General features: G+C 45.3%; 2 protein-coding genes across 4 annotated transcripts; one reads left to right on the top strand and one right to left on the bottom strand.

The window, feature by feature from the left end:
• Positions 1-161,197: 161,197 nt before the first annotated feature.
• NUDCD2 (NudC domain containing 2) lies at positions 161,198-266,445 on the bottom strand. Its single transcript, XM_069199360.1, has 4 exons — positions 266,208-266,445; positions 242,831-242,879; positions 201,777-201,928; positions 161,198-161,999 (listed from the first exon to the last, which is right to left on the bottom strand). The coding sequence occupies exons 1-4, from the start codon at positions 266,394-266,396 to the stop codon at positions 161,916-161,918; spliced, it is 474 nt and encodes a 157-aa protein (XP_069055461.1). The 5' UTR covers positions 266,397-266,445; the 3' UTR covers positions 161,198-161,915.
• Positions 266,446-267,127: 682 nt separating this feature from the next.
• On the top strand, positions 267,128-529,066 carry HMMR (hyaluronan mediated motility receptor). 3 transcript variants are annotated; one of them, XM_069199357.1, is made up of 22 exons: positions 267,129-267,310; positions 283,803-283,901; positions 294,747-294,838; positions 296,683-296,760; positions 326,408-326,596; positions 327,033-327,119; positions 327,454-327,565; positions 350,860-350,925; positions 359,508-359,581; positions 359,748-359,834; positions 395,022-395,122; positions 401,032-401,118; positions 406,000-406,178; positions 427,541-427,689; positions 432,521-432,735; positions 433,151-433,267; positions 434,003-434,161; positions 434,901-435,056; positions 470,194-470,296; positions 476,397-476,573; positions 520,955-521,087; positions 527,044-529,066. In XM_069199357.1, exons 1-22 carry the CDS (start codon positions 267,265-267,267, stop codon positions 527,064-527,066), a joined length of 2,529 nt encoding a protein of 842 aa, XP_069055458.1. In that variant the 5' UTR covers positions 267,129-267,264; the 3' UTR covers positions 527,067-529,066. The 3 variants fall into 3 exon arrangements, with proteins under 3 accessions (XP_069055460.1, XP_069055459.1, XP_069055458.1); XM_069199359.1 differs by lacking the exon at positions 434,003-434,161 and having other exon boundaries at positions 267,128-267,310; XM_069199358.1 differs by lacking the exons at positions 520,955-521,087; positions 527,044-529,066 and adding an exon at positions 493,821-493,949 and having other exon boundaries at positions 267,128-267,310.
• The last annotated feature ends 38,940 nt before the right edge of the window (positions 529,067-568,006 follow it).

The following is a 568,006-nucleotide window of genomic DNA, read 5'->3' as shown; positions in this document are numbered from 1 at the left end:
ACATCCTTGAGCTATACTTAGGCTAATTCCTCAACACTGAAAAGGATGGAATTCCCCATGTTGCTTCCTCCTTCTGAGTTCCCTCTGCAAAAAGGGAATTAGTCTCTAGAAAAGCATTGAAGTCTCCAGCTATGACACAATGCGAGGGAAGTAATTCAGCCACAAGTATGTTTAGCAAGGAGATAGTTTTCAGAGATTTTATTAGAGGGACCTGGTCTAGTGTAAAGATTAATACACAAAAGCAGGGGGACCCAATTTTGGTTTGATTGAAACTGCCAAGATATCAGTTGAGTTCATGTGAATGTCCTTCACTTCTCCTACCTGGGAAATCTTTACCCACTTAAATGAGACCCCCTCCCTGCAGGTGAGGGGATGGCCTCCTTGCAGAATCAAATATACCCTTGTCGGTGCACATTCCTAATAGCCCAAGTTTCCTGGAAAAGACTAATATTACAGGAATCAATAAGGGAGCCCCAGTCAGGATCACCTGTCTTGTTCCGTAAGGTCACTATATTCCAGGAGATTAATGAGGGATGAAAAGGCCTAGGATGAATATTAACAACCCTATAAATTACTGGATCATCTGCTAGCCTTGGATTCTTGTCCTGAGTGTCAAACCCCCCCCCCCCCCCCCCCCCCCCCCCCCCCAATAGTAGACTCCTGGGAGCACCCATTCAAGTCCCTATGTGGATTTACACCCTCTTACATGGTGTAGTGTTCAAGGTGGCTGCTGATTCTTTTAGTCACTCAATGTCTGATAGATCAGAGCTTTGTGTTTTTCTTTGCGGATCTTGTATGCTTGCCAAGGGTCTCATGCTCCCTCCAACCAATAGCTGCAGAAGGGACCATTGAAATAAGGGAAGGAGGCTCGACAGCCTGTGGTGGAGACCCCAGTCTTGGGGGTAGCAGATGATTCCTTGGCTAGGGTACCCCAATCACAACTGTTTATTTGGAGGACCATATTTGATCCCTTGCGTAGTGAGTTCCGGGCCTCCAGGGATATCAGGCCTTTGACCAAGTTTGGGGTGGCTATGACTAGCTCCACAGTATCCCAGTGGCCTGACTTGCCTACATGGTGCTTGGCAAAAATAGTATCTGAGTGAATGAAAGAGCCACATTTCCTGACATGCCTTATCCAATGGGTAGCCTTATTTTTTTTAGCTACACTGTCTTCTTGAGAATGTATAGAAAATTTCAGGACTTTACACATAGATTGAACGGTCACTTTTATAGTTAATTTCTGTGGATTGCCTGGCGGGGGCATTCCATGACTCTCCTATACAGGAGCTAGAATGCAAATGATGAGTGCTATGGCTAGATACTCTGGGGGCATTTGTACTTTCCAATGGTGGTCCTATTCTGGTCAGTAGCTTATCGGGCCCCACGCCGGGGGTTCCTTCCTCCACTCTTTAGCAGTAGGCATGGTGGGTTTAAGACTCTTTTCAGGGGAAGTCTCGCCAGCCCTCTTCTTTACCTGTGGACGAAGTAGGATGAGCGCCTCGGTCAACATTTGTTTTAGGTCCTTTACCTCTTGCTTTAGATCCATAATTAAGGTGACCACTTTTATCTGAAAATTTCCACCTCTAGCCTGTCTACGTGATGTTTCCAAGTTGCAGTCCAAATAACCTTTCTCTGGATTATGGTCAAAGTCTCCTAATAAGGAATAACTATTAGAACAAGGTATGTCATGCACTGTAGTGGTTCTATTAGCGACACCCACATCTACTGTCTGCGTAGAACTTTGTCTTTCGGTCTCTAGATAAACTGCATCATCAGACCCTGCTGATGTTAACAAGTTTAGAGCAGCATCTGTGCAACTAACTGGATTGTCCCTTTTTAGGTGTTCTAGGCCTGAAAAAGTATGAAAGGGAGACACTAGTTGTCCTTTTTGTTGCTCGACTCTCCTTCCCTTTCAACGGACTCCACCTCTTCAATTAAGGTATCAATTTAATTGGTGGCACAATTGGAAAATCTCTTGGAAGTTTTGAGATGTAAGGATTTTGGATTATGTGACTCCCTTGTGCTTCCCCATTTTTTTAGTTAATGTCTTGTAACCCAATAAGTATAACCAAGAGCAAATAAAATGTCAAACCAAAAAGGCCTCTACCTTAAAAATCAAGAGGTGTGGTCTGGCCCAGCCTCTTCCTGCTACTGATGGCCACAGACTGGCTCACCCTTGGCCCGGGTGCGTCCCACGCAGCGGGATTCCCAATTATTACTTTTAATGCGCCCGTTTGATACCCATCCTAAGTCAGTTTGCACCTTGCTAAATTGGTTGTGGGCTGAACCTCAATCCAGTCATAGCAACCAAAGTCCCGTATTACACTGACCCTTACTAAATAAAATCCATTTACATTCTGCACACTAAGTCTTAAACATGTTTATGAGCACAAGTCAAAGAAATTGGTAATAACGAAATTGACCAGCATAGCTTTGCCCTTCTCTAAGAGTTAAAGGATTTTATGCTCAAACAGTTTCTTTTACCCATTTTGTTTTCGTAAACTAAGGATTTACATGATAGTGATGCACTCTAACTTAAGTTGAGGCAGGTGACCTTTGTTCTTGTGAGAACTGTCTAAGATCTTGAAAGTATGCATAGAGGAAGCTTCTCTGCTGAACTAATTGGATTCTTATTTTCTTATGAATGCAACATTGACAACGCTTCTGCTCTCTGAGCAGAAAGGCCTGCACATCTCACTAGAACAGAGTGTTGCATTATAAATGTGGTTTCATAAGTTTGGCTGATGAACAGTTGCAAATAGACTTAACACTAATTGCATGTTTACACCCTGCCCTAAATTAGTTCAACCTTTTAACTGGGGAAGTGCATAGGCGGCTCAAATGCTTCAGTGCAGATTAATAGCTGTAATATGTCTCAATCTACACTTTGTTGAATACAAATCCTTGATCTTAATACCTGCCTTACTTGCATATGGATCCCAAGTTAAGACTGGCCTTAACTTTCCAAGCTTGTGGAGGGAGTTGGAAAACCTGGAAGTTCATGCATACCACCCCTACTATCAACTTGACTTTTTTAGAACAGATTTTTGTCTGTTTAGATTAATATGTGCATTTTGATTGCCTTTTTGCAAAATAGGTGACAGTAGTATACGAAACGGTAAGCAATTTCGGTTTGTAGTGTTAGGCAGGGTACATATACAGCAACAGACTTAAACCTAACACCTCAGCATTCAGATGACATGGAGTTGGGCCATTTATAGCACACACAATAGGCTCTTTAGATCATTGGGGCTGTATCATTTCTGCTATTAAGATCAGTTCAAAATGGCTTCCACATATCTTGTCTGGGATGTAAGGGACAGTAGAGCCATATGTTTCAGCTTTCTTATGCAAAGTTGTCGGATCCTTCAACCAGTTTGCTCACTCAGGGCTTAAGTGCCCCTCCAATGTACTGCAACTCTGAGTTTACCTAGTAGTTGGGCAAGGCTAACAAATCTGAGGGATTTAGAAACCTCTAGTGTAGGTCAGAAAGCCTATGAAAGGCCTTACCCGATGTCCAAGGCAGTCCATGATCTCAACTCCTTCATAAGTTACTGCTAGTAGGCATCTATCTGGGAAAAGGACATCACCATATGGAGATCAGTATTCAACATCTTAGGTCTTCAGATTGTAGTCTGTAGGCATAGCCTATCTGACCATTCAGGCTGAAATGTAGTAGGCACTGTTTACTACCTGAAACCCCTTTTGTTTGACAGCCGTACAGCCCACATGCATCTGTAATAGCATGACCCAACATCTTCTCCCACTTAATTTTCTTATTCAAATTATTACCTTACTGAGTATTCACAAAACAGTTATACATGTGTGTAACCAATTTGTGGGGACTAGGTTTAGCTATAATCATTAACATCTGCCATTCAGCTGGCTCCTTTGGGAAGTGCTAGTAAGTCTTTCAAGGAACATCTTGGGTGTTGATAAGTTAGTACATTTAGTTAATTAGGGCAGGCATCATTTGGCTATTTAATGAATGCCAAAATGCACTTGTTAATGAACAAGTTTTGCAATGTGTAACTTCTGGTCACAAATCTAATTATGCCCATCTCACTGGTCAAAGTCTATGGTTTTTGAATGGGGGAGCAACGGGGAATATATTTCTGGAATTCCTGCTTTCACAGCCTGTCTACTCCAAGCTCATCAGGAGGATTTGACTTGTGTATTTCCTTAATTGGCTGACTAGGTGCAGGGAGATGGTTGCCCATCACTAAATGTGAGCAGCAAAGACTGCCTACTACTTAACTGAAAGAATGTTTATGAATACAGTTTGGGTGGCTCTTGGTGAGGTGGTGCCTGGGGGAGGGTATAGTTCCTTTTTTTCACTTAATACCACTCTGATCTATGTGTTAATGATGCAGTTTGATATCTGAAGAAGACTAGGGAAAACTATCAGAAGAGAGAAAGTAGCCACTACTTCATTGCATGATAATGTTGTTCTAAAAAGACATGGTGACGATGTTACAGGAAATTACTTGTCAGTTCACTGGAGAAACCAAGGAAATATTTTCTGGCACTTAATCTGGGCTTTTGCAGTCACATGCCAACTTGATGCACACAAAGCTAACCGTTACATCTGTATGTTGTTGCTCATTCTTATCCTTGGTGATAAGAAAACCACAGTATAAGTGCTCCAGATTTTTTTTTTTCTTTTGCTGCATCAACACCTCACTTTAACAGAAAATTTAAGATTTTGTGTGTGTGTGTGTGTGTGTGTGTGTGTATGTATGTGTATATATATATATATATATTTTTTTTTTATATAATGATAGATATTATAATAATTATACATATCTCCTACCCACAACTACTGGGGTAGGTAGTTAACGTTAGGACCTAGTTTCCATAGAGAAAGCATTTTTTTACTTGGTTATATCTTTAGCAAAGTTTGTCAAATCTTCCGGAAATATTCTAAAAGTGTGCCCAAGTGTCTTGTACATGGAGAGTTTCATGGTGATCTGTCAAGTGGGAGCTAAGGGTAAAAGGGGGTGGGGGGGGGCGCAAAGTGCTTTTCCTACGTTAATTCCCATAGACTTTAGAGACACCTGAAGCCCGATCTGCTGGACGGATTTACACAAAATAGATAGTTTTTAGTTTGCACAGCACTTGCTTTTATAAATGCTGTCACTCTGGGGTCGGCCAGTTCCTGGGGGCATTGTGGGCTAATGGGAGGAGCGCATGGGGCCTGCTCCTAGGACTTATAGCTCTGGAGACCGCCACCTCCCCGGGGCAATACAGTGAAGAATGTGGCGCAGCTCATTGTATAAATTTAATGAGGGCCTCCCCAACCAGGGAATACCACCTCCCCTGGACAATGTATGAAGTATGCAGGGTTGCCACGCGCCATACCACCTCCCCTGGACAATGCGTTGAAGTGTGACCCAACTGCTGGCTCCTGCTACCTCCTGAGGGTGCCCACCCTTGGGAGGTAGCTGTTGCTTTTGCTTGGCCAAGCAAAAGCAAACACGCTGCCCTCAACAAGCGGTAGATTTAAGAATGCTCCCACTTCCTGAAAGCAGAGTTTTCATGTTTACCTGCCAGCTAACACTGCAGGCAGAGAAAGGAATTAAAACATTGCCTTGCGGCCCTTATAAATATTCTTTAAATAGCCACGGGGTGGTCCATGGCAGTGATATCTAGATAGATAGATATATTCGATGGCATGTGTAGCTGCAGATACACATGCTGTGCATATCCCGCCATCTAGTGTTGGGCTCGGAGTGTTACAAGTTGTTTTTCTTCTAAGAAGTCTTTTCGAGTCACGAGATTGAGGGACTCCTCCCATTTCGGCTCCATTGCGCATGGGCGTCGACTCTTTCCGCCATCGGGTTCGGACGTGTTCCTCTGCGCTCCGTGTTTCGGTTCGGAAAGTTAGTTAGATATCGGAAAAATTTGATGGTATTGTTTGCGTTCGGTATCGGGTTTATCAGCCACAACCAGTATCCTTACACAGATCAACATTTGGTCTGTAATTTGTGTTTGTCTCCCGAACACAAAGAGGATACCTGTGAGGCCTGTCGAGCGTTTCGATCGAGGAAAATGCTGAGGGACCGAAGAGCGAGAAGACTTCAAATGGCCTCGGCGCCGTCAGGACACCAAGACTTGGAGGAAGAAAAAACCTTCTCCATTGCTGACTCGGACGAGGCCGAAAACAGAACAGACGCCGAAAACCGTGAGTAAAACAGCCCCGGCCAAAACTCACGTTAAAATCATCAGAGCCCAAGGGACGCCACCGCCGGCAGGCCATGGCTTAACCCAAAAAATCGGTGACCGTCCATCGGCACCAAAAAAGGGCACACATGTGTCGAAGTCATCCGACTCCGGTCGAGATACCGGCACAGAAAAGACTCGGCCCGAGACACCGGGTCAGAACAATCTTGACATCGAGATACCGGCACCGAGATGACTAAGCACTGAGACACCGAAACACAAAAAAGTGGCTTCGGAGCCGAAAAAGACGGTGGAAAAGGTTTTGATCTCGAAACATCTGGCTTCGGAGCCGAAAACAAGTTCCTACACCGAGGAGCAAGGGCTTTCCACACAAATGCAAAGCCATAAATTCAGACAGGAGCTAGAGGCAGGGGAGTCAGATTATACACAGAGAAGGCTCCATATCCAAAAGGAGACAGGGAAAATAAGAACTCTCCCTCCTATAAGGATGAAAAGGAAACTTCCTTTCCAAGAGAAGGATAAACCACCACAAGCAAAGGTGGCAAAACAAGTAACTCCGCCACCATCACCTCAGCGCTCACCGCAATCCTCACCAATCGCTATCCCACCTATGGTGCAGTCTCCAACACACACAAGCATGAGCCAAGATGACCCAGATGCATGGGATCTTTATGATGCGTCTGTCAGATAACAGTCCTGACTGTTACCCAGCAAGACCATCACCACCTGAAGACAGTACGGCTTACACGCAGGTGGTGTCCAGAGCAGCTGCTTTTCACAACGTGACCCTACACGCTGAACCTATCGAAGATGACTTTTTATTTAATACTCTGTCGTCCACACATAGTCAGTACCAGAGTCTTCCAATGCTACCGGGAATGTTGAAACATGCAAAGCTAATTTTTCAAGAACCCGTTAAAGGCAGGGCCATTACTCCTAAAGTGGAGAAAAAGTACAAGCCTCTACCAACAGACCCCATGTACATTACGCAGCAACTGACACCGGACTCGGTAGTAGTTGGCGCAGCACGTAAAAGGGCGAATTCACACACCTCCGGAGATGCACCACCACCCGACAAAAGTCTCAAGTTTGACGCAGCGGGGGGAAAAAAGAGTGGCAGCACAAGCAGCCAATCAATGGCGCATTGCGAATTCACAGGCTCTGCTGTCAAGATATGACGGAGCCCACTGGGATGAAATGCAACACTTTATTGGACATCTGCCCAAAGAATTCCAAAAACGTGCACAACAGGTGGTAGAAGAGGGCCAAAGTATCTCAAATAACCAGATACGTTCAGCAATGGACGCAGCAGACACAGCTGCAAGAACTGTAAATACAGCGGTGACAATTTGGAGACATGCATGGCTACGCACCTCGGGATTCAAGCCCGAAATCCAACAGGCTGTGCTTAATATGCCTTTTAATGGACAGCAGTTGTTTGGGCCGGAAGTGGACACTGCTATTGAAGTTGAAAAAAGATACAGATACGGCCAAGGCCCTGGGAGCGCTCTACTCCCCACAGAGCAGAGGCACTTTTAGGAAGACACAATTTAGAGGGGGGGGTTTCGGGTTCAAACCACAGAACCCTCAACTTCACAAACCAGGCCCACATACCAAAGCCAGTATCAGAGAGGAGGCTTTCGAGGACAATACAGAGGGGGACAGTTCCCTAAGACTAGAGGGAAGTTCCAAAGTCCAAAGACCCCTCAAAACAAACAGTGACTTCAGTGTCACAAATCCCCAACATGTAACACCAGTGGGGGGGAGACTAATAGATTTTTACCAAAATTGGGAGGAAATAACAACGGACTCGTTGGTCCTAGCCATCATCCAACATGCCTATTGCATAGAATTCCTACAATTGCCACCAAATGTGCCGCCAAAAACACACATGTCTAAACAACACATGGATCTATTACAGATAGAAGTCCAAACCTTGTTACAAAAAGATGCAATAGAACTAGTACCCAATCATCAAAAAGTGACAGGGGTTTACTCCCTGTACTTAGTCATACTCAAAAAGGACAAAACTCTAAGACCTATATTAGATCTCAGAACACTAAATCTTTACATCAAATCAGATCACTTTCACATGGTGACACATCAAGACGTAATTCCCTTGCTCAAACAACAAGACTACATGACGACATTAGATCTCAAAGATGCGTACTTCCATATACCCATACATCCTTCACACAGGAAATACTTAAGGTTTGTAATCCAAGGAGTACATTACCAGTTCAAAGTGTTACCTTTCGGAATAACAGCACCAAGGGTATTTACAAAATGCCTTGCAGTAGTAGCAGCACATATCAGAAGACAGCACATACACGTATTCCCGTATCTAGATGATTGGTTAATCAAAACCAACACCCAGAAACCGTGTCTTCACCACACAAAAAACATTATAGAAAACCTTCACAAACTAGGGTTCTCACTAAACTACCAAAAATCACACTTACAGCTGTGTCAAATACAACAATACTTAGGAGCAACAATCAACACAAAAAAAGGGATTGCCACTCCAAGTCCACAAAGGGTACAAGCATTCCAAAACGTAATACAAAGCATGCACCCAAAACAAAAGTATTCGGTTAAACTAGTGATGAAACTACTAGGTATGATGTCCTCATGCATAGCCATTGTCCCAAACGCAAGATTACACATGCAGCCCTTACAACAGTGCCTAGCAACACAATGGACACAAGCACAGGGTCAACTTCAATATCTAGTGTTGATAGACCGCCAAACACACACCTCGCTTCAATGGTGGAATCCTGTAAATTTAAACCAAGGGCGGCCTTTCCAAGACCCAGTGCCTCAATACGTAATCACAACAGATGCTTCCATGGTAGGGTGGGGAGCACATCTCAACCAACATAGCATCCGGGGACAATGGGACATTCAGCAGAAACAACTTCACATAAATCAGCTAGAACTACTAGCAGTGTTTCTAGCGTTAAAAGCATTTCAACCACTAATAACCCACAAACACATTCTTGTCAAAACGGACAACATGACAACACTGTATTACTTAAACAGGGAGGCACACACTCATCACAACTGTGTCTCTTAGCACAGAAGATTTGGCATTGGGCGATTAACAATCGCATTCGCCTAATAGTGCAATACATCCCAGGAATTCAAAACCAATTGCCCGACAATCTTAGTCGAGATCACCAACAGATCCATGAATGGGAGATTCATCCACAGATACTGCAAACCTACTTCCAAAAGTGGGGAACACCGCAAATAGACCTATTCGCAAAATACCAAAACTTCGCATGCAGGTACCCACAGCCTCACTCCAAAGGCAATGGGTTATGGATGAGTTGGTCAGGGATATTTGCATACGCTTTTCCCCCTCTCCCACTCCTTCCGTAAAGAAATTGAGTCAAAACAAACTCAAACTAATACTAATAGCACCAACTTGGGCACGACAACCTTGGTACACAACATTACTAGACCTGTCAGTAGTGCCTCATATCAAACTACCAAACAGACCAGATCTGTTAACTCAACACAAACAGCGGATCAGACACCCGAATCCAGCATCGCTCAATCTAGCGATCTGGCTCCTGAAGTCTTAGAATTCGGACACCTAGACCTTACACAAGAATGTATGGAGGTCATCAAACAGGCTAGAAAACCTACTACAAGACATTGCTACCAAAATAAATGGAAACGATTTGTTTATTACTGTCAAAATAATCAAATTCAACCATTACACGCGTCCGCAAAAGGCATTGTAAGCTACTTACTACACTTACAAAAATCTAACTTAGCTTTTTCGTCCATTAAAATGCATCTCACAGCAATTTCAGCACATCTGCAAATTACACATTCAACTTCACTATTTAGAATCCCAGTCATAAAAGCATTTATGGAGGGTCCAAAAAGGATCATTCCACCAAGAACACCACCAGTTCCTTCGTGGAACCTCAATATTGTATTAATGCGACTCATGGGTCCACCATTCGAACCCATGCACTCTTGTGAAATGCAATACTTAGCTATTAGAAAGGCTACTTTCCAAGTTATCACATCCCTCCGAAGAGTGAGTGAAATACAAGCCTTTACCATACAAGAACCCTTTATACAAATACACAAACATAAAGTGATTCTACGCACAAATCCCAAATTTTTGCCAAACGTTTTATATCACGTTCCACTTAAACCAAACTGTGGAACTCCCAGTGTTTTTTCCACAACCAGACTCTGTAGCTGAAAGAGCATTTCATACATTAGACATAAAAAGAGCTCTAATGTACTACATTGATAGAACCGAACCGTTTCGCAAGACAAAACAATTGTTTTGTAGCTTACCAAAAACCTCATACAGGAAATCCAATATCCAAACAAGGCTTTGCCAGATGTATAGTTAAATGTATTCAAACCTGTTATGTTAAAGCTGAGAGAGAACTGCCTATTACACCGAAGGCACACTCCACTAGAAAGAAAGGCGCCACAATGGCATTTCTAAGAAATATACCAATGACAGAAATCTGTAAGGCAGCCACATGGTCTACGCCTCATACATTCACTAAACATTACTGCGTGAATGTGTTAACAACACAACAAGCCACAGTAGGACAGGCAGTATTACGAACATTGTTTCAAACAACTTCAACTCCTACAGGCTAAACCACCGCTTTTGGGGAGATAACTGCTTACTAGTCTATGCACAGCATGTGTATCTGCAGCTACACATGCCATCGAACAGAAAATGTCACTTACCCAGTGTACATCTGTTCGTGGCATGAGACGCTGCAGATTCACATGCGCCCTCCCACCTCCCCGGGAGCCTGTAGCCGTTATAAGTTGATTAAAATTAAACTTGTACATTTGTAAATATAATACTTTTAGTCACATTATGTACATACATACTTACTGCATTGCATTGGCACTATTACTATATACACTACTCCTACCTCACCCTCTGCGGGGAAAACAATCCAAGATGGAGTCGACGCCCATGCGCAATGGAGCCGAAATGGGAGGAGTCCCTCGATCTCGTGACTCGAAAAGACTTCTTAGAAGAAAAACAACTTGTAACACTCCGAGCCCAACACTAGATGGCGGGATATGCACAGCATGTGAATCTGCAGCGTCTCATGCCACGAACAGATGTACACTGGGTAAGTGACATTTTCCATATATGTATGTGTGTGTGTGTATATATATATATATATATATCTATCTCTTGCGCCATGCACTGCTAATTACCCCGGATATTACAGCACTCACCTCTTTTTTTTTTTTTTTTTTTTTTTTTTATAGCATCATTTATCACACCACTAACATTTGTTGTAATATTAATAAGCTACCTGGCGGGGGCGCGAGTTATAGGTGCCTTGGGGCACTTGTTCGAGTTACTTGAAATAACTCGAACAGGTGAATTTCTATGGTTGTACATTTAAAATGTAAGCCTTCATATAACGTCCATGTAACCTTTTATAATCTTACCCACCCCCAGGGGGCCATTTAGGTCACTATTTATTATTATTATTATTATTATTATTTTTTTCTTTGCTCGCCAGTTTAGATAGTTTCAGCTGACCACAGCATGGGCCAGCAGGTCAGCCTGCTTCATCCAAAGGCTCTGTTGCAGTGTGACATTTTGCTTGATCATGTGTGCATTCCCGTAAAGTGCATTTTATTGCCAGGACTAGTGTTAAGCTATTAGCTCACCATTGTTTGTATTTCTTTCTAGTTGAGATGGATATATAGCTAGATGTACTTTTGTTTTGGGTTGCAGTAATTCACAGTGCACATATTTGCACCAACCAGGATTGCTTTTCTGCGATGAACATTACAACAGAATGTCATTCTATACCCATTCTTAGTGTGAGCCCTGCCCACCCATATGTTCTAGTCACATTAAATGCTGTGGTTGATGGTATTTTAGTGTAACCTATTTATTGCAAGAATATGGCCACGCCATTTAACTTCTCACCTGTCCCGCTCTTGATACAGTGGCTGTCTTTCTCTGCATTCTTGTTTGTCCCTTCCAGGAATATTTACATCTTTGTTTTGATATTTGTATCCTTCGACAGCTGATGTGTACTGTAATTCAAGGTTTGACATGATGGGCTATTTTGCCCCCCTTGCTCTCACCCTGCTCCCACTTCCTTCTTACCTCTTGACATGTGTTTTCTATTGTATTGAGTCTGTTTTCAGAGTCCTGCAACGTGTAGGCTATCCCAGAGGGTAATTCTCAGTTTAGATGCTGCCAATTTCTGCTTTGAGTTAAATGGGTAATCTCAACAGACTGCCCCAAACTGAAATTGAATTGGAAAAAATATTGCATTTTTATCCCATGCATTTTAGCTGTGCTGTTAAATTCAATAGGGCTTTGGTTCTTAATGTTCTGTCTGCTGTGGGCCACTACAGGATGTCGACTGTGAGCTGGTGATCACAGCCTAAGCAATTTTGAATATTTGAACTTAAAAAGAATCTATGAAAACAGAAACCAGTATGGATCACATAAGTACACAAATTATTAAATGTTATTTAATTCACAACCAAAATAATATAAAAAATTGTTGGGAAGGATCTCTTTGCGTATGATGCCCCCAAGCCACAGTGCATGTACTCTGATTTATTTCCCAGTAACACAACTAACCCCGCCCCGGAGTACGTGTACAATTGGCTATTACCTGAATGGCCCATTTAACTTCCCTTTAAGACCTTACTATAAGGCACCAGAGGTACTCTGGGCTAGTAAGTTTAAATGCCAGTATTCTACGGCAGTGCCAAGGTGAAAACATGTCTAAGTCTGCCACTGTAGTCTTGTCTGTCCGCTTTAAAACTAACCCGACATAAACCCTTTTGCCATGTCGGATCCTTCTTTATTAGTTCTTGTCTGCTTGAGCGTATGTGCGATGGGGACATGCTCTCTTGCTTGCAAGACTTGTGCTGAGTAATGAGCTTGGAGCCAGCCCATTGCTTACCATTAATGGGCTTCAGTATCTCACTGTTGCCTCTTAATTGGGTAGCTTAAGCAAGCATCTCTTCCCTTTGGTGGAGCAGGGACCAAGCATTGATTGAGTTATGTGGATGAGGTTTTTTCAGGTGCTGGCGCTGTGACTGAGGGGCTATTTATTCTTTTTCTTCTCCTGCCTCATTCACAGCGCCAACTCAACCAATTTACTGGTGCTCTTGTAGAGCACTCCAATACATTTGGGGAAAGTATTATTTATATATTTTTGTTTTTGTTACACAGGTAGACTGACTTTATCAATAACAGAATATTGAGCAGAAACTGACTCTAACCTTGTCCACTAGTTCGAATGTCTGCACCTCTGGCCAGAACGCCACATCCTTTCCCCATCCCTGGGGTTGTTGACTCTCATCCATGGGTTGCCTCTCCCTCCTCAAACTCTTGTTTCCTTCTCGCTTGTGTTCTTCTCTGGTCCCCATGTTTGTGCACTCCTCCGCTGCTTTCCAATTCCTCGCCCCCTCAATTATGTATATGTGTGTGTGTTTATCTGTGTGTGTGTGTATATCTGTGTGTATATCTGTGTGTGTGTATATATATGTGTGTGTGTATATGTATATATGTGTGTGTGTATATATATAAAGAGACGTTGATGACTCTGGTGAATTTAGATCTGGGAAACAAACCATTGGAAGTAACTGAAATAGTTAAACCCCTTGGGGCGGGCCTGACAGATAAAAGACCACCTTCCAAGTTTTACCCAGCACTACCAGCAGGGAATAAAATAGATTTATTTGCGGAGATGGTCATTCATGATCTTTATAAAAAGAATTGGAATAAGAAAGAGGAGAACTTAACCATACCAGAGAAACAGGCGTTGCACAGACTTCAGATGGAAACAATGGTTGAAATCAAACCTGCGGACAAAGGTGGAAACATTGTAATACAAAATAAACAGGATTATGTGAAAGAAGCGATGCGGCAATTGTCGGATAAAACCTGTTATGCACTTGCTACTGGGAACCCAGTAATAAAACTGAAGGAGGAGATAAATTTGTGTATCTTAAGATGGGAAGATCAAGGCCTCATTGATCAAGTAGAGGCAAAATATTTGTTAGTGGAACATCCTGTAACTCCAACAATATACTTCCTCCCTAAAATTCATAAAAATTTGCAACATCCACCAGGTAGACCTATAATATCAGCCAAAGCATCTCTATTAGAACCTATGTCAGAATACATAGATTTCTTTCTAGCACCCTTGGCAAGAAATTTGAACTCCTATTTACGTGATACAGGAGACTTACTGTTACAATTGGAAGGGATACCTTGGCAGGACACCTATAAATTAGTAACAATGGATGTAGTTTCGCTATACACGAACATTGAACATCAAATAGGAATCCAGGCATGCAAATTCTTTCTCAACCAAAGGAATATACGTTTTTATCAACACAATGAGATGCTTCTGGAAATTATTAACATTTGTCTAACAAATAATTATTTTTTGTTTAACCAACAACTGTATCTGCAAATTAAGGGCACGGCAATGGGTTTTTCTTTTTCTCCCAATTTTGCGAATCTGACGATGGGATGGTTTGAACAACGAATAGCTTGGGCAGAAGAAAACGAGATTTACCAACAAAAAGTAGTGACTTGGTTGAGGTTTATTGATGACCTTTTTCTTATCTGGGATGGTACGGAGTCAGAATTTGATGAATACTTTAAGATCTTGAACTCTAATGTAGCCAAACTTAATTTCACCTACGACATCAGTGCAACACGTGTGACATTTCTAGATACAGAAATTTATGTTAAAGAGGGGACAATTCAGACTTCATTGCACAGGAAAATAACAGCTACGAACTCCATATTACATGCTAACAGTTTTCACCCACCACGAACAAAGTGGAACATTCCCTATGGTGAATTTCTACGAATAAAGAAAATCTGCTCAGAGCCGGAAGAGTGTGAGAAGCACTTGAAATTAGCGGAGGAGAGATTCCTGGCAAGACAATATCCGAAAAAGTGTTTAGCTCTGGCACAGAAACGTGTGAAACAATCATCAAGAGAACAACTAATTCATGGAGGAAACCAAGCCATTAAACATGCCAAACAACAACAGCTGAGGTTCATAACAACATACTCACAGAGTGCTACACAAGTTCGTAAAATCTTGGAAAACCATTGGGCAATTTTACAAATGGACCCAATAGTGGGGGAAATCATGGGACAATACCCATTAATGACTTTCAGAAGAACAGCAAACTTAAGGGATAAATTATCGCACAGCCATTTCCAAACTACAAAAGCAAACTGGTTACAGAAAACTGGCTTTTGGAAGTGCAGCAGCTGTAAGGCATGTAAAATTGGGGTGAATAAGAAAGAGTACTCAACAAATACTGGCATGGAGAGAGTGATACGTAAGCACTTGAACTGTAAAAGTCGATTCACAGTATATGTGATTGAATGTCCTTGTGGGTTGAAATATGTTGGCAGTACCATATGTGAGACTAAAAAGCGAATTTTAGAACATATTCGAGCAACTATCAATATAGATAGGAGCTATGCAACAGCGAGACATATGGAACAGAAACATGATAGCAAGTGGGAACTCATGACATTCTATGTAATTGATCAGGTACTAAAATCAGAACGCGGTGGTGACAGAGAAAAGAAATTGCGTCAACTAGAATCCAGACATATACTTGATATCCGATCTCTCACCCCGCTAGGTTTAAACCAGGATGAGGAGTTATTTGTACACCTATAAGAGTTGTCATAGCTCATAAGATGTTGCCATTCATTTATTTTATGTCATTTCCACCAATTGATAAGATGCTTTCTTTCCCGTTGTCATTTGTCAGATAGACATACAATTTTAGTGCTATCAATATAAATTGACTGAAGGAATAATACCCAAACATTAATTTTCTTCCATCAGAGGTGCAGGATTTAGCGAGGGCCTTGTTTAAAAGAAACTTTGGGGATTGTGCTATTGTAGGTAACATGCAATACATGAATATGAATCCAATGTGAATATAAATTAAAAACTAATGAGGGCCCCTATATTTTGTTAACACACCTCAGAAATTGTTTTGAAGTCTCCATTAGTCGCTGAAACAAGATTTTATGACATATATTTAAAAATAATTTGATTTAATGAAATGCTATAAACTACATATACCAGAATGCAATGTGGAACTCAGTGAAAAACACCTTGGATTGTAGTCAAAACACTGTTACAATTTGGTAAATATGTATATAGAAAAACGTTTAATTTTTCTTTGTTAAAGTATATATATTTAGTGATGTTATGGAGTAACTCTTGATAAGTGGTGTAACTTGAGTATTTTTTCTGTTACTTTGGAGTACTTTATTTTAAGCGCCGAAATTAGCACACAGGAAACACCTGTGAACAAGGTCTGGTGAGACCGAAACGCGTCGGGGGATTCCTGTTTGTTTGTTTATGATCTCACTAATGTATTAAAAGTTAAGGTATTTTTGGCACAACGACAGAGTGCGGTTTTCTCTTGCTAAAACCAGAAAGAGAATCTTGTTTTTTGAAAATATGGTTGTCCTGCCTCAAACCAGCACCACCGGAGAATTAAGTGCGCCGTAACACGCAGATCAGGACATCTTTTCTTTCTCATATATATATATATATATATATGTGTATGTATATGTATATATATATATATATATATATATATATATGTTCGATGGCATGTGTAGCTGCAGATGTCCATGCTTTGCACATCCCGCCATCTAGTGTTGGGCTCGGAGTGTTACAAGTTGTTTTTCTTCGAAGAAGTCTTTTCGAGTCACGAGATCGAGGGACTCCTCCCATTTCGGCTCCATTGCGCATGGGCGTCGACTCCATCTTAGATTGTTTTCTTTCCGCCATCGGGTTCGGACGTGTTCCTTTTCGCTCCGTGCTTCGGTTCGGAAAGTTAGTGAAAAACTTGGAAAATTTGACGGTATTGTTTGCGTTCGGTATCGGGTTAGCTATAACAGATCGACACTGAATCCTGAAGAGCTCCGGCGACCCTTTGGGGTTTTCGATTCCCCGCCGGGGTCTGGTCGGCCCGACCCCGTGCGTCTTCAAGGCTAATGGAACGGACCCCATTCCGCTTCTGCCCCGAATGCCACAACAAGTATCCTTACACAGATCAGCATCTGGTCTGTAATTTGTGTTTGTCGCCAGAACACAAAGAGGATACCTGTGAGGCCTGTCGAGCATTTCGGTCCAGAAAGACTTTAAGGGACCGAAGAGCAAGAAGTTTACAGATGGCGTCGGTGCCGTCGGGACAGAAACACATGGAGGAAGAAGAGGAAGCCTTCTCCATCGAGGACTCTGACTCGGAAGAGGTCGATCCTGAACAGACGCCGAAAACCGTGAGTAAGACGTCGATACACAAGACTCATGTAAAAACCAGTAAAGCCCAAGGGACGCCACCGCCAACAGGCCATGGCTTAACCCGAAAAATAGGTGACCGGGCATCGGCACTGAAAAAGGGCATGCATGTGTCGAAGTCCTCCTACTCCGGTCGAGACACCGGGTCAGAGCAGACTCGACACTGGGTCAGAGCAATCGCGGCACCGAACCAAGTCGGCACAGAGAAATCTGTACGTCGAAGAGCAAAAAAGTGTCGTCGGAACCGAAAAAGGCAGCCGAAAAGGTTTCGATACCGAAACATCCAGCCTTGGAACCGAAATCAAGTTCCTACTCAGAGGAACAAGGCCTGTCCTCACAAATGAAAACACGTAGATTTGGACAGGAACTGTAGACAATGGAGCCAGACTACACCCAAAGAAGGCTCCACATCCAAAAGGAAACGGGGAAGATCAGCACTCTCCCTCTGATTCGAATGAAACGCAAACTTGCCTTCCAAGAGAAAGACAAGCAGCCACAGGCAAGGGTGGCTAAACCAGTAACCCCGCCACCGTCTCCACAACGCTCTCCGCAAACATCACCGGTAGCCACTCCACCAATGATGCAATCCCCCAACTCATACAGGAATGAGTCCGGATGATCCAGACGCGTGGGATCTTTATGATGCGCCAGTGTCAGATAAGTCCTGACTGTTATCCAGCTAGACCGTCACCACCAGAAGATAGTACTGCCTACGCACAGGTGGTGGCAAGGGCAGCGGCGTTTCATAATGTCAGCCTGCATGCAGAGCCAATTGAAGACGACTTTCTATTTAATACACTGTCGTCCACACACAGCCATTACCAGAGTCTCCACATGCTACCTGGAATGCTAAAACACTCCAAACAAGTGTTTGAGTAGCCTGTAAAAGGAAGGGCCATTACGCCAAGAGTGGAGAAAAAATATAAACCGCCACCAACAAACCCCGTGTACATCACACAACAGTTAACACCGGACTCAGTGGTAGTAGGGGCAGCTCGCAAGAGGGTGAACTCACACACTTCAGGAGATGCACCACCTCCAGATAAACAGTCGTAAGTTCGACGCGGCAGGGAAAAGGGTGGCGGCACAGGCGGCAAACCAGTGGCGTATTGCCAACTCACAGGCTTTGTTGGCCAGATACGATAGGACTCATTGGGACGAAATGCAACACTTTATTGAACATTTGCCCAAGGAGCTCCAAAAGAGAGCACAGCAAGTGGTGGAAGGAGGACAGAGTATCTCAAACAATCAGATACGGTCAGCAATGGATGCAGCAGACACAGCTGCTAGAACTGTAAACACAGCAGTCACAATAAGGAGACATGCATGGCTGCGTACATCAGGATTCAAGCCGGAAATACAACAAGCCGTGCTGAATATGCCATTTAACGGACAGCAGTTGTTTGGGCCGGAGGTGGACACTGCCATTGAAAAGCTTAAAAAGGACACTGAGCCATGGGCGCGCTCTACTACCCACAGAGCAGAGGCACATTTCGGAAAACAGTTTCGAGGGGGGTTTCGAGGACAAAGCACGGAACCCACAACCTCCCAAACAAGGCCCACTTATCAGAGCCAATATCAGTGGGGAAATTTTCGGGGACAATATAGAGGGGGACAATTCCAAAAAAGTAGAGGGAAGTTCCAAAGTCCCAAAACTCCACAAAGCAAGCAGTGACTTACACGTCACAAATCCCCCAACACATAACACCTGTGGGGGGGAGGCTAACCAAGTTCTACAAACAATGGGAGGAAATAACAGATACTTGGGTCCTAGCAATTATCCAGCATGGTTATTGCATAGAATTTCTCAATTTCCCTCCAAATGTCCCACCGAAAACACACAATGTCAAAACACATGGATCTTCTACAACTGGAGGTCCAAGCGTTGTTACAAAAAGAAGCAATAGAATTAGTACCAATTCATCAGAAAGGAACAGGAGTTTACTCTCTGTACTTTCTCATACCCAAAAAAGACAAAACTCTAAGACCTATATTAGATCTCAGAACGTTAAATACAAACATCAAATCAGATCACTTTCACATGGTGACATTACAGGACGTAATCCCATTGCTCAAACAACAAGACTACATGACAACACTAGACCTAAAGGATGCATACTTCCATATACCGATACATCCTTCACACAGAAAGTACCTAAGGTTTGTATTTCAAGGGGTACATTACCAATTCAAAGTGTTGCCATTTGGAATAACAACTACGCCAAGAGTTTTTACATAATGCCTGGCATTAGTAGCTGCGCATATCAGAAGGCAGCAAATACACGTGTTCCCGTACCTAGACGATTGGTTAATCAAAACCAACACGCAAGAACGGTGTTCACAACACACAAAGTATGTCATCAAAACCCTCCACAAACTAGGTTTCTCACTCAACTACACAAAGTCACACCTTCAGCCGTGTCAAACACAGCAATACTTAGGAGCGAAAATCAACACAGCAAAAGGGATTGCCACTCCAAGTCCACAAAGGGTACAAGCATTTCACAATGTAATACAGGCCATGTATCCAAAACAAAGAATACAGGTCAAGATGGTGACGAAACTACTAGGCATGATGTCCTCATGCATAGCCATTGTCCCAAACGCCAGATTGCACATGCGGCCCTTACAACAGTGCCTAGCATCACAATGGTCACAGGCACAGGGTCCACTTCTAGATCTAGTATTGATAGACCGCCAAACATACACCTCGCTTCTATGGTGGAACAATATAAATTTAAACCAAGGGCGGCCTTTCCAAGACCCAGTGCCTCAATACGTAATAACTACAGATGCTTCCATGATAGGGTGGGGAGCACACCTCAATCAACACAGCATCCAGGGACAATGGGACACTCAGCAAAGACAGTTTCACATAAATCACTTAGAACTACTGGCAGTATTTCTAGCGTTAAAAGCATTTAAACCCATAATAAGCCACAAACACATCCTTGTCAAAACAGACAACATGACAACGATGTATTATCTGAACAAACAGGGAGGAACACACTCAACACAGTTGTGTCTCCTGGCACAGAGAATATGGCATTGGGCGATTCACAACCACATTCGCCTAATAGCACAGTTTATTCCAGGGATTCAGAATCAGTTAGCAGACAATCTTTCTCGGGATCACCAACAGATCCACGAATGGGAGATTCACCCCCAAATACTAAACACTTACTTCCAGAGATGGGGAACACCACAAATAGACCTATTTGCAACAAAAGAAAATGCAAAATGCCAAAACTTTGCATCCAGATACCCACAGGATCAGTCTCAGGGCAATGCGTTATGGATGAGTTGGTCAGGGATATTTGCATACGCTTTTCCCCCTCTCCCACTCCTTCCATATCTGGTAAACAAATGGAGTCAAAACAAACTCAAACTCATACTAATAGCACCAACTTGGGCAAGACAACCTTGGTACACAACACTACTAGACCTCTCAGTAGTGCCTCATGTCAAACTACCAAACAAACCAGATCTGTTAACTCAACACAAACCGATCAGACACCCAAATCCAGCATCGCTGAATCTAGCAATTTGGCTCCTGAAATCTTAGAATTCGGACACTTAGACCTTACACAGGAATGTATGGAGGTCATAAAACAAGCTAGGAAACCAACCACTAGACATTGCTATGCAAATAAGTGGAAAAGATTTGTTTGTTATTGCCATAATAATCAAATCCAGACATTACACGCATCTGCTAAAGACATTGTAAGCTACTTACTACATTTGCAAAAGTCAAAGCTAGCTTTTTCATCCATTAAAATACATCTTACCGCAATTTCAGCTTACCTGCAAATTACGCACTCAACTTCATTATTTAGGATACCAGTCATAAAAGCGTTTATGGAAGGCCTAAAGAGAATTATACCACCAAGAACACCACCAGATCCTTCGTGGAACCTCAACATTGTCTTAACTCGACTCATGGGTCCACCTTTCGAACCTCTGCACTCATGTGAAATGCAATACTTAACATGGAAAGTTGCATTTCTGATTGCTATCACATCTCTAAGAAGAGTAAGTGAGATACAAGCATTTACCATACAAGAACCATTTATTCAGATACACAAGCATAAAGTAGTCTTAAGAACAAATCCTAAATTCTTACCAAAAGTCATATCACCGTTCCACTTGAATCAAACAGTAGAACTACCAGTGTTCTTCCCACAGCCAGATTCGGTAGCTGAAAGAGCACTACATACATTAGACATCAAAAGAGTGTTAATGTACTACATTGACAGAACAAAACAAATTCGGAAAACAAAACAATTATTTATTGCTTTCCAAAAACCTCATACAGGAAATCCAATTTCAAAACAAGGCATTGCTAGATGGATAGTTAAGTGCATTCAAACTTGTTATCTCAAAGCAAAAAGAGAACTGCCTATTACACCAAAGGCACACTCGACTAGAAAGAAAGGTGCTACCATGGCCTTTCTAGGAAATATTCCAATGACTGAAATATGTAAGGCAGCCACATGGTCTACGCCTCATACGTTTACCAAACACTACTGCGTGGATGTGTTAACGGCACAACAAGCCACAGTAGGCCAAGCAGTACTACGAACATTGTTTCAAACAACTTCAACTCCTACAGGCTGAACCACCGCTTTTGGGGAGATAACTGCTTACTAGTCTATGCAAAGCATGTGTATCTGCAGCTACACATGACATCGAACGGAAAATGTCACTTACCCAGTGTACATTTGTTCGCGGCATGAGTCGCTGCAGATTCACATGCGCCCACCCGCCTCCCCGGGAGCCTGTAGCCGTTTCGAAGTTTATCTTGAACATTTGTAAATTTTTAAATATATCACTTTAAACTACATTATGTACATACATATTCACTCCATTGCATGGGCACTATTACTATAATACACAACTCCTACCTCACCCTCTGTGGGGAAAAAATCAAAGCTGGAGTCGACGCCCATGCGCAATGGAGCCGAAATGGGAGGAGTCCCTCCATCTCGTGACTCGAAAAGACTTCTTCGAAGAAAAACAACTTGTAACACTCCGAGCCCAACACTAGATGGCGGGATGTGCAAAGCATGTGAATCTGCAGCGACTCATGCCACAAACAGATGTACACTGGGTAAGTGACATTTTCCATATCCATATATATATATATATATATATATATATATATATATATATATATATATATATATATATATGTGTGTGTATGTATATATATATATATATTCATATTCAATGGCATGTGTAGCTGCAGATACACATGCTGTCCACATCCCGCCATCTGGTGTTGGGCTCGGAGTGTTACAAGTTGTTTTTCTTCGAAGAAGTCTTTTCGAGTCACGAGACCGAGGGACTCCTCCCATTTCGACTCCATTGCGCATGGGCGTCGACTCCATCTTAGATTGTTTTTTTTCCGCCATCGGGTTCGGACGTGTTCCTTTTCGCTCCGTGTTTCGGGTCGGAAAGTTAGTTAGAATCTCGGAAAAATCGTCGGTATTGTTTGTATTCGGTATCGGGTTAGTTACAACAGATCGACACCGAATTAAGAAGAGCTCCGGTGGCCCTTCGGGGTTTTTTCGATCCCCGTCGGGGCCTGGTCGGCCCGGCCACGTGTCTCTTCAAGGCTGATGGAACGGACCCCATTCAGCTTCTGTCCAAAATGCCATAACAAGTATCCATATACAGATCAACATCTGGTCTGTAACTTGTTTGTCACCAGAACACAAGGAGGATACTTGTGAGGCCTGTCGAGCGTTTCGGTCCAGGAAGACACTCAGGGACCGAAGAGCAAGAAGACTGCAAATGGCGTCGGCGCCGACAGGACAAGGGCGTTTCGAGGAGGAGGAAGAAACATTCTCCACCCAGGATTCGGACTCTGAGGAGATCGACCCCGAGGAAACGCTGAAAACTGTGAGTAAGACGTCGAAACAAAGAACTCACGAAAAGACCGCTAAAGCCCAGGGGACGCCACCGCCAACAGGCCATGGCTTAACCCGAAAAATAGGTGACCGTTCATCGGCACCGAAAAAGGGCGAGCTGGTGTCGCAGTCATCCGACTCCGGTCGAGATACCGGCACACAGCAATCTCGGGCCCGAGATAGTGGTTCAGAGAAGATTCGGCACCGAGACAGCGGCACCGAAACGGGTCGGCACAGAGAGAGCACGATGCCGAAAGTAAAGAAGGTTTCGTCGGAGCCGAAAAAAGCAGCCGAAAAGGTTTCGGTACCGAAACATCCGGCCTCGGAACTGAAAACAAGTTCCTACACTGAGGAACAAGGACTGTCCACACAAATGAAGACACATATATTTGGACAGGAATTGGAGACAATAGAGCCAGATCACACACAAAGACGGCTCTTTATTAAAAAAGATACAGGGAAGATCAGCACTCTTCCTCCAGTCAAAATGAAACGCAAGCTTGCCTTCCAAGACAAGGACAAACAGCCACACGCAAAGGTGGCTAAACAAGTAACACCGCCACCATCCCCACATCACTCTCCGCAACCATCACCGGTAGCCACTCCACCAATGATGCAATCCCCAACTCATACAGGAATGAGTCAAGATGACCCTGACGCATGGGACCTTTATGACGCACCAGTGTCAGATAATAGTCCTGAATGCTATCCAGCTAGACCATCGCCACCAGAGGATAGTACAGGCTACGCACAGGTGTTGTCAAGAGCAGCGGCATTTCATAATGTCAGCCTTCATTCAGAGCCCATTGAAGACGACTTTCTTTTTAATACACTGTCGTCCACACCACACAGCCAATATCAGAGTCTTCCTATGCTACCCGGAATGCTAAAACACTCCAAACAAGTGTTTGAGGAGCCTGTTAAAGGGAGAGCCATTACTCCAAGAGTAGATTAAAAATATAAACCGCCACCAACAGACCCAGTGTACATTACACAACAGCTAACACCAGACTCTGTTGTAGTGGGAGCAGCGCGCAAAAGAGCCAACTCATACTTCAGGAGATGCACCACCTCCAGATAAAGAAAGTCGAAAATTTGATGCTGCAGGCAAAAGGGTGGCGGCACAGGCAGCAAACCAGTGGCGTATTGCAAATTTGCAAGCGTTGTTAGCCAGATATGATAGGGCCCATTGGGATGAGATGCAACACTTTATTGAACATTTACCCAAGGAGTTCCAAAAAAGAGCGCAGCAAGTAGTAGAAGAAGGACAGAGTATCTCCAATAATCAGATACGGTCAGCAATGGATGCTGCAGACACAGCTGCTAGAACTGTCAACACAGCAGTAACAATAAGGAGACATGCATGGCTGCGTACATCAGGATTTAAACCAGAGATACAGCAAGCTGTGCTGAATATGCCATTCAACGGACAGCAGTTGTTTGGGCCGGAGGTGGACACTGCGATCGAAAAACTTAAGAAAGACACTGACACGGCCAAAGCCATGGGCGCACTCTACTCCCCACAGAGCAGAGGCACATTTCGAAAGACACAATTTTGAGGGGGGTTTCGAGGGCAAACCACAGAAGCCACAACCTCACAAACAAAGGCCACTTACCAGAGCCGGTATCAGCGGGGAGGTTTTCGGGGACAATATAGAGGGGGACAATTTCAAAGGAATAGAGGAAAGTTCCAAAGTCCCAAAACTCCTCCAAACAAGCAGTGACTTAAAGGTCACAAATCTCCAATACATAACACCTGTGGGGGGGAGACTAACCAAGTTTTACAAACATTGGGAGGAAATAACAACAGACACTTGGGTCTTAGCAATTATCCAGCATGGTTATTGCATAGAATTTCTCAAATTCCCTCCAAACGTCCCACCGAAAACACACAATATGTCAAAACAACATATAGATCTTCTAGGACTGGAAGTTCAGGCATTGCTACAGAAAGAAGCAATAGAATTAGTACCAAAGCAACAAATAAACACAGGAGTTTACTCCCTGTACTTTCTGATACCCAAAAAAGACAAGAGTCTGAGACCTATACTAGATCTCAGAACATTAAATACCTACATCAAATCAGATCACTTTCACATGGTTACATTACAAGACGTAATCCCACTGCTCAAACAACAAGACTACATGACAACACTAGACCTAAAGGATGCATATTTCCATATACCAATACATCCTTCACACAGAAAGTACCTAAGGTTTGTATTCCAAGGGATACATTACCAATTCAAAGTGTTGCCATTCGGAATAACAACTGCACCAAGAGTTTTTACAAAATGCCTGGCAGTAGTAGCTGCACATATCAGAAGGCAGCAAATACATGTGTTCCCGTACCTAGACGATTGGTTAATCAAAACCAACACGCTAAGACGGTGTTCACAACACACAAGATATGTCATAGAAATCCTCCACAAACTAGGTTTCTCAATCAACTACACAAAGTCACACCTTCTGCCGTGTCAAACACAGCAATACTTAGGAGCGAAAATCAACACAGCAAAAGGGATTGCCACTCCAAGTCCACAAAGAGTTCACACATTTCACAATGTAATACAGACCATGTATCCAAAACAAAAGATACAAGTCAAACTGGTGATGAAACTACTAGGCATGATGTCTTTATGCATAGCCATTGTCCCAAACGCAAGGTTGCACATGCGGCCCTTACAACAGTGCCTAGCATCACAATGGTCACAAGCGCAGGGTCAGCTTCTAGATCTGGTGTTCATAGACCGCCAAACATACATCTCGCTTCAATGGTGGAACAGTATACATTTAAACCAAGGGCGGCCTTTCCAAGACCCAGTGCCACAATACGTAATAACAGATGCTTCCATGATAGGGTGGGGAGCACACCTCAATCAACACAGCATCCAAGGACAATGGGACATACAGCAAAGACCGTTTCACATAAATCACTTAGAACTGTTAGCGGTATTTCTAGCGCTCAAAGCATTTCAACCCATAATAAGCCACAAACACATTCTTGTCAAAACAGACAACATGACAACAATGTATTACCTAAACAAACAGGGAGGGACACACTCGACACAGTTGTGTCTCCTAACACAGAAAATATGGCATTGGACGATTCACAACCACATTCGCCGAATAGCACAATTTATTCCAGGAATTCAGAACCAGTAAGCAGACAATCTCTCTCGGGATCACCAACAGATCCACGAATGGGAGATTCACCCCCCAAATACTAAACACTTACTTCCAAATTTGGGGAACACCACAAATAGATCTATTTGCAACAAAGGAAAACTCAAAATGACAAAACTTCGCATCCAGGTACCCACAAGATCAGTCTCAGGGCAATGCGTTATGGATGAGCTGATCAGGGATATTTGCTTACGCTTTTCCCCCTCTCCCACTCCTTCCATATCTAGTAAACAAATTGAGTCAAAACAAACTCAAACTCATACTAATAGCACCGACATGGGCAAGACAACCTTGGTACACAACACTACTAGACCTCTCAGTAGTACCTCATGTCAAACTACCAAACAGACCAGATCTGTTAACACAACACAAACCGATCAGACGTCCAAATCCAGCATCGCTGAATCTAGCAATTTGGCTCCTGAAATCCTAGAATTCGGACACTTAGTCCTCACACAAGAATGTATGGAGGTCATAAGACAAGCTAGGAAACCTACCACTAGACACTGCTATGCAAATAAGTGGAAAAGATTTGTTTATTACTGCCATAATAATCAAATTCAACCCTTACACGCATCTGCCAAAGATATAGTAGGATACTTACTACAATTGCAAAAGTCAAAGCTAGCTTTCTCTTCAATAAAGATACATCTTACCGCAATTTCAGCTTACCTGCAAATTACGCACTCAACTTCATTATTTAGGATACCAGTCATAAAAGCATTTATGGAAGGCCTAAAGAGAATTATACCACCAAGAACACCACCAGTTCCTTCATGGAACCTCAACATTGTCTTAACACGACTCATGGGTCCACCTTTTGAGCCCATGCACTCTTGTGAAATGCAATACTTAACATGGAAAGTTGCATTTTTGATTGCCATCACATCTCTAAGAAGAGTGAGTGAAATTCAAGCATTTACCATACAAGAACCATTTATTCAAATACACAAGCATAAAGTAGTTCTACGGACAAATCCAAACTTTTTACCAAAAGTGATCTCACCGTTCCACTTGAATCAAACGGTAGAATTACCAGTGTTCTTCCCACAGCCAGATTCTGTAGCTGAAAGAGCACTGCATACATTAGACATCAAAAGAGCACTAATGTACTACATTGACAGAACAAAACTAATTTGAAAAACAAAACAACTATTTATTGCTTTCCAAAAACCTCATACAGGGAATCCAATTTCTAAACATGGCATTGCTAGATGGATAGTTAAGTGTATTCAAACCTGCTATCTTAAAGCAAAGAGAGAGCTGCCTATTACACCAAAGGCACACTCAACCAGAAAGAAAGGTGCTACCATGGCCTTTCTAGGAAATATTTCAATGAACGAAATATGTAAGGCAGCAACATGGTCTACGCCTCATACATTTACCAAACACTACTGTGTAGATGTGTTAACTGCACAACAAGCCACAGTAGGTCAAGCTGTACTACGAACATTAATTCAAACAACTTCAACTCCTACAGGCTGAACCACCGCTTTTGGGGAGATAACTGCTTACTAGTCTATGCACAGCATGTGTATCTGCAGCTACACATGCCATCGAACGGAAAATGTCACTTACCCAGTGTACATCTGTTCGTGGCATTAGTCGCTGCAGATTGACATGCGCCCACCCGCCTCCCCAGGAGCCTGTAGCCGTTTAGAAGTTGATCTTGAACATTTGTAAATATATTACTTTAAACTACATTATGTACATACATATTCACTCCATTGCATGGGCACTATTACTAGCATACACAACTCCTACCTCACCCTCTGCGGGGAAAACCATCTAAGATGGAGTCGACGCCCATGCGCAATGGAGTCGAAATGGGAGGAGTCCCTCGGTCTCGTGACTCGAAAAGACTTCTTCGAAGAAAAACAACTTGTAACACTCCGAGCCAACACCAGATGGCGGGATGTGCACAGCATGTGAATCTGCAGCGACTAATGCCACGAACAGATGTACACTGGGTAAGTGACATTTTCCATATATATATATATATATATATATATATATATATATATATATATATATGTGTGTAATTTATTTCAAGTCTATATTTGGATTGTAACTAAAAAAAAAAAAAAAAAAAAATGGTAACTAAGTCCATTGAATGCATACAATTCCTGTTCATTACTTAGTACATGCTGTGCAGTATTGTATGCAGTGCAGCATATCCTAAAGTCTTTGGCAGAGCCTGCAGATTGCAAAGATGTGCACTGTTGACTTTACCAATGTGGGATATCCAGCTGTTGCAGCCTCTGCAGAAACAGACTTCCCATTCATGAAGTGGGGATACAGGAGATCCTGGACATGAGAACACTGCTGCATGAAGGCCTTCAAGCAACCGCGACAGTGTTGGCGTATTTAATTACAGTGCGCGATTGTAAACTGTATCCATTGCATGGCTGTATATAGAGTGATAATGCTCATGTCTGGCAGATCTTGCAGTGTAAGTGGGAGGTGTACAGCTCCGTGCTGACACAGGACATTACTCTTGACAGTGATAGGATTAGCTGTACTGCTCAGGTCTTGAAGTTTTTACACTGGCCACAACACAGCTTATTGGTGACCGGGTACGTAATTCACAGGACCTACAGTGTTTGCATTGGCACACTGCTTATTGTTGGCAGTGTTTGGAGTATAAATGCTGATCAGGCATAGTGTCAGTATTGGGCACTTTGCTGGCAGAGCTAGCAGTGCACATACTGCACAGGGTAAACTGTGTTAGAATTGGGAACACTGCTGGTAGCACATGTACTCCTCAGCCCCTACAGTGTTGGCATCGGTCACACTGGTTTTAGTTGGCAGTGTTAGCATTGTACACTTTGATCATTTCCCTGCAGCAACAACATTAGTTCATATATGCAGTGGTCCCCAACCTTTTGACTCCTGAGGACCTCCACTGAATCACTACTGGAAGCCAGGGACCACCACGCAATTTGTACAATTTATATTTCAAACAAACTGTAATTTGCAAAATACACAAACAAGTGCACACCAAATAAATACTTGAATTACTAAAGATATAATTTGTTTTATGTTGAAAAAATATGCAAAAAAATTCAAAACATTTTATGGGAAGGATGGTGCTGCATCTCAGCAACCAACTTTTCAATGTTTGGTTTTATTTAGGAAAGCTGAATCCTCAGGTCGTATTCTACATTACCCAAGAAATTTCTGTTTTTATATTTTAGGTACATTAGATCGGCGAAAGCTTTTTCACATAAATATGTGGTGTGGAAAGGAAGTAAAACAATCTGGCCTCTCATCTCTCCATAGTCTCTCACATGTAATTTGTTTTATAGCACCTCCCCTACCAGTGTAGGGGTTTGGATCACTCTCAGGACGCTACAAGGTGTAGGAGTCCCATGTCCTCTATACTGGGAGGCATTTCTAGGACTGCTTGGTCTGGAGAAGCACAAGCTCAGGATTCAGAACATAACACAGTGGTTAGCATTGACTTTAATAAAATAAATTAGCAGCATAAGAATAATGAAAACCTGGGGAAAAACATAACTTTCTAATGTGCATGCAACTCTTTGGCAATTCATAGCTCACTGTGCTAGATTACTGTTATGAACAGCACAGCAACAAAAGAATCTGACAAAAGCAGTAACCCGCTGTGCACATAAAGTACTGTTCTTTCCATAATACACGTTTTTTGCAGAAGGCATATTAACCCTGTGCACTACCTTGGATGAGTCAAAACTGCTACTAGACACAATTCAATCTCTCTCCAGCAGGTACATTAATCACCGGAGTTATCTTAATGCTTTTATTTTTGCCTGAAAGCTGCTTGATGTACAAGGAACTCTGTTAAATGTATTACTTCTTTTAATACTGCTGCACAAATTAACTACAAACATTCAGGGAGAGGCCCCAGCAGGTAGAGTGGCTTCCCGCCGTCCTAGGCCTGCAGACCCTGTGGGATTGTGTTTGGAACCAATGGTTCAGAGCATAGTTTCGCATTGGCTGCTTAGTTTACATGGCTAGTATTGCATATACTGTTCGGGGCCTGCCTACAGTGTTAACATCAGGCACACTGCTAATTGATGGCAGTACAAGTGCTGTTAAAGTTGTTCGTTGGGCACATTGCTCATTGCTGCTAGTAAATATATTGCTCAGGACTTGCAGTGCTAGAATTGCTCACACTTCTTGTTAGGAACAGAAGCAGTACCTATATTGATTATTGATCAAGGCTTCCATTGATTAGTGTTATCTTTGGCCATGGTGGTCATTGTACCTCCTGCGTCTTGTAGTTTTTGTTTTTTTTGTTTTTTCTGTGAAGCGCGTGCATGGTAATACTGGTGCTGCCATGATGTACACTTGTGCATGTGCCATCCCTCTGCTGCATACCTATGTATCATTGTTCTTTTTAGGTAGAGTGTAAGTGTACGACCTCTACATTTCTGTGGGCTTCCAGTGAGTTAATGTTAGTTTTGTTGTCATTTAAAAATCCTTGCTTGCTAGTGGTCAGACATGCTACTTTGTCCCTCCTTCTGTGTAGTAGCAGGTACCTACTACTTTATATTTACGCTTTGTCCTGTTTATCCGGTCTGTAGGGGACTTTTATTTATATATATATATATATTATATAATTTTTATTTATTTTTATTTTTTTTTAAATAAACTTGGTTTCCTGTTCCTGTCCAGGGACGCTTCCCTTTTCATTGACATAGCATTCTTGCTCTGACCTTACCTGTAAACAGGGCTGTAAACCAGGATGTTATCTTGGCCACATTTGGTCTTTGTGGTCTCTCTGCACCCTCCCAGCTGCCTGGCTCCCGCCCTTTCTTGGCTTGGATTTTCTTTACCAAGTGTGCCTGCCTGTGGTCCCCATGGTGGAGGATCACTTCTAATTGCTTATAGCCAGGGCCACTGGAATTATGCGGCAGGAGAGGGACAAGTTATGCGGCAGGATTGAGTAAATTATGCAGCAAGAAAAAAACAAATTATGAGGCATATAGCAGCACATTTTGCAGTAGTATTACTTCATAATTGAATCATTTTTAGGGTTGTGTCCAAAGCGCTCTGTCCCGGTTATCTCTCTATGGGCTTGTAACCACACCCATCACTTTGGTTGGTTCGTGGGCTTGCCTTTTAAAATGTGCTTGATTTGATTAGTGAAAGGCCTGCATACTCATGCCTTTTCTGGTGTTTAGCCATTCTCGAGCACACTGGCCAACTATTGAAAACTTACGAGGCTCCATGTTTTCCGTATGGTTTCTGGACGACTTTTTCTTTGTTTCGTAGGTAGCGCGATCTCGCTGGGCAGTAGTCTTTCGCTTTGCATGACATCGATCCTGTTATGTAGATAATTGCACTTTTGCAGATATGTTTCACCGTGAGCGAACTTCTGTTTCCTTTTGTATGTTTGCTTCGTGGCCATCAGCTCACTTATGTGAAACTGTTAATCTTTTCATATTCAGTTTGTGGCAAGAAAAATTTGGTTCCTATTTTACAACGCTAATCACTCTAACTCGAGCAAACGTGAGGCCTATTGCATTGCAAATGCTTATTAAACTTGGTAACCCTTTCTGGGTATTGGTTGCACCTCTTTAGCACCAGTTTAACACCCAAATATAGCTATAAGCAACAAAGGTGACCTATCCGCTTTGCAAAGGTACTTTCACTGCATGGCAACCCCTTTTCTTGCCTTTTTAGTAACTTTTGATAGGTTTGAGGTTAAATGCGGCAGATGGAATATGTGGCCAATCTATAATTATGAGGAAATCGCATTGACTGCACCATTAAGTAATTCCAGTGGCCATGCTTTTAACCCAGGCAACCAGCTCTACCAGGGCTCTACAATTCATAGAGCCAGTATTCTGCTCCATCAGTGCACCTCAGTTCACACACTCCAAGCCCTCAGCTGTGCCAGAACCCCACACACAGTCTGCTGGGGCACCTCAGCTCTTAGTCCGTACACACTGCTGTTCCAGTACTGGGACCTTGGCGCAGCTCCATCAGTGCACATCCGTTCTAACCCGGTGAGGTCACCTCCTTTACTGTAATGGGACCCCGCTCGCATACAGTTCCATTACAGCAGATCACTTTTTATATTAATTCCCACTGCCAAGCCAGTACTGGACCTAAAAGAGCAAAAAATAGATTAGCTAGTTCACCTCAAGTCTAACATCCAATGCCACTGTTGATGGGAACCACCACAGGTCCGCCAGAATCTATCAATTCTAACATGCAGTGCATGTTTCTTCTTGGTACTAAAGCTCACTCACATGCACTTCACGTGTGGTTCAGAAGCAAAGCCACCCCTATGCTGGGACCCACTTGCAGCTTCACCAGGGCACTTGCAGGCTTACCCTCGGCACCACTGGCATGCCAGTACTAGGTTTTACACGTAGCTCCATTAACATACCTCACTTCTGACCTTGTGTGCCCGTTACTATACCAGTACTGCAGCCCACATAAGACTGTCTGTACACCTAACCTGTTGCGCCCTATTATTCAAATAGCAAGAATTTCATGGCACTCTGTTTTATTTATTCTTTCCGCTTACCTGCTGCCTTTGTTATTCCAGCACTCAGCCGGGACACAGCTCTGTCTCTACCACCAATCCTGATTTGAAGTGCCCCAATATTACTGTATTGGTGTTTGCATACAACTCTTCTAATGCACCTCCTGCGGTTCTGCAGTGCCTTCTGCTGTTTCACACACTGACTTCTGTTTAAAGAAGTGGGGTAGCCATTAAATCTATTCTTACCTGCCATATTTATTTGGGAGGGTCTGTTTCACCTATCTCACTCCGTTCTTTCCTTTACTTTGTTTATGCTCAATGATTTCTTCCCCTACCCCACACTTTTTTTTTTTCTACAGCTTTTAAAATCCACACGTTAATCGTTTCGCTATTTCAACAGTTTTTCTACTCCTCTCCACTTTTATTTCCCCTCTTTCTCTTCCTACCTATTCTTTCGAACTAAAAAAAAAAAATGGTTGTTTCCTTGTTTCGTTCCTCTTTTCTTCATCAGGTGTTCATTCTTTCACTATTTTCTCTCCCCTTCATTCTTTCTTTATCTTTTTATTCGCTTTTTCCTTTGACTCAGTATGCTTTCTTTCACTTTTTTTTTTTTTTTTATTAATTTTTACTCTTCCTTCCTTTCTCTGGTGTTTTTTTCTTATCTTTATCTATCAAGTCACATTTTACTATAAATCCCTCTTTTCCCTGTCTGTGGAAGACACAATTTACTTGACGGGACCCGAAGTGTCTAAGTGGTTTTCCCATTTTGTCTGTGGGAAATGTCAGTACATATATGCCCTAGTTCTTTCTGCTGCTTGTTTCTCTCACCATCTCTTTTTCTCTAATTTTCATTTTTCTCTCTTTACACACTTTTCATTATTATTTCCTAGTATTGTTCGCTAGCTTCCTTCCCTTTTCTCTTTTGTCTCACACGTTTTCTCCATTTCTTCTCTTAGTTGTGTTCATTTTCTTGTACTTTTCCCTTCTTTCTTTAATTTCTTTGTGACCCCTTCGTTCTTCCTTTTGTCTGTTGATTTCTTTCACTTCCCTTTTACTGCCTCATCCACTTCCTCTCCTGAGACCTAGTTATCAGTGGAGCAACAGGTGCAGTGGCACTGGGGACCAGAGACCTACGACCTCACTCAACTCTAATTACTTCTCTAGTTTCCTACCGAAATGCCAGTCAACCATTTTCCTTTCTTACTCCAGGGCCCATGACACCGTTACTACGCCACTTGTCCTGTACATCTTTACTCCCGACTTCCTCTTTCCTTTCACCCTCCAATCCGTCCCAAATATTTTCTTTTATGGTGGTTTGAGCATTACACTCTAATTCCAAACGTTTATTTCTGATAAAGGTTTATATGATTTGTAAATGTTTTAACACCTTCGCTGCCATGCCTTCCCCCCCTCAGGTGCCAGGCCTTTTTTTGGTTATTTAGGCAGTTCGCGCTTAGGCCTGCATAACTTTTTGTCCACATAAGCTAACCACGCCAAATTTGTGTCCTTTTTTCCCCAACATCCTAGGGATTATAGAGGTACCCAGAGTTTTTGTGGGTTCCCCTGAAGGAGACCAAGAAATTAGCCAAAATACAGTGAAAATTTATTTTTTGTTTTCAAAAAGGGAAAAAGGGCTGCAGAAGGCAGTTTGTGTTCCCTCCAACCACCACCTCCCCCCTGAAAATGGCATCAACAAAGGGTTTGCAGTGCTAAAATCACCATCCTCCCAGCTTTCAGGAACAGGCAGACTTGAATCAGAAAACCCAATTTTTCAACACAATTTTGCCATTTTACTGGGACATACCCCATTTTTTACAAATTTATTTTTTCTGCTTTCAGCCTCCTTCCAGTTAGTCAAAGACATGGGTGTGAAACCAATGCTGGATCCCCGAAAGCTCTACATTTCTGAAAAGTAGACAAAATTCTGAATTCAGCAAGGGGTAATTTGTGTAGATCCTACAAGGGTTTCCTACAGAAAATAACAGCTGAAATGAAAAACAAAAAAAATGAGGTGGAAAAAACTGCCATTTTTCTCTGTCTCTTACTCTAACTTTTCCCTGCGATGTCAGATTTTTGAAAGCAATATACCATTACATCTGGTGGACTCTTCTGGTTGCAGGCATATATAGGGCTTGTAGGTTCATCAAGAACCCTAGGTACCCAGAGCCATTCAATGAGCTGCACCTTGCAATGGGTTTTCTTTCTATAGCGGGTGTACAGCAATTCATTTGCTGAGATATAAAGAGTGAAAAATAGGTATCAAGAAAACCTTTGTATTTCTATAATGGGCACAAGATAAGGTGGTGAGAAGCAGTGGTTATTTGCACATCTCTGAATTCCGATGTGAATTACAGGGCATTTCTCAAATAGATGTCTTTTTTTTACACTGTCTTACATTTGGAAGGAAAAAACTTAGAGAAAGACAAGGGGCAATAACACTTGTTTTGCTATTCTGTGTTTCTCCCGATAAAAATGGTACCTCACTTGTGTGGGTAGGCTTAATGCTTGCAACAGGAAAAGCAACATGGACACATCACATTTTTACATTGCCTAGCTGTAGATTTTGGCCTGTAGCTCAGCCGGCACCTAGGGAAACCTACCAAACCTGCGCATTTTCGAAAACTAGACACATAGGGGAATCTAGGATGGGGTGAATTGTGGGGCTCTCACCAGGTTCTGTTAACCAGAATACTTTGCAATCCTCAAAATTTGGCCAAAAAACACTTTTTCCTCACATTTTGGGAACCAAGTTCTGGAATCGGAGAGGAGCCACAAATTTCCTTCCACCTAGCGTCCTAGCGTATCCCCCCCATCTCCCCCCCCCCCCCCCCCTTGTGTGGGTAGGGCTAGTGGCCGCCACAGGTAATTCTCCAAAACACAACGTGGACACATCACATTTTCCCAAAGAAAACATAGCTGTTTTTTTGCAAAGGGCCTACCTGTAGATTTTGGCTTCTAGCTCAGCCGGCACCTAGGGAAACCTACCAGACCTGTGCATTTTTGAAAACTAGAGACCTAGGGGAATCCACGATGGGGTGACTTGTGGGGTTCTCACCAGGTTCTGTTACCAGCAGAATCCTTTGAAAACCTCAATTTGGCCCCAAAACACTTTTTCCTAACATTTCGGTGACAAAGTTCTGGAATCTGAGAGGAGCCACAAATTTCCTTCAATCCAGGTATCAGCCCCCCGCAGCCCCCCCCGCCCCTACCGCCGCCCAAGTCTACCGATAAAAATGATACCTCAGTTGTGTGGGCCCAGGTGCCTGCAACAGAAAAATGCCAAAAACCTGTAGAGAGTGAGGGGATAGCACAGCGAGTTGATAAGCACATATTTTTCTTTTATACATCTTTAGGCTGACTCTGCTTTGGGGACCCACACAAGTGAGGTATCATTTTAGTGGTGAGCCTGAGGGGGAATGCTGGGGAGTAGGAAATTTGTGCCAGAGCGGTGATCCTACAAAGAAAAGTGAGGAAAATCGTTTTTTTTTTTTTTTCCTTTTCCCAGCAAATTTTGAGGTTTGCAGAGGAGTCTGGTTAAGAAAATGTGGCTTGCGTTTTCCCCCAACACCTCCCTGGACTTCTTGGGGGTGTCTAGTTTAAAAAAAAAAAAGTCTGGGTTTGGTAGGTTTCCCTAGGTGAAAGACGCACCTGGGACCAAAAACATAGGTGACCCCCCCCCCTCCAAACACAGGTAGTTTTGTGATATTACATATTGATACTTCTGTTTCGTTCCAAAGACGAAAATTGTGAAAAGAAACACTTAGGTTATGTTAAAGACATAATCTCCCCCCCCCCTCCCCCCCCTCCCAATATGGTGGCATGCTTCATCATCGGGGTTCTACCTGAGACACCTAGCGTGTCACAGAGGTGCTGCGACACCTGGTTACAGCAGAGCAGGTTTTGTCATTTTTACCACACATACTGGTTGGATTTGGCACGCGGGTGAGTGATGGTTCAGTAGATCAAATTTTATTAACAAGAGATTTCACAAAAATGAAATGCAGTGTTAATAACTGAAAGAGCAAAAAACTGAACCAATGACTCACAGCTCATGAGCTGTAAAGCCGCATCAAGGCACCAACCGCTTTACAGTCCATTCACACACCTTTCATACATGCACAAGACCATTCACGCCACCAGCCACGTGCCCAGCAGATTATAACACTCTCATGGACAGACAGCGCCACTCAAGGGCCCATCACTTACATACGCCCACATGCCTGATACAATAATCACAGTAGCTGATGGCGTGTGTGGACTGATGTTTGGCCGGCACTGCCAGCCCAGCACCACCCAGCCCACACTGCCAGCCAAGTGCCACCCGACGCACACCGCCATCACTTTTTTTTGTTTATAAACCACAAAGAAACCACTAATTTATAAAATAAGTAAAAAACTACAAAAACAAAAGCTTTAACTGAAAACATGACAAATGTGCCACTGAACATCTGAAAATATAAAACTGTCAGTTTACGCTCCCGGTATTTCCCCCAATTTGTTTTGGGGTGTGGTAACTCCTGAAACAGCTGGCAACACACAGCCCAGGCTTTGAAGGCAATCTGGGCAGTACATCCAGCTCTCCCTCCGGATACCTCTTGGAGCACACACTCTACATTTCTTAGTGGGCAAGTCTTTTTTGGGAGTGGGAGGAATGTGATCTGGAAAGTGGATATCTTTCAATCTAGCCACATCCTCCACAACTGTTACTCTAGGAACTCTCGTCTGTTCCACCACAATAAGGCTCTCAATCACGGACTCCTGAAATTTAACAAATTTCATCCTTGATTCAGGTGAACAATCCTTAAACACAATAAAAGCATTAAGTTGCCAAATGAAATAAATGCATGGCCAACTTTTTATACCACACGTAAGACTTACGAATGGCAGTGTAAGGTTCCAACCGCTGAACTACTCTATCAACACCACCCACGTGCTTATTGTAGTCCAAAATGCTCACAGGTTTGCGCACTTCGGCAACCTGACCCCAAACAGTCACAGGGGAAGTATTCTCATCATGGTTGGTAGATAGCATGTACACATTCCTCCTGTCTGAAAATTTCAGAGCTAGCAGCTCTTTATTCCGCAAGGCACTGCACTGTCCCCTCAAGTTTTTTTATTTTTTTTACAGACAAGCTCCCTTGGATAGCCTTTCCGGTTAGAACAGATTGTGCCACAAGCAACAGTGTCCACTCTAAACTACTTCTTGAACTGCACTCCAGTGTAGAAATTATCTACGTACAAATGGTGACTTTTGTTAAACAGTCGTCTACCAAGTTCCCACACAATTGTCTCGCAACTCCATAAGTGGGCGGACAACCGGGTGGGGGTCAATACTGGAATCTCTACTAGTGTAGAACCGGAAATTATACACGTATCCTGTACTACTTTCTGGCAGCATATACAATTTAATTCCATACCGTGCCCTCTTGCTAGGCATGTACTGCTTAAAAACCAAACGCCCCTTGAACAGGACCAAAGGCTTGTCCACACTTATCTCTTTGCCTGGAACATACACCTCTGAAAACTGATCTACAAAATGATTAGGCCTGTCCCTGATCTTAAAAAGACAGTCCCAATCAGGGTGATCTTGTGGCAAGGCTAAATCATTGTCTACAAAATGCAGCATATGAAGAAGCAGCAAATAGCAATTACGAGTCATAGTTGTAGGAAATATAGCCGTTGCCATCAAAGGACTAGTAGACCAATAAGGAGCCAGTGACTGCTTCCTTATCAACCCCATCAAAGTCAAACCTAAAACCTTTTTCATCTCTTCCAGATTTGTGGCAACCCACTGGGTAATTCTTGACTGAGGCCTAAGTCTGGCAGCGTTGTCCCTCAAATATTGCTCTGCATACCAATTAGTCTGCTCAACAATCTCTTCCTAAAATACATCGTCTGTAAACAAGTGAGAGAAATTGACAGGCAAAAAGTTTTCTATATTGACGCTATACCCTGGGAGACCAGTAAGGGCAGGTCTTCTAATGAGAAACTATTCAGCCCCATGCTGCTGCACTCTTGGCACATCAGTGTCCTCATCTAAAACAGGCCCTTCATCTGCACTGAGAGTGGCTTCCTCATCAGAAGAATCCTCTCTGACAAAAAACTCACTGCCAGAAAATCACTTCCTCCTCTGCCTCAGATGCAGAGTCAGTCTCATAATCATGGTTGGAAGACGACTCAAAAAGCATTCCAACAACCTGCTGAGTGGTCACTCTGTGGCGAGCCATGATCATTTCTAACAACAAATGGATTGCCATCAACAACCAGCACTGTCTAAAATAAGTTATAAAGTGTAGCTTTATCACAAAGTTATGTTCTAAAAAAACTACACCACTCACTTGCCTGAAAAAGATACTCGCCAGCAACTACTCTGCACAGACACAGCAATCACCAATGATATCCCACTAAAAAGAAAAAAGAAAATTAGACTTAAGACAACACAAATATCATTGTGCACAAATAGGACAATTTCACACACAATCCTGCATTTAGTACACCCACTACAAACATGTCATTCATGCAGGTCAACAATACTCATTTGGAGTAAATTGCTTTTACTTACCTAAAACATGCACCTATGTTTGACAACCTATGACCGCAGGACAACTGCTGCCAAAACCGAAAGGATCCACAGCAAAAGAAGCAAAAGCTTTGAACTAGAACAAAAAGAAGAAATAAACTGTTATAATCACAAATAGAAATATTTCGCCAGTTGACCAACACCCTGCCACCAAGAAATTACAAATTTTCCCTGGAGCTTAAGTGGGCCTAAAAAAATAGGCCGATCTGCCCACAAGGGGGGTAGAAAAGGCCCTCAGTAACGTGCCCCCAAGACACAAAACACACACCCAGCACAAAACGGGGGTGGGGGATTTGCAAGATCGGCCAAAAACATGCCTGATCCAACTCTCAGGGGGGCTTAAACATATAAAAAAAATATATACATATTGCCCCCGGGGCAGCGACCCTTGCCTAAGGGGCCGCTGCCCAAAAACATAATAAAAATGCAATCCCTGGTTCCTAGTGAGTTTCGCCCCCCCAAAAAAACAGCCGATCTGCCCCCAGGGGGGCCGAAAAACAGATTTGTTTTTATTGCCCCCAGGGGAGCGACCCCTGCCGAAGGGGCTGCTCCCCATAATAAACACACTAGAAATCCGTGGTGCCTAGAGGCCCGCGATCGTGGAGCATGAATCCATTGAAAACGGGCACAGGGGAAAAGAAAAACACTTTCCTTTCCCCCTGTCTGTCTCTACCCCCCTCCCCCCCCCCCAAAAAAAAGAGAAGAGAAGGTCTTACCTTTAGAAGTCCTCTCTTCTCAATGCGCTGGAAGCAAATGGCTTCCAGCGCGTTCTCTGCAACATTTGGATGTTGTGAGCTTGCTGAGGTCATCAGATTACTGGGGGGGGGGGGGGGCTGGAAGGGGGTGTGGGAGGGTGGACAATGGGGGCGTGTGTATATAGATTAGAGAGAGAAAAAAAAAATTACAGGGGAGTTGGAGATAGGAAATAACATTAAAAAAAAAAAAAAAAACAACATAAGAGTGCCTTGGGATTGCTAGAGCAAGCCCTGTACACTGGTAAGGGAAGCCCTGGACTCTTTGCATGGTATCTCATTTTTATATACCATATAAAGAGCCAGCTTCCTACAACGAGTGATATAATATGTGAGGTCATAAGCAGTTTGTGCGCGTGACGTATGTTATAATCAGGAACTAAGTGCTGAATGTGGTTTTGTACATGACCAGAATGTACCCTCTTTTTGCCTGCTGTCAGTGTGTTTTGACTGTTGACTGGCATTCTGCTAACCAGGACCCCAGTGACTGTGCTCACTCCCTCTAAATTTGGTTGTCCCTGGCTTTGTACACCCCACATTTGGCATACTGGGGACCCCATGTAAGTCCTTAGTATATGGTACCTAGGTACCCAGAGCTTTGGGGCACCATGGGTTCCCCTTGGGCTGCAGCATGTATTATGCCGCCCATGGGAGCCCATGCAAAATGTCTGCAAGCCGGCCATTGCAGCTTGCGTGAAGAGTTTCAGGTCACTGTAAGTCACCCCTATGGCAGGCCCTCCTAGCCCAGAGGGCAGGGTGCAAGTATCTGTGTGGGGGCACCCCTGCAAATTCATTTCCATTTTCCTGGACTTTGTAAGTACAGGGAAGCCATTTAATCCATGTACTGGACATAGGTCACTACCTATGTCCAGCTACATAATGGTAACTCCAAACCTGGGCATGTTTGGTATCAAACATGTCGGAATCATACCCCCAATATTGTGGCCAGTATTGGTTGCATGATTCCATGCACTCTGGGGGCTTCTTAGAGGACCCCTATCTTTGCTCCTACCAGTCTGCAGGATTTTCCTGGGCAGCCCGCACTGGTGCCATTCTTCCGAAAGGTTTCTGCCTTTCAGCTTGACCAGCTCAAGCCTAAGAAGGCACTCAAAATGATTCACTTTGGGAGTGGGAGGCAACACCCCCCTCCCATTGGAAATAGGTGTTAAATGGTTTGGGAGGGGTAGCCTCCCAAGCCACCAGTATGCTTTGAAGGGCACATTTGGTTCCCTCCTTGCATAAACTGGTTTGCACCAGTCCAGGGACACCCCCACCCCCCGGTCCCTGTTCTGGCGTGAAACTGGACAATGGAAAGGGGAGTGACCACTCCCCTGTCCACCACCCCAGGGGTGGTGCCCAGAGCTCCTCCAGGTGGCCACTTGATTCTCCCATCTTGAATCCAAGGTGGACAGAAGCCCCTGGGAGCATCTGAGTGGCCAAGTCAGTCAGGTAACGTCACGGCCCCCTCCTGATAGGTGGTCACCCTGCTAGGTAACCAGCTCTCCTTCCTGGGCTATTTAGGGTCTCCCTCTTGGGTGGGTCCTCAGATTAGATGTGCAAGATTCCAGCAGGACTCATCTACATCGTTTACTTCATGTTCTGGCCACCGGGACTGCAACTGGACCCTCCAGGAACTGACAATCTGCAACTCCAGGGACGACTCTGCTTTGCAGCATTGTTTCTCCAGCTCCTTCCAGCAACTGCAACATTTCCCTGGCTGTGCATCCTCTGAGGGCGACAAGTCTTGAGCCTGCACAAGAAGAAGGAATCTCCCTTGGAGTGAAGGAGTCACTCTCCTGCATCCGCAGGCACCAACTGCAATGACGACCGGCTGTGTGGATTCTCTCCTACAAAGCTGTGTGGATCCTGCTCACAGGTGGCGGTCTGGGGTGGTCCCCTTGGTCCTCTCTACCAGCTGTCCAACTTGGCAGATTCTAAGCCCTTGCCTGTACTTGCAGGACAGTACCCCTGTGCATCGTGACTCTTGCAGCTAGCAAGGCTTGTTGGCTGTTCTTCCTAGGGATCTCAGGCTCTGTGTAGCCCCTACCTCCCGCACTTTCCCTGCAAGGCACAGTCTTTCGCCTGCTGCTCCAGGGAAGTGACTCCTCCAGGTGTGCTGAGTGAGCCTCACTGTGACTCCTTTGCCTGCTGCCTCTGAGTTACCTGTGTGTGGGGTGGGAGGGAAGGGTGGTGGGGGGGGGGGGAGGGGCTGCATCCTTGACTTATGGCTCTCCTCACTGTTTAGGGTCACCCGGGACTCCCCTCATTCGTTTGAGTCCCCCTGGACCTTCCTGGTCCCTGGCAGCTATTTATCTGTGACGCTTGTCTTTGGTGGTTTTTCCACACCACTGAGTGACTGCAACTCTTATTCCGATGTGGGACATCAACTGCATCACACGTGGAACTCTTCTCCTGTGCTGCACAGCTGACTCCTGGTCTACACTGTCGACCTGGTCCTGCATCTCCAGAAGGGTGGGTAGTGGCTCCTGCCCCAAAAGGACACTCCAACTGGAACTGGATGGTCATCTTGTTGGGAGTGGAGGGGAGAAGGCTTTGTTTCTGTTCGCTCAAGAGCAAAGGCAGTCACCCCTGGAAGAGGGGTCAGAGGTGGGGCAATAGCTTATAGACAACCATATAAAGGGTAATGCCCACATAACCCTCAGATTCTGGGCTAGCAACACATCAATATAGCAAAGGTAATCAGGGGGATACATTAAACAATGACACCCTAATTGTCACTGGAAATACATTTATTAATAGCAAAAACTTCATTCAATTTCAAATTTTATAAAAAATATTTTTGTAATTACTGCTTCACCACAGCAAGCAGTTCTTTGACACGTATACTAAATGCCAATGTAAATAAACACACTATCTCACACAAAGATCTTTATAGGTTTCCTTGTGTCTGTCCCAAAGCTCCAAGCAAGGTGGTTGTGCCCATCGGTTCTTTGTGCATCAAATCCACCTCAGGTAGTCCGACTTAAGCCATGGTTTCTGGGCCCAATGGCTTCCTATTTCACCTGGCTACCTCTGCCCTGACAAAATTTTCCATTTTTCAGGACTCCTTTTTGAGATTTACTCGTTTAGGCCATGACCAGTTTGGACTCACAAGGACACTTTGAAGACAAAGAAAATCTCACCCAACCTATTAAAAATATACCACAAATATACCTAAACCAGTTTACCTTAAACTGTCAGTTGCCTAAAAATTTCAAGAACGGCTATGCCGAGCCACCATGTATTTATTGTTGGAAAGACCCTTTCTCAAACTCAGTGCTGTTATAGCCATTATTAAAGCAGGAGATATCGCAAGGTCATGCAATTTCCTTGCTCCCACTGCCATGCATCTCCAGTGAGTGCCTTATGCTCTTATTTCCAAGAGAACCTAGTTTCGGATCTCAGACATCAGTCTCCTAGTGTAAGCCCCATCAGTCACTAAGCTCTCCAAGATGAGTGTCCCAATTAGTCTTGGACAGTTCACAGGCTCAGAAATGCAAATACAGAAGGGCTCCCCAAAAGAGTAACTCACCGGATTCCATCTGGATCCAAAACAACAATTTTTTTACATACCGGCCACCTCTTATAAGCTTACAATCTAAAGAGACGAGAATGGAACCATTACTATAATTTGTGCACTTGAAGCAGAGAACAAGTGAACAAGTGTATGATTTCAAAAGTGTGAAGCAAATGCATTGGCAGTGTGGAGAATGGGTGGTGAGAAAGAGGGCAGGAATTGTTAAATAAAAAAAAGGGGGGGGAGGTGTGCAAGTACTCGCAACCTTGGAGGTGTTTGGGTAAAGAAACATGTAGTTGTGTTGGCGGATGGAAGGGTATGGAGTTTTGGGAGTCTGAGCTAAGTGGTTGGCCCTGATGTGTAAAGTTGGTTTAGAATGTTTAGAATGTTTATGTATATATTGTCTGAGCACAATTGTATTATGAATTTGACAGGTATGTTCTTCAATTGGCAATAAAAACATCCTTCATACTTATGCTTTAGAAAATGTATGTATATATGTTTTAATACTTTCACATTTTAGGGGTGGTGAAGATGTGTAGGAAAGGTCCTATCTATGATGTAATGTGGAATGGGAGTGTGGTGAGAATTCCAGTGGCTGGCAGTTGGATTAGCCGGCAGGTAGCTGGAGGGTGCAGCATTTTTTACTGAATAAAGAAGATTGAATTAACACCTATCTTGTCTAAATTACTAAATATTTCTATTAAAAAGCTTTTTCGAGTACCAGCTTGACCGCTGACATAGAATAGTTTTGGCTTAAATAATGTGCATGTACACGGTTTCTTCTCATGAAGGAATCCATGCTCATCTGTTTTAACTCTGTATATTTCTTTTTGTCGTCATTTAGTTGTCCAACTAACAGGTCCAAATCAACTCTTTCCTGTTTTGCTTGTTGCATTGCAGTCTCTAACACAATTATGGCAATGGCAGCTTAATTTTCATTGATTATTTGTCCAAGGGTATCTTGACTTAAAAGTCCTGACCTTTGGCTGTTTTGTGAATTCCCCTTGGCTATTTCTGCAGAAATTGTTTCTTCCTGTTCAGTCTGTCGCATCATTTAAAATGTTCATATAATTACTTAACACTGAATTCTGTCTTTCGCAGCATTGAAAGAATCTTCATAGCAGTTAAACTGTCTGAGTAATTCAGATTCAAAATGCCAAGGCTTGAGCTGTTGTAGAAGTCCCAAATAGAAAAACTCCTATGAAGAGTTTAACCACAGAAAACTTAATTGCCAATTAGACAGTTTTGTGTGTGTCGTGACAGACAACCGTCTCAACCAACTACTGCATATTTCCCTTTATCTACATTTTCAGTTACATTGTATCTATATCTGTAGTGTTGACATATTTCAAAAAGACACATTTTCAAGATGTATACTTCTTTTTGGATAGTAGGTGTCCATCATATTTGTTTTGACAGTGTCTGTACTTTCTAGGTCAAACTCGTTGAGGTACTGAATTCCTGGCAAAGACTTCAACTCTGTTTCGTGTGCATGCCAGGCCTTGGCATACTCAAACAATTCCTCTTGACTTTGAGTACAAACTAGCTGAGCTCAACCCATCACACCACTCATAGAAACCAATTTCCCTATGTGAAAACATCTTCAAACTAAAGCTGTGCACTTTTTTGGTTAGACGTTTCAGCAGATCTCTCCTCCCACTTCTCCCTAATCTCAGTCTTCTCTGATTTTTGGAATATAGGAAGTCACAAAATGCGCAACAGTAATGGAGTTGTCTGCCACAAACCTCATGACCATATTGGCATTTCACATTGTAAGACTCCCAGGATTAGTCTATCTATTTGGAGGCCTCTGTTCTTACATGTTGTATGTGTTTTTTGAAGATTTGCGAGTAACTGTCTCACTGCAGATACTAAAGAAATTTGTTTTTCACTCTTTTTGGATTTCCAAGACCTATAATTTCCAAAGAAAGGCACTTTGTGTACAATTTTCCTTTAGCAGTGTATTTCCACTGAAAGCACTTTAAAAACCTATGTTTCACAGCACAGAATTAGCTGTTTCAGGCCTTGTTCATCACTCTTTCGGGATGATGTGTTGCCTACCACTCTACGAAAGAGTACAAAGTCATCACTCTGTGTTCTAAATTCAGTACATCTTTTATCCATAACAGCATGTGAATATGAGGAGCACCTCATGCTTGGTGTTTACGCCAAAAGAAATTGGTAACTTCTCTGAGAGGTGGATTTGCTTTGATGGACAACATAGTTTAAAACGTGTGATTGAAATATGTACAGACATTAGCAGGATCCAAAGAGCAAAGTTCTCCTGGAGTCTTCAAATGTATGCCCTTAATGTTTGTGGTTTCTTCTCTCAAAAACCCAAGTAAGTCATCCCATGCATACTCTGCACAAGTGAGTGTGACAGACCAAGTAGGTGCCACTAAATTTCGCAGGATACATTTCAGTTCACCATGATGACGATACCAATACTTGTTGGTGTCCTGTTGCCATGCCATCAGATTGTATTCCAACTTGTCATCCTTTCCATGAACTTTGTCAACAAATTAATTTGCAGATAGATTTTGTAGATGAGCTCCTGTCCTTTATGTGGTTTACACCATATAATATTCTAGACAAATCCCTCTCAGATAACAGATGGAATATATATGGAATACACTGAAGAAGTGTAGGGTCCGCTGAATATAATCTGGTTGACGTACTCAGCTGCTGGTATTTGCATAGAGTGGTCATCATATCACCCACCTACTCCAGTTGGAAATGGCTGTAGAAAACAGAGAGCCTCTAAATGATTCTCCCACACTCATTGGAGCTTCGTTTCCTTATTTCATTTGAAAGAAATCAATAGCATCACCAGTAACTTATTTTGAATGGAGTAGATGGATACAATAGTGTTCATACATTTCTTCTAATTTAGTTCCATCCACTTTTTCATTCTGTTCGCTTGATGGTAACATTTTATCCTCCATGCAACGTCTATCTCCAACAACAGCTAAGTTTTTGAAATGTATATTATTTTGTTTAAGGTATTATGTAGCTTTTTTTACTATAGTAACATCCCTTTGCTCTTGCTAGATTTTTGCTTTTGGTAGTCACACCATTTAGTAGACTAAGTGGTTCATCTATATCTCTCTCACCTCGCACAGTTTCAATAATCTTTTTAAAATCTAAAGGTAAGTAGACAATGTGACCTTTAGGTCCTTTCTTTAGCTCGGTTGGTGGTGTTTAGTTCCATACGAACTATTGCTTGAAAATGGCGTGTAGATTGTATCATAATATTTAAATCTCTAAGTTCTTATGGAAGTGAAACTAATTCGAACGTGTTATTTATTACTCTAGCTGGCATTTTGTTATCCTCTAACTTATCATAGCAATACTTACATATAATTTGTCATGTTGACAAAACAAAGCCTTCCTCTACAAATATACAGCAAATTCTTGCCACTTATCTCTGTTCTCTTTCTCAGTTTGAGAACAAAACAGCATTAAGAGTGTGGCTTTTGTAGTGAGCGCGTCAACAACAGATAGTTTGGTTTTTCGGCAGAAACGGTTAGACTTTGCAATCTTGTGTGTAAAGTTACTTATACTTTTATTCTGTTCTTTTACTCCTGCACATACCAACTCCTCATTTTCCTTAGACTCCTCTTCAGGACCAGAAAAACTAAAAAGAACATCTCAAATGTCTTCCACCGCTGGTGGTGTACTTTGCAAGAGAGCTCTATTCATTTCTCCTAAACATAAGGCAGGAGTTTTCACCAAGTAGTCTCCTAACTCAATTTTGTATTTTAGAGAGCTAAACAGCCATTATTCTGAAGTAATGAAAGGTGCTTGTGCATACTTTCTTGGATAAACATGGCATTGAATGTTCTTGTAGAATAGTCAACTTCCTCAATTTGCATGGATCTAATCCTTGCAAAATTGCAGTCTTCAGTTTCACACTTTTCCTTTAACGTAGAAAAATGTTTAATATATTGATTCCTGACGAACGCTGCTATAGTTCCATTTGTATACAGGACCCTTTCTAAGGCTTCCTTAATACCACTTCAGCTATCACTTCCTCTACTTCCCTAGGAACCATCTTTTCTGTTGCAGTAATACCACCATCTTTTACCTCCTAACAATGAGCAGTTGCATCAACGTCATGTAGTAGCTTTCTTCATTTAAAAAAGGCTCTGTACTAGACATGTGCTTCTTTCATATTTTAAAATTTTACAAAAATAGTTTTATTAATAAGTCTTATTTTTTTTCATAGACAATTTTTTCTAGTGTCCTCATTCTGTTCAATATCAAGGTAGTTACTCATTCACAGCACATGCTTTAACTACACTCTGTGTTTCTTTTGCTTCAGTTCAACACTTCTCCCTATATTGCTTCATGTTTCGTAACCAATTCTGTATTACTCTAATTCAAAACATTTTGACTCCTATGTCTAAATTGTCTCCATGTCAAAATGTCAAATTCCCTGTTTTCTTGTAAGAGTTTTTACTTTTAAAGTCACTTTATCCTTGTCTTTTCTGAGTTGTTTTATAACTTTGCTTTTTATTTGTAACTTTTCCATCATTTTACAGAATTAAAGAATCTTGGTACTCTTACCAGTTACACTTTTTTTTTTTCTCCATGCATTCTCCACCTTATGTTCCTTTACCCTTTTCTATACAGATAGTACTTTTGATTCTGTGTTTTCCTCCTTTTGTCTCTTGTCCGGCATTGTAATTCTTCTTTAAACACAACTAGATCTCTGGAGTGCAAATATGGAATACTTTTACCTCTACAGAACATAGTATGAAATTAGATATTATAAGCAAGTAACTTAGTTGGTATTTCACTGTCTGTCTCGGTCTACCCATTAGTCCCACACTGTAATGCTTCTCTTATGGTCAGATTTGGAGACCTGCGAATTGTGTTGTATAAATACCCTAAGCTATGCAGGGGTGTGAGCAGCTGTCTGTTAAACTGATGGTATGATTTTTGCAGAGTGTTTCTTATATATGGGCAACAGATGCTTCGGGGGGAGTATGGGGAGGGGAGGGACATGACAGGAGGGGGGTATGAATGCATATTTGGGGGAATGCTAATGTCTGTTGGTTTGGGTATATGTTTCATACATCTTTGTTGCATCTTTGTTACACTCAGGCACACATCCACAGGGGACCTGACATCAATTATTGGTGACTTGAAGCACCAGATGGTTGCACAGACTTGATACATCGACGGGGTGGGGCTGGAGAGTGGGTGGGTTGTAGCACTAACTGGTATAGTGGAGGGGAGTGCAATCAATTTAGTGAGTGTGTATGCCCAACCCCCCATTTCCGGGGACCCTGCATAGTTTTTTCAGGGGAACGCTACGGTCCTACTGGACTTAGCCCATGGGCTGACACTGGTAGGAGGTGATTTTAAAGCAGTCCCAGACCCCATGAAGGATTACCCCCCTCTTCTTCATCCCCCTCCCCACCACCCCAGGTATCCAGATTTGGGGCTGCACGTCACCTCTCGGACTGGTTGTCATCTTTAAGGCTCTGTGGCGTGTGGATGGTTTGGCACCTGAGTAGCCGTCCATTTCTCGTACACCATATACAATACAGAATAGATCTTATCCTGATGCCTGCAACGGACTGTGGTATTCTTTCTCTCATATAAATTCTCCCCAAGGGAATATCTGCCCACGCCCCAGTTCTTCTAAATCTTGGGTCTGTTTAGATTGGGACTTTCCCTATGTGGCGGCTCAATGCCTGGCATCTACAAAAAAATCTTGCATCCAACACTTGCAGACTGAACTTCAGGCATACTTTGAATTTAACAATGGCTCAGTCTCATCTCCGGGAGTCCTCTGGGCTGCTGGTAAGACAGTGACAAGGGGTCTCGCCAAAAGTTTTATACACTGTCAGGAGCGAACACGCATGATGCAAATTACGCAACTGGAGGCCCAGGCTCTCTGGCTTGAAAAGACTCTGACAACACATCCCTCTGAAACGTCCCTTAGTCAGCTGGCATTGTTACGGGAGGAAATACGCAGTCACTCGATGAAGACAGACAAATATCTCTGGCAAGCCTTTACAGCCAAGTCTATGGCTGGGGGGGACAAGAATGAGAAATTACTTTACTGGTTGGTCTCCCACCAGCAGTTATCCTAAATTGTGCCTGAAATTGTAGGTTTAGAGGGTACCAACATGACCACGCTTCCCGAGGTCGCCGGAGCATTTGCTGGGTACTAACTGCTATTTTATACTGCGTCTCAAGATGTCAACTCCAGATACTCAGCTCAATTTCTTAAAAAGGTATCCCTTCTTTAAAAAAGTCAGAGAGATAAAGTACAGTTAGTGGACAAGCCTATTACAAGTGCCTAAATAGCAGGTGAGATCTCCTACCTAGACTCTGGGTCCTGACCGCTTTCCAGACGAATACTATGTGGAATGTCGAGCGATCTTAACACCCAGGCTGCTCGCCCTATAAAACGGAGTTGACTGCACTAGTGCCTTCCCACCTGGCTTGGACACAGCAACCATAGTGGAAATTCCTAAAACCCAGACCCCCTCCAGAGCCTGTGCGCACTACCCTGCATTGCACCCATTCATGGCGATGTTAAGACTTACTCTACAGTTTTTGCAACCTGCCTTAAGCGAGTGCTGCCCCTTCTAATCCACCCAGACCAATGTGGGTTTATGGCAATCTGAGGCATGTTTCACTGAATCTGTCTGCTTCAGGTGGCCTTGACCCACCAGCACCGACTGTCTTCGGACTTAGCACTGTTTGTAGATTTTGAGAAGGCTTTTAACTCTGTAGACTGGAGGTACTTGCAATTGGTTCTGAACCAGGCCGGCTAGGGACCTCGATTTTGTAGGTTAGTCCAAGCAGTATACCACAACCCCACGGCTGGTGTCCAGATTAATGGTACCATTTCCTGTGCCCGTTCCATTCGCCGAGGGACCTGCCAGGGCTGTCCCCTCTTCTTTTTACCCTGGCCATTGAGCCGTTGGCACAACTGGTGAGGAGCGATGGTCTCTTTAAGGGATGGAGATGGGACAATGATCACGAAGACTGCATAGCAATATATGTGGTCGATGTCCTTCTCTAACTGGAAGACTCAGTCACCTCTGGCCCACATAGTCTCCACCTTTTTTGATGTTTTGAAGAAGCCTTGGGACTCTGAATGAACCCCTCCAAGTCTATCTTGATGCCCTTGGCACCATCGCAAGACTGTGGTACCCATCCGGAGGCTCTGTTTTAAATACCTGGGCATCTGCGTGGTGCTCCTTTCTGAGTTGGCCTTGTCACCAAACCTTCAGCCATTGACATGGCGAGCATGTGCAGATCTGTCGAGATACTGGTCCCTCCTATTAAATGTGTTTGATCGTATAGCACTCTTTAAGTTGATGAACTCAAGGTTCTTGTACATCTTTCAGGGTATTTCAGTTCTACTATCTTGTCGCTGGTTCCATGTCTTGGACAGAGCCATAACATCATTCCTTTGGCGGGGTACCAGACACAGACTGGCGATACTTCATTGTTGAAGAGGCCAAAGTTACGGTGGGCTGGGACTGACTAATCTTGGCAACCCAGCTCCTCGTCCTACATGACTGGTTTAAAGGGGGGTGGAGGGCTGGACGGGGGACCGACCCAGCATATCATCCTGAACTCAAGATCCTTAGCTTCCCTCAAATACTGGACATACTGGATTTCCCCCACAATATTCATGGCCCTGGGGACCAAGATGGTTTTCACGATGTGGAGGGCAGCCCTCCGACACATTGGGTGGATTAATAGCCTGACCCAGCAGACTCCTGTCACGTAGATTCTCATAATGCTAATGAGGCTACTGGATTTGGGAGACAGGATCACATGGAGGTTAGGTCCTTGAGCAATGATGGCCCGACCTGGCCTGTATTGGCCTCATATACACAACAACCTGAAGCAGCAACCTTAGCAGTAGTAGAGGTTCACCGCCTATATATATATATATATATATATATATATATATATATATATATATATATATATATATATAGAGCTCACAACAATATACAGATTATTAGTACAGGTTGTTATGCAAATATTAAATACTAAAGCACGTGCTGCCCCAGTGCAACCACATGCGGTCACGCCAGGCATACACCCTGGGACTGTACATTTGATCATTGGTAAGGTTTCCACCAAGCGGGAGGAAATTCTGTTTTGGTAAGCTCAAAAAAATAAATGCTCCGGAAGCAGTTTTCCCATCCACTGCTGAAAACATTTCTCTTCTATAGGCTGGATGAGCCTCAACAACAAATGTAACTGGACCCCCCGGGCCGTTAGACCATTTGCCAATAAATGTGCAGTAAGGGGTGGTTGCATATTTACTGCAGTTGCTACCTTTTGTGGATTCGCCATTTTAATTGTTGCTGTATGTTCAGAGATAAGGGCACCTAGTGGGGATTGGTCCTTTTCAGGTTCAAGCTTGAACAACCTACAGCTTAAGATAGGTACTACCTATGTAGCTGAGGAGGCAATCCTCAATACCATGGACGTCTCCGTATATAGTATTGAGGTGTCCTTAGCCTTAAATAAGACAGATACTGAGGAGGATCCAAATATTAGTGCCTGACCAAACGTTGGTGGTGCCATGTTGCGTAGGTTCTCATTATGCTAATAAGGCTACTGGATTTGGGAGACAGGATCACATGGATGGTGGCTACTAAGCAGAATTCCACACCACATGACGCCTCTCGGCCTAATCCAGGTTCTCCGGCTAACTAGCAGCGCCTCATCTCTGGCCGAGATGATTGTGGCAGCCGGGCACTTGACAAGAAGACTCCTCAGGGGAATTGTGGTCGATCAGAGCCCATCCCTTTCCCTCAGTTACCAAAAAGTCTCATGCAGGCAAAGACAACAGAGGCAGAATATAGTTCAATATTGAAGTAACTACATCTTAGATAAAAGGGCATGTATTGCAATAACTAGGATGATAAAACACAGTAAAAGCAAGCTGGTGACTAGCAGAGTAAAACACAAGAATAGTCCTACCATACTGTCACTAGGAGTGAAGTATATATTTCTCTTACCTACACTATGTCTGAGCACAGCGTAATAAGCCTAATCTGTCCTTCAGGTTTTCCCCCTGGGCTACACCATCCCTCATACCTGGAGGAAGAAGCCTGTAGTCTAGAGAGACACTGTACCCATGTGGATCAGGGGTCCAGCCGTCTAGGCAAGTAGCTGCAGTGAAGCAATCCGCATACAGTCGTGGTCATCTGGCTGGGATATCCCTCTGACGTGTCTGGGACAAAGGGGTATTTTTTTATATTAAAACAATTGACCTAAGAAATGGTCCCCACATAGGAGTGTGTGTTTGCTGTGAATGTTGGAGACACAGCTTACCATGTTTGTCAGCAACCCTATCTGACTGTAACCTTGGAGAAAGCACAGAGTGAAATATATGTCCTAAGAACGTAATGCTTTTCTAGGCAAAAGTACAATGAGATGAAGAAATAAAGCAGCACCACAAATATTGCTGTTGCTAGAAAAATAAAGCAATGCTGACTAAAATGTAACAAGGTTAAAGTGCACCGCAGCAGGCCTAGTTAGCATAAAACAACGTGTCTAAAACATGGCTAAAATAGCTTTACAACACTCCCCTTTGGAGAGTTGCCTGGCTTCGTGAATCAGCAGTGCTGGAAAGCTTTGACAGATGAAATATGCTGGGCAACGCATATGTGTTCATTCCAAGACGTGCTAGCGACCTTCCAGCTTTCCCACACTCAATTTTACAAATCTCTCCAGCTCGACCATGCACTGCATACACACATAGCACACATCGACCTCCTACCAGAGTATAGCCCGCTGGAAGCCAAGCTGCTAATGGGGGCGCTGAGGAGAGGGGCAGTATCCCAAATATATAAAATGTTGATCAACAATGCTCCAGCATATCTGGATCATATCAAAAACAGATGGGAACGGTGGCTGGGTCAGCTGGAAGATTGGGCACCATGAGGGTGTCACACCAATCAAAGTTATTACTATGTCCTCCTGCCTCAGGATAATACAAACATTACCTGTGTGAGGCTTACCTTTCCCCTGCCAGATTGCACCGGGCGGAGTTCCTTCCTGAGGATGTCTGCCCTAGGTGTGAGGCCACTCCTGCAGACTTCTACCATATGACATGGATGTTACCTCACATTTAACGATACTGTTGAAGGTTCTCAATGAGCTCACCAAGACTGTGGGTTGGGGGGGGCAGTTTATCCCCCAAAGTGGTGCTGTTGGGGGTGATGGAGGATGTGGGAGGTACAAGAGCAGACCGCCTTTCTTGGGAACTGCATTGGCAGTGGCCAAGAGAGACATCTGCACTGCCGATCCTATCAAGATGGGGGATGGACTGGTGTTCATGGCAGATGAAAATGGTTTACAAGGCGCGGCCAAGAGAGACATCTGCACTGCCGATCCTATCAAGATGGGGGATGGACTGGTGTTCATGGCAGATGAAAATGGTTTACAAGGCCGCAAACATCCTAAAATATGGGGGAAATGGTTGGACCAAATGGCTTAACAGTTTGGGTCCCACTGCTGATGTTGTTCTGTGCACATATGGTCTGTATCTGGAAGCAAATTACTGTGGTTGCCTGTACACTGGCGACAATCTACTGGCCCCTGTGGCTAGATGTGCCTTACCTTTTTCGTTTTGTTTTTCAAAATTTAATGAAACATTGTTTATCAAAAATACATATTGGTGTATGGAGAAGTGATTAGGAGTTCTAGTACTTCAGTATATGTTGAGTGAGTCCATCAGTGATTCTCTGAGTATCTGACTGAATGTGCAACAGTTTGTCCCTGTGTGAGGTAGAAGCAGCATTGTTTCATTGGGGTGTGTCAGTGTCTGTATTGTTATGTGCATTGATGTGTCAGTGTATGCATTAGTGTGTGTGTGTGTGTTAGTAGGTGCATTAGTGCTTGGATGGGTGTGTCAGTGTTTACATTGGTATTGGCCTGGGTGTGTTAGTGTGTGCATCGTTCTGTGCCTGGGTGAGTCAGTGTCTGTATCTGCATCGGTGCATACCCGGTTCATTTAGTAGCTGCATTACTGTTTGGTTGGGTGTCCGTGTATACATTGCTATCTGCCTTGGTGTGCCAGTGTATGCATCAGTGTGCGCTTGGGTGTGTCAGTGTCTATATATGTGTATGCCTGAGTGAGTTAGTAGCTGCATCAATGTATGCCTGAGTGAGTTAGTAGCTGTGTTACTGTCTGGTGGGGTGTTTCAGTGTGTGCATTGATACCTGCCTGGATGTGTCATGCAGGTATAATATGTACGGATTGCTTATTTAGTGTAATTAATCATGTACATCTACTTCCATCACACAATCATTTTTAGCAGCTTGATAAAATAACTGTCATACTCTTTACCATTTGTCTTTCTTCCTTTGCTGGTCACTGTACTTTTCCTTACTGTCATCATGTACCCTCATTTTTATATTCCCTTTTACTCTTCTGTACATCCTAGACACTTTCATCAAGCTTTTTCAAACATTTTTTTCAAGTACAGCCTAATTTACATACCTTTAAAACGTGTTTGGTCTGTAACTCTTTTGTCAGTATCAGTATCTCTTCTCACTGAAAATGTCTAGCATTATAATGGTATACCACTCTCATGCAAGGGAACCATGAATATCTACCTTTTCAACTTTGCTTTCAGGGTTACTCATGGTAGAAAACAAATCACAACCTTCCCTTTACATTTCACTTTTGGTATACAACTTCTAAATAGTTTTTTTTTTTTTTTAAACCCTTCCTGAGACTCCTCTTAAGTATCCCAATGCGGGAGTGGGTTTGGGCAGATCTGCTGCAGTGCTTAACTTTCGAGATCAGACGAGATAGATCGCTTTCAGAGTGTTATGGCCGTAGGCTGAGTCTTCTATTTTTATTCCCTTTTTTTTTTTTTTTAAGTGGTATCATTTTGCAAAAACATCAGTGACCATGTTTATAAGAACCTGATTTATTGCCAGTGGCGCAATGTCAAACTGATATAAGTATTTGGCTAGGTCAAAATATTTGGTTAAGGATTGAGAGTACAAGGCAACTGTTATTTTTTTTTGCCTATTTGTTTCCTAGCTAATGATTTACCCCGCTGATTGTTGGACAGAGTCCCATTCATTGTTGTCCCTTTATTTACCTGTAAAGGCAGGCATATCCTTTTTCTAAGTCTGTGGCCTTTGATACAGACCCATGACTATTGTGGCTCATCAGTGGCAGTCTAACAGGGTCCTTAAGAAGGCAAATTTATTGTTTGGCTCTGGTCCAGCTTAGGACCAGAACAACTTTTGTTTGATAAGGCGTTGTGAGCATGTTTGCTTAGAGAAGAACACAGACGCCTTTCTTAGCCATATTTCCAGCCACTGAGCTGTGAAGCTTTTTCTTTAAACAGCACCTTTATCTCCCTAGAGGACCTCTCTATCTTGAAATAAATAACTATTTTGGTAGTTTTATTGATTTGTAAGTATTTGGATGAACTGTTTGCTGCTGTAGATAAGTCGATGTTCAGTTAGCCCTTGACCCAACAAAAGAGGGCATTCCAACAGGAGGTCGTTGTATGTGAATCAGCATTCAAAAGAAGGAATGTTTAGAGTCAGTCTTCTGATACAGTGCAAAATGTATGTTGGGTTCTGACCAGGAAGTACCTGTGCAGTCAGCTGATAGGGGATGTAGTGTAAGTTTAAGGGATGTAAACTGACGTAGTAGCATTTTTATGGGTGCTACATATTTCCGTATCCAGTCAGTTTATTTTTGTTAAAAAAAAAAAAACTTTTCATGCAGTTTTGCTTCACATACTGACATTGTGGATGGATAGCTCTGTGAAGAACTATTTGCCTAACATTTACAGCTTGAGATTCCAATGTCCGTGTCGTTTGCAAATCCTTCCTAATCATTTTCTGGCACTTCCCATGTTCAGAAATGTTATTGCTGCTCATCAGCCTGGGTCAAAACATAGAAGTATTTTTGCAGACTTATTAACGACAAAGTACTAGAGCTTTGTTGCCTATTTTATTCTGGTGAATTTTACCTTGCACACTATTACATTGTACACTATGAAATGATCTTTCTTTGCCAGAGCCTCTGACTGATCATAGGTTCTAGCTCCCTGTACAACCATTTACAGGGCTTGATATATTGTCTGAGGACCACTGATCTTCAGACTGCAAAGTGACCACCATGATGTACTCTGAGAATCGGACCACTAAGCTGTGATAAATAAAATAAAAAAATTCATGGACTCTTAAGTGTGAATGTGAAAGAGGGTTCTTACTGCACTTGCTTGGAAGCCCCATAAAGGATGTGGACCAAAGTATAGGCTTGTGCTCAAGCAAGGTATTACCTGGTTGCAGATCTTTATCAAATATAGCCATGATATTTAGTTTCTCTTTTCTGTTTGGGTGGTAGGTTACATCCTCAACCCTCTGCTCTCAATTTGCTGTTCAACTACATGTTGGTAGTGTTGAAACCTCATGCCATCGACTTCATCAACAGCATTTGTGTCCCTTTTACGACTGAGGTTAACCACAAACATTTGATTTTACTACCATTATGTGTATAAGATGCATACATATAGGGCTTTCAGACAATCCTTCTTCCATTGGTCTGTTCTTGTAAGCAAGTGGATCAGCGCACATTATCCATGGACTAACTTCAGTGTGTGACCGCATTGTCACCTTTTACACAGAGAACATCCTCCTACAAGTTAGTTCCCTTCAGTGCAGAAAAATACTCTAACAATCTGTGCTTTTGAGACCAAATCAATATATTTGTGTACAAACATTTGTTATATTCACCAGGATTCAGCAATTTCCCCAACAAAAAAGTTTTACAAATTCAAAAACCATGGCAAAACAAGGATTTTCAAAGCCACAGCCTAAATTTGTCATTGTCTGCCAGTCAACACCAGGCCTATTGAAAACCTGAAATTGTTTTTTTTCACTGTAGCAAGGCTGGTGGTTCCATTGGCTAACATGGAGTTTCACTAGCTTACCCACTGAGTTTTGACTTATATTTGGGACCACCAAAGATATTACTCCAAGATATCCAATTAATTGTTACATTAAACTCGACTCATTGCTAGGATCGGATTTAAGGTAACTTTTAATAGAAATGTGACTTTAAAAAACGTTCCCTTTTTGTTGCCCAAACCTTTGGTAGCCTTTCCTGTTTATCTGCAGCAGTTGCCACCCAAAACAACATTCTGCCTCTTGCTCTAAAGTGTGATGTGTTTCCCGGGATGGGGAACAAAGAGAATTACCAGTGTAGGTGTGACCTCCTCCAGCAGGATGATTGCTTAGTGGAGGCTACACATGTGCCAGCTTCAAAGAGACTACCAAGTCATTGAAGCAAATGGCAGTTACACCCCCACCTACCCACTCCTTTGTGTAGGCAGGCTAGCATTTCCTCCAGAGGGGGTCAACCTGCTGCAGAACCAGTTTTCTATTAGGTGCGGCTTAATATGTTTGGTACAACCCAGGGGTGCGCTCAGGGCACCTCACAGGAGAAGAAGGCTTGCACCATATTGGATTGGGGGGTATAGAGAAGTATCCTGGGATTGTTTGGTGGCCCCAGGAAGTGAGCTAAACTGGCAAGAGCTGCCTCCAGGGCAATGATGCCCCATTGGCTAGTGAGTCCTCCCCTTTAATGAACGAGAAGATGGCATAAAAGTGGCACCCCAGGCCCGCAGTGTTATAACTACTGGACTAGAATGTAGGCAGACTGACCCTTTTGCTCCTTGGACCCAGGGAGAGGCTGCATTAAAGGCAGGACTGCAGCTGCTGTGCCCTAGAGATCTGAAGAAAAAAATTGCCTGCTGTGCTCACTCGTGTGAAAGAGCTACACTTGTGCTGAAACTGGGGAAGTGACTCCAAGGGCTAGCTTCCTGTTAAGCTTCAGCATGAAAGGTTTAGGAATTCAGTACCTCTGGAGAGCCAGCTGAACAGGAATGCCTGCCCGCTGCTTTACGCCATAATGCCTGCTGGGCAACCAAGTCCTGACCCAGAGGTGTCCCAAGGCCTGTGGGACCTATAGCTGGCATCTAAGTCACCCCATCTCTTCTTTGTCCCCATCATCAGGACCACTTTTTGGGTAGCCTGCGCTGGAAGAGAAAAAGATACTGAGGACACTATGGCTGCTGAAAGTGACCGCTGTCCCCCTAGACCTGAGTGGTCCCTGTGACTGGTCCGGACCCCGGGGTGGCCTGTCCAAGCGGAGAGAAGTAGCTGCATTACCCACTCGGCTAGAAACTGCTCAACCGATAATGCTTTATTGTATTTCCTTTTTTTTTTTTTTTACTTTTTACCTTTAATCTCTGGTTTCTTTCAATGCATTTGTTATTTTGGTCTCTAATTTAAGTTTGAGTACAATTCACAATAAATTTGATACTTTGGTACTTGCAAATGCTTTCCACTTATTCCTGTAATAAAGCCTGACTGCTCTGTGCCAGAGCTACCTAGGGCTTAGCTAAGGGTTTTTTTTTATTAAAGAAACCTAACTGGACCTGATAGGGATTGTGACATTATTACATGCTGAGATCACACAACCACGCCACATGTTTCACTTTCCTACAGTAGTTTGCTAATATTTGATTCTCCACACAATTGTGTACCCCCTCGGTATGCTTCACAGACCACCAGGGGTCTGCGGCCACCAGGTTAACAGCCACTTATCTAGAGTGCTTTTTGATACGCTTTCATAGTGCTGTTATTCCTTGGATACCCTTGATGATCTTTTCTATTCGACAAGCAACATTCTATTATACAAAAGAGATGTCTGAAGTACGTTCTCAGACTAGATATATATGTGTTCGATGGCATGCGTAGCTGCAGATACACATGCTATGCATATCTCTTCAGACATCTACTGTTGGGCTCGGAGTGTTACAAGTTGTTGTTCTTCCAAGAAGTCTTTCTAGAGTCATGGGATCGAGTGACTCCTCTCGGTTACAGTGTGCATGGGCATCGACTCCATTGTTAGATTGTTTTCTTTCCGTGGTCGGGTTCGGACGGGTTTCTTCTCACTCCGAGATTTCGAATCGGAAAACCTATTTAATCGTCTGTATTGTTTTGATAGCGTTTTCCATCTAGCATCGAACCGGTAGTACAGTCAATCTTCATTTCACCCTTCAGGGCGCGTGTGCCAGACTCTGGCCTGTTCGGGCCTCCCGCGTGGAAAGCCTGATGGATCAGACTCCATTTTGATTCTGCCCTCGGTGCCACTCGAAGTTCCCATATACAGACCAACATCTGGTTTGTAATTTGCACCTTTTCCCCGACTATTGAGAAGATTGCGAAGCCTGTTGATCGTTTCGATCGAAGAAGACCTTGAGAGATCGCAGGGCCCAAAGACTAGAAATGGCGTCAAAAAGCACTGACCATCTTGACGTCATGGAGGAAGAGCAGGCGCAGACAGCAGTCTCCATCCGAGACACCGACTCCGAGCAAGAATCGGAAAACGGTAGACCCATCACTGCTGGCCAGCACGTGAGTACATCTGCCCCTACGCCCATATATAAAAAACAGCCAAAGGCCTTGGGTACACCACTGCCAGAAGGCCATGGTTTGGCCCGAAAAAAGACTATTGGTCACCGACCTTTGGGCCCAGTGCTGAAAAAGACCTCTCCTCGTCCACTTCGGAGTTGAGCAAGTAAGTAAAAACATCCACCTCCGAATCAAGAAAGCGTCTTCACTCTTCGGAGTCGAAGATTCGACGTCCTGCTTCGGAGCTGAAACAGCTGACTTCATTTTCGGGACCGAAAAAGATTCAAACTTCGGAGCCAAAAAAATCCTCATACACCGAGGAACAAGGACTTTAGAGTAAACTTAAGCAAATCTCAAAGCAGATCCAAGAATCTCACAAAGCTTCTGAAGAAGAGACTGAGATTGAGCCAATATTGGAGGTTATACATAAAGAGACTGGTCGAATTCTCACTGCACCTCCTTTAAAGACTAAAAGAAAGATGGCCTTTCAAGAGGAATTAGACTCTGCTCAACCACCAGCAAAGGTCCAGAAACGAAAGGAGAAACCAGCACCTCACCTTACTTCTCCTCCTCACTCTCCGCAGCTTTCTTTTTCACCTCACAATAGTCCACCACCATTGCCTTCTCCAACACTTTCATCATACTCACATGGAGATACAGTGGATCCTTAGGATCTCTATGATCCTGATCCCATTCCAGATAATGATTCGGACCTATACCCCTCCAAGCCTTCTCCAACAGAGGACACTACTGCCTACATTTAGGTAGTTTCTAGGGTAGCTGCTTACCATGGGCACTCCTAACCCCTGGAGGAAGATTTTTTTATTCAACACACTTTCTTCCACTCACTCTAGATACCAGTGTCTCCCAATGTTGCCTGGAATGGTCAAACATGCTGACCACATTTTTTGTGAGCCTGTCAAAGCTAGAGTCATTACCCCTAAAATTGACAAAAAATATAAACCTACCCCTGCAGACCCAGACTACATCACACATATCAGGTTCCTCCGGACTCCGTAGTAGTCAGTGCGGCTAGAAGAGCCAACAGCCAGTCATCAAGAGATGCTCCTCCTCCTGATAAAGAAAGTAGAATGTTTGATGCTGCTGGCAAGAGAGTAGCCATGCAAGCAGCTAACCAATGGTGAAATGCAAATTTGCAAGCAATTCTTGCCAGATATGATAGCACCCATTGGGATGAGATGCAAGAATTCATACAGCACCTCCCAAAAGAGCATCAAAAAAGGGCACAACAGGTTGTAGAAGAGGGACAGGCTATAAGTAGTAATCAGATAAGGTCTGCCCTCGATGATGCTGATGCATGGCTACGCTCCTCTGGCTTTAAACCAGAAATTCAACAGGCAGTACTTAACATGCCTTTTGATAAACATTTATTTGGGCCTGAAGTGGACACCACTATAGAAAAACTGAGAAAAGACTTAGATTCTGCAAAGGATGTGTGGGCATTATATACCACACCATATAGAGGCTCCTTTCGCAGGCCACAGTTTAGAGGAGGATTTAAGCCTCAAACCTCTGAAGCTTCTACCTCCCAGGCAAAGCAGGGACAACCAACACAATTTCAAAGAGGAGGATTTAGAGGGTCCTATAGAGGGCAATATTTCAGAAACAGAGGCAAGTTCCAAGCCTCAAAGCAAGCCACTACACAATCCAAGCAGGGACTTCCTTCCCACCACTCCACTCCACACATCTCCTGTGTGGGGGGGGGGGGGGGGTACAGCAATTCCACTCTCATTGGTAAAATATCACCAAGACAATTGGGTATTATCAATTATCTGCAATTGTTATTGCCTAGAATTAATCTCCACCCCTCCAAACATTCCACCACATTACCACAAATTGTCCCCAGAACACAATGTTAAGTTGCAACAAGACGTACAATCTCTACTATTAAAACAAGCAATAGAATTGGTCCCACATTCTCAACAGGGAACATGAGTATACTCACTATATTTACTCATTCCCAAAAAAGACGGCACCCTCAGGCCCATCTTGGACCGCAGACCTCTCAATCTATACATCCTGTCAGAACATTTTCACATGGTAACTCTGCAGGATATCATTCCACTACTACAAAAACAAGATTACATGACTGCTTTAGACCTCAGATATGCGTATTTTCATATATCCATCCATCCAGCTCACAGAAAATACCTCTGGTTCGTCATAGCAGGAAAGCATTACCAGTTCAAAGTTTTGCCATTTGGCATAACAGTTCCATGAGTGTTCACAAAATGACTAGCAGTAGTAGCAGCCTAATTGAGAAGACAACACAATCACGTCTTTCCATATCTAGACGATTTGTTAATAAAATCAAGCAATTTTATACAATGCCAACAACATAGTATGTGATAGAAACCCTGCATACACTAGGGTTCACTCTCAATTACCAAAAATCACACCTTCAACCAGCACAATTACAACCTTTCCTAGGTGCTATTTTGAATACTCAAAAAGCCCTAGCATATCCAGATACACAAAGGATACAAGCTTTTCAAAATCTCATCCCACACATACAGCCAAATCAACAATATACGGTAAGATTTATCATGAAAATTCTAGGGATGATGGCATCGTGCATAGTCATAGTTCCACATGCAAGACTAAACATGAGGCCCTTGCAACAGTGCCTCTCACAACCGTGGTCTCAGGTACACGGTCATCTTCAATATCTAGTGTTGATGGACCGCCAAACACATAGGTCCCTTCAATGGTGGAATCTCATCAATCTAATGAAGGGGCGGTCATTTCAAGACCCTGTGCCTCAGACCATAATCACAACAGACGCATCAATGATAGGTTGGGGAGCTCATCTCAACAATCATACCATTCAACGGGAATGGGATCCCAAACAGAAACAGCTTTACATAAACCACCTAGAATTATTAGCTGTATTTCTTGCCATAAAAGTGTTTCAACCTCTTCTCAAACAGAAGACTGTTCTAATGAAAACAGACAACATGACAACGGTGTATAACCTCAACAAACAGGGCGGGTCACATTCATCTCAACTGTCCCTACTAGCCCAAACAATATGGAAATGGGAAGTTCACAATCACATTAATCTATTAAGAGAATACATTCCAGGGATAGACAGTCAGCTGGCAGATCTCCTAAGCAGGAATCACCAACAAACTCACGAATGGGAGATTCACTCCCAAGTACTTCAAAAGTGGGGAACACCAAAAATAAATCTATTCGCAACAAGCGAAAACACAAAATGCCAAACCTTCGCATCCAGACACCCAAGGGCAATGCTCTATGGATCAATTGGTCAGGGATATTTGCTTACCCTTTCCCCCCTCTTCCACTCCTTCCCTTTCTGGTCAGAAAATTACTTCAAACATCACTCACCATGATACTCATAGCCCCAACCTGGGCACATCAGCATAGGTACACAACACTCCTAGATCTGTCTGTAGTACCTCATTCCATACTCCCAAACAGACCAGATTTGTTAACACAGAACAAAGGTCAAATCAGGCACCCAAACCCCAATGCTCTCAATCTAGCGATTTGGCTCCTGAAGTCATAGAATTTGGTTACCTAAAACTTCCATCAGAATGGATGGAAGTAATTAAACAAGCACATAAACCTACTACTAGACAATGTTACGCAAACAAATAGAAAATATTTGTCTACTACTGTCAATCTAAAAATACTGATCCACTTACAGCATCTATGCAAGATATTGTCTGCTATTAACTTCATTTGCAGAAGTCCAATTTAGCTTTCTCATCCTTCAAAATCCACCTAACTGCAATATCTGCTTATTTACAAACTATTCAACACACTTTTCTCTATTCAGAGTTCCTGTTTTTAAAGCCTTCATGAAAGGATTAAAACACATTATTCCACCCAGAACACCACCTGTTCCTTCTTGGAATTTAAATACCGTATTTACCAGACTCATGGGCCTACCTTTTGAAGCCATGCACTCTTGTCAAATTAAATTTTTGACATGGAAGGTTGCCTTCCTTGTAGCTATTACTTCTTTACAAAGAGTTAGTGAAATTCAAGCGTTCACTCTTGAGGAACCACCCACTAGCCCATTCCAAATGCTTCCAGTTTTTATTTTTATGAGAACCTGACAGCTGAAACGTGCTACCTGGCCTCTCACATCCTTTTCTGTGCTGGAGCACATATGTGCACTTTAATGTTTTAACATGGATGTACACCATATTACAATGGTAAGTTAAAAATGTCCCCTAGGCCTCGGGAAGTGTGCAAGCAAGTTTTACAATTTGTTGATGCATGTGAGAAATTGGGTTACTGGTTTAGGGGGTGTGAAACCCTGCTCAAGCAGGAACCATAATCCTTGTCAGTGTGAGGAACAAGCAAACCCCAAATTAACCTGTGCTCAACCCTCTGGTAGTTTGGCAAAGAACTGTCGGGCTTAATGTAGAGGCAATGTGTAAAGTATTTATGCAGCACTTCAAATAGTAATAAAGTGAAAAAAACTCCTACACCAGTTTAGAAAAAATGATCAAATGCAATGAATAAATCAAGACCAAAACAACAACAACAATCCAATCAGTAGAACTGGATGTATGCAATTTTGGGGATTTAAGTGAAAATAGGGCTAAAAAGCCTAAATCGACATTCGTGGCTACCTTTAGTGCGAGACTGGAAGAAAGTTACAACTTGAGGTTGTGATGGAATACAGGTCTGATCCAGGGACCAGGTTACTCCTGCTTAAGTTAGTTTCTCAGTCCAGGGCAGAGAGTTCTGTTCGGGTTGGAAGGGGCCACAAGGAGCAGAAAAGTGCCACGGATGGTTGTCAATCTAGCGCCAAGATCCTGTTGTGGCCAACAGACGGGCCTGAGCTTCACAGTGGTAGTCTCCGCAAGCAGTCAATGCTGTATCATTAAGCCATGTTGACTCTCTGTGGGCTGTGCAAACGACAAGATTGTGGCACCAACTGGCTTGTTTGCAAAGAGCCCCAAAAACTCATTTCAGCCTCTGACACCACACCAAGGGCCAGGACCTGAGAGGCATCACTTTAATTCAAGTATTCCATCCATCACCTTTTTTTTTTTTTTTTTTGGCAACGTTTGCATTTGCTGCCCTGAGTGCCCCGGGTATGCCTAGGTGTGGATCCTAGGCTCACTGTGCCACTGGAACCAAGCTATACCTGGCTGAAGCGCACTGACTAGGGTGAAACCGGTCCTAGGTTGCTTGTGTCCTGGTTCAGGGAGGACCTGGTCTGGCAGTTCGGGCTGGACTGTTTCCATGAAGAGCAGGGTTAAAACAGATCTGCATGCGACTGGGTCCAAACAGAGGTGGCATTTTTGGCAAAAAAACGATGGATTGGAGGTGCAGCCCGAGTGATTGCCAGTGGTTGAAATCAATTCAAGCATTCCATCCTGAACCTTGTTTTGCATTTGCCTCCCTAAGTGCGCCTGGTTTGCCCTGCCATTGGTCACAGGCTCACTGTGCCACTGGAACCAAGCTATACCTGGCTGCAGAGCCCTAACTAGGGTGAAACTAGTCCTAGATTGCTTGTTTCCCAGTTCAGGTAGGACATGGCCTGGCAGTTCGAGCTGGACTGAGGAGCAGGGTCAAGACTGATTTGCATATGGCTGGATCCAAACTGAGGAGGCATGGTGGGCAAAAAAAGTGATGAATTGTGATGCCGCCCCAAGTGACTGCCAGTGGCTGAGGTTAATTCGAGCATTACATCATTCCCTTCGTTGTTTTTGCATTAACAGTGGGTATGCAGATCTTTGAATGGAGGCAGGACACAGCCTCCTCAAGTGTAAGAGAGCTGTGCCCAGCTCTACCCTTCCATTCTGCCAGTGATGATCCATGCAGGCACACCTAAGACCTCTGTACTTTGTGGTTGGCTTGTCAAAGTACACAAAGTCCAGCGCTAGCTAAACCCAGTCATGTGACCCAGTGACAGGCAGCAGACACTAAATGACTAAGGCAGGAAAATACCAACTTTCTAAAAGGGGTAATTTCATAATTTTAATTTTAAATCTGCCTTTACCATAAGAGGATTTTTCATTAAAATTCCAAAGACAAAAAGCATGAACTGGCTATCTGTTCCCATTCGGACGTTACAGCTTATTAAATGTAATAACGTAACCCCAGTGTTAACCTATGGGAGAGGCAGACCTTTGCAGTAGTGAAAAACTCATAAGAATTTTTTCGCTACCAGGACAAGTAAAGCTTAAAAGCACATGTCCAATGTTTTAAATACACTGCATCCTGCCGTCTGGGCTGTCTGTAGCCCACCCTAGAGGTGGCATATGTATTAAAGAAGGTTTGGGACTGGCAAGAGGATTATTTTGCCAGGCTGAAGTGGCAGTTTTAAACTGCCATCACAGGTTGCAGTGGCAAACCTGAGACATGTTTAAAGAGCTTCTTAAGTGAGTGGCACAATCTGTGCTGGAGGCCCACTAGTAGCATTTCATTTACAGGCCCTGGGCACCATCAGTGCCATTTTACTTTGAACGTGCAAGTAATTTAGGTATATCAAAGTACTGTATATCAATTGGGTGTAAGCCAATCCTATCATGTTTTAAGCAGAGGGCACAAGCATTTTGCACTTTTTACCAGTGCTAACGAGTGCAAGTCCTAAAAGCCAAACCCAACAATGCTTCAGGGGGAACTAATGTCAGAATGCACATGCATTCTTTAGCTGTTTTCTTTATGTTGGTTATGCATATTTGCTTTAAAATCAAAGCCATTTGTTTACTTTGCCAATGCTTATATTTTATGGACTTCTGTAAAGTATCATTTTGCAGAAAATAATGTTAGGTCGTTAATAGGGTTTTTAGGTACATGGTAGATTGTGCTAGGATTAGAGGATGGATTTACGTTGAGGACTTTGGGGTAACATGAGCGTGGTGATGTATGTATTTAAATTGTGCATGTGATGTTTCTTGAGGACAATTTTAAATGAGTTCAGAATTGTGTGCTACTCTCTGGAAAGAGTTTGAGTATATTGCTCTCACTAGATATATGTAGTCCAATCTAGATTCTTTTTCTTGCATAAATGTTGGTGCAACTAGGGAGGCGGATTGATAAGTAGGTCATAGATTGCTAGTCTGAATGTAAGTAATAGATGGAAGGGTAGTTCAAGGTGGTGCTGTTTATAGCTTTGAAGAATAGGGTTAGGCATTTTTCAACAAATCCGAGCCATGTGTCTCCTAGAATAGGGCTGTAATTTGATTCGTGTTTTGGATGATTGACTAGGGTCCTGGTGACATAGTTTAGACCTTTGTCAAGTGGTGTGAAAGGTAATAGGGAAAGTCCTACTTACACATTGCTACCTGTTGGCTAATAAGTGAAAATGTGTTTTGGCAGGGAGTTCAGAAATGCTTCAATGGATTTTACTTAACATTTTGTAGAATTGTGTGTTTGCGTTGTGTTGGTTGTGAACCTTTTCATAACGAATGGCCATTTTGTAATCAAAATGTCCACCAAGATATTTATCACAGGATGTTGTGGTCAGGGCGTCGGTGAAAGGGGTGGGGAGTTGTATAGCAAAGGGGGAGAAAAGCAGGTACGGAAGTGTCAATTTTTTCAGATTTGAATTAAATTCAACCAGTGTGAGCTAATGGTCATCCTTTAATGTATAACTGAGGCCTCCTTTTCATCAGGGTTAAAGGTGGGGAATTTGGCCTACCTGCTGACGGATGTGAAGTGGAGTATGAGAATAATCAGGTGTGTATGATGGGCTGAGGCTATGAAACTGGCCATGCTCTTAAAGTGGTTTCAGCAGAGTGCAGTGTTTTTAAACTTGATTAGAAGGTATCAGCTACACAGGGGGACAGGAAGGTAGCAAGATGTGTGGTACTTTGTCCAAATATTCAATTTCTGCACACGTTTTGAGGCAGTAGTGCTTGGATGACTACTTGGCTACTCAGCAGATGATTACAAGTGGAACGCCTATGGAAAGAGCCAGGAGGTAGCCATTGCCCTGGTTATTTGAGTACTATTGTTTTCTGGAGGATCTTTCTCAGCCAGGAATATCAGATCTGAACAAAACGTCCACTGGTCTGTTTAGATAGATTTAGTAACAGTCTTTGAGGGTGCCAAGGTGTCAGCAATTTCTTATGGAAGATAAACTGTTATAGTATATTGTTTTTTTTAAAAAAAAATTATAGTGCACTTATAACCTGAGCGAGTATCCAAAGTCTTGGCAGGTGTGTAGGTTTGTGGTCCCCAGGGTGCTCATATGAAGAGCCAGGGCCTCAGCATCTTTCAGAACTCAAGAAGCAAGGAGGCCTCTCTGATGCGTTGAGGGAGGTTGTTCCATGAGTTAGGTGCGATGTAGGAGAATGAGCAACCTCCACTTTTTCTATTGCGGATGTGGAGAATGTGTGAATGAGAGGCAGAGTGTAGGAGTCTGGTGGCTTGGTAAAAGTGTATGTGGCTGTTCAGGTATTCTAGTCCTGTGTTGTGTAGGGCTTTGTATCTAGCACTGCTTCATGTATTGTGCAGCCACAGTGCTTTGGGACAGAGTTGGGGAATCTGCCCATCCTGCTGTGAGTGTCTGCTCAGAATGGTCAGAATGGCAGATGAAAGGGTGCCTGAACAGGGAGAGTGAGCAAAACAGGTGTAACAGATCCTTCTTTCCGAATCTAGAGCAATCGGAATAAACTCTGTTCTATCTCCCTGCGCTTTACTTAATTTTTTTTATAGAACTGTAACTAATGGAAAAACATACTGCAAACTCTGAGGCCACATTAACCAGAAAGGGAGGAGGGATGGGGGGGGTGGCTTGGCACAAAACTGAGAGCAAGTTCTGTGCCAAAAAGGTCCAGGAATGGAAACACAAATCTGGAGAAAACGTGTCCTTGTTTTGAGGGAAACTCTGTTTGCCCCTGCTGGGAAGATTATCCATCACTGCACCCACTTCAAAGGCAGGCAGATAGCTTCCCAAGAAATATTCCACACCTCCCTCTCTGCTCTGTTGTGTAGCATGAGCATAGCCAGAAGGTGGTAGAGAACTGTACAGGGTCAAAGGTAAGCTTACAGATCAATGAGTGATGGGAGAGGTAACTGGAATCTGGAAGTCGAAATGTAGGTTTACGGCATTGTAACGTAGCATTCTTTCAAAATAACATTATGGATAATGGAGTCCTACAGAATGTGGTTGTTCTCCCCTCAGATGGAAGGGAGATAGGTGCTGCTCCAATAAGGACCAAATGCCCTGTGTTGTGATGCGACCCAGATAAGCATCCCAGCTTAGTGAGGAGCTGTCTGTGACTATAGAAGGGCGTGCATTTGTTGCACTAACACCACAAAAGCATAAAAGTCTATTTAAAGAATACATAGTACAAAATTCAATACGGCCTTATTGTAGCATTATAAAAATAATTCTCTTCAAAGGTTTATGTACCGTAGGCTTATGCATAGGCTCAGCAATGCTGCCTGATGGTTTGAAACCACACTTAAAAATCTGTTCTGATGCATCTATGTAAGCACGCACCAGTTCAGAGAATGGCTTCTTCATGTATTCTGGCAGACTTGCCTCTTCCCATTATACACAGACGTAGGCTAAAAGGCAGATGGCATTACCTGTGTGGCAACCGAAGGCATCCAGCTTCTAGAAATCCTTGTTTGGGGCTTGTTTAGATTATAAAATAACTAATAAGCGACAGACTAAAGTGAGAGATGGGAGAAGAAAAAAACCCAATGCCACTGGGACAGGTGTACACTGTCTGCCGAACTGTCTGGATTGCTGGGCCTGAAATGATTTCCTGTGCAGCCATTATAGTTTAGGGTCTAGGACAGCCTCATTAAGTGGAAGATGGGGCTCTCAGAAACTGTAGGGGATTGCAAGACTTATGTCAGCATTGGATTTCACTTCCCGGAAAAGGCAAAACAGTTCCAAGGCCCCTGTCACCTTCCAAGCAACTATTGTAAAAGATTGCTATTCTGCCAATGCAGGACCAGAGTGGTTGGAAATATCCCATTCTAAAGAAGTATCAAGGCTATAGGTATTTTGCTAATATAAGAAAATGCTAACATCTGTATTGTAAGGAGATGATCGGTTTTTGAATCATCATCCTTGATGTAGGCTTATCCTTTATAGTCCAGACAGGTCAATCTCAACCACAAATGTCCTCAACGCAGGTGAAAGTTTCAGCCCAGGAAAAAGTTCACAAAATGGTTCACAGTTAAAATGTACCCCACCTTCTCCTTTGCCACACACTTTTCCCCATGGACTCCTTTGCTGGTGCTAGGCTCTGCTCAGTGGGTGGCATCATTATCGATATCTGTTCAGATGAATGGTTTGAAAGAAGGGAGATATCACCCTTGTCAGTTTTGACTTTGCTTTCCGTCCCTTTCAGAGAAAAATGAGCTCCCACGTTGTCACTCTTATCAACAATGGTGCCCTTTGCCATACTGCTAGAAAGGAAAATAAGCCCCCACACCCCTTTTTTTTTTAATAAAGGGGTTACGACCATCATAATGTGATTCAGTGGCCTTCTCAGACCTCTTGCCCATAGTACCACTCCACCTGCTTCTCTTGCTATTGCTTTTCATGGCAGGTTCTCTTCTCTGCCGTTTGTTAACAACAGGGGCTACCATCTTACCAAATTCCCCTCTTTGACATCTCAGGGAGGCCCAAACTAAGGTGCATCCTGCGCTTCAATTTTCCTTTCCCTTGGGCCATAGCTGTGAGGTCCAGAGCACCACTGACACAGCAAGTGTACTCTGGACCCTAATGCAAGGAGGGATAGTAAAACACCCATTGTTAGAAAGTGTGTTTTTAGTTGGCAGAGGTATAAACTCTTGTCCAAGTAGGGACCACAATCCTAGTTTGGGTAACTCACAACCCAATCCAAATTATCTTGTGCTCACTCTCTGGTAGCTTGGCACAGAGCAGGCAGGCTTAATTTACGAAACAATGTATTTGTGCAATAACTCCTAAAGTAACACAGTGAAAACACCACAAAAAGTACTCCACACCAGTTTAGGAAAATAGATAATATTTATCTAAATAAAATAGGACCAAAATGACAAAAAATGACACAAATCCAATGTGCACGTGACAAGATATTGCTTTTTAAAGGTTTAAATGAGTCTCAATCCTTAAGAATCAGTGGTTGTATCCTTTTAACACACGATTCCTGGGATGGGTCAAAAACAACTATGCACGGGGACGCAGAGGAGGAGATGCATTGGAAAAATAAGGCGCTGGGTTGGATTTTCCAATGCAGCACAAACAATGGGTTGTTTGTTTCCACGCTGCAAGGGAATGCTTTGATTTCCAGGAGCGCAGCTATGATTTCTCACTACGATGTGGGGATATTTTGATGACCAGGGACGATGGGTTGAAAATCCTTGACACACTGATAAGAAAGAGACAATGCTGTGTCGATCCGGTAGGCAATGCAGTAATTTATTTCAGCCGCGAGGCAGGCAATGGTTGATTTCTTCAAGCGTTGACGATTTTCTGATGTAATGGGATTTTCTTCCCTTTGGCAAAGTCTTTGTGGCCCTGACACATGAGAACAGGAGGCAAGCTTAATCCAAGCTCTTGGAGAGCACTTGTGGGTAAGGCAAAGTCCTTCTAACAGTCAAGGGCCATTAGGCAGAAGGGCAACAAGTAGGGAAGCAGTCCTTCCAGCTAAGCAGTTCAGATGAGTCCTTTGTGCCGCCAGGCAGTCCCTCTAACAGAGGCCAGTTGTAGATCCAGAAGTGTCTGATTTGGTGGGGACACAGACCAAGTACATATACCCAAAAACGCCTTTGAAGTGGGGGAAACTTCAAAGAGTGTTTTTGAAGTTCAAAAATTCTTCTTTCAACCCAGTCCTGTCTTCCAGGATCCCTGTGGGGGATGGGGGTTATCAGTCCTTTGTGTGAGGGAAGGCCACTGGCCTTTGAAGTGTAAGAGAGCCCCTCCACCCTTCCTGCCCTGGGAGACCCATTCAGTATGCAGATGTGACTGAGTGTCTTGCTGACCCCGTATCATAGTCATACTGGCACCTGTCTCTCAGAGCCTCAGCACCTTGCCCATTGATGGTGACCCATTGCCTAGACTTGGTAGTACTTGACCGCACATGGTTCTTGGGAACCATCTCCCGGTCACCCATGAACACTAGGGTAACCCCATTAAACTCTCCCCCAACTCCATTCCCCCCCCCCCCCCCATTAACTTGGACAAACTAATCCCCCGCACTATGCTAGTCACCCCTGGGTTCTTACCTCTAGTGGGAGAGTGTGCTCTTTTTGGACACTTGGGGCTCACTTTGTAGTGCCCATACTCGCCACACTTGTGGCACTTGGACGTTTTGGGTTGCTAACTTTTGTCAGGGTAGTTTGGTTTCTGATGGCCAGAGAGGGAATGTGAACCAGCCCCTTTCCCTTGTGAGTTGTGATGGGGGGGGGGCCTTTAAAGAGCTCCTTTCCTCTGGTGGATAAGCCTGGCTGCTCTGCACCAAGCTACAAGAGGGTGAGCACAGGTTATCATCAGCGTGGATCTTACTTTCCCTGGCTAGAGTAGTGGGTTCTCACTGCCTTAGGTACCTATCCTGGCCAACCAGAAACTCAATTTCTAAGAGTCGCTTAATGGTCACTTGTAAAAATGTTTACACTGGGCACAGTCTACTTACTTATTACTAAAATAACTATTTTAAAAGCATTTTTTCGGTCTTAAACACCATTTCATTTTGTGGCAGCCTACCTTATATTTTGTTATAAGGTTTATAAAGCCCATAGCTGCCCCAACAATACTACTACTATTATTACTCTGTGTAATACTATTTTAAAATAATGATTTACATATTGATGATACTTTCTGTCACAAGATGGCATCTTGTAGCACTATAAATACACAAGTTACTATTCCTCACAGTGCTAACAAGGATTCAGTTCTGTCTTCAGTCACCTAAACAGAAATCTACATTACTAAACTGAGGTTTCATAATGTAAAAGAGTACATTGCCCACTGACTAGTTTAACTCACATTTATTTCTCACACTCACTGACCAAGTCCCATGACACTCGGGATTAAAGCTCCAGGACTTTTCTTATGCACTTTGAGGATCTGGGTGTACTATATGATAGGGCTAAGAAGCCTCGTCATTGAGTACCCTTGCAAACACCCCTTTGGGAAAGATCAGACTTGCTTACTTGACCTCTAGCTCAACCCTGGATAGCTGTAAATGTGTGCAATGAGCTTCAGTGAAATAACTTAGTGTAAATCATTTAACAGCACCACATAGCAGAATAAGAACATCACACACCAATAAAGAGGCATAAAAACAGTTTATAACAATAGAGCTTATTTTTAGGAATTTTTAGAGTCCTTGATCCTCAAAATCGGTTGGATGGTTCCAGAGTTAGATTTTAGAATTTTGAGTACTTTTAAATGCAGCTGCAAACAAGCATTGGTAAATGCAAAGTTTGAAAACTTGGAAAGTTTGAAAAAGTTAGTTGGAGTAATCTGACCTGGCTTGGGTGACGAAATCTGACCGGGATGGGGTAGAGGGGGACAGAAACGATACTCTGCACACTTACCTGGCCACCAGAATGATTTTAAAGCACGTTTCAAACTTTAACATCCGACTTCCATAGGAAACCATGCAGTGGTCCTTATGCTAAGCGATACAGGCAAAGATGTTAACAAGGACACTACGATTGTGGTGTGGTCGACTGTGGTGTCTCTGTGGTAGTTCCTCAGTCCATGGGTGATGTTGGGCGAACCAGGTCACATGGATCGTCGTCCCTCGAAGTCCTCTTTGTTGCAGTGGTTGCACAGTTGTGGCGGTGCCACTGGCAATGATATATCACAGTTGGAGGCAAAACCTATGGTTTGGGCTTGTGCCCTTGTAGTCCAACGAATCCAGTCTCTGACAGCTCTCCTGGGACCAACAGGCTTGGGTACAGACTTTGGTTATGTCGGGTTCTTGGTGCCCCCAGCGACTGGTAGCAGGGAAAAGTCCATGGAGAATACCACTTTGTTGACTTGGGCTCCTTCCACTCTTGTGTCCCTGTAACGTGCTCCAGAGGACCAGGCACCTAATCCTTGGAGTCACTGGTGTTGAAGCTGAGAAATCAAGTTTTCGCAATAACAGAAGCCACAGGCAGCATCCCATTCACTAGTTCAAAAGTGCAGCAGGTGCAGCCCTCTCAGCGGTGCAGCCTCTCTTTGTGCAATCAAAGGCAAGCAGGACAAGCCACCTTCGGTCCTCTCCTTCTCCAAATGTGACCTGGGGGTAATGGTGCTGGGGTGCCCATTATATCCCAGAAACCTGCCTGAGGGGACCACACAGTCACTAGCCAATGAGTTACTGTGTCCCCTCCTAACAAGTGACAAATTCCTGTTGTGTGGCACCTGGCTAACCCAGCGTGTGTCTTCCTTGCCCCATCCAAGATGGCACAACCCTTCCTTGGCCGTGAGGAACAAGGTAGCCCATCCTAGGGGTAAAGCTACCAGTGGGCTACATGTCCATGGGAAAACCAGTTCTATCACTGGTTTCCCCCTCTTTTCCCTGTCTCCTCGATGTCTGCAGGATCAAAGGGCATTCTGCTCGGGCATGTTGTGGTCAGCATCCCTTCAAAGGTGACTTTGCCTTTGAAGCTTGCCTTTTGGTCCAAGACCTTTTGCAGCCTTCCTGGTGAAGGAGGTCACGCCTCGTTCCTGGGCTAATGGTTTTGTTCCCTGGCCTCGGAGTTGTTTACACTTTGTCTTAGGTGGTCAGAAACACATCTAATTGTGTATGTGCCTGTGCAAGACCACTGTACTAGCTGAAGTGCATGGTAGCAACGTTTTAAAAGTTGCTTAAAATTAATAGGGGCATTAAATCTGATCCAACCATCAGATCATGTTTAATTTTCCCCTTAATTCTATACCTTACCTTACTTTGCTTGTTTGAGTGGTCTGATTCAGAAGTCTGAAGAGTTTAAGTGTAAACCATTTAACCCTGTGGCAGCCAATGGAGCTCCTAACCTTCCCCAGTAAAACGACAATTTGGAAGTGAGGCTGGAAGGACGTGTTAAAACATATATCTATCTTAAGAGTATATTGCTCCCTGCCATAGGACTTGGTAGGCCTGGGTGGTGGGGGCATCCCACAGTTTGAATACCTTTGCCATATAGCGATCCTGTGGGTCTTAGAGGGACATCATCTTTATGGTACCTTCTGCTAGGCTTGAAGTCTGAAGTCCACTGAGGAGATTTTTGATCTAGTAGTCATTAAAAGCTGGGAAATTTGTCGGTGAGATACACAAAGGCCACTCTGGACTGTCAGTGAATGACGATGAAGTGCTCTGCTCTGGTTGACCTCTAATATAAACTGGTGTAACAAAAAATGTTTGGTTGGATGATTGAATTGATCTCGGCCACTGGAAATTACTCTGGATGCATCCCAGTCCATAGTGTGTTTTTTTATTTGTTTCTTTTTTTTTATTTTTTTTACCCACAATGTCTCCTCAGATTAGACTCTGCCACATGCAAATCAGCATTGACCCTGCTTGAATAGGAATAGTCTACCCTGAACTACCAAGCCAAGTTGTAGGAAGCTGGCTCTCTATATAGTGCACTAAAATTAATACACTGTTCAGAGTCCAGTGGATTCCCAATTGGTATTGCAGAGGCAAAATTAGATAGGACTAATGCTGTATTTGTGGTAGTATGGGCGAGCAGGTAGGTTTGTCAATGGGTAGTGCTAGGCATTTGTTGTACTCAGAGGCAATAAATGGGACACACAATCAAAGAATTTCGGAATCAGACAAGTAGATTTTTAAGCATAAATGCTTTGCAGTTTCAAAATTAGACAGTAACATTTTCAGAGTTCTCTCAATGTTACCTTATGGAGGCAAAACAATGATCAGCACACACAGGGTTAACAACAGAACTTAAAAAGCCAACCTCAGGAAGTTAAGGTACGTACTGGGCACAGATCAGAACTACACCAACAGGTCACACCAGGTGGCACTGGGGCGGCCGGGTGCAGTAAGGTGTCGGTACCCAGTGGTTTCCTATGGGAGTTTGGGCCTCGAGAAGACAGGCTGCAGGTCGAAGACTTGTTGGCCAGGAAGGTAGGTGCACTGTTGGTCCTTGTCTCCAGGGGCGATGGATGCAGGGTTGTCCTTTGCCCTCCAGGAGTACTTGTGGTCAGGGGGTCCTGCGTGTTGTGGCTGCAGGCGTCGTTGGTGAGTCAGGCAGTTGGTCAACCAAGGTGAACTCAAGCTCAGGGCAACCAGGAAATGTAGTTGCCATTGGTGGCCCTCCTCAGTTGGGGGTTTTCTTGGCACCAGGCTGTGGGAGAGGGGGTCTGTGTTCGGGGGTTTCAGGCGGCTCCGATGAGTCCAGGAGAGGTAACACTCGGGTGGACTCAGGCTTAGGAGAGCTAGGGAGCCCTGATGTCACCATTGGTGGACTTCTCACCAGATCAAGGTCACCAGGCTGCAGAGTCCTTGTAGGATTCTTTGTTGCTGAGCACGTCCGCTGCTCATGGGAGTCTGAGTCTTCCTGTGTTTCTTAAAGCTGCAACTGCAGGACAAATCTTTTTGTGCATAGTCAGTTGGGGGCAGCAGGCAGACCGAAAGGGTTGGTACTAGATCAGCTGCTTCTTCTGATGTGGAGACTCTTCTTTGTCCTTTTACGTAGGTAGTCAGGATCTGTGTTCTAGGGTTCAGGGGCGCCACCTAAATACTCAATTTAGGAGTGTTACAGGGAGTGGGCATAACCCTAACCCTAGTGGCCTAATTCCCTCCAAACAAGATGGAGGAATTTGAAAAGTAGTGTTCACTTCAGCTCGTCCACCTCAGAGGTGGGACTGGCATGAAGTGGGCACACCTCCTAATCTGCCTAATTTTCCCGCCTGTGCTGCCACCAAAAGTGGGGTCATGACAGGGGGGGTTGGTCATTTCCACCATTTTGAGAGACCTGGGTTGCATTTCAAAGGCGACAAGGCCTTTGAAGCTCCCCGCCCTGAAATGTCCATCCTGCTTTGGACAAGGTGTTATCACCTCTGCCCAGAGCGGGCCTTTGTTCTGGACCTCCGAGAGCATTGGCTGTCACCTCAGGGGGGCAGAACTCAGTCTAGGGTGGCTGCAGTGGTTTGGACCAGTCATTGAACACACCAGTAGCTGGGTAGGTTTTCAGAGAGCCCCGCTAAGGTGCCCTTTGCGTACATTTTTTTAATAGATCAACCACTGGGGTCATTGAGGGTTTATTATTCGGAGATGTTTGATACCAAACTTCCCATGATTCACAGAAGCCATTATGTAGCTGAGGAACTCGCAATGACCACTGTCCAGCACATGCATTAAAAATGGCTTCCCTGTGCACTCACTATGGCTCGAGATATAGTAGGGAAATGTCTGCTTATGCATATATGCCCTCTCATGTACCTGGATGTACCCTGCCTTAGGGGAGACTTGCACCTGCAGTGTTAGGGGACCTGGCATACAGGGGTGTGTGACAGGTCATGTTTTCAACGTAGCCAGCACCAACACATGCAGTCTCCAATGGCAGCAGTGTGTGGATTTGGTTAGGGGGTTTCTGAGGGTGGCATTATTGGTGCTGCAGCCCTCAAAGACTTTCCTTAGTACCCCAGGTACTAGGTACCAGGGGTACCATTTACTATGGACTTACAGTGGTAGCTAAAGAGTTTGCCAACTGTGCAAACAGCTGTGCATTTGTGGGAAAAGATCTGGCATTTGGACTTGGTTAGCAGGGACCCAGTGCACTAGCAGTCAAAATCGCACCAGAAACCAGGCAAAAAGTGGGAGTGTGACCATGTCAAAAGAGGCACTTTCCTACACAAGTCCTCTCTGAACTGAAGCACAAGCGAACCAAACCAGTTTCAGCCTTGGGGCCCTTCAGTGTGGTGCTGCATGGTTTCAATGGCAAAGTGAGCACAGATCCCACACCTGGGCATACCCATCGCACTTAGAATGTTGCAGTGAAGTAAACCAAAAAAGTGATGGGTGGGATGCTTGAATCCTGCCACTGGCAATTATCCAGTCCACATCTCAGTCCATTGGAGGAATCGCAGCTATTTGGTGACAGTTAGTGGCACGTAAGGGCTATTGCTGGGGAAAGCTTTTTGAGCTAGTGTGAACCTCGATGGACAATTCATTAGATAAGAAATATGTGAGAAGATGTATCCATTAGAAACCAAATCCTTTGTGTATTAACTGCCCAGCTACACTCCAGCAAGATAGTGGAAACTTTCAGGACCACAAATCATACGTAATAAATGCACTCGCCTATAAGAGACAGTCTTTGATTTGTAAAGAAAGATGTTGTTTAAGTTTCTAAGTATTTGTGGTTTTTCCTAATTGAAAATACATGATACTCATCGTGAGTGAAACAGACCACAGCACACAGTATAACCAACAGTATGATATAAGTATTAAGATCCGTAATGCATGAGTTCCATTGGACAGAAGAAGAAGACGACACGTCAGTGTTCACATCTTTTCTTGAAAGACTCTTTATTCGTAAGTGCAGTTACATTCAGTGAAAGAGAACATCACTCCAAACACAGCCAACACGTGTTTCCCACACACTGGTGACTTTTTCAAGGCTAATGTCCGAAGTAATAAAGCGGTGTCAATACATCAATCAAAAAATAAAGTATATTCTTCGTATCTGTAGTCAGGCTGTTCGGTGTGAGTAAGCCTTAGTGGGAAAAAATCCAAGCGGATGAAAGGTAACCGGAAGCGGGGGACCCTGATAAGTCCAATAACGTAATTCGTCAACGGCCAAGTGCAGTAGATCTGAGTTGTACTGGATTCTAGCAAAGAGCAAATTTTCACCCTTACTACCCCATCAATACAGTCCATGATACTCATCGTGTTTCCAAAGTAAAGCATGAAAATACCCCTCTTTCAGACCAAGATGGCTGCTCCTCTGAATTTTATAATTTTGGGAGATAATCATATACATTTTAAGATTGGGTAGGAGTACAGATGCCTGCAAAAGTGAAAATTTAAATTTTCAACTTAACATTTTAATATAAAACATCACTGCTCAAATGATCCTATTGACATCTTTCGCAACTGGAATTGGTAGTTGTGGGTCTGTGATACGGTGTGAAACATGGGGATTTGAAAAACACTTCCAGGTATTGTTTGAACACAATACCTTCTGTGGCAAGCATCTAGCTGTGCTAGAAAAGGTCTCCACAGCCAGCAACCTTGTTGCATATGACAAATAACATGACCGTGCATAGCACCAGCATTTAAACAGTTGCGTATGAAGTACCTCATAAAATGAGTTGCCTGTATTTGGAGGAGTGATTCCAAGACGCAGGTTTATGTAAAATGGTCTTATTTTGTAAAACAAGGCAATAAGCTGCATAAAGTGCTTGTATACTGGCTTTCTTTGCAACCACTAATAGTTGACGCTCCTGGATGTTCTAAGGTAGACCATGTGCGCGTATGTTCCTGCCATTATCAGAGGGAGGTGGCAGACACTGTACATTTTTTGCCACCCAATGTTTTATTTGCACAAACATAAGTGCAGGAGCCCTAAAAATTTTAGGAGTGTGATTACTGGTGCAGTTGAATGACTGCATAGAGAAGACCAGAGTGGCACTACAAAGTAACCCTGAACAAGATAGATATTTGCATAGCCAATCATTTGGATGCAACCATATTCATGTGCACAAGTTGAGATGAGATTGATTTCCCAGACAATAGAAGTGTATTGCTGACATTCCTAAGAAGCAAGGGAGGGACCTAGACACTAAAGTGGAGAAATAGGAGACAGGTCAGGTGTCCCTGTAGAAATGTGTTAAGGTACTTTTGCTGCAAGTAGCTGCTCATTAGTATTCCTGAGCACTGTTATCTTGTAGATGGTGGGAGTGAAGTGTGGAACTGCATTCTATTTTGTTCATTGTGAAGGTTCATCTAGAGGTGGCCAGCCTTTTGTTTTTCTTCCTGATCACTTTCACTGCGGCTATTGATAGCCAGGTGCAGAATGCTCACATTTCTTTGTACCTCTGTTGTGAGTGCTCCAATCTTGAGAGAACCCTGGTGTGAGGAACAATCACTCTGCTAAAAGGACAGGTCTGGCATTCAGCCTCGAAAGGACATGAGAAGATAACTGACCCAATCTGGCTCTGAAAGTGCACAGAGAAAATACACATCCCGGGGAGTTGACATCAGAGAAGTGTGTGAAGTGGTAAATTACGTAAATCTTTTATGTGGCTCTGGCATCATCATAGGGAACCCCTTGAAAAGCAAAGAGTAGGTCATCACATGTTGCCTTATTGGGGTGCTTCCTCAATCCTCTTATCTCTTTGCAGTGAAGTGCAGCAGATTGTGCCATGGTCCGCTGTATATTCATGCCCTGCCACTGTGCAGTTCTCTGCAGCATCAAGGATTTCCAATGTACTGAAAATGAAATCACTCGTCAAGTAATTAGCAGGGCCAGATCTATAAAGCAATTAGATGCACCAGCTGACCGTCAACACTTCTAGAGGCCCAACTGGCCATGCAGTCAAGATCCTGTTGGCTTGTAGAATGCGTGAGGGTTGCACAGACTTCTATTCAGTGCGTGCAGGTGATCGAACAGTCCCAGAACATGTGCATTATGTCTGCTGCAGGAACACAGCATTTCGGGCACTCTGGCAAATGCAGTAGGATATAGTCTGTGTATCTTGGCCTGTGTTAGATATGCTCAGTGTAGCATATTATGCTGTGTATTGGAATCGTACATTGTGGGACACCTTCTGTTGGTATGCAGGTACTCTGATCCATTTTTTAGCTGCTAGAAAATGGCTAATGTCATGTTTCCATGTTTGCTGGAGGGATGCCAGGGGGTTCTCTGTTCGATGGCTTTAATAAGCCAGGAGAGAAGTCCCTCCCAAGCAACCATTGTGTAAAGTACCTGTGTCTGGGTAAGGACCGGGCTCTGAAGCAATGATGCCCTACAGCTGCTCCAATGTAGCAGTGAAACGCCTGTACATCAAAAACTGACCTCCCGGGATTCTGGTCTGTTCGGTCAATAAGTCGTAATCCATAAGGACTGCCAGCAAGAAATAAGTCGTCGAGGGTTCCTGCTCCTAAGGATCCCAGAGTTCTGTGCCCTCATGGCCAACACCTGATCTGAAGGTGCGTATGGGGAGCTCCTGTGCATTTTGTGGTATATCATAGGAGGCCTGTAGCACTCTGCGATGTCTCTCATATGCAACCCGAAGCAGGCCATTGGAGTTTAATAATATTTAACATACTGCTACCAATGCCAATTTTGTAAGATTGTGAACATATATTCCCAGTCTAGGGTGTTGAAAGCTTTTTCGGAGTCTAAAAGCAGACAGACGGAGTAGGGCCAGTGAAGTGTAGCTTGCTCAAGTAGTGTGTGCAGTCAGACATTGAGAGTTGTAGATCTGCCTGATATAAATCCATTTTGGTTGGGTGGACTAAATAAACGCATGTGTTCCAGCAACTGTGTTGCCATATTTTACTGAATATTTTATAGTCTCTATTTACCATGCACAGAGGTCGGTAGGAGATAACCTCTAAGAGGTCACATACCAGCTTTCTGCATGGGTGAGATAGGCGGCTGGAGGAGAGGGCAGTGGAGTATAATTTGGTTAGTTTAGGGTACAGCAGGGTCTTACATAATTCAAGAGGTAGACTACAGGAAACTGGGTGTCTTTGTAGATGCCCCATCCCACCAATTCTTACCCCCTTTTAGAACTACTAGATGTTGACTTACGACTCTGACAGTGCACTGAGACCTGCTAGTCAGACTTCAGTGCCAGTGCTCCCATCTTAAAAACAAAGTATGTCTAATTGTTTACAAATGGCACAGGACTTTAGCACCCCTGTAAGTCACTAATAAATGGTACCCCTGGTACATAGAGCATGGATCCTGAAAAAGGTCTCTAAGGGCTACAGCATAACTTGTGCCTCCCTAAGGAACCCACACACAAATTGCACTCAGCCTGCCTGCCCGCCCAGACTGCATGTCAGGGTGCAGCCACGAGTGAAAATAGGACATGGCACACTCAGTGTCCCGTGCCAAAGGCACTGGGCGCATTATATTTAAGTCATCCCTACATTAGGCCTTACGAGCCCTAAGGCAGGGTGCAGTATAATACATGTGAGGACATATCTGCATGAGCAGATATGCCTCTGTGGTGTCTTGTTCTACTCCTGGACATTGCAAGTAATGGGCCAGCCATTTTAAAGCATATACTGGACACTGGTCAGCACAAGTGACCCAGCTACATGATGACTGCATGGAAAATAGCGGTGTTTGGTATCAAACACCTTGTCTTAATAAATCCATACTGATGCCAGTATTGGATTTATTATGACATTCACCCAGAGGGCACCTTAGAGGTGCCCCCTGAAAAACTACCAACTACTGGTGTGCTAACTGACTGTTTTTTACCTAGCCTGCAACAAGAGACATGTTACTGAACCCCTGGAGGTGAGAGAGCCTCTGCTCTCTGAGGTCAGAAGCAATGCCTGCTCTGGCAGGAGGTGTTAATCATCTCTGTCAACAAAATGGCTAGAAGATCTGCATACCAAGACCTGGGAATTCAAAGGATCCACCTTTGGTATGCAACCCTCAGCCTCCTCCAGGCCAGTGAACGGCGTCCCCCTGACTTGAGGCCCATCTGGCACCAGGACAGGCAGCAAATTAGATAGTTAGGAGGCATGTTTCACTTTCAGGCTGGACACACCCCTAGAGGGGGCAGCCTTAAATAAACACAAGTTAGGAATTCCTCCATCTTGTGTGTGGTGGAATTAGGATTCTGGGACAGGGTGATTGATGTCCATTCCCCACAGGAAGTAGTTTTGTAGGAGGTGTAGTGACCCGGTAAGTAGCCCATTGGCTACTACCCTTAACTCCCATAAATTTAGTATTTTGGGAAACCCCCCTGACACCAGGAGAGCAGATCAAGTCTGAGAACAAGACCATGTCAAGACTCTACTTCGGGAAACAGAGGAAGATTAAGGGCCAAGGAGAGTGAGAACAGGAGACCTGCACCAAATGTCACAGAAACCACACCAAACTGCTTGTGCTTTGACAATAGCTGGACCAACTTCTCCAAGAGCTGGACACCCTCCCCTAAACCCTTGGAAGTCTGCCCAGTACCTCAACAACCAGGAAAGAACTCCCTTGGAGCAGAGGAGCTGCTTCCCTGCATCTGCAGGCTCAGTTTGCAAAGTCCAGTGCTCTGCCCCATTTGCAATCGGGCCCAGCGAGGGACCAACAAGCCAGAAGAAGACTGTTCAGAGCTCTGAAGCTCAACAGAGGCCACTTCACCAAAAGTCCCAAGACTCTGACCCTTCCCGGAGGCTCCCTATACCTGATGCTGGACTCCTTGCAGCAACGAAGGCTTGTTGCCCCTGCTTGCCCTGTGCCCCCCAACATCCCTGAATGGGGTCTGATACTAATGGACTGACAGTGCTGTGCAATTATTTCCCTAGTCATTGTTTGTATGGTTATTAACACCCTAAGTGTGGGTGCCCATACCATGTTGTCCATACCACCTCTGTAGTGTGGAGAATGTATACTGTGTGTCACGTCCCTGTACTCCCAATCTTCCCTTCCCTGAGGTGCAGAAAGCCTGCTAGCCCTCGAGTGTGAACATTAAAAAACAAAAAACAGAATGGGGTGGATGCAGGCTCGTCCTGACTTTAGGCCACATTCCCCACCTCTTGTACCCAAAGCAAATTTCTTCCTCTGCCCCTTGGAGATATATTGTGGTATTCTGCCCTACCTGGAAGGAGAGGAGTGGTGAAAGCTCACTAGGCATCAGGTATAGCTTTAAAAAGAAATGTGGTGGGGACCTGTCTGTCCTGGCATTTGGTGGTGCGCAGACAGTCTTTCTGCATCCCCTGGGGGTCAAATTCAGGCACTTACCACCAGTGTGCCCTCCCCTGGGACATGGATAGAAAGCTGACTAGGCACTAGGGTTTGAAGTGTAAAAAAAAAAAAAACTAAAGAAAATAGTGAGACCTGGTCTGTCCTGCCCTCCCTGGTGGGAGACTAGGGAATTTACCCTTAACCTGCCCTCTAGGGGAAGGGTGGGAGTAGCAAGCACATTAGAGACCAAGGATAAGTATCCTAGAATCAACAGTCTTTCTTACACACTGGAGTGAGCAGATTGGGGATTTAGCCCAGATCTCCCCTGAAGTGGGAGCAGAGAGAACAAAACACTAGATGTGAGATGCCATGTTACAGAAAGTGCCTCTGCGGCACAACAGATTTCTTGGTAAGGAAGCAAAGTGATATCAATGCAAGCAAAACAACCATGGGAATCCGGTTGAATATCTAGTTTTCAGAATGTCTAGGGTTTGGTAGGTTTCTTTTGGTGTCGGCCAAGTGTGGGCCCTAACACTGCAGCTATCCAAATCACCAAAATGATTGAATTTCAAAGGAAACATCATGATGTATCCATATTTATGTTTTGGCCTCTTTCTAGTTGCATTCAATAAGCAAACACCCAAATGTGGGTTACAGTGTTTTCACTAGAGGTGTGTGGAAATACAGAACAGTAGGAAATTCATTATTCTTAATAGAATTTCTCTTCATTTTTGACTTCCACATGAAAGCCCATCCACAGGAAAGAACACATTTTGCAAAATGCTTTCTGAATTGCCCGATATCATGAGTAACCCTAAACCAAGACTTTTACAAATAACCACGATTCAAAACTCAGAAACCTGGGTACATTTAGAAAATGTGTAGCTTTCCTTCCCACCCATTTTTCGTTAATTCGTTTTTGCTATGTGGATAGTCAGCACAAAATGAAAATCCTTTATAAGCTGCTGCTCAGTTGATGGTCTGGACTCTCATATTTTTGGGCTATCTAAAAAATATTATATATCCCTATAACCAGAAGATTCTGATGGATGTAACGGTATATCTCTTTCGTACATCGGCAATTTGGGAAAAAATGCAGATTAACATGGTTTACAATTTCTATTTTTCCTACTTACTTTCATTAGTTTTTTTAGTTAAAGGATCAGTTTTTTTTTTTTGGGGGGGGGGAGGCATGTGTTAGCTACACAAACTTTGCCTCCCTGAAAACAGGATGTGTGGACTTTTGAGAAATGTATGGCTTTCTTGGTTTCCGTACGGGTTTCACTTCTCTTCCGGCCGCAAACTTCATTGCCTTTACGTAGGAACTCCAAAAATAGGAAATACTGATTAATAGTAGGAAACTTGTGAAAACTGTGGTAAAAATGCCTTTTGTTTATAACTCTGCTTGTTCTTGAAAGTTGGGCGAATGGCGATCTTAGCACAGCAACCTTTTTGATAATGCTTTACAGGAGAAAAAACTTACTTTCTCACACAGCATATTTTCTTAATGTTCTAAAACAAAAAAACAAAACAAATTGGGTGTTTTTATTCGGTTTCCCTTGGAAATCTAATCAGTCTGAACACCTTCAGAATACCAAAACGTGAGGGGAAAGACATAAATTTGGCCTGGGTATTTTTATGTGGGGAAAAAAGTTATGAAGACTTAAGAATAATCGGGCCTAAATATGACATAGAAGGAGCTTAGCAGTACTGGTAGAGTGGGATCTTCGGCACTCAAGGGGTTAAAAGATGTACTTTTAAGTGCTAAATCAAAGGCAAGGCAAACTGTGGAAATTCTTGCTAGAATACTCATGATATATTTGAATTCATGTATTAAAAACTAGATGGCTATATAAATATATTATATTTTTTGCCATCTGAGATAGCTAAAGCTTTCCTTGATTCCGTTAGTAATATACTGCCTAGTTATATTGCAATCTTAAAATACTTTTAAAAAAAATAATAATAATAATAACATTTGAGTGGCTGCTGATGAACATAAGTGCAGGTGTAGTAGTTTCACTCACGACTTGACTTCTAATCCTGGCTTCATATGAGACAGGTCATGCTAGCCATGCTCTACAGGGAGTGCAGAATTATTAGGCAAGTTGTATTTTTGAGGATTAATTTTATTATTGAACAACAACCATGTTCTCAATGAACCCAAAAAACTCATTAATATCAAAGCTGAATATTTTTGGAAGTAGTTTTTAGTTTGTTTTTAGTTTTAGCTATGTTAGGGGGATATCTGTGTGTGCAGGTGACTATTACTGTGCATAATTATTAGGCAACTTAACAAAAAAAAATATATACCCATTTCAATTATTTATTATTACCAGTGAAACCAATATAACATCTCAACATTCACAAATATACATTTCTGACATTCAAAAACAAAACAAAAACAAATCAATGACCAATATAGCCACCTTTCTTTGCAAGGACACTCAAAAGCCTGCCATCCATGGATTCTGTCAGTGTTTTGATCTGTTCACCATCAACATTGCGTGCAGCAGCAACCACAGCCTCCCAGACACTGTTCAGAGAGGTGTACTGTTTTCCCTCCTTGTAAATCTCACATTTGATGATGGACCACAGGTTCTCAATGGGGTTCAGATCAGGTGAACAAAGAGGCCATGTCATTAGATTTCCTTCTTTTATACCCTTTCTTGCCAGCCACGCTGTGGAGTACTTGGACGCGTGTGATGGAGCATTGTCCTGCATGAAAACCATGTTTTTCTTGAAGGATGCAGACTTCTTCCTGTACCACTGCTTGAAGAAGGTGTCTTCCAGGAACTGGCAGTAGGACTGGGAGTTGAGCTTGACTCCATCCTCAACCCGAAAAGGCCCCACAAGCTCATCTTTGATGATACCAGCCCAAACCAGTACTCCACCTCCACCTTGCTGGCGTCTGAGTCGGACTGGAGCTCTCTGCCCTTTACCAATCCAGCCACGGGCCCATCCATCTGGCCCATCAAGACTCACTCTCATTTCATCAGTCCATAAAACCTTAGAAAAATCAGTCTTGAGATATTTCTTGGCCCAGTCTTGACGTTTCAGCTTGTGTGTCTTGTTCAGTGGTGGTCGTCTTTCAGCCTTTCTTACCTTGGCCATGTCTCTGAGTATTGCACACCTTGTGCTTTTGGGCACTCCAGTGATGTTGCAGCTCTGAAATATGGCCAAACTGGTGGCAAGTGGCATCGTGGCAGCTGCACGCTTGACTTTTCTCAGTTCATGGGCAGTTATTTTGCGCCTTGGTTTTTCCACATGCTTCTTGCGACCCTGTTGACTATTTTGAATGAAACGCTTGATTGTTCGATGATCACGCTTCAGAAGCTTTGCAATTTTAAGAGTGCTGCATCCCTCTGCAAGATATCTCACTATTTTTTACTTTTCTGAGCCTGTCAAGTCCTTCTTTTGACCCATTTTGCCAAAGGAAAGGAAGTTGCCTAATAATTATGCACACCTGATATAGGGTGTTGATGTCATTAGACCACACCCCTTCTCATTACAGAGATGCACATCCCCTAATATGCTTAATTGGTAGTAGGCTTTCGAGCCTATACAGCTTGGAGTAAGACAACATGCATAAAGAGGATGATGTGGTCAAAATACTAATTTGCCTAATAATTCTGCACTCCCTGTATGATCTAAGAAGTTCCCAAGGAGTTCCCAAGGAGTTGCAAGAAGCAACTCATAGGAATGGGAATTCTGAAGCATCAGCCATGCTATATGGGGTCTGTGGACTCCAACCCCTAGGCTTCGCAGAGTGCTATCCCAATGATTCAACAGACTCCATAAATACATGAGTCTCTTTAGACCTACTATGAGGTATGATAGCACAGTCTGTTGATGAGGATGATGTTAAGGAATAAGTGATTCTGTGCAAGCAGTTCATTTATGTTACAGAACAGAGCTGATGGGGCAGGTGAATGTGTCAAGGACAAGTTAAGGAAGGTGATAAATGGGATAAAGGTTCTGGCCCAAGCCCTTCATGACCCTAACAGGCCCAACACTGACGTCACCCTGAATCTTTCTGCCCTTTACCTAGGTACTCTCAAAGCAGATTGTGAGAGATAGGGGACAAGGCGACATTGGTTTGCCACCCAAGTAAACAGGAGAGCAAGGTCCAAGCATGACACAACTGTCCCAAAAGCCCAAATTGCAACTATTAAATGGCAATTAGTGGTATGCGAAATTTGCTTCTGCGTAATTGCTCGGTGTAACTGCTCAAACATTTGGTAAAATTATGTGAAATTAATATCCTTCCTCATGTATTTTTGATGCATAAAATATGTCCTTGACACATTTCGAGCTCGGAAAATATTACAAAAAGGCACCACAAATAGCAGCTGCATGCTTTGATATTCCAGGGTATTTTCTGTAAACTTTTACAGCAAGTGGCACATAATTATGTAAAATAATTTTAGGAATTTTGCATAACAAACGTAGTGCGAAAATACCAAAATTACGCAGGCATAATTTAAAATTAACTAAGGCCTAGTTACAATGCAGATATACAGTAACAGAATTTAAACCGAAATCAAAAAGCATAAGCAAAGGTCTGACATTTTGACTGCCGGGCTTTTGGCTTTGCCAGTGCTTATTTTTCTTATTAATGTATTTTTGTCTGAAGACGCGTATAAAGAGTGGCCCTATTGCAATCTTGGGGAGCAACCAGACTCTCACTTAAGTTAAAACAAGCATTATCTATAGCCTAATTTTTGTTTTAATTTTCACATTGTGTAAAAGCACATAGTGCGCCAGTAGTCCCTAACACTGAAGGGGAGTACTTATTGGGCAGATGCACACATTGTGCAAGTGCAGATTGCCACCACTCACAATGGAGGAATCCAGTGTCTTAAGTTGGCTGACCTTGTGTCCCATGCTGTATGCTGTTTTGGGCGGAAGGAAAATGTGACTGATGCTACGGAAGACCAATGGATGAAGGGACAGGCTGAAAGTCCCTAGATGTAAGTATGTGTGTATAAGATGTATATACATTTTTATTAAAAACAGTAAGTCTTGGCTAATGCCAGACCTAAATCAATTACAGTATGGGCAAACTCTTTTCACTTGAGCAACAAGAAGGCAACTCTCACAAGTAAACTCTGACCCATTGGTCACCAGTCCAGGGTGGCTGCGGTACAGACAGTAGTAAAAAGATCGTAGAGGCAGGATAGTGAGGGTCACATGAACAGAAGGAAGAAAATAGTCTAAAGTTTACTGCCATAGTTCAGAGGAGCAGGCTAGAGCACAGGAAGGCTTGTGGTACAAAGAGGCATTTGTCTTCCAAGGAAGCAGAAAGGCAAAGCCTTCCTTGTGTTGAAAATGCTGTTACAATAAAAATACAGGGAGTGCAGAATTATTAGGCAAGTTGTATTTTTGAGGATTAATTTTATTATTGAACAACAACCATGTTCTCAATGAACCCAAAAAACTCATTAATATCAAAGCTGAATATTTTTGGAAGTAGTTTTTAGTTTGTTTTTAGTTTTAGCTACGTTAGGGGGATATCTGTGTGTGCAGGTGACTATTACTGTGCATAATTATTAGGCAACTTAACAAAAAGCAAATATATACCCATTTCAATTATTTATTATTACCAGTGAAACCAATATAACATCTCAACATTCACAAATATACATTTCTGACATTCAAAAACAAAACAAAAACAAATCAGTGACCAATATAGCCACCTTTCTTTGCAAGGACACTCAAAAGCCTGCCATCCATGGATTCTGTCAGTGTTTTGATCTGTTCACCATCAACATTGCGTGCAGCAGCAACCACAGCCTCCCAGACACTGTTCAGAGAGGTGTACTGTTTTCCCTCCTTGTAAATCTCACATTTGATGATGGACCACAGGTTCTCAATGGGGTTCAGATCAGGTGAACAAGGAGGCCATGTCATTAGATTTCCTTCTTTTATACCCTTTCTTGCCAGCCACGCTGTGGAGTACTTGGACGCGTGTGACGGAGCATTGTCCTGCATGAAAATCATGTTTTTCTTGAAGGATGCAGACTTCTTCCAGTACCACTGCTTGAAGAAGGTGTCTTCCAGGAACTGGCAGTAGGACTGGGAGTTGAGCTTGACTCCATCCTCAACCCGAAAAGGCCCCACAAGCTCATCTTTGATGATACCAGCCCAAACCAGTACTCCACCTCCACCTTGCTGGCGTCTGAGTCGGACTGGAGCTCTCTGCCCTTTACCAATCCAGCCACGGGCCCATCCATCTGGCCCATCAAGACTCACTCTCATTTCATCAGTCCATAAAACCTTAGAAAAATCAGTCTTGAGATATTTCTTGGCCCAGTCTTGACGTTTCAGCTTGTGTGTCTTGTTCAGTGGTGGTCGTCTTTCAGCCTTTCTTACCTTGGCCATGTCTCTGAGTATTGCACACCTTGTGCTTTTGGGCACTCCAGTGATGTTGCAGCTCTGAAATATGGCCAAACTGGTGGCAAGTTGCATCGTGGCAGCTGCACGCTTGACTTTTCTCAGTTCATGGGCAGTTATTTTGCGCCTTGGTTTTTCCACACGCTTCTTGCGACCCTGTTGACTATTTTGAATGAAACGCTTGATTGTTCGATGATCACGCTTCAGAAGCTTTGCAATTTTAAGAGTGCTGCATCCCTCTGCAAGATATCTCACTATTTTTGACTTTTCTGAGCCTGTCAAGTCCTTCTTTTGACCCATTTTGCCAAAGGAAAGGAAGTTGCCTAATATTTATGCACACCTGATATAGGGTGTTGATGTCATTAGACCACACCCCTTCTCATTACAGAGATGCACATCACCTAATATGCTTAATTGGTAGTAGGCTTTCGAGCCTATACAGCTTGGAGTAAGACAACATGCATAAAGAGGATGATGTGGTCAAAATACTCATTTGCCTAATAATTCTGCACTCCCTGTATTCTTTATAGGAGTCTGCTTCGACTTAGAGGGATGACAGTGGTAAAAATAGTTACAATTCTGTGTTGTAAAGAGTAGTTTCATATGTGTTGGCTGCACGTTGACTTATGTCTTTCAACAAGTCCATTTCAGAACGGCATGCTACTAGACACTGTTTTCACCAAAAATGCTCCTGTCCAGAGAACAGCAGAACAACATGATTTTCCATCATATTCAAAGAAATTCTAACCCTGCAGCCCACTCTGCTCTTTAAGACATTTAGGGCCCGATGTAGCAAAGGTTTTTCCCCATTCTATGTCTATGGGAAAAAGTGTTCGTACATATGGCCCTTAGTTTCCAAAATGTAATTTTCTCATCCAAGATTATTAGTGTCAGAAAATTGAATTTAACCTGCTCTCAATCTATTCTAGGGGTGAGTAATTTAACCAGTGTTGGTTCAAAAGTAGTTGGCAAACAATTGGATGTTTAACATCACAAATGGTAGAAGGTTGTGTTTAAAACCAGAAAGAGAAACCTTGCCTTTCGAACTAGTAATTATGAAATAAGAAAAAGACGCTTCCAGAACAAGTAATTAAAGCACTAAACGGTATGGCCATTCAATGGACATCAACGGTGTGGACTCTGGTGTGGTTCATTAACTTCTCAAGTGTTTTGTGACTCCTTGAATGTTTGGTTGGAAGTCTGTGACGCAGTACCCCTGTGCCACCTAGCTCCCAATTTCGTCATTCTGTCTAACCCTGGTATACTTCCTTGCTTTGGGAAATTGTGTGTTCCATGCGAGATGCTTTGTGCATGTTATTGTGTTCTACAGCAGCATGCTTGATTCTGAGAAAAGGGGTGTTCACATGGTACCCACACCACTAAAGGCAATGGGGGGGGGGGAGAGAGATGCTGTAGGATCTGAGTTTTCAGGACACAGACTTTTTGGTTTTTGCTTAGGGTTGATGCCACGAGAAAACAGACATTAGTTCACACCTCATATCTCAGAAACCATTTATCCTGTGTGTGTGAATGAGGGAATAATGTATGCTTCCTTGGAAGCCTGTGCTTGCAGTCTCAAGATGGTGGGTTTCCTACCCAGAACAGTTGTTGACTTTTCAGTGTGCCTCTTTTCTCTCTACACCTGAATGTCCAATGCTGCCCTCACTGCCAAGGTCCTCAAAGCTTATGTAGTGAGTTTCTAGTAGGTCCACAAAGAAGGAAGTTTGTGTGTACCTAGAATTCACTGAGCAAGTTCTAGCAGGCTGTATTAAAACTCCAACTACCCAATGTCTCTTGCTTATATAAAATGCGAAAGCAAAGGACTGCATGCTAACTCATTCAAACCTGGACAAAGGATGTGGTGAAAAAGCAGAGGAATATAAAGGATAAGATGTAATTTCTTTTGTGAGCTCCAATAAGGCTGTAATTGAGGTTTTGAGGTTCATCTGTTTCTCCCTTTAGTTCTGACCCAGGTAAAAAATAATTTTGAAGCCTGTTATCAAAAACTTAAATGATAATCCTCAGAAAAGAGACATCAGCGGAGGGTGTAATGAAAGAAATTAAGTTCTGTGTGGTGCTTATTAGGGTAGGGGATCGTTGCCTTAAAATCCGAGAAGGCGAGCGCAGAGTCCAAACACCATGATCATTTTGAGCAGTGTACGAGGAGCTTGCTTACACATCTGGCAAGCAAATTTCAATTTCTTGGATTAAAAGTGTAGGGCTCCCAGAAGTTGATAACAAAGCACCTACTGGGTGAACCTGGAATTAACCCCTTCGCTGCCAGGCCTTTTCCCCCTCTGGTGCCAAGCCTTTTTTTGGCTATTTGGGGCAGTTTGCGCTTAGGTCCTCATAACATTTTGTCCACATAAGCTACCCACACCAAATTTGTGTCCTTTTTTTCCAACGTCCTAGGGATTCTAGAGGTACCCAGACTTTGTGGGTTCCCCTGAAGGAGACTAAGAAATTAACCAAAATACAGCGAACCTTTCGTTTTTTTAAATAAAAAAAATGGGAAAAAAGGGCTGCAGAAGAAGGCTTGTGTGTTTTTCTCTGAAAATGGCATCAACAAAGGGTTTGTGTTCTAAAATCACCATCTTCCCAGCTTTCAGGAACAGGCAGACTTGAATCAGAAAAAAAGTTTTTTCAACACAATTTTGGCATTTCACTGGGACATACCCCATTTTACTATTTTTTGTGCCTCCTTCCAGTTAGTGACAGAAATGGGTGTGAAACCAATGCTGGATCTCAGAAAGCTAAACATTTCTGAAAAGTAGACCCAATTCTGAATTCAGCAAGGGGTAATTTGTGTAGATCCTACAAGTGTTTCCTACAGAATATAACAGCTGAAATAAAAGAATATTGAAATTGAGGTGAAAAAATACAGCAATTATTCTCCATGTTTTACTCTAACTTTTCCTGCAATGTCAGATTTTTTAAAAGCAATATACCGTTAAGCTTGCTAGACTCTCTCGGTTGCGGGGATATATAGGGCTTGTAGGTTCATCAGGAACCCTAGGTACCCAGAGCCAATAAATGTGCTGCACCTTGCAATGGGTTTTCATTCTATACCAGGTATACAGCAGTTCATTTGCTGAAATATGAAAAATAGGTATCAAGAAAACCTTTGTATTTCCAAAATGGGCACAAGATAAGGTGATGAGAAGCAGTGGTTATTTGCACAGCTCTGAATTCCAGGGTGCCCATACTAGCATTGAATTACCGGGCATTTCTCAAATAGACTTCTTTTATACACATTGTCTTACATTTGGAAGGAAAAAATTTAGAGAAAGACAAGGGGCAATAACACTTGTTTTGCTATTCTGTGTTTCCCCAAGTCTCCCGTTAAAATGGTACCCCACTTGCGTGGGTAGGCCTGATGCTCGCAACAGGAAATGCAACATGGACACATCACATTTTTACATTGAAATCTGACATTTGCAAAGTGCCTAGCTGTAGATTTTGGCCTCTAGCTCAGCCGTCACCTACCAAACCTGTGTATTTTTGAAAACTAGACACCGAGGGGAATCCAATATGGGGTGACTTGTGGGGCACTGACCAGGTTCTGTTAATCTGAATCCTTGGCAAACCTCAAAATGTGGCAAAAAAACACTTTTCCCTCTCATTTCGGTGACAGAAAGTTATGGAATCTGAGAGGAGCCACAAATTTCCTTCCACCCAGCATTCTCCCAGGTCTCCCGATAAAAATGGTACCTCACTTGTGTGGGTAGGCCTAGTGCCTCCAACAGGCAGTGCCCCAAAACACTATCTGGACACATCAAAATGATCAAATACAAAACTACCTGTTTTTGCGGAGGTGGGGGAGGGCACTTACCAGACATTTCTGAAAACTAGACACCCGAGGGAGTCTAGGGAGGTGTGACTTGCGTGGAACCCCCAATGTTTTCTTACCCAGAATCCTCAGCAAACCTCAAATTTAGCTAAAAAATCTCATTTTTCCCACATTTCACTTGTGTAGGTGGGCCAAGTGCCTGTGACAGGGAAGAGCCAAAAACATGAAATTGAGGGGGAACCAATGCGGGTCCAAAAGGGCAGTTTGGAAAAAAAATATATATATTTTAGGCTGACAAGTGCAGCAGAATTTGTATCAGTATAGATGAGACAATCTTGGGTGGTAGGAATTTTGTGGATTTCTGCAGATTCGGAAGGTTCCATCACAAAAATGTGTGATTTCCAGCAAAGTTGGAGGTTTGCAGGACAGTGTGGGTAAGAAAATGGTGCTGGGTGCATGTGAAGCACACCACCCTGGAATCAACCAGATGTTTAGTTTTCAGATGTGTCTAGGTCTTGTGGATTTTTCTACATGGCAGCGTCCCAAAGTCAAAAAAGTGCAGCCCTCACCATTCCAAGTGGGACGATTTTGAGAGTTACCAAGCTCTCATGAAAGGCCTTTCCTTTCCTTTCATGTCTCTGATGGCCCCCTCCTCCCGAGCAGAAGAGAAATGCTTTTGCATTTCTCTTCTGCATCGTGCTGGATGTGACCTCTGATGAGGTCAGCACGCAATCGTTGGCTGACGTCATCAGACGTTACTGGGGGGGTCAGGGGTGGAAGGGGAAGCAATTCTCCTTCCAGCCCTGACCTGGGGGTTGGCCCTCGGGGGGAACGCTAGCGCTTCCCCCAAGGGCTGGTAAACGGACGTAATGGTTACGTCCATGGCACCTGAGAGGCGCAGCCATGGACGTAATCATTACGTCCATGGCCTTCAAGGGGTTAAAGATGGTAGCACAGCCATTGCTATAACAGGAGTTACGGGGGCTCAGGGTTAGGAATTTGCGAAGAACCAAATGTTGGTGCAACTTAACATTGGCAGACATAATCCAAAATAACAGTAGTGGCAACAAAATCTAATCTTCAAACGTTGTGGCAAAAGTACAACTGCTTTCTGATTTGATTCTTGCAACTCTACTAAGAAGACAAAACCTACAAGCCTATAAAACCAGTTACTCCCTATGGTGTTGAGGCCTTGCTTTGATAGATTAGGTATGAATCATGAAGGGAGCATTTACAAATTTACAACTTCACTCAAAGTGAATGTGGCCTGGGTTTTCCAGACTCTGATATGTTGGGAAGGGCTGAAGGCGAGGAGATGAGCCAGTGCAAAATCTCATTTATTTATGTTTGCTTTCTTCTTTCCAAGATCTGTCATTGCCTTTCTTCACTTACAGGACTGAAGAGTGGGCTTCAAGATATTCAGTTTCATGTGGTGGATCTTCGCCTTTGATAGTGAGGCTGTTTTAGTTTGTCTGTGTGGCTCTACTCCCAGCCTCATTAAAAGGGAGGTTTGAAAGATTGGGAGAGGTCATTATTTCCCTGGCTGCTTGCTTGTTCACAAACGGGATTTGTGCTGCAACCCATTGGTTCATTGATTTTAAAGCAAAGCGTCCCCATTTATTAATAGGAAAGCACATAACTCTCACTACACAATCTTGTTTAAAGCTAGTAAAAGACAACAAATCTTCTGACATCCAGATACCTAGCCAAACACAATACTGCGTCAACTCGAACCAGTCACCCATACCAACTTCACACCATCTCCCTAAATCACACTATCTTCCCTGCCTTATCTATAACCTCACTCTACACCTCAGTGAACAGGTGCAAAAACTCCCCAAATCTTCTCTCATCTACATGCTGCATAGCTGCTGATCTGCTGTCAAGTGAAACCTTTAGATTTCAGGTACAATCAAGAACTTCAATCTTGACATCATGGGTCTCACTGAGTCCCGGCTCAACTGTACCTCAAGTAATATTCTGCCCTTCCTACTTCCCCTCTGCAAAAGAAGACAGACAAGGTTGGGGGTTTAGAGGTCAGCCACAGAAACTCACTAAGATGCAGACTTCTTATTAATCCTTTCAACTCCTTTGAGTGTGTGTCTCTGGAGCTCTCACCTGCTGCCCACCTCAGGCAGAACGTGATTTATCACCCCCCAGAGAAACCAATACTTTCATCGAAGAATGCATGAAATTCAGCTCGGACAACATCATCTTTGTTGGTGATTATGACAACATGCCAGTAACCTCCACACTTCAAGGGCTGCATTCTGGATCTTATCATTTTCAGAATGCCCTATCTAATGACCGATGACCCAGACCTGTAGACTGGCCTGACCACTTACAAATTCCCTTCACATTGTTCTTAGCTTACACTAAAATCTGCAGTTAACCATAGAAGGAGAAATTCTGATTCTGGGACACTAATAACCTCAACATTGAGCCTTTGCTAACTTGGCTCTTCCAAACCTGGCCTTGATTTTGCCTCAAATAGATATTAGCGAGCTCACACGCAGATTCAACAGCTGCATGGAATTCTAGATTAAGGAAACAGAAGACCCAAACCCTCTCTTGGTACTCAAAAGACCTCTATGAAGGAGGCATCTCAGAAAGCTTGAGAAAGAATGAAGACAAGCTCTCTCCCCTCTGTCTGACTACACTACTATCTGGGTGCAAAAACTACAAAGACAACATATTTAGAGCCAAGTCATCACATATCCGATCCCTCATGCCACAAATTGACCTAAACTTCAATTTGAGGTAATCAAACAGGCTAACAACTTGCCCTTAATACCTCTAAGGCCTTATGCAACAACATGGTGGAGTTTTTTGACAAGAAAGTCAAAGGCATTAATATTACCTATTGGAAACTACGGACAGTAAAATTGAGGAAAATCTACCTTGAAAGGCACTGCAGAAATGGTCCTTGTTCTCCCTAACTTTAGAGGCAAATCTACTGTTGACCATATCCAAGGTGAAACCATCTATGCAACACCAGTAATGGCTTAATCAGTAAATTCTTTCCCAGAGAGCTACTCCCCATGTTGACCACCTTGGTCAACTCGTCTTCTTATAAAAACAATACCAATGACTTCACTTCTGCCATGTCCACCTTCCCATTCCTACGTAGTGTAATTGAAAACTGTGCAGCTTCTCAAATGTCACTTCACATCCATGCAAACAACCTCTTTGACACTCTCCAACAAGATGTTGGTCAATACCACAGCAAAGACTACAGTTCTGCAGATTGTGGATGACGCCCTCCGCATCCTTGACTCTGGACACTCTTTTCTTCTGGTTCTCCTTGACGTCTCTGCTGCTCTTGACATGTACAACCACCAGGTTCTGATAAACACACCTAAGCATCTTATAGGATTTGAATATGCAGTTTCTTCCCTAATGAACTGCTCTAGAAGTGGGGACTATTTCGAAGTCAGTTAGCCTGCAGCAAGGGGTACCCGAAAGCTCAATCTTCTCTGCAACCCTTTTCATTCTCTATCTCAAACCCCTCTTTGTGATCCTAAGGAACTCTGGGATATACTCTGAAGATACCCAAATCTACCTAAAGGTCACATTTCCTGATTACATCACCCTCCTATCCAACACCTTGACTAGAATTCAGTCATGGATGTCAACTAAACCTTGCGAAAACAGAATTTTTTCTTGTATCTACAAAAGAAGCTTATCCTTCTATACAAGACTTGGTGGGTTGTCCCTCTATTGTTTAGAATGCCATGTCGCTGTGATTCACCCTTGACAGCCATCTCAACCTCAATAGTCATATCACAGCCATGGCCAGGAGTGCCCAGTTTCAGTTATGGCTGCTATGGGAAATCGGGCAACTTATCGCAGAACAGGGCCTAAAATCAGTTTGTTCTCTCCTGTCTTGACTATGGGATCGCATTTCTGTCAAGCATCCCCAAAGTTCACCTAGACCAGCTCAGAGGATTTCTACATGATGCTGTCCCCTTTGTGACTGGTCACACAAAATCTGACCACATCACTCCTGTCCTGCTAACCTCCAGTGGCCTAAGGTGAGTGCCCAATTTAAAACAACCTGCAGCACTCACAAAGCACTGCATTTTTCCTTGCACACATACCTGGAAACTGAAACTTTTTGGTCTCCAAATGGCGGTCAAGAACTGCTCAATCCCTTCTCCTTGAGCCTCCCACTTTAAATCAAAAGCCAGACATTCCCCAGAAGGAGCAAAAAAAATGTGGAACTCTCTCCTACCGACCCATCAATTGACCGATTGCCATGCTACCTTCAAAAAATAACTCAAAGCTCTTTTTTTTCAGAAGACACTAAGGTTAAATCCCTTGTGCTACGCCTGCTAGAAAATGCATGCTTCAATTTGATGTTGCATTTCAAAGTTACCTATGCAGCAATTGTAGGGGAACTTTACCTACACCTAGTTTATCTCCCACTTACTCTCGATCTCTGGCTTTTCATTCCTCTTAGGTTGCATATCTAAAATTTATTCTCAATGTGACTGGTTTCTTTTGAAAAATGATCTGATGCCCCCGCGTCAGGTACACATTATATAAAATCAAAACAAACAAAAAATGTAACAAGTAGCTGGAGCTCAATGCAGGATCTACTGTGCTTTCTCTTCTCCTGCAGGATGTATTTTTCAAACCTTTAAGTAGGTCATCCTATGAACATCCCCGCTTCAGCTTGTTTACTCAGAGCCCACAAAAACTTCCTACATACCTGGCACCAACTACTTTCCCTTAGGCATGAAATGATTTTCAAGCCTCTTGTGTGTTGCTATAAACATGATTCTTAAACAGATTAGCCAAGTGCTTTACTGGTTGTCTAAAAACTGCAGCTTTGATGATTGTGTAGTGTAGCCATTTTTAATATAGCTTCATGCACGTTAGTTTAAAATATTAGGCCTCTGTGCACTTTGCCCTAGATACATTTTATTCAGCCTCGCACTGTTATTTTACAATAACCAGTTTTACAGTCTTGTTTTAATTTCCTTCTATCACACTGTTTAGCTTAGTTCAGCACTGTGTTCTCAAACAATGCATTCTTGCTCACCCTGTGCTTCAGTCAAGGCTACAGTCTGGTACATTGCCAGTAAACGTGGTAGAAGTTTAGTCTCTAGTGTTCGTAGAAAATACACATCCTTACGTAGGGACATTTTCTTAGAACATCTGAGTGTTAGTTATAAAAACACTTTCTAGTCCTAGTACAGGTCAGAGGGAGATTCCGACCTGGAACCTACAACTAGATGCTGACTGCCCCGTTGCAGACGCTGATGCAGATCACAGGCCTTTGCTCAGGTATGAGGGTTGATGTCCTCCTGGGGGAACCTGAAAGGCAGGCTTAGAGCTTTACATGCTGTGCTCAGATTATAATTTAGAGAGAACCTAATCTAGTTGCACTATGATAGCCTTATTCTTGTGCTTCACTCTCATCGTTACTATTTTAATCCTACTGTGTTGTGTAGTTCTGGTTATTGCAGCTCACACTTTGCTATCTAAAATGCAGTTGTTTTATTAAACCAATCTTTAAAACTTAAACTGCCTTTGTCATGTATATATGAGGCCGCACAGTGTATGAGAGAACCGGTTGTGACCTGGGTGACTATGTCTTCCCTGGGAAGTACTAAGATGTCATGCGCTCGGCTGCCCAATTGTCTCTTCCCTTTGGGAGAGATGAGGCACTGCTAGTTAGCCGGAGCAAAACCTGGATTTAGAGTGACAAGGGTCCTTCACCGTGGGTCAGACTTAGTCCCCCACACTGTGAACGATCTTGCCGCTCAAAATCCAGTAATCTCATTAGGATAATGAGAGCCTACGCGACAATTGAGTTAGGTTAGGATAACCATAATGTTTATACATGCTAATGTGGTTGTACTTCTCAATAAAAAAATATTGGAAATCAAATCCTTGACCTTATCAGTAATATCAGTCTGATTTAATGTGTAGCTGTATATTCTTCCTTATAAAAACAGGTTTGACACAATGAACAAGACCCTTTACAACCCTTGAATTCTAGCTGCAGTGATACCACTAAGGAAGCAGATGTCCAGTTTAATTATCTAGGATTACACTATGCGAGCCATATAGTCGCTCTGTCTTTTTGGTTTTGGTATCTTCACAATTATTTGAAGCTAATGCTGGGTCGCCCGGGGTGGTAGGATGCTAGGGGGAGGTCCACTGTAGACTAAAATCCTGATACTGGGCAAAAAAACGTTGGATTGGGTTGCAGCTGTGAGTAAGTGCCAGTAGATACAATTAATTCAGGCATCCCACCTATCCCTATTGTGTTTACTTCATAAAAAGCAGTTTACTTCACAAAAAGCAGTGTCTAGGATATTGTCTGGTGAACATTGCTGCTAGATGTAAGTTGGAGATTTAGGGTTGGGGAGATGTGGTATTCTGAGCATAGAATGTGCAACATCATAATGCTCATGATGTAACCAGGGAAACCAGGCAGCAGTTGAAGAGAGTGATCTGAGAAAAGAAGAAGCATTTGTGAAGGCTGGGGTGTACTTGAAACTTTACTTAAATAAACCGGAAGATATTTCCACATCTCATCACCTCCCTACATCTTTTCAGGAGACAGGAGTGAATGATAACAATTATGTGAACATCAATGAAAGGCAGCATCAGGGTGCTGGTCTCTAAAGGAATCTTGGGCATATACATGTCAACCATACAACTCCAGAGTGAGGCCACCTGCATACATCCTGCTGCTTAATGGACAGAGATACTAAATGAATTGTGTGGCAAACCGCGGCAGAGGCCTAAAGGTTGAAGACAGGTGTTAGAAATGGGGTCTTTGGTTGGCAGTCAGGATAGCCCCTGTCCAAGCAAGGACCCTCACTCTAGTCAGGGTAAAAGAGAATCACCCTCAGCTAACCCCCGCTCACCTCCTTGGTAGCTTGGCACGAGCAGTAGGCTTTACTTCAGAGTGCTAGGTGTACAGTATTTGTACCAACACACACAGTAACTTAATAAAAACACTACAAAATTACACAGCACAGGTTTAGAAAAATAGAAAATATTGATCTAAACAAAACAAGACCGAAATGCCAAAAATCCACAATATAAAAGTCAAGTTATCAATTAAAACGCAAAAAGTCTTTGTGTACTTTTAAACACACACTAACAGTGTGAAAATGTACCTTGGGCGTGTCAAAAATAACCCCGCACGGGCGAGTGTGCATCAAAAAGGGCTTGCAATGCGTTTCTCCTTTCGTCGGGGCGTGTCGGTTCTTCTCGCCGCAGGAGAGTGATGCATCGATCTGGTCAATACTCTTTGGTCCAGGCAGGCCTTGCGTTATTTTTACATGCCCAGCAGGACTTGCGTGGGAAATCCAGCCGCATGATGATCCGAAAACCACGCAGCACGGGTTGCAATCTCACCAGCCTCCGTCAGCGATGCTGCACGTTGTTTTTCCAGCTCCGTGTATCGATTTTTCAGTTACGTTGCAGACAAGTGTCGATTTTTCAGCCGCAGATCAGAGTTGCGTCGATCTTTTCCCCGCACGACGTTCTGTGCATGGATTTCTTCCTCTTAGGCTGCCAGCTTCTCCTTTCAGGGTCCCAGGAGCTGGATGGGCACCACTTGGCAGAGTAGGAGTCTCTCCAGAGACTCCAAGTGCTGGCAGAGAGAAGGCTTTGCTGTCCCTGAGACTTCAACAACAGGAGGCAAGCTCTAAATCAAGCCCTTGGAGATCTTCACTAGAAGGAAGGCAGCACAAAGTCTAGTCTTTGTCCTCTAGCACAGGCAGAAGCAGCAACTGCGGGATAGCTCCACAAAGCACAGTGACAGGCAGGACAGCTCTTCTTCCTCGGCTCTTCAGCTCTTCTCCAGGCAGAGGTTCCTGTTGGTTTCCAGAAGTGTTCTAAAGTCTGTGGTTTTGGGTGGCCTTCTTATACCCATTTTGCCCTTTGAAGTAGGCCTATTTCAAAGGAAAGTCTCTTGATCGTGAAATCCTACCTTGCCCAGGCCAGGCCCCAGACACACACCAGGGTGTTGGAGACTGCATTGTGTGAGGGCAGGCACAGCCCTTTCATGTTTAAGTGATCACTCCTCCCTCCCTCCTAGTACAGGTGGCTCATCAGGAAATGCAGACTACACCCCAGCTCCCCATGTGTCACTGTCTATTGTAAGGTGCAAACAGCCCAACTGTCAAACTGACCCAGACAGGGAATCCACAAACAGTCACAGAAATTGTATAAGAAAAAAAATGCTCACTTTCTAAAAGTGGCATTTTCAAACACACAATCTTAAAATCAACTTTACTAAAAGATGTATTTTTAAAGTGTGAGCTCAGAGACACCAAACTCCATATGTCCATCCGCTCCCAAAGGGAATCTACACTTTAATCAGATTTAAAGGTAGCCCCTATGTTAACCTATGAGAGGGACAGGCGTTTCAACATTGAAAAACGAATTTAGCAATATTTTACTGTCAGGGCATATAAAACACATTACTATATGTTTTACCTTAACCATACACTGCACCCTGCCCTTGGGGCTACCTACCTTAGGGTGCCTTACATGTAAGAAAAGGGAAGGTTTAAGCCTGGCAAGTTGGTACACTTGCCAAGTCGGATTTACAGATAAAACTGCACACACACACTGCAGTTGCAGGTCTGAGACATGATTACAGAGCTACTTATGTGAGTGGCACAACTAGTGCTGCAGGCCCATTAGTAGCATTTGTTTTACAAGCCCTGGCACCTCCAGTGCACTTTATTAGGGACTTACTAGTAAAACAAATATGCCAATCATGGATAAACCAGTCAACCATACAATTTACACAGAGAGCATATGCACTTTAGCACTGGTTAGCAGTGGTAAAGTGCTCAGAGTTCAAAAGCCAATGGAAACAGGTCAGAAAAAATAGGCAGGAGGCATAAAGATTGGGGATGACCCTGCAAAAGGGCAAAATCCAACAACATGGAATAGGTATAACCAGTCTGACAATCAGGCAGTCTGTGCACCACAAAATTGCAGGAAGGGATCCAATAACCTCTGAAATAGTGGAGCCTGGCCTCGCAATCTATAGATGGTGCGTTCATGGAATTCAAGTCAGAACATTCCCTTTAGCTTGGATGGGCAGTATTGATGAACAAAAGTGTCTCACACTGCAAACCCTGCTGTTGGATAGCACCATGACTAGCTATGTTTGCCAATATGCTTGGATGCTATCCCAGTCAGACGAATAGTGAAGAATGACAGCTTGGCTGAGGGGGTGAAATGGGCAGTCACCAGTGGCACACAGCACATACAAAACCCCATTCCAGTAATCAGATAACTGGATCAGGACCACAGCACAAGAAGCAGGTCACATCTAGAAGATGTACACTTCCAATACAGGTCATCCACACAAAGGTGTACTACGTATTGTTTGGAAGCATACCAATGCCAATTATGTAGTATCTTGAAGTAAGTTTATTTCCAGCCTCCCTCACCTCTTTTTCATCAAAGGCAAGCAGTGATGTCCAGTCTTGGTCAGTATATTCTGAATTTAGTTAGGTTTACCAACTGTCTCTAGTCTTCCAGACTACTGCAGCAGAGTATATTTTATTTTTAACATATATCTTTATTAGTTTGTGTTCAATACGAAGTGATACAAATTGGTACAATCGGGAGCAGCGAGAGAAATAAGATGGCTATTGTATACACCACATGCTTTGTCGAAGCTGGTGGTGGGACAATTGTTATGGTGGGAAGACTTGTAGAAGAAGTTATGTTGGTCGGAATTATGTCAGATAGTGAATTGCTTCAGTCCCTGATAGTAAGTGACTCATGAACTGGGACTCAGGGAATTAAAGTAACACAGGATATGAAATGGCTACAGATCTCCCAGGATGTCTGAAAGACTGGTAGTGTATAGTGCCAGAAGTGCGAGCAACATTTTAAGGGTGATTATGAATCACCAGCACAGCCTATTAAATTAAAATAAGCATTGGCAAAGCCAATAGGTCTCACCTATATAAGAGCTTTTGGCTTTGGCAATGTGTTTTTGCCTTGTACATCAATGTGGCTGCTGTTCAGCATAGCTAAAAGTCAGTGGCATGGAGTGTTCTAGAGCTGAGTGGGGGAGTAGAGTGTTGTAGAGTGTCATAGTTGAGGGGAGGAGAGTAGAGTTCAATGGTTCAGTGGCAGAGAGTGGTGTGGGGTGGATTAGGGTGGAGTGGGTTGAGGTGGACTGAGGTAGTCAGGTGGATGGGAGTGGGGTGGATTGGAGCAGAGTGTGGTGGGGTGAATTGAAATGGGGTGATAGGACTAGGATGGGGTGGATTGGGGTGGTTTTGAGTGGGGTGGATTAGCCTGGAGTGGGGAGGATTGGAGTGGGCTGGAATGAGGTGGATTGGATTTATTTGATTGGAGTGGGGTGGACTTGAATGGGGCCTTGGACTAGAGTTGAGTGGATGGACTAGATTGGGTAGAGTGGGGTGGACTGGACTAGCGTGGAGTGGACTGAAATGAAATGAAGTGAGGTGGGTTGACTGGATTGAATTGGGGTGGGGTGGGGTGGGGTGTTCTAGAGTGGATTGGTAAGTAGGTAAAAGTTTATGGATTAATTTAAATCATTTCAATAAAAAAAAACACAGCAATAAATAGAATTCATTAAAACAATAAAAAATCTAGGGCCATATGTACCAACACATTTTCCCATAGACATAGAATGGGTAAAACCCTTTGATAAATCTGGCCCCTAGGCATATAGTGGCAAGAGAGTCTCATTGCTCTCATCTATCAATGTCCCAGCTAAAAAATGAAAACCTATTTTATGTAGTGATGAAGGAGAAGCATAATGTGTAAGGAAAGTGCATTATGCAGGAAGAAATTATATGCAAATAATACCTGAAATACAGTCATGTGGGTCAGGAGTTCAGGACCACTGCAGACGATGGTGCAAGAGGTACTTTACCCCTGTCCTGGCTGAAAACAGGAGATCACAGCTGTGGGGGTTGTGCTGATTGTCTCCCTGTAGATATATTTTAGTGCAGGAGATCACTCCGGTGTCCTCAGAGTTTAAGCATTCTGTTATTGCTTGCCTGCAAGAACGCAACCCCACCTGGATCCAGAATTTCCTGCGCCAGCAATGCCGCAGATTTAAGGTAGAACTATAGATGTAAGAAAACATGGGTTGCGTCTTCTTTTGAGTGGCCTCATGACCTACAAGCGATTTCTCCTGCTACCCTTAGACAGGGTGCTACATATGCACTGGTGGGAAGAACTCCACGGCGAGATTTAAGAATGGTTCCCTTGGTCCTGCTGCTGAAGGCTTCACCCAAATATGGTTGTGGTTTTTGTTGTGTGTGACTATTTAGTACCATCCATGCTCTAATGATAAAATTAGTCCCAACATTTTGCCGGTTGTCTTTCTAAGGGTGAGTGTTGCCGACCATAGCTGAGCCAGTCCGAACTATTCAATGGAGTCTTTGAGGGATTTTCCAGTTTCTGAGTGGGGTTATAGCATTCCAGCCAGATGTAATTTAAGGTATTCCTTCAACAAACTGGAACCTGTAGCACATGATGACAAATGCTGTACTTCTGGCTATTGTTTGTTTGAGACCAAAATCTAGCCTAATCTGGGCTTCTCAGGTGTATCTTGGTAGTTGGAATATTTACCTATAAATTTTGGTAACCGTGTTGTCCAGAGTGGTTGAAACCCTCCCTGAAAGGGATTGCTTCCGTATGCCAAGGTTTGGACTACCTTTGCCCTAGCTCTTTCCAGAACTATAAGATAGTCCATTGAGGTTCCTGAAGGGAACCCTGGGCCCTGTGGCCAGGGCAAGCCTTTTTTCTTCATTTCCTCCCTGTGTCATTTAAAATTGCCTTTGTTGTCAAATGTGAGGCCGAGGTATTTATAGTCTGTGACTGTGAGGTGGAATTGAGTGAGTCGGAATGGAATGGAGTGGAGTTGGTTGGATTGAGTGGGATAGATTGGATTGGGGTGGGATTGGATTGGAATGGGGTAGATTGCAGTGGAATGTTTTTTGTTGGTTTTTTTTGGGAGTGGGGTGGGGTGGGGTGGATTAGATTGGAGTGGACTGGATTTGAGTAGGGTGGATTAGATTGGAATGGCGTGGACTGGAGTGGGTTGAATTGGATTTGACTGGATTGGATTGTGTGGGATGGATCGGATTGTGTGGGTTGGATTAAGGTGCTTTGGATTGGGGTGGATTGGACAGGAGTGGGGTGGATTAAGGTGGATTGGAGTGGGGTTGGATTAAGGTGGATTGGGGCGGACTGGAGTTGGGTGGTGGGTATTGGATTGGGCTAGAATGGGGTGGACTGAAGCAGAGTGGGGAGGATTGGATTAGAGTGGGGTGGATTGGAGCAGAGTATGGTGGTTCTGAGTAGGGTGGAGTGGGGTAGATTGAAATCGGGTGGACTGGAAGGATTAGATTTGAGTGGGTTGGATTGGTGTGCAGTAAGGTGGATTGGAGTAAGGTGGAATGCTTTGAGGTGGGGTGGATTGGATTGGTGTGGGGTGAGATGGATTGGGTGAGTTAGATTGGAGTAGGGTGGACTGGAGTTGGGTGGAGAGGAATGGAGTGAAGTGGATTGGATTGAGTGGAGAGGATTGGATGGGGTGAATTAGATTGAGGTGGGGTGGACTGGACTGTATTTGAGTGGCATGAATTGGTTTGGGGTGGGTTAGATCTGTGTGGAGTGTGGTGGATTGGAGTGGGGTAGATTAAGGTGGTGTGGGATGGACTGGAGTGGGGTGGATTAGAGTGAACTGGTTTGGACTGGACTAGGGTGGATTGGAGTGGGATGACAGGGATGGGTTAGATGGAAGTGGGCTGGGGAGAGTTGAATTAGAATGTGGTGGTTTGGAGTAGACTGGATTGGATTGGACTGGACTGTAGTGGGGTGGGTTGGACTGGAGTGGATTGAATTTTGGTGAACTTGAGTGGGGTAGATTGGATTGGGGTGAGGTGGGGTGCATTGTGGTGGATTGGAGTAGGATAAATTGGGATGGAGTGGGGTGGATTGGATTGGGATGAAGTGAGGTGAGGTGGACTCGATTGGAGTGCGGAGGTCTGGAGCAAGGCCGACTGGAGTAGAGAAGATTGTTTTGAATGGGGCAGATTGATTGTGATTGGAGTGGGGCAGGTTCTTTTGGATTGGGGTGGGACAGATTGCTTTGGTTTGCAGTGGGTCAGATTAGAGTGGGTGCAGATCATTATGGTTTGGTGTAGGGCAGATAATTTTGGATTGAAAGGAGGTAGACTGTTTTAGACTGGAATGGGGCTGATTCTTTCGGATTGGAGTGGGGCAGATTGATTTAGTTTGTACTGTGGCAGATTGGAGTGAGGCAGATGGTTTTGGAATGGAGTAAAGCAGGTTGTTTTGGATTGGTTGAGGCAGATTGGAATTTGGGTGGATTGGGGCGGATTGAATTAGAGTGGGGGAGTTGGAGTGGGGCGGATTGTTTTAGAATGGAGAAGATTTTTTTGTTTTTTACTGGACAGATTTTTTAGATTGTAGTGGGTCTGATTGTTTTTGGATTGTACTGCAGCAGACTGGTGTGGGGCATTGTTTTGGATTGAAGTGGGCAGATTGTTTTGGACTCAAGTGGGATAGATTGTTTTGGGTTGGTGTGGCATAATGGAGTGGGGTACATTGTTTTGGATTTGAGTGGGACAGATTGGTTTGGGTTAGAGTGGGGCGCAGTGCATTCCATTGGAGTCAGGCAAATTGTTTTGGATTGGAGTGGGGCAGATTGTTTTGGATTGGAGTGGGGCAGATTGTTTTGGATTGGAGTGGGGCAGATTGTTTTGGATTGGAGTGGGGCAGATTGTTTTGGATTGGAGTGGGGCAGATTGTTTTGGATTGGAGTGGGGCAGATTGTTTTGCATTGGAGTGGAGCGGGGCAGATTGTTTTGCATTGGAGTGGAGCGGGGCAGATTGTTTTGCATTGGAGTGGGGCAGATTGTTTTGCATTGGAGTGGGACAGATTGTTTTGCATTGGAGTGGGGCAGATTGTTTTGCATTGGAGTGGGGCAGATTGTTTTGCATTGGAGTGGGGCAGATTGTTTTGCATTGGAGTGGGGCAGATTGTTTTGCATTGGAGTGGGGCAGATTGTTTTGCATTGGAGTGGGGCAGATTGTTTTGCATTGGAGTGGGGCAGATTGTTTCGGATTGGAGTTGATTGGAGTGGGGCAGATTGTTTCGGATTGGAGTGGGGCAGATTGTTTCGGATTGGAGTGGGGCAGATTGTTTCGGGTTGGAGTGGGGCAGATTGTTTCGGGTTGGAGTGGGGCAGATTGTTTCGGGTTGGAGTGGGGCAGATTGTTTCGGGTTGGAGTGGGGCAGACTGTTTCGGGTTGGAGTGGGGCAGACTGTTTCGGGTTGGAGTGGGGCAGACTGTTTCGGGTTGGAGTGGGGCAGACTGTTTCGGGTTGGAGTGGGGCAGACTGTTTCGGGTTGGAGTGGGGCAGACTGCTTCGGGTTGGAGTGGGGCAGACTGCTTCGGGTTGGAGTGGGGCAGACTGCTTCGGGTTGGAGTGGGGCAGACTGCTTCGGGTTGGAGTGGGGCAGACTGCTTCGGGTTGGAGTGGGGCAGACTGCTTCGGGTTGGAGTGGGGCAGACTGCTTCGGGTTGGAATGGGGCAGACTGCTTTGGGTTGGAGTGGGGCAGGTTGTTTTCGATTGTGGAGGGACAGATTGAAATTAGGCATATTGTTTTGATTTGGAGTGGGGCAGATTGGGGTGAGGTGGACTGGACTGGAGTAGAGGAATTGGAGTAGGGCAGATTGTTTTGTATTGGACTGGGCAGATTGTTTTGTATTGGACTGGGGCAGATTTTTTGTATTGGATTAGGGCAGATTGTTTTGTATTGGACTGGGCAGATTGTTTTGTATTGGACTGGGCAGATTGTTTTGTATTGGACTGGGCAGATTGTTTTGTATTGGACTGGGGCAGATTGTTTTGTATTGGACTTGGGCAGATTTTTTGTATTGGATTAGGGCAGATTGTTTTGTATTGGATTAGAGCAGATTGTTTTGTATTGGATTAGGGCAGATTGTTTTAGATTAAAGGGGCAGATTGGGAATGGTGGGTTGAGAGTATTGGAGAGTGGTGCATTTGACTGGAGTGGGGCTGATTGGAGTGGGGCGGACTGCTTTGGGTTGGAGTGGGGCGGACTGCTTTGGGTTGGAGTGGGGCGGACTGCTTTGGGTTGGAGTGGGGCGGACTGCTTTGGGTTGGAGTGGGGTGGACTGCTTTGGGGTGGGACATATTGCTTTGGGTTGGGGTGGGACATATTGCTTTGGGTTGGGGTGGGACATATTGCTTTGGGTTGGGGTGGGACATATTGCCTTAGTTTGCAGTGGGTCAGATTAGAGTGAAGCAGAATGTTTTGGATTGAAGTGGGGCAGATTGGAGTGGGTGCTGATTATTATGGTTTGGTGTAGGGCAGATCGTTTGGATTGGAGCAGATAGTTTTGGATTGGAAGGAGGCAGACTTGTTTGGATTACAGAGAGGCAGACTGTTTTGGATTGGAGTGGGGCAGATTGGAGTGGGAACATTGATTTGGACTGGAGTGAGCAGACTGTTTTAGACTGGAATAGGGCTGATTCTTTTGGATTGGAGTGGGGCAAATTGTTTTAGTTTGTACTGCGACAGGTTGGAGTGAGGCAGATGGTTTTGGAATGGAGTAAGGCAGGTTGTTTTGGATTGGTTGAGGCAGGTTGGAATTTGGGTGCATTAGAGTTGGAGTGGGGAAGGTTATTTTTAGATTAGAGGGGAGAAGATGTTTTGGGTTTTTACTGGACAGATTTTTTGGATTGTAGTGGGTCTGATTGTTTTTGGATTGTACTGCAGCAGACTGGTGTGGGGCACTGTTTTGGATTGAAGTGGGCAGATTGTTTTGGACTCAAGTGGGACAGATTACTTTGGGTTGGAGTGGAGCAGATTGGAGTAAGGTGAATCGGAGTGTAGTGGACTGAAGTGGGGTGGATCATGATGAGTAGGGTGGATTGGAGTGGGGTCGATTGGATTGGAATGGGGCGCTGGAGTGCGGCAGATTGATTCAGATTGAAGTGAGAAGATTGTTTTGGGTTGTGTGGGGCATAATGGAGTAGGGTACATTGTTTTGGATTAGAGTGGGACAGATTGGTTTGGATTTGAGTGGGACACAGTGCATTCCATTGGAGTGGGGCAGATTGTTTTGGACCGGAGTGGGGCAGATTGTTTTGGACCGGAGTGGGGCAGATTGTTTTGGACCGGAGTGGGGCAGATTGTTTTGGACCGGAGTGGGGCAGATTGTTTTGGACCGGAGTGGAGCAGATTGTTTTGGACCTGGACCGGAGTGGGGCAGATTGTTTTGGACCTGGACCGGAGTGGGGCAGATTGTTTTGGACCTGGACCGGAGTGGGGCAGATTGTTTTGGACCTGGACCGGAGTGGGGCAGATTGTTTTGGACCTGGACCGGAGTGGGGCAGATTGTTTTGGACCTGGACCGGAGTGGGGCAGATTGTTTTGGACCTGGACCGGAGTGGGGCAGATTGTTTTGGACCTGGACCGGAGTGGGGCAGATTGTTTTGGACCTGGACCGGAGTGGGGCAGATTGTTTTGGACCTGGACCGGAGTGGGGCAGACTGTTTTGGACCTGGACCGGAGTGGGGCAGACTGTTTTGGACCTGGATTGGAGTGGGGCAGACTGTTTTGGATTGGGATTGGAGTGGGGCAGACTGTTTTGGATTGGGATTGGAGTGGGGCAGACTGTTTTGGATTGGGATTGGAGTGGGGCAGACTGTTTTGGATTGGGATTGGAGTGGGGCAGACTGTTTGGGATTGGGATTGGGGCAGACTGTTTGGGATTGGAGTGGGGCAGACTGTTTGGGATTGGAGTGGGGCAGACTGTTTGGGATTGGAGTGGGGCAGACTGTTTGGGATTGGAGTGGGGCAGACTGTTTGGGATTAGAGTGGGGCAGACTGTTTGGGATTAGAGTGGGGCAGACTGTTTGGGATTAGAGTGGGGCAGACTGTTTTGGATTGTGGAGGGACAGATTGAAATTGGGCATATTGTTTTGGATTGGAGTGGGGCAGACTACTATGGGTTGAAGTGGGACAGATTGTTTTGGAGTGGAGTGGGAAAAATTGATTTGGAGTGGGGCAGACTGTTTTGGATTGTGGAGGGACAGATTGAAATTGGGCATATTGTTTTGATTTGGAGTGGGGCAGACTGCTTTGGGTTGGAGTGGGGCAGAATGCTTTGGGTTGAAGTGGGGCAGACTGCTTTGGGTTGGAGTGGGGTTGGAGTGGGGCTAATTGAACTGGAGTGGGGTGGATTGGGGCGTACTGTACGATTGTGTTAAAGTATTATTTCAAAAATTACACAAAAGAAAGTAACCATGTTACTTTGCAATATTTAAAACAAGATTATAGTCATCTTTTGAGTACATGGGCCCACGAGGAAAAACAAAATGAGTGCAAAGTGAAAAAAAAAGACTTGGCAAAATAAAAAAAAAGATAAGCATAGAAAATAAAACTTTTCAGTCTTGTTTGTCCTACTGGGCTCTTTTGTGCTGTGTGCTTTCGGTTTGCAAGGCACTGGAAGTTATAAGAAGAAAGTAGTACCTCAATCACGTCGGGAGTAGGAGACGGCACTGATTAAGTTGAATCAATAAGTGCTTGGTCCCTGCTCCACTGACGAGTACTGAAATGATGATATTGACCCACAGTGACTAACTACGAGGCTGTAAAGAAGATTGCCACGCATGCCAACAAATGGTAAGCCACAGGTGGGCTCCAAGCACTTTTCTAACTACAACAGCATTTCACTAGCGAAATGCATGCACTAGCGCATACTATCGCAGGCTCGACCCTAAAAAGGGACAAGAGAACTGGGAAATAGGAGCAAACAACAAACTGTAACTCAGGCTAGGTTCGGGGTGTTGCTTTATAATGAAATATGGGGTCGGGCAAGTGGGTCAACTCCGGCTAGAGAACTGGTAAATCCGTGAAGTGGGAGGGGAGAGAGGGGTGTTTTTCGATGAGATATTCTTTGACAGCAGAGGGTCGGATTAGATAAAGCTGGTGAAGGACGCTGGGATCAGGGAGAGGGAGACACAGTTGTGACTCATATTGAGGGCAAGGCCCAAATCGTTTAGAGTGTTTCCCTCTGGCTTTTCTTTAATGTGGTCTACAGGCAATCCCAGGATTCTACAATCAGGCGGGTACGCAGACTTTACTCTCCTGTCTGTGAACGGCTGTAGTTTCCACCGGGCCCATTTCATGTGCATTTTTTCATTAACTTGTTACTACAGGGGACTCCCACTTGCTTGTGAACTTGTTCTGCGATCAGAAGGCAAAGGCAGAGGAAACTGGATGTCGCTCTTCTGAATTTTGCCGGGAGAAAAGACCCAGCCCCCTATTTCTCACTTCACCTGAAGGGTTACCCCGGTGCATGTGGAGAGTGTTCAGAATATATTGGGGCACAGTACATGGAAAGAGATGGGCAAGTCCAGAACATGTGTTGAAGTTCCGCACTTTCAGAGGTACAGCAGGAACAAGAGTAAGTTGCGTCTGGGAATATTCTGTGGAGCCTGGCAGAGGGCGATGTACACCCAATGCAAACAAAAAAAATAATTAGATTCATTTGAATCTACAGTTTCGAGAGACTGTGCTGGGGTATACTAATGCTCTAATCCACTGTTTCTCGTGCATAACTCTCCCAAATTCAGTCTCCCAAGTGTCCCACCGCACAGGCATTGATGTGATGGTGGAAGTGAGTGAATCTGTGACTTGTGAAGCAAGGTAATACTAGGTCTGCTGGTGCCAATTGTGTGTTTGGGTTGGCTGGTGTACTGGAGGTTCTGCCTCCATTATCCCCCACCTAGTGCATAGAGCACACATTATGATTCCGTAAGTTAACAAGCATTTGCAATGCAATGGTTCTCGCGTTTGCTCAAGTTAAAGCTATTAGCGGTGTAAACTCCTAACTGGACTTTTCTTGCCACATAAACTGAAAATGAAAAGTAAAACAGTTTCTCAAAAGCGAGCCGACGGCCGCCATGAGTACAATGCAGACATACAAAAGGAAACAGAAGTTCGCTTGCAGTGAAACGTATTGGCAAAAGTGCAATTATCCATGTAACAGGGTCGATGTCATGCAAAGCACTCGATTACTGCCCAGTGAGATCGTGCTGCGTAGGAAATAAAAAGAAAAAGTAGTCCAGAAGCGGTGAGAAAAACACAGAGCCTTGTATGTTTTCAGTAGTTAGCCGGTGTACTCGAGGCGGGCTAAACACAGGATAAGGCATGAAGTATGAATGCATTTCACTAATTAAATCAAACGAATTTTAAAAGGCAAGCCCACGAACCAACCAAACTGATGGGCATGATATGGGTGTGGTTAAAAGCCCACAGAGAGATTTCACCAGGTACATAGCACTTTGCACGCCAGACCCTAAAAACTGTCCTCAGTGTAATGGTCTTGTAGAGTCTGAAAGGAAAGGAGGGAGCCAAGGCTCTCTGACTCCCAGTGAATGAGCTGTGGCCAATCAAGGAGGACGTGGCCTATGGAGAGGCCTAGAAAAGGGATGGTAGGAGCATATAGGGATGGATTTTTGGAATCCAGCGGAGACGCTCCAGGCCCTGTAATGCCACCTGAAGTAATTTGGAGGGGGAGCGGATGGGTCCGGGTTCTGGGTGGACTAATTGTATACATCTGATATGAAGTGCGTCATGCTCGCCTCAAGTCATGGCTCATAGCCACTCCTGAGATCCATCTGGCCAGCTACTGTAGTTGGCCTGCCAGATAGTAGGCTTCAAAGTTGGGGACTCCTAGCCCCCCCTGGTCAACTTGGAGACTTATGGTGGCAACTGCTTCTTTTGGATGGCTGAAGGCCCATAGCAATTCCCCCAGTAGTGCATCAAGTTTCCTAAAGAGGCCACGGGTCAGGAAGATGGGGAAGTTAACAAAATAGTAACGCAGTCTAGGGAGCATCACTATCTTAGTGACAGTTACGCGCCCCTTCACCAAGAGGGGCAGCATCTGCCAGAAAGCCACCTGACCCTTGAGGGAGGAGATACACCACCCCAGGTCCCCCTTTCGCAGATCTCTATCAGCATGATGTATATTAATACCCAGGTAATGGATCAGATAGGAGATGCACAGCTCCACGTTCCCCTTCCATAGATCTGCATCATCATGGTATATATTTTAATACCCAGGTAATGATCATGGCACCTTCCCATTACAATGATGCATCTCCTAGGAGGCCGGCCAAGGAGGGGCTCCCTTGCAAAAGGGGACAGATTATATTTTTCTCTACTGACTAGAAGCTCGACCTAAACATTTCAGTATTTTGGCAATCTCTTTGAGGCCTGTGTGGGTACCTCTCAGGTAAAGGAAAACATCCTGTACATTTAGCAAGATTGAGTTGAGTTCATCTGGGAGTGGGAAACCCCATGCCTATTCCACTGTATGCAGGTGGATTGCCGCTGTCTCCACTGCTAGAGCGAAAAGGCGCGGTGACTGCTAGCAGCCCTGTCGCGTGCCTCTGCCAACTGCAAAGGGGTCAGATATGTAGTTCTCCAATTTAACCAAGGGGTAGAGGGTCTTGTGTATAGGAGCTTCATTGGACGTAGGATTTTAGGGTGGACCTGATAGAGATGGAGGACTTCCAAGAGGTAATTCCAGTTAAATGTATCAAAGGCCTTCTTAAGATCTAGCAAGGCACCTGCATTGGGATAGAGCTGAAGAGCAAGATCCATCAGTTTGTAGAGCAGTTGGATGTTATTTAAAGTGCTCCAACCATGAACAAATTCATTTTGGTCAGAGTGAATTAAGAGCTGAGTCCATATAGTCAGTTGGCCATGACTTTACTAAAGCTCTTGTAGTCAATATTAGGTGTGGCTATTGGTCTGCGAGATGTGAGATCCAGCGATTCCTTCCACGGCCTTCCATGGTTTCAGGATGGGGCCCAAGGAAGCTTCTCTGACTGTTCGAGGCAGCACATTTTCTTGGTGGGCCGCATTGAATAGCTGTGCAGTTTGGGAGATAATGTGTTGGAATAGGCCTTGTAGAACTCTATAGAAAGGCCGTTCAGACCCAGTGTCTTGCCTGAGGCTAGCTCTTTTATAGCTGGCTTTCTTTCCTGAAATGTTATGTAGTGGTTCAACTCTAGGGAGGGTTATGCTATCCAAAAAGTCATGGACTACCTGCGGGGAATGACTCAGGGAGGCAGTGTAAAGACATTTGTAGAAGGGGGAAATAGTGTGGCAGAGCGTGACAGGGTTGCTGTATCCCGCCACAGACCACCACAATAACCCGGATTTCTGGATAACGGCGTCTCATGAACAAGCCGGAAGACGCAACACGGACGAGGATGAGAGAAAAACCCCCGCAGCGGAAAACACAAGAGAAGAGGAGACAGATGAACGGGAAACAACTTTGGAGGAGTTGGACACTACGACTCCAAGAAACGAAGCCGGAGACGTACCACCACAGGCCTGTCAAGACGTCAGGGAGGAGAGAGAATCGGAACCGCACGTCCGAATAAGATCGACTGGAGAACCCAGCCATGTCCTTGGAGGGACATGGCTTATTCAGATGAGTGCTCTCTTCCCCAGTACTCAGCGGCTTTGGTGGAAGTGGGGAGGCGGGAGAAGGAACGACAGGAGGGGGGGGGTCATGAGATACAATGGGGGAGTAGCGGAAAAGGGGGAAGATCAAAAACACAGTGGCGAGGACGGGCACAATAAAGGATCGGTTTGCACTGAGGTGTTAGGACTGTTTTTTTTTTTTATTTTATTTATTTTTTATCCAGTCCTCTCCCTACTAACACAGGACATAACTTTCCTTTTCAACACCTTCCTATTCCCCTTTGACACCCTCCTCCGACCAACCTTCCCTTCTCCCTAATGTATAACTAAAAGATCCCCTGATCAATATATAGGGAAAGTTGCGGAAGACATTGTGACGCGAAGGGTTAATTAGCTTGAGCAGTGCAGATGAGTGTGATGCCTCCTGAAAACCCCCCCAAACAATGTGGAAAAGTTCATGATATTATTTTCTAGCTTGTTTGTGTAGAAGACTCCGTCTCGACCTTGAGAATGAGGGTACAGGGAGAAGATGGAATGAAAACAAAGGCTGGAGAAGGGTGGAGCAGCAAAGTACTGATAACATAGCTATGAGATAGAATCCAAGCTTCGAGTTATTTAAGCACTGAAGTGTGGGTGAGGGATTTGAAGCTCGCAGATGGAGTTGTGAAAGCTGCCATGGCCCAGCGCTGCCTCCCTGTTTTGCTGACCGTGATGCTTGAGGGAGAGAGAGATCCAAGCAGGCGGTAGAGGGCTTCCCAGCATTTCGTGGACTAAGTTAAGTTCCACACAGGGATGAAAGGCCTTTGTTTCTCTGCTCTATTATTATGATTGATTATTTATGCTTGCACTGTGTTTATAACCTGAAGTATTCAGCTCGTTTATATTTTGCTTTCTAAACATCGTAGTGTGAGCCTGTTGCAGTAACTGAAACGTGCATTTTGGTGTGCAGTAAATCAAAGCTTATCTGAAGTATTCAACTCATTTATATTTTGCTTCCTGAACATCGTAGTGTGATGCATTTTGGTATACAGTTAATCAAAACTTATAGCTGTCAATGGACTTTTTTCTTATATATATGCATAGATGCTCTTTGTAGTGTACTTATATATAAATAGATGCTTTTCATTGCTATTCTTATTCTACTATTATTAATGTGCTAAATGCCTACATTTACCTGAAATTCTAGTAAAGCTAAATTGTATTTATAATTGGCGTGTGGTCCTTCATTGAGCGTCCTTATTGACTTATACCGAACAGGTGTCAACCAGCCACCTGGATAAGACATCCCCACTATAAAAACAAACCACTTACCTTTCTTTCCCACAATTTTCTTTTCCCTCCACGCGACCACAAACCACTGGGTTATCTGTTAAAGTCTCCTCCTAGAAACCAGGGAATGTGTGCCAAGGGCACTAACTCAGCGGATAACTGGCCCAAGGACATGGGTTGGCATGTGTGCAGAGCATATATGTTCCCAGGACCAGCTGAACCCCGTCAAGTCACCCATGAGAAACACAAACCTGCCCTCCAAGTCTATGAATGACTCCTGGGCCACAATGGGGACCCCCCACTCTGATCCAAATAGCAGCTTCTCTGGAAAAAGAGAAATTTGTGCAGAAGATCTGTCCCCTCCAGTGTTTCTGGAGAAGGAGGCCCTTTTGATAGTCAATATGGGATTATTGAAGGTAACCAATATCAACACTGTATCGCTAAAGTAGTGAGTGTATTTTATAGCGTTTGATGGGGCTATGCACGCTGTGGATATTCCACCTCACAAAGTTGTATGTGGGTTGGCTGGGCACAGGGCATCTGAAGATATACATGTTATGTCAGGTTCATCCTGATTGCCTTCCAGGGGCCACCTCTCTCAAGCAAATGACAGAGAAGGTGAGGGGGGGTGAAAACGAAGGCAAAGGGGGGAAAGGATTCACGGTATCAGATCCTCCCAGCTTACACAACCTAAATTAGCCAGTTAAGTCCTAGACTAGGTCATCAGTGGTCTACTCTGTCACAAGTGAGGGAGAGTCATCTCGGTCCTAGGGGAGGGATGAGGTCTACCCCTGTTCTGGAGAGCGGGGTCAGAGTCTCCTTTGGCTGTGATAGTTTTTGCTTGTCTCATGAGCTAACCAACTAGAGCTATTTGTAGGTTGTGAGGTGGAGCTGCGAACCTCTGTACAATCCAGGTTGTTTGTAGGTCAGTGAAAAAGAAGATTTTACTTTTGAGAATCTTTTTCAGGCAGGGAAAAGCAAAGAGTATTGTATGCCCAGTTCTTGGAGTTTTTGATTGGTTCCCATGTAGGATGCTTGTTGCTGCTCTGTCGCCAGAATGTATTCTGGGAATAACATTATATGATAGTTCTCATGTGTCAGGTGTTTTTTCTGGTGGGCAGCACGGAGAAGGGTGTCTCAGTCCTGGAAGTGGAGGACTGGCACTACCATAGGCCTCGGGGTAGGGGGGAGTGGCTTGACACCTCACGTGGACACTGTGGCCGCTTTTGATGGAGTAGAAAGATGACTCTATAAATCCTACATTGTCTGTGTCCTCTGTCCCCTCTGGCATACCTACCATGTGGACGTTATTGGGATGCAACAGGACGTCAGCCTTTTCTTGCCTGTCTTTCAGGTAGCAAATTTAGTTCACAAGGACGAATGTTGGTGGGAGTCCGAGACTTGGGGCTGTATTTTTGTAATGTCTTATCTGCGTCAGAAACTCCATAAGACATTTTCTGGTGATCATTCCAAAGAAGGTTGATGTCCAGGGAGGTTGCGTCGATTTTGGATTCTAGCGATGTTCCTAAGGTTGTGATGGCAAGCAGTATTTGGTCAAGTTTGTTAGTCTGCTGCTGTTGTGGCCTCAGATTTGAGATAAGTGGTGCCTCCCGGAGGCTGGCGGTCCATTCTTCTATGACATGTGGGCCCCATGTTGTGAAGTTCCATCAATGAGCGGGTGAAGCCCCTGGGCAATACGGATGTTGGGGAGTGTGTGGTTTCTAGGCGTAGAAGCAGAACTTTAGTCACTCAGGCTGGGCAGTAGCTGGGAGGTGCCTGAAATTCCCGCTGGGAGAGTGGGACCCACTTGCCCCTGATGTGTTGCTGGTGGGGTAGCACTATCAGTCCCAAGACTCTAGAGGCCTCCTGACATGGAGGAGGGGCCCTAAGAACACAGCTTAGCTCCCCAGCCGGTTAGGCAGTAGAGACAGCAATTCAGGAGCCACACTGCCCCAAAGACTGTCCTCAGGGATCCATGCACGGTGCATCTGTTCCTGGCTTCTAAGCTTGGGATGGCAATTGATGGCTGGCATTCCGAACCCCTGCCAAGAAAGAGGATGCGCAGCAAGCTTAGGCTCCTGCGGAAGACTGGTGTGGTCGTGCAGTGTCCTTCAGGGCCTACCCATGCACTCACCATGCTTCGTTAGTGAGGGTTGATTGTTACCCAGGCCTGCCCCGCCATCTCCCTCCTCCCAGGAGCCCTCCATACAGTTAAGACCATGGCCTGGTGGATGCTGAATGCTGTGGGCCCTTGGGCACTACAAGCTCCATTAATGGATGTGCACACACTATATAGATGTCAGCAGTGGCCCCAAACGACAACTCACTCCTTCACTTATATCCTCAGGGCATGCTGGCCCTCAGAGTGATTGTAATAAACAAAAAATCGTAGAGGCCAGGTGACGCTCTACATCCTTCTAACTTTTAGTGAACTGCTATTGGTCGCAGACTGACTGTCCATAATGGGCAACGTGATCTCAGTGTCTGACTGGGAGCAGGATTTGAGCAATCATATCTTTGACTCTGGACACCTTCTTTACTTCTGCTCTCCAGATTTGGTGCACCACGTACATTCCCAGCTGGGTAAGCGGACAGTCCGTTGCTGTTGGGAGTTGCTGACCAGTGGCTAACAGGATGAGCCAGGGTGCCGCTGCTGGGGTCCTTGCTGCTGGTAAGTCTGGAACAAAAGATCCCTCTCTGTTGGTGTCACCGTCTTCCTTGAGCCTCTCATCAAACTCCCTCCATGGGCCGTTGTTTTTTTAACCATGACACATTTTCACACCACTCTGGCCCTGTTGTACGGTGACCATAAAGTCACAGATTTTTACAACTCGCCAAGTCTCTGCTTCAAAGGGGGTATGGAACTTCAACTCTGGGTTCCGGTCTTGCATGATGGCATTGTCCTCTATTTGGATGATCTGCTAGATAGCCGCAGATCCCTCACCTTTGAATTTCCCCAGGCATCAGTCTGGTTCCAGAATGGCATAGTCGGTGCCGGAAGTGACGTTGGGCCACCAATATATGTGCCACCTCAGCGTTCTGACGTCAGTTCTTTTCTTTACCCATCAGTAAGCACTAATCTGGGAAGTGCTACCCCTCTTCTTCTCTTCAGTATATCAAGGATGTCTTTGAGGGAGACACAGTTTAAGCCGTGTGTCACTGCGTCACGTTAGTTACAGATTCCCATTTGGGCAGATTATGGTATCTCAGTCGAGACCACGACTCCAAGTCGTGATCGGACTGCCGGTCCACAGCACCAAAGGTTTTGAGGGAGCAGACCCTGAAGCTGCTAGAGGCCCAGCAGGCAATACCAAGACATGTGACTCCTTGGAGGTCTTGGTCCCGATTGAAGGGAAGGTCGTGGGACCGCTCCAGGAGCCTCAAGTCCACTTTATCCCACTCCAAGCCTTAGGCACACTCTCGGAAGAGGCACAAGAAGCATAAGAATTCAAAACGTGCTTCGACTTCTCCTCATTCGTCGACCGACTTACAAGTAAGGAACATTGGTGTTCTCTGCACGGTTCTGCAGATTTGTCGCCTGGGTTGACTTTGCACCTCCCTGCGTTTCCAGGAGCCGGAGTGACCCCTTCTCAGGTAAAGAAGTTTTATGAGGCCATGCACCGCATATTGGAGCGTGTCGATCAATCCGGGGCACCTTTGGGCCCGCAGGGTTAGAAGGGGCCCCATAAAGTTCCATTTTAGCGGATTCAGCTTTGGCTCTGATGGGTCTATGTGGATCTGAACTCTGATCCGGACCAGCTCTAGTCATGCCACCGTAACCTTCCCCGATGCCCGTCCTGACACTGATACTCCCAGAGCCACCAACGTCTTTCTCATTCCAGATGACTAGGAGTCGTAATGACATTGATTGACACAGATTCCAGCGCCAATAGGACTCTTGGATCCTAGGTTGCCGTCTCAGCCCTATTCTGAAGGGCTAGACATGGGGGAAGAATGGGCGGGGTCATTGGGCCCTTTAGAATAACAGTTGGAAGGACACGATTCCATGGACTGGTGCGAGGAACTTGGAGATGCCCATGGACTGGATGATTCTCCAGATCCTTTCTTGCTTTCGCCCCCTCTACGGAGGCAGGATCATCTTATGAAATGGTGGTGAAGAGGGCAGCGGCGGTCCTCAACCTCAAACTACCCTCAGTAGCATTCAAGACTAACTTCTTGACGGAAGTGCTTCAACCTGGAGCTTCCACTTCTAAACCCCTCTTCCTCTTTAACAAAGCACTTACAGATGTCCTGCTGGGTACCTGATCCAAGCACAGCACAGGAGTTCCTGTAAACAGGACAATTGCCCGCCACCATCACCCTGCCCCTGGGGACCCATGTTTCCTCACCCAACACACCACTCCAGAAAGCTTGGTGTTCCAGGCTTCCACTTCCCATGGCACGTTCCCTGCTGCGCCTCTGAACAGTTCATTCAAAAGATTGGATACCTTAGGCAAGAAAATGATTTCATCCACCAGTCTGGCATTGCGGTCGGTGAACACCACATGCCTTTTGGACTGCTACTCCCACACGCTGTGGGACACGTTTGCACAAGTGCTATTATAACAATGTTTCAGCCTCTATCCTGACTTTTGGTGCAAATTACTTTGAGGCTGTTGGGCCTCTTGGCCTCCTGCATCCAGCTGGTGACACATGCCAAATGGCATATGCGGGCTCGGCAATGGATCTTGGAAGGGAACTGCAAAAGACCTGCAGTGGTGGCTAACAAACCACGATTGGGTCAGAAGCAGACTCCTCTCCCTTCCTCAACCAGAATTCAGTGTTAACAGATGCATCACTCATGAGAAGAAGAAGCCATCTGGGAGAGGTGGAGATCAGAGGACTCTGGTCCTCGCAGAATCCGGACTCCACATCAACTTCCTGGAGCTCTGACTGATCCGGCTAGCATTAAAAGCATTTCTTCCTTCCAGCAGGTGTTCGTCGACAACACCACCTCCATGTGGTACTGCAACAAGCAGGGCGGGATGGGGTTGTGGCCCCTTTGTCAAGAGGTTCTGCATCTCTGGACGTGGCTGGAACAGCAGGGCATAACCCTGGTGTTTCTGCACCTGGCAGGTTCTCTGAACACAAGGGTGGCCAAACTCAACAGTTGATGCCTAGCGTATCACAAGTGGCATCTCCTCCAGGAGATGGTGCAAGGTCTGTTCCAGTAGTGGGAAGAGCATTGGTTACATCTGTTTGCCTTCAAAGAGAACGCACAATGTCAGCAGTTTTGCATGTTGGAGTTTCCAAGGCGGCTATTGCTAAGATGCTCTTCATCTTAAGTAGAACTCAGGCATCCTGTACACCTTTCTACCCATACCACTCCTGCTCAGAGTTTTCAAGGAGATCAAGAACGACCGGGCCCAAGTCTTTCATGTGGCTCTGGACTGGGGATGTAGAGTCTGGTATTCTGAGCTTCTGAACATGAGCATTGAGCCTCCAGTCAGGCTGCCCCTTTGGGAGGATCTTCTGTCGCAGCAGCTGGTCAGGGTCCTCCACATGAACCTGTCAACACTCTGCCTTATGTGGAGATTGAGTGGCAACAATTGACAGCCTTAGACCTTCCTCCGGAAGTCTGTAATATTCTGGCAGCCAGGCATCCCTCCACCAAGACGGTGGTGATGGCAAAATGTTTTAAATTATTGTAAAGAAAAGCCTATCGACCCTCTTTTTTTTTTTTTTTTTCTCTCTCTCTCTCTCTTTCTTTCTCTTATTCTTCTTTTCCTTCTTACCTTTCCCCAGCAGGGCTCTACTCTGGGTACCCTTAATGGCTATCTTTCTGCTCTTTTTGCCTTCCTGTGGCTAACTGACCAACCCTGTCTCTTTAAGTCCCCTATTGTAAATACATTTCTTAAAGGACTTGTACATATGTTTCCCCCTTTACCATTCATTATGCCTCAGTGTGACCTCAATTTGGTTCTCCCCTGCCTAATGTGTGCTCCTTTTGAGTCGCTACATTATTGTCCGCTGCGCCTGCTTACCATTAAGACAGTCTTTCTAGTGGCTATAACATCTGTCGGAGGGTGAGTGAGCTGCAGGCTTTGCCATCCTAGCCTCCGTTCCTGTCTGTTTTTCCATACAAACTGGTGCTTCACACTAGGGCCTCTTTCCTCCTGAATGTGGTAACTTCATTCCATGTGGGCCAGTCAGTCACCCTGCCCACTTTTTATGCTCCTCCACATCCCTCTAAAGAAGAGTAGCAACTCCACCGACTGGACTAAAAAATAGCGTTGTTGTTCCATTTTGGCCACACAAGATTTTCGGATTGACGACCAACTCTTCACGGAGTATGATGGAACAAAGAAAGATTGGGCAGTACAGAAGTGAACCATTTCATGCTGGGTCATTCTCTGGATAAAGAGTTGCTATGCTTTCGCTAAAAAGCAGCCTCCTGAGGGCTTGAGAGCCCATTTCCCCAGAGGAAAAGCTGCAACCACTGCATTAGCACGTGGGTCCCAGTCCTTGACATCTGCCAGGTAGCAAAGTGGGTATCCCTGCACGTGTTTACCAAACACTACTGCCTGGACAGTCGGGTCCACAGGGATGGGCATTTCACCTGTTCGGTCCTGCAAGACTTTCCAGTTGAGGAAATTTGTCCGCAGCCCTCCACCGGGGAGGGTACTGCTTGGGTATCTATTCAAAGGTGAGGAATCTGCGGCTAGATGTCTGTTAGATGAACAAGTTACTTACCTTCTGTAATAAATTATTAGGTTAAGACAATATGTAGCCAGAGAGTCCTTACCGACCCAACCATAACTCCCTGCTCTGCAGACAGATTTCTAGGGTTAGGGAAGGATCCCTTTCAGGGCCTTAGTTTGGACTCACCAATGTCAGTGCACTTCATGGATCTGCACTCCTGGCGTGGAAAGTTGTGAAAGTAACTGACATCTGTGCGCTGAGGTGGCGCATATATATAGGTGACTGCAACTTCACTTCCGGCGCGTACAATGCTGCATGGAACATAACGAAGCCACCTACCGGCATGCATCGGTACTACTCTCAAAAAGTCTTCTGGGTCCAGTCTGACACCTGGGGAAATTCAAAGGTGAAAAATCTGAGGCAACATATTGTCTCTACCAGATAATTTGTTACAGAAGGTAAGTAACTTGTTTGTTGGGGTTATTGCTCTTCTTTCAAGACTGGCTCTCCTTTTCTTTTGCATGGTCTGTATGTTTAAGATGGTAGGCTGCTACTCCGGACCTGCTGGAATGCTGTCTCTTGAGGGTCTTTGTAGGCTTCTTCTCTGGATCTGCTGGGATGCTGTCTCTTGTGTGTGTTTCAAATGGGAGATCAGCTGGGGCACAGTTGGTGGTGCAGTGTGGGGTCTGTCAGTAGGCTCTCAGGAATTGATACAGACAGCACTTGCCATCTTCACCCTGGTCAACACCTATCCTTAAGGCACAGTTTAGAACCTCCCTGTTTGCTTGAGCCCACTGGAGGGTTCCCTTTTTGGTGACAAATAGCGAGATGACAGATACTCTTGGAATGCATGTCCCTGAAATGGAGGACCATTGTCTGACTTTATTTCCTCGGGAAGGCCAATCAGGGAGAATATGTTTCCAAAACGGGCTTCACTTTTGAAAATATGGTTGACTGTATTAGTTCCACTACTGGGAATTTAGTGTGGGAGTCTGAGAAGCACCGAGATGTCCATCAAGGAAGCTCCCAAAATCCATATGTATTTTCACCCAAGGTTTTAGACTGGGTTCCTCTGATACCACAGGGGCTGTGGGTGAATTCCCGCTGATGATGGCAACTTCCCACCCTCTCATCCACTTGAGTGTCCATCGCTGGGAACCACACCTTGTTGCGTAGTCTTGCGTTTGTCTTTACCATGCCTTGGTTTGCCAGATCAAACAGTCTCGCCCACAGACTCTGGCATCACTATCTCGCCATCTCTGGTTCCTTTTTGTTTGCACTGTGTGTGTCAGCGACCAGGATCCGTCAAGGAAATGTTTCCACTGTCTCTGGGGTGGGGACTCCTTTGCTCTAGAGATGCTTTAGTCTCGCTCAGTCGCTTCTTGGATCTCTTGGATGCTGAGGGCCTTGGGGCATGCTTCATGCACGGTCATTTGCACACAATCCTTTGCTCCTTCATCGGGCTCCGTCTGCAGTTTGCCTTCAGTAGGTGGAGTGTGTCTTGACAGGTAATCTGCTGAGGTGTTAGCCCCTGGGCAGTAGATGACCTTGAAATAATATGGCTGCAACTGCACGGCTCACCTCTCAATCCTCTGAGGCACAAGTCAGGCAGACCCAGTGAAGAGCGGGTTTAGCGGCTTGTTATCGGTGATCACCCAGAACTGCAGACCACAAAGATACTGGTGGAAGTGAGGGAATGCCCACTGGATAGCCAGCACCTCTCGCTCAATCTGAGCATACCTGATCTCTTTCAGTGAGTGCCCTGCTTACGTATGCCATAGGAACGCATGATACTTCCGTCTTCACTTGCAGGAGCACTGCTCCTAGCCCTCCAGGGCTAGCATCGACCACCAGCTCCTTTCTTCGCTGTGGGTTGAAATATGCCATGGTTGCGTCATCATGGATGGCTCCTTGATGACGCAACCATGACACCAGGAAGCGCTGAGAGTGCCCTTCTTCTTGCACAGAGCATCGCACCAACTTCAGTCCAGCGTGGGATGCGGCTGAGGACAATGCAGATGTTGGAAGGGAAGGAGCCGAAGCTGGGTTAGGGTCGCGAGGAGGGGACTCTTCCCACAGTGGATGCCGACGGCTGGGGTAAACAACAGTTCTCATCCAGCCTAGAACATGTTGTAGGAATTTGGCTCTGTATATACTATCTCAAAGTGAGAGACATTGTGCACAGAGTCCAAGGGTTCCCCTAAGAGGTTGATAGTGGCACAATTAGATAATACTAATGCTGTATTTTGTGGTAGTGTGGTCAAGCAGTAGGCTTATCAGAGGGTAGTGTTAAGCATTTGTTGTACACACGCAGGCAATAAATGAGGAACACACACTCAAAGACTTCACTCCAGGCCAATAGTTTTTATATAGAAAAATATATTTTCTTAATTTATTTTAGAACCACAGGATTCAAGATTTGAAGTAAATACATAAAATGCAAGGTACTCCACTCAGGTAAGTAAGAAACTTTGAATTAAAGTAGTAGTACACACAGTATATGTTAAAATGGCAATAAGCTATTTTAAAAGTGGACACTGTGCAAAAATCAATAGTTCCTAGGGAGATAAGTATGGTTAAGTTTCTGAGGTAAGTAAAGCACTTACAAGTTCAGTCTCCTGGTCATAGGTAGCCCACTGTTGGGGGTTCAAGGCAACCCCAAAGTCACTGCGCCAGCAACACAGGGCCAGTTGGGTGCAGAGGTCAAAGGAGGCCCCAAACCACATAGGTGCCTATGGTGAACAGGGGTGCTCCGGTTACAGTCTGCTGGCAGGTAAGTACCCATGCCCTCGGGGAGCAGACCAAGGGGGTTTTGTAGAGCACTGAAGGGGGACACAAACAGGCACACAAAACACACCTGCAGCGGCACAGATGCAGCCGGGTACAGTGTGCAAAGTTGGCATCGGGTTTACTATAGAAAGCAATGGAGGTACCCGGGGATCACTTAGGCGATGCAGGCAAGGCACAGGGGGGCTTCTCGGGTCAGCCACCGACTGGGCTAGGCAGAGGGCCGCCTGATGGTCACTCCTGCACTGAAGTTTGGTTCCTCTTGGTCCCGGGGGCTGCGGGTGCAGTGCTGGGTCCCTGCATCGGGTTCCTTGTTGCCAGGCAGTCGTGGTCAGGGGGAGCCTCTGGATGAGCAGGGTGCGTCGGGTGCAGCGTGTGAAGTCTCACGCTTCCGGCAGGAAGAGTGAGTTCTTTAAAAGTTGCTTCCTTAGTTGCAAAGATGTTGCTGTTGGTGAACAGTGCCGCTGTTCTCAGGAGTTTCTTGGTCCTTTGGGTTCAGGGCAGTCCTCTGAGTCCTCAGAGGTCGCTGGTCCCTGTCGGATGCGTCACTGTACAGGTTCTTTGAGTCTGGAGACAGGCTGGTAGGGCTGGGACAAAGTCAGTTGTCGTCTCTGTCGTCTGCAGGGCTTTCAGGTCAGCAGTCCTTCTTTGTGTAGGTTGCAGGAATCTCATTTCCTGGGTTCTGGGTTGCCCCTAAATACTAAATTTAGGGTTGTGTTTAGGTCAGGAGGGCAGTAGCCAATGGCTACAGTCCTGGAGGGTGGCTACACCCTCTTTGTGCCTCCTCCCTGAGGGGAGGGGGGCACATCCCTAATCCTATTGGGGGAATCCTCCAAGCTCAAGAAGGAGGATTTCTAAAGGCAGGGGGTCAACTCAGCTCAGGACACCTTAGGGGCTGTCCTGACTGGTGGGTGACTCCTCCTTGTTTTTCTCACTATCCTCTCCTGCCTTGCCGCCAAAAGTGGGGGCAGTGGTCGAAGGGGCGGGCATCTCCACTAGCTGGAATGCCCTGGGGTTCTGAAACAAAAGGCACGAGCCTTTGAGGCTCACCGCCAGGTGTTACAGTTCCTGCAGGGGGAGGTGAGAAGCAACTCCACCCAGTACAGGATTTGTTCCTGTCCACAGAGTGAAAAAGGCACTCTCCCCACGTGGCCAGAAATTCATCTGGTTGTCGCAGGCTGGCAGAAACTGGTCAGCCTAGCACGAGGAGTCGGACTGGTATTCAGGGGGCATCTCTAAGATGCCCTCTGGGTGCATTTTACAATAAATCCCACACTGGCATCAGTGTGCATTTATTGTGCTGAGAAGTTTGATACCAAACTTCACGGTTTTCAGTGTAGCAATTATGGAACTGTGGAGTTCGTGTTTGACAAACTCCCAGACCATATACTCTTTATGGCTACACTGCACTTACAATGTCTAAGGTTTTGCGTAGACAATGTAGGGGCATAGTGCTCATGCACATATGCCCTCCCCTGTGGTATAGTGCACCCAGCCTTAGGGCTGTAAGCCCTGGTAGAGGGATGACTTACCTATGCCACAGGCAGTGTGAGGTGGGCATGGCACTCTGAGGGGAGTGCCATGTCAACTTAGTCATTTTCTCCCCACCAGCACACACAAGCTGTGAGGCAGTGTGCATGTGCTGAGTGAGGGGTCCCAGGGTGGCATAAGACATGCTGCAGCCCTTATAGACCTTCCCTGGCATCAGGGCCCTTGGTACCAGGGGTACCATTTACAAGGGACTTATCTGTGTGCCAGGGCTGTGCCAATTGTGGGAACAAAGGTACAGTTTAGGGAAAGAACACTGGTGCTGAGGCCTGGTTAGCAGGGTCCCAGCATGCTTTCTATCATAACTGGCATCAACAAAAGGCAAAAAGTCAGGGGGGTAACCATGCCAAGGAAGGCATTTCCTTACACATGTCGTCAGCCATGTTGCGCACCACCTGGTGCGATGTCAGAAACCAGCAGGACAGTGGGTCTCACTCTACACGTGATGGGCAGCTGCCATCCTCGCCACCAGTGTCCAGTCCATAGCCTGGTGGACGCAAGATGTTGCAGGTGCTTAGGCGCTGCAAGTGCAATGAATGGAAGTGCACACACTATATAGATGTCAACAGTTGCTGCAAGCGAGCACTCTATCTCCTTTATCTATATCCTTGGGCCGCACCCGGCCCTTTGAGTGACTGCAGTAAAGAAAGTATTGTAGAGGCCAGGTGGCACTCTACATTTACTAATTGCTGCTCTGGTGAGAGTGGAGGGAAGTGAGTTAGGTGGCCCTCCGTCCCCGGAGCTATGGCAGCAGAACCTCATATGGCAGGGTCAAAAGGGAGTGGGCAGCAGCAGGTCCTGGTGCCTCTGAATTGATGTTTTCAATAATGAGCTCCTGTGACCGGATTTCTGACGAGTTGCGGGCGCGGCAGCCTCATGTTGTTGTGTGGCTGTGCTGAGGCCCACTGGGTTGTTCCAGAAATCACTGAGGTATGAGAGGGGTAGAGCGGTTACTCTCGGAAGTGTCAGTGCAGGCCATGCTCCTTATGCTGGGCCCACACACCCACTGCTTTCCTGGCCAAGGGTAAGGAAGAGCAAGAAACCACTGCCATCTGATCCCCCTACAGGTGCTGGAACGGGAGGTCAGGCAGAGCTGGTCCGGAGCAAGCCACCCAGCTAGTAGGTTCTTTTTATGCCAGAATCCCTTCACTGCATTCGTCTCTCAGGGTGTATGGCTGGCTTCAGGAGAGATCCGATGAAGATAAGGGATGGACAGGCCCAAGAAAGCAGAAGAAATGTTGATTTGACATGCTACAGGTGTTAGCTTCACAAATGTGTGACCGCCATGTTGGGCCCATCCTGAAGCAGAGTGTATTGATTGGACTAGCATATTATGCAGGCCTGATTGTGCCAGGGCTGATTTTACCTTTCAGACATTGTGCTTGTTGTCTTTATTTCCAGCACTGAGAAGGAGGTCGAACATTTTCAAAGTGTCATTATGTACTAGGTCATCTAATCGGTTATTCTGCAAGAGATCCACTTTTGCTTGTAGACTGTTTGCCGCCCCTATCAAAAGACAAATGATATTACAGATTGGCGCTCCACTATGTATGAATTTATGCATTCCATGACACTTGTGAATTAGAGGCCAGGAAACCAATGTTACTTCAATCGTAGTAAGTAGGGGATCATATATTAATCCCTAGTAGGTTACAAAGGTAAGATATTTTACTTCTGGCCCGTAATGGAAGATTGTTACAGAATTTGGCAAAGATCCTTGCAAAGAAGTAGACAAGGCCTGGTCTACCTGCCAGGACAAGTTGCTTGACATCATTGGTCCTTTGGCTCGTATTTTTGATATGACGGAAACAGCTAAATTAGATAATTCACCTATTAACCTGGCAGACCTCTCTTTATGGATTCAGAGAACTTTCTTTTGCTCAGTAAATGCAAATTCCACCATTATCCGTGATCAAAAGAAAAGGTCTTCTATTAAAATTAGATCCTACGCAGGCAAATTTTGCTACCTTAGACCCAGGTATCAAGGAGGAAGGACTTTAATTTGGAGACTCCTTTTTAAAAGAACTTAGCAGATATGTGAAAGCCTTCACCTCTCTTGACACAGCTCAACAATCTATCGAAAAAGATTTCTCCCAATGGGTTTTTGCAAGGGTCGGTAGAGGCAGGAGTATTTTTACTGGCCATAACTATTGCAACCAAAGATCCAGAGGCTCCTTCAATTTGAACTACTATTCCAACTTCCAGGAATACAAACCTCAGTTCTACCAGGAGTTAGAGGTTTCCGAAGTCGTCGAAACTAGAATTTCCAGTCCAACACACAATCTGGTAAGTCCATCTTTTGGCCTCCTCCTGTGGGGGGCTGTCTTCAATATTATCTCACAAAATGGCAAAACATAATGTAATTTCAATTCAGCGTTATGTTATGTAACTTTACGCAGTGCCTTCACAAACTGTTTCCTCCTCCACCAAAATTTTCATCTGAAATGTCAAACCTAATTTCACTTGTAATACAGCCATTACTTCGGAAGCATCATTTAACTATGGCATAGTCCTGAAAACTGTGTGTTTTAGCAGAGCAAATTGCACCACACATACCTACAACCACTGTGCATCCTGATAGGTGACCATCCTTTACCCATTTGTTCTTGAGCATATGGCTTTGATGTTCTATCATGATGGCGTCATTTCTAGTATGTTCAGTTTCTTTTCTATTGAATGGTTGATGTAAACATAGAAATAGAAAAAGGTCTACCATTCGACATGATCATGGTGATGTGACTTTGGCACAGAGGTGTTGTGTATACACATTATTGTATTCTTGTTCCACAGCCTTAGAAACCCAAGAGATGGGTATTTAAACAGCCAGTGAATTAAAATATATATCGAAAGCGTGGTTTACGTATTTGGGAACAATGGCAATTGTGCGTTTCACCCTAAAAAAGTGTATTATAAATTTGTATTGCTGAGGTTGTGTTTTTAAGCATAGACAGGGCTCAGTAGAGAATATGTATTGTCCAAACATGTCCACCATGTTTGTATTCAGTCATCACACTGTTTCTAATCATACATCACAGTTCCCAGTGTATGAATTATCTGCCTATGACACGCTTTGGTTTCCATGTTTCTCTTTTCCGCAGAGAGCTTTGCGGCAACAGCTATGTTTGACTCATGGCACTCGCGCACCAGGCAGACTACTCTGACATCCCCCTAGTGTTCATGGGATGTTTGCGTTTCCTTAACTCAGACAAACATTAAAAAAATGTCAATATTTATTCCGTTTCCTGTTTTTTGAGTTTTTGGGAATACGATGCTGCTCCTTTCAGGAAGGACACTTTTCAGTGCAGAAATCGGATCACAGCACGGTCTCTGCTGGCTTTCGTCCAGAAGTAAATTGCAATATCGTTGGTCTTGAAAGTAATTACTACAAGAAATGGATACACAATTTTTCCGTACATTCAAATTCAACATTCCCTTGTGAAATGGTGTAGCATTTACACCATTGTTTTTCAGCATGTTATTATTTGTGCACATTTTTTTAATAAGCGTTCAAGTTCCCAAATATTTGTAACTGGGTATTTAGACATTTCCACAGAATTTACCATGAGATTTTCAAGGAAGTAAAAAACAGGACTCCATTATGTCCTGAACAAGACTGAATGCTAGTTCCCTGTGGATATGGCCTTAGACTTGTGGGCGTAAATCTGTGGCAGTGGGTATGTGTCTAAGCTTTCAGGCCCTATATGATTATAATACCTTCATATGCCTCATCCCAATTATTTTCATGGAGAAAACTGGAAGTTCTCTCAAGCCCGGGCTTACATCCTCCAACAAAAAAAAGTAACAGAATGGGGATCTGTGGCCACCAGATAAAGGGAGCCGTGGGTACCAGAAGTTTGGGCACCACTACTATAAGGTGAACACTGACACCTGTTACAATTTATAACTCCTTATAGTGTGCCCCCCACTTGGAAAAATATATGGTTATTATGACAATGCTGGTAGAATCAACTGGACGGGCAGTCCATTAAAGGGTGAAACTTGTGTTGGCTATCATATTACAGACGGTGCCTGAAGATAACCATAAAGATTTAAAAAAAGACTTCTTCTAACCTGGAACATCCCAGGAATTGGCATTGGCAAGAAATGACACTCTATACTACAGTATCTCAAGCACTGTAGCTTTCTTGCAAGAAACCCATCTAGCTAAATGGGAAGATCTCAGACTGCAAAATAACCAGAGGGGGCAGATTCTTTAGTACAAGCTACTGGGGTTGTACCAGGGGAGCACTCATTTGGATCTGGCAGGCAGTGCCTTTTCAAAACATTGCTATTGAGGTGACCCCCCAAAGGGGGGGTATGTCTTAGTGGACGGAATGCTAGATGGCAGATCTGTGTTTTTAGTGAGTGTATATCTACCGAACGTAGTGCAAGCTCAAATTCTGGCAAATATAACCTTGTCTGACTATACCGTTCCACCTGCACTGTAGGGTTTTAACTGACAATATATTGGGCAGATTGTACCCCCACTCCTCCGCAATGCGCATAGCAACATATCTGTTAGATCAACCCACACAGTGGTCCCTGATCGACAGTTGGTGGGCCCTGCATCTAGTTAATGTCTCTTGGGCTGCGGGAGGACCATGTGCTCCTCCCCCCCCCACCCCCATTGATAATTCCAATGCCCCTGGGACCTGGCCCACCCAGGGGCTTCAGGGAAACAAGCATGGGAGCCCACGCTTGCTTTTTTTTTTTTTTATTTTTTTTTTTTTAATTTCAGCAGATTGCTTTTTTGCTCTGGGGGGTCGCCTCTTGTACCCCAGCACCAGAGCTAAGGGGTCAGGGTGTCCCTACTCTGGCCCCTTTTCTTATTTTTACATTTTTGTCTGGGACTCGGGTGAAGCAGAGTCCCAAGATGGCTGCCAACACTTCCTTGTTGAAGTATTGGCAACCAATCAGATCTCAGCACGAGCTGAGGAGGGTTTGCGGAACCTTTGCGTCCCTATATAGATATATATATATATATATATATATATATATATATATATATATAAAAATTGAATTTTCTTTCATTTCTCAAAAACTACTGTACAGATTTACACCAAATAACAAAAAGGCGCTTTCTGGACCAAGAGATACCTTGCTGCCAAATTTGGTGTAATTCCATCCAGTGGTTCAGGTGCTATCACTATGGAAAATTGAATGGGGAAAACGTGTTTTGAGATCCCTCTTTCTCAGCCCCGGCTTGACGGCTCACCCCAAAACTTTCCAGACAGCAGCTGAAATATGCATTGTATTTTCTTGGAAAAGTTTGTGAAGATTAATAAAAAAGCACCAAAGTTATTAGCAAAACAAAAAACACTTTTTCGATAGAAACTAGGTCCTAACTACAGCTCCTCAGTGGCGACTGCCACTAGCTAATATATATATATATATATATAGATATACACATATCAAAACAAATTTCTTCCAGGGTTAGAGTGACGCATAAATTATGCAAAAAAGAAGAGAGAACTCTGGGTAGTTCCCAAGTTTAGGTGGAAAGCAGCTCTAGTAAGGACCACCCTGCAACACCAGCGAGACACTAGATTTGCTCACCTCAAATGTCTGTTTATTTAGCATTGGATCAGCACAGTGCTATCCACGCCGAGCTAGATAGTGACAACTTTTTTTGCCATTTGTACAGCAAAGTCTTTAAGCATAGGTTTGACACAGTGTCAACCTTGCCGAGCTGTAAAATGACAAAAGCCATTTACCACTCCAGGCACAGTATTACAGCTTTGGACTGGTAAAATACCGTCCAAGCCAACCTGGAACGAGTAAAAGCAACCCCTGACACGTGTTTCGCTCTCATTGGAGCTCATCGAGAGGTTTAGCTTTGTCCAGACACAAGGGAGCACCCAGTATAAGTCAAAACAAATCCTTTCGAGGGTTAGAGTGACGCATAAATTATGCAAAAAAGAAGAGAGAACTCTGGGTAGTTCCCAAGTTTAGGTGGAGAGTAGCTCTAGTAAGGAGCACCCTGCAACACCAGCGACACTCTAGATTTGCTCACCTCAAATGCCTGTTTATCTAGCAAAGGTTTTAAGCATTGGATCAGCACAGTGCTATCCACGCCAAGCTAGATAGTGACTATGGTGGTCATTACTACCCTGGCGGTCGGTGTTAAAACGGCGGTAAAACTGCCTACAGGCTGGCGGTAAAAAAAATGGAATTACGACTGTGGCGGAAACCGCCAACATAGACAGCCACTTTAACACTCCGACCGCCAAGGCGGTACAAACAAACACCGCTGCGGTAATCGGCAACAGACAGGCGGAGGACAATGTACCGCCCACAGAATTACAACAGGCCAATCTGCCACCTTTTCCGGGGCGGATTCACTGCGAACAAAAACACAGCGGAAACAGGACTTGGAAGGGGAACCGCTTACTTCTACACATGCCACGAGGAACCAGGACGCCATGGAACCAGAACTTCAGATTCTTCCAGCCTTTATCTTCCTGCTCCTCTACCAGGAGCACGAACACCGGCGGCGAAGACCACAGTGAGTACTGCACCTATGACACACGGGAGGGGGGAGGGAAAAAACAGTGACACGCAACACTTCCACCCTCACCCACGACAACACACACACTAATACATCATGATACATTACAGTTACACCCCCCAACCCCCCTGGAAGAATGCAAGGACAAAAGGAAATGAGTCAATAAATTTTAATATATTAAAATACAGTAATCAACAATATATACATTTATAAAGACATTCACACTATAAACAAATATATACACCAAGAATACAAGTCCAAGGTATTTCACTATCATAGTCCGTGGACCACTGGGCCCAAAAGGCATGGGTGAGGCCCACACTCAATACCCGAACAAGACGGAAAGAACACTGCTGGGGCATCAGATAGAAATAAAACAGGCACCTCAGGGGGAATGGAAGGGGGGGCACCTCAGCCGGATGAGTGCACGACGCCAGATCCACAAGGGGGCTCCATGCCCACTGTTCAATCCTGGGGAGTGCAAAGCCAGTCTCTCAAGTCTCTCCAGTGGGTGGTTTGCCCACTGTTCAATCCTGGGGAGTGCAAAGCCACAGTCTCTCAAGTCTCTCCAGTGGGTGGTTTGCCCTCTGTTCAATCCTTGTGAGTGAAAAGCCACAGTCTCTCAAGTCTCTCCAGTGGGTGGTTTGCCCACTGTTCAATCCTGGGGAGTACAAAGCCACAGTCTCTCAAGTTTCTCCAGTGGGTGGGTTGCCCACTGCTGCATCCTGGGGAGTGCAAAGCCACAGTCTCTCGAGTGGATAACATTCTCCACTGGTTTCTGGAGGGGGATTTGTGCCCAGAGTGCTTCATCCTGCCAAGGACTGAGGTAGTGGATGTCTTTCTCCACTGGTTCTGAAGGGGGCTTTGTGCCCAGAGTGCTTCATCCTGCCAAGAACTGAGGTTGTGGATGCCTTTCTCCACTGGTTCTGGAGGGAGCTTTGTGCCCAGAGTGCTTCATCCTGCCAAGGACAGAGGTAGTGGATGTATTTCTCCACTGGTTCTGGAGGGGGCTTTGTGCCCAGGGTGCTTCATCCTGCCAAGGACAGAGGTAGTGGATGTCAATCTCCACTGGATCTGGAGGGGGCTTTGTACCCAGAGTGCTTCATCCTGCCAAGGACAGAGGTAGTGGATGTCAAGCTCCACTGGTTCTGGAGGGGGCTTTGTGCCCAGAGTGCTTCATCCTGTCAAGGACTGAGGTAGTGGATGTCAATCTCCACTGGTTCTGGAGAGAGCTCTGTGCCCAGAGTGCTTCATCCTGCCCGTGGCGGCCTCAGTACCGTTGGAATAATTGGCGCTCATTGGCCTGCGGTGCTGCTGGCGGCGGTGTCCTGGGCAGCGGTTCTGCTGGCGGCAGAGTCCTGGGCAGCGGTTCTGCTGGCGACAGTGTCCTGGTCAGCGGGGCTGGTGGTGACGGTGTCCTGGTCAGCGGGGCTGGTGGCGGCGGTGTCCTGGGCAGCGGGCGTTGGTGTCCCGGGCAGCGGGGCTGGTGGCGGCGGTGTCCTGGGCAGCGGGGCTGGTGGCAGTCTTGTCCGCCGTGCAGATATTCCCAGACTTGCCGGTTTTACTGTGCCCCTTCCCCACCTTGGATGGTGGCACAGCTGTCTCCACACTCCCAACTGTACCCCTGGGAGCGGCTTTGGTGGCTGATTTTTTTCCCCTCTCCCGCCGGGCACAGGCCAACTTTTTGTGCTGCACAGGTGGGGGACTGCCCGTGCTCTGGCTCCTTGCCACACTGGCTGCCCTGCTGCCTGGCTCACTCCAGAAGCCGGTTACTACTGGCACCACTGGTCCCGCCGATGTTGTAGCTGAGGTGCTGGGTTGGGACCTGGAGAGTCGGGTCCTAGGAGACTGAAGGGGTGGGGGAGGTGAGGGAAAGAGGTCAAGGTTGGACAGGAAAAGTTTCTTAGGAAAACTGGGACGGGTAGCTGGAGGGGGTTTGGGAGTGGAGGGAGAGGTAGTGGTTGTAGGAGGTGTACGTTTGGTGTACGCTTGGTGTCTTTGGGTGAAGGTGCATGGGCTGGAGGCTGTCGTGCCTGGGGTGAAGGAGATGCCCACCCTCCTGGGTAAGCGGGCACGGGACACACGCAGAGGGGCTGCTGGGAGGGCAGTGCTGGTAGGGGAGGTGGCGGCTGTAGATGCAGGGGGCACAGATGGGCCTGCCACCGCAAGGGAGCTCCCATCAGAGGAGGAGTCTGTATCGCTGGTGTCAGCTCCTGTCCCTGCCGTGGAGCTCCCCTTACCCTCCGTCCCACTGGTGAAGTCAGACTCCGTAGTGTCGCCCTTCAGGGCCATGTGGGATGCAGCTCCCTCCTGCTCCGGTGCCTCTGCTCCTCCGACTGATGATGCTAATGCACACAAGAACAGGGAGACCACAAAAAGGGGGGGGGACAGAAGAGAGACGTTGAGTGCATGCAATACCTCTACCGTTGGCGGACACTACAGACACAGAAGCCCCCTGCACTACGCCGCACACTTGGAGTTCCCTATTCAATCCCAGGGACATGGGTTACAAGGCTATGCCCGATTGCTGCACACATGGATGTCACAGAGCCTGACTAGGTGTAGTTGGCACTGTACACGGGTGGGGTGCCACAGGGCCTGCTTTCGGGGAACCCACAGCCCACCTCCCCCACCCAGACGCCTACATTGCGCGCTGAATCAGCAGAATGAGTGTACTCACCCCCTTGTGGCTGCTGTGATGCCCTCAAGTGCCCATCCAACTCCGGGTACGCCACCGCCAGGATCCTGAACATCAGTGGGGGTCATGGTGCGACGGGCACCCCTCCCACGGTGGGAGGCCATCCCCAACTGGGCCTCCGCCGTCTTCTTGCTCCAGCTGCGAATGTCCTCCCATCTTTTCTGGCAGTGGGTGCTCCGTCTGTGGTAGACCCCCAGGGTCCGGACTTCCTTGGCGATGGCACGCCAAATGTCCTCCTTCTGGTGGGCGCTGACCTACAGGAATAGTACAGGGGAAAAGTAGAAGTTATTACCGTCCGCACCATCACAGTCATTGGCCCGCATCCCAACCCTTGCCATGACGCACATGCACTCACCGTCGTTTCATGCACGCCTCATTCTCATCACCCCCCTATCTTTCAACCACACCACTCTACACAGGCATTGCCCATACAGCATGCTCACAGTGTACTTACCTGTTTGTCTGGAGGACCGTAGAGTAGCACGTACTGGGGGAGGACCCCATCCACGAGTTTCTCCAACTCCTCTGTGCTGAAGGCAGGGGCCCTTTCCCCAGACACACGAGCCATTGTATCTTCCAGACTGAGGTCACAGCAGCACTTGCAGTGTAAGTCCTCTCCTGTCGAAGATCAGGTATCAAGTGATTGAACAGAGAGAAAATGGCGGTCATGTCCTTGGCGGTGCGTACCGTCACCGCCGGCGTGCATCGTCATTGGCTCCTGGGACCCACAGGGTCCAATGTTAACCAATGCAGCATTGCGCCGCGGTCTTCGACCGCCTACCGCGACGGTGTACAACGCCAGCGCAGTTACCTCATATCCCCTTGTTCCACTTTACAGGTCAGGCAGCCGCCTTTTCATGGGCCCACATGGCATTATTTTGGACTGAATCACACATATCTAGGCCTTGCCTAAACACTCATACAGGCATATGTCGATTTGCTAATATTTTCAGAGTAAGCTGTGTTTACGTATCTCAGAGTTGGTTGGCTCTCTGCTCGCTGTACTCCTCCAAAGGCACTGTCCGCTGGGGCATGTGAGGAGATGGCGGCATCCTCCAGTGTACAGACCGCTGGTGGACCTGTCGACAATGGAGGAGCGACATGTGATCATCACCTACAGACTTGATTGTGCCACAGTCCAGGAACTGTGTGCCCAGTTGGAGCCAGACCTGATGTCAGCTATCCGCCATCCCACAGGAATCCCCCTCAAGTGCAGGTGCTGTCAGTACTCCATTTCCTAGCAAGTGGGCCATTTCAAACTACAGTGGCCATAGCATCAGGGATGTCCCAGCCTATGTTTTCCAACGTGTTGTCCAGAGTGTTGTCTGCCCTGCTGAAACACATGCGGAGCTACATCGTTTTCCCTCAGGTGGAGGATTTGCCTACAGTGAAAGCTGATTTCTGTGCCCTGGGACATATCCCCAACATCATAGGTGCAATTGATGGGACACATGTGGCCTTGGTCCCCCCCGCAGGAGTGAACAGGTGTACAGAAACCGTAAGAGTTACCATTCAATGAATGTGCAGATGGTGTGTTTGGCAGACCAGTACATCTCCCATGTGAATGCAAAATTCCCTGGCTCAGTGCATGACGCTTACATTCTGAGGAATAGCAGCATCCCTTATGTGATGGGGCAACTCCAGAGGCACCGTGTGTGGCTATTAGGTGAGGACATGGACCCAATACAGTGTGAATAGTTGTCTGGGTCTGGGGATGTCCCTATGAGTTAGTGTGTGTCTAACAGTTGTCCCTCAACATTTGCAGGTGACTCTGGTTAACCCAACCTGTCATGGCTACTGACCCAAGTGAGGAATCCCAGGACAAGGGCAGAGGAACGCTACAATGAGGCCCATGGGCGAACTAGGAGGATTATAGAGCGGACCTTCGGCCTCCTGAAGGCCAGGTTCTGGTGCCTCCATATGACAGGTGGTTCCCTATTCTACTCACCAAAGAAGGTATGCCAGATCACCGTGGCCTGCTGTATGATTCACAACTTGGCTTTGCGACGACAGGTGCCTTTTCTGCAGGAGGATGGTCCAGATGGAGGTGTTGTGGCAGCTGTGGACCCTGTGGACAGTGAAGACGAGGAAGCAGAAGAAGACATAGACAACAGAAACACGGTGATCCTGCAATACTTCCAGTGAGACACAGGTAAGAAGACAACACTGCCTGCTACATCTGATTTAATTCTACTACCTCTCATCTGTCTGTCATTTTCACCCAGTGTATGGTTACTGAGTTCTCACTTTCCCTTACGATTTCACAGATGTGGGTCCCACTGTGTGACATCTGCTTTGGTTCCGCATGGACTAGAGCTGTGTGACATAGGTTTGTTGACATTACATTTGATATAGCATTTTGCCACTGTAATTGCTAATACACAATTTCGAAATCACAGACAGACTCCTGATTGTTTTGTGATTTAAGGGTGTTTGTTTAAGTGCTCAATATTGGAGGGTGTTGTAAAATGGTCAGGGGTGATGGTGGAGGAATGTCCATGGCAGAGTCCAGTCTATCAGTCTCACAGGTGCATTGCCCAAAGGGGCATAGGAAGTGGAGCTGGGGCAGTTTAAGGATGGACAGGGTGACAAAGTGGGACAGAAGGATGACATTCAGGGCGGTCTCATTTTTTGGCAGGGGTCTTGGCATTGTTCTCTGTCTTTGTCCTAGATCTCAGGGACCGCCTGGTGGGGTGGTTCTCCATCTGCAGGGGGTGGGGTGCTGGTGTGGTGGTCCTGTGGCGGTGCCGGCGGAGGTGGTGGGCAGTTCATCGTCCAGGCTAGTGTCAGGGGCCCCTTGTTGTGCCACAGTGTCCCTCCTGGTGTTCACAAGTTCCTTCAGCACCCCTATAATGGTGCCCAGGGTGGAATGGATGGATTTGAGTTCCTCCCTTAACCCCAAATACTGTTCCTCCTGCAGCCGCTGGGTCTCCTGAAACCTGGCCAGTACCGTTGCCATAGTCTCCTGGGAATGGTGGTAGGCTCCCATGATGTTGGCGAGGGCCTCGTGGAGAGTGGGTTCCCTGGGCCTGTTCTCCCCCTGTTGCACAGCAGCCCTCCCAGTTCCCCTGTGTTCCTGTGCCTCTGTACCCTGAACTGTGTGCCCACTGCCACTGCCCCTAGGGCCCTGTTGTTGTTGGGGTGGTGGGTTAGCCTGGGTTCCATGTAGTGGTGGACACACTGCTGCTTAACGTGTCCTGGGGACAGAGGTATGGGCCCGCTGGGTGGGTGCTGTGCTGGTGTTTCCAGAGTGGGGAAGCTCTGTAGTGGCCTGTGCCAGTGTGAGGGGAACCAACTGTCCCGAGGTCCCAGATGGGCTGGGCTGGTCATCTTCATCCAGTTGGACAGAGCTGCTGTCATCACTGTGGGCCTCTTCTGTGGGTGGAGTGGACATATCTGGACCCTCCGGTCCGGTCACGTTGGGTAGGGGTCCTGCAGGGGTGTAAAGGCATGATTATTGCATCTGTGTGTGCCATGGTGTGCAATGGGTGGGTGGCCATGTACCCCAGTGCTTGCATTCCTGTGTAGGACCTTGTGTGATGATGTTTTAGGGGGGTGTATGGGTATGTGCAGTGGCCATGCTTTGGTGATGGGTGTCCATGCTTTGTTGTTGCATGCAGGGCTTGGGTTTGGGATGTGTGGTTTGTGATATTGGGACATCTGTGAGGAGTTGGAGTGATGGGGGTGAGGGCGAGGGTGGGGGTATGTGATGGCATGCAGGTAGTGGGGGTGAAAGTAGTGAAGGGTGACTTACCAGGGTCCACTCCTCCAGCTACTCTTGCGAGGCCCACAGGATGCAGTATAGCCAAGACCTGCTCCTCCCATGTTGTTAGTTGTGGGGGAGGAGGTGGGGGTCCGCCGACAGTCCTCAGAACCGCGTTGTGGTGTCTTGAGACCACGGAACGCACCTTCCCCATAGGTCGTTCCACCTCTTCCGGATGTCATCCCTAGTTCTTGGGTGCTGTCCCACTGCGTTGACCCTGTCCACGATTCTTTGCCATAGCTCCATCTTCCTAGCTATGGTGGTGTGCTGCACCTGTGATCCGAATAGCTGTGGCTCTACCCGGATGATTTCCTCCACCATGACCCTGAGCTTCCTCCTCAGAGAACTCGGGGTGTCTTTGTGGGGCCGTGGGATGGTGTGGGTGAAGTCTGGGGTGGTGTGTGTTGTGATATGTGGGGTGATATTTAGAGGTGTGTTGTGTGAGGTGCTTGGATGTTGTGTGCGTGATGGTGTTGAGTGCCTGTGAATGCTAGTGTTGTTGATAGTGGTACCTCTCTCTGGCCTTCAGTCGCAATTTTGGTCGTAAGGGTTTGTGGGTGATGTGGGTATGTGTTTTATATTGTATTGGATGTGTGGGAGTGGTGTGTGTATGTGTATCAGGTGTGTGTATTTGGAATTGTCCAATGTGGTAGTGTTTTGTAAATGTGTGTGTATTTTGAGCGCGGCGGTGTGTACCGCCAATGGTTTACCGCGGTTGAAAGACAGCCGCGTGGATTTGTGGGTCGTGATAGTGTGGGCGTATTCCTGTTGGCGTGACGGTGGAGGTTTTGTTATCGCCAGTTATCACTGACCTTTGGTGTGGCAGACTTGTGTGGGTGTCTGGATATTGGCGGATTCCGGGCTGTGGGTCATACAATAATTACTGTGGTGGAATTCCACGGCCGCGGCAGTGTGTTGGCGGTCTTCTGCACGGCGGAAAGCGGCTTTTACCGCCAATGTTGTAATGACCCCCAAAGTCTTTTGCCATTTGTACAGCAAAGTCTTTAAGCATAGGTTTGACAGTGTCAACCTTGCCGAGCTGTAAAATGACAAAAGCCATTTACCACTCCAGGCACAGTATTACAGCTTTGGACTGGTAAAATACCGTCCAAGCCAACCTTGAATGAGTAAAAGCAACCTCTGACACGTGTTTTGCTCTCATTGGAGCTCATCAGAGAGGTTTAGCTTTGTCCAGACACAAGGGAGCACCCAATATAAGTCATAGCAAATCCCTTCCAGGGTTAGAGTGACGCATAAATTATGCAAAAAAGAAGAGAGAACTCTGGGTAGTTCCCAAGTTTAGGTGGAGAGCAGCTCTAGTAAGGAGCACCCTGCAACACCAGCGACACTCTAGATTTGCTCACCTCAAATGTCTGTTTATCTAGCAAAGTTTTTAAGCATTGGATCAGCACTCTCCAGGGCCGACTTTGCAGAACCCTGGATATGTGGTTTATTTTCTTATTTGTGTTTTTAACAATGTCATCCAATCAGCCTTGAAAAAGTCCTATAACAGGACGAAACACGTGTCACCTGAATCCTGTCAACTTTTGCCAAAATATCTACAAATTGACTTTTCACAGGAGCCGCTGTGCTGGGTGTGGACCATGTACCCAGAAGGACGTCTGTTAGGGCCTCATTGAAGGGCAACATCGGCTCTGATGTTGTCACCCCCGGTTGAAGCACCTCTGTCAGGAGATTCGGCTTGACTGGCACCGTAGGCAAGTCTAGGTCCAAGACCTCAGATGCCCTACACACCACCATACCATAAGAAGCTCCCTCCTCCGTAGCCACATTAGGAGGAAAGACCATACAAGTATCTGGAGATGTGTCCAGTCCACTGGCCTCCCCTAGATCATCATACCATTCCTGTTCTAGGTCATATTCCAAAGGGTCCTCAGACCCCACCCATTCCTCCCCTGTGTCTGGCTGTTCTGAATAATGCTCAGACAATGATCTGGGCCGAATCAGCACTGTCGAAGTCTGAGTCGGCAGCGTGCGATGTCTTTCTATAAGTATAATAACTTACCTCCAGAAGGAGTATTGCCTTTAAGATATTTTCGGCCTTGTGTCACCCAAATAAACTACCTTTATTTTTGGTAACACTGAGTATCGTCTTTACTTGTGTATACGTACTGTATAACTATAAGTGATATTGCAGGAGCTTTGCATGTCTCCTAGTTTAGGCTAAGCTGCTCTGCTATAGCAACCTCTATCAGCCTAAGCTGCTAGAACACTACTACATTTCACTAATATGAGATAACTGTACCTGGTGTAAGTACCCAAGGTACCCACTATAAACCAGGCGTGCCTCCTACAGTGTCCTACTGCCATGCCTCCTTTTTGCCATCAGAGAGGTTCCTCAGAAGGGCGTGGGCTACAGCTCCTTTGAACTTCTGTTTGGACACCCTGTTAGGGGTCCACTTGCTCTTGTAAGGGAGGGCTGTGAGCAACCTCTCAAGCCCCCTAAAAAATAAATTGTACATTATGTGCTTGGCCTCAGATCCGGGATGGCTGAGTACATGAAAAAGGCCACTAAAAACCTTCAGGCTAGCCAAGAACTGCAGAAGCAGTGGCGTGATCAGAAGGCTGTCCTAACTGTTTACTGGCCAGGGCAGAAACTGTGGGTCCTGGAGCCTGAGGCTCCCAGGGCACTCCAAGACAAGTGGAGTGGCCCCCACACCATGGTGGAGAAGGGTGAGGTCACCTACTTGCTGGACCTTGGCACTCCTAGAAGCCACCTCAGGGTGCTTCATGTGAACCGCATTAAGACCTGCTATGACAGGGCTACCGTGACCCTGCTCATGGCCACTGATGAGGGACAGGAAGAAGAGAGTGAACCTGTCTCTGACCTCTTCTCCACCACTGTAGATGACAGCTCAGTGGATGGGGTTATCTTAGCAGACTGTCTTTCTGAGTCTTGGAAAGAGCACTGCAGGAACCTCCTAGGGCAGTTCTCAGAACTGTTTTCGCTGACACCTGGTCAGACAACATGGTGTGAAAACACTATTGATAACAGGGGCTTTCAGCCTATTAAAAATAACATTTACAGGCAACCTTAGGATGTCAGAGACTGCATCAAAGCAGAGGTGCAAAAGATGCTAGACCTAGGAGTCATTAAGCACTAAGTGGTGCTGGTTCCAAAACTTCACTCTCAAAATGGGAAAAGAGAGATGAGGTTCTGTGTTAATTACAGAGGGTTCAACACTGTCACAAAAACTGATGCTCATCCTATCGCCAGGGCAGATGAGCACATAGATACACTGGCATCTGCCAAGTATCTTCGCACATTTGATCTGACTGCAGGCTATTGACAGATCAAGTTATCAGCATTTTAAACTATTGTAGGGCATTATCACTTCACAGTGATGCCCTTTGGTTTGAAAAATTTACCTGACACTTTTTGGTTTGGAAGCCTATAGTTCAGCTCATCTAGATGATATACCTGTATTTAGCTCCACCTGGAATGACCACCTGGTCCACCTTTGGAATGTTTTTGATGCCCTGCAAAAAGCAGGCCTCACTATCAAGGCCTCTAAGTGCCAGATAAGCCAGAAGATGGTTGTGTATCCAGGCCACCTGCTAGGTGGAGGACTCATTCAACTGCTGAAGGGGAAGATCCAAACTATTTTTAATTAGACTCCCCGCAAACCCAGGTGAGAGCCTTCCAAGGCCTTACTGGGTACTACAGGAGGTTAGGTTCATTAAGAACTATGGCTCAATTGCAGCCCCTCTTAATGACCTCACCTCTAAAAGAATGCCTACATTTTTTTTATTGACAGCTAGCTGTCAAGAAGCTTTTGAGAACTCAAACAGGGCATGTGCTCTGCACCAGTGTTAAAAAGAGCTGACTACTCCAAGAAGTTCATAGTTCAGGCAGATGCTTCAGAGGTAGGGGCAGTTCTTTCACAACTTAACACCGAGGGCCAGGACCAATCAGTTGCTTTCTTAAGCAGAAGGTTGACCCCCAGTGAGAGGCGTTGGTCAGCTATAGAAAGGGAGGCCTTTGGTGTGGTCTGGGCCTTGAAGAAGCTGAGGCCATACCTGTCTGGCACTCACTCCATTGTTCAAACAGACCACAAGCCCCTTCTATGACTCAAACAGATGAAAGGAGAAAATCCAAAATTGTCGATGTGTTCCATATCCCTAGATGGAATATAAACCTGGGAGTAATCACTCCAATGCAGATGGACTCTCCAGATATTTCCACTTAGACAACGAAGACTCATCTGGGCAAGGTTAGCCTTTTTGTCCTTCATTTGGGGGGTTGTGTGGAAAGTACCCTCTTTCTTGGCATGGTTACCCCCATTTTTCTTACTATTGTATGCGTGTTTGACTGTGGTCACTGGGATTCTGCTAACCAGGACCCCAGTGATTATGCTCTTTCCCTCCCAACTTGTTAACTTGTACCATTTTTAACCCCCACATTTGGCTTACTGGTACCCCCATGTAAGTCCCAAGTATATAGTGCATAGGTACCCAGGGCATTGGGGCACCAGGGGATCCCTAGGGACTGCAGCATATATTATGCCACCCATATGGAGCCCATGCAAACTGTTCTGGAGGCCTGCCATCGCAGCCTGCGTGAAAAGTTGCATGCACCCTTTCACTACCAGGTCACTGCAAGTCACCCCTATGGTAGATCCTCCTACCCAGAGGGCAGAGTGCAAGCATCTGTGTGAGGGCACCCCTGCTCTAGCAATGGTGCCCCCACGAACTCCAGCTCCATTTTCCTGGACCTTGTGAGTATGGGGACGCCATTTTATGCGTGTACTGGACAAAGGTCACTACCTATGTCCAGCTACATTATGGTAACTCCGAACCTAGGCATGTTTGTTATCAAACATGTCAGAATCATACCGCAATACTGTTGCAAGTATTAGAAGTATGATTCCATGCACTCAGGGGGGGCTCCTTAGAGGACCACCCAAATATTGTAACCAACAGTCTTAAAGGGTTTTCTGGGCAGCCCAAGCTGCTGCCTCCCCTCGACCAGGTTTCTGCCCTCCTGCTGCTTGATCTGATCAAGCACACAAAGGCAGAACAAAGGATTTCCTTCGGGAGAGTGCAGTAACACCCTCTCCCTTTGGAAATAGGTGTGACTGGCTTGGGAAGGTTAGCCTCCCCAATCCACTGGTATGCTTTGAAGGGCAATGTGCCGTCCATGCATAAACCAGTCCACACCAGTTCAAGAACCCCCAGTCCCTGCTCTGGCATGATACTGGACAATGGAAAGGGGAGTAACCACTCCCCTGTCCATCACTACCTCGGAGGTAGTGCTCAGAGCTCCTCCAGAGGGTCCCTGGGTTCTGCTACCTTGTTTCCAAGGTTGGAAGGGAACTCTGGGAGCATCTGAGTGGGCTGGCGAGGCAGGTGACGTCAGAGCCCCCCCCCCCCCCCCTGATAGGTGCTTACCTGGCTAGGTGACCAATCCCCCTTTCAGGGCTTTTTCAGGTCTCTCTCTTGGGTGGGTCCTCCGGTTCGGCTTGCAAGATTTCAGCAACCTTCACTTCGATGTCTGGCCACTGGAACCACAACAGGATCCTCCAGGACCCAACAAACGCTGCTACAACGAAGAAGACTTCTGCAACTTTGTTTCTATGTCTCCTGCCAGCTTTGCAACATTTATCGACCATGCTTCTTCAGAAGGCTGCTACTCTTCAACCTGCACATGAAGAAGAAGAAGAAGAAATCACTTCCCTACAATCGCAGGCACCTACAACAAGCGACAATCGGCTGCATGGATCTCCCCTCATCTTGAGCTGCATGGATTCTGCATCATGGGTGGTGGTCTGGAGTAGTCCTCTTGGTCCTCTCTGCCAGCTGTCTAACTTCGGTGGAGTTAGCCTTTGCCTTTCCACACAGGACAAGTACCCCTGTGCACTGGGTCCCTTTCAGCTGCCAAGGCTTGTTGGCATCTCCTTCAAGGGATCTTCAGGATGTGTAGCTCCAGTCCTCAGCAATCCATCATGCGAAGCACAGCCTCCTGCGTGCTTCTCCTGCGGCGTGGGATCCTCTTTTGTAGTGCTGCGTGGGCTTCTTCTGTGACTCCTGTGTCTCTGTCCTGTGAGACTCCTGTGGGTGCTGCCTCTGCTCCTGTGGACTCTCTGTGACGCTGAGGGTTCCCTGTGACTCCCCCTCTTGGGTTGAGTCCTCCCTGGCCTTGCTGGTCCCCGGGAACACCTCTTTTCCACTAACTGCAAGTTTGCCTTTGCCAAGGCTTGTTGGTGAATTCCTGCACCGACACCCATCTGCAATCTTCCTCCCAGCATGGGACATCATCTGCATCTATCAGGAACTCTTCTCCAGCTCCAGGGCTGCAGTGATGACCTGTTCTTTGTCACCGTCTACCAACTCTTGCAACTACAGCTGGGTGGGGAGTAGCTGCTACTCCTCCTGCTCTCCACTGTGACTCTTGGACTTGGTTCCCTCTCTCCACAGGTCTTTTTTCTTCAGGAATCCACCTCTGGTTTCTTGCATTCTTGTCTGGGTGTCTTCTTTTTTTTATTTTCCTCCATTTGGGTGGTTTGGGGAAAATCCAGTGTTTTACTGCTGTATTCCTGGTCGCTGGGGAGTACTTTGTTACTTACCATTGTGGTTTTCTAGTACTCTCAGCTCCCCTCTACACATTTTGCTTTCCTAAGTATGGGAGTACCTTGTTCACAATCTGTTTTTTTATTTAGTATATGGTTTGTGCTCCCCCTAGGGTCACTATTGGATTTTGCTATTTGCAATGTTTTCTAACCTTTTCCATGCCCGTTTCTGATTACTATTGTATACATTTAGTGTATTACTCACCTCCAGGGTGGGTTACCTTTCAAGTATTTGGTGGTGATTTGTTCCAACAATAAAGTACTTTTATTTTGTAAAACAGTTTTCTTTCATGTGTGTAAGTGCTGTGTGACTACAGTGGTATTGCATGAGCTTTGCATGTCTCCTAGATAAGCCTTGGATGCTCATCCCCAGCTACCTCTAGAGAGCCTGGCTTCTAGACACTGCCTACACTTCACTAAGATGGGGATACCTGGACCTGGTATAAAGTGTAAGTACCTTGGGTACCCACCACACACCAGGCCAGCTTCCTAGACATGGTATCAGCAGTCTCTTGTCATCTGCAAGGACCCGCGCCACTCAGTGGGTCTCCCGAGCGTCGGAGCACACCACCTCTTGTCCTTCAAGGTGCGAGTCCACCATCCGCCACCTGTCCGCACTCCCCCGTGCCCGACTGGCTCGTAGCCCAATCTGCCTCCTCACTGTCGCTCCAGCTGCCTTCACTGCCTCGCCATTAGGCTGTGCAGCACCAGGGGGCAGGGCGGAGCACCAGGGTGGCGGCCCACCATTAGGCCATAGCTCCTTGTGGCCGCTGTTGCTCTGTTGCGTCTTCACTGCGATCCGGGCAACACACCGAGCCACAGTGCTCACCCGTGTGTTCTCTACTGTGTAGGACACATCGAATTAATGATATTGGGGAGGATTGCTGGCATTAATTGCTGGCCTGGGTCCAGAGTCACGGAGTCAGGCTTCCGCCATGTTAGACATTTGACCACGCCCCTGATTCATTTTAAGGTTGGTGATACATGTATGGGTTGCTGCTCTGAAGACTCAGGATGTGCCACGTGCAATGGTGTCTACAGAGTTGCCTTCCTACTCAAGACGACTTACTAGGGATTTATTGTGGTTAGTTTGCTGAGGGGGGGATGTGGTGAATTTGGCTGCAGATACCTGTCTGTGCATTGCCAGATATTGGAGTAGTGGGTGCAGTGGTGGGTGTAGAAGTCTGAAAGTGGTAGGGCACAAGATAAAACCATAACTTTTTTGGAGCAAGCGGAAAAGAAATAAAGGAGGGTTCTCCACCAGAGAACTTTTGTTTTAAAAATGGGGTTACTGGTGGATTTCCCTGCTCAATTTGTTTAATAAAAAATTTAAGTACAATGGGTTTTACACATATTTCTAAAGGTTTGCCAAAGAAGCCTAAACTTAACATTAAAAAAATGTAATCTTCTTTTTCAGCGGCAGAATACTTTCCCCAAACATGTACATGCACGGATTTTCCTTAGCACTAGAGGTTTAACTTGTTATCCCTCCCTATTTGGATATTAAAATAAATTGGCACACAGGGAAGCTTGCGCAGGATCAGGCACAAGGAAAAGCTTGCCCAGGATCACAGAAAGCAGTCAAGTGTCAAAACAGGGAATGGAAAGCAGGGTTCTGTGTCAGGACTGGAGGCTTCTAATTATGCTATCTCTTTCTTTACTGTCAACACAGCAGCCAATAAAAACTTAAACTACATTTCCCAGGAGACCAAAGCCTCAATATCACCCCCAATCAGGGTCCACCCTCCCATACATATGCCATAATCCTCCAAAGTCTGTCCTCTTTCTTTGCTGCGGCAGCACAGAGCTAAGTACTTTCACTAACGATCTGTTTATATATGCAAATAGACTCGTTATGTTCAGCGCGGCCTCGTGCCTTCATGCGCTTTAATTAGGTTCCATTTTGTCTATTTGATTTCATTTGAGCAACGATTCCTTGATTATTTCATTGTGCAGTGTCAGCGTGCTCGCGCGCTCTCGTAATATATTTGGCTCCGCCGGTGAGGAGGCCTGAAGGTCTTGCGGCCTTTCCTTTAATTTGCTTCACTCGCCGGACTCGCGCAGACGCTTCTTTGTACGAGTGCGTTTTTTCTAGCAAGTGAAGACAGTTCTTCCCCTCTCAGAGGCTTCTGATTAAGCACCCAACATTTTAACGAGCATGCCTTCAGGTTTACGCCCGGAGAGGCTGTAATAATACGAAAAAGCAAGGCTTGAGGGAAAAGTTTTTGTTACTGGTGCCTGCCTCCCTCTTGATTTTACCGGCTGACATTATCATTAGTAAGGCACTTGGATTTTTCCCACCCAAATTTGATATCTGGGCTTCTGGGACCTCTAATATATATTTGTGCACAGAGAAACATGGCCCAATACATGGGTGATGACCAATATGGGGAATATGATGCTGGTCACTATGACCAACACGTGGAAGAGCGCCTTATGGAGGCTTTAGACTTCCACATTGCAGGACTCAGTAAATAAAGCTTTAGTCAAAGCATTACGTCCTTATGCACAACCTATATCCAATTTTGGCGTTAGGTGCTTTGGCGCAGGCTCTGGGAACCCCACCCTAATAGAGGTCAATGTTAATGAGCCTGGCCGGTCATCTAAAGACCTCCTAAATCAGACCGTTAACACGGTCCTAAGTGATCATGAATTTGGGGCTTTTCAAAAACCGCTCAACTCCATCCGTCCAAACTAGTCAGCATTCTAACTCTGATTCAGACCAGTCGCCTGTACAAGATAAACCCCAGGGTAAGCGTAAATGTAAGGCTCAACACGCTGAAGATTCCGCGATGCCTCTACCCGGAAAGAATTTGCAATTTGACCCAGACGCTATTGTGCACCCTAGATCCACTGAATGGGTTCCATGTCAGGAGGTGGCAAATTATGTGCAGTCTAGACTGCGAAAGAGTTTTGAGAAAGACATCCGGACACCCTTCGCTCTGAGTGCCCTCGTCCAGCACTACCTGGCAAAGTTGCGGAGGCTCCGGAACTTGATCAGCATATGGTAACTTTCCTAAAAAAGTACGCTAAAGAGCCCAAGAAGGGTATTGGCAGAGCCTGGAGCGGTTGCCAGGATTAGTTATTAGATATTTCTGGATCCCTCACTAAGATTTTGTAGATAGATTTGTCAAAGATTTGGCCAAGTATGTGGCCACCTTCTCGGCCCTGGACAAAACCCAAACTTCTATTAAAAAAGTATTCAATAGTGGCCTTTTTCGCAGGGCCAGATGTTTTGGAGGACAAACTTCAGGCCGTTTCAGCCCCCAGGCTTCCAGACCATACTACAGAGGAAGTGGTTCCTCAGTTTTTCAATCCAACGCCAACTTCTATCCGGCGAGAGGACAAGGATACAGAGGTTGCAGCCCCAGAGGACCTAACAGAGGAGGACAATATAACCAAAAGCCCGCTCAATCACGTAACACTTATTCTTGCTGGGGAAGTAATTCTGGGGGGCAGAGTGAGTCTGTTTGTACACAATTGGTCTCACATCACACACAATGTTTAGGTATTAGAAACAATACAGGGATATCATCTGGAATTTTGTTCAAATCCCAAACAGTACTCCATTTTCCTTCCTCTCCTTTTTTCCCAACGAGAGAGTTCTTTTATAGATCAGGAGGTCGAAGCTTTACTTCAGAAAGCGGCGATTGTACCTTCCATTCCCCATCCCAGGGGGTTCATCAGCACAATCTATTTGGTCCAGAAGAAGGGAGGGTGTTCCTGATTAGTACTCCATCGTCGCCACTTCAACTCATGGATTATGCGCCGAGTTGTGCAATGGCTCAGAGAAAAAGGTGTTTGTCTTATAATTTACCTCAACGATATTTTTAAAATGGTGCAGGAGAAAAGTCTAGTTCTTCTTCATCTTTCATGGACAGTTCAAGTGCTCCAGAATCTGGAGTTTATCGTTAACGTGGAAAAATCCCAGTTGATTCCAGCCCAACAGATTTCTTGGGGTTCAATATAGACTCAATTTCAGCTCAGTTGAAACTTTCCTTAACCAAGAGATTGGCCATCAAGAAGGAGTTGAGGAGAGCGTCGTCTGCTCCTTCGATTTCCTTGAGGGTTCTTGCCCAATTGGTGGGCCTCCTTGCTTCATCTATTCAGGCCGTATTTCTGGGCCCTCTCCATTATCGAGCCCTTCAGAGAATGAATATTTACATCTTCACAGGGGCCTTTCCTTTTTGGAGCAGGTAATTTTGTCCCAAGAAGCCCAGACAGAAATACAATGGTGGTTGGCTCATTTGGATGCCTGGAACAGCAGAGCAATTTTTGCCTCTGTTCTGGAGATTGTCATAGTCAGATGCCAGCAGATGGGCCTGGGGAGGCAGATGTGGACAGATGGAGACAAGGGTACAGTGGTCCCTGGAGGAACTTCAAATGCACATCAACTGTCTAGAACTTCTAGCAGGCTCTTTTGCTGTGAGGACATTGTCGCCAGTCAAAGCACAATGTTGTATCCTCTTGAAAATGGACAACATTTCCGTTGTCAGGTACATAAGCAAGCTGGGGGGGAACCTGATCCAAATTCTGAAGGACTTTTGGCACTTTTGTCGAGCTCATCAGATATCTGTCATAGCGGAGTATATTCCAAGCAAAGTGAACGTGATAGCAGATTGGAACTCCTCATATCTTCAAGATGTCAGCGATTAGAGGTTACATCCCAGAGTTTTTCAATTTCTCAATCTTCTGTGGGGTCCCTTGTCAATAGATCTGTTTGCGTCCCATCTGAATGCGCATCTTCTGTGCTTTTACAGTTGGAGACCAGATACGCAAGCTCTAAGTTCGGATTCCTTCCTTTAGTCCTGGACGGAGGAATTGGCTTATGCGTTTCCCCCTTTTTCGATGATTCACCGAGTTCTCTCCGAGGTCCTTTGACAGAAGGCAGAGATGTCTTAGTGACTCATTGCTGGAAAGCGCAATCCTGGTTCCCAATGGTGTTGGTCCTTTGTTGCGCAGCTCCAGTGCGGATTCAGAGATCGGAGGATCTCTTGTTGGATCCGGTGGGCCTTCCACATCCTCTAATTCTGGAAGGGAAGTTATCACTCATGGCATGGAGAATTTCGGGAGATCGGAACAAGTCTCTCAGATTTCGGAGAGCACTAAGGCCCATATTTCTACTTTTTTAGCACTGTATTTGCGTCATGTTTTGACGCAAAATTTGTGCAAACAAAATACAATTGCACTTTATAAGTTTGCGTTGACATTGCGTCCAAAAACGACGCAAATGCGGCACTAAAAAAAGTATAAATATGGGCCTAAATTCTTTCTTGCCCAATCCTTGGCTCCTAGCACGCATAAAAGGTATGCTTCCGCTTGAAAGCGATGGTTGGATTGGTGCAGTCAAAGGGACGTGGATGCCGTGGGGGCATCTGTGCAAATGGTTGCGGATTTTTGGTCACACTTGGCTACTCAAGGTTTAGCATATAGAACAGTTAATAATTTCAGGTCAGTCATTTCAGCTAAACATCCTAGAATTTATGGTAAAACGGTTGGTGAGCATCCACTGATATGTAAACTTCTACCAGTCATTAGATTGGTGCGTCCCCTCCAATCTAAATATTCGGTTTTGTGGGACGTTAATATAATTTAGAAATTTCTGATAGCATGGCCAGCTAATGAAGGTTTATCCAGTAAACAACTGTCAGCAAAACTAGCTATGTTACTCTGTCTTATATTATGCAGGAGAGTGTCAGACGTTAAAGCACTGGACATTGCAGGTAGAGTATTTACTCCTACTGGAGTCTCTTTTAGAATCACCAAACGTACAAAATCAAATTCTACATGTATTTCTTATCCAAGTTTTAGAGATAATTCTAAATTATGCGTAGTTAACTGTCTAAAAGTATATGAGGATGTCACTTGTGAATTTTGTAGGAATCCGACTGGACAGTTATTGCTTTCTCTGCAGAAACCTTTTGGGCCTGTGTCCTCAGCGACTTTGGCCAGATGGGTTAGATGGTTACTTCAAGAAGCAGGAATTAAAATTTCGGTCTTTGGGGCCCATTCTGTTAGAGGGGTTATGGCTTCGAAGGCATTTAATTCAGGATTCAGATTAGAAGATATTATTGACTGCTGACTAGTCTTCAGATTCCACCTTTAAGCTTTTCTATCATAAACCTATTGTGGATGTTACTTCTGGGATTGTGGATCAAGTTTAAACTAGCATAATCAGAAGCCTCCAGCCCTGACATAGAATCAAAAATGTTCTAGCTTACGCGACATGAATTTTCAGTTCTATTAAGGACACAGAGGTGAGGATTATCCTACCCGTGATATGATTAATTAAAAAAAATATATATATATGATATGATGTATTAAAGTGTAAAAATATCCCTCCCGACATGTTATAAAATAGTAAGATGTTTTTCCTCAATCTGAGGTATTATGGTGTTATTTTTCTGTTTACAGAGGAGAAGGCTACCTGAATGGATTCCAGGGAGTGGTTCCTGGTGTTCTTGGATGTTTTCTGCACCGGTTGTGCTGTTCCCTCGGTCTGAAGAGGACATGGTTTGAGTTTGATGTAGTTGGAGTTTGAGTCTCTAGATGAGCAAAGAAAGAGGACGGACTTTGGAGGTTTATGGCATATGTATGGGAGGGTAGACCCTGATTAGGGGTGATATTGAGGATGTGGTCTCATGGGAAATGTAGTTTAAGTTTTTATTGGCTGCTATGTTGACAGTTAAGAGAGAGATACATAATCCTCGCCTCTGTGTCCTTAATAGAATTGAAAATTCTTGTAGTGTAAGCTAGAAATTTTTTGATTCCTGCCACAAGCAAGGATATGTGCCACCCTCCTACAGCTGCAATGCTAACATCTTTCTAGTTGAATTTGCTCAAATTTCCACCAGTCTCCCCCTCGTAAATCCAAGATTTGTCTTCAAACTTGTCTAACCTAGGACTTTTCTTTTTATAACTCCGTTGCTCACATTACTCTGTGCTAATTTTTCTTCACCGACTTTCTTCCTAAACATGTTTACTTCTATTTAAGGTGGTGCGAACTACACAAATCTTTAACGTAATTAACATTTAAAACTCGCTTATTGCCTCACTTTCTTTTCAACTACTTTGTTTACCTACTTCTCCTTTGTTATTTCTTACCTTTCTTATTAGTAGCTAGCCACCTGCACCAAGGCTGTACATAAACCTTGCAGAAACGGTTTAATTTACTAATTTGGGATTAAAAACCAGTGCACAGTTTAAACCTGAAGCGCCCAGGATTAACTTCCCAAGCATGGCCTCAGTGTGTGGAGTGTAGTGCCGAAAGCTGTTGCTTTATCGGGCTGATGAGCTCCTCAGCTTAGCAGTTTTTGATTGATGACAGCCTGGCGAGATGGCTGAGCAGACGCTTCAAAGAACAAGTGGAGTGTATATGTAGTAGGTAGCACTTTTTAACTGGATGTCATAAAAGCTATTGTTAAAATAATTTGAGGGAAACTAAGGGGTGCATAGCCCTTTCACCCAGAACAGTGAGCCGCTGCTGAGTGGGTGCGAGTAGTTGTGTTTTTCTGACCTGCAGGCTTAGTCTGTTGAGTCTAGCTAAAGTATTGTGGAAAATGCGGCATAACTTCCAATTCATATGGTTATCAATGGAGAATCCTGAAAGAAAACCACAGATCTTCCTGATCCAACAGGTCTGAGGATTAGGTCTCTTCTGCTCTGGTATAAACCTTCTCAGAGAAGTGGAGCCCTAATGGTGAGCTCAGAAGCAAGAGAGTCCCAAGGGGAGGAACCATCTAGGACCCTGCAGGATTCAGATTTGAAAGAAAAAAATCTTTAATTTATAACTTTCATGCTTACACAGTTAGAACAGAAAGCTGTGGAGCTGCTGAGCGTGTGTTCCTCCAAAGGGACCTCAGCTTCCAGGTGCTTTTCCCTTGAAGCATTACAGCTGTAGAAGACAAACTGATAGTCAGGCATATGGAGGAAAATGGTAGGTTCTTTCACTGTCCCCCGATGTTACTTATACTACTTTCTTACAGCCAGTACAAATAGCCTTTACCTGGGTGGAGGAAGATCCCTGGGCAGGGACAGTAAAAGCAAGGAAGCTCTGTGCCATGCCAATTTTCTGCTTTTTTGCTTCTGGACTTGATGAAATTCAGAGTTTCTTGTAGGTTAGAATCATGCTTGCTCTAAATATACTCAAAACTATTCTAAAGGGACCATGCACCAGTGATAGAACAGACTGCAAGCTGGTACTGGATGACTGTTCTGCAAACAAGAGAGGTAAATAGTTTCCATGTCAGCTACTGCTAACAGTTGTGCTGTTTAGCCTAGTATGAGCATACAAGGGCACTGTTGTTGATGCAGATTTTGAGCCATCCACCAGGCAGCACTTTTGGACTTGGCACTCTCTGCAATGTCATCCCCAAAATAATTGCCCTCATCCTCCAGTTTTCTGGACGGGTTTTTGTTGGCCTTGGGACTCGCCGCACTTTACCACTGCTAACTAGTGCGAAAGTGCTTTCTACTTTATACATGGTAAAATTGGCTTACAATTGGCTTACATCCAATTGGCACATGTAATTTACTTGTAAGTCCCAAGTAAAGTGGTACTATATGTGCCCAGGGTCAGTAAATGAAATGCTTGTAGTGGGCCTGCAACACTTATGACACCCACTAAAGTAGCCTTCCAAACACCTCTCAGGCCTGCCACTACAACAAAAGTGGGCATTTTTAAACTGCTATTTCGACCTGTCAAAATAAATCTTTTCCAGGTCTAAACGCTTCCTTTTTAATACATATGTCACCCATATGCTAGGCCCTAAACAGCCCATATGGCATGGCCTGTTGTATTTAAAAAGGTGGACATGTACTTTTAAGTTTTACATGTCCTGGTAGTGAAAAACTCCTAAATTTGTATTCACTACTTCAATCCCTGCCTCTCACATTTGTTTTTCCCTAGAGCAAGGCCTATCTCCCCTACAGGATAACATTTGGTTACATTATTACATTTAATAATTGGTAATGTTCATTTTGGAGCAGTTAGGAAAGTCGTATTTGGTGTCTGGGGAATTATCAGTTTAAACCCTCTTTAATGGTAAAGTTGGGTTTTAAGGCATAATTCTGAAAATCCCATTTTCAGAAAGTTGCCATTTTCTTGTCCTAACCACTTTATGCCTGATAGCTGTTACCTACCACACTTGCACTTCGAAGTCACTGGCCCAGCCCACTCACAAAGGGCTTGACATTAGCCTAGTGTATCCCCAAACAGACTGTGGGACCAAGGCAGGGAGGCAGAACATTCAAGACGCCTCTGTAAGGGGAAACTCCAGAAGCTTCTCTAACTTAAAAGTCTGCACCAGGTTTAAAAAGGGAATCCTCAGACCCACTCTTCAGGTCACTTTTGGACCTGTGGAAGACTCTGCAGATGGACTGCCATGCAGCAAGCAGAGCTACCCTGCTACAAGAGGAAGAACGACTGGACTTGCTCCTTGAACCAAGGAACACTAAAATGACTCCAAGGTCTACTTGGCTGGCCCCTTGTTCTGAGCTACATGGACACAACATGCTCCAACACCCTTGAACCCTGCACCTGGGCTCTACCTTCTGTGACTCCTAAACCCCAAATGGTGTCCCCAGCCCTGGACATGCTACCAGAGTGTTAAGCCCAGGTTAATTTAGTGATTTTATGGGGCATATTTATACTCTGGTTGCGCCGAATTTGCGTCGTTTTTTTCGACGCAAATTCGACGCAAAACTAACGCCATATTTATACTTTGGCGCTAGACGCGTCTAGCGCCAAAGTTCCCGGAATGTGCGTCATTTTTTAGCGTGAACCCCTTCCTTGCGTTAATGATATGCAAGGGAGGCGTTCCCGTCTTAAAAAATGACTCCCAGGCCTTTACGTGGTATTTATACTCCCGGGCAAAAATGACGCCCGGGAGTGGGCGTGGCCAAAAACGGCGCATTTGCGCCGCTTTTTAACGCCTGGGTCAGGGATGGCGTTAAGGGACAAGTGGGCTCAAAATGAGCCCAGAGTGCCCTCCCCTGCCCCCAGGGACCCCCCCTGCCACCCTTGCCCACCCCAGGAGGACACCCAAGGACGGAGGGACCCATCCCATGGACATTAAGGTAAGTTCAGGTAAGTATTTTTTTTTTTTTTTTTTTGTGGCATAGGGGGGCCTGATTTGTGCCCCCCTACATGCCACTATGCCCAATGACCATGCCCAGGGGACAGAAGTCCCCTGGGCATGGCCATTGGGCAAGGGGGCATGACTCCTATCTTTACAATGATAGGAGTCATGTTGATGGGGGATGGGCGTCGAAAATAAATGGCGCAAGTCGGGTTACGATGATTTTTTCGACGTAACCTGACTTGCCCCATTTTAAGACGCCCATGCGCCATTTTCCCCCTACGCCGGCGCTGCCTGGTGTACGTGGTTTTTCTCGCGCACACCAGGCAGCGCCGGTCTGCTTGCGCCGGCTAACGCCATTCAATAAATACGGCGCCCGCATGGCGCTTCAGAATGGCGTTAGCCGGCGCTAAACTTTTTGACGCAAAACTGCGTTAGCGCAGTTTTGCGTCAAAAAGTATAAATACGGGCCTATGTGTTTCACCCTTACAAGGAGTGTGGCGGTTGCTTGAGATGGATTTGATCCCCTTAACCAACAAAGCAATTTCACACAGTTGCACTCCCACTCCCCACACTGAGAATGTGAGGCCCAGGACATGCAGCAGGAGTCACAAATATCAAACAAGTGATATAGAAGATTCCGATTGATTAAAATCAGAATCATGCTTATTTTTATGAACATTTTTGCACTAAAATGAAATTTCTGCACCTTGTAAAACTGTATTTTCCTGTGCTTGGCTAAAATAGGCCTCAACTCTATTTTTATTTCTGTGACAGGCATAATGTGTATTTTTATTTCTCCTTTCATCACATGCAGCAAAACGTGCACTGTTATAATGCTTTGTGTTGATGTGCAGTTCTCGAGGCACCATCGGTAACCTTATTGCTACTTTCAAAGCTCTTCCTCTGCGTATTTCTGTAGGCCTACTAATTTATGAGACTCGTTATTTTGAGTGTAACTTGATTTATACCGACATCCGATGGCTTTAGGTCAAAACGGGTTGTTCTCATTTTCGATTAGGGGATGGTTTTAGATAATGCGGTATCACATTTTGTATTCTGATTTGTCAATTCATGAAATGTGTGATCATGATATGCTAACACTGCGATTTTCACTGTATTTTCTGGGAGGTGAGCCATGTCTGGTTTTCTGCAACGTTAGAGTGCGGACCTGTCTCTCTGTCTTCCCTTGCTTAGGACTTGGAAATATTTTACTCTGAGACTTGACTTAAAGTGATTCTTTTTGCTGCATTTGTTTAAGCTATGCTAATTTGCTATATTGATTTACCGTGCATTTGACAATCTTTTGCCTTCTGTTATGCATTTAAATATTTTAATGACTCTTCATGGTTTGGAAGTTAAAGAAGGCTTCAAGTATTTCCTTGCTTCAAGATTTATTTAATTGACTATGCTGATTTATTTGCTGCCAATCTGCTTACTGTAGACATACATTGCCTCATTCAACTTGAGTTTAACACTGTGGGTGCAATAAGGTAGCCTTAAGACAAGGCACAGAGTAGCTGGGGAAACAATCCACTATAATGTTGCAGCAACCACTCAAACAGAGGCTTTTTGAGTGGGGAATGGTGAATTTGAATAGGGTGCATAACATCTTCTACCTGTCTGTATCTAGCAAACTCACTTTCATTTGGGTCCCTGTCCATTGTGATGGTGTGTACAGCGGCTGCCCAAAGAAGGGTGGTGTTAAAGTTTTTCAGATTCATTTTGGATGCAGTGCGCCTATTGTGAAATTAAGATGCAGCTTTTGATTTACCCCCCCAAATAAGTAAGGTAAAATGATTCTGATGCGCATTGAAGCACAGCTCAGTTCTCCTAATCAAGTGTTCAGTTCTCCTCTGTAGATCAGCTCAGGTTTATTCGGTCATGAGCCACACAATGTGTCCATCACACGTTACAAATTACCTTTCTTAATGATGCTGTATGGATCCATGTTTGACTATGAGTTATTCCTGGTCTATGATATTGGGTATCTCAATTGAACTAACCTATTCATTCCGTGGATCAGGTTCCTCTTGTGGGTCCACCACCCCACTAAAACCAAAGACGCAAGTGTGCTTTCCTCTTTACATCAGCGCATCTATCTATTTTATTGGCTCGCCATTTGTCTCGACTGATTTTAGCTGTGGGTGCTCATGGATAATAAACAAAATTTTATCTCACCCCAGTGACCTTGGAATTAATGGTTCAAAAATCGGCCTCTCCCAGTTTTAGTGAGACCACATAGTCGAGTCCCAGGGGCAAGAGAACCCCCCCCCCACCCCCCACGGCCTGATTTTCACATCATTCCACAGTGAAATTGCCTGTACTTCGACAGCAGTCACAAAGTAGTAACTTAACTATCTGTACCTCGTGTTTGTCACCACTTATTGACCCGTATGGAGGAGTGCATCCTACTTCTATCCTGCATCCTTATTGAAACGGACTTTTGAAAGACTGTTTGGATGAAATATGTGTAGATAAGCACAACCACGTGCAAGCCAAAGTGGTAAAAGACACAATAAAAAAAAATAAAGTAACTTTATATGAACAGCTGCACTGGGCACATACAACCTATGAACATTTGATATAATTTAAAACAATTCTTATAGTTTCACAAACAGCTTTCTGAAACTTAGACGCCAAAGCTTTTTATTAACAAGGTCTGATCTATGAACAGTGCTCATTCTGGACTATTCTTAGTGAAACGGCAAAGTGTCATCTCTTAATTACAATTTGTGATGGTTAGACCTCATGTGTGCCAAAAGCAATACGATCTCACAAAACCTTCTTAGTGTTTAATACCTTAAACACCAAGGAAGTCAGGAGCTTAAGCATTCGAAACAAAGGAGCATTCTAGGGTTAAAATCTTCTCCGGCAATTATAAAGTTAAGTCTCCTTAACTTGGGCATGGGACTAATTCTATGTAAGCTGAAAGCCTTGTGTGTCTCGTCACTACCTTGCACAAACGGCATCAGGTCTACTTTTTATTGTGCATTTTAGTATATGTATTGACCACAGACGTATCTGGTGCTGAAGCTATTACACAGGTTCTATGCAGAACAAATACACTCTCGCATCAACAGGCTTGTGTTTAACCTGTAGAAACAGAACTCTTATTCTAAACTCAAATGCACCACACAAGCAATTGTACCGGCCGTAGGCCAGAAGCCAGATCCTGGGTATTTCCTATGGTGCAGGAAGCAGAACCACTGCCCAGTGTCCTCAAGCATGTGCAATACTAAGTCTATTTATAGGGAGGGGCATTGCGTGGGAATGGGAGCTCTGTCTCTACAAGACAGTTTAAAAGAATGCAAGGTCTTTAACATGATGGCACATCCCTGTCTAGATCACAACCCAGTAAATTTTGAAAACGTAAAACAAAATTGGTGATATTTCTTAAAGTTCCTTTAATGATACATTTTATTTTTGTCACCTGACTAAAATTCAAGCTCAGGCACAGCACCATCCTCTGCAGATCCAAAATCGAAATTACATTGCATTTTAAAACAGCGCGTAATTGCTATTGGTGAAACATCTCAATGTACATGTCTGGTTCTATTACCGGTAGCCTGGATATAAAGCTTAGACTAGATGGTATACTGAACACCATATGTAGACTTTAGATATAGGAAGTGTGGTGGGTGCTTGGAAGAGTGTTGAGGCAGAACAGTCGAGTAAAGAAATGAGTCTGGATGGAAAATTTAATCTTCCTTTGATGTTAGAAGAACAGGAGCGCAACTGTCCAGAAAAATTCAAGGTCCTGCGGACAGTATGGGAATTAAGCCAGCTCCGTGGATTGGGGGGAGGGAGGGGAGGAAGGAAGGAGCTGAAGCTGATGATCATTGACAACCTCCGCATACTTTTCTTCCAGATCCGAATGAGGGGGTGCACACTTTCAACATTTCAAAACAAACTTGGTTTAGAGCCGTAGAGTTATAAAAACGCATCCGAAAAGTATTTTAATGTTTATCTTCACAGATTAAACGCTAGCATCCTGGAATCACTTCAAGCACTGATGGAAAAACAATGAGATGATCAACCATAGTTTGTAATAAAGTCGAATCTGTTTCCTTTGTTTGGCAGTGAATAGTTCGAGGCTCTCGGTCTATTTTTCTAGGCCAGAAAAGTCAGGTCCCCCTTGGCCGTAATTTCCTGAAATATCGGCACCACTGAAGTCAAAGCCTGGCGTCTAAAACCGAGAAACAAAAAGAGACAGAAAATCTGTTAAGTCAACTAATCACAACAAAAACTGGAAAAGGCAATATGTCTTGCTTCAGGGACAGATTGTCTTTCCAATCGTGTTAAGCCTTTTCTGTACAGCATGCTCGCTTTTGTTTTTGTATACTGATTTGTATCTTTAAATAATATTTTAAAATGTAGCACAAAAGCTTTTTATGTGAAGCACGGGTGAGGGGAGCAACATGAAGTGCATGGGTGCAGGGGTTAAGCAACATGGCGGGGTGATAAAAGAAACAGAGAGTGAGGAGGAGAATCAACTGGCGAGAACAGAAAGCATGGTTGAAAGAAATCAACACAGGACAGGGTGGGGAGGAGAAGTAACAGGCAAGAGAGAAGGGTATAAGGAAGCAACACGGTGGGAGAGCAGTGGGGTGAAGCACGTGGGTGAGAACGAAGCCGTGTTGCGGGGGCTGTATATAAGTGCGCGCGTCATGGAGAGGACAGGAAGAAGTACAGCAGTAACTGACAGTAACCCAAAGTGCAGGGGGAGAGACGTATGATGGAGATAACTGCAACACACATGCACTCTCATGGAGCACTTAACCCAAAAGAAAAATGAAGTGTTTGAAAAGCACGCAGAGGAAGCATACACGCCAGCCAAACATAGGAGATTCAAAACAGGCAATGCTCCACTACAGGGACTACACTAGATTGAGAAGCTGTGACATGAATAAGAAGCAGATAAATGAGAGCGACACCAATAGCAAGCATTGGGCGGGCTCCAAGCCCTGTACATTCTTGGTAAGCCCATTATATGCCTTGCAACAGACAACACATGCACTGTCTAGTAAGCTCGGCCACATTTTTTTGCAGCAATAGGAGCTTCAGCAATCGGATGGAATACGTACAACCAAATCAGAGGGAGTTGCTTTATTTGATGAACATGCTACAGAGAAATATGGGGAGTTATTGGGGAGAGGCTTTTTCCCTCTTACTACTCGGAGGGATCAATTCCAGTGGATAAGTGGGTCTTTATGTAAGGCACAATGATACTACAGCACTCCTGCCAAGGGCAGATTATCTCAGGACACACTCACTAGCTCATACTACTGGGGTATAGACCCTAAAATTCAGTTATCGGCTTTCATGGTTTTTCACACCATGGATTACTATTGTGTGGATGGGTTTTCAGACCCGGTCACAGAATCTGAGGTTGATTACATTGTCTCATTTGCGACTGCATTAGAGTTTGATGATAGGATCAAACAGTTCATTTGGTAAACTACAGATGCAAAATTGTATTTAGCTAGTGTGTTTTCTCTGATAAACTTCATTTGCTAGCACAACATTTTAACTGCCGACTAGGCACAATACTATTTATTGGTCGCCCCTGGGCGTTCATTACATTTATTACTTTTTGCTGTTATGAAAATATGTTGTTGAATTTCCTTTTTTTGTGTTCAGAAAATATAGATGTGTTGGCAGGCTTTTTAAAAAAAAACAAATGCAACAAAACACTGGAACTCTGTCAGAAGTTTCTACTAAGCAATATTTTGCTGTGTATATTCAGCACTTTAAAAGCAAATGTCATCTTGTCTCTTTCCTTTGAACTGCAGCTTGACTGTGCTAAAGCAGCCTATTCAGCTAATAAGCCCTTTTTAAATCATTATCAATATTAGCAATACACCTGCATGCAACTATATTAATAAGCCTTTGTTTTTCTTCTACAGGATTGGAATTTGTATATTTCATACTGTGAACTGCAAGTAACAACGGCATCACATGTAATAAATTTACTCAGTTATAAGGAAAAAGGTGTGCTTTATTAATAGTACATTTGTGCTTTTACTTAACAACGCTATGATCCATAATCTGTTGCTTTTATCTGATTTGTGATTTTAGAGGACACAGCTTCTTCGGACAGTGACAACTGGAAACGTCTGAAATAGGTTGTCCAGCACCAAGGAAAAGAAAGCCCTGAGACGTTTTGCTTTGGCATGCATCAGGGTTACTCGCACACAACTAGTCAAAATAACTTCCAAGTGGGATAGACCACAAAAAGGTTGTTTATGATCTTAGTGGTAGAAAAGATGCTTGTGACCGTGTACAATTATCGGCCGTGTACCCTTTTCGTTACTCTTCTTCCTAATCATGGAACCCTGTGTCAGCACACATTTACTTTGCATGCAAGCCAGGTGTTTTCATGTGGATCTTGCAACAATAACATAACACAAAGTGCAAACATGAACAATTTACTCTTGGCCTTCATACAAAATCAAGAAGTGCTGGAGAATCAGGGTCCAATCCACGCTGTTTCACAGAAAAACTATGGAATAGACAAGGGAATGCATATCACCAGGGAAAGGCTACCTCTTAAATTGTACTGTACCAGCTGGCTAAACTCTCACCTGACAGGTCTTGACACCAAGGGACATGATAGCCAAAGTTGGAAATGAGAAGAGGCCAAGGTATAAATTCACTTCAGTCTTTTATAGCCACTTTCTCAAATGGTGCACATATTTTTGCTAGTATGTAAACATGGTGCATTCCAATTTCCTATGCCTCAACGGTCCCTTTGCCTGCAAAATACATGTGTTATACTAACTTTCAAAGCATGCTAAAGGCAGTCAATTATTGATCCTTTAAAAAAAGGTTAACAATAGGCAGAAATTCTTGTGTTCAAAACAATCGCGTCCAACACTTGAAGCCAAAGGCCTGCATGCCAATATTTCAGTTATTCTCCAAAGCTCTGCTTAAGGTGTATCTCTGGCTGCTCCCTCCACAAACAGGAACGCCCTGTAGCTGACAAGGTTTGTTGTCTGTAAAATGTTTATGTTTTAATATAGTGAAGCATAAGAGGCACCATAAACTCTTCTTGAAACTTTGTGCCTAGCTTTACGAATAAGCCATGTTTAGAAAAGCTTTTGAATACACACAAAACTAAAAATCATTGACTCTCAATACTTGTGTTATTTTTGGCTCTCGATCTGCCATTTACTGAGTTGAAAACTCTTTAAGGTAGCACGAGGTTAAGTGGGAAAAACAATGAAGAGTTGTGCATACAGGCATGAAGGTGCTAACAAACATATCTAGTAATTTCAATGGGCCTTAAAGGTTCCCGATTCCATTTAGATACAAGGCCTGATTTTCCTCTGCAATTATGAGGGTACTCCGCCCTCCAGATTTAGAGCGCCAGTCCTGCTGTCATAGCAATTTCTTTCAAAGTACTAAATGTTTGGTGTACAGCTTGGCAGGTTGCAGGTTCTTCTCCAGGAAGTGTCTTGATGAAGTAGAGTGTCTACCTCAGAAGTGTCTGAGTTGGTAGGGTCAGAGACATTGCTTAAATACCCAAATGTGCCTTTGAAGTGGGGGAGACTTCAGTTCCATCCTGTCCGCCAGGGACCCAGTAGGAGGTGTGGCAGTCCTTTGTGTGAGAGCAGGCTACTGTCCTTTGACATGTCAGGCCCTCCACCCTCCCAGCCCAGGAAGACCCATTCAATATGCAGATGTATGCAAGTGTGACTGAGCATCCTGTGTTTGGGGTTGTCTGAGTAAATGCACAAGGGAGCTGTCAACTAAACCTATCCAGACGTGGATTGGAAGGCACAGAAGGATTTAAGTGTAGAAAAATGCACACTTTCTAAAAGTAGCATTTCTAAAATAGTAATATAAAATAAGACTTCACGGTTAAGCAGGATTTTGTATCACCATTCTGGCCATACTGAATATGACCTGGCTACTCCTTTCCGATCAGGATCTACCACTCAAACAGTAAATGAGGGTAGCCTTAATGCTATCCTATGAAAGGTGCAGGCCTCCCAGCAGTGTAAAATAAAATTTAGGAGTTTTACACTACCAGAACATATAGAACACACATGTTCATGTCCTGCCCTTTATCTACATAGCCCCCTGCCCTATGGGCTACTTAGGGCCTACCTTAGGGGTGATTTGTATTTAGAAAAAGGGGAGTTTAAGGCTTGGCAATTACTTTTAAATGCCAAGTCGAGGTGGCAGTGAAACTGCACAAACAGGCACTGCAGAGGCAGACCTGAAGCATGGTTAAGGGACTACTAATGTGGGTGGCACAATCAGTGCTGCAGCCAACTAATAGCATTTAAATTACAGGCACTGGGCACATGTACTGCACTTGACTAGGGACTTACGAGTAAATTAAATAAGCCAATTTGGTATGAGCCAATGTCACCATATTTTAAGGAGAGAGCATATGCACTTTAGCACTGATTAGCAATGGTAAAGTGTGCAGAGTCCTAAAGCCAGCAAAAATGAGGTCAGAAAAAGAGAAGGAGGAAGGCAAAAAGTTAGGGGGTGACCCTGCCGAAAGGCCATTTTCAACAGCCGCCATGCAGCATGAAGGGAAGAGACAAAGGAAAGTATTTTGCTCACGCTGAAGTATATCAGCAATCGTGCAATAATCCATGTAACAGGGTCAGTCTGCAAGGCGTGACAAAAACAGCCTCAAGGCGGGACAAACAAGTCATCAAGTGATTTTTGTAAGGCAAGCCCAGGAACGAATGAAAGTGATAGGCATGAGATGGGCATGGTTAAAAGCCCACAATACTTACAACAGGTCAAAGCACTTGTGCGCTCAACCTAAAAATGATCGCTTTATGTGAAAGCAATCACAGACATGGTGGCGTGTGATTGAGCCACAGGAATGTTGTTACAGCCCTTGTACAAAGTCAGCCATTTTCAGACCCGTCAACTCACACAGCCACCATATGTTGCACAATACTGGCTCTCTTCACATGGTCTCCTGGTGAAGGACCAATAACACACAGAGTACACACAGTGAGCTGGAAACCTATGCAGATAGCAGGTTTCCAGCTAATTGTGTTCAGGCTCAACACAGCTGACATCTGTCAGGCAGTGTAAAACCTCCCATAGACATAGACAGTAGCCTTTATAATTTGTTTTTAGCAAGAGTGGGAAGGTGATCTTGGGGTAAAGGCCCCATAGCGTCTTTTGGTGGCCGTACCCATTCCATGTTTGGCAAGCTGGTGGTGGGCTCAAACCTCCGCCCCCATCCTTTCAAAGCCCCGCCCCTTCCTCAGACCATACAACTAATTTCAAAGCGGACAAGTCTGGATGGTGCCTATGTATTAAAAAAAAAAAAAAAACAGACACACTCTGCAGTCTTTTATTTCTTCCACTCTAATTCTATTTTGATTATTCTTTTACTAGATAACAGAATCTGATGTGGTGTGTTAAGTTCCACAGCAGAGTTGTACTGCTTCGAGGGAGTTACTGGTTTCTTTTTCCCCTCATTTTTCTGTCTTTTTCCCAGGAACAAAAAATACTGTATTCTGACACCTGACTGTCTCCTAACTAATTAGTGCCTGTCCCCATGGACCTACCTAATCACTCCAAAGCCTGAGTTTTTTTTTTTTTTGAAGGAGAGCCACTCGAAAAGACGCCATAAATTGGTTTCAAATAAAAAAAATAAAAAATAAAAAAAAACGAGAAAAATTTGGATGCTGTACGCAGCGGCCGTTTTTGATGACGATTTCTGATAAAAAAAATTACAAATAGACTGCATCAGTTCGGAGCATGCTCTGTAGCGCTGCCCAGCTCTCGGGCTCCTGGGGGGGTCGGCTTATCCTCCAACTAATACAAAAAAGATGACTGGAAGATCTGATTGGAACTTTGTTCTCTGCTGTAGCAGCTGTGATCTTCCTGAATGTTTGTGTGATTCCAGTGCTAGCTCAGGCACACATAACATAAACAAGATACACGGGGAAACGCACCCTTATACATACACCAAGCAAAGATACAAACATGCAGGGAAAAGATACACGCAAGTACATGAGAAGCAAAGACACACAGGGAAAAAGACACACAAGTGAAGTAAAGACACATGCACGTGCACGTAAAGCAATGCTACAAACACGCATAGGACACACACAAACACACATGCGCCCGAACCAGGAAACACATGCAAGGGAAAACAGACAAGCAGATGCAAAGCAAAGACTCACACGGGGAAACAGACATGCATGAAGCAAAGCTACACACTCTGGACACACACAACCACACACTGTGTAAAGCAAATGAGACACACAAGCAGAAACAGAGACGTTGAAATGGGGACACACGCTCGCAGCCACTTACAGGGCGCTGAAGTCCATGACTGGAAGAATTAGGGGCCTTTTGTATCTGGGCAGGCCAAATGCACACCTAGGATTTCAACAACACCCTTTGACAGAAGGACCTGCACACAACTGTAGTGCCCTCCAGCACCCCACACAGAGCCCAGTCGCTGCCCTGCCCCCTCCATGCACATGCCTTGACCTCTAATGTATGCTTCGGGGAAGCAGAAACACTCGCTGTATTACGATAACAGAAATGGGTGACAGTGGCGTTTATTGAGGTCTGCACGAGGCTGGGCTCTACATAATTCATCCCAAACATGTAACCTGCAAAGAACAGACGGGTTTATCAGCAGACACAAAGATTTGGTGGCACTGGCATGCCTGGGAAACAGAAGTTCACTCGCACAACGTATTGGCAAAAGTGCAATTATCCATGTAACAGGGTCATGCAAAGCGTTCCCATGCTACCTAGCATTTAAAAAGTTGACAAACAAGCCAAAAAGGGACAGACAGAAAGAGAAGTTATTGATGCAGGGAGGACAGGAAGGACAACACATAGAGAGCAAGGGCGGGTTCAAGGGACCCCTTAAAGAGGCAATGCCAATTATGGACTTGTGGGGCCCAGAGCTGCCCTCGCAGTGTTTTCTATACCTTTTAGTGCCTGTGTCTGTTTTTTTAGTGTATTTAGTTTGTGTAAAAAAATTGTAAGTTGCATTTTCGCTGTATTTAAATGCAGGCTTGTGGGATCATACTCCTACAAACATCACGCTTTCAGTCACTAATCAGCAGGGCACACCCTTGAAGCAGCTCCGATCTGAGCACGGCAGCTGGTCTTTTACAGATATATCAGTGGCAACAAGGACATTAAAGCTCTCCATTCCGAGCCGAATGTGAGAGCTAAGATAAACGAGGGGGGCTGGAAAAGCCTCCCTCTACTGTTGGTTTTATGTTTGCAGAGGGAGCTGGCGGGGAGGAAGGACTGAACACGCACCCACACAGCAAGACCAACAGGCAAGTACTAAAGAAAAAAGTCCCCAACAAAAGAGATAAACAGGACATAGCGTAATTATACAGTAGTTGGTGCTGTTCCCAAAGAGAAAAAGGCAGGACAAAGAAGCAGAACTGACCACTAGCAAGCAAGGATTTTTTTTAAAGACACCGGAACCAATAAATAAAATCGATTGAACCCACAGAATAAGTATACTTAAAAGTATACAACACGTCGAACACTACGCTCGACCTAACAATGAAGAGTTGATCTCTAAAATAGACATTCTGTATACTGCAGGGAAAAGCTCTAGGAACAACAGTTTCGGGGCCTGAGGAGAGAGTGGCTGTCAAACACTAGGCATTACGGTTTCTGTACATACTCAGATGGGTGCTTTGACGGGGAGTGTTCATTCTAAGCTGATCCCCTGAATCCATATCATTGCGAGCAGAGTTTCTAGTACTGGGACCTTATGTGTCAGCAAAAATGAATTCTAGATGCTATAGGACTAATTTGCTTCCACTGAACAAATTGCATTAACACACCTGATAGCACTGATTTGTAGGTGAAAAGTTCAGGAGTATAAACACTGTGAGGACATAATGTGAATCTGTATCCACCGGCGAAGCGCAACAATACTTTCTGCACGTCTCAGCCATATCCTGCATACTCAAAGCCATTTTCAACATCTGCCGAATCCTGCACATGGTTGGAAAATACCACAAGCATAATAGTCAATGCACATATAGCTTCTGCAACACCTGCAAATTCTTGTCCATCGATGCACGACTGACGACACAGGGTCACATATATGTGCCTCCCCTGTGTGCTGAAGTCAGTTTCGTTTTTTTGCCTTTCTGGGACCTCAGACTCTGAGCGTGAACAATCACTGGCGCCGAACCTTTTTAGATGGTAAAAATAGGTCACTCCACAGAACGGGGAGGTGGGAGGGCACTGAGGAATCTACGGGAGTATCCACCAGAAAGGGAGCTAGTGAAGGTAACTTGTTTTTCTGATAGATACTTCTAACTGCAGAATCCTCATCTTAGAATAGATACCAAAGCAGAAACTCTCCAAGGTGAAGGGTCTGTGGAGGGAATAGAGACCAAAATGTCTTGTGGAACTATGCAGCCAACTGGACTTGGTTGTCAAGGCAGAAGTGCTTTGTGAACCTATGCACCGACACCCACATTGGTGCCTGGCAGGCTTCATAGATGGGCACCCCACTCCACAACCCAGTGGTAGCAGCCTTGGACCTAGTGGAATGGCCTGCAAGACCTTCTAGGCGCTACTTTGTAGCCATATCAAGTCTAGAAGCAGAGGGCTAGCCACATTGATATGATCCTCTTCTGCACATTTTCCCTTTCTTGCTCCAAAGAGCCCCACAGGAAAATGGTCACTGGTATGATCATTGTCAAAGCCTAAAGCCCTTTTGGGATCTAACCAATGGAGCCTCTCTTCCTTTTTTGAGGCATGAGGGGCAACAAAGAACGCTGGTAAAGTGATGGACTGCCAACACTGCAGGAACAAAGGCTGCACTAGTCCTCAGCACCAATGTGTCTGGAAAAATTATGGTGTATGGTGGTTGCACTGACAGGTTCTGCAGTTCACTTGTGCAACAAGTTTAAGTAATAACAATGAGTTTAACAATCACAGAAAGGGAAGATAAATAATAATATTTTGTAGTGACCACAGCAAGGCCTTGCTGGGCTAAGGATAAAACAAAAAGAATATGCAACAGCTTTGCCTGTAAGGGGTTGGTGTCCTGAGCACAACACCAGGTTAAGAACTTGTGCCATCACAGATTTGACACCTCAGTTAGCAGACCGAGATGCAGTAGTTGACTGCTGCCAATCTCCATGCATGGAAGCGTAAGGTGGCAGACCTGAAGCAGTCAACTGCTGCAGCTCAATCTCCATGCATGGAGGCATAAATTGGGCAGATTTAGATGGAGGAGTTTGCCCATCAACTGGGGCAAAGGTCCTCCTGAGGTGCTACTCTGATCAGTGAACAGATCTTCTAGCTCTGGAGCTTTGGTTACCACACTCTCTGGCCACCAGTATGACCTGAGATTGGTCGTTATTGATATTCAAAACTATGGGCAGGAGAGGTAGAGTCAGGAAGGCAAACAGGAGTCCCTTGTCCCATTCCAGCCAGAATGCATCTCCTAACATATGTTCTAGTGAAAACTTCAATGCACAAAATTGCAGACTCTGCACATTCATGTCCATGGCAAAATATCTAGCCAGGGTTCCCTCTACTGGTGGAAGACAACCAAAGCCACTATGGCTTCAGACACCACTTGTGATATGTCAGACAACGTCTGCTTAGTTTGTTCACTCTGGTATTCAGGGACCCTGCCAGTTGGATGTTGATCAGATAGGTACTCTGACATTCCAGCTACCTCCAGAGAGGCAAAGCCTCCAGGCACATGACCCATGACCCCACTCGGCCCTGCATGTTTCAGTACTGCATGGTGGTGGTATTGTATGTGAGAAATTGTACCAGACTCTTTGGGTGACAAGAAGGCTCTCAATGCCAGAAGAATGGCCCGTAGCTCCAGGCTGCTGTGAAACCAGTCCTCCACTGGAGACCACAGTCCTCGGATTTTCCATCTCTTCCAAGTGACCCCACCCAACCCAGTAGTGATGAGAATGTCACCACTGTCAGACATGGGTGGGGAAAAGAGAGTGGCCTGCTGCAACACAAGGTGTGATTGCACAGCCAACACTGCAGATCTAGAGCTGTGTCCGTCAGGAACTAGATGGTGTTGGAAAGATGGCCTTGATGCTGGACCCACTGGGATTTGAGGTTCCACCGTTGGGCTCACATAGGTGAGCCACCTGCTGTGAATGACAAAACCTGCCGTGGTTGACAAAGAGGATACACAAATATAGGAAAGCAAGAAGGTCCTGGAACAAGGATCGAGCTCGATACATCAGCATCATAGCCCAAATGACAAGGGCTCAACACTGTGGAGGAAAAGCTCTGCTCACCACTGTGTCAAGGATCACCTGAACAAATGGAAATCTCTGGCAGGAGGTTGGCTCATTTATGGCAAAACCAACAATGTTAAAAAAATTCCGGAGGTGGTCCACAACTGACTGTGACTAGCCGCCTTCAGCACCAGTCATAGAGCTAAGGGAATACAGGAAATTCAGCCCTCCGAAAATTGGCAGTGACCAAAGCCATCACTTTTGTGAACAACCATAGGGTGCTGGTGAAGTCGAAGGGAAGCACAGTAAGGTGAAAACATTCCTGTCGCACCACCCACCTTGAATTGCAGGTAATGACAGTGGGAATACAGGACAGGTATATGAAAATATGTGTCCTTCAAGTCCAAGGACACCATCCAGTCTCCCTGGCTCAAAGCACGTATAATTGGAGCCAGTGTCAGCATTTTAATGTGTCCTTTCACAAGAAGGTGTTCTGGGGCGGGAAGTCCAGGATAGTCCTGAGACCACCATCCTTTTTCTGGATAAGGGAATAAAAGAGTAACAACTCTCATCTTTCTCAGAGTCCGGTCACTCTCAAAGCACCCTTGATGAACAAGCATAACTTGTAATGAATTAGGGTGTTAGTTGAGGGAGGTGAGACCCTACCTCAAATAACCACAATCTTTGCCCAGGTGAACCACTAAAGACACTAAATTAACATGAGTTCAAACCTCCAGAAGCTATAGCAAAGAGGCCATGTGTAAAGTATTTATGCAGAACTTAAACAGTAATAACGGCACAACACAAGAAAAATCCCACACCAGTTTAGGAAAAAAATAGTACATTTTAATAAATTCACAAAAAAACGACCAAAATCCAGCAAGTAGAACAAGACTTTTAAGATTCAAAATAGCACCAAAAAGATTTAAGCTGCATCATCTGGTTGGCTTGATCAGGGAAAGGGTAGGTTTAATGTTGACTGCAATGAAGTGTATTGAGTACAAGGACCCAGTTTGTTTTGGTGGAGAGTTTTACCAGCAGACTTAGGGCTGAATTATATCTTAGCAGGGAGGAACTCCGTCAAAACGGAGTTCTCGCCCCAACAAGCCTGGTCAGTCTGCCTGATAGGAATTTGGACGGACCACAGTTTGATGGCAGAGGAGACTATTTTGTCTCCATTGTGGTCAAACTCAGTTCAGCTGTATGTCCGCTCATCTACTCAACAGCAGTTCTTGTCAATGCATGAAACGTCTACTGGGTCAGCAGACATTTCATCATTTGACAGACGGCAGGGCGATAGAGTAATTTGAGGGGTCAAAATTCACTCCAGCAGAGGCCAGCAGTAGAGTCGAGGACATGGTTTACTTGGAACTGATCTACTTAAAACTTGCTCTGTCCCTGCAGCCCAAAGAGTAGGTCAGCCTTATGACCTTTGGACTCAAGTCTTTGCACTGGGTACGAGAATGAGTGTAGGATGAATCTTCAAGGCTCTTAGATCACAGACAAAAGGTCCAGTCCTCTTCTGTTCTTCCCCAGGTCCAGATCCAAGAAGAGTACTGAGGAGGCCACATCTATGCCCAGTGCCAGCTTGTGGGCAGGGGAAACACATGGCCACTCTCTAACGAATTTGGGTAAAAAAGTTCCCATAGGTTACCGCACACACTTTTGCAGCACATTCTGTGTGTTTTACTGTAATCAATATACTAGTGATTCTCTCTGCTCAAACACAGAGCAACTTTCTTTCACTGTGCAGGGCTCCAGTGCCCACCCTAGAGGTGTGGCTAGGGAAATAGGTAACCCCTCCTCTGTGGTCACTCAAAACCAATTCTGGAGGTAGCGCCTCTCCCACTGGGGACGATAGCGGACTGTCCAAGTGGACAATAGAAAAGGACAGGCCTAGGTATTGTGCACAGCCCAGATGTCCATCCTTCCAGAGATGCAGAACACCTCTCCACCCCAAGGCTTTTGTCTCAGTTTTGGGAGGAAATTCACACCTCATCAGAGAAGCCATTCAGCTTTTTGGTGACAGTTAGTACTGCATGCAAACAGGCTTCTAGAGACTTTAGGCAGGCAACAAGCAACTTTTCCAAAAGTACTTATTCAAAAATAGGCATTAGACATTGGATTTTATGAATTGATTTGGCTTGTAACAAATATTTAAAAAATTTCAACTATGAACACTAGCTGTTCCCGAGTGGAGACAGTCAATATTAAACTTAATACTATATCCCAATTCGTTTTTGTGGAACAGCTACCCCTTCTACAGTGAAATGACTGAGGGCTTTTTCACTGCAAGGACATGTTTAACAATAAACCTTTACATGCCCCACTTGGGCATTTAAGATCAACTTAGGAGTGACTAAAAGGAGGGCTTAGGTTGGTCAAAATGGGTTATGTTGACAGTATGAATTTGCAGTTTAAACATGCACAGCCATGATGCTACTGGCAAGCATGCAGACATGTTTACTTTGCCACTAGAGAGGATGGCACAATGAGTGCTACAGTCCACTTGTGACATTTCACATATAGGCCGTGGGTACACTGTGGTACCATATACCAGAGAAGTATACACAAGTTAAATATGCCAATCAGGGGTGATGCAATTTCATGTTGAAAGTTGGACCACAGGCAGGCACTTCACCTATGTTTGTCAGGGGTTCACCGCACAGAGTTCTACAGCCAGCAAAAACAGTAGATGCAGAAATCTGAGGTACACCAACCAAAAGATGGTCTTTTACAACACCCATGTAGCTGGATGGATAGATGCTCGGCTGAAATTTATGGTGTGAAAGTAATGTTTGGTGAGGAGGGGAGAAAAAGCAGGCTGTAGCCTGTTAAACAATTTGAAAGACCCATCTGTCAAATATGATGTATCTTCATCCTGGGCGAAGTAATGAAACTTACATACACTCTCCCTGCAGCACATGGGTTGAGCATGTGCTGCTGAGGGCAAAACAAAAGTGATTTGTAGGCCAATGTAGCAGGAGAAGAGAAGATGGAAAACTGGGGCCCCCATTACTGGCCTACACGTTGCCTGTTGGATTTGTGTATGCAGCCCTAAAAGGATTGGAGTGTCTGCTGCTTCACTGTCTGGCAAGGCTGTTTCTGCCTATAAACCAGCCCTTTGGAATAGCCCCAAAATTTCCAGAACGGTTGTGAAAATTGTTTATCAGGTGTTAACAGCCTTAATGAATATGCTGAAGCTCTGTTCTTAAAGCATTCCAAAGTGGAGTTTACCTTCTTGACGAAAAAAAGGCATGTCCATTAGTGAAATTTGTAAATCAGCTGACAACCTAGTGTACCTCATCCAAGTGTGTCTATGAAGGACAGCACTGGTACCAACTGCTCTGTCAATGCAATCTGGGGTATCTAGATTAATGTGGATAATATATTTGTCTGTGTCTTACCCATCATAAATTGTGTGAGCCCGAGACATCCTAAGATCCTCTACGACTGCTGGCAAGATTTTGCTGACCAAGCGCCAAAGGGACAAGAGTGTATCGACCTAACAGACAGACTGCAATGTCAAAATGGAAAAGTAAAACAGATGTTTGCCAAAAGCAAAGGATTATCTGTCAGAATGGTTGGTCAAAAATGGGTTACAATACATCTAACTGGCTGAGGCCTGAAGAATAAGACTCTCTGCACTGGGGTGCGTTGTGAGTAAATCTGGTTCACCAGGTGCCAGATTATGACCTATGGCTCCCTGAATGTTCACAGGCAGGCATGAACATGGTTTCAAAAATGTAGCATTCAGAGGGCATCATTAACTGGGAACAAGCGCTCATACAATGCCATTCCAGGGTGCAGGATCTCTGTCAAAACATTTTTCTTAGTCTCAACAGAGGCCAGTTATAGTTCTAGTACTTGGCCTGTCGTCCAACTCACCACTGTATACAAGGCATTTTGTTCCATTGGTGGCCCATGTGGCGAGTCAAGCGGTGTCTTAAGGAAGGTTATCAAGCTCACTGGTGTTTGGTAAATATAGGTATATAGGACATCATCAGAGAAAGGAGGGAGCAAGGCATTCTCTTCTCCATCATAATCATCAATACCCTGAAGGGAACCCTACTCTGACACAGGGTAAGAATCAGATCCATAAAGAGAATGAAGCCTCTTGTGAAGTGGTACAGGCACACCGATAGAGTCATGGTGCATAACAATAGCTTATGTTTTGTAATCTCATAGCACAACTTTGGTCATTCTCGAGGAATGGACATTTTACAACTACCCCTGGTAAAACTCTATACAGGAGCTGCTTGGGAACAACCCATTGCAATAAGACTATACAACCAGTATTGGTGTAAGCTTTAAGACGTTCACTCAGGAGCAGCAGGTAACAATCTACAGGAATTAGTATTATGCATCCAAACATGGTAGATGGTATATAGACTTAACCTGCCGCAATTAAGGAGCAACCTGTAAAAGGTACTGATTTGAATTGCATCAACAGTGAAACCTGCTAAGTACTCTAAGGAAGAAAGGGGTGCAACCCCTAAAGAGTACCTTGGAGTGAAGGGAAAAAGAGGTGTTGGTTAGAAAAAAACTGTGAGGAGCAAAATAGTTTCAACTGAATGACTAGAAGGAGCAGGGAATTAGGAGGAAGTGGGTTGGATTATACAAACAGTGACTACGGATTCACATGAGCTGGTTGGTGCAACTCACAGGAGGGAGTGGTACAAGCGATGAGGTGAAGGAGAGGTTCTAATAAACTGTGTGGAAGGTCAGAGGGAAAAGAGGTGTTTTTGAGAGGAGAAGGAGGATCAACAGACAAGCTACGGGGGGCAAATAGAGCAGTTGTTATAACCCATATCCAGCGATTCCCAAACTGTGTGTCGCAACCCACTGGTGGTTCAGGAAAGAGCAATAAAGGAGCCTTTACACTTTGTATTTACCTTGCCACATTTGCTGTGCTTCAAAGACCAAGGTCAAATGTCATGCTGTGTCTTCTGACAATCGAAAACTTACAGGTACACTATTCTTTGGTGAAGACTCCTCAGTACCAAGTAGGAGGGGAGAATCAGTAATCTGAGGTGTTTGCTTGTTAGAAGCGAGAGCTTGCGGGGCCCACTGGGCATTGCAGCGTCAGCCCGACAAGGAGCAGGCCTGATGATGAAGCATGCCACAGAAAGGTGACTGAGGGCTCTTGCTCCCAACAAGCCAATGCCTCATGTGAAGGTTTCTCTTTGCCTACTTGGTATTGTTTGAGGAGTCTTTCTCATGGAACAGTGTACTCACATATTTTTTGTTGTTTAGTCTTGGGAGACTGTACGCTGGACCCCTAGAATCTCCCAGTCCTCCCTTTTCTCTTCCTGATTGACAGTGGAGCGGCTCAGCTGTGGGACTTTTTTCAAGGACACCCTATGGAGCCCTCTCTTTTGACTCCGTCCATCCTGTCTGACCTTCAGAGTCTAAGTTATGATGCCATACAGCAGTCTCATGGAAGACTGGGACAAGCTATCCTCTCTGAAAAAATAACTCATCAAGATAGTACTTCACAGCTCAATAATGACAGAATATTTAAGAGCCAATATAGCCCCAATGTACTCCTTGTGACCAACATCCCATGTATTTTTCTTAATGATATAGCGTTCAGGAAGGACTGGGCTCACATCGCATGGAAATGCACAAGAGACGGACTCCTGCTAATTATTATTAGATCCAAAAGTCTAGCCGAGGCCATTACCATTCACATTAACACAGGAAAAAGTACATTGTAAACAACAGTACAGTTATTTTTATTTAAAACACGCCTTTCCGAAATTAATGCAAAGATGAATTAAATCAAAGAGTAGATCACCCAACAGAAGATTTTCAAGTTGCAAAAAGACATCTACACTAAGAATGACTACCTAGATGAGGCCAAGTCTAGATCATCAGATCAGTCCGTGGGCTCCAGGAAGAAACAAAGGAATTGCAGTAGCAGCTCAGCATCGTATGGATGGAGCAGTGAGGATGACTGAAGAAACAATCTGGGCCAACACTACATATGCACCTTTTTCCTTTCCAACAACCACCCATTGCATCAACCCGATCCCCAATGCCATACAATTCTTTTTTTTTTTTTTTAGCAATAGGTCGGTGGAAGAAGAAGTGGCAGAAACAAAGGGTACAATGGTGGAAAGAGGAACCCCAAGTGGTGCCAAGGAGCTGCAGCAGATTACTACTGAAGACAAACCGATATTTAATCTGTCCACTAAACCCCTCACAATCATTAAACAACAAGCCCTTAACAAGGGTTTGGGCTTTGTACCTACTCAGAGGGAGGAACCTTTTAGGCTAACTGTGAACTGTCTCAGTTTTTCAGGAAGATTCGATTACGATCTTTCTTTCAAGATAAACCTTCACCTGAGGCTACAGAAGACTCTGGACTGAGGAATTCACCCACCTTTACTCCTCTCTTCAATATACCATGCAAAATACTGGCTTTTGAAAAGGCTGTCCTGAATGATATAAGTAAGATTTAACCAACACAACCATTTTTCAACCTCTCCAACTTGGACGATGATTGAAGAGGATGAACGGTCTGGCTGGATTACCCAGAAGAAGGCGGACTTCCTATACAAACAGCAAGCACGGATTAAATATTTCTACTGCCTTCCCAAGATTCACAAGGAGATAAACCCTTCACCTGGCAATCGATTGTCCAAGTTGTGTGATCATTTCCTACAACCTATTGTGCAACGGACTTCCACCTTCTTGAAGGATACAAAAGACATTGTGAGCCTTGATCAGTCGTCTTGATGTAGAAGCCCTGCACACCAACGTACCACAAGATGTTACCCTGGCAGTTGTAGGTGACATGCTGCAGGCAGAAGTTTGGGATTCACCAACTCCAGTGCACTTCATTATAGAGTGTGTCACACGAGCCCTGAAGGAGAATTTTTTCAATTTGAAGATCAAGTATATTCTGGATCAAAGCAATCCTTTTTTTTCCAGAGTATCAAAGTATGACGTTGGTATATCAGCGATATCCTTATTATCTTGAAAGGTAACACCGGTGATATCCCAGACTTCATAGCATGGATCAATGGACTTGACCAGTATCTGAAGTTTAGCACCTCATTCTTAGACAAAGCAATCTAATTTTTGGATTTATCAATCTCCATACATGAAGGGAGATTACAGAATACTACTTTTAACATGAAGACTGATCTAATCAGTTTACTTCTTTTTGAGAGCCACCACCCCACGGCTCTGAGGACCAATCTACCTTATGCTCAGGTTTTACAACTCAGACATAATTGCAGTGAACTGCATACATTTGATATACAGGCGAGGGATCTTACACGGAAATTGATGAATCACCATTACCCACTGCATATTATCAACATGGCATGTAAAAAAAAAGCACAAAACAACCACAGGGAAGCTTTGCTGGCAACTTACCTTCAAACCTGAACAGTCTAGACTGACTTGTGTAACCACATTTACACCCTTATCCAAGACAAGCAGAGACTTGGAATCTTCATAAACATAACAACTGTAAAACCAAGAACTGTATATACCAGATCACTGGCCTGGGATACATAGGCATGATCACCAGACAAATTGAGACCCGGATCAATGAGCATCAGATACCAAAGGGATGCTACAAAACAGAGCTCGCATTTCATAGATTTACCACTACTCCAGACAACCTTCGATTGGTTGTCCTTGAAACCATTACAGATTCACATAATACTGCCAAAAAAATCTTTGAGAAGGAATAGAGGTGGGTCTACAAGTTACAGACCCACATCACAGGGCTGAATGATGATATACTCTAGACAGAATTTTTCAACTGGTAGGGTGCTTGTCCATATCTGCTGTCCCTCCAAGAGCTTTAATCTTCCTTTTTTGCTGTACTGGCTCTTAGTTTGTTATCTTGCAACCACATGGCATTCACTACTTCTCAGATTGTATTTGAGGAGAGATAGTGTGACCAATGTTCCCTTTAAGGTGGGCGCGCACAGTGTCTTTTCCCACCATGCACACACGTTTAACAAGCGCACACTTTTCACTGCTTGCCTTTGCAGCAGCACAGGACAAGCAGCATCCAGAGAAGAAATCCCCCTGAATAAGGTTTTGCTTTTTCAGGAGTTACAGCAGTTCACAGAGTATAATTAGCTTTGTCTGGCTGGAGGGCACTGGGCTGCATTCAGGGCAATAAGTCATGCTTATCAGCAGGCTGGCTAACTGGGGTGATCGCTTGCTAGATAAAATGTTTATTTTGTCACTGAGGGCATTGTGTTCTCTTCAGTGCGTAATTTGTAAATAAAAAAAAACTTGCTGGTGCCCAAAGCCCTCTTCTTAAACAGGTGGCTGCTGCAATTAAAATTGCAAACATGGAATACTAAGGCAGCATAATACTGAAGCCATCTAGGGCCTCTTCAATCCATTTCAAGCCAGTCTCTGGCCCTTCAGCTCACTCTTGCAGCTTTCGGTTTTCTCCCATGGTGACACTTTTTTGTTTTTCTCTTCCTCCATCTTACCCATATGTGTCTTTTACTCGCAGTAAATACTCAAGTAAGAAAAATAAGCATCAGCCCTCAAAAATAAGTGAATAAGTAAAACGTTTCTCTTGAAATCAGTGCCATATTCTTGATGGGAATGCATTTGAAAGTGCAGACATCAGGATGGGGGCCAGCTGTCCCTGAGGCTGACGAATTGAGACATTTACTTTTAGTATTCATTAGGCAGCTCTTCTGCTGTGCAAATTGTGTTTTTGCAATTTAACCTAATAGTATGTGGGTTGGTTTACAAATTCAGATACTGGTCGCAAACAGTTGATGTATAATTTGTGACCAATGTTGGCAACTAATACAATATTACATCTGGCCTTCAACCTTTTAATCCTTTAAGTGAACAATGGCACAGTCATTTTACTTTGCAACAGATTATTTCTCAGTATTATGTATCTTATTTGAATTTCGAGTCCACAATAGCACATTAAAAAACATAATGTATTATTGGCTTAGATGCCCTTAATCTTATGTATTGGCGCTTGCTTAGTGCAGTGCTAACACAAACGTGTGATAAAACCCCTTTCAGCACCGGAAACAACAAGCTGTGATGCCATTCGCCATGATGTCACTTGTATACTGCCCCACTTGGTTAGTCTCCCCACTTTTTTTTTTTTTTTTCACTTTTGCTATCCCAATCTGAAAAAGTCGCCATAAGGAGAAGGGGATGATGTAGCTCCATTCTTACAATCTCACTCATGCTTTATTTCCCTGGTTGTGTTTTAACCCTTCTGCTTGTAATAACTTGTGCACCCTCAAGGCTTGGACCGTACAATTTAAAGACTATAAACAAAGGGCAATAAACATAAGGATCTTACAGTCTGGGATGGAAAGATGCTTTTGGCTATTATATTTTTTGATATTTTCTTAGAGAAGGTTGCGCTTCTATAACTACAGTGCTTTCTGAACTGGGTTATTTGTTTTTATATACTATCCTTCTAATTGACTGATTTGGATAATCAGAATGCCTAGCCGGATAACATGCGGCAAAACTGGAGACCACAAGAAGGATAAGTGCCAAATGCTGTCCTCTGTACTGCAAGTCACGGATTAGGTAGCTGGTTATTGTGCGGAATACCCAGGGTTATTGATGGGCTAAAGTCACTGTCCACATTAACGATCCTGGGACTAAGCAAACTACACCTTAATTTTGTCTGTTTGTTGAGCCCCCACTGTGACTTCAGTTTGTAAGATGCACTGTATTCAGGGCAACTAAAATTATGCAATTGTATGGACGCAGCATTTTTGTATAGTTATAGATTTGCCACATAGCTAAAAATCTGCAACCAAAATACATTGTTTATAGCTCAAACATTTCAAATATTACTAAAACCCTCCGCCACATGAAGAAGCACAGTGGAAGGCTGTTCTTGTCACCTTTCTGTTGCTTGCTGTGAGTGCATGTGCTAGCGCCTGCGTCTTGCTTGGGAGGCTCTGTTGTGTACAGTAAAGGGCTTGGAGCCTGCCTGTTACTTACTATTTGCTGGCTTGCGTGGCACTCTTCTCTACAATCTTGTAATTCGTCACTGGAAGCCAAGCATCATTTTCGTTCCTCTGGGTGGAGCAGGTACCAAGCACTGATTGATTCAACTTAATCTGTGCCCCTCCGCTGCTCCTGATGTGAATGAGATACTATTTTCTTCTTTTTAACTTCTAATGCCCTGCATTTTTTGCTTTAGTGGTAAAACAAAGCTATGGAGAGGCAAATGCCAATGATCTTGGTAGTTATGCACTGCGCTCGCGTGAATGGTCAATTTCTTGGCGCACATATTCTTGGCTGCAGCACACAGAGACCTTACACTGCCATACACAGTGGAAAAAAATTAGAGGAAACATTGATTGTGACTCTTGGGTTGTCTCTTATCTTATGATTCCCTTGGGGTTGCTTAAATATATAGCTCCGTACCCCTGAACAAGGAACCTTCTTTAGAAATTTTGTTTCCCATGCAGCGGGCATTTATCTATTTGAATGTCTCTATGCATATGGCTGTGTGCATATTTTTTTTTCCTCTGTGGATAGATTTAATCCCGTTTTTTTCCACTGCAATGGTGATGCATCATGCCCACTGTTGTTACAACTGTTAATGTTTTACATAGCCCCTTGATTACTATGCAATCCGAGGATCGGCATGGCTCTCTAAACATAATTGACAACACCAACTTTTTACATTGTCACAGAACCAATCGGTTTAACATTAGATGCGAGGACTGGCATGTCTCTTTAAATAAAATTGCCAATATTAGCCTCCTAAGACGCCGCCTCCTGAACCAGGTCTCAAGATCTCAGCCTCCCATACAAACAAGTAAGTAGGATTTCATAGCACCTGTATGAAAGGCGGCTTTCGTGGACCATTTTATTTGCATACAAGCAGCAGCCCTGGGCGGGAGTTTTTCATTTTCTAAGGGGGTCATCAAGAAGGGTTACGTTCAGTCTCTCCTCATAACTGTGCAGTAACTTGGGTCACGCACGTTTTTGCAGGATAACCCTTCATGACAAGTATCGCCGGGTAGGAGCATTTTTTTTTCTATATACAACGCCTAATAATAGTGTGGTGCTAATTATCAATGCGTACAGGCATTTCCCGCTGTTGCAGTAGTTCCAGATGGGAACATGTGCCACATGAACCTTAAGAGCATGTACCCTGTCTTCAGCCATCTCCATTCCATTTGGAGTCCCGACTTTGTCTTATAATGATGTCTTGGCTCTATTTATTCTTTTATGATAATTTTTACATAAATTCTCTGCTAATACCGCATTGCCAGATTTGCAGGAGCTGTTTGGTCCATGATTTCCCAAGACGCCCTTTCCCCACTCTAGGAGGGTAAGACATCTGCACTGTGTGTTTGGCATCATTCAACTTGCAACATCATACACCTGGCATTGTTTCATAGATATGAAGGCATGGGTTTGGCATTTTTTTCACAACAATTCAATTCACCAAGTGTGTGCATGTGGACACCTCCTTTGAAAGTACATGGGTCAGTCCATTGTAATTTAATATTCTGTTACTACTTTATGTTTTGCTTTCCAGGTCACCTGACAAGGGGATACAGGCAATAGTGAAAGTAACATTAACTCGTAGGAAAACTTCACCATGAGAGCGATATTACTGTCTTTTAGTGAGGATTAGGTTTCTTAAATTTTTTGTTTTGGTCCCGATGAAACACCATTTGATCCATTTAGACTAACTAGGTGTGAAACATGTTGATTGTTGCTCTGTAGTGTTGCAAATTCAATACACAGACTCACATCTGGAGGAGGTCGGAGCATTATCTCTTGTGACTTCCCCACCCTGTTTTTAATCTTGACATGGGTACCAACGTTCACTGTAAAACTACAATATAAGACCTATAGCCAATTCTAACCTCACACCCCTACCAGTCTTTCACTAAAATACACACTGAGGCACATGTTGATCTTCCAGTTTATTCTTTGGCACCCGTCAAAAAGATCTTCAGCAAAGAGCCCCCTTGCTGGGCCCATAGGGCACTGCAGTGCCAGCCCGATGAGGAACCGGCCAGATGATGAAGTATTCCAGCTAAAGGTGGGTGAGGGCCCTTGCTCCTAACAAGCTAACGCCTCAGGTGACTGCTTCACCTCTCCTACTTAGTAATGAGGAGTCTTCACAACGAACAGTGTACTCATATAGTTTTCACTGTTTAGTCTAAGACTACTGTACACTTGACTGCTAGTCTCTCCCAGTACCCATCTTCTTTTGTTGATGTCTCTCCTGACAAAGTGCTGCTCATTCTTTTAACACAATAATTGGTGTTTACTTTTTTTTACTGACTGCAAAGTGACAGAAGTTTTGAAAGTGAACTGTTAAAGGAAAGGCTGTAGGATGTAGTTTTTTGTAACACAACAAAATGTAAATACTTGCCATAAAATTTACACATCTTTCAGGGTATGTCAGCAATTAGGGCAGCAAAAATAAGGCAATTTGTGTAACTCTGAAGTGTGATGGAAACAAAGATTTTAATAGGATCAAAACAAATCAAGATTCTTGGGGCTGCACAGATGATAAATACTCACTGAATTCCGATTTGTGCACATTGTCATTTGTATGCAGAAAATTAGGTTACTGGCGGAGAGGGGTGAAACCTTGCTCAAGCAGCAACCGTAGCTCTCGTCAGGGTGAAACACAAGCACAAAAGCAGCCAGGCTTAACTTAAAGGCAGTATGGAAAGTATTTATGCAGCACACAAATAGTAAAAGTGAAAACACAACACAAAAAATCCTACACCAATTTAGAAAATTAAAAACTGGAATTAGAGACACACCTCAGCACCTTCAGACCAGTGGTGCTGTAACAATTTTCAGAGTGGGAATTGCTGACTTCAATGTAGAGTTTGGTCTCTAACTAATTCTACCTTAAAACTCTCCTTAATGGTAAAGTTAGATTTTAAGTCACATATCTGAAAGGCAACTTTTAGAAAGTTGAAATTTTCTTGTTCTAACCGTTTGCTGCCTGCCTGTATCCTGGGTCACATGACTAGGTGTAGCTGTCAGTTAGTCTTTGTGTATTACTCCCAGACAGTGAGACAAAGGGGGAATAGATGTTGGCAAAATGGGACATCTCTGACTTGATGAGGAGGAGAAGCTGTCATCTACCATACTTACACATCACAAAGGCTCTGCTTCAGCATACTCACAAAGGGTTTTGCACTAGCCTTTTGTGCCCGAGACAAGCTGGGGCTAGGGCAGGGAGGCAGTAAATTTCAGACACCTCTGTAGTGGGAGGACTCTAGAAGCTTCTACTACGTCAAGGTCGGCACCAGGTATAAATAATGGACCCCCAGACTCAACTCTTCAGATCACTTCTGGACCTGTGGACTCTGTACAGTCTGCAGTACTGCCCAAAATCCGCTTTGCTGACCAAGGCCTGCTTTGCTGCTCAAGGCCTTCTGTTGCTGCACCAGGGAGTTTCTTCCGCTGTGAGCTGCCCTGCTGAACCCATCCTGCCTCTGTGGACCAAAACTCTAGGAAATCTCTAAAGATCAATTGGCTGGCCCCTGTTAAAAGCACAGTGACATAACAGGTTTCTTTGACGTTGATGTAACTCCTCATATCTCAGTGCAGCTCACCACTGGTAATGGCCCAGAACAACGCATCTCGTCTTCAGCAACTATGCATCCCAGCGCAAGGCCTGCAAGCCCTAGGGACATCTAAGACAACGCAGCTCAACGCTGGCTTCAGCCCAGCGTGATGCACCTCATCCTTAGCACAGAGACATCACAGTTTAAGTCTTCACAAGCTCCCAGCAGTGGCTTCCTAGGTGATGACGCAGGGCCTCGCATCACAAGCTCCCATTGACAGCTTAATCGATTCTGCTGCTGTGCGACACATCACAGCTCCTTGTCGATGACTCCTTGACACCATCCCTCAGAGTTCAATGCAAGTACTCTGCATCTCTACTCCCAGGCCACAAGGTACCTTGCCAGCGCACTGAACTCAGTCCTATATCCAGCCTGTGCTCCATCTCAGTCGATCTGAACTTGTGATTTGGCCCTGGTCCACTGCGATCAGATAACCATGTGTAGGAAAATGCCTCTCATGGCATGGTTATCCCCTAAAGTTTTGCCTTTTGTTGATGCTATTTATGATTGAAAGTATGCTGGGACCCTGCTAACCAGGCCCCAGCACCAGTGTTCTTTCCCTAAACTGTACCTTTGTTTCCACAATTGGCACAGCCCTGGCACACAGATAAGTTCCTTGTAAATGGTACCCCTGGTAACAGGGCCCTGTGACCAGGGAACGTCTCTAAGGGCTGCAGCATGTATTATGCTACCCTGGGGACCCCTCACTAAGCACATGCACACTGCTTCACAGCTTGTGTGTGCTGGTGTGGAGAAAATGACTAAGTTGACATGGCACTCTCCTCAGAGTGCTATGCCCTTAAAGCACTGCCTGTGCCTTACAGCCCTAAGGCAGGGTGCACTATACCACAGGTGAGGGCATAGTTGCATGAGCACTATGCCTCTACAGTGTCTAAGCCAAATCTTAGACATTGTAATTGCAGGGCAGCCATAAAGAGTACATGGTCTGGGAGTTTGTCAAACACGAACTTCACAGTTCCATAATGGCTACACAACTTCTCAGCACAATAAATGCACACTGATGCCAGTGTGGGATTTATTGAAAAATGCACACATATAGCATCTTAGAGATGCCCCTGTATACCAGTCCAATTCCTAGTGTTAGGCTGAACAGTTCCTGCCAGCCTGCCACATCCAGACGGGTTTCTGGCCACATGGGGCGAGTGCCTTTGTCACTCTGTGGCCAGGAACAAATCCTGCACTGGGTGGAGGTGCTTCTCACCTCCCCCTGCAGGAACTGTAACACCTGGCGGTGAGCCTCAAAGGCTCAAGGCTGGTGTTACAGCGCCCCAGGGCACTCCAGCTAGTGGAGATGTCGCCCCCCCAGACACAACCCCCACTTTTGGCAGCAAGTCCAGAGGAGATAATGAGAAAAAGCAAGGAGGAGTCACCCACCAGTCAGGACAGCCCCTAAGGTGTCCTAAGCTGAGGTGAACCCGGCCTTAAGAAACCCTCCATCTGGTTTTGGAGGATTCCCCCAATAGGAATAGGGATGTGGCCCCCTCCCCTCAGGGAGGAGGCACAAGGGGGGTATAGCCATTGGCTACTGCCCCCAGACCTGAGCACAGGAAATCAGATTCCTGCAACCTGAAAAAAGAAGGACTGCTGACCTGAAAGCCCCGCCGAGATGACGGAGACAACATCTGACTTGGCCCCAGCCCTACCAGCCTGTCTCCAGACTCAGAGAACCTACACAGTGACGCATCCAGCGTGACTAGCGATCTTTGAAGACTCAGAGGACTGACCTGCACCTAAAGGACCAAGAACCTCCAGAGGACAGCGGCTCTGTCCAAAAACAGCAAAAAGAAACCAACTTTAAAGAGACTCTTGCCTCACTCCGGAAGTGTGAGTCTTCACACTCTGCACCCGACGCCCCCGACTCGAGTTCAGGAGAACCAACACCGCAGAGAGGACACCCAGACAACTCCAACGACGTGGACACCCCGAGTCGACCTCCCTGCACCCCCACAGCGATGCCTGCAGAGAGGATCCAAAGGCTCCCCCTGACTGCGACTGCCTGGTAACAAAGGAACCAGACTCCTGGACCAAGCACTGCACCCGCAACCCCCAGCACTGCGCCTGACTGGAACCAACTACCAGTGCAGGAGTGACCAGCAGGCGGTCCTCATCCTAGCCCAGTTGGTGGCTGGCCCGAGAAGCCCCCCTGTGCCCTGCCTGCCTTGCCAAAGTGACCCCAGGATCCCTCCGCTGCTTTCAACGCAAAACCTGACACCTACTTTGCACACTGCACCCGGCCGCCCCTGTGCCACTGAGGGTGTATTTTGTGTGCCTGTGTGTGTCCCCCCCAGTGCTCTACAAACCCCACCGGTCTGCTCCCCGAGGACACAGGTACTTACCTGCTAGCAGACTGAAACCAGAGCACCCCTGTTCTCCATAGGCGCCTATGCTATTTGGGCCCTCCTTTGACCTCTGCACCTGGCCAGCCCTGTGTTGCTGGTGCTGAGGGTTTGGGGTTGCCTTGAACCCTCAATGGTGGGCTGCATATGCCCAGGAGACTGAACTTGTAAGTGCTTTACTTAACTGAGAAACTAACCAATATTTACCTCCCCCAGGCACTGTCCACTTTTAAAATAGCCGATAGCCATTTTTTCCAAAACTGATTATACTACTGTTTTAATTCAAAGTTCCATACTTACCTGTGTGAAGTACCTTACAATGTATGTACTTACCTAAATTTGAATCTTGTGGTTCTAAAATAAATTAAGAAAAGAAAATTTTTCTATATAAAAACCTACTGGCCTGGAGTTAAGTCTTTGAGTGTGTGTTCTCATTTATTGCCTGTGTGTGTACAACAAATGCTTAACACTACCCTCTGACAAGCCTACTGCTCGACCACACTACCACAAAATAGAGCATTTGTATTATCTTTTATTGACACTATCAACCTGTAAGGCGAACCCTTGGACTCTGTGTACACTGTCTCTCACTTTGAGATAGCATATACAGAGCCAATTTCCTACACCATGATTCATGTTTAAGTTTTCAGTGCTTGATTTCTTCAAAACCTTTAAAATTGCAATCTCCAACTCTAATCAATGGATTCGTTTTGGTATCAAATAATCAATTATATTTTACTCAATTTTTCAGTATCGGTGTGGATTTTTTATTGTGTTGCTTTTTTATTTTATTACTGTATGTGTGACACATACTTTAAGCATTGCCTTCTAGTTAAGCCTGATTGCTTTTGTGCCAAGCTATCAGACAGTTTGGGATGTTGCTTGTGTTTCACCCTAACAATTACTGTGGTTACTGCTTGGGTAGGATAACCCAATTTCTCACACTACTGCTGAGCCAACATACGTCACCTGGCATGGTAGGCCAGCAGGATCCAGAAGACTAGTAGGCCTACAAACCTCACACCCATCCTCAGAGACCCAGGAATAAGGCTGGAACAGGATCATAACCTGAATATCCTGGACTCATTTGGGAGTGAATGCTCAAACGTGCACTGTATTCACGATGGCTCCAATAAAAGAGACCATCAAGTTTGGCTTTGAAACGTTGATAATGAACCCCAATGATGTAAGGAGGTTCACAGTCCTGTGGAGATGGTCTACAACTGAGGGTGGTGAGCTCGCCTTCAACAGCCACTCGAGGTAGGAGAAGAATGGTACTCCTACATCCATGGTAATGCTGCAAAACTGCCATCACCTCTGTGAACACCCGAAGGGTATTGGTGAGACCGAAAAAGAGCACAGCATACTTAAAATGCTTGTGGCCAACCTTGAACTGCTGGTAGCGCCTGTGAGTCTGCAGGAAAGAAAACTGGAATAGATGTCCTGCAGGTCCAACGTCACCATCCAGTCTCCTGGATCCAGGACTGATTGAACATGGCCTAATGTGAGCATTTCAATTCATCCTTTAACAGGAAGCAGTTGAGAGGTCAAAGGTCTAAAATAGGGCAAAAGCCTCTGCCCTTTGTTAGCACTGGGAATTAAGGGGAGTGACACTCAGTTCCGATGTTCGAGACCGGGACCACCCCATGGCTCCTTTCTCCACAGAATTGATAAATGGTCCATCAAATGCCTCTCTGATGTATGTGGAAATGGTGGCAGGACAGAAAGAAATGGCATAGCATACCATGGCCCACGTAGACTATGTACAGGGCCCACCTGTCGGATGTTATTGCTTGCCACCCATGGAGAAAATTAGTGATGGTGCCTCCCATGGGGTGGTTGTGCACTAAGGACAAACTAAAGCGGCTTGGAGAATACTGCCAGAAGTAGTGAGGATTGGGAATGATCCTGTTGGCCTGGATACTGTCTGCTAGATTCTCAATACTAACACCAAAAGGAGTGGAGTCCTGTTAAGGGACCTTGACATTGCCTAAAGGCAAAGCCCATAGTGATACCTCAAAAAGAAGTAAAGTTGTTCAGGATACTGCCTTGCTGGTGTGGAAATACCATGGGAACCCACAGTAGGTCTACTCTCCTTAAAGCACTCAAGGGCAGAGTCAGATTTATTTTTTGCCAATAAGGCGACACCCATCAAAAGGCATATCCATTAGTTAAACATGAACATCACCCGAGAAGCCTGTGAATCTCACCCATGTATGACACCAGAGCACTATGCTAGTGCCACTTGCTTTGCCAAACAGTCTATTGTGATCAGACCCAACTGGATGATGTAATTGGACACATCCTGGCCATCCCGAATGGTCACTGCCAAATCAACCCGCAATTCATCTCGGACTCCCGGCAAGATCACCGCCACCAAGTTTCATAATATATTGGGGTACCATCCCAGTAATCAGCTGGCACTGAGTGACCTGTGGCCCAGGCTAGCGGAATAAAGCATCCTGTTCCCAAATGTCAACTCTCTGTGCACGGGCTAGTGTCCATCCAGGTTCTCAGGAGTAAGTTGCTGTTTTCAGAAGGCAGGGTCACCCAGAGCAGGCTATGATGATGTGCCACTTGTCTGTTTACAAGTAGCCCAGAGCAGGGTTTGGCCCAAGAGCCCATAAAGGGTGTAGGTCAGCACCTCAGTGAATTTCAGGAGAGGCTTGACCAGGTTGCAAAGCCAAAGCTTACCTGAGGACTTTAGATTTTACCTCAATAGAAGGCAATTTTAGATAGAAACCTTTGGCCAACAGACAAATGACTATGGGGAAAGAAGCAGACTGTTGTAGAAGGACCAAGGGAAGAGACTAGCCCACTGTTAGAGGAAGTGTCCAGCCACTGGGTTCCTGTAGGCCCATATAAAAATTGTCATCATCATACTCTGGCTAGAATTCGCCCCATCATCAAAATTATCACCCAAAGCTGGTTGGTCTTGGTCAGATTCTGATCCGAATAGTTGTTGGAGCACTGGAGGCTGGCTCCTTGGCAAAGGCAAGGTCCTATGGTCACATCAGTCAGAATTTATGGGTATGTAGAAACTGATGGCAACATGGTTGGAACCAACATGGAACGTGCTGCTGGGTGTGGAACTGTGTTAGAAATGTTTTTTTCTAGCTGGCAGTGATTTGCACCAAGTCCAAGTAGCGACCCTCACTCTAGTCATGGTAAGGGAGCTATACAACTAATATAACCCCTACTTACCCCCTTGGTAGTTTGGCTTGAGCAGTCAGGCTTACCTCAGAGGCAATGTGTAAAGTATTTGCACCCACACAGTAATAGTGAAAACACCACAAAAGTACTCCACTCCAGTTTAGAACAATAGCCAATATTTATCTGAGTAAAAGAAGACCAAAACAACACAAATCTAACATACACAAGTAAGATATCACTTTTAAAAGAATAAATGTAATTGTAGTTCCTTGAAATCGATGAATCGCTTGACTGAGGTAATGTACCTTAGATAAGTCAAAAAACAAAGATGATGCAGGCTGCAAGGGAGCTGATGTGTCAAAGGAGCTGGAGATGCGTCGGTTCCTTAGTGTTGCAGGGGAGGTGATGCGTACCTTCCTTACTGCCACAGGGAGGTAGTGCGTTGTTTGCGGCACAACGCTTTGGTTCCTTACTGTGGTGTTGATGGAGAAAATGGCGCCCAGGGATGATGTGTCGCTGATGCGTTGGAAATCAAGCCGTGATGCATCGATCTCACAGCGATGAAGCAGCTGGGGTCTGAGTTGAAAACTGCAGTCGATGCATCAAGTGGGAACCACACTTGTGTGGGCAGCGGCAACGCATCAGTTTGAAATGACACTGAGTCGATGCATGAATTTCCGTCTTGTAGCACCAAAAACCTCCTTCAAGGGCCCAGATCTGGATCTGGCAACACTTCACATGACAAGGCTCTCAGCAGAAGAGCCAAGGTGCTGGCTGATGAAGTCTTTGATGTCCCTGAAACAACTTAACAGGAGGCAAGCTCAACTCAAGTCTTTGGAGAACCTTGGAAAGCAGGATGTAGAAAGCAAAGTGCAGTTTGTTCACTCCAGGACAGAAGCAGCAGGTAAGCACAACAAAGCAACAGGCAGCGTGGCAGTCCCTCCTACAGCATTCAGCTCTTCTCCCTGGCAGAATGTTCTCAGTCCAGAGGTGTTCCAACTATGTGGTGTCAGAGGTTCAGTACTTATACCCATTTCTGTCTTTGAAGTAGGCAAGCCCCAAAGATAAGTCTTTGTAGTGCACAAGACCCTGCCTAACCCTGGCCACAGACACACTCCAGGGGGTTGTAGACTGCTTTGTGTAAGGACATGCACAGCCCTATTCAGGTGCAAGTGTCAGCTCCTCTCACCACTCTAGCTCAGGAAGACCCAACAGCCTGGTGATGGGCCATCAGGATATGCAGGGCACACCTTAGCTCCCTTTGTGTGACTGTCTAGAGTGAATGCACAAAAAGCTCAACTGTCATCCTGAGCCAGACGTGTATTCCACAGACAGGCAGAGGCACAGAACGGTTAAGCAAGAAAATGCCCAATTTCTAAAACTGAAATTTTCAAACTTACAATTCAAAAACCAACTTTACCAAAAGATGCATTTTTAAATTGAGAGTTTAGAGACCCCAAACTCCATATCTCTATCTGTTCCTGATGGGAAATTACATTTAAGATATTTCAAGGCCATCCTTATGTTATCCTATCCTTTGGGAGAGATAGGCCTTGCAACAGTGAAAAACGAGTTTAGCAGTATTTCACTATCAGGATGTGTAAAACACACCAGTAGTCCTACCTTTTAAATATACTGCACCCTACCCATGGGGCTGCCTTGGATCTATTTTGGGTGTGACTTACATGTACTAACAGGGAAGGGTTAGGTCGACATGGAAGTTTAAACCTGCACAAGGAGGCATTGTAATGGCAGGCATGAGACATGTTAGCAGGGCTACTCATGTGGGCGGCACACTCAGTGCTGCAGGCCCATAAGTAGCATTTGATTTACAGGCCATGGACACACCTGGTGTGCTAAACTAGGGACTTACTACTCAAATCAAATATGCCAATCATGGATAAACCAATCACCAATACATTTTAGACAGCAAGCATACGCACTTTAGCACTGGTTAGCAGTGGTAAAGTGCCCAGAGTCCTAAAGCCAACAAAAACAGGTCAGAAAAAATAGGTGGAAGAAGGCAAAAGTTTAGGGATAACCCTGCAAAAAGGGCCAGGTCCAACAAGCTGGATCCTTATTCTGAGCTGAGCCTGCGGCAGATTCGGAAGGTACAGTGCATCTTGCTTGCAAAAAGTGAACTTGCCAACATTACTCAATGAAGACAACTCGTTTAAAAAAAAAAGCTTTTTATTTATTTTGAAAGCAAGTCACATATCCCATATGGGATACATATTCATGCACGGTATAACATTACATCTTGTTCCACCTTAGAGCGCACTTTCAATAATATCGCGCTTCAGAGCTAAAACCCCCACCTGCCCTTCTTTCCAGATGGCAATAGGACTATACTGTATCTTTACACTGTGCTCAGTGATTGCCCCTTTTGCGTGCCTGTTATTGTTAATGTAGTGTCCAAGGTGGAGCCGGACAGGGCTCCAAAGTGATGCCTCTGTAGTCAGCCCACACCTGCCAGTACCATGTTTTTAGGGACCTCCACATCCTTGGTAAATTGGTCTGTCCAGGGACATACAGTGGTCCATATTTTTACCCCATTTATTAGTCGGAGGGGCTGAGAACGATTTCAATTCTTGGGCAATATTTCCCTTGGCTATTGCTAGTCCCAGCCACAACAATGTTTTATGGTATCTATTACCCTCAATGCCGTCAGTAATATGCAATAGGATCCATTTGGGGTCTTGTGGGACTGGCCACCCCTGCACCTCCCCCAGTGTGTCTAGAATGTGTGACCAATAAGCAGTACAGAACACTGCCAGAAGGTGTGTAGTAAGTCTCCCTCTGTTTGCTCGCATCTCAGGCATCAGGCCAATGGGATCAGGCCCATTCTGTGAAGCTTGGTCCGTGTGTAGTAGATTCTGTGTAATAGTTTGAATTGTACCAACCGAAATTGTGAGACAATTGATGTCTTGCACGGGCCTGCCTACACTTTGAGCAATCTTTATCATGCAATGGCCCCCAAGTCTGCCTCCCGCACCCGAACCCCCGTCGCCGTGTTACGAGTAGGCATGGAATATATATCAGACAATTTGTGCTCTTTTACAAAGCATTTTGACTTTTAGATGGGAATCTTCTGGAATGTCCCCATCAGAAGGCAGGTACTGCTGTAGGGCATGGCGCAGCTGGAGATATCTAAAGAATTGTGAATGGTGGAGAATGTATTCATATTGAAAGTCCGCAAAGGATTTTAGGAGCCCTTCTTGTAGAACGTCTCCGAGTGTCAATATTCCAATGGTGTCCCAAGCCACGAACCATCTCAGGGCCGTGACTTGGGGTAGTTTAGTCCCATGCCATAAAGGAGTCTCCAGTTTAAGTCTGGAGGCCCATCCCGTATCTCTCAGCATGTCCATCCACACTCTAAGCACTCTACTAGTGTCTGAGGGTAACTTACTTGGGATGGCACCTTCACAGAGCAAGTGAAGCCAGTTAGTACATCGCAGGACCCATCCTTCTAACGGGTAGGTGGGGGTCATCAAAGCCAGCAAACCACCAGTCGTTCAAGAGGTGAGACATCCTGTAATAAGACTGTATGTTCGATGTGGCAAGACCCCCAGAGAACACAGGTCAGTAACATTTGTCCAAGGATACCTGCGGGGCTCCTCCATCCCGGAGCAATGTCCGTAACAAGGCGTTGACCCTTGCAATGAAAAGTTGTCTAACAGGATAAGGGCAGTTCTGGAGTTGATAAAGGAGTTTTGGGAGCGTCACTATTTTAAAAATGACCATTTGACCCATCAGGGAGAGTGGCATGGAGGACCAAAATTTCACGCCCTTCCTTAGTGTCTGGACTGTATAGTTCAGATTGCGCTCATACGCAGTATCCTTGCTTGGTGTGATGAAAACTCGCAGGTATTTAAACCCATCTGGCAGTACTCTTATCTCAGGAGCCCAGGGCGTTGAGTGAGGCCAGCCATCCACTGGGTAAATAGCAGATTTGGTCTTATTCATAGTAGGAGGAGGAGGCAGGAGTAAGTCTAAAAAAAAGAATCGGTAATATCTGGAGGGCTTGCGGGCCCGTCGATTCTAGGTCATCCATGAACATTAGGACATCGTCCGCATTTAAGGAGATCTTTTCAGCCACCCTCTCAAATCACTGAAGGCCACGTAACAACACATGCTCTCTCACCCACGCGGCTAATGGCTCAATCACAAGCACGAACAGGATTGGGGATAAAGGACATCCCCAGCAGGTTCCCCACTTGACCTGAAACCAAGTGGAAATTGACCCCCCTGATCTGCACCTGTGCTTTTAAGTGGTTACATAGAAGCCAGATGTAGCAGTGGTGTGGAATTTAATAAAATATCTAATCATCCATGGGAAAGGCTGTGTCCTAAACCTAATGGTCCTGTAAAAAAAAAAAAAAAGTCAACTTGTCCATTTGGTGCAATCAGTGCAGCGACAAATTATTGCAGCATTTTCATTGTATAATAGCTCTGATGATAGCCTCTCTGATTATGCCAGGGCTCATATAATAGTACAGTTTGAATGCTAGCAATTTCATTTTGCCACCTTTCCACAGATCACATATTGCGGCCGGAAGTAGCAGTGGGAAATGGTTCCAGGGATGGAACGCACATATGAATCTGTCAAACCTACAAACTTGCATGTTTAAGGGATTTTCACCAGCTCTTCTTTGGTCATACTGAGAAAAGTTAGAAATTTACTCCTGACAAAGGCAGAAGTAACACTTCTCCCAGGGTTAGGAATGAAAATGTTTGGAGGAAAGTGAACTTGTAAATGCTTAACAGATATTTGCATGAGCAAATATACGCATGCATAGTCGTTCGTGCTAAAATGCAGTTCACAAATATTTTCTAGGAGTATGATTTCCTGGTCTACTTCTGTAAATGATTGTGAACTCACAGAAGTCATATATCTGCACTAATGCAAGGATATACACCACAGGTGCACTTTTGTGACTTTCTTTAGGATTTGTGCCCCTAACCAGGTCTGATGTTAACCAACACCTTTTGTTTTTATTACAATTCTATATCTCTGTCTATCGCTGGCTTCACTGTGAGTGACAGCATTCTGCTCTATCACAAGGAGCATATCTGTACACAAAGTAGTTGTGCCAGGGACTTCTGAGAAATGTGTGCTTATTGAGACCAAAAAAATATTTATTTTCTTTTTGCCAATGTTTGTAATAAAGCTGCAGGCCCGGCAGCTACCATAACAAAAATGTTTCACAAAAACCATGTCTAAACAAGACACACATTGACAAAACCAAAAAGCTGACCACTAATGTCGGACCTATTGGATTTGCCAACGTTTGTTTATTTTCATGTTTCCCATAATCTTGTTAAATATGATCACACTGATTTTCCATTATGTTTTTTTGAGCATGCATCAGCACATTTTACTAAAGGATGCTTCAAAGAAACTTTTTCCTGGTAGCATATTTGTGAACATTTAGGCCCTCATTATGATCTCGACGATAAAGAGCAGGGAAAAGGGCTTAACATTGACAGAGGCTCCAAATGGAGCCGCCACCAATGTTGGTGTGCGACAGGGCACTGCACGGGGCAGTGCATGGGCCCCCAGGGGGGCCCCGGAGCACCCCTTCCGCCAGGCTTCCCTAGCGGGAGAACCCACCAGGGAAAGGCTGGAAGAAAAGGGATCATTATCCGGAGGGCAACGCTGCTTGCAGCGCTGCCCTGTCGGATAATGATATCCGCCATTGTCAGGCTGCCTGTTGGCGGTAGCCTGGCAGTGGTGGAAGGCCGCCTGTGGCGGTCCCCACAGCCTTCATTATTTGGCGGCTGAGTCCGCCATGCCGGTGGCGGTCAGTACCGCCGCCACCGGCATGGCAGGCTCAGCCGCCAGTGTTCATAATGAGGGTCTTAATTTTGAAAGCTAAGAATCAAACTTGTTTTCCAGCTTCTTCAAATTTTTACATCTGATCAGACAGCATTCTGGGGGCATAATACGTAGTTTCATATTGTTAAGCTTCACAAACATCTGTACACATTTTGATAATGGAACCAATCTCATTAGTGCAGTCAGAGCTTACAACATTTCCTTAAAGCGCTCACCCTAATAATAAAGGTTTTGCATTAATTAACTATAAATACAGGTTCGAACAGCATTAACATATGGACACAAGTATTTCTCTAACTGCAGACAATGCCCTTGTCTGATACATTATGTGGTACTGTAAACTGACAGCCAAAGAGTTTGTGCAGCAGGGGGTTGAGCCTACTTGTCCTGAGGACATAATTAACATGAAAACTTGTAGTCCTTGACCCCAAACAATATGTATTGGGTGTTGGGCTATAGGGATTAAAATGTGGGCCAAACCAGCAGTGGTGGAACAGGACAAATAGGTGGTCCCATCCTACTGAACTGAACGCTTTTTGAAAGTCTACAAATAGGATTGCCCGATGGCCCGGTCGGTATTTGCAGATCTCCAGGGTGATATACACCCTTCGTCTGTTATGTCTGGTGGCTCTGTGGGCCATGAAGCCTTGTTCTGGGTAGACAAAATGGTGAATCACTTTCACCAGCCTTTCCGACAACAATTTAGCTTATAACTTCACCTCCATATTTAACAGGGAAATTTGTCAGAACTCCTCACAGCGGGTACCTGAAGACCGGGTTTTGGTATGACGACTATCTCTGCCGTTCGTTGGTCTTGGGGTAGTTCCCCGCGCCTTAAGGCCTTGTTGAGCATGTTCAGCACAAAGGGGCCGGAAGTGGGCCAAACTAAACACCAAAATTTGTCCGGTAATCCATTGCACCCAGGTCTTTTGCCCATGTGGAACCTACCCAGGGCTCCCCTCAGCTATGTCTGCCTCTGCGGAATCGGGCATTTTGGGTGGCAAATGGGATATCAGCACATCAGCAATGAACTGCTTCAGACCTTCAGAGTGGCCTCCCAGCTCGGATGCATAGAGCTTGCCAAGTAGATCACAAACTCATCTACGATCTAACCACTGCCAGGGTGTGCAGAACCAATGTTTTGTTTTGCTTGACTTGTCATCCCATTGGTATATGCGACTCCTGGTAGCCATCCACGCCTCTATCGCTTACTGGGTGAGCTGTTGTTTAAGGACAAGTTGCATGTGGAGGGAATCTCGCAGGAACTCGTCCTGCTGTAATGTAATGTATTGCTTTTCCAGTGTAAGCACCCGTGTTTTGAGGTCTTTGACCTTTTGACAACGACAGGCTTGCTGTCCCTTGAAATAGCTAATGATGAATCCGCGTAGGGTGGCCTTGTGAAACTTCCACAAGACTCCGGGAGAGTCCACAGATCCCAAGTTCAGTTCGGAGAACCTCTGACTCATTTCTATATATGTCTCCCTGAACTCCTACTCTTTTAAGAACCACTTGTTTAGCTGCCATCCGGTCGCTGTATGCGGGGGACCACACTCCCTCTCCAGGAGTAGAGGTGAATGGCCAGAAAGGCCCCTTGACAACAGGCATAGGCTTTGTACCCAATGGCTCTGGTGTTGGGGAGTCATGAAGCAAACCAATCTAGGAATGGATCGGTGGGGCCCCGAGTAGCATTTTTATTCCTGTTATTCTTGAGGGTGATGTGCCCTCAAAACATCTATCACCATAATAATATGCAAGAATTCAGAGAGAAGGGTGGGGCTGCCTCCCTGTATCCGGCCAAAGCAATCAATTTTCGGAGCAACAGGCAGAGTAGCAGTCCCTCCTACAGCATCATGCTCTTCTTCCTGGCAGAACGTCCTCAGTCCAGAAGTGTTCCAACTATGTGGTGTCAGAGGTCCAGTACTTATACCCATTTCTGTCTTTGAAGTAGGCAGACATCAAAGAGAAGTCTTTGTAGTGCATAAGACCCTGCCTTTCCCTGCACTGGCCCCAGCCACACTCCAGGGGGTTGGAGACAGCTTTGTGTAAGAACAGGCACAGCCCTATTCAGGTGCAAGTGTCAGATCCTCCCACCACTCTAATGCAGGAAGACTCATCAGCCTGGTGATGGGCCACAGGGATATGCAGGGCACACCTTAGCTTCCTTTGTGTGACTGACTGGAGTGAATGCACAAACAGCCCAACTGTCTTCCTGACCCAGACATATATTCCACAGACAGGCAGGGGCACAAACTGGTTAAGCAAGAAAATGCCCACTTTTTAAAGTGGCATTTTCAAACTTACAATTCAAAAACCAACTTCACCAAAATATATATTTTAAAATTGTGAATTCAGAGACCCCAAGCTCCATATCTCTATCTGCTCCCAGTAGGAAACTGCCCTTAAAATATATTTCAAGGCAATCCCCAAGTTACCCTATCCTATGGGATAGATAGGCCTTGCAATAGTGAAAAACAAGTTTAGCAGTATTACTCTATCAAGACATTTAAAACACACCAGTAAATGTCCAACCTTTCAAATACACTGTACCCTGCCTATGGGGCTGCCTTGGGTCTACTTTAGGAGTGACTTACATGTAGTAAAAGGGATGGTTTGGGCCTGGCAAGTGGGTGCCCTTGCCAGGTTGATATTGCAGTTTAAACCTGCACACACAGGCACTGCAATGGCAGGCCTGAGATCTGTTTGCAGGGCTACTCATGTGGGTGACACTAAGGTGCTGCAGACCCACTAATAGCATTTGATTTACAGGCCCTGGGCACACCTGGTGTGCTAAACTAGGGACTTACAAGTAAATCAAATATGCCAATCATGGATAAAATATTCACCAATACACCATTTTAGACAGAGATAATATGCACTTTGGCACTGGTTAGCAGCAGAAAAATGCCCAAAGTCCTAAAGCCAACAAAAACAGGTCAGAAGAAATAGGAGGAAGAAGGCAAAAGTTTAGGGATAATCCTGCAAAAAGGACTAGGTCCAACAAGCTGGAGGGGGGGTGAAGAGAGAGGAGGGGGTTGGGGCAATCACTGGGAGTGTGTTGCTGCCTTGGCTGTCCACACTGGCAATCTCACCTCCTAGGTTGGGCTGCCCTGCTCATGTGGTACGTTTCCTCTCGGCTCTGAGGAGGGCAGCGGTCTTTGTCCCAGTGGAGGACACTGGTCAGGCAGGATCTATTTATGCCGTGGACGGGGTTCCGACTGCACGGCTAAAGGGCAGCGGTCCACGGCCTCAGGCTGTGTGCCAGGCCGCGCCGCTTCTCCCTGTTTCAGCGCTCTGGCAGCTCTCCAACAGGGCAATCCACATTTCATTTGGCGTGGTCCCCAGGGCTTAAAATGTGCACCGCCTGTGAGCTCTACCCGGCCACTCAGCCCTGGGAAGCAGGCGGTTTGTGACGGTTTTTGGCACGGCTTGGCAGAGCTCACACAGAGCGTGTTCGCAATGTTGGACTTCCTAGCTATGCCCCCAGACAACCAGATCATCAAGAACTAAGCAAAATCGAAAGAAATTCCGTGTGGCCACTCTAAAGCACATCAGAGATTTCTGTGTCTACTTAGAAATTTTATTTTCTTTCACCCCATTAACCGGAAAAAGTGTCCAAATATTTTACACAAAAACAAATTATACTATAAGCAAATACGAACTATCTAAAACTGGACTATTTACCTAGCAACCAGTTATCGCCTTGCCCAAAGTTGACACTATAATGCTCTACAGAGTAGAGGTTTGGGAAGCTAGAAATATTACCGATTGTATACCTCAAAGGCATATATATATATATATATACACACACACATACACACATACATACATATATATATATACATTCATATATACATCAAAAACGAAGTTGTCCTCATGTGAAAGCGCACTCCCAACAGTTTATATAAACGGGAAGAAAAAGCAAAGCCAGCAACTCACAGTGAATTCTTTAAGCAGTTTCATTATTCCAGGCCTTAAGTTATAAAATCATCTCTGGACACGTGTTTCTAGGTCAATCCTTTCTTCAGCAGAGAAAAATATAAAAGTGTTTCACCCTCATAGGTGCAGCCAGTGCTGGAAGTGTTCCAGGCATTTCTTTCTTACTGAAAAGACTGAATGAAAATGAAAAAATTGCAGGACCACCACAACCAGCATGCACTGCTCACTTGAGAGGCCCACTGGGGCGGACTAGTATTTAAAGAGACTAATCAGGTGCCTGTAATTAGACAAGCTGAAGCCATGCCGGTCTTTTCAGTAAGAAAGAGATGCCTGGAACACCTCCAGCACTGGCTGCACCTGTAATTAGACAAGCTGAAGCCATGCCGGTCTTTTCAGTAAGAAAGAGATGCCTGGAACACCTCCAGCACTGGCTGCACCTACGAGGGTGAAACACTTTTATATTTTTCTCTGCTGAAGAAAGGATTGACCTTGAAACACGTGTCCAGAGATGATTTTATAACTTAAGGCCTGGAATAATGAAACTGCTTAAAGAATTCACTGTGAGTTGCTGGCTTTGCTTTTTCTTCCCGTTTATATTAACCTGTTGGGAGTGTGCTTTCACATGAGGACAACTTCGTTTTTTTATATATATATATATATATATATATATATATATATATATATATATATATATATATATATATACACATATACACACACACACACACACACATTAGATAAAGGTTCAGTTACTCAAACCCATCGGAGTGCTTGAGGCAGACTTTGCATTGTACTGTCAGTCGTGCTTAGACTGGGGTTTGAGGCGGAGGCGGCGCCGTTGTTTCGGTGCATAAAGGTTGCACTGACCTCTCTCTGGAACCTCTCCAGTGTGAGTTTTTTCTGCATCTGATCCTGAACCCAGGCATCGGCTGCATATTCGTTTTCCAACAACGATGGCCAACAATTTCCTGCATCTCGGTTTGATTTCATTAGAACAATGTGGATCAGCTTTCGGTCCTCTGTTAAAGAAAGGAGAAGGCACAATCAGATACGTTCCTCTGTCCAGTGCTCAGCACAAAATATCCTGTAAAAAGCACTAGTTTTGCAAAAAGCAGACACAATCAGCCTTTGCAACCCAAACACTTTACCTCTGCAAGAAACTGCCTGGTTCTGGGATATGAAAAAAAGTACAAATGGTTTGCATATACTTTAATGTATTTTTCAATGAATTCGGCAAAAAGCCACGTTTCGTGACAAATAATTTGTATCCAGTGCAGGAAACTGCATGATACAGTGGTTCGACGTCTTAATACAATTTCTAGCAGCAACAAAACTCCTTTCTAATTTTAACGTACTTTGAAATTTCTGAACCTTTTATATAAATGCTCTGATTTTTGTTGGCATTGGCAAACACTGACCACGCAGGTTCACGCACAAGCTGCGTAGGAAATGAGGGGGATCCACTTACATCCCGAATCACACAACTACTGTTGAGGGATCCAGCTGCCCCATGTGAAATAAGTACTCTGGTGCAACTTTCCACCATCTGACATATTCAGCAGCCTTCTTGTTTTAACTCCCAGCTGGGCCCAGAACAAACTCCAGATTTAAAGAGCCATCAGCCCTCCTTTTGTTGCAGTACCTTCATGGCTGCGAGCTGTCTGGGATTAACACCTTGATGCCAACGCAACATAGGTAAACAAAGGCTCACAGCTTGTCATCACTTCACAAGTACTCAAAAGAAACTATGAGTTAGCGAGGCATGAGTTCTTCTTTGTTCAACCCCTATATGTAAGGGGTATACATGCACAATAAGAATAACATTTATCTACATGAGCAGTTACAGAAATAATCATTTAAGTAGCACTTACTATTTTTATTTATTTATTTCCTTTATAGAGCTCCACATCCCATTGTTGGGTGTCAGTCTGGTTTACATCACACACACAAATTATACAGACAATGAATCATACAATTATGTATGTCAATGTACATGAAATGTTACAGAAAACAATGTGGAATATAAGGTGTAGGAATCAAATATTGTCCATAATGGTGGGAACTATATGTTAAGAGTGCATTGTAGGGAGAAACACAAAGTTAGGATTTAAAACGCAACACAGTGGTCTGGGTTGAGTGTACTAATAATATTTTATTACTGCCCTTTTAGCAACCTTACAATAATACAGACTGAGGAAAAACAATAAGATTCTAAACCCATGCTTTGCAGTTTGAATGCAGATCCTTAATGTCGCTTCATAGCTCACTGTGCTATGAGAACGATTGCAAGTTATGAAACTAACAAAGGATCTCTATGTCAAAAGTAGTAACCTACTTACAGATCTACATAAAATACAAGTGTGTGATTTGCATGTTCCAGTTTGCTTTGCATCAGGCACATAAACTCTCTATGCTACTTTACGATGCAAAACTTAACTAGACAAAACATAGCAAGTGCATTATCCACCACAGTTATCTTACTATTATTTTTCCCATGAAAATCGCTGGGCACATAAAGAGATCTGCAGCAGGTGCCTCAACCCCATAAGCCATTTTAAAGTGCAGCCTGTTTATGGCCAATTAAGTAAGCCAGAACAGATTTACTGTCCCGTTTGTCCTTGTTGCCATCTTCTTTGCAGCAGAGTTTGTAAAAAAATAAATGTATGCGTTCCCTGTCAGAATCCAATTTTCATGACTCGTCCCCTGAACACCCCATCCTTTTCCCGGTGCTACACTTTGACCCCTGGAGTAATTTGTTTTCCTATTTGTATAGGAAAGGTTTTTAACAAAAAAAATATATAGCAGTTTGGAGTCCATTTGTTCTCTTTAAAGGTTTTAAGAGAATGCACAAATGCCGGCCATCTGAGGAAGAATGAATATAAACATACATTTATAAGCTAAAAACAGTTAACTCTCAAACAGGTTCAGCAATTACACATACATTTGTTCCGTTTATGATTGTTCCGAATAATGTAGTCGATGGTAATGACCCTCCAGGGCAGCTAATTAATACCAAGCAATAAAGGTAGCTAATGAATTGACAATGGAAAGGAAACGTTCTTTATATTCACTTCCCCTCCCTCTTTAGTCCTCTATCAAAAGTTTTTACCTCGAAGAAAGCACATTTTCTAATGTGATGGTAAAGGAAAGTCCTAATTGCCTTAAAGACTTGGAGTGGAGTATTATACTTCTTATTTTTCCATTAAATAGCAGACAATTTACCCAGAAAACCTCAGAAGAGAACTGGAAACAGTGTTTCTTGTGTCAACCAATAACATTTCTGCAGTGTCTGTAACGTTTCCTATTAATATAGGCCGAACCACTCTTCTTGATGAGGATAGTCAGGAAAATGATGAGAACACGGAACGAAGGAAGTTATCATGTAAAAGACAATGAGACTTCAGTTTGAGAGAAACTGATCAATTTCAGGGCAGCTGAGGAACGGGTGGAATCACTAGAGAACAAAAATGAATTCTGAATCAAACTATAGATCAGAATTGGACCACATATTGGGGGGGGGGGTATAATCATATTTTCAATAATATCTAGAAAGGAGACAGAGGTGAGATAAAACATGCTTCTGCATCTTTAAGATTATCAAGATTTTCTTTCACAATCAGCTAGGAAAAGCCACCTTTTATGGCAAGACTGGACGTTCATATTTTGCGTGTTTAAAGCATAGCAACTACTGCTATCCACAGATTCGCAACTGGCTGGAAATAAAATGTTCCAAAAGCACTGTGACCTCATCAGTCTGCCACTCTGAGATTATCCATTAAACATGATCGGCCAAAATGATTTAGAAGACGCAGCTCTTTTGGAGGAGTGAACACCAAAACCCTTAATGTTTACATCTGCTTCTTGGTTGAATTCACTTGACCTTTCAAGCTTAAGTAGGGTGAGAATACAGGGGACCAGTGTTTCCTAAATGAGATAAGAAGTTGGGAAAGGAGAATGTTTGAGGAAACCTCAACACATTCTTTTAAACACAGAACTACGTATATTTTGGGAAGTTTGGAGTTCAGGAATTCCTAATGAAGGCGATAGATCCTGATAAAGTCCTGGGGGATGCCAGGCTCAGTCGAAATCCTCTAAACCGTTAATTCTACAGTCCCTGTAAGAATTAGGTTGGGATACAATTTAAGGAAGTTCATTTGAAGATCTGATAAGAGGGCAGAGTTATCTAGAAGGCCTTATGATAATTCCAGATATACAGGAAAAATGTATGTAGGATTTCCAAAAAGGTGTTGCCGCGCACACTAGTGCGTTCTGTCACCCAATGGAATCCACACACATTAAGATCATGAAAAATTGAGGGAACACATTATAGGGACACTTGCGCATTTCCTGTAGGAAGGCATCTGCACATGTTGCTGACGGATCTGATCTCCAACTCAAAACAAGTATTTAACTTGATACAGACAAAAGAAACAAGTATGTTTAAAAAAGATTCTGCCACTGGCTAGTTCACCCCACCGTCCGTCCATTTGCGGAAAGACCTCTGATGCACTTCGAAAGACGGTTGGTCAAGAAAGACAGCGACTGACATCTGGTCTCTGAACTATACACCCTTCTCAACAAAGCAAATCTTCCCCCACCTTCCCCGGGGCAAGTACGATGGGAGAAAGAGATAGGTCTACCCCTCTTTAACAAGGAATGGGAGGACATCTACCGCAGGGATCGGCACACAGCACACAATACACCTAGTGTGGAGACAGCCTTAAGATCGTCTCTTACTGGTATTTAACCCTGTCCAGACTTGAAGCCTGGACACCAGGGCACTCAACTGCATGTTGGAGGGGGTGCAGAGCGACTCGGACACTACTCCACCTACTACAGAATTGCCCCAAGCTCAAGCGCTTCTGGGATCAGGTGCTAGATGATATTGATAAGAAATTTTGGAACCAGCATCCCAAGTTCCCAGTCTGTAAAATATTAGGGCTCCCCAACCCTCCGATGTTCTTCCTCCACTCTCGACGAGACAAACAAATGGCACTGGCCATTGGCACTGTGCACCAAACGATACTTGCACCTTGGGGGTCCGACAAATCCCCACACTACACAAGCTGGATGCACAAATTGTGGTACATTCTTGGCATGGAGAAACCATCACTTATGTTAGACCAGAGACAGGATGATTATCCTTTGGATTAAGCCCCTATCTTAAGCAGACTATCCACGGAGTTTAACGAGTTGAAATGCCCCACATAACTCAAATTTCTTTGCTTGCTTCCCACCAATGGTGCCCTATCAGTCCCTATTCACCAGCAGCCTGACTAACTCTCCATACATGACCTAGACTAACCACTTATAAGACTGACCATATTGCTGACTAACCTTACACACTTGCTGTGGGTACCTCGGGTAGTCAGTTTCTGAGGATTATGTTGTTCTCAGTGTTATTTTATATTACCTGTTTTTTCTATATATGTCTGCTGCTGACCATCTGATAAAGACTTCTAGTTGCAGATTCCTTACCTTAGAATTTTTCCCCCAGGCGTCAGACTGGATCCGGAGATTTTTTTCTACGAGCAATACCCTTGCACATCGGTGGGTGGCATCGGTCGACTCTACGGGCGTCGTTGGTGTCATAGTCGCTGTGATGACGAAGTAGTACATAGACGCAGCCTCAGCGGAGTAACATCAGTGCTTTTCTTTCTACGCCACGCGCTAATCCGGAGAGAGCTACCCTGGGTCAATTTTTGACCAACTTTGACTTATTTGTCGAGTTTTTGTGATTTTTGGTGCATCGAGGATTTTCCCCAAAGACCGGCTTCAAACTGTGGGAGGACTGTCACCACATGATGTCGGTGATGGGTCCGCATCGGGTCTGTTTGTGGTGCCTGGAACGCAACCACGACCTGAAGTCGTGCTCCGAGTGCGGGCCATGCACCCAAAGGCCTTGAGGGAGTGGTCTCTCAAGCTTATGGCGGCACGGTGGTCGACTCTGCATAGGTCCTGGTCTCGCTCGAGGGGAAGGTCTCGAGACTGATCGCAGGGCTACCATCAATCGCTTTCTTGAAAGTCTTCGGGTCAAGGTAAGACGAAGAAGAAGAAACCCCGTCATCCTTTGACTTTGCCCCATCGCTCGGCTGATGCGGTGCAGGAGCAGCGTTGACGTTCAAGGTCTTCGTCTTCTGGGAATGCTTGTGGGTCTGCTCCGAGCCACCCCTTCAGGCCCAATCAGTTCAGTTAGGGGGCCTTCAGGTTCCGGGCCGGTGGCTCTGGCTCCACCCACCGAATTGCCCTCCGGATCCGCTCTTGGATGCGCACAGATGCCGGTCGTACCATCAAGACCTTCCCTGGCACTGATTCGATTGTTGATGCTCCCGACATCTGTAGTGTCCCCCATCAACGTCGACCCGATCCTGATCCCCAACGACTTGGAGTCGGACCGGCGTTGGCTGACGCTGCCTCCTTCTTCGATGGGGCCTAATAATCCCAGGTTGGATTCTGACCCTTATTCTTATGGGTTTGAATTTGGGCAAGGATTGAAAGGATTGAACGTGTACCTGGATCATTATGAATACCAGGATGACCCTAACTTGGACTGGGCACAGGATTTGGGCGAGGCCAGTGGTCTGGATATCTCAACAGATGCTGGCATGCTGTCTCCTCCTACCATAGTTACGGCAGAGGAAGCAACTTATTCCATGTTGGTCAGTAGGGCAGCTGAAGTCTTCGGCCTTGAGCTGCCTACTGTTCAAGTCAGGTCTAATCTGACAGAGGTGCTTCAACCAGGGGCTTCCACATCTGAGCCTCTTCTTCCATTCAATGAAGCCCTCACTGATGTCCTTATGGGCACTTGGTCCAGACCCAACACAGGGGATCCTGTGAACAGGACAATCGCACGTGACCATCAGCCCTCCCTGAACGACCCTAAATTCCTGTCCCAACACCCCACGCCTGAGAGCCATGTTATCTAGGCATCTTCATCCTCGGGCGCATTCCCTTCCGCACCTCTGGAAAGGGAATCAAAAAAGGCTGGAACAATTTGGGAAGAAGAAGTTTTCTTCCTCCAGTCTCGCGCTGTGGTCAGTGAACACTGCATGGCTTTTGGGCTGTTATACTCACTCTCTGTGGGATATGGTTGCATAAGTTCTGCCGCAGGTACTGGAGGAGGCCCGTGCTGTCGTCTCCCAAGCTGTCACCGATGGGAGAGACGTGGCAAAGTTCACTATCAGATGTGGGTTGGACATGACCGACTCTCTGGGTAGATCGGCAGTGGCTTTGAGGCGCCATGCCTGGTTATGTACATCTGGATTCTCAGGGGATGTCCCCCGTCTCTTTTTAGACAAGGCAGACTCGGCACATGAGAGGTTCAAGGACTCCGGGGCTACTGCTCGGTCCCTCGGCCTTTCCAAAGCCCCTGGTCCTCAACAGTCCGCCTTTCGCCCCTTTCATGGCCATGGAGGGGGCTCCATCGCATCCCTTTCCCAGCAACCGTGCCACCCATGCTATTCAGCCACTGTGTGGCTGGGGACACGGAATCCCTCGTGGTCATGGGACAGGGAACCAGAGGTATGCCCAGTCCACCCCTGCTGCAGCCTCCCAACCCTCCTAGTCCGTCCCCTCACTCTGGTGCAGTTGGTGGCAGGATTCGCCATCACCTGCCCCACTGGGAATCCATCACTAAGGAGGGGTAGATTTTGCAGATCGTTCGAAGGGGCTACTACTTCCCCTTCGAATCTGCCCCACCAGCCATGCCTTCATCATTTAGCCGTATACCGGAAGATCATTTGGCACTTCTCCGCCAGGAAGTCGCGGCTTTCTTGGCCAAGGGAGCCATAGAGAGGGTCCCTGCGCCAGAAGTAGGTCGTGGTTGTTATTCCCCCTACTTTCTGGTGCCCAAAAAAGACAAGGGCTTACGTCATATCCTAGACCTTTGGGCCCTCAAACTCTTCCTCAAAAAGGAGAAATTCAAAATGCTCACCCTGGCTCAGGTCCCGTCTGCCTTGGACCCAGAAGACTGGATGGTAGCATTGGACTTGCAGGACACTTATTTCCAAATCCAATCCTGCCTGCCCAAAGATGGTACCTACGATTCGTGGTAGGTCACAAGTACTTTCAATTTACATGGCTCTCCTTCGGCCTTACCAGCGTCCCTCGGGCGTTCACAAAAGTGATGGCGATGGTTGCAGCTCACCTGCGCAGGATGGGGGTTTCAGTCTTCCCCTACCTCAATGACTGGCTGTTGAAGGTGGACTCGCCCCAGAACGTCATCTCCCCCCTGCAGACTACGGCAAACTTCCTGCACACGCTGGGGTTCACTATGAACGTCCAAAGTCACACCCGACACCCTCTCCGATGCTCCCTTTCACCTTGACCCTCGGGTAGGTCGCTTCCCCACCGCTGCAGCTCCGCCTGCCCAGGCCCCTGCCAGGTAGTTTTTGCCTTCTTGCCTTTCCTTGTCGGTCCTTCCTTTGTCTCCCTGTTTGTATTTGTTTTGTCTCTCTGTTGGTATCGTTTCTCTGTCTGTCTGTCTCTGTCTGCATATGGCTTTCTGTTTGTATTTGGCTCTTTTTTTGGCTCTTTGTCTGTATTTGGTTCTCTGTTCCTTCCTAGCGCTTCCCGCCGCCCGCTTCCCGTGTTTCCCGCCGCTGCCACCCTTGCGGCCCCGCCCCCCCTGCTCCCATTTGCTCTCCTTCCCGCCCGCCTCCCAGCTGACCCCTCCTCCCTCCCACCCTTCTTATGGCGGCTGCGCGCAGCAGGCTCGCCGCTGGCGCGCCAAAGGCAAGCCCGTCTGCACCTGGACCGCGCCCAGTGCCAGAACCCCTGGCCCCCACCGCACTCATAGCACCCGACTAAGATACGATGCCACCTCCCTCTATGCCCTCAACACCGGACGAACATCCTCCTGCTACCAAGCCAGCCCTAAACAAACACATGGACCCTTCACCTGCCAAGCCTGCAAATACACATTCCACTGTCCCTCGCAACAACAACCACCTCAAGTGCATCCTCCTCAACACACGCTCCGTCCACAAGCACGCCATCAAACTATGGGACCTACTGGACACAACAGCACCAGACGTCGCCTTCATCACAGAAACCTGGATGAACGCCTCTTCGGCTCCAGACATCGCCATAGCCATCCCCAACGGCTACAGGATCGCCCGGAAGGACCGCGTCAACCAAACAGGAGGAGGAATCGCCATCATCTACAGGAACACCCTCAACATCACGACCACACCGAAGACACCCCCCTCGCCGCCGAACACATACACTTCCAGATCCACACCGACCCCAAAACCACCCTCAGAGGAACACTTGTCTACAGACCCCCAGGCCCACGCGCCCAATTCAGCGAAACCATCACTGACTTCATCAGCCCGCACTCCCTAGCCTCACCTGACTACATCCTCCTCAGGGACCTGAACTTCCACCTGGAGAAAAACAACGACAACAACACCACCATCCTGCTCGACAACCTCGCCAACCTCGGACTCAAGCAACTGGTGAGCACCCCCACCCACACCGCTGGTCACACGCTCGACCACATCTCCTTCAGCCACTCCTCAGAACTACACTGGACCGACCACAGATGCGTCCACTTCACCTTCAAACGAGAGACTCACCACCATCGCACACAACAAATCCCCCGCAGACGCTGGAGCAAAATCTCCACAGAGCAGCTCCGCTCTACACTGAACCAAAACCCACCAGCCATCGTCACCGACGCCAACAACGCAGCCCACAGCCTCACACAGTGGATCACCAACTGTGCCGAAAACCTCACACCACTCAAAAACCACCCAAGCGGATCCAGCATCAGGAAACCCCCATGGTTCACGGACGCCCTCAAAGAATCCAAGATATCCTTCCGTACCCTCGAAAAAACCTGGCGCAGGGAACGCACCACAGAAAACATGACAGCCCTCAAGATTGCCATCCGTAAACACCACCAGCTGATCCGCTCCACCAAAAGGACATCATTCAAAGACCGACTAGACAACAACACCCACAACAGCAAAGAACTCTTCAACATCGTCAAAGAGCTCTCCAAACCCAGCGCCAGCTCCAACGTCATCACACCATCACAAGAACTCTGCTACTCCCTCGCTACATTCTTCCACAGAAAGATCGTAGACCTACACAACAGCTTCGGACCCCAGACCCCGCCGCACCACCAAACCTACAGCCCCCACCACTACTCTCAACGCCTGGACCCCCATCAGCTCAGAAGAGACGAGAAGCATCATGAACACCATCCACTCCGGCTCCCCCTCGGACCCTTGTCCCCATCACATCTTCAACAAAGCTGACTCCGTCATCGCCCCCCATCTCCGGTACATCATCAACAGATCGTTCTCTTCAGCCCCCTTCCCCGAGAGCTGGAAACACGCAGAAGTCAAGGCCCTCCTGAAAAAACCCACGGCTGACCCCAATGACCTGAAGAACTTCCGCCCCATCTCTTTTCTCCCCTTCCCGGCCAAGGTCATCGAGAAGACCGTCAACAAGCAGCTGAACGCTTTTCTTGAAGCTAATAACTCGCTCGACCATTCCCAATCTGGTTTTCGGGCCAACTACCCTCATCGCAGTCACCGACGACATCAGAACCCTGATGGACAACGGAGAAACATCTGCCCTCATCCTCCTAGACCTCTCGGCTGCCTTCGACACCGTGTGCCATGGCACCCTAACATCCTAGGACAGGCCCTTGACTGGATCATCTCATTCCTCTCCGGCAGAACACAGAGAGTCCACCTCCCTCCATTCCGCTCAGAACCCACCAAGAGCATCTGCGGCGCACCCCAAGGTTCCTCGCTCAGCCCAACCCTCTTCAATATCTACATGAGCCCGCTCGCCGCCATCGCACGCAAACACAACATCATCTCCTACGCCGATGACACCCAGCTGTTACTCTCCCTCACCAAAGACCCAACCACCGCCAAAACCAACCTACAGGAAGGAATGCAAGACGTCGCAGAATGGATGAAGCTCAGCCGCCTAAAACTGAACTCAGACAAGACGGAGGTCCTCATCCTCGGACAATCCCCTTCCGCCTGGGACGACTCCTGGTGGCCCACAGCTCTGGGCACCGCACCAACCCCCTCGGATCACGCACGCAACCTCGTATTCATCCTGGACCCCCTCCTCACAATGACCAAGCAAGTCAAAGCCATCTCGTCATCATGCTTCAACACCCTACGCATGCTCCGAAAAATCTTCCGATGGATCCCCGCCGAAACCAGAAAGACAGTTACCCACGCCCTCGTCACAAGCCGTCTGGACTACGGAAACACCCTTTATGCAGGTACCAACGCAAAGCTTCAGAAACGTCTTCAACGCATACAGAATGCCTCCGCACGCCTCATCCTCGACATCCCTCGTTACAGCGACATATCCACCCACCTGAAACACCTACACTGGCTCCCCGTCAACAAGAGGATCACCTTCAGGCTCCTCGCCCACGCACACAAAGCACTCCACAACATGGGCCCCGAATACCTCAACAGCCGCCTCTCATTCTACACGCCCACTCGTCAGCTCCGCTCAGCTAGCCTCGCCATCATACCACGAATCCGCAGAACCACAGCCGGAGGAACATCGTTCACCTACCTGCCAGCCAAAGCATGGAACTCCCTCCCTGCTCACCTAAGAACTACCCAGGACCATCTCACCTTCAGGAAGCGCCTCAAGACTTGGCTCTTCGAGCAGCAGTAACCCCCCCCCATCTCCAGCGCCTTGAGACCCTTGCGGGTGAGTAGCACGCTCTATAAATGCATTGATTGATTGATTGATTGAGCTGTTCTGGACACAGTTCAGTTTCAGGCCTTTCCTCTCTTTCCTCTCGAAAAACGAATCTAGGATATTCAGGGTATGATTCTGATCTTTCAGCCTCTATTTTGGGTTTTGGTGAGACTGACTCTGAGGCTGCTGGGCATCATGGCTCTGCAGGGGGACTTGAAGTTCCAGTGGGCGCAACATCAGGGAAGCCTCTCCGACATGGTCCAGATCTCAGAGAGAACTGCGAAAGACCTGCAGTGGTGGCTTTCGAATCAACATTGGGTCCACAGCAGATCCCTTACCCTTCCCGAACCAGATCTATCCATAGTGGCGGAGGCATCACTTCTGGGATGGGGCAGCCACATGGGAGAGGCGGAGATCAGAGGCCCCTGATCTGCGGCGGAGTCTGGGCTCCATATCAAACTTCTGGAGCTCCGGCCAATCAGGTTTGCATTGAAAACATTTCTTCCCTCTCTCAAAGGAAAAGTAGTGCAAGTGTTCACGGACAACACTACCGCCATGTGGTACCGCAACAAACAGGGCAGAGTAGGGTCGTGAATCCTTTGTCAGGAGGTGCTACACCTCTGGACATGGCTGGCACACCAGGACATCACTCTGCCGGTTCAACATCTGGCAGGCTCCCTGAACGCCAGAGCAGACAAACTCAGCCATTGATGCATAGCCAATCACGAATGGTGCCTCCATCCGGAGGTGGCGCAAGGTCTCTATCAGCAGTGGGGAGAGCCTTGGTTAGATCTGTTCACCTCCGCAGAGAACGTAAAACGTCAGCTGTTTTGCACACTGAAGTTTCCAAGGCGGCACTAGCTCGGAGATGCTATTCGTCTCGAGTGAAACTCCGGCCTCCTTTACGCCTATTCCACTTCTGTCCAGAGTTGTCAAGAAGATCAAGAACGGCCGGGCCCAAGTAATCTTCGTGGCTCCGGACAGGGCATAGAGAGTATGGTATCCAGAGCTATTGAGCATGGCCACAGATCCTTCGGCAAGATCTTCTGTTGCAGCAGCAGGGGATGGTTCTCAACACGAACCTGCCTTCATGCGTGGAGATTGAGTGGCGGCAGCTGACAACTTTTAATGTTCCACTCAAAGTCTGATGTAATCTTGGCAGCCAGGCATCACCCCAGCAAAATGGTATACGCCTGTTATTGGCATACATTTGTGGCATGGTGTACCAACAAATCTGTTGATCCCTCTCTCCTCCTCTCTGAGGTTCTTTTGTTCATTCTTTCTTTGGCCCAGCAGGGCTCTGCTTTGGGCACTCTTAAGGGCTATTTATCGGCTATCAGCATTGCTTAGGTTGCCTGATCAGCCTTCACTCTATAAGTCTCCTATTGTTAGTAGATTCCTTAAGGGACCCACCCATTTGTTTCCTCTCACTCCGTTTATCATGCATCAGTGGGACCTCAATCTTGTCCTTACTTAATGTGTACTCCCTTTGAGCTGATGCACAATTGTCCCTCATGGCTCCTTACTTTCAAAACTGTTTTTCTTGTTGCCATCACATCTGCTCACAGAGTGAGTGAGCTTCAGGCTCTATCGTCTAAGCCCCCATTTTTGTCTATGCACCCTGACAAAGTGGTGTTACGCACTAAGGCTTTCTTCCTTCCTTCCCAACGTCATTACACCTTTTCATGTAGGCCAGTCCAACACTTTGCCTACTTTTTACGTACCTCCACATCCTTCTCATGGGGAGGAGACACTCCACCACCTGGTTCCAAAAAGAGCAATGGCGTTCTATCTCCATCGTACTAAAGATTTCTGGTGGGGGGAGGAAATCAACTGTTTGTTGGATATGTAGGTGCGAAGAAAGTGAAGGCGGAGCAAAAACGTACCATCTCACGATTGGTACTTCTTTGCATCAAAATCTGCTACGCTTTGGCAAAAAAGCAATCCCCTGAGGGCTTGCATGCTTATTCCACCATAGCAACTGCTGCTTCCACGGTGTTAGCACGCGGAGTTTCTGTCCTGGTTATCTCCTAGGCAGCTACGTGGGCATCCTTGCACACGTTTACTAAACATTACTATTTGGACAGTCTGGTCCGTAGGGACAGCTACTTTGGTCGCTCAGTCCTGAAGGACTTACTAGTATGATCTTGGTTCGCAGCCCACCTCCGAGGATGGCCTTGCTTGGGTATCTATTTGAAGGTAAGGAATCTGCAACTAGAAGTTTCTATTGATGTACAAGTTACTTACCTTCGGTAATGACATATCTGGTAGAGACATATTCTAGCTGCAGATTCCTTACCAACCCACCCATCCTCTCCACTTGAGAACTGATTTCTAAAGACAGGGCTTCCCCCTTCAGGGCCTTAGTTCTGGCGCACCAATTTCAGTGTTCTTCGCAGCTCTTGGCGTGGAAAGTCGTGAAAACAAACTGACGTCACTGCGCTGAGGCAGCATCTATGTACTACTCCCGGCGTCATCGTGGCAACTACGATGCCAACGACTCCCGCAGAGTCGACTGACGCCACCTACTGATGCACAAGGGTATAGCTCAAAGAAAAAAATCTCTGGATCCAGTCTGACGTCTGGGGGAAAATTCTAAGGTAAGGAATCTGCAACTAGAATGTGTCTCAACCAGATATGTTGTTACCGAAGATAAGTAACTTGCACTTCACGTCCTTTACATTAGCCAAGTATGCTCCCTTCTTTTACAACATGCGCAGGCAGCCCTTAGGGTTGCAGGCCTTCAGCTGTGTATTCTTCTGCATACCACCAATAAAAATAATTGATGTATAAAAGAGATCCTGGAAAATATGAAGTGTCTGTACTGATTTAGCTGAAAGTAGCTGCCATCCAAAATAGTCCTGGAATTCTAGTCACTACCATGTTGTGAATCCCAGAAATAGTATCTACCCTGACTGAAATGTTATATGAGAGACAAAAAATCCCAAAAACATTTCAGTAAGAGGAAAAGCCACCTGCAAGCAGTTCTGTATGCTTTATGCATTTTTGTCTCCATGTGACCATAAACCCCCAAATCCAAAAAAGCAGAAGAGCGTGCTACCCATCCTTTCAAATTTGCATCTGATTCAACTAGATATGAGAAATAACTAAACATTGCTCTGCAGTTCCACCCTTCTAGGGAACCTAACTAACACTGAATTTATTGTCTTCTATGCAGGCAGATCTAAAGGTATAATGTCAAAGTAGGATACCCCTTTTCTGAGAGGCTGGGCTTTTAATTTCTGAATGGTTCTGCATATGTAAGGGACCGGTAAATAGTGCCTGAATTGCAAGGCTTGGAAGGCTGTTACCTGGCTTTCAGCCACAGGGAGGTGTGGGATTTGTGCAGGAGGCCTTGCAGTTCATGTCTTATCAGTGTAATTTTCAGTTGAGGTAGCTGAAATGTACATACTGTGGAATAAATGATAACTCCTAGTATTCTATTTGAGAAGATAAAATGAGGTAGGAGTTTTTTTGTTATTCCAATGCCCAGATTGTGTAGAAAAAATACAAAAAAACTTTACTTTTCAACAACAGATCTGTTTTGAGCTATGAACACAATGTCATCTCAATAAATAGGGACGTGAATGTCTCGGTGCATCAGATACGTTGAGAAAGGCTTTAGACATTTTGTGTAAGACAATGGATTTGAAGATAGCCCACAATGAAAGTAGGTGAATTGGTAAATTTGCTTTCTGCGAAAGAATTATAAGAATGTGTGATCTGTGTGTATAATAAACACCAGCAAAATATATTTTTAGTCCAAAATAATCATCCAGTCCCCAACTTGGACAGCGTTTTAGAGATGGAGATTGGTCATCATTTTGAAATTGCTGTATAGCAGAAATATGCTTAGGATATGAAGGTTTATAAAGGATCTCAACTGATTGTTATTCTTTGCAATAATAAAAATAGATCAAGTATCCATTCAAGTGCAAAGTGATATGTTCAATGTCCCCTCTGAAAGAATTTCTTGGACATCCACATCTACAAACAGGAATCTGATATACATCTATTTGAAAACTCAAAACCCACTGAAGAATCCGTGTCAGAAGGAAAATCTGTGATAGGCTTTTCTATGATAGGCAATAGGAATGCATCCATCTGTTTGTGCGGTTAGCAGAGGGAAAATATCCACCATTGGTTTTGGCTGCTCTAGGTTACTTTCTGCCATATTGATAATGGAACATTTCCTTTGTATTGATAAAGTTAGTGTTGGATCTGGATAGTTAACAAGATGAGCTTGGGAAGCATTTGGAAACAAGACTGGTATAAATAAATTGTCTTGTAGGGTGACATTTGTTCCTGGGTAACCTGAAAAAAACTAATGGCAAACACTGCACCCACAAATTAATGTGGTTACATATTGTGAAATTTCTATAATTAACTAATGCACAAATAAAATGCCTGGCACTGCTGAACCTGGCTCAGACGAAGCAAGCTCTCAGTTGTTTTTGTATTGAATCTTAATAAAAACTACTACTTCATACCAGGGGAATCTTAACATCTGCATTACACATAAAGCTTACAGCTCTTTGTACAAAAATAGACAGCTCTAGGGGATCTACTTGACACCCAAAAATCCTTAGTTTTTGTCGGTCAATTCAAATAGTTTAGTCATGGGTCCCTTGCATCCAGGAGTTTATATATGCATGAAGTCCAGCCTTTGAAGATACCCTTTTTAGTCTTTTCCACACTTCAAGAAGAGAGTCATGTATTTACAATCAACTGATGATCATTTAGTGAGTTGCCACAAAATGGTTTGGAACAGAAGGGCAGTGGCTTTCAGCTTTACACCTATTCCAGCTCAATTTATCTAGCAGAGAATGTCAAAATGTTGTGATACATTCACCACTATGGCCCATTCCAAAAAATATTGATGCTGAAATAATAAGGGGCCAAACAGAGGTCCATTTCCATCTACAATACTGAAGACATAGCATCAGTGTCTTTTTCTTCATCAAATTATTGCAGTACCTTTATTCGTTTTCTTTTAGGAGGTCTGAACAAACACGTCTGTTTTTAAATGAAAGGCCTTGTTTATAAGTTCCGGAGTCATCATTTTGCTACCCTTAAGGTAAGAACTTAGAAGTAGTGGCTGAGAACCACTGTCACTGAGCACATCTGAACCAATGGTTATCAGTCAGAGTCCTAAATCACTTTTGGGTACTCACAATAGGAGAGAAATTGTCATTTTTAAAAAACATTTGGGTATTTTTTTAGAGGTAGTTTTAATTTTCCTGATGCTTTCCAAGAAATTGCAGTTTTTTTGTAGCATTAATGTCTCTTGAAAGGATATATCACTGCTACTACCATCAAGCAAGGTCTTACAGCATGGATGTGTCTAAGCACATTTTTTGCCTTTACTTACACCTCTAAGAAAGCATGGAAATAGAGGCAGCTTTTTGCACTGAAGTAGCCAATGAAATATCAATAAAAGAATACAACTGGTTTTGAAAAATGTATTCGCCACGCTTAAGTGACAACTTTATGAGGTATTAGGCATGAACTTTTTTTGAGACAGTTTAGGTTGGTGAGTACCGAAGCACTGACAAAGCATTGATAGGTGTTGCAAATTCATAGGAAGAACTCCCTAAGTGTTTTGGCAAGATCAGATGTTGAGGACCTCCATCATAATTTGGCCCACTTACATTGTTGCTTGTGACTCTACGTGATCAGCGTAATTTATAAGCAACTGGCAAAGCACCAAAATCATCAACCCAGAGTTCAATAAAGACATAGCCAGCTAACTGAGAAGAGGAAATTACATGATAATGTATTGCCTCATCAGGTGCTAAAGACTTTGCAAATGTAACCCTGTAACCAGCTGGAAAGTTACAATATTACTGAAAGCACCACAAAGCTATATCAATGGCAAAACGATAACAATAGAAAAACAATAACCAAACCAATTCAAAGAGGATTTGGTAATGCTGACATTTCTCTTTGAATTAACACTTAAGGCTGAGAAATTAATTTTTTTTAACTGGCCACTCTGTTCTGGCTGGCAGCAGGTAGCACAGGAAATGTAGGAAGTTGGCTCTGTATATATTATCTCAAAGTGAGAGATAGTGTGCACAGAGTCCAAGGGTTCCTCTTAAGAGTTTGATAGAGGCAATAATAGATAATACTAATGCTCTATTTGTGGTAGTGTGGTCGAGCAGTAGACTTATCAGAGGGTACTGTTAAGCATTAGTTGTATACACACAGGGAATACAATGGAACACACACTCAAAGAATTAACTCCAGGCCAATAGGTTTTTATATAGAAACATATTCCTTTCTTGAATTTATTTTAGAACCACAAGATTCAGAATTCAAGTAAGTACATAAATTGTAAGGTACGTGGCATAGGTAAGTATAGAACTTTGAATGAAAACAGTAAGGTACACAGTTTTGGCAATAAGCTATTTTAAAAGTGGGCACTGCAAAAAAAAATCAACAGTTGCTGGGGGAGGTAAGTACAAGTTAGTTTAGCAGGTAAGTAAAGCACTTACAAGATCTGTCTCAGGGACATAGACAGCCCACCGTTGGGGGTTCAAGTCAACCCCAAACACCCAGCACCAGCAACACAGGGCCGGTGAGGTGCAGAGGTCAAAGTGGGGGCCCAAATAACATAGGCGCCTATGGAGACTGGGGGTGCTCTGGTTCCAGTCTGCCAGCAGGTAAGTACCTGCGTCCTCGAGGAGCAGACCAGGGGGTTTGGTAGAGCACTGGAGGGGGGGGGGTCCCAAACGGGCACACAAAACATACCCTCAGTGGCACAGGGGCGGCTGGGTGCAGTGTGCAAAGTAGGTGTTGGGTTTTGAACAGAAATCAATGGAGGGACCAGGGGGTCACTCTGGTGATACAAGCAGGGCACAGGGGGGCTTCTCAGGCAGCCACCGACTGGGCAAAGATGAGGGTCACCTGCTGGTCACTCCTGCACTAGTAGTTGGTTCCCCTCAGGCCTGGGGGCTGCGGGTGCAGTGCTTCTTCCAGGCGTTGGGTTCTTTGTAACCGGGCAGTCGAGGTCAGGGGGAGCCTCTGGATTCTCTCTGCAGGCATCGCCGTGGGGGTGCAGGAAGGTCGTCTTAGGGTGTCCATGCTGCAGTGTTACTTTCTCTCAACACAAGCCGGGGGCGTCAGGTGCAGAGTGTTGGGGACTCACTCTTCCGGAGTAAGGCTGGAGTCCCTTTAAAGATGGTTTCTTCTTTGTTGTTTAGCCAGAGCCTCTGCCCACGGGAGTTTCTTGGTCCTTCGGGTTGCATGGCAGTCCTCTGAGTCAGCAGAGGTTGCAAGTCCAGCGGGATGTGTCACTTTTGCAGGTTGTTTGAGTCTGGAGACAGGCCAGTAAGGCTGGGGCCAAGTCAGTTGTCGTCTCAGTCTCTGTGGGACTTTCAGGTCAGCAGACCTTCTTTAGGTCATCAGGAAATCTGTTTTCCTGGGTTCAGGGTCGCCTCTAAATATTCAATTTAGGGGAGTGTTTAGGGCTGGAGGGCAGTAATCAATGGCTACTGTCCCTGAGGGTGTCTACACCCTCCTTGTGCCTCCTACCTTTGGGGAGGGGGGGCACATCCCTATTCCAATTGAGGGAAATCCTCCAAAGCAAGATGGAAGATTTGCTAAGGAAGTGGTCACCTCAGCTCAGGACACCCTAGGGGCTGTTCTGGCTGGAGGGTGACTCCTCCTTGTTTTTCTCACTATCTCCTTCAGACTTGCCACCAAAAGTGGGGGCTGTGTCCACTAGCTGGAGTGCCCTGGGGTGCTGCAACACCAGGCTTGAGCCTTTGAGGCTCACCGCCAGGTGTTACAGTTCCTGCAGGGGGAGGTGTGAAGCACTTCCACCTAGGACAGGCTTTGTTCCTGTTCACAGAGTGCACAAAAGCACTCACCCCATGTGGCCAGAAACCCGTCTGGATGTGGCAGGCTGGCAGAAACTGGTCAACCTAGCACTAGGAGTTGGACTGGTATTCAGGGGGCATCTCTAAGATGCCCTCTGTGTGCATTTCTCAATAAATTCCAAACTGTCATCAGTGTGGATTTATTGTGCTGAGAAGTTTGATACCAAACTTCCCAGTATTCAGTGTAGCCATTATGGAACTGTGGAGTTCGTGTTGGACAAACTCCCAGACTCTTTATGGCTACCGTGCACTTACAATGTCTAAGAATTGGCTTACTCATGCAGCTATGCCCTCACCTGTGGTATAGTGCACACTGCCTTAGGGCTGTAAGGACTGCTAGAGGGGTGACTTACCTATGCCACAGACAGTGGGTTGTGGGCATGGCACTCTGAGAGGAGTGCCACGTTGACTTAGTCTAATTCTCCCCACCAGCACACACAAGCTATGAGGCAGTGTGCATGTGCTGAGTGAGGGGGTCCCCAGGGTGGCATTATACATGCTGTAGCCCTTTGGAGACCTTCTCTGGCCACAGGGCCCTTGGTACCAGGGGTACCATTTACAAAGGACTTATCTGTGTGCCAGGGCTGTGTCAACTGTGGAGACAAAGGTACAGTTTTAGGGAAAGAACACTGGTGCTGGGACCTGGTTAGCAGGGACCCAGCACATTTCCAATCATAACTAGCATCACCAAAAGGCAAAACGTTAGGGGGTAACCATGCCAACAGTGGCATTTTCCTACAGGAAACAAGTCTTGTTACTTTCCCATCACCAAGACAAGAAATACACCTAGCACCTCAACGTTGCCATCAACCACCAGGAGGTAGGAATGGTGGTGTTGGCATATGCCAAGACTAGTGACATGGACAATTGGAAGGGTATGAAATATTCAAAGTCTTATGTCCCTCCACTCCCACACTATCACACACACACACACACACACACACAGAATGAAATTCTACATTGTACAGTCAGATCTTGGCCTGCACCTTGCACAACTACAAATTTAATGGAAATGGGAAATATGCATCACTTGAAGAAAATAATACACACCTGATAATCACCTCGATTACATGCACATAAATACGACCCACACCCTGGGCACTGCCCTCCTCCCCTTGTGCTACAAAAAAACTTAGCAGATGCAGACACCAGCTACCTAGGGGTATATATACATCTGTGTGTGTTGGAGTGAGACATGCAACGTGTTATGATGTGTGTGCTGTGTAGTGTTAGATGTTCCATTTATTTTTAAACCTCATTGATCATTTTCATATTTCACGCTTATATTTTTTGAATGAGATCTATGGGTGTCAGAAATCTGTGAAGTTATATGACCATTTTAGAAATTTACTACTTTACTGTTTTACAATGTGATTTAAATAGGTATCAGTAAGCTCTAACGTTTTTTGTTACCAAGTGATTTGTATAGGTTCTTCCAGTATCTAAAGCTATAGGACAATGTTTCTTTTAATATTAGGTGTAAGTTTTTGTATTGACGTTGTTCCGTGTCCCACTAATTTCTATGTGATTTTCTAGCAATACATCTGTGAGTAACTATGTGTGGTGTGCAACTTGCTCCACAGCTTGGAATGAGTAGTTTTGAACCTATTTGGCTGCAATACTAATGCAGGTGAGTTTTCACGTTAGAAAATAATACCTAATTGAAACATGTTTCATATGACACAGCAGCAGTCAGCTAGCATTGACAGCTATTCACATTTGTAGAATAATAGTGCATATTTATTTTATCTGAGCGAGCCTTTATTTCTCTACATGCTAGTGTGTTTTTCTATTTCAGAAAAAAAGTGAAGCCTCTCTGGTGTCTGTACATGCATAAAATTTCACATTAGTGTTTTGTTGAGGAGGCGTTGATCAGTATGTTCCGTTAGTTTGTAACTTTCCAAGATTGCCTGCCTATGTCTGTCAATGTCATTCATTAGTCGAACAAGCTGTTTTATTACTGTGTTACATAAAATGTCAACTTGGTTCCATAATTAATTATGCCAAAACTAAGCAATTAAATGCATTAGGAAGTGTCTCTAAAGGTATCCTGTGTACCATACAATTGATTGGTTTATATGTTTGCAACATTCCTAGTCTAACCCTGCTACATCACGTCATGTACCAACAAATGGGTGTTGCTTCCGAATCCTGAAACATTATAAAAGCTGCTTTATTTTTTTGAGCCTTCTTTGGGAGCAGACTAAGTCAGTCTATCCATTTGATTTATACTTTGATTTTTTTCACTTGCTTATAGAGCACAATCTCAGTCTGTTTACTGATTTGTATTTAGGATTTCCTTGGGTTTTCTTCAGAGAAAGACTAAATGCCAGCCCTCTTCCAGAACAGTACTTGGATGATTTTGTTTATAATAATTTCTAATTGACCAATAACTTTTTGCTTTCTGTAATGATCATATTTTGAATAAAACCTTGCAGCTTTACCCTGGAATCTTGTCTTGTGCATGTTTATTAGCCTTAGACTAAGTACATTCAGACAAGGCCATCTTGTGCATCGTCCCTCTTTGTTACTAGAGCACTGACACTAGTGGAGTAGATGTCGATGTAAGTTGGGTGAATAGCATCTGGCTTATTTATGCATAGGTTTGTTTTGTATTTGCATGTTCTTCCCTAGCCTTTTCTGTTAATACTTCAGAAGTCCTACTACACATACTCATACATGCTTTTGGAAACTGTGAATGTGACCAGCTTAGCGGACAGTGGCATGGCAGAACCAAACTTTTGTCTAAAGAGTGATAAAGAATATGCTCCTTTAAGGGTTTGAGAACATTGATTAGCCTCTGCTCATCTTCTTCCAGTGTCTTTTCACAGATGCCTTTGGCATGAGTCTCTGAAACATTGCTTGTGTTCACGATAACCGTTGAGTTTTTTTGTTTAAACTCTCAAAAGCCCTTAGGACAGCTGAGCTTGGTTCTTCAAGCCTTCCAAGGTGCATATCTCGGAGGTCTACATTTGCTTATTTTGACTCTATTTCGGTCAGTTGTTGTCTCATCCCTTTCCTCTGTCATAGCAGGAATGCAGTCACTTGCCCTGCAACCACATTTTCTGTAGAAAAAAGGGGAGCCACTTATGAAATGGGAAGGGGGGAGATCTCAGATCTTCAAATGAGCAGTATCTCCAGTCTCTCCCAGGCCCAAACAGGCTTCATGTAGTCTTATGGGTTTGAAGTCTGCCTATGGTAGCATTTTGGGATGCAACCTTAGTTTTAAGTTGGGACATTTCGTTTTTTGGGGGGGCTAAATAAGCCCCCGCCCCCAAAAAAAAATCGCAAGTTCTGCCTTCACACCAGATTTCTGACAATCTCTGACAATCTGTTGAAGGTAAAAAGAACTTTGTATAGTGTAAATGCAAAAACATATATTAAGCAGGCATGCTATGTGCCTAACGAGTAATCAAAAATCACATAAGACGTATGCTTGGGAAAATGTATTAACACAATAAACAGTAAAACTCTGTGGTCATGGCTAAAAAGCTCTCCAGTTGGCTTGAAACTGCCCTCAAGATCTGGGGTAACACAATTTTATTTGAAACTGAACATCTGTCCTACCATACACTCAAATTTGCCTTATTAGAAATTGGAGAAAATATTTGGATTAAAAAGGAAGAGGTCAGATAGCATCCAGGGTGTGCATGTAAAAACACCAAGGTTTACAATATGACTCGTACTCTTTTTCTGTCTCGAGTTATTACATCTTCAAGAGAAATTTCTTGATCCTATATATTAAAATATCCGGATGAACCATATGACTATGCACTTCATCTATACTTGAACCTATTCTCTATAAATATTTGTTATTATTTAAATAATTTTTTTGCATCCTTTATTACCCAGTAAGGCAAAATTTATTGACATTCTGCTACATGTGATGAAATGGACATAAACTGGAATCCATTTAGGCTGCTAGTATTATAGCTTCAATGTGAAGGTATTGTTTTAGGCCTTCTCCTTTGTCCATATCATTTAAATCAGTAAGAGACAACCAAAAGGAAATAGCGGGAGACGGAAAAATTATTAAGTCATATTACTTGAATTGTCATTAATATTATTTAGTAAATATGACTTACTTATTTTTCCATACACATTTTCTTTTTTTTTTTTTTCTTTTTTTTCTTTTGAGAGTTTAGGATGTATTTTTAAAACTTACAAAAATGTTTTTATTATTGGTGAAAATGTTTGATATTGTGTTGACCTGTGAAATTTAAATGGGTGATCTTGTAGTGAAATAGGTTTCTAGGAAGCTATTATGAAATAAATAAATACATGAAATATTGTTTTTAACAGTACACAACTGTTCATATGGTACTTTACAGATAACAGGAGTAGACTAAATTTACAGGGCTAATATCCCCACTATATTATTTCTATAGGATATGTGATTTGCACTCAGATTAAATCTCAAGCCTCCTGGAGGAGGTATTGCAATCTGCAATTTCACCTGAAATCTTATAATTGTCATTTTGATTATCTGATTTAGCTGTAGGTATATGAAAGTACCTTCGATTTTTTTAAAACAAAGCATTAGCTGAGGAATAAATTCTTTATTTTGCTTTATGAACTCTCACAAAATACGGCATTTTACTCTGTGAGCATTTGTCAAACACCATATGAAGGGGGCTTGACTTTGTCAACCTTCTGACAAATGCAATAGCAAGAGGTTTTACATTGTGAACACTCTGTCAAATGTAACAGAACAGGTGTTTTACTTTTTCAGTGCCTTCATAAACCCATAGGAAGTAGCTTTATATTTTAAATATTTGAAAACTACAAAGGGAACAGGTTTAATATTCTGAACTCTGACAAATGCAAAAGCAAAGAGTTTAGTACAGAGGTACCTTTTTAGGTCTAGCCGCAATAAATACTTGGTGTTTTGAATAAAAGACTTAGGCCGTCATTACAACCCTGGCAGTCGGTGATAAAGCGGCAGTAAAATAATGGAACTATGACCACGGCGGAAACCGCTCACACAGACAGCCACTTTAACACACTGACCGCCACGGCAGTAGCAGCAAGCACCTGCCAACAGCCAGGCGGAAGACAATGTACCGCCCACACTATTATGACACACCTATCCGCCACCTTTTCCAGGGCATTACTGACAACATCAAAAGCACGGCAGAAACACTGCACAGAAGGGAAACAACTCACCTCTGGACACTCAGGGAAGAACCAAGCCGCCATGGAGCCTGAGATGCAGGTGTTCCCCATGCTGGTCTACCTCCTTCTTCACCATGAATACCAATGCCGGTGAAGACGACCACGTCAGTACTTCCGCCTAGCACAAAAGGGAGGGGGGAAGAAAAAGAGAGTGACACACACACACACACTCACCACGCAACACCCCCACTCACAACACCATACACACAAACAGATGCAATAACATTACATATCGATCCGTACCCCACAGGAATAATGCAAGGACAAAAGGAATTGATTAAATTGAGTGTAATAAGATAAAATACTAGAAATACGTCCTTCAAATTCAAAACAGTATATACATATATACAAATGGAGAGACACTGCCCAGTCCACAATGTCCGTGGGCCACAGGGTCACATCACATAGGCCGAGGCCCCACTTGACTCCTGCATCAACATAGAGAGAACACTGCAGGGGCATCAGGATGAAAATACATAGGCCCCTCTGGGGGAATGGGGAACGGGGGGGCACCTCAGCCGGAAGATGGCACAACACCACTGGTCCTGGAGGGGGCTACATGCTCATCACACTGTCCTGGGGAGTGGAAAGCCACAGTCTCTCAAGTGGGTGGTTTGCCCACTGTTTGGTCCTGGGGAGTGCAAAGCCACAGTCTCTCAAGTGGGTGGTTTGCCCACTGCTTGGTCCTGGGGAGTGCAAGGCAACAGTCTCTCAAGTGGGTGGAATGCCCACTGGTTCTGGAGGGGGCCTTGTGCCCAGTGTGCTTCATTCTGTCAAGAATGGGGTGAGTGGATGCCTTCTTTCACTGGTTCCGGAGGAGGCCTTGTGCCATGTGTGCTTCATCCTGGCAAGGAGGGGGTGAGTGGATGCCTTCTTCCATTGGTTCTGGAGGGGGCCTTGCGCCCAGTGTGCTTCTTCCTGGCACGAAGGGGGTGAGTGGATACCTTCTTCCACTGGTTCTGGAGGGGGCCTTGTGCCCAGTGTGCTTCATCCTGGCAAGGAGGGGGTGAGTGGATGGCTTCTTCCACTGGTTCTGGAAGGGGGCCTTGTGCCCTGTGTGCTTCATCCTGGTAAGGAGGGGGTGAGTGGATGCTTTCTTCCACTGGTTCTGGAGGGGGCTTTGTGCTCTGTGATGCAGATCTTGGGGAGTGCAAGGTAACAGTCTCTCACCTGAGTGTCAGACCCAAAGGATTTGCAGGGGTCAGGACGCATTACAGTCCATGGAGGCAGAACTACACACTGCCCGCCGGCGTCAATGGCTGCTCAGTGGTGGCAGTGGCGGTGCTGGTGTTGAGGATGCCAGTGGTGGGGGGAGGCTCCAGCTCTTCCATTGCAGCCTCGGACGGCTTCCCACTAAGGCTGCTGCTGCTGGTGGCAGTGCTGGAGGCGGTGTTGGGGATGCCAGTGCTGGGAGGAGGCTCCAGCCCTTCCCCTGCAGCCTCAAATGGCTGTCAACTGGGGCTGCTGCTGCTGGTGGCGGTGCTGGTGTTGGGGATGCCAGTGGTGGGAGGAGGCTCCAGCCTATCCCCTGCAGCCTCGGACGGCTGCCCACTGGGGCTGCTGCTGCAGGTGGCAGTGCTGGTGTCGGGGATGCCAGTGGTGGGAGGAGGCTCCAGCCCTTCCCCTGCAGCCTCAGACGGCTGCCCACTGGGGCTGCTGGTGCTGGTGTCGGGGATGCCAGTGGTGAGGTGAGGCTCCAGCCCTTCCCCTGCAGCCCTGGACAGCTGCCCACTGGGGCTGCAGCTGCTGGTGGCGGTGCTGGTGTCAGGGATGCCAGTGGTGGGGGGAGGCTCCAGCCCTTCCCCTGCAGCTGCACATGCTGAACCGCCATGGTTGGTGGTGGGGGCTCAGAATCAGTCCCAGCACCAGGCCTCCTGTCCTTCCTGTCTGCAGGTGAAGGCCCTTTGCCCTTTCCCTTGGCAGCTGGTGGTGCCTCTTTGCCCTTCCCCTTGGCAGCTGGTGCAGGCACAGTACCAGTGCTGATGGGTAGTTCCCTGGAGCCTCTCACACATGCAGTAGCTGCCGACACTACTGTGGCCGTGGACTGTGTGGCTGAGGTGCTAGCCTGGGTTCTGACCACCCTGGCCCGACATGAAGGATGGTGGATGGTGTTTGTGTGAGTGCCTGTGGGATGATGTGTGGTGCTTGTGTTTACATGAGCCAGTCCTGTGTGTTGTCTTGTGTGCATGCTGGTCTGAATGTGTGCTTGGGATAGGTTGGGGGTTGAGGGGAATGGGACTGGGTGGAGGAAGTTGGAGGGGGGAGGCTAGAGACAGGGACAATGGCTGCCATCAGGGAGGAGGCCAGAGCCTGGATTGATCTCTGTTGGGCCGCCATGCCAGATTGAATGCCCTCCAGAAAGGCATTTGTTTTTTGCAAATGACCTGCCAGCCCCTGAATGGCCTTCACTATGGTTCACTGCCCAACAGAGATGGATCGCAGGAGGTCAATAGCCTCCTCACTCAGGGCAGCAGGGCTAACTGAGGCAGGGCCTGAGGTGCCTGGGGCGAAGGAGATGCCCACCCTCCTGGGTGAGTGGGCACGGGAATCTCGCTGAGGGGCAGCTAGGATGGTGGTGCTGGTACGGGGGTGGCGGCTGTACCTGTAGTTGGGGTGGGCACAGAGGTGTCCACCACCAGCAGGGAGCTTCCATTGGAGGAGGTATCACTGTCCAAAATGTCCCCTCCTGTCTCTGCCGTGGTGCTCCCCTCGCCCTCCGTCCCACTGGTGCCCTCACCGTCGGTTAATTCGGCGTCCTGGGCCTTGTGGGATGCAGCTCCCTCTGTCGCTGGTGCCTCTGCTCCTCTGCCAAATGATGCTAATGCACATAAGGACAGGGTGACAAAACAAAAAGGGGAGTGGGGACAGAGGATACACTTGGTCAATGGCAGCAACAACACCACCGATGGCGTACACGACACACACACACACAGGGAACAGGCCTACGCACTGGGCAATGCACTACCAGTCAACAATGCTAGTCACTGGGCCATGGACAGGAATACCTACCGCCAATTGCAGCATACCAGAGACCCAATGAGACCTGCCCAGTAGTGGATGCCTACTAGCTTGGTTGGGGGTGGTGTTCATCAGCCCCTGCCCAACATGGAACCTACCCTGCAATGTCCGCCCTGGCCTAGGGGCACCCACAGGCCCACATCCCCCACCTGAAGACCACTCCACCACGCACAAGCAGTATAATGTGAAACTGTACTCCCCCCTTGTGGCTGCTGTGATGTCCTCAAGCACCCATTCAGCTCCGGACAGGCCACCGCCAGTATGCAGAACATCAGGGGGGGTCAGGGTTCGACGGCACCCGCTCCTCATTGGGAGGCCAGTCCCAGCTGAGCCGCCGCCATCTTCCATGCCCAGTGTCTCAGGTCCTCCCACCGTTTGCAACAGTGGGTGCTCTGCCTGCCGTAGACCCCCCCCAGGGTCAGCACGTCCTTGGCGATGGCACGGCATTAGCCCTTTTTCTGATGGGTGCTGACCTGCAGAGAAATAAACATAGAAAAAAGTTATCAGCCATACCGTCCGGCCTCTTACACTCATGGCCCAACATATCCCTCACATCCCCTTACGCACAGACAGTGCCCACCATACATGTAGCATGCTGCCCAGAACCCTTCCACCAACCCCCCCACACAAGACCCTCACACACAGCATTCCATGCATTCATGCCCCTTGCATCGTGCTCACAGTGTCCTCACCTGTTGGTCTGGAGGCCCATACAGCATTCGGTACAGGGGTAGGACCCCATCCACCAGTCTCCCCAGCTCCGCAGCAGTGAAGGCAGGGGCCCTTTCCCCAGTGACACGAGCCATGATCGGTTCCAGACACAGGTCACAGCAGCAGTTGCAGTGTAGGTCCTCTCCTGTTGAAGGTCAGGTAGCAAGTGAGTGAACAGATAGAAAATAGCAGTCACATCCGCGGCGGTGCGTACCATCACCGCCGGCGTACATCACCATTGGCCCTCTGTAGCCCATAGGGCCCACAGACAACCAATGAGGAGTTGCACGGCGGTACTCGACCGCCTCCCGCAGCGGCGCACAGTGGCATTACCTCATTTCCACATGTCCATCCACACAGTACAGGCGGACGCCATTTTAGGGAGGGGGCAGGCCATGGCACCTAACTGCGTCACAGTACACATAGGCAACATTTGGGCCTGTCCAACAACATACTGTTTCAGTCACAACATGCAATGCAGTGTATATTTTAGAAATGTGGAATACTGACAAGACGCTCATCGTTTTGCCCCCTAGATTGCAACCACTGCAGATGCATAGGAGATGGAGACATCCCCCGTGTACAGGCCCCGGTGGACTTGGCAACCATCGAGGATGGGCACAATATCCTCACCTACAGACTTGGCAGGGCCACAATCCAGGAGCTGTGTGCCCAATTGGAGCCAGACCGGATATCTGCTGTCACCCCACTGGAATCCCCCCTCTTGTGCAGGTGCTATCTGTGCTCCATTACTTGGCAACTGGTTCTTTTTAAGTGACATTGGGCTTGGCAGCAGGAATGTCACAGCCAGTGTTCTCTATAGTGCTGACCAGAGTGTTGTCTGCCCTGATTAAACACACGCGCAGCTACATTGTTTTCCCCCAGGTGGAGGATTTGGCCACAGTGAAAGCTGACTTCTATGCAATGGGACATATCCCCAACATTATTGGGGCTATTGATGGTACACATATTGCCTTTGCCCCCCCCCTCTCCCCCCAAGAGACATGAACAGGTGTTCAGAAATCGAAAGAGCTTTCATTCGATGAATGTTCAGATAGTGTGCCTGGCGGACCAGTACATCTACCATGTCAATGCAAAGTATCCTGGCTCTGTGCATGATGCCTTTATCCTGAGAAATAACAGCATCCCATATGTGATGTCTCAACTCCAGAGGCACCGGTGTGGCTAATAGGTGAGCCCATGGCTCCTACCCAGTATATGTAGGTGTATGGTGTTGGCCCCAAGGATTAGTGTTTGGCTAACAGGTATCCCTCGATATTTGCATATATTGCATGAAGAGCAATCATACGACAGTACTTCCATTGACACACAGGTAAAACACTGTAACTTCACCTTCCATTGTCAGTTTTGTATGGGATTTTGTCACTGGCAGGCTGATATTCCCACTACTATGGCCACTTACTGTACCCGTTGGCATGTCTATTTACAGATATCTGTACCCCACTCTAGCTCCTGGTGTGTTGACTGCAGCCTACTGCAGGTCATACCTATGTATACATTACTGTACATTTGAATTGCAATGTTTACAGGTTGTTAAACTAATACATGTTCAATCAATTGACAGACTCCATACTTGTATTTATTTACAAGGGTGTTTATTTATGTGCTAATAAGTGGATGGGGTATTGCTATGGGCTGGGGTGGAGGAGAGTCCAGGGTAAAGTTCCAGTCTATTTGCATCACAGGTGCACCGTCCAAGGGGGCATAGGAAGTGGAGCAATGGCAGTTCAAGGTGGACAGGGTGAAAGTGCGACACAAGGGTGACATTCAGGAGAGTCTTAGTTCCTGGCAGGGGCCTTGGCAATAGTCTCTGGCTTCTGCCTGGATCACAGGGACCGTTTGCGGGGTGGTTCTCCTTCTGCAGGGGGAGGGGTGATTGATGGCCTGTTGTTCCTGTGGCAGGGCCTCCTGTCCACTAGCGTATGCGGAGGTGGAAGGCTGTTCATCGGTTTGGCTAGTGTCAGGGGCCCTTTGGTGTGCCACTGCTTCCCTCATGGTGTTGGCTGTGTCTGCCAGCACCCCTGCAATGGTGACCAGGGTGGTGTGGATGTCCCTCAGGTCCTCCCTGATCCCCAGGTACTGTCCCTCCTGCAGCCGCTGTGTCTCCTGCAACTTGGCCAGTATCTGGCCCATCGTCTCCTGGGAATGGTGATATGCTCCCAGGATGTTTGCGAGTGCCTCGTGGAGAGGCAGTTCCCTGGGCCTGTCCTCCCCCTGTTGCACAGCAGTCCTCCCAGCTACCCTGTTGTCCTGTGCCTCTGTCCCCTGAACCGTATGCCCACTGCCACTAACCCCAGGACCATGATCGTCCTGTGTTTGTGGGGTTGCCTGGGGTCCCTGTAGTGGTGGACACACAGCTGATTGACGTGTCCTGGGGACAGTGATATGGGCCCGCTGTGTGAGTGCTGTGCTGGTGTTTCCTGATGGGGGAGGCTATGTGGTGGTATGGGGCTGTGCCTGGGTAACCGACTGTCTGGAGGTCCCTGATGGGCCAGGTTGGTCATTTTGATCCAGGCGTGCAGAGCTGCTGTCATCACTGTGGGCCTCTTTTTTTGAGGGGATGGGGGGACTGGATGTTGCTGGCACCTCTTCTCCGGTGACATTGGCTGGGGGACCTGTGGGGATGTAAACGCAGTGTTATTGTTTCTGCGTATGACATCTTGTGCATGGGTGTGTTGCCCTGTATGGCTGTTATTGCCCTGGCAGCTTAGACTTGTGTCTGTGGTGGTTTGTTGGGCTAGATGATTGTCTTAAGTATGCATGCTTTGGTGATGGGTGTCTTGCAGGTCTGTGATGGGTGTTGGTATTACATGCAGGGCTTGGTTGTGGGAGGGGTGGGTTGTGATGGTAGGGTGTTTGGTGGTGGAGTGATGGGAGTGAGGGTGAGGTTGAGGGTGGGGTATGTGATGGCATGCAGGTAGGGGGGTGATAGTAATAGGGAATTGACTTACCAGAGACCAGTCCTCCTGCTATTCCTACCAGGCTCTCAGGATGCAGTATTGCCAAGAATTGCTCCTCCCATGCTGTTAGCTGTGGGGGAGGGAGTGGGGGTCCACCGCCAGTCCTCTGTACTGCTATTTGGTGTCTTGCTACCACAGAATGCACCTTCACCTCTTCCTGATGTCATCCCTTGTTCTTGAGTGCTGTCCCATGGCATTGACCCTGTCCACAATCCTCCACCATAGCTCCATCTTCTTGGCAATGGATGTCTGCTGCACCTGTGATCCGCATAGCTGTGGCTCTACCCGGATGATTTCCGTCGCCAAGACCCTCAGCTCCTCCTCTGAGAATCTGGGGTGTCTTTGTGGTGCCATGGGTGTAGTGTGAGTGGTGTGTGTGAGGGTGTGTGGGGTGATGTGTTGGGGTGTGTGCTGTAAGGTGCGTGGATGGTGAATGGGTGATGGTGTTCTGCGGCTCTGGTTCTGTGGGTGCTCTTGGTGTGTTTCTCTCTCAGTTGTCAATTTTCTTGAGTCATAAAGAGTTGTGGGTAATGTGTGTGTGTGTGTTTTACAGGGGTGTGGGTGTGGTGTGTGTAGGCTGAATTGTCCAATGTGGTGTTGTTTTGTTTGTGTGTGTATATTGAGCGGGGCCATATGTACTGCCAATGCTTTACTGCGGTTTAATGTCCACTGCGGTGATTTGTGGGTCATGATGCTGCGGTCGTAGTTCTGTTGCCGTAACGGTGTGGGTTTTGCTACCGCCAGTTTATCACTGACCTTTGGTCTGGCGGACTTGTGTGTGGGTGTCTGTATAGTGACAGATTGCTATGTGCGTGTCATAATATGGGTAGCGGTAAACTGCCGCGGCGGCGGTGTGTTGGCAGCAGTCGGCATGGCGGTAAGCGGGACTTACCGACAATTTCATAATGAGGGCCTTAATATTCATGTCGATGTTTACTTTGAATCTGTTACAAAACAAAAAATGGAGAAAAAAAATTGTGATTGACTTGTATGCTTAACCTTTTGATTATGAAAATATTAGTCACCTTTGGTAAGCACCTTTGGTGGCGGATACTCAGTCTGCAGGTACCACACCCCTTAAACATCCCTAGAGCCAGATTAGATCTGAAAATTTTTCATGCTGATAGAGGACATTGCCTCTGCATTGGTGGTGGAAACAACACCACAATCACGTCACTGGAGCATAAACCGCCCCGCCTTGCACCCTGATGTCAGTTTTCCATCCACTGGTCCACAAAGTGGCAACAGGATGAGAGCAACATCAATTTGAGAAGTTGGCGTATGGCACTACAACTCGGAAACTTAACCATGGCTAACACCATAATCCATAAAGGGGTGATGGGCAGGAAATATGAGGAATCTGCAGGTAGCCAGAGTATATGCCAGAAAAACGGTTACCAAAAGGTAATTCATTTTTTCTTCTGATGGATACTTCTACCTGCAGATTCCTCACCTCTTGAATACATTCCTAAGCAGTACCCGGCCTTGTGGAGAGTCTGAAGGAATGGTCAAACAAGGAAATCCCAGAGGACAGAGTGCAAAATTGGCATCCATCTTCACCTCTGCAACCAACCATTAATGCTTATCCAAGGTGTAAAAAAACGCCCATGCTGCCACCCTACAAATCTATTTAGTGATCCAAATTTCTCTTCTGGACCGCCCTGCCTTTCAGGCTATGTAACCTAAGAAGAGATGGTTGCTGGACAGAATGCCCTTGGTAAGTTCTATGTAGTAGATAACTCCTCTCTTGAGGTCCAGCATACGAAACCTCTCCTCCCCCTGAAAGGAATGTTGAAGAGATAAAAAGAAGAAAGTGTAATAGATTGTCACAGATGGAAAGAGGGTTACCCTTTAGAAAGGTAGCAGTTCTGATTCAAGGAACCAACTTGTTAGGCGAAAAAATATGTGATTTGAGGATGGAGGCTCAGTGCTTGTAACTCACTGATGCACCTCCACTGACGTAACTGCTACCAGAAAAAAATAAATTAACGTCAAGAATCTCACCTGGTTACTGTGAAGGGGCTCAAAAAAGTGAATCTATCATAAATGTAAAACCCAATTCAGATATTATTGCAGCATGACAAATGGGGTAGTTGGAAATGAGTGGAGATTTGAAAAGGGAAGGTTGGTCTGGAAGGTAGAGAAATGATAACAAGGATGCTAAGTATTCCTTAACAATGCCCATGAGTAAAAAAAAAAAAAAAAAAAAAACAAGAGACTTCTGAAAACCAGGACCTCAAGGGATCAATGTGGTTATTCACGCACCCCGTATTAAATTTATAACACACCTTCCAGAATACACATTCTTGGTGGAAATGTGACGTGCTGACAGAATGATATCCACCACCTCTAAGTTGAAAAAATCATAAGGTATCACTCCCCAATCTCCAGGCATGAAGGGGGAGCCTCAGCAGGTTGGGGTGCAGAACCTGCCCCTCTGGCTCAGAAAGGTTGTCTGTCTTGTGATTTTAAATTGTGAACTCTAACTGCAATAGGAGGGGATATAGTACACAGGTCTCTATAGGTCTGGCGTAATATTTACTTGGTGTGCTCGGAGGGACACTGTATGATCATGTCAATGTATACTTTGGGTCTCCCTACAATGTTTTTTACGTCGCTCCTGACAAAGACCACACGGTCACATTTATATTCTTGTTAAAGCCTGTAGGCTTATTTATTGACTTTTAAATGTAGTGACAAAGGAAGAAGTTCTCTTATTTTATATTGTGAACGACCTGACAAAGCCTGTACGCTTAATCTTTTTGCTTATGAAAGGATTTATGTTTTCCAGTAGATCCTACAAAGAACTTCCAGCTGTGAACAGCCTTATGGGCACCATAGGGAGGGGCTATACAATGTATAACTCTAAGACACTTTATCAGACAGATCTCTAGAGCATGTGGTGCTAGAGAGGTCTTGTTTTCATTGATTTATTAAACATCATTGTGACTTCTTTAATGTTTAATTGACTCCTTTAGCTTTAAGTCGTTAGTTTGGGTTTATTTTCTTGAACTACACTGTTGTTATTCAATTACTGATAAAACAAAGTGAAAGTAACGTGGAACTTCCCCTATAAACTTTGGGAATGTCTTGCTTCAGTTGCATGTTTGATGACCAATAATCTTTTGAAGTTGAATGCAGATAAAAATAGAGATGCTTATTCTAAGGATCATCCTTACCCCTGCTTCATCTGGTAGTCACTGGTTCTTGGCCCTTCCACATCCCCAGCTATTATGACCACATCGCTGATCCTATCTTCTGCCTGCATGTTAACAAGAATGCTGGTACATTTCACTCCCTTTAGTAAAGTTTTTCTTATTTCTGTGTTGAAGGGCAATGTTGGTGGTTCAAGTAGCTATCTCATTTGGATTGCTGGAATGTAGTTTTGAATGGCTTACCTAAATGTCTTATCTATCACCTTGATCTTGGGCAATTGCTATGTTTATTACCTAAGTTACATCAGCACTCTTCTGAGAAATCCTATCTCGACTTCCTCATTAAGTTACCACTGAATAAACATATACTGTTTGAGACACTTTACATGGTGCACAAGGTGCTTGCTGGGACTTGTCCTGTGTATCTCTGTTCTCCGCTTCAATCTTATGTAGCCTCTTCTCCTGTGCTTCATTCTGCTTCTCACATACGTTTGGTTTTGTTCTTGTTCTATTGTACAAGAGCAGGCAGGCACTCTTTCTTGGCTCCTGTTCCTTTTCCCAGCACCCTAGAGGTAAAAAACTAACTGCGTATTTGAGTGCAAGGTGAGCAGTATTCCTTTTAGAGCATGCAGTGAAGTATATTAAAGCCAAACCTCCTTGCAATAATCAATGCTTGTTTCAACTGTTGGTTGCCGTAGCTCTGCGAGTCAGAGCTGGGTTTAGCAGTAAGCAATTACATAACCAACTAAATGCAATATAAATAAACTTTGGGCCAATAGTATCAGGCCGAGGGGTGCAGCAGTTCATGATTCCAAGAGATTGTATGTGAAAGCAAGCCTTGAGACACTGCCACTCTTCAACCATCTTGACTCTTGTCCCTCAATCATCGTACATCGATGGAGGTAGGTCTGCTCAATATGGTACTCTCTGTTTTGGTGAGGTCTGCAGTCACAAACACATCAAGAGGTTTGCACTTTGAGACACTTAACTCTCAATAAATATGCATTATCATTTTGCAATTCAATTTGGCACCATCCAATTTATTTGGTTCAAATTCATACTGTAGTTTAATGTAACTCCAATTATATTTTAACTTTCTCTAAGGGGTATACAGGCAATAGTGGTATACAGAATATGCTTTCTAGAAAGCATGTTAAGGCCGATTTGCAAATTTCTTGTGGTTTCTGCCAAATAAATAGTATCTGCCTGGATTCCGGTTACCTGCAAGTATTTTTAACCAATTAATTTTTCATGGAAACAAAATATGTCACCCACTTGTGCATATTTTTCTTAAGTTAAAAATATATGTCTCTGCTTCACGGTCGAGTGCATTACTATGACAGTGAGTAGATAATACAAGTTACCACACTGAAGGCCTGACAAAATTTTGAGAACATTTTGAAACCTGTGATGCGACTAATACCCATCTAACAACATATCCTTTTTTTTTTTTTTTTAAAGAGCGTTTAATGATGTTCCCAAATACCGGTTTATTTAGTCTCATCTACGTTGATCTCATTTTAAACACAAAACAAAGGAGCTTGCTGTTAAGATAGGTATGAGATTTCAAATATGTTTGCAAAGAGATGTTTCTCTTTTGAAAAAGTGTTTCAGGATCTTGCACACAAGCCGAGATATCCTATTTTCTGAATATCAATTAAAATCTTAGAATGAAGAATCCTGCTTCCACTCATTCCCCTCTAAGTGAAGCGAATCATTAATCAAACTTGTTAGCCTAGTCACACTTTTCATAAACGGCAAAAAAAAAAAGTTGCCTGCTTGTATGAAGTAAATAAAGAAACATCTAGAGTAAACGCATGAAGGTTAACAACAAATTCTTCTTGTAGACATTGGAATGCTAAAACATATACTGAAAGGATTATATTATGAACACCTCCTTAGTCTTATCAAACTCTCAGGGTCCAGCTTTATCTAACTACAGTCTGTACTTGTCACTTATTGGACTGCAGTTCTTAACGTGTGGTCCATGGACACATGGGGGTCCACGGCATCTATTCTGGGCATCCATAGACCAATATGACCTCTAACCCTTATTTTCTATCAATTACCACAGGCTTTTTGAGATAAATAACTGTAAAAAAAAGAAGGCTCCTTGTACAATGATAATAGCTGCATTAAGTAACAGTAGTACTTGACGTCTACTGTATTGTTTTGGTTAGCATTCAAACATGTTCTGACCTGAACATGCAATCATCTTCTGATTAAAAACAATTCTGATTGTTTTATGATTTTCTAGATAATCATGAGCATCTGCACATTTTGAGGTCCAGTGTTCTAAGTGCTCAGTGATCTAAGTATGTATCCACTAGTACGCTGCCCAAAAGGCCCTTCCAGACTATACAGTCTCCCATCAACTGTTTTAGATGGGAGACATTTGCAGACTCCAAGCACCTACACTTCTTGTACTGGAAAAGGGCATGTCTACTACTAGAAATGGGGTTCCTGGTTGGCAGCCAGTTTGCACTCTGTTCAAGCAGGAACCCTCACTCTAGTCAGGGTAGAGAGATACACACCTAGGATAACCCATGCTCACCCCCTTGGTAGCTTGGCACAAGCAGTCTGGCTTCTCTAAGAAGCAATGTGTAAAGTAGTTGTACCAACACACAGTAACACAGTGAAAAAACCCCAAAAGGACTCCACACCAGTTTAGAAAAATAGCCAATATTTATCTAAATCAAACAAGAGCAAAGCAATAAACATTCAACATACACAAGCAAAGATATGAATTTTTAAAGTAAAATAAGTCTTAATCCATTGAAATCAATGGATGTGTTGTTTTAGCACAAAGTACCTGGAATGCATCAAAACTTAAAGCCGTACGGGCGAGCATGTGTCGGAAAAGCAAGTAATATGTCGATTCCTTACTCACAAGTGAGGCCGTGCGTTGATTCTTTCTCTGCTGTGCAAGCGATGCTTCGATTCTTTTCTTGCAGGGAAGAGATGTGTTGATTCCCGGACAAGCAGCCATAGGTCGGTGTGGTGTTGTTGCAGGTTTTGACACCCAGGGACGATGTGTCTGAATCTGAACGTGGGGCAGTGATGAATCCATGCTGAGCTGGTGATGCCTCAATTTTACATGGCGATACGTCGATTTTGCCACTACAGTGCAGGCACTGCATCGATCTTTCTGCAACTTGTCTCCGGTGTGTGGTTTTCCTCTTTGGGTTCACCAGCTTCTCCTTTCAAGGGCTGTTAGACCTGATTAACTTTTTGCCTGCCTCCCTCCCTCCTTTTTTTTTAAAACACTGTTTTGCTGGTTTTAGGACACTGCGCACTTTACCACTGCTAACCAGTGCTAAAGTGAATATGCTCTCTCTCTTAAAACATGGGGACATTAGCTCATACCCAATTGGCTTATTTAATCTACTTGTAAGTCCCCAGTCAAGTGCACTACATGTGCCCAGGGCCCGGAGATTAGATGTTATTAGTGGGTCTGCAGCACTGATTGTGCCATCCACATAAGTAGCCCCTTAACCATGCCCCAGGGTTGCCACTGCAAGACCTGTGTGTGCAGTTTCACTGCCACATCGACTTGCCATTTAAAAGTACTTGCCAAGCATTAAACTCCCCCTTTTCTACATCCAAGTCACCCCTAAGGTAGGCCCTTGGTAACATAGGGTGCTATGTAGGTAAAAGGCAGGACATATACCTGTGTATTTTATATGTCCTGGTAGTGTAGAACTCCTAAATTCGTTTTACACTGCTGTGAGGCCTGCTCCTTTGATAGGCTAACATTAGGGCTACCCTCATATACTGTGTGAATGGTAGATTCTGATCTGAAAGGAGTAACAGGGTCATATTTAGTACTGCTGGTAATGGTAATGCTAATACAAAATCCTGCTGGCTGGTGAAGTTGGATTTAATATTACTATTTGAGAAATGCCACTTTTAGAAAATGAGCATTTCTCTGCACTTAAACCATTCTGTGCCTTACAATCCACATCTGGCTCCCTTGTGCATTTCACTCGGACAACCCCAAAAACAAGATGCTCAGTCACACCTGCACACATCTGCATACTGAGTGGGTCTTCCCGGGCCGGGAGGGTGGAGGGTGTGACACTTACATGTCAAAGGACAGTGGCCTGCCCTCACACAATGGACTGCCAAACCCCTTAGAGGGGCCCTGGCAGACAGGATGGAACAGAAAGGGGACCTTGTGCACTTCTAAGCTACTCTTTGAAGTCTCCCTGACCCTACCAACTCAGACACTTCTTGACAAGATACCTCCTGGGAAAGAATCTCTGAACCAGAACCTGCAACCTGCTAAGAGAAGCTGCCTGGCTTCCCAAGGACTCACCTGGCTGCTTTCTGTAAAGGACTACTGCCTTGCTGTTGCCCTGCTGCCTTGCTGCCCTCTGGCTCTGCTGAGAAGTGCTCTCCAAGTAACTGGATTGAGCTTGCCTCCTGTTCCCTGAAGTCTCAGGGCCAAAAAGACTTCATCTCTGCAAAGAACTCCTTGTGCGGTGAAAATCGATGCACAGCCTGCCAGAATTGATGCACATACTGCCCTGCAGTGAGAATCACTGCATTGCCAAACCGGAACAATGCAGCCCGGCTCCCCAAGTGGAGATCGACGCAGCGCCAGCATTGCGACCGGAACTTCGACCCACTGGATCGATGCATCACTGAGCCGGAACGACACAGCCCGACGTCCTGCAACATGAATCGACACGGAGCCTGCTGTGAGACAGAAATTTCCCTGCCTCGCCCACCAGATCGACGCAGCTCTAGTGACTTCATCCTGTGCGCCCAAGATGTCTCCTCATCGTCCCTGGGGTGTCCAAATACCCCACAACCCAAAGAGGATCCAAGCCTGCACGCAGGAAATTTACGCAAAGCCCTTGCTGCGTGGAAAAGCACTGACGCATCGTCTGTGTTTGTGCCTGGAGAAACCGATGCATACCTCCCCGTTTTCCATGCATCTCCTCCTCTGCGGTCCTGAGCGGATAATTTAGGCGCAAACCAGGTACTTTGTGCTCACAAGACACACATTGCTTTTTAAGAACTAAAGACTCTATTTATCATTACCAAAGTGATATTTCAACTTCTGTTTATCGTTTTGACCTTATTCTACTCAGATAAATATTCTCTATTTTTATAAACTGGTGTTGTGTATTTTTGTGGTGTTTATACTGTGTTATGGCATGATTTATTGCACAAATACTTTACACATTGCCTTCTAAGTTAAGCTTGACTGCTCAATGCCAAGCTACCAGAGGGTGGGCACAGGATAATCTGGATTGTGTGTGATTTACCCTGACTAGAGTGAGGGTCCTTGCTTGGACAGGCTGTAGCCTCACTGCCAAACAAAGACCCCATTTCTAACAAGGACCCAGTGACTGGATGTGGCATCACTTTACAGGGTAGGGGTCTCAGCAAAAGAGCCCAGGTGCTGGTAAATTGTCTTTTATGGCTCTGAGACTTCAGAACAGGGGCCAAGCTCAACCCAAGCCCTTGGAGAATCTTCACAAGCAGGATACACAGTGAAGTCCAGTCTTTGTCCTCTTTAAGGAAGACCAGCAACTGCAGGCCAACCCAGCAAAGCACACACTGCAAAGGGGGCAGTACTCCTCCTCCAGCTCATCTGCTTGGCAGAGGTTCCTCTTCATCCATAAGTATTCTAAAAGTCTGGGGTTTTGAGTCCACTATTATACTAATTTCTGCCTTTGAAGTAGGCATACTTCAAAGGAAAGTCTCTGTTGTACTCAAGATCCTATCTTGCCCAGGCCTGGCCCCAGACACACACCAGGGGGTTGGAGACTGCATTGTGTAAGGACAGGCACAGCCCTTTCAGGTAAAAGGGTCAGCTCCTTCCTCCCCACTGTAGCCCAGGAGACTCATCAGGATATGCAGGACACTCCTCAGCCCTCTTTGTGTCCCTGTCTAGAGGGAATTCACAAACGGCCCAACTATCAGTGTGAACCACACGTGGATTCCACAGGCAGGCAGAGGCACAGAATGGTTAAGCAAGAAAATGCCCACTTCTTAAAAGCAGCATTTTCAAACAGACAATTTAAACATCAACTCTACCAAAAGATGTATTTTTAAATTGTGCATTCAGAGACCCCATTTCTCTATCTCCTCCCAATGGGAAACTGCACTTAAAAGATATTTAAAGGCAGTCCCCTTGTTAACCTATGGGAGAGATACGCCTTGCAATAGTGAAAAACGAATTTGGCAGTATTTTACTAACAGGACATGTAAAACACACCAGTACATGCCCTGCCTTTTAAATACACTGCGCCCTGCCCATGGGGCTACTTGGGCCTACCTTAAGGGTGACTTACATGTAGTAAAAGGAGAGGTTTGGGCCCAGCAAGTGGGTACACTTGCCAGGTCGAATTGGCCGTGTAAAACTACACACAGAGACACTGCAGTGGCAGGTCTGAGACATGTTTGCAGGACTACTCATGTGGGTGAATCAATGCTGCAGAACCACTAGAAGCATTTGATTTACAGGCCCTGGGCACCACCAGTGCACTTTACTAGGAACTTACTAGTAAATCAGATATGCCAATCAGGGATAACCAATCAAATTCACAATTTACACAGGAAGCACTTGTAGTTTAGAACTGGCCAGCAGTGGTAAAGTGCCCAGAATACCAAAAACCAGCAAACACAAAGTCCAGCACACAGTCAAGAATACAGGAAGCATAAGCAAAAAGACAGGGGAAACCGCACCAAGGATGTCATGATTAACAATTACACTTTGCAGCAGGCCTGAAGTATGTCTGCAGGCAGAGTACCACTTCATAGTAGGCAGCATGTACTCTTCCATAGTAGCACCTAGTCTTCTAGCTTCAATGCAATAACTCTTTGTCCCTTTTTGACACCTAGACCCTGTATGGTCTCCAGTTTTGAACGTACCAAGCTTGATCACTCCCAGGCCAATGCAGATCGATTTACTGCTTCTGTTCCACCACTCCTTCTTAGAGCTCTGATTTTACATGAATACCTATTGGTTTGCGAATATGACCTTGTACCGATATGACTCTTATACTGGTAGGTAGTTGATCTAAAATTTAAACATGCAATGCAGAGGAAAGCATATGTGCTGGGTTCATATAGTTTATACTGATTTGTGTACTTCTAAGTATTGTTGAAGTACAAATCATAGAAATGGCTTGGGTGTCCTGGCTTTCAGTTGTGATTCAGTGAAGAACGCTGAGGTTTAAAAGGTTTTAAGCATCACTGCTCTAGGATCCCACTGTTAATGGTCCATCCACTACTTTTCAATTAAACAGCACAAAGAAGAAACAATTTGCAAAATAAAAATATCTTACCCAGAGTCCAAGTGCCTTCATCTGCTACTGTACAACCAAAGAGCTTTCCCTGAAAGGCAACATTATAAAGATAAATTTGATGTAGTTACGCAAGTCCTTTATTTACTTCCCAGAATGCCACAGAAGTTGTCAAAATATAATGAAACTATGAAGGTCACTGCAGGAGATAACATGAACACCTATTTACAAAAAGAGTTTGAAGGAGCTTAACTGAGATGCAGTCGTTTTTCAACAAGCAGTATCACTGTAAGATCTGTGTGCACATTTTCAAAGTAAAGGGTAAAGAAACAATAAACATCTTAACAGAAAACAAGGTTTAATGGCAAGATATAAACTCAGTTCCTTTCTGAAACCAAATCTCCCTATTTTTGTAACTCAAGCTTCCTATCCCCTTATTTAGGCACAATAATCTCCCACGTTAACACAAATTTGAAGAGACTGAAAAGAGTTACAATCCTGTGCATAACAAAATGTTAGCTGTGAACTGAAGGAGACAATGTAGCATGACTACATAAATTATATTATTGAAGACAAACGTGTAGGAAAACATGGAACCAATATGTTTGAAATATATACATTTCTGCTACTGTCTGCTGCTGATGTTGTCAATACAGTGGATTAACAGAGCATATAAATGCCCATGTTTATTTTAACTTTCCTTATCAAAATAAAATTCTTCAGTTGTCTTATTTAGACTCTGGGAACCCCTACATTCTTAACAACCCAACGTGACATCTTAATAACAACCACAGATGGATGGGTCAGGGACAGTGCTAAACTTAAATTTCATGAGGCAATGTGTCCTGAGACAAGGCACCACAATTCAGTCACCTTACTAAGCCCAAACTCAACAAGCGAGTTCTATAGTGAATGAAAATGAGATTACAAACATTCAAAAAGTACAGTACAGAAATTATAAAGAACAGATGCACAAATCCTATGTATGCTATCAGTCATAATGCATTACAGAATAGTAAGCAAAAACATAAATTATTATAAGTCTCAATGAGCAGCAATTCAGTAGGCAATCAGAAAGCATCCCTGACCGTTTCAGGACGTTTCAGAAAAGTTCTGACTCACCCCTAAAATCAAGGACTTATATAGGAAATCTTCTCATTGAATACATTTAGAGCTACAGATTTATCATAATGTGAGCAAAATAGTTACAATGTCAGCAAATCAGAGCAAATTTGTACTAAACGGCATGCTGCCTTACAAGGTAAGCACTATCACACTATCACAATGAATATTGATCCAGACCTTATATGTGAATGCCATCTGGACATGGTGTAATGATATTTGTGTTTTGACCACTGACTCCATGTTGCACTTAACCGATCAGCACACTGTCACACTGGTGACCACCAGCTTCATTTTCCCTACTGACTTTATGTTAGCGTTAGCCGCTGCCACGTGAGGTGTAGATGTTAGAAGTGCAGAAGCTTCAAATATTTTTCCGTGCCCATGTTAAGCAATGTGCTTTTTGCTCATGTTTTCACTCTGCGTGTTCCTTCTCACCAAGGGCTTATAAAGATAAGAGTGTACTAGGATGATGTTTATGGTAAGTCAGGGAACGGTTTTGTTTAGAGAGAGCACCTTGGGAACCTGGCCACTTCCAGCACGTTCCTTTCAAAACTGACCTGAAGTAGCTAGCATTTTTTACAACAACTTGCAGAGCAGTAGGGGTTTTCTAGAAATCTCCTTTCTAGCTTGTTTAAGGTATATAAGAGACAAAAGAATGATGGTGCAGTGATTCCATGACCTCTGGCAGAGTCGGGATGCTGATGCCCGTCATCCTTCTCGTGAGGGTAGATCTCTCTTTCACTTCACAGTTGATCTGGGGTCAACGACTAAGTGCTGACGGGAGAAAGATGAAGCAATTGTGCCTCATGGTGATCAATTGCATTGTGTGTGTGTGTGTGTGTGTGTGTGTGTGAGTGTATATATCTGTATCTTTGCACATATATTTGCTGTTTATAGATTGAAGATTCTTTGTACGTGTTTTCATTTCATTATTGTGCACATTTTAAACGTGCACTTTCGGTTGTACTGACCTTCCTTTACGAGCCTTGCAGAGTGATTTAATAAATGTATTCTATAGACTACAAGGTGCATTCCAGAGATTCTTTTCAGTGTGTGTATATTTCAGCTCAGTCAGCAGTGAAGCAAAACACGGCAGGACAAACTAGTTACAAAACAACAGTGAACTATTGTGAATGATGGCAATACAGTGAGAGGTGGAAAATACCTTGGGTGATTTGTAAAATTAATGATTTTGTGTTGGAAAATGTCTTCTCGAATAGCAAGAACGACGTCAGTGGAAATAAACAAACAGTTCTACTTGACTGTGTGCTGCAGGAATAATAAACAGTGAATATGCAGAGGGAGACATCCATTTTAAACAAGATGGTGTTGAGGCTTAGTTGCCATAATCCTTGAAAAAGGCACTTTGACCTAATAATAAATATATTTCAAAAGCAATTACAAATAAGTAAAAACATGTAAAATTAAGTGTAAATCCACCATTTGCTCATTGTTGTTAATGCACAGCATTTATAAATGCATAAAAACTCTAAAATGTGAGATGTACGATTCTGGCTCTCTATATAGTGCACTAAAATGAAGCACGCTGCGCAGAGGGTCCAGTGGATCCCCTATTGGTAATGCAGAGGCAAAAGTAGATAATACTAATGCTCTATTTGTGGCAGTGTGGGCGAGCAGTTAGGCTTATCAAGGAGTCATGTTAAGCATTTCTTGTACTCACAGAGGCAATAAATGACACACTCAATGAATAAATCCGAGACCAATTTAGAAATTAACATTTGCTTTTATATATATGCTTAGAACCAAAGAACTTTGTATAAGGTAAGCAGTTTTTAAAAGATAAATACGTTGTAGTTCCAACAATCAACACTTGGTGCAATTTTTAGTTCAGCAATGTTAGCCTATGAGAGGAAAACAAAAATGCAGTTTTGAAGGTAAGTGCATTCCTTACAAATCCAGTGTCCGGGATTTTAAGCCAACACCAGACAATGTTCAAATCAGTAGTGCACCCACAGCGGCATGGGGTGCCGTATGCAAAGGTGCGCTGCTCACGGGTGAGTAAAGCAGTGTCAGATTTGATCTCCTGGGGTTCAGGTAAGCACAAAGAGGGCCACAAGGCAGCACCAAGCTTACACTTTCAGCGCACCGGGGTGGCTAGCGCAGAGTGCCTACACAGTGGCGGACATCCAATGCACGTTAATGAAGAGGATCAGTTTTGGAAAAAGGCTGCAGGTTTCAGGTTTCGGCCAGGAGGCTGGATGAGGTAAACTCACAGCTGCCCACGAATGTTCTGATGCCATGGGGCTGACCACCTTCAGGGTGACTACACCTTTCTTGTGACCACTTCCGCTGGGAAGTGGGCATAACCCTAATTACTTCCAAACAAGACAGAGGAATTTAAAAAGTAGTGTCCACTTTAGCTCGTCCACCTTAGGGGTAGGACTGGCATGAAGAGGGCACTTCTCCTAATTTAACTAGTTTTCCCAACTGTGCTGCCACCTAAACTGGGGTCAAGACAGGGGGGTTGGTCACCTCCACCATCTGGGGAGATCTGGGTTGCATTACAAAGGTGGCAAGGCCTTTGAAGCTCCCCACCCTGGAATGTCCATCGTGCCTCGGAGAAGAGGTAACACCTCTGCCCAGGGCAGGCTTTTGTCTGTGGGCCTCAAGAGCACTGGCTCTCACCATGGGGGTCCGGAAAAACATGTCTGTGGTGGCTGTACTGGTCAGGACCTGTCAGTCAACAAACTACTAGCTGGTAGGTTTTCAGGGGGCACCTCTAAGGTGCCCTCTGTGTGCATGTATTATTAAATCCATCACTGGAATCAGTGTGGGTTTATTATTCTGAGATGCTTGAAAACCAAACATCTCAGGTTTCAGAGAAGCCATCATGTAGCTGGGGAACTCACAGTGACCAGTGTCCAGCACATACATTTAAAGAAAATGGCTTCCCTGTACACTTACTATGTCTAGGAATCGACAAAGAGAGTAGGGGCATATTTGATCATGCATATATACCCTCAAATGTAATATAATGCACCTTGCCTTAGGGCTGCAAGGCCTGCTATAGCGGTGGCTTACATACATTGCATGCAGCGTTAGGGAACATGGCATACATGGGAGCTGCTTGTCACGCAGCCTGCAATGGCAGTCTGCATAAGGTTTGTACTGGGTCCCTCAGAGTGTCACAAGTTCTGATGCAGCTCTGAGGTGCCCTCTTCGGTATTCATGCCCTAGGTACCAGTGGTACCATTTACTAGGGGCTTATAGGGGGCTGAAGGACCTGGTCACTTGGGGATCAAGTGACCAGGTGTATTGTTTTAGAGAGGGGGTACAGCAACCTGAAGCCAGCTCCCTACATGAGTGCAGTGAGAAAATATAGAAAATTTGAGCCTGGGACAAATTTGTCCTCAATTTGGATCCTGCTCTTATAAACACCGGCCTTATAGGGGACTCTCTGGAGATACCATTAAACTGAAGCACCAGCTTTTGAATTTCTAGAGGTTAGTAGTTCAGTATGAGATTAGGAATGCCCTAGCACACTGTACGTAACCCTATATCCAACTAGAGGTCTAGTACCATGCTGATCTTTTCTCCGTGCCTCAGAACAGTCTGTAGTTCCACCTCTCGAAACTATCCTATTGACTTAAAGTGGGCATGTTAAATCCAAATGCTACAAGCACATCATGTGCCAGCTACTCAAATTGGCCTACCAAAACTACTCAGACTATTATGCCAAAGTGTATGCAGCACTCTTAATCACAACAGAAGTGGAAAAACAGCCTCCCTGGAGGCCATTGTTGTCAGAATATCTGAGTACTGGGCACCAATGTACTTTTAAGGTGGGTATAGCCTTCATTTTTTTACATAACCAACAAAGAGCGTATGGATTATATATATATATATATATATATATATATATATATATATATATATAATATCCTTATTGTACAAAGAGAGAATCTAGGTATATGTCTTACTGCACCTAGTGGAGCCAATGGTGTTGGTTCTATAAAATGGGTCAATCTACATTAAGAGTCAAGCAGTAGTACTGCAGATTGTGGTACTGTACAGCCCCCGAATCTCATTGTAAATGCTTAGACAATTTTAAAGTTTGATAATGGCATATTTTATCATGTGGGCTGCTATTTAGCCATATATCATCTAAGAGTCCAGAGAAACGTTATATTTGCCCACCGTTCCTTAACCATATTCCAAACCTTAACCTCTTCTATAAAACATTTTGTGAAGCAGATGATGAAACAGGTCACTGCCCCACAGTGTAGAATATTCAATGTGTCCCGAATGAAGTTGAATTTAAAAAGTTGTTTTTAAAGGTGGCCCATCATCTGAGTGCTTATTCATCTTTAGTATTGTTTTCTCCACAACAGATACTGTACCTTTGACCCCACAGTAGTAGTCACAATTAAAGTACACTCCACTGTCGCCATGTATAAAAGTCACATCTTTAGTCTTAGACCTTGGAGACTGCTCTGATTTCCCACACACAGTTAATCTATGCTTTGCTAGCAAGGTGGCCAGATCTGCAAATCTGCAGATGCAGGAGATGGTAGAATAAGTCTGAACAATGTCAAATGTGCGTTTACTTGCAACATAACTTGTCATCCTATACCATTCCCCACATTCATAGACGCTCTCCTCGCAGAAGCTCTGGATATGTATAAATAGCTTACACTGAGGAAGGAAGATGGTATTTTAAAGACTAAGGGCCTGATTTAGATCTCGGCGGAAGAGTTATTCGGTCACAACGGTGACGGATGTTCCGTCCGCCGAAATCTAAATACCATAGAAAACAATGGTATTTAGATTTTGGCTGACAGGATACCCGTTATGACAGAGTAACCCCTCTGCTGAGATATAAATCAGGCCCTAATTGGAGAGACATCATTCAAAAGCTCTATCACATTGTCTAAATCACTGGTGGGAGCCTCTTCCTTTTGTTTGCAAAGGTAAGGGGGTTTAGGAACATGTACTTATTACCAGGTGATCAATGATACCAGTAAAAATCGGGTACTTTGTGCCCTTGATCAATATCTTAAGTCAATCAAGTATTCTTTGCAGTCATCATCAGAAAATTTAAAAAGTCTGAATTGTTTCAATTAGGGCAACGAATGGAAGACTGCATTCTGCTTTGTGTATGGTTGGTGTGAGTATCAGGAGATACCAGTTGGCACATCCCATTGCTTTTTGTGTAGCATAGTGATCCTACTGTTTACTTACTAAAGCCAACAGCATGTCTTGTCAGTGCTTTTATGAAACATCATTACAAAAACACATAGCATCACCAGAGTTTGAGAGGCTGCAGAGCCTCTTGCAGGGCAACACTAGTTAGGGACTATGATGAGTTCTGCACCATCCTCATTCAGTGAGGTAGCCGTAATCTAGCCCCAGGGAGATATAGTTCTCCTCTGCACCCATGCCACTGGGGGAGTGTTTCAATGGCTGCAGCTGATCGTCTTATTTCCGGACCTGTCTGAAACATTAGTCTAGCTTAAAGTTCCCCAAGTATCAATTTTTTAATGAGCACATGGACCATGAACTTAAACTACGGCTGGAAAAAGGCCAAAGTTTTGAGTCCAATGAGTACCTTTCTTCGCATGAGTGCCCACAACGCAGGAAAACCAGCGCAACAACAACCATGAGTCCACAGATTAAAAACATTGAACGATCTCAACAAATTTACTGCTAAACTGTTGTCACTCAGAACTATAGGCCACATGTATCAAGCGTTTTAACATTCGCAAACAGTGCGAATCGCAAAATTCAACCGTTTCCGAATGTAAAAATGCCTTTCACAATGTATGAAAGGTATTCGCTGTGCAATTTTAAGGAATCGCTAAAATAGCAATTCCTTAAAATTGCGACCTCATTTAGAGAATCGCAAATTGAGATTCTGTAAATAGGAAATCGCAAATAGAGAATTTCTATTTGCACTTTCCAAAGCACATGCATCAAGCATTTCCTAAACGCGAAATGGGCATTTAGGAAATGCAATTACCACCAAATCCAATTTAGTGGTAAGCATGTGCAAATTTTAAAAATGCATTATAAAACATGTCCGTAAACATTTTTGGGGGGGTGCATCAGAGGTGGCCCTAGGCCCCCAGCACCCTGGGATTTGCATTTCCTAATTTGCGAATTCCCAACTGGAATTCGCAAATTGGGAAATGCAAACCCATTCTCACCTATAGACGGCCCATATGGTTGAATGGGGTTGCATTCTCTATTTGCGATTCGGTAATAGCATTTGCAAATTTTAAGAAATCACTATTACCGAATCGCAAAATTCATACATACTATTTTGCATTTCTTACAATTCGCTATTTAAAAAATCCAAATCGGTTCTTTGATACATCTGCCCCTATGTTCTGTTACACGGGCGACTGGACCTGTGGTAGCTCCTCTTAACTAAAGACTGAGGCTCAAAAGAGTGGCCTTTGAACTGAATCAACCTTTTTGAGTTGATTGGGAGCCCTGTTTTTTCTGAAGGGTGCCTGGGATGAAGATAGCTTTTTGACTAAAAGCTCAGTTGTATGGTCTCAAACCCACTACATTATACAGTTTATACCCATATTCAAATGAACACATTTGGCTAGATTGTATCTAAGGGGATACTTTTTATCTTTCTGCTTGGCACGTTTTAGAAAAATCACGGGAGTAAAATGCCTCAAACAGGTCGTCAAGATTGCAGACACAAATTTCTATTGTGAGCAATGGCTCAAATAGTGGCCCATATACTGGAAATTGCTTTGTGGCACTTCTATGCTGTAAATATGTTTTTGTTCATTCATCTGCTCTAGAACCTTCATGCTGGTCCATTTTTACTGAGAGGCCAATCACCTGCCACCTCCTGCCATAAGGCCTAACTTTTCCATCCAACTAGTTTAAATTGCTCAAAGGTAATGCATGTATGCAACTGGAATACAATTGTATTGGTAGCTCTGAGACATAAGTGGTAAACCGTACTCACTTCAGATAATGTCCAGTATTAACCCACTCTGTCAAGGCTCCAGTAAATGTCCTCTCACCAACATAGATAACCTGATGCCCATGAGAAAATCTAAAAGTCTTTATGCTTGCTAGGTCTGAATCACTAGGATAAGGCACGTCACAAACCCTATAAATGGTTCCCTATTTATGAAACATTTGTGGAAACCTGTCCTGAATAATGAACTGTAGAAGCCTATTCAACAAAAAAGATTTACAATGGTGATTCAAAGCATTATATTTGTCTATTACACTGCAGTTTGGGTTCAGGCACAACCAGAGACTAACTCAAACAAATAAATAACTTTGCAGGGGTTTTTATATCTTTCATCACATCTTCCCATATTAACACAGTCAACAGGGGCATATCCCCGGCAGAAGGTGATGATAGTTACAAAACAATGTATCCAATTAAATTTATCTACAAACATCAAGCTATATTTGGACATGATATTGCAAAATTAGCAAATGTAGCAAAAGCAGCAGAATGACACATAGGCACTTAACTTATGATTTCTGTTATTTCTCAAGCCTTGCAATTTCAGCTTCACAGGTCATCCATCCTGTGAATGTTTTGAAAGCTCCTTTTATTAAGTATCACAGAAACAGGTTCAAAAGAACATGTTGTCTACATTCCCTCCTCTGACACTAAATAATGCCACTATTCCATTTCTATTGCCACCAATTCCTTTGTCACCTGTTCTATGGTGGGTTCAGCATAATTTGCCCTTGGTGTCTGGCAGATCACACTCATCTCCACATATTGTCCAATTGTCTGTTTTGGTTCAAACATTCACTGGGTGATAGAGGCAATACACTGTGACACAACACTTATTATTATATTCAGGAGAACGAGGATACGAGGCGCTTCTAATATCCATGTTCCCCATTCTCCTAACCACCCAGCCAAGAAATCACAAAGACCCCCGTATTTAAGGTTTTTAGCCTTTCTTCCAACATCATGAATCTCTTTTATTGCATGGTCAATGTTTGTATTGTTCTCAGAGATGAATGTACAACATGTCCCTTTTATAATTTTACAAACTCTACCTTCCCTTACCAATAAAATGTCTAATGCCATTCGGTTTTAAATAGCAATGCTTCTAATAGCTACCATGTTGTCTGTTTTATTTCGCAAAGCAGATGCAGTTTTCTTTCAAAAGCTCTCCAATTAAGATGACCAAACCATTTATTCGGATATTATTTTGGGCCACTCCAAAAAGGGGAACTATTATTCCTATATCACCCAAGAATTTATTCAACCATTCCACTTTTGTCTTTGGTCTCATCCAAGTGGTTGGTTGATGATATACACTGAATATTCTGGGCATGACAAACAATAAGCAGTAGCAACCAGACCATGCTTGTGACAGGTAGAAATAAGCCTTCGGTCCATAAACAAAGAAGAACCCCTTGTATCCCATCACTACTGTTTGTGGAGAACCTTCCTGAGGGTATTATGTCAATATATTCATGACAGGTACTACTGCCTAATTCTTAAACCTGTGTCTTTTGTCACAAAAAGTGGATAGCTCCAATACTATTCCTTTCAGCTGGAAACCCTCCAATATATATTTGCCCCACACCTTAATGCTTTTGTTTTAAAGAAGGCACTGTTTTCTACTGTTGTGGGAGCATTGGTGACATGTACAATCCCTATTCTTCTATCCCCATCATAAAGAGCAATTAGCTGTAGTTCCTTTGTTCAATACCCTGCAGTGGTGCAAATGATTTTATCTGATACATTCCCAGATTTCAATTATTCAATGAAAATGGAATAAAACTGTATTATTCAACAATTCATACAGGGAAACACAACTCGCACCATTAGTTAGCCGAACTGCCCAGATGTCATCCCTTCCTTGGAACTAGTTGGTAGATGTATGCAAACATAACACAGTGATATGTTATTCACTGATACATACTTTCCCAATAACTGTATGTAGTAATTTTCCATATATATCTATATAAATAAATGTTTAATTCAGCGCTCCACGTTTTCCTTCAGCCTTGAGAGCTCTGATATGTTCCCTGAAGACTATCAGTAGCATAGTCACAATACCTAGTTCACTTTCTTTGGAGAGCTTATATTGTGGTACCCATGGCAAGTTGGCTTCTAAGTGCAAGGTTATTTTAATGGGAGCAGTCGATGAGCTGGCCTACATCGCTGAGATGCGGGCCCAGGCATGCACAGGAACACAGCATTGCAGATCAGGAGGTAAGTAAGCAGAAAAAGGGGGCCTGTAATGTTTGTAAGAATATTCCCTTGCTTTTGCTTTCCAAGACCCCATTAGGGATGCAATGTAATATACATAAAAGTTACTTAACAAGTCACTTAACAAATTAACAAAGCAAGTGTAAATGAAAAGGAACTCATTTTGCTCTGTCAAGGGACCGCTCATTATTTGAAGAGCTCTCCTGTTATACCGACTGCATTTACTGTTGTTCCTTAAAGAGGGAAATTAGGCACTTTTGATGCCTTTATTGTAGAAATTGTTGCTCCTTTATCTATTAGAAATGGTATGGGCTTATCCATTACCACCCTAGTAACATAGGTGCCCTTCTGATCAAGCTGTATTGCTTATTGCTGGAACTCATAAGCAGTCATTACTCTCTCCTGTAGACCTAGAAAGCTTGAGATTGAGAGTATGGGGGGGGTAATCGCCATCTGTCATCTTAATCAAAAGTCTTTGTTGCTCTGGTGGTTGCTGTATGGGGTGCCGAGCTGGGAAGGTAGCAGCACCTGCTTGCGGGGGAAACAACATTTACAACGCACTTATTACCATGCAGTACATTTACCAGGCATCCATTACCAAGCAATGCCTGTACCATGCATGCATTTAACACAAAATAGTGGGTGTATGCCAGATAAGTATGTATTTATGTAAGTATGTATATATAAGGGTGTTTTCAGTTGGAGGTAACGGTATTTCGATGGCAGGGGTATTTGTAGGGTGGGTAAGGGTATTTGGGTGGCAGCGGTATTCTTTGTAGGGTTTAGGGATGGGTGAATTGAGAAGTTAGGGGGGGGGGGTCGATAAGGGTGACAAGAGTGTATATATCTCCACACACACACACACGTATATGGGTTTCACTTACCTGGCATATGCTCACTATTTTGTGCTAGAGGCATATGCAAGGTAAAGAACATATGTGGGTGACCAAAGTGATAAATCGGTCAAAAAAGGCTATCCAGGCATTCTTCATCGCATTGTCTGACATTCTTATTTCATAAGGGGGAAAAAGTTGTAATAATATATTTATACTAGATTAGCATCCTGTCATTCCTGTACAATTTGCATCTCAATTTTGGGGTACTGTAAGTAGACTAAAGATCACACAAAAATCAGATTGTTAAAAATCAAACTTCAAAAACAATAATGTTGTTTTACATTACAAAGAGCAAGAGACTTAGCTGCAACTCTTGACCACAGTGGAATATGTTTACAATAATCTCACTCCCAGTGATAGATCAGTTTTAACAGTGCACTACTCCCATTCTCCATTAAGACATGTTAGTCAAGGATACACCAATTCTATTTCTAGTGGGTTCAACTGCAACAAAACATAGATGTGTATTATAACGGAAGGCGAATCCTCAAGGCAGATAGATAAACCACGGAAGGCTTATTTAGTCATGTGTTCACAACAGGAGGCTCACAAAGCGTACTTCAAGAGGCTGCCGCTGTGCCTACCTTCAAGCCATCCATTGTTCTTGCAGCATTCCAAGCCATCCATCCAGACAAGTTATAACGCCCCTTCGCAATTTGTGTTCTTTCTCATAGTTTTCAACAATTAAACATATTGGAGGAAGCTGGCTCTCTATATACTATATCAAAACGAGAGATGGTGTGCACAGAGTCCAGGGGCTTCCCAGAGGCTTAACAAAGGCTAAAGTAGATAATACTAATGCTCTCTTTTGTAGTAGTGTGGTCGAGCAGTTAGGCTTATCAGAGAATAGTGCAATGCATTTGTTGTACACACACAGACTATAGAAGAAGCACACACTCAATGACTTAACTCCAGACCAATATTTTTTATATAGCAAAAATATATTTTCTTCATTTATATTTAGAACCCCAATATTCAAGTTGCAGGAAAGTACTTCAGTAGATTCCTATTTCACACATGTATCAACATTACTTTGTTTGAAAATCGATAAGTCATACAGTTTTTTAAATATTGGCAATAATCTGTTTTAAAAATGGACAGTGCCATTTTCAGAAATAGTTCCTGGGAGGAAGAAATGTTAGATCGTTTAACAGGTAAGTACAACACTTTTAGTTCCAGTCTCTGGGGGTTAGGAAGTCCACAGGTTGGGGTTTAAGTTAGCCCCAAAAACCCACCACCAGCCACATGGAGCCGGCTCGGTGCAGAGGTCAAAGTGTAGGCAAAATTAACATGGACTCTTATGGAGACTGTGGGCACTCAGTTTCAGATCTGCAGGCAGGTAAGTACCTGCGACTTCGTGGGGGTTAGAAGAGCACTGGGGGGGGGGGCACAAGTAGGCACCAAACATACACCCTCAGCTGCACTGGGGCGGCCGGGTGCAGGGTACAAACAAGATGTCGGGTCTCCAATGATTCTCTAAGAGGGGAGGCAGGGGGTTACTCAGAGGCTGCAGGCAAGGTCCAGAGGGTCTTATTGGGCAAACTACAGGCTGGACAGGGAGATGGGCTGCCTGCTGAACGTTGCTGCACCAGGTGTCGGTTTCTCCAAGGCCTGGGGCTGTGGGTGCAGTAGGTCTTTAGGCATCGGATACCTTCATCATGAGCTTTCGCGGTCCCAAGGGTCCTTGGGATTCCCTCTTCAGGTGTCGTTGTGGAGGGGTGAGGAGGTCAACCCAGGGTGGGCCCTTCCTCAGAACTGCCTGGGGATCCTCTCTAGCTGGTTGGGACGCCTGGACACGGGCTGTGGGCATCAGGTGCAGGGTGGTTAGGACTCATGCTTTAGGAGTGAGGTGGGAGTCCTTAGTTGTTGGTTTCTTCTTGGACAGGGACGCTGACCACAGGAGTTCTTGGTCCTTTTGGGTTCAGGGCAGTCCTCTGGAGCTTGGCAGAGGTTGCTTGTCCCGCTGGATGCATCGATGTTCTTTTACAGGTTCTTTGAAGCAGGAGACAGGCCAGTAGGGCTGTGGCCAAATCAGTAATCTTCCTTCTTCTCTGCTGATGGTTTCAGCTAAGCAGCAGTCATTCTTCTTCTTGTTAGGTCGCCAAGAATCTGGTGAGCTGGGTTCAGGGAGGCCCTTAAATCCTAAATTTAGGAGTGTTTTAGGGGTCAGAAGACAGCAGCCAATGGCTACTGTTCCTGAGGGTGGCTACACCATCCTTGTGCCCGCTTGCTTTGGGGAGGGGGGCACAAACCTAATCCTATTGGTCCCTGTCTTCCAAACCAAGAAGGAGGATTCTACAGGGAGGTGGGGTCACCTCAGCTCTGGACCCCTTAGGGGTCATCCTGGCTGGGGTGGTCACTCCTACCTGTTTTCCCTATTTTTTCTGCTGGACTTGCTGCCAAAAGTGGGGCTTTGTCCAGTGGGCGGGCAACTCCACTAGCTGGAGTGCCCTGTGGTACAGTAATCCAAGAATTGAGCCTTTGAGGCTCATCACCAGGTGTTACAGTTCCTATAAGAGGGGTGGGGGTGAAGCACCTCCACCCAGGACATGCTTTGTATCTGACCACAGAGTGCACAAAGGCTCTCACCCCATGTGGTCAGAAACTTGTCTGAAAGTGGCAGGCTGGCACAGACCGGTCATTCCCACACTAGCAGTTTGGCTAACAAACAAGGGACATCTCTATGATGCCCTCTGTGTGCATTTTTCAATAAATTCCATACTGGCATCAGTGTGGGTTTATTCTGCTGAGAAGTTTGATATCAAACTTCCCAGTATTCAGTGAAGCCATTATGGAGCTGTGGAGTTCGTAATTACAAACTCCCAGACCATATAATCAATATGGCTACACTACACTTACAATTTCTAACAATGGACTTAGACACTGTAGGGGCATATTGCTCATGCGGCTATGCCCGCACCTGTAGTATAGTGCACCCTGCCTTAGGGCTGTAAGGCATGCTAGAGGGCGGACTTACTTATGTCACAGGCAGTGGTTTGTGGGCATGGCACCCTGAGAGGGGTGCCATGTTGACTTTGCCTTTTTTCTCCCCACCAACACACACAAGGTGCAAGGACAGTATACATTTGCTTGGTGAGGGATCCCCTAGGGTGGCATAATACATGCTGCAGCCCCTGGAGACCTTACTTGGTCACAGGGCCCTTGGTACCATGGGTACCTTTGACAAAGGACTTAACTGGGTGCCACGGGGTGCCAATTGTGAAAACAAAGGTACAGATTATAGGAACGAACACTGGTGCTGGGGCCTGGTTAGCAGGGTCCCAAGCACACTTTGGGGGGTAACCATGCCAACACTGGCACTTTCCTACACAGACACATATATGTATGTGTATGTATATATATATATATATATATATATACACACACACACACACAAACATGTATATACATATATGTATACTAGGTAGTTATAGTTAGGACCATGTTTCCATAGAAAAAGCAGTTTTGACTTGCCTTTATCTTTGGCACTGTTTAACGAATATTCACAAACTTTTCCCCCAAAAAACTGTGCTGGTGATTTTTGTTTCACATTGGAAGTTTTGGGGTGATGCATCAAGTGGGGGCCGAGAAAAAGTGGGGGGTCAAGAACCATGTGTTTCTCAGGGCAAAAAAAGCACCTTTTTAAAAAAAAACATTTTTTACTGCAAATTTGTGACGAAGTACAAATTCTTGGCAAAAATGTGGCTCCAGCCCTTGTTTTTATGAAGCCCCCAGGGGCATTTTGAAATAAAGGAGGGGAGTGCACTGGTGCCCCGGGGACCGCCACCTCCCCTGGGCTTTGATCAAATACTATGTGGGGGGGCCATGCAGCCCTCCGCAGCTCCAGGGACTGCCACCTCCCCGGGGCTACAATAAAAGAGTGAAGGGGGTCCATTTCAGATCCTCAGCCCCGGAGACCATTACTTCCTGGTGCTATTTTACATTGGAGGGGGGCCTTCCCCCTCGAGGAGCCATAGATGGCCCTGGGGACCACCCCCCACAGGTCCGGCTCCTGCTATGTCCCGGGGTACCTACCCCCAGAACATAGCTGTTTGCTCTGACTTGGAGGGAGCTTTGATAGCTCCTGTCACATCAGAGCAAACACTTCACTTTCTGCAAATGAGAGCTGTCAAACAGTTCTCACATGCAGAAAGCGAAGTTTTTCATATGTTTCCCTGCACACAAATATGAGTGCAGGGAAACAGATGAAAGCATTGCTCCTACAAGCAGGGAGCTGCTATCTAATATAGCTCCCTGCTTGCAGGAGCAATGCTGGTTCCCCCAGGAAGCTGGCTAGGACCGCAGGGGCCTTAAGGCTCCACCCGCAGCCCTGACACTCTCTCTCTTCCATCCCATAATGGGTTGGAAAAAAAAAAAAAAAAAAAAAAAAAAAAAAGAAAGAGAGAGAGAGAGAGAGAAAAAGAGAGAGATTGTTATTGCAATGCTCACTTCATGCAATAACTTCAAAGCATCAAACTAGCAAGATGTTTGGCGCTAATATTATACTTACCAGAGAAGGGTCCCTTCTGGTCTAATGGTAAAGCTCTTACACTGTCAGTAGGTTGAAGGTTCAAATCCTAGTATCTCATGACAGTGTATCTGTTTATTTTCTAGTGTTTTGAATGTTAACCATCCCTAGTGATGGAACACTGAAGTATTTTTCCCTGAAAATCTGTAGAATGAATGTCAGAGGTAAGTCTGGACAGAAAGGTGTCACCTCTGGCCTAGTGGTTAAGGTCTCAGACATGCACACTAAAGGTTAAGGGTTCTGGTCTAGGTGACTCTCTGGTCATTTCTTGCTTTAGTTTCTTTTCAATTATAAATATTTACGTTACATAATGAAAGGTGATTTCAATCTTTTTAATTGAAAATAACATTTTTATTTTCAATTTGTCTTGAAATATCTCATTCTAAGTGTATCATTTATCAAAGCCTAAAGGGCTCTCTCTCACTTTCTTTCTCTCTCTCTCACAGGGCTGGGTGGTGAGGGGGGGTTGGCCGGGGGCCGCGCAGCCAATTAACGTATGGAATTAAAATTACTTTACGTTAAAAAAAAAAAAAAAATGAAATTCACTGGAAAAAACAAAAGTCACAGGGATGTTATAGTTAGGCTCACATTTTAAAAGTACAAAACAATAGACATTCACCAGTTTTCTTTTTGTTTCTTAGAGTTATCTCACATAACTATAACTTGTGCCCTAAAATAACTGTAACTGGTGCCTTCGCCATGCACTGCTAATTACCCCACAAATTACGGCACTCATGGCACCTTAATATCAATGTAATATTTGGAATACGTTTTTTGACGAAAAAACTGTGCATGTCGGGGGCGTGAGTTATAACTACCTTAGGGCACTAGTTACATTTACTTGAGATAACTAACTACAACAGATGAATTTCTATGGTTTTGTATGTTTAAAATGTGAGCCTAACTATAACGTCCCGGTAACCTTTTTTTTTTTTTTTCTTCAGTGAATATACATACACACACACACACACACACATATATACATACATACACACACACACACAAAATAAAGCAATAATTACAAAAGATTATTGCAAGAATTAACATTATACTTGACTGGAGCTTCACTATAATTTTTATTGGGCTTCATAACTGGCACACCCATACACAAGTCACATATTTCTGAACTAGAAACAGATGGCTCAGTATTCCTCTCATACCCATTTCCTGCTTTGGAACCATCTTCAATCGGAACTTCAGATTGACATATCTAAACACATTATCTCTTGCCACACCTTACATCTCTTCTCTTAAACTGTTCTGAATATCACGTATACATCCCTCAATAAGTGTCCCCCAATATGAAGACGCCTTCGACAAAGCATTAGGTTTTATCCTTCAGATGAATAGTGTAGCCTCAACACTTAGAACCAGCAAATCCCTCCATTCATAGCCAACTGAAATAATTATTTCAGAACCCAAAGACTTTAAACTGGACTTCTTGAAATGAAGAAGCACTCAAATTCAGCTGTGTTTAATCCCACACATATAAAACAAACTCCTTTCCAGTTGTACTCAAATACTCTAGTATTGTAGGCTATTACCTCCACTTTCCTGGAAAATCTAATTCAGACATTGTAGTATCACTTCAGATATTACTTTACCCACCAATCCAATTTCTGGCCATTTTGAAGAATAAGCAACAATTACAGTACCAAAAGCTTCTCATATCAAGTTGTGTCAGGATTGCTCCTAAACTACCATTACTGTTATCCACTCCAATAATTAACTATTTTCCTACTACAAATAGCTTGAAGCATGGTTAATTGACTATTTCCTCCATGAGTAATTTGAATGACTCTGTTTGAAAAATCCCCACCAAACAAGCTTGCCACGTTTCTTCAGCAAGGCTCGAAAAGGTCCTAATTGTTTTCTCGTAGTTCACATACTTAGCACAGAATTCTGTTACACCTAAACAGGCTACTATTTGTCTTGTCCATTCTCAAACAGGTTCTCGAAAAAGACACAATGACAGTCCTCTAAGTTAATTAATAATTACTTATTAGGTGCCCTAGATGTTCCATTGCAGAAGGCAGAAATTTACACTTGCTCAGTATCAAAGACAAGCCTTTTCCATTAACGTCTGCAGCACAATATGCAAAATATTGTCACGTTTGCTTAGACACACAAGAACTGACATATCACCCTCGAAGTTTATATCTCCATGAATCCCTTCCAGTGTTTCTTTCATTACGCATTGACAGGCTGAGGCTGAACTAGGAAGTCCAAGCAGAGGAAACTGAGGCAACAACAAGGATAGATCCCATTTCATGTAGACTTGGTAAAGAATAACAGTTCATCTGTTTAGCCTCATTTAAACTGTGGAAGTCAATGCATATTCTCACATTCCCTATTTTTTCATACAGACATAACCACTGGAGACACCAATGTTTTCGATTCCACCAGTTCTATCATTTTCTTCTTGTAATTTTTCTAGTAAGTCTGTAAATTTCTTCCTCTACGCAAGAGGCACATTCTTTTCACAATGCCATAAAAGAACAAAATTCTCCTCTATATTATACAGTGTTTAAACCCCTTGAATTTACTGAGTTCTTCTTTGAAAGTCATGTCATACTTACCCTTTATACCTTGCATAGACTCCCTTGGCGTTAGTTGAACTTCCAAGGACATGCACAGGGAGATCTTCCCCATCTTATTCACTATGTAAACTGAAGGAACTACTTTAGGATCCAGTTTAACCCCCATTTCTTTCTCGTGTTGTTACCCTAATAAAAAAGTGAATCTGCTGCACTACATAACTTTTCCCCCAAGTGCATCTTCTTCGGAAGTCTAAGTCTGTCCCAAAATAATGTAACAGTTCAATTTTATGCCTTGTATATCCTTCTGGATATATAAGTTTGGAGAAAGCAGTTTTCTGTTAACCCCATAACCTCTCAACTACACATTTTTGCTACATAGTATACCAGGCCCAAGAATCCGCAAATATTGTTACTTACTTACCACTCAAACAAAGGTAAACTCATTCTCTTATTATGTGTCTCCAACACTTGTGGTGACATTATGATCTTGTCCCCAACATTCCCCTACTTTGTCCTTTGTGATTAAGTTCACTTTATAGTTCAGACAAAGGGCACTACAATGTCTCTTCTTCTTTGTACATGGAACATATTTTATCAGCTTCTGGACCCCCTATATATTCCCCTATAAGAAACTGACTGCCACATCTAGAACAATAGTGTGTGCCTCTTCTAATCTCCTCCTTGCTCCCCCAAGGCTTCTTTGGCTTTTCACGTGTTTCTTAGTTATTGTGTTTATTTCCCTTCTAGTTGCCTCTAATATCCTGCATAATCCACTCTGATTAATCATTGCACTTAGGCTCATAGCTGTTCAAAATCACAAGTCATAACTAGCGACCTTAAAGCAAAAACATAATACAATAGTTCCAACACTTCCTTGCTTTCTTGAATAAAATGTATACATCTCCATGCCGATATTGATTTTCTTCCATTGCATACTTCCATTTGCATAGATGCATAATGAAAAACACTTAAATTACCAAGTTTCTTCAGACTGTCAAGTTACTAAATTCCTTCAACATAAATCACTCAAGTACTGTTTTAAAAAGTGAAAATAGATTTCATTGTACAATGCCCATTTATAGTTTCTCTCTCTGTAGGCTAAAAACACTACTTTCCAAATGTTCCAATCCACAAGTGGCTCTCCTAGAGCAGGTAAAAGCAATGGAGGTGTTACTAGACTGAACATAGTAATACTTTAAAACAAAATAATAGCACAAAGTAGTCACCGTAGGCTAACATAGTGACAAATCCAATCCAGAAATAATTAAAGAACACACAAACATCAATGTGTACACTGGAAGTGGCCTGAATGGATATAACACAAATATGTATTTTTCCTTTTGAAATGGGAATGTACCACAGTACTTGATGTGTGGTCATGATTAAACTGTGCCACCCACCTTGACTCTAATGTAGTGCTTGGCATGTTGATATTGTGGACTATATCAGCAAAGTTACCACAAAAAGGAATAGGTTGGTCTTCTAAAATACCTCATTGAAACAATCTAGAAAATGAATTTCCCCAAAGCACCACTGATATTGACAGCTACAACCAAGCTTATGCACTACAAATCTTGCTGATCATACTTATAAATCAATCTGCGCTTGACAGCTTTGCCAGCCATAGAGTATACAATCTCTGCTTTTAAAATATCAGTACAGAAGTGTGGCACAAGATGATGTTGCGTGCTTTCTTCAGGGTTGTAGTCAGCCTTGTAGCTTTCCTGAAAGGCATGGTGATTCACCCTCGGCTTTACGGTTCGAATCACCACCACAAGTGCACTGCTTACGCCTCCAACTGCCACAAAGGCCCTGTTACAGTTAATTTAGCGATTTTAAAGAAATCAAAAACAAAAAAAGAAAGAAAAAAAAGAAAACTAACACGCAAAGCTTTGGAGTACAATTGCACCTTCCAGCACTTCTCAGCCAGTGCTCAGGATTACTGTACTGAGGCTCTGGAGACTCCTGTGTTCCTCACATCATTGTCAGTGTTACAACAGAAAAAGGATCCACAAGTAAACCATGGAACTTTTATTTAGTAATGTGTTGACAACAGCAGCCTGATATAGAGTACCCAAGATACTTTCACCTTGCTTTCCTGCAAGCCACTCCCCAAAAGGTTCCAAAATTGCACTTTGCACTCTACTCTTCACACCATACCTCTTATATCATCTATTATTCTATCAGCATTCCACACCATCCATCCACACAAGTTGCAACGAAAAGGGGTCGCAGGGAAAACACAAAATATATGTTAACAAAGCAAATAGACTTGCAGAAGGTTTCCTGACCAGCACAGGAAGCTCATTTTCGTATGTGAACTGTAATAGATCCCAGAAAATTCCAGGAAAGACCGAGCAACAGGGTGTTGGTACATCAGTTCACAAAGCAATATAAAATACAACTCTTGGTTAGCTACTCCTAAAACTGTTCCAGAATGAAGTTTGAATAATATTTCTGTTTTCAACATCAATGGAGAAAAAGAGGAAGAGAGGCGTAATTTAATTGAATCTCACTACACACAAAACATTTTGTACTTTGTAGTGTACTGGCAGGGCTACGATACTGAAAATATGTGGGAACCATCTGCAACATCCCATGCTCCTCCTCATCTTGTGTAAAGTTTAAATGTAAGCCTACTTCACAAAAGAGATGTACTCTGACAATATGTGAGACAACAGTGGAGTAGACAATCTAACACAGGGAATCTCTGATCTAGCAGTATACAGTAATTGACACAGTTTGATCTTGTACATGTAAAGGGATATGTGTAACTATTACCAATTCTTCCTCATTCTATAGGTGAAGAAGAAAGCTGAAGTTATCTAACTTATTTCATTATTCTGAATAAAAAACAAATATTGTTATTCAAATGTTGTACCAGCAAAACTCTACCAAGATATATGCTATTTACATGTGGTATTGTGCACTTATTTTGTCACGCTGCACTATTACACTCTACCTATCATTGGGCGTCCAGGAAATATTGTTTAGATTCCAGCAGAACACGTTTTCGTGTTTATTTTGTTGACAGGACAAGTATGGTTCCCTCTGGCTGTCAGTTTACCCTGCTACAGTAAGGATCTGTGATGGATTATCTGCCACTAAAGGCAAGATATGAAACCATGTGTATAAATTGTTCAGATGATTCACTACTTTGCTTTTACTATGAGTGTTAGCACCCAAAGGAAATGTGGTGAGCTACGAGCCCGGTTTGCATTATTGATAGAGGTTCCAGTATAAAAACGTGTATATGTTCGTAAAATGTAACAATTTGAACTCATAATGCTCCCAGAATGCTTCCTAATCATATGCAACTACAAAGCCTTAAAGCAAGATAGGTGATTGTTTGCTTTCAAGCTAACATGTGCACAAGACATTGCAACTTGTAAAAAAAATTGTTTTGCTAAATGTAACTTTAAATACGATTTCACTGTAACATCATTCATTAAAACATGTTTGATGTAGTTCAATACTAAAAGGATTAATAAGGAAGAAGGAGTGTAAAATGATTATAGCCAACATGACAATTATGGGTCCAATTCTTAAAAGAAAAAATGCAGAAACGTGGGCCCCCAGCTCCATGTTCTTCCACGGGTTTTGATTTAGGACTTTTAGGAATTCATAAGAGAAGCAGCACGGGAAGCAGTCATACTTCTTACAAACTTTTTGTGAATTCAGTTTTCACATTAGCAAATTTAAATGGGTGTATTTTCTCTTGTGAAAATAAGCAGAGTGATTGAAAATTCACTTTCCCTATACTCCCTTTTTCCCCACCCTGGAAACGTTTTACTTATGTCCTTGTCAGAAGTTAATTTGTAGCTCTTTTCAGTGCGAGAAGAGTTGAAGAATACTCTTAAATGTGTCAGTTTGTGGGGGAGCAAAGAATTGCAGGGTATTCCCACCCTGAAACTATTTGCTTCGGTCCCACTTTCAAGCTCTTTATGTAAACTTGTGAACAAATGGCAAAATTTCAAACCCTGACGTGCACTAATATTATCAGAAAAGCTATTATCAGAACTATAATCTAGTAAAGACACTGCTATAATCTATCAACTTAATGTATGTTTTTAAAAGCGAAAAGAGCAAGTTTTACAGCACAAGTACATTTCTGAAACAACAGCTGCCTTTGCCAACAGAATTCACCATTCTCACTGATACAAACCCAAACGTCAGATATAAAAGCCCAATCAAACCAAAACCTCAAATTTATCTAAACACAAATAAAGAACATGCATTTGTCCACATTATCACAAGCCGATTTCAGGTCCAAAGAAAGATTTGAACAGTAAACTCATCTTTACCCTTGACTACTTGGCATCTAAAACCTCGATTAAAAGGTGACCAATTTTGACAAAAGTCAATCTGAGCTGTAAATAATGCGTTAGACTTCAGCGTCTAACCGGTTACCTAAACTAAAATCATCTAGAAACAAACATAACCGGTCACACCTAACCCAGAAAATGTTACATTTCTTACAAGGAAATGCGTAACTTTCTTTATAAAATGTGGGCTTTGTTGACCCTTATTGGCGTCTGTGCGAGCATTTTTAAACTGTACATGTACCAATATGGGCGGCATATCAGCATGCGATTCACCTTATTTGAATATACTCCAGCAGTGTTTTTTTGCGTTACTTCTAAACCGTGCTATTCTAATGGTCAGGAATGTATTGAGATGGAGATCTCTCTTAACCAAAGGTAAAAGGAAGACTTTGTTTCCACGTGCTCTCAGAAAATAAAGTTTAGTTCTACTAGAACCACCCAAAAAGTCCCAATTACCGAATGCCAAATTTTCATCAAAGGAACGTAGGCACTCGCAAATGCACGTTAATATGCCACAATTAGAATAACCCTTATTCTCTAGATCAAGACATCGCACTTTCCATACAAAAGAGTTTATTGTAAAAAAAACAAAATGTTTCGTGAATTGGGCCCTCTGTGAACCTTTGACAGCTTTTAACAGGATCTGATGCCCTCTTTCCTTTGACCAATGGTCAATTCTGGAAGCAGGAGTCACCTGAAGTGAAATGCTTCCTATAGAAGCCAGCTGCACGTGTTACGAAAGCCTCGTCATAGGGATAGTTAAACTGCTAATATAAAAGTAGATGTCCAGTATCAGGAAGGGATGAATGTCCTCTGTGCACCTTAAGTATGTCCTTCCCTCTCACAGTCAGAGAGAGTCGCCTGCTGTCTATTTGACACTGGATGTCCTTAGCAGTGGTACCGCCTGGCACTGTCACCTCGATGAACACCTCCTCCATAGTCTGGTACCAAAACCCCCATGGGGTGTAGCAGGGAACCACACCACTGCGCTCATCGAAATGCACCGACATAGCTAAATCTGATCGTGCCTCTGCTGCTCATAACGTACCCAGAGCTAATGTTTTCACTGACATAGAAAGCGGACATTAATTGGAAGCGATAAATACACCGGCACCTTACTGACTAAGGCACACGTGAATGTTTTAAAACAAATCGCAAATTACAAGAGTGAGCCCGTTTTGCTTATAATATATATTACCAAATGTTTGACAAATTAAATACATCTTTACCTTGTTTAATTAACGGGGCTTCTGAGTCTTAATTCTTCTGTTTCATAAACGCAGAACAGTTCTCGCACATCATGTTGCCGTCATTGTTATTATTTTGTGTACTTATAAATTAAACATTCTATCTTAAAGATGGCCGGCAGAATTACTTCTACGCACAATGAGGAGCTAGCGCTGAGGTTTCCTGTGCCTCATTAAAGCAGAAAATCTACAATGTTAGAGCTTAAAAATTCACATTTCACTCAAAAATGTTTTTCATTGTGGCTTTTCCCAAGTGTAGATTTTTAAAGATGCGTATCAACGTAATGAATTTGTTATGTGTTCTCTTCCTGTTCGAGCAGGCATCATCACCTGCACTTTAGTCTGCTTTCTGTTGCCAAACCTGAAAAGGCATTTACCTCTGGCCGTTAGGGGCCGATCTCCTTGTTCAAGTCCCAGAAAACTACCCGATAGGCTCTAAGGTTGTACTTCCGGGTTTATGCACGTTTTTATTGGTTGACTTGCTAGCCAATGATAGTATTTGCTATTTTAGCGTTGATTTTGAGTTGGATATAGTTTTGGAGAGCGTTGGATTTTTGGCGTTCTAATCGCTAGTTTGTTATCTGTGTTTGGAGAAAACTGTCTTTTTTTCCAGAGATTTTCCGAAGCGGACATGTCGTTCCCTAAGGCTCCTATCAAGCGTTTTAACGAACACGTCGGTGAGTAACATTGTAAAGTCTGTTTTCTGGTAGGAATTGAATGGAAGGGAAGGCAGCGTACTTTTATTTAGTGAACTTGGAGGATGTGAAGCAATTTTATTTTGCTTTTCGTCCATTGTTTATTTCAACTAAATAAAATCTCTTTGCCAGTCAACGATAAAGATAAGGGCATACGACAGCTCGCTTTTATGGTGCTGTAGGTTCACGGTTAAAAATTACGTATCCCTCAATTATCCAGAAGTCAGTAATGTTTTATTTAGCATACATGGTTGTAGGCTGAATCTAGCGCAGTGTATTGTTTGGAGCATGTTACGTTTCTACAGTTGTTATTTTGGCACACATTCCATATAATGTGTCAGTAATGTTTTATTCAGCATGCATGGCTGTAGGCTGAATCTAGCGTATTGTTTTGATCCTGTTAAGTTTCCACAATTGTTATTTTGGTAGACGTTCAATATAGCCATTCAGTACATTAATACTGTGGTGTGTAGGCAGTTAAATAAAGCATAACAACTTTGTGTGCACTTTTTTCGACTCCGTCTGAGTCCAACTAGGATTAATGGCAGTGTTCTAAACGTGATTACACTTGAGCCAATGCCTGTTTTAGGATTGTAGGTGAAAACGTAGTATACGTGATAGCACAGTAAAATTTTATCCCGCGCAATGCTCTGACGAACCTTAGTCTCAAACTGAGGCTAAAATTATAAATTCGGCAAAAAAACAATTACAAGTGAAGCAGATTTTGCCAAAAATGAATGCCAGAGAAGAGTAATTTTGCAAATCATGATGCTTTATTAACAAACACGTAAAGCTACAATCTCTAATCTGCTCAATTAATCTTAAATTAGTAGTGACTCGAATAAAGCATGTATGAATATAATCTAGGCAATTCAGTAAAACGGGTATATGCTATTTAAATTCACATGGCAAGTGAGTTAAGATTCTGTTCTCTTAAAATAAACTTTCTAACGTTAAGATTATGGACTAGTCAGAAAGTTTCAATGCAGCTGCTGTCAGCAAATATAGCATTGAAGTAAAACCAAATGAAGGTTACAGTGAAGAAACGAACTTGCTCTAGAAAGTAAAGTGATGAGCGGACATAAAAGGAGCATTGGGTCTCCAGAGAGGACGACTGCCTGCAAGGGTGGACAGGAACATGTGAATCTTACTCAGTTCACACATTTTAAAAATGAAAATACCATCCAGGAGATGCATATTGAAGGTTCCCAGCGAATAAGAACCAATCAAGGCAATGCCTCAGCTGTACTTGGTGTCAGCTTCCTTCTCACTGATAATATGCTAGCTTATTCCATCAATGCACCCTTCACAATCTCATAAAGGAGTATTCCCCTCCTTTCCGATCCCATGCATGTGCTGTGATTCGTAGTCCAAACTAATAGCTATACTATGACCTTCAAACTGTAAGCTAACTAAAAATATTTTTAATAAGAACACAGGTAGTCTGGTGCCCGAAATAGAAAGAAAAGTATGTCCAGCAAGCAGAAATGCAACATTAACTTCAAAATGGATTTAGGCATCTAGGCACACCTGCGTCAGTTTTGGGATACACATATTCTACTATAATAGGTTAAATCAAAAACATAATTTCACATGTATGTGTGCACACACTTAAATAAAGGTTATGCATGTTACAGGTTAATATATATAATTAGATGAAAATAAATGATAGTGACAGTCAATTCCAGAGCAGTCATCATATTCCTTCATGACATTTCAGAATGTTTGCTTACTGCCTCTGTTTATGTCTAGGTTCCTCCTACGCCTACAACTCTTGATTGACCAAACACGTTAGGCCTTCAAATTCTGTTTCTTTTTCTCTTGCTTTTCAGTCCCCTGCCACCATCGTATTTCTCTCCACGTTTATGTATTTTTTTTGTGTGCCTTTTTTCTGCTTTCATCAGTTTGAACCCCTTTAATATTGAGAACAAAGAAATTGCACAAGCTCCAATAAGCAATACAGGGCTTAATGTAGACCCAAAAAGTCCACTATGAGGCCCGCTAAGCCAGCTCGCTGTAACAGAAAAGACTTTTCCAGTTGTTTTCCAATTGCCTGTCTCTTGCAACTCCTTCAGGGTTTTTTATTTTTTAGATGTACTTGCAATATTCTTCATACTTGTGGAAAGTTTCCATTAAGGAGATGAAAACCTTCGATTAGGTACTCCTTGTTATTTGCAGTTCTAACTACTGACTGTTCACTTTGCTCACTAGTTTCTGTCTCTTTGTTTATGGTTTCTGCAATGTGTTTTTCAGACACAGAAACTCTTTACTGCTCATTGGCGACCCTTTGTTTCTTGCTGCCCCCCCTTCCGGTTACACTGCTTGTCTTCTCTCCATGCTCAGTTTGCTCTTACAGGTTCTTCAGTTTGGGTCACTGTGGTTTCTTGTTCCTCATTCACCACTAGCCTCACTATTGTCTTGTGTTCACTTTGAGACAATTGTGTGTGTACTATTCTTCATTCTCTGAGCTCTCTGCTTGTGCTGAATTTGGCTCTTGCAACTCAGTAGTGGCTGTCAATACTTCTCCAGCTTGAGTCATTCTGAGTGTATGTGAGTTCAGTTTAAAAGGCATTCACGTTTAAAATCTACTTGTGACCAGAATGACCTGGTTAGAACCATGCTGTAAAGTGTCCTCGCACGATTCTTGCATGTGTATCTTCACCAAGACCCAGTGGCCCGGACCGATATCATGGCACTGCTCTTACTGTGGTGGGTTGTTGGCTCAACCAGATAAGACCGAAAGCTGCACATGAGCAAGGCCTTTGTAGTAGTCAGGAATCTGTAACGCAGGGCATCTCAGGCACAGCTGGAAGTCTTATGGCTCGTCACATGAACATGTCCACTGGCCTGGAATACTTTGCAGACTCACTAACACTAGTTGAAGGGTACCAGGCCACCTTAGAGACTTGGGGCCAGGTGTATCATTTTATGCCATAACGATTACCTAATTGCGATTTATTGCGAATCGCAATTAAGTAATCTCTGTTGAAATGTAGGGAACTCCAGGAGTTTCATAGAGCGATTCGCAAGGGTTTGCAAATGGACCTACCTCATCAATATTCATGAGGTAGGTGGCAATTTGCGAGCCATTGCGAATGCCTACAATCACAGGGATGGTGGCCTGCTGGGCTCAGCAGACCACCATGTCTGTGATTGCTTTTTAATCAAGACATTTTTTTTTTTTTTTTTAATGCAGCCCGTTTTCCATTAAAGAAAAACGTGATGCGTTTAAAAATGAAAAGTTTAGGACCACTGCCTGCTGTTAAAAAAAACAAAACAAAAAAAAACGTTTTTGCATGCATTCACAAAGAAGAAGGGGTCCTTTGGGGGCCCCTTCCCCTTTGCGAAAAGGTTATCATCTACTTGAAGTAGGGGGTAACCTCAATTTACAGTCGCAAAACAATCATACATACCTCTGCGATTTGGTATTTGGAAGGGACGCCCTTGACACCTCTTCCTAATACCAAATTGGTATGTAGTCGCAAATTGGGCTTGTTACATACCAAAATGCTTTTTTGAGATCACAAACAGCTCTTTAGGCTGTTTGCAAACACAAATATGTTAGTTACATCTGGCCCTTGGATGCACACACCTTAGGAATTTCAGTGACCCATTTTATCTGCTGTACAATGCCTGACGTGTCAGTAACAATTGTGGAACGGCAGTCTTCCGGTAAAGCTGCCCACAAGTTTTAGCTGGTCATTCTTGACGTGGCTGCCACAATCTGATTCAAGAGAAACTGGGATCCCAGGGCTAGGAATCCATTATCTCCTCAATAATTCATCCACATTACAACTATGATTCCTCTTATTTGGGTATACCTCCACCCATCGAGAAAAGATACATACCACCACCAAAATCTAACTTGAGCCCATTACAAATAGGCATTTCAACAAAGTAGTGCTGCATGTGATTAAAGGGAGCACCTGATAGCCATATGAGACTGAGGTTCTCCTTGTATTTAGCTGTTGCCACTTGACACACCCGTGAGAACTCTGCTGCAGCTACACAGAATTTGTGGTTAAAACAATATGCCCAAACGTGATGAACCATAGCTTGTCAGTAGTATGGGGAATAACCAAGACCAGAGGCGTCAAAGCCTCTGCTGCCTTTAACATGCAACCATGGCTTTCCCCAGACCTGGGGAATGTTGCACTACAAGGTTAGTCACATCCCTAAGGGGGGCCGACTGATGTGCTCAATGAAGGAAAGGTTCCACCTTCTTGTTTATGGTGGAACTTAGAACTTTGGGATAGGGTTATGCCCAGTCCCCACAGGAAGTGTTATTACTTAGGTGGTCTCTTGACACCAGGATCTCAGATTTACCTGTTTACAAAAAGGACAAATAAGAACCGAAGACACAAGAAATGTTGACTAGCTGTGGACGTGGTGAAAATCCTGCCTGATCCTGTTTGAGGATTGCAAAGACCCTGACCTTTCCTGCAGCCGTGCATGCACCCAGATCCTTGGCAGACTCCCAGCACTTCACATTTGCCCCCACACACACACAGTCAGAATCTCCCTTGGCATAGAGAAGCAACTTCCCTACACCAACTGTGACTGACCAGTTGTCAGTTTTGCTGACCGTTTGGTCCACCATGGGTGTATCTCGCCTGGCAGAGGATCCTGCCTGTCTGGGAGTGCAGCTGTTGGAAATGGCTTTCTTTTGCAGGGTTATCCCCAAACTTTTTGCTGCCTTCCTCCTGTTTTTTTGTGATCTATTTTTGCTGGTTTATTGTCTCTGCACACTTTACCACTGCTGATCAGTGCTAAAGTGCAAGTGCCCCATGTGTAAATTTTATTGGTCATTGGGTTAGCCATGATTGCCAAAACTGATTTACTAGTAAGTCCCTAGTACAGTGCACTAGAGGTACCCAGGGCCTCTAAATCAAATGCTACAAGTGGGCCTGCAGCACTAGTTGTGCCATACACAAGAGTAGCCCTGTGAACATGTCTCAGACCTGCCACTACAGTGTCTGTGTGTTCAGTTTTAAACTGCCAATTCGACCTGGCAAGTATGCCCACTTTACTACATGTAAGGCACGCCTAAAACAGACCCAAGGGCAGGGTACAGTGTATGTTAAAGGTGGGACAGGTACTGATGAGTTTTACATGTCCTTACAGTGAAATTCGGCCAGTTCGGGCTTCGCTGTTGCAAGGCCTATCTCTCTCAAAGGGTAACATGGGGAAAGCCTTTATTTATCCTTAAAGTATAGTTTCCCTTTGAGAGCAGATGAAGATTTTGAGTTTGGGGTCTCTGAACTCACAATTTAAAAATACATCTTTTGGTAAAGTAGGTATTTAAATTGTTTGAAAATTGCACTTTTAGAAAGTGGGCATTTTCTTGCTTAAACCATTCAGAGCCTCTGCCTGCTAGTGTATTCCACGTCTGGGTCAGGCTGACAGTTAGGCTGTTGTGAATTCCCTCAAGACAGTGCCACAAAGGGAGCTGGGGTGTAGCCTACATAGCCTGATAGGCCATCTGAGCTAGTGTGGAGGGAGGAGTGCCTACCCTCACACAATGCAGTCTCCGACTCCCCTGGAGTGTCTGAGGCCAGGCCTCTGCATGGCAGGATCTTGTGAACAACAGACTTTCCTTTGAAGTATGCCTACTTCAAAGGCAGAAAGGGGTATAAGTAGTGGACCCAAAACCCCAGACTTTTAGAATCCTTTTCTAGATCAAGAGGAACCCCTGGGAAGGAAAAGAGCTGGAGGAGGAGTACTGCCCCTATGCTGGGTTTCTTTGCCGGGTTGGCTTGCAGTTGCTGCGTCTGCCTTAAAAGAATGCAAAGGGTGAACTTTACTGTGTATCCTGCTTGAGAGAGTTCTCCAAGGGCTTGCAGTAGAGCTTGTCTCCTGTTGGAGGTCTCGGGGACTCCAAAGACTTCAGTTTAATCTGCCAACAGCACTGGGAATTGTGTCTTCTGTGCTATTAAAAAAGAAAAACCACTGCAATGCCCCTGGCCTGCATAGTGACCTTCCGGCTCCGCATGGTGTTGCACTGCACCGTTTTGAACGCCAACCCTGGTCTTACCAACGCCGTCACCGAGCCGCTGCTTGCACCTTGACCTGTAGGCCCTGCACTCTGGCATTGCCTTGTTCACACTGCAACCTGGGCATCCCAGGCAAGGCTGCTCCTGCTGACTCCAGCACCACTGCCTGCAGTGTGGCCTGTGGACACTGCCGTGAGGTACACAAAGCACCATCCTCTCCTGCACCACAGCCCCAGTCCATCGATGCCAGCACCATTGACTCCAGTGTCGTCTGCGGACGTCCCTCGTGCAGCGTCCACGGGTCGGAGTGTGTCCTGTGCTGCCAACTTGGGTCTACCGACGAAAGTGCTTCAGGAACAATGACGCCGCTGCTTGCACCGTGACTGTTGGGCACGTCACATTGCATTGTCCCTCTTCGCACCGCAGCCCCGACTCCATCCCCGCCAGTGCTCCTCATTTCATCAACCTGGAGTTCGAGCTGCAACACTGTTGACTTCAAGGGCCCAACGACCTCCGGCAGTGACGTTGCTTTCAGGATCTCACCCCGAGGATCATGCCTCCCTACAAATCCAAGGTACTGTTTGTGGGTCTTCCGACACTGTAGCTGGCCCACGACGCCGCAGCTGGTCTGAACTGTTGGTTTTGTTGAGTATGATGCAGTGATAGCCCTAGTTAGAGCTATCAACTTTAAGGAACTGTATTTTTAAAGTTCTTGCAAAATTCATATCTTTATTACTGTCTATTGGATTTTTCTCCTTTTGGTCGTGTTTTATATAGATAAATATTGGCTATTTGTCTAAAACCAGCGTGGTGTCCTTTTTGTAGTGTTTTCACTTGTTACTGTGTGTTATGGTTATGTGCAAATGCTTTACACATTGCTTCTGAGATTAGCCTGACTGCTCGTGCCCAGCTACCAAGGGGGTGAGCAGGGGTTATCTGAGCGGGTATCTACCTTATCCTGACTAGAGTGAGGGTTTCTACATGGACAGTGTGCAAAACGACTGCCAACTAGAGACCACATTTCTAACATCAGCCCTATCGACCTAGACAGTCTTTGAGGCGCTGAGCCTTCATGCACCAGTACCTGGAGTACCCCAGCCAGTTGCAAGCACGAAGGCTTGTTTGTGTTCAGCCGGAACACCACTACTGCAAAAACTCACCTGCACATCGAGGGACTTCAACAGGGGCCAGCTCCATTCCAGTAGTCGTTCTACTGGGTATCTTTCCCATCGCCTGCAGGTACCCCAAGAGCCTTTGAGAGCCTCTAATTAGCTGACCTGCCGGACAAAACACTTACACATCTGAGTCCCTCAGCTATCTGCATAGTGTACCCCTACATTGGTACATTGCTTAGTCTGCCTCCTACAGTAGCTGTCCTGCAGGAAGAGGTCATTACACCTCTGGAGTAGGCATTGTTTTCTGACCTAGGAAAGCGCTGGCTCTCACATGGGGTCAGAAACTTGTCTGTGGTGACTGACTTAAGACCAGTCAGCCAGCGCACTAAGACTAGTGGGTTTCAAAGGGCATCCCTAATGTGCCCTCTGGGTGCATGCCATAATAATTACAGTACTGACAACAGTATGCACTTAAGACAATGTGTTTCATACCAAACACCATAGGTTTCAGTAAAGCCATCATGTAGCTGCGGAACTCGTAATGACCAGTGCCCAGTACATATACTTAGATGGCTTCCCAGTTTGCTTGTACCATTTAGTAATTGATCTAGCCCTCACATATAATATAATGCTCCCTGTCATTGGCCTTATAGCCTCTTCTGGTGGGGTGACTTACATATATTAGATGCAGTGACTTGGGCATGGTACACAGTGTGTGCTATATTAAGTTTTCACACTTGGTTTGGACCTTGTCACGCAGTCTGCATGTAGTTTGTATAGTGGTCCCTTATAGTGGCATAATAAATCCTTTCTAAATACCTTCCAAAATTTTATAAATCTGTCAACCTGTGTATAGATTGCTCTGAGCTTTCCCTCAGTTTTGGGAATTGACTTGTAAATGTGAAAATATCACCTTAACTTCGACACACTCACACTCCTCTGCACCATTCTTAAGGAGCATTTCCTAGCTTCTGATTCACCCTTATTTGTCTCTTTTGAACGTTCCCATACCCTCCCTTTTTTTTTTTTTTTTTTTTTATTTCCTTTCTTTTCCTTCTGAGTTAATTTACCCCTCAACTCCTGTTGATTACTCCACAGTTAAATATTACCAACTAGTTAACTTAATTGTAGATTTGGCCGAGGGGTGTGCATGTTATGTGCATCTTTCGCCATAAACATCCCAAAATTCTTTTTCGTGGTCCTTTCAGAAAGGTCAATCACAAATTCTTTAGCTATCCTCCGAGAGCCTAATGTGTCGTGCAGCTTCCTTCCAAAGAAACAGTTTCTCTTCTTTGTACCTATTTATAAATACTATCTCAATGGTTCTTTTAATTATAGCTGCCAATTCTATCCTCCCCTTAACACATCCAGTGGTTTTTTTTAGGGGTGTCGATCTCTGATCGGGACTCAGGGCTGACAATCTCTATAGTGTATCAGCTCACAACAGGAGTTGCTCCTGTTGAGGGCCTTGCATCCATCTCATCAAAGGCATCAATTCCAGCCACAAAAGTGTATGTAGTAATAGGGGCAACAGCAGCATTATATGGGTACACTGTTGGGGGTGCTGTCATAGGAATCTGTGGTATTATATGATGAGCCACAGCCTCTGCCTGCTTTTCTGCATCTCGCTGTGCTTTCATCCGATTCTTAGTTGTCCTTTTGGCTATATTCTAATATTTTTTCCTTCCACTTGTGCTGCCCGCTCCCATGCTTTCAATACTTCACATTCGGCTGGTCCACATGGGAGGCTTCATTTCATACAATGCTGGCCTCAGAATGTCAGTTATTCTCAGGCTAACTGTAGCATTGAGAGGATAATGCAGGAACCCTTTGTTTGCAGTGATCTTATTCCATTATTTGAGCCAAATACATATGTGTAACCCGATATTGGTTGTAATGTAATGGGTAGGTATTTCCTCAGAAGACTCCTCACCTTCATTGATGGGGATGCTCACATCACTAAACCCTTTAATTTCTTGAAAACCTCTTTTCTCTGAAAGTAACAGTACAATTTAAAAGAATGAACAATGCGAACTTCCAGTTTTGGTGCAACACCACAAAACTGTCCACTCACAGTGCGGCACTCTCTGAGGCAACAACCAATACCGGCATGGTACGTCATGATGCAACTTGCAGCTGTTAATCAACAGCGGTTCAACTTCGCTTTAGCAATTTTAGAAAAACAAAACCACTCTTGTTTGTGTACTTTGAGATTTCTATAGAGGAACAATCACTCTAGGGGAATACCGCTCTACTGGTGATACCACACACAGTGAAATCTTGACCAGCGTTAAATCACGCTAACTAGTGTGGTCTGTTCCTCTATGCAGATTAACAAAACCCTTGTATTAGAAGTTTAAAAATCTGTGTCTCGGTGTGCAGCCGATGGTGCTTTGTAGTCTGACCTACTGAGATGGGCAAATTCTATCAGTAAAAACCATCCCCTGCAACCAGATTTTGGTAGGCCGGGAAAAGGATGTTGCTATGGTAACTATGCACAGACTTGGGTCTGCACTTGTCTTATTCCGGTGGCCCTTGTTCACAAAGTGAGGTTAAAATCCTATGTTCAGCAATAAATCAATTAGTGAAGCAGAGTTTGCCCCTACAGAGACCGAAGAGCAAGTTGGCAAACCATGAAGGTTTATTAAATAGCCAATCTCCTATTCAAGTCAATTAAGCATAAATCATTCACAGGAATAGAGCATGTATAAATATAATCCGGGCTATTCAATTCAGTAAAGAGTAAGTATACGCTATGAAAGACCACATGTACACAGTAAGTTAAGATTCCATTCCCATAACGGAAGTTCCTTAATGCTAAGATTGTGGGAAATTTGCAAAGTTTTGAAGCAGCTGATGTAAGCAAATGTAGCATCAAAAGCGCATCCAAATGAAGATTCCAGTTAAGAAAAGGAGACATGTCCTTGCTCTAGGAAGTAAGTTTATGGGCAGAAATACAAGGAGCACTGGTTCTTGAGCAAGGGTGGACGGAGATAAGTACTTTAACTCTCGTCTTACAATTAAACATGACAATGTCGTCCAAATACCCCATCCTTTTGCTTCCATCTTTGTGGCCATCACGATATCACACAGAGGTATTCACCTCCTCTGTCTCCTATCCCATGCAGATGCTTAGAATAAACATCCAAATTAGTACCTATACTAGGACCACCAAACTGTAAGCTAAGAGAGCACAGTAGCTCAGGTGCCTGAAACAGAGAGAAAATTATGCGCAGCAGCAGAAGTACAATTTTTAGCTTAAAAAAGCAGTTAGGGATATTCTACTGTAGGTTAATCAAAAACATAATTTCTATAGTTTCACTTAATATAAACTAATTTGTGAAATAGTGTTTTCCAATGGAATACCACTTTCACCACCCCAGCATCAGGGCTGCTGGGTGGCATATACAATTTTCCAACGAAATACACTAGACGCGCACATTTTAAAAACAATAGGTTTAGCAATGTTTGCTCACTTAAGGTAGCACATAGAATTACTATATTTGCTACTGACGAGAATATAAATGTTTAGTTTGTTAGCAATTGATTCTAAATTTAACCTGACATTTCATAATAGTATAAATAATCAAAACAAACACCGCCATTAGCCGCATTGGCCATTATACATTTTCTCAAAAAGTTAAAACCTTTGTACACAGTAGCAGAGCTCTATATACTGCCTCCTGCCCCTACATGTGTGCAGCAAGGAAGCCTATATAAAGTGGAAGCAAGCATGCTTGTCAAAGTCCCTGCTACCAAAAATCAAAAGTGCCTTAATTTTAATATTTAAGTCTGTAAGGGTTAGGCCTGTCAACCTTTCCAAGGCTTGCTGAAGGCATAAGGTACTGTGATAGAGCAGCTTCTGTCCTTGGGCCTCGAGGACCCCTATGGTGTGCTTAGAGGAAGTGTATAGTTTCTTCAGAACTATCCTGCTGTCAGCTAAACTCATAGGCACTCTAATTCAGTTTTTTGAACCAGAAGCCTATCTCTGCTTTTAGACTGGTTTTTAATAAATAATGTATGTGTTTTAAATAGTTTTGTAATTTAGTGATATTTGCTCATATACCACTAACTCTGCATTTTCCAGGATGCTTCAAGAGTAAAGACTGCTTTTCTCGCATTTCGTGAGCCATATTATAAAAGGTTACCTTGGGCAGACAAATGATTAAAATGTGCTTACACCCCCTTCTTGATCGAATCAAGATGCCTGCACAACAAAAGAGTGTGAAGGGAACTGGCAAAAAAAACAATAAAGATAGCTATTGTTGGAGTGTGACTTTTTATCATCAATGTTAACATGGAGAGCTTGCAATGCAATGTCTAATGAAACCGCATAAATGTAATACTAATGCACACGTTTGAAATGTGCCCACGGGGTGTGGCCAGCAATGTATACGATGACTAATGAAAGTGACTAATAATGAATTAATGATGTACTCATGTATGATTTTGTATTAGCACTAAGAGTTATGTATTAAGGTTTTTCTAAATTACTCACTAGGCCTTAGTTAGCAAGGGTCTGGGCCTAGCTGCCTGGTCTCATATTAACTGTGTTTTTCTAACGTTCAATGTGCTGCTTTCCTGAAGGACGACACTGTACTTTTCCAGAAGCTAGAGATGTGTGTGTAACCGTGGTAAAATCTTTCTCGTGGTATCAGACTTGCTCAAGGAGACGTTCTTGCTGAATGCAACAGTGTAATTTGCAACAGGTGCAAGGTCGCCTAAACTAGGAGAAGACAATGGAACTACTGACTGGAGTGACAAGTGTAACTTTTCTTACCTGACATTCTACCCGTTGAAGACGTCAATCAGAGGAGCCAATAAACTACATGAGAACTGTCTTAGGTGAACATTCTAGTAAGGTGTGTGACGGATTATTGGACAGAGATAATGATGCACCAAATATTGCCCAATAGGAAATTAGAGACTCGTTCCACAACTTTTATATAGCAACGTGACACAAGGAGAAATCAGCCATTCTTACTCAGCCATTACGGAGCCATTCTTACGCTGCCATTGCTCTGCCATCCCTTGCCCTTCTGAAAGACTTTGTCTTTTACTTAAACCATCCTCACCTTACCCCTTTTGCCTGATTGCACTTCTCCTTATGAGGGAAGAGCCTTTGCCATACCTTGCTGAGTCTTACCTGTTCTATCCTGATGGTGATGGCGAATCGACTGACTTCCTGAGGACGAAGACTGATCCTGAATGCTGCCCCATTTGGATGGTTAACTATCTAATGAATTGTAGTTGTCTGTTTGCCTTTTCTTTCTAGGTACCAACTGCTCTTTTGACAGAGGCCATAGTCAGATGTTTTTCAAATTCATGTTGCTAAATTCTTTTGCATGAAGCCCAACATGCTGATGCTAATTAGAGGTTAGTTAAGGAGTTCACTAATATCGGGTGCAAATAGAAAAATGACTGAATTCTTGCTTTGGTGAATCAACTTTAGCAGAGTATCATTAGTACATTATTAATGTTGACGTCGTGCCTTGTTCTATTGTTCATGATCTATGCTTTGGTAAAGTCTTATTCAAGTTGCCATATCGTAGTTTTGTTGATTTGCTTACTGATATTGAGACTAATAAATATGCTAGTAGATTGTAACTAATAGGGAATAAATATCCTAACTCTTACTAGACTTGTGTGGTTATTCATGGCCAAAAGGTCATGGTGTGTTTGGTTCTTATTAAAGGCTATAGATTAGTTTAATTGATTCAATATTGTGAATATTGATTAGGTTATTGATCTATTGATTGACATGCTAGATAGCGCGTTCTGGGAAGTCACCAAATGTGGTCAAAAGATCCATTGGCCTAAAACGAGTCCCCTTGTAAGTTAAATTAACAAGGTTTGGATGCGTTATCACTATCTTTATTGTGACCAGATGTAAATGCGAGTCACATGCAGACATTAACTAACTTGTTCGACAACACAGCAGACAAAATCTTCCACCCGAGAACGGAGACTAGTCCCCAAGGTTGCCAAATGTTTGATTTAACTGCAAAGCAACAACTGGTGGTGTTGTCATTTTTTTTCTTCTTTAAACCAAAAAGAAAAAACAGAAAATACGTGTACTACTTATTTAACTACCAATAAGCAACACACTGGCTATTTGATAAATTAATATTTTGCATTCTTCGCAGTGGTGAGAATACATTTTAGCATGTAAATGCAGTACCTTTAGAACGAAACGGATGCTCTAATATTCACAAAAATAAACATTAACACACAGTAAGCAAAGCAAAAATTAAAGACACGCACATTAGAACAAAATAAACCTAACGGCACGTATGAAGCCACTGAGAGAACACACACACAAAGCCATTCAAAACAGGACCACACATCTACAAACACAGTTCCAAGTGTGCAAAACTGTTCAACTGTACAAAAAAAAAAAAAAAAAAAGTCCCTCAACAGTATGTAATGAGGAACCAGACATCAGCTGCTCCTGCAGGACGGACAGCAGATGAGGGCAACATTCGCTCGCCGGGACAGTTATATTGTGTGTGCTCTGCCTGAGTCACCAATGAGCTCGTCCAGCAATTTGGGGCCAGTGCTTCAGGCACAACTGACCCCCCTCCAACTCCAGCCCATCGAGGGCTGGAATGTGCTTACATCCTCCTCCCTGAGCCGCACTGTTATCTGGAGGCCAGACTGCAGTGGCGTGAACTGACGTTAGAAGCCTGACAGTTGGGTTAGACAAGTGTGAAAATACCAAGCGCTGTTTCCAAAAATGTGATTCTCCCTTGATGTAAAAATGCATGGGTAGATGACCAGATTTACATATAAATAAATGCAGGGTAACCTTGAAACACAATTCATGTGTTTTCGAGTTTAACTTAAAGTGTGGGCAACTTTCTAAAAGTGGTCCCCTTTCGGATGTGCGCGCAGATGTGGCTTTTTCTAGTGCAAAAAACCCTCAGCAAAACATACGTTTGAATTTACAGGTCACTCTCCACGTTTTACTCTTTGTATTCAATAAAAGCCCAAAATTAAACGCAACAAGATTTCATTTCAACAGAACTAGTGTGTTTGTTTTTCTCCGCCTTCGACAAACTTCAACCTAGGCAATCGGATTCAGCTACATGGTCCAGGTCTCGGACTCTTATTTGTCCTACGCTGTTTACTTTCCAGGTCTGCTGTATTGTTTCTTTTTAGTTTAAATCCTTTTTTTACCCAGCCACGGAACAGCAAACATTGGCCATGTACTTTTAAAGTTCTTAAAATTTGAACGTAAGAAAGACCCTGCTCGATTTTCATTGCACTCCTATAATACATAAATCAGACCCAGTGTGCATTTTATGTGGAATACTTAGCTCAAAGCGTGTGTCTCCTCATGTAAATAACTGGTACCAGCACCAGATCCGAAGTCTCACGACAACGGAACAAAAGTTATTTCTGACATTTTTAGTACTGACTTCATCGATTTGCAAGCATAAAAGGCTCGGCAAGTAGGATTAGAAACTGATCTGAGAATTTTTCACATGCAGCATTAACGATCTCATACTTCTTACTGCGCAAAATGCTTTCCCAAACGAAATACTTACCAAAAGTAACGTGCTATCCGAAACTTACAAAGTGAATCTAAGGCAGACAACTCGAGCCTCGCGGTCCTAAAGTTAACTCAATCTAAATCAAACAAGGGGTGGCATTTAACTTTAGAAACCAAACCTAGCAGCAAGCACAGAGTGTATCAGAAATTCAATGCATGTTAGCATGTTTCGAAAGACTACAGGAGGACTAAGTCAACAGTGCTGTGGATGCTGGACTTTGCGTTCTCAGCGGAGAAGCAAGGACGTGTACACCGGCAGCTAGGGAAGGCAGGTGAAGGGAAGGGAGCGCCGGGGCGAACAGCCACAAAAAGGGAATCCAGCATCAGTTTGCCAGTGTTAAGCAACACAATCCATTTTTCAGATGTGTGCTGCCTATGTTAAGAGCCTAAAAGCATGGAAAATTACAAGATGGCACTGCCTTGTAGGGTTTGCTAGATTTAACACCCCATGGGACTTGCAAAGCCAATAATGCCCACTACAGTTTGCCGGTGGTAGATATGCAGGACAATATCTGGGCCTTTGCAGCGGCTGCCATCTAGTGTTTGGCACGCTGTTGGGAAGTATTGGCAGGGTACATACAGGGTAATGGGGGACATCCAGGGAAGGAATTAACATTTGGTGGGTGGCAAACATTGAATGGAAAAGAAGCATACATGGGAGAGTAAGGTGAGCGAAGGTAGGGAGAGCAGTGCAGAGTATGGGGGTGTAATTGGAAGCTAAAGTAGCACATGGGGAAGTTAAAAGCAAGAGCACTTGTGTGGTGTGCTGATAGACCAAGAAATAGTTCACTGAATGTGAGCAGTGGAAGGTTGCAAGTTTGAAGGTATGCTACAGAGGAGGGACAATCCCAAGAGACAAAGAAATAGTTCACGGAATGTGAGCAGTGAAAGGTTGCAATCACAAGAGGAAGGCAAGCCATTGATCAAGAAGCAATGAATGGCTCCAAGACCACAGTAAAAGGGAGGGGGGGCTTTTTTATTTTTTATGATAGTCTGTAGAATGCTTGTCTACAGACAGCTAAAACCTGTTTAATCGGCAAGGTATAAGGCAGGGAACTGAGGTTGACAAGCCATCTATTCATGACCAAGGACTGAATGTATTGTAGCATATAAAGTGTCTGTAGCAAGACCGAATTTTTTTTTTTTTTTTTTTGTATTACTTTTAAAATCAAACTTCAGCTGTGTCCTGCTGTTAGGTAATCTAAATGTGTGTAATCATCATACACTAGAATTTAATATTGCACTGCTGGCATCTCAAACTGTGCTCGAAGCACAAGTCCTGTGGCTGGGGTTCTTTTCCCCCCTGCTGTAATGCCACTACTTCAGTACTATCACCTTCATCCCTGGTAAGATTAGACCTCCTGCTACATGCATAGTTGTCAAGAAGATGGGGGAAGAGTGTTGTAGAGTAGTGTGTAAGAAGCCGAAGGGCTGTGGTTGCTCCGACCTCCACAAGTTCTAAATTGGAAGCACAAACTCTTTCTGTCTTGCTTATTTTTTCCAGATGTTTACAGGAAAATGCTTCGGTTTGGTCTTGACGCATGAACAGTGCCTCTGAATGTTTATTCAGATGAGTTACACCTAAAAAAAAAAAATATGTAAAAGCCTAGTCATTTGACTTGACATTGGTTTTGAGTGACAAGATATGTTTTAGCCCTATAAACATACTTTATTTTTAAAGTTGTTGTTACCACCACCTAGGTAAACATATGGTTAAGTTCATGTCTATCCTCTGCGGTCCCTGTGTGAAAAAACGTTTTCTCATGTGCTTCTTAAACAGATTTTTTTTTTTTTTTTTTTTCCTCTGCCAGGTTGTGCCCCAGCTCCTGGTTCATATGATGTCAAGGACCGTGATGGTATTAAAGGAGCTACGTCCTTTCCAAAATCTCAAAGATTCCAGAAATCAAAGGGTAAGCATCAGGGCAGCTTCTTTAATTAAAAAAAAAAAAAAAAAAAAAAACCTCCTACATCAATCTCTATTTAGTCATACCTGTTTTACAATTTTCATAGAAAGAACCACACATTATCTTTGCAAGGAATCCAGGATACTCTTTTGCCCAACTAATTGTAACAGTCTTTACAGTAAACAGGGGGACTATTAAACCAAATTACTGGATGTCTGGCACTCCATCCTGACCCTCCGACTTTTCCATGTGTGTTCAGTTTTTGTACAAGCTGAATTTTCTGTTGTGGCCATATAGTATCATGAAATTAGTTTGAACTGAGTTCATAAAATTGCCGTCCAAGAAATTTGCATATTGAATAAAGTTTTGGTTATATTTGTTTTAGTTGGTCAGATGGGTTTGAATGTTGTAGGGCGTAGCGGTGGCGTTCTGGAGGCTGTTGGAGGTGGGTCCTGGGAATGCTTAGTTTGTGTTTGTGATATGCATGAATGACCAAAATGGTTCTCCTATTATGTCGTGTTGCAATGTCTAAATGTGGAATGGTGTGAAGAGGTGTGTGTGTGATAGGGTTTTACATTAATTTATTGTTGTATCTGGTTTAGTAGTTCACTGTGGGTGAGGTGTGAGCTTCCGCATGTGCAAGACCTAATTACTCATGACAGTTGCTCTATACCCTCTAACATAGAATACATGCATTATGTTCGTTACGTAGTCATAAGTGGTAGTGTGACCATTTTGCTTTCTATTTGATTAAGAAACTGGCTGGTGTAAACTGATTTCAGGCATGTAGTGTAAGCTCAGTTGGAATCACCAATACACAACATACAGTGGCATGCACTGGACATAGGCAAGGTAGACGATTCAAGTCCATTCAAGATTGGTCAGGGCATGTGCTATTGGGATGCCCAAGCTTATCACATCTGTAGAAATTGTAGATTGGATCGAAAAGACTAAGAGGAGCAGTCTAACATTGTTCACCCCCTTCCATGGATAAACTTCAAAGTAGCTGCTGAGCCACGTTGTGGTCTCATGTACACTGGTGGTTGAGGTGCTTGGAGAAGCACTTTGCACCTCTTTTGTGATGATATTAATTTCTGCGCTGTCCCTATCACCCTGGAATGTGTCCGTTCTTTTAACCTAAATGAGGATTTAGCTTTGGGGGCATCTTCATTACCCTTTTCTTGGAAAAGTAGTTTTGGTTATTTTGATATAGATAAAGATTTAAGGAATTCAGCAGCTAATTATCAACCTGTAGCCCTTACGGATGCTTTAGGGAAACTATTCATGGTGATTTTATTGCACCGTTTTCAAGATTGGGTATAGGAGAGCCATTTTGTCCATGGACTTTTAGCCTTTTTGGTGAGATACACTTGAGAGCACTATGTGTCAACAGAAAATCAATGCTGCTTTTATTGATTTGTCTAACGCTCGGTGTATTATGGGAGGAGCTGGCAGCCTTGGGTTTACAAAATGTTGTGCCGAATTTACTCGTTGAATTGCACACTGACACCTGCAAACAATTAATTAATATTTCTGAGTTTGAGAATGGCCTCAAACATTGGTGAGTACAAGCCCCCTGCCCGTTTTCACTAGTTAGATGCGACTTTCCAAAGTCAATTGTTTTTATCTGCATTTGAGCAAGAAGAGAGTAAAACAAAGATAGTTCCTTCTGTCATTAAGTTTACCATGTCTGTGCTTACACTTGTAAGGATTGTGGATAACTTAATACTGACTTTTGTCTTTGAGAGAAACAATGTTGAAGCTTTATCTAGAATCATGTACAGATATTTCCTAATGTAAGAGGTTGTCTCTAGTGACTCCGATCATAGCTTTTCTAGTGCTCTTTAAGCTATACACGTCCTAAAGTAGCTAATGATCCTGCAGTCACTTTAGGGTATGGTTAGAAGTGCAATACTGACAGTTTCGAGGCTAGTGATGTACCAGCCTACCCCTCCCCATCCATAGTGGCTTGGACTAATTTGAAAAGAACACTTCTCCATTTCCATTGAATACAACATATTTATGTTAAAGGTTCATGGTCCGAAGTTATAGTAGGCACTTGTGTGTGAGAGATTTAGAATATGCAACAGTCAGGTTTAGGATTGTGGTCTCAATTTGGAGCTGGGTCAGAGTTGCTTGTTTTTTAGCCTATGCTGAATCCCTCATCAGCCGGCCTCAATGGCCTTCCCCAATCCCCATAGTGCAAATGCAACTGAGTCCTTCTTTTCCTTTAGAAAGTGTTGTACAAATGAGAATCATTCCTTGTCACAGGGACCTATAATTGGTAAGATTTAGTTTCCATTTTTCGAGTTTGGAGTTTTGTTTGGGTCTAATTCTGCATGATTGGCAATAAGGTCGTGGTCAGATAATCAGGGTTACAGATGTACTAACTAGACGTTGGTGGAGGTTAGGTGAGTCTAAGTAGTCAGTCCTGGTCCAGATGGGTAGGATGTGCAACTCTAGTTCTCCTGTGAATGTTTTAGCTTCCAGGGTTCTGGCAGTGAGTTAACATGAATAACATCTAGAAAGGCACTTCTCTCGCTATTATGGCAGTTTGGCGTGGTCATTTATCACTGTGCATATGGAACCCTCTTTGATATAAGTACCCTGAATGTGGAGTTTGCCAAATATATACATTACACACATGGTCCAATGTTGATGTTATGTCTTAAAGTTAAAATTCTTGTGCAGTAGGGTTGTATGACCAAGTCCACTAAATCTTGTCCCAGAACTATATCTGGCTTGTGGCCAAGGAAGGTAGGTGAGTATTCTCAACCTATTCTCCCCCCCCACACCCCCCTTTCCCCTGGGTTATGGTAATGCGTCAGTCTGAGGGTCACTACTTGTAGTGGCTTATGTATTTGTAGGCACATGTTGTCTTCTGTGGAAATCCCAATAGAGTCCTGCATGTTGAGCATGGAGAGCCCAAGCTATCAATGGTCTCTGCTGTCCTATGTTGGGTTAATTACATTTATATTTTCTCATATCGGTGATGGTGAACTGAAGTGGAGCATTGGGTTGTGTGATGTCAGTCTAAAGTAACAAGAAGCATACCAGACGGATGGTGTGGGTTGTGATCTGGTGCTATATCCTATGATGCCAGTCAGGGAGAGTGAAAGGGCCAGCTGCAACGATGGGGCTGGGTGAAATAGTCTGGTGCTAGTTATAGCTAGTAAGTGCATGCAACTTTTTTTTAACCTGGAACCTTGTTGGGCAGTTCCTAGCCTGTCTCTATATATATATATATATATATATATATATATATATATATATATATATATATATATATATATATATATATATATACACAAGGCAATTCACTTCTATGCATTAGTGTCACTCGTATGCGTAGCTTCTCGGAGTGTATATGTTTCTTTAACCCAGTAAAGTGGCAAGGGGATTGTCTCCGGCCGGTCTATGACAACGTCCACAGCCATGGGCCCCATATCGTTTCATATTTCCGGGGACATCCCCTCGATTCATATACTAGTTTCTCTTGATTTGCACACCGATCCATTCCTGTTCTCCATTTTAGTAGGGATGGACCAGAGGGCGAGGTCCACGCCGCGGAAACATCTCGTTTTGCCACTAGCAGGGCCGTTCCAATGAAAGCGCGGTTGGTCCGCGATCTCACTACCCCTTCCATGACCCCCAAGAGCACCATACTGGCAGAGAGCTGCAGCTCTGTCCCCAATGTCTTGTTTAAGTCATTTAGTACCTTTCCCCAGTATATCTGCAAGGTCGGACGTGACCAGACCATATGGAAGAAATCTGTGTGGTCCCTGCTACATCGAGGGCAACAGCTATTTGGCCACAGTCCAGCTCGGTGGAGTCTGGCAGGTGTTGGGTATGCTTTGTGTAAGTAGTAGAACTGTACAGTTCGTAGTTTTGCTGATATGGCTAGGGTTCTTGAGGCCTCTAATGCTTCCGACCATTTTGTGTCATCTAGGGCGCCTACCCATGCCTTCCCACCCTATCCTTGTCGGATCCGTGTCCTCTGGTGTGTTGTTAACTAGCATTTTGTAAATCTGTGAAACCCCTTTTCCTCGCAGGTTCCCCATTAGTAGTTTAGCTTCGAGGGGGGCTGGATTCCGGCAGTAGATTTTTGGAAAGATGTGGCATGCCTAAGTTGGAGATATCTGAAGAACTGTGTTCGGGATAGTTGGAACTCTGTCTGTAGTTCCTGGAAGGATTTTAGTGCCTCCCCTTTCCACACATCACCTACCAGTGAAATCCCCAGTAAGTCCCATTCCACAAATCCCTCCAATTCGGGTGTATCGTAGTGCTGCCCGCCATGCCAGGAGAACTGCCCTAGTAATCTCGCCCATGCTATGGGGTAGAGGCGTGCCATACAGCGGGTCAAGGATATGTGGGAAACCCAGAGTGCCCAATTCCACTTGGTATGCCGGATCTGACCACCCTCCATTAAACCAATCATGAATTACCAGTAACTGTGTCGCCAGATAGTATAGGTATGGATCCTTTCCTACAGTACTTTGCCACCACTTGCTGTGTGGCTCACCTTCACCCCCCCCCCCCCCCCCCCCCAACCCCCACCCCAAAAGGAATTGTGTTGTGGTTGCTTCTAAGGTCTGGAACCACAAATGAGGGATTGGAAAGGGGAAGTTCTCGAAAGCGTATAATAATCTGGGTAAAATCATCATCTTATACAGGGCAACACGACCCATTATATTCAACGGCAGTGTCTGCCATCTTTGCAGGTCTGCCTTAATCCATGTCAGTAACGAGTCCACGTTCTTCGTCCAGGTCAGCTCCGGCAGAAGGGTCACCCAGACACTTAGATATTTAAAACTCAGTCTGCGGAGGGGGTATCGTGTCCTGCCAGTCGAAGCAGTCCCGGGTATTTGTCAAGGGAACCAGCACTGACTTGGTGGGGTTCATTTTCCGTCCTGATGCCTTTGCTAACGTCTAAGGATTTGGAGGGTATGTGGGCCCGATACGTTTGGTGTGCCCATGTAGAGTAGCACGTTATCCGCGTATAGGGCGATTCTATCTTCTTTAGCATGCCTCCATTTCCAGTCGCAGTACTCCGGATCTGTCCAGAACATCTGGGCCAGGGGCTCTATAACTATGGCGAAAAGGAGGGGGGGGGGGGATAGTGGACAACCCTGTCTTGTTCCCCTTCTAACTTCAAAGAGTGATGACCTGGTCCTGTTGACCTGAACCCGGGCCGAGGGATCTGCATAGAGCGCTGGGACCAGGCAGCAAAACCTCAGTCCAAAGCCCGCCCCTCGAAGTACCAAGAAGAGGAAGTTCCAGTCCACTGAGTCGAAGGCCTTCTCGAAGTCAATAAAGAGTAGTGCTAAATCCCAGGGCAGCCTATGTCTCATCCAGGGCCACGTGAAGGTGACAGATACAATGACGGGTGCTTTGGGTTGTCATGAATATGCATTGATCTGAATGGATCGGTTGCGGTAAGACTCTTAAGGTGAGTTGCGAGAATGTTGGCAAGGATTTTGACCTCGCAGTTGATCAGCAAGGTCGGCCTGTAGTCCACACAGCGCAGTGATGGGGGGTTGGGATTTGGGGATCATCACTATGGTGGCTTCATCTAAACCTTCCGGAAAACACTCTTGTTCCACTTCTATGAAAAGGGCCATCGAATGGGGTACCAGTTCTTTCCTATGTTTCTTGTAGTATTCTGATGGGAAATTGTCGGGCCCGGGGTCTTCCCACGCCTCAGCCCCGCGATAGCGCCATTTATCTCTTCCTCACTCTGGTTAGTCCAAGATCTGTACCTCTGAAGGGGGCAGGGAGATGCCATCTAATAGCCTACGCGCATGGACCGGATCCACTGATTCCGAGGCCCTATATAGCGCCTTGTAGTAGCGGGCAAAGGTCTCAGCTATGTCTTGGTGTCTCTCGACCTTACCATGGTCTCCATCCCAAATTTTGGAGATGATGCCAGAGGCTCTGTGGTGGGAGACGGGCCAGTGGAGTAATTTCCCTGTTTTGTCCCCCACACATATTCTCGCTGTACTCGCTCGTCAGAGGGCTTTTGCTGCTTCTAGGGATAAATCTATGATGTCCTTGCGTATTAGGGATAGCTGCCTTGCCCCTCTCTCACTGGGTTCTTTCTCCTGTACATGTTCAAACTCTGCTGCCTGTTTCTCCAGTGATTCAATATCATGGTTTTTTGGCGCTCTATTTCTCTTACTAGGCCCTTGGCCAACCCTCTCAGTACAGCATTACCTGTGGCCCATAAGGTGCCAGGAGAGGACACTGATCCATCATTAAGGCTGAAATAGTTAAGTTGTGCCTGTTGCAGTTGCCCTACAAACCCTTCGTCTTGCAAATACCACTGGTTTAGCCTCCACATGGGGGCGATTTGCCTGCCGGGTATGGCCTATAACGTAGCGGTGCATGGTCAGATATGCCTCTTGCTAGAATCTCAATGTTAAGGCGCTGCAGTCTGTGCCAGGCAGCAGTATCAGATCAATTTGAGATTGTGAACCATGTGCCGCCGAGGTGCGGGTGAATTGCCTATGTCTCGGGTGCCATAGCCGCCATGCATCGCAGAGCCCCGTCGCCGTCAACCAGTTTGCAAGGCCTGTTGCCATATCGCGTATGTGAGTGGTTATTGGGCCCTCTACGTCTGGGGTCGGGTCTGGGACTGCGTTGAAGTCACCTCCCAGCATAGTGAGCCCCGGAGGTAGTCCCAGGAGAAGCTGAGTCAGCTCCTTGTTGGTTCCCCATTGTAGCGTTGGGGGAACATACACACTGACTATGTTGATCGTCACCCCTTCCACTCTACCAGTAATGGCCCCAAACCTGGTTCTGATTACCTTTCCATATCTGCACCACCTTCAAAGGAAAAGAGCGGTGTAGGAGAATTGCAACACCTCTTGAGCTTCGCGTGAACCCCGCATGATCGACCCTGTCAAAACCTTTACGTGCCAGGAAGGGGCATTGTTCCCTGGCAAGGTACGTTTCTTGCAGCAGGAGCACTTCGGGTCGATATCTATGTATGAAGGTAAACACTGAGGTACGTTTTGATTTTATCTAAAAGTACATTTGCATTCCATGCGATGGCCTGTACTGGGTTCACCGACATCTGTGTAAGTAACTGTCTTGGCCCTGCCCTTTGTGTGCATTTGTTCTGGGTTTGAGGTGTCTCCCTTCCTATTTCCCATGTGTAGATTTGAGAGCTTTAGTGTGACATTTAGGACTGTCTGTCTTGTACTTTAATAAAACCTAAAACCAACAAGCATGTCAACTTGATGTTGAACAGTATTGCACCTCCTACTATAGAACTTAACATTCCTACCCCCCAACTCCCCCCCCACCCCCCCCCCCCCCCCCAAGAAGCATCTGTCGCCCTTACCCATGAACATCCCGCCCTTTAACCTGGCGAGATGGTAACAGTAACTGTACCTAATTGAGCAGTGGTGGACCTCTCCATATCGACGGATCACTGAAGTAAAAGCACTTAATAATGGTTAGTTGTCTATAACATTAATACTTCAACGTAGCCTAAATCCCTCCCCCCCTGGAGGTCTCTCTCTGGGTAACAAGTTACATTGCTGGGCTGCATGATAGATCTGTGGTCCCTGATGAATCAGCCCCAGCCCGGGACGGGCTCCGCTGCTCCGACTCTCTCTCTCGTCCTCTTCAAGTCTCTGTGGTGGCCGGTGGTCCTACGATTTATCAGATGCGGTCAATAGTGGGGAGTTTGAACAGGAGCCACGGCCTCCCCTACATCTCCTCGCCCGTGTGCGGTGTCCCTTAGTAGTTAGTCGGTTCGGCTCGTTGTTCGCTTTGTTCCTGTTCTGTGACCAACCAGATTGCTCATCAGTTGGTCTGAGTAGTAGTTCCTCCGTCAGCCATGTCCATGCCGCAGTCGGTTGCTCAAAGAAGTAGGTTTTGTTCCCAGGGACCACTCGCAGTTTCGCGGGGAATAGTAGACGATATTGAATATCCATTGCTCTCAGTTTTTGTTTGACTTCAAGAAATGAGCGCCGCAGTTGTTGTACATATCGTGTGTAGTCGGGAAAGAGGATGACTTTAGCCCCATTGCACAGGAGGTCTCCTCTAGCGCGGGCCTCTTGTAGGATCATGTCTCTGCCTTTAAAGTTAAAAAGGCAGAGTATCACTGGTCTCAGCGGAGACCCTGGCGGAGGCTTCATCTCTAGAGCTCTGTGGGCTCGCTCGAAATCCAGGAGCGGAACCACTCCTCCAAGAACGTGGCAAGAGACGTCGCAGCCGTGGCTTCCGGAAGCCCAAACACCCTGAGATTGTTGTGTCTTGATCTATTCACATCGTCTTCAGCCCTTCGGTATACTTGCGTCTTGAGGGTCCTCATCTCGTCTTCCACCGTGGAAATCCTGGTTTCTGCCTCCGTAATACGAGCCGTGGCATTGCGAAGGTCCTGTCTGACTAGGGACACCTCCTTCCTGACCTCTCCCACCTTAGCCTCCACCGTAGCTTGGGACGCATGAATGGCTCGAAGAATCATCTCTAGATCTCCAGACGCCGCCGGCTGATCTTCTTTGCCCCCCAGAGTGCGGCCCTATGTTCGGGGCCCAGCTGCATTCGTAGTGAATTGTTCTATGCGCGTTTGGGCTGTCCATTGTCGCGCTGCCCTGTCTTTGCCCATGGTCTTACTGTGCCTCTTTGTCGGGCCTGGATCCGAGTCCAGCCAGGGTCCTTCTTCGGGCGCGGCGTAGGTCTCCAGTTGTCTATCACCTCCGCATCAGTCTATGCCGGGTCCTCGCCCCTTCCGCCTGTTAGCCTCTAGCAGTTCATCGTCTGGGCACGGGGCGAAATCTGTCAGTGCCTGGTCACTGCTCAATGTGTCTTCGAGGGTCACCGACCCCTCCCTCCTTCAATCACTTGCCAGAAGGCGCCCAAGTGTCCTTTCAATGCAGCGCAGATTCTGGGTCCCACCGCGGCCCCGGCTCGGGAAGTGCGGGACCGCAAGGGGGTTGGGGGTGAAGAGGAAGGAGAAGCAGAGTGGGGTGGGGGGGGTCAGCGCCCCACAATATATCTCATCCCTTGGCCCCGCCAGGCGTCGGGCTTTCTCTCCCCCTTCGCTCCCACGGGGGGAGAAGAGGGCGGAGGAAGGGCCTGCCACCGAGGAAAGGGCCCCCCTCCCACGAGAGTCATGTTAGCCCCTCCGCCACATCCCCGAACTCAAGGGGCCCCAGTTCCGGTACCTCCGCCTGAGGCCTCTCCAACGGCGAGTCGCTCCCTCCTCCACGCATGCCGCCTCCAGACGCTCCTGTGTTTCAAGTTCGTGGCTGCGACCAGGGCCGACCCTCCTATCGGGCCTTTCCTGCCCTGTTGCCCGTCTATGCCGCCATCTTCAGCGGGGGCCCAGGCCTCCCTCAGTCCGGGATCTGGCCTGGTTTTCATCTGATGGGGAAGGGAGTGGGGGGGAAGAGGAGGATGGGCAGTAGGCGACTCCCCTCTTGGTCCCTTGAGCCGCCCTTGCGAAATCGGCACCACCTCAGGCTGACGTTCCGGGGATCCTCTGCCTCACCTCGTGGCAGTTTACGGGCCGCGACTCTCTCTGGCTCTGTCCGGCTCTTCTGCTGGGTCTGGGCTCCCGCCTTCACCGTACTTCGAGGAAAGGGAGAACTGCGGGATCTTCCCGGAAAGAGGATGTCGTCCACGAGGGGGGGATTACGGGTGAATTAGAGGCGGATGACGGAGGGGTCCGGAGCACTATAAAGGTGCGTCCGCCATCTTGATGCCTTTGCCACGCACCCCCAGCCTGTCTATTTTTTACTCTGGAGAGTGATGGAAGGGGTTTATGTGCATTGCAAGGGTCATTCTCCTGCTGATGGCTGTGCCCATGGTGGGAGAGCTCAGACTAGAGGGGCTGGCCTTTGACCTTTTAAGTCATTCTGACAGATTAACATTCTGCCATGCCTGCAAATAGGAAGTTAGTAGGTAAGCATTATGGTGACTCCTAATCAGCCCCAAGAAGGTGTCTTAATTGGTTCTTGAGAGGTTTTTTTTTTTGTTTGGCTCACAGCTTTGTGCTTTCATGACTTTGACTTTGATTTGTAGCCTTGGCTCCATTTTTGTGCATTATGGGCTTCCATCTCCTCTCTTCTTGATCCATTTGGGTGCTCAGTGTTCTGCTCTCGGATTGTTGGTTTGGAGCAATGTTAAACCTTCTGTGCTGCGTCCATGTGGTACCTTCTAAGAATAAATCTAGTGCTTCTAGTTTGTGATAGTCTAGTGTGCGGCCTTGAAATGGAGTTGGATAATAGCAGGAAGGTCTACGGATGATTGAGTCCATTGAACTAAATCTGTTCTCGTTCTCTACTAGCTCCCCAGATACTCATCTGCTAATTAGAGCCTAATGCACCACAATCCTGTTGCCAGCAAGAGAGGCAATGTGTAATTACTCATCTCCTCCCTGTGGATTATCAGTAGATGATAAGCATGCTATCATCTCAATGTTCTCCATATTCTATAATTTTTGAAACCCTGAAAAGTGTTGTCACCATGTTTATTGTCAAAGGCATTTCACTTGCTTTTTCTGTAACTTCCAATTGCATTGCTGTCACATTATCCAATTGGAGGGGAATATGTTTCTGGCTTGGTGTACGAGGCTCTAGGTCTAAGCATTGCTTCATGTGTGCCATTGTTTATAAACTCCTAGTTGGTTCTTTATGAGTAACAGACCTCTTTAATTTGGTCCTGTAACAGGTGAATGCATTTCCAATGGGAAATGACGTTGGAGGTTACTGCAAGGTTTCTTATTTAGAATTATGCTATCTCCACTTTTAGTGAACCCTGTTAATGTTTTTCATTTATTGGGTCTCGGATTCTCATTTTAATCTATGCTAATTGTTGTAAATTTGTTATCTCTTACAGATGATGGGACTGGCAGCACACAAAGTCTGGATCATGAAAGGGACATGTCCTCACCGACGCGTTCTAGAAAACCATCTTCTCTAGGCTCAACAGTAAGGCAATTTTCCTACAGCACGTTCGACAAGGGGCCTGTTTGCCTATTGTGTTGTGCCTTTGTTAGCCAGGTCTTGTACATTATGTGACTTCTGCATGTGATTGACACAAGATTCATTCTAGTGTTTTTGTTTTTGTTTTCTTTCTGTAAAAACGGAGGTGGATGCAGTACCTCATGATTTGTGTTGATACTGGTGCTTCTCAGGATGTAAATTGACTACTGTGGAAATTTGAGAAGGCCTACTTCGCTTTCCAAACCCCCTCGCCATTGATGTGAAGGCTGTGCTTTCTCAAGGGTGAGAAGTTACAGATTGTGTGAATATTTAGGAACTGGTCATTTTTGTAAGTGATTTATCCTAAGTGGGTAGTATGGGCAGTGTTGCTATGTATGTGTAAGCAAGTCCCTAGTAGCTCAAACCTATTAGAAGTGGTAAAGTTGGTGCTACATTGTATCGCAGCATTTTATGTAGCACTTACTACCCTTGAATGGGGCACTGAAGCGCTTGACAATATGTGCAGCAGGCTGCAATTTGTAGGATGTACGTTTGGAAGGATGTTGACTTTGTTCCTAGGTGGGAAGTCTTTTCATGTTATGCGTGGTGACTACTGAGGTGCTGTTATTGGGCTACTGAATGCAGTGCACAGCAGTGTGGTGGATGAAGTGTGAGACAAACATTAAAATGTGTGCTTTTCAGTATGCTGGTAGCGTTGAACAGCTGTGCAGGTCCCTTTATGGTGTATGGTGTCATATGATCTGCTTAGCTTATTACTTCCCTGTGTGATCCTCCTATGATATTTTATATATAGTTGTGGGCTTGAGCTGGCATAGTTGGAGGAGGAGAGATGGGGAGAGATCTGTCGGGGAGGGTGTTTTTATCATCTCAGTTGTGCCTTTGTGAGATTGTTTTTATATATTTTTTTGGACCTGAAGTGGTGGACTATAGTGAAGTCCTCCAGGTTATCCAGCAATATGTGACAGATTACTTCAGGTATCCAATGCCTGATCATTCGGTGATGTTGTGGATTTTTTGGTTGCACTGTGCTGGTGGTGGACAACCCTCACATGTTTGATATGAATTTAAGAGGTATAAGTTTCAATTAGCTGCTGACCACTGAGTATTATTGTCTTATTTCGGGCCATAACTATCACATATGCAGGTATACAATTATATAATGCCACAGAGAATTATAGGTCAGCCCTTAACCTATCTGCATAGGAAAAGCAGTTTGCTGGTTAAGTTTCCAATTTGTGTGTTTTAAGTGAGGATTACACTTGAGTAGCCATGATCACCTCTGGAATAGGGGACTCTTCAGAGATGGAGAATCAAGAAGGGACAGCGTTTTCTCCACCCTCTTGTATGGGTAACCTCCAGAGCTGACATTGGGATAAGCTCAGCCAGCACAAACCTTTCTAAAATGCCTCTCTGCCAAACTGAGCCAGAGGCTATGATAGCTGCCATGGAACTGGAACCCCACCCCAAGTCAGGAGCAGGGATTTGGACTGCGTGTAGGAAGGCTTTTATAATCTACCAGTTGTGTAATGTTTACAATGGTACAAATTAATTGATGCAGGTCTAATGGTTTCTGTTGTGGCACAATCTTACTTGCCTGTTTGTTCTGTGATATGAATTAAACTTGATCATATATTTTTTTTAATTCTTTGAAACGTAAAACTTGGCCTATGACCACCTATTGTGAAGGTGCTAATTTTATCTTGCAGTTCTGCACATAGCCTTTTAAAAAAAAAAAAAAAAAATCTAAATTAGCAGTATGGTGATAATTTTAATTTTTTATTTTTTGGGGCCTGCATATTTTAACTTTTGCGGTTACATTTTTTTTCCAGCCAAACTTGAGTCGTAAGTCTGAGAAGGATTCAGATTTTGTTCGAGAGCTGAAGAAACAAAAGTCATTGGAGAAGGAGGTATGCTTGGGTCCATCTATAATAAGTTTTTTTTTTGTGCAGAAAATGTGATCTGATGTAGGTCTTGTCCTGGTTGCCAGGAGGACATTGGTTCAAAGCTATGTTTTCCTAGTTGATTCAAATTTTATACATTTTAGTTACAACCTTTTTATTTTTATTTTGTCAACCCTTTCTCACTGCACCAAATGAAGCCGTGTTTATTTTGTTTGAGTTAATTTTGCCCCCTCATTGTGGCATGCTGCGTTGTTTGACTAATTGAACAATCTTTCTCCTAGAGAAGTGGTTCTTACATTTTTTACTTTTGTGGAACACCCCAACTTGAGCAAATCTGTCTGAGGCTAATCTTTTAATTTTAACCTCCAATTTTAAAGTCGAAGTGAAGATTTTATACTTATATAACCTTTGACCTGTACCAGCTATAGGCTCAATTCAGTGGCTTTATTTTATATTTAGCAAAAATGCAATCTAATTGTCAAGACAGGCTTCTCAAATATATTGGAAATGTAACTTTAAGAATATTACTTCTACCCTACCTGAAGCTGACGATTTTGCACTAGCAGTTTAGCAAAAACCCAGCCTTTGTTGACCAGACTGAGGTGTGAAAACTGCGTCCAGAGGAGAGCTAATGCCCTTGTAGTGGGAAGATGTTATCTTTCCTTAGCAGGTAGAACTACGGGGATGGGCAAGGAAATTAATTTATTTCCAAGGGGCCTTTTCTGTCACAAATAAATGTTAGGTGATCACTAGTAAGCCTCAACTTTTGTCCTTTGTTCTGAAGCTAACACCAAACCCAGTTGGGGAAAGCTAATCCCAGAATCAATTGAGTGACCACAGAGAAGGGGACTGCTCTTTAACCTGGGCTTATCGGAGTGGGCACACAGGTTGTGCACAAGTGGAAAAAAGCCTCACCATTTGGATTTTAAGTTTAGTGGCACCTTGGCATTGTTTTCAATGGGACAAATATAGGAATTACTGAAAAGCATGTAGGGTTGCCCCCGAAAAGCATTGCCCTATTGGTTAGGGAGTGCCCAGGAGCCACCACCATTGACTAGCTCTTGCCCCATGTAAATGTGGCATACTCTGGAACCCTCCTCCGAACACTTACTAGAGCTGTGGAAGAACAGGCTTCTGGAGAGTGCCCTTAGACCCTCTCAAGGTGTCAGGCAAAGGCCGGCGTCCTGCTTTAGAGTAGGTCCAGTTGCTGCTGGTCAGCTGGGTCCTTCTAGGAAAAGGCAGCTTGTTGTGTCCCTATTGCCAAACAGGATGTCTGCCTTATGTCTCTTGAGGACCACCTCTTTTTTTTCTTGGTAAAAGATGGAGCAAGTTGTCTTTGCCTTCTCCGCTCAGGTCAGACAGCTGGTCTGGGCCCATAGTATTATATGTAAACTCAAAGATAGAATGGTTATGACAATAGCAGGGTCTTTCAGCAACCAGACAGTTGATACACTAGTATTGTCTTGGCATCCTGGTTGCTCCCTTTCCAGGTACAAGCAACTCTCCAAAAATTTGTTGAAGCATAGCCTCCAGGTAAGCGTCCTTCACTGAAATGCCTGGGGCTTCATTAGGAATGACTGTTCTTACAACAACAAAAACTTTTCAGGGGTGCATCTTAGGTTAATACCTCGCCTCCACCAAAGAAACTATTTAAATGTCCTTAATGATGAACTGGTGGTATAGGTGATAGTAAGGGGGGGATGTGGGATTACAGAAAAAGGTAGGGCAAATGCAAGGGAAAACACAAGCTGCACCTAGGCAGGCTGCTTCTGTGGTCTGTCCAGCCCTCCCTGCACACTGTAGGGCAACCTAGCGTAGCCCCCCTGCCCGCACACCCCCAGCAAGCGCCAATAACTATGCCTTGAAATGTCCTCTTAATAATTATGCCCCGTTGCTCCTTGTTGCACCTTCTCACCTCCTGTAGTGGGTGCACAGGACATCCAGTCTGAAGCAAATTGATCAAGATATTACTATTAAAGAGACCTGGAGCTCAAGCTCCGCACCACAGGAATATGAGTGTGAAGAAAGTAACAATCAAGTTTTAAAAAGAAAAAAAAAATGCTCTTCTTTAAGGTTTTGGGGAGGGAGACTTTGCAAAACAAACTGCAGACAGGCTTTGTGCAGGGGAGGAGACAAGTGAAGCAGACTGCTGGCTTCGCTGTTGAAACGAGAGTGGGCACAGGCAATCATTAATGGATAATGAGATAAGCTGGGAGTAGTGGCTAACACTCTGGAGCACATCAATGAAGTGTTCTTTGAATTTTATAAGGCTATGCATGCAGCTGAAGACCACTGATGGAATGGTAGAATATCCTTTATTGAAAAGGCTAATGCTTCAAAGGCTCTCTTGGTCAGGTGAAGGAAACCATAAAAGACCCCAATGCCTCAAACGCCCCGGGTAGACATTTTCCAGCGGGGTTGTGTTTGTCATATGCAGCCTTGCTGAGAGATAGACTTAAGTTATAAGGAGGCACTTGAATGAGAACTACCCAATATAATGAGAGGGTTGGTAATGATAGAACCACTAAAAGTTTGGGAAATACAAGAACTTGTCAATCTGATAGGCCCCTGTCCACATTGAGGAATGCTAATAAGATCCTTGAGGAGAAACTAAAGTGATGAGAGAGCTGGTCCGTACGAGATCAAAATGGTTTTTACGAGGGAGAAGCTTATTAAATATATCACTGGCAAATGTGATGAGAGAAATAGAACAAAGCAAGATGGATATGGCCTTCCTATTATTGGAACTATTTATTTGCTGACATTGTGTTTCATTTGGGCATATGAGACACATCCGGGTAGGAAGCTGGCTCTCTCTATAGTGTAATAAGATGAAATGCACTGGCAGAGAGTCCAGTAGATCCCAAATTGGTATTGCAGAGGCAAAAGTCGATTTGACTAATTTTCTATTTTGTGGTAGTGTGGGCGAGCAGTTAGGCTTATTAGAGGGTAGTGCCTAACATTTTTTTTGTACTCTGAGGCAATAAATGAGACGCACTCTAATAAATCCAAGACCAATTTAGGGGAAAAAAAAATCTTTTTATATAGGTTTCAAACTCCAGAACTTCTTAATCTGGTAAGTAGATTTGAAAGCATAAATACTTTACTGTTTCAAAAATCAACACTTAGGTTAACATTGCTGAACTGAAGAATTGCACTATGGCGGGGGGGGGAATAAGAATGCAGTTTTACAGGTAAGTACACAATTTACAAATTCACTCTTCGGGGTTTTAGGTCAACACCAGGCAAAGTTCAAATCTGTACCAAGATTACACCCACAGCAGCACAGCGTCAACCGGGTGCAGAGGTCAAATTTGGAGTCGGGTGCCTAATATTCTCCAATGGAGACTGTGAATGAACAATGGTGAGCTGCTCATAGGGATGCGGTGTCGGGGTTGATCTCCTGGGGTTGATTTAAGCACTGGGGGGAGACACCACAAGGCACCACCAAACTTGCACCCTGAGTGGCACATTGACGATCAGGTGCAGGGTGCCAACACAGCATCATGTGACCAGTGTTAACCAATAGGGGAAGATCAGTTTTGGAAAAAAGCAGCAGGCACATGGACAGCTGAGGGTGTTCTCTGCTTAGCCTCCTGGCCAGAAAGTTCAGAAACTAGGGGATGTAGGGATGCTGAAGGTCCAGCTCCCCGAGTCCCGAGTGCAGGGGTGTCATCAGGAACAGGTTACCGGGCAGGTCACATGCATGGGGAGACTTCGGTTTGAGGCTGCAGGTAGGCCTGCAGGTTGAGTAGGAGAATGGCAGGTTCCACCTATGGTGGACTTGGGCTCAGAATCACTTGGGAACCTTTGCAGAACCAGTGGGCCACTTGGAGTCGAGCTGTGGGCGTCGGGTGCAGAGGTGGATGTGGAGGCGGGTTCACGGTTCCTCAGGGCAGAGTTCTTTTTCTTTTAAAGTAGATTTCTTCTTGAACAGGTCTGCTGTACTGAGGAGATCTTGATCTTTGTCAAAAACAGGCAGTCCTCACAAAGCTTTGGAGGTTGCTGGGGTGCAGGATGGTTCGTCTTTTGGTGCATGATCGTTGAGGGCTGCAGACCGGTCGGTAGGGCTGGGGCCACGTCAGTAGATGTCTGTAGGCCTCTCTGCTGGTTCGACTCTGTAGTGCCCTGCTTTTCTTACGTCATCAGGAATCTGAGTTCTGGGGTGCCACCTGAATACTGAATTTAGGGGCGTTCCAGGTGGTAGCTAATGGGCTAGTCACCTTTAGGGTGACTACACTGTTTTTATGATCACTCCCATTGGGAAGTGGGCATAACCCCAGCCCTAGTGCCCTACATTCCTTCCAAAAAAGGTGGGGGAATTTAAATGGTAGTGTCCACTTCAGCTCGTCCACTGTGTGTGTGGGGGTCTGGATAGGCTTGGGTTGCATTAGAAATCTGCTAGGCCTTTGAAGCTCCCCCCTAACTGGAATGTCCATCCTGCCCGGACAAGGTGTTCGCACCTCTGCCTATACAAAAAATATATAGTGGAGCACTCAGTCTCTCTAAATCACTCATATGGTAGTCAATAAAGCCATCAAGACAGGGGAATTAGATCAAAGTGTAACCAATTAAGAGAACATGGACAATTGAAGAGAGAATCAATAGGGTGTTGATAATGTATGTCATTAGCAATTTTTTTTTTATTCTAAATTATCTATACATACAGCATGCAATGTTTGAATATCCTATCCATGATATCATAAAAACACATTAAAAAAAAAAAAACTAAATATGATGCTGCAAAATGATTGCCCATTAATGTAAAGATCCACTTGATACTTTAATCCCAAAAGTTCATTCTCTGTGAATCTTCAAACATTCAACGTAATCCTCCATCCATGTAGTATGATGACCAAGAGTCCATTTGGCAGTTGAGCCCTGTTCTTCAATCTTTGAGTCTTCCACCACTCAAAAAGAATTTCAGTCCATACAAGATATTTTGCAGCATCGTATTTGGGTATTTTTTTGTGTTAGATATTATGGATAGGATATTTAAACACATTGCTTGCTGTATGTATAGATAATTTATTATTAAAATTGTTGATGACACATTATCAACACCCTATTGATTCTTTCTTCAATTGTCCATGTTCTCTTAATTGGCTACACTTTGATCTAATTCCCCTTTCTTGATGGCTTTGACTACTATATGAGTGATTTATAGAGACGGAGTGCTCCATTATATTTATTTGTTTTGGTTCTTAACTTTTTTTAATTCCCTTTTTTTTTTTTTTTTTCGTCTTCTTCTTCCAGGTTACATATGGTGGCAACAGATGTGTTCGTGTTAGAGCACTATGTATTGATATTTTGAATACTTTTAGCTATGTGCGGCTAATTCAAATCACTGTTGCCTTTTTGTTCACCTCTGCCTATAACAGGCCTTTGTTCTGGGCCCTCAAGAGCATTAGCTTTCACCTCCAGGGGCCAGAACTCTAAGGTGGCTGCTCTGGTTTTGGCCAGTCAGTGTACACAGAGTTGCTAGGTTTTCAAGGGGCATCTCTGTGGTTCCCTCCGAGTGTATGTATTAATAAATCCATCACTGGATTCAATTAGAGTTTATTAAAACAAAATGTTTGGTACCAAACAACATATCTTCAGTGAAGCCATCATGTATGGAGAATTTGAAATTACCAGTGGCCAGCACGTACCTAAAATGACTTCCCTGTTGACTTACTATGCCTGCAAATAGACAGACATAGTGGGGGCATATGATGGTAATATAATGTACCCTCCCTTTAGGCTGGAAGACCTGCTAGAGGGGCGACTTAAATATATTATTTGTGGCCTGTGTGCCATATTTTGTTTTCACTTTAGTTCTCCACCAAGACACACAGCCTATGAAAAGCCTTAATGAGCGGATCCCTGAAGGTAGAACCATTCGTGCTGCACCTCTTGGAAGCCTTCCTTTAGTGCCCTAGGCACCAGAGATAACATTTACAAGGGACTTATGATGGTTGCTAAAGGTTTGCCAATTGGGAAAAATGACTGTGCAGTTTTGGGGGAAAGATCTGTCACTGGGGACCTGTTTAGCTGGGCCCAGTGCACTTTCAGTTTAAATTGCACCAGAAACGAGGCAAAGAGGAGAGGGGGTGACCATGTCAAAAGAGGCACTTGCCTTCAATCAGTAAATCTTGTTGACCGTACTGAAAGTCCTTTAGAAACCGAAGAGCAAGTAAGATGGAAAAAAAGTATGTAATTTCTTGGATCAACATTGCACAAGTTATGTTAGTTTATTCTCTGAATGAACTAGTGGAGCTAAGGTTAGTGGACATAGTTGTAAGTAGACACGAGCGGGAGAAATGGGCGATTCATTGGCTGTGGGAGACTGGGGGTGGGGGGGGGGGGAGGCGGGATTCGGTATTTAATCTTTAGTCTGCTAGAATAACTTTGTTGTGTGGACTAAGAATCTGCTCTGATTACAAAGTCCTGGTGCCCAGTCATTGTTTATGGGAGTTAGGCAGGGGAATCTTCCTGTATTGCCATCTCTGCAAATTTGCACGAGTCCTTCAGTTGTTAAAAGTATGCCATTCCTCTGAAGTGAGACTATAATGTGGATGTGCATAATAGTCTTTAAATCTAGGATGTGTGCAGTGTGCATGTGATATCTCAGTTGTGCTAGTTGAAAGGACTGCCAGTCTGATTCTGAGTGGTGAAGGTAGTCGCCTGCATTCTGTTGAAGCATGCAATTTAGACGTCCGTCATAAAATACTTTATTCGTTAATAAAAAAACATAAGATATCTAAAAAATACAATAGCAGGTTTTTGGGTCTTCCCATATGATGTGCTGGGCTATTGTACTGAATAATATCCAATATCAATTGATCTTAAGACTTAGACAATAAAAGATAAACAGAAATTAAAAGAAGCCCTCCTGATTAGGACACAGAAAACCCTATTACAATTCTAAGGCACAAACCCATTATTTGAAGCTACATTCAAGATGATCCGAACCTTCACATTAGGGATCCCTGTGGCCTTAGTACCCTTTTCAGCAATGCAGCCTGTCGAGTGTGCAAAAAATGGACAGGACCCTCACGTTGGAAACGCATAATATCAGTAGACTAGTGTAAAGAAATGGCTCCCTGTTGCAGTTACCCCCCACTTTTTGCCTGATACTGATGCTGACTTGACTGAGAAGAGTGCTGGGACCCTGCTAACCAGGCCCCAGCACCAGTGTTCCTTCACCTAAAATGTACCATTGTATCCACAATTGGCACACCCTGGCATTCAGATAAGTCCCTTGTAACTGGTACTTCTAGTACCAAGGGCCCTGATGCCAAGGAAGGTCTCTAAGGGCTGCAGCATGTCTTATGCCACCCTGGAGACCTCTCACCCAGCACAGACACACTGCTTGCCAGCTTGTGTGTGCTAGTGAGGACAAAACGAGTAAGTCGACATGGCACTCCCCTCAGGGTGCCATGCCAGCCTCTCACTGCCTATGCAGTATAGGTAAGACACCCCTCTAGCAGGCCTTACAGCCCTAAGGCAGGGTGCACTATACCATAGGTGAGGGTACCAGTGCATGAGCATGGTACCCCTACAGTGTCTAAACAAAACCTTAGACATTGTAAGTGCAGGGTAGCCATAAGAGTATATGGTCTGGGAGTTTGTCAAACCCGAACTCCACAGCACCATAATGGCTACACTGAAAACTGGGAAGTTTGGTATCAAACTTCTCAGCACAATAAATGCACACTGATGCCAGTGTACATTTTATTGTAAAATACACCCCAGAGGGCACCTTAGAGGTGCCCCCTGAAACTTAACCGACTATCTGTGTAGGCTGACTAGTTTTAGCAGCCTGCCACAAACCGAGACATGTTGCTGGCCCCATGGGGAGAGTGCCTTTGTCACTCTGAGGCCAGTAACAAAGCCTGCACTGGGTGGAGATGCTAACACCTCCCCCAGGCAGGAATTGTCACACCTGGCGGTGAGCCTCAAAGGCTCACCTCCTTTGTGCCAACCCAGCAGGACACTCCAGCTAGTGGAGTTGCCCGCCCCCTCCGGCCAGGCCCCACTTTTGGCGGCAAGGCCGGAGAAAATAATGAGAAAAACAAGGAGGAGTCACTGGCCAGTCAGGACAGCCCCTAAGGTGTCCTGAGCTGAAGTGACTCTAACTTTTAGAAATCCTCCATCTTGCAGATGGAGGATTCCCCCAATAGGGTTAGGATTGTGACCCCCTCCCCTTGGGAGGAGGCACAAAGAGGGTGTACCCACCCTCAGGGCTAGTAGCCATTGGCTACTAACCCCCCAGACCTAAACACGCCCTTAAATTTAGTATTTAAGGGCTACCCTGAACCCTAGAAAATTAGATTCCTGCAACTACAAGAAGAAGGACTGCCCAGCTGAAAACCCCTGCAGCGGAAGACCAGAAGACGACAACTGCCTTGGCCCCAGAAACTCACCGGCCTGTCTCCTGCCTTCCAAAGATCCTGCTCCAGCGACGCCTTCCGAAGGGACCAGCGACCTCGACATCCTCTGAGGACTGCCCCTGCTTCGAAAAGACAAGAAACTCCCGAGGACAGCGGACCTGCTCCAAGAAACGCTGCAACTTTGTTTCCAGCAGCTTTAAAGAACCCTGCAAGCTCCCCGCAAGAAGCGTGAGACTTGCAACACTGCACCCGGCGACCCCGACTCGGCTGGTGGCGATCCAACACCTCAGGAGGGACCCCAGGACTACTCTAAGACTGTGAGTACAAAAACCTGTCCCCCCTGAGCCCCCACAGCGCCGCCTGCAGAGGGAATCCCGAGGCTTCCCCTGACCGCGACTCTTTGAACCTAAAGTCCCGACGCCTGGGAGAGACCCTGCACCCGCAGCCCCCAGGACCTGAAGGACCGGACTTTCACTGGAGAAGTGACCCCCAGGAGTCCCTCTCCCTTGCCCAAGTGGAGGTTTCCCCGAGGAATCCCCCCCTTGCCTGCCTGCAGCGCTGAAGAGATCCCGAGATCTCTCATAGACTAACATTGCGAACCCGACGCTTGTTTCTACACTGCACCCGGCCGCCCCCGCGCCGCTGAGGGTGAAATTTCTGTGTGGATTTGTGTCCCCCCCCCCCCCCCCGGTGCCCTACAAAACCCCCCTGGTCTGCCCTCCGAAGACGCGGGTACTTACCTGCAAGCAGACCGGAACCGGAGCACCCCCTTCTCTCCATTCTAGCCTATGCGTTTTGGGCACCACTTTGAACTCTGCACCTGACCGGCCCTGAGCTGCTGGTGTGGTGACTTTGGGGTTGCTCTGAACCCCCAACGGTGGGCTACCTTGGACCAAGAACTAAGCCCTGTAAGTGTCTTACTTACCTGGTTAACCTAACAAATACTTACCTCCCCTAGGAACTGTGAAAATTGCACTAAGTGTCCACTTTTAAAACCGCTATTTGTGAATAACTTGAAAAGTATACATGCAATTTTGATGATTTGAAGTTCCTAAAGTACTTACCTGCAATACCTTTCGAATGAGATATTACATGTAGAATTTGAACCTGTGGTTCTTAAAATAAACTAAGAAAAGATATTTTTCTATAACAAAACCTATTGGCTGGATTTGTCTCTGAGTGTGTGTACCTCATTTATTGTCTATGTGTATGTACAACAAATGCTTAACACTACTCCTTGGATAAGCCTATTGCTCGACCACACTACCACAAAATAGAGCATTAGTATTATCTATTTTTACCACTATTTTACCTCTAAGGGGAACCCTTGGACTCTGTGCATGCTATTCCTTACTTTGAAATAGCACATACAGAGCCAACTTCCTACAACTAGGCCGTAACGTTAAGTACTAAACAGTCTTTCTTTACCTATGGTGAACTGGATAGACTGGGGGGACGACCAGGGTGGCAAAGATTCTCAGAAACTAAATTCGGCTGCTATGACAGCTCTCAAGTAACGAAAAGTTAAATATCAGACTATCTGCAGGATTGAACTCCTAGGGCATTAAATTCGCCTTTCAGTAGTTCCCTTCTCTGGTTTCCCAGAGTTGGACATATTCAAACCACATGGACTAAGGTCTCCCATGTCTGATGGCATAGTCTTCGTATATTTGGTTGCAACCCAGCCTCTATTTTCCATTTTGGTAGGAAGTCCAGAGTTGGTATATCTCCTAACCTCAACCGTAAGAGGCTCTGTTTAGTGTTTCGGGCTAGTGGGGCGGACAGGATCCGTGATTCCTTGTCCAATGCATGAGTTTAGGACTAGCCATCCATGTGCTTGTTTAGATAGTTTCCATATCTTCTAGTCGGCTTAGAATCCTAGATGATTTGTTAACTGCTTTTCTGAAAGCGGGTGCCCGCCAGCCGGGCTATGCCTTTTTCCCCCCCAATGCTCCTTAAAGATATTATTTCCCCTCTTGAGATTGATTTCCTGCCAGACTAATTTTGCTAAAGTCCCTTTAGCGGCTAGATGTAGTTTATAACCTCTCTTGACAAACGCTGCCGGCCTTGCCCATGATTGCTTTATTAGCTAAAATTCCAATCTGACTTGGGCTGGGGAAGACTCTCTCAGTAGTTGAAAAACTTGCTCATATGATTTCACTAATACCTTATCAAGTATGGCCACCTCCGTCCCTCTGATTATTTCTGTCCCATATGCAAGAGTCGGAAGTAATTTCGCTCTCATAACCATGGTCATCGGCTTTAATGGCCGCCCAAGGATGGACTTTGCCAAATTTCCAAAGGCCTTAATTAAGACTTGTGCCTTCTGCTTAATTACTTCTCTGTGGTCAGCAAATGTGCCTTTAGAGTCTATCCTAATCCCTAGGTATGTGTATGCTACTACTTCTTCAATAAGCTGTCCATTCAAATACCATTTGTGGTGTGATGTAGGTTTACGGTTCAGGGGGATTATTTTAGATTTCCCATAATTTATCTGTCATTAGCCAACGCATATCCTCCTAGATGTTTCACAGGCCTACTCTGGAATTACTGAGCAGCAGCAGGTCATCAGCAAAAAGTAGATTGGATATTTGACGCCCTCTCCCCCGGGTTGGTAGGTGAGCTGGCTGTTTATCCAAGGCTGGAGATAAATCTGCTATATAGAAGTTAAAAAGAAGCGGCGCTGGAAGAGTCAACAGTGGGTTTTGATGGGCCTGGATAAGTATGTGCCGTCTCACACTTTGATTTTTACCCAGGTGTTGGAATAGAGCATTATAATGGCATTCAGTGGATTCCCCAGCAACCCCCACTGTTGTAATTGTATTCATAGTTTGTCTTGGGGAACATAATCAAATGCAGCCTTAAAATCCACAAAGCACATCTAAAGGGGTGTCCTAGTGGCCTTTGCTCTATTTATTACCAGACTTCATGCCAACGTGCCCTGTTTTATCGTAAAACCGGTTTGATTAATGGGGAGCCTTCCTTTGTCCAAGGCCCATCGTTCCAAATGCTGCAAAATTCCTGTGGAGAAGTATTTTTACGCCTGCATCCAAACAGGCGATTAGACAATAGTTGGAAGGTAAGGAATCCTTCCCTCCGTTGTTAATGGGGTGGATTATTGAGCCCTTCCTACTGTCTGAGGCAGAGCCTGTTGCTATAATGTTATTGAACATTATAGTGAAGAAAGCTGCTTATGTTGGAGTAAATTGTTTAATAAATAGGGCCTGTGGTAGGCCATTAGGGCCAGGTGTGCAATCTGTTTTTTTTTTTTTTTTTTTTTTTTTTGTTGGCTATTATCTTAATTATTTCAAGTGAACTAAAAGTAATAGGCTCCTGGCGCTCAGACCTATCCAGTTGTCTCCTATTGGGCTGAGTCTATATCTGTTGAGGATGTTTCCAAATATCCCACCCAGGCCTCCTCTGTGACATTCGTGTTTGCAGCTCTGGGGCCTTTCTCAATATTAATCGAGCTCCAGAACCTCCTAGAGTTTGCCAATGTTGATGCATAATGTAATTTTGCCCATATTCCCTGCTTTGATCTTTTTGAAAAGCCAAATATCCTTCTTTAGTAGGGTCCTTTCTTTCCGTAGTGTTCTGAGAAATTATCCATTAGTCGGATGATTCTGCAATTGTCTCGGAAGCCTATTCACCCCTGATTTCCTCTGTCGTATTGCCCGTGGCATGAGTATGCTATTTCTGTACCACAGATGTGCCCCCCTAAATGTGCCTCTCACTGTAGACTGCTTAATAAGGCTTATAGTGAAGGATTCCCACGTAGCAACTGCCTTTGATGGTTCACTGGTCATGGCTTCCAGTTTCCCATCCCCTTCCTCTGCTTGAGCTGCAACCGAATGTGAGCTCCATCTTAGTCATTTTAGATTTTCAGAACGAAGCTCCCCTTTGAGGAGGTTAGTTTCTTCCTAGATAGGCACTTGGGTCTGGATTGCAATTATTTGATAATTATGATCACTTTCTGGGTGATTTAGTATTCTGAAATCCCTCACAAATTTAAATAGGGGGGTATTTACCAAGTTATAATCTAGATATGAAACCACCTTTTCAGTGGCTCTTGTCCAGACCGTGGGTGAGTCTGACAGCAACAGCCCGTTTAATGCAAAGAAACCTGCTAGCTCACAGCTCTTAATTAGCTTATTGCCAATTTTATCTTTCTTTCTTTGGTGTGGTAGGTTTTGAATGGGCAGTGGAACCAGCAGTTGTACATGATCCCCGCTTGGGATGTGGAATAGACTGAGATTAAAGTAGGCATAACTACATTGGTGGTGTGTGTGTGTGTGTTTTTTTTTTTTTTTTTTTTTTTTCCAATGTGGACTAGATGTTTTAGCAGTTTGATAGCTTCCAGCTTTTTATTTTCGGGATTAATGTACACGTTGATCAGGACCAAATGATCATGATTATTTTTTGCCCAGCCGTCCAAGCAAACTCACTGGAAGGGCTGATCTCTCATCTGACCTCTGGACGGTTTCGCCCCAAGCTTGGAATTGATATAGATTGACAAACCTCCTTTTGCCCTTCTAAACGTGTGGGTTCACTGCAGGCTTACTAACTTTCCTCTAATTGGTTATGAGGAATTTAATAAGTGCCCATGTCTCCTGCAGCATTACAATATCAAAGGTGCCCCGGAATTTGATAACTTCTGCATCTTCCAGCTTCAACTGAAGGCCCCCTATATTCCATGAACATATACTTAAAGATCCTTGCGTCATGGGAGACTTTCGGACTGTCATTCAGGCTTTTGGGGGTAAAGTGGGGGCCAGTGCTGTTGGAAGCCTAGACCGTTTGTCTTGGGAGTGGCCTTCTCTCAAGGGATGTCTGGATGTTATCCTTCTTTGGCCCTCTTCTTCCCTTACTTCTGTTATTAATTCTGGTTGGGCTGCTGCTCCTTGTCCTGTCTGGTCTTGGCCAGATTCTTGAACATGGGACTTCCCATTTACTCCTTGTAGAACAGACCAGATGATTACTTCTTTCGCTAACTGCCTACCACAGTGGGTGTGGATATCTTCCCCCTAGGTGGGGGCATACCTCAATTCCCCAATCTTTCAGGATACTTCTTTTTTCATGATTTGCGTTGGTAGTTTTGGAGATGCAAATATCATGATGATTGGATCAGTTTGCTGGCTACCCTGCGCTTGGATACATTTTATAGCGGTAATGTTGTCAGGGGTCCATAACAGCTGCAAAACTCGATCCAACCTGCCCTGATTTGACCTATCTGTCAGACTCGACTGAGCTATTTCGATGTCCGCTCTATCTGGCTTCAAATGACAGTTCCATGCTGTGGCTTCTATCGCCCCTACAAGAGTTGTCCACTCTGCTTGCCCGCCTGGGGGGGGGGGAGGGTATCTTATCAGTCCTGGAGTAGCCTGTCTCCCAACCCTGACCTTTCCTTTGCCGAAGGTGGGGAGAGGGGAGAAGGGCCTCCCATGATCTAATGTCCAGGGCTGTAATACCTTTGGGGGAGGGCTTGTTGACTCCACGTCCTCCTCCTGAACTTTGCTGGAAGGTGTTTGTGTTGTCTCTAGAAGCCACCTGAGTGTTCTTTCTGCCCTTCCCTGCTTGCTTCTGCTCTCTTTTCGTCAGTTTGTGGCAGGGGTGCCTTTCCAAGTCCCTAAGTGCAATCATTTGTGACGGGTGTTCCAGAGCATTAACTTGGGCCTCCAAAACTGTTTCTCTGGTTGCGTTGTCCTCTGAGTTACTTAACCTCGTAGCTCGAGGTCTTCGTAGGCTATACTGTTTCTTCTCCGAAGGTGCTAGAGGTTTGGGGGATGTGGGCAGACTTGATGGCAAAGAGATTTCTACACACGTGCCTGCTTCTTTACCCAGACTACGAATCTCCTTCAAAATGTCTTCGAAGATCACTGGCAATTGTACCATGCGATCTACAACCTCCTTGCAGATAGTAAAGTCATTGTTTTGTTTGTATCCTTGTTATTAGTGATTTCAATTCTTGCGACAAATACTGCCAGGGTGTTCAACAGGTCTACCTGAATGTCCATTTTGAGACTGGAACTGCAGAGCGGTTACTGTTGTCTCCATAGAATTCAAAATTGCCGCCCATATATCTTTTACAGGAGCCAGGGTGGCAGCAAGGTCATTAGTCACTTCTTTGGGCTACCCTGGGGGCTTGATTAATCTGAGTGGGTAGCCATACCTCCCCACCTTCCTCCAATGCACTTGGGGATAGACCCTCCTGAACACCATTTTTTTTTTTTTTTGACTAATTGCAGGAAAATAGTAGTATTTAGATCTAGAGCTCCTTAACGGAGTCTGACACTCCTCTTTCCCCGTGCCCCCCGAGGCGTTGCCCTCGTCACAGAGTTGGTTAATTGGACTAGCCTGACCAGTAGAGGCAGGGTGCTGGTTGGTCCCACGCCGGACAATATAAAACTGGGCCCTGCTCACTTGCGGTGGGCAAATACTCTCCTGGTGTAGGGAGGCAATCTTTGGGATCTGTGGTGTCTTTGCGATCTGTGAAGTCCTTAGCCATGAAACTGGCCCTTAAAGTTCTATCCTCCAGGATACTAATAGTGGGAGGGAGTGGTGGAGGCGGAGGATAATTTCCTTCGTCCTCGAGGTCCTTTCTCTGATCGGGGGCCTGATTCTGATCCGAAGTCCTGCTTATTGCCCCAAAGTAATGTGATCTTTTACGAGGCTTGGCTAGATCTGGGCGGGGGCTTGAATATTTATCCTCCTTGCCTGTGTGGGCCCTCTCCCTAGCCCCTCCCCCCCCCACCAACCTGAAGGCTATTGGTCACTTTGACTGGCTTAGCTTTTGCATTTGTTTGCCGCTGCAATCATAGCCCTGGACTAACAGGGGCTCAATAGGTAGGGGAGAAAAACTCTGGGGACTCTGATCAAGGTCCCTTGACGGTCTTATCAGCTGTCTCTGCTATCCAGTCCAGGTCTTCTTTTTGATTGAATTTTGGCAGACAGTGCTTCCTGCTTCCTCTTGCTTGTAAACGTGGTCCTGCCTGGTATTGTGCTTGATCTCATCTCTGCTTATCAACCATATAGGCATAATTGTGTACCTGAGTTGCTGAATGAGTGGCTTAGGTGTCTTGCGGAACTAAGCTTAGACGGTAGTTCAGTCTCTTGCTTGCTCTCCTTTGGTTGAGCTTTTTTATTGGGCTGCGATCAGCCAAAGTGAGGAATATAGGTATGTGAGTAGGGGGCGAGCGGGTCTCTCTGAGCCAACCCCACAAGCCGCACCCAACCTGGCTGGGGGATGGGGGCACACTCAGCAATGGGCCTCTAAGCCCACTGTGCTCGGCACACGCTCACGGCCCTTTAACTTGTGCTCCTGGGCCACTGTGAATCTGACTTCATTCAGGGAGTTCTGCCAGGGCAATCAAGCTGTTACCAGTTGTCCGCGCTGATGCCCACTTTGATGTTGCCCTGCCCTCCTCCTCCTTCCAGGGGCTTCCAGAGGCTCCTCCTTGGGGCTACTTGCCAGGCCGCTGCTAACTTCTCTTCACCGCTGGACCACCCCCAGCCAGAGGCCGCCGCATCTCTTGGTCAACCGCATGACTGGTCAAGCAAGGGTTGCTTGATGGTGACCAGGGAGGCCACTGCATGCTCTGCAACTCCCCTACACAGGAGGGATGGCTGGGACTGGCACCAGCCAGAGCACGGCACACAAGCAGGCGGCAGGCAAGCCAAGCAGACTGGCGGATGGGCTTGCGGGTGGACCCGAATCGAAGGGGTAGGTTGCAAACTGAAATGTCGGACTGTAGTCCCTTCAGCCTGCAGCGTCTCACTCGCTCCTGTGCCGTAACAGGGCTCCCTGGTATCAGAGCACTGCACCCGCTCGCACTGCTCTGGTCGAGTGGGCGGAGCAAACTGACGTTTGCCGTTTCCATCCAGCATTAGTCGTTGTAGGAAGTTGGCTCTGTATGCACTATTTCAAAGTAAGGAATAGTATGCACAGAGTCCAAGGGTTCCCCTTAGAGGTAAGATAGTGGCAAAAAGAGATAATACTAATGCTCTATTTTGTGGTAGTGTGGTGGAGCAGTAGGCTTATCAAAGGAGTAGTGTTAAGCATTTGTTGTACATACACACAGGCAATAAATGAGGAACACACACTCAGACAATTCCAAGCCAATAGGTTTTTGTTACAGAAAAATATATTTTCTTAGTTTATTTTAAGAACCACAGGTTCAAATTCTACATGTAATATCTCATTTGAAAGGTATTGCAGGTAAGTACTCTAGGAACTTGGAATAATCACAATAGCATATATACTTTTTACACAAAACACATTTAGCTGTTTTAAAAGTGGGCACTTAGTGCAATTTTCACAGTTCCTGGGGGAGGTAAAGTAATGTTAGTTCTTGCAGGTAAGTAAACCACCTACGGGGTTCAGATTGGGGTCCAAAGTAGCCCACCGTTGGGGGTTCAGAGCAACCCCAAAGTCACCACACCAGCAGCTCAGGCCCGGTCAGGTGCAGAGTTCAAAGTGGTGCCCAAAACACATAGGCTTCAATGGAGAAGGGTGTGCCCCGGTTCTAGTCTGCCAGCAGGTAAGTACCCGCGTCTTCGGAGGGCAGACCAGGGGGGTTTTGTAGGGCACCGGGGGGGGACACAAGTCCACACAAAAAGTACACCCTCAGCAGCGCGGGGGCGGCCGGGTGCAGTGTGCCAACAAGTGTCGGGTTTCCAATAGATTTCAATGGGAGACCAAGGGGTCTCTTCAGCGGTGCAGGCAGGCAAGGGGGGGGCTCCTCGGGGTAGCCACCACCTGGGCAAGGGAGAGGGCCTCCTCAGGGTCACTCCTGCACTGGAGTTCCGATCCTTCAGGTCCTGGGGGCTGCGGGTGCAGAGTCTTTTCCAGGCGTCGGGATTTCAGAGTCAGGCAGTCGCAGTCAGGGGGAGCCTCGGGATTCCCTCTGCAGGCGTCGCTGTGGGGGTTCAGGGGGGACAACTTTGGTTACTCAGTCTCTGAGTCGCCGGAGAGTCCTCCCTGAAGTGTTGTTTCTCCACAAGTCGAGTCGGGGTCGCCGGGTGCAGTGTTGCAAGTCTCACGCTTCTTGCGGGGATTGCAGGGGTCTTTAAATCTGCTCCTCTGGATACAAAGTTGCAGTCTTTGTTGAACAGGGCTGCTGTTCTCTGGAGTTTCTTGGTCTTTTGGAAGCAGGGCAGTCCTCTGAGGATTCAGAGGTCGCTGGTCCTGGGGAAAGCGTTGCTGGAGCAGTTTTCTTCTGAAGGAGGGAGACAGGCCGGTAGGGCTGGGGCCAAATCAGTTGGTGTCTTCTTCTTCTCTGCAGGGTTTTTCAGTTCAGCAGTCCTCTTCTTCTTTAAGTTGCAGGAATCTAAATTCTTAGGTTCTGGGGAGCCCCTAAATACTGAATTTAGGGGTGTTTAGGTCTGGGAGGGCAGTAGCCAATGGCTACTGTCCTTTAGGGTGGCTACACCCTCTTTGTGCCTCCTCCCTGAGGGGAGGGGGGGCACATCCCTATTCCTATTGGGGGAATCCTCCATCTGCGAGATGGAGGATTTCTAAAAGTCAGAGTCCCCTCCGCTCAGGACACCTTAGGGGCTGTCCTGACTGGCCAGTGACTCCTCCTTGTTTTTCTCATTATCTTTCCTGGACTTGCCACCAAAAGTGGGGGCTGGGTCCAGGGGGCGGGCATCTCCACTAGCTGGAGTGCCCTGGGGCATTGTAACACGAATCTTGAGCCTTTGAAGCTCACTGCTAGGTGTTACAGCTCCTGCAGGGGGGAGGTGTGAGGCAACTCCACCCAGAGCAGGCTTTGTTTCTGTCCTCAGAGAGCACAAAGGCTCTCACCGCATGGGGTCAGAAACTCGTCTCTCAGCAGCAGGCTGGCAGAGACCAGTCAGTCCTGCACTGAACAATTGGGTAAAATACAGGGGGCATCTCTAAGATGCCCTCTGTGTGCATTTTTTAATAAATCCAACACTGGCATCAGTGTGGGTTTATTATTCTGAGAAGTTTGGTACCAAACTTCCCAGTATTCAGTGTAGCCATTATGGAGCTGTGGAGTTCGGTTTTGACAGACTCCCAGACCATATTCTCTTATGGCTACCCTGCACTTACAATGTCTAAGGTTTTGCTTACACTGTAGGGGCATATGCCCTCACCTGTGGTATAGTGCACCCTGCCTTAGGGCTCTAAGGCCTACTAGTGGGGTGACTTACCTATGCCACAGGCAGTGTGAGGTTGGCATGGCACCCTGAGGGGAGTGCCATGTCGACTTAGTCATTTTATCCCCACTAGCACACACAAGCTGGCAAGCAGTGTGTCTGTGCTGAGTGAGGGGTCCCCAGGGTGGCATAAGATATGCTGCAGCCCTTAGAGACCTTCCCTGGCATCAGGGCCCTTGGTACCAGGGGTACCAGTTACAAGGGACTTACCTGGATGCCAGGGTGTGCCAATTGTGGTAACAATGATACATTTTAGGTGAAAGAACACTGGTGCTGGGGCCTGGTTAGCAGGGTCCCAGCACACTTCTCAGTCAAGTCAGTATCAGGCAAAATGTGGGGGGGTAACTGCAACAGGGAGCCATTTCTTTACAGTCGTCTTACGAAAACATTTGACATTTGAGTCTGAAAATAATTTCCAAGGCAACCAAAGTTTAGATAATGTTTGGGGAGGAAGCATGACCAGATATAGTTCAGATGGGTCATGAAGTTCATTTTAAGTACTTATGCTCTCTGTCTGAGATTAAGACCAGGGCATCGAGAGGTGTGTGTTTTTTTTTTTTTTTATTTTTTTTTATTATTTTATCTCTTCAATGAGAGAACTGCAAAACGTGATACACGACAACCTACAGCCAGTCAGGCCACTCACTAAGTATTTAAGGTGGTGCCATCGCTTGGGGAGACTCCATTCCAATGTACATCTTTGTCACTGGGTTTAGAGGGAGGGCCTTGCATCTATCCCAATTAGTTCGATAATTGGACACAGTCAAAGTCTGAGATTCATTTGAGGAGGTTACTGTCCTCTGTGGATTTAAGAGCATGCCTAATGTGTTAGTATGGAGAAGAGCTTTGTGTTCTCCTCGTGTGTATATATACACCTGATAACTGAGGGTCATCCCTTATTGCTGCTGCTAGGGTTTCTAGTGCCACTATAAAGAGTAGGGGAGAATTTTTGAGTGGCTCCTGAGGATGTCAATTGTCTGACAGGAAGTGGTTGCTTAATACTACTACTAGTACCACTGCTGCAGGGTTCGTGTGTAATCGAGAAAGTCCTCTCCTAGATTTATCCTCAGGCCTGATAAACTTTGTCAGCATTCATGGATAAATTTCTCCCTTCTCTTTCTCAGGGAAACTGTGAGGGTTTCAGCTTACCTGGCCAGGATGTATTAGTAGTGGTGTGAGCTTGCAAGTTTTTTTGCCAAGTTTTAAACCTGTTTTCATGGAAATGGGCCATTAAAGACCCTTTGGAATGTGAAAAGTTTGGTTTTGGTTTTAGTTTAAGGGAGATGCATGCAGCGCTAAACTGCATGAGGTCTTGTTCCAGAGTCGATTTATACAAAGTTAATGAAGGAGAGGAGCTACTTTCTCCTTGTCGGTTTAGTAGAATTCAGTGGGGTAGACATTAAGGCCAGGGGCTTTACTAGTGGACTTTGCTTGCTATTTTGTCTGTCATAATTTCTGCTTCAATTTTTTTCACATAGATATGGCGCTAGCTTTGAGATTAAGGCGTGTCGTCAGTACAGAAATCAATAGTAATCCATTAAGGTCGTCAAGATATCTATGGGATGTCTCAGTAATGTGCCTTGAGGATTGTGATCGACTGGGATAGCAAGATGCGCTTCTTTTTGTGGGGGCTGAAGAGTGAGGGGATCGTGCTTCTCAAAGATAGTGATTTTGTCGCAGATGAAACGGCTTGTGATGTTTTGAGGGAATTGAGGTCCTATTTGCCATTAAATATGAGCCTTAGCATTTTTAATGTGCAGTGTCTTGTCTGTATCAACAGGAGGATCAATATATCATATTACAAAATGAGACAGCAAGAGGCTTTCAGTCATTCTTAGCAAGCTTCCTGTTAAAGGATTATTGAATGATGGCCGATATACTTCAGCGTGGGCAAACTACTTTTTTTCCTTTCTCTGAGCTCTCTGAATGCTGTTAGGGACATGGCAGCCAAAGCATGAATTACATTGGCGGTTTTAGATTGCTTCTCACATTATTTACACTGTTAACTAATAAGTCATTTCATTTTTGCTTTTGGCTTTCATTCGCGTGATCTGTAGGTTACCAGATAACCTTCTCAGATAATGCATGGTAAACATTTATGTATTTATTAGAAATGGTGCTTTCAGGCACATCGGAAAGCATTTTCTTTCCAGCTCCTGAGGTTTGTTGAGAGCACTGTTGCCAGTCATTCCCAGCCAAGCTGTAGGCGGATGGTCCCTGTGTCCAGTGTGGGAAATGAGGTGTCTGTGGAGTCAGAAGTAGGGGGTTAGGGAGCGTGGACAAAACAAAGGGTCACCAGGACACATAGCAGAGACCTCGAGTGACTTCATAGTCTAGATTCGAGGCGGAAATACACAGCAATTCTCTCTGCACAAAGTGCATGAAATGTAGAAATGTAAAAATGTCAAAATAACTCTGCCAATTAATGTTCTTTCTGATCTGCCTAGTACACGTTCTTTCAGCAGGCACATTAACCCTCTGCACTACCTTATGATGACTCCAAGCTTCCACTAGACAAAAGTACGTTCTCTTTCCAGAAAGAGCATTAATCCTCAGTTATTTTGACATTTTTACATGAAATGCACTCTAAACAGAAAAATGTCGTGTGTGTGTGTGTGTGTGTGTGTGTGGTGGGGGGGGCAGCTGTAACCGTGAGCAGGATGGGCCGGATGTGGATGGACATGGAATACATAGGCCTGATGTAGCTTAACATTATGTTGCCCCAGTATTTAGTGCTTTAACATTTATATGCAGCAGCTGTGTTTCTGCATAGCGCTGTAAAACTATCTTTTGCTTTGAAGATGTTTTGTTTTGTTTTTGGGCCTCCTGGAATGAATCATGTTTGAATGCAATATTTCAACTTTACTGAACTCCTTAATAAATACTTTAGAAATTTGTGCACTGCGGCCACTTCCAAACCCTGTGCAGGCAGCCTACCCCAGCTCATGAGCTCTAGCTGCAGTCTGTGATGAAAACTCGGGTAAGGTGCTGAGGTCCTGGCTTTGCCGTGTTTTTACTATGATGCGCTAGTATTCAAGAGGGTATTCCAACTGTAATATCATAAGGTTGGAAGACAGCCCTCGGAGTAGTATTCGTCAAGTTGTCCAGCTCCCTAGTTCAAAACGTGATTCACTTATTTAGTTTGTTTCTGCTGTGCATTCTGGGACTTGTAGTTTTATTTTTATAACCTGATACAAGCTGCAAATACATACCAGACACCTGACTAAATAAACTACACTTTTTTTTGAGTCTGTGAAACTTGAACTGTGTGTATTTATAAAACTAACTTCGAGGAGAGCTCACTATTGATCATGCTCTACAATGGTCAATAATTTATCACTGATATTTCAGTTCAAGACTGAGGATCATTAATATCATGTAAGATGGTTCTCCTAAAGCGTGTGAAAAACCATGGGCGTTTTGTTCCTTTTCTGTAAGGAAATGCTTTTCTTGGCATGGATACCACCTAACTTTTTGCCTTTTGTTGATGCCAGTTATGATTGAAAGTGTACTGGGAGCCTGCTAACCAGGCCCCAGCACCAGTGTTCTTTCCCTAAACTGTACCTTTGTTCCCACAATTGGCACAGCCCTGGGACACAGATAAGTCCCTTGTAAATGGTACCCCTGATACTAATGGCCCTGTGGCCAGGGAAGTTCTCTAATGGCTGCAGTATGTATTATGCTACCCTGGGGACCCCTCACTCAGCACCTGCACACTGCCTCCCAGCTTGTGTGTGCTGGTGGGGAGAAAATTACTAAGTCGATGTAGGAAGTTGGCTCTGTATGTGCTATTTCAAAGTAAGGAATAGCATGCACAGAGTCCAAGGGTTCCCCTTAGAGGTAAAATAGTGGTAAAAATAGATAATACTAATGCTCTATTTTGTGGTAGTGTGGTCGAGCAGTAGGCTTATCCAAGGAGTAGTGTTAAGCATTTGTTGTACATACACATAGACAATAAATGAGGTACACACACTCCAAGACAAATCCAGCCAATAGGTTTTGTTATAGAAAAATATCTTTTCTTAGTTTATTTTAAGAACCACAGGTTCAAATTCTACATGTAATATCTCATTCGAAAGGTATTGCAGGTAAGTACTTTAGGAACTTCAAATCATCAAAATTGCATGTATACTTTTCAAGTTATTGACAAATAGCTACTTTAAAAGTGGACACTTAGTGCAATTTTCACAGTTCCTGGGGGAGGTAAGTTTTTGTTAGTTTTACCAGGTAAGTAAGACACTTACAGGGTTCAGTTCTTGGTCCAAGGTAGCCCACCGTTGGGGGTTCAGAGCAACCCCAAAGTCACCACACCAGCAGCTCAGGGCCGGTCAGGTGCAGAGTTCAAAGGGGTGCCCAAAACGCATAGGCTAGACTGGAGAGAAGGGGGTGCCCCGGTTCCGGTCTGCTTGCAGGTAAGAACCCGCGTCTTCGGAGGGCAGACCAGAGGGGTTTTGTAGGGCACCGGGGGGGACACAAGCCCACACAGAAATTTCACCCTCAGCAGCGCGGGGGGCGGCCGGGTGCAGTGTAGAAACAGGCGTCGGGTTCGCAATGTTAGTCTATGAGAGATCTCTGGATCTCTTCAGCGCTGCAGGCAGGCAAGGGGGGGATTCCTCGGGGAAACCTCCACTTGGGCAAGGGAGAGGGACTCCTGGGGGTCACTTCTCCAGTGAAAGTCCGGTCCTTCAGGTCCTGGGGGCTGCGGGTGCAGGGTCTCTCCCAGGCGTCGGGACTTTGGATTCAAAGAGTCGCGGTCAGGGGAAGCCTCGGGATTCCCTCTGCAGGCGGCGCTGTGGGGGCTCAGGGGGGACAGGTTTTGGTACTCACAGTATCAGAGTAGTCCTGGGGTCCCTCCTGAGGTGTTGGATCGCCACCAGCCGAGTCGGGGTCGCCGGGTGCAGTGTTGCAAGTCTCACGCCTTTTGCGGGGAGCTTGCAGGGTTCTTTAAAGCTGCTGGAAACAAAGTTGCAGCTTTTCTTGGAGCAGGTCCGCTGTCCTCGGGAGTTTCTTGTCTTTTCGAAGCAGGGGCAGTCCTCAGAGGATGTCGAGGTCGCTGGTCCCTTTGGAAGGCGTCGCTGGAGCAGGATCTTTGGAAGGCAGGAGACAGGCCGGTGAGTTTCTGGAGCCAAGGCAGTTGTCGTCTTCTGGTCTTCCTCTGCAGGGGTTTTCAGCTAGGCAGTCCTTCTTCTTGTAGTTGCAGGAATCTAATTTTCTAGGGTTCAGGGTAGCCCTTAAATACTAAATTTAAGGGCGTGTTTAGGTCTGGGGGGTTAGTAGCCAATGGCTACTAGCCCTGAGGGTGGGTACACCCTCTTTGTGCCTCCTCCCAAGGGGAGGGGGTCACAATCCTAACCCTATTGGGGGAATCCTCCATCTGCAAGATGGAGGATTTCTAAAAGTCAGAGTCACCTCAGCTCAGGACACCTTAGGGGCTGTCCTGACTGGTCAGTGACTCCTCCTTGTTGCTTTCTTTGTTCCCTCCAGCCTTGCCGCCAAAAGTGGGGGCCGTGGCCGGAGGGGGCGGGCAACTCCACTAAGCTGGAGTGCCCTGCTGGGCTGTGACAAAGGGGTGAGCCTTTGAGGCTCACCGCCAGGTGTTACAGCTCCTGCCTGGGGGAGGTGTTAGCATCTCCACCCAGTGCAGGCTTTGTTACTGGCCTCAGAGTGACAAAGGCACTCTCCCCATGGGGCCAGCAACATGTCTCTAGTGTGGCAGGCTGCTGGAACTAGTCAGCCTACACAGACAGTCGGTTAAGTTTCAGGGGGCACCTCTAAGGTGCCCTCTGTGGTGTATTTTACAATAAAATGTACACTGGCATCAGTGGGCATTTATTGTGCTGAGAAGTTTGATACCAAACGTCCCAGTTTTCAGTGTAGCCATTATGGTGCTGTGGAGTTCGTGTTTGACAGACTCCCAGACCATATACTCTTATGGCTACCCTGCACTTACAATGTCTAAGGTTTTGTTTAGACACTGTAGGGGTACCATGCTCATGCACTGGTACCCTCACCTATGGTATAGTGCACCCTGCCTTAGGGCTGTAAGGCCTGCTAGAGGGGTGTCTTACCTATACTGCATAGGCAGTGAGAGGCTGGCATGGCACCCTGAGGGGAGTGCCATGTCGACTTACTCGTTTTGTCCTCACTAGCACACACAAGCTGGCAAGCAGTGTGTCTGTGCTGAGTGAGGGGTCTCCAGGGTGGCATAAGACATGCTGCAGCCCTTAGAGACCTTCCTTGGCATCAGGGCCCTTGGTACTAGAAGTACCAGTTACAAGGGACTTATCTGGATGCCAGGGTCTGCCAATTGTGGATACAAAAGTACAGGTTAGGGAAAGAACACTGGTGCTGGGGCCTGGTTAGCAGGCCTCAGCACACTTTCAATTGTAAACATAGCATCAGCAAAGGCAAAAAGTCAGGGGGCAACCATGCCAAGGAGGCATTTCCTTACAGTCGACATGGCACTCCCCTCAGAGTGCCATGCCCTTAACCCACTGCCTGTGGCATAGGTAAGTCACTCCTCTAGCAGGCCTTGCAGCCCTAAGGCAGGGTGCACTTTACTACAGGTGAGGGAATAGTTGCATGAGCACTATGCCTCGACAGTGTCTATGCAAAAGCTTAGACATGGTAAGTGCAGGGTAGTCATAAAGAGTACATAGTCTGGGAGTCTGTCAATTATGAACTCCACAGTTCCATAATGGCTACACTGAAATCTGGGCAGTTTGGTATCAAACTTCTCAGCACAATAAATGCACGCTGCTGCCAGTGTGGAATTTATTGTAAAATGCACCCAGAGGCCATCTTAAAGATGCCCCCTGAATATCGGTCTGACTCCTAGTGCTAGGCTGACCAGTTTATGCCAGCCTGCTACAACCAGACAAGTTTCTGGCCACATGGGGTGAGTGCCTTTGTCACCTTGTCCAGGAACAAAGCCTGCACTGGGTGGAAGTGCTTCTCACCTCCTCCTGCAGGAACTGTAACACCTGGCGGTGAACCTCACAGGCTCCTGCATGTTAAAGCACCCTAGGACATCCCAGCTAGTGGAGATGCCTGCCCCTCCGGACACAGCCCCCACTTTTGGCAGCAAGTCCGGAGGTGATGATGAGAAAAACAAGGAGTCGGCTTCCATTCAGGACAGCCCCTAAGGTGTCCTAAGCTGGGGTAACCCCTGCCTTTAGAAATTCTCCATTTTGAGTTTGGAGGATTCCCCCAATAGAGTTAGGGATGTCCCTGTTCCTCCCCCCCCCCCCCCAATGGAAGAGGCACAAAGAGAGTGTAGCCACCCTCAAGGACAGTAGCCATTGGCTACTGCCCCCCCCGACCTAAGCACACCCATAAATTGAGTATTTAGGGGCCACCCTGAAGCAAGGTAATCAGATTCCTGCAACTTGCAGAAAGGACTGCTGATGTGAATGCCCCGCAGAGACGACTGAGACACCAACTGACTTGGCCCCAGCCCTACTGGCCTGTCTCCAGACTCAGAGAACCTGTACCGCGACGCATCCGACTGGACCAGTGACCTCTGAGGACTCGGGACTGCCCTGCACCTAAAGGACCAAGAACTGGACACTGGTCAGTGCGGGTTCCCCTACATGATGGCTTTACTGAAAATAGGAACGTTTGGTATCAAACATCTCCTGTTGATAAACCCTCACTGATTCCAGTAATGGATTAAAAAATATATGCACCCAGAGTGCACCTTGGAGGTGCCCACGTGAAAAATCTACCAGTATATGTGTGCTGGCTGACTAGTTCTAATTGGCCTGCCACTACCAGGTATGTTTCTGATCCCAAGGGGTGGGAGCCTTTGCTGTTGGGCTGTCAGAAACAAAGCCTTCTCTGGCAGGGGTTTTAGCACATCCTTCCCAACAGGATGATCTGCGAACTTGCATCCCAAGGCAGGGAGCTTCAAAGAAGCCCACCACCCTTGATCTGTAGGTCTGGTTTCCCTCAAAGGAGAGGATGCTGACCTGCCCCTCAAAACCACCCCGCCCCTTCCTTCGCATCCTCAGAGTTCTTTTGGCACCTAGGCAGGTGGGAAAATTACTAGTAAGATGCATGTCCACCTGTACGGTCAGTCTCTCAGCTGGGCTGCCTGATGTGGACAAAACCTTTGAAAGTCTGCCATCTTGGTGATGGCAGAACTAGAAACTGAGACAGTTATGCCCTCTTGCCACAGGAAATGGTCATACAGGGGTGTAGTGACCTCAAGGGTAGGTAGCCCTTTGGCTACTAACCTACACTCCCCAAAACACTCCTAAATTCAGTATTTAGGAGATGCCATGGCATCTGGAAATCCTATCTCTGCTGACTTGTGGAACAGTGCAGAGACTCAAAAGGCAAGAACTGAAGATCGGTGACTTGACTCTGCTCCACCCCTGCCAACCTGTCTGTCAATGGCACCACCCCAGCACCAGGAGCTCCCTGCTTGCCTGCATCTTTGCAGGCACTCCAACCCTGAAGAGGATTCCGGACCACCAAAATATGATGCCGGACAGTGCCACAGCAAGTAGCCATCTAGCTAGAGTTGAAGTGGGCCAACCGTGCCAGTGTGGTCTCAGTCACTCCAGAGACAGTCCATTGTGGGTTTTCCCCACTGCGACTTTCACTCCAACGCATGCAGCCTCTTTGTGCAGGCCCCCCCGTCACCGTGACCACCTTTGACTTCAATCAGGCAGTCCACTGCAACTCTGCACACGGTCCCTGAGCCCTGCAGGCTTGTGAGATTTGATCCCACTTGTTGGTTAAGCCGGACTAGTCCCCCAGCCCATTTCTGTGGGCACCCTCCACAACTACTACCACTGGTGACAAACCTGATTATCAAAGAACCCTTTGCACCCAGACGCCCCAGATCGAGGAGAAGAGGTCTACCGATGTCCCTATATCCCCGAGCATCGCAAGAACTGAGCGCACTTGGTGGTTCACCCTGACTGCCTCCCCAGTCCTAACCTGCAGCCTCTTTTCAACCAGACCAATCCCCATTGACTAACAATGGTACCAAACGCCATTCTACACCCCTGCACCTGGCTGCCCCTTTACTTGCCTTAAGTCCAGGAGATTGGTGCCGTAAGTCATTGTACTATACCAGTTTGCCTTTTTTTTTTTTTTTTTTTTTTCTTTTTCTTTCTTAAGATAATATTGCAGCTTTCAAGAATTTCCTAATCTGTAAAGGTTTTTCTAGGAAAACGTACTTATGTGACTGTACTGATTCTGGTGCCAAAACATACATAAATATACTTTAAAAAAAATATATATTTTTTTTTATAATTTGTGTGGATCTCCTTGAATTGTCACTTATTCATTGCATTTGCAGATGTCTAGCATTCCTCTCTGATAAGCCTAAAGCTGCTATCCATACTACCACTCCACCTAAAAGAGCACCCGCGGATTGTTAAATCCAGCTCTGTCCACTAGTAAGGAAACCTCTGCAGGGGCGTGGAATTCCTATAGCCCGACTGCCAGGACTTATTGTTTGGGGTCAAGGACAACAAGTTTATTTTGTCCTTGTGAGAAGTAAACCCAAACCCCTGCTACACATACTCTTTGCCAATTTACAGTACCACATTAAAGAGCAGGTAAAGGAATTGTCTGCAGTTGAGAGAATGTGTTCATATCTTAATGCTAGTTGAAATTGTATTTAAGGTTCGCTAATGGAAAGCCTTTATTTGGGTAAGCGTTATAAATATTGTAAGCTCGGACTGCAATGGTTCCAGTAAAAAATAAAATTAAAAAAAAAGTGGACGCACGTTTGCAAAGATTAAATTTGAGGCTACCTATAATGCTCCCAGAATGCTCGCTGATTAAATGCAAATTTTTGCTGGAACAGGATTTGATGATTTCTCCCTTTCAAAAAAAAATTTTTCACAACAGTGCAACTAGGGGAAAACGTTTTGCTAAAGTACTGTGAAATTTAGGTAACATTTCTTTGAAGAATCCTTTATTACAATGTTTATGCATGCAAAAAAGTCTTTATGAAAAGTCTCTGTAACCAGCTTCAACAATATTATGGAAAATTATGAATATAGACCAGCATTAGCAAAGGCAACAGGTCTAATATTGGTCAGTCTTTTGGCTTTGTCAATGCATGTCTGTTTTGACATGGCTTTTGTAAAACTTTATTATTGTAGATTTATAAAGCAACCTGTCCCATGGACAAGTAGATATTTTCTTAAATTCCACACCCCTGCCCCTTGACTGTTAGCACGGTATACCTCATTTTGGTATACCATATAAGGAGCCAGTTTCCTACAGTAGTTAGCTGCAAGATACGGGTGAATGGTGTGAGGCTGAAGAGATTAAAATAGAATTACAAAATCTGATGAGGGGCTAATTGAGGATTTGGGAACGTGGTATTAACCTACAAACCTGCTGTTCCCACCACAGAAGCGCATGCCATGAATGCAGAGAAGTATATATGACTTTTAAATGTGTAGAGACTAATATCTAATGTTGGTCTTCATAATGAATTAAGCATTGCAGGACTGCACAGATATTGATAGTGCTGATTGCTTTGAGAACGTTTCAACCTGGCACAAGGCTTTAACCCTTAATTTTTCTTTATTGTGATTGTAAATAAAAACTTGAATACGCTTTTAAAAAACTGAATTGTCATTTTGGTGTTTTACTCATAAAAGTATTCTCTTTTTTTTTTAAATTGGTTGTACAGTTTCACTGCTTTATTTATTTTTTTGTCTGACTTTTCCTACTGTGTGTGCACTGCTTACGTGGTTTACATGTTGCCTTTGGTTTAAACCGCTTTGTGTTGCATTCAGGAGTGAGCACATGTTTATTTTAATTTGTGTGATAATTAGCAAGCGGTGGCCTTATCCTTTGAGGTGCTTAATTGTCCACCTCTAACACTTTTCTACTTTGGGGAAATTTATGCCTTTAAGAAAAAAAAAATGCCCTGATTTATTTTTGGGCGGCTGAGGGGGGAGGCTGGGTAGTAGTGGATTGTAATCCTTTCATGGATAATATCAGCCTTAGCTGAATAACAGGGTGTAAATGCTCTGCTGGAATGTGTGTGTTTATGTATGTGTACACTTACACACTTACACACTTTGTATTATGAACCTCTAACTCCTTGCCATGTCTTTCAGATCCGGGCATTGGTTAAAGAGCGTGGTGAACAGGACAAGCAGCTCCATGACCTAGGGGAGGAATTTAAGAAGACTGAAGCTAAGCTGACTGCAACAGTTCGAGAAAAATCAGCTCTGGCAGCTAGCATAGTATCATTGGAAAGACAGCTCGCCGACTTGCAGAAGGCTAATGAGTTAATGAAAGCCAAAGTAAGATTTGTTCTAGATTGACCAGTTTTACTGCACTGTTGGGACTTCGCAATCTGTAAGATCTTACCAAATCCTACTTTATCTTGCCTTGTGGTTTAATTTGTAATTTAAAAAAGAGCTAATAGTCTACTCTTGAGTTAGTGTGACTTTACATTAGCAATTTGTTGTGCTCCTTGTGGACGGGTGCACTGATGCAAAAATTGGGCTGCGGCACCTGTGGTACATTTATACTTTCCCAGACTCGCACCTTGTAAAGTACCATGTAAAGCTTACATTTTCTTGCAGTAATGTTATCAGTAACATTACACACTTGCTCACCAGCCTAATATAATTTGTCATTTAACTGCTGCATTAGTAGTATTTTTCCTTTTGACTTCTAGTCCTTTCGTGCCATCCTATGACTTTTTTTTTTTTTTTTTTTTAAACTTCTGTTTAGTTTTCGGATGACAGCACAAAGAAGAAGATTAACGCCCTTTGTGTGGAATTGATGGAAGCCAAGAATAAGCTGGAGCTTAAGGATAAGGCAAGAAACTTAAACGTCTTGGGTTTTAATCTTTTTACCCTGGTACTTTAACACCTCCAACCCACGCAATGGTACTCATCCACTCCCTTTGCATGGCAGGTAATTCAGTTGAGGATGTTGGTAGGTAAAGTTAATCTTACAAGCAGGATCACTACCCTTCAGGATCTGTAGTTCATTTGAGAGCTGGAACTCATTAGCCCTATTTGTTAGTCTTAGATCATTCAGTTGGTTTACGTTCAATGTTGGCTGAGATTGTTGAAGGTTTGTTGATGTTATTGTGCTCTTCGTACAATCCTACGTCTTTTGGCTTGATAAAGTTTCCTATTTGCTTTAGGAGCTCAGTTCTCAGCAGATAAACTTTGAAGAGCAGATCAAAGTGCTGCACATTGATTTGGAGGCCTCTAAAACTACTTCAAGTGCCTTACAAGAAAAGAACAAGTATCTAGGTAAGCTAATGTGTTTATTGTTTAAGAAATGGACATAGGTTTGTAAAGAGAGGTCTCTGCACTGTTTGGTTCTGGCTATATCACTGCCGATTAACTAGTTTGTGTTACATTTTGTGTATTTTATTTACATATGTTTTCAACTGCCCAACATGCCCTTTGATGGCTCTCACATGTTCAGCGACAAGGCAGTGCAGTGTCGGAGCTCTTTAAGGATAGAGTTGCGGTTTGATCTTTGGGCTTGTCTGCTGCACCCAGCAAACACTTTTCCTTTTGCTCCTTGTATGGCTCCTGGGTAAAGAGGAGGTGTCGTTTTTGGGGGGGGGGAGGGGTGCAAATTCAGTATCCAGTCAGTTTTGGTTAGTTTGGGCAACCAGTTCTAGCAGAGAGCTAGATAGAAGGACCAACAAGGTCCAAAGGAACAGTTAGCTTCACAAGAAAAGTCATCTAAAGACAAATTCCAGCATTAATGGCCACTTGCCATTGACTTCCATGGAATAGTCCTGATGCAAGGAATACAGGATGCTGAAGATGGTGTGCCTGTTGACCTGGGGTCTTCCTCAGGGTAGTCCTTAGTCCCACGTGAGGCAGTGTTGGCGATTGGGGTCAGTGGCTCTCATATTCGTCTTTGGTCCAGCAAAAGTCCATTCCAGCAAAAGTCTAGTCATCACTGGATTACTGGCTGCTGGGCACAACATAAAAGCTGTTCCTTTCTTTTGACAGTAACTCTCCTTCCGGGCAACAAAACTGCGCTCTGATTCTCCTGGGTCCAACAGACTCAAGTGCATCTTTTCCGAGTCTCTGTTTCCCACGGTGCGCTGCGACGAACCGCGGTGGTCTGGGTTAGCAACTTGCCCAGGCAGGCTTCCTTAGCTTTTGTGGTCCTGTAATATGAGCACAAAATTCAGGCAATGGACTCTTGCAGTCTTCTTGATGAGCAGGACATCATGGGTACATTTCGATCTTTGCTACCCCAAGGAGCAGCATGCGCAGCCTTTCTTTGACAGGTTCAAGGTCTGCAGGGCAGTCGTCTGGGCCTGTTCTCCAAGCCAGGTGAGATCTGACCTCTGGGGAGCAAGTATGCCTCTTTTTTTTTTTTTTTATACCTTTTAAGTGCCCTTGGAGGGAGTTGGTTACTAGCCAATCTACTTCTTGGGTCCTTCCCTCTCAATGACAACTTGCTGTGAAGTGTAACATCTACCTATCCCAGAGTGCTCTGTTCAGCCCACTCCCTAGATGTCTGAATCCTTGGTGTGGAATCGTTTACATGCCTTCCTATGCGGACAGAAGGCTGATTTATGGGCAGCATCTGCAAATGGGCACTGGGCGAATTGGGAGTGTGGCAATATTCTAATAGTTGCTTGACGGGCATTGTGTAATTTAATGTAACAAATTTTGATGCCTTGAACTCCTAACTTTAGTAGTCCCATTCAGAAGTTAACACAGTTAGCGTGTAACTACTCGCCAATAGGCAGAACCATTGGAATTATGAGGCATAAAAGGACCAAATTATCCGGCAGGGTTGACTAAATTATGCTTTGTGAAAAGACAAATTATGCAACATGGTTTCTGATAGTATTTCTTCATTATTTTGTCATTTTTACACTACACAACATGGTCTGGACATAGGTTGTGCCTCATTAGTTCCAGCTTAACCCCAGGCATAGCATTAACCAACAGAAAGCTGAAGAGTTAACCTTTCCAAAGTGCCTTTCACTGGGCAGCAACATATTGCAGAGTTTTTAGTAACTTTTGAACCTTTTGAGCTGGAAACAATAATTTTGTTAAAATCTATCTGCAGATAATGGATTATGTGGCAAATGCATCAGATGCATAAATATGCTATAAATGTTGTGACCGCACAATCACAGAATTCCAGTGGCCCTGCCAATGGGGCTACTAGGTATCGGATGCTTCCACTCTAGGGTGGGGAGCTCATCTGGGGAACCTGGTTGTAGGAAGTTGGCTCTGTATGTGTTATTTCAAAGTAAGGAATAGCATGCACAGAGTCCAAGGGTTCCCCTTAGAGGTAAGATAATGGCAAAAAGAGATAATACTAATGCTCTATTTTTGTGGTAGTGTGGTCGAGCAGTAGGCTTATCCAAGGAGTAGTGTTAAGCATTTGTTGTACATACACACAGGCAATAAATGAGGAACACACACTCGGAGACCATTCCAAGCCAATAGGTTTTTGTATAGAAAAATATATTTTCTTAGTTTATTTTAAGAACCACAGGTTCAAATTCTACATGTAATATCTCATTTGAAAGGTATTGCAGGTAAGTACTTTAGGAACTTTGAATAATCACAATAGCATACATACTTTTTACATAAAACACATATAGATATTTTCAAAGTGGACACAGTGCAATTTTCACAGTTCCTGGGGGAGGTAAAGTAATGTTAGTTCTTGCAGGTAAGTAAACCACCTACGGGGTTCAAATTAGGGTCCAAGGTAGCCCACCGTTGGGGGTTCAGAGCAACCCCAAAGTCACCACACCAGCAGCTCCGGGCCGGTCAGGTGCAGAGGTCAGAGGTGCCCAAAACACATAGGCTTCAATGGAGAAGGGGGTGCCCCGGTTCCAGTCTGCCAGCAGGTAAGTACCTGCGTCTTCGGAGGGCAGACCAGGGGGGTTTTGTAGGGCACCGGGGGGGACACAGGTCAGCACAAAAAGTACACCCTCAGCAGCGCGGGGGCGGCCGGGTGCAGTGTGCAAACACGCGTCGGGTTTCCAATAGGTTTCAATGAGAGACCAAGGGGTCTCTTCAGCGTTGCAGGCAGGCAAGGGGGGGGCTCCTTGGGGCAAGGGAGAGGGCCTCCTGGGGGTCACTCCTGCACTGGAGTTCCGATCCTTCAGGTCCTGGGGGCTGCGGGTGCAGGGTCTTTTCCAGGTGTCGGGAATTCAGAGTCAGGCAGTCGCGGTCAGGGGGAGCCTCGGGATTCCCTCTGCAGGCGTCGCTGTGGGGGCGCAGGGGGGACAACTTTGGTTACTCAGTCTTGGAGTCTCCGGGGGGTCCTCCCTGTATCGTTGTTTCTTCACCAGTCGAGTCGGGGTCGCCGGGTGCAGTGTTGCAAGTCTCACGCTTCTTGCAGGGATTGCAGGGGTCTTTAAATCTGCTCCTCTGGAAACAAAGTTGCGTTCTTTGTTGAACAGGGCCGCCGTTCTCTGGAGTTTCTTGGTCTTTTGGAAGTAGGGCAGTCATCTGAGGATTCAGAGGTCGCTGGTCCTGGGGAAAGCGTCGCTGGAGCAGTTTTCTTCCGAAGGAGGGAGACAGGCCGGTAGGCCTGGGGCCAAAGCAGTTGGTGTCTTCTTCTCTGCAGGGTTTTTCAGCTCAGCAGTCCTCTTCAAGTTGCAGGAATCTAAATTCTTAGGTTCAGGGGAGCCCTTAAATACTAAATGTAAGGGCGTGTTTAGGTCTGGGGGGTTAGTAGCCAATGGCTACTAGCCCCGAGGGTGGGTACACCCTCTTTGTGCCTCCTCCCAAGGGGAGGGGGTGTCATTCCTATCCCTATTGGGGGAATCCTCCATCTGCAAGATGGAGGATTTCTAAAAGTCAGTCACCTCAGCTCAGGACACCTTAGGGGCTGTCCTGACTGGCCAGTGACTCCTCCTTGTTGTTCTCATTATTTCCTCCGGCCTTGCCGCCAAAAGTGGGGCCGTGACCGGAGGGGTCGGGCAACTCCACTAGCTGGAGTGCCCTGTGGTGCTGGAACAAAGGGGGTGAGCCTTTGAGGCTCACAGCCAGGTGTTACAGCTCCTGCCTGGGGGAGGTGTTAGCATCTCCACCCAGTACAGGATTTGTTACTGGCCACAGAGTGACAAATGCACTCTCCCCATGTGGCCAGCAACATGTCTCGAGTGTGGCAGGCTGCTAAAACCAGTCAGCCTACACAGGTAGTTGGTTAAGGTTTCAGGGGGCACCTCTAAGGTGCCCTCTGGGGTGTTTTTTTACAATAAAATGTACACTGGCATCAGTGTGCATTTATTGTGCTGAGAAGTTTGATACCAAACTTCCCAGTTTTCAGTGTAGCCATTATGGTGCTGTGGAGTTCGTGTTTGACAGACTCCCAGACCATATACTCTTATGGCTACCCTGCACTTACAATGTCTAAGGTTTTGCTTAGACACTGTAGGGGCACAGTGCTCATGCACTGGTGCCCTCACCTATGGTATAGTGCACCCTGCCTTAGGGCTGTAAGGCCTTCTAGAGGGGTGACTTATCTATACTGCATAGGCAGTGTGAGGTTGGCATGGCACCCTGAGGGGAGTGCCATATCGACTTACTAGTTTTTGTCCTCACCAGTGCACATAAGCTGGCAAGCAGTGTGTCTGTGCTGAGTGAGGGGTCCCCAGGGTGGCATAAGATATGCTGCAGCCCTTAGAGACCTTCCCTGGCATCAGGGCCCTTGGTACCAGGGGTACCAGTTACAAGGGACTTACCTGGATGCCAGGGTATGCCAAATGTGTGAACAAAAGTACAGGTTAGGGAAAGAACACGGGTGCTGGGGCCTGGTTAGCAGGCCTCAGCACACTTTCAATTCAAAACATAGCATCAGCAAAGGCAAAAAGTCAGGGGGTAACCATGCCAAGGAGGCATTTCCTTACACTGGAGATCAAGGGTTATTGGTCTCCAGCGGAACAGATGTTGCACATCAATCTGCTGGAGTTGCGGGCAATAAGTTTGGTGCTCAAGGCCTTCCTCCCTTCCCTTCGTGGTCAGTCGGGTCAGGTCCTGACGGACAACACTACCGCGATGTGGTACATAAACAAGCAGGGAGGAGTAGGGTCGTACCTTCTCTGCAGAGAGGCTCTGCGACTCTGGTCCTGGGTTCAGGACCATCAGATTTGCTTAATAGCAAATCATTTGGCCGGAGCTCTGAATGTACGTGTGGACAGTCTCAGTCGTCACTACTCAGTAGATCACGAGTGGTGTCTCCATCCAGACCTGGTCCTCTACATCTTCGGGATGTGGGGTACGCCTCAGGTGGATCTATTCGCCACTCTGAAGAACGCGCACTGTCCGTTGTTCTGAGGCCTCCAGTATCCGTTGCAAGGAGCATTGGGGGACGCGTTTCAGATGTCCTGGAGCGGCCAGTTACTTTACGTGACTTCCACCCCCCCCCCCCCCCCCCCCCCCAATACCCTTGATTCCTCGGGTTCTGAGGAAGCTTCGTCAAGACCAGGCCCAAGTCATCTTGGTGGCACCGGATTGGCTGAGAAGGGTGTGGTCCACCGATCTACTTCAACTCTCTCAGTGCCCTCCTCTCCGTCTCCCACTCAGGGCAGACCTCCTCTCACAGTCTCTGGGGCAGGTTCTACACCCTCCAATCTCCATGCATGAAGGTGAAGGCTCTGGAGGTGAACGGGGCAACCTGAGTTCATTTTCTCTCCCACCGGATGTAGTGGATGTTATTCTGTCGTCCAGGCGACACTCCATTAAATCCATTTATGCCAGTAGGTGGGCAAAATTTGAGGTTTGGTGCGGAGAAAATCAGAAAGATCCCTTAAAGGCCCACCTTTCAGATGTTCTTTTGTTTGCTCTTGATTTAGCAAAGAAAGGATGTGCGGTAGCTACAGTTAAAGGCTATTTGGCAGCTCTGTCTGCTTTTCTTTGCCTTCCGGACCAGCCTTCTTTAATCAAATCTCCGATTGTAAATAGGTTAATTAAGGGATTAGTTAATGTTTCCTCCCACGCCCTTTCACATGCCTTAGTGGGACCTGAATCTGGTATTGACATTTCTGGTGGGTTTGCCTTTCGAGCCTTTGCATTCATGCCCGTTAAGATACTTAGTTCTAAAGACTGTTTTCTTGAATGCAATTACATCTGCTAGAAGGGTTGGGGAGCTTCAAGCCCTTTCTGTTAAACCCCCATTTACCATGTTTTTCCCTGATAAAGTGGTGCTGAAAACCAGGGCAGCTTTTCTGCCAAAAGTTGTCACTCCTTTTCATATGGGACAGACTATTACCCTTCCCTCGTTCTACCCTCCTCCCCACCCCTCTAAGGATGAAGAGAGACTCCATTGATTGGACCCTAAGAGGGCTCTTAGTTTCTACTTGGAGAGAACAAAAGAATTTAGTCTTGATCAGCTGTTCGTAGGGTATGTTGGACAGCGGAAGGGCAGAGCGGTCCAGAAACGAACAATCTCCAGGTGGGTCATCCTGTGTATAAAAGTTTGTTACTCTCTGGCGAAGAAAGTTCCCCCTGAGGGTATCCGGGCCCATTCCGCTAGGACTAAGTCGGCAACTTCGGCCCTAGCAAGAGGAGTTCCATTAGTGGACATTTGTAAGGCGGCAACTTGGATGTCCCTCCGTTCCTTTGCAAAACATTACTGTTTGGATTCTGAGGTGAAGAGGGACAGCCATTTTGCACGCTCAGTATTGCAGGATTTCTTGGTGTAATCAGGCGGGCACCCACCACTGAATGCGATACGGCTTTGGGACTCTATTCATAAGGTGAGGAATCCACAGGTAGTTGTATCCATCAGAAGAACAAGTAACTTACCTTAGGTAACGCTTTTTCTGGTGGATACACTAGCTACCTGTGGATTCCTCACGCCTCCCCGTTGCCTTCCTGATTGCACAGATATCTTGCAAAAGTTTTTATGTTTGTTTGTGTGTGTGTATATATGTATTTATGGGTGTAATCTATTACTTATATTTCATGTGAATATATGCAATTATGGGAAGTATTCTTGTGTATATGTATTTTTCTTTACGTTTTTTATGGGTCGGTTCTCACCTGCTCGCCTCAAAGGCATGAAAAAAATGAGGTGAAACTGACGTCCGCACGCTGACGAGGACCTCTTATTGGCATGGTGACGTCGGACGGAGTCACGTGGAGCCGTGCCATTATGACGTCCTCGTCGACATGGACAGCTAGGAATGAAAATGTCACTTACCCAGTGTACATCTGTTCGTGGCATCAGTCGCTGTAGATTCGCATGTTTTGCAATAGCTCGCCATCTGGTGTTGGGCCGGAGTGTTACAAGTTGTTTTTCTTCGAAGAAGTCTTTCGAGTCACGGGACCGAGTGACTCCTCCTTTTGTCTCCATTGCGCATGGGCGTCGACTCCATCTTCGATTGTTTTTCCCCGCAGAGGGTGAGGTAGGAGTTGAATTGTAGTAATAGTGCCCATGCAATGGAGTGACTAAGTATGTACCTATTTAAGGTTGAGATGATACATATACAAATAGTTGAAGGTAACTTCCAAACTGCTACAGGCTCCCGGGGAGGCGGGTGGGCACATGCGAATCTACAGCGACTGATGCCACGAACAGATGTACACTGGGTAAGTGACATTTTCAGTTCGATGGCATCTGTCGCTGTAGATACGCATGTTTTGCATAGACTAGTAAGCAGTTATCTCCCCAAAAGCGGTGGCTCAGCCTGTAGGAGTGGAAGTAGTTTGAAATAATGTTCTTAATACGGCTTGACCTACTGTGGCTTGTTGTGCGGATAACACATCTACACAGTAGTGCTTGGTGAATGTGTGAGGCGTAGACCATGTGGCTGCCTTACATATTTCTTGCATTGGGATGTTTCCTAGAAAGGCCATGGTAGCACCCTTCTTTCTGGTTGAGTGTGCCCTTGGTGTAATGGGCAGCTGTCGTTTAGCTTTAAGGTAGCAGATTTGGATGCATTGAACTATCCATCTGGCTATACCTTGTTTTGATATTGGGTTTCCTGCATGAGGTTTTTGAAATGTAATAAATAGTTGTTTAGTCTTTCTGATGTTCTTTGTTCTGTCAATGTAATACATTAATGCTCTTTTGACATCTAATGTATGTAGTGCCCTTTCAGCTACGGTATCTGGCTGTGGAAAGAACACTGGAAGTTCCACTGTTTGATTTAGATGGAACAGTGAAATAACCTTTGGCAAAAATTTAGGCTTAGTCCTTAGGACGACCTTATTCTTGTGTAGTTGTATAAAAGGTTCTTGTATTGTAAACGCCTGAATCTCCCTTACTCTTCTTAGGGAAGTAATGGCGATGAGAAATGCAACCTTCCAGGTTAGGAACTGTATTTCGCAGGAGTGCATGGGTTCAAAAGGTGGACCCATAAGTCTAGTTAGGACAACATTTAGGTTCCATGAAGGAACAGGTGGTGTTCTTTGTGGTATAATTCTCCTAAGGCCCTCCATGAATGCTTTAATGACTGGTATCTTATATAGGGAAGTTGAATAGGTAGTCTGCAGGTATGCAGATATTGCTGCAAGGTGTATTTTAATGGAAGAGAAAGCCAGGTTAGATTTTTGTAAGTGAAGCAAGTAGCCCACTACATGTTCTGGAGTTGTGTGTAAAGGTTGTATTTGATTAATATGGCAGTAGCAAACAAACCCCTTCCATTTACTTGCATAGCAGTGCCTGGTGGATGGCCTTCTGGCTTGCTTTATGACTTCCATACATTCTTGGGTAAGTTGTAAGTGCCCGAATTCTAGGATCTCAGGAGCCAGATTGCTAGATTCAGCGATGCTGGATCTGGGTGTCTGATCTTTTGGTTGTGTTGTGTCAACAGATCTGGCCTGTTGGGCAATTTGATGTAGGGTACTACTGATAGGTCTAGCAGCGTTGTGTACCAGGGTTGCCTTGCCCAAGTTGGTGCTATCAATATGAGTTTGAGTTTGTTTTGACTGAGTTTGTTTACCAGGTAAGGAAGGAAAGGGAGAGGAGGAAAAGCGTAAGCAAATATCCCTGACCAGTTCATCCATAGGGCATTGCCTAGGGACTGTTTGTGTGGGTATCTGGATGCGAAGTTTTGGCATTTTGCGTTCTCCTTCGTCGCAAACAAGTCTATTTGAGGTGTTCCCCAGAGTTTGAAATAGGTGTTCAGAATTTGGGGGTGAATTTCCCATTCGTGGACCTGTTGGTGATCTCGAGAGAGGTTGTCTGCGAGTTGATTTTGGATCCCTGGTATAAATTGTGCTATTAGGCGAATTTGGTTGTGAATTGCCCAACGCCAAATTTTTTGTGCTAGCAGGCTTAACTGCGTGGAGTGTGTCCCCCCTTGCTTGTTTAGATAATACATTGTCGTCATGTTGTCTGTCTTGACGAGAATGTATTTGTGAACTATTATTGGTTGGAAAGCTTTTAGTGCTTGAAAAACTGCTAGTAGTTCTAGGTGATTTATATGCAGTTTTGTTTGATGTACGTTCCATTGTCCTTGTATGCTGTGTTGATCGAGGTGTGCTCCCCACCCTGTCATGGAAGCATCTGTTGTTATTACGTATTGTGGCACTGGGTCTTGGAAAGGCCGCCCCTTGTTTAAATTTGTTGTTCCACCACAGAAGCGAGAGGTAAGTTTGGCGGTCTATTAACACCAGATCTAGAAGATGACCCTGTGCTTGAGAGCACTGTGATGCTAGGCACTGTTGTAAGGGCCTCATGTGCAGTCTTGCGTTTGGGACAATGGCTATGCATGAAGACATCATGCCTAGGAGTTGTAATATCTTTGCTTGTATCTTTTGTGTTGGATACATGCGTTGTATGATGGTGTTGAAATTTTGAATTCTTTGGGGACTTGGAGTGGCTACTCCTTTTGTTGTGTCTATTATGGCTCCTAGGTATTGTTGTACCTTGCACAGCAGAATGTTGGATTTCGTGAAGTTGACGGTGAACCCTAGTTTGAAGAGGGTTTGTATGATCTGATTTGTGTGATTTGAGCACTCTACTAACGAATGGGCCTTGATTAGCCAGTCGTCTAGATATGGGAACACATGTATTTGCTGCCTTCTGATGTGTGCAGCGACTACCGCTAGACATTTGGTAAAGACTCTTGGTGCGGTTGTTAATCCGAAAGGCAGTACCTTGAATTGGTAATGTATTCCTTTGAATACAAACCTTAGGTATTTCCTGTGCGATGGGTGTATTGGTATATGGAAATACGCGTCCTTGAGGTCTAAAGTTGACATGTAGTCGTGTAGTTTTAGCAATGGTAATACCTCTTGTAGTGTGACCATGTGAAAGTGGTCTGATTTGATGAATGTGTTCACTATTCTGAGGTCTAGGATTGGTCTCGGCGTTTTGTCCTTCTTTGGTATCAGAAAGTACAGTGAGTAAACTCCTGTGTTTATTTGTGTGTTTGGCACTAATTCGATTGCATTCTTTTGCAATAGTGCCTGCACTTCCTATCTCCAGGAGATTGGAATGATGTTTTGTCAAATTTTGTGCTTTTGGTGGTATGTTTGGAGGGAATTGTAGAAATTCTATGCAATAACCATGTTGGATAATTGCTAGAACCCAAGTGTCTGTAGTGATTTCCTCCCATGCTTTGTAATAATGACTTATTCTTCCCCCCACTGGTGTTGTGTGGAGGGGGTGAGTGACATGTGAGTCACTGCTTAGTAGTAGGGGTTTTGGGGCTTTGAAATTTTCCTCTATTCCTAGGGAATTGCCCTCCTCTATATTGTCCCCGAAAACCTCCTCTGTACTGTCCCTGGTAACTGGACGGTGTTGCCTGTGAGGTGCTGGCTTGTGTGCTTTGACCCCGAAACCCCCCTCTAAAGGGTGTTTTACGGAATGTGCTATAATTCCCTCTGCTCTGCGGGGAGTAGAGTGCGCCCATGGCTTTAGCAGTGTCCGTGTCCTTTTTGAGTTTCTCAATCGCTGTGTCCACTTCTGGACCGAACAGTTCTTTTTCGTTAAAAGGCATATTGAGAACTGCTTGCTGAATCTCTGGTTTAAATCCAGACGTTCGGAGCCATGCATGCCTTCTGATAGTTACAGATGTATTAATTGTCCGTGCAGCTGTATCTGCAGCGTCCATGGAGGAGCGGATTTGGTTGTTGGAAATGGTCTGTCCCTCCTCAACCACTTGTTTTGCCCCATTTTGTAGGTCCTTGGGCAGATGGTCAATGAGATGTTGCATCTCATCCCAATGGGCTCTGTCATAGCGCGCAAGTAGTGCCTGGGAGTTAGCGATGCGCCACTGGTTTGCAGCTTGTGCTGCGACTCTTTTACCAGCTGCATCGAACTTGCGGCTTTATCTGGGGGTGGTGCATCTCCAGATGTGTGGGAGTTGGCCCTTTTCCTAGCTGTTCCTACAACGACAGAGTCTGGTGGCAGCTGTGTAGTGATGAAAGCCGGGTCTGTAGGAGGCGCCTTATACTTTTTTTCCACTCTTGGTGTGATTGCCCTACTTTTGACCGGCTCCTTAAAGATTTCTTTTGTGTGCCGGAGCATACCAGGGAGCATAGGCAGGCTTTGGTAGGAGCTGTGGGTGGAGGAGAGTGTGTTGAATAAAAAGTCATCCTCAACCTGTTCTGAGTGGAGGCTTACATTGTGAAATTGTGCTGCTCTAGCCACCACTTGAGAATACGCAGTGCTGTCCTCTGGTGGAGATGGCTTCGTAGGGTATGCCTCCGGACTGTTATCTGACACTGGGGCGTCGTATAAGTCCCATGCGTCTTGATCTTGGTCACCCTGGCTCATGGTGGTGTGAGCTGGGGAATGTGATGGAGTTTGTGCTGGTGAGACGTTAATCACAGGTGGAGGAGAGGGTGGTGGGGTAACTTTTTTCACCACTTTTGTTTGTGGTGTTTGTTCAGTTTGGAACTCCAATCTTCTCTTTCTTCTAATAGGGGGAAGGGTGCTTATTTTTCCTGTCCCCTGCTGTATGAAAATACGCTTTTGCGTATGGTCTACATCCGCTGAGTGTAGTTCTTCCTCAAACCTATGCTTTTGCATTTGGGAGGTTAGCGAGTGCTCTTCTGTATAAGAGCCTGAAACTGGGTCGGTTGCAGTTTGTTTCGGCACCGAAACCCTGTCTGCATCTTTTTTCAGCTCAGAGGTGACTTTTTTCTTTTTCGGGGCCGAAACCTCTCGGCGTCGATCTTCTTCGGTGCCGCTGTCTCGGCGTCGAGCCGTGTCTACAACGGTATCTCGGTGTCGATGCTTGTCTCCAGCACTTTCTCGGTCCCGAGAAGGCTGCGTGCCGGTGTCTCGACCGGAGTCGGACGATCTCGGCACTGTTTGGGCCTTTTTCGGTGCCGACGGTCGGTCACCGAATTTATGGGTCGAGCCATGGCCTGATGGCAGTGGCATCCCCTGGGCCTTGTAAATCTTCTTTTGAGTGGTTTTCGACATCCTACTCACGGTTTGTGTATCGTCGAATCCTTCGGAGTCCGATTCTTGGATCGAAAAGGATCCCTCCTCTTCTTGTTCCTCGAACTCCCGGTGGGCTGTCGGCGCGGACGCCATTTGAAGTCTTCTGGCTTGACGGTCTCAGAGTTTTTCGGGACTGGAACGCACGACAGGCCTCGCAGGTGTCTTCGCTGTGCTCAGGTGACAGGCACAGGTTGCAGACCAAGTGTTGGTCTGTATAGGGGTATTTATTGTGGCATTTGGGACAGAAACGGAACGGGGTCCGTTCCATCGGCGTTCTTCTGCACGCGGTCGGGCCGACCAGGCCCCGACGGGGGATCGAAAAAATTACCCCGAAGGGCACCGGAGCTCTTCGATCTTGGACGCGGTGTTGAATCTAACTACGCCGACCCCGAACGCAACAATACCGACAAATCTTCTGAAATTAGCTATTTTTCCGTTCCGAAACTCGGAGCGACAGGAACACGTCCGAACCCGATGGCGGAAAAAAAACAATCGAAGATGGAGTTGACGCCCATGCGCAATGGAGACAAAAGGAGGAGTCACTCGGTCCCGTGACTCGAAAGACTTCTTCGAAGAAAAACAACTTGTAACACTCCGGCCCAACACCAGATGGCGAGCTATTGCAAAACATGCGTATCTACAGCGACAGATGCCATCGAGCGAAGACTTTCCGTCGGATGCTGGCGCAAGGACGAATTCATAAGGTGAGGAATCCACAGGTAGCTAGTGTATCCACCAGAAAAAGCGTTACTGAAGGTAAGTAACTTGTTCGTTTTGGCACTGCCAACCCAAACACATTGATTCCATGAAAGCCACTTTTCAAGAGATTATTTGCTGTGTGTTCCACTTGCAGAAAGCAAATCTAGCCTACATTTCTGTTATGCTGCTATGGCTGCGAGACGTAACCTATCTACAGAATGGAATTTTCCCTTTTCAGAATCCCAGTCATTAAGGCTTTTCTGGAAGTACTTGAACATATAGTTCCACCTAGGGTACCCCCTATACCATTGTGGAACCTCACCATTCTGCTCACCAGGCTTATGGGTCCCCCTTTTGAGCCACTCCATTCATGTCCACTTTAATTCTTTGCATGGAAAGTGGCTTTCTTAGTTGCCATCACTTCACTCCAGGCATGTTGTTGAGCTCCAGGCAGTTCTACACACTAATCCAAAATTTCTCCCTAAAATGGTTTCACAGTTTTACGTAACCAGTCTATCAAACTACTAGTCTTCTTCCCACAACCAGACTGTTGCAGAAAGAGCCCTTCACACCCTATGTCAAGAGCACTCCTGTTTTATATTGTCCTGACCAAAGAGGTCCGGAAAACTAAGCAACTTTCTAGCCTTTTCACCACTACATAAAGGTAACCCATTCTGGCACAGCCAGACAGATAGTCAAGTGCATATAGACTTCTTATGCTAAGGCAGAGACCTTTGCCTTTTACCCATAGAGCGCACTCTACTAGAAAAAAAGGCCCTACTTTGGCTTTCCTTGGAAACATTCCTGTAGCTGACATTTGCAAGGCAGCTACATGGTCCACACCACACTTTGACAAAACACTACTGTGTGGATGTGGTAGCGCACCAAAAATCTATACTTTTCCTTCTTCCACTCCCTTATCCGTCTGTGGGACAACAGTTTAACAAAGGAGTTGGTGCCCATGCGCAATATTACAGAGAGGAGTCGTCACTCGATCTCATGATTTGAAAGACTTAGTTGAAGAAAAACAACTCTCACCATTCCGGACCAAACACTAGATGGCAGGAGTATGCAGAGCATGTGAATCTACAGCACTACATGCCACAAACAGATGCTTACAGTGTAAGTAATATAATAATTGTAAGGAAATGCCTCCTTGGCATGGTTGCCCCCTGACTTTTTGCCTTTGCTGATGCTATGTTTACAATTGAAAGTGTGCTGAGGCCTGCTAACCAGGCCCCAGCACCAGTGTTCTTTCCCTAACCTGTACTTTTGTATCCACAATTGGCAGACCCTGGCATCCAGATAAGTCCCTTGTAACTGGTACTTCTAGTACCAAGGGCCCTGATGCCAAGGAAGGTCTCTAAGGGCTGCAGCATGTCTTATGCCACCCTGGAGACCTCTCACTCAGCACAGACACACTGCTTGCCAGCTTGTGTGTGCTAGTGAGGACAAAACGAGTAAGTCGACATGGCACTCCCCTCAGGGTGCCATGCCAGCCTCTCACTGCCTATGCAGTATGGGTAAGACACCCCTCTAGCAGGCCTTACAGCCCTAAGGCAGGGTGCACTATACCATAGGTGAGGGTACCAGTGCATGAGCATGGTACCCCTACAGTGTCTAAACAAAACCTTAGACATTGTAAGTGCAGGGTAGCCATAAGAGTATATGGTCTGGGAGTTTGTCAAACACGAACTCCACAGCACCATAATGGCTACACTGAAAACTGGGAAGTTTGGTATCAAACTTCTCAGCACAATAAATGCACACTGATGCCAGTGTACATTTTATTACAAAATACACCCCAGAGGGCACCTTAGAGGTGCCCCCTGAAACTTAACCGACTGTCTGTGTAGGCTGACCAGTTCCAGCAGCCTGCCACACTAGAGACATGTTGCTGGCCCCATGGGGAGAGTGCCTTTGTCACTCTGAGGCCAGTAACAAAGCCTGCACTGGGTGGAGATGCTAACACCTCCCCCAGGCAGGAGCTGTGACACCTGGCGGTGAGCCTCAAAGGCTCACCCCTTTGTCACAGTCCAGCAGGGCACTCCAGCTTAGTGGAGTTGCCCGCCCCCTCCGGCCACGGCCCCCACTTTTGGCGGCAAGGCTGGAGGGAACAAAGAAAGCAACAGGGAGGAGTCACTGGCCAGTCAGGACAGCCCCTAAGGTGTCCTGAGGTGACTCTGACTTTTAGAAATCCTCCATCTTGCAGATGGAGGATTCCCCCAATAGGGTTAGGATTGTGACCCCCTCCCCTTGGGAGGAGGCACAAAGAGGGTGTACCCACCCTCAGGGCTAGTAGCCATTGGCTACTAACCCCCCAGACCTAAACACGCCCTTAAATTTAGTATTTAAGGGCTACCCTGAACCCTAGAAAATTAGATTCCTGCAACTACAAGAAGAAGGACTGCCTAGCTGAAAACCCCTGCAGAGGAAGACCAGAAGACGACAACTGCCTTGGCTCCAGAAACTCACCGGCCTGTCTCCTGCCTTCCAAAGATCCTGCTCCAGCGACGCCTTCCAAAGGGACCAGCGACCTCGACATCCTCTGAGGACTGCCCCTGCTTCGAAAAGACAAGAAACTCCCGAGGACAGCGAACCTGCTCCAAGAAAGGCTGCAACTTTGTTTCCAGCAGCTTTGAAAGAACCCTGCAAGCTCCCCGCAAGAAGCGTGAGACTTGCAACACTGCACCCGGCGACCCCGACTCGGCTGGTGGAGATCCAACACCTCAGGAGGGACCCCAGGACTACTCTAAGACTGAGTACCAAAACCTGTCCCCCCTGAGCCCCCACAGTGCCGCCTGCAGAGGGAATCCCGAGGCTTCCCCTGACCGCGACTCTTTGAAACCTAAGTCCCGACGCCTGGAAAAGACCCTGCACCCGCAGCCCCCAGGACCTGAAGGACCGGACTTTCACTGGAGAAGTGACCCCCAGGAGTCCCTCTCCCTTGCCCAAGTGGAGGTTTCCCCGAGGAAGCCCCCCCTTGCCTGCCTGCAGCGCTAAAGAGATCCCTTGATCTCTCATAGACTAACATTGCAAACCCGACGCTTGTTTCTACACTGCACCCGGCCGCCCCCGCGCTGCTGAGGGTGAAATTTCTGTGTGGGCTTGTGTCCCCCCCCCCCCCCCCCCCCCCCGGTGCCCTACAAAACCCCCCTGGTCTGCCCTCCGGAGACGCGGGTACTTACCTGCAAGCAGACCGGAACCGGGGCACCCCCTTCTCTCCATTCTAGCCTATGCGTTTTGGGCACCACTTTGAACTCTGCACCTGACCGGCCCTGAGCTGCTGGTGTGGTGACTTTGGGGTTGCTCTGAACCCCCAACGGTGGGCTACCTTGGACCAAGAACTGAACCCTGTAAGTGTCTTACTTACCTGGTAAAACTAACAAAAACTTACCTCCCCCAGGAACTGTGAAAATTGCACTAAGTGTCCACTTTTGAAATAGCTATTTGTCAATAACTTGAAAAATATACATGCAATTGAAATGATTCAAAGTTCCTAATGTACTTACCTGCAATACCTTTCAAACAAGATATTACATGTTAAATTTGAACCTGTGGTTCTTAAAATAAACTAAGAAAATATATTTTTCTATAACAAAACCTATTGGCTGGATTTGTCTCAGAGTGTGTGTACCTCATTTATTGTCTATGTGTATGTACAACAAATGCTTAACACTACTCCTTGGATAAGCCTACTGCTCGACCACACTACCACAAAATAGAGCATTAGTATTATCTATTTTTACCACTATTTTACCTCTAAGGGGAACCCTTGGACTCTGTGCATGCTATTCCTTACTTTGAAATAGCACATACAGAGCCAACTTCCTACAATAATTGTCGGGCTGGGTTGTCCTTTGCATTCGGAATTGCTACATTATAGCCAAAAGCAGTCTATAGAAGGGTGGCGGACAAGGGGCCAAGGCTGTTGCTACTGTAGCAACAGCATTTGCTTGTGGACTGCCTGTCCCTGATGGTTCTTTTATGTCAGGCTGCAACATTGTCATCAGTGTGCATGTTCACAAAGTACTACCACAGGTCTGATTGAAAGGGCATTTCGGCTGGTATTTGTAGGACTTTTTGGACTGTTACTCCACACTCTTCCCTGGGAAAGTACTGCTTTGCTATCTATTCGAAAGGTGAGGAATCTGCTTTGAGAAGTATCCATCAGAAGAGCAAGTTAATTACATTCAATAACTGTTTCTGGTGGATAATCTAGGTAACCTGCAGATTCCTCATTGCCCTCCCTCATTCTGTGTGTAATAGATGCTTTACTATCTAAAGGTTGCAAATTGGAGATCTGCACATTGGCACAAGCAATTAGTTTCATTTGTGGGTGCAGACTATGTCCAGAAAGAACCTGACATCGGTGCACTTGGGTTGCGCCTGTATGTGGTTCCACTCGTCACTTTCAGAGTGACGTAGATGTTGGGCTTCATGGTGCCATCTATTGGTGCACTGGGAGCTATGTTGAAAAACCACCTGTATCTAGTCTGACACTGTGGGATAATCTAAATGCAGTTGGAGTGAGCATGCACCAGAAAGTGTTACCAGATGTAAATAACTTTCTCTTCCGAGTCCCTCTGCTCACGTCCTTGGTGACTAATGAGCTGGTGTCATCCAATCCAAATACTTTTCACTGGAGTTCACTAACAATAAAATCCTTTTCTGGCTGATGAAGTTGTCATGATGTACCAACACTCACTGTGACATCCATTAGGTTACTTTAATTTAATGATGACTTGTCCATCACAGTTGTCAGTTGGATGGGAACACTCATTGAAAGCTGTTACTTTTGATATCCATTGAAAATGGGATTTTGGTTTGCAGCTTAACCTTGGGTGTAAAGGTTTACCTGTAAAACCCGAACATCTATAAAGGTTATTTAAAATTGTTCCAGAACTGTTGAAATCCCCCAGCCAACTGAACTAGATCCCATGTGTAAGAGGCTGGCTCTCTGTATGGTGTACTAAAAAGAAGTAAACCATGCAGAGAGTCCAGTGAATCCCCAATGTGTTTGCAGAGGCAAAAGTAGATAGGACTAATGCTCTATTCTGTGGTAATCTGGGTGAGCAGTTCCGTTTATGAGAAGGTAGTGCTAAGCATTTGTTGTACACAGAGGCAATAAGACACACACTCTTATATATATATATATATATATATATATTCTCGATGGCATGTGTAGCTGCAGATACACATGCTGTGCATTATCCTGCCATCTAGTGTTGGGCTCTGAGTGTTACAAGTTCTTTTTCTTCGAAGAAGTCTTTTCGAGTCACGAGACCGAGGGACTCCTCCCCTTTCGGCTCCACTTCGCATGGGCGTCGACTCCATCTTAGATTGTTTTTTTTTTTTTCCGCCATCGGGTTTCGGACGTGTTCCTCTTCGCTCCGTATTTCGGTTCGGAAAAGTTAGTTAACAAGCGGAAAATTTGACGGTATTGTTTGCGATCGGTATTTGGTTAGGCATAGCACATCGACACCGAAGAAAAGAGCTCAGGCAGCCCTTCGTGGCTTTCCCTCCTCGACGGGGCCTGGTTGGCCCGACCGCGTGCATCTTCAAGGCTCATGGAACGGACCCCATTCCGCTTCTGCCCCAATTGCCACGCTAAGTATCCTTATACAGACCAACACTTGGTCTGTAATCTGTGTTTGTCCCCCGAACACAAAGAGGATACGTGCGAGGCCTGTCGGGCATTTCGGTCCAAGAAGTCGCTGCGCGACCGGAGAGCTCGAAGGCTTCAAATGGCGTCGACACCAGCCAGACACCCCGACGTCGAAGAAGAGGAGACCTTCTCCATCCCAGATTCGGACTCGGACAAGCCCGAGAGTGAGCAGCCGACGAGGCAACAAACCGTGAGTAAACCTGCCCCGGCCAAAACTCACTCGAAAAATCATGAAGGCCCAGGGGACGCCACCGCCGACAGGCCATGGCTTTACCACACAGCAGCTGAAGACATCAGACTCCGGTTGAGATACCGGCTCAGAATATACTCTGCACCGAGATACCGGCTCCGACCAAACTCTGCACCGAGAGATCAGCACCCCGAAAACTAAAAAGGTTTCTTCGGAGCCGAAAGACTTCTGAGAAGGTTTCGGTGCCGAAACACCCAGCCTCGGTGCCGAAACAAAGCTCCTATACGGACGAACAGGGCCTTTCCTCACAACTACAAGGCCACAAGTTTGGACAAGAACTGGAGATGGGAGAGCCAGACCATACCCAGAGGAGGCTCCATATACAAAAAGACACGGGGAAAATAAGAACTCTTCCCCCAATTAAAATGAAGCGGAAGCTCGCATTCCATGAAACTGAAATGCAGCCAAAAGCAAAGGTGGCTAAAGAAAAAACACCACCACAATTTTCTCCACAGCCATCGCCACCGCCCTCACCACATCTGTCCCCAATAGCAACACCCCCAATGATGCAGTCACCAACGCACACAGGGATGAGCCAAGATGACCCAGATGCATGGGATCTGTAAGATGCACCAGTCTCTGATAATAGTCCGGACTGCTACCTGGCAAGGCCATCACCACCAGAGGACAGTACTGCTTATATGCAGGTGGTTACCAGGGCAGCTACTTTCCACAACGTAGCATTACATTCGGAACCTATAGAAGATGACTTTTTATTCAATACCCTGTTGTCAACCCATAGCCAATACCAAAGCTTGCCAATGTTACCAGGCATGTTAAAACACGCCAAACAGGTGTTTTCAAGACCCGGTCAAGAGCAGAGCAGTCACACCTAGGGTGGAGAAGTAATATAAACCTCCCCCTACGGACCCTGTTTACATTATATAACAACTAACTCCTGATTCAGTGGTAGTAGGAGCGGCCCGGAAAAGGGCAAACTCCAAACTTCTGGGGACGCACCACCACCTGACAAAGTCAGAAATTCGATGCAGCAGGCAAAAGGTTGGCAGCACAGGCAGCCAATTAATGGCGAATTGCCAATTCGCAAGCTCTACTGGCAAGATACGACAGGGCACATTGAGACGAAATGCAACATTTCATTAAACACCTTCCCAAAGAGTTCCAGAAGTGTGCTCAACAGGTTGTAGAGGAGGGACAAAGTATCTCCAACAACCAAATAAGATCGGCTATGGACTAAACACGGCGGTCACCATTCGGAGACACCCGTGGCTACGCGCCGCCGGATTTAAGCCAGAGATCCAGCAGGCTGTGCTGAATATGCTTTTCAACGGACAACAATTGTTTGGGCCGGAGGTGGATACAGTTATAGACAAACTAAAGGAAGACACTGACACGGCCAAAGCCATGGACGCGCTCTATTCCCCATAGAGCAGAGGCACTTTTAGGAAGCCACACTTTAGAGGGGGGGTTTCGGGCCCAAGCCACAGAACCTTCCACCTCACAGGCCAGACCCACATACCAAAGCCAATATCAAATAGGAGGTTTTTGGGGACAATATAGGGGTGGACAGTTCCCTAAACCAAGAGGGAAATTCCAAAGCTCAAAAACCCCACAAACTAAACAGTGACTCCAACGTCACAAACCCCCAACACACAACACCTGTGGGGGGGGGGGGGGGGAGAAGACTCAGATTATTACCAAAATTGGCAAGACATAACTATGGACTCGTGGGTCCTAGCCATTATCCAACATGGTTATTGCATAGAATTCCTACAATTACCACCAAATGTGCCTCCAAGAGCACACATGTCCAAACACCACTTGGATCTGTTACAAATAGAAGTCCAAGCATTGTTACAAAAAGAAGCAATAGAACTAGTACCCAACCATCAAAAAGGAACAGGTGTTTACTCCCTGTATTTCCTAATTCCAAAAAAGGACAAAACACTGAGACCCATATTAGACCTCAGAACACTAAATCTTTACATGAAATCAGATCACTTTCACATGGTAACCCTTCAAGACGTGATTCCCTTGCTCAAACAGAACTACATGTCAACATTCGATCTCAAGGATGCTTACTTCCACATACCCATACATCCTTCCCACAGGAAATACTTAAGGTTTGTAATCCAAGGCGTGCATTACGAATTCAAAGTCTTACAGTTCGGGATAACCGCACCAAGAGTATTCACAAAATGCCTTGCGGTAGTAGCTGCTCATATCAGGAGGCAGCACATGCACGAATTCCCTTACTTTGACAATTGGTTAATAAAAACCAGCACTCCGCAACAGTGTCTTCTACACACAAAATACATCATAGAAACCCTTCACAAGCTAGGGTTCTCTATAAACTACCAAAAATCACATCTACAACCGTGCCAAATACAACAATACTTAGGAGCAACAATCAACACACACACAGGGATTGCCATTCCAAGTCCACAAAGGGTACAAGCATTCCAAAATGCCATACTAAACATGCACCCAAACCAACACTATCAAGTGAGGTTTGTGATGAAACTTCTAGGCATGATGTCTTCATGCATAGCCATTGTCCCAAACGCAAGACTACACATGTGGCCCTTACAACAGTGCCTAGCGACACAAGCACAGGGTCAACTTCAAGATCTAGAGTTGATAGACCGACAAACACACTCCTCGGAATCCTATAAAATTAAACCAAGGGCGGCCATTCCAAGACCCTGTGCCTCAATCCGTGATCACAACAGATGCTTCAATGGTAGGGTGGGGAGCACACCTCAAACAGCACAGCATTCAGGGACAATGGGACGCTCAACAAAGGCAACTGCGTATAAATCATTTAGAACTGTTAGCAGTGTTTCTAGCATTGAAAGCATTTCAACCGCTAATAGCCCACAAACACATTCTTGTCAAAACAGACAACATGACAACAATGTATTACCTAAACAAACAGGGAGGGACACACATCACAACTGTGTCTCTTAGCACAAAAGATTTGGCATTGGGCGATTCACAATCCCATTCGCCTAATAGCACAGTACATCCCAGGAATTCAAAACCAGTTAGCCGACATTCTCAGTCGTGATCACCAACAAACCCACGAATGGGAAATTCATCCCCAGATACTACAAACTTACTTTCGAAGCTGGGGAACACCACAAATACTTATTCGCAACAAAAGAAAACGCAAAATGCCAAAACTTTGCGTCCAGGTATCCGCACCCTCACTCCAACGGCAATGCGTTATGGATGAGTTGGTCAGGGATATTTGCTTATGCTTTCCCCCCTCTCCCACTCCTTCCGTATCTAGTAAACAAATGGAGTCAAAACAAACTCATACTAATAGCACCAACTTGGGCTCGCCAACCATGGTACACAACACTACTAGATCTGTCAGTAGGACCTCATATCAAACTACCAAACAGACCAGATCTGTTAACTCAACACAAACAACAGATCAGACACCCGAATCCAGCATCGCTCAATCTAGCAATCTGGCTCCTGAAGTCTTAGAATTTGGACATTTAGACCTTACAGAAGAATGTATGGAGGTCATTAAACAAGCTAGAAAACCTACTACAAGACATTGTTAAGCAAACAAATGGAAAAGATTTGTTTATTACTGCCATAATAATCAAATTCAACCACTACATGCGTCCGCAAAAAACATTGTAAGCTACTTATTACACTTACAAAAATCAAAGCTAGCTTTTTCCTCCATTAAAATACATCTCACAGCACTCAGTGTGAGTATATTTGCTCCCCCTAGTGCCAAGATGTGTGTGGTGTTGTTGTGGTTTTTTTTTTTTTTTTTCCTCCTAAATCCCCCTTCCCCAAATGACTAACAGTAAAGCAAATGGGGTACCTGGAGTCTACTTCAATGAACTAGTTTACAGGAGTATAGAAGTGGAAAGTTTGTACAAAAAATAGGGAACAATTGTGCAGTCCTTACAGGCTACAAGAGCTTAAATAATTCCACTGCTAGTTGTGCGCCTTATTCCTGTACTGTAAAGGGGCTTACTTTTGTTGTGGCAAGTATGTCAATCTGTAAACGTCTCAATTGTGTCAAAATTAGACCCTGGTGCAATTTGATTGATGCTGACGTTATTAGTGGATTTTTGCATTTAGCTTGTTGAACATTATGCCATGTTGTGTAATTATGCCGCTGTTAATGGCAAAAGTTGAGCACAATGAGAGCAGCTTTTTGTAGCAATTGAGTTTTTGGTGCTGTTTAAGCTCAATATGCACCCTCGCTTCAGACTAATGCTATGCTGGATTTCACACTAAAATATAGCACTAATTGACCATATTTGCGGTAATTTTCCTGAAATTTTGCTTAAATACCCAAAACCAAATGATGCAAATTTCAGATATCCCTAGTCAAAATCACATGAAACTTGCCATCCTCTCCTGCTTATGAGTATTTGCCACTTTAGTTTGCTTCAAAGAAGCGTATATCTGGGTTTCCTAAAATAGTTTTGCAATTGTGCCTACTCAGAAGAAATGTGCAGTGTTTGAGTTTTTCTTCTACTCTGATTGGATAAAGGATTTCTTGTGCAAATAATGGCCATTATTGAAAATGTACATCCCCTCTCGTCATAGCTTCAGATGTGTACCTAATTGTATTCTAGAGTATGTTCACCAAGAAGGAAAACTTCAGAGTGAAGAACTGGTGATGGAAATGGACAAATTGCATGGTAAGTTTGCACAAGGCGTCTTATTTTTTTCTTCTCGAAATATTTTTTTACAATCTTTACTGCTTGTGTGATAAAGTGGTATGCCTTTTGAAACTGTGGCTCTATTTTGTGTCATCTGACTTGAGTTTTAAGCTTTTCCAGTATGAAAGGCTCTCCAAGCAAATTAGAATTAAAACGATGTGCTATGATCGCTTAAGTATTCTTTTTTTGGTAATTGTAAAGAAATGGCTCCCTGTTGCAGTTACCCCCCACTTTTTGCCTGATACTGATGCTGACTTGACTGAGAAGTGTGCTGGGACCCTGCTAACCAGGCCCCAGCACCAGTGTTCTTTCACCTAAAATGTACTTTTGATTCCACAATTGGCACACCCTGGCATCCAGGTAAGTCCCTTGTAACTGGTACCCCTGGTACCAAGGGCCCTGATGCAAGGGAAGGTCTCTAAGGGCTGCAGCATATCTTATGCCACCCTGGGGACCCCTCACTCAGCACAGACACCCTGCTTGCCAGCTTGTGTGTGCTGATGAGAACAAAACGAGTAAGTCGACATGGCACTCCCCTCAGGGTGCCATGCCAACCTCACACTGCCTATGCAGTATAGATAAGTCACCCCTCTAGTAGGCCTTACAGCCCTAAGGCAGGGTGCACTATACCATAGGTGAGGGCACCAGTGCATGAGCACTATGCCCCTACAGTGTCTAAGCAAAACCTTAGACATTGTAAGTGCAGGGTAGCCATAAGAGTATATGGTCTGGGAGTCTGTCAAAAACGAACTCCACAGCTCCATAATGGCTACACTGAATACTGGGAAGTTTAGTATCAAACTTCTCAGAATAATAAACCCACACTGATGCCAGTGTTGGATTTATAAAAAAATGCACACAGAGAGCATCTTAGAGATGCCCCCTGTATTTTACCCAATTGTTCAGTGCAGGACTGACTGGTCTGTGCCAGCCTGCTGCTGAGAGACGAGTTTCTGACCTCATGCGGTGAGAGCCTTTGTGCCCTCTGAGGACAGAAACCAAGCCTGCTCTGGGTGGAGGTGCTTCCCACCTCCCCCCTGCAGGAACTGTAACACCTAGCAGTGAGCTTCAAAGGCTCAAGCTTCGTGTTACAATGCCCCAGGGCACTCCAGCTAGTGGAGATGCCCGCCTCCTGGACCCAGCCCCCACTTTTGGCGGCAAGTCCAGGAGAGATAATGAGAAAAACAAGGAGGAGTCACTGGCCAGTCAGGACAGCCCCTAAGATGTCCTGAGCTGAGGTGACTCTGACTTTTAGAAATCCTCCATCTTGTAGAAGGAGGATTCCCCCAATAGGGATAAGAATGTGACCCCCTCCCCTTGGGAGGAGGCACAAAGAGGGTGTACCCATCCTCAGGGCTAGTAGCCATTGGCTACTAACCCCCAGACCTAAACACGCCCTTAAATTTAGTATTTAAGGGCTTCCCTGAACCTAAGAATTGAGATTCCTGAAACCTACAAGAAGAAGACTGCTGAGCTGAAAAACCCCTGCAGAGGAAGAATAGAAGACACCAACTGCTTTGGCCCAAGTCCTACCGGCCTGTCTCCTGCCTTCCAAAGAAACCTGCTCCAGAGATGCTTTCCAAAGGACCAGCGCCCTCTGAATCCTCAGAGGGCTACCCTGCTTCAAGAAAAACAAGGAACTCCCGAGGACAGCGGCCCTGCTCCAAAAGACTGCAACTTTGTTTCAAAGGAGCAGATTTAAAGACCCCTGCAACTCCCCCGCAAGAAGCGTGAGACTTGCAACACTGCACCCGGCGACCCTGACTCGACTGGTGGAGAACCAACACCTCAGGGAGGACCCTCTGGCGACTCCGAGACTGTGAGTAACCAAAGTTGTCCCCCCTGAGCCCCCACAGCGACGCCTGCAGAGGGAATCCCCAGGCTCCCCCTGCCTGAACCTAAAGTACAGACGGCTGGAAAAGACCCTGCACCCGCAGCCCCCAGCACCTGAAGGAACGGAACTTCTGTGCAGGAGTGACCCCCAGGAGGCCCTCTCCCTTGCCCAGGTGGTGGCTACCCCGAGGAGCCCCCCCCTTGCCTGCCTGCACCGCTGAAGAGATCCCTTGATCTCTCATTGAAATCTACAGAGAACCCGACGCATGTTTGCACACTGCACCCGGCCGCCCCCGCGCTGCTGAGGGTGTACTTTTTGTGCTGACTTGTGTCCCCCCCGGTGCCCTACAAAACCCCCCTGGTCTGCCCTCCGAAGACGCGGGTACTTACCTGCTGGCAGACTAAAACCGGGGCACCCCCCTTCTCTCCATTGAAGCCTAATGTGTTTTGGGCACCTCTTTGACCTCTGCACCTGACCGGCCCTGAGCTGCTGGTGTGGTAACTTTGGGGTTGCTCTGAACCCCCAACAGTGGGCTACCTTGGACCCAAACCTGAGACTTGTAAGTGATTTACTTACCTGTTAAAACTAACAATAACTTACCTCCCCCAGGAACTGTGAAAATTGCAGTGTGTCCACTTTTAAAACAGCTTATTGTGTTTTATGTGAAAAGTATATATGCTACTGTAATTATTCAAAGTTCCAAAAGTACTTGCCTGCAATACCTTTCAAATGAGATATTACATGTAGAATTTGAACCTGTGGTTCTTAAAATAAACTAAGAAAATAGATTTTTCTATAACAAAACCTATTGGCCTGGATTTGTCTCTGAGTGTGTGTTCCTCATTTATTGCCTGTGTGTATGTACAACAAATGCTTAACACTACTCCTTTGATAAGCCTACTGCACGACCAGACTACCACAAAATAGAGCATTAGTATTATCTCTTTTTGACACTATCTTACCTCTAAGGGGAACCCTTGGACTCTGTGCATGCTATTCCTTACTTTGAAATAGCACATACAGAGCCAACTTCCTACAGTAATGTAACCTTTACCAGTCTCTGAAGAATAAATGAATCTGGGAGTACAGAGCCTTAGTCCTCTTCATGCAAGAACCTTGGGCCCTACAGGCACAGTGAAGATACAAATTAGACATCCCTTTACTACTTTAAGCAGGTTGTCCTGTTTTGGGCTAGTCTTGCTGATTTCAGGGGGTTTGGACCTATCCTGCTGACCCTTGCCAGTCTCCCTTTCTCAGGATTAGATATACAAGTATGCAAAGAAGTGGCATCTTTCCCTACAAAATTGAGATTGGTCACAAAGGCTCTGCCAATCCTTGAGGTATCCAAGGAAATTGGTTCAGTTGTGCTCACCTTCCCCACTGTGAGGATGTGACCTGGACTCTGCCTTTTTCTGTATTAGAAGATGAAAATTTGCTGAGCCCTGTCAGTGAGGGGGGGAAAAACTAACTACCCCCTACCACATTAAGGCTGGTTGCAGTCTAGCCTGGCTGATTCCTGGGCAATTGGTCCCATCTTCCTGACAATACTGCCGAGAATGTCGCCAGGCATATCACATTTGAAGTTTATATTAGTTGAGCCCTCCATATTGATCACTTTAAACACCCATAACTTTGACCATAATTATCTTGGTGGCATGGGCGTAGCTTCTCAAATGTGCCATTTAGAGCCTTTGCTTTTGGGTAGTATTGTAACATTTGTTTAGCGCTTCATAGCCCTTATTCTAGTGGCCCTATCCATGTCTCTCTGATTTTTATGAAATTGATGGAGGTGGTTTCAGCACACCTTCAGTGGCTTGAACTCACAGGGATGGTCACTCCTTAAAATTCTCAGGCATGCAGGAACAACACTAATCCACTGGAGCGTGTGCTGGAGGTCTCGGCTACTGTGGCGATGTCTCTGGCAGAGTCATGCTGCAGGAAGCACTACCGATTTGTGGTAGCCTGAACAGCCTGCAGGCATGGACTGACTAGTCCGGCCAAACCCAAAGGGGACTCAGCTGTGGAGGGTCTTTGGGTACAGTTGACACAGTTGATCCACTTCTCCTCGGGCTGTGGGGCACAGGTACAGTGGTGCTTGGAGGCATTGGGACAGTGTGGCTGCAGGCAGGGACTGATGGGGTCCAGTTTGGCTAAACCCAAGATGGGGCACAGTTCTTGAAGGTCTCTGTGCCTCAGAGGCCACGTAGGTTCACGGAAATTCTGGTTAGGGTGCTCTTGTGCAGTGTGGCTTTGTCTGGTGCAGTTGCGTTGGCAGAGGCTATCGTTTGGGTCCTTTTGGTGCCTGCAAACATGCAGAGAAGCAGCTCCAAGGGAAATGTTTCTGGTAAGTAGAAGTCGTGGGTCACTCATCCACAGCTTTTGGAGGTGATGGCGCTTTCAGAACAAACCAGGTCTGTGCAATTGTTGGACAGCAGACAGGCTCGTAGGGGTGGTGCCAAGTCAGTAGTTGCTCCTCAGTTCTCACGTTGTGGGCTGTTAGTCCTTCTTTCTTCTCCAGACAGGCAAATCTGCTTTCCTGGTGCCAAGTGCTCCTCTCAATACTAGATTTAGGGGCGTTACGGGGAGTGAATTGTAGTAGCCAATGGGCTACATACCCTTGGGGTCACTAAACCCCATATATGGCCACTTCCTGTGGGGAGTGGGCATAACCCTGGCCAAGAGTTCCTAATTCGACCATCACTAAGATGGTGGAATTTTCCTAGAGTGGGGCACATCAGGCAGCTCAACTTAAGGGTGTGGACCTGGGTGTACTCCATACCTCCTAGCATAGTTAACTTCCTTACCTGTCCTTGTACCAAATGGTCCTCAGGGCAGGTGGTTGAACCCTGTAGGTCTGGGAGATGCAGGGGTCACAGAGGCAGCAGGAACTTTGAAATCCCTGGCCTTGGTATGCTGCATCACTAGAAATCTTGCTGCAGGGGGTATGAACACTTTCCTCTGGAGCAGGCATTGTTTCTGCCTTCAGAGCATGGGCTCTGACCTACAGCGGGTCAGAAACCTGGATGTGGTGGTGGACTGGACTGGACTGGACTGGACTGTACTAGTCAGCCAGCACATGAGAGGACTAGTAGGTTTCGGGGTCTACCTCTTGGGTACCCTCTAGGTGGATGTATTAAATTAATCACTGGAATCCTTGTGGGTTTATTAATGCAAGGCGTTTGATACCAAACGCCATGGGATTGGGTGAAGCCATTATGTAGCAGGAAACTCGTTTTGACTAGTGCTCAGTACATGGCTTTCCTGTTCACTTGTAATGCCTATGAATTTACTTGGACATCACAAGAACACATTTGCTCATGCGTGTATGTCCGCACATGTAGTATAAAGCATCCTGCCTTAGGACTGTAAGGGTGACACATACTGCATGCAGTGTCTGCAGGCATGGCACACATCTTGTGTGCCATGTCGTCTTTTCATTTTGCCACTGCAGGCTTTATGAAATGGTGCAGACAAGTCTGCATGAGTGTGGTGAGTGGTCCCTTAGGGTGGCACAATACAAGATGCAGCCCTTAGGGACCCTCCTTAGTATCCATGCCCTAGGTTTACTAGTGACTTACAGGGGTGCCAAAGGTATGGCCAATTGGGGAACAACTGTACAGTTTTAGGGAAATATCTGGCCCTGGTTAGCAGGAACCTAGTACACGTAAGTAAAAATTGCATGAAATACTGGGTACAAATTGGGAGTGACCATGTCAAAAAGGGGCTATTTCCTACAGCGTGTGTGTGTGTGTGTCCTGGCTTTAGGAAGCTGGCTCTTTATATGGAATACCAAAATGAGGTATACCATGCAGAGTGTCCAGGGGTTCCCTTATAATTGTACCAGTGCTTGCTCTAGCAGTCTAAAGGCCCTCTCTTAAGGGATAGTGTTGGTTACACACCCTTAGGCTTATCAGAGGAGTGCTAGACATTTGCTGCATGGACACAGTGAATGATGGAAAACTCAATAAGGAAATCCACGCCAATTTATATAAATAACATTAATCTACATATAATTTAGGCGCCAAGAAATCACAATCGGGTAAGTACATTTCGAGTTATGAATTTTTACGGCTTTGAAAAAAAAAGCATTTTGCAATTTCTGAAGCATTAATGTTATCCTATGGAGGAAAGGCATAGAATATGTAAAAAATTTTACAGTGACTTACAGGACCAATCTTCCGAACTAAAGGTGAGGATGGGGCAAGGCCCAAGGCAGCACCAACAGATCACCTTGAGACGTACTAGTGCGTTCAGTGTCAGGTGCCCTAATGTTATACTATGGGGAAAGGTCAGTTTAGAAAGATGCTGGTACTGGGGGGGACCAGTCTGGCTGAACCCACAAGGGGCTTCAGGTCTCACAATGCAGGGGCACATAGGGACACCTTTGGTCTTTTTCTCTTTGGGGTGGCAATGTGCAGAGGTGTCCTAGGGTATTTTATTTTTTTTCTTTTGTCACTGCTCACTTGCAGGGGGGTGGGGGTCGAGGCGCTGCATAAAAACTACTGCTAGTCCTTTTGGGAAGTCCACAGTTGGCAACCCTGAAGTGGGCTTTGTCTCTGAAGGGTCTGAAGACTATGCTGGCACCATTGGCCCACTTAAGCTCTGGATGGGGGGCTGATTTCATGTACCTGGTTTTGGCAGTCTGGAGTCCTTGCAGGTCTTCTGATGTGCCTGCAGGGGAGCAGCTGTTATGCTACAAGGGTTCCTGGGACTTGGACTGAAGGCTGACAGGTTCTCCTAGGCTTTTGGAGGCACAGGCAGTTGCATAACAGATCATCTTTGGTGCAGTTGTTGAGTACAGCAGACTGGAAGGGCTGCGGCCGAGTCGGCTATTGGTCCTCCGTTATTGCTTTTGAGACTCCTGAAGGTCTGTCATTTTTCAAGACGACAGCATCTAATTTTCTGGTGGCAGGGGCTCCCCTAAATACAGATGATTTTAAGGGCTTTAGGTAAGTGTAGGGTAGTAGCCAAAGGGCTACTTATCTCTGGGGTCTCTACTCCTGTCTGTGGCAGGCTGGTTAACAGCAGTCAGACAAAACACTAGTTGTAGATAGCACCTTAGAGGTTCCCCCTGAAAAAACCTATCTGGGTTCATGTAATCAATTCATCACTGCAATCAGTGAGGGTTTATTAATACAATATGTTTGATACCTAACATCCCTAGTTTCAATTAAGCCATCATGTACCTGGGGAACTCTTGTGTGTCCAGCACATGTACTTAAAATGGCTTGCCTAATCACTCATGTCTATGAATCGACAGACATCGCATGGGAGTACCTGCTGTTGCAGATATGTCCACATGTATTCTAATGCACCCTGCTGTAGGGCTTGAAGGTCTGCTGTAGGGGTGACTTACATGTATTGAATGCAGTGTTAGTGGGCGTTGTGTGCCATGTCGTGTTTTCACTTTAAGTTGCATCAAGATTCACAGCCTGCAATGGCAGTCTGCATGAACTAGGTGAAGGGTGGCACAATACATGCTGCAGCCCTTGGGCCAACTTTGCTACCCATCCCTAGGGACCATTTACTAGGGACTTACAGGGCTGCCAAAGATATTGCCAATTGGGAGACCAATTATGCATATTTGGCAAAAGAACGGGGACCTGGTTAGCAGGAACCAAGTGCACTTCTGTCAGAGTTGCATCAAATACCAGGAAAAAGCCCAGTCTTACATACTGGCTATCTGCTGGGCTATGACGTGGGTGTCTATGCAGGTTTCCAAACACTACTGCTTTGACTGCTGGGTTAGATGGGAATAGTATTTTGCCTAACTGGTCATGCTGGACTTTGTAATTTGAACCCATTCCACAGACCCTTCCGCTTTAGGAGGTAAAGCTTTGGTATTTACTCTAAAGGTGCAGAATATGTGGTTAGAAGTATTTATCAGCAATCTAATAACTTAAATTGAGTAATGTTCTTTGAGGGATTCCGCACTACATTCCCTTTCTGTGGAGTAGAATGTTCTTAGCATCCCAAAATTACCGGAGGTCTACACATTGACAATATTTGGTAAATGCTCAGCTTTAGAAAGCACAAAAAATGTTGAATGGCAGTGAACTTATGTTACTGCTTTGACATTTCTGGGGTGGGATGTAGGTGCATTGCACCACTTGGCAGTCCGCAATAGGATTAATGAAAGCTTTCTGGATTCTGCCTAGTAGTTGGGGAATATTCTAAAGATGAGGAATCTGAATTTAGAGTATCCCCTAGATGCAGTGTTACCATACGTGACTAACTTGTTCTTATTTGCCATGGTTTTAAGCTACTAAAGACAGGACTGCAGATTTCAGTTTGCACCGGTTGGGCTGTAATGTAAATGTTTGAGATGTAGTCCGCATTTGTGTGCTAAAGTCCAAGACTCCTTGCTCCAGCAGAGGAACAGTTTGTGGTAAAATATTTTGTGATTCTGTTCAGCAGGGGTCTTGGGCTGTAGAGTATGCTTTAAAGGTGGTTTATTGGTGGCAGAAGGAGCATGAAATGTTACACGTTGTTTTGGTATAGATTTTCTTTCTCCACTTGTTATGGCATTTGTGTCTTTCCAAAAAAAAAAATGTGTGTGTATATATAGAGATTAGAGAGGGGGAGAGAGGGGGAGAGAGGGGGAGAATCTTTGTCTTCTTTTTTCACTAAACATGTAGTGATACTATTTGTATACATGATTGTCACAGTGCATAATCAGTTTCTCTTCTCCCCCACCCCTCTTCCTTCAAAAAACTCGCTCTGCCAGCTTTAATAAAGGAGTTGCGTGCAGAAAATAAGACCCTTCATGGCTATCTCTCTGATTCACAGGAACAGATTCAAGTGAGTGATTTAGGATTTGTTTTTATCCTGTATGAGCTCAAGTAATGCTTTTCAAGCAATGGACTAACAAACGCTCAGTTTAATTCCTCCATTAGTAATAGTTTACTTTATCAGACTTATCATTGCTGTAGAGTTTGCAACTAAAAAAGTGCTTCTTATTCTCTAGGAGATACGCTTACAAATGAACACCAAAACTGTCGAGTTTGAAAATGCGATGAAGATGGCAAAATTGAACATGGAGAAACAAATTCAGGTATGTTACTCAAATTTGTTAAATTCATTAGTACAGTCTATTCTAGAATTCCGATGTAGGTCTTTTATAGTCCCTATCTTTGAACAGGTGGATATGAATCGTTCTAAATGCTACCAGCCCGTTTCTTACACACACCATCATGAAATGCATTGGCAGAGTTCTCTTGTCAAGATTTCAAGAAAGGGGAGGAGAAAAAGGCATTTTAATGGAAACAGTACAGCTTTCACTTATCCTAGGTATTGCTGAATAGTGGTTTAGCCTGGATATACATGCTTCATGGTCTGGTATAGCTAAAAAAGTCTCACTGCATCTAGTCTTCATGAACACTAGCCCAGCCTTTTGTCATTCTGGCTAACCTGCTGTTAAGTGTAGCTGAAATGGGCACAGCTCTGATTTGATTACTTAAACCAGTGGGTCCCAAACTGTTTTGAATCGCGACCCACTTTTTAAACTGACTTATTAACTTTCACACTATTTTTAAATGACCATGAAAAGGAGCTAAAAAATGTTTGTGTGTGCAATTAAAGCTTTGTTTGATAGCGCTTTGTCATTTAGACAACACATTTCATTGAAATGGCCACTAACTTTGCACAGCCATACAGTTTTACTGTGAACTATAGAACACACAAATGATATTGGTGGAGATTGGATTTCTGTTAATATTTATAGTTTGCATCAACATGTAAAGTCTTGATTTTTTTCCCTATTCAAATTTGTTTCCAACACACTTCAAAATTACAAACATTTGCTTAATCTTTGCTCGCCTGAGTGCGAATAGTTCAGGTATTTATATTTTGTTGAAAAAAAACAAATCATACAGCCATTCCTTTCATGATCCCTTTACTCCAGCAAGATTGTCTCATAATCCACTTGAAAAACTCTTCCTTCAGTCAGAAATAAACTCCAGTGTCATGTTAAGAGTAAGCAGCAGTTTGTCAGAAGATGCCTGAGGTTTGACCTCTCGAAACCGTAAAACGCAGAATTTATAGGCTTTTTTATCGCATTCTTTCCAGATCTACAGTTTGGAAAACACTGACTTATACATCTGTATGAGGATTTGTCTCTTACACATCTGGAAGAAGTGTCAGGACTGTGTACCCGGCCCCTTACTCTTTACCATATACATTCATTGTCCTGAGGGAAATTTAGGAGGAGAGTTGTGAGGCTTCACTGAGAATAGGCAGGAAGAATGTTATTTTGTTATGTTGACCTGTCATATTTCTAGACCTGCTAAAGTGAAAACGTTTTCCAAATCAGTCTGTTTGCTGTGGTGTCAACACCAGTGGTTTAGAGGACTTAACATTTATTTAAATTGTTTGGGGTTTATAGCTCTCAACTTAGTCCTTTTCACGCAAAGTATTGCCTGATGCCTTACAATAAACCTGTATATTTAAACAAGTATCCTGTGGAATCTACTACTAGTAGTAGCAGACTGGTAAATCTAGCTTTGCATGCCAAGGCAAAAGCAGACAAACTATAGGGTGACTTTCTCTAAATTTGCACACCTTCCTGGGGCATTACGGTGGGGGATACCAAAGCAGAGACTTGTGATAAGAAGTTCGGAGGCACATATTTTATTTTTCCCCAAATGTTTATTAGTTTTCAAACTATTTACAGGAAAACCACAACAATTAAGGCAACAGTGCTGCAGTAGTGCGCATCCAACTTAAAGTCAACTAAAGAGTGCTGTCCCTAGATAATAGTCTCTGAATAAACCACCCATTCGCCCCAAACCTTTTGATGTTTTATGGGCAACCCATGGATTTATACTCCAATCAGCTGTGGTAGCATAGTCCATCCCGCTGGTCCAGTTGAGGAACGGTGGAGCCAGTCAACAGCGCCAGTACCGGGCAGGGTAATGTACCTTTTAATAGTATTGAAGCCTGTGCCAACCAACTGTCTGACATGATGGCACAAATTCTCCCACCCCGTTCATCCATCAGAACCAAGACTGTCTTGCCAAAAATCAGGGAAAAGGGTGTTGCAAATTTGTTACTTGCTGTGCCCAGTGAGTTTACTTGTTTAATATTTCCATCCCAGCTGACATATAGGTTTGAGTGGCTTGTTTGTGAGTGGCATTGGTGAACTCACAATTGATGGAAAGAGCTGGAGTGTGTGTTTAGCAAAGGCATGTTGGCAAGGAAGTAATTTTGCATTCTTAGTCTCTGCCCCCAAAAAGTCCCTTAGTGGAACTACAAAAAGATGTGTGACCTTATTTTTGCAGTTTACCAGTGTGGCATTTATGGGATTAAACTCAATTGCAATGACTAGTTGTAAAGAAATGGCTCCCTGTTGCAGTTACCCCCCACTTTTTGCCTGATACTGATGCTGACTTGACTGAGAAGTGTGCTGGGACCCTGCTAACCAGGCCCCAGCACCAGTGTTCCTTCACCTAAAATGTACCATTGTATCCACAAATGGCACACCCTGGCATTCAGATAAGTCCCTTGTAACTGGTACTTCTAGTACCAAGGGCCCTGATGCCAAGGAAGGTCTCTAAGGGCTGCAGCATGTCTTATGCCACCCTAGAGACCCCTCACTCAGCACAGACACACTGCTTACAAGCCTGTGTGTGCTAGTGAGAACAAAATGAGTAAGTCGACATGGCACTCCCCTCAGGGTGCCATGCCAGCCTCTCACTGCCTATGCAGTATAGGTAAGACACCCCTCTAGCAGGCCTTACAGCCCTAAGGCAGGGTGCACTATACCATAGGCGAGGGTACCAGTGCATGAGCACTGTGCCCCTACAGTGTCTAAACAAAACCTTAGACATTGTAAGTGCAGGGTAGCCATAAGAGTATATGGTCTGGGAGTCTGTTTTACACGAACTCCACAGCACCATAATGGCTACACTGAAAACTGGGAAGTTTGGTATCAAACTTCTCAGCACAATAAATGCACACTGATGCCAGTGTACATTTTAGTGTAAAATACACCACAGAGGGCACCTTAGAGGTGCCCCCTGAAACTTAACCAACTAGCTGTGTAGGCTGACTGGTTCCAGCAGCCTGCCACACTAGAGACATGTTGCTGGCCCCATGGGGAGAGTGCCTTTGTCACTCTGAGGCCAGTAACAAAGCCTGCACTGGGTGGAGATGCTAACACCTCCCCCAGGCAGGAGCTGTGACACCTGGCGGTGAGCCTCAAAGGCTCACCCCTTTGTCACAGCCCAGCAGGGCACTCCAGCTTAGTGGAGTTGCCCGCCCCCTCCGGCCACGGCCCCCACTTTTGGCGGCAAGGCTGGAGGGAACAAAGAAAGCAACAAGGAGGAGTCACTGGCCAGTCAGGACAGCCCCTAAGGTGTCCTGAGCTGAAGTGACTCTAACTTTTAGAAATCCTCCATCTTGCAGATGGAGGATTCCCCCAATAGGGTTAGGATTGTGACCCCCTCCCCTTGGGAGGAGGCACAAAGAGGGTGTACCCACCCGCAGGGCTAGTAGCCATTGGCTACTAACCCCCCAGACCTAAACATGCCCTTAAATTTAGTATTTAAGGGCTACCCTGAACCCTAGAAAATTAGATTCCTGCAACTACAAGAAGGACTGCCTAGCTGAAAAACCCCTGCAGAGGAAGACCAGAAGACGACAACTGCCTTGGCTCCAGAAACTCACCGGCCTGTCTCCTGCCTTCCAAAGATCCTGCTCCAGCGACGCCTTCCAAAGGGACCAGCGACCTCGACATCCTCTGAGGACTGCCCCTGCTTCGAAAAGACAAGAAACTCCAGAGGACAGCGGACCTGCTCCAAGAAAAGCTGCAACTTTGTTTCCAGCAGCTTTAAAGAACCCTGCAAGCTCCCCGCAAGAAGCGTGAGACTTGCAACACTGCACCCGGCGACCCCGACTCGGCTGGTGGCGATCCAACACCTCAGGAGGGACCCCAGGACTACTCTAAGACTGTGAGTACAAAAACCTGTCCCCCCTGAGCCCCCACAGCGCCGCCTGCAGAGGGAATCCCGAGGCTTCCCCTGACCGCGACTCTTTGAATCCTAAGTCCCGACGCCTGGGAGAGACCCTGCACCCGCAGCCCCCAGGACCTGAAGGACCGGACTTTCACTGGAGAAGTGACCCCCAGGAGTCCCTCTCCCTTGCCCAAGTGGAGGTTTCCCCGAGGAACCCCCCCCTTGCCTGCCTGCAGCGCTGAAGAGATCCCGAGATCTCCCATAGACTAACACTACAAACCCGACGCTTGTTTCTACACTGCACCCGGCCGCCCCCGCGCTGCTGAGGGTGAAATTCCTGTGTGGGCTTGTGTCCCCCCCGGTGCCCTACAAAACCCCCCTGGTCTGCCCTCCGAAGACGCGGGTACTTACCTGCAAGCAGACCGGAACCGGGGCACCCCCTTCTCTCCATTCTAGCCTATGTGTTTTGGGCACCACTTTGAACTCTGCACCTGACCGGCCCTGAGCTGCTGGTGTGGTGACTTTGGGGTTGCTCTGAACCCCCAACGGTGGGCTACCTTGGACCAAGAACTAAGCCCTGTAAGTGTCTTACTTACCTGGTTAACCTAACAAATACTTACCTCCCCTAGGAACTGTGAAAATTGCACTAAGTGTCCACTTTTAAAACAGCTATTTGTGAATAACTTGAAAAGTATACATGCAATTTTGATGATTTGAAGTTCCTAAAGTACTTACCTGCAATACCTTTCGAATGAGACATTACATGTAGAATTTGAACCTGTGGTTCTTAAAATAAACTAAGAAAAGATATTTTTCTATATAAAAACCTATTGGCTGGATTTGTCTCTGAGTGTGTGTACCTCATTTATTGTCTATGTGTATGTACAACAAATGCTTAACACTACTCCTTGGATAAGCCTACTGCTCGACCACACTACCACAAAATAGAGCATTAGTATTATCTCTTTTTGCCACTATCTTACCTCTAAGGGGAACCATTGGACTCTGTGCATGCTATTCCTTACTTTGAAATAGCACATACAGAGCCAACTTCCTACACTAGTTCTGATTATTTCCCACCTCAGTATAGCTGCTGCAATGCACTATTATATTGCTGCTGTCACATGAGGTCCCACACAGGTTTTGAGTTTGTATCACCTGTGTAGAAACTCAGTGGTTGGTATTGTTTGGGAAATTACAGATATTTCAACCCTGCTATCCTGTGATGCTTAGTCTATATTCCATGACAAATGGGTTCAGCTGTTGCAAAGGTCCCTCTTGACAAGACGTTGTGCCTTTATAATACTGTTCAGCACTGAAACATTGCTTCCTAAATGAAGATAAACCCAATCTCAACAAATGCAGGTTGAGTATGCAGATCAGATTTAACACGAGCATCTCTAGCTGTTGACCTGACAGATTCATGTGGAAGATCACTCCTTGCCGCTCTCCAGCCACTTAATAAATGTCTCTCAGCAATGTATGTGGACCCAATTCTTCATCCCTACTTGAAAATAGAATACAATGCAAAAAGTGCAGGAGATGTTAAGAAGAAAGACCTAATTTACTGAATTTCATCTGTTCGTCCCCCAGAGCATTGCTACTGTTACTGTTCACCCAGCTAGGGTGAAGGTGTTCCCGCCAATTCTTTATCATACTTCCTTCTGGTTGCGGAAGGCTACTGCTTTACAGACTAATTTGACCAGGCACAGCTGGCAGTTGATCTCATACCTTGCAGTAGTCCGAAAACCAAGAGTTCATTTCTTTGGACATGTGAATGTGCTGTTCTGCAGTATAGGATATTTAATAGATTCTCATGTATGAATCATCCCGTCATCTTGCTTGGAAGCCTGCTGTCATACTTATGATTCCCAGGTATAGGAATCCTCATACTTTTGCTTGCTAATAACTTTGGAAAGTTTCATTGCGATTCGTCAAATGTGGGCAAACATTTCATTGTCTTCATTGATTGATCAAGGGGTTGCCATTATAAAAGGGCAGGAGAGGAAGGTCCCAAAACACATTATTCCACCATGCATTTTTTTTTATAGACGTTTGTATTGAACGTACATAAAAATGCTAAACTGATTACAATGAAATTTAGCAGGATTATAGATGATGGCATGCAGATGACTCGGGTACTACAGGTAGGTAGAGTGAGTATTTTCTTTGTTATAAAGAATTTTAACTTGGTGATATCTGTTGTGAGCTGTACACAACGATGGCAAACCATTATTTTTGGCTAATGACCGCCTTTACAAAAGTTAAAGGCAGCCATGTTTTAAGTGCCCTGACTGTGTTCTGGCCTCACATATACCTATTTATTAGGTTTTATCTTTCCCTACCCATTACCACTTTTTCAAAGCGATTATTGGCAGGGACATTTATACTTTTCTATGTATTAAAAAACAAATGCTAGGAAGCAGTGCATACCATAAAAGTAAAAAAAAAAAAAAATACTGTACTACAGTATATTTGGTACAATATATTGTACTACAGTGTTACATTTTTACAAAAGTCCAGAGTACTAATACCTACAAATCGCAGCACTACTTAAAAAATATATTTATTAATAATTCCGTTCTTTGTAAAAATTTTGTGGGGGAAAAAAGTAGAAATATAAATAAATTTGTCTACCTATTACCACTTTAATAAAGTGGTACTATGGAGTGAACAGTAAAACCTACTACTTAACTTTTTAAGTCCCTAACTCTGTAGCCACAGTACATTAACTATAACTCGCATCCATGCTAACGTCTCCATGCACTACTTATACCCTTTGATATTATCATTTATATAATCTAAAGTGATAGCATGTACAAGAACACTTATGATGTTGCAAATCACATCATTCTTGGAAACGGAGGGCATGGTAGTGTTAATGTATTGTGGCTACCAAGCTGAATACACTGTGTGTATGGAGGTGAGCACACTATAGGTATTACATAATTAAGTATAATTATTTATAAATTTTGTGTAATATAAGTTTTATTTCCATAAAAAGTAATAGAAATGTAAAGGTGGTGTTTAAGTTATAAAACTGGTGAATATGTATAACTATACCATTTTTAGTGTTTGTGTAGTTAAATTTTGGTTGGTATAGAAAGATAAATCAAGTTTTCCTAACTTTTAACAAAGGTCTAACCTTTGTGTTTGTTCTTTTCTTTCAGTGAGTAATTCACATATATAATCCGTCCCATAGAAGGGTCGTACACTCATGAATGATGTAAATAAACACTAACTTATTGGCCATCAAGTAGTGTAGACAAGTTTAAAAAACTAAATAAAAAAAAAAAGTTTGCAGCATCTGCTGTGCTAGTGGAGCAGCAGTTTGACTGAGAATGGAAAACCTATATATAGTCACTTAAAAATAAACAAAGGTTACAGGGACCTCATAGTTGGGCTAACATTTTAAACGTACCACACCATAGAAATTCACGAGTTATATTTACTTATCTCATGCAACTAACTTGTGCCCCGAGGGAACTTGTATGTTTAAAAGGTTAGCCTACCTACAATGTCCCTGTAACCTTTTTTTTTTTATTTTTTTTTTTATGTAAAGTGATTTTCATTACCATACTCTAATCCAACCATGCCTGTGGCCCTGCACGGCAGCGGTTGGCCACGGGGCCTGGCCTCTGGCCACCCACGCAACTCCATGCTGTGCACAGCCCTTTGGATGTGAGCTGCGGGAGTTGGCCACGGCCTGTCTCACTGGGTGTGAGAATAGGTGTGACATGGTGTATCTGGGTGCAAGAGTGTCTGGCTGAAAGAGTGGGTGCATCAGTGTCATAGTGAGTCTGCGAGTGGGAGCTCTGTGTGTGTTTGTGTTTGAGTGGGTGCATAAGGGTCCGAGTGGGTGTGTGAGTAGGAGAAAGAAATTGAAAGAGGGAGTTATTTTTGCTTTGTTGAATGATGTACTCAGAATAAAATTTCTGGACAAATTGAAACGAAAAATGTATTTTTCAATTAAAGAGTGAGATCACATTTTACTATTAACTTTAAACTTTTGAAGTAGAAAATAAAGTAGGGGAAATAACCTCAGACACACCTGGACTAGAATCCTCAACTTTCAGTGTGAGGGACTGTGAGAAATTCATTGGAAAAAGAAAAACAAAAAAAAATAAAACACAAAGATTTCAGAGAAGTTATGAGGCTCATATTTTTCATGGGGCTCAAGTTAGTTAACATAAGGCACAAGTTCTAGTTAGTTTAGAAAATTTTAGCTGGTGACTTTCTATGGTTTTGTACGTGAGCCTAACTAAGATGTCCCTGTAATCTTTTTGTTTTTTAAGTGAATATATGTATATATACGGGAAACTTATTGTCCCTGTTTAAAACCACAAACTTTAAATGTTCGTTATAACTTTATTTACAATTTGTCCACTACCTTCAAATTATTATATGTAACGGACCTTGTTACACACATTTTTAGCTTAGTCGCCACTCTACCATGTTCCTATCGTGACAAATATCATTTGAGAAGTTACAAGTGTTATGAATGCTGTGTTTTCACATTCCATAAATGATGTTGTATGCAAGGGTATAAACTGCACACGAAAGACACAAGTTATAGTTAATGTAGTGTGGTGAGGGAAAAAGGTTGTGCTCAGAAGTGTAAGAGTTTTACAGTAATTTGAAGGTGATGCCTAAATTTATAAATTGAGGTAATAATTAGAACTTGACAAATTGTAATGTTTGTGTACTTTAATTTGGGTTTGTACAGAAAGAATATTAAACGTATTTCTAACTACATATTATCCTCCACTTTTGTTTTTCCTTTGTATGATGGTGGTGTCAAATCTGTGTGTAGTGTTAATTTAAGTGTCATAAAGAGAAGTGTAGTACAGTGGAGGAGCGTGTCGTAGAGTCTAGTAAAGTGGAGTGACGTACATTGGTGTTGTATTGTGGGCTGGAGTATTGTGGAGAGGTGTTCAGTGTAGTGGCGCGTTGAAGAGAAGAGCTGAATGTTGTGAAGTGTCGTCTACCTAGAGTTTCATTAAAGTTTGGAGTGTCATTGAGTGGAGTGACGGTGTAGGAGAGTGTAGTGGCATAGAGTGGGGTTTAGTATTCTGTAATGTCCTGCAGTAGAGTGACAGTTTTGTATATTGGATTATCATTTGTGAGAGTAATGCATGGTAGAATGCTGGGTTATGGTTAGTATTGGATGGTTAGTGAGCTGAAGAGCATGTTTTTGTATTTAAACTTTTGTAAAGGGGGATAAAGAGGGTTTAATGGCATGTGTGGCTGTAGATAAACTTGCTCTGCATACTCCTGCCATCTAGTTTGGGCCCAGAGTGTTGCAAGTTCTTTTTCTTCTAAGAAGCATTTTCGAGTCACAGGATCAACTAACTCCTCGGTAATACTGTGCATGCGCATTTACTCCTTTTTTTTTTTTTTTTTTTTTTTTTTAAAGATTTTCTTCTTTGCCGTTGGGTTAGGACGTGTCTTCACTCTCTTTCGACTCGCTCCGGTTCAAAACCTTTCCTTCGGTCTTTTCTTTAGATTGTATTGTTCCTTTATCACGTATTTCCATCTTGGAGTTAATCTCCACATGTTGGTCTGGGCACTGACTGCACACCCTCCGGAGCGATAATAGGAGGTAAGTAATACACTAAATATAAACTGTAGCAATCAAACAGGCATAGAAGAGGTTAGAAAACAGTGCAAATAGCCATAACCAATAGTGACCCCAGGGGGAGCACAAACCATATACGAAAAAAATAGAATGCGAACACAGGATCCCCACCTAGGTAAATGGAATGTGTAGAGGGGAGCTGGGAGTGCTAGAAAACCAGAGGTAAAACAGAATCTTCCCCCCAACACCCCCCCCCCCCCGCGACCAGGAAAGCAGGAGTAAATAACTGGATTTTCCCCAAACCACCCAAGAGGAGGGAAAAAGACACCCAGACAAGACTGCAAGAAAACCAGCTGTGGATTCCTGAGGAAAGGCCTGTGGAGAGAGGGGACCAAGTCCAAGAGTCCCCTTGGAGTCCAGTAGGAGCTACTTTCCACCCAGCTGTAGTTGCAGGAGTTGGTAGACGGTGACGAACAGGTCAGCACTGCAGCCCTGGAGCCGGGGAAGAGTTCCTGATGGATACAGTTGATGTCCCATGCTGGAGTGAAGATTGCAGATGGGTGTCTGTGCAGGAATTCCAACAACAAGCCTTGGCAGAGTCAAACTTGCAGTTAGTGGAAACCTGGTGCTGCTGAGGGCCACCAATGCCCAAGAGAACTCAACCCAGGAGGGGGGAGTCACAGGGGATCCTCTGTCACAGAGTCTGCTGGAGCATAGCCAGCACCCGCAGGAGTCCCACAGGATGGGGACACGAGTCTCGGAAGGAGCCCGCTCAGCACTACAAAAGAGGTTCCCATGTCGCTGGAGGACCATGAAAGAAGCTGTGATTTGCAGGAAAGAGTGCTGGGGGCTGGGGCTGGAGCTGCACGTCGTCTGAAGATCCCTTGAAGATGCAAACAAGCCTGGGCAGCTGCAAGAGACGTGGTGCACAGGGGTACAATCCTGTGTGGGAAGGCAAGGGCTTACCTCCACCAAAGTTGCAGAAGAGTAGTCTTCATTGATTGCAACGTTGTCGGTTCCTGGAGGGTCCAGTCGCAGTTCCAGTGGCCAGAAGTCAAAGTGGAGGTTCTAGAGGAATCCTGCTTGACTCTGGCAAGCCGAATCTAAGGACCTACCCAAGAGCGAGACCATAAATAGCCCTGAAATGGGGATTGATCACCTACCCAGATAAGCACTTGTCAGGAGGGGGCTCTAATGTCAGATGCTCCCAGAGTTCCCTGCCAACCTTGGAAACAAGATGACAGAACCCAGAGGCCCTCTGGAGGACCTCTAGGCACCATCCCCAGGGTGGTGGTCACTCCCATTTCCATTGTCCAGTTTTGTGCCAGAGCAGGGACTTGGGGAGGGGGTGTTTCCTGAACCGGCGCAGACTGGTTTATGCACAGAGGGCACCAAGTGCCCCCTGTGGCTTGGGGAGGCTACCCCTCCCAAGCCAGTCCCACCTATTTCCAAAGGGAGAGGGAGTTACCGCACTCTCCCAAAGTAAAGCCTTTGTTCTGCCTTCCTGGGCTTGATCTGATCAAGCAGTAGGAGGGCAGAAACCTGTCTGAGGGGTGGCAGCAGCTGGGCTGCCAGGAAAACCCTGTAAGACTGGTGGTAGCAATGCTGGGGGGGGGGGGGGGCTCCTCTAAGGAGCTGCCCCCAGAGTGCATGGAATTATACTTTCAATATTTGCAACAGTATTGGGGTATGATTCCGCCATGTTTGATACCAAACATGACCAGGTTCTGAGTTACTATTATGTAGCTGGACATAGGTAGTTACCTATGCCCAGTACACGTGTAAAATGGTGTCCCCACACTCACAAAGTCCAGGAAAATGAATCTGGAGTTTGTGAGGGCACTTCAGCTAGTGCAGGGGTGCCCTCACACACAGATATTGCACCCTGCCCTCTGGGCTGCGAGGGCCTACCATAGGGGTGACTTACAGTGACTTGGTGCAGTGACCTATAGTGAAAACAGGTGCTTCCACTTGTTTTACGCAGGCTGCAATAGCAGGCCTGCAGAACCCTTTGCATGGGCTCCCTATGGGTGGCAGAATAACTGTTTCAGCCCATAGCGATCCCCTGGAACCCCAATGCCAATTGTGGGAAGAAAAAGGTACAATTTACAGCAAAGTGCATTATTGCTTCCCCCCACTGTACTTTTTGCAGAGGAAACTGTCCTTTCAAGAGGTTTTGGACACTTCAACACCAAAAAAGGTTACCAAGGACAAGCCTTCCTGCACACCTTACAAGCCTTCTCCACCTCTTCCTCCTAGTCCCCTGATCCACCTCTTCCACCTCCCTCCCCTCCTCAATCACCTGCCGTTACACCTCAGGGAACCTCTTTATATACTGGGGAAGATTTGGGTGGACACAGCAGGACCCAGATCCATGGGATACGTATGACCCTGATCCCATATTGAGCAACAACCCAGATTTGCACACCCCTACCCACCAGAGGATAGTACATCCTACTAGCAAGTGGTGGCAAGGGAAACCACCTTCCACAATGTAGAGCTTCACAGGGACCCTTATCGAACAGGACTTCCTGTTCAATACCTTTACATCTACCCTTACGGATATCCAGTTTCTCCCTATGCTTCCTGTCATGTTGCGTCAGGCTAACAAAATTTTCAAAGAGCCTTTTTGCTCTAGAATTACCATCTCTAGAGTAGGTATAAAAAAAAAATATAGAAGCCTGCATCCTCATATCTGGTGTACATTAGGTCACAGGTCACTCTAGACTGTAAAGCAGCCACCACTGCACATAAATGTGCAAATAGCCAGGCCACAGAGACACTCCTGACAAGGAGAGTAAAAAGTTGGATGCTGCCAGCAAAAGGGTGGCTGTACAGTCAGCCAAACATTGGCACATCGCCAATTTACCGGTCTTACTAGCCAGTTATGACTGGACTCACTAGGATGAAATGGAGGACCTCTGTCTGGTTCTCCCAGAAGAACACTGCAAGAGAGAACAGTGAATTGTTTCTGAGGGGCAAACTCTTACAAACCACACCACACCATACGCTGTGCCCTAGACACCACAGATAGATGCACACGGTATTAATACCATTGTCTTGATTAGGAAGCACACATGGCTTAGATGATATGGTTTTAAACCAGAAGTCCAGCAAGTGGTGCTTGAAATGCCTTTTGATAAGGAGCATCTTTTTGGCCCACAAGTGTATTCGACCCTTTTAAGTTGAAAAGACATGGGCACAGCTAAAGCCATAGCCGGTCTACAGTAAACACACTTCGTCACCCCCACCTTCAGAGGTGGATACAGATCCACGGCCTCAAAGGAGTGTACCCCCCAACCCAGACAGCCTTCAACCTTATTCTAGTGGTTTCTTTAGAAGGGGGGGGAGGGCATAAAGAGGCAATAACCAGGGCAGAGGTAAGAGCACTGCCTCCTGAGGCTGTACCTCCACTGGAAAGCATAACTACCTCTACTCCACACCTGTCAGGGGATGACTTCAAAATTTTCATCCAGAATGGGTCAACATCACCATGGACCGTTGGGTCCTTTCCATTATCTAACATGGTTATTGGCTGGCGCTCATTACCACTCCTCCAAACATTCCCCCTCACTCAGACTATCCCATGACAACCCCCCACCCCTTCTCTAGCAAGATTTTCAATCCATTCTTCTAAAAGGGGCCATCAAACCTGTTCCCTTACAACACCAGGGATCTGGTGTATACTCCGCCATTCTTCCTCAGTCCCAAAAAAGACAGCTCTCTCAGGCCTGTTTTGGACCTCAGACCATTATACCAATACATTCTTTCAGAACTTTTTCATCTGATTACACTTCAAGGTAATTTCACTTCTACAACAAGGCAACTTTGATGGCCCTAGACCTAAAGGACGCCTACTTAAATATTCCTGTCCACCCTGCACACCTAAAATACTCCAGACTCGTGGTTGCAGGCAAACATTACCAGGTCAATGTCCTGCCTTTCAGAGTCACGACTGCTCCTAGTGTCTTCACATAGTGTTTACCTGTAGTTGCCGCTCACCTCAGAACGCAAAACATATATGCGTTCCCTTACCTAGACAACTGGCTCATCAAACCCAGCACACTACCTCCGTGCCAATATCACACTCTGAGGCCCTGCTTTGCATGCTGGGATTCACAATCAACTTTGACAAATCCCATCTCCAACCTTTTAAAGATGCAGCCCTGTATAGGAGCTATTCACAATGCAGAGTTGGCCTAGCATACTCCAATCCAGCTCGGGTTCAGTTTTCAGTCTCTTCTCCCCCAGTTTCAGGAAAATCATACAATAGTGGTCCTGGTCATGTCAACTCTGACAATATGGAAATGGGTTCTCCACCACCACATTCACCTGGTTGCAGAGTTCTCAGGAATAGATTACATTGCAGAACTGCTCAGCAGGCTGCAGCAGGTCCACAAATGGGAACTCCACCCGCAAGTGCTTCAAAAATATTTCCTAAAGTGGGTAACTCCACAGAAGTTTTTGCTGCAGCAGAAAACAAAAAATGTCCAAGCTTCGCCTCCAGGTATCCACTTAGTTTATCAAAGGGCAAAGCTCTGTGGATGAACTGGTCAGAGATATTTACTTATGCTTTTTCACCTCTCCCTCTCATTCCTTGTTCAGAGAATCGGGCAGATATCTCACAATGATCCTTGTAGTTCCCACTTTGGAACGTTAGCTATGGCTCACCACTCTTCTGGACCTCTCTATAGTTCCCCATGAGAAGCTCCCCAGCAGGCCAGACCTTCTCACTCAAAATCAAGGACAGAACAGACTTCCAGAATCCAAGTCAATCAACCATTGTGATATACTGCCTGAAGTCATAGTTTGGTTACCTAGGATTGCCTGTGGAATGTATGGACAATCTCAGAGAAGCTTGTAGACCTATGTGTTATGCTGTGAATTGAAAAACGTTTTGTTTGCTACTGACAATCCAAACGTATTAATCCCATTAAAACTACTGTCCAAGACCTTGTTTGCTTGCTCCACTTAAAGCAAGCAAATTTAGCTTACACTTCCATTTGCTTACATCTCGCAGTTATAGCTGCATATCTACAGAACAGTCAACATTTCCTTGTTCAGAATCCCAGTCATCAAGCTTTCATGGAATGCCTTAAGAGGGTTATTCCTTCCAGAGTACCTCCGGCACCATCCTGGAACTTCAATATTGTGCTTAGCGGACTTATGCACCCTCCTTTTGAGCCACTTCATTAATGCCCTCTTCAGTATCTTTCTTGGAAAGTGAAGTTCTTTGTCCCTTAGTCCCTATCACATCACACGGGTGTGTTAGTGAGCTTCAGAGTGGACCTTCGCAATAATCCAAATTTACTTCCTAAAGTGGTTTCCCGGTGCCATATCAACCAGTCCATTGAGCTAAGAGCCTTCTTTCCGCAGCCTGACTCAGTTGCTGAAAGAGCATTTCACAATCTAGATGTTCAACGGGCACTTGTTTTCCATTGATAGAACTGAAGAATTTAGTAAAACTTAGCAGCTCTTTGTAGCTTTTTCACTACCTCACAAAGGCAGTCCAATATCCAAAAACAGCATAGCCTGAGTGATAACAAAATGTATACGAACTTGTTATGCTAAAGCAAAGACAATTACCTTGTTACAATTATACTAGGAAAAAAGGAGACACTATGGCTTTCCTTGGAAACCTATCTACAGCTAACAATTGTAAGGCAGCTACATGGTCTACACCACATACATTTACAAAGCATTACTGTGTGAATGTCCTAGCACGTCAGCAAGCCAATGTAGGTCAAGCTGTGCTATGAACACTTCCTGTCAACTGCAGCTCACAGGCTTGCCACTGCTTTTAGCAAGGGGCTGCTTCACAGTCTATGCAGAGCATGTGCATCTACAGCCACACATGCCATTGAATGGATTGTCACTTACCCAGTAACCATCTGTTTATGGCATGTATTGCTGTAGATTCACGCGGGCCCTCGCTCCCTCCCTCATGCCTCACGGTTCCAGTTACTTTATATTTGTATATACCTGTACATATGCAGTCACATATGCATGGGCATCTTTCTCTATACTTCCTCTACACTCCTTTTCTGACCTGCCTGCGGCAAAACAATCTAACAAAGGAATCACTGCCCATTCGCAGTATCACTGATAAGTCAACTGATCCCGTGACTTGAAAATGCTTCTTCTAAGAAAAACAACTTGTAACACTCCATGCCAAACACTAGATACCAGAAGTATGCATTGTTTCAATTCCTAGAGACCAGTGTTGCAAGTGGAGAGTTGTGTTGAGTGTTGTAAACTCTTGTCATAGACGAGAGCATTGTAGATTGGAATCTGTAGGAAACTGCCTCTTTTTATAGTGAACCAAAAACGGTATGGTGTGCAGTGATTCAAAGCACACCAGATGAATTAGAGGCACAAATGACACTCCAAATGTTCTTTTGTGGGTGAGCAGTTATGCATGTCAGAGGGTAGTGCTAAGCATGCGTTGCACTCACATAGGCAGTGAGACATACTCCAAGAGATCCGACAGCAATTTATAAAAATTTACTTTTATATACAATTTGATACCAAGATCTGAATCAGGTGAGTACTTTAGAAGTTATACATTTTTTACAGTTCTCTAAAGTCAACAGTGCAATTTGCAGGTGCAGTAATCTTATGGGGGGAATCATGTACTTCATTACAACACTTGACAGCGACTTACAAGACTGTTCTCAAGGACTTAAGGTGAGTATGGGGCATGTTCCAGGGTCACACTAACAAGTCACTTGAGAAGGCACTCTGCATCCTGGTGAAGAAGTGTAATACAGTGTCGGGTGTCCCATTCAGTCCAGTGGGGAATGGTCCAATTACAAAGATTCTGCAGATAGGGATTGGGGGACGGGGTTGATTTTGACCAGTCCGGGTAAACAACCACAGTGCTTCAGTTTTTATATTGCTTGGACGTAGAAACACCTTTTTGGTCCTCTTCAGTCCAGGTGCAGAGGTGCTTCGGGCTGCCGGGTTTCTGTCACCAGTTGTGGTAGAGGGAGGTCTGCAGGAAGAGGCTGCAGGTGTGGACTGGTGGGGTTCAGCCTTACAGAGCCAACAAGTGGGCTTAGGTCTCACGATGCTTGGTTTGTATCGACACCCTTAGTCCGCCTCTTAGTCCAAGGTGGCCAGGTGTAGTGGACCGTTTGGTTTCCGTCACTGGAGGTGGTTGTAGCAGAGGGAGGCCTACAGAAAGAGGCTGAGGTGTTGTCGGGAAGTCCACAGCCGGCCAACTCAAGGTGGGCTTCGTCTCCGGAAGGCCTGGGAACCACGCTGACCTAGTTGGCCCACGTCAACTCAGGCTACAAGTCACATGTGCAGTGGTGCTGTTGGGTTTTGCCAGTTCAGGTTCTGCTTAGTACTTTTAGAGTTGTCTGCAGATTCAGGGAAGCGGCTCCTCTGTACCAAGGGAGATTCTTCCAGCAATTGAAGTGCTGGCATTTCTCCATTTTTCTTGGAGGCTGCACAGTGGCAGGACAAATCTGTCTTCACAAGGGTTGGGGTCAGCTGTCAGGGTTGGCTTTGTTCCTGACTCCCGGAGAGCTGAGTCTCTCACCCCAGTGTTAGTGTAGTGCAATGGTGTCTCCTAATGGAGTCAAGTATTGTAGACTAGAGCAGTGAGCTGTAGAGTGCAATAGCGTGTCAAACTGAGTAGGGTGTCGACTGTCAAAGTAGTTAGAGTACAGTGGAGGAGAGTGTTGTAGAGTGGAATGCTGGGCCAAATAATGGAGTGGCGTATTGTAGAGGGAAGTTGAATGGCGTGTCATACAGTGGCGTAGATAGATGGGCATAGTGTAGTACATTGTTGTGGAGTTGTGTTGGACATTGGAGCGGCGTTGAGTATAATATGGTGGTGTAGTAGGAGAGTAGCGTACACTTGAGTGGGGTAGTGTGGAGTAAAGTTTCAGTGGAGTGGTGTATCGTAGACTATAATGGAGTGGCAAAGCATACAGTCGAGTAAAGCGTCATAAATTGTAGTACTGTGTGCTACAGTAGGGGAGTGTCATAGTTTTTTAAAGTGATAGACTACAGTAGTGGCATACAGTAGTTGATTTTTGTCAGTTGGTGTACATTGTTGTAGAGTGGTACAGTGTATTGGCATAGTGTGGGAGTACAATGACATTGAGTGGAGTGGCATACAGTGGTGTACTGTCAGATTGGGGTGCTTTGGCATGCAGTCGTATACAGTGTTGTGTAGTGGATTAGAGTATCCTAGAGTGAAGTACAATGTTGTACAATGACATAAAGTATAGTACATTATCATACAGTGGAGTGAAGGGGAGTAAAGTTTTGGGGGAGTGGCATACAGTGAGGTAGAGTGGAGTTACATAGAGCACAATTGAAACAGTGGAGCTGCGTAGTGGATAGCTGTGTAGTGTAGTATGAGGTTGTCTCGTACAGTGGAGTAGTGTACCTTAATGTGAAGTAAATTGTGTATTAGTGTTGTAGAGTTGTGTGGAGTGTACTGCCGTTGCATAGGTTGCAAACTTATAAATTCAAGTGGGTTCTTGTACAGTAGGGAGTTCAATGTACTACACTGACACTTTCTATGCGACACAGAAGTGTATGGGCATAGTGGAGTATAGAGTTAGACAGTGAAGTGTATGGAGATAGAGTGGAGTAGAATGTCGTAGAGTGCCATGAAGTGTGGTACTCTTCTATAGAGTTGAGTGGAGGAGTGTCGTTTAATGGAGCAGTGTCAAGTGGTGTACACTGTAGTGGTGTAGAGTGGATTAGTGTAAAGTGGGGTAGCTTACCGGATTGTAGAAAGTAGAGTGGCGTACAGAGGATTGACGTAGAGTGGATTAAGTTACGGTGAGTGGTTTAGCATAACTGTTACAAATTGGAGGGGTGTCTCATACGGTGGAGTGCTGAATCATGCTGTGTTGGAATCTGTCAGAGTGGAGTAGTGCTGTACAGTATACAGGTTTAGTTGAGTGCAGATTTCGACAGTCTACTGTATGGGGATAGAGTAGTGTAGCTTATATTCGCGTATAATGGAGTGGCGTAGGCTGTAGTGGTGTATTGTGGGGATGGGTTGGAGTGTATTGGCCTACAGTGGAGTGGGGTAGAGTGGAATACAGTAGTGGCATAGATTAAAGTTGCATACAGTGTAATAGAGTGGGATAGAGTGGATTAGTATGCGGTGTAATGTTAGAATGGAGGCGTGGCAGAGTGGGGTGGTGTGGCATACGGTGGGGTGGTGTACAGATGTACGTGAAATTTTGCAACTATATAGATTGTGGTGTGCTGAGTAATGCAAAACAGCAAATTGTGCTGCCTTGAGTTTCTCCAGATTAATCACTGCAGGGCACACATGGTGACGTGTATTGCATTGCATTGCCCATGTGACCCAACGAGTGGCAAAAGGGTTCTGCAATCCAGTAATACAACTAGGCCTTAATTATATCCAAGGCCTTAACAAAATCTAGCTATGTAGTAAGTCCCTACCTATTACAACTTGACTAAATAAGTTTAGGGCCATGTACCATGGTACTTCAACCAAAATGTACTGAAATCCGGCAAAAGTACTGCAGTGACAGACGTCACCAAGTTTAAATGCCTTATGACTTAAAAATACTGACCTATTTAACTGCCGTGCCCAAAAAGCACCATCTCTCCACCATAATGTGTAGTCCTGCCAAATTTGAAGTAAATCCATTCAGCTGATTTCACACTGTCAAATACACAAACCTTTGGAAAATGTAATGGCGGACATGCGTGTTTTGCGATCCCATTTCTCTTTGTACTCCCTCCCCCCCACCCCCTAACGATGTACCACAAAAATTTACATAATCTCAATGTAGAAAAGGCTATATATCTGGAAAGATAGGGAGGTAATATCTGAGGAATTCCTATCTTTGGGTGTTCTAACTACAACTATAGAGTGTCAGATTTAATGATTTCTTTGTTTTTATCTATTTTTATTTACATAATCATGTGACCATAAATCTTTGTTGATGTAGTAATTAAACTTTTCCTATGCAATCTAGTTTATTTTGTGAGATTTTTTACTACGTTTAGTAGGATTGTGCTACATATGAAGCCCAAAGTGAATAAAATCTCATTGTTTAAGAAAAACTAATTTTTTTTTATTTTTTTTCCTAATGGCCAAATATGTCCTCCCCTATAATAGTTTGTGTAGCTCACTGCTAGGTATTTTACTTTATGGTAGCACTAAGTTGAATAACCTTTTAACTTCCACTTATCTTATTTATCCCACAGAATCATCTGCACTCCTTTGTTAAACTATCAAATTTCATAAAAATCCAGCTGACAGTTTTCGTGCTACACAAAATAGTCTGTAGAAAAAGCATTGGATTTGAACGCAGTTATAGGGACCCCTTTTTATTTATTTTCTTTGCACCCCTGTAGGAAAGTGCTCCTCTGTCATGGTGACTCAATTTTTGCCACTGTTGATATTTTTGACTGATGGGCACTGGGTTCTTGCTAACCGGGTGCCAGTGCTTTCCCTGAACAAGGTAAAATGGTCCAATTCTCAAACAATTGGCATACACTTTGGCACCCCTTTAAGTCCCTATTAAGTGGTACCCCTGGTAACTTGGACATGGGTACCAACGGGGGTCCCTAAGGGCTGTAGTATGTATTGTGCCACCCTAAGGGACCCCCTTACAAGTTGCATGCAGCCTGCCATTGCAGACTGCCTGTCATGGTGCAAGCTGTGAGTGAAAACACAACATGGCACCCTCACTGTGTCCAAGTCACTTCAAATAATATATGGAAGTCGCCCCCTACAGCAGGCTTTAAAGCCCTAAGGCGGGTGCATTGTATTTTACGTGAAGGCATATCAGAGCAGGTATGTCCCTGTGCTGTCTGGTTGAATTACTAGATATCACAAGTGAACAGGGAAACCATTGTAAGAATGTACTGGACACTGGCTATTACTGGTTACCCAGCTATATAATGGCTTCACTGAAACCTGTGGAGTTTGGTATCAAACACTTTGTCTTAATAAATCCATACTGATGCCAGTATTGGATTTATTATGACATACACCCAGATGGCACCTTAGAGGTTCTCCCTGCAAACCTACTAGTCCTTTAGTGTGCTGACTGGTATTGATCAGCCTGCCACCATAGGTTAATTTCGGACCCACTGGAAGTGAGAGCCCATGATCTGAGGCTAGAGACCATGGCTGCTCCAGAGAAAAGTGTGATCACATCTTCCAGCAGGATGGCTAGTGAATCTGCATACCAAAGCCAGGGACTTCAAAGTCTCTCCCACCTTTGATATACCACCCGGCTTCCCCCAGACCTGGGAGATGCCACCCCTATACCCTGAAGCCCTTTTGACATCTAGACAGACCGGAAATTAGCTATGCAAGTTGGCGTGTTGCACTTCCAGGCTAGTCGCACTCCTAAGGTGGTCAGCCTGATGTGCTTCACAACGGAAGGGTTCCACCATCCTGTTTTTGGTGGAACTAGTATTCTGGGACAGGGTTATGCCTCCTCACCATAGGAAGTGGTTATATAGGGGGTGTAGTCACCACCGTGATTAGGTTTCCTATTGGCTCCTACCTTAAACGCCCATAAATTGAGTATTTAGATGGCCCCCTGGAACGCAGATTCGACTGACTAAATAAGGACAAAGAGCAGCCCCGCACAAGAAATGTGGACCAGCTGCGGACGTCTGGTGCCAAACCCTGCCTGCCTAACGTCTCCTGTCCCGACACACTCAAGGACCCCACTCTTCCTGCAGCTGTGCATCTTCCAAAAGCCTCAGAGCTGCCAGTACTTGACAGACCAGCCAGTATCTCCCTGTATGTGGAGAAGCCACCTCCCTGAATATACAGGCACCTACCTCACTTTCCCGGTTCTGTTTTGCTGGCCATCAGGCCCATTGAGGGAGCAGTTTGCCACAAACAGGCTGTTGTGTTGCCTGGAGACCAGCCATGATGCTTCTACCAAGCCTCGAGACGCTGCCCCATCACGAGCCTCATAGCACCAACACCTGGGGCACTAAGATTTACTACAACCAAGGCTTGATGTGTGTTTAGACCAGACAACACTGCCTCCAAAATTGACCAGTCTACGGAAGGATGACAGACCTGACAAGGCTGAGCCAGAGAGTGGCCGTGCTGTTTGTTTTTCTTCCCCCTCTTCAGCTCTGACCAAGGAATGTGAGTACCTTTGATGCACAGGAAAAGCTGGCCAGAACCCTCTGCACCCAAGCTCTCCGTGCCTGGTCCATGGAAAACTCTGTCCCCTTGCTCCCCCTCTGCAGCCTGTTTCTTGGTGGCCACCCTTCTTTGCCAATGGTGTAGTGCTCATGGTTACTGACCCGTCGACACGTTTGCACCCGAACACTCCAGGACAGGTAAACCCAAATTGCTAGTGGCTCTTTTGCCCTTGACTCCCTACCACCTTAAGTCTTAAAGGAGGATCCTCGAAATAGGTTTGCAAGCATTTGTATGCAGTAAGTTTCTTTCTCTATAGGAGAGCATTACAATTTTAAAGGGTATTTGTGATATCTTTGTCTCACTGGAAAAAAATGTATTAAACAGTACTTGCCTAACTCTGAAGATTTTGGTGTCTAAAATAGTATAAAAATCAATGCTATTTCTTTATAAAATTGGTCTTTAGTTTCTTCTTGATTGTCATTTATTGACTGTTTAGCAAAGGCTTAACCCTACCCTTTGATACACCTAAACTGCTCAACCACACTACCACAAAGGAGAATTTAGGATTATTATTTGACCTCTGTAAATCAATAAGGGGTCGCCTGTAATATCTACATAGTGTACCCCTACATTTGGTACACTGCAGAGATACACATCTTCTCCCAGTCCCCGTGCCAAAACTTTCAGTCCTTGCAAAATGAAACGTGGGCAGCGGGTCTACAAAGATTCATGCTCATTAGTGAAACGGTTACAAAGATACTAAGGGATAAAAGAAAAATCCCTATCACTGGTCACACTAAATATAGCTACAGTGTTGCTACAATGACTGCTCAATCACATTTCACTGCTAGATCAAGCACAACTTCTGACAACACTTTTGACAAAGGTGAGAAGTAAAGAATAATCTAAAATAACTATAATTTCAGATGAAGGCATTTCATGCATTTTTCATGCAGGAGCAAACGTTCCTTGGTGTCTCCTAGCTCACCAAAACAGTTACTCCATACAGAGCAGTTGGATAAGGAAGGTCCTTTTGGACTGACCTGTAGCCCAACTCAGTTGAATGAAAAATATCACATCTGACAAAGAATACAAATGAGCAGTCTTCACTCCTGATAAAGATAAATGATCCAATATCAGTCTTTCGCTCAACATGAGGAAGATGATGATGAAAGACAGTATGGTAGTGGTTCCCAACCTTTTGACTCTTGAGGACCCCAATGAATCATGAATGGAACCCGGGGACCCCCAGCAATTCGTACAATTTAATATTCAAATATTAAAACAGTAATTCACAAAAAATATAACAAGTACACACCAAACAAATACTCAAATTAAGAAAAAATTCTTTTATATTGAAAAAATATGCATCTCGGCAACTACCTTTTCAATGTTTTGTTTTATTTAGGAAATAAGAATCCTGAGGTTGGATTCCACATTTCCGGAGCAATTTGTTTTAATTTTTTTAGGTATGCAAGATATGAGAAAGCTTTTTCACATAAATAAGTGAAGGGGAAAAGAAAGTAAACCATAAGGGCCTCTCATCTCTCCCTAGCCTCTGTCAAATGTACTTGATTTGTTTTATAGTGCCTCTCATGCCACTGTAGGGTATCAGGGCACTTTACAGGGGACTACAAGGTGTAGGATTCACATGTCAACCACACTGCTAAGCATTTTTTAAGAGTGCTTGGTCCAGAGAAGCACAAACCTTGGATTCAGAACTCAGCACAGTGAGTAGCGACGGCGTTAGCAATAAGAATGTATTTCTACACAAGCCAACTTTTTTTTTTTTTTTTTTTTTTTTTTTTTTTTTTTTTTTAGCAGCATAAGGAAAATGAAAGACTAGGAAAAAAACAACTTTCTAATTTGTGCCATGCGGTCTGCATGCAGCTCTTCAATTGCAGTTCACAGCTCACTATGCTAAATTATGATTATGAACTGCAAAGTAACAAAATAATATCTGACAAAAGCAGTAACCCACTGTGCCATGCACATAAAATACTGTTCTTTGCATGATTCACATTCTTTGCAGCAGGCATATTAACCATCTGCGCTACCTTTTGAGTCAAAACTGCCACTGCACACCTCCCATCTCTCTCCAGCAGATACATTAATCACTTGAGTTAGCTTGAAGCTTTTATTTTTGCAGTACAAGGAGCTTTGCAGTGCGTTTAAAACTGCTCAACAAAGGAAGTAATAAATATGAAAGCACGCACACGTTTGGCAGAGGCCCCAGCTGGAGAAGTGCCTTGCTCCCAGCCCAGGCCTGCGGACCCCCTGGGAATGTGGTATGGACCCCTGGGGGTCCGCGGACCACAGTTTAAGAACCACTGCAGTATGGTATGGAACCTCTTGAACAACCCATTCACGATCAGCAGGAACATATGGTGCAAATGCCATTGGGCCTGGTTAAAGATCTACACTTAATTGTAGCCGACTACTACTAACTCCTTCCACAATCCCAAACCACTCGCTCAAAAACCACATAAGTCCATGCCAGCAACACCAAATGTTTCCAGGTCTTTGGCAAGGCCTACTACACCTTCACCAGGACACTTTTTCTTCCTGCTCAAATGTCTTCGCCACAGTCAGCACCGTCTCAGTCCATGCCACCACAATCAGATACACAGGATAATCAGGAAGAGGGTCATTTACCAGTCACACCTCAATATTCAGACCCCAAATGGGACCAGTATCTGGATACAACCATGGATGGTGCCACTCCTCAGTAGATCCACCACCAGATGACATGGGTGGTTTTCATCACCTTATAGCAAGAGCATTAAAGTGGTTTTATTTAACTGTAAGATCAAAAGAGACTGATTGTTTCTTTAGGATTTCAAGAATCCTGCCACAAATACTGTAAAATCAATCTTTATAATGTCACATTTGGGAAAGTCTATAAATTTATGAAAACAAATCACAACTGCAGCAGTATTCCTGTGATCAGACAAAATTTGCAATGTGTCTGACACCCTTCCAGTCAGCCGGAAGCAGATCGGTTCTGACACACATCTGCACCATGTGCTTTTCATCCAGTTAGAGAAGGCAGAAATCTGGGCAACATTGTAAAGTGTTTCTTCAATGGCATGTGTGGATGTTGATGCGCATGTTCTGCATACTCCTGTCATCTAGTGTTGGTCCTGTTCTGCAAGTTGGTTTTTTTTTTTTTTTTTGAAGAAGTCTCTTGAGTCGCAAGGTCAGATGACTCCTCTCTGGATAAGGCGCATGGGCATCGATTCCATTGTTTAGATTGTTTTCTCTCCGTCTTGTTAGGACTTGTGTGCCTTTGCTCCGTGATTTAACTTTGTTACAGTTCGACCTTTGGTCTTTTCTCTATCCCCTTCATCGGTATTGTTACCAGTCACGTTTCTTATATCTGTGCTTCGACAAAAAATCACACCAGTTCGACCAAAGCCCCTTTGGGGCCCACCTTCGACATCCATGTCAGTTTTCCCAACAATGCTCCACTGGTAATGAAACGCACGCCAATTCAGTTTTGGCCATGTTGCCACACGAACTACCCGCACCGAGGTCAACACTCGGTGTGCAACTTGTGCCTGTCCCCAGACCACAAGGAATCCAACTGCAGTGCGCGCAAGTCCTTCAAGTCCAACAAAACATTTTGGGACTACAGAGCACGTCTCTGTGTCTCTCAAAGCCACCAACGACATTCTTGACCTATTTGGTGAGGTGCACACTAAGGAGAAGCCATCCAGTGAAGAAGAGGTTTTCTTTATCAACTAAAGCTCCTGCTCCGATCTCGAAGTTGATCTTGAAATGCAGGAAATGCCACTGGCTCAACCTGTTAGTACTGCACCCCACTGCCCTCCAAACCAAGGCGACCAAGAAACCTTCTGCTTTCTTGGTCGCAGAACCTTGGGTCCCTGTCCTCCACTGCTGTTTGGCCATTGTCGGCACCAGAAAAAACGATTTGGCCGTCCGCCTTTGCTTCATACGTACTTTTAGTGCCAAACCCAGACACCAGCATTTGGCTAGGGTTGTGACACCTAGGGTAGACAAAGTATATTCCTGGACAATCTCACCCTATTTTCATCAGAGGACAGCTACCACAAGAACCTGTAGTGGCCACCAAGGCACACAAGAACCAACTCACAAGCCACCTGAGACACACTGGCACTCCTTGTCTGGAGGCAAAGTGTAGATGCTTTTGGTAGGGAAGGTGGTTTTGAGGGGGTGTTTGCAGCTCAGACTGCTAATCGCTGGGGTTTTGCCAAATCCCAAGCTCTCCTAGCACGCCATGATCGTGCCTACTGGGGTGAAATGCAAAAACTACTTAAGTATCTCCCAGAGGAACATAGAAAATGTGGTCAGAAGTTGGTTTCAGTGGGACAAACCATTTAAAAACAATTCCATACGGTGTGTGCTGGGTGAGGCAGCCACTGCCGCAAAGAGAATAAACTCCAGTAATCTCCTTAGACGTCAGACCTGGGTCAGGAAATCAGGGATCTGATAGACTTCTAGCTGCAGATTCCTTACCTTTGAATTTCCTGGTGTCCGCTTGGAATCCGAATTGTTTTGCTGAGCAGTACCCGGCAGGCTGTCGACCATGCCTTTTGATAAAGAACACTTGTTCGGTCCCCAGGTAGACTACTACAGAAAAGATACAGACCGCTAAAGCCATTGGAGTGCTTCAAGCACATGCCCCCTGAGGAATTTTTGTCACCCAACTGACTATTGTACCTACAAATCCACCTTTTCATAGGCATCCACCTCCCAGCAAAAACATTTAAGGTTCCTATTCGATGAACAACTATTGTGGCTCCTTCAGAGGCAGGAACACCAAGGGTAGAGGTAATGGTGTCTTTTCCCTGCAGAGCTGCACCCTCCAAGCAATCACTACCCTATCCTACCCCCTATCACAACACCTGTTGGGGGCAGACTGCAGTATTTCCTTCCAACCACTCATTCCATCACAACAGACAAGTGGGTATTGGTCATTATCCAACATGGCTATTGTCTGGAGCTTATCACCACACCGCCAAATATTCCAAACAGGCTAACGCAGGAACATCAAACATTGATCAAGCAGGAAATTCAAGTGTTTCTTTTCTAAATAGCTATAAAACAGTTTCCTTTCAACATCCTGGGTTAGAGGTATATTGTCTGTACAGGACGGGTCTTTAAGGTGAATCTTAAAATGTATCTGTTTAAAGGCCTGAGATCTATCAGAACACTTCTGCATGGTCACTTTACAGGAAATTACTCCACTTCAACAAGGTGACTTTATGGTAATACTAGACCTAAAAAATGCCAATTTCCACATACCAATATAACTAGCTTATTGTAAATACTTAAATTTTGTCATAGCAGGCAAAAATTACCAATTCAAGGTTCTCCCATTAGGGGTAACTACCACATCCTGGTAACTCCCGCACCCTGAGTGTTTACCAGATGCCTAGTGTAGGAGGCTGTCTCTCCATATAGTATACTAAAAAGGTATGCTGTGCAGGGTCTAATCACTTATAAAAGTGGACAGGGGCTTGCTGTAGTAATCCCAGGGTGTGTTCTTAGTTGTTGTGGTTGACCTGCCATGGGCATATCAGAGAGGAGTGTTAGGCATTTGCTGTAGGCACAGAGTCAAATGATGCAACTCAATAAGGAGATCCACACCAATTTATAAAAAATATTGCACATTTATATACTATTAGGGGCAAACTCATCACAATCTGGTAAGTACGTTTTGAAAGAGAAATTCTTAGTTTTGAAAAGTTGACACAGTGCAGTTTACTGAAGTGGCACTGTTAACTTATGAATGAAAAACATGAACTGCAAACAGGTACTCCACAGCGACTTATAGGACCAATCTTCCAGGCTTAAGGTGAGTATAGGGCAGGGTCCTAGGCCACTAGGCCTCACCAGCAGGTCATCTCTGGTGGCACTGGGGAAGCTAGGTGCAGAAGTGCAGCTCCGCATCAGGTGCCTTGTTGAAGACCATGGGTCTGGTCAGACAGAGGCTGCTAGTTGGAGGAGGATGGGGTGGGGGGTGGGGAATGGGGAGGGAGGGTGATGAGGGGGTGGGGAGCAGGGAGCAGTCCGGCTGACCCAACAAGGGAGTAAAGGTCTTCCGATGCTTGGATGTAGGGACACCTTTGGTCTGCTTCTCAATCTGGGGCAGCGAAATGCAGAGGTGTTCTGAGGCATCTTGTTTCAGTCAGCAGAGGCAATTGTTGTAGAGGGAGCCTATAGAAAGAGACTGCGCTGGCCTGGACTGTTGATCTAGTCTGACTGAACCAACAACTGGGCTCGGGTCTCACAAGACTCTGGGACATGGGGACTCCTTTGGCCCTCTTATCCTCTGCCCTGGGTGACCAGGTGCAGCGGTGTCCTGAGGCGGCGAGTCTGTCACTGGAGCACTTGCGGTAGAGGAGTGGCCTACACAGAGAGGCTGCAGGCATCGTCGGGAAGTCCAGAGTTGGCAAAACAAAGTTGGGCTTTGTTTCTGGAAGGTCTGTGGACCAGGCTGCCACTTTTGTCCCACTTCAACAGGTGCATGTCGGGTTTTTGGCAGTCAAGAGTCCTTGCAGATCTTCTTGGGGTACCTGCAAGATGCACAGCAGCAGGTCCGCTACTCCACTGGAGTTCCTGGGTCTTGGGTGAAGGCTGGCAAGCCTCTGTCTTTTGGAGGCACTAGCTGCGGCAGGAAGAGCAGTCTTTGCACACTTGTCGGACAGTTGGCACCAAGTCAGTTGCTGGTCTTCTGTTTTTGCTTTTGGGATTCTTCAGTGTCCGTCTTTGAAATCGGCAGGATCTGCTTTTCTGGTGTCAGGGGCTCCCCTAAATACTAGATTTAGGGGTATTAAGGGAGTGTAGGGTAGAAGCCAATGGACTACTTACCCCTGGGGTCCCTACTCCCCTTATATGCCCACTTCCTGTGGGAAGTGGGCACAACCCTGTCCCAGAGGTTACTAATTCTGCCATCTCCAAGATAGCAGGCAGACTTTCAGATTTCCTGTCCACATCAGGTAGCTCACTTTAGGAATGAAACTGGCCTGAAGGTGGACACAACACTGACTATTAATTTTCCTGTCTGTCCAGGTGTCAAATGGGCCCTGGGTCGGGGTGTTGGCATCACCTCACCTTTGATGGAAGCCAGATTTACATACCAAACGCTATGGCCTGTTTGAACCTTCCTGCTTGGAATGCTGATGCACAGGTCATCCTGTTGGAAGGGGGTGTGGAACACCCCTGCCAGAGCAGCCTTTGTTCCTGACTGCCCAAGAGCAGAGGCTCTAACCTTTTGGAGGGTCAGAAATTTTCCTGTGGTGGCAAGCTGGTTAGGATCAGTCAGCCAGCACACTAGAGTTTGTAGATATTTCAGGGGACACCTCCAAGCTGCTATCTGGGTGGATTTATTAATAAATCTCACTGGAATAAGTGTGGGTTTATTAATTTAGGATGTTTGATACCAGGCATCCCTGATTTCAATGAAGCAATCATGTAGCTGGGAACTCGTATTGACCACTGTCCACCAAATGTACTTAAAATGGTTTCCCTGATCACTCACTATGTCTAAGAATCAACAGACTTAGCAGGGGGATATCTGCTCTTGCAGATACATCCACACATGTAATATATAATGCACCATGCCTTACAGCTGAAAGGCCTGCTGTATGGGTGACTTGCATATATTGCATGCAGTGTTAGTGGGGATGGAACACAGGCCATGTGCCATGTTGTGTTTTCACTTTTGTCTGCACCATGGCAGGCAGCCTGCATTGGCAGTCTGCATGAGTTAGGTGAGGAGGTCCCTTAGGGTGGCACAATACATTTTGCAGCCCTTGGGGACCCTCTCTGGTACCCTAGGCACCTGGGGTACCATTTACTAAAGACTTACAGGGGTGCCAAAGGTATTGCCATTTGGGGGAACAATTGTACAGTTCACGGAAAGTAGGAACCCAGCGCACCTGCTGTCAAAATTGCATCAAATACCAGGAAAAAATTGGGGGTGACATGTCCAAAATAGCAGTGGTAGCTCATCTGCGTAGACAAAATGTCCACATTTCCTTACCTGGACTACTGGCTTATCAAAGCCAACACACATCAGTGCCAGCAACACATTCTGATGACAATCGATCTTCTCCAGAGCTTAGGGGTACAGTCTCCACAACTGTCACATCTATCTTTCACCATTTGGAAGTGAGATCTGTCACATTCGCCTCTAAGCAGAATACCTTGCTGGAACAGTCTACATTGCAGACTTGCTCAGCAGGATGCACCAACAAGTCCATGAATTGAACTCCCCTCAAAAGCCCTCCTACCATATTTCCAAAAGTGTGGTTTCCTCATACCATTTCTCCACAGCATAAAATGTTAAATGCCCAAACTTCGCTGCCAGGTTTCCACACCCACTATCCAAGGGCAATGCACTATGGTTGGTTGGGGATATTTGCCCATGCTTTTCCTTCCGTTTCTGGTTCAGTGGCTCAGGCAGGCTTCTCTTAAAAATATCCTAGTAGTGCTACTTGGGCTTATCAGCGTTGGTTCACAACTCTTCTAGACCTTTGTGGTTCCAGACGAAAAGCTCCCCAACAGATCAGATCTTGTCCCTTAGACACGGACAAATCGGACAGCCAGATTCCAAAACTCTCAGCCTAACAATATAGATCTGGCGGTCAGTTTGGATTCCTTAACTTACTACCAGAATGTTTCGACCTTCTTAAGGAAGCAAGCGTGTAGAGCCATCACTAGGGCCTGCTATGCAGCAAAATGGGAACGTTTTGTTTGCTACTGACACTCAAAACAAATTGGCCCTTTGAAAGCCACGGTGCAAGATATTGTCTCCTACCTACCTTCACTTACAAAAGGCTGGATTAGTATTTGCTTCACAAAATGGTTCTCCGCATCAACCCTAAATACCTACCCAAGGTAGTATCTCAATTTCGCCTCAAACAATCCATTGAATAGTTTTTATCCCTCAACCAGGTTCTGTTGCAGAAAGGGTTCTTCATTCATTAGATGTAAAAGCGTTCTTATGTTCTACATTAATATAACTAAAACTTTTAGAAAGTCTAAGCAACTTTTTGTCGCCTTTTTACAAAGACACAAATGCAACCAGGTTTCCAAATCAGGCTAAGACCTTTACCTGTTCCTCCCAGCGCACACAACTTGGAAAAAGGAGAAACAATTTCCTTTTCAGGAAATATTCCCATAGTTGGTATATGTAAGGCAGTTACATGGTCCATACGCCTACAGCAAACATTATTGTATGGCTGTTTTAGCATGCCAGCAAGCCAATGTAGGTCAGACAGTGCTACGTACCCTTTTTCAAACCATTGCAACACCCACAGGAAACTGCTTTACAGGCTATACAGAGCATGGCTCTACAGCCACACATGCCACTGAATGGAATGTTATTGTGCAAGCTTTTGTTCATGGCATGTAGTACTGTAGATTCATATGGGACCACCCTTCTCCCCAGACACCTGTGGACGTTACAGACCCTTACCTCTCATATTTTCACTATAGATTTAGCATGGTCACTGCATTACTTAAACGTTCTTTCACACCTTTCGTACCTGCCTGTGATGAAAGCAGTCTAACAATGGAGTCGATTTCGATGCCCATGCACATTATCACCGAGAGGAGTCACCTCTTGACTCCTGAAGACTTTTCCTTCTACAAAAAGAACTTTCACAACTCTGGACCCAACACTAGATGGTAGGAGTATGCAGAGCATATGAACTCTCAGCACTACATGCCACGAACAGATGCTTACAAGGTAAGCAGAATATTACTTCTGTGACTGCTGCTACAACTGTAAGGGTCTCAAATGCTCTGCCAGTTGGAGCAAGATAGGATTGTCAGATGTGGTCCGATGTATATCCATTCCTTGAACACCTACTGGATGATAAAGTGGAGGTAAAAACCATTTAGCAGGAAGGAGGAAAAATCATTTCCATCTGTTGACATTCGATTGATATTTCATCTACAGGGATTACACGAGTGACAGGAGCGTCTGTACTAAAAAGGCAAGAATGGCTACGGGCAACTTCCTTTAGACTGAACTACAAAGTAGAATTCGAGACCCGCCACACAATGGTGAATCCCTATTTGGTCGGCACAATGAGGTACTACAAGTATGTCAAAAAGCTAAATCTCTAACCTCCTTATAGCAGACGATTGCAGTCCTTTTGAGGAGTTCGGAGAAGTGGCATGTACTCTTTCAGAGGAGCCTACCAACTGCTTAGATGCAATAATATGGTACTTTACATTTTCAGTACAAATGGCCTTACCAGCAAAAATAGAGCCACCACCACTGGCAGCTTATCGTAGACCAGCCCCTAGTGAAAGGGTAGAGATGAGAAAATGGCTCACTACTGGAAACTATGCAGCGGGTTCCCAAAGCTCAAGAACTTGGTGTTTTATTCTCATTTTTTTCTATCTATGGAAAGATAGGAGAATGGAGACGGAAAATTAATCTTTGGAACCTCACAAATATTTAAAGAAACAAACGTTTTTTTTTTATGGTAATGCTGTAGGAAATTCTACAGTTTCTAACGCACTGGGATTGCATGACCTCCTTGGATCTGCAGGACACACTTTCATATTCCTATTTACCTTCCACATCGCACATGTCTAAGCTTCAGAGTAGCCATTTGTCATTATCAATTCAAAAAGGTCCATTTCGGCCTTAAATCTGTCCCAGAACATTTACCAAATGCATGGGACCAGTAGCTGCCAATCTCAGACTCTTCTCCCCTCAAACCCCTCAGTATTGTTGAGAACAGACAATACAACCAGCAAGTAACAAACCAGGGGCAACCAGACCCCTTACCTTGTCCAAACAAGCACAAAGGAAAAAGCAACTGGGTGATACAACATCATATTCAAATAAAGGCGGAACATCTACCAGTCCTGTCAAACCTCTGGGCAGCTAGTCTCAGCAGAACAAAAGAATGTCTGATATGGAACTTAATCGCTTCCAGCTATGGAAAATGTTCAGAAAATCGGGCCAACCAAATCTAGACCTATTTGCTACCAACATGAAATGTCATTTTTACACCATCTGGCACCACCTGCTAGGTTCGTTAAGGAATGCCCTTTACTAAATTGGTCAGGGTCCTTTGCATACACCTTTCCTACAATACCTTTGAATACAACACTACTGTCAAAAATGACAAGATCGTAATTGTTCACACTTGATTCTCCTGGCAATTAATACTGTTGGAACAAACACTGACGCTTCTTTCTTGCCACAATGGACAATTTCTTCACTCGCGCTCTTAGCCTGGTTCCTGAATTCAGCATTTCTAAATATTCGACATCCCATAGGAATGTAAAGAAATACTTTCAAAAGCCAGAGCAGGATCCTGAGACAAAATGCTACTCAGCAGAATGTAAACATTTTTGTAACTTGTATATGCATAAGACTAAATCAATTATCTGCCTTGTGTCAACCTATATTACCATATTTTCTTCATCTGTCAGGTTCATTACTCTGTCATGATACACTTACTCCATCTAGCCTCCAGTTCTTGTTTTAAAGGATCCGGGAATCGATGGTCTCTTGGTCTAACAGTCTTGTGTAAAAAAAAAAAAAAAAAAAAAAAAAAGCTTCTCAGAGGCCTCTAAGACATTTCCTCTAATTAGTTATCCTTTTCCATTAATGGAGGTTTAACACAGGGATGACTCAATTAAAGAAGTAACGGTTTGAACCCATTCATAAAGCACATATCTCATGGAAAGTAGCACTTTTGTCTGCTCATCCGCCAAAAGAATAGAGATCCAATACTTGATAAAGGCCTTTCCATCAATTTGATCCTATAACGAATCCTCGCTTCTTTGCATGCGAACCTTTTGACATTTTGTTTGAACGCAGCAGTAATTCTCAAGACTTTTTTTTTTTTTTCTTTTTTCCAAACGGAACTACTGCATCTTAAACAGCACTCCCCGTTTTGATACTGAAAGTTGTCTAATATTTTACTTTGAGAACCAAGCTAATCTAAATCAGATCAGTTATTCATAGCGTATGGTCACCATCGTAAAGGACAACCTCTGTCAAAGCAGGGTATAGCTCGCTTGGGTGTCTTAAGCAACGGTTTTCTGCTATAAAGAAGCAGGTCAGCCGTTACAAGGAACTGTTGAACCTCATTCTATAAGAGATGTATATGTTTACAGCACCCCTTACTTGCGCATCCATTGCTGACATATACAGAGCTCGACATAGAATAACAGACATACATTTATGCAACACTTCTGCGTAGACTGCATCGTGGAAAGGATGCAGGAGTAGGTCAAGGGATCCTGCAACACTTACTGCGATAAAGTAAGATCGTTTCACCTTCACATTCCTCCTAACGCTTTTAATGCGTATTAACTGTTTACTGCTCGCTATTCGGATTCAAACGTGCATCTATGAAAGATTCAATACTGCAGAAGAAAAGTTAATTAACTGAAGTTCTCCAGCATTGTGACTTTATTAAAGGTACCATGTGACCTACCCTCCTCCCCAACTCTGGGGGGGGAAAAAGAGGAAAGCTGACTACTATACTCTCCTGCAGTCTGAACCTGCTTGGGTGAGGAGTGGTCACTGTTGTACTTTGCTCTGATTGGCTGAGTTTAGGTGTGTTTTAGAGAGCTGTATAGGATACTGTTGTGACTATATGGTAAAGCTATGAAAGGTATATATTTAACTGTACTGCTTTCATTTATTTAATTAATATATAGCCTACTGGTAGTCGCCGGTAGGTAGTTATAGTTGGGACCTATTATCCATTGAATTTTTTATTTATTTTATTTGATTTTTTGCCTATATTTTTGGCGCTGGTCGATGAACCTTCATACAAAATTTCCCCAGAAATTTGACAATCGTTTTAGCTGCTGTCTAGAATGTTTCAGGGCGATCAATCAAGCAGGGGCCGAGGGAAGGGGCAGTGGTCCTCGGTGAAAAGCAACTTTATTACAAATGATTTATTCCTCAGGCGCACTTACATGGTCCCTCGGATCCTGGTGAAAAGCAAGGCCCTGATTGGTTGGCTGCAACCTGACAAATTAATGTTTAAAAAACAGAAATTCACTGAAAAAACCCAAAGGTTACAGGGACGATTGTTAGGTTGAAGTTTTACCCATACAAAACCATAGAAATTCAGTAGTATATTTAGCTATAATTATCTGAGGACACTAGAACTTGTGCTGGAACGTAACTTTGGGCAACAAGTTAGTTTAACATAAGTGTAACTAAATGCTGAATTTCTGTGGTTAATAAAACGTCATCTTAATTATAACGTCGCTGTAACCGTTTTTACAGTAGTCTCTCTCTCTCTCTCTCTCTCTCTCTCTCTCTCTCTCTCTCTCTCTCTCTCTCTCTCTCTCTCTCTCTCTCTCTCTCTCTCTCTCTCTCTCTCTCTCTCTCTCTCTCTCTCTCTCTCTCTCTCTCTCTCTCTCTCTCTCTCTCTCTCTCTCTCTCTCTCTCTCTCTCTCTCTCTCTCTCTCTCTCTCTCTCTCTCTCTCTCTCTCTCTCCTTGTGTTCTACCATTTAGTAGGAAGTCTATTATAAGGTTATCTGCTCTGAATGTTTTTGGTTTTGTTTTTTTAATTGTTTTTTATATATAATTTTAGTTGCTTACCGCTAAGCACGAAGACGTGGAGCTGAACCTGCAGGAAGCACAAAAGGATCTTGAAGCAGCCACTGTGCGAGAGACTCTTCTTCAGGAGAAATTGTATGTTCCAACACATTAAATATGCTCAATTCAAGGCTGTATATGGGGATGAGGGTAATGTGACCTAGGTCCTCAGTTCAGATATGACCCCCTGCTCTAGCAGGCTTTCTAATCTTACATGTGTATGGCTACATTACTGTTTTTCACAATGTTTTCAAAGGTGAGGGTGGCTTTCTTTGGGGTTTCTTGTAAATAACAGGTCTTTATAGAGATTTTTATTTTGATATGATTTTGAATGGGCTTCTGTCTCCTGATCTCTGCATTCAAATAACATCTGCCCTGGTGATTTATTCATACTTTATTTTTATTTTTTTTAAATGAAGGAAAAGATTGACAATTAAGATACTTAGACCATGGAGAAATACATCGTAACTTGTTGCAAAGAGTACCCATCTCCTAGTTTTGGATAAAACATACTCGTTTTCTTGGCATGATTGCAGTGGGATGCATTCATTTTACTTGTGAATTAAACCAGAGAGCAGGCAGCATAGGTTACATACAGCCATATTGCCGAATATATACCTAGCAGTTTGTTCTTAGTGGATTCTTTAAATGTTTGTAACTAGGTTAGAAGGGTACTGTGTTTTGAATCTTACTACACTATTAAACCGTAATAAGCCCTTTAATTCTTTATCTGATCAAGACTTCTAGATGCAGATTTCTTACCTTAGAAACCCCACCCCCAGGTGTCGGACTGGATCTGGATAGTCTTGAGCAGTATCCCTGTGTGCCGGTAGGTGCCATTGTACAGGTCTGCACAGGATGTAATATGTATTGGCACCTCCCCAGTGTGCTGACATCAGTCCTTTACTTTACGCACCAACAGCCCAGATCCGGACAAGCTACACCGGTTATTTTTTGACCACCTTTTTGCCTATTTAGCAGTTCTGCTCCCAGTGTGCTTAGGGCTCTGCCCTTTTTAAACTTGAAGCAGAGATCTGGCTCAAGACCAGGGTTCAAGTCCCGCTTCGGCAGGTCTTGGGCTCAATTCCCCTTGACCAGATAATTCTCGCCTCAGTGCCTAATCTAATTCATGGGTCCCACTCTGCAACTCTGGGCAATAGCTTGCTTAATCTCCACAACGGCCCAAACAGCGCTTGGATGCCCGGCTTCACCCTGGGGGTGCTCAGGAGTGGGCGCCTCACAGGGAAAAGCCAGGAGGGGTTCCATAGCGGTATGAGTACAGCGCCTTGAGACCCTAACTGGTGAGTAGTGCGCTATACAAGTGCTAATTTACATATTTTTTTTTTTTGTTTACATTTACAAACTTGTGGGTTTTAAACCCTACGGTGCCTGTCAATACAGTTATCTATGATGGATCACCATCTGGTTTGCTTGTGATGCCTGGAGCTGGACCACGACTCCAGAAATTGTTCTAACTGTTGCACTATGAATCTGAAGGTAATTCGGGATTGGGAAATTAAGCTGTCTGCCTGACACCTGAAGGCACTGCTCAAGATCCTGGTCATGTGGAAGGTCCCAGGCCTGCTATTTTGTTCCTGTCAGTCTTTGTCGCCCAGGACCCACAGGCCCAAGAAGTCAAGTTCTTGTGGACTTCTTTCTCTGGTTCAAGCCATCCGATGAGGTGTGAAAATGACTCCACGGTGAGGGCTGAATCTGCTCAGTCTTTCTTAATTTCCTGGAGCCCAATAAGCCACTGTCCAACTTGAAGCTTTTGAGGCTGTGCACCAAATTGTTTTTAGGCGGTCTGACCTCTCTGGACTGTCTGCGGGTTCCACAGTTCTGGGAGGTGCCCCAGCTGGACTTTCACAGACGATACCCTTACACCCAATCTCACACCCAGATACACGTACACCAACAGACACTCACATCCACACTCATCCAGACACTCTCATCCACTCTCTCATCCAGACACTCGCACCCACTCATCAACAGACTCACACCTACACTTAGAAAGACATACCCTCTCACATTCACCCTCACACTCATACACTCACTCTCGCACACCAAGACAGACACCTCTCCATACTCCTGGCCCAATGGACAGTCTTCCTGTTTCTTTAAAAAAAAAAAAAAAAAAAAAAATGCACTTAAAATAAACCCAAAGGTTACAAGGCCATTATAGTTGGGATTTAAATTTACTCACACAAAACCATAGAAATTCTGCAGGTAGCAGTCCTAACTATAACGCTCGCCCCTGCAATGCACTGCTTATCACCTCACATTAAATCACTGACCTGGTCATTTACATCACTTAAATGACATCACTGACATCATTCACCTACAGACTCTCACAAGTCCACTCAAACCTCTGATATACCTAATCACACCATCTCACAATAACTGACACCCCCATTAAACTACACACAACACTCATTCGAAAATGTGCACACACATGCACTAGCTTACTCATAGCCAGTCACACAGTTACTGTGCCACGCAGTTAATGTAATAGTGAGCTATAGATGCATAAAAGCATTCACATAGCTACACACCTACATACACTAACTCACCCACTTATCCACTAACCCACACACTCAAACACCAAATTACTCAAAATATTCAGCCACTCTAACTCATTCACCCATACCGCTATACAACTACTCACTCGCCTTCACTACAGATAACACAACCACTCACCCAGTTACTAATTTTTTTCTAGATGCCAAAACATATACACACTCAACTATAAATCACTGATACAATTAATTACATTCACCCATACAGTCACTGAGACACTTATGCATAGAGTAACTGACAAACCCACTGTCACCCGTACATAAACTGACAGCCTCTAACTCACTCCAAGAGCCACTCACTGAATCATGCTGACACTCACCTCTACAGATTCCGTGAAATGCACTCTCATACATTCAGCTGCTCACACGTTGACTTTATGCACACAGCAGCACAGTAACCCACTCACTCAGTAAAAGAGCTAGTAATGCAATCACTCATGCAAGTGTACATACTGTTACACAACCACTCAAACCCAAATGCTCATACACCCACTCAGTCTGAATATTACAAATAGTCTGATTACTACCTATGTAATATTACTAATTTAACTTATACAATACCATTGGATCTACTGTTTACTCCTGTAACCATTTTTACCATTTTATATAAAATGGATATCATCTGTGATGTTACTGATAGTGTCATGAGTGATGTAATAAGTGAGGAGATAAGCAGTGCCTTGCTGGGGGCATAAAGGTATATTTTGGTATGACAACTATAACTGCGGAATTTCAATGGTTTTGTGAGTAATTTCAAATCCTAACAATAACGTCCCTGTAACCTTTGGTTTATTTAACCATATTATTTATATATATATATATATATATATATATTTTTTTTTTCTCTCCAAACAAAACAGGTAGTTAGTTACGTGCATAGGGTTGCAACCTGGTCACCCTCCACACCCCACCCCCACCACTGCAGATGTAGCTGTGAGCTTTCACCTAAATTTGAGGGTTGAACTTTGTTTACTCTTTGGTTTGTGAAAACAGTACAGTCGAGCAGAACAGGGGAGCTGCTGAATGGCATAACAAAGCTCTCTATTTGAATAGAGCAGAGAAGCACATTTTCTAATTTTGCAGGAGCAGATGACTCACATCCTTGCTGTCAATGGAGCCCAATGAAGAGATTTTCTGAGGCCTTTTTTTGACATGAGCAGGTTTTTGCACTTCTGGTGGATTAGAATTTTTAGTGTGTTTTTTTTTTTTTTGGGATCAAATGACTTCCATATGCTTCAGAATGGGCAGCTGTAGTGCAGTCCAACCTATTTTTCTGAAACCTTCCCTTTGCTTGTAGATTGACAAAAGCCAAGTGCACACAGATAGTTAAACTGAAACTAAAATGCCACCTTGATCGAACTGCTTTTCTGTAGATAACTGTATTCCAGGTTGCTTGTTAAAGCAAATTGAAGCTGTGCAACAGAGCACCCACGTTGGCAGGAAGTCCAGTCTTTGAAAGACTTTGTCTCTCAGATAAATAGGCATTTTAACCTTAAGCAGTACGAAAATAGTTTTGTCCCTGTTTCGGAATTGAGGTCATAACAAGCTCTTTTTAATTTGCCAATGTGGATAATCTGTCAGCACTATTTATGTGCGAAGGCACACTTTTAAAACAAACGAAATGTATCAATTGAAGTGGAGAACATATATGGTTGGCGACCAACTGTTTGTAGGGTTTACTGAACCAGAGAAGGGGAAAGCAGTGCAGCAACTGACCATCTCCAGGTGGATTGTACTCTGCATTAAGGTTTGCTACACCTTTGCCAGGAAACAACCCTTTGAGGACTTGCTGGGCTCAATCCACCATGACCAAACTGCATCTACTACGTTAGCTCAGAGTTCTAGTCTTTGATATGTCAGGCTGTTATGTGGGCATCCTTGTGCACGTTTGCCAAACATTGACAGTCCGGTCCATCGTGACTGGCACTTTTTCCCAAGACATTTTGGTATAAGCAAGTTCGCTGGCCCACCTACGGTATCTAATCAAAAGATGAGAAATTTTGAGCTGGATGTTTCTATCAGATGACCAAGTTACTTTAACACTATGTCTGGGAGAGACACTTAGCTAGCTGCAGATTCCTTACTTAACCTCATTCTCCCTGTTCTGCATCTACTTTTCAACCTAAAAAAGGCCTTTGTAGGCCTTTGGTATCTGCTTTCTGGTCGATCCACCTTTTGACGTGGCTCCATATTTCTGGCATCAAAATAGTCACAAAAAGAAACTGATGGTTCACTGGGGTGGCACAGATGTAGGCACTGCGCATAACATATCGGGTGTGACTGACGCAAAGCAGTATGCTTCCTACTGGCCTGCAGGGGTACTGCTCAATATTTACTGGATCCAGACTGCCGCCTGGAGAATATTTTAAGGTAAGGTATCTGTGGCTAGATAATCTTTACCCAATGAGGTGTTAACAGATGTAAGTAACATGTTCTTCACTACCAAAATGTTCTGCCTTTTTTGCATAGCTTCAAAAGAAACCTCAAAATGTTGGATAACACTCCCACCTTCTTTACTGAGGGTTTCTTTATTTTTAGTTTAACATTAGTTTCAGAACCAGTCCACACAACTGTTCCAGTGTCATCCCACGCAAGAAAGGAAGGGATTTTAGGAGGTTAAGTGACATCTCAGCTGGGCCGTCAGAAGTAAAGTCAGACTCCTAAAGCTGAATTGAGTTCAGCCTCGCAGAATTTGTGTTGGGACAACTTCTGAATCTTTCATCCCCATTATAAACCCCACCCACTGTCCAACACTAATGTGGATTAAGTGAAGCTGCCTACAAAATTACTCACCCCTGTGTGATCATTTAATTAAGGGTGTTAATCTGGCCTGCCTGGTGTCATTTGCTACACCTTCACCAGAGTAAAGGACCTCAATGCATTGACAAACATGCCAGTGAGGGGTCCAGCTGAGGGGTAAGTTTCATCACTACTCTATGCCTCAAGTCAGTCTCACTACAGGATTGACATACTTATGTTCTGATACAAGTCACACCAGTGGCAACTTAAGTTGGCATCTGTTGTGATACAAGCATTTGATCAAAAGGGTCTAGGTGAAACTTGTGTCTAAATTAGCTTATTTCTAATGTAGATTTTTCTGGATTTTCTTTCCAGTACTTTGCAATTGGTTGTCATCTGTCGTGCCTTCCTCGATTAAATATTAAATGAATACTTACACTTGAGGTTCTGTTAAATAGTATGTTTCCTTTGTTCTTGCATTCTTTAATTTCTTTTTTTGGTAATACATCCCTGAATCACATATTGAAGTAGAGTAAATAACTTGGCCATTGTTTTTTATTGTTTTTATTCACTGTGATTCGTTCTTTTCAGTAGCCAGTTATTTTGATTTGCAAAATGCAAACCTTTTGCTATCAAACTTATGGAATTTGTGTTGGGTGGTTAGTTAAATTTTTCAGTTTCTCGTTACAGAGTAGCCACTGATCAGGCAAAAGAAAAGCTGGCTGAAGAAAAGGCAGAAACTGAGAAAAAGCTGTTGGAGCATCTAGCTGAAATGAAGTAAAGTTATTACTGTACTCAAATTCTCCTTCTGTTTTTCCTTTGGCCCAATGTTGCTTAATTGTGGTTCTTACTAAAGGTTAAATGATGTACTGGTGTGAATTGGTTGGTACGATACTGTCACAGTAGCTGAAATGCTAGATTTTCTACCACAGCTGCCGCAACCTCCATGGCCGTCCAACTACCTGCCACATTGCACATCCCTTTTAAAAACTAGGATTGCTCTAGAAATCCAACCTAATAAGCTGTGGGACCTAATGGCAGGCAAGAAGAAGGTTTAATACTTGCATTGTATGAGGCACGGAGCAATGTCATCAAAGCGAGAATATATGTTTTAGTAGTGCCTTTCCTACCTGTGTGGTTTAGAGTAAATAAGCTGTATAGTGGTTCTATGAAATCCAAATATTGCTCATTTTCCCCATCTTCTGATAAACCCCAGTTGCCTTTTCTAACAGCCCCAGAAGCAGATTATGGTACTTGGCCATCCTACTTGAACAGCTGCCACTAGCTGTATCTTTGCTCCTCCTTAAATGAGTATAAAAAGGGAATTGGCAATGCTAAAGCGAATTACTTTGCCACAGCAATTTTAGCTGGTTCCAATAAAACTAAGAATATTTTTTACCTTGTGCAGGAGGCATCTAATTCAGAATGTCTGAAAAGGGATATTATTCCCTCCAAAGAATTGCGATAACAGTGCAGTCTTACTTGAAGAAAATGTTGCTAGTATTCTAATGGATATTAGGGGTCCTTTACATCCTAGCCATTTCTCTCCAGATATGTTGTGCCCAGAGAATGGAAAGAGGGTGGATCTTATTCCACACTTCACTAGTAATCCACAGTCATGAAAACCTCAAGGTAATCTGGACTGTTTTGAAGCTATGACAGACCTAGCTGCAGATAGAAAGCAGTCCTCTATTTCATCTGGCTTTCTGCTTGACCCTTTACCAGACAAGATTTGGAAAAGTCTATCTGGGGGGGGACAGTTTCTGCCATTATGACAGATCTGTAATCAATCCTTAAACTCTGGTCTATAGTACCATCCGCATGAGAGCCATTGTCTCCCCTATCCTGAATGAACCCTCCTTGGATCTGGAGGCTCCTAGTAACTACCGGACAATATCGGTTGCCTTTTCCTAGTAAACGTCTGGAGCAACAGGTTTGCAAAAAGCTCTAATTTCATTTAGCAACATGATCTTTTAGAACAGGAAGAGTTCAGCTTTAGAACAAGACATGAGACTGAGACAGCCCTACTCCTAGCCTTGGATGAATTACGGATGATAGTCGATTGCAGCCAATGTGCAGTTCTGGATCCATTTGCAGCGTTCGACAATGTCACCCACAGCACACTGATTAACAGACTTGCATCGTGGGAACTGGAGGAACAGCCTTAGAATGGCTGCACTCCTATTTATCTGATCGCAGCAAAACAGTAGCCCTTCCACCTTTCAGGTCTAACTTTAGGAAGTTGGGAAATGGCGTTCCCTAAGGGTCCGCCCTGAGCCCCATTCTGTTCAGCCTCTATCAGAGATCCCTTATCACTCTTATTAATTAAATCTCATGGTTTTGAGTAGTCCACTACACTGATGATACTCAGCTGATGCTATGAAGGATATTGCACTATGACTGAACTCCAACTCTATCAAATTCAACAGCAAGAAAAATCCCTGCAGAAGAAAGCGAAAAAGGATGCTGAAGAAAGGGCAGAGAAGATAAAGAAACAGACAAAATCTCTTGGAGAAAATCCCAGAGGAAAAAGTACCTGAAGGTAGCCCCGACGTCAAAATAACGATCTAGGGCCAGCCACGAACAAGAGCCCCACGAATCGCAGACCAGGGAAGGCTAGGCGCCTACACAGGCAAATCTCTCCACGGGGAAAGAAACCCAGAAACAATCAGAGGAATGAATGCCGAAAAAAAAAAAAAAAAAAAAAAAACAGTCAACAGCACAGGACTTTGAAAAGGTATCTGATGTTGAGGGGAAAAAGGCATTGTCTAGAGGCTGAAATGGCAGCACTATTGCAAAGAGTTCAACACACTAGAGCAATTCTAAATCACACCAAATTCCTCGACTGCCACGGACATCTGAGAGGATGAGAACGAGCTTGAGGCACTGGCAACCCGTGAGCTGCTCCAAGGAGAGGAGGTCTTCTACGACCCCGAAGAGGAGGAAGCAGTGGGGAGTTTTGATGATGATTGGAATGACCTTTAAACGGAGAGCCCAGAAGAAGTCGAAGGCTACCGCTCAAAGCCTTTGCCCCGGACTACATCACATGCTACAACAGCTTAGTGAAGAGGGCAGCAGACGCATTTGGACTACCCCTGGAAGAAAAAGGGAGCTTCCTACTGGAAACCCTCTTGCTATCAAGCAAGGGAAATCTATCTCCCCATGCTACCCAGCATACTGGTTCAGGGTAAGGAGGCCTTCAGAGAACCTGTGGTAGCAACAGGGGTAACACCAAGGGTGGAGAAATACAAGCCTTCTCCAAAAGACCCCAAAATATTAAGGGGAACACAGTGGCGACTCAATCATTGTCAAACCAGCAAGGAGGAGAAGCAATGCACACCCCTCCCAAGGCTGCCTCCAGAAAGGGAAAGCAGTAGACTGGACATGGTGGGGAGAAAGATGGGGAGAAGTGGCAACACAGTAGCATACATCTAACGGTCTTCTCCACAGATATGGCCACCAGCAGTGGGACAAAATCAAAGAGCTAATGAGAACTTCCAGAAGGAGATAAGAAAAAAGATAAGAAAAAAGCAAAACCAATTACATAGGAGGGGAAAGACCTAGCCAATGCCTGCTTTAAATTGGCACTGGATGTCAGACTCAGTCAAATGTGCACAGGAACACTAAGGAGGCATGCATGGCCTAGGATATCCTTTTCAAGTCCCTCACTGGGGTGGCCTTGTTTGGCCAAGAAGTGCATGAGTCCTTGCAACAAATCAAAAAGGACAACGAAACAGCAAAGGCTATGGGGAACACTCCATTACAGAGGTAACTTCAGAAGAGGAAACACCAGTAGAAGGCCCACAGGAAGGAAAGCCTTTGCGGCAGGACAGCAGCAACAGTCCCAGGGGAGAACCCAACAAAGTGGCCAACAGACCAGATACCAGCAATGGCAACACCACGCGAGACAACCTGGGAGAGGGTGAGGAGGGGGGCTAAAAGTCCCCATGACTCTACCTGTAAGTGTTTGGCCCCTCGCGGCGAAGGATGGACTAAGCTCCTCTGATACAATCTGCAATCGAGGAGTCAATTTTGATAATATACTGCCTCCTTGTAGTAGGGTGACCAGAATTTTAAAGCCAAAAACAGATATTTCACAAATAGGACTACAATTTTACTTCAGCCATGTGCACAGAATGACCGCTCTTAGCTTCAACGGTAGAGAAGAGGCAATACAAATAAAAATTAAGTTTTAAAGCCAGTGTAATATCAGTTCATTAAATTGCAAGCTGATACAAACCTGCCTACTATCTCAGCTTTGGAAAACAAAATCACCTCCCACTGTTTTCAGTCGACCCTCTCTAAAAACTGGGACATGAGCTAAATTTCCTGAAATCTACTGGGACAGCTGGTGAAAACAGACGTCCTGGCAAAAGTAGTTAGGACTTGCTGTTCACTACTGCGGGGTTTGTGGAAGGTGCTTCCTCTGCTCTCACACAGTGTGGAACCTCTCATGGTCCGCTGTGTAATCGTGAGCAGGCTTGACTATTGCAATTCTCTCCTGTGGGTGGGGTGGGGTAGGGGGTGGGGGGGGGGCAGGCGGGCGTGGTGCTGAATATTTAATGGACAGACTATGCTGCGGCTAAGCTGGCTTTGAATCGCACCAGAAGGTTTGCTGCTTCAGCTGTCTTAAGGAGCTCCATTAGCTGCAGGTCACAGAATAGCTTTTAAATCTTTGCCTGGTCTTTAAAGCCTTACATGGGCTGGGGCCAATCCCTCTGCAGGATCATTTTTTAGGGTCGAGCCTGCGTTACATGCGTATCGCAGCGAGACGCTTTAGGGTTTAGAAAAGGGCTCGGAGCCCTGTCATCACGTCAGTATTTTTCATTGGTTCGTGGGCTTGCCTAATAAAAATCTGCTTGCTTTCATTAGTCGAAGGCATGCATACGTCATGCCTTTTCCAGTGGCTAGCCCTCCTCGAGCGCATCGACCAAGTACAGAAAACATGCGAGGCTCGCTGTTTTCTGTCCAGCTCGTGGACTACTTTTCTCTAATTTACTAGCGCGATTTCGCTTGGCAGAAGTCGAGCGCTTTACGTAGTTAATTGCACTTTCGGGTTACGTACATAAATGCGCTTTTGCCGATAGGTGAAAAGTCGGGTTAGGAGGTTACGCTATCCGCTCTAACAAGAGCAAACACGAGACCCGTTGCATTGCAAATGCTTGTCTAATTATGTCCCAGGGAGAAATCTTTGCTCCTCATCAGCTTTCCTAAGGCTAAGAAATCAAGAGTGTTTTACAAGCTTTTTCAGTCAAATCTGCGCAATTATGGAACCACCTCCCCTCAAAGTATATATTTTTTTTTTTTTGTCTTTCAGGAAAGCTCTGAAGACCTGGTTTCCTCCCGTAATCTGCTTTAATCTGCCTTTCCTTTTGAATGGATTGTGCTATGTTCTCCTTTCCGGTTCCCTAGGCCCCTAGTGCCTTGATACCTTTTGGGTGTATTGTGTACTTTAAAAACGTTTATAACATAACATTTGTCTCTAGTAAATGGAAACTTTTTAAAATGTCAGTCGTCCTTCTAAACCAAGAAATGCTAGTATGAATGAGAGTTGAACTTGCCATTCTGCTCCCAGTGCAGTAGGGTGCTTTCTGTATTTTCTAATGCCTGTTTTATCAGTCACTTCATGATTAGTGATATTTGCTTTTAACTTTACAGCCGTGTGTCAGAACAAGTAGAAATATACAAACTCGAGCTGGCCCAGTCTGAGCAATTGCTGAAGGCAAAGGATCAGTCTAGTTTGACACAGAAGAATAATTTCCTTGCGAAAGAAGCAGAGTTTTCTGAACAAATAAAAGATCTGAAAAAGAGATGCCAGGCTCTTCAACAAGAAAAAGGTACTTGCTTTCCTTCAATCTTGTTTCTAAAAATGGGACTTTTCCAATCTAAATCTCACTTTAACATACTGCCATAACAAAAAGTGTTCTGTATTAGCAAATCTTTCCAGCATTGCTTATATGTGTACGTACAGATAAAATCCGTTCGAAGCTAGGTCGCTGAATTTTTCAAACTGATCACCTGTACAAGCTACTCTTTCTTAGTGCTTGCAGAAGCTAGCCCTTTTTCTGATTTGAGGTGTGTGTGTGTGTGTGTGTGAGAGAAACCATATCCTGTCTACTGCCAAAGGTGCTTATTGTTAAAGCTAATGTAAGGCTGTTCAAATTGTACCACGTCTCTGCAACATAGTTGACCTTTCAGTAGTTGCAAGTGAAAGACCATGTCTGGTTTTTGTCTTTTGTGAATTGTTTCTACAGTTTAGGTATAGACCTTTTCTGTCCAGAGTACGAAATAAGTCTGACTGTCCAGGATTTAAAGGTCTTCACTAGTTTCTTCTGACCTAGAACACATTTTGACTTTCATTTTAGGAGGCAGTGGATAGGTGTTTAGGGGAAAGTGTATGGGACTTGTTTCCCCTCGATGTTATGAAGTGAGTAAGTTTAACATCTTTAAGTATGAGGTTTTTTCCCCTTCCCACAGAAGTCACCTGTAATTGCAAGCAGGCAGCACTTGAGTTTGCCTGCATTTTATAGTTTTCTAGTTAAATGGTTGAAGCTTGAATTTATATTTATCTGCTGTAGATTGAATCTTTCATAGTGGAGAATCTGATGTAGAGTAAATGAGGAAATGTGTTTACTTGTGACCTCACTTGTTTAAAGTTTGTGATTAAGTTGGATCCTAAGGCTCCTCCACACTAAGCCTTTTCTTTGCTATCGCTCATTTAAACCCATTGGTTTAATGTAAAGAGGAGACGCACAGTATTTCGTTCATGTTTGTCAGTATAAAGAGTAACAAAATGGTGCTTTTTAGATTGACAAAGGCTGTTGATCTGCTGAAACGCGTCTGGGTTATGCACTGATAATTACCTCACAAAGTACAGCACTCCTATCTTTGATAACCTCATTGATAGTCACTGTAAGGTCTGCAGTAAAATTATTGATCACATACCTGTGCATGGCAGCGGCAGGAGTTATACTTGCCTTAGAGCATGATTTATAGTTACTTGAGGTAACTCTTACCATAACTGGTGAATTTCTATGGTTTCATGCGTTTAAAATGTGAGTCTCACTGTAACGTCCCTGTAATAGGTGTTTTATTTTATAAGTAAATATATTACTAGGCCCCATAGCTGTTCTTAAAAACAATGTAAATGGTCTCATTGTTACTGCAAATATGTAAGTCATCTCTTCATCAGGCATTAGAACCCTAAGGCAGGGTGTATCATATTTTACGTGAGGACATATCTGCATGAGCAGATATGCCCCTGGGATGTCTAGTTCTATTAATGTATATTACAAGTAAACAGGGAAGCCATCTTAAGGTATGTGCTGGGCTCTGGTCATCACTAGTTGCCCAGCTACATAATGACTTCAATGAAGCCTATGGTGTCTGATAGCAAACACTTCATCTTAATAAATCCATATTGATGCTAGTATTGGATTTATCACCTGCACCCAGAGGGCACCTTAGAGGTGCCCCTTGAAAACCCAACAGTCCTCTAATGTGCAGACTGGTATCGGCCAGCCTGCCACCAGGGATAAACCTCTGACCCCGTGGAGGTGAGGGTCTGTGCTCGGAGGACAAACTGTGTCTCCACCGGAGGATTGTGTTAGCACCTCCTCCTCCAGCAGGATGGCTTGTGAATCTGCATACCAAGGCCAGGGACTTCAAACGTCCCTGCTGTCTGATATGTGGCACTGGCTTCCCCCATATCATGAGCATATAACTGGTCAGTAATATATAGTTAGTATCATTCCAACCCATAGTGTTGGTACGTGAAGATGATTGTATCTTCATGCTTATTTGAGTAGCTCTATTAGTAGTTTTTCTCTATACTGGCTTCCCCCAGATCTGAAAGATGCTGCGTGAGAACTGAGGACTAGCAATGGGCTTTGGCACCAAACCCTACCTACCTGCTTCTGTCATGACAGATGCAAGGAATCAGTCTTGTCCTGAAGCTGTGCATCATCCTGAAGCCTTGGAGAGCCACCAGCATTTTGCTAACTGACTAGCATCTCCCTTGAACCTGCAGGCACTGGCCCCCAAACGTCTGGTCCACCGATCTGCTGGCCACCAGTTCCACCAATGCAGCAGCTGCCCGGAAGGTCACCGTGGTCCAGGAGGTCTGCTCGATCTCCCCACGAAGTTTGGAGACGGTAAGGGCCACCCTGCACCAATGCCCTTGCAGCAGCCAAGGCTTGTTCATTATCCAGCACGGACACCAACAAGGCCAACCTACTGAAGTGGGACTTCGGCACCAGAGAGGCCACTAAGACTGGCCCTGCTGTCCTGTTTTGCCCTCAATCCAGGTCGACCCTAAAAGTGAGGGCCTCCATTGCTAGCAACCTGCCAGACAAAACCTCTGCACCCAGCCCCTCAGCCAGAGTCTGACTGCTCCCTTGCTCTGGTGAACCTCAAGAATTGAGGCTCACCCTGCAGGTTCCAACTGACTTGTCCTCCAAGTCTCAACTTGCTGCATTTTTTCTGCTAGCTGTTTCCTCTTTAGACTTCAGTGATGGCGTCTGAGGCCACCCTTGTGACCAGCACCTCTGCAACCGGACACACCAGGACAGGTAAACCCGAACTGTTGGTGCCTCCAGGGACCTTGGCCCCTACTTACTTCAAATCCAGAAGAACAGTCCTCTACATTGTTTGTAAGTAGCCCTATGCAGTGTATGTTCTCCCCATAGGATAACATTACTCTGTTCGAGACTCATGCCGCAGATTTGACAACTGTATTTTCTATACTTTAAAAACATTGCTAACTCAGAAGTTCTTACCACCCCTTGTAGATTTTGTTGCCTAAAATAATATAGAAATCTGTTTTTCTAAATTGGTGTTGGATTTTCTCATTTGGATGTCTCGTTTGACTGAGTGCAACACATGTCCAGCACTCCTCTGTCCCTGGCTGCTCGACCAACCTACCACAAAAAGAGCACCTTGGGATTGTTAAAGCAAGCCTCTATACTAATAAGGTATACCTGGATGCTCTTCACAGTATAATTCATTTTGGTATACTATACGTAGCCAGATGTGTATTTATGTATGCATGCCTATATATGTCCAATCTGTTTTATGTAATCTACCATGTTTTCTTGATTTTTTTGTAATTATTTTTAGTAGTATTTGTTCATCTTAAACAATCTGTAACTTCTGTGTAAGAAAATTTCTCTTAAGTGCTCTTGCACCGCTCCATAATGTGTACTATAGAAATAGTTATGTACCGTGGGATTATTCCAGCGTCTTGTATGTAACAGTAAATCTCTTTTGCTTTTGACCTCTTATGGGAAAGCATAGGTGTAGGAAAGTAGCCTCTTCCTAGTTTGGTTACCCCCACTTTTGGCCTGTTTGTCAGTGTGTTTGATTTGTGTTCACTGGGATCCTGCTAAACTGGACCCCAGGGACTGTGCTCACTCCTCTAAATTTGGTTGCTGGTAACTTTTTAATCCCCACAATTGGCATACTGGTGCCCATATGTAAGTCCCTAGTATATGGTACCTAGATACCCAAGGCATTGGTATCCAGGGGATCCCTGTGGGCTGCAGAAGTTATTCTGCCACCCATAGGGAGCCCATGCAAAGGGTTGTGCAGGCCTGCCATTGCAGCCTGAGTGAAACAGGTGCATGTCACTACAGGTCAATACACCAAGTCACTAAGTCACCCCTATGGTGGGCAGCCTCAGCCCAGAGGGCAGGGTGCAGACATCTGAGTGTGAGGGCACCCATGCAGAAGTGCCTCCCCAAACTCCAGATCCATTTTCCTGGACTTTGTGAGTGCGGGGGACTCCATTTTACGAGTGTACTGGACATATGTCACTACCTATGTCGAGCTACATAATGGTAGCTCCGAACATGGGCATGTTTGTTATCAAACATGTCTGAATCATACCCCAATACTGTTGCAAGTATTGGAAGTATTGGAAGTATAATTCCATGCCTGGGGGCTCCTTAGATCTCCAACATTGCTACAATCAGTCTTAAAGGTTTTCCAGGCAGCCCAGCCGCTGCCACCCCTCAGACAGGTTTCTGCCCTCCTGCCTCTTGCTCTGATCAAGCCCAGGAAGGCAGATCAAAGGATTTCCTTTGGGAGAAGGAGGAAACACACTCTGCCTTTGGAAATAGGACTGACTGGCTTGGGAGTAGCCTCCCCAAACCACTGGTTTTCTTTGAAGGCACATTTAGTGCCCTCCATACATAAACCAGTCCACACTGATTCAGGGACCTCCAGTCCCTGCTCTGGCACGAAACTGGACAATGGAAGGGGGAGTGGCCTCTCCCCTGCCCAACATGACCCCAGGGGTGGTGCCCAGAACTCCTCCAGAGGGTCCCTGCATTCTGCCATCTGGTTTCCAAGATTGGCAGGGAACTCTGGGAGCAACTGAGTGGCCAGGCAGGTAATGTCGGAGCCCCCTGCTTGATAGGTGCTTACCTGGTTGGGTGACCAATTCCCCTTTCAGGGCTATATAGGGTCCCACTCTTTGGTGGGTCCTCAGATTCGGCTTGCTAGATTCCAGCAGGGCTCCTCTGCAACCTTCATTCTGATTTCTGTCCTCCGGAACTGCGACTGGAACTTCCAGGGCCCGACAAGCTGCTTCCAATAAGAAAGGACTCTTCAGCAACATTGTTTCCAGGGCTCCTGCCAGCTTTGCAACAATTTCCTTCCTTGCCATGCATCCTCAGAAGACTGCACAAGAAGGAAGAATCTCCCTTGGAGTGGAGCAGCTGCTCCCCTGCAACCGCAGGCAGCGACTACAAGTGACAACCGGCTGCCTGAATCCCCTTTGTTGCTGATCTGCGTGGATCCTGCGTCACAGGTGGTGGTCTGGAGTAGTCCTCTTGCTCCTTGATTCAGTTTGTCAGCTGTCTTACTTTAGTGGAAGTAAGCCTTTGCCTTCCCATGCAGGAAAAGTACCCCCTGTCCACTGTGTCTCTTGCAGCTGTCAGGGCTTGTTTGCATCTCCTCCAAGTGATCTTCAGGCAACGTGTAACTCCAGCCCCCAGCACTCCTGCAGTTGGAGATCCACTTTTGTAGTGCTGTGTGGGCTCCTTCTTTTACTCCTGTGTCCTCTTCTCACCACTTACTGCCCCCCAACTCTTCCCTCCTCCCCTTCCCCCTTGGGTTGAGTACTCCTGGACCTTGCTGGTCCTCAGCAGCACCTCTTTTCCACTAACTGCTAGTTTGCTTTTGCCATGGCTTGTTGGTGGAAATCCTGTCTGCAATCTTCCTTCCAGCGTGAGACATCTTCTGCATCCATCAGGAACTCTTCTCGTACCGTCAACCAACTCCTGCATCCACAGCTGCGTGGGTAGTACTGCCTACTCATCCTGGACTCCACTGTGACTCTTGGACTTGGTCCCCTCTCTCCACAGCTAGTTTTCTTGCAGTCTTCTCCGGGTGTCTTCGTTTTCTTCGTTTCCTCCTGTTGGGTGGTTTGGGGAAAATCTAATGTTTTACTCCTGCTTTTCTGTTCAGTGGAGGGTACTGTTACTTACCTTTGTGGTTTTCCGATACCCCAAGCTCTCCTCTACAGTTTACTTACCTAGGTTTGCAATCCCTAGAGTCACTATTAGTTATTGCTATATGCACTGTTTTCTAACCTTTTCTTTGTCTATTTCTGATTGCCAGTGTGTATATTTAGTGTATTACTTACCTCCTAAGGTTGGGTCACCTGCCTATTTTTGGCACAAGTCACCACAGAATATTAAAGTATCTAACTGTTTTCTTTCATGTGTGTAAGTACTGTGTGACTACAGTGGTATTGCTTGAGCTTTGCATGTCTCCTAGATAAGCCTTGGCTGCTGATCCACAGCTACGTCTAGAGAGCCTGGCTTCTAGACATAGCCTACACTTGACTAAAAAGGGATACCTGGACCCGGTATAAGGTGTAAGTACCATAGGTACCCACCACACACCAGGCCAGCTTCCTACAGTAGGTGTTTCCAAACTGAATTTTCCTGTACTAAGAATTTGCTATTGATCTTTTAAACATGCTTGTATTTGGTCACACAGATTAAATATTAATTAGCGGTTATTTCAAAATGCCAGAGTACCTCCCTATTGTTCCATGCTCTGTTCCATGACTTTTTGATTATAGGTTTGCGATATTCTTGCTGTTTGATGTTCAAGGCATACTTCATGTTGGACAGTCCATCACCCTCACATTGTTTGCTTTGCCTCTCAGGAGTTGACATCTGCGGCACCCCAAGATAGTGAGTTTTTACATCAGTCGCACAAAAGGTCAATGGGAGAATGTTTTTGTGAGGTTCTCTGGGGGCAAGCAACGCTGGTCCAGAAAAGGACTTTGTGTAGGTGGATAGTTCTCTGCATTAATAGCTGCTAAGCATTGGCCACGATACAGCCTCCAGAAAGAAAGAACTTATTCCACCAGGGCCAATATGCTTCCACTGTCTTGGTACATTTAGTGCCTGTTAATATCAGGCCATGCCCTGGCTACCAGATGCTCACAGACCACTACATTTTGGTCTGAGCCCAATCCAAAGACTCTTCACCTTGGTAGGTGCTGCTTTGATATCTCTTCTAAAGTTGTGGAATAGAAGTATCCAAGTTACCTACTTTCATTAATGCTGTTTCTGGTGGATGCTCTAAATGCAGATTCCTCACCGTCTCCCTGCACCTTCCTGTTTTGAGGAATGATCTTGCCATGTAAGAATCCCGAATTGCTTATGTACACACTGGTTTCTCTGTTTGAGGGCATGTAGAGCCAGGAAAGGAACATATGGGAGTATTCGGGGATATTTAGCTTATGTCTGCAGCAACTCCAATTCACCCCGTAAGTGATCAGAGTCCCATGGTGCCTTCCGGCACAAGCTTTCACTACTGTGAAAGCTTTCTGGATCCTCTTTGGTGCCTGGGGATATTCTAAAGGTTTAAAGAATCTGCGATTAGTGTATTTACCAGAAAGTGTTACTGAAAGTATGCAACTTGTTAGCACATATAAACCGACACCTGTTGGCTTTGCTAATGCTTGTTAATGAAGTATTTAAAATAAAGCAAAATAAGTATTAGGGATCGGCAACTGCCCTTGGTCTGTGCAATTATTTGAATATGTTGCTCAGTTCTAGGCTGGTTGACCTATGTCTTTTTTTTTTTAAATTAAACCTTCCTTAATTCCTATCATGAGTGTTCCTCATTCAAATGGGTGCATGTCCATACCAAGCTATTTGGGTTCATATCTGGTATTGGTACCAAGTGGTCCCTAATGAGATAGATAGATAAAGATATAGATATATATAAAAGATGGTTCTCAAATGTCTAAATTCAAGAACATAATAGAGTACATATGTTAAACTTATTGCAGTTAATAGAATAAGGTATCTCCACACCCATGTTCCACACCTATACATTGCACTACTCATTGCCTCATATATCACCTAAAATCCTTGACAACAGTTATATTATTGAAGGTCCTGGGCAGTCACTTAGGTGAAGTCCAGGGGAAGAATCTGTCATTGCCAACATCACAGTTGAATGTGCTCAGCAAGTTGTAAATGCAAAGACCCTTATTTGCCATAGGTTTTGGCTATATCAAAGCTGCTGAAGGCCTTCTTTCAGTATATCTCCTAAATCTCTAGTCCTCTTCTGCTACATGAACCTGCCAAACCAACTTTGTACTCTGGGTGCAGCCAAAACCTTTGCCGATAAAGACAGGTTCTAAAGATAGTATTAGCAGACATACCCCTAAATTTGTTTGATTATATCATTTGTTCTCTTCCAGGGGATTCTCATGGTCATAAGCACTGAATATTCCCACCTACATACGAGGACCCAGAGTACATATAAAATATGTAATACATATATGTATAGCATAAAAAGTGTACGTATTATTACTTCACTATAAATATATTTTTTGCATATGTCTATGCAGCCTATATTAAAGGCTACAAATGCCCAATTTACATTGTTTTACTTTGATAAAAGTCTTACCAGACACACAATTTTGTAAGTCAGAAAGAAAGAGCATAAATTGCAAAACAACCTTTATTGAAGGGACAACTCCAAGGGAATGCAAAAGCATCTTTAGACAATAGGCTGCATTAAAGGCCTAGTAAGTGAATACTGGCACTGTGTCTTTAAGACGTTCAGGACCTACTGTATCCCATCATTCCCTAAGTGACGGGTCAGTGTTTTCTGGCTCGTTCCATGAGCGTCCTGGAGCACTATTTTTTTTGTATTTTATTTTTTACTTTTTGTCAAACTCATTTAGTAAAGAAAGGTGTGTGTGTGTGTGTGTGTGTGTGTGTGTGTGTGTGTGTGTGTGTGTGTGTGTATATATATATATATATATATATATATATATATATAATTTTTTTTTTTTTTTTAACTCTACATCTTTCTCCATCCAGAGTGATGAATGATTTTCTAACAGGAACTTAACATTTCCCTTCAGTGCCCCTCTTTTTGTCAAGTGCTATGTCTGTGGCACAAATAAGGCACAGACTGATCCTCACTTGGTCTGCATCTTGTATCTACCTGATACCCATCTGCCTGAGTCTTGCCACCTCTCTAGAAAGTTTCTTAAACTTTAAAAGATGGACAGAAAATCTGTCTCCATGGTATTCAGGAGAGAACTGGAACAGCAGGAGGACCTCTTCCATCTTCCTTAAAGAAAACTGCCTCTTCACAATGTGCTCTCCAGAGGCAGATCTCCTGACAGGTGAGAAAAAAGAACAAGATTGGCATCCAGAGATAGGAAAATCGCTGTTTGATCCCAGTCAGGATCAACATCGAAACTGCCCTCAACCATGAGGCACTCCTTTGCCTGCAAGACTATTCACAACAACAAACGTTTAGACTTCACACCAGAAAGGGCTCCATTGACTGGCAGACACTATCACAGGCCATCGAAGCCTACTTGGTCGAGGGAAGTCCCACCGTCGCTTGACTTCAACGGAAGAGAAGTCTCTGATGGCAGGTCCCAACCGGCCACAGTTGAGACAAGTACATCTGACAGACACTGTTGGCTGCTGCGCATCACTGTTCGACGTCAAGACTCTTCAGAGACGGTCTCCATCAGTGGCAACTAGGTGCTGTTCGACATCAAGGCATACTATGGCAAAGACTGTCAACGGTGTCATCACTACTCGACGTCAAGACATTTCACCGAGACAAACTCCATCTGTGGCAGCTCCATCTGTGGCAGCTAGGTGATGTTTGACTTTGAGGCAGACCTGTCGGTGGCAACAAGGTGCCAATCAACGTTGAGACAGACACCACCTAGACTCTGTTCGACGTGAAGGCCTCACCACCTAAGCATCAGGACCCATCCACAAGACAGTCGGCAACAGCACCTTGTGACTCAACATCAAGGCAATATTTCACAGCAGACAGGCCTGCTAGACGAGTGTCACAGAGAAGAGCTTCAGCTGCCTCTTTAGGAGCTTCCTCACACTCCCCTGCATGTGGACTGACACAACCAGAGGCGCCTCAGACCCCTGTTTGCTGCTCTCCATGATGGCAGGAAAGTGTCTGCAACTGGCCTGTTCCACAGAGTCCAGATTCACAATACTCGGATAGATTTGTCTTCAGTCTCCCCACAGGGACAGTGTCTCAGACACCTCCGCGAGTCAAGACTCCTCTAGCCCATTTGGTAGATGCCAGCTCTCCTAAGTCCCCAACAAGATCCAGGTTCATAGGGAGACCACTCCTCTGCACAGAACCAGGTCACAGATAAGGAGTAGATCTTGACTCAATGCAAGAACAAGATCCTCTATACCTGCTCGAAAGTCTCGATCATGACACCGTACACATTGATTTCCTACATAGTCTATGTCCACAAGTTGCTAAGGATTGTATTAGCAGACATACCTTTAAATTTGTTCAATTATATCATTTAGTTGGTTATCGTATAGCTGCAACATGCAAAAGCTAATTAATGTCATGCTTTTAGTAAAGCTGTAATTTGTGAGATCATAAATGATGTACTGTACTTTTGTTATCTGTCTTCAGAGCGTGGTTAATGCACGGGACAGGCGTGTATGTTGGTTGGCTTCTATGCTCACCTCCGTTGGGAGGTTTTAGTATCTTGACTTTAGGTTTGTAAACAGATTGGCATTTTTTGTAACTTTTTTTTGTATATTTTTATGAATTAAATTTGTGGTGTAGGAGTAACATTGAATTCTTAAATTATATGAATTTTCCCTGGTGTTGCAACTCTTAAAATACAGATGTGAAGCAAGATTTATAGAATAAGCAAATCCACAGTTTGGCTCATTCTGTTCAGTATTGGAATGTTAGTGTGTCAGCAACAACTTCGATTTGGGGAAATGCCTATTAAAAGATTATCCTCAACTGTTTAAATTGTTGAGACCTACGTTTACAGTGACTTTCTTATACTTTATCTCACTTTAGGGCATGCTGAGTGGTGCTTTTAACATTTTTTCAAATCTTGATATGTGGCATGTGAAGGAAGCTGGCTCTGTATATACTATCTCAAAGTAAGAGATAGTGTGCACTAAGTCCAAGGGTTCCCCTTAGAGGTAAGATAGTGGCAAAATGAGATAATCCTAATGCTCTATTTTGTAGTAGTGTGGTCGAGCAGTAGGCTTACCAGAGGGTAGTGTTAAGCATTTGTTGTACACATGCAGGCAATAAATGAGGAATACACACTCAAAGACTTAACTTCAGGCCAATAGTTTTTATATAGGAAAATATATTTTCTTTATTTTAGAACCACAAGATTCAAGATTTGAAGCAAATACATAAAATGCAAGGTAATCCACACATGTAAATAAGGAACTTTGAATTAGAGCAGTAACATACACAGTTTTAGTTAAAATGGCAATAAGCTATTTTAAAAGTGGACACTGCAAAAATCAACAGTTCCTGGGGGAGGTAAGTATTGGTTGGTTTTTCAGGTAAGTAAGGCACTTACAAGTTCAAGTTCCTGGGCATAGGCAGCCCACCATTGGGAGTTCAAGGCAACCCCAAAGTCACCGCACCACCAACACAGGGCCGGTCAGGTGCAGAGATCAAGGGAGGACCCAAAACACATAGGCAGCTATGAAGAACAGGGGTGCTCCGGCTCCAGTCTGCCAACAGGTAAGTACCTGTGTCTTCGGCGGGCAGACCAGGGGTGTTTTTTTGCAGAGCGCTGGGGAGGGGGGGGGGGAGAGGGAGGAGAGAAACACAAGTAGGCACACACAACTCACCCTCAGCGGCACAGGAGTGGCCGGGTGTAGTGTGCTTAGCAGGTGTTGGGTTTTCAATAGGAATCAATGGAGGGGGGGGGGGGGGGGGTCACTCTAGCGGTGCAGCAGGGCACAAGGGGGTGGGGGGGGGGGGGGGCTTCCCGGGCCAGCCACCGACTGGGCTAGGCAGAGGGCTGCCTGAGGGTCACTCCTGCACTGGAGTTCGGCTCCTGGGGGCTGTGGGTGCAGTGCTTGGTCCAGGTGTTGGGTTCTTTGTTCCAGGCATTCGCGGTCAGGGGGGGAGCCTCTAGATCCTCTGCATGCGTTGCTGTGGGGGTCCAGGGGAGTCGTCTCAGGTTACTCACGAGGTCGCAGTCGCCTGGGAGTCCTCCCTGTAGTGTTGGTTCTCTGGAGCTCGAGCCGGAGGCGTCTGGTGCAGAGGGTGAAGTCTCATGCTTCCGGCGGGAAGAGTGAAGTCTTTGAAAGTTACAAGAAAGTTGCAAAGTTGTTGCTGTTCTTCATTTTTTAAAAAATTTTTTTAAAAATGTTTTTAACAGTGCCACTGTTCTCAAGAGTTTCTTGGTCCTTCGGGTTCAGGGCAGTCCTCTGAGGCGTCAGGGGTCGCTGGTCCCTGTCGGATGTGTTGTTGTGCAGGTTCTTTGTGTCTGGAGAAAGGCCGGTATGGCTGAGGCCAAGGAAGTTGTCGTCTCTGCAGGGCTTTCAGGTCAGCAGTCCTTGTTGTAGGTTGCAGGAACCTGATGTTCTGGGTCACCCCTCAATACTAGATTTAGGGGTGTGTTTAGGTCAGGAGGGGGCAGTAGCCAATGGCTACTGTTCTGGAGGGTGGCTTCATCCTCTGTCTTCTCCCTGAGGGGAGGGGGCCCCATCCCTAATCCTATTGGGGGAATCCTCCTATCTCAAGATGGAGGATTTCTAAAGGCAGGGGTCACCTCAGCTCAGGGCACCTCACAGGCAGTCCTCACTGGTGAGTGACTCCTTGTTTTTCTAATTATCTCCTCCAGCCTTGCCGCAAAAAAGTGGGGGCAGTGGCCAGAGGGGTGGGCATCTCCACTAGCTGGGATGCCCTGGGGTGCTGTAACAAAAGGCATGAGCCTTTTGAGGTTCACCGCCAGGTGTTGCAGTTCGTGCAGGAGGAGGTGAGACCACAAAGGCGGTCACCCCAGGAGGGCCAGAAACGCGTCTCAGTGGCAGGCTGGCACAGACCAGTCAGTCTTGCACTGAAGGATTGGGTAAAATACAGGGGGGCATCTTCTAAGATGCCCTCTGTGTGCACTTTGTAATAAATCCAGCACTGGCATCATTGTGGGTTTATTATTCTGAGAAGTTTGATACCAAACTTTACCAGTATTTGGTGTAGCCATTATGGAGCTGTGGTTCGTTTTTGACAAATTCCCAGACCATATACTTAATATGGCCACACTGTGCTTACAATGTCTAAGAATGGACTTAGACACTGTAGGGGCATATTGCTCATGCAGCTATGACCTCACCTGTGGTATAGTGCACCCTGCGTTAGGGCTATAAGGCCTACTAGAGGGATGACTTACCTATGCCACAGGCAGTATTTTGTATACATGGCATCCTGAGGGGGATGTCATGTCGACTTTGCCTTTTTCTCCCCACCAGCAGTCTGCAATGGCAGTGTACCTGTGTTAGGTGAGGGGTCCCTCAGGGTGGCACAGCACTTGCTGCAGCCTTTAGGGACCTTCACTGGTCACAGGGCCCTTGGTACCACTGGTAACTTTTGCAAGGGACTTCTGTGTGCCAGGGGTGTGCCAATTGTGTAAACAATGAGAAATTTGTAGTGAAAGAACACTGGTGTTTGGGCCTGGTTAGCAGGGTCCCTGCACACTTCAGTCAAGTCAACATCAATATCAGGCAAAAGGTTGGGGGGGGGGTGTAACTGCAACAGGGAGCCATTTTCCTACAGCATGTATTTGGATTGTTTCTGACTCTAGCATTGCCTTGACCATAAGGAGTGATCCTGTGGAGCAGGAGTCTTGTACACCAGAGATGTGGCTTCGTTTAAGCACATCTTTCCCAGTTGGATGTCTCCATTTTGCAAACCCTCTGCCCAAGTCTTTGCATTCGCTTTATCACTTAATACGTTCCATTTGTTCAGTTTGCCATGTGACGTTTCCTATACCTTCCAGTGGAAACTGGGTATGTGCATGTATGTGACTGGATAAGCAATTCCTTAATTGATCTTGTGTACCTTGGCACTTTCATGTTGCCTACTCTTCTGTGTTTTAATTGACTTTTCCTTTCTGCATGTTAGTATTTGACTACACATTTTGCACTGCAAAATATCTTCTGTAGTTGCATTCTGTGGGTAGTTCTGCAGTTTACTGGAAGTGCTGGACCACAAAACTTCTCTGTTAAGAGGTGTGAACATAGGGGGAGCCTGACTATGTAGAATGTAAGTAATGAGTGTCCCCTAACGTGATCTTCATTTTAGTTTCCTTTTTTCAGTCATGTTGGGAGGTGCCCTGAGAGCTCTGAATTAGACTTTTTTTGTCAGTCCAACTCTGATGTTGCATCAGCTTGAAGCTGGATCAAAGTTTTTGTGGTTAGTCTCAGTTTTCTGGCATAGCCCAATAAAGACACATCTTGGGGAATCTCAAGGACACAACTTCACATTTTGTAGTTTAAGAACAATATTCAAATTGTCTAAAATACCATTGGAAGTTCTTCTCCTTATGACTGCATCCATTATGCATGTTCTGCCTTTTAAGGGACTATAAGCCCAAGGATTGCTATGCACATTCACCATTTAAACCAAAATCTTCAATTTCACAATTGGGGTTCAGGTGAAACCTGAGGCGATGGGTTTCAGGAGCAAGATCTAGAGCCTGGAGGCGGCTCATGGCGGACACCAGGGAGACTCTGACTAAGGAAGCTACTCTAGCTGTAGGCAGTTTGAATCGCAAAATAACACTGCTCAGAGCGCCAAATGTAGACACTTCTAGAACAGTTGAGAGAAGACATCTAAGTTAAGGTTCAAGCAAGCACATTGAGCTACACAGACAAATGCCCTCAAAGTAAAAAAAATAAATTAAAAACAAAAACAAAAAAAGTCGGTTGACTAACCTTGTGATACGTACCATGCTATTGGATCCAAAGACAAGATGACTGGGAAGGAGGTACCAAAGGGTGTTGGCTGGACTTGGAATGCTGACTAGCTCCAGAGGAATGGCATTTTCCATTGACGTGGCCCCTAACCATGCACAGTTTTACTCATGAAACTGTAGCACACAAATGATGTGTGGAAATCGGATTTTGGTGAATATTTATTTATGAATCAAGTAAAATGCCTTTTTTAATGTATTCAAATCTGTTCCCAACACTTCAGAATTACCAAAAAGTGCTTAATTTTTGCTTTCCTAACTGATGAACACATACAGTTCATTTACAGGTATTTATTTTGTTGTGTGTTGCAAAAAAAGACATACAGCCTTGCTTTTCATTCCCTTTGCACCTGCAAGGTCTTCATATATCCACTCCTCTCACTTTGCAGTCAGAAAGAAAACTAAACTCCAAACTCATGTGAAATTGTTACATTTGTCATAAGACATTTTGACGTCTCTGTGAAGCTCAGCAAATGGAACAAGATGAACACAGAATTAAAAGGCATGTTTGTTTGTTTCTTGGACTTTCCCACCCCTCAAAACATTTGTAGTAAAGTACCCTTTTGAACATGGTCATATCTACTTTTTAGCACTGGTACTGAGGTTTTTCGACTACAGGTGCAATGAGATCCTGCTAAACAAATCCCCAGTGCCACTGCTCTTTACCTGAAACAAGGTTACTTAAACTATTTGAGTACAGTTGGTACTCACTGGGCACCCTTCTAAGTCCCCTAGTAAACGGTGCCCCTAGGTGTAGGAAGCTGGCTCTTTATATAGTACACCAAAATGAGGTGTACTGTGCCAAGAGTCCAGGGAGGTTCCCTTTGAATGGACAGGGGCTTGCTGTAGCAATCCTAAGGTGCTCTTTTAGGGTGTAGTGTGGTCGGGCAGCCTTACTTATCAGAGATGAGTGTTATATACTTGCCATAGGCACTCAGTCAATAAATGACACACGACTCAAGGAGATGCACACCAATTTACAAAAAAGTATCTATGTATATTTAGGCACCAGAAGCGATACGATCAGGTAAGTTCATTTTGCGTTAGAAATTATCACAGGTTTGAAAAGTCGCTACTTTAGTACAATTTTCTAAAGCTGCAGTATTATCCTATGGGAGATAAAATATATGCCTCAAACTGGTACTCAACAACAACCTATAGGGCCCATCTTCCAGGCTCAATGTGATTTTAGGGCAGGGTCCTAGGCCCCACTAACGGATCACCTTGGGAAGCACTGGGGCGACTGTGCAGTTCAGCATCTGGTTCCCCCTTTGAAATCGGTGGGGATCAGTCCAGTCAAAGATGTGGCAGAGGGTCCTGAGCTGTGATGGGGGGTGGATTGGGGGAGGGTGACGCAGAGGTGAGGGGTGGATTGGTAGGGGTGGCGGAGGCAGTCGCAGTAGAAGGGGGGTGGTCTGCACAAAAAGGCTGAAGGCATCCCCTTGAAGGTCGCAGTGGGGAGATCTACAATGGACTTAGTCTCTGGAAGGTCTGGGGACCACACTGTTAACCCACTTAAACTCGGGCTATGGGGCTTTGGTGCAGTGGTGCTGACCGGCTCCTGCTTTTGGCGGACTTGAGTCCCCTTGGGGTGCCTGCAAGATGCAGGGAAGTGGCTGCGCTGCTCCGTGGGAGTTCTTGGATCTTGGGTGAAGGCTGGCAGTCCTCCCAGGCTTTTGGAGGCACAAGAAGCTGCAGTACGAGGTGTCTTTGGTAGGATGGATTAAGTCAGCAGGCAGGGTTGCATTTGTCGAGTGTGATCCTTCAGGTCAGAACTGTCTGATTTTCTGGAGCCAGGGGCTACCCTAAATACTGCATTTAGTAGTTTTAGGGGAGTGTAGGGTAATAGCCAATGGGCTACTTAGCCCTGCAGTCACTACACCACCTGTATGACCACTTCCTGTGTTAAGTGGGAATAACCCTGTCCCAGGGTTTCTAGTTCTGCCATAACCAAGATGGTTGACTTTCATATTTCGGGTCCACATCAGTTGGCTCACCTTAGGGGTGGGAGTGACCAGAGGAGTGGACTTGCATCTGACTACTCATTTTCCCAGCTGCCAGGTGCCAAATAGGTCTTGGGGGCTGACACCTCCTCCTCTGAGGGAAGCTCGATCTGCATACCAAGGGAGGAGGTCATCCTGTTGAGAGGGATGTCTAAACACCCGTGCCAGAGCAGGCTTTGTTCCTTGACTGCTCCAAGAGCGGAGGCTTTCACCCTTAGCTGTAAGAAACATGTTTGTTTGTGGCAGGCGGGCTAAAACTAGTCTGCCAGTACACCAGTAGCTGGTACGTTTTTCAGGGGGCACCTCTAAGGTGTCGTTTGGGTGTATGTATTAAATCATCACTGTAATCAGTGAGGGTTTATTAATTTGAGATGTTTGACACCAAAAGGCTCTAGCTTCAGTAAACCCATCATGTAGCTGTGGAACTCGTGTTGACCGATGTACAGCACATGTACTTAAAATGTCTTCCCTGACCACTCACTATGTCTAAGAATCGACAACGACCTAGTAGGAACATATCTGCTCTTGCAGTTATGTACATACATGTAATATACTGCACCCTGTGTTTGGGTTGGAAGGCCTGCTGTAGGGGTTACTTACATATATTGCATGCAGTGTTAGTGGGCATGGCACACAGGCTGCGTGCCATGTTGTGGTTTCACTTTCAGCTGCACCAGGACACTCAGCCTGCATGAGCTAGGTGAGGGATCCCTGAGGGGGACAATGCATGCTGCAGCCCTTGACGACCCTCTTTGGTACCCGTGCCCTAGGTATCTGGGGTACCATTTACTAGGGATTTATAGGGGTGCCAAAGATAATGCCAACTGGGGAACAATTGTACAGTTTAGGGAAATCTCTCTGGCACTGGGGATCTGGATAGGAGGAACCCAGTGCGCACTCAAAGTTGCATCATATACCAGGCACAAAGTGGTGGTGACCATGTTTAAGGGCCACTTTCATGCACTAGTTACCTAGGGCATGGGTGCTAAAGAGGGTCCCCAACGGCAGAAGCATGTATTAGGACCCCTCTACAAATTTCATGCCGACTGGTATTGTAGTCTGTGTGTGAAAATGCGACCTTTCACACTTGTGTTCCATGCCAGTATATAATGTCACCTCTACAGTAGGCATTAGAACCCTAAGGCAGGGTACATTGGTTTTGTGAGAACATATCTGCGTGAACAGATATGCCCCTGTGGTGTCAAGTCATATTACTATATGTTACAAGTGAACAGGGAAGCCATCTTAAGGAATGTACTAGGCTCTGGTCATCACAAGTTGCCCAGCTACATAATGGCTTCAATGAAACCTATGGTGTTTTGTATCAAACAGTCTTAATAAATCCATGCTGATGCCAGTATTGGGTTTATGACATGCACCCAGAGGGCACTTTATACAAGTTTGTGACAACACCCCCCACCCCCACCCCCCCCTGGAGATGAGAGCCTGCACTCTGAGATCAGAAACAATCCCCGCATAAGGGGAAGGTGTCTCCACCTCCCACAGCAGGGTTGCTAGTGAATCAGCATGCCAGGGTCTTCAAAGTCCCTACTGTCTTTGAAATGTGACCCTGGCTTCCCCCAGACCTGGGAGATGCCACCCCCTGTCCTGGTGCCCATTTGGCACCTTATGTGGAGAATTAGCTATGCAAGCAGATGCATTGAACTACCAGGCTAGTCATGTCCTTAAGGTGGCTGGGTGATGTGTGCCACAAAGGAAGGGTGAAACTAGGATCTCTGGGACAGTTAAGTTCAATCCCCACAGGAAGTGGTCATATAGGGGGTGTAGTCACCCCGGAGGTAAGTAACCCTTTGGCTACTACCCCACACTCTCCTAAATGCTCACTAAATTGAGTATTTAGGTGGCCCCTTGACACCAGGAACTCAGATTTATCGGACTAAAAGACAGCCGACCAGCGCAAGAATGGAGGACTAGCTGTGGACTTCTGCCACAACACAGTGTCTACCTGCTGCTGTCCCAACAATGGCAAGGGCAGGACTTGTTCTGCAGCATTGAATCTTGCAAAAGCCTTGGAGGGCTGCCAGTGCTTCACCAACCAGCCAGCATCTCGCTTGGAGTGGAAGAGCCACTTACCTGCAGGCATCAACCACGGTTGGCCAGTTCTGTTTTGCTGACAATCTGCTCCACGGAGGGAGCATCTCTCCAGGAAGAAGATCCAGAGTTTCCAGTAGTGGAGTCCCGTCGACCTAGCCTGTCTTTGAGACGCTCAGCCTGCCGAGAGCCTCACTGCACCAATACCCAGAATACCCTAGCCATTTTAAAGCGAGAAGGGTTTAGTGTCCAGTCCAAGCACCATCACCACCAAGACTGTCCTAATGACGAGGGATGTTAGCAACATCAAGGCCAGCACCAAGTGGCCCTGCGGTCTTGTTCCCTCCCTGCCAGCCCCTCAGTTATCGCCAGGTCAGCCCCAAGAGGTGAGTGCCCCAAATGCCAATGACCCACCAGACAAAACACCTCTGAGCCCAAGCCCCATAGTCCAAATCTGAGCCAGCCGACTGAGCCTCCTGGCCCTAGGGACCCTCAATGAGTTTGGGTTCCGACAGACTTGTTAGCAAATTCCCACTTGCAGCATTTTTCTGCTTACAGGTTTCTCCATGGACTTCAACGGTAGAACTCGAGGCCACCCTTGCAACCAGCACCTGGACACCAGGGCTGGTAACCCGAAACTGCTGGTGGTTCTAAGGACTCTGGCCTCTACATCAGTCCAGAAGAATAATCCTGCAAGTCAATTGCAAGTGAACCTGTGCATTGTTTTCCCAAAAGGATAATATTACTGCGTTCGAGGCTCCTTTTTTCCAGTTTGACAGCTGTATTTTCTAAGTTTTGAAATATCGCTAACTGAACGTACTTGCCTGTTGAATACCTTGGTGTCAAAACTAATATAAAAATCTTATGTTGCTAAATTGCTCTCATTTCTTCTAGTGTAATTTATTGACTGTTTTCAACAAATGCCTAGCACTACCCTCTGATAATCCTAAACTGCTCACCCACGCCACCACAAAAGAGCATTTAGGTTTATTGCCCCCTGTGAGCCAAAAAGGATAGCCAGCTTCCTACAGAATTTACTTGGGACCCGCAGTTTGGGAAACACTGCACTAAAAGGGAGTGAGGTTTTCACCAGACCAGCGACCTCCAAGTCATTGACACAGTAGAGCGAAATACAAGGCAAAATCACAGGACCTAAAGTACTGTAAGTGTCACATAGCTGTCCTGGATGGAGATCCTAGGATGGAAATCTGCCTTTGTCACCATCCTCTCTGGTACCACCAGATAAGGAATGCAAGACTGGAAAAAAAAAATTGAAAGGGCTTCAGCCACGCAGTGGCGTATTGCGAACTCGGTTGCCCTTTTGAAACAGTTGGAGAACATAGAAGAACGTGTCTCATCTGCTTGGAGAATTCTGGAAGAATGCCAACCCAGTAATTGGAGCGGTCACAACCATTGCCAAATCGTTTTTGAATTATACACTAAATCGGCACATAGTAAAGAACTCGCCACTGACCCGGTCCTGCGCAGTTAGGTCTGCCTTTACATTTCCGAATTTAATTCAGTCGTTAGGGCAAACATAGACATGCCTCTTACAGCAACCACCTGTTTGCCCCGGAAGTTGACCAGTCCCAAAAAAGTATGGAACAAGACAGTGGAACGGCTATGGTATTGAGAGCACTGCAGAACGTCAAGGGCCCTTTAAAGAGGGGTCATATCTCTCGGTTCTACTGATTGAGATTGCTGAAACATATTTGGTACTTGCCTAATGCAGATAGGCGGACTGCCTAAAACTCCAAGAAGTAGACCTAAATGCAGTGTTGCTGTTTTTCCACCTAGAGAAACTACAACCCGCAACATGGAACCAGAGGTGCCTGAATTCAGCTATTTACTTATCTGTGAATAACTAAATATCATAAGGCAAGCATGTAAACCATTCACAAGAAAGTGTTATGCCCTAAAATGGAAAAGGTGCCGGTTATGTTGCAAATATAACCATTTCATCACTGTATGGTACCTTTCACACCTTGTGGACTACAAAACGATATATACCTCTTTATGGGTGCAATTAGTGATTGCAGCTTACTTTAAGGGAATGCACATTACCTTTGCTGTTCCAGTCTTTAGGAGGGTCTTGAAAGTGGCAAAAATATGCTTCCTTTAGCAAACCGTTCTAGCCCCAAAATGGAATTTAGTGCTAGCACGGTTTACTAAGCTGCCATTTAAGTCCATGCTCTAGCTTAAAGTATTTGTGAAGCTTTGACAGCCTTTTTAGTGGAAAGTGCATGGGAGTAATGTACACTCTAGATGCAAGAAGGGTGGCAATGTACTACATCCAAGAAATGCAGGGCATCAGACTTCTTGTATTACGATTAACTCAATGGACAGGATCTGAATCTAGAAGAGATTTTGTGCTGTGAAAGAAACTAGTTACCTTTACCTATGTTTTACAGCTTAACACTCCTAGATTCACATGACACACACCTCTCCAATGAGGGACTGAAGTGGAGGAAATAAATACCAAAACTGAGGTGTTACTGGGCATTGTGGGTTTGAGGTTGATGACCTGTTCAGGCTTCACCTAAGTCGAGACACACCCCAAAAGTAGACAATTGTGTGATCCAGCACTTCTGAACTCAACCACTACATGTCAGAATTGGGTACAGCATGCACCTATGGAAGTATTAATCTACAAAACAAATATTACAGTTAAGTAATTGGGTTTCTTATGTCTGCTGTAGGTATCCGCTTACAGCTTGTGCAACTTGTAACGGCCAGACTCCAACTTATAACTATGTTTGCACCAGCATCGTCATTCTTCAGCTTTTTCTTTAGTTTTAAGTATGATACTTTTTTTTTTTTTAATTGCCTTCATTTAATATATATTTTTTAGAATGCCTTACCGCGGAAACCCAGGAAAAAGAGCAGACTCTGCAGGCTGAAGTAGATTTGCTGAAACAAAAGTTGCAACAGGAAGAACAAGGAAGCCAAATGTTGCTGCAGAAACAGAACAAACTGGTCTTTTCACTGCAGCAAGCAGAGGTATACAAATTACATGTGTCAAACTGTCTCTATACCATGAGTTTGCAAGAAGAAGCTCTAGAGGTCAAGTGATTGACGGTATTCTTTTTAATGAAGATGGAGAACCTATTTTCTTTTAAGGAATTCTAGGCACTTACTTGCATGATGTTCTACAGGGCCTTCAAGGGAGCAAGGTGTCCTGAGCTCAGTTGCCTCGTCCCACATGATTTATTGAACATCTAGAGTGATCACTATTTTTTGTCAATTTCCTAAATCTAAGGTTTTTCTCATGTTTAAATGAAGTGTTTGTGTGTGTTTTTTTTTTTTTTTAACGTTCTCTCCCTTCTAATAAAATCCCTGGCTTGACCTTCTCGTTCTCGTTCCATTGAAGGTTGAGATTTTGTGAAATGCCCAAATGGAAGAGTGCTTGCCTAGTGCCATGCTGGGCATTATTGAAAAAATGATCAGACTCCTTTACCCCAGTGTTTTGTCATCTGATTTTGATTTCAAAAGCCTCGGTGACAACTGACAGTGCTTCAGTTTTGGACCACTGATCTCGTTCAGCCAATCACTTTGTGTGCTAGATCCAAACTTGCTGAGAAGAGCAAAAACTGTCCAAGTATGACAGTTACTATGCCCAGTCTTCAACCTGCTTGCACATTCACTCCCAAACCTTAAAATATTTTGTCTGCCTGACGATGAAAACTTGGGACAGAGAAGATTGATGTGGTGAGGATGGACTTCGGCAAATAATGCTGTTCACGCAGTGTTCACTTTGGTTACTTGCAGCAATAACATTTTTTAATTTGAAGGGCCTGGATTCTGGTAGTGTTGTGCTGTGCTGTGCTTGGCTCTTTCCAGGCTTACCCCTAATGTTTTTGCCTTCTCCCTTCCTGTTTTACAGAAATTGTTTTTGTTGGCCTTAGGACTCTGTGCACTTTATCACTGCTAACCAGTGCTGCATTGCTTGCGCTCACGTCATAAAACATAGTGAAATTGACTTACATCTGATAAGCATATTTAACTAGAAAAGTGGTATTCCTTACTCCCAGAGTTAAATTAAATGGCACTGGTGGACCTGCAGCACTTACTGCGCCACCCACTTAAGTAGCCTCTTAAATGTCAGGCCTGCCATTTGGACCATGTAGCACAGTTTAAATTGCCAAATCAACCTTTTAAAATAATCCCCTTGCCAAGCCTGTATCTTCCTTATCTTATAGACATCATGTTGAAGATTTCTTACCTTAGAATTTTCCCTATGCGTCCTTCTGGATCTGGAGATTTTTCTTGAGCAGTACCCCTGTGTGCAGTTGGGTGGCATAGATTGGTGCTGAGGTCAGTTCTTTTCTATCCGCACCACCTAGCGCTGATCCAAAGAGCTACCCCTTAGTCCTTTTTTGACTGGTCGTTTAAAAAGTTTTTTCGAAGCTTTTCAAGTGTTGACGCCTGGTGCATCGAGAGATGTCTTCGAGAAAGACCAGTTTTAAGCCCTGCAGGTGCTGTCTGTGGCAGACCTGCACCTCGGTGCTTTGAGCGTGACCGTGTCATGTTAACAGTGCTTTGCCATATTTCCAAAGGCTTTGAGGTAACGGTCTCTGAAGCTGATGGCAGCGGAACCTGGACTTTGCAAGTCTGTCGAGGGGTAGGTCTCCGGATCACTCGTCGAGTCCCACCTTGTCATCCGACTCAAAGTGCTTGGGACGATTGGATAAGTAGAGGCATAAGAAGAAGGCAAAACTTTCTTGGACTTCACCTTGTCTATAGGCAAATGAGACGAGGGATCTGAAGTGTTGTCTGTTCAGGCCTCCACTGCGGAGCCAGTGTCTGGGCCATCTCTGCGCCTCCCTGAGTTTCCAGGAACTGGAGCGACCCCTGCCCAACTCAGTTCTACAAGGCCATGCACCTCATTTTTGGGCAGTCTGAAACCGCTGGCGCACCTTTGGGCCCTGCTGAGTTGACAGGGGCCCCTTCAGCCTCCGCTCCGAGGGGTGCCCAGAGATCCCTGCTGGGATCCAAAATGGTGTTGGTCATACCTGCTTGACCTTCCCCTGGCGCTGGTCCCAATGCTAATGCTCCTGGCACTGTCCCTATCCTCATTGTTGATTCTGAGACTGATGTTTGCCATGCGATGGAGTCTGACCTAGCGAGGTGCCATACCCCTTATGTCTTATCCTGAGCCTTATGCCTCAGGGATAGGTTACGGTGAGGAATGGGAGTGGATGCTTGAACCTTTGGAATACTAACTCCAAGAATCTGTGGGCTGGTGTATGGATTTGGATGAAGCCAGTGGACTGGTTACCTCCCCAGATGCTGGCATGCCTTATCTCACCCCCCCCCCCCCCCCCCCCCCCCACCCCCCACCCCCACCACCACCACCACCACCACCACACATCTTGGCTGCAGAGGAGGGAGCTTCATACTCTATGGTGGGGAGAAGAGCAGCCAAGGTCATGGACCTTTGAGTTGCCTTTGGTGGCAGTCCGAACTAACATGACAGAGTTGCTTCAACTTAGAGCTTCATCCTCCGAACTGCTGCTGCCCATCAGTGAAGCTCTTACTGATGCCCTGCACAGGGGCCCCTGTGAACATGACAGTTGTCCACTGACATCGTCCTCCTCTGGGTGACCCATGTTTCCTTACAAAACACCCCACCCCTGAGAGTTAGGTCATCCAAGCCTCTACCTCCCATGGCATGTACTCCCATGTAGGGAATCCAAGAGACTGGACACAGTTTGGAAGACGTTGTCTTCCACCAGCCTGGCATTGCGGTCTGTGAACACCGCATGTCGTTTGGGCAGTTATTCCCATACACTGTGGGATACAGTTGCACAAGTGCTGCCACAGGTCCCAGAGGAGGCCCGGACTGTACTTTCACAAGCAGTTGCTGATGGGAGAGATGCAGCAAAGTTCAAGATCCAATGTGGACTGGACACAAGCGACTCACTGGGCAGAGTGCTTACCTTGACAGTGGCCCTAAGGCGTCCCGTCTGTTTGAGGTTTGGCTCTTCGAGGGATGTCCAAGCCAACCTTATGGACCTATGACCATTGATTACAACAGTATCTTCGGGGAGGGAAAAGTCTGCACCTTGTCCCCCTCGGTCACTTCTTGGATGGGGTGGCCACATTGGAGACCAAAGGCCTCTGGCGGAGTCTGGGCTCCATACCAATCTTCTAGAGCTCTGGGCAATCAGGTTCGCATTGAAAGAATTTCTTCCCTTGCTTAGCGGGAAAGTAGTGTTCAGGGACAACAATACTGCCATGTGGTACTGCAACAAACTGGGCGGAGTAGGGTCTGGACTCTTGATCGGAGGCATGACGCCTCTGGACATGGCTGACACATCAGGACATCACCCTGGTGGTTCAACATCTGGCAGGCTTTCTGAAGCCGATCATGAATGGAGTCTCCATCTGTAGGTGGCGCAAGTCTCTCTCAGCAGTGGGGAGAGCCTTGGTTAGATCTGTTCGCCTCTGCAGAGAATGCGCAATGTCCGCTGTTTTGCGCTTTGGAGTTTCCAAGGTGGCACTTGCTCAGAGATGCTTTTTGTCTCAAGTGGAACTCTGGCCTTCTTTATGCCTTTCTGCCTATTCCACTTCTGTCGGGAGTTCTCAAGAAGATCAGGAGCGACCGGGCCCAAGTAAACTTGGTAGTTCCGGACTGGGCACGGAGAGTATGGTATCCAGAGCTATTGAGCATGGCCACTGATCCTCCACTCGGATTGCCCCTTCAGGAGGATCTTCTCTTACAGCAACGGGGGGGGGGGCTGTTCTCCACCCGAACCTGTCCAATCTCCCCCTTCATGTATGGAGATTGAGTGGTGGCAGTTGATGGCTTTTGACCTTCCGCCCAAAGTCTGTGATGTTATCTTGGCAGCCAGGCGTCCCTCTACCAAAATGGTATACGCCTGTCGTTGGCATAAATTTGTGGCATGGTGTACCAACAAATCTGTTGATCCCTTCTGTGCTCCTCTTTCTAAGGTTCTTTTGTTGATTCTTTCTTTGGCCCAGAAGGGGCTATCCGCATTTCTCCTGTTGCCTGATCAGCCTTCACTCTAAGTCTCCTATTGTTAGTAGGTTCCTTAAGAGCCTCACCCATTTGTTTCCTCACACCCTGTTTATTATGCCTGTGTGACCTCAATCGTGTCCTTACTTAATGTGTACTCCCTTTGAGCCGATGCACAATTGTCCACTACGGCTCCCTACTTTCAAAAACTGTTTTTCGTGTTTCCATCCCTTCTACTCGCAGAGTGAGTGAGCTTCAGACAGCTACTCTCCTTTTAGGCCCTTAGTTGTGACACACCAGTACTCTGTTCTTCATGGCTCTGCACTTTTGGCTTTGCAAAGTCGTGAAAAGAAACTAACATCGGCACTCCTAGGTCAAATTTGCTAGTACTTCACTTTACAAAACAAAACCAGTAGCATTCTGTATGTTTAAAGAAGGAAGGAGTGAGCTGTAAGGGATAAGGGTGGAATAGGTAACATCCCTCCATATTGCTGCCTGCTCGGATGCTCCCCTTTCTAATAGAATTAGATCCTTATATAAATGAAAACCTTTCTACCCAGTAATTGCTGTACTGCATGCTGATTGTTGGCACTTTGTCCTGTTCTATGCCAGTAGGGCAGGTAATATAACCTGTCCAAGATCTCTTCTTTTTTTTTTTTTTTGTTTTTTTTTTTGTGTCTATCAGTCTTTTCAATTATTGTACTGCCCCTCAAATTAATGATAGTTCTTTCTTTATGGTTTTTCACAAGTCCTCCTTTTAAAAACTGACCACAGACTTTCTCCCACTTTTCATTATTTTGCATGTGCCATTTGGAAACATTTCTGCTTGTTTGAACTGTCTTCTGGTTGCAGGAGCTTGCTGCAGCCCTTCGCGAAGAGCTGCTTCAAGTCGAAGAAGAGATGAGGACAGAGAAAAGTCTACTGGAGGAAGAACTTGAGGGAACGCTTGATGAACTGGATCGGATGCAGCTTGAAGAAGAACATGCAGAGAAGTTGATTACTCACCTGGAGCAAGAAAATAAGCAGAGATCAGAGGAACTAAATCGCCTAGAGTTGATGCTGAAAGAGTGCGTGGTTATTATGAATCGGTTTGGTATTGATAATTTTGGTGCAATTTCTTACTGCTAAGGTTTAAACTCTGATGTTGGAGTGAAGAAAAGCTGCCCTTAAAGGACTGTAGCTTAGTATTGAAAATCTAGCATGGAAATCAATCTGTAATGTATAAATAAGCTTTGATTATGGAAGAGGAATGTGTGAAGCTTACCTCTACATTTGATGTACTGTACGGTTGTTGTAGTGAAATTTTATTAGTGAAAGCTAGGCCTTCTGCAAGGTTATTTAGGATAATACAATAATTAATAGTAGCACACTGTGCCTGCTCTTGTGTTCTTTCTCAACAGTTGCATTGTAAGTTCATAGTAAGTAAGGCCTTAATCTTAACTCTTGTTTTAGTTTTAGATCAATGTTTTTTTCCCCCGTTAGGAAAAATGCTGAGCTGGAGAAAGTCAACATGATGCATAACAAAGCTAAAACTCAGTTTGAAGAAGAGCGACAGACTACCTTGTGCAAACTTAATGAGATGACAGTGGCCTCTGAAAGGTCAGTATCTTTCCGAAAGCCAGGGCAAAACTGTCTTTCTGCATGTATATAGTACAATTTAAGCCAATGATTAAATTTGTTGGTTATTTTTGTTGAAATGTTATACTGTTGTATTTAACTACTGAACACCCAAGAAAAACATGATTAAAACCGATATCTTTTGACTTTGTTTAATTTATAACACAAATTTACTGTGAAACATGATGCACAAATCAGTTTTGCTCCAACCGGAATCCTTTGCGATTAATATCCTGAAACCTGTTTGATTTGAATCCTATCCCTTGGTTCTCCCTAGGCTACATCCCAACTTGTGATGAGTCACTTTTCCAAGTATTCTGGTTTGAAAAATCAGCTTCCTATGTAGAATACTATCAATCTTAAGTTTTCAGCCAGGTTCCGAAAGATTTTTCAAGGAGTACTTCTTTTACTTATGTCTTTGATGTGAATTGGATCTGAATATTTATCTCTGGTATAGAGCATTGTGCGAGTAGTCTTCTGGCATGTGCAACTTACGATTTTCATAGAATAAAGCTTGCTAACAAAGACATTTTTAAGTTGGAGTCCTTCTCCTCATGAGTAAACATATGCTACTCATGAAAATACTGGGTAAGGAAGCCTGGTGTGGCACAACTACACAGAAAATGCTTTATCAATCAGTCCTGTAGAATTCAGTTAATGACATTGAGAATTTCAACAGATTGTGTAAAGTTTAGTATTTCTGTGTTTCTACTTTAGTTACAAGGTATCGGTAAGCGCGGAAATTGAAAGTCTGAAGTACAAGAATTCCTCTTTGCTTGAAAAAGTTGTAGCATTGGACACCTCGGTATTGGACAAAGATAATCAGCTTCAAGAAATCCAGCGAGCTGCAGCTCAAGCAGATGAAGAGTTTTCAAGGTGCACAGTGGACATAACTTAAAGCAATATGTAGATCTGTGATTTGGCAGATCTTTGCCTAGCCTTGTCTTTCATAGTTCCTGAATTTGGCATACACAGTTAAGTGTAAACACTTGTTGAGATCTGAGCTTTAGAAATGATGGACAGTGTTATAATTCATGCAAGTTAAATATTGGTCACAGATTCCTTGTGGGAAACCTGCCTGACTAGTAAAAATCTGTACCAGCTGCCATATTGCAGTACTTTAAGAACTGCAAAAACTGCTCATTACAATACTTTCTGCAGTGCGAAGTGTTCTTTCAGTCACTTGTTATTGGACCATGGATACCTAGACCCACAAAACTGTGGAATAAAGGGACCTCATAAGATTAATTTTGTCCTTTGCAATCCAATGGTAATTGATATTTTAATATTGGACTTCAACCTCTCATGACAACATTTATTAAACAATAAAAACTGTTTTTAATCAATTAAATGCAGTCTAAGATATTTCTGGACATAATCCCTTCATCTGAAATTCAAAGAAACGAAATTCACAACTTCCCTAAAGTGTGCTGGACCAAGTCATTAAAGTACACTATTTTCTTAAACTGTCATAGTAAATCATAGTGCTGATTACAAGCGATATACCTTATAAGCTGATGAGTTTGTATACACAAGTATTTAAGTGATGTAGCATAGTAGATATTGTAAATATGCCTCTTCGTTGCTTACTCTGAAACATTCTTCTCTTTCCCAGGATGCTGTTGGATGCCCAAACAACACTAGCTACCAAAGAATCTGAATTGAAGCAGGCAGCAGAATCTCATCTTGCTGCAATGGATGAGCTTCGAAGGCAGTTGGAACAGAAGCAAAAAGCACTTGAGAAACTCTGTGAAGAGATGCACAGTTTGAGGTATGTCTTGTTAAAGAACTTGTCTGTGTTGTGTTCATCCTCTAAAGAAATGTTCTTGGCTGTTCTTATGTATACTTTCTGAGGCTTCCGTTAGGCCCAGATCTAGGTCTGTATATTTCACTGGCTTGTAGATTTTGTTGATCCAATTCACTTCTTGACCATCAACTTCCAAATTATGCAGCCTTAAGAAAACGTGCCCTACTTTTTTCAATATCTGCATGTGAAGTGTTTAAATAGCACTAGATGCAACCAGAAAGAACATGTAGCCTTCTCCTGGCAGTGTCTATCCTTTCAGAGCAACCAGAAAAAAACCAGTATTGATGGGCAAATGGAATTTAAAAAACCTGTAGAGTTTGCTTATGCCTACAAAGGTATGTGCTTAAGCTAATGCAAAACAGGTCAGATTAGAGGCTTGAAAACAACCAGAATTTTACTCTCCTAAAACAAATGTGGTCTGAAATGTGCGATTTGCCAAAGAAAAACCAACATTGCTGCAAGTGCCAATAAGGATCTGCCTCCAGATCACTAGAAGGAAGTTGGTGGGAGTGAGGCAGATCTAGTTGGGGAGAGTACCAAGGTAAAGGCCCTTGAAGTTATGATGGGCAGGTACACGAGAGGGCTTTGTGACATCGGCTTGAGTTACTTAAGATAGAACATTTGGCCACTGATAATGCAGGGAATTAGGATGATTGGAGGTGGCGGAAGAGAGGAGCCCTAATATTGGATGAGCAGCCTCATTCTATACTAATTGAAGCAGAGGTATAGTACTAGTAGAAAGACCTAAATAAATGACACTGCAGTGGTCCATTTTTACCATAAGTCACCTGGATGACTACTTTACTGTTATCAGAAGGATAACGTTTCATAAGACATTGATGGTAAAAAACCACTGTGATTTGGCTTTAGCATGAGATGTTTAGAAAGATTCTCCTCGTGACTGAAAAGGAAACTGGGTTCGCTCCCATAAAGCAGGTAATTCAAATGAAGTGTGCTTAGTCAAAGAGCTCCATTATGAGTCGGCTATATCTAGTGGACTAAACTGACTATTGTCAGCGACACTCTTGTACTGAGGTCTGTTAATGGAACCAGGCCAGGACCTATACCCCCCTCCCCGCTCCCCCCCCCCACCAACCAGCTTTGTAAGGCTGAACATTACTGCTACAATGCTCACATATGCATTTATGAATTTTCATATTTACAGATAGATTACATGGGTAGTCCTTCAGACCCTTATTTCTCTGACCAAGTGGTTTGAAGGGTGGGTTTGGGACAATATTCGTCCAGACTTCCTGGTCACATTTTCGAGCCAATGCATAAATTATAACAAATGTTTAACATGGAATACTGTTTTGCAGCATGAATCCTTTTCTGGATTCACAGGTGTGCATTATTCCACCATCCAGTCCTTGGTTTTGAAAAATCCTTGTTTTTTTTGTTTTTTTGTTTGTGTGGGGTTTGCTTTTTTTTTGTGGGTGTCCTCAACCACTATTTGGTAGTAAGTCCATCCTCTTTGTGACATCTGATAATGCCCCAGGAGTTCCTGTGCGTTGTAGCCATCTTCAGATTCTCTTTTCTGTCTTTGGGTCCGAAAGTGCAAGTTGCAGAAATATGTAGACTGAGAAAGATTTAAACTGAAAAGTGGAGTCTTCTCAATCCTGACAGGGGGCCCTGCCAATAACAGAGCTTGGAGAATGAAGAGCAGCAGAAAAGGGTAATGTAAAAAAACAAAAACCTTTAAGTTCTGTCCCAACTGGCACCGCAAATTTGTAAAAAGATCCCCATGAACTTTGCAACCTTAGTCTGCCAAGGACTAAGGCCCATATTTATACTTTTTGACGCACAACTGCGCCAACGCAGTTGTGCGTCAAAAATGCTAACGCCATGCGGGCGCCTTATTTATGGAATGACGTTAGCCGGCGCTGCGGACTGGTGTGCGTAAAAAAAAATGACTCACACCAGGCAGCGCCGGCGTATGGGGAAAATGGGGGTTGTGCGTCAAAAAATGGTGCAAGTCAGGTCTGAGGCAAAATTCAGGCCTCAAACCGGATTTGCGCCATTTTTCTTTACGCCCAACCTCCATTGACATGACTCCTGTCTTAGCAAAGACAGGAGTCATGCCCCCTTGCCCAATGGCCATGCCCAGGGGACTTATGTCCCCTGGGCATGGTCATTGGGCATAGTGGCATGTAGGGGGGCCCAAATCAGGCCCCCCTATGCCACAAAAAAAATAGGAAAAAATACTTACCCGAACTTACCTTTACTTCCCTGGGATGGGTGTCCTCCTGGGGTGGGCAAGGGTGGCAGGGGGTGTCCCTGGGGGCAGGGGAGGGCACCTCTGGGCTCCTTCCGAGCCCACAGGTCCCTTAACGCCTGCCCTGACCCAGGCGTTAAACGGCGCCAATCAGGCTGTGCGCCGTTTTTTTAAGGCCCCGCCCCCCCTCCTGTGCGTCAAAATGACGCCAGAGTATAAATATGGGGCACAGGCCTTAAAGTCATTTTTTGGAAGGGAACGCCTACCTTGCATATAATTAACGCAAGGCTGGTTCCCCCTTCAAAAAAATGACGCACATGGTGGAATTTTGAGGCCCGCGGGTTCGGACGTCAAAGTATAAATATGGGGCAGGGTTTGCGCCGATTGTGCGTCAAAAATTTTTGACGCATATTCGGCACAAACAGAGTATAAATATGCCCCTAAAAGTCCTGCACCAAGTTCATATCGAAGACTCTTAAGGTACAAGGTCAACAAAGGTGAAAGCACTACACCATGGCGAGCACTCGGAAGACACAAGAGTCACTTAAAAACCTCAGCTTATACAGTAACGAGGAGTTTGACATTAAAGACCCCAAAGTCGATGCAGAAAAGCAAAGAAGATCGCTAAGGACCCCAGGAAAGACTACTCCAGGGTTACAAAACCGCCAAAAGCCTCAGATGCGAAGTCCGCGCACTCAGTCATCAAAAGCAGCCTCCGGGTCAAAACATTTGTTGACCAAAGGTCAGTACAGAGTCACAAGGGCCCCGCCCAAAGGATATCAGTAGAGGCAAGGCACTGTTAATACCCTCAATGTAACTAACCACTCAAGACTTTTTTATTTTCATTTTATTTTTTAACATGGTCTCCTCCATAGTTTGCCTGGTAATTGATGCAACGTTGACAAAGTGCACTACGTTCCCCATTGGCTGATCTTCCATAAAACTGTGCAATTGTTCCCAAATTTGCAATAACCCTGGCACCCCTGTATGTCCCTAGTGAAGGGTACCCCTGGTACCTAGGGCATGGGTACCAAAAGTGGTCCCTAAGGGCTGCAGCATGTATTATGCCACTCGGGGACCTCTCACCAGCACATGTAGACTGCCATGGCAGGCTCCATGTGTTGGTGCACTTCGAAGTGAAAACATAACATGGCACACAGCTTGTGTGCCATGTACCCTAGCATTGCATGCAATATGTAAGTCACCCCTACAGCATGCCTTACAGCCATAAGGCAGGGTGCATTATATTAAATTTGAGGACATATTTGCACACGAAGATATACCTCTGCTGTGTTTATCGTTTCTTAGACTGTGACCGAACAGGGAAGCCATTTTAAGTAATTGTGCTGGACACTGGTCAATATGCTTTCTCCAGCTACATGATGGCTTCACTGAAAATAGTGATGTTAGATATCAAATATCTTGTATTAATCAACCCTTACTAAGTCAAGGTATGGATTTATGAATACATGCACCCAGAGGGCACCTCAAGGGTGCCCTCTGAAAACCTACCAACTGCTGGTGAGCCCACCGACTAGTTCTAACCAGTCTGCCAAACGAGAATCCCACCCCCGTCCCCAAGAATGAGAGCCTTTTGCTCTCTGGAGGTCAGAAACCACACCTGCTCTGGAAGAGATGCCTGCACACCGCGCCCTTCAGGATGACCTGCAAATCTGCATTCCAAGGCAGAAAGCTTCAAAGAAGCCCCCATTTTTGATAGGCAGAGCTGGCCTTCCTCAGAGGTAGATGATGACCCCGCCCACCTCTTCCCCTAGGAACATCTGGCACCTGAACAGGTAAGAAAATTAGCTATGCAGGAGAATTGTTGCATTTCTAGGCCGGACGGAACCCTAGGTCCCCAGCCTTAAATGATCAAAGCCTAAAGAATTCAGCCATCTTGTGTGTGGGTTAATTAGGAATTGTGGGGCAGGGTGTTGTCCACTCCCTGAAGGAACTGCTCATCTAGGGGGGAGTGTATTGACTCCAAGGGTAATTAGCCCATTGGCTACTTAATTTTACGTCCCTTAATGCCCCCCCTGAATTAGTGTAGGAAGCTGGCTTTTCATGTGGTATGTCAATAACTACATACATCCTCTACATACACCCGTCAATGCTGAAAAAGAGGCCAACGGTTGACGCTGAACAAAAAAATGCATAAAGTTGAATGAAGGAAAAGGTGGCTTGGGGGAATTCTGCATCCTGACAAGGCCGTCGATGACCACTGAAGCGTTGGACAACCAGCCAGGCATGGAGGCCCTGGCAACCTCATAGCCTCAGGAGTTCTACAAACTCGAGGAAGTCTTACACAACTGTTTAGTCTAACAGAACCAGTTAGAGCGAAAATAGCAGGATCTCTAAGTCCTAAGAGGAAGGGATGGACACCTTCCTTTCAAGACCTTCACCACCCAATGACCTATCCCTTTACAACAGCTGCATCGAGAGGGCTGCAGTCACTAATGGGGTGGAACTAAAGGAAGAGCACGTGTGCTTTCTACTTGAGATATTGATTCCCTCACAAAAGCTAAATCCCTATCTACCTATGCTCCCTAACATCCTTGACCAAGGTAAAGAGGCCTTCAGGGAAATGGCCACTGCAAGAGCTCTAACACCTAGAGTGGAGAAGTAGAAGCATTCCATTCAGGACCCCAAATATACAAAGGGAAGCGTCCCTGCAGACTTAATCATAGTCTCCATCTCAATGAAGTAACAATGGCACGCATCAACAGGGCCACCATCAGAAAAGGAAAGCAAGAAGGTTGATGTGGTGGGAAGAAAGATGGTGAGAGAAGAGGCCCCCCAATGGAGGATAGCTAATTCCAACACTCATGAACCACTGTGGACACCAGCAATGGGGCTAATTAGAGGGCCTAATGCAGCACCGACCGGAGGAATACCACAAGAGGACCAAGACGTTGATCCAAGAAGGCAAGAACATTTGCTAATACCTGCCTTAACTCTGCAATGTATGCAGCAGATACAGCAAGTAGGATGATGTGGTTCCGGGACTGCACTGAGAGCATGCCTGGCTCAAGATATCAGGCTTCAAAACAGTTACAAGCCTCCATCAACATGCCGTTCACAGGAGACACCCTCTTTGGGCCGGCAGTGGATGATACCCTTCAACCACTAAAGATGGATAGCAATAAGGTGAAGCCCATTAGGGCATTCCTATATAGGGGGTTCCTTCAGGCAAGGAGGAGCCACAAACAGAAGGCCCACAGGAAAGGTGGCATTCACATCAGGGCAGCCCCAAAGCAGCACACATCAGCGCTTGCAACAAACACCACACCAGCTGTGACAACACCCTGAAGGAAAGCTTTTTCAAGGAATAAAAAGGGGAAGAGGCCAACCGCTCAGAGGGGGAGGACCAACAGGCAAGTGACTCATGTAGCACCCATCATTACCACGAAACACCTGTCTGGGGGCAGGATAGGAGGCTTTCTTAAGGAGTAGAGGACAACTACATCAAACTGGATTTTTAACATATGTATACTGTATAGAACTGATCAAGAAGCGATTCTCTAGGAAGGGGAAGCCATGCAACTCGGAAAGGAGATCAGAAAAGAGCCATAGAAAACGTCCCAGCAGTGGAGATAAGGGAATCTAACAACCACCCCAACCCCCTTACTTTCTGGTGCTAAAACAAGGCCTAACACCAAGACCAATCCTCAGATTTCTAAATAAGTTCATACAAACACCACTTAAAGATGGCAACACTACAAGGATTAATTCTCCTTTTACACCAGCGGGAAGTGTTAAGCATTTGTTGAACAGTCGAATGACATTTGAAGAAGCTCAAGATGAATTTAGAAAAATCATTTTTATCTTAATTTAGACACCAAGATCTTCAAGGTCTGTTAAGTACTTTTCAGGTTAGTGATATTTAAAAGCTTAGAAAATATAGCGGTCTAATTTTAGTCCGGAGCCTTGAATGTGGTAATGTTTTACTATGGGTAAAATATACACTGCACAGGGTCACTTGCAATTGATTTACAGGACTGTTCTTATGGACTTACGGTAAGTAGGGGGGCAAGGGCCTTAAAGCCAAAAGCAGTTTCGGGTTAACTGCAATGATGTCTGGGTGCAGAGGTGCACCTAGCAGTGGTAGCCTCAGATGCTATAAGTTTAAGTCAATGGGAGCAAAACCTGACAAAGGGTTGGGAAGGGACTGGTTGACCAATCCAGTTGAACCCACAGAAGGGGAGGGGGGCCTCACTGCTTGAGGTCGACCTGTAGACTGGGGGGGGGGGGAACAAGACAGCAGTGCCACGCTCAGTGCTGACCTTGGTGATGCTGATGTCCCTGGTCAGTCTTTACAGCATTAATGTCCAGACGGGACACTAAACCAGCCTTGGTGCTTGCAAGTGGCTCAGGTACTCTGGGTATTGGCGCAGGAAGGTTCTGGGCAGGCTCAATATCTTGAAGACAGGCTAGATTGATGTGGCTGCACTCGTGGACACTCGGCAGGCCTTTTTCTGGTGAGATGCTCCCTCTGTGGACCCGATGGTCAGCAAAACAGAACTGGACAATTGCAGTTGGTGCCTGCTAGTACAGGGAACTGTCTCCTCCACTCCAAGGGAGATGCTGATTTGGGGGGGTGGCAGGGGAGGATGGGGGATGAAGTGCTGGCATTCCTCCAAGGCTCTGAGCGGATGTACAGCTGCAGGAGAGTCTGTCTCAGAAGTTGTCCTGAAATGAGCAGTAAGGAGTTTTGTGCCAAGTCCTCAGTCAGTCCACAGTTCTTGTGTCTTAGGCTCTTCTTCGTCCTTTTTGTAGTCATTCAAATCGGAGTACTTGGTGTCGGGGGGGCACCTAAATACTCAATTTAGGGGCCCATAGGGTAGTAACAAATGGGCTACTTTATCCCTGGGATGACTACACCCATTATATGACCACTTCCTGTGGGGAGTAGACACAACCCGGTCCCAGAATTCCACCAAATACAAGATGGTGGAACCCTTCCTTTGTGGAGCGCATCTGGCTGTCCACCTTAGGAGTGTCTAACCTCGTAGTGCAACACACCTCCTTGCATATCTAATTTCCTTCCTTTCCTGGTGCCAAATGGGCCTCAGGTCAGGGTGTGACATTCCCCAGGTCTGGGGGAGGGCAGGGTCGCATATCCAAGGCAGCAGAGGCTTTGACACCTCTGACCTTGGTATGGTGATTTACTAGCCAGCCTGCTGGAGGACCTTCCCCCGGAGCAGGCGTTTTCTGGCCTCTTTGAGCAGGGTCTTTTCTGTTTCAGGTGGCCAGAAAACTGTCTGGTAGCTGGCTGATACCAGTCAGCCAGCACGTTTGAGGGCTAGTAGGTTTCAGGGTGGTACCTCTTAAGTGCCCTCTGTGTGCACGTCATGATAAAAACAGTGATGCCAGTATTGGATTTATTAAGACTAGATGTTTGACACCAAACACTGTACGTTTCACTGAAGCCAATATGTAGCTGGGTAACTCCATAATGACCAGTGCCCAGTAGATACCTTTAAAATGGCTTCCCTGTTGACTTGCAAAATATAGTAGTAGAACTAGACATCATAGGGACATATGTGATCTTGCTGATATGTCCTCACATAAAATATAATGTACCCTGCCTTGGGGTTTCAAGGCCTGCTGTAGGGGTGACTTGAATATATTATATGCAGTGACCCTAGCATGGCAAACAGAGTGCGCCCAGTCGTGTTTTCACTCATGGTTTGCATCATGACAGGCAGCCTGCAGTGACAGTCTGCATGTAATTCACAGGTCTGTCCTTTCGGGTGGCGTAATACATGCTACAGCCCTTAGGGACCCTCTTTATTGCCCATGCCCTAGGTACTGGGGGGGGGGGGGGGGGCGGGGGGCGTAGAGTTGTTAAAGTGCTTGCAGGTTGGGTTGAAATTGGGTATTTTGCGTTTTGGGGACCGAACACTGGCACTGGGGGATGTGGGGGGGTAGTTTGCAAAATATGGAGTCACTGACTGAGCAGGCTGGACGGTATCTCCCATGAATGGGAGATGAAACAGACAATGGAAAAGATTATCTAAGTCTGTGGTCCACCAAGATTAGACCTGTTCTTAACCCGAAAGAAAGCAAAATACCAACACTTCACCTCTAGGTTTCCACACCACCAGTCCTAGGGGAATGCCCTGTCAAACTGGTCAGTGAAATTTGCATACTTTACCCCTGATTAACCTGATACAGAGGGTACTTGAGAAAGCTAGACAATTTGGGACAAGGCTTATCCCTATAGCCCCACTATGGGCCAGACAGACTTGGTAGTTGGACCTGTTGGTAGTGGCCAACAGCCAAATGATCCCAATCAAAGCTGAATAAAACCATGCAGAATGGAAGAGTGCACCACCCAGAACCAGCCACACTCAGCCTTGCATCTTGACTTCTGAATACTTCGAACTCTGTTTCCTGCAACTACCCCCAAAACGATTGAAAACCACACACCAGAAAAAGCTTCACAGAAAAGAGGAACAGATACATCCATTAGTACACAGACAACTTGAGAATGTAAATGAGGACAAAGCAGGAAACTGTGCTAACATACCTCACCCACCTGTTGGACAGCAGGTTAACCTATGTATTGCTAAATGTACACCTAGCAGCAATAGTAGCTTATACCAGAGATACATCAGGTAACGTCCTGTTTACATTCCTAGTGGTGAAGTGGTTCTTGGAAGGCTGTAAGTTGCACAACCAAGAGTGATACCAACCGTAATGTGGTATTTAAACACTTTACTATCTCAATTGATGACCGAACCCCTTTAGCCAATGGCACAAATCTGATCTAAAGTCACTAACTCTGAATACAGCCTTTCTAATAGATCACTTCTCTATGTAGAGTTAGTGAGCTACACGCACTTAAAATACCAGAACAAATCCTGCAGAACCATAAGGACAGGGTGGTCCTTGGACCGACATATACGTCTTACACAAGGTGTTTCCCCTTTCCATGTCAACCAAAGCATACAGCTACCATCTTTCTTGTAAGAGCCAAAGACACAGGCCGAAAGAGCCCATCACACATTGAATGTGCAGAAAGTGTTTATGTACTACCTACAGGAAACCAGAGTTTCATAAAGGAAACAAAATATTTGTCTCCTTTTGTGAGGGCAAAAAAGTATCACCATTAACCAAAGGAACTATTGCAAGATGGATAGTAGAAACTATACAAATCTGCTTATCCAGAGCAGGAAAAATATTACCTTTGTACCCCAGAGCACTCTTAATAAGGAAATAGGGTGCTCCCCTTGGATTCCTAGCGAACATACCCATTGACAATCTGCCCAGCAGCAACCTGGGTGTCCCCACACATCTTTGCCAAACATTGTGTGGACATTCAGGTGAACAAGGAGGCACAGGTGGAGCAAAGAACTAAAACACCTTGTCCCTTGGTTTGGTTGAAATGTGGATGTGTGGGCAAAGATACTGGTGTGTAATCTAATGTACAGCATGTGAATCCAAAAAGATTCATGCAGCAATATGATATGGTTCTGGATTGACAAGTGATCCACCTGCTTACCCAGAAATGGGAGATTGAAGCAAACCGGTGAAAGAAGGGAAAGGGGAAAAAAATAATCTGAACATGTTCAGGAACATCCAGGTGTCTGACGTCACAAAGGGTATGGACTTAACATCAAATGGTGGTTGACGCTCACCACAAAGGAGAGAACAACGAACGTTTCCGGACCCAACCATTAGGAGGAGGAATAATGCACAGCATGTGAATTCCAGAAAATTCTTCAAGCTGCAAAACTACTCCTGGTAACCATTTCGTTTTCTTACAATGACTGATCTGCAAAAGTCTTCATCTAGTTACCTTTGTACACATACACTGTGTAGGAAGTTGGCTCTGTATGCACTATTTCAAAGTAAGGAATAGTATGCACAGAGTCCAAGGGTTCCCCTTAGAGATAAGATAGTGGCAAAAAGAGATGATACTAATGCTCTATTTTGTGGTAGTGTGGTCGAGCAGTAGGCTTATCAAAGGAGCAGTGTTAAGCATTGGTTGTACATACACACAGGCAATAAATGAGGAACACACACTCAGACAAATCCAGCCAATAGGTTTTGTTATAGAAAAATATATTTTCTTAGTTTATTTTAAGAACCACAGGTTCAAATTCTACATGTAATATCTCATTTGAAAGGTATTGCAGGTAAGTACTTTAGGAACTTTGAATCATTACATTAGCATGTATACTTTTTACATAAAACACTAAGCTGTTTTAAAAGTGGACACAGTGCAATTTTCACAGTTCCTGGGGGAGGTAAAGTATTGTTAGGTTTCCCAGGTAAGTATGTCACTTACAGGTTTCAGTTTTTGGTCCAAGGTAGCCCACCGTTGGGGGTTCAGAGCAACCCCAAAGTTACCACACCAGCAGCTCAGGGCCGGTCCGGTGCAGAGGTCAAAGAGGTGCCCAAAACACATAGGCTTCAATGGAGAGAAGGGGGGGTGCCCCGGTTCCGGTCTGCCAGCAGGTAAGTACCCGCGTCTTCGGAGGGCAGACCAGGGGGATTTTGTAGGGCACCGGGGGGGGGACACAAGTCAGCACAAAAAGTACACCCTCAGCAGCGCGGGGGCGGCCGGGTGCAGTGTGCAAACACGCGTCGGGTTTACAATGGGTTTCAATGAGAGATCAAGGGATCTCTTCAGCGTTGCAGGCAGGCAAGGGGGGGGCTCCTCGGGGTAGCCACCACCTGGGCAAGGGAGAGGGCCTCCTGGGGGTCACTCCTGCACAGGAGTTCCGTTCCTTAAGGTGCTGGGGGCTGCGGGTGCAGGGTCTTTTCCAGCTGTCGGGAAATGGAGTTCAGGCAGTCGCGGTCAGGGGGAGCCTCGGGATTCCCTCTGCAGGCGTCGCTGTGGGGGCTCAGGGGGGACAACTTTGGTTACTCACGGTCTCTGAGTCACCGGAGGGTCCTCCCTGAGGTGTTGGTTCTCCACCAGTCGAGTCGGGGTCGCCGGGTGCAGTGTTGCAAGTCTCACGCTTCTTGCGGGGAGTTGCAGGGGTCTTTAAATCTGCTCCTTGAAACAAAGTTGCAGTTCTTTTGGAGCAGTGCCGCTGTCCTCAGGAGTTTCTTGTCTTTCTTGAAGTAGGGCAGTCCTCAGAGGATTCAGAGGTCGCTGGTCCCTTGGAAAGCGTCGCTGGAGCAGGTTTCTTTGGAAGGCAGGAGACAGGTCGGTAAGTCTGGGGCCAAAGCAGTTGGTGTCTTCTGTTCTTCCTCTGCAGGGGTTTTTCAGTTCAGCAGTCTTCTTCTTCTTGTAGTTTCAGGAATCTAAATTCTTAGGTTCAGGGGAGCCCTTAAATACTAAATTTAAGGGCATGTTTAGGTCTGGGGGGTTAGTAGCCAATGGCTACTAGCCCTGAGGGTGGGTACACCCTCTTTGTGCCTCCTCCCAAGGGGAGGGGGGTTACATCCCTAATCCTATTGGGGAATCCGCCATCTGCAAGATGGAGGATTTCTAAAAGTGAGTCACTTTAGCTCAGGACACCTTAGGGGCTGTCCTGACTGGCCAGTGACTCCTCCTTATTTTTCTCATTATTTTCTCCGGCCTTGCCGCCAAAAGTGGGGGCCGTGGCCGGAGGGGGCGGGCAACTCCACTAGCTGGAGTGTCCTGCGGTGCTGGAACAAAGGGGTGAGCCTTTGAGGCTCACCGTCAGGTGTTACAGCTCCTGCCTGGGGGAGGTGATAGCATCTCCACCCAGTGCAGGCTTTGTTACTGGCCTCAGAGTGACAAAGGCACTCTCCCCATGGGGCCAGCAACATGTCTCGGTTGTGGCAGGCTGCTGGAACCAGTCAGCCTACACAGATAGTCGGTTAAGGTTTCAGGGGGCACCCCTAAGGTGCCCTCTGGGGTGTATTTTACAATAAAATGTACACTGGCATCAGTGTGCATTTATTGTGCTGAGAAGTTTGATACCAAACTTCCCAGTTTTCAGTGTAGCCATTATGGTGCTGTGGAGTTCGTGTTTGACAGACTCCCAGACCATATACTCTTATGGCTACCCTGCACTTACAGTGTCTAAGCCAAACCTTAGACATTGTAGGGGCACAGTGCTCATGCACTGGTGCCCTCACCTATGGTATAGTGCACCCTGCCTTAGGGCTGTAAGGCCTACTAGAGGGGTGACTTATCTATACTGCATAGGCAGTGTGAGGTTGGCATGGCACCCTGAGGGGAGTGCCATGTCGACTTACTCGTTTTGTTCTCATCAGCACACACAAGCTGGTAAGCAGTGTCTGTGCTGAGTGAGGGGTCCCCAGGGTGGCATAAGATATGCTGCAGCCCTTAGACCTTCCCTGGCATCAGGGCCCTTGGTACCAGGGGTACCAGTTACAAGGGACTTACCTGGATGCCAGGGTGTGCCAATTGCGGAATCAAAAGTACAGGTTAGGGAAAGAACACTGGTGCTGGGGCCTGGTTAGCAGGCCTCAGCACACTTTCAATTCAAAACCTAGCATCAGCAAAGGCAAAAAGTCAGGGGGTAACCATGCCAAGGAGGCATTTCCTTACACACTGCCTTGTCATTATAAAACCTAGTCAAACTCAGGTTTTTTTTTTTCTTTCTTTAAGTTAACTGTAGGAAACAGGACTTTGTTGCAGATCCGCCAACCCCCCCCCCCCCCCCCCCAACACACACCCACACTTGCCCCGTTTAGAACTACTAGAACTAATAGATGATGGTTTGCAACTGACAGTGCACTGAAGCCTGCTAATCAGACCTCAGAGAGTACCGTTCGCCCCCCAAAATAAGTTGTCTGTGTATCCCAACTGGCATGGACTTTAGCATCCCTGTACGTCCCTAGTAAATAGTACCCCAGTATCTAGGGCATGGGTACTAACGAGGGTCCCTCAAGTGGACCCACACACAAACTTAGACTGCGCAACATGGTGCAAACCAAAAGTCTACTGCCTCCTTTAGAATGCGACACTGGGTTCCCCCAATCCAGGGAGATGGCACCCCCTGCCTTGGAAGCATGGTACTCTCTCAGGCTAGTCATACCCCTGGTGTGGGCTACCGGAAGTGAACACGAAAATAGGAACTCCATCTTTTATGTGGTGGAATTAGGCACCCTGGGACAGGATTATGCCCCTTCCCTCAGGAAGTGGTCATATAGGGGATGTAGTAACCCCAAGGCTAAGTGACCCATTGGCTACTACTGTTTACCCCTCTTAATGTACCATAATCATTATTAGGTGGCCCCCTGACACCAGGATTAAGATTTGTTGGAACAAAGGACACTGAAGACTCCAGAACTGAGGAGCAATAACTGACTTGGCACTATACTTGCCGGCCTGCCTGCTGTCCTCTACAGTTGCTGCAAAGATGACTTGCCCTGCAGCTAATTGGCCTCCAAACGCCTGGGAATGTTGCTAGCACTTCAAGAAGTAAGCAGCATCTCACCTTGGAGCACTAGTCTCTGCCAGTGTGACTCTGCTGGACAAAGCAACACTTGACCTTAACCAAACAGCCCACTGAGAAGTTAAACATCTGTGCTTACGAGGTTCTCCCCCCCCATCCCCCCCTCCCCCATCTACAATCTAGGATTTTCTAGCTTTGGCTGTGCTCCAAAGGTGATTTCTCCCATATTGGGGACGGGACGGGGGACTCCTCTACATTATAGGCTTCTATTGTAGTCTCTCCTGAGTTGATAAGGCATCTCCTCTGAAGGGCAGAGGAAACTGTAAGAGCACAGGAGACTAAAGGCAATACACTGGCAGCTTTGTAAAAGTTATACACTGCCACATGTTAGATTCATTTTGACTTTAGAATCAATCCCGGCTTAATTTCAGAAGTTGTTTTATACCCTGGATTATCAATTTAGGGCGAACTGTTCAGGAGTAGGTTAGCTGATGGGTCAGCTTGTAAGGCTGTACTCAGCACTGGGGCAACCAGATCTTTCCCCAGTAAAGTTTTGCGCTTTTTGCTGTATGAACATGTAAAATAGATGGTCTACCTGTGAAATATGCTCCACCCTCCATTAGGGCTCGGTAGGGCTGCTATAGGGGTGACTTAGACATATTGCTGAGGTAGGTTTTGGCTTTGCCACTGCATTAAATGGCAGTCTGTCTAGGAGTTTAAAACTGCTCTGCAGTGGCAGACCGGGAGACTCATTTTACTTGGGTGAAACCCAGGGTAGCATAACCATTGCTGTAATTCCTTTGGTGGCTCTCCAACTTATATCTCCTGGGTGCTATGTAGTAGAGGCTTACAGGTAAGTTTGCTTATGCTTATTGGCTATAACCTATGTCATGTACACTATTTGGGGTCTTGGCACAGGCACTGAGGTGTTAATAGGCCTTCTTGAATCGAAAAACCAGCAGCATCAGTCCCAAAACATGGGGGTGACCATACAAAGAGCCATTTCTTCAGTGCCTCCTACTGAGGACTAAGGATTTAAAGGATTAAACCTGCTGAGGCATTGTCAGCAAGGCCCAGTGCTCTGATCAGTACACCAGTCATAAATCCACCAACAGCAGGAAAAAATGACTGGTGAGTGCAAAAAGGGCACCTTCTCACACAAAGCATGTGCATTTGTGAAAGATGCAGTGCTGTAGAAGTTGCTCATCCTATAACTGAAATGGTCTTGTAACTTATTATTTCATAGGTAACTATGCATTTTGATTAATTCTAGACGGTGGCCTTTCTGATGGCTACTTCTAGCTTGAGATTTCCCTCCTTGTGAATAAAACCCAGGCATTAGTTGTCTTATGCAACATTAGGTCGCTTCACTTTGGAAGTGACAAGTGGAATTACGTACAAGCTTCACCTATGTCCACCATGGCCATTTCCTTTTTTCCCACATGTTAAATTGCAGATCTGGAGATTATCCATGGTATTTGGCCAGACTCATCAGAATTTATCAAGTGTGTAAGAGATTTCACTGTCTAAAACCACAGGGTTCGAGTGATGCAGGGATTTATGTAAACAAACGTCTGTGCAGACCTGTACATAGTTTGGCTGTCTGGGGTCAGGCCATGACTCCAGGGCCTGTGGTGTGTACACCAATGAACCAGCAAGCTATACAGGAATGTGAATCCAATATCATTTCCTTGGCAGATTCTTGGTGAGTTGAAGTCTTAAGGTAGGTATAGGAAGAAACCTAAAACATCCAAGCAGGAAAACACCCTTTTCCACCACTAACTCTAGAGAGGTCCAAGTGTGCTGCATGGCTCCCATTCCCACTCCTTATCACCCCTAAGCCAGTTCTCTCTGGTCTCTGGACACCCTGGCTTTCCAGGTCCGTCTGTCTTCACAGCAATTAGTAGCCTTTAGAGAGACTATGTTGCACAAGGTGTGCACTTTATCAGCTCCCTCTGGCGTCCTTTGAGGCCTTAAACAAGTGCAGGGGCTTCCAGTCAGACTTCTGCTGGTGGGGATGCCAGATGAGCTATCTGATAGTGCTCCTATAGTGCTATCTGACTCTGACTGGGTTCATCCACACTCTCTTGAAACTGCGACTGTGTAATTGCTTGCCAGTCCCTCTGACACCTTGCCACATGGTAGGGCCCAGACTATACATAGCTTTCTTTGCAGATCCTGCATGAATTAAGTTATGACAGAACGTTTGTTTTCCCCACTATGACAACTCCTATTAGGGGCATCAGGATGCCAGTGGGCTATTACCTTCACTCACCACTCAGGAGGGGCCAAACTTTGTGTCTTTTCCGCAATCATAACTTAGAGTATGATTTTATTCCCCAGTATGTATATCTAGGAAAACTGGTATAAAGAACTATGCAATGCCAATGCCTGGACACTTCTCCAGATACTAGCCCTGGCTCTACCTTGGGTGCTTTTACAGAGGAAAGTGCTGCTTTGGCTGTCGTGATGCAGAGGCCAGCTAAAATATTAGACCTACAATTGCCAATCATGGACGTGATTACTATTTATATGCTTGAAGTTTTGCAATTTGGCCAGGCTTTCACAGAGCCACTATTACCCTTCAACAAGGCCCTTACTAATACCTTTTTGGAATCCTGGGCCGTGCCCTGTTCAGGGCAGTCAGACAGGTTATCCATCGCCCTGCACCTAATGACTCTACCGTCCGAACTCAACATCTCACCCCGTATAGTCTGGTGGTTGAAGCGTCCACCAACAGGGTCAGTCCAGTTGCTTTTCATACAATGAGATCAAACAAGTAGACTTTTGGTAAAATAATTGTCTCTTTCACAAGTCTAGGCCTGTAGATTATGCGGTGTGGCTTAGTGGTCTAACAAATCAGGTCACTAGATGTATCCCTTCCAATTAGGTTCTTTAACAAAACCCATAGCCCAGTCCTTTGTAAAGAATGTGCTAAGCATGTAGAAGTACCTAAACAGTTAAGTAAGTCATAACACAATAAAAATCAGACTCTAGTTTATAAAAACTGTATTTTTATCTTAGACTCCAAAACAACAAACATCTGTTGAAGGGAACCAGAGATTATTCAAAGGAAAGTAAAATACTTCAATTTTAAGCTCTTAGATGCAATCAAACATTGGTGGCAGTAGGTAGCTAGCAGATAAAACGTCTGTTAGGGACTTCGTGGACTAGCCACACGAGGCTGGGGCTACTCACAGGGGCCACTTTAGTCAAGGGGACAGATAACATGTTGTGATAGTCAGCAGTCTTAGGATCATTGGTGTCTTTTTCTTCCTTAAAGTGGCTTAGTCAAGAAGTGGTCATGATGCTGAAGATATGGGTGAGTGTTCATGGGACCACCTGTCCTCCTTAACCTGTCCATGTTTGAAGCAGGAGAGTCCAGTACAGGTCCAGTTGCCACTGGTCAACTGATCTCCCAGTCATGGCAGGTCCAGTGGTTGCTTACAGGGAAGCAAATCATTTTCTCTTTTTTTTTTTTTTTTTTTTTTTTTTTTGGACCACTTTGGCTATGAGTTCCATGGGCTTGAGGTCTCCTCAAAGGGGCTAGATTTGATTACCCAGCAGGCATTTTGTCTTTGAGCATTGGCTATGTTTTACATGTAGCTGGCCTTTCGACAGGTGCAGGTTCCTTCTGTTTTTAATGGCCCTGATGATTAACAGGGGGCTAGTCACCTAGCCCTTGGAGTCAGTCCTTCCACCCTGGCATAAGTGCAACTCTTTCCACCGGAGGACACAGCAGGCATAGTCCTCTACGCAGGTCTCTTGGATAAAGCAGGTACAGACTTGTCTTTGGAGTGACAGCTCTTTGCTCGGTCCAGTGATTAGCAAGCATACCTTCTGTCATCTTCCCGTCTCCTTTTTTGCCATATTCTCATTTGTAGGATTGGTGGACTGTAACCAATACAGCAACATTGCCCACAGGGCTACTCTTGCCACTTTGTTACTCCCTGGGCATTTGGCCCTCAAAGCCCAGAATATACCTCTTCCCTAGGCCAAGATGGAGCAAGCCTTCCATGTGAAGAGTTCTGAGCACACCCCTATGGTGTACCCAATATGAGCCACTTCTCCTGGAAAACTGGTTCTGCAGTAGGTGTGATCGCCATTTGCTTCCCTGAGGAATTAGCCTCTTTGAAGCTTTGCCATCTGTGTCCACCGCAGGTAGTCATACAACTGGAGAAGGTTACACCTCACTTTAGTAATCTATTATTATTTTTTGCCAGTTTCTGGGGGGGGCTTCACCTCATACATTGAGTCTGGTTGAATGTAACTATTTATTTGATACCTTGGAATAATATCTTTGGGTGATCCCAAATTAAAGTTGACGCTTAGCATGGTGGCCGGTGGAACTTTGTTAGCCAATGGGACCACCTGCTTTGCTACAATGAAAACATAAAGTTCGATGGCATATGTTGCTGCAGATACACATGTTTGGCACAGTCCGCTGCCTGGTGTTGGGCTCGGAGTATTACAAGTTGTTTTTCTTCGAAGAAGTCTTTTTGGTCACGGGACCGAAGGACTCCTCCCTCTTTGGCTCCATTGCGCATGGGCGTCGACTCCATCTTAGATTGTTTTTTTCCGCTGTCGGGTTCGGACGTATTCCTTTTCGCTCCGTGTTTCGGTTCGGAAAGTTAGTCAGAATCTCGGAAGAAAGCGTCGGTATTGTTCCGTTCGGTATCGGGATAGTTAGGTACATCGACACCGATCATCGGAAGACTTTGGGGCAGTTTCGATCCCCCATCGGGGCCTGGTCGGCCCGACCGCGTGCGACATCGAAGCCGATGGAACGGACCCCGTTTCGTTTCTGCCCAAAATGTCACAGTAAGTATCCTTATACAGATCAGCACTTGGTCTGTAACTTGTGCTTGTCCCCCGAGCACAAGGAGGATACCTGTGAAGCCTGTCGAGCCTTCCGGTCCAGAAAAACACTCCGGGACCGAAGAGCCAGGCGTCACCAAATGGCGTCCACGTCGACAAAACAACGTTTCGACGACGAAGAGGAAACATTCTCGGTTCCGGAATCAGAATCCGGAGACTCCGACGTCGAACAACAGCAACAAACTGTGAGTAAGACGTCGAAAAGTAAATCCATCGACAAACCGAAAGCCCAGGGGACGCCACTGCCAACAGGCCATGGCTCGACCCATAAATCAGGCGACCCGTCGAAGGGGCCGAAAAAGGGCACGCCCATAGCGAAGACACCCGACTCCGGTCGAGGGACCGCCATGGAGCAACCTCGGAGCCGAGAAAGCGGCTCCGAGAGACAAAAACAAGATACCGGCACCGAAAAACATCGGCACCGAGAATCCATGCCGAAAGGAACAAAAATTCTGTCGGTGCCGAAACCGAAAAAAGATTCTCTCTCGGCGCCGAAAAATACCACACCTTCATCCTACTCAGAGGAACAAGGACTAAGTGGCCAAATGCACAAATTTGGACAAGAGCTCCAAAGTGTAGAATCGGACTACACACAAAAGAGACTGTGCATCCAGCAAGATACAGGGAAGATATCAACCCTTCCCCCAATCATGAGGAAAAGAAGGATCGGACTTCCAAAGGATGACACACAACCACAAGCCAAAGTGGTTAAAAAAGTCACGCCTCCGCCCTCTCCTCCACAGGCATCGCCGGCACAAACACCGCCACAAATGCACTCACCAGCGCAAACTACCATAAGTCATGACGATCAGGATCAAGACGCTTGGGACCTGTATGACACCCCAGTGCCGGACAATGATCCCGAGTCATACCCCACAAAGCCGTCACCGCCAGAGGACAGTACCTCATACTCGCAACTGGTGGCTAGGGCTGCAGACTTCCACAATGTCCAACTGCATTCCGATCCTATAGAGGATGATTTCTTATTTAACACCCTCTCGGCTACACATAGCCAATATCAATGTCTCCCAATGCTACCAGGGATGTTACGGCACGCAAAACAAATTTTTGAGGAGCCCGTAAAATCAAGAGCCATCACCCCAAGGGTGGATAAGAAATACAAACCACCACCCACAGACCCAGTGTTTATTACTTCGCAGTTACCACCCGACTCTGTGGTAGTAGGGGCAGCTCGCAAAAGAGCAAATTCACATACATCTGGCGACGCCCCACCTCCGGACAAAGAAAGCCGAAAATTTGACGCGGCAGGGAAAAGAGTGGCGTCACAGGCAGCCAACCAGTGGCGCATCGCAAATTCACAAGCGCTGCTGGCCAGATATGACCGCGCACACTGGGACGAGATGCAACTTCTCGTAGACCATCTTCCCCAGGAATACCAAAAAAGGGCGCAGCAAATAGTGGAAGAGGGACAAACGATCTCAAACAATCAAATCTGCTCTTCACTAGACGCAGCCGATACTGCAGCAAGAACAGTCAACACTGCTGTCACCATAAGGAGACACGCTTGGCTACGCACTTCAGGCTTCAAACCTGAAATCCAGCAGGCTGTCCTTAATATGCCCTTCAACGAGAAACAACTGTTTGGCTCGGAAGTGGATACAGCCATTGAAAAACTTAAAAAGGACACAGACACGGCCAAAGCCATGGGCGCACTCTACTCCCCGCAGAGCAGAGGCTCTTTCAGAAAAACTCCATTTAGAGGGGGGTTTCGTGGCCAACCCACAGACACCACCAGCCAACAATCAAGAACCACACCATATCAGGGTTCCTTCCAAAGGGGAGGTTTCAGGGGATATCGGGGGGGTCAATTCCCAAGGAGTAGGGGAAGATTCCAGACTCCAAAAACACCTCCACCTAAACAGTGACTTTCAAGTCACGCAACCCCTTCACTCAACACCAGTGGGGGGAAGACTAAGCCAATTCTACCAATCTTGGCAACAGATTACAACACACAATTGGGTATTAGCAATAATCCAACATGGCTATTGCATAGAATTCCACAACTTCCCACCAAACATCCCCCCCAAAACACGCAAAATGTCACATCATTTAGAACTTTTAGGACTAGAAGTTCAAGCACTACTGCAAAAGGATGCAATAGAATTAGTACCAGTACAACAAAAAAACACAGGAGTTTACTCCCTGTACTTTCTAATTCCAAAGAGACGAAACATTGAGACCAATATTAGATCTCAGGACACTAAATACCTACATCATATCGGACCATTTTCACATGGTCACACTACAAGACATCATTCCACTGCTCAAACAGCAAGATTACATGACCACATTAGACCTAAAGGATGCGTACTTTCATATACCAATACACCCTTCTCACAGAAAGTACCTACGGTTCGTATTCAAAGGAATACATTACCAATTCAAGGTGTTGCCATTCGGAATAACAACTGCACCAAGAGTGTTCACAAAATGTCTAGCAGTAGTAGCAGCACACATCAGGAGACAACAGATACATGTGTTCCCTTACCTAGACGACTGGCTAATCAAAACCAACACAGTAAAAAAATGCGCAAACGACACCACCTTTGTCATACAAACCCTTCACAAACTGGGGTTTTCCATCAACTACACAAAATCACACCTAGAACCGTGTCAAACACAACAATATCTAGGAGCAACCATCAACACATCAAAAGGAATTGCCACTCCAAGTCCACAAAGAGTGCAGGCATTCCACAAGCTAATAAGTGCTATGTTTCCAAACCAAAAGATACAAGCAAAATTTGCGCTAAAACTTCTAGGCATGATGTCATCATGCATAGCCATTGTCCCAAACGCAAGACTACACATGCGACCCTTACAACAGTGTCTAGCATCACAATGGTCACAGGCACAGGGTCAACTTCAAAATCTGGTGTTGGTAGACCGCCAAACATACCTCTCGCTTCTATGGTGGAACAGCAAAAATTTAAACAAAGGGCGGACATTTCAGGACCCAGTGCCTCAATACGTTATAACAACAGATGCTTCCATGACAGGGTGGGGAGCACACCTCAATCACCACAGCATTCAAGGACAATGGGATATACACGAAACAAAATTTCATATCAATTACCTAGAACTGTTGGCAGTATTTCTAGCGTTAAAAGCCTTCCAACCCATAATAACACACAAATACATTCTTGTCAAAACAGACAACATGACAACAATGTATTATCTAAACAAACAAGGAGGAACACACTCAACACAATTGTGCCTCCTAACACAAAAAATTTGGCAGTGGGCGATTCACAACAACATTCGCCTAATAGCACAATTTATTCCAGGAATACAAAACCAACTAGCAGACAACCTTTCGCGAGACCACCAACAAGTCCACGAATGGGAAATTCACCCCCAAGTTCTGAACAAGTACTTTCAAATTTGGGGAACACCCCAGATAGATTTGTTCGCAACAAGAGAAAACTCAAAATGCCAAAACTTCGCATCCAGGTACCCACACCGCGAATCACAAGGCAATGCTCTATGGATGAATTGGTCAGGGATATTTGCGTACGCTTTTCCCCCTCTCCCTCTCCTTCCATATCTAGTAAACAAGTTAAGTCAAAACCAACTCAAACTCATACTGATAGCACCCACATGGGCAAGACAACCTTGGTATACAACTCTACTAGACCTTTCACTAGTACCGCATGTCAAACTACCCAACAGGCCAGATCTGTTAACACAACACAAACAACAGATCAGACATCCAAACCCAGCATCATTGAATCTGGCAATTTGGCTCCTGAAATCCTAGAATTCGGACACTTGGACCTCACACAAGAATGCATGGAGGTCATAAAACAAGCTAGAAAACCTTCCACTAGACACTGCTATGCATCTAAGTGGAAAAGATTTGTTTACTACTGCCATGCCAATCAAATACAACCAGTACATGCCTCTACTAAAGACATAGTAGGATACTTACTACATTTGCAAAAAGCAAATCTCGCTTTTTCATCTATAAAAATACACCTCGCAGCTATATCTGCTTACCTACAAACTACTCATTCATCGTCTCTATTTAGAATACCAGTTATTAAAGCATTCATGGAAGGGCTAAAAAGAATTATACCACCAAGAACACCACCAGTTCCTTCATGGAATCTTAACATCGTCTTAACAAGACTCATGGGTCCCCCTTTCGAACCCATGCATTCCTGTGAAATGCAATATCTAACCTGGAAGGTCGCATTTCTCATTGCAATCACATCCCTCAGAAGAGTAAGTGAAATACAGGCATTTACCATACAAGAACCATTTATTCAAATACACAACAATAAAATAGTTCTAAGAACAAATCCAAAATTTCTGCCAAAAGTAATCTCACCATTCCATTTAAATCAAACAGTAGAATTGCCAGTGTTCTTCCCACAACCAAATTCTGTGGCTGAAAGGGCACTACATACATTAGACATCAAAAGAGCACTAATGTATTACATTGACAGAACAAAGCTAATCAGGAAAACAAAACAACTGTTCATAGCTTTTCAAAAACCACACATAGGAAATCCAATCTCTAAACAAGGCATTGCTAGATGGATAGTCAGATGCATTCAAACATGCTATCTTAAAGCCAAAAGAGAATTGCCTATTACACCAAAGGCACACTCAACCAGAAAGAAAGGTGCTACAATGGCCTTTCTAGGAAACATTCCTATGAGCGAAATATGTAAGGCTGCAACCTGGTCTACGCCTCATACGTTTACTAAACACTACTGTGTAGACGTACTAAATGCACAACAAGCTACAGTGGGCCAAGCTGTACTAAGAACATTATTCCAAACTACTTCAACTCCTACAGGCTAAACCACCGCTTTTAGGGGAGGTAACTGCTTTATAGTCTATGCCAAACATGTGTATCTGCAGCAACATATGCCATCGAACTGAAAATGTCACTTACCCAGTGTACATCTGTTCGTGGCATTAGTCGCTGCAGATTCACATGTACCCTCCCACCTCCCCGGGAAGCCTGTAGCCGTTTAGAAGTAGATCATAAACCTTAAACATCTGAACATTTGTAAATAATTATTAGAAACTCTTATCATACATACATATTCACTCCATTGCATGGGCACTATTTATACCAAACAACTCCATCCTCACCCTCTGCGGGGAAAACAATCTAAGATGGAGTCGACGCCCATGCGCAATGGAGCCAAAGAGGGAGGAGTCCTTCGGTCCCGTGACCAAAAAGACTTCTTCGAAGAAAAACAACTTGTAATACTCCGAGCCCAACACCAGGCAGCGGACTGTGCCAAACATGTGAATCTGCAGCGACTAATGCCACGAACAGATGTACACTGGGTAAGTGACATTTTCATTCCCTTTTTTCATCTTTAACAGTATGTTCATTTTAAAACATTTTACTATCCTCCTGTGTATTAAAAGGAAGGTTTTGATCTGACAAAAGGGTTTGAACCTGACAACTCGACATGGCAAAATAGTCAACTTTTCAACTTGTCTCGTCAGTGTTGGCACAATTAAATGCTGAAGTTATCCTGTAACATTAACCTACTAGCCTGCATACCTCTTATACCAAGTATTAGGGCACTTTTGTCCTTGCTGGCACACAACCACCCTGTCTGAGGCAGGATATATATATATATTTTCTTAAAGGGTGACAGTCCGCTAGGAATATGCATCTTTCTTCCTTTCAATCCCACCACACCTTCCACTGCCATTTGGGTTGCTGAAAGAGTATATCTGTTTCTTATTGAAAGAACTGTAGGCTGTTTTGGCCAGAGTGCTCAGAGTTAGAAACAGGGTGCCCAATGTCCGCAGTTGTGTATGCTTGAGTTTCTAAAACCGCTCTTACTCATTCTGTCTAGAGTGGAGCGCCTCTGTGCCTTCCTGCCACTGCTTCTCCTGCCCCTATAATGCTCGGCAACAATGGGCCGAGTCACCGTAATGGCACTGACTGACTAGGAACCCTGAACTACTGTCATCTGATCAAAGCTGCCACTGAGAGGATCTTTTTTTACCAGCTGCAGTGCAGGGTTTTGCACCCAAGCCTTCACATTTTATATATCCATGCTTGAAGATTGAGTGGTGACAGTTAACCTTCTTAAACATGCATTACAGGGTGGATGTCATCTTGGCAATGAGGCATACCTCCAACAAAATCTGTGTATGCCTGCCGTTCGGACAGCTTTGTTGATTGGTGTGGCTCCTCTTTTCTGAATCCAAGGTGCAACAAGGTGATCCTGTTTTTCCTTTTAGTCCAATAGTGATCAGAAAACTGTGCCACTTTTATGCCATCTTTGTGGTTGATTGAGGAGAGGGCTCGCTAGCCAAAAGGGCAACAGTTAACCCAGAGCAGAACTTCCCACTTCACATCTCTTAAGGGTTTGACCAAAAACAAACCCAGAATACCCTTTTTGGCCAGAGTCCAAGATAACTCTGTTCTTCCCTGTGTGGATCTCTGGGCATACCCTTATGGTGTACCCAGCGTAATCCACCCCTCCTGGAAAACCAGTTCTACAATTATTTTTTTCCTCCTGTGGAGGAAAAATCAGCCTGTCTGCTTACACAAAGTAGCAGGCAGACTAAGGTGTGATCGCCATTTGCTTCACTGAGACATTAGCCTCTTTGAAGTTGGGCCATCTGTGGCCAACTTCGATAGTCATCCTGCTGGAGGTCTGTACACTTGCTGATACTAACAGTTCTCCTTTTGATAGAAACTTCTATTCGTAGTCTTTTCAAATTGTGCCTTGGTGTTGGAATGGATCTGGAAATGTTTCAGCAATAGTTCTGCGCACCACTAGGTGGTACCTTTGACTCCACACACTGATGCCATTTTGGAAATGATATGCAAGGCCTACATAAGTGTGACTGTTGTGCACTGTCAGTTCCTTTCTTTCTGCACCTCCAGGTGTGGATCTGTAGCCTTTGTCTCTGAGACAGATTTGCAGTATTATTCTCCCCTCCTCTACTCTCCCCATTAGTGTGCAAGGGATGTCACCCACCCACCCTCAAGACAGATTTTAAACCCTGCAAGGACTGTTGCAAGCTGATGTCTGTGACTGATCCCTGCCACATTTGCCTGTGGTGTTCGGGGATCAGCCCATGATCCAGAAACCTGCACAGACTGAAGTTCAATGAACCCAAAGGCCATCCGAGAATGCAAGGCAAAATGTCACCAAGCACAAGAATCGCTGTTGGACTACTCCAAAGTCCTGTTCCAAGTCAAAGATCTGGTCTCAGTCCTGCTCCTGAAGCTGACTGAGTGTGACAAAGACAGTCCACTAGAACGGCTTCAAGCCCTCAGGTGAGTACTGAAAATATAAGAAGTTGAGCAGGGTTTAGCTTTTCTCCGTTCCCACTCACCTGATGTAGCATGTGGACAGTGCCAAGAGTCCCAGTCCCAAAGTCTGCAGCTTCAGGGCAGATTCTGCAGCGGTTTCTGGCACAACCAGAGTTCCAGGGCCTTGAGCCATGATGCACCAGATCAGAGTTTCATGTGCCTAAGCTCTGCCTTTTTTAAACTCACTTCGGACCCCATGGAGCCAAGATGGCTTAAACCTGTATTACCACTGGCAGGTTCACCCTCTGTGCCAGCTGGACTCTGAGCCACTCCTGCCCTCGGCTCCAGTGTAGACCGAGCCCACAATTGTGCTAGGCTTTAGTACACCAATGCCGGTTCACCACTCAGAGGTCCTCTATTGCCCTCTCATATGCCGACTCAGCACCAGTTTTACTTTGACACAGGTCTCACTCTAATCCCACTGAGGTTTTTACACTAGCTTTATCTCACGGCAGACAACATTCATTGTATTCCCTCTTTGGTACAGACACTGATGGAAACTGACCATTGTGCTAAATTCACTCAGCACTGTGCCGATGATAATTGGTATGAAGACTGACAAAATGTCTCTTAAGCTATTGTTGTGCACACGGCGGCCAGGTCTTTGATCTTCAACTTCCCACTTTGTAGGTCAAAACAACTGTCCTGACGGAAGTCCTACAGCTTGGCCCAACTGCTTCCTGCAACCTGAAACAAGGACTGCTGACCTGAAAGCCCTGCAGAGAACTGAAGATGACAACTGCTTTGGCCCCAGCCCTACCGGCCTGTTTCTTGACTCAAAAAACTGCAACAGCGACTCGTCCAACAGGCACCAGCGACCTCTGAAGCCTCAAAGGCCTGCCCTGAACGTAAGGACCAAGAAAATCCAGTGAGCAGCGGCTCTGCTCAACAAGTAACAACTTTGCAACTTATAAAGACTCCACTCTTCCTGCCAGAAGCGTGAGACTTCACCCTCTGCCCCCGACACCCCCGGCTCGAGCTCCAGAGAACCAACACCACAGGGAGGTCTCCCAGGTGACTGCAACCTCGTGAGTAGCCAGAGGTGACCCCTCTGGACCCACACAGCGACGCATGAAGAGAGAATCCAGAGGTTCCCCCCTTACCGCGACTGCCTGTAACAAGGAACCCGACACATGGACCAAGCACTGCACCCGCATCCCCCGGGACCAGAAGGAATCGAACCTCAATGCAGGAGTGACCCCCAGGCGACCCTCTGCCAAGCCCAGTTGGTGGCTGGCCTGAGAAGCCCCCCTGTGTCCTGCCTGCACTGCTAGCGTGACCCCCGGGTCCCTCCATTGAATCCTATCCAAAACCAGACTCCTGCTGTTCACACTGCACCCGGCCGCCCCTGTGCTGCTGAGGGTGTGTTGTGTGCCTACTTTTGTCACCCCTAGTGCTCTACAACCCCCCCCCCCCCCGGTCTACCCTCCAAAGACGCAGGTACTTACCTGTAGGTGGACTGGTACCAGAGCACCCCTGCTCTTCATAGGCACCTATGTGTTTTGTGCACCTCTTTGACCTCTGCACCTGATCGGCCTTGAGCTGCTGGTCTGGTAACTTTGGGGTTGCCTTGAACCCCCAACGGTGGGCTGCCTATGCCCAGAAACTGAGACTTGTAAGTGTTTTTAATTACCTGACAAACTAACCATTACTTACCTCCCCCAGGAACTGTTGATTTTTGCCCTGTGCCCACTTTTAAAATAGCTTACCGCCATTTTAACAAAAACTGTATATGTTATTGCTCTAATTCAAAGTTCCTAACTTACCTGTGTGGAGTACCTTGCGTTTTATGTGTGTACTTCAAATCTTGAACTTGTGGTTCTAAAAATGAAGAAAATATATTTTTCTATATAAAAACTATTGGCCTGGAGTTAAGTCTTGGAGTGTGTTTTCCTCATTTATTGCCTGTGTGTATGTACAACAAATGCTTAACACTACCCTCCGATAAGCCTACTGCTCGACCACACTACCACAAAATGAGCATTAGAATTATCTAATTTTGCCACTTTCTTACCTCTAAGGGGAACCCTTGGACTCTGCACACTCTCTTACTTTGAGATAGTATATACAGAGCCAACTTCCTACACCTCAGAGTTTTTAAAAGCTTTCCTGGGTCTTTCCTCTGAAGAAATTTCAGATTGTCATTTGACAGGTGTTTTCACCACAGAAACAGAAGAGGCACTGTCTTCATTAGAAACTGGATTGTCTCTGGATTTCAATTTTTGGAGACAGATGAGAAGATGACCCTCTCTGTCCTTAAGAGTCTTAGTAGAAAAGGTTATACATAGCTTACAGTCTCTAGGTTTATGGTTAGGATAGAGACAATATATGCAGTCCTTATGCTGGGCATCCACATGCAGCCTTTTCTTCATGCAGGTAGCACAGGCTCTAAAAAGCCCTTTCTTAGGTATCTCTCACATGGTAGCCAGGTTGACCTACCTTGAATGACTTCTTAAGAGAAAAAGTATCCCAATCTCTTCAGAAATGATTTGAGAGAAAAACTGAGCAGAGCTCAAAGGAGACTCAGCACAACGTGCAGTGGAAAATCCGAGGGGAATCGGCTCCTCAAAGGAGAGTTCTAGAGGGTGGCGTGAGCTGATTGGTTGTCTGTTACGTTTGGTCCTTGTAAAGAAATGGCTCCCTGTTGCAGTTACCCCCCACTTTTTGCCTGATGCTGACTTGACTGAGAAGTGTGCTGGGACCCTGCCAACCAGGCCCCAGCACCAGTGTTCTTTCACCTAAAATGTACCATTGTCTCCACAATTGGCACAACCCCTGCATCCAGGTAAGTCCCTTGTAACTGGTACCAAGGGCCCTGATGCCAGGGAAGGTCTCTAAGGGCTGCAGCATGTCTTATGCCACCCTAGGGACCCCTCACTCAGCACCGACACACTGCTTGCCAGGTTGTATGTGCTGGTGGGGAGGTAGGCAGGGTGCACTATACCACAGGTGAGGGCATATGTGCATGAGCACTATGCCCCTACACTGTCTCAGCAAAACCTTAGACATTGTAAGTGCAGGGTAGCCATAAGAGAATATGGTCTGGGAGTCTGTCAAAAACGAACTCCACAGCTCCATAATGGCTACACTGAATACTGGGAAGTTTGGTACCAAACTTCTCAGAATAATAAACCCACACTGATGCCAGTGTTGGATTTATTATAAAATTCACACAGAGGGCATCTTAGAGATGCCCCCTGTATTTTACCCAATTGTTCAGTGCAGGACTGACTGGTCTGTGCCAGCCTGCTGCTGAGAGACGAGTTTCTGACCCCATGCGGTGAGAGCCTTTGTGCTCTCTGAGAACAGAAACAAAGCCTGCTTTGGGTGGAGGTGCTTCACACCTCCCCCCTGCAGGAACTTTAACACCTAGCAGTGAGCTTCAAAGGCTCAAGCTTCGTGTTACAATGCCCCAGGGCACTCCAGCTAGTGGAGATGCCCGCCCCCTGGACCCAGCCCCCACTTTTGGCGGCAAGTCCAGGAGAGATAATGAGAAAAACAAGGAGTCACTGGCCAGTCAGGACAGCCCCTAAGGTGTCCTGAGCTGAGGTGACTCTGACTTTTAGAAATCCTCCATCTTGTAGAAGGAGGATTCCCCCAATAGGAATAGGGATGTACCCACCCTCAAGGACAGTAGCCATTGGCTACTAACCCCCTCCCCCCCCCCCCCCCCCCCAAAGACCTAAACATGCCCTTAAATTTAGTATTTAAGGGCTCCCCAGAACCAAGGAACTCCGATTCCTGCAACCTAAGAGGACTGCTAAGCTGAAAAACCCTGCAGAGAAGACGGAGACACCAACTGCTTTGGCCACAGCTCTACCGGCCTGTCTCCCCACTTCTAAAGACACTGCTCCAGCGACGTTTTCCACAGGGACCAGCGACCTCTGAAGCCTCAGAGGTCTGCCCTGCATCTAGAAGGACCAAGAACTCCTGAGGACTGCGGCTCTGTTCACCAAAGACTGCAACTTTGTATCCAGAGGAGCAGATTTAAAGACCCCTGCAATCCCCGCAAGAAGCGTGAGACTTGCAACACTGCACCCGGCGACCCCGACTCGACTGGTGGAGAACCAACCCCTCAGGGAGGCGACTCCGAGACTGTGAGTAACCAAAGTTTCCCCCCTGAGCCCCCACAGCGACGCCTGCAGAGGGAATCCCGAGGCTCCCCCTGACCGCGACTGCCTGACTCTGAAATCCCGACGCCTGGAAAAGACCCTGCACCCGCAGCCCCCAGGACCTGAAGGATCGGAACTCCAGTGCAGGAGTGACCACCAGGAGGCCCTCTCCCAGGTGGTGGCTACCCCGAGGAGCCCCCCCCCCCCCCCCCCCCCCCCTTGCCTGCCTGCACCGCTGAAGAGACCCCTTGGTCTCCCATTGAAACCTATTACAAACCCGACGCTTGTTTGCACACTGCACCTGGCCACCTGAGGGTGTATTTTTTTGTGTGGACTTGTGTGTCCCAAACCCCCCCCCCCCTCCCCCGTGCCCTACAAAACCCCCTTGGTCTGCCCTCCGAAGACGCGGGTACTTACCTGCTGGCAGACTGGAACCAGGGCACCCCCGTCTCCATTGAAGCCTATGCGTTTTGGGCACCACTTTGAACTCTGCACCTGACCGGCCCTGAGCTGCTGGTGTGGTGACTTTGGGGTTGCTCTGAACCCCCAACGGTGGGCTACCTTGGACCCCAATTTGAACCCCATAGGTGGTTTACTTACCTGCAAAAACTAACATTACTTTACCTCCCCCAGGAACTGTGAAAATTGCACTGTGTACACTTTTAAAACAGCTAAATGTGTTTTATGTAAAAGGTATATATGCTATTGTGATTATTCAAAGTTCCTAGAGTACTTACCTGCAATACCTTTCAAATGAGATATTGCATGTAGAATTTGAACCTGTGGTTCTTAAAATAAACTATGAAAAGATATTTTTCTATAACAAAAACCTATTGGCCTGGATTTGTTTGTGTGTGTGTTCCTCATTTTATTGCCTGTGTATGTACAACAAATGCTTAACACTACTCCTTTGATAAGCCTACTGCTCGACCACAAAATAGAGCATTAGTATTATCTCTTTTTGCCACTATCATACCTCTAAGGGGAACCCTTGGACTCTGTGCATACTATTCCTTACTTTGAAATAGTGCATACAGAGCCAACTTCTTACATTCCTTTTTTATAAAACTACTATAAGATCTTACTAAATTAAGAGGCCTAGTGCCTCTGAGCTTTATATGCAATTGAGCATGGCTTTCGTATTACACTGGGGACTCCCAGGGAATGATTCAAGCAGGTGAATCTTGGAAAGTTTCCAATACTGGAGAACTACAGTTAAAGGTAAGTAACATGTTTCTTCACTAGATTCTTGGGTAACATCCAGTCTTCACTAATGGATATGCTGTTCATGGGACTCTTGTCTGGGGACAAGGCTGAGTCTGCTCTTGCTCTTTATAGAGCGCACAGCTACCACTCACTCTCTGGGACTCTTCACACAGCCTGCCAGCAACACTTGAATCATTCCTTTTGTGGTTTTGGCATTCCCTACCGCCAGCCTATCGTACCAGAACAAGGAACCTAGCAGTTTCACAGGAGAGGCTGTTGTGCCCACCACCACATTCAAGGTCAGCGTGCTGCTTAGTCCACCCCCACAGTTGCACAACACACCTTTTCTGCAGCCCCACCTACTATCCCCCTTAGAGTACCTTTTTAAAGGGTCACATCCACACTCTGGGAGTCAGAATCTACCTATTATGTCTAGGCTGGCCTAGTGAGTCCTCCAAATTTGTAGGGAATGCTACACCTTACCTTCTTTCATCCCATCCATACCATCACCATGTAACCAGTGACTGAACCATGTCTCCATTTTGTGGCAGAAAGTGCAAGCTCTTTTTGCCCAAGGGGCAATCGAAATGGTGCCGGCACAAAAAGTAAGGTTTGGCTGTTCCTGATACTTTGTTGTGCTGAACAAGAGTGGAGGTCTTCAGCCGATCATATCTGCACCATCTCAATTTTATTCTGAGCAAGAAAAAATTCAGAATTCCCACCCTGACATTGGTCTTATCGGCCCTTGACTGTGGAGACTGGATGGTGACATTGGACCTGCAGGACACCTATATCCATATTCCCATTCTACCGGCCCATCTTCGTTACCTGCAGTTCGTGGTGGGAGAGGAGCATTTTGTTTGCTGTGCTCCCCATTGATCTTGCCAGTGCTCCGCTGGTTTGATGAAAGTGATGGTGACAGCACACCTTTTGGAGGACAGGTGTCCGTCTCCCCCCCCCCCCCCCTCTGCCTTGATCACTGGCTGTGGTAGCCAGACTCGCTCCAGGCAGTCTTCTAAAAACCTCCAGACTACAGTGAACTTCCTGTCATCTTGGGAGTTCACTATCAACTTGCTGGAGTACCATCGGACTCCTTCATAGACACTCCTTTCATCTAAGCTATTCGAGACAGTTTGGTCTCATGCCTTTCCCTGTGAAAGAGTTTGGGGCCATCCGGTTATGATCCAGATCTTTCTACCTCAGTCCTGGATCTCAGTGAGGCTGCTGGGACAGATGTCCTCCTGCATCCTGTTGGTCGAGCACACCAGATGGCATATGTGGTCTCTTTAGTAGGATCTGAAGTTCTAATAGGTCCAACATCCAGGAACCCTCTGCAAAACATCCAAATCCTAGAGGAGACTGCAAGAGATCTGCAGTGGTTGCTGCTGGACCATGATTGGGTCAACAGCATACCTCTGTCCGTTCCACACCCTGAACTGCCTTCAGTGACCAGTGCATTGCTTGTACATTGGGAGTGGGGGGGGGTGTTTGGTTTCCAGCACTCATGGGTTTATATCTGCCTTCCAAAGCAGAGGGCCATCTGCTCAGCATGTAAAGTCTTCCTGCTGTCAATTAAGGGGAGGCTATTTCAGGTGCTCATGGACACCACCACTGTTGTGGTACTGCTACAATGCAGGGTGATGGTTCACAAACTCTGTGCCAGGAGGCCTTTAGTCCTCTGGAAATAGCTGGACCACTAAGGCGTCTTCCTGGTGGTGAACCACTGGGCACGATCATTGAATGACTGGATGGACAAGCACAGCTGTCTACACCTAATAGGTCACGAATGACTGCTGCACCTGGAGGTGATACAAGGTCTCGTCTGCGGATTGGGAGAACCCGGACTCTATCTTTTCACCTCTGCCGAATGTTCAGTGTCTGCTCTTTTGCATGTTGTAGACTTTCGTTCAAACTCATTATTCCTCAAGTGGAACTTAGAAGTCCTGTATGCATTTCTCCAGATGCCACTCCGGCCCTGAGGTCTCACATCCGAATGGCTCCATGTTTGGCATGGAGAATGTTATCCAGAACTCCTTGGCTTGAGCATATGTGCTCCGATCAGACAGCCCCACTTGGAGGACCTAATTTGCAGCAACAGGGCATAGTTCGGCACCCAGACTACCACTGTAGCCACCTCCGTGCTTGGAGATTGAGCAGCAACAGCTGGAACCGTTCACCCTCTGTCTTAAGGCGGTTGATGTCACTTTGTCTGGTAGGCAGGCTTCCCTCAACAACTTTTGCATATGTCTGTGTGTGTGTGTGTATATATATATATATATATATATATATATATATATATATATATATATATATATATATATATATATATTTTCCTTTTAAAAGGGCTGCAATAAGATTCCCCTTTTGCCTTTTGTCGTTCCCTAATGAGACCTTCATTTAGTCTGGACTTCACTGCTGTGCACTTGGTTTGAGCTGTTTCACATCTGTCATACCTCTACTTACTTTCAAGGCTGTGTTAATCATTGGCATCTCCTCAACACAATGTGAGTTAACTTCAGGCTCTGTCAGAACACCATACACTTCCCAAACCAAATGGGTTCTGTGGGCACAGGCAGTTTTCGTGCTGAGTTGACAGTTGCACATCGGACAAACCATACCACTACTACTGGTATTCTTTGCTCCGATTCACTGCTCACAGGAGGGGACGCTCCATTGCTTTTGATGCCAAAAGAGCGCTTAACTTATACATTGGCCAAGGAATAAAATGTGACCTTTCCGCTCTTGGAGTTCTCTGGGGCAAGAAAGGGCAGTGGAGAAAGGAAAAAAAAAAAAACTTCTGTGGAATCGTGCTGTGCTTTATGATCTACAGTATGTATTGGCAAGAAGCAGCTTCGAGGAATGACTCTGCTCATTCTATCAGGGCTAAAGTGGCTAACCCCCGTACTAAACATTTGCTAGTCGGCTATGTTTTCCAGGAGGAGGAGTTTTGCCTGCTCGGTGATGCAGGACTTTATGGTTTGGGTAAATGCAGACCCTCTGAATAGGTATTGCTTTCAATAGGTGAAATCTGCAACCTCAAGTTTCTATCAGGACGTTTCATTTTGTAATGCTCTTTCTGGTCGAGACTTACTAATAGCAGACTCTTCTTAACTCCCTTTTCTGTGATGGGTCTCTATCCATGAATAAGTGTAGGAATCTGCACTTTGTCTACAAATATGATTTTGGGGCTCCGCATCTGGAGGCGCGGATAGCCTTTGAAGCAACTGTTGCCAGCATGCAGTTGCTGGAGGGGACGGGCATCCTTGCAGAACTGCATAGCACCACCTTCTGGCATGTAGAAGTAATGCTGAGAAGTTTCCATTTTCAGCCTGGGGAATATTCTAATGGTTAGGAATCTGCAGCAAGATGGTCAATGCCTGAAAGAGTTACCAATGTTAGTAACTTGTTTGTCTGCAGTGTGACCCTCTTTTTTTAATGATTGATTCCATTGTCCATTCCTGACAGTGGAACAATGGATGCAGTTTGAAAGTGTATTTACAGCCTGCCACCCTATTTTCTTCAGTGTCCAGCAGTATTGTGTTTTGTCTAAATGAGGATTGTGATGTTTCCAGAGCCTTACTCGAAAAATGTATTGACACAAAGTGCTGGTTAATTGTCACTTAGTAGGAAATCCTGAACAGAAGGGTTTAAATTTAAACTGTGACAATTTTAATGCAAACATGGGCTTATAAGAACATTAAAGTTTTGTTGTTTGTAACTTTAAAAAAACGCATTTAACTATCTCCTTCTAAATTGCTAACTTTGGATGAATAAAATAGTCACTGTCTTGTAAGATCAGATGGTACAGAATAGCTGCAGTTGCTAAATACTAAACCTCTTGCCCATAAACAGGTAAACTGCTGGTAAGTGATAAACGAAGTTGAGAGGGTATTGTTGGGGGAGTGGTATTATTATATCAAGCATGCAAGTCTTGGGGAAGCCGAAGAGACAGTATATTAAGACGTGTTTTGGAAAATGTGTGGTAATTTAAAGATCTTATTGTTTACAGAAGAAACTCCATAGATGAAAATGTAGTAGTGCAACTCAAAGAGGAGATCCAGAAGTGGCGAACTCTCTATGAAGAACTGCATCAAAAAGTGAAACCATTCCAGGTGAAGTATTTCTTCTGTTAATTAACACCAAATTATCCTTTTTCCCTCTGTGCCATTGTGTTGACACAACCAGGAACCTTCATTTTGTAAAGTAATCCAAATTACCTCCTAATTTTTTTTTTTTGTCCTCATACAACCCAGCCACCAGGTCTTCCTTTGGTCTGGTACCAAACCATGCTCTTTGGCCCGGGGAGGAACAAAAGGCCTCCTTCTTTCTCTCTCACCAAACCTCCTCACAATGTGAGCGACCGCAGGGAGGGAATAATCAACAGGCAAAAATTCTATGCACTTACCAACAGTGCATCCAACCAAGCTTTAAAAGGTAACCAGAATTTCTTTGCCCTGGTGATACCCATTACCGTATCCATTTTGAATACATATTTCACTTGATCCAACCATTCTTTATAAAAGGGAATAATACTACCCACCCATTTCCTACAGATTTCTCTTCTAGCTAATAAAACTGTATAAAATACCCACTTCTGCATATCTGCCCTTAGATTTATTAACTGCTCCGATCTGCCAAACATGACTAATAGTGGGGTAATCTCGATCTCAACCTTCAACACTTCCGAAATTGTATGTCTCACTGCGCCCCAAACAAATTGAATCACCGAACACTCAAAACATATGAATGTCCAGCGCTTTTTCCATCCCACACTTTCCACATCTAATCACCTCACCTTTCGCCATCTTAGACAGTATGTATGGAGAAAAAAAAAAAACTATAGTGTAAATATATGATTTTGTCTAAACAGAGCAGGTTTCACCACTTGATATAGCGTGCCCCTAGACACCTCCCAAGCCTCCCCCAGCTGTGACTCTGAAAAAACATCACCCCAAAGTTCTTTACGCAGATTAAATTCACCATCCCCAGCGTCTAGCAACTCCCAATGCCACAAATTCTTTTGGGAGGGGATCTACCAAGATTTTATCCTCTATCTGGGACTGCCAACCACATCTCTTATCATCCTTAGCTATCCTCCCTTTCATTTGGAGATATTTTAACCTCGACAAAGCCCCACCTGTCGTCTTTGACATTTCCTCCCAAGACCGCAAGTCTCCTTTCTTTACTAAATCTCCCCAGTGTTTAAAACCTCCTTTTTAATTGGGGTGGCAAAAACATCCTTCAACACTCTGTGGTACCTGGCGAGTCCCAAACAGGTGACCATTTGCTATAATAATCAATCCCCACTAGGGACCTGACACTGAACCATAATTGGGCAGCATCCCTCGGACGTTTCAGCTTAATTTTTTTTAAAGAATTTAGGATCCCCAAATTTGAACACATAATTCAACCCCTCCTTTACTTGTGCTAACATAGCCTTAAACATACAACCTCTGAGTCTGTCATATCTAGAGCAGAGCCCAAAATCCTAACTTTCTTAAGTTAAAAAAGCCAACCAGACACTAACAAATCCGGTAGTGCTAATCCACCTTTTTCCCCTCTTCCTCCGCAGCTTTTTCCAAGAAATCCTCACTCCCTTCTGTGCCCAAATAAATGAATTTATCCGCTGCCGAAATTTGCCAATCAAAAGAGCTGGTAAAGCCGCGTATAAATCTGATACACAAACTAACAGATCATCTGCATAGAGGGAGGCTTTTTTTTCCCACTCCCTGTATACAAACGGATGAATTTTCTGCTCTAGTCTAATCCTTCTAGCAAGAGGTTCGATATACAAGTTAAACAATAGTGGCGAGAGTGGGCATCCCTGTCTCGTGCCACTTAATATTTTAATATTTGGATAGGAGGAGTCCAACTTCCATTTACCAGAACCCTAGCCGCAGGTTTCAAATAGACTAAATACATCACCCAACAATTTATCCCCAAAACCGTATTCTTTTAAAATATTGAAAAGAAAAACCCCAATTCACCCTGTCAAATGCCTTTGCAGCATCTAGCATTATTGCCGCTAGAGGGAGACTAACTGAGGTGGCAATGTCAATTGCCCCTATTAAACTCTGTCAATTTGTGTAAATGCCTCCCCTTCATGAATCCTTTCTGGTCCTTATGTATGAGACCACCCACCACTTTGTTTATTCGCTCTGTCAGCACCTTAACAAAGACTTTATAATCAGTATTCAATAAAGAGATTGGTCTATACTAGTCACACCTAACTGGACTTTTGCCTGGCTTCGAAACCACTGTGTTTATAGCGCTATTCCATGATTCTGGTAATGCCTGCCCCTTATCATATATCTCCTCGAACAGAACCAACTTTATCGGGACAATAGCATCCCCCAACATTTTATATAATTCAACCAGAATACCATCAGGGCCCGCAGCTCCCCACCCCCCTTGCACGACATAATTGCTGACTTGATCGCTTTCATCCTAAATTTATGATCCATCATTTCCTTCTCTACATCTGAAATTTTAGGGAATGTATCCGCCTTTTACTAACTTTGAACCTCTTCATCTGTTCCCACAGTACCCTCTTTGTATAGATCCATAAAAAAAGATTGAAAAACCTCCTTAACATCATAGGAACTGGACTGTCTGACCCTTTTGATCAGAGATCTCTCGGATTTAATTTCTTGTCCTATCCGTCTTTACTTCCCAGGCCAACAATTTGCTGGGATTCTCTCCATATTCAAAATGGGCCAACATACTGGCATCCCATCTTTTTATTTTTTTTAACCTGGACTGTAAAAAGGCCTCTAATTGCAATTTCAAACAAGACATCCTAACCTCGAACTGCTCTAAGGATTCTAAACCACCCATCTGTACGTGATCACACTCATTCATTTGCTTTTCCAACACCCTTATTTCCAATCTACACTTCTTATCGCTTAGAACGGTGAGACTTGTAATTTTGCCTCTTAGGCTTTAAGCGTATCCCAAACCATGCTTATAGAAGTGGAACCTATGTTAAACTTAAAAAATTCCTCAGTCTCTATAAACAATTGCGACTTCACCTCATCCTCCAATAATAATGCTTGATCTAATGTCCATCTTATCTCTTTTGGTGCTAAGATTGAGTGTTATAACAGCAGAATGATCTGACAAATGTACGGCCTTATATTCAAAATTATTCACCATATCTTCCAATCCCGCATCTAACAAAAACAAATTGTTTCTAGATCCATGTCTATACTTCTCATTCTTAAAGGAAAAGACCCATTGTGTACCAGCTCTTACTCTCCAAATATCCCGCAAACCCAATTCTGTCATCCTGGATTTCAAAACATTCTGAGATTTTAACAGGACAGTGGACCCAGCACTTTGTGACCTGTCTAAGTCATTATCCAACAGAACATTAAAATCCCCCCATAACTATCGGATCAGGAAGATCTAGAAGATGCAGGAACATTCCTTTTTATTGGTTCCACGTCGTCAGTTTGGACCATAAAAACCAACCACCGTAAATACTACATCTTGAATCTGAAGTCTAACTACAACCCAACGACCCTTGCTATCCACAAGTTTTTAACACAACCGCATTAAGTTGGTGTTTAATGATTATGGCCACCCGTCCCCCTCCCCCTAATATTCGTAATATTCTCTGTTAAAAACCACTAGTTTGACCCACTGCTGAGAGTTAAACAACTTAGAACAGTGGTTCCCAACCTGTGGTCCGGGGACCCCTGGGGGTCCGCGAAGCCTTCTCAGGGGTTCCGCGAGAGCCTAGAAAATTACAAAATATTAACAAATAATGACAAATTAGGTCCCCAGCTTCCAGTAATGACTCAGATGGGGGTCCCCGGATTCCCATGAGGATTCAGTGGGGGTCCCTGGGTTCCATTATTGTTAAAGTGGGGGTCCACAGGATTCAAAAGGTTGGGAACCACTGACTTAGAACATTCAGGCCCCGTCAAATGAGTCTCCTGCAAAATGTAAATATGTGCTGGATAGTCCTTCAAATATTGCAAAATTCTATTGCTCCTACCGTGTAATCTTAGCCCATTTACATTCCATATCATAATATGAAGGAGACTACTGTCCCCACCCGTTTTTTTTCTTCAGCATCACCTATCTGTACCCAATCTAAATTTCCACTCTGTTATATTCTGGTGAAACTGGGGTAGAAAAGGTTTTCCTTTTTATATATTTTTTTCTTTTTTCCCAAATGCTCTCCATATTGTGCTCACTGCCCCACCTGTCCACCCACCCACCCCCCAGGGAACCCATCCCTGATTCACATAGGCTAGTTGGTAAAGCCCTGACTATGGCGCGCCATCACGAGGAAACCGACCAGAGGGACATTGAGAGGGGTAACTACCCCATCTTTCAAGGTGCTCCACATCTAATTGACTAGCAAATCATCTGCTGCTTTTATATCTCTTAAATTGTGCATCTTATTATTATATATCACTTGCAAAGTAGCTGGGAATTGTTCTGACGCAGCCAACTTCTTAAAATCGTCAATACGATTACCCAATTCCCACTGCCTACTAAGAGTTGCGCTAGCAAGGTCTGACCTAACTTCAAAAGAAAAACCTTCTCATCTTAGTGATTTCTGTTTTTAAAGCCTGCAACAAGATTTTCTCTTTTAAAGCATGTCAGAAAATTGACCAGAATCTTCTGAGGTTTCTTCCTGGCAGGATCTCTTCTAAACGGATCCCTATGTGCCCTCTATATGTCCGCCGCAATCTCCCTTTCAGATTCTTCCAACTGTAGGGTTTTCTTGATAAGTGAGGCACAGAACATCTTGATACTATCCCCTTCCTGTCCCTCCGGTATGTTAAGTATTCTCTATTTATTTCTCCTAGCCATATTCTCAAATCGCTCCAGCTTATCACGTAAGTCCTGCTCAGAGTCCTTCGACTTCCGCAGATCCTGTTGAATCAATACTACTTCTTCTCGCAAAGTTTCCATAGACTCTTCCAGAAGCTGCGTTCTTTTTTCCAGCAAGTCAAATTTACTCTCCAATGCCTCACACATCTCTTTTATGCTGGCCTGATTTGCCTCAGACACAGAGAAACCTCTTTTGGTCTCCCCAGTACTGTTTTGCAAACATCTCTTCTGTAGGAGAGAGACAACCAGCCCCCCCCCCCCCTTCCCTCCAATCCTTGACCACTGCAGAACACCCAGCCCAACATTATCAAGTCCTGTTAACATTTGGGGGGGACTCACCAGCTCGATCCTCCTGTAAATTTAAGATCCACCATCGCAGCTGAACACTGATATTTTTCCCCTCTGCCGTCTTCGCCTGTCGTTTCCACACCCCCTTCAATCGGGGCCACCTCCATCCTCACTCCCAGAGGCCTGCGCCCCTTCCTCCAGGCCCGTAAGCTTTGTACTATTGTCTGAGGCCACCAATGGAAGAATTTTAAAGTAGGACCGCAGCGAGGGAGTTATTTTGGGCCTCGCACTAACCGGGGGGGTCCAACTTCCCCCTTTTAACAAACCACTTTACCTGGTGTAAGTTTTCTAGAGAATTCTCCTTTAAACAGTCACTACTCACAACCCCACACCCACCAGTCTTACTCCCAAGGCTCACCTCATGTGAAAAACTATCTTTTTCCAAGCTGCCAATCTCTCTTGCCCAAGCCTCCTCCTACCTCCACTTCTCCCCTTCACTAGGCGAGCTTCTCCCTCCAGAACATCCTTACTTCCATCTGTTCCATTGGGTCCACGGGGTAGAAACACTACGTGTTACTCCTCATGCGTTGCTGGCAGTCAGCCAATTGCTTGTGCTGACTCTGCCACTCCTCCTGCTGCCGCCGCTGCTAATCCTCCCTCAGAGGGAAACACGCCACAGCGAGGCGCGTCATTCGCAGCTCCGGAGCTGCCAAATTCCAGTATTCCGTGCCGGCGGCACCACTCAAGGAATACCGCTTGCCGGTAATCCGGCACATGTGCCCTCCTCCGCTTATCCCTCTTCCCGGTTCCTCTACGCGGACGCTCCGCGGCCCGCTACGGTGCCGGCCGCCATGTTCCCCAAGCTCCTCCACGATTCCCTCCTACAGTTTTTTATTATAAATGTTAACACTTTGGTTGTAATGAGATTAATTTTCTTTGAGCCATTCTAGACTATCTTAATCCTGTTTCAGGACCTGCTGGACTTTAAAGTTTTTGTTGTAGTTCTGATTGTCATTTTGAATAAAATTAAACAATGTAATTGTGTCTGAATAACATGATTATATTTAATTCCAGCAACAATTGGACATGTTTGAAGCTGAAAAGAACGCTTTGCTGAATGAACATGGAGCAGCCCAAGATGAACTCAATAAACTCAGTGAAGCATATGCAAAACTTCTTGGCCATCAGAACCAAAAGCAAAAGATAAAGCATGTCATGAAACTGAAGGAAGAGAACATTCAGCTGAAACAGGTGTGTATATTGGCACTCAAAGATTGATTAGTTAAGCTCAATGCTGGAAAGCACCATAGGGACCACTTTGGATCATTCATCAGAGATTAATGTAGCAAATGAGGTTTGGTTCAAAATGTGTGGTTTTTGATGCTGCCTGTAGCTAGAAATTAGTGTGGCTTTCCTTTGGCCATTCGCACTTTAAAGTCTTCTCGCCCCCACACCCCTTTTTATTTTATTTTTTTCACTTTCAGAAGTGTAGGAGCGTGTCTTTCATCATTCAGAAGTAACATTTGTTCAGTTATTACTCTGCACCAACTTGGTTATAAATGTACAGTTCACTTCTACCATTTCTTTGGCATCTTTAATTTTTTTTGTGTCTGGACGTCTAAAGATTCATTTGTTAAGTATTGCCACCTCAACAGCCTATTCACACTTTCTGTGCAACATTTGACATGTTTGATCAACTGTTATTTTGGTTCTGACTTATATGAGAGAAAATGTGCACCCATCACAATTGTGAATAGGGATCTGTAATTTCTTTAATGAAAAACATTAATTTAGATTTGTTTCCCTTGTTCTGCATGCAGGAAGTGCAAATAAGGGTCTTGTGCTGTCCCATTAGTCTCACCTGCAACCAGTCTGAGCAAAGCTCTTCAACATACACAGGTCTGCAGTTTTTCGGGCAGCCATGCAGTCCAAGGCTTTGTTGAAGTTTGTTACATTACAGTATTCATGCCACATCCCAACCCAATAGCCACTTTGTTTGCTGCTGGTCATCTGTCAAGCTCTTGGGGTGGAAAAAGGGGGAATCTGGTTGTGAATTGGTAAGTGGGTGGTACTGCAGTATTGGGAATACTCAATTAGTACGGGGAAAGCGCGTGATGTGAGGTATATCGAGTAGCACAAGAGGGGGCAGGAAAAGCAGAGGTGAGGTTGTATTGGCTCTTCCTGGATGTAGTAACTAAATCTGGTGGACCTTGACATCAAGTTAACTATCAATTTGTAACATGTGAAAGATAATGCTTTCAAGAAAGGTCATAGAAGTCTAACATTTAATACACAAATGTTCAGCAAGAAGCATCAAAATTATTCCTAGTAAATGGTTCCCAAACTTTTTAGAAATGCAATTTTTAAAAAAATGTAAGCGTGAATCTTTCTGGATTGAGATATTCCAGCATCTAGTGGTTTGGTCTTAATCTCCTTTTTGTAGTCTCTTCTCTTTGTTGGGCATCGTCTGGTGCCACCCTTTGGTGTCTAGTCCATCCTTTTCCTGAAATCGGTCACCCACCCCAGAAGCCCGTGTTCATGGTCACCATCTTCAGATTCATGTTCCCTCTGTTGCATCTGGAATCACAGATGTAAAACTCTCCAAGAAGAAAATCAATAGTTTGTTGAAGAATATACAATGCGGGATTCACCAAGAAACACAAAGGTTTGTGGGGCACATGGGCATCTGAAGGGTGCAGGTTGGATAATGTGTAGCTAAGGGGCTTCCTGCGCTAGGTGAGATTGAGAACATACCCTTTAGGTTCTGCCTGGAGTTTGCACAGAGGGACAGCCAACAGGTGTACAGCTTTTGACTAAAGGGAGACTACCACACCCATGGCTGCAGGGTGTGCGTTAAGTTGAAGCCTAAGATGATGAGAGACAGGTAGAAATGGAGGCAGGTGGACTATTCCATGTGGGCTCTAATCAATACACCTTTCAATGGAGAATGTTTGGTGGTGTAGTGGATTACATTGCAGCAGCTGAAAAAATGAGATGCCAAAGTCTGTGGGAGCCTTACAGTTTATGGACCATCAGAGGGGAGCTGCTTCCAAACAATACCAGCAGAAAAGGTGAATTTCCAACCCACCATCCCACACCAACACTTCCAGTAGACAATGCAGCAGTGGCAGTATTGGATGCCAAAGTGGAAGTTCTTTTACAGATGCATGGGAGAATGGGGAGTGGGTAATCTGTTCAGAGGTGCGGACCTCTCAAGCAAGTGACTCACAAAACAAGTCCCACCCCCCACCCCCCCCCCCTCCCAAATCAGACTAAGTACCTGCGGAAGGGAAGACTGGGGACCTTTTTCGAGCGGAGGATGTCACATCAGACAAATGGATACTCAACATCATCCAACAAGGCTATTGTATAGAACTAATAAAACAACCCCCCCGCCCCAAAGTAGGACCAAAAGAAAAAGCAAATGGAAAAGTCCTATCTAAGACAGAAGGTGAAGGATGTCTTGAAGAACTGGGCAATAGAAAGAATAACCTAAAGAACGTAAACATAGGAAACTGCTCAACATGTTTCCTGGTTCGAAAATCGGAAATCACTATAACCAAAATTAGACCTTGGCTTCTTAAACAAGTTCATAAAGAAACAAATTCAAGAGGACAACATAGCAGGAGGTTATTCTGCAACTCTGGGAAGCAGACTACATGGCAACTATAGACCTAAAGGACGTCTACTTACACATCCCAATGGACTGGCCTAAGTTTCATATTAAACAAACACTGCCAATGCAGGGTGCTACCATTCTGAATAAAAGCTGCACTGAGAGAGCTTAAAAAATGCTTTGCACCTGTAGCAGCACACTTAAAGGAATAAGTGTACCCCTACCTATACGATTGACTGACTGGTAAAGGCAAACTCCTTTTCGAAGTGTGCAGGCAGCATCAAAACACTAATGAAAACAGTCCAGAGGCTGGGTTTCTCTAACACCAGAACAATCATCACCTACACTAGAAAGGGAAAAGTTCTTCCTAGGAGCAAGAATCAGTACAACTCGAGCAAGAGTATTCCCCTGCAACAAGAGTACTGGCAATAAAGACAAATCTGCCACTACCACAAGGGTCAGTCTCTAACAGTGAGGACAGTTTGGAAGATGCTGGTCATGTATTCTGCATCCCACTAATTTCCATATCTGAGGCTACACATGAGACTGATCCAGAACCAATGGTCCTAGGCAACTGGGAGTTGGGAGGGTCCATCTGTTAAGCAGAAAGTACAGGAGAAATGCTGTAAGAACAGTGGAAAGGTCCTTCGCACCACCCACTGCAACAGTGACCATCACCACAGATGCATGTCACACGGGATGGGAAGAACACATGGGGAGGCACATCAGCAGTTGGGAAGCCACAGGGACTAATACAGCACATAATCACCCTGGAACAAAGAGACAATGTCCCTTACCTTAACAGCCTTTTAGAAACCACTATAGGGAAAATTGATACAAGCTCAGATGGACAGCATAATAGCAATGTTCCACGTCAACAGGCTGGGGGAGAAAAACGTAGGAAATAACTAAGTCCTTCACCCTATCAAAACAAACACAAGAAATTTGGAAGTGTCCATTCAAAGGGAGATGACTGTAACAGCAATACACCTTCCAGGATTGGACAATGTGGAAGCGTATTCAGTGAGTGTGAACTAAATTAGACAGTGGTCAAAAAGATGTTCCAGAGGTGGGGGACACCAAAGATGGCACGGTTCTCAACACCAGACAGCAAAATGCCGACTTGCATTCAAACACTCGCCGGACTACTTCCTGGAGAATGCATTTATATTGGTATGGGAAATTGGCATATGCCGGTTTGCCTAATCCCGCTATTGCCACAAGTGTTCAACAAGTAGTCACCTATGATGCTAATCCTCATCGCCCCCACAGAGGGCAAGATAAACATGTTTCTCCAAACTGATAGATGGCACTGAATAGCGTGCAGACTGCCAGTGTATCACGACCTACAATCCATGCAAGGGGAATGGTTGTCCACACCTTAAGTCTGGCAGCATGGGTCCTTAGGACATAAAATTCAGGCACTTGCATATCTTAGGCAGAGCAATGGAAGCGAGGCAAGAAGGCCAGCTACAAGAAAAAACTACCAAATGGGTGAGGTACACAAGGTGGCACCATAAATCAGGTCCCTTCCAAAGCAGGACACACCAGTCATCAGATACCTTACCCACCTACTGGACAGTAAACTGATTTACACCACACAATGTGCATTTGATAGCAACAGTGGCCTACACAAGTTCCATAATGACTAAAGTTTCTTTGCTACACCAGTGGTCAAGCTGTTAATAGAGGGACCAGGAGAATAGCTCCACCAGATTGCGCACAAACACTCATGTGGAACTGTTAGACCTGGCCCTTTCTACAGGGTCATCCCCAAACATTTTGCCTTCCTATTTTTTTTTCTGACCCTTTTTCTTGACGTTGGGACTCTGGGCACTTTACCACTGCTGATCAGTGCTAAAGTGCATGTGCTTTCCCTTCTAAACTTAGGAAAACTGGCTTACACCTGATTTGTACGTTTAATTTACCTGCAAGTCCCTTGTACAGTGGTATCCCTATATCCCTGGCCTGTAAATTAAATACTACTAGTGGGCATGCAGTGAGCTTGCGCCACCCACAGAAGTAGCCTTTCAAACCTGTCTCAGGCCAGGCACTGCAGAGCTTGCTTGCGCAGTTTACTGCCACAGGGACCTGGCATTTAAACTTTCTTGCCAGGCCTGGAATTCCCCTTTTAATACATATATCACCCCTGAGGTAGGCCCTAGCTAGCCCTATGGATAGGGTGCTGTGTAGATAAGAGGTAGGACACGTGCTTGTTTGTGTGGCCTGTCCTAGTAGTGACAAACAGCCTATTGGGTTTCACTGCAGTGAGTGTGACCTCTCATAGGGTTGCATTGGAAATGCCGTATGTCTAAGTGGTATTGTCTGATCTATGAGGGTTGAAGTAGGCATGTTTGGTATGGTGGGAATGGTAGTGAGATGCTGCTTACTTGTATGGGTGTCCACTGACACTAGAGCCAGGAGCCCCACCTTCCCCAACTTCCATTTGAATTCCCCTAAGCCTGCCAATGGAGGAGGGCAGGCATACCTGGGTTGGGGAGATACCGTCCTGGTTGTACTTTCACTACCTGCCTGGAGTAGTTACCGTACTGCTAGCCCAAGTAAGGTCTGAGCACCTGATTTGGATGCGCAACCATTAGTAGCTTGCACTGTATTTTGTAAAACCCGCACAGGTGCTCAATAACCTTTTTATCTAGTGGGGATTTACCTACAATCAGTTAACCACTGTCTTCCTTTCCCCTCCGTGTTTTCCTTGCAGCTTATGCGCTTACTCTGTTGAACGCACTTTGGCCTTATTGGGAGTGACTGGTGTATTTTCAGGGTCTACCATGCCTGCACAAGGAGGGTTCGATTTTATAGGACAAATGCTAAGGAATTGTTTACCTGACCGATGGAATCTAGTAACCTTTCTCTGTTTTGCACTCACTACAATGTTGTAGCATGATGCAACTTGTTTCAACAGTGGGCGTTTTTCAGGACAGGTGCTATAATATTTCTTCTTTGATATTTTTGTTCCTGATGGGAATGGTTCATTTTATGTGTATTTATGATGTCTTGGCATTTCTGATACGGTTTATTCTGACGTGCATTTTCGGTGATGACAACCTGACTACTGCTTCTGTTGCAGAATAGTAATTACCGAGGTGTTTACCGGACTACTGCAGGTTTTTGCAGAGTGCTGGTAATCTACTTGATGTTCTGACAACAGCTTGTGTAGCAGGACATTACTGATGCATATTGTTTGGTGTGATGTTTAATGTAATAGTTTTAAAAAAAAAATGTTTTTTATATATTATATTAACATGTTGTCTCTCCTTTGTGGTGTATTCATTGTCACTAGTGTTGTGTTGTGCAAACGTTTTACACTTTGCCTCTGGGATAAGCCTGAGTGTTCATGTGTGAGCAGGGGTTATCTTTGGGTGTGTAACTCACTCACCCTGCCTAGAGTGGTGGCCTGTGCCCGGGTTAGGTGCCTACCCTAGCCAACCAGGAATCCCATTTCTAACAGGAACTTAAACGTGGTGGTAACGCAACTGATGAAAGGCCTCTTTGAGCGACTACTCAGAAAAGCACAAATATTTGTCACAGTAAAACAGCGTTCCTAATTGTGATGGCGTAACTACAGTGTGTGTGAATCGCAAAGACTTCCCACCTAGGAAGTATACCTGCAAATGCACAAGTACATGGTAGTCATGACAACAAACACACTGTTCCTGTCAAGAATCCTATCCGTTTCACATAAACCAGAAAAGCCTCAATACCTAGCATCTTCCAGGAACCAAAGACTCCAAACAAAATAGCCCTACATACACTCTATGTATTCAGAGCAATAAAGTACTACCTGGCTTTCTCTCCAGGTAGTACTTTATTGCTCTGAATACATCTAAAACAAATCAGGAAAGGGAAACAGTTCTTCATCCTTCAGACGGGAGCAAAGTGGTGCTGGTTACTAAGAACACAACCGCAAGATGGATATCCAAGACAATCCAGTTGTCACAATAAGGCTGCAAGCAACTGTAAACTAAGCCAAGAGCACACTCAACAAGTGAGCAACCTTAATCTTCCTAGTGAACATTCCATTAAGCAACATAAGCATGGAAGCCATGTGGTTATCAGTCCACACATTCACAAAGTAGACATCCAAGTGAATAAAGAATCACATGTGGAACAGAGTACTGACACTATTTTGCAAGCTCAACCTCATTTCAAATCCATTCACTACAGTAATACAAAAACTACAAAGTCAATGCACAGCATGGGAATCCAGAAAAGTTTAGGCTTGCAGCTTAAAGAATTTTCTGGATTCACATGTGACACACCCACCTCCCTAGGAACTGAGGTGAGGCAAGCTCAAGATATAAGACCAGGGGAAGCCAACGTGAGCTATAGTGGATAAACAATTGCCAGAGATAAGAATCTGAAGATGGTGACAACTCAAGGTTTTCCGTGGCTGGGCATTTGACCATCAGAAGAATGTACTAGATACAAAATGTTTGCAACAGATGACTCCGAATTTAAGAAAAAATAGTTCTGGGCCCAACCACTGGATGATGGAATAATGCGCGGCATGAGAATGCAGAAAATTCTTCAAGCTGCATAACTACCCTACAGGTAAGTAACTGCTTTGTTTTAGAACAAACTTTTGTGACCCTCCTAACTGTAATGGACATAAGGAGTGGTGTTTTGTTATGTTTTTTTTTGTATGTATGTATAATGCATCTATAAAGCGTGTTCCTGCCCGAAGGCATTGAAGCGCTGACTAAGGTGAGACCGTGCAAGCTCTGAAGGAAAGAAGAATCGGGGTCAAGACTTATCGTGGAAAAAGCAAAGTCTTGACCCATTTTCTGAAAGTGAGATAGTTGTGCTCTCTCCTAAGTTCCAGAGGGGGTAAATTCCAATTCTTATCAGCCGCAATAGTGAAGGCTTTATCACCCCACTTCACCTTCTTGGTGCAGGGGACTTGGATTAGAGGGGGGGTGCAAGCGGAACGCAGCAGTCTTTCAGGTCTGTACCACTGTAATTTGGACGTCCGATACTTAGATCCGATCCCATGGGTAGCTTTATGAGTGATACAGGTTTTAAAAATGATCGGTTGGGCTACCGGGAGCCAGTGTAAACGTTTAAGGCTATCCTTAGCAGAAGCCGATCGTGGAAGGTTCAATAGCATTCTGGCAGCTGTGTTCTGTATCAGCTGCAATTTATTAAGGGATCCTTTTGTTTATTAAGGGATCCTTTTTTGTGTTCATTTTTTTTTTTTTTTTTTTTTTTTAATTGTAACTAAACCATTGTGTGGCAGTTTGTCATTAACAGAGAGCACATTTTCCGTTGAACTAGCAATAACTTTGCACAGATCTACTGTTTTACTGATTAAACTATGTAGCGCACAAAGGATAATGTGTGGAAGTCTGGTTTCTGTGAATATTTCATTTGTGCATCACCAAATGAAAGGATTAAAACAATTCAAGACCTATCAATTTTTTTTAGCACACTTCAGATTTACAAAAAAAAACTGCTTCATTTTGATGTCCCTAACTGTTGAATGTATGCAGTTAATTTGTAGTTTTTTACATTTTGTCTTGCAAAAATAACTTTCCTTTACTCCAGCAAGATTGTAACCTACTTCACTTCAAAACTCCTCCCAGGTTAAAAGAATAAGCAGCAGTTTGTCAGACGTGGCCTGTCATTTGACCTCTGCATTTGAAGCACCAAATCTAACACATCCAAATTTTTAAGGCTTCTTAATTTATTGCTCTGACTTTCATTACAAACCAAAAAACTGCTTGTAACGCACCAGTTAGGAAACGCTGCTCTTAGTACAAATTGCTACTTGATCTGACATATGATCAAACTTCAGATGGACACTAATGAGCAGGTGCCAGGCAATTCTCATGGTAAGGATGTGAGAACATGTTGAGTAAACAGATACTGTAGGCGGTGGGAAAAAGGCATACTTCACAGAATTTCATTCTGCTTCACTGAGCCAACTTCAGAACAAGGCAGTGCTTACTTTTACAGTTAAACTAAATGGGCATTGTACAGTACGGAATAACAAGATGCCAGTACGCTTATTTTGGAATTGTCCTGTTTCCCTGTCATGCCATAAATGATAGTTGAATAAAATGGAGACGTCTCTTGTTTCAAAGACCTATTTTTCCTCTTGCACAAAGTCCTTTAGACCCTTCGAAGATACAGGAAAGGTACCACCACGTTCAGGCAGTTGGTGCACCTGGTAAAACATCTAAAGGCAAGTTTAATTTGTGTTGATGAACACTCTAAAGGCAGCTCCCAAAAACCTCAACAGGCAAGTGAGTGCATATCCAGCATGAAGAATTGTCTGTCAATATTTCTCAAGCAACAGTAAGTAGTTCTTCTCATTCATAGGTCACCAGTGCCATTCAAGGATAGGTGCAGTACAGTTCGTTTTTCTGGCAACACCCCATTCCACAGCCTTAAAGTATGCCCGCAGAAGCCAGAGGCTTAGGCTAGTGACCTATCTTGGGCCATACACTGAGGGCTCCAGGAGAGACTCCCTCACCTTGGACCTAGGGGGATAATAAGGAGCAAGAGGTGCATTGTTGCATTCCTGCAGAGTAAGTGGTTGGTATTGGACATCTAGCCTACTTGCAAATGACGAAGCAGGAGCAGTTCCTGCAGGTGGCACTAGCCTATGGCCTGGAGGAACAGAACGCTTGCACAGGGAGTAATAAACCCATTTAGGCAGTCCATAACTCTTCATGGCAGTGTTGATTGCCTACACAAGGTGCAGGCCTTTCCAGCAGATCTCCAGTGTGGAATTTTGCTGCTGCACCTTTATGAACATATCTACTGGCTGTAGGGTGTGGAAGACCTCTGATTGGTAGTGAGGTAAGGAAGCTTGAACCTTAGAAGGGAAACTGGAGACAGTGTTCTGCAGTATTTGAGAACTGGCATATAATTGTAGGTCTAATTTAGTGGCTGAGACCGATGGGATGCCTTATGTTGCCTTCAAACCCACCTCTTTCTTAGGGGCTGTCCCTTGTTCTTTGTGTTGGCATAGCCCTGATGGACCATAGAGCGTTAGACATGGCATTTGGCCACATGGGTTAATTATTATTATTATTATTATTATTATTATTATTATTTTTTAAAGCTTTTCACCATCTTTTTCTTAAACATCCCTTTGCTTCTCCCTGCCTTTCCTGCTGACACTGCGATATGAACACGGGTTTGGAGTTGATCCCTAAAGCGTCACAAAACTCCTATACTATTCTTGAAATTAAGTGCATTCCTCTGTTGTTCAAGAGGTGACTCTGGGTTTCGAAACTGGGTTTGAAGTCTTTAACTCATTGGCTACAGTTATGGCACCTGTAACTGTACATGGATGTGCTTCGACCCACCCAGAGAGCATAAAATCACAGAATAGACACAATACGGAATTTGAATAAAGTCTACCTGGAGAGAAAGTAGTCCCCAAGGAGGTGGGTGGTCAGCAGATGTGGTCTTGGTCGCCTCAATTTTGTGGTAATAACAGATGTCCCTGGAATGGCATTTGAAGGAAAGAAGGGTGCATACCAGTAGGTAGCTGTCTTCTAACCAATCCCATCCTTACCAATATGGTCAGTTTTATATTATTAGCATGGAGATTGGAAATAAGAAATTTCGATCAGTCACATTTGCCTTTAGAACACTTGCACTTTACTCCTGCCAACAGTAAAGTGCCTGTGCTCCCCCTTTTAATGTGGTTAAATTCACACACTACTAATTGGCATATTTAACTTATGTACAAGTCCCTAGTATATGGTATGAGGTGTAATCAGGACCTGGAAGTTAAATGCCACTATTGAACTCTAGCAGCAATTGTGCCATCCACTACAGTTGCACTGTGAACACGGCTTCGGGCCTACTATTGTAGCATGACTGTAGTATTGTAAAAATCTTCCTTTTTATATATTGACACCCTTATGTAACCTTGTAGCCTTAAGACAGGATGCTTGGTGTCGGAAGCTGGCACTTTATATAGTATACCAAATCAGTTATACTATGCAGAGTCCAGGACAGGGTTTTCTCTAGTGACCGCAATGTGCTCCCTTAGTGTGTAGTGTGGTCAAGCAGCATTACGCTTATCAGAGAGGAGTGTTAGACATCTGCTATAGGCACTGGCTGAACCAACAAGGGGTGATACTTAGTGACACCTTTGGTCCTATTCTCCTTGGGCCAAGGTGGCTGGGTGCAGAAGTGTCCTGAGGTGTCAAGTTTCTGTCACTGGAGGCAGTTGCGGTAGCAGGAGCTTGCAGTAATAGGCTGCAGGCTGGAACTGAGGGTCCATTCCAGCTGAACCCACAAGTGGGCTCAGGTCTCGCAATGCTTGGATGTTGAGACACATTTTGGTCCTATTCTTGGTCTGGGGTGGATGGGTGCAGATCTGTCCTGAGGCATTGGGTTTTTGTCACTGGGTCACTTGCGGTAGGGGGGGGGGGGCTACACAGAGGCTACAGGTGGTGTGGAGAAGTCCACAGTTGGCAAACATGAGGTGGACTTTCTTTGGGGGGGGGGGGCAGGGGCACGCTGGCACCATTGGCCCACTTCAGCTCAGGCTAGGTGGCACAGGTGCAGTGGTGCTTTCTGGTGTCAGGTTGCTTGCAGGATGCAAGGGAGCAGCTCCACTAATCCACAGGAGATCCTGGGTCTTGGTTGAAGACTGGCAATCCTTCCATGCTTTTGGAGGCACAGGCAGTTGGGAGGACAAGTAGTCTTTGGCACAATTGTCGAACAGCAGGCAGGCTGGCAGGGCTGGGGCCAGTTCAGTTTCTAGTCTCCTGTTTTTGCTTTTGCAACTTGTCGTCTTTCAGGTCAGGAGGATACGCCTTTCTGGTCACAGGCTCTCCTTGGGGCGTGTAGGTAATAGCCAATGGGCTACTTAACCCTGTGGTCACTGCGCCCCATATATTACCACTTCCTGTGGGAAGTGGGCATCACCTTGTCCCGGAGTTCCTCATGCCATCTCCAAGAAGGCAGACTTTGAAATTTTGTGTCCACATCAGGTGGCTTACCTTTGGGGTGGAACTGGCCTAAAGGTGGACCCGCCGCTCTGGCTAATTTTATGCCAAATGGGCCCTAGGTCAAGGGGTTTGACAGCCCCTCACCTCTGAGGTAAGCTAGATGTGCCTACCAAAGACATTGGGCTCGCTGAAGCTCCCTGCCTTGGAATGCTAATTTGCAGGTTATCCTGTTGGAAGGGGTGTGGAACACCTCTGCCAGAGCATGCTTTGTTCCTGACCGCCCGAGACCGTAAGCGCTCATCCTTTGGGTCAGAAATGTCTGTGGTGGCAGGCTGGTTAAGACAAGTCAGCCAGTACATTGGTAGTTGGTAGGTTTTTCAGGGGTCACCCCAAAGGTGACTTCTTGGTGCAGGTATTAATAAATTAATCACTGGAATCAGTGAGGGTTTATTTTGATACAAGATGTTTGATATCCAACATCCTTGGTTTCAGTTGAAGCCATTGTGTAGCTGGTGAAGTCGTATTGACTTGTGTCCAGCACATGTACTTAAAATGGCTTCCCTGATTACTTATGTTTAAGAATTGACAGACATAGCTCCGGCATATCTGCCCTTGCAGATATATCTCCACACGTAATACAATGCACCCTGCCATAGGGCTGGAAGGCCTGCTGTAGGGGTGACCTAGATTTATTGCATGCAACGTTGGTGACCATGGCACACAGGCAGTGTGCCATGTTGTATTTTCACTTTTGGCTGCACCAAGACACAGCCTGAAATGGTAGTCTGTATGAGCTAGGTGAGGGGTTCAATGGGGTGGCACAGTACATGCTGCAGCCGTTACGGACCCTCTTTGGTACCCAAGCCCTAGGTACATGGGGTACTATTTACTAGGGACGTACAAGGGTGCCAAAGATGTTTCCAATTATGGAATAATTGTACAGTTTAGGGAAACTAATCTGGCACTGGGGACCTGGATAGCAGGAACCCAGTGTGCTTTGTCAAAATTGCATCAAATACCAGGCAAAAAGCTGGGTGACCTTGTCAAAAAGGGGCACTTTCCTGCATTTGGTATTTTAAAGTATTACATTTGGAAATGTAATGTTAATGAGCCCTTATTGGCTAGCACCCAAAAGCATTTTTCCACTATGGCAGGCTTAGCTGTCCCATGTAGAAAGCCAGAGGAGAGATGAAAGTATGAATAATGTATTTTCAGAATAGGACCACGTTTGTGTGTCCTTTCTGACAATATTGTCAAATCCTGCTTGACCTGTCTGCTGGGTTTACTTAGAACAATTGGGATACACTTGGAAAGGGAAAGAATAGTGTCAAAATAGTTCTTGTGGATCAACTGTCTCGTTGGTGAAATCTCAGCTTAGTTCTTCCAGATGTCTGGGTATATTGTGGGTCTAGTAGCTGCCTGGAACTAGATTTTAGTGTTGGATCTGGGAGGACACAGGGATTGCCATAGGACACAACACAAACTCCCAGCCCTCAAACACCTAGATTGGTGTTGCTGAAGACTTCCGTGATCTGGAAAATGCTCAAGTTGGGTAGAGTTGGCAGCCAGAACTTTTACCCCATTGTTTAGGACATGTCCAAGAGTCATTCCCACCCTCTACCTAGTGCCAGATAAAAATGTGGCACAAACAGGCACCAAGTACAGAGCACGTCCTAGACCTGCGAGAAATGAGATGAGGACTAAAACTGTTGCCTGAGAAAAGAACTGGACCTGCTCCCTCCTGTACCTAGGGCAAACATGTGGACTCTGTCTTAAGGCTGACCTCATCTTAAAGCCTCAGAAACAAACCACAAAATGCCTTGTCCTGCAGCTGATCAGTCGCGCCTGGACTGAACCCTGCTGTTGGCTTCTGTTGGACACTGTGTGGCTCCCCTAAGGTCCTCAAATGCATTAGCAGTGTATGCCAGTGGCGAATTAGGACTTCGTTTTTAAAGTCCAAAGGTAAAATTCTAGACCAGGACAAACCTGATTAGTTTAACAGGCCCACGTTCTATACCAGCCAGCCTCAAGTTGGACTTATGTCCTGGTCTACTGCGACCATTGACTATCATTGGAGCTTTGTGTTTCTTTACACTATCCACTTAAAGCTTTAATAGTTCATGTTTGGTTCCCTTATTGGATTTTTGTTGCTTTGTATATTAGGGGTTACTCTTTGTCTAATTTGGTTGTGGATTTTAATTGTTTCACAATTCAACTTCATTACTGTTTCAGTAATGCATACATACTTTGTGCATTGCCCCAAGTTAAGCTTGTCTGTTCTGTCATAGCTACCAGGGCCTTGTGTTGAGGTTCATTTGGTGACTTTAATGGTTCACCCTGATCAGGGATTTTAATATTATTTGAAGTAGATAGTCATCCACTCCAAATAATCCAGTTTCTTACACATGGCATTATCATTAGACTAAGCATCCTTTTTAATTGTAGACTTGGCAAGAGCATTCCCTCAAGACAATTAAAAAAAAAGCTCTGGTGTTCAGCACAAATTATCTGTTAGGGTAAAAGTAAGATGTTCAATACTTCATGTATTTAGAACATGCTTTCGATTGGGATACTGCTTAAGTTAAGAAACCTCTTTGCATCTGTTGAAATACAAAGTTGTGCATTTCCCAGAGCTTACTTTTGGCTGTCGAGTTTGTCTTTCTAAGAGGATGCAGGTATCGGTGGGGGGCAATGAACTCAGTAACTTGGATAGGGATCACATTCGGCATACTACAGCTGTTGCTTATTTGAAATACAGTCCCTACTGTGTATTCTGCATCTAGCTCATTTCGGAGACCTCCACAAAATAGTTAGTGATTTTACAGACGTATCATAAAAAAAAGTGAGGTTTAGTTGCATGCTAAATTGCCACTAGGCAACAATGGAGGAACTCCTTTAGAGTTGCGCTATGGATTATGGTCAGTGGGAGGCAGACAAAAGTAGAATTTTGTATCTGGGACAGTCTGGCAGTGGAAATGTGCTAAAAAAAAAACTGAGTACAATGGAAGATAGAACAACGGCGGTGGAGGCAGATGTCGAAGCACTAAAGGAACAGTCAGATACATGGAAGCCAACTTACTGATATGTGGAAATTGGAAGACTATGAGAATCTGCAGACGAGAAATAATTTGTGCTTTTTAGGCATAGAAGCGGTGGAGGGCAATGATATCAGGGTATATGAGTAAGACCTTGTGGGACGCATTTCCAGAGCTCACTAAATGGGATTGGGAGACAGAGATTCAGAGAGTACACAGATTTCCAATTATTAGACGAGAGGGAGGCTGCAATGCAGAATCTAAGTACCCTAGAGCTGTATCGTTTTTTATTTGGTAACCATTTATTAAGACAGGCTATCTTTGATAAAGCTCGTCCAGGCGCCCCCCCCTGTTGAGTGGATAATGTTACTTTGTTTTACCAGACCAGATTACTGCCACTTTACTGTGGAGCAGAGATGGTGTTTGCAGCAGTTGATTAAATCCTTTCAGGATAGAGGAGGTGAGGCATATTTACTGACTCCTGCTAGGCTGAAGATAGTGGTGCATGGGAAAGTTAAAATATTTACTTCAGAAATACAAGCAAAAGAATCCTTGATGGAGCTGAAAACCCGTAAAAGCTAGAGTGGAAATGTTTAGCGCCTTCGTGGCATAGATTACAGGGGTATTAAACAAGCTGGGGTCAGGTAGGAGTCTGGAAATCCGTGGTGGGCTTCCGACCAACACTGGTGGGTCACCATCATTCAGGCCATTGGTGGTCTGATTGCTCTTAGGGATGGGGGAGACCGGGGAGGGAAGGTGGTGTTAGCAAGAGATGGTGGGTAAAAGGGGGAGGAGTAGGAATAAGAGGAGGGGGAGACTTTTCGGAGGGGTGCAGGGGTGGAGGGGTGGTGAGGGGGGAAGGGGAGGGAGGTGGGATGAGATTGAAGGGGGTTTAAATGGGATTAAAAAAGAAAAATGGTTACCCAAGGGAAGGTATAGAAGGTGCAGCAATGAACGGCAGGTAGATTTAGTGCTAGGAGGGTGTAGGGAGAGACCGGAGGTAATGGATTATATGGGCACTTCTAATATTAATCATGGCAGCATCAGGAAGGACCTGCTTAAGGCATATAGATGGCTACATTGTGGATAGTATCAGTCAATATGTGGTTTGAATAATCCCTGAAAGTGGAGGAAAGTGGCAGAAGATTTGAAAATGATGAAAGCAGATAAATATTGCCTGCAAGAAACTCACATAGTGTTCTGATAAAGCTTTGTTGGAGTCTCTAGGTTTGCGTCTATTGGCATGTACTGAGCAAAGGACTAAAACTAGAGGGGTAGCCATTCTGGCAAGTAATACTAAATGCATAGTTATCCGGAGTAGGGTTGATCTGTTAAGAAGATGGGTAGTAATAGAATGTCAGCTGAGTAATGAGTTTTACGCTATGTTCATTGTATGACTCAGTGTGATGATCCAACACTCCTCGACCTTATCTCAGCTGAATTAGCAGTGTGGCCAGCCCGTATATTGTTTGTGGGGATCTGAACTTTAATGGAGCATGGGATAGACCACAGAATCTAAAGGAAGTTAAGAATAAAAGATACGTGGGGCATAAACCTAGAGTATTTCAGGCCCTCAGGAGTATGCAAAGGGAAGTAGGATTGGTGGACGCATGGTCATCACTGAAGTGGCCAGATCCTGGGTATACATACTTCTCAGATCCACATAGGAAAATGGCCCGGTTAGATTACTTTCTTATCGCCTGTTTATCTAAGGGATGCAAGAATGTAGTTATACCCGCGATTTATTTCAGACCATAACCCATTATTTCTAGAGGTTAAGGTTATGGATGGGCAGAGCCATAGAAGGGGCTGGTCATTCCAGAGAGGACTGCTGAACAATCCCATGTATCTACAGCATATGGGAATATGGTTGAAGGAGTTTTGGGAGTTTAATATGGGGTATGCCCCAGTAGAGATAGTGTGGGATACGTTAAAAGCTGGGATAAGGGGGGGAAATGCTTAGTTTTAGCATTAGGTGGCAGAAACAGGCAGCAGGTCAGATTCAGGAACTATTTGGTAAACTTCAAGAGGCAGAAAAACAACTTACTGTGGGTGGAATGGCTGTCAAGAGTGCTCTACATCAGATATCGGTAGCGGAAATGACAATAAATAACCGCTCAGCGGAGAGTGGCTGAGAAATACTTGGCAAACATAAGGATTGCTATGAATTCAGTGAGAAAGTGGGCCATTTATTGGCAGTACGGCCCGACAAAGGGCCACTTTTGGCTCGATCTCAAAGATTCGAAACATATGGGGAAAGCTGGTTATGGATCCGGATTTGATTAGGGAAGCTTTTCCGGAGTATTATGTGGAACTATATAGCGCTACTCCTGTCGACGCGGAACAGGCTGATTATGATTGGGTAAGGGAGGTAATGTGTGATAGGATTACTCTTGAAGAACAATTGGCATTAGGACGAAAGGTAAAGTCAAAATAAGGGGTCCCTGGATCGATAAGGAGAGAGAGAGACAGGAAATCAAATCTATCTTTGTAAAGAATGCCACTCTCCTATACACTTTACAAAAAACTAATTAATAAATAAAAATGACTAGAAAAATATATTTTTTTACTCCTAATAACATGTAAATCAATCACATAAACCTTAAAAAATACTACGAAGACAATTGATTACTAATGAACATTACAAAGACTCCAGACCAACATACACAGGACAACAAATCAGACAATTCTAATCACCAACACACACACACACACACACACACACAGATATAGATCTATATACATAAGAACATATGCATACACATTTAAATAGTTTGTTAAATATCCAAATAAACAATATATAACCAAGGTGTATTCACACCTGTACAGATTAACAATCTTGTCTTTTAATTTTGTAGATTTCTTTGCTTTCTATTATACAATATAATTGTGGTTATTCTTTCCACAGAGAAGCGCAAGCACCTCAGATTTTCTACCGCACGTCTTGCTAGGGAGTCTCCTCAGAGCTCTGCTCTTTCTTCACACCTTTTCAACATATTTTCTCTCAGAAAAACTTATCTGACCTGATTGGAAAATCATCTTCAACATGTCTGATAAGGAGAAGGGTCTTTTCAGGAATTGCAAAACTTGTGGCAAGAAAAGACTTAATTCTGAAGAACCTCACCAGGCTTACATATACACTGCCTCTATCCAGACCATTCAGCCACGCACTAAGTTTTTTGTCGTACCTTTTCCTCTAAGACTCTAAAGGATAAGGAAGGCAGATTATTGATATGGCTGCAGAAACTAAAATACAGGGAAAATCCAGTTTCTGACTTTGAGAGTGATGACTCTTCAACATCTAAAAAGTCATCAAAGAGGGTGAGATCAGATACAAGATCTCCCTCCCAACACTCAAGGAAAGCCCACAAAAAGGCTGATTCAGGGTCTTACAAGGGCCGCAGCCCATCTTCACCTCAGAAATCTTCCAGCAAAGGGGAGCGAGGTCATGCCAGCAGTTCAGAGAGGCATAAAAAAAATCCTCCTCTGTCCCGCCATCTGTGCCTTTCAAGAAACTGTCCTCTGCAAGAAAAGCAGTCGACAGATTCATCATCGATGAGACAGTCGGTGAGTGTTTTTCCGACGACGACTTCTACATTTCCACTGTTGACGACCGCTCCGACGTCCACGCCGAGTAACCCACCGTCGACAAGAACTGCATCGGCGTCATCATTGACGAACGTCTACACATCGTCGGCGCTTATGACTGTTTCAGCTCTACCGTCGCCGATGGTAGACTCGTCGGTGAGGCTGTCTTCCATCAAGATCTCCATGCGTTCAGCATCTACCACACCGCCGCCGACGAAGTCCATGTATGCGCCGTCTACTACATCGCCGACGAGAGAAAACATCACAAAACTCAGGAAAAACTGACCCCAAAACATCCCTCACCTAGTAAGGTGTGACCTCCCTTATTCCAGTACACCTGTTAGAGGGAGATCAGGGATGTGGAATTCCTAACGCCCGGGACATCTTGTTTGGGGTCAAGGGCAACAAGTTTTTATGTTTACTTTGTCCTTGGGACAAGTAGGCCCAACCCTCTGCAGCACAAACCCTTTGGCTGCCTGTATACAGAGAGTGGAACTCTCTACAGTTGAGGTAATGTGTTTCCAAAAGATAATGCTGTTCGAACTTGTATTTATGGTTCATTATTTGAAAACCTTCATTATTAGGGTGAGTGCTATAAATAAATGTTTTAAGGTCACACTTCACTACTGACGTTGGTTCCAGTACAAATAAAAAAAACGTGTATACACATGTTTGAAAAGTTTAGGCTATGAGGCTAAGTATAATGCTCCCAGAATGCTCTCTGATTAGATGCAAATGAGGTGTCATTTAGTAAAATGTTTTGATGCATGCTAGTATTTCCCAAAAATATTTCTAATGGAAAATCAGTGTAACCATTTTCAACACGATTATGGGAAGCATGAAAATAAACAAACACTGACAAAGCCAACTGATCTGACATATTTTTATAAGTCTTTTAGTTTCATCAATGCGTGTCTTGTTTTGACATGGCTTTTGTAACACTTTATTGTTGTGGGAGCTACCAGGCCCTCAACATTTTAACAAACACTGGCAAAAAAAAAACAAAACGTTTTTGAACTCTAAAAGCACACGTTGCCACCAGTGGCATAACAAAGGCCCCGCAGCCGCCCTCCAGGGGGCCCCTTCAGCACAGCACCTGCCCTGAGTGAGTCTGGAGAGGGGGCTCCTCCATGTTCTTTGCAAAGGGGTACCCTCCAGTTTCGTTACGTCACTGATTGCCACTGTAGTTCCTGACACTGAACAAATCTACTTTGTGTGCCAATATGCTCCTTGTGGAAGAGAAGAATGCAATCACTCACAGTAAAGCCAGCCGAAAGAGAGAGAAATAGAAGTTTAATAAAAACAAAATGTCTTTAACACCAGACCTAATTAGGGACCAAGACCCACATGTAGGTAGCTTTTTGCATGTCGCAAACAGCGACTTTCGCTGTTTGCGACGTGCAAAAAGCACATTGCGATGCACAAACCCAGTTTTGCGATTTGGTAATCTGGTTACCGAATCGCAAAACGGGTTTGCGACTCGCAATTAGGAAGGGGTGTTCCCTTCCTAATTGCGACTCGCAGTGCAATGTAGGATTGTTTTGCGAACGCGGGCGCAAACCAATCGCAGTTTGCACCCATTTCAAATGGGTGCTAACACTTTCACAAAAGGGAAGGGGTCCCTCTGGGACCCCTTCCCCATTGTGAATGTCACTGTAAACATTTTTTCAGAGCTGGCAGTGGTCCGCAGGACCACTGCCTGCTCTGAAAAAATGAAACAAACGTTTCATTTTTCGTTTTTGTAATGCATCTCGTTTTCCTTTAAGGAAAACGGGCTGCATTTAAAAAAATAAATAAAAAAATAAAAAAAACTGCTTTATTGAAAAGCAGTCGCAGACATGGTGGTCTGCTGTCTCCAGCAGGCCACCATCCCTGTGAGGCCGCCATTCGCAAGGGGGTCGCAAATTGCGACCCACCTCATGATTATTCATGAGGTGTGCATTTGCGAAGCCCTTGCAAATCACAGATTGTGTCAGGGACACCATCCTACATTCGGATTTGCGACTCGCAATTTGCGGGTCGCAAATCTGAACCTACCTACATGTGGCCCCAAATTCTTAAAGTCACAAAAGTGCACCCATGGTATATGTTGTACCCCTATAAAATATTTGTGAACTGTATTTTAGCATGGGTAAATACGCATGTGTAGATTTGCTCATGTGAAAATCTATTGAGCATTTGCAAGTTCATTTTCCCTCCAGCCACTTTCTTCCCAACCCTGGAAGAAGTTCTAATTCTGCCATTGTCAGAAATAAATGTCCAACCTTTCTTATTATGGGAAAATATTAGAGAGAAGCTGGTGAAGATCTTTAAAACATGCAGGTTAGTAGGTTTGCAGACTCAAAGGCATTCCAGCCCTGGAACTATTGCTTACTGCTTCCTTCAGTCCCAGTATGCAGATCTGCAGAAAGGTGGAAAAATAAGGAAATTGCTACAGTAGGGATTGAAACTGCAAGTATTCAAGCCCTACTATGGTAGTAGCCCTGGCATAATCAGAGAGGCTATTATCAGAGCTCTTACATAATGAGATTGCTGCCATAATTTGGCGCCACACTACATGGCACCAAAGGGACAAGTAGATCTTTTTACAGGACAAGTAGATTTGAGAAGCAACCTGTCCTGTGGACAAGTAGATATTTTAATAAATTCCACACCACTGGAGATGAAGTCTCGTACGACGAGGTGCCATTTGGAGCAGCCCATAGTCCATCCCAGTTGAACATTAAGTACCAAGAAGAGGATGAGTATGAGGAATCCTGTGACCCTCAATTTTATGGAGAAGAACAGCAATATCAACAGGGGGCCTATATTCCATTCTCCTTATTGTCTGACCTCAGAGCAATGTTACCAGATTACAGCAGGCGTTTTCCTCCTCAAGAGGAGCAACCCCCTCCATCACCCGTCTCTGGGGTTACCACTCCACGTCCGAGACCAGCTTCTTTACCTTTCACGAACGTGGCTACTCCGGATATGACGCTGTCTCAGGATACAGCACTGTGGGAAGTTGGCTCTGTATGCACTATTTCAAAGTAAGGAATAGTATGCACAGAGTCCAAGGGTTCCCCTTAGAGGTAAGATAGTGGCAAAAAGAGATAATACTAATGCTCTATTTTGTGGTAGTGTGGTCGAGCAGTAGGCTTATCAAAGGAGTAGTGTTAAGCATTTGTTGTACATACACACAGGCAATAAATGAGGAACACACACTCAGAGACAAATCCAGGCCAATAGGTTTTGTTATAGAAAAATATCTTTTCTTAGTTTATTTTAAGAACCACAGGTTCAAATTCTACATGTAATATCTCATTTGAAAGGTATTGCAGGTAAGTACTTTAGGAACTTTGAATAATTACAGTAGCATATATACTTTTCACATAAAACACAAATAGCTGTTTTAAAAGTGGACACAGTGCAATTTTCACAGTTCCTGGGGGAGGTAAAGTATTGTTAGTTTTAGCAGGTACGTAAATCACCTACAAGTTTCAGATTTGGGTCCAAGGTAGCCCACCGTTGGGGGTTCAGAGCAACCCCAAAGTTACCACACCAGCAGCTCAGGGCCGGTCAGGTGCAGAGGTCAAAGAGGTGCCCAAAACACATAGGCTTCAATGGAGAGAAGGGGGTGCCCCGGTTCCAGTCTGCCAGCAGGTAAGTACCCGTGTCTTCGGAGGGCAGACCAGGGGGGTTTTGTAGGGCACCGGGGGGACACAAGTCCACACAAAGTACACCCTCAGCAGCGCGGGAGCGGCCGGGTGCAGTGTGCAAACAAGTGTCGGGTTTTCAATGGGAGTCAATGGGAGCCCAAGGGGTCTCTTTAGCGGTGCAGGCAGGCAAGGGGGGGGGGGGCTCCTCTGGGTAGCCACCACCTGGGCAAGGGAGAGGGCCTCCTGGGGGTCACTCCTGCACTGAAGTTCCGTTCCTTCAGGTGCTGGGGGCTGCGGGTGCAGGGTCTTTTCCAGCCGTCGGGATTTTAGAGTCAGGCAGTCGCGGTCAGGGGGAGCCTGGGGATTCCCTCTGCAGGTGTCGCTGTGGGGGCTCAGGGGGGGCAACTTTGGTTACTCAGTCTCGGAGTCGCCGGAGGGTCCTCCCTGTAGAGTTGTTTCTCCACCGGTCGAGTCTGGGTCGCCGGATGCAGTGTTGCAAGTTTCACGCTTCTTGCGGGGATTGCAGGGGTCTTTAAATCTGCTCCTCTGTAACAAAGTTGCAGTCTTTTTGGAGCAGGTCCGCTGTCGTCAGGAGTTTCTGGTCTTTCTTGAAGCAGGGCAGTCCTCTGAGGATTCAGAGGTCTATGGTCCTGGGGAAAGCGTCGCTGGAGCAGGTTTCTTTAGAAGGCAGGAGACCGGCCGGTAGGTCTGGGGCCAAAGCAGTTGGTGTCTTCTTTTCTTCTTCTGCAGGGGTCTTTCAGCTCAGCAGTCCTCTTCTTGTAGTTTCAGGAATCTAAATCTTTAAGTTCGGGGAAGCCCTTAAATACTAAATTTAAGGGCGTGTTTAGGTCTGGGGGGTTAGTAACCAATGGCTACTAGCCCTGAGGGTGGGTACACCCTCTTTGTGCCTCCTCCCAAGGGGAGGGGGGTCACATTCCTATCCCTATTGGGGGAAATCCTCCATCTGCAAGATGGAGGATTTCTAAAAGTGAGTCACTTCAGCTCAAGACACCTTGGGGGCTGTCCTGACTGGCCAGTGACTCCTCCTTGTTGTTCTCATTATTTCCTCCGGCCTTGCCGCCAAAAGTGGGGGCCGTGGCCGGAGGGGGCGGGCAACTCCACTAGCTGGAGTGTCCTGCGGTGCTGGAACAAAGGGGTGAGCCCTTGAGGCTCACCGCCAGGTGTTACAGCTCCTGCCTGGGGGAGGTGTTAGCATCTCCACCCAGTGCAGGCTTTGTTACTGGCCACAGAGTGACAAAGGCACTCTCCCCATGGGGCCAGCAACATGTCTCGGTTGTGGCAGGCTGCTGGAACCAGTCAGCCTAGACAGATAGTCGGTTAAGGTTTCAGGGGGCACCTCTGAGGTGCCCTCTGGGGTGTATTTCACAATAAAATGTACACTGGCATCAGTGTGCATTTATTGTGCTGAGAAGTTTGATACCAAACTTCCCAGTTTTCAGTGTAGCCATTATGGTGCTGTGGAGTCCGTGTTTGACAGACTCCCAGACCATATACTCTTATGGCTACCCTGCACTTACAATGTCTGAGGTTTGGCTTAGACACTGTAGGGGCACAGTACTCATGCACTGGTGCCCTCCCCTATGGTATAGTGCACCCTGCCTTAGGGCTGTAAGGCCTATTAGAGGGGTGACTTATCTATACTGCATAGGCAGTGTGAGGTTGGCATGGCACCCTGAGGGGAGTGCCATTTCGACTTACTCGTTTTGTTCTCACCAGCACACACAAGCTGGCAAGCAGTGTGTCTGTGCTGAGTGAGGGGTCCCCAGGGTGTCATAAGATATGCTGCAGCCCTTCGAGACCTTCCCTGGCATCAGGGCCCTTGGTACCAGGGGTACCAGTTACAAGGGACTTACCTGGAGTCCAGGGTGTGCCAATTGTGGAATCAAAAGTACAGGTTAGGGAAAGAACACTGGTGCTGGGGCCTGGTTAGCAGGCCTCAACACACTTTCAATTAAAAACATAGCATCAGCAAAGGCAAAAAGTCTGGGGGTAACCATGCCAAGGAGGCATTTCCTTACACAACCCCCCCCCCCCCCCCCCCCCCCCCCCAACGAAAGAGGATGAGACTAACCTTTCCCAAGAGAGTCTTCATTTTCTAAGTGGAAGAACCTGGAAAGGCAATCTGCATTGGCATGGGCAGTCCCAGGTCTGTGTTCCACTATAAAGTCCATTCCCTGTAGGGAGATGGACCACCTCAACAGTTTTGGATTTTCAGCTTTCATTTGCATCAGCCATCTGAGAGGTCTGTGGTCAGTCTGAACTAGGAAGTGAGTACCAAAGAGGTATGGTCTCAGCTTCTTCAGGGACCAAACCACAGCAAAGGCCTCCCTCTCAATGGCACTCCAATGCTGCTCCCTGGGGAGTAACCTCCTGCTAATGAAAGCAACAGGCTGGTCAAGGCCATCATCATTTGTTTGGGACAAAACTGCCCCTATCCCATGTTCAGAGGCATCTGTCTGCACAATGAACTGCTTGGAGTAATCTGGAGCTTTTAGAACTGGTGCTGTGCACATTGCTTGTTTCAGGGTGTCAAAGGCCTGTTGGCATTCTACAGTCCAGTTTACTTTCTTGGGCATTTTCTTGGAGGTGAGTTCTGTGAGGGCTGTCACAATGGATCCATATCCCTTCACAAACCTCCTATAGTACCCAGTCAAGCCAAGGAATGCCCTGACTTGAGTCTGGGTTTTTGGAGCTGCCCAGTCCAGAGTAGTCTGGATCTTAGGCTGGAGTGGCTGAACTTGGCCTCCACCTACAAGGTGTCCCAAGTAAACCACAGTTCCCTGCCCTATCTGGCATTTGGATGCCTTGATAGAGAGGCCTGCAGATTGCAGAGCCTTCAAAACCTTCTTCAGGTGGACCAGGTGATCCTGCCAGTTGGAGCTAAAGACAGCAATATCGTCAAGATAAGCTGCACTAAAGGACTCCAAGCCAGCAAGGACTTGATTCACCAACCTTTGGAAGGTGGCAGGGGCATTCTTTAAACCAAAGGGCATAACAGTAAACTGATAATGCCCATCGGGTGTGGAGAATGCTGTTTTCTGTTTTGCTCCAGGTGCCATTTTGATTTGCCAGTACCCTGCTGTTAAGTCAAAGGTACTTAAGAATTTGGCAGCACCTAATTTGTCTATCAGCTCATCAGCTCTAGGAATGGGATGGGCATCTGTCTTGGTGACAGAATTAAGTCCTCTGTAGTCCACACAAAACCTCATCTCTCTCTTTCCATCTTTGGTGTGAGGTTTGGGGACTAAGACCACTGGGCTAGCCCAGGGGCTGTCAGAGTGCTCAATTACTCCCAATTCCAGCATCTTGTGGACTTCCACCTTGATGCTTTCCTTAACTTGATCAGACTGTCTGAATATTTTGTTTTTGACAGGCATGCTGTCTCCTGTGTCCACATCATGGGTACAAAGGTGTCTGACCAGGGGTTAGGGAAAAGAGCTCAGCAAACTGCTGCAGGACTGTCCTACAGTCAGATTGCTGTTGGCCAGAGAGGGTGTCTGAATAGATCACTCCATCTACTGAACCATCATTAGGGTTTGATGACAGAAGATCAGGGAGAGGCTCACTCTCAGCTTCCTGGTCCTCATCTGTTACCATCAACAGATTTACATCAGCCCTGTCATGGAAGAGCTTAAGGCGGTTCACATGGATCACCCTCTTGGGGCTCCTGCTTGTGCCCAGGTCTACCAGGTAGGTGACCGGACTCTTCCTCTCTAGCACTGGATAAGGGCCACTCCATTTGTCCTGAAGTGCCCTGGGAGCCACAGGCTCCAAAACCCAGACTTTCTGCCCTGGTTGAAATTCAACCAGTGCAGCCTTTTGGTCATACCAAAACTTCTGGAGCTGTTGGCTGGCCTCAAGGTTTTTACTTGCCTTTTCCATGTACTCTGCCATCCTTGAGCGAAGGCCAAGTACATAGTCTACTATATGTTGTTTAGGCTCATGAAGAGGTCTCTCCCAGCCTTCTTTCACAAGAGCTAGTGGTCCCCTTACAGGGTGGCCAAACAGAAGTTCAAAGGGTGAGAACCCTACTCCCTTCTGAGGCACCTCTCTGTAAGCGAAAAGCAGACATGGCAAGAGGACATCCCATCTCCTTTTGAGTTTTTCTGGGAGCCCCATGATCATGCCCTTTAATGTCTTGTTGAATCTCTCAACAAGGCCATTAGTTTGTGGATGATAGGGTGTAGTGAATTTATAAGTCACTCCACACTCATTCCACATGTGTTTCAGGTATGCTGACATGAAGTTGGTACCTCTGTCAGACACCACCTCCTTAGGGAAGCCCACTCTGGTAAAGATACCAATGAGGGCCTTGGCTACTGCAGGGGCAGTAGTCGACCTAAGGGGAATAGCTTCAGGATACCTAGTAGCATGATCCACTACTACTAGGATGTACATATTTCCTGAGGCTGTGGGAGGTTCAAGTGGACCCACTATGTCCACACCCACTCTTTCAAAGGGGACCCCCACCACTGGAAGTGGAATGAGGGGGGCCTTTGGATGTCCACCTGTCTTACCACTGGCTTGACAGGTGGTACAGGAGACACAAAACTCCTTAACTTTCTGGGACATGTTGGGCCAGTAGAAGTGGTTGACTAACCTCTCCCACGTCTTGGTTTGTCCCAAATGCCCAGCAAGGGGAATATCATGGGCTAAGGTCAGAATAAACTCTCTGAACTCCTGAGGTACTACCACTCTCCTAGTAGCACCAGGTTTGGGATCTCTTGCCTCAGTGTACAGGAGTCCATTTTCCCAATAGACCCTATGTGTTCCAGTTTTCTTGCCATTGGACTCTTCAGCAGCTTGCTGCCTAAGGCCTTCAAGAGAGGGACAGGTTTCTTGTCCCTTACACAACTCTTCCCTTGAGGGTCCCCCTGGGCCCAAGAGCTCAACCTGATAAGGTTCCAGCTCCATAGGCTCAGTTCCCTCAGAGGGCAGAACTTCTTCCTGAGAAGAGGGGTTCTCTTTTTGGTGTTGTGTTGCATCTGGTTTCCCAGTTGGCTTTCCTTTTCTCTTGGTAGGCTGGGCCCTTTTTCCAGACTCCAGCTCTACTTTGTCACCCTGTGCCTTGCACTGTGCCCTTGTCTTGACACACACCAGTTCAGGGATACCCAGCATGGCTGCATGGGTTTTCAGTTCTACCTCAGACCATGCTGAGGACTCCAGGTCATTTCCAAGCAAACAGTCTACTGGGATATTTGAGGAGACCACCACCTGTTTCAGGCCATTGACCCCTCCCCACTCTAAAGTTGCCATGGGATGTACTTTAGTTTGATTGTCAGCATTGGTGACTGGATAAGTTTGTCCAGTCAGGTATTGACCAGGGGAAACCAGTTTCTCTGTCACCATTGGTGACACTGGCACCTGTATCCCTCAGGCCCTCTACACTTGTCCCATTAATTAAGAGCTGCTGCCTGTATTTTTGCATGTTAGGGGGCCAGGCAGCCAGTGTGGCTAAATCCACCCCACCCTCAGGAACTAATGTAGCTTCAGTGTGACACCTGATTTGCTCTGGGCACACTGTTGATCCCACTTGGAGACTGGCCATTCCAGTTTTAGCTGTAGTGGAGTTAGAAGGGGTATTTTTCTGGGGACAGGCCTTGTCTCCAGTTTGGTGTCCAGGCTGATTACAGCTACGACACCAGGCCTTTTTGGGATCAAAGTTTTTACCCTTGTACCCACAATTGGTTTGTGAAGAGGCTCTGGGCCCACCGTCCTGTGCAGGTTTTTGGGGGCCTGTAGAAGACTCTTTACTATTTTTGTTTTTGGCTGTCTCACCACCCTTCCCCTGGGGAGGTTTTGTGACCCCTTTCTTTTGGTCACCCCCTGTGGAAGTTTTGGACACCCTAGTTTTGACCCAATGGTCCGCCTTCTTTCCCAATTCTTGGGGAGAAATTGGTCCTAGGTCTACCAGATGCTGATGCAGTTTATCATTGAAACAATTACTTAATAGGTGTTCTTTCACAAATAAATTGTACAGCCCATCATAATTACTTACACCACTGCCTTGAATCCAACCATCTAGTGTTTTTACTGAGTAGTCTACAAAGTCAACCCAGGTCTGGCTCGAGGATTTTTGAGCCCCCCTGAATCTAATCCTATACTCAGTGGAGAATCCAAAGCCCTCAATCAGGGTACCCTTCATGAGGTCATAAGATTCTGCATCTTTTCCAGAGAGTGTGAGGAGTCTATCCCTTCACTTTCCTGTGAACATTTCCCAAAGGAGAGCACCCCAGTGAGATTTGTTCACTTTTCTGGTTACACAAGCCCTCTCAAAAGCTGTGAACCATTTGGTGATGTCATCACCATCTTCATATTTAGTTACAATCCCTCTAGGGATTTTCAACATGTCAGGAGAATCTCTGACCCTATTTAAGTTGCTGCCACCCTTGATGGGTCCTAGGCCCATCTCGTCTTTCCCTTTCTATGGCTAGGATCTGTCTTTCCAAAGCCAATCTTTTGGCCATCCTGGCTAACTGGATGTCCTCTTCACTGGAGTTATCCTCGGTGATTTCAGAGAGGTTGGTCCCTCCTGTGAGGGGGCCAGCATCTCTGACTATTATGTTTGGAGTCAGGGCTTGAGAGGCCCTGTTCTCCCTAAATAGGACTGGTAGGGGGGAATCTCCCTCCAGGTCACTATCATCATCCTCTGTGTTGCCATCCTCAGAGGGGTTGGCCTTTTCAAACTCTGCCAAAAGCTCCTGGAGCTGTAGTTTGGAAGGTCTGGGGCCCATTGTTATTTTCTTTATTTTATAGAGTGACCTTAGCTCCCTCATCTTAAGATGGAGGTAAGGGGTAGTGTCGAGTTCCACCACATTCATCTCTGTACTAGACATTATGCTTCTAAAAGTTGGAATACTTTTTAAGAATCTAAAACTAGTTCTAGGTTCTAATTCAAACTTTTACCAAACTTTTAAACTCTAAAAGAAATGCTAAACAGGATCTAACACAAGGCCCTAGCAGGTCTTTTAAGAATTTAGAAAAATAGCTCAAATTGCAAAAATCTATTTCTAATGACAATTTTTGGAATTTGTCGTGTGATCAGGTATTGGCTGAGTAGTCCAGCAAATGCAAAGTCCCCCACCGCTGATCCACCAATGTAGGAAGTTGGCTCTGTATGCACTATTTCAAAGTAAGGAATAGTATGCACAGAATCCAAGGGTTCCCCTTAGAGGTAAGATGGTGGCAAAAAGAGAATACTAATGCTCTATTTTGTGGTAGTGTGGTCGAGCAGTAGGCTTATCAAAGGAGTAGTGTTAAGCATTTGTTGTACATACACACAGGCAATAAATGAGGAACACACACTCAGAGCCAAATCCAGGCCAATAGGTTTTGTTATAGAAAAATATATTTTCTTAGTTTATTTTAAGAACCACAGGTTCAAATTCTACATGTAATATCTCATTTGAAAGGTATTGCAGGTAAGTACTTTAGGAACTATGAATAATTACAGTAGCATATATACTTTTCACATAAAACACAAATAGCTGTTTTAAAAGTGGACACAGTGCAATTTTCACAGTTCCTGGGGGAGGTAAAGTATTGTTAGTTTTAGCAGGTACGTAAATCACCTACAAGTTTCAGATTTGGGTCCAAGGTAGCCCACCGTTGGGGGTTCAGAGCAACCCCAAAGTAACCACACCAGCAGCTCAGGGCCGGTCAGGTGCAGAGGTCAAAGAGGTGCCCAAAACACAGAGGCTTCAATGGAGAGAAGGGGGTGCCCTGGTTCCAGTCTGCCAGCAGGTAAGTACCCGCGTCTTCGGAGGGCAGACCAGGGGGGTTTTGTAGGGCACCGGGGGGGACACAAGCACACAAAGTACACCCTCAGCAGCGCGGGGGCGGCCGGGTGCAGTTTGCAAACAAGCGTCTGGTTTCCAATGGGAGTCAATGGGAGACCAAGGGGTCTCTTCAGCGGTGCAGGCAGGCAAGGGGGGGGGGCCTCCTCTGGGAAGCCACCACCTGGGCAAGGGAGAGGGCCTCCTGGGGGTCACTCCTGCACTGAAGTTCCGTTCCTTCAGGTGCTGGGGGCTGCGGGTGCAGGGTCTTTTCCAGCCGTCGGGATTTTAGAGTCAGGCAGTCGCTGTCAGGGGGAGCCTGGGGATTCCCTCTGCAGGCGTCGCTGTGGGGGCTCAGGGGGGGGCAACTTTGGTTACTCAGTCTCAGAGTCGCCGGAGGGTCCTCCCTGTAGCGTTGTTTCTCCACCAGTCGAGTCGGGGTCGCTGGGTGCAGTGTTGCAAGTCTCACGCTTCTTGCGGGGATTGCAGGGGTCTTTAAATCTGCTCCTCTGTAACAAAGTTGCAGTCTTTTTGGAGCAGGTCCGCTGTCCTCTGGAGTTTCTTGTCTTTCTTGAAGCAGGGCAGACCTCTGAGGATTCAGAGGTCGCTGCTCCTGGGGAAAGCGTCGCTGGAGCAGGTTTCTTTAGAAGGCAGGAGACAGGCCGGTAGGTCTGTGGCCAAAGCAGTTGGTGTCTTCTTTTCTTCTTCTGCAGGGGTCTTTCAGCTCAGCAGTCATCTTCTTGTAGTTTCAGGAATCTAAATCTTTAGGTTCAGGGAAGCCCTTAAATACTAAATTTAAGGGCGTGTTTAGGTCTGGGGGGGTTAGTAGCCAATGGCTATTCCTATCCCTATTTGAAAGTGTGTTGAGGCCTGCTAATCAGGCCCCAGCTCCTCTGTTCTTTCCCTAACCTGTACTTTTGTTTCCACAATTGGCACACCCTGGCATCCAGGTAAGTCCCTTGTAACTGGTACCCCTAGTACCAAGGGCCCTGATGCCAGGGAAGGTCTCTAAGGGCTGCAGCATATCTTATGCCACCCTGGGGACCCCTCACTCAGCACAGACACACTGCTTGCCAGCTTGTGTGTGCTAGTGGGGATAAAAAAGACTAAGTCAACATGGCACTCCCCTCCCGGTCCCATGCCAACCTCCCACTGCCTACAGGTATAGATAAGTCACCCCTCTAGCAGGCCTTACAGCCCTAAGGCAGGGTGCACTATACCATAGGTGAGGGCATAAGTGCACGAGCACTATGCCCCTACAGTGTCTAAGCAAAACCTTAGACATTGTAAGTGCAGGGTAGCCATAAGAGTATATGGTCTGGGAGTCTGTCATGCACGAACTCCACAGCACCATAATGGCTACACTGAAAACTGTGAAGTTTGGTATCAGACTTCTCAGCACAATAAATGCACACTGATGCCAGTGTACATTTTATTGTAACATACACCCCAGAGGGCACCTTAGAGGTGCCCCCTGAAACCTTAACCGACTACCCGTGTAGGCTGACTGGTTTTAGCAGCCTGCCACACACCAGACATGTTGCTGGCCACATGGGGAGAGTGCCTTTGTCACTCTGTGGCTAGTAACAAAGCCTGTACTGGGTGGAGATGCTTATCACCTCCCCCTTGCAGGAACTGTAACACCTGGCGGTGAGCCTCAAAGGCTCACCCCCTCTGTTACAGCACCCCAGGGCATTTCAGCTAGTGGAGTTGCATGCCCCCTCCGGCCACGGCCCCACTTTTGGCGGCAAGGCCGGAGGAGATAATGAGAAAAACAAGGAGTCGTCACTGGCCAGTCAGGACAGCCCCTAAGGCATCCTGAGCTGAGGTGACTCTGACTTTTAGAAATCCTCCATCTTGCAGATGGAGGATTCCCCCAATAGGGATAGGAATGTGCCCCCCTCCTCTCAGCGAGGAGGCACAAAGAGGGTGTAGCCACCCTTAGGGCTAGTAGCCATTGGCTACTAACCCCCAGACCTAAACACGCCCCTAAATTCTGTATTTAGGGGCTCCCCAGAACCTAGGAACTCAGATTCCTGCAATCTAAGACAAAGAGGGACTGCTGAGCTGAAAACCTGCAGAGAAGACGGAGACACCAACTGCTTTGGCCCCAGCTCTACCGGCCTGTCTCCCCACTTCTAAAGACACTGCCCCAGTGACGCATTCCACAGGGTCCAGCGACCTCTGAAGCCTCAGAGGACTACCCTGCATCTAGAAGGACCAAGAACTCCCGAGGACAGTGGCTCTGTTCCACTAAGACTGCAACTTTGCAACAAAGAAGCAACTTTGAAACAACACATGTTTCCCGCCGGAAGCGTGAGACTTTGCACTCTGCACCCGACGCCCCCGGCTCGACTTGTGGAGAACAAACACCACAGGGAGGACTCCCCGGCGACTACGAGACCGTGAGTAGCCAGAGTTGACCCTCCCCCCAATCCCCCCCCCCCCCGCCGAGTCCCCACAGTGATGCCTGCAGTGGGAATGCCGAGGCTCCCCCTGACCGCGACTGCCTGCTTCAAAGACCCGACACCTGGTAAAGACACTGCACCCGCAGCCCCCAGGACCTGAAGGATCCGACCTCCAGTGCAGGAGCGTCCCCCAGGAGGCCCTCTCCCTTGCCCAGGTGGTGGCTAACCAGAGGAGCGCCCAATCCCCCCCCCGCGCCTGCATCGCTGAAGAGACCTCTTGGTCTCCCATTGAAACCTATTGCGAACCCGACGCTTGTTTGCACACTGCACCCGGCTGCCCCCGTGCCGCTGAGGGTGTACTTTCTGTGCTGACTTGTGTCCCCCCCCGGTGCCCTACAAAACCCCCCTGGTCTGCCCTCCGAAGACGCGGGTACTTACCTGCTGGCAGACTGGAACCGGGGCACCCCCCTTCTCCATTGAAGCCTATGGTTTTGGGCACCACTATGACCTCTGCACCTGACCGTCCCTCAGCTGCTGGTGTGGACTCTGAACCACCCCCTGGAACTGTTGTAAATTGCACTGTCTAGTTTTAAAATACCTATGTCATTTATGTGAAAACTGTATATGCTATTTTGCTAATTCAAAGTTCCTAAAGTTCTTAAGTGAAGTACCTTTCATTTAAAAGTATTACTTGTAAATCTTGAACCTGTGGTTCTTAAAATAAACTAAGAAAATATATTTTTCTATACAAAAACATATTGTCCTGGAATGGTCTCTGAGTGTGTGTTCCTCATTTATTGCCTGTGTGTGTACAACAAATGCTTAACACTACCCTCTGATAAGCCTACTGCTCGACCACACTACCACAAAATAGAGCATTAGAATTCTTTCTTTTTGCCACTATCTTACCTCTAAGGGGAACCCTTGGACTCTGTGTATACTATTCCTTACTTTGAAATAGTGCATACAGAGCCAACTTCCTACACTCTCTCCAATTATTTTCGTTGAAAGTTTCTTTATTGGTGGCCCTCACATCATCCAGACGTGTCAGCGAAGTGCAGGCCCTCTCTATTGAAGAGCCGTTCTTAGTTTAAACGAGACAGACTGCTGCTGCGTACTAATCTGTATTTCATCCTGAAAGTCCCTTCAGACTTCCACATCAATGAGCCTTTAGTCTTCAAATCCTTTTTTCCTCATCCTTCTACTCCGGCGGAGAGAGCATTACACTCCTTAGATGTTAAGAGATGTGTTCAATTCTACTTGGACAGAACTAAATCTTTTCGACGCTCTAATCAGCTATTAGTAGCATACAGTGCACCTAGAAAAGGCCAACCACTCTCCAAGCAGAGTATATCCAGATGGATCGCCTCAACCATTCATTTCTGCCATCAAGCAGCGGGGTAAACCTCTGCACTCATCTGTACATGCTCATTCTACGAGGGCAGTCTTCGTCAGCAGCGCTGTTCGCAGGAATTTCCCTACAAGACATTTGTAGGGCAGCAAAATGAAAGTATATTCACAAAGCACTACTGCTTGGAATCTCTATCTCAGGGAGAGATAGCAGTGGGTCAAGCAGTTCTCAGTACTCTTCAGGTGAAGGTGAGCCATCTCTTTTCCATCCCGCCATCGTAGAATAGGTATGCACATTGTTTATGTCCCTTATGTTTAGTTAGAGTTATGATTTGCTAAAAAAAAAAAGTCAAGAAAAGAAAGAGCAGTGTAACATAGAGAAAAGTGGACATAATTAAGGATAGTATTCACATACCATATGTTTGAAGTATTCCTTGATATGTATGTATGTGTATATATGTATGTGTATATATGTATGTATGTGTATATATGTATGTGTGTATATATATGTGTATATATATATGTGTGTGTATATGTGTGTGTGTGTATATATGTGTGTGTGTATATATGTGTGTGTGTGTGTATATATATATATATGTGTGTGTGTATGTATGTATATACTTATGCTTTATATATGCGTGTGTTTTGTATCATATATGGTTACAATTGTACAATGTGCATAAGTACTGCTCTCTACTCTGATTCAAGCATGTGAATCTATGAAAGTTCCAGTACTGGAGCAAGAAAATAAGTTACTTACCTGTAACTGTAGTTCTCCAGTATTGGAATCTCATAGATTCACATGCGACCCACCCACCTCCCCGGAGAGGCTCAATTTCACCTTCCTTTTTTCCTTTTTTCCTTTTTCTCTTTCTTCCTCTTTTAACGCACTTGTGCTTTGAAAATCTGAGGTGCTTGAGCTTCTCTCAGGAGGATTCTAGAGGGTGGGGTCGCCTGATTGGTGGATACTCAAGTTTGGTCCTTTTCCTAAAATGACTCTGATACTCTGTTAAAGTGAAGAGGCCTAGGGCCTTTTTGTTAATATATTTTAACACTACTTGTGTAATTCATACCGTGGGCTCCCAACTCAACGATGGGGAATGATTCAAGCATGTGAATCTATGAAAGATTCCAATACTGGAGAACTACAGTTACAGGTAAGTAACTTATTTTCGTTTGTTTGGACATCCGCACTCTACATTGCCCACCACTCCTTCCTATGGCCTGGCCCCGCCAGCCCTGTATTCCAAGCTGTCGGACAGACAGCAGAAAATAAGATGATAATAACATTGTTTTGTCGTCGTTTTATTTGCCCCTGCCTGACTGAGGAGTGGGCAATGCTCTGCTAAAATGAGGAGTTGCCCCTGTTGTGGTCAGCTCATATTTGTTAATCTCATAAATTCAGGGATGAGAGGTCAAAATCCTTAAAAACGTTTGTATTTCCTACATCAAATGAAGCAAATGTGTCAGCAAACAGTGTTTGCAATCTCCATGAACAATTTCCTAAGCTGGGGTTTTTAACAACGAGACAAGCTTGAGTTTCCTGGTTACACCTTAACCATGTCATAAAACAGAAAGCCTTAACTGGTTTGTACTAACCGTTAGGGCCAGTAAAGACAGAGGACAACTCAAAGGGTGAGAGAGAAGTGCGAGGGCGCAGTCAGAAAGAGCTATGATAAGTTGTTTTTGATGACCTAATTTTATTGGTTATAAAAAAAAGCCATTGTATGTGAGATAGTTATACAAAAACAGGAACACGTCTTAAAGGACTCGCTGATTACTAATAAAACAGGCTGTGGGAAGGGGTTGTTTGAATTCACTGGATGGCCATTGTAAAGCACCACACACCACCAACTGCACTCCTATGCGCTGAGTGCATCTGTATAGTAAGCGTTTTGAGGTTTAGAATACATCGCACAGTACATAAGCAAGCATCTGGTTTGTAATGTTGTAGAATTACAGGTTAAAAGCAAATGATCAGTAAAAGCCAGCCAGTCGAATAGCTCAGTGGGTTGAGTGCCTGCAGCAGGCATGTGTGTGTGTAACATGCAAGTAACAAGTATGAATTGCATTAAGGCAGACTGTTCCTTCTGTTCTTCAGAGGTAAACAAAATAAGTATCATGGTATTACTAGGTAATTTTGGCTGCACTCATTAAAGGGAATTGACACATTTCATATTGTGTTTTGCTCTATCAAATGGTCAATTTAATTTGGGATGCCTTATTTATGTATGCCCGTGGTTACACAAAGGTGTAACGGTGGAACCGCTACGGGCACTTGGGTGCTGCATCTGCCTTAGGAACACGTATCATCTGTCCATACAATGCTGAAACACATTAGCAAAGCTTTGACTTTGCCAATGTTTTTTTTGTATAGTTGACATAGGGACTGCCCAGTAGTTGTACCTTATTTCACTACCATAACTTCTGAATGTTGGTGTCTCGGGGGCAAAAGCAGGTATTTGTGCAGAGGGTCTCAGAGGATGGACTACCACGTCACTGCATAATAGTCATACACTAACCATTGAGTCACGTGGATGTGGATCGTGGAGTATGGATCTTTTCTCTTTGTTCCACCTCATTATGTGTGTTAACTAGAAAAAGTATGTTCATTTCAAACACTATGGACAAGTATGAAAACCAGTGTTTTGATAGCCTTTACTTTGAGCCCTGGTTAGGAATTCATTGAGCTGGAAGAGGTCTCTAAAATGGGTGTTGGGACCCTCTCTGCGTCATAAATAAAATTCTCTGAGTTCTTTTACTGTGACCCACATGGATGTCTATTATGGTTCCTATTTGTCTGTACAGGTGGGGATAGAAGACCAACCACTGCCAGACTGCTCATTACCTAGCCTAAACCAAGACATGTCGTCATTCAGTCATTTTTTATTTGTTCACAATGTGTACACCCATCTCTGCTCTTTTTCCAGAAGGACCTTATTTAATCGTGGACGTTTTTTGTATTTGTCCAAGTGCAGTGCAACAAAAATAATTTTCAGTTCAGTATGACTATTGTTGATTTTGTGGCTGGCCATCTTTGTTGTCCCTTTCCTACACCATAAACTACATGTTCTCCAATGCATAGCTTTAATTTCCTCCATGTCATCCTGATATATTGCATCTTGCACGGACATCCGAAAAGGCATATCAAATTTAACGAGTTACAATTGATATGTCTATATAGGATCCATTCTTTCTTCAAACGAAGGTCTACTTTCTTCATGGTCTTAGTGAGGTGACACTTGCTGCAGCGTCTGCATTGGTGATGGCCTTATATCTGTAGAAGGCCTCATTGTATTAGATTTTCACAGCTAGTTTTCCTTTGGGTTCTTGAACATACCAGGAAGTCCCTTAGATTTCAAACACATTTGTAGGCAAAAAGCGGCTTCTCATGTTTGAGGTCCGCAGTAATTAAAATTCGCCAGTTTTTGTTAATGCAATGCTCACCAGGTTTGAGATGAGTATGTGGTGACACACAATAGTCGTGGATTTTCATTCTTCTTGTTGCATATTCAATGAGAGCATCCCTGTTGTACCCAGTTGTTTCATTGTTTTTCTTATAAATGCCTTTGGTTAGCAACACTACCTGAGTTTTTCACAGAGATCTGCTTCTCTATTAAAGGAGATTATGTGATTGTGAAGACAGCAATCCCATTGGCAAGCAATTCCACAGAAATGGATCAATTCCCCTGTTTTTGTAGTAAGAACTCCTATTGTAAATACAGTGTGGTTAACTGGTTAACAGATGTCCGTGCTGAGCTTTTGCATTCCTAGAGTGAACGGTGCCTTTAGAACCAGATACAAAGTATTACTATGATGAAATTCAGATCTAGACCTTTGGGTGCACATGGATGGCATGATAAGTATGATATGCCAGAATGGTTTAAACAGCTTATACATTTGTTATTGCTATAAAAATAAGCTCAATTTTGGTCAAGTGTGCAAACCTGCCAGCAAGCCATCTTCTCTTTTGCAAAAATATTTTAGAGCAGCTCTGAGGCTGAGCAGGGCAAAGAGATGAATATGGCCCTATAGTGGTGCATACAACAGTAGAAAACGAAAATGTACATGAAATACAGCCAACCCATTGCTTGCAACTGAACCCACATGAACAAATTCTTGGAGGAGCACAGCCTTATAGGAATTGCCTCTTCATTCATATCGTGGTGTGTGGAAAGCTTTCACTTTTTCTCCTTGAAGATACTGGACATCCAAGATTCAGCTCTTCAACCATTCCCTCCAATTGAGTTTGCAGGCCCTCCACTTCCTACCCAAAGAGACGTGTGGGAGCATAAATGTGATCTTTAACAACTGTTCTATGTTTTGTTCTTGCCATGATTTAATGAGCCATGCAGCTGTACAAACCCTGGCCTTTGCATGTAGGCTGGGGAAGTAGTTAAGTCTGACAACGATTTCTGCTTTTTAGCTTCCCCTTTGTTTCCAAAACGTAGGGAACAGGTGGATAAGGAATGGATAAGAAAAGACAATAACAGCAGATGTCGAAACAGCACCTGTCCTCACACCATGAGAATGTATTAATGTTCTGCTAAGCTTCCTGTTTGTAATTGCATACAGCTTAACTTACAAAATCAACTGCCTTCACACACCTCTGACTTGGCTATTTCAATGTGTGTCAGTGTAGTTCAAACAGTATATAAAGATTGCCCCAGCTGCGTCTGGTAGAGCATACTTGGAAGCTGACTGCTTTGTATCTATCAAGCCTAAGCTTAAGTAAACCTACTTCCAGAAGTGTTTGTTGTCTCAATAACAGACAAGTATACCTGATGTGTGCGATCACAGAAGTCTGCCATTATTCCTTACAGGAGTGCCAACATGTAGCCTAATGCTGGAGCGCTGGGACAAAAAAAAAGAAAGAAAAAGAAAAAAAAAGAAATGTGCTAAGTCGAAGTGGCAAGGAGAAGAGTAAGTGAGTAACGGCAACAATCCAGGTGCAGCTTAATACCCTATTTTCAGATGCTTCAACGTAAGGCAGCAGTAGCTGCAGAGTGGAGGCATGGGGCAAGTGCTGCTGCCACAGGGTCTAAAGCAGAGGAATAGTAGTCTATGGGTTCCTTCTGATCCCTGTGATCCTGTACCGAAAGCCCAAGTGCAAATCGATCACATGCATGACAATTCAGAATAAACAGTTATAATTGTGTAGGGGCTTGCCCAAGGATCTACGGACTACAATACCCTACAATAAAATACAATACAGTATAGTACCCCGCCATAACCAAGAAAATTTGTACTTGGGAGATGGTCACAATATGGCCTTCAAACTGTTGAAGCCTCATGCCTTTTTTTTTTTAGCCAGTTCAGTGAAGAGGTAGTCTACGCCCGGTGTGCAATGCAAGCAAATTATGAATGTAATGAACTAACGTAGCACCCTCAGCAAAGACGTAGATGACCAAATCTTTAAGGCTTGAGAAATGATCAACAGACTGTATATCCTTGAAGTCTCAGTCAAGTAAGCGGAGAGTCACTGAATGGCAGCACGGTTGGTAAACTGGGTTGACTTTCACAGGAGCAGAATGGTATCAAACGCCACACTTACCTTGATGGAGTAGCCGCAAACAGTGGCCAGCCATGACAAACAAAGGATCCGGTCACTTCCCAAGACTGTGCTATCCATTGCATAGAAACTGTACAGTCTTTACTCTGAGTCCTCCCTTTCCTACCTACCCAACCAGTCTACTGTCCATACGTGCACTTCTGATAGACTTCTAACTCCAGATTCCTCACCTTTCAGATATTCCTAAGGCATCAAACCGGATCTGGAAATGTTTTAGTATTTCAGTGGGCCAGTAGGTGTACGGACACTGTTCCACTTAGGAATTGATATGCAGTGCCTTTATAAGCACTATAGAGCTGCTAAGCTGGCATGCTGATATCTGTTCCTTTGTTTCCAAGCCATAAGACATGAGTGGTCTCATCTCTGAAAATATTTTGAGGGAAAACTTGTCCCGGTGTGCAAGGGAAATGTCCCCTCCGGAGACGATGGGATTCAAATTTTGTAAGGACTGTTGCAGGCAGATGTGGTCCCTGGGTTGGAACCACAACTCTAGGCTCTTAATTGCAATACCCCGCATTGTTACTGGTCCAAAGGTTGATCTTTGTCCCGTTTCTGGCCTAAGAACCACAGGCATTAACCCCACGATTGATCGTCCTCACACTCCAAACTTCTGGTAAGTCCAAGAAGCACAAAAAATCCAAACTGTATTTAGTCTCCTCTTGCCACTCTCAAACTCCAGAGAGGGTGTCTGATAGAACCATGCCCATGCCTCTTGAGCTCATTTTTCTGAAGTTTGTCATCTAAGCCCATCCCTGAACTTGTCCTGCAAAACCAGAGTTTCTGCAGTTCTGAGGCAAATCCAACAAGTCCACAAAACAATGTTTAGACTCTTCAGATCCCCTTTGACTCACTTCAGTGTGCCTTTTGGTCCCATGGAGCATCAAGGCACTCAGTTTGGCCTACCACCGGCAGGTGGTTCATTGGCACCAGTTAGATCCATGCTGACTCAGCCTTTGGCTCCACAACCCACACTAGTTCCTAGAACGTCTATACCATAGGAAGTGTTTATCCATTGTGCTGTGACTCTGAGTTGGTGCCACTATGACCCAGACTGAGACCACTTTTGGTTGCTGTTGAACCACAGTCCGCGCTGCTTGACGCCCCATCTCCACAAGTAAGATCTCACACATTTCTTGTTTCAGACTAATTCTGACAATGTTTATGATGCGGGTGATTGGTCAACTTTGCTATGAAGACAACTGATATGATGACTTACAAGATGCCAGTGTCCTGGACACCTCTCCTGATGTTGGCCTATTTACATCCCCAGATGATACCACTGATTAGAGTGTTCCTTTTGCAGTGGTCATGCGGAGGGCCGTTAAAGTTCTCAACCGCTAGCTCCCCACCATAAAGGTCAAAGGAAATGTCTTGACTTAAGATCTCCTGCAGGGGCAAACCACTCACTGATGCTCCTGGGGACCGGAGTCAAACATTTGCTCTGGCCCTCTGCCAAACTGCCAAATTTATCCTGTCTGCCCTGCATTTGCCTTGCCCAACCTCCCTCCCTTCCCCCCCCCCCAACCCCCGGTTAAGTGTTGTAGGCATCACCTAGCTGGACTTATCCAAACACTTTTTCCAACTATTGCCCTGATTGGGAGTCCAAAAGGGTAACAACCTTTGAGAAGACCACTCTGGCACTCAGAGTATGCTAATGCCAGTTGCTTATTGGACCACTATTCCCATGCTTTTTGGGACTCAGTGGCTCAAGTCCTCTCAGGTGTCCCGTAAGACCTCTGACCTGCTGTCACCCAAGCTATAGAGGATAGTTGTGAATGCAGCCGGATTCACAACTAGTTGTGGCCTAGACACCCCATATTTCATTGGGCAAGCCGTTGGCCCCAGTGCCACTATGCCTTGCTGCGGTTGACAGGTTTTTCACACAACGCCCAGTCGTACCTTATGGGCATGCTCTCTGACAGGGCTCTTTTTGGGGACAAAGCAGATTCTGCTTTGGAGCAGTTAAAGGAGAGTAGGGCCACAATGTAGTGTCTGGGGCCTGGACATATCTGCCCCACCCCCTTGCCAGCTGCATCAGCCCTGACATTCCTTTTGTGATTTTGGCAGAGGTATCCAATATTTACTGCTGCGTTAACCTCAGCAGGATGACACCTCCCACCCTCCTGGGGTTGCTACTCCTGTTGCTACTTAGTACAAAGAGGACTGAGGCCTTCATCCTATTTGAATACAAATTCAGGATGCTCACTCTGAACCAGGTCTTGTATTCTCTCGACCCTGGAGACTGCAGGATGCTTATTTCCATGTTCCTGTCCTGCGTTCCTTCTGGCACTGCCTACGGTTCGTGGTAGGGCTGGAACATTTCAAGTTTGGGATTACCATTGCCCCTTAGGTGTCGACAAAAGTGATGGCGATGGTGGCAGCACATCTTCAGGGGTCAGGGCTCCCATTTTACCTCTACCTTGATGACGACTGGTTGTTAAAGGCAGGCTCACCCCAGGCATTCCACCACCCCAGACTACAGTGCCCCGTCTGTCATCGTAGGGTTCATTAACAATGTGCCACAATCACATCTGACTCCTTCTCAGATACTCCCTTTCATTGGTGGCCTTCTGGACACAATTTGGTTTCTTACCTTCCCCCGGGGGAAAAAGAGGACAGGATGTTGAAGCTATGATCCCAGTCTTTCACCCTCTGCCCTGGGACTTCTCAGACTACATCTAGATTTCAGGGGGGACTGCAATGGACTTGCAGTGTTGATTACTAGACCAGGATTGCGTCAGCGGTGAACCCCTCTCCCTTCCCCACCCAAGGTTGACATTGACAGATGAGTCTCTTCTGAGTTATGGAGGCCACCTAGGAGAGGTCAGAGGCCTTTGATCCCCAGCAGAGTCCCAACTCCATATTTACCTTCTGCAGCTGAGGGCCATTTGTTTGGTGCTGAAAATCTTCCTTCTGTCGGAGGCTGCTACAGGTGATTGCGGTCGACACCACTGCTTTGTGGTTCCTCAACAGACAGGGTGCATTTGTGCCTCTAAAATTGGCTGGACCACCAAGGAATCTTCGTGGTGTTGAACCACCAGCAGGATCTTTGACTGGCATGAAGGACTAGCTCCCTAACGATTAACAAGTGGTAGTTACACCTGGATGTGGAGCAAGCTTCAGTGAATGGGGAGATCCTAGGCTTGATTTATTCGCCACAACCCGAAACGCACAATGGCACAGTTCTGCACGTTGGCGTTTCCATGGTCTCACTAGAAGATGCATTCTGCCTAGAATGAAATGCTGGTTCCACGTATGCCTTTCTGCCGATGCCTCATCTGCCCCAATTCTGAAGATCAGGACTAACCAGGCCCAAATAATCCTAATGGCCCTGGATTAGGCACTGAGAGTATGGTATCTAGAGCTCCTGGAATTTGGTGTCTAGCTTCTAATCTCCACCTTCGTGACTGGAGATTGAGTGGCAACAACAGAACATTGATTGACCTTCCCCCAGAGGTGGTAGATGCCATCTTGGTGGCTAAGCATCACTTGACAAACTGTATATGCTTGCTGAAAGAAATTTGTGGTTTGGTGCAGCATGTGCCAGATTGACCCACTGCATGCCAAGTTACCGGACATTGATTTAGTCTCTCCCTTGGCAAGTCTTTGCGCACAGTTAAAGGGTATGGTTCAGCCTTTTTTTCTGATCCTGAACCAGCACTAATTATTTAAATCTACGGTTGTGATGCTTTTTTTTTTTTTTTGAAAGACCTACAATGCTTGTTTTGCTCTCCCTTTTTTATGCGACAGTGGGACCTCAACTTGGTCCTCACATATTTCATGTGCACTCTGAGGTGCTTCATAGCTGTCCTTTGCAGCTTCTAACTTTCAACTGTTTCTTGTTCACATCACAGTTCTGCAAGTAAATGAGCTTGTCTCTTCAACTTACCATACACCACCTTCCCAGACAAACTGGTTCTGCGCATAAAAACATCCTTCTTGCCAAAAGGTCATGTTATTTTATGTCTGACAATCACCTGGCTGGTGTTGTATGCTCTGCCTCTCCCTTCCAAGGAAGAGGAGAGACTCAAGCGCTTGTTCCCAGAGAGCACTGATCTTTTACATTGATCGTACCAGAGAACACACCAGGTGAACGATCAGCACCAGGCTGTTCAGAAAAGGCTAATCTTCCACTGGATTATACTCTGCATCAAGATCTGCTACACATTGCCAGAAAGCAGCCTCCAGGAGGACTCCAAACTCGTTCTACCAGGTCCAAAGCTGCTACTACTGCTTTGACATATGGAGTTCATGTTGGCGGCTGTGCAGATGTCACTCCATATGTTCCCAAAGCACTACTGCCTGTGCAGTCAGGTTTGCCGGGAGGGACATTTTGCCTGCTCAGTCCTAGAGGGCTTTTTGGTTTGAGCCAGTTTCCAGACCCACCTCCCTAACAGGCATTGCTGTGGTATTTGTTCAGAAGGCGGGGAATCTTTGGTTAAAAGTCTATCAGAACAAGTTACTTACCTTCTGTAACACTTTCTGGCAGCGACTCTAACTGCAGATTCAGCAACGATCCTCCCCGTTATGTAAATTCGGCCCAAGCCATTAAATCCCAAATTAAGTTATCTGCACAGGAGTCACAGCCAATTTGCATTTGGAGCTTTGCGTCTGGGTGTGTGGACAGCCTTGAAATAACAGAGCGCAAGGGAGTGGCATCTCTGTAGGCCAGCGTGTTATTTCTGGAGCACATGGTGCCACATACCAGTGTTCAGAGGTGCTTCTCGGAAGATTCCTCATCCAGACAATACCCGGGGAATAATTAAAAGGTGATGTGGGTGCAGTTAGTCTCTACCAGAAATGGCTTTACCGAAAGTAAGTAAACCTGTTCATTAAGACTGCACCAGAATGTGATGTGAATACTGTAGCAGAAAAGCAATGGAACAGTGCTTTAAGAGTCAAGTAGGTGATAGGCTCAGGACCGAGCTCCAGGCGCTACGAGGAGCAGTGTTTTATCTATTACCCTTCTGTTGGCCTCCTGACATACAACTGCCCCCATATACCCCTGCAAATGTAAATAACCTATTTATTCCATTGGACTCCACTCGCCTACAAGTTAAATACAGTATTCAGGAGAATTGTGAGTAAAGTCTTGGAGACATGAATTGAAAGGTAATATTTGGAGCTTCCTTTGACTAACTATTTACACTTAAAGGCAGTGTATTATTGATCCTGTCTAGTTATACTGCATAGAACAGAGTTTTATTGTAAACAGTGACTAACACAGAGACCGGATACTAGAATAGCCAAAAGGTTTAATAAGATGTTTAATTATTCAGCTGTCCTGGTGTTGGATTTGTTGATTGAGAGGGAACTCCATCATTTTGAATTGTTTGGTCACTTAGTATAGCAGATCCAGTAACCTTGTACATCACGAACCAGCTTGTTTTTGCTGTCCATACACATGTTCGAAGGTAATGTTCCACCATTGTGTTGTATGTTATTTCTGTAATCCTTAAAACTTCCTAATGTCTGTGCAGTAGTCCAGACTGTGGATGTTGTGGGAGAGCTGCATTTTGTGCACTTTTGTTTAATTGCATGTGTACGTACGTGCGTGCTGACCTGCAGTAAGTACCTGCATTTAATATTCAGTCATACCACCTTCGTTTTTAAATGCCACCCCATGCAAATAGTTGCTTAAAACACCAACAATTTTTTCTCAATTTGTGCTGTGTTTTTCCCTCATGCAGGAGGTGGCAAAGTTGCGTTGCCAGCTGTCAAAAGAAAAACCAGCTGCACACGGTGGAAGACGGTTGGATCTCTCAAAGTCTTTCCAATGTGAAAGCAAGGAAAATGTTGTTCCTCTGACACCTCTAAAAGAAGGTGAGATTGTAATTTCTTTCTGGGTTGACAAGATTGTTTTTTAAGCTTGACTATTGCTGCAAATGTACACACACATTTCAGCTGTTAAGCTGAAGGAACAAATAAGACACTGTTGTATCTTGCGTGGTTGGTGTTTACAGCACTAATGATTTGGTGGATGCTTGGTGTTTTTAAAGATCATGCATTGTGGCAGTTTACTGGAAGAATACGGAGTGAATACAATGAATTAAACGGTTGGATCCACTTTCTATATTCATTTTTCATCTTGTGAATGGTTGCTTGGTAGACTGGAGCAGATGCCAACAAATGGGCCTCAAATATCCCCCGTTTTATACGGTCCATGTCGGTTAATGGCATAGACTGTTGCATGAAATAGCCCAATTTGCAGGAAAGCTGACTATGCCATCCTATGGCATATCAAAATGAGGTATACCGTGCAGTTTAGGGGTTCCCTTATAAGTTGAAATTGGCTTGCTCTAGCAATCCCAAGCACCTCTCTTAGAGGGTGGTGTTGTTGAGCAACCTCAGGCTTATCAGCGTGGAGTGCTAGACATTTTCTGCATGCACTCAGTCAAATGATATGACTCAATAAGGAGGTTCACCTAATTTATAAAATGAACACTTATCTTTATATAGTTTTAGGCACCAAGATCATCACAACAGGTAAATATGTTTCAAGTTATGAATTTTTACAGGTTTGGAAATTCAACAGTGCAGTTTCTGAAGTTGTAATGTTATCCAGGGGAGCAAAGGTGTATACTGCATACATGTATTTTACAGTGACTTAAAGGACCAATTTTCCGGACGTAAGAGTATGGGGCAGGGTACATAGCAGCACCAAGAGGTCATCTCCGGAGTCAATGGGGTGACTGGGTGCTGAGGTACTGTTTAGGGTCAGGTGCCTTCACGTCATCCTATAGGAAAAGGAACATATACTGCATTTGGGCACTTAGCAACGAATTACAGGGCAGTTATTCTGGAGGTAAGGTAAGTGTAGGGCAAGGTCCAAGGCAACACCAACAGGTCCCTTAGGGAGCGTAGGAAGGTGGCTCTATATGGTGCACGAAAGTACACTGTGAAAAGACTAGAGTGGATCCCCAATTAGTTTACAGAGGCAAGCGTAGACGGGACTAATGCTCTATTTTGTGGTAGTGTGGGAGAGCAGTTAGGTTTATCGGAGGGTAGTGCTAAGCATTTGTTGTACTCCGAGGCAATAATTGACACACACTCAAAGAATAAATCCGACTAATTTAGAAATCTAACACTTTTTATGTATACTTTAAACCCAAGACCTTTGTTATAAGAGAAGTACGTTTTTTAAGCATAAATATGTACCACTTGCAAACATCGACTGTGCAATTTCAGAGTTCTTCGTGTTAGCCTGTGGAAGGAAATTAATTCAGCAAACAAGCACTACAATGACTCACAGGACCAATCTTGTAGACTCAAGGTGAATATTGGGCAAGGGTCAGGACCACACCCACAGGTCACTCCAGGCAGTACTGGGGTGGCTGGGTGCAGAAGTGTAATTCGGCATCTGGTGCACAGTGTATTTCAGTATGGGTTTGGCCTCTGTGGATTTAGGCTGCAGGCTTCAGCTGGGGGGGTGGGGTGGGCTTCCTTCAGACAACCAACAGGTAGGTCTCAAATGTGGGGGGGGGGGGGCTCAGGGAACGTAGTTGCACATTTGGTCCTTTTCACAAGGGTCAGTGGATGCACGGGTGTCCTTTTGGCATTTGGTTTCCTTGTCCAGGAGCACACGTGGTTGTGGGGGGCCTGAGGCTGCAGGCATCATTGTGGAGTCCAGGAGGGGTGAAACCACAGTGAACTCTAGCTCAGGAGAGCTGAGGGACATTGTTGACACCCTGAGTCCACTTCAACTCAGGTCGGTGGCGATTGGTGCAGTGGATGCTTTATATATCTGGTTTCTCACCTCCGAGGCTGCAGGAGAGGGATCCTGCATGCAGAAACTGCAGGTGACTTCACGGAGTCCAGGAAGGGGGAAGTCACGATGGACACACTCTGGACAGCTGGGGACCTTGCTGACACCATATGTCCACTCCCACTTTGATCATTGACAGTGGGTGCATGATGACTTCAGGTGATGGGTCTTTGTGGTCTGGAGGTTGAGTCCTTTGCTTAGAGTTGGTTGGAGAGCAGCTTCACTGCTCATAGGAGACTTGAGTCATTTTCAAAAGCAGGCTGTCCTCCCATGTTTCTGGAGGTTCAGCTGAAGGACGAGGCATCTTCTGATGCAGAGTCCATAAAGTAGTGCAGACAGGCCGGCGGGGCTGGTATCAGGTCAGCTGCTGCTTCTTCTCGTCTGTGGGTGCGTCTCTTCTTTGTCCTTCTCTCTTTAGGTAATCAGTCTAAGTTCTGGGGTTCAGAGGTGCCACCTAAATACTCAATTTAGGGGTGTTACAGGGAGTGCCAGGTGGCAGCATATGGGTTGTCCACCTTTAGGGTGACTACACACTTTCTTTGACCACTTCCATTGGCAAGTGGGCCTAACCTTGACCCTAGTGGCCTAATTCCTTCCAAGCCAAGATGGAGGGATTTAAAAAGTGGTGTCCACTTCAGCTTGTTCACATTAGACGTGGAACTGGCATGAGGTGGGCACACCTAATTTGCCTAGTTGTCCCGCCTGATTTGCTGCCAGTAGTGGAGTCAGGACAGAGGGGTTGGTCATCTCCGCTATTTGGAGACATGGGTTGCATTACAAAGGTGACTAGGTCTTTCACGTTGCCCACCCTGGAATGTCAATCCTGCTTGGAGGTGTCAACACCTCCGTCCAATGCATGCTTTTGTCTCTTGACACCGAGCTAGCTCTCACCTTAGGGTGTTGGAAATGAGGCTATGGTGGCTGAACTGGTCAGGACCACCCAGTTAACACACTAGTAGCTGGTAGGTTTTCAAGGGGCACCTCTAAGGTACCCTCTGAGTGCATGTATTGGTGAATCCCATACTGGCATCAGTGTGGATTCACCAACAAGAGATGTTTGATATCAAACATCCCTATCTTCAGGGAAGCCATCATGTATCTGGGTAATTTGCAGTGATGCGTGTCCAGCACATGTATTTAAAATTGCTTCACTGTTCATTGACTATGTCCTCGCATGTAATATAATGTACCCTCGGCTTAGGGTTGTAAGGCCTGCTAGTGGGGTGACGTACATTTATTATATGCAGTGTTGGGGGACATGGCACACAGGCTGTACTATGTTATGTTCATTTTGGTCTGCACCAAGACATGCAGCCTGTCATGTGTTTGGTGAGGTGTCCCTTACGGTGGCAGAATCTGTGCTGCAGCCCTTAGAGACCTTCCTCAGTACCCCAGGCCATAGGTACCAGGGGATACCATTTACTAGGGACTTACAGAGGGTGCTAAATCTTTTGCCAATCGGGGACAATGACTGTGCAGTTTTAGGGGAAAGATCTGACACTGGAAACCTGGTTAGCAGAAACCCTGTGCACTTTCAGTCTAAATTACCTCAGATACCAGGCAAAAAGTGTGGGCTAACCATGGCAAAAAGGGTGCTTTCCTACAAAGAAGCACTGGGCGTCTGGGTGCAGAGGGTGCTTTTCAGCATTGGGTGGCTTAATGTTCTCCTACGGCAAACAGTCTGTTGAAAAGATGCTGCAAACTGAACTGAGGGTTCAGTCCGGCTGAACCAACAAGGGGGCTTGGGTCTCGTGATTATTGGGACATTGGGGACACATTTGGTTGTCTTCACACTGTGCTGGGGCAGCTGGGTGCAAAGGTGTCCTGAGGCGTTGGATTTTTGTCACTGTCACTTGCGGTAGAGGGGGCCTACACAGAGGTTGCAGGCAGTATTGGAAGGTCCACAGTTGGCAAACAAAAGGTAGGCTTCGTCTCTTGAGGGCGCAGGGGGACAACGCTGGCACTGTTGGCCCACTTCAACTTGGGCTAGAATGGCACGGGTGTAGTGCTGCCTTCTGGTGTCTGGTTTTGGCAGTATGGAGTTGTCGCACTTCTTCTGGGGTGCCTGCAGGATGCAGGGGAGCAGCTCCGCTACTCCACAGAAGTTCCTGGGCCTTGGTTGAAATCTGGCAGTTCTCCCAGGCTTTTGGAGGCACAGGCAGTTGCAGGACAAGTCGTCCTTGGCGTAATTGTCGAGGGCAGGCTGGCGGGCCAGGGGGCAATTCAGCTGCTGGTCTTCTGTTCTTGCAACTCTTAAGAGTCAGTCTTCTTTCAGGTCTGCAGGATCTGATTTTTCTGGTGCCAGGGGCTCCCCCTGCATACTAAATTTAGAGTTGTTGGAGAAGTGTAGGGTAGTAGCCAATAGGCTAATCAACCCTGGGGTTACTATGTCCCCTATGTGACCACTTCCTGTGAGGAGTGGGCGCAACCCTATCCCAGAGTTCCTAGTTCTGCCATCATCAAGATGGTAGACTTTCAAATATCGTGTCCACATCAGGTAGCTCATCTTGGTGGTGGAACTGACCTGAAGATGGACACGCCTCCCTGACTAGTTTTCTCGCCTGTCCAGGTGCAAAATGGGACCTGGGTCAAGGGGGGGTCAGCATCTTCTCACCACTGAGGGATGCTAGATTTGCATACCAAAGGAGATGGGCTCTTCAAAGCCCCCTGCCTTGGAAAGCTACTTCACAGGTCATCCTGTTAAGTGGGGGGGGGGTGTAACACCCCTGCCGGAGCATGCTTTGGTCCTCACCTCACAAAGCAGAGGCTCTCACCCCTGGGGGATCAGAAAATTGTTTGTTGGTGGCAGGTTGGTGTGGACCATGTAGTGGGAAACAGGAAGAGAAGCCATGAACGGTTGAATACTGGTCCACAAAGAAGATTTATTTCCCATCAGTGACCCACGACAGAGCATATGGAGCAAGAGGTTACAACTGTCTCAGCCTCATGTTAACATTCTACAACCCCTTCACAAATCTCCATAGCAACCCACGTAACTCCCATACAACAGACCAGTCAGCCAGCACACTAGTAGTTGGTAGGTTTTTCAGGGGGGCACCTTTAAGGTGCTCTCTGCATATATTAATTGCAACACTGGAATCTGAGGGTTTTTAATACGAGATGTTTGATAGCAAACATCCATGTTTTCAGTGAGGCCATCATGTAGCTGGTAACTTGTATTGACCACTGTTCAGAGCATGTACTTAAAATGGCTTTCCTGATCACTCACTATGTCTATTCCATTAGGGCTTGAAGGCCTGCTGTAGGGGTGACTTACATATATTGCATGCAGTGTTGGTGGGCATGGCACAGGTGGTGGTTTTCACTTTTGGCTTCACCAAGACACGCAGGCGTGATAACTAAGGGGTCCCAGAGTGTGGCACAATACATGCTGCAGCTGCTGGAGGACCCTCTGGTACCCATGCCCTAGGCACCTGGTGGTACCATTTATTAGGGACATACAGGAGTGCCAAAAGTGTTGCCAATTGGGGAAACAATATTGCATTTTTGGGGAAAACACTGGCACTGAGGACCTGGTTAGCAGGAACCCAGTGTTCTTCAGTCAAGATTGCATCAAATACCAGGCAAAACAAATTGGGGGACTAAATCAACAAAAGCCCAGTCTCCTACACTGAAGGTAACTGCTTTGAAATATGAAATAAACACGTACATATTTGAAACTTGTTCTGGTACTGTAAGCCTGACTCGTGGAATGTGCTAGTAGGAAAGTTGTTGAACGTATGAACGTTAGACTTGGGGATTTGCATTGTCTAACAGTGTGTGAGAGATTGTGGGCTTTAAGTTAACAAGATAAAACGTACGGACATCGCTTAGTATACATTTTAAGATTGAGATATTTGTTTAGTTATCTGCGTGAATATTCCTTGGCACATTTGTTTTTTTATCCCCTTTGGAATTTTTTTGGTGCATTGTAAAAACTTGTTTTTATCCAATCTGCGATTTCGTGCACTGACGCTTTGGTTCTTATTTGCACCATTTCCTCTTTTGTTACAGGAAACAGGAAAGTGATGGTTTAATTGTGGCCGACTGTTACCTTGCAGAGCAACCAGCATAACGCTTCCTGAATGAAAACTGCTGGCTTTCTTTTTATTTTTGTTATTATGTTTGAAGTCCTGTCATGAAAGGGTTGATTGTATGGAGTAAGGATATCTTGTCAGACCTGCTTGTATGTAAATGTAATCTATCTTTGTTTGCAGTTGTTGAATTTTAATTGTTTTGTGGCCATGACGTTTAGCTACTAACCCTAGCCAAAACTAGAGTGGCGCCCTTGTTTTATCACTGCCCCCTCTTGAAATGCCTATTTTTCGTCTTTCAGGATTTTCTGGGAAAGGGCATATGCAGTAGGCATGCTAATTTGTTTAGTCGATGTTACTGGGAATAAAGAGAATTTTCAGAGTGAGTCAGTGGGTTTCATAGGAGATTTAACATCTTAAAACGTACATTTGTAGCTAAAATTGTTTACATTAACTGCCAAAAGTATCTGAGCATTAAATTAACTTCTTGTGTTTGCACGATTGGTAATCTCGCACCCATCAGACATTTTTTTTTTTGTCACCAGGCGTGGCGCCTACCTTCCTGTCACTTCAACTTGGCCTTTAAACTTGTACATTTATTTAAGTTTGACACGAGTATGGGGAATAGTTTTGCACATGTGATTCAATCACTGCTTCCACATTTATTGCTACGAAGGGTGTCAGTAAACTTTTCAGAAAGGTTGCAGGTTCATTCAGGCACAAAATTGTCTAACACGGTTTTATATATAATTGCACAGATCACTAACCTCACTTTGTTTTTATTTCTCTACAAAAGTGATATTTCTTTTACTGTAATTTATCTGAAATGGTCTTTCACTTAAGATTAAGTTTTTGAAACTTTCTATTTATTTTTTGAGGGCGGTGACTGATGTTGCCCATAGCAAGGAAAGCTTGTGTGTTTTTTTTTTTTTTTTTTTTTTTTTTTTTTCCTCAGTCTCAAAACAGTTGATACTTGATGTATTCTCCTTATCAGTAAATGTCGGGCATGTGTAGTCTCCCTTCAGTGTGGAAATCTTGGTCTTGGAGTGCCCAAACTGAAAACAATCTTTGATTTACCGACATCATGGCTGTAGTGAAAATCAGCTATCATCTTCCCTAACAGCTTTCACTCTCGATATGGTTTTCTGTCAGAAGAATGTTTTACAGTCTTTCTGCATTTTCCCAGTGCTCTCAGATAGATGTGCTTTAGTAGATTTACTTGTCCTGGAGTAAAACATGGCAGATCGGTTTGCTAACAAAATGTTCTCTGTCCTGCAATCCGGCTTTGCCCCTGTTGAGTTTTGGTTGACTGCATGCGATCTGCAGAATGCGTGCGCTCCTTGAAAGCGCATGACCTCCGTTGATGTGGCTTATAGAGGAGCCTGCGAGCACAAAGTGACCTTTCATTTCTGATTAGAGACGTGAGTCCGATATGACCCAGACGTGCTACTGTTTCCAGTCCTTCCTGGCCGCCTCCCGAGGAATGAACGGAATTGTAGAAAAACACTGTAGCATCTGCTGCTTTGTTAATTTCACCTAGTCTAGGCAGTTTGGCCTATTCTGCCTCTGCAGAACCCTTTATTTTATCGCACCTCAAGTGTTGTGCCGCAGATTGTTAATGCTGCATGTATGACTCGTGAATCCTGCATATCGAGCTACACTGCTATGCCACCCTTTACTGTGCTCGAAACTAGGTATTGAAGAAAGTGGTAGTGAGCTGCCTTAATGTTCTTGTCGGTTCACATGGTTATGTGCCTTGATTTTTGTGCTGAATGTATCCTGCTGAATGTTAGAATTAATAACCGTTATGTTGTCATTTTACATGTTGGTCGTAACCGAATGATGTAATCTCGTTTTTATACTTGTTGTATGCAAACTGTCCAACAGTTAAATGTTTTTGAAATCATTGTAACTTATTTAAGTAGAACATCACTATTACTCTGTGATAGCATCTGGAATGCTTTTACGTTTTTAGCGAAGCTGAATAAATATTTTTAAATGCACCCATTCTGTTTGAATGTCTGATGCATTACCATTTGAGTCTAGGAAGCAAGCATACTTTTTCTAATATGGTTGCAATGACGATGCTGTATATGGATTTGTCAGCTTTAGATGGTGATTTGAGCAATTTTCAGCAAGTTTTGGAAAAATATGTGCAGAAATAGCATGCTTGTTGAGTGTTGACTCATGCCCCCCCCCCCCCTGCTTTGACATGCTCTCCTGCCTCTTTTGCATAGGAGGCATAGCCTGCGAGATCAGACTGCAATGCAAAATTCTAGTCCCATGGAGCAAGACCCAGACATTTAAGTGAGTCTGGGGGAAGCAACACTTCTCACGACTGGATGGGGGTCCTGAGGTCCCACGTGACCTGTGGTTTAAGGTGGGTGAAGGGGATTTTGTTTATTCTTCCCACAGTGCCTCACTAGTGGTACTTGGGTGTTCACTAAAGTGATGGTGGTGGGAGCCAACCACCTTCAGAGGTACCAGTTTTCCTTTAGCTTGTTGACTATCTTTTAAAGGAGGACTCGCTAGTCAGTCGCAGCCTACTTTAAGATGATTGCCAACCTTCTGATGAGTGTTTATTAAAGAGCCAAAGCAGCATCTTACTCCTTCACTGAGGCTTCCGTTCAGTGGACATATTGCAGTAGAAGCAGGACCCTGAACTGGACTAAGTCCAGGTGCCTCTTTTCTGACCTGTATCTTGGTGAGGGGCACTCAAACATCTTTTTTGCTGGTCTTATGCATTCTGCTTGTCCACTTTTGCAACTGGTGCCGTGGCAAGCTCCTCTCCCTTCCTGGCCCAGCAGAGCAGTTGTTGTTGAGGTGTGAATCTGGGCTCGTTGAAGGCCAAACTTTTTGGAGTTGAGGACCATTCAACTGTCTCTCCAGGCCTTCCTTCTGGCCTTTTAAGGGCAGCCTCCTGCAGGTTCTCAGAACACAACTGCAATATTGTATTACAACAGAAAGGCTTGGGATTCTGCTAGGAGGCTATGTTCCTCTGAAGCCTCAGCATTTTCTGAATTGGGAACCATTTGTCAAGGTCCGTGAATGTCAGAGTGTGAGCTGAGCAGGCAGCATCTGGCAGATCATGTTTGGCATGTACATCCCGAAGCGGCACAGGACATCTTCAAACAGTGGGTAGAATTCTGACTGTATTTTTGTCAATCTCACAATGTCAAATGTTTTGTGTTATGTAGGTTTCTGAAAAAACACTTAACAAGATGTGTTCCAGCTGGAATGTCTTCCTGTCTCTCCTGCTGAGGGTTCTGAATATCAGGAGTGACTAGGCCATAGTCGTCCTTGTGGCTCTGGATTGGGCCAGGACAGTGTGGTACCCAGAACTTCTGGACATGCCTGTCTGTCCTCTGGTCAGGCTGCCACTTCAGGAGAATCAACAGGGCAGCTGTTCTCCACCCGAATGTGGATTATCTATATGCATGGAGAGTGAGTGACAACAGATTGTTCTTGATCTGCTCCCTGAGAAGGTGGCTGTTATCCTTGATGCCTGGCAGCCTTTCATGAATAATTGTTTGGCATATGTGGCTGTAGATACATTCTTTGCATACTTCTGGCATGAAGTGTTGGGTCCTGAAGGTTGCAAGTTTTTCTTCAAAGTGTCTTCAAGTCACAAGGTATAGTGACTCCTCCTCTTGCTGGTAATGTGCATTGGCATCAACACCCCCTCGCCCCCCTGTTATCAGATTTTCTTCTACCATCTGGTACAGTCGTGCTTTTACCGAGCACCGGCTCGAGACAGTCTTATGCCTCTTCCTTTTGGGAAAACCTTTCCAAATGTGTTGGTATTGTTCATTAAACGCAATATTCTATTCCATTCTGTTCCGGGCCTGAAGAAACGTTTAATCAGATTGACAAGCTTCAATTGAGGCCCTCAGGGCCGTGTCCTTCAGGCCTCGATTTTCTCCATTCCATACCTCTAATTATCAGTAGCAGCTCGTTGGTATTCCTGGAGCTGGGCTGCGCGGGGAGGGGGGATGTTTGGTGGAATTAGTAACATTTAAAAAAAGGATAATAATTTAAAAAACATACCTCCGCTCCTGCACTGCTACTCTGCTGCGCGCAGGCTCCCAGCCTGCCCTGCGACCAATCCTGATGCTGCTCAAAGCAGCATCGGGATTGGCTGGGAGCGCCCAACCAGGGTGCTCCCAGGCAGACTGGAAACCATTACAGGCTCTCTGAGAGAGCCCTGTGCACATGCGTTTGGTCGGCCCAAGACGGCTGGCCAAACACACATGCGCTCTGAGGGGAGTGCGCAGTGCACTCGCCTCTTCTCATCACCCCCAATGCCCCACCCCTTTCACAAGGAAAGGATAATAAACACAATTTATTATCCTTTTCTTGTGAAAGGATTTGCAGCAGTTGGTGCTGGTGACGGGTGATGCTCCTCCGCCCTTATGGAGGAACTGCCCCTGCTAAGAATGCAATCCTAAAGGAATGGAGGCCTTTCATCTTCTGTCTGAAGTGTCACTCGAAGTTTCCACAGACAGATTAGCATCAGGTCTGCAACCTCTTCCTGTTGCCGGTACATAAAGACTGCGAGGCCTAGCAGTCTTTCTGGTCGAAAGACTGCAAGATCAGAGCCTGTTGCTGAGAAATGTAGAGGCAAGAAGTCTAGGAAGCACCAGATATTTTCAGGCTTCAAGACACCATGTCAGACAAGAGCTGGAACTTCATGAGGCTTCAGCTGCTGAAAAGAATGCTTTTTCCATCCAATATTCGGACCCTGAAGCAAACACCGCTCTCGAGATGCAGGAAATTCCTCCAGGTCAACCAACTGTGAGTGAAAGTCTCCCTGCTTCGACCAAAAAGTCCACAAGTATGAAAGCGAAGGCCACAGAGCCGCCATGGCAGGCACTGAAAAACTCATGTGGATGCCCCACCATTGGGCTCGGCACTAAAACCTAAACAAAAGCCTTCCTCTGTGATGCTGAATACCATCAGCCATGGCACCAAAAGCTTCCACTTCGCACTTGACAGACTGTTTTGGCATCGAAAAATTCCTTGCCTCAGCTCAGACAACTTCAGCACCGGGAGTCAAGAGCACCTTGGCACAGAAAAGACCCCCCCTCACACAAGCCTATCCTTTACAAGGTTAAACAGCGCCACACCAAGCAGTTACAGCTGCATATCCAACCACAAACTGGGAGAGTTTTGGTCAATGCTGTTGTTAGTGCTTCTCCCAACCAACTTTCTTTTGAAGAGGCTTTTGAAATGCCTATGCCTCCATCTAAACAAAGGGGAACAGAGAAAGACTTGATTGAGATTTACCCACCTCTACCTACATCTCCACTACTGCTTCATCCTTCTCCTAGGTGATCCCCTTAAAATCTCTGATGTGGTCACTTATATAGACCCTGACATGGAGGTCTACCCAGCTGGACCATCCCCACCGGACGATACAACTTCTTTTCAAGAACTTCATTGGAAGTGCAGCCACATACCGTGGGATTCCCTTAGCAAAGAGCCCATTGAAGGCTTTTTTTTTTTTTGGTGTTTTTTTGGAAACACTACCTCAAATAAGTCCGCAAAATATCTACATATGCTTAATGGCATGTTGAGGAATTCAGAAGATTTTTCAGAATCTTGCTAGAGCACACATCACTCTGCAGGTGAAGAAAAAAATATAAGGCTTCCTGCATTGTAATCATGTCACAACCACATCTTCACATGCGCTTGTTGCAGGATTCTCACATTTGTCTAGGGCACAGGGTCGCTTAGAGGATCTAGTGTTGGTAGATAGCTGCACCTTTCGCACTCTGCAGTGGTGGAACAAAACCAACCTTTTAAAGGGGTGGCCATTACTGGACCCCCGTTCCACAGATTCTTCTGACAATGGACTCCTCTTAGACAGGGTGGGGTGCTCATCTCCAGGACCCCCAAGACCCCAGGGTCTTTGGGATCACACACTGAATTCTACACATCCGTTATCTAGAGCTGCTAGCTGTTCACCTAGCACTCAATTTTTTTGTAATTCATCTAACCAATGAGGTAGTTCTCATATGCACAGACAAAATGACAATTATGTTCTATGTGCAAAAACGGAGGCGGGGGGGGGGGGGGGAGTTGGTGCAGGTATTCACTAGTTGTCTCACCTTGCAAAGTCAATTTGGTATTGGGGCATTCTTCACAACATATACCTATTAGCAGAACACCTCCCAGGAACATAACAATTTTACCGATCTCATCAGGATGCGGCAACAAGTCCACCAGTGGGCACTCCACCCAGAACCCTTTTTCCTTGCTTCCGAAAGTGGGGATGCCAAAAACAGACCTATTAGCAACAAAAGAAAACACAAAATGCCCAAACTTCGCCTCCAGGTTCCCACATCCTCAGTCCAAGGGCATTTCCCTATTGATAAACTGGTCAGGGAAATTTGCCTACGCTTTTCCACCTGTCCCTCTCCTTCTGTATCTGGTTCAGAAACTCAGGCAAACTTTTCTCATGGATTCTAGTGGTACCCACATGGGCCAGACTACCATGGTTTACCGCTCTATTACTACTATTAGTAGTGCCACATGAGAAGCTTCCCCTCGACCTGGACCTTCTCACTCAGAACCATGGCTAAATCAGATACTCAAATCCCAAGGAGCTGCAATTTGCCTCCTGAAGTCATAGAAATTGGGTATTTAAACCTACATCAGGAATGTATGGATATTCTTAAGGAAGCACATAGAAAAATACTAGAGCATGTTGGCCGGCAAAATTGACACGTTTTGTGCACTATTGCATTGCTCAAAATTGGGATCCCTTACAAGTGTCCGTGCAAAATATCTTGTATCTTCTTCATTTACATAAAGCAAACCTAGCATATCCCATGTCCTTTCCAATTGCTGTTGTGGAAATTGGCTTTTTTAGTTCCAATAACTTCCCTGAGATGCGTCACTGAGCTCCAGGCATTAACCTTACAAGACCCCTTTTTTGCCCAAATACACAAGGATAAACTAGTTCTAAGTACCAATCCAAAATTTGTATCTCAATTTCAACTCCAAGAATTGAATTACCAGTCTTTCTTTTTCCTCAACCTGATTCTGTTGCTGTAAGAAAGTACCCTCTTTTTTTCTGGCATGGTTACCCCCATTTTATGCCTGTTGACAGTGTGTTTGATTGTGTTCACTGGGATCCTGCTAACCAGGACCCCATTGATGATACTCTCTCCCTTCAAACATGGTTACTTCAGCCATTTTCACTCCACATTTGGATACTGGTGCCCCCGGTTAAGTCCCTAGTATATGGTACCCAGGGCATTAGGCTACCAGGGCATCCCCATGGGCTGCAGCATGTATTATGCCACCAATAGTGAGTCCATGCAAAGTGTTCTGCAGCCCTTCCATTGCAGTCTGCGTGAAATGGTGCATATACCCCTTTCCACTATAGGTCACTGTAAATCACCCCTATGGCAGGTCCTCCTAGCCCAGAGGGCAGGATGCAAGTACCTTTGTGTGAGGGCACCCCCGTACTAGCAGACGTGCCCCCACAGACTCCAGTTCCATTTTCCTGGACTTCGTCAGTGCGGGTGTGCCATTTTAGGCGTGTACTGGACATAGGTCACTACCTATATCCACCTACATAATGGTAACTCCGAACCTAGGCATGTTTGGCATCAAACATGTAAAAATCTTACCCCAATAGTGTTGCCGGTATTGGAAGTATGATTCCATGCATGCTGGGGGCTCCATAGAGGGCCCCCAGCATTGCTCCTGCCATGTTTCTGGGGCTTTCCGGGCAGCCCAAGCTGCTACCACTTCTCAGACAGGTTTCTGCCTTCCTGCAGCTTGAACAGCTGAAGCCTAGGAAGACAAAAAGGATTTCCTTTTTGGGGGGGGTGGGGGGGGGGTAAAACACCCTCTCCTTATAAAATAAGGTGTTATATGGCTTGGGAGGGTTAGCCTCTCCAAGCCACTGGTATGCTTTGAAGAGCACATTTGGTGCCCTTCTGACATAAACTAGTCTTCACCGGTTCAGGGACCCTCAGTCTCTTCTCTGGTGTGAAACTAGACAATGGAAAGGGAAGTGACCACTCTCCTGTCCATCACCACCTCAGGGGTGGTGTCCAAAGCTCCTCCAGGGGATCCCTGGGTTCTGCCGTCTTGAATCCAGGGTTGGCAGGGACCTCTGAGAGCATCTGAGTGGCCAGGTCAGGCAGGTGACGTCCGATCCTCCCTGAGTTTCTTGGAGTCGGTGCCACCCCTGCCCAACTTCGTGAGTTCTATGTGGCCATGCGCCTCATGTTTTGGCAGCCCAACTGCCAGCCCCTTAGACTCGCAGAGGCTCCCTCAGGTTCTGCAGTGGCGGCTCTGGAGGGCACCCAGGGATCCAATCTCCAATCCGAACCGGTGTCAGTCGTGCCATCCCAACCTTCCCCAACTACTGTTCCGATATTGACACTCCTGACATTGCACATGCCCATGGTCGACGTCGAGCCCATCCTCGTTATGGACACGGAGTTGGACCGGCAGGGACTTTGCCCCCTAGGTTGGATTCTGACCCTTATTGTTATGGTTTGGGGTACATTAAGGATTGGGAGGGGTTACTGGATCCTTTCAAATACCTGCTTGAAGACCCTATGGCCCGGCGTACAGACCTGTGTGAAGCTAGTAGTCTGGACAATTCCTCTGTCCCAGGCATGCTTTTTTCCCCTACCATGGCTATGATGGTGATAAGAGCGGCAGAGGTCCTGATCGTCAAGCTGCTGGCCCTCACTGATGTCCTGCTGGGGACTTGGCCCAAACCCACCACAGGGGCTCCTGTCAACAGGACTATTGCCTGCAACCGTCAACCAGGTCCTTATGACCCAGTGTTGTGCAACGCCCTAACCCTGAAAGCTTTGGTTATCCAAGCCTCCGCGTTTCCAGGGCGGTCCCTTCGCACCCCTAGATAGGGAATCCAAGAGGCTGTATCAGCTTGGGAAGAGGATGTTTTCTTCAGCCTGGCATTGCAGTTTGTGAACACCGCACGGCTTTTGGGTGGTTACACACAGTTGCACAGGTGCTGCCACAGCTCCCGGAGGAGTCCCAGGCCGTTCTCTCTCAAGCTGTTGGTGATGGTAGAGACGCAGTGAAGTTCACAATACTTTGTGGACTGGATACAACCAACTCACAAAGTAGATCTGTTGCATCAACTGTGGCCTTGAGGCGCCAAGCTTGGTTAAGGATGTCTGGCTTTTCAGGCGATGTCCAATTCACACTTATTAACATGCCCTTTGATGCCATCAGTCTCTACGGAGACAAATCATACTCTGCACTAGAGTGCTTTAAGGAGACCTGTGTACGGCAAGGTCCTTGAGCCTCGCAGCTGCCCCTCGTCCACCTTGATCTGCTTTTCGCCCCTTTTGTGGCTGTGGAAGGGGCACTCAACCACATCTTTATCCCTCCATCCACCCATTCTGCCCAGCCTCTGCTTGGCTGGGGATGTGGGATCAAACATCCTCATGGATCAGGAGGCCAGTGCTCTGCCCTGTCCACCGCCCCTCCTGCTGTACTCTCCAAACATTAGTCTGACACTTCCCCATCAGGAACCAGTCAGTCAGGATTCATCATCACCTGCCCTGTGGCGATTGATCACAGAAGACCGGTGGGTTTTGCAAATAGTCCGAAGGGGCAACTTCCTCCCAATCGACACTACTCCTACATCCATGCCACCGTCCTACGATCGGATGACAGAGGATCACTTGGCACTTATCCTCAAGGAGGTTATGGCTCTTGTGGCCAAGGTAGCCAAAGGAAAGGGCCCCTGTGCCAGAAGTTGGTTGTGATTCCCACTAATTTCTGATGCCCAGCAAGGACAAGGGCCGCTGCCCTATCATACCTATGGTCCCTCAATCTCTTCCTGAGGAAGGTGAAGTTCAAAATGCTCATTGCCTCTGGTCCCATCTGCCCTGGACCCAGGAGACTGGATGGTAGTGTTAGATTTGCAGGACACCTATTTCCATATTCCCATCCTACCTCCCCTCAGACATTACTTGCAGTTCACGGTAGATCACAAGCATTTTCAGTTTACCGTGCTCCCCTTTGCCCTTACCCGCAACCCTTGGGTGTTCACCAAAGTGATGGCAGTGGTCGCAGCTCATTGGTGCAGGTCAGGGGTTTGACTTTCCCCCCTACCTCGACAACTGGCTGTTGAAGGCGGGTTCACCCCAGGCAGTCTCCTCCAGACTATGGCAGACCTCCTGCTTTGGTTGGGGGTTCACTATAAATGTACTGAAGTCACACCTGTGATTGGCTCTGTAACTCGTAGGCAACCTGAACCCACATCTCACACCTGCACGGGACCTTTGTTTGTGGAGGTAACCCCGAGACAGCCACCTCCATTTTGTGAGCCCTGAACAGCCCACTGAACAAGTCAAAGGAGGTGGTAAGATCAGACTTTCTTATTTAAAATACGTGCTTTTTCCCTACCGTGACTGTTTACATTTGGCTCCCTATTTTTATGCATACTTGGTACCTTTAAACTGCTTTGTTCTACCCGTGACTGTGTGAATTTCCCTCCGATTTTCTACAAAGAGTGCATCAAGCTTCTTTCGGGCTTAGGGCTTTGGTTTTTATTGGCTGTTAGGGCTAGGGTTGTGATTGGTTGATAGGGTGAGGTCTCCCATTGGGTTTAGGGTTAGGATTCTGATGGGTTGGGGCTAGTGATCCATTGGTCAATAGGGCTTTTAGGGTTCAGGGAGGTTCAGCCTGGGGGGAGAGGCTAAGGGCAGACAGGACAAGGGCCGTTGCCTGTTGGGCCTAGGGCCAGAGGTATGCTCCCCAATTTCTCCTTTGCCAATTACCACCTCAATCCCTTCACATCCTCTAACGTCCAAACACAATATTAGCAAAGGTATTCTACAAATGCACAACAAACCTCCTTACAGGTTTTAATGTCATCAACCACGACATAAACCCACAAACCACACCTATACACAATTCTACCACAACTATGGCACATCAATAACACACAGCCACATTATAGATAACTTTAATGCATCCAGACACACTCCCTGTTCGTACAAAACACCAGCTCTATCCTCTACTTGCTCCTAAAAGACCCCTTTTTTATAATGATTAAACTTATACTCAGCCTTCCATCATGTCATCCACCAGCACCCTCCTCCTTTTTAGAAGCTACTCACAATGATACAATCCTTACACTCCTCCACACATTACCTATTCCAGTTATCAAATCGAACACTCATTACTCTTGTCCATCCCCTCTTACACACCACATACTCTTTTCCAACACACCCCACCCCCAGTGCTATTCAAATACCTTTCACCAGCAGTAACTCGCATACAAATCGTTCACAGAAAACCGCTACATCTCCTCACTACTCCACAGAAACAAAGCACACACAGCACATCAAAATCACACACTTTAATAATACTTCCCATCACACCCACTCCCACCCTCATGACTACACAAATACAAATCCTCAGCCAAGTTTACTCCAAAATGTATTCTTCACCAACATCTACCACAAACACCCAAACTAAACATTCGTTCACCAGCCGCTCATCCATAGCACTATGATTCTCATGCAGTTAATACCAGCACTGACACCTACTACAAGTTCAAAATATACTGATCACTCTTCTACAAGACAAAATTGCACTACTGCAAATACACAATCTCTAAACTGCCTACTTATAAATGCTCAGTCACTCTAGAAACAAGCACACCATCTACTCACTGACACACAACCTGACTTACTCCTCATAACTGAACTGTGGCTGGGAGATGACATGGCCCCATTGTTGCATAAACTGTTCTTCCAGGCTATCAAACCATCACACAAATGTATAGGTAAAATATGGGGTGGGCTAGCTGTTCTATTCAAACAATCTCATCAAAACAGGCATCTCCATACAAGCTTGTGAGGCCCTAATCACCAGATGCAACCCTACACCAATTTCCTCCTGTAACTTCCTCCTCTTTTACAGGCCACCGCCTAGCAATTCAACATTCCCAGACACATTTCTAGGCACAGTTTCAAACCGTATAACACTATACTCCACCCTATGCATTTTTGGGGACCTAAACATTTGGATTGACAAACACAATACACCCCATCCAAAAGCTATCATCACTTACCTAGTCACATTGAAACTACATCAAATTGTAGACAATCCCACATACATCGCTCGACATATCCTAGATGTCATTTTTGAAAACCCAGAAATAGTTACCGTTCAAAGCATCACACCAGTCACATGGTCAGACTACCATTTGATGATTTCCCTACATAAGTCCCCAAATCAACACACCAAAGACCACTTTACATACATCCACCTATCGACCATTGAACAAACTCAATTTTGAATACTTAGGAACACAGCTAATAGCCAACACAGATCTAACAACAATAAATTTAGTTCAAAAACTTTGAGTGGGTACAGAAAGCTTTCCATATTGTAATACCACATAGAAAAACAAAACAGGACAAAAATTCAGGCACTTTAGAGAAATACACAACTAAAATGATAAAACAAATCAGAAGGTTGCAACGAACGTAGCTCAAAGCAAACCACATTCAAGATAAACTTCAGCTATGCAAACTTAACAATATACAAATCAATCAAAAAAGCTTTTTAAAAAAAGTACTACTCAAATAGAATTCAAAATGTTAAATCTGCAAATAATTTTATACAATTCTTAACTAATTTTGAAAACCTAAATGCATGAAAGCAACTCACCCCATTACTCAAGATTTCACAAACTGGAAAATCATTACACAACCAAGGCAATCACATTGGACTATTTCAAACAAAGTAAAACCACATGCACCAACCAGTTTCCAAATATCCCCTCCAAGAGTAAGTCAACTCAGCCTCTGCAATCCTTCAAACAAATATCATTGATTTTATGGATCTGGTGAAAGAAAGCAGGCCTTCTGCTGCCCTTCTGACCCTTGTCCACCACACATCTTCAAAAACATTTTTCTTTCTACCTCTGTTGCCACACCAGTAAGAATCATCATCAATAATTCTTTAACTACGGGAATATTTCCTGAAGACCTTTAAAACGCATGCATGCGCTGATTCTTAAAGAAAACAAACCTTGACCTGCGTGGCCCCAACAACTATAGACCAATTGCAAATGGACCTTTCCTGGGCAAATTGATAGTGTCTTTTGCCCAGATGTCACAGTGCATTGACTCTATACTTTCAGACTACTATACTGGATTCTGCCCGGAAAGGGGCACAGAATCAGCCCTCATCGCCATCTGGGATGATCTTAAACACAATAGACTGCAATGAAGTTGTTGCACTACTTCTCCTGGACCTCTGAGCTGCCTTTGACAAAGTTGACCATGACACCCCAATACAAAGAATCTACAAAGCTGGTATAGAGGGGACTGCTCTCGACTGGATCACGTCCTACCTTCAAAACAGAACTAATGTCATCCATACTCCCTTTCTTTTCCAAACCCTACTTCACAAAAGCATGGGTCCCTCAAGGCTCAGTTCTCTCACCTATACTTTTCAACATCTACATGTCATTACTGGCAATGATTTCAATTCACATGCTACAACTATGCGGTTGACAAAGTACTCCTCAAACTGGAATGTCTCAAAGACATTGGAAGCTCTCAAATCATCAGTTGCCTCACGGCCATTGATCACTGGATGACATGGAGCCATCTCAAACTGAATGCTTCCAAAACAAATACTCACGTGGCGACTGGAAAAATTATGATCCACTCTGCGTCTGCCCTGACTATCTGGGTCCCCTCCTAAAGTATCTATGGAAGTAAGAAAGTTGGAATTACCATGGATTCCAAGTTAACAATGAATGCTCAAGTGGACAAATTAGCAAGATCAAGCATTATCACCATGACACCAATGGCCTCTACCATGGATCATACCTACTATGAAGAAATTACAACACATTCAGAACTCAGCCTCCAAAGTACTTCTACATGTAAAGCCACAAGCCCACATCTCCCCTGCCTTGAGAGCCCTCCATTGGTTACTGGTGGCCAGAAGATCCACTGTTGAGCTGGTTTTTATCACCCGCAAAACAATACATGGAACAGGAGAGCTTTTCATCAAGATTATAATCACCAAATACATTCAACAATGAAACCTCCACTGAAGATTAGCACCCCACCTCAAAACATCACCATACAAGAAAGACAATAGGTGGTACATCTTTCTCTGTTCGAGCATCCAAACTATGGAATTCATTACCTCCAAATATAGGATCCACAGTAATTATCTTATCTTCAGAAGACCACTCAAGAGTTGGCTCTTTCCTACATAACCACCATACTCAAACAGCAATGGACTGCATATTCCTGTGTATATAAACATTTTATAATCTGATTAGATTAATAGATTGTGTGGGCCATCACTGGTTCTCCCCCAAACGTACAATAGCACTCCAAGAACTTAAATTAGCTACTAGTACCACCCTGTGAAATGTCAACCACATTAGGCTAGCACAGTCCAAATACAAACAAGCCCTTGACCAGAGGAAGAACGAAATCGGGGCAAAATCATGGTCTGACCTGCATCAAGCAGTGAGGTGAAAGGATTGTAGATTATTTTGGGGACTAGTACACCATACATTTTTTTTTTTTTTTTTTTTTGCAGACAGCCAATCCGATGTTACGTGGCGCAACTCTGACCAGGAGTGGGTTGGTCACTACTTCTCAATAAGGAGGCACGTGATGGTATTAAGAGTGGGTATGTATTTGATAGAGGATGTGTTACAGACTTTATAGATTTGAATTCCATATCCTAGCGATAATGTGTGCTGCAACTGGTAAGGCTCCAGATGGGGGCGTCCCAGTTGAATTTTACAAAACCAATCTGGCGTTCTGGGCTCCTTTGGTGACAAATGTATTGATAGCTGCAGTTATGGACGATCTGGTTGCCTCTTAGAGAAAATCTACAATAGATACCATTTATTAAAAAAAGTTTTTTTTAAAAGTCGTAACTCGCTAGCCTGCTATCGCCCAATATCATTGATTGACTAGACAGCGAAGATCTTAGGAAGAGTCATATTGGGGAAATTAGGGTCCTGGGTCGAGGAGATCTTACTTTAGCCCAGTGCAATATGGTTTCTGCTCAGGAATAGGACCTCAGAACAAGCTCTGAACCTGCAACTTATTTTTGGGAAATGCCAGAGAAGGTGTTATGCACATGGCCTTTATGGCACTTTCTTCGATACCGTAGATGAGGAATTCCTATGGGACATGAAGAAGCATGCTGGAATCAAAGCTCCATTGTTGGATCTTATAATGCAGCTTCCCCAGAACTTCACTATCCGAGTTCGTTATTCAATACATGAGGTGTACGGGCCTGATTAGGGTGGTTAGAGGAGTAAGACATGGTTGCATTCTCGCCCCTTTTCTTTTTTTATTTCATATAAATTCCCTAGACGCAGCACTGAGCAAGCGCACTGAAGATGTTCCTCAAATTGGACACAAACCAGTACCAGTTTTGCCTTACACAGATGATGTGGTTCATTTGGCACATACAGCAAATGGGCTTCAAATACTTCTAGACGGTTTTAATGACTTTACACAGTTTTAAGCTGACATCAACATCAAAATCTAAATTAAAAACATTTTATATAGGAGTAGATTAAGAGAACATCTATTTTTAATTATCTAGGCATTTTACTTGATGCAAAGGGATAGACTTTCTAACTCACAGGGCACAAAATATGGTGGGGGTGGTGATGCCATCTTAAGGCTCGTGAAATGCTTAGGGCAAAAGCTGGTGCAATATTTGCTTCATCTCTAAAATAGTAAATGTTTAGCAGTTGGCACCTGTGGTCTGGGCTTATGCTGTATCTAAGAAACTGCAGACTGTTGTGTTTTTTTCTTTTTTTTCTTTTAATGTAGACTTGCAGCAGTCCCTAGAGCCACAGGAAGCTTTATTGTTCATATGGAGATAGGTATGGGTTGAATTGGGGATCATATTAATTTGGCACTATTACTCCTATGGCTAAAGATGTGGAAAACTCCACAAGCTGACTTTTTTTTTTTAAGAAAGAGTTGTCCGATTGCCTACGCCAAGGTAACATGGAGCCAATTCTCTGATTGGCTTGTATAAGAACTACTTTTTGTAGTTTAGGCTGTGGCTATGTCTTTTACAACCAGGGAAATATACCACATTCAATTTAGCTTTAGAATTAACAGGGATATGGATCTGCGATCAAGGAAATCAGGCTCAAGGGCCTGCACCTACACCTATTGAGTTACACACAAATTACCACGTCCTCAACCCTGGAGCCATATCCATTGGATGACCAAACCGCAACACAGATTTTACCTCACCGGGTTGAAGCTGAACCTAGTACAACACCTAGTGGCTTTTCCAGTAAGTGGCTCCTGACATGCCTCCCTGCCACCTTACCCACGCAATGGGCACACTAAGCAATCTACACAGCACTTTTTTTTTTTTTGTGTGTAAATTGTTAGTCTCCACTAGACAGCACTTTTTATGTCTTATTGAACCAACATTTTGCAGCCTATAAGGGATGCTTCATTTATTTATAGAGCTTGTCCTTGGATATCTGTGCAGCTGTCCTCGGCTACATAATTGCTTCTGTTGGTATAAGGCAAAAATGTGCATTTTAATATATATATAATATATATATATATATATATATATATATATAATTTTTATTTATTTTTTAGTTCACTTTCTGTTGCTGTGTATTTGTTTTCTTTAGATGAACTGATGAGAAGGGGATATACTGTATTAATTATCAATGGCTTTATCCTTGATGTACGTTACTTTTTGTGCAATTTTATGGTCATACATTGGCCGAAAATAGCTTTTGACTGACTGTATGTGTGTTTCTATGTACAAATATGTCTAATAAAAATTTTCTTAAAATATATAAATCCTCTCTAAGCCTGTTTAACAAATGTATATTTTACCTACAGTTAAATGTATGTGTAGGTGTGTGTGTATATATAATGCACATGTGTATGTACATTCTACACTTGACATGTTCATAGGTCATTACATGGTTTCTATACAAGTTGTTTGATTAGAAGTTTTTTATTTTATCTATCTCAATAGGTAAATCTCAACTATTTACAAACTATTGAAATATGAAGGAAAGATAAAATAATGTTATAAGTACACAAATAAATTAACTTCAACGCTTGAAACTTTATCTAATACAACTTTAAATCTCAATATATCTTATTCCTTGCGCATATACTCCATTACTAAGTAATCCTATGTCTATACTACTTTAGTCCTACTGTAGAAGAGGAAACAAAATTATTTTAAAAAAAAATACATCATTTACTTTTGAAAGCTTTAGTCACTCACCATCGCCCTATTCTTCTCTCATTCTATCGTCACCCTCTGACTCATCCTAAACCCATTCTGTCTCCAAAATAACCATCCTAGACTCTTCCTTCCGACTTCTGGCTCATCAAAACCTCAGTTTACTACTATGATCTCCCAAACAGCCCTACTAAATTCTCGCTCATTTATCCCTCCTTTGACTCATCCCAAGCCCCGTTTTACTACTATGATTTCCTTAATCCTTTTCTACAGACTCTTCCATCCTCCACCTCTCCTTTACTCAGCCGAAGCCTCATCCTACTACTATGATCTCCCAATTAACACTTCTTCATTCGTCCCCCCCCCATCCCTCCATTATTCTATTAAATTCAACTAACACTCACATACCCGCCGCTCAATTTAACTCCTACCTCCTTGTACTAATACTGTACTCATAATTCCCTATACGAATCCACCACGAATTGTTTTTGGGTTCCAGAGTAGCTTGCTACTCACTGAAAAGCTCTTTGATGCCTCATTGAGGTAGTAAGCGCTATATAGATATTACACCGGACTCCCTTTTAGCTGCTGCCCTTCATTGAAACTGTTCTGGACACAGTGCAGTTTCAGGCCTATTCTCCTGAGCGGCAAGTCCAGGATATTTAGGCTAGGATACCAATGTTTCATCCTCTATCCTGGATTTTGTTGAGAATGACTTTAAGGCTACTGCGCCTCATAGCCTCCTGCATTCTGTTGGTGACACATGCGAGGTGGCATATGCAGGCTTTGCAGTGTGACCTGAAGTTCCACTGGGCTCAGCAACGGGGGATTCTCTCCGACAGAGCACAGATTCACAGTGAACTGTGCAAGATCTGCAGTGGTGGCTCTTGCACCGCAATTGGGTTGGAGGCAGATTCCTATCCCTTCCCCAACGAGATCTGACAGTAGTGACGGGCGTCACTTATGGGATGTGGCAGCCACATGGGGGAGATCAGAGGTGTGTCTGGTGGAGTCCAGGCTCTGCATCAGTCTTTTGGATCTCAGGGCAATCAGACTAGCATTGAAAGCATTCTTTCCCCCTCTCAAAGGGAAAGTAGAACAGGTTTTCACAGACAACCCCACTGCCATGTGGTACTGCAACAAGGAGGGTGGAGGTAGGCCCGTGGACCTTTTGCAAGGAGGCTGCGCGCCTCTGGAAATGGCTGGAACATTAGGGCATTTCTCTGGTGGTTCAACACCTGTCTGGGTCTCAGAACACCAGCGCAGACTAATTCAGCCGTCAATGCCTGGTCTATCACAAATGGTGTCTCCATCGGGAGGTGGCCCAAGGTCTCTTTCAGCGGTGGGGAGAGTCTTGGTTAGATCGGTTTGCCTCTGCAGAAAACACGCAATGTCAGCTGTTTTTTGCATTGGAGTTTCCAAAGCAGCACTTGCTCGGAGACTCATCTCATGTGGAACTCCAGTGTCTGGAATAAGGCCAGGCGCGGTCCAGGTCTCGCCCAAAATTCCACTGCGCAACTCTGTGGCGTTTTATGCGCACCACTGGTCATCCCCGCTTATTCAAAGAATGGCCATCGGCGTCGTCTGCCCTGTGGTAATGCTCACGTAGCTGCAGGTTCAGAGCATTGGTGGTCAAGATGAACTTATCAGTGTTATCCTATGAAAGGACTACATTTCCCATGTTTTAGAGGCAGCAGCCATATTGGGGTGTGGCAGGCCTATAAAGCCCAGCCACACCCAAGCACGTTGTTCACTATTTTGAAGACTTCGATGCAGCCAGACCTCGTGGAGGTTTCTCTGGAAAAGTCCAGAGTTTCTGAATGGCAGAGTATCGTCTAACCAGAGTCCATGGTGCATCCAAAAACGAGTAGGTTATACGCTTATTGGTAAGCCCTTGCTGAATCCAAGTTTGGAGGAAGCTATTACTTCCAAGACGTAATGCGCTTTGTGCGCACATGATTGATTGGTTTTTCCGTTCATAGATGTAAAGCGCTCTTTTGGCTCACTGAATTCAAGGCATTTCAGTTTAGAGAACGTGCTTAGTGCACATGTAATTCACGTTGCTTTCCGTTCACAGATGTAAAACGCTCTTTTGGCTTAGCAATTCAAAGTGTTTCAGTTCACAGAGAAAACGCATTATGTACACAAATAGTTCAAGGTGTTTTCAGTTCCCAGATAAAAAGCACTTCCTGGTGTTAAGTAAGGCGCTTTAGTAGGTTTTGATTAGTAAAACCTTTTTGTCAGTTATTATGAATGTGAAAGTATTTTGGAGATAAAACTAATCAAAGTTTTCATTGATCTTTGAATAACTTAAGATATGAAAAAACATTTAAGTCTTTTAGATTTTTTAAGTCATGATCAAAGGTTTGTGATGTGAATACATAAATGTTACAGGATACTCTGTGTAAAATCATAGTTCAGTGTTCTTGTCATCTCTGAATCTGAGGTCGTGTTTTCACAAGGGGCTTCACCCCCATTTTAGAAGAAGTCTCCACTTGATATCTCGGAGACAAATTTAGTTAAGAGTCTATAAACGATTTGTTTTTCTATGAATGAGTAAATGCATATTGTTCTAACCCTTCCTTTTCAGATCTCTCTCCCTGCTGTTCCCTTCCCTAAATTCCCTTCCGCCTACTGGCTTCACCATAACTCTGTGCTATAATAGTTTTCTGAGTTGGTAATGCCAGGAGGTGGACCTTTTATTCAGCAACATGCAGATCCCGAGGAAAGGACCAGGTGACATCCAGCCTCTTGTATGCCTTTCTACCTAGGTCACTTCTGCCCAAAGTTCTCAAGAAAATCAAGAATGACTGGGCTCAAGAAATCCTTGTTGGAGGCTGGTCCAGTGTGTGGCGATGCCTATGGTGTTATACCTTATACTGAGTCCATGCAACCCTTATTAGATAGTGTTGATGTGTAGATAGCTAGGGTTCTCTAGAGGTAGCTGTGGGGGAGCAGCCAAGACTTATCTAGGAGGATTGTGAAGCACATGCAATACCACAGAAGTCACAGAGTAACATCACACATGAAATGAATCACACTGTTGCACAAATAAAGGTACTTTATTATGGTAACAAAAGACTAGATGGCTATAGGGAAAACCCATTCTGGAGGAAAGTGCACACAATATACACAGGCATGTATTGGGAAATAGCATAAAATATCAAGGCCCCCATGGGTGTGGGGGCCCAAACCATATACTGAAAAAGTGGAATGTGAGAATGGGTCCCCCACCAGAGGATATGGAGTAGTTAGTCAAGGGATGGGGGAGAGTTGAACCCCTAGAGGTAACTATCTAGAAGATCCCCAGCGACCAGGAGAGGAAGTTACCTTTCTGATGGATACAACTACCTGTGAATTCCTCACCTTATGAATTCTCCCAATGTGCCAGCATTCAACAGAAAATCTTCTTCCCTGCTCTCCACGTCAATAAGAACGTCACAGTTGGATGGCTCCACGCGACTCCGTCGGACGTCACTGTGCCAAAAAGAGGTCCTTGCCAGCGTGCTGACGTCAGTTCCCTTTTTTACTGTGCCTTCAATGCTAATGGTTTTCTCCTAGCTCTTGCTACTGTTGAAGGTGTGCCATCTTGTTTCTGGTTAAGTCTCCTCCTAGGAAGTCGGGGTTTAAGCCTTGTCGGGAGTGCGGGGGTGTCACATGTCAGTTACTGACCTTCATGATGATTGCCTTTGGTGTTTAAGTTCTGAGCATGACGTTGGAGTGTGTATAATGCCAGAGCATGAATCCAAAGGCGCTGAAGGAGAGAGTAACCAACTCTTCTTGGCTAAGTCGAAGAAAGGACATAAAAGCCATCATAGATCGTCTTCTCACACTTGGTTGAAAAAACATAAGAAGTGACATTGGCACGACTGTTGGCTTCGTTCGGCTCGAAGCCGTTCAAGGTCCAGGTCTCCATCTAGATGGCGACGTGGGATGTTAGTCCTACTGTGACTCCACAGCCTCAAAGCCCTCAGGCTTCTCCGGTGCCATCGGTCTTTGAGGTGGTTGTGCCTCCAGAGAATCCACGCTTTTCACCGGCGCAGGATTCGGATGCTCAGCCGGCGCAAGTGCCGCATGGAGACCAGCGGTATCCTACCTTCCCAGCTCCGGGAGCGGATCCGGCAGCATTTTTAAATGCCATCTCTAGCATGTTTAATGCTATGGCCGCTGCTGGTGCACCGGCTGGTCCCACAGGTCCTTTGGCATTTACGTTGGGCTCACCGCTCCTTACAAGGCGGCGCCGTTTATGCCCTTTTATCTGGCTGAGGGTGCCGGTTTGGTGCCGATGACGTTGCCTTATAGACCTGCAGCGCCGGTGACATCACCTTCAGTCGACACTGATGACAGAGCCTCCGGTGACCATGGCGCCGATGGGATCCGCTCCGGATTGGACCGTTGTCAGCCTTCTTCTCCTGGTCTGTGTCTTCCAGTCCTGAAGCCAGTGTCATCGACGTTGGCTAGTTCTATGTCTGACGCCAAGGTTAGAGGCCAGGCTGAGGTCCCGCAGAAAAGCGTTAAGGCTCATGGAGGAGCAGGAGTACGAAAGGCAGCTGCTGGAGGAAGGAGAGATTGCGGAGCCCTTGGGGGAATATGAAGGCCTCGACTCCGCCAATGGGCTAGACACATTTCCGGAGTGGGACCTTTCTTCTCCAGGGGAGTTTATAGAGGAAGCGGCGTCTTTCCATACTGTGGTGAGGAAGGCGTCAATTTTTTTCGATCTTCCGTTGCCGGCTGCGGAGGTGAAAACTAATATTCTAACTGAGGTCCTGCATCCTCCTTCGGCTTCAGCAGAACCATTGCCGCCATTTAATGATGCTCTTACAAAGCCTATTTTGGAGGAAAGGAGGAAGCCTGTGTCGTCCCCAGCTGTCATCAGATCTGTGGCAAGAAGATCTAGGGTGGCTCCTGGAGGTCCAGGATTTTTGTCAAAACATCCTACCCCAGGGAGTCTAGTTGTTCAAGCCTCATGTTCCACACGGTCTGCACCAGGCTGCTTCCCTGTGATTCCTTCGGACAGGGAGTCCAAGAGAATGGAGCAGTTGGCGAGGAAGACTTTTTCTTCCTGTAGTATGGCCCTCAAAGCAGCAAATGCTACCTGTGTATTGGGTAGATATGTGTACGTCCTGATGGATACAGCTAAGGCGATGGTTCCAGACCTGCCACGGGAGATGCAAGGGCAATTTGGTGAACTCCTGTCAGACGCTCAGGTGGCGGCTAAACAGATTATCTAGTCTGGTCTGGATTCTACAGATTCGGTGGCCAGGGCAATGGGTACCTCTATTGCTACCAGGAGGCATTCATAGTTGAGGTCCTCTGGCTTTTCTTCGGATGTCCAGACTACTCTCTTGGACTTGCTTTTTGATGGGGAAAAGCTTTTTGGTGCTAAAGCTGACTCTCCCTTAGAGCGCTTTAAGGACAGTAGGGCCACAGCAAAGTCTTTGGGTCTGCAGGCTTCCACTACTACCCCTTTCAGGGTGTTTGGGCGTGGAGCCGTTTACCCTGGGTGAGACCCCAGTCCACAGTCCAGCAGCCTAACAGCCTCCCACATAGGTCCTTTAGAGGGTGGGGGAGTGTTTGGACAAGAGGGGCCACCCAGCAGCACCCTGCATCATCCTCTTCCTCTAGAGGACAACAAGGGAAGCAGACCTAGTTTTTTGCCCATTTTCAGCCATACTTCTCCTGTTGGGGGAAGGTTACGACTTTTTCTCCACGAGTGAGAGTTAATCACATCAGACTCCTGGGTTCTGAATATTGTGAGGAAAGGATATGCTCTTCCTTTTCAGGAGTTTCCCCCAACCCCTCCCTGTCCCTCGTTCTGTTCCAAAGACCGTCTTCTGTTGTTGCAGCAGGAGGTTCAAATCCTGTTGTCAAAAGGTGCAGTGGAGTAGGTTTTAGACCAGGAAAGCGGTCAGGGTTGTTATTCGAGATATTTCCAGATTCTCAAGAAGGATGGTCGATCCTGGACCTGAGGATTTTGAATTAGTTCCTGAAACAGGAGAAATTCAAGATGCTGACTTCAGCGCAGGTACTTCTGACGTTGAACAAAGAGGATTGGATGGTGTCTGTCGACTTGTAGGATGCTTACTTTCATCCCTATTCTCAAGTTGCACAGGAGGTATCTCCGGTTTGTGGTGGGGTCGCAACACTACCAGTTTGTAGTCCTTCTGTTTGGTCTTCCTCCAGCACCTCGAGCCTTCACGAAGGTGATGGCAGTGGTTGAAGCAAGTCTCAGAAGGAAGGGAATATCTGTATTCCCTTACCTGAACGATTGGTTGATTAAAGCCAAGTCTCTGGAGCTTGTGCTGTATCGCTTGCAAATGACAACTCAGTTGTTCAATCTGGGCTTTTCGATAAACGTGCCCAAGTACCACCTGTAGCCCTCGCAGGGCCTCCTGTTCATAGGGGCAGTACTGGATACAGCATTGAATCAAGCCTATCCTCTGCCTCAGCGGATTCAGGACATCCAGGCGTTGATTCCAATGTTTCAAAATGGAGCGGTTGTTCCAGTCATTAAGGTCCTACACCTGCTCGGTCTGTTCGCTTTTTGCATTCTGTTGGTCACTCATGCACATTGGCACATGAGGGCTCTCCAATGGTGCCTCCGCAGGCAGTGGTTTCAACACAAAGGGGATCTCAAGGAGTTGATACCAATCTCCAGAGACGCAGCGGATCTATGATGGTGGGCTGTGGATGGCAACCTCTCTCTGGGAAGGCTGTTTTCACTGCCTCCCCCAGTGGCCACAGTCATAACAGATGCTTCCACTCTAGGGTGGGGAGCTCATCTGTGGGACCTGGCGATCAAAGGTCTTTGGTCTCCAGTGGAACAGACTTTTCATATCAATCTGTTAGAATTGCAGGCAATACGTCTGGCTCTCAAGGCCTTCCTCCCATCCCTTTGTGGTCAGTCAGTTCAAGTCTTGACGGACAACACCACCGCGATGTGGTACATCAACAACCAGGGAGGAATAGGGTCATACTTTCTCTGCAGAGGCTCTGTGGCTCTGGTCCTGGGTTCAGGACCATCGGATTTGCTTGGTAGCGAATCATCTGGCGTGAGTGCTCAACGTACGTGCAGACACTCAGTTGACATTTCTCGGCTGATTATGAGTGGCGTCTCCATCCGGATCTGGTCTGTAACATCTTTCAGATGTGGGATTCTCCGCGGATGGATCTGGTTGCCACTTGTGAGAGAACACTCACTGCCTGTCATTCTGCAGCCTCCAGTATCCGGTGCAAGGAGCTTTGTGGGGACGCGTTTCAGATGTCCTGGTGCAACCAGTTGCTTTGTGTGTCACCCCCCACCCCCAAAACCCCTGGATTCCTCTGGTTCTGAGGAAGATTCGCCAAGATAGGGCTCAGATCTGGATTTGCCGAGAAGGGTGTGGTACATGGACCTTCTCCAACTCTCACTGTGCCCTCTGCTCCATCTCCCTCCCAGGGCAGATCTCTCACAGTCGCAGGGACAGGTTCTACACCCCACCCTCCAGAGCTAGCACCTACATGCCTGGAGATTGAACGGGGCAATCTGAGTGCTTTCTCTCTCCCACCAGAGGTAGTGGGTGTTATTTTATCGGCCAGGCGACACTCCACTAAGACTGTTTATGCCGGCAGGTGGGCAAAATGTGTGGCTTGGTGTGGAGAGAAACAAATTGATCCCTTGAAGGCCCATCTGTCTGATGTTCTGTTTGCATTAGCTTTAGCACAGAAGGGTTGTGCAGTTGCTACTGTTAAAGGCTATTTGGCGGCACTGTCAGCCTTTCTTTGTCTTCGGGATCAACCCTCCTTGTTTAAATCGCCTACTGTTATTAGGTTCTTAAAGGGTTTAACAAATACATTTCCTCCCACTCCCTTTCTTATGCCTCAGTGGGATTTGATTCTGGTTTTAACTTTTTTAATGGGTTCACCGTTTTAACCCATGCATTCTTGTCCATTAAGATTTTTAGTTCTTAAAACTGTTTTCCTGATAGCTATTACATCAGCTGGCATGTTGGTGAGCTTCAGGCCCTTAGTGTTAAACCTCCCTTTACTTTATTCTTTCCTGACAAAGTGGTGCTGAAAACCAGGGTGGCTTTCCTACCTAAAGTTGTCACTCCTTCCCAATAGGCAGACTGTTATCCTTCCATCTTTCTACCCTCCTCCTCATCCCTCAAAGGAGGAAGAGAGACTCAATCATTTGGACCCCAGAAGGTGTCTCAGTTTTTATATTGAGAGGACAAAGGACTTTCGGTTGGAAGACCAGCTATTCGTGGGATATGTTGGAAAGAGGAAGGGAAGAGTGGTCCATAAAAGAACTATATCCAGGTTAGTCATTCTTTGTATCAAGGTCTGTTGCTCATTAGCAAAGAAGGTTCCCCCTGAAGGTATTGGAGCCCATTCGACCAGGGCTAAGTCTGCCACTTCGGCCCTGGCTAGAGTGTGTTCTCGTGGTGGATATTTGCAAGGCAGCTACTTGGGTGTCCCTCCATACCTTCGCAAAGCATTATTGTTTGGACTCTGGGGTTACGAGTGCGGTACTGCTTTGGGTCTCTATTCATAAGGTGAGGAATCCACAGGTAGTTGTATCCATTGGAATAACAAGTTACTTACCTTCGGTAACGCTTTTACTGGTGGATACATTAGCTACCTGTGGATTCCACACAGTCCCACCTGCCTCCCCATTGCCTGTCTGGTCATACCAAGGCTTTTGTTTTGCAAGCGTATATATGTTTTGGTAAAATGTATATATAAATGATGGTTATAATTGTATTACATCAATATAGTTCTTTGTGTGTATTCGTTTGATCTATTGTGAGGTCGATTTTCACCTGTTCGCCTCAAAGGCACGTAAAAACTGGGTGGAACTGATGTCAGCACGCCGGCGGGGACCTCTTATTGGCACGGTGACGTCAGAGTCGCGTGGAGCTGTGCAATTGTGACGTCCTCGTCTAAGTAGAGAGCTGGGAAGAAGAGTTTCCGTCTAATGCTGGCGCATTGGGAGAATTCATAAGGTGAGGAATCCAGAGCAAGGACCAGGGGTCCCAGGACTGATGCAAACCAACTTATGTAATGAGTGCACCGAATGTACTCTTCAATGCAGTCTGGTGACATGGGGAGACTACCCCTCCCAAGCCCAATAACACCTGTTTCCAATGGAGAGAAGGTTGCTTACCCTTTCCCACAGGAAATCCTTTGTTGTGCTTTCCCCTGCTTGAGCTGGTCAAGCAGCAGGAGGGCAGAATCCTGTATGAGGGGCTGCAGCAGTGTGGGCTGCCCACAGACTCTGTCTGATAGAAGCAGTACTGGGGGGTCGCCCCAGGAGCCCCTCGAGTGCATGGAATCATGACAACAATAATGGCATCAGTATTGGGGAATGATTGTGAAATGTTTGATACCAAGCATGCCTACTTACCATTATGTATCTAGACCCGTAGCCAGTACATAGCTAAAATGGCTTCCCTGCACTTTCGAAGTCCACCAGATTGGAACTGGTGTTCGAAGGGGCACCTCTGCTCCTCCAAACATACACAGACACACCTCTCTCTCTCTCTCATGCCCTTTAGGCTGGAAGGGCCTACCATAGGGGTGACTTAGTGACCTGGTGTACTGATCAGCAGTGAAAGGATGCATGCACCTTTTAACACTGGCTGCAGATGACAGGCCTGCAGACAGTTTGCATGTGATCCCGTGGGTGACTTAATATATGCTGCAGCCCATAGGGGGACCCCTGGTGTATCAATGTCCTGGGTAACTAGACACCATATACTAGGTACTTACAGGGGTACCCCAGTATGCCAGTTGTGAGGTGTAAAGTACCAAAGCAACTAAAGTTTGAGGGGAGAGCACAGTCACTCTGGTCCTGGTTAACAGGCTCCCAGTGAAAACAGTCTAAGCACACTGACATCAGGCAAAAAGTGGGGGTGTAACCATGCCAGATAGAACTGACTTTTCTGCAATCCTTGTGGCTCCGCACTGGGCACAGAGGTGGTCATTACAACCCTGGTGGACGGTGTTAAAGCTGCTGTAATACCGAAAACAGGCCGGCGGACAAAAAAAGGGAATTACGACCCTGGTGGAAACCGCAAACTAAGACAGCCACTTTAACACACCGCCTGCCACGGCGGTACAGACAAGCAGCGCGGCGGTCACCGCCAACAGACCGGCGGAAGACAATGTACTGCCCACACTATCACAACCACCAATCCGCAATCTTTTCCGCGGCGGATTCCCCGTGGAAAAAAAAAAAAGCGGAAACAGCTTTTGCTATGGGAAAACGCTCACCTCAACGCATCCCACGAGGAACGAGGACACCATGGAGCCAGAACTACAAATACTCCCAGCCCTTGCATTCCTGATCATCTACGACCAACAGCGACGTACGCGCAGAAGATACCGGTGAGTACTGCACCTACAACACGGGGGAGGGGGCAGGCAAAAGTTAGGGGGACACCCACCAAACACCCCCACCCTCGCATATCACAACATACACACCAATGCAGTCACAAAAATCACAGTAACCACCCACAATCCCCCCGGAAGAATGCAAAGACAAAGTGAATTGCGGTCAAACTCTGTATTGTGACAATATACTACCCATAAAAAAATAAACTGATACATATCACGAAATTTGTGAAAAATAAATGTACAATACAAGAAGTAGTGCAGATATGTACACAACAATGTCCGTGCACAAACAGTCCAAAAATGCATGGGCGACGCCCACAATAGATACCTGACCAAAATCCGAGAGAACACTGCCGGGGCATCAGATAGAAACAATACAGGCACCTCAGGGGGAAGGGAAGGCGGGGGTGGGGGGGCACCTCAGCCAGATGAATGCGAAGCCAGATCCACGACGGGGCACCATGCCCATTGATGTATCCTGGGGAGTGCAAAGCCACAGTCTCTCAAGTCTATACAGTGGATGGCTTGCCCACTGTGCCATCCTGGGGAGTGCAAAGCCACAGTCTCTCAAGTCTATACAGTGGGTGGCTTGCCCACTGTGCCATCCTGGGGAGTGCAAAGCCACAGTCTCAAGTCTCTACAGTGGGTGGCTTGCCCACTGTGCCAGCTTGCCCACTGTGCCATCCTGGGGAGTGCAAACACACATCTTTGCAAGTAGATGCAGTGCTCTACCGGTACTGGGTGGGTCTGGTGGCCAGACTGGATGAGTCTCCCCGTGAAAGTACATGTCCTGTCACTGTCCCAGATGCACATGGAAGAACGATGCCTGATGTGCTGGACTATTCATACCCACACGGTCTTGTCCCTGTTCAGCGGTGCTTTGCCATGGCAGTCTTTGGCCTGTTCAGCGGTGCTTTGCCATGGCGGTCTTGTCCCTGTTCAGCGTTCTTCACCATGGCGGTCTTTGCCCTGTTCAGCGGTGCTTTGCCATGGCAGTCTTTGGCCTGTTCAGCGGTGCTTTGCCATGGCGGTCTTGTCCCTGTTCAGCGGTCTTCACCATGGCGGTCTTTGGCCTGTTCAGCGGTGCTTTGCCATGGCAGTCTTGTCCCTGTTCAGCGGTCTTCACCATGGCGGTCTTTGCCCTGTTCAGCGGTGCTTTGCCATGGCGGTCTTGTCCCTGTTCAGCGGTCTTCACCATGGCAGTCTTTGGCCTGTTCAGCGGTGCTTTGCCATGGCGGTCTTGTCCCTGTTCAACGGTCTTCACCATGGCGGTCTTTGGCCTGTTCAGCGGTGCTTTGCCATGGCAGTCTTTGGCCTGTTCAGCGGTGCTTAGCCATGGCGGTCTTGTCCCTGTTCAGCGGTCTTCACCATGGCGGTCTTTGCCCTGTTCAGCGGTGCTTTGCCATGGCAGTCTTTGGCCTGTTCAGCGGTTCTTTGCCATGGCGGTTCTGATACTGACATTGGTGTGTGGCATGACTAACTCCACACTGGACGTTGGTGTGTGGCATGATGACATCCACAATGGATGTTGGTGTGTAGCATGACTAACTCCACACTGGACATTGGTGTGTGGCATGACTAACTCCACACTGGACGTTGGTGTGTGGCATGACCTTCCATCATTGCCCAGCGGGGCTGTGGGATTTTGGACCCTCCTGGGCTGTGACTCCAGCGGTGGCGGTGGTCTCGGGACCAGTAACGATACTTGAGCCCTCTTGGGCTGTGACTCTGGCGGTGGCGGTGGTCTCAGGACCAGTAACGATACTTGAGCCCTCTTGGGCTGTGACTGCGGTGGTCTCCTGACCAGTAACGATACTTGAGCCCTCCTGGGCTGTGACTCCGGCGGTGGTCTCCTGACCAGTAACGATACTTGAACCCTCCTGGGCTGTGACTCCGGTGGTGGCCTCCTGACCAGTAACGATACTTGAGCCCTCCTGGGCTGTGACTCCGGTGGTGGTCTCCTGACCAGTAACGATACTTGAGCCCTCCTGGGCTGTGACTCCGGCGGTGGTCTCCTGACCAGTAACGATACTTGGGCCCTCCTGGGCTATGACTCTGGCGGTGGTCTCTGGACCAGTGACGATACTTGGGCCCTCCTGGGCTATGACTCTGGCGGTAGTCTCTGGACCACTGACGATACTTGGGCCCTCCTGGTCTATGACTCTGGCGGTGGTCTGACCAGTAACGACGGTGCTGGCGGTTGTGTCTGGACCGCCGGAAATGATGGCGCTCTTTGGAGTTACAGCTGACTCACCAATGCCTTGGATCCCATTTCACTTTGTGTCCCACCAGGAGTCTTGACACGGTCCCGTCGTCCACTCTCCAATTTCGGAGCCTTTACAGGGGGTGGGCTGACAGTGCCTTGGCTTCGGGTCCTACTGCCTGCCCTGGTGGACGGGGCACTCCAAAAACCTGGAACACGCACCACTGGTACTGGAGGCTTTTTGGCTGAGGCGCTACGACGGGACTGATGAATAGGAGGGCGGGGTGGGGGCAAAAAGGTCAATTTGACATAGGGACAGTTTCTGAAGGACACTGGGATGGGTAGCTGGAGGGGGTCTGGGAGTGGAGGAAGAGGAGGTGGTTGTAGGAGGTGTCACTTTAGCTGTTTTGGGTGCAGGTGCAGGTCCTGGAGGCTGTCGTGAGGTGGATGGATGTTGGGTGAGTGATTGCCGGCCTTTGTGTACTTTGGGAGGGGGCGTCACAGACACACTGGGAGAGGACACGGGGGACGTGTATATGGCAGTGGAGGTGGTGAGTGCAGGTGAGCGGCTTGTGGTGCTGGGTGTCCTGGTGCAAGTCCTAGTGCCTGTAGATGTGGTGCATGCAGGTGTGTGTGTAGACGAGACTGGGAGGGGGGAGGGAGAAGAGGAGGAGGGGGACACAATGGAGACAGTGGATGTTGCTGTATCTGTACGGGTCTGTTGCTTGTGTGAGTGCCTGTGGTGTGTGTGGTGCCTATGTTTGCTTGAGCTACTTGTGTGTGTTGACTTGTGTGCATGCTGGTCTGTAGGTGTGCTTGGGATGGGCTGGGGTACAGGGGATTGGGTCTGGGTGGAGGAAGTTGGAGGGGGGAGGCTGGACACAGGGACAATGGCTGCCATCAGTGCTGAGGCCAGAGATTGCAGGGTTCGCTGAAGGACAGCCTGACCAGAATGAATGCCTTCCAGGAATGCATTACCGTGTTTCAACTCTCGTTCTACACCCTGGATGGCATTCGCAATGGTAAACTGCCCCACAGTGAGTGACCTGAGGAGGTCAATGGCCTCCTCACTGAGGGCAGCAGGGGTGACTGGGGCAGGGCCTGAGGTGCCTGGGGCGAAGGTGATGCCCACCCTCCTGGGTGAGCGGGCACGGGCGAATGCTGAGGGGCTGCTGGGAGGGCGGTACTGGTAGGGGAGGTGGCGGCTGTACCTGTAGAAGTGGGGCGCACAGATGGTGCCGCCACCACAGGGGAGCTCCCATCGGCAGACGAGTCCGTGTTGCTGTTTGGTGATCCTGTGGCCGACGTGAAGCTCCCCTCGCCCTCCGTCCCACTGGTGAATTCAGAGTCTGTGGTGTGGCCCTCCATGGCCATGTGGGATGCAGCTCAGTCGTGCTCCGATGCCACTGTACCTCCGCCTGTTGATGCTGATGTACAGAAGGACAGGGAGAGCAGAAAAAGGGGGGAAACAGAAGAAAGAAAGTTTTAGTGCATGGAATACCGCTACTGTTGGCGGACAAGACAAACGCAGCAGCCCGCTGCATTTCGCCGTGCTCCTGTCCTCTGCACATGCAATTTCTGGGATATGCCCTACATGGCAATGGTGGAAATCTGCCCACATGGATGGCAAAGGGGCAACTATACATCAATTAGGCTTTTTTTTTTAGCTTGGGTAGAGTGCCACATGGCCTACATAACGGAGGGGCCTTGCATACCTAACTCGCCCTGGCCTAGGGACACCCACAGCCCACCACCCCCACCCAGACAGCTCCACTGCACGCAAAGTCCATAGGATGAGGTTGTACTCACCCCCTTGTGTCTGCTGAGATGTCCTTAAGCGCCCATCCAACTCCGGGTAGGCAACCGCCAGGATCCGGAACATCAGGGGGGTCATGGTGCGACGGGCACCCCTCCCACGTTGGGAGACCAACCCCAGCTGAGCCTCCGCCGTCTTCTTGCTGCAGCGGCGAATGTCCTCCCATCTCTTCCGGCAGTGGGTGCCCCGTCTCTGGTGGGCCCCCAGGGTCCGGACTTCCTTGGCGATGGCACGCCAAGTGTCCCTCTTCTGGTGGGCGCTGACCTACATGACATGCACAAGGAAAGAGGAACAGTCATTACCTACAGCACCGTTGTTGTAATTGGCCCCCTCCCAACTCCATCCCTGTGGCCCATTAATCCCCATGCATGACTGTTCTATGTACTCTGCCCCCTTTCCTCATCCACCCAGCCCTCTCCACCCAGGCCTAGCCCATACAACATGCTCCCTGTGTACTAACCTGTTGGTCTGGAGGACCGTAGAGTAGCGTGTACTGGGGGAGGACCCCATCCACAAGTTTCTCCAACTCCTGTGCAGTGAAGGCAGGGGCCCTTTCCCCAGACGCAGCAGCCATCGTTGCTTCCAGACCGAGGTCACAGCAGCACTAGCAGTGTAGGTCCTCTCCTGTCGAAGGTCAGGTATCTAGTGATTGAAAAGATAGAAAATGGTGGTGACGTCCGCGGCGGTGCGCATCATCACCGCCAGCGCACCTGTTCATTGGCTCCTGGGACCCATAGGGTCCAATGTTAACCAATGCAGCATTGCGCCGCGCTCTACGACCGCCTACCGCGACGGTGTCCAATGCCAGCGCTGTTACCCCAAAATTCCATTGTCCCAGTTTAGAGGTCAGGCAGCCGCCATTTCAGGGGCCCACATGGCTTCAATTACTACTGCGTCACACATACCGAGGCCTACACTCAAAACCTTTCCCGGATGGGTTAATCGTCTGTTGTAGTCTTGTGTGTGACTGGGTACATACCTGGAGGAATGCTGACAGTTTCTTCGCTGTTGTCCTTCTTAGGCACCGTCAGCTGGGACATATTGGAAGATGGCGGAATCCGCCGGTGTACCGACCGCTGGTGGACCTGTTGACAATGGAAGTGCGACATGTCATCGTGACCTACCGGTTTGACGGTGCCACAATCCAGGAACTGTGTACCCAGTTGGAGCCAGACCTGATGTCACCAATCCGCCACCCGACTGGAATCCCCCCTGACGTTCAGGTGCTGTCAGTGCTCCATTTCCTTGCAAGTGGGTCTTTTCAGACAACAGTGGCCATGGCATCAGGGATGTCCCAGCCTATGTTTTCCAACGTCTTGTCCAGAGTGTTGTCTGCCCTGCTGAAACACGTAAGGAGATACATCATTTTCCCTGAGGTGGCAGATTTGCCAACAGTGAAAGGTGACTTCTATGCCCTTGGACATATCCCCAACGTCATAGGTGCCATTGATGGGACCCATGTAGCTCTGGTCCCCCCGCAGGAATGAACAGGTGTACAGGAACAGGAAGAGTTATCATTCCATGAATGTACAGATGGTCTGTTTGGCAGACCAGTACATCTCGCAGGTAAATGCAATGTTCCCTGGCTCAGTGCATGACGCCTACATCCTGCGCAATAGCAGCATCCCTGATATGATGGGTGAACTCCAGAGGCACTGTGTATGACTATTGGGGGACTCTGGTTACCCCAACCTGTCCTGGCTACTGACCCCAGTGAAGAATCCCAGGACCAGGGCAGAGGAACGCTACAATGAGGCCCATGGGTGGACTAGGAGGGTGATCGAGCGGACCTTCGGCCTCCTGAAGGCCGGGTTCAGGTGCCTCCATATGACAGGTGGGTCCCTAATCTATTCACTGAAGAAGGTGTGCGACATCATCGCCGCCTGCTCCATAACTTGGCATTGCGACGCCAGGTGCCTTTTCTGCAGGAGGATGATCCAGATGACGGTGTTGTTGCAGCGGGTGTGCCTGTGGACAGTGATAAGGAGGAAGCTGATGAAGATGAAAATGACAACAGGGAGTCTGTCATACAGCAATATTTTCAGTGAGACACAGGTGAGGACAATTTCATGTTTCACATCATATTACATTTCACACGTCTACCTCTATCCTGTACCTACATTTCACTCCCTATTTGTTAACTGAGTTGTCCCCTTCCATTTCAGTTTCACTAATGTGGTAACCTACGTGTCAACAGCTTGCACCCTTGAAAGGCTTGTGATGTGTGACATTGGTATGTTGGCCTTACAATGGGTAACCATTTTTAAGACTGTAATTGACAATACACAGTTCACAATCATTGACTGACTCTTAAATTATTATGGTTTCAAGGGTGTTTATTGAAGTGCATAAAAATGTTGGGGGGTTGTGAAATGGGGAGAGGTCATGGTGGAAGAATGTCCATGGCAGAGTCCAGTCTATTAGTCTCACAGGTACATTGCACATCTGGCCATTGGAAGTGGAGCTGGGGCAGTTCCGATTTGGACAGGGTAACAACGTGGGACAGTGGGGGGACAATCAGGGTGGTCTTATTTCCTGGCGGGGGTCTTGCCATCTTGCTCTGTCCTGTTCCTGGATCTCAGGGACTGCTTTCGTGGTGGTTGTCCGTCTGCAGGGGATGGGGTGCTGGTGTGGTGGTCCTGTGGCGGGGCGTCCTGTCTACTAGCGCCGGCGGAGGTGGTGGGCATTTCATCATCCTGGCTAGTGTCAGGGGCCCCTTGGAGTCCCACGGTGTCCCTCAAGGTCTTTTGAATGTCCGTCAGCACCCCTACGGTGGTTCCCAGGGCGGAGCCGATGGTCCTGAGCTCCTCCCTGAACCCCAAATACTGCTCCTCCTGCAGACGCAGGGTCTCCTGCAACTTGTCCAGGACCGTTGCCACCGTCTCCTGGGAGTGGTGGTATGCTCCCATGATGGAGGAGAGGGCCTCGTTGAGAGTTGGTTCCCTTGGCCTGTCCTCCCTCTGTCGCACAGCAGCCCTCCCAGTTCCCCTACGTTCCTGTGCCTCCGTCCCCTGGACCGTGTGCCCACTACCACTGCCCCCAGGTCCCTGTTGTTGTTGGGGTGGTGGGTTATCCTGGGTGCCCTGTAGTGGTGGACACACCGCTGATTGACCTGTCCTGTGGACCGGGGTATGGGCCCGCTGGGTGGGTGCTGTGCTGGTGTTACCAGAGGGTGGCAGCTCGGTGTTGGGCTGTGGCTAGGCAAGGGGAACCGACTGTCCTGAGGCCCACGATGGTCTGGGCTGGTCATCAAGATCCAGTAGGGCAGAGCTGCTGTCGTCACTGTGGGCCTCTTCTGGGGGTGGAGTGGTGTTGTCTGGACCCTCTGGTGTGGTGACGTTCCTTCAGGTTCCTGCGGGGGTATAAGTACATGATTATTGCATGTGTGTGTTTCATGGTGTGCAATGGTTGGGTGTGCGTGAACCCCAGTGCAGGCATTCCTGTGTGGGGGCTTGTGTGGTGATGGTTGGGGGGTGTTGTGGGTCTGTGCAGTGGGCATGCTTTAGTGCTGGGTGTCCATGCTTAGTTGTGTCATGCAGGTCTTGGGGTTGGGATGGGTGGTTGGTGTTATGGGTAGATTAGTGAGGAGTTAGGGTGATAGGGGAGGGTGTGAGGGTGGGGGTGTGTGATGTCATGCAGGTAGGGTGGGGGATATGATAGTGAAGATTTGACTTACCAGTGTCCGTTCCTCCAACGACTCCTCCGAGGCCCTCAGGATGCAAAATGGACAAGACTTGCTCCTCCCATGTTGTTAGTTGTGGGGGAGGAGGTGGGGGTCCGCCGCCAGTCCGCTGTACCGCGATGTTGTGCCTGGATACCGTGGAACGCACCTTCCCCCGTAGGTCGTTCCACCTCTTCCTGATATCCTCCCTATTTCTTGGGTGCTGTCCCACAGCGTTGACCCTGTTGACTATTCTTTGCCATAGCTCCATCTTCCTGGCTTTGGATGTGTACTGTACCTGTGAGCCAAATAGCTGTGGCTCTACCCGTATGATTTCCTCCACCATGACCCTGAGCTCCTCCTCGGAGAAGCGGGGGTGTCTTTGGCGTGACATGGGGTGGTGTGTGTGATGTGTGGGGTGGTGTATGTGTTGATGAGTGTGGTGAGTGTAGTGGTATGTGGTGTTTTGTGCGTGGATGTTGTGTGGGTGATGGTGTAGTGTGCCTCTGTGTGATGGGGTTCTCTATTCTGTGGTGTCTCTCTCTGGCCTTCGTCTCTAATTTGTGGTCGTAGGGGTTTGTGGGTGATGTGGGTGTGTGTTTTATATTGTATTGGATGTGTGGGTGTGGTGTGTGTATCAGGTGTGTGTATTTGGAATTGTCCAATGTGGCGGTGTTTTGGAGCTGTGTGTGTATTTTGAGCGCGGCGGTGTGTACCGCCAATGGAATACCGTGGTTGAAAGACCGCCGCGTGGATTCGTGGGTCGTAATAGCATGGGCGTGTTTCTGTTGGCCTGGAGAATATGTTTCCGCATGTTTATCGCTGACCTTTGGTGTGGCGGTATTGTGTGGGTGTCTGAATTTCGGCAGATTCCGTGATGTGTGTCATAATAGCTGTGGCGGTCTCCCGCCGCGGTGTACTGGCGGTCTTCTGCACGGCGGTAAGCGGCTTTTACCGCCAATGTTTTAATGAGGGCCATAGTCTGGTATTCTGAGCTATTGAGCACGGCCATTGATCCTCCGATCAGACTGCCTCTTTGGGAGGATTTTCTGTCACAACAGCAGGGAGGGTTCTCCATCTGCATCTGTCCTATCTCCGCCTTCTTGCATGGAGATTGAGCAGTAGCAGTTGACATAGTTTGACCTTCCGCCTGAAGTCTGTAAAGTTATCTTGGCAGCCAGGCTTTCCTCCACCAGAACGGAATATGCCTGTCAATGGAAAAGAAAATTGTGGCATGGTGCACAGACAAGTCTGATCCCCTCCCCTGCCCCTCTTTCTGAGCTCCTCCTGTTTATACTTTCTTTCGACCAGCATGGCTCTGCTTTGGACACCCTCAAAACTTTTGCTGGGTATCTCTGCTTTTCTAAGTTTACCTGACCATCGCTTCTTGCTTAAAGCTCCTATTGCTAGTAGATTCCTAAAGGGTCTTACCCGTGTTTCCTCCTTCACCTTTCACAATGCCTGAATGAAATTGAGTCTGGTTCTTACTTTTCTAATGTGTGCTCTCTTTGAGCTACTTTATAACTGTCCGCTCCGGGTTTTAACTTTAAAAACAACCTTCCTTGTGGCCATCATTTCTGCCCGCAGAGTAAGCTGCAGGCCCTTTCTTCAAAGCCACCCTTCCTTTCCATCTATCCGGACAAGGAGGTGCTTTGCACCCGGGCTTCCTTCTTACCGAAAGTTGTCACACCCTTTCATGTAGGTCAATCCATCACCTTGCCTACTTTTTTACGCGCCCCAACCTCCTTCTAAGGAAGAGGAGAGACTCCTCCGGCTGGGCACAAAAAAGAGCATTGGCGTTCTATCTTGATCGTACCAAAGAGTTCTGGATGGATGATCAACTCTTTGTGGGTGTGTAGAAAGGTCGGGCAGTGCACCAAAGAACCATCTCCAGATGGGTCATTCTCTGCATTAAAATGTGCTAAGCATTGGCTGAGAAACAACCCCCAGAGGGTTTACGTGCTCACTTTTTCCAGAGCAAGAGCTGCAACCACTGCGTTAGTATGCTGCATTCCAGTCCTGTACCTCCCAGGCAGCAACTTGGACGTCATTGCACACGATCACCAAACACCACTGCCTGGACAGTCTGGTCTGAAGGGACAGGTATTTTGCTCAGTTGGTCCTGCAGGACTTCCTAGTATGATTTTGGTTTGCAGATCCACCGTTGGGGATGGTATTGCTTGGGCATCTATTCTAAGGTAAGAGTTCTGCAACTAGAAGTCTCTAACAGATGAACAAGTTACTTTCCATTGGTAACGCATTATCTGTTATATTCTAGTTGCAGGTTTCTTACCGACCCACCGATCATCACTGCTCTGTGAACTGATTTCTAGGGACAAGGACTTCCCTTTCAGGGCCCTATTTCTTAGCACCAGTGGCTAGTGTGCTTCATGGGTCTCCGCTTCTGGTGTGGGAAGGTGTAAAAAAAAAAAAAAAAAATGAAGTCATGTGCCGGGGTGGCACCTAGATAGGTCCCCCAATGTCATTCTGGCGCACACAATGCCAACAACTGACGTGGAGCTTACAAGACAACACCTAGCTGCATGCATGGATAGTGCTCAAAGAAGAAATCTCCAGCTCCAGACTGAGCCCTAGGGGAATTTTAAGATAACAAATTGGCAACTAGAATGTTTCTACCAGGTAATGCGTTACTGAAGGTAAGTAACTTGTTCTTTAGCATGCCAACAAGCTAATGTAGGAATGCCAGTTCTACGTACTCTTCCAAAATACTCCGACACCTACAGGATAGCCACTACTTTCTGGGTGGCACTGCTTTAGGGTCTATGCAGAGCATGTGTATCTACAATCGGACATGCCATTAAATGGAAAATATTACCCAGTAAGCATCTAGCTGATATATACTTCTAGTTGCAAAATCCTTCACTTAGATTTTCCCACAGGCGTCATACTGGATCTGGAAATTTTTCTTGAAGCAGTACCCTTGCGTGGCGTCAAACGTCTCCACATGCGTTGGCATTATCACAGTGATGATATCGCAGACATATCTAGGCGCCACCCCAGCACACTGACGTCAGTTCATTTCTTTCCACACCAGCCTACGCGCAGATCCGGAGAAAGCTACCTTCAGTTATTTCTTGAATGACTACGACCATTTTGTTGAGTTGTTGACACTTTTTGGGGCATCGAGAATGTCACAGATGACTGGGTTTAAGCTGTGTGACTCCTGTCACTGCATGATGTCTGTGATGGATCTGCACCTCGTGTGTGTGTGGTACCTGGGGTGTGACCATGACCTGAAGTCATGCTCTATATGCCAGCTCATGAACTCAAAGGCTTTGAGGGCGCAGTCCCTAAAGCTCATGGCGGCCTGGTGCTTAACTCTGTATCCCTACTGATCTTAATTGAGAGGGAGGTCCCAAGATCACTCGCAGAGCCAGCCCCACTCTTCTTCGTATTCAAAGTCCTCGAGACATTTGGTTCTCGAAGTCGAAGAACAGAAGTTCTTCGACTTCACCCCATCTCTTGGATGATGCGATACGGGAAGAGCGTTGATTCTTTGTCTTTGTCTTCAGAGCCTATTTTGGGGCTGACTCTGTGCGTCCCTGAGTTTCTGGGACCCAGAGCAACCCCTGCCCAACATAAGGAATTCTATGAGTCCATGCACTTCATATTTGGGCAGGTTGACCTTGCTCCCCCACCCTCCAATCACCCACTCCCTCTGCAATGAATTGGGCCCAGCCTGCTTTGGCCATGGAGGGCCCCTTAGGATCGGTTGTCAGATCCGTGCTGATGCGGTTTGTGCCAACGTGACATCCCATGGTGCCAGCAAAGATGTTGATGCTTTGGATGGTGGTTGGGCCCACGATCGATATCAAGCCCATACTTCTATCTAACCCAGAGGTGGAACAACGTCTTAACGCTTGTTCAGTCTTCAATGGGGCCTACGTTCCCCAGGTTGGTTCCTGACCCTTATTCTTATAGGTACGGATACAGGGAAAGTGTGGAGGGGTTGCTGGACCCTTTAGAATTGCCAGCTGAAAGACCCTGAAATGGACTGGGCACAGGAATTGGACGAAGCTACTGGTTCTGGATACCTCTCCTGATGCTGGCATGCTTTTTCCCCCTACCCTGGCTACGGAGGAGCGACCGTTGTATTCTGTTGTGGTGAGAAGGGCAGCTGAGGTCCTCTGCCTTGAAACACAATCTGTGGCAGTCGGGACTAACCTGACTGAGGTGCTTCAGTCTGGGGCTTTCACTCGGAACCCTTCTTACCTTTTAAAGAAGCCCTCCCTGGTGTCATTCTGGGTACCTGGTCCAAACCCAGCATAGGGGTTCCTGTGAACAGGAAGATCGCCCGGCGCCATTGGCCTGTGCCGAACCACCCTAAATTCCTTACCCAACATCCTACACCTGAGAGCTTTGTCATCCAGGTTTCTTCTTCGTCAGGAGCATTCTCTTCCGCAATCCTGAATAGTGAATCAGAGACTGCATGAACTTGGGAAGATAATGTTCTCTTCCTCCAGTCTGGCATTGTGGTCTGTGAACACCACATGCCTTTGGGCTGCTATTCTCATCCCTTTGGGATACGGTCACGCAGATGCTGCCGCAGTTTCTGGAGGAGACCTGGGCCATACTCTCCCAAGCTGTTGATGGGAGGGATGCAGCCAAGTTCACTATACATTGTGGGCTGGACACGACTGACTCACTGGGCAGATCAGTTGTGTCGATGGTGGCCTTATTCCGCCACACCTTGTTGAGGATATCTCAACAGTCACTCATGGACATGCCCTTTGATGGCACTCATCTCTTTGGAGACAAAGTGGACTTTGCACTCAAGTGCTTTAGGAAATCCTGGGCTATTACTCGGTCTCTTGGCCTCGCAGCTGCTCCTCTCCAGTCCACTTTTCACCCCTTTTGTGGCTATGGAAGGGTCACCCAACTGCGTTCATTCCCATCTAGCCACTGTGCAGCGCATGCTGCACAGCCTCTGCGTGGCCATGGGATCCCTCGTGCTCGTGGATCAGGGAGCCAGCAGTCTGCCCAATCCACCTCGGCTCCCGCTGCAGTCTGCAAACATTCCTAGTCCATTGCTCCATCCTGTACCAGTTGATGGCAGGATCTGCTATCACCTGCCCCATTGGGAATCCATCACAGTGGATTGGTGGGTTTTGCAAATACTCCAAAGGGGCTACTCCCTCCCCTTCGAGTCTACCTCTCTGGCCATGCCACCATCCTACAATCAGATGACTGAGGATAACCTGGCACTTTTTCTCGAGGAAGTTATGGCTCTCTTGGCCATGGAAGCCGTAGAGAGGGTCCCTGTACCAGAAGTAGGTTGATTGTTATTCCTGCTACTTTCTGGTGCCCAAAAAGGTCAAGGTATACTGTCCTATCCTAGACCCTTCATCCCCTCAATCTCTTACTTAAAAAGAAGTTGAAAATGCTCACTCTGGCTCAGGTCCTATCTGCCCTCGAGCCTGGATGGTAGTGTTGGACTTGCGGGACGATTACTTTCATATTCCTGTCCTACCTGCCCACAGACGTTACTTGCAATTTGTGGTAGGTCCCGAGCACTTCTAGTTTACCGAGCTACTCTTTTGGCCTTCCCAGCGCCCCTCTGGTGTTAACGAAAGTGATGGCAGTGGTCGCAGCACATCTGTGCCGGC

This window comes from Pleurodeles waltl, chromosome 7, assembly GCF_031143425.1.
Source record: "Pleurodeles waltl isolate 20211129_DDA chromosome 7, aPleWal1.hap1.20221129, whole genome shotgun sequence".
NCBI classification, from domain to species: domain Eukaryota; kingdom Metazoa; phylum Chordata; class Amphibia; order Caudata; family Salamandridae; genus Pleurodeles; species Pleurodeles waltl.
The sequence above is the reverse complement of the archived record's forward strand: the minus strand, read 5'-3'. Positions and strand labels throughout refer to the sequence as shown.

Bases quoted from the DNA above. Each gene is read 5' to 3' on its own strand.
- NUDCD2 (XM_069199360.1), bottom strand. From the start codon at position 266,396: ATGTCGGTGCATTTCGATGAGCGCAGTGGTGTGGTTCCCTGCTACACC. The intron at 242,880-266,207 runs GTGCACAGAGGA...GTTGCCTTTCAG, and splicing joins GAGGGAAGGACATACTTAAG to GGAAAGCTCTTTGGTTGTAC. The intron at 162,000-201,776 runs GTCAGTGCAACC...TCTCGGTTTTAG, and splicing joins TGGAGAGGTTCCAGAGAGAG to ACGCCAGGCTTTGACTTCAG.
- HMMR (XM_069199357.1), top strand. From the start codon at position 267,265: ATGTCGTTCCCTAAGGCTCCTATCAAGCGTTTTAACGAACACGTCG. The intron at 296,761-326,407 runs GTATGCTTGGGT...CATGTCTTTCAG, and splicing joins AAAAGTCATTGGAGAAGGAG to ATCCGGGCATTGGTTAAAGA. The intron at 359,582-359,747 runs GTGAGTGATTTA...CTTATTCTCTAG, and splicing joins ATTCACAGGAACAGATTCAA to GAGATACGCTTACAAATGAA.